Source organism: Moschus berezovskii, chromosome 14 (assembly GCF_049115385.1).
Source record: "Moschus berezovskii isolate FMDL1 chromosome 14, NW_MosBer_1.0, whole genome shotgun sequence".
Lineage (NCBI taxonomy): Eukaryota > Metazoa > Chordata > Mammalia > Artiodactyla > Moschidae > Moschus > Moschus berezovskii.
The window spans coordinates 56,297,769-56,866,618 of NC_142473.1; the positions used below are offsets into that span (position 1 = coordinate 56,297,769).

At 44.6% G+C, this 568,850-nt stretch overlaps 8 protein-coding genes, 2 non-coding genes and 3 pseudogenes across 23 annotated transcripts; 8 read left to right on the forward strand and 5 right to left on the reverse strand.

Moving 5' to 3' along the window:
• Positions 1–331: 331 nt before the first annotated feature.
• On the forward strand, positions 332–28,840 carry P2RY2 (purinergic receptor P2Y2). 6 transcript variants are annotated; one of them, XR_008685624.2, is made up of 4 exons: positions 753–967; positions 9,203–9,296; positions 13,926–15,698; positions 16,721–28,840. XR_008685624.2 is itself a non-coding variant. In XM_055423625.2 (3 exons), exon 3 carries the CDS (start codon positions 13,930–13,932, stop codon positions 15,061–15,063), a length of 1,134 nt encoding a protein of 377 aa, XP_055279600.2. In that variant the 5' UTR covers positions 332–739; positions 9,021–9,296; positions 13,926–13,929; the 3' UTR covers positions 15,064–16,158. The 6 variants fall into 6 exon arrangements, 5 of the variants coding, with proteins under 5 accessions (XP_055279600.2, XP_055279598.2, XP_055279597.2 ...); XM_055423625.2 differs by lacking the exons at positions 753–967; positions 16,721–28,840 and adding an exon at positions 332–739 and having other exon boundaries at positions 9,021–9,296; positions 13,926–16,158; XM_055423623.2 differs by lacking the exons at positions 753–967; positions 16,721–28,840 and adding an exon at positions 332–739 and having other exon boundaries at positions 13,926–16,158.
• Positions 28,841–40,783: 11,943 nt separating this feature from the next.
• Positions 40,784–40,856, reverse strand: TRNAG-UCC (transfer RNA glycine (anticodon UCC)). Its single transcript has one exon. It is a non-coding gene; the product is annotated as a tRNA-Gly (tRNA).
• Positions 40,857–42,263: 1,407 nt separating this feature from the next.
• LOC129553656 (60 kDa heat shock protein, mitochondrial pseudogene) lies at positions 42,264–44,197 on the forward strand (annotated as a pseudogene).
• A 284-nt stretch (positions 44,198–44,481) lies between these two features.
• On the forward strand, positions 44,482–77,317 carry P2RY6 (pyrimidinergic receptor P2Y6). Of its 2 annotated transcripts, XM_088843178.1 has the most exons (7): positions 44,482–44,593; positions 50,162–51,078; positions 52,809–52,931; positions 67,205–67,322; positions 73,768–73,832; positions 74,716–74,777; positions 75,655–77,317. In XM_088843178.1, exon 7 carries the CDS (start codon positions 75,689–75,691, stop codon positions 76,673–76,675), a length of 987 nt encoding a protein of 328 aa, XP_088699304.1. In that variant the 5' UTR covers positions 44,482–44,593; positions 50,162–51,078; positions 52,809–52,931; positions 67,205–67,322; positions 73,768–73,832; positions 74,716–74,777; positions 75,655–75,688; the 3' UTR covers positions 76,676–77,317. The 2 variants fall into 2 exon arrangements, 1 of the variants encoding a protein (XP_088699304.1); XR_016039001.1 differs by lacking the exons at positions 73,768–73,832; positions 74,716–74,777; positions 75,655–77,317 and adding an exon at positions 69,125–69,471.
• A 7,508-nt stretch (positions 77,318–84,825) lies between these two features.
• ARHGEF17 (Rho guanine nucleotide exchange factor 17) lies at positions 84,826–145,329 on the forward strand. Its single transcript, XM_055423637.2, has 21 exons — positions 84,826–88,443; positions 123,381–123,458; positions 129,044–129,226; positions 131,991–132,107; positions 132,325–132,417; positions 132,632–132,808; positions 133,101–133,151; positions 133,392–133,501; positions 133,588–133,673; positions 135,285–135,403; positions 135,704–135,917; positions 136,592–136,665; positions 137,217–137,416; positions 137,583–137,881; positions 138,354–138,603; positions 138,882–138,968; positions 139,273–139,340; positions 139,568–139,716; positions 140,583–140,757; positions 140,872–141,141; positions 141,802–145,329. Exons 1-21 carry the CDS (start codon positions 85,261–85,263, stop codon positions 141,993–141,995), a joined length of 6,177 nt encoding a protein of 2,058 aa, XP_055279612.2. The 5' UTR covers positions 84,826–85,260; the 3' UTR covers positions 141,996–145,329.
• Positions 145,330–150,153: 4,824 nt separating this feature from the next.
• RELT (RELT TNF receptor) lies at positions 150,154–168,309 on the forward strand. Of its 3 annotated transcripts, none has more exons than XM_055423639.2 (11): positions 150,154–150,285; positions 161,958–162,075; positions 162,862–162,936; positions 163,044–163,207; positions 163,418–163,497; positions 164,151–164,408; positions 165,633–165,713; positions 165,961–166,042; positions 166,209–166,466; positions 166,820–167,018; positions 167,173–168,309. In XM_055423639.2, exons 2-11 carry the CDS (start codon positions 162,031–162,033, stop codon positions 167,218–167,220), a joined length of 1,290 nt encoding a protein of 429 aa, XP_055279614.2. In that variant the 5' UTR covers positions 150,154–150,285; positions 161,958–162,030; the 3' UTR covers positions 167,221–168,309. The 3 variants fall into 3 exon arrangements, with proteins under 3 accessions (XP_055279614.2, XP_088699306.1, XP_055279613.2); XM_088843180.1 differs by lacking the exon at positions 150,154–150,285 and adding an exon at positions 159,498–159,522; XM_055423638.2 differs by lacking the exon at positions 150,154–150,285 and adding an exon at positions 159,679–160,269.
• Positions 168,310–170,999: 2,690 nt separating this feature from the next.
• Positions 171,000–376,638, reverse strand: FAM168A (family with sequence similarity 168 member A). Of its 2 annotated transcripts, XM_055423641.2 has the most exons (9): positions 376,420–376,550; positions 243,920–244,007; positions 196,790–196,870; positions 191,321–191,347; positions 186,266–186,391; positions 179,714–179,856; positions 178,941–179,115; positions 177,503–177,632; positions 171,000–176,779 (listed from the first exon to the last, which is right to left on the reverse strand). In XM_055423641.2, the coding sequence occupies exons 2-8, from the start codon at positions 243,987–243,989 to the stop codon at positions 177,520–177,522; spliced, it is 735 nt and encodes a 244-aa protein (XP_055279616.1). In that variant the 5' UTR covers positions 243,990–244,007; positions 376,420–376,550; the 3' UTR covers positions 171,000–176,779; positions 177,503–177,519. The 2 variants fall into 2 exon arrangements, with proteins under 2 accessions (XP_055279616.1, XP_055279617.1); XM_055423642.2 differs by lacking the exon at positions 191,321–191,347 and having other exon boundaries at positions 376,420–376,638.
• On the reverse strand, positions 221,180–221,283 carry LOC129554960 (U6 spliceosomal RNA). Its single transcript, XR_008685683.1, has one exon. It is a non-coding gene; the product is annotated as a U6 spliceosomal RNA (small nuclear RNA).
• Positions 376,639–412,794: 36,156 nt separating the features above from the next.
• PLEKHB1 (pleckstrin homology domain containing B1) lies at positions 412,795–428,620 on the forward strand. 4 transcript variants are annotated; one of them, XM_055423643.2, is made up of 8 exons: positions 412,795–413,048; positions 416,244–416,319; positions 417,681–417,833; positions 418,424–418,526; positions 419,654–419,693; positions 422,392–422,496; positions 426,689–426,788; positions 427,362–428,620. In XM_055423643.2, exons 1-8 carry the CDS (start codon positions 413,031–413,033, stop codon positions 427,496–427,498), a joined length of 732 nt encoding a protein of 243 aa, XP_055279618.1. In that variant the 5' UTR covers positions 412,795–413,030; the 3' UTR covers positions 427,499–428,620. The 4 variants fall into 4 exon arrangements, with proteins under 4 accessions (XP_055279618.1, XP_055279621.1, XP_055279619.1 ...); XM_055423644.2 differs by lacking the exon at positions 412,795–413,048 and adding an exon at positions 414,673–414,829; XM_055423645.2 differs by lacking the exon at positions 412,795–413,048 and adding an exon at positions 414,918–414,988.
• A 3,567-nt stretch (positions 428,621–432,187) lies between these two features.
• On the forward strand, positions 432,188–432,595 carry LOC129554023 (protein-S-isoprenylcysteine O-methyltransferase). Its single transcript, XM_055422676.2, is given in 2 exon segments — positions 432,188–432,341; positions 432,344–432,595. Coding segments are annotated over 2 exon segments (312 nt in total). The 5' UTR covers positions 432,188–432,208; the 3' UTR covers positions 432,523–432,595.
• A 12,561-nt stretch (positions 432,596–445,156) lies between these two features.
• RAB6A (RAB6A, member RAS oncogene family) lies at positions 445,157–532,317 on the reverse strand. Of its 2 annotated transcripts, none has more exons than XM_055423648.2 (8): positions 531,625–532,317; positions 485,757–485,815; positions 475,028–475,081; positions 473,275–473,380; positions 471,199–471,310; positions 466,484–466,577; positions 448,204–448,270; positions 445,157–447,198 (listed from the first exon to the last, which is right to left on the reverse strand). In XM_055423648.2, exons 1-8 carry the CDS (start codon positions 531,692–531,694, stop codon positions 447,134–447,136), a joined length of 627 nt encoding a protein of 208 aa, XP_055279623.1. In that variant the 5' UTR covers positions 531,695–532,317; the 3' UTR covers positions 445,157–447,133. The 2 variants fall into 2 exon arrangements, with proteins under 2 accessions (XP_055279623.1, XP_055279622.1); XM_055423647.2 differs by lacking the exon at positions 473,275–473,380 and adding an exon at positions 473,103–473,208 and having other exon boundaries at positions 531,625–532,315.
• Positions 486,285–496,801, forward strand: LOC148775618 (host cell factor C1 regulator 1 pseudogene; annotated as a pseudogene).
• Positions 505,222–517,367, reverse strand: LOC129554650 (zeta-crystallin pseudogene; annotated as a pseudogene).
• Positions 532,318–568,850: the final 36,533 nt, after the last annotated feature.

Genomic DNA, 568,850 nt, shown 5'->3' on the forward strand with positions numbered 1-568,850 from the left:
GACTGGTCCTTGGTCTCCTGGAGCTCACAGTTCAGGAAAGGGACAGACTAGGGTCCCTGGCTACAGGAGCCATCCGAATGGGGTTGAGGGCAGAGAAGAGAGTAATATGTGTGGCTGGAGTAGTTTGAAAAGGCAGCTCAAGGGAAGTAGCTCAAGACGACAGACCAAAAAAAGCCTGTTCTTAAGGAATTTCTATTGACTCTTTCTGGCTGAGATTAAGCACAGAGAGAGTACAAGAGGCTCCCTTCACTCTCCTTGCCAGAACTGGAAGGTCAGGACCCTGAGCGCCCAGATTTCCTCCCCACTAGGAGGCCAGTGCTCTGAGCAAGGTCCCTGAACAGGTTCTCTGGAAGCTCTCGCGGTGGGCAGTGACAGCAGTCACAGAGACACTGAACTTTGCAAAACTTTAGCAAAGTTTCTGAAAGCCTTTCCTCACCCAAGTGAGGAAGGCCAAGGAGCCTCGGTCCCCAGGCGGTAGGGCAGTCGCCGCCAGTCCCTGCCCGGGCAGCGCCCTATGGCCCTGCAGTGTTCCCGAGCGGGTAGCGGACTGTCTGTCCCCGGCGGGAGGTGGCGGCGGCAGTGCCTGGGTCTGTCCGGAGTCCGGCCCGCCCCCGGCCTGACCCGGAGGGGTGGGGAGCTGGGCGGGGCGGGCGAGGCTCTCGGGCACGTGTGTCCCCGCGGTGGCGGGAGCACTTGGGAGCCAGGCCGGGGCACAGCGTGAGGACGAGCGCCCTGCGAGGTGAGGGCGGGCCGCCGGCAGGACCAGCGGGCGGAGAGAGGGCCGCGGGCGGGCTGGCCCGGGTGCGCGCGGGGTGGCGACTCGGCCGGCGCCGGGCAGGCAGAGCGGCGCGCGCGCGGCTGGCCGAGGAGGCACGGTTCCAGCCCCCTGTGAGAGCTCCGGCGGGTCCGTGGTCAAGGTCGGGCTCCACCGGAGTTCGACCGCGGGGAATGTGGACGGATACCCCGGGTGAGTGCGCGTATTCGGGAAAGTGTGTGTGTGTCCCTGGGTGAGAGCGTGCGCCCCTGCGGAGTCGGGTAGCTGAACCTGTGGAACTTGTTTGTGTTTGTGCTTCGGTACGGGCGCCCCCGCGGCGTGGGACCCAAACCAGAGACAAGCCAACCCAGGAGGTCCCGAACCCCCTCTCTCCAGGGGCACCCTGGGTGGCAGCCTCGCCTGGGCATAGGCAAGACTGGGGCGGGGCTGGGACGGGGACGGGGCGGGGGTGGGTGGGTGTTGGTGGCACGGAGCAGTGGCCTGGAAGGACAGTTAAGCCTCTGTCTGGGGACTTTTAATCTGGCAGGCTGCTGTAGGAAGGGTCAGCCTGGAGAAAGGCAGTGCCCTCTCTCACCTCCCTAAGGAGGGCTGCCAATGTCAGGCTTAGGGTCCCTCAGCAGCCAGACCCAAGGGCCAGGCCCTGCTGCGGACCAGAAATGCCAGTTTGGGGTCTCTGGGGCTGATGGCAGCTGTTCCTTCCAGTACGCACCCTCAGTTTCCCTGGGTTCACAGCCTGAAATGCCCACTTTATTTTGGATCTGGCTGGAATAATGGAAGCTTTTGAGGGCCAGGGTGGGGCCCAGATAAAGTCTCAGCTGTCTATTGGTGGAAATGGTTGGGAGAGAGAGTCTTTGAGCAGACAGGGCCCCCTGAAAGCTCTCTGGAGACCCAGAGACCTTCCCTCCATCATTCCTTGTACACCGTGCGACCCTGAGCAAGGCATGTCCCTTCTCTGTGCCTCATCTGTAAAAGGGGAATAATAGTGATGTGGGACTTAAGGACTATCGAGGAGCTGTCATGTGGGTCATGCTCAACACCAGTGTCCTCTTGGGCAGGCTCATTCTTTGAGGTTAGGAAGATCAGATCCTGGGGGATAACTTCTTAAAATTCAAATCACAGTCATTCTGCTCCTTGGGCTAAACTTTCAGAGAACTTCCACTGGATCAGGTCTGAGCCCCTTGGCCTGGGACTCAAGGCCTCTGAGAGCTGGTCCTTGCCACCCTCTCCAGCCACCTCTCCTGCCTGACTTTCCATCCTGATAAATGTATGTAATCTGCAGCAAATATTAGTTACTTTCTTGCCTTGGGACCATTCCATAGTCTATGCTCACTGCCTGAAGTGCCCTCCTACTCATCTTCCTCAGTTGGAGAGCTACCCAGCTCAGATGCCCCCTCCTCTGGTAAGCCGTCCTTTTTTAGCCAGGTTGGATTGGAGCCTCTTCCGGGCCCTTGCAGTCTTAGAGCCCTCATTCTACCTTGAACTGTTAAGATTTCTGTCTCCTGCTTCTCATTCCCAAGGTCTCGGAACACCTGGAGGGCAGGAACTGGATCTCACTCATTTTTGTGTTGCCAGGATCCTGCACAGCACTGAGCTGAACTGGGAGAGCAGCAGCAGCCCCTCAGCCCTGTCCCCTGTCCTCAACTTCCCCAGGGAAAGCCTGTCTACAGTGGAGCTCCACATCATTACAGATAAAGGGAAACCAGTCAGGCCATCAGAATGGGTGGCACAGATTGTCCTAAGAGTGTGTCCTGGGGCACTACAGGACTCAGGGCGTGCAAGTTGAAAACTTGGATTTCATCCTGAAGGCAAATAGGGAGCCATAGAAGGTTTGTGAGCAGGGTGTGGTCAGAACAGCATTAATAGACAGTATATGTTTTTCTGTTTCTGACTTTATTCTGTATGACAGCCTCTAGGTCTGTCTGTCTATGCAAGTGACACTATTTTGTTCCTTTTTATGGCTGAGTAATATTCCATTGTATATACGTACCATGTCTTCTTCATTCATTCATCTATTGATGAACATTTAGTTTGCTTCCATGTCCTAGCCGCAATTTGTATATTGTGCTGCAGTGAGCATTGGGGTGCGTGTGTCTTTTTGAACTATGATTTTCTCTGAGTTCATGCGCAGTAGTGGGAATGCTGGGGCATATGGTAGTTCTTCTTTTAGTTTTTTAAAGAACCTCCATACTGTTCTCCATAGTGTCTGTATTAATTTACATTCCCATCAGCAGTGCAACAGAATTCCCTTTGCCCCACACCCTCTTCAGTATTTATTGTCTATGGATTTTTTTTAATGATGGTCATTCTGACAGGTGTGAGGTGGTACCTTACTGTAGTTTTGATTCGCATTTCTCTAATGTCTGTTTAGTTCTTCCACCCATATTCTGATTGGGTTGTTTGGGTTTTTAAATATTGAGCTACATGAGCTGCTTGTATATTTTGGAGATTGATCCCTTGTCAGTTCCTTCATTTGCAAATATTTCTCCCATTCTGTATGTTGTCTTGTTTATGGTTTCCTTTGCTATGCAAAAGCTTTTAGTTTAATTAGGTCCCATTTGTTTATTTTTGTTTTCCTTTTCATTACTTTAGGAGGTTGGTCAAAAAAGATCTTGCTGTAATTGATTTCAAAGAGTGTTCTGCATTACATTTAATTTTTTAATCCATTTTTTGAGTTATTTTGTGTGTGTGTATGGTGTTTGGGAATGTTCTAATTTCATTCTTTTACATGCAGCTGTCCAGCTTTCATAATACCACTTATTGAAGAAACTGTCTTTTTTCCATTGTATATTCTCGCTTCCTTTGTCATAGATTAGGTGACCATAGGTGTGTGGGTTTATCTCTGGGCTTTCTCTCCTGTGTAAAGTGCAATGTTCAGGTGAGACGTGTGATATCCGTAGACCTAAATGTATTGTGACGATACTAGAACATGAATGCAATAGTGAGGGATGGTGCTGGTTATTGGAATTTAAACTATTGACTGCTTTCCTCTCCCTGTGCCCTCTCTGCAGAGACAGCTTACCAGTAACATTTTATAAAAGTCCCTGATTTATCTTCCACCAACCCTGTGAAAAATACTGGGTTCCATGATAGTTCAGTTGGTAAAGAATCTACCTGCAATGCAGGAGACCTCGGTTCAATTCCTGGGTCAGGAAGATCCTCTGGAGAAGGGATAGGCTACCCACTCCTCTATTCTTGGGCTTCCCTTGTGGTTCAGCTGGTAAAGAATCTGCCCGCAATGCAGGTGACCTGGGTTCAATCCCTGGGTTGGGAAGATACCCTGGAGAAGGGAAAGGCTACCCATTCCAGTATTCTGGCCTGGAGAATTCCATGGACTATATAGTCCATGGGGTTGCAAAGAGTCGGGCACGACTGAGTGACTTTCATTTTAACCCTGTGAAGAAGAAATTATTATCCCCATTTTGAAGATGAGGAAATAGAGACTCAGAGAACACCTTGCCCAAGGTCACAAAGCCAAGGTGACAGCAGGGATTCCTGCCCACCTGCCTTAGTTTTTTCCTCCCCATTCAAGAGAGAAGCCCCATCTGGGTGAGGCCAGGTCCTCTACTTTTCAGGTTAAGGGAAGTTTGAAGTCCTTCCTGAAAATATGTCTTTATTTCTTGCCTGTGACCTGATTACCCAGCTGCTGCTAAGATAGTATCTGTTCAGGCTGTCCACAGGGCTGGAGAAATCTTGCGGATTTGGGTGACAGGAGGTGGTCCTGCTCCTGGTGAAATCTTTCCTCTTCCCAGACTTCCTTCTGTGAGTCTGTGTGGTGCACCATTTTTAAAGTTTATGTTTTAAATTTTATTTGGCTGCTCCATACCTTAGTTGAGGCATGCAGGATCTTTAGTTGTGTCATGCTGGCTCTAGTTCCCTGTGTGTGTGCGCGTGTGTTTTGTTACTCAGTCATGTCCGACTCTTTGTGACCCCATGAACTGTGACCCACCAGGCTCCTCTGTCCACGGGATTCTCCAGGCAAGAATATTGGAGTGGATTGCTATTTCCTTCTCCGGGGGATCTTCCCAACCCAGGGATTGAACCCAGGTCTTCTGCATTGTAGGCAGATGCTTTACCATCTGAGCTACTAGGGAAGGCCAAGGATTAGTTCCCTGACCAGGGATCAAACCTAGGCCCCCTGCATTGGGAGCACAGGGTCTTAGCCACTGGACCACTAAGGAAATCCCTGGTGCACCTTTTGACCCACATGCTCTGCTTAGGCTACTTTTATGTCCTCAGGCCTGGCCTCTCCCAGTTGCTGGGCCCTGATGTGGGGAGGTTGACTCTGGGCGCCTTCCTCACCTCTATATTCATCCTAGAGGTCAGTTGTAGGAGTAGGCCAGGCTGGGCCTGCTTTTTTTTCTGTCCACATCACCCAGCACAGGTTGGACACAGAGAAGGTGCCAGTGAGTGTTGGGGAAGTGAATGACCAGAAGAAAGGAGGTGTATAATAGAAAAAGAAGGTCTTGCTCCATGGAGAGCTATAGTTGATTCTTGAGCAGAGGGTTCCTGAGAGCTCTTCTGTGTCAGTAACTCTCCCTGTTTGATCAGTGACGAACCTGAGACTCAGAGAGGGGAACTGACTTGACCAAGGCTGCACAGCATGGATGTTCCAAGTTGGAACCTGAACCCAGGGTTCTTGCTTCTTAAGTGTGGCTGGAGGCTTTCGGTTGTGATGGATCAGGGTGGAGTCCAGGGCATTGTGGTTCTGAGCTGATTCAGGTCAGCTACCTCTGTAGCTCTGTACTGGGCTGGATTGTCAGGTGGGCCAGCTGGTTTGGAGTCTTGCCCTGGAGGTTGTTTGGGGAGAACTTAACTCCGCACTGAAAATAATTCGAACACCAGACCTGGATAAGGGCCTTCCACTTAAGGAAGTGGTCTCAGTTTCCTGATTTGTAAGGCAGGAGAACCAGCTTGGCTGACCTCTGAGACTCACACACTCAGATGTTCTGAGCTCAATGCCAGTGGGTGGCCCCCACAGTCAGGATTCTGAGGACTCCCAAGAGGGAGAGAGACTCCAGAAGGGGCTCCAGAGACCCAGGGCCTCCAGAGGAGGCTGAGAGGCATCACACTGCAAGAACACCTGCTGATAACATCTGAGGTTACCCCTCAGCTATTTCCCCAGACCAGCCCCAGTGATTGTGATGCAGAAAGCATACCAGGCAAAGCTGGGCACCTGCGGGCCTTCAGCCCCAGGGAGGACATTTGGGAGAGGTTAGAGACTGACTCCAAAGCCCTTCCCTGTCCTCCAACTCAGCCTTGCCCTCTCTTTACCATCCCTCTGCCCCAAGCCATAGGGATAACTGACAGTTTCCCAAAATACTATGTGATCACCTGCCCCAGTTTTTGCTGTGCTCCTCTCTCCACCCACCTAATTTCCTACCTATCTTCCAAAACAGGTGTCTGCTCCTCCAGGAAGCCTTCCCTGACCACACCCCCTTTCCATTAGGGGCCCTCATGTCTCCTTCAGCCCCGATTACCCTAAGTTGTCATTGACTATTTCTGCATCTTCCCCCATCCTCTCTCCTCCACCCTCAACCTTGACAGTGAGCTCAAGATCATGGAAGGGTCTGACCCACCTCACAGTCCCCAAGTGCACCACACAGACAGAGGTGCAGATATGGCAGCCTCTGTAAAGGGTGAGTGAGTGAAGGGGTGTGGTGGGATCTAAGTCTTGCTGGGGTTGTCTAGGTTGCTCTCCCTTCTGAGGATGGCCTTCAGTGTGAGAACCTTGATCTGTGGTTGGTCTGGCTGTCACCTTGCTACTCTGCCCATAATACCATGCGTTTCCTGCCCCTATTATCTTCTTGGAATACCCGCATCCTGCCCACCTTCTTCACCTGCTAAAATCATAACTCTTTTCATTATTTCTCAGAATCTAAATCATCTCCTCTAGTTATCTTGACAAACTTATAAGACAGGTACTGTTCTTAGATTGCAAGGAAATTGACAGGTTGTGGAGCTGAGGCTTGTCTAGGTCTCATGGCTGGGAATGGAAGAACTGGGATCTCCCCCATGCCCAGTGCCCTCTGCTGCCCCTCAGTGGTTCTGGATCCAGGGCCTCAGTTTCCCTTTACAGTACCTCACCTCCTGCAAAGGCAGGAGTTTCCAGAATGATGACAGGTCACTTTTCCCTGCTGGACTGGAGAGGGCCAGCCAGGTGGATGGGAAGCAGGCAATACATTCCAGAGCCACCCGAGTGGAGAAGCTGGAATGCTGTCCAGCCACCCTGAAAAATCTGTAACCAGTTTGGGAACTGCCCCAGCCACTGTTCCTGGCTTTGGACTCACTAGCCTGGGGCCACAGAGAGAAAGACAGGGTGAGGGGGAGAGGAAGAGCCAGGTCCAGGGAGCAGGTCGTGAGTCTCCATGCCAGGCCTGCTCTGCCCCTGGCTTATCGGTGACCTTGGGTAAGATCTTGGGCCCTTTCAGGTCTTGTTGGTTTGTCTTTTTGTTGTTTGTTTGTTTTTAACTGTAAAATGAGTACAGTAACATCATGGCTGCTTCACAGTGGGGAACTACCCACTACCCAAGAGTAGATCTTGGGCCTTGCCAGTTCGACGTGTTCCCTCTGGTGGAGAATGAATCAGAACTAATTCCCTCACACTAAAAACTGTGGGAGCTTCCTGGAAGAGAGGATCTAGGAGGTAGTGGTCATTTTATCCCCAAATTGGGTTTGACTCTTGGTGAGTGTCAAGTCAAAAGACACAACCAAGCCAAAGGGCAGGAGAGGGGGACTTCCCTGGTGGTCCAGTAGTTAAGAATCTGCCTCCCGGTGCAAGGGGCACAAGTTCGATCCCCGGTTCTGAAAGATTCCACGTGCTTTGGGGCAACTAAGTTTGTGTGCCACAACTATTGAGCCTGTGCTGCAACTACCGAAGAGCCCGTGTTCCACAACCAAAGAGGCCACTGCAATGAGAAGCCTGCGCAGTGCAACAAAGAGTAGCCCCACTCGCTGCAACTAGAGAAAGCCTGCATGCAGCAGCGAAGACCCAACACAACCAAAAATAAGTAACTAACCAACAAGGCCAGAATGATCCCATGGGAGTTAAATTGCAGACTTGAGGCTTGTCTGAGTCCCACAGCGGGGAACTAGGGACTAGTCCCATAGCAGAACTAGGATCTCCCACCTGTCCAGAGAAAGCAAGATGTTCTGCCTTAGTCTTTTCAGTAAAGGCACCTCCTTAGGAGAAGACTGGGTGAGACCCTAGGTGGAGCAGGTGAGAAGGTGAAGAACTCTTTCACCTTGTCACTAGACTCCCGACTACCAGCCAGCTGGCCCACGTCAGCCTGAGCCTCCTGGGCAAGGTGCACTGGGAAAATCGTGGTCCAGGGCCTTTCCCGGTGTCCCCTCCCCCTGCCCTATTTCCATGGTTCCCCCATCTCCTCCTCTCTCCACTTTCCCCACACTTGCATGGGCTTCCAGCTTGGGGGCCTGGCTTCAGCTGTCTCAGACCCTGCTCCCCCACTGCAGGGGTTCTCTTCCTCTGAGATGGGTCTGAGGTTCTGGCGGACCCTGGGACCTTCCCACACAGAGGCATTCCTCCACCCCTCGCCATCCCCTCACCGAAGCACCAGAGCACCGCACCTGCTCTGTGGGAGGGGTCCCAGGCAAGACACACAACCAGGGCCAGAATCCTGACCTGGGTGCTGGTCTTGGCTCTGTCTCTGGCTGATTGTGAGCCCTTGGGCCCTAGTTTCCTCCTCTGTCAAATGGGAGTTTGGCAGAGCTGATTTCTAAAGGCTGTTCCAGGCTCTGGCTGTCTAACACTGTGTGTGTGAAAGAGACAGTGTGTGTGTGTGTGCATCTGAATATGACTGTCTGCATCTCTCTGTGTCTAGGTGTGTCCGTGCCTGTGTGTGCCCATGTGTGTTTACCACACCTCTGGAGGAATGATTAGCGGTGGGATGAGGGAGGAGGGGTATTCCAGACAGAGACTCAGTTTGAGGTAAACTGTGTTGGCCACAATACCATTGAGTGTGCACTGGGAAGCGGGGGTATTGAGTGTTTCCTGTTGCGGGGCCGAAGCACAGACAGGGACTGAGGGAGGGGGCACTGGAAGCTCAGCTCAGCTCAGTAGGATATGGGGGAGACCCTCCCTGGCAGAGCCATCCTCCAGTGAAAGGGGGTGCCTGGGAACACCTGTGTGACATGTGAGCTAAAAGGGAACAGTTAAGGGGCAAGAGTGGGCAGAGGACACTCCTGCCTACCGGAACAAGCACTCCTGGTCACTTTCTGCCTCTTTCAGACCAGGGCTGGCACAGAGGAGGCAGCCCGGGGAAGGCTCATCCTAGCTGACTTCCTGTGACCCAGAGCCCCAGCTGTCTCCACCTCCCTGTCTCTGGAGCCCACGGCATTGCCTGCCCTGAGAAATGCTGGAAGCTGGGCGAGGCCCCAGGCTGGAGGACCTGTTTTTCCTGTTTCCCACAGAGCTCCCTGAAGCTCGGTCCAGGCCTGTGCATTCATGAGTGAGGAACCTGAGCTGGAGCTGAGCATCCTGACAGCAAGAGCAGGGGCTGCTCAGGTATGGGCGTGAGAGGGTGGGGTCCGCTGGCTGGGAAGTTGGGAGACTGGGGCAGGCAGGCTCGTGCATGTGTATACACTGACCTGGGGGTAAATCAAGGGGATCATGCCTGCTACCTCATCCCAAGCTGTGATGAATTCAGGCTTCAGAGCCAGACAGCCCTGGGTATCAAATCCAGTTTTTCCAATACCTGGCAGTGTGACCTTAAACAAGTAGCCTAACTTCTATGGCAGTATCTGCTGAGGAATGCCGTGAGAAATGAAATGAAGGTGCTACAGGGGAAGCTGCTCAACCCAGACTCGGTCCCTACAAAGTGAAGCGGGGCAGTCCACAATCAGGAGCTCCTGAGCCCATAACCTGAGCCAGAGAGGTGTCGGATAGAGGAATGGGGATCAGACAGCTGACTCACGTTCAGAATGCCTGCGTCCCATTTTCTTCCCTCTGGCACTTCCCTGATCTGTCCAGAGAAGGGCAGGGTTCTTGAAAAAGAGCCAGTCCAGGGGTCTGGCTGGGGCCGGCGCAGGCCTCAGGTGGACTGGGCCCCTGAAGAGCTGGTGTGACCCCTGGCCACCTAGGGTCAGCAGGTGAGAAATCCTTCAGTGTCACTGTCCACTGAAAGGAGACCAGTATCATAAAGCTTAGCCTCCTCTGGGCTCCCATAGCCTCTTGTGCTCGCTTCACTCACTCACTCATTCATTCATGGCACGCCTGCTTTGGATCAGGCCTTTAGCTGGAGGACAGGGCCAGAGTAAAGAATCAGATAGGAGCTCCTGGAATGTGTTGGGATAGAGGGTGGAGAGACAAATCCTCAGCAGGATGTATGGAATGCCCTGGGGGGTTAGTGATGGAGGGAAGGATCCTTGGAGATAAGATGAGATTTGAGAAGAGTGTTGAGGGGTGGGTGGAGTGCCACGTGAGTGGGTCAGGAAAGGTTTTCCACACAGAAGGAACAGTGACACACAAAGGCAGAGAAGCCTGTCAGGGCACTCACATGGCTCACAGCTCCCACCACACTCAGAGCTCTTGAGGTCAGGGCCAGCCAGAACTGAGCACAGAGGGGTAGCTGAGTGGTGCTGGACAAAGTTAGGTGGGAGCTGGTCCCGACCAGCTGGAAGTGAGGCCCCAAGGCTATCAGGGGTCAGGAGAGGCAGTAGGAAGGGCTGAGGGAGAGGACTGGGGACTTGGCTGGCTCTGTAAGCAGGAGCCGGTCAGAGGGACTGGGGAGGGAAGTTGTAATCACAAGCTGGAGGGATGGCCTGTGGAGGGAGAGGGCAGGCAGGGTCAGTCTGGACAGGGGCTGCGGTGATAGAGTCCCTAGCTGCCTTGGGAGGGTGTAGGCCAGGATGTCTTAAAACAGGTGGAAAGGGCAGCTCCCTTGGCTCATGAGAGACTTAGGGAAGTTTCCACCCATGCCGTCAGTGTCAAAGACTCCACCGTGAGTAATTAGCAAGGAACTCTGTGACCAGCCATGAGATGTTGACATGAAGGGAAGATGAAGGCCCTGACCCTCGCTCTGAGGAGAGACCTGCTAGGCCTCAGCACTGGGGCAGGAGCGGAGCAGCAGTGTGGAGGTGGGGCTGGGATGGGGGTGCCCTGAGCATACCCAGTGAGGGAAGTGTTGGCGCCACAGTGCTACCAGGCCAGGGGATCCAGCACCTAAGAAATCTGGCCCTCAGGAGGGCAGGAAATTCCTGATGTCACCTAGGGCTCTGTGGCAGAGCTGGACACCCCAGGCCAGTGTCCCCAGGGGAGTGTGGCCCCTCCATAGATCCTCAGTCTCGCACCTGGGCCTCCATGCTCCTTCTGCAGCTTCTGTGAGCCAGCAACCTCTGCTTACCTCTCAGTGCTTCAGATCTGGTGATTCCAGCCTTCACCCTTCTCCATAGCCTATGACACCCCTTGGGGGCACCCCGCATTTAGCGTGCCTGACACTGAGTTCCCTCTCCTCCCAACCCCTGAGCCTGAGGCCCTCCTCCATCCAGACGCCCTCCCAAACAGCTCTCAGACCTCTCCCCTCATGAGGTCCCCAGGCCTGGCCCCAGCACGGGCCTGGTGTCACTCCCTTGGCCCACCACACTCACCTGCTCCACAATCTCCAGGACCTTCTGTCGCGCCTCCGCTCATGGCCTAAGAGGGCTTCCCAAAGAGGTCAGGAGAAGGCCACGGCTGAGCTGAGCCTCAAAGCTCATAACACACAGTGTGCCCACCGTGTGCCAAGCGCGGCTCCAGAGGTTTTAAACAAATTGCTCCCCTAACCCTCACAGCAGGCCTGTGACGTAGCTTCTGTTGGTCACCTCATTTCACAGATGAGGGGACAAAGGCAGCCTAGGTCCAGAGGCCAGCTTCTTCCTCATCACTGGATTAGGATAAAGAGTTGTCATTTCAACAGATGGAGACGCGGGGCATGCAGGGATTCCAGTCTGAAGGAGTAACGGGAAGCATGGCTGAGAGGGGAAACGTGTTGGGTGCCTTCAGGAAACGGCAGGTCATGGGGGATGTGGATGGTGACAGAGCTGGGTTATACAAACTGCTGGTACCAGCTTGAGGAGCTGGGTGTTCTGAGATCAGACAGGAGCCACAGCGGGTTTCCAGCAGGGGAATGACTTTCTCTTTTCCAAAGATCCCTCTGGATGGAGGGGACTGAGGCTGGAGACAGGGAGACTGATACAGGGGCTCCAGCAGCAAGGGTGGAGGTGACGCGGCTGCAAGGAGCTGGGTGGGATGCAGGAAATGCTTTAATGCTGGTTCCTGAGTCGAGAGGGGTCCTAGCAGTTTGGCCCTGCCAGTGGCCCCTGATCCCACACGCACCTTCTCATCCTGTATCTCCCTTGGCTCCTTGGGGAGGAACCTGTGTCCGTGGGAGCAAGGTCATGAGGGCAGGCTCCCTGTCTCCTAGTTGCATCTTAGCTGACAGTAGTAGGCAGGGAAGATAGAGGAGGGACGGTTATGGGGAAAGTAGGAAGCTGAGAAGCCAATTATTCCTTAGCCGCCCTGATCTCAACTTCATGGGCCCTGAGCTGCTTCTGGGAGACCTGGCTGGGCAGGAATCTCAGCGTCTAAGGGAATGGATGTCATTGGCCCCACAGAATCTCTGAGTCCCAGCCTCTCAGGATCCTGGGGTTCCAAAATAGGAGGGATTATACAGCCCCAGATTCTCAGGGTGAGGAGGACTCACACGTCATCGGCCCTCTGTGTCCTCCCAGACACACCCACACACCGGCACAAGCCCTTCTGCACTGACTAGGGAGCCACTTGCACAGCCCCATAATCAGGGAGTTCACTACCTGAAGGCTGTGACCTGGGCGAGTTACCATGAATGATCTGTGACTCAACTTCTAGCAGAAACCTGGGCATGATAACCTGGCTCCCAGAACCGTGTTGAAAGGATAGAAGGAAGCAATACTGATAAAGCGCGCAGAGCAGCAGTGGGGTTTCAATAACGTCAGCTCCCCCTACCTCTTCACACTCCTAGAAACATATTCTTTGTGTTTCAACCCTGCCCACCTGGGACTCCTGCTATGACTTCCAGCCTGCCTTCTGAGACCTTTGGGCACATCTTTGCCCTCCAGACTGGGATAGTCTGAGAGAGCTCTTCTTGGTCACATTGGAGGGATGGGGAGAGGAGTAAGGTTGCATCCTGATCTCCAGGTGCTCTCTGTCTGGGCGGTCAGGCACCATAGCTTCATTATATGCTCACTGGGAACAAGGTAGGAGAAAGTCGAGGTGGTGGTGATGTGTGGAGAGAAGCAGGGTAGGCCTGGAGGAAGCCAAGTTTGCCCCACAGAAGTTCCCCATTCCTCCCATTCCCATCTCCACCCCAGACTTGCCTGCAATCTTCAGGAACGTCACTGCCCCATCTGGTGGCCTCAGAGGCCAGGGAACAGGACTGCTGTTTACAGATGCAGAAAGTACCAGAATATAGGAATCCCTAAAAAATATTTGCTGAGAGGTGACTGAATAACTAAAGAGGGAGACCCTTACAAAACTCCCTCAAATGCCAAAATACTAGGCACAGGGCCGGAGCCTCCCAGAGAGTGGAAAGATAAGTCAAACAAAAGAAATTCTTAATGCCTCCAGAAAGGTATGAGCTGCCCTAGGCAGAATCCTAGATCTGGAACTCTATTCCTGAGGTTCTCAAACACCAGAAAAAAAAAAAAAAAATTTTTTTTAAGGCAACATGGTAAGTATTATAGGCTTTGAGGAATATATGGTCTTTGCCACAACTATTCAGCGCTGCATAAACAGATGGTCATGGCTGTGTTCCAATAAAGCTTTATTTACAAAAACAGACTGGTGGGCTGGATTTGTCCCTCAGTTTGCCTACCCCTGTTTTAAATTGTTAGAATTATATGATCCTGACATTCATGGATCTCATTTATTCTTAAGGTCCCAGGGTTCCAAGGTTCTGGGCCCTCTGTGTCCACAGAGAGAGGCAGATCAGATGCAATAAAAGCCTTGAATGTGGTTGGGCAGATCCTAACGGAGGTGTCTGTGGGCACTTGGGGTCCCTCATGGCCTGGGTCAGGCAGGTGTGTCAGGCCTCCCTGCTGGGTCCCCGGCCATCCATGACCCTGATGGCTGTTCTCTCCACCCCCACCCCACCCCACCCCCATCCCTGCTTCCCTTCAGGGCCATGGCCACAGGCCCGGACACCTGGAATGGCACCACCAATGGCACCTGGGATGGGGATGAGCTGGACTACAAGTGCCGCTTCAACGAGAGCTTCAAGTACGTGCTGCTGCCCGTGTCCTACGGCGTGGTGTGCGTGCTCGGGCTGTGTCTGAACGCCGCGGCGCTCTACATGTTCCTGTGCCGCCTCAAGACCTGGAACGCCTCCACCACGTACATGTTCCACCTGGCCGTGTCGGACGCGCTGTACGCCGCCTCCCTGCCGCTGCTGGTCTACTACTACGCGCACGGCGACCACTGGCCCTTCAGCACCGTGCTGTGCAAGCTGGTGCGCTTCCTCTTCTACACCAACCTTTACTGCAGCATCCTGTTCCTCACGTGCATCAGCGTGCACCGGTGCCTGGGCGTCCTGCGGCCGCTGCACTCGCTGCGCTGGGGCCGGGCCCGCTACGCCCGCCGGGTGGCGATCGCCGTGTGGGTGCTGGTGCTGGCCTGCCAGGCCCCTGTGCTGTACTTCGTCACCACCAGCACCCGCGGCAGCCGCATTATCTGCCACGACACCTCGGCACCCGAGCTCTTCGGCCAGTTCGTGGCCTACAGCTCGGTCATGCTGAGCCTGCTCTTCGCGGTGCCCTTTGCCATCATCCTGGTCTGTTACGTACTCATGGCGCGGCGGCTGCTAAAGCCGGCCTACGGGACCACCGGCGGCCTGCCACGGGCCAAGCGCAAGTCCGTGCGCACCATCGCCATCGTGCTGACTGTCTTCGTCCTCTGTTTCCTGCCTTTCCACGTCACCCGCACCCTCTACTACTCCTTCCGCTCGCTGGACCTCAGCTGCCACACCCTCGATGCCATCAACTTGGCTTATAAGGTCACCAGGCCGCTGGCCAGCGCCAACAGTTGCCTTGACCCTGTGCTCTACTTCCTGGCTGGGCAGAGGCTCGTGCGCTTTGCCCGGGATGCCAAGCCACCCACAGACCCCCCTGCTCCCACCCAGGCTCGCCACCGGCTGGGCCTGCACGGGTCCTCCGGAACTGACGCTGACAGGACAGAAGACTCGGCCAGCCGTGAGAACTCCAGGGGGACAGAGTCCTCGCTGGCTGCCAGTGGCGCTGACACTAAGGACATCTGGCTGTAGGAGCTGAACCCCTGTTCAAGTTTACATGAGATGGGGCTGTAGACTTGTTCAAACGGGACAGTCTCCCCAGATATGGACCATCAGCGACTCAGGCAGGATGGTCAAGGGAGCTGTGACCCCGGTGCTCTGTCATTTGAGCGGGACTCAGTCTATTCCCTGTGGTCCAGAGAGCGTAGTGGTCCCCATACCCTTAGTCACCATCTGTATGTGCGGGGTGGGGAGTAAGATCTTAAGAACGGAGTTCAGGGACAATGCCAGCCCTGGCCTGACTCCCACATAAATACCTGGCTGTGCCTGCCAGGGTCACCAGGCTGGGCTCCAGCCTAATCAAGTCAAATGGAGAAACAGGCCCAGAAAGGAAAGCGACTTCCTGAGGTCACACAGCCAAGCCTGGGCCTGAGCTGCCTGGGAGGGGCAGGGTCGCAAGTTGACCAGAGGACCCTGGTAAGGGGTAAGGGCTGAGCCAGAGGTTCCCACGATGAGTCGGAGTGGTCTGAGTGCCATCGTGGGCTTGGCTCTGAGGAATACCCTCAGTCCAATGGATGCATGTCTGGAAACTGATGTCATAAACGCATCATAAACAGTTTATGATGACATAAACTGATGTCATCTGGAGGCTGGGACTGATACTAAAGGTATTGTTACTGCTGAGCCAGGCCCCGTTGTATAGTTGGAGGATGGGGTTACAGTCTGGGAGGCTCTCACCGTGCACACTGGTGTCTTTTCTCCAACCTGCTCTCTTCTGCTGCCTGACTTCCCACCAGCTGCCTCCGTGGTGGTCTCATATGAGGAATAACCTCGCCATACACCCAGGTCATCCTCCACTCTAAAGTTAACTGACTTTTCTGCCTGATTTTGCTGGCTGCATAGGGTCCCAGTCCTTAGGATCCCCCCAGTTTAGGATTTAATGGCAATAACCATTAAGTGCTGATAAATGTTAAACCATTTAACTGACTGTCCGGAGAGGGTGGGGGGAAATCCCTGATTTGTAAACACTGCCAATAGCTGTGGTACAAATAATCCTACCAGGACCAGCTTCAGACTGCCAGTGGGCTGTCAGCCTGCTTGCAAAATGCCTGAAAATTCAGCAGTTGACTCTTGTGAGCAGGTACAAGTTTCTCTAGCACACCACTGGATAACATGAATGGTTGGGGCTGTGGACTGTGCATCAGGGAAAGCCTCCTGGAGTGGCAGGACTTCCGAGAAGACCACTAAAGTGCAGGTGCCAGCTAGCTCTAGCATTTGGGCAGGAATAGGGCAAAACTGACCTCACTTTTAACCTAGAGAATGAGGATTATCTCTCTCTCCCTCTGGGAAAGCCCTTCCCTGATGGGCCCACTCTGCCTGCTTTCCTCACCCCACCTCCACCTACCTCCAATGACTTCTCCACCCTTCCCACTCTGCCTCGTCAAAACGGCACCCTCAGGGTTGCCCTATTTAGAGTCTAGCTCCAGGGTTCCCCCGTGTGACAGGGACCTGTCATGAGCCATGACCCAGACCATTACTCTGCATTGTGTAATGTGGGTGACTTGCCCAAAGTAGTGTGGAATGCTCACCTTCCGCATTCTAGGTTCTATACTTCTGTTAATATAGCCGGGATCCCTATGATTATCTTTGTGATTATCTCTTAGAGACTGTCCTTGAACCTTTCTTGCAGGCCTGAGCCTATCTCTTTCCTACCAGCTGCTGCTCAGGCTGAACCCCATCTCAGTTTATAAGGAGCCTCTACCCAGGTGAGATGCTCTACTGACCAGGAGTGTTTATGCTGAGCTCTGACTCCCTCAGCCCTGCTTAGACCCAGAGGCAGGGAGTTATATGTCATGACTTTGGGGGTCCTTGAATGTGGATCTGCAGTTGGGGATGGGACTGTGTCCCATGGGCCCAAGTTCCCCTGGTCCCCACTCCTTTCATGTCCTGCCCACTTACCCCTCCAGCAGCTGTCCTGAGACCCCGAGAACTGAGGACTCAGCCTCCGCAGCACATGGAGACCACACTATGGCCTAGCCTCAGGAAGACTTCCTCGAAACCAGTGCCTGGAGATGTCTAAGGACACAGGACCTAGGGGACAGGAGGAGTTTACTCACCATCCAATCTTGTGGCTGACACTGGTGGGCGTGGGGAATGGAGACCCTAAGGGAACCATGGACAGGCCCAGGGCCCCATCTCTGGACCCTGGTCAGACTGCCTGGCCCCTTGTTGTGGACACTGGGCCTTGCTGCTCAGTGGGCAGGCCACCCTCCTTGAGGGTGGGTTCCCGACCCTATTGCCTTATACTATTTTCAGCCCAAGTAAGAGCAGGATTTTCCACTCCTGGCCCCAGACCATTGTCCAGCAGTGACGTGGAGGGACCTGTCTGCTCTCAAAATATCTCCTCTTACTCTGTTGGCCTCCCTGCCCTTTCCCCACCTCCTCAGCCTGACATCACTTCCTGGGGCTGTTGACTCCGGAAGGCCACTGTGACAGGGCGCAGCCCCTGACGGACCCCAGGGACTATCAACTCAGCTGCAGACTCAAGGCCAGAGAGGGGCGGAGCCTTGCCCAAGGTCACCCGCCAGGTCAGCGTGGCGCCTGGATGTGCGCCAGGGGCTTGGACCGCCCCAGCTGCTCCGTTCCCTTCAGTACAGGTCAGTGCCTCTGTGGGAATCCTGCCATCACCCTCACCACCCCAACTCTTCCCGCCTCTGACGGAGCTAGGGAGCTAAAGCCAGGGACTTGGGGCACTGGGGCGGTGGGGGGACAGCTGGGAGGAGGAAATGCCTGCTGACTGGCCAGCAGCAGCGCAGCTCAGGGAGCTCCATGCAGCAGGGGCAGGGGCCCTGGCACATAGAGGTCTTTGCCCTGGGTGGCAGTTGCCCTGGGGCCCAGGAGGGACACTCTGACCCTCCAAAGGCTAGGAAAAGCCCTGGGTAACATGCCCTCCAGACACAACTGCTCCAATCTTGGCAGGTCAGGCCACCAAAGCTACCCCTCTACCATCACCCTTGTCATGGAAGATTTGGGTGGATGTCAGAGTTAGGCACCTAAGGAAGGAAACCGAGGTATTGACCTGTGTCCCAGGCACCAGGCAGGGCCCTCTTACAGCCATTGTAATATTTCTTCACCACCATGTGATAGTATTATTCCCATTTAGCAAATGAGGGAACAGGCTCTGAGCGATGAGGACTTGCTCCAGGTTATACAGGCAGTAAATGGGGAGTCAAGACTGAGTTCACGTCCATCCGATGCCCTGAGTATTTCCCTTTCCAGTGTCCCCTGCCACTTGCTGTCCCTGCGGGGCAGGAGAGTTTGTAAGCAGCCCTTCAACCTTTATGTGATTCAGGATGAGAGAGGAGCTCCAGTGAGGATGAGGTTAAGAGCACCAATTCTCTGCCCAGACCACCTGCATCTGAGTGTCTCCACTTTTCTTCAGCTGTGGCATCTTGGGCAAATCACTGAATCTTGCAGCCCCTCTGTTTTCTCATTTCTAGGAGACACTACCTCCCATGTAGGGCTTTGGGAGGCCTGAATCAGTACACATGAAGCACTGAGAACAGAGGCGGGAACATAAGCATTTACACGTCGGGCACTGTGCCACGGGGATATGGAGGCAAACCAGCTGGCCCCTGCCCTTGTGGAGTTGACATAATTCAATATATAACCACACTGGGATAAGTGATTTGAAGGAAAGGACTGTGTGTCCGGCCAGTGAACAATAGGGTGTCCCCTGTGGGCGAGGCTTCCTCAGGATGTGGGGGAAGGGAGCAGGGCAGCCTGGGGTGAGGTGTAGGACCACCCTCTGCCCTACCTGGCACTGGGTGGCACTCAGGCTCGTGAGCTGGTGTGTGTTTACAGAACCTTGTCTGGGTGATGGGCTGTGGAAGGGCTTTAGGGAGAAGTGACAGTGGGAAGGGGATAAACAGGATGCCCTTGGTCTTCCAGAGGGCTCCCACCTATCCATGGCAACAAGACTTGGCCATGTCTTCCTGACTGGTGGTACCCACCAGGGCGCTGCAGCCACTCCTTGGTTTATCCAAGAGTCAGAGACCCAGGGATGGAGGACCAACCTGGAGCTGGACCAGAGCAGGCAACAGATGGCCAGCTTTTGCTGTGTGACCTGAGTCCATGTGCCTGCCCTCTCTGGGTCACTCTGTAGAGGCTGGAGACCTTGCCTCCTACACACCAGTTTTCCCTGACTTAGGGCATCAGCAGCCTAGATTTTTCATCAAAGACACAGCTAACAGCTGCTCCCCCAGGCACTGCTAGGACCCATGAGCCCTCAGTTCTGAGAACTGGAGTGGGGCAGTGGGTCTCCCCTGGCATCAAGTGAGCAGAAAGATGAAGTGACTTCACTGGTACCATACAGTACCTTGGAGTAGAGCCAGCTGAATGTCAGATGCTTCTGCCTCCCGTGGGGTGAGGCTGGAGCTTGGCCAGGAGTGACTGGGGTAACAGGTGAGGGATGCATTTGCCTTCCCTATGGGTAGGTGCTTGAGGTGGAGGGTGTGAGGGAGAGGGAAATGAGCCTCAGAAACCAAACTCATCCTTCTCGGCTCTGCTGTGCCATGTGACATGGTGAATCCCCTTTTCCTCTCTGGATCTCAGTTTCCAATTTCCCCATATGCAACAGCCTTGGCTCTGCCCATCCACCTGTCAGTGGCCCAAGCCTCTTCATGATTGATTGCCCCTGTCTTGGCTCCAAGTCAGCCAGGTGTCCAGTCCCAGCCCCATCCCAGCCAGGAACAATAGACCAGACCACGCCAACTCCCAGGGGCTCACCCATGACTATTTTCAGCCCTTGAAGTCAGAAAAGGATTTCTCATTCCCAGCACAATGGCTGCCCTATACCATTGTCTGGCAGTGACCGGGGCATCTGCCTGCCCCAAAATATCTCCCCTGCATCTACCCTCTGGGCCTCCCTGCCCTGCTCCTCACCTTTCAAACTTGACATCATTTCCTGGGGCTGTTACTCCTAAACACCACTGCAAAACAGCGTGTGAGTCTCCTGGGAGACATGACCAATTAGAATCAGTTTTTCCTCTTGACAGGGACCCCCCGGGATTATTTGGCTGCATGGAGGGACTGGAGACCCAGAGAGGGCTGCACCTTTCCCGAGGTCAAGCAGTGGTCAGTGTGGAGACTAGACATGAGACCAGGGCTCTCTGGCTTCTTCCGCTGCCTCAACTGCCTTCATCAGTGCTGGTCTGTACCCCCTGGGAGGATCACTCACCTTGGAAGGCCTTGGGCAGACATCCTGGGGAGAAGCCTGAGTGGTGTGGGTGGGAGGGGAGTGTAATTTGGCTTCTGACCTGGGAGCTCCCCATTCACTCTTCAGGGAAAGGAAGAAGTCAGGGGACACAGGGAAGCTGAGGCAGGAAGAGCAGGGTTCTGGCCCAGTTCAGCCACCATCAGCTTTGTGATTGCAAACTCAGTTTCTTCATCTGTAAAATGGAACTGATTGTACCTCCTTTCCAAGTTTACTGAACAGTGAGCGTGCGGTAAGGCACAAACACGCAACTTTTATTTTTCTCGCCTCGATGCTCACTGCTCAGTGATGTCTAATTTCCCTTTCCATCCATGAACTGCATATTTGGCAAACTCCAAAACCTTGAGTCACTTTTGGGTAACAAGTTCAGTCCCATTTAAAGTTCCAGTTGCCTACTGAAGGTACTGCTCCCTCCTCCTCTTCCCCAGCACTGGCAGGACCCTGCTCCCAGTCCCTGGGGTGTCCCTTTCCTCTGGGTGTGGGGCAAGGTGAGAAGGAAAGGGGCCAGTGGATCATCTCCAGGACTGGCCCAGCCCTCTCTTACTGTCCTTGCTTCTCTGACCCTAACAACCTGACATCAGTGTCGCTCTGCACAGAGTCCCCACAAACACCAGACCACACATTTTTTGTTTTTTTTGCCAGACTCCTTTTTAAAAATATTTGTTTACTTAAATTGGAGGATAATTATTTACAATATTGTGATGGCTTTTGCCATACATCAACATGAATCAGCCATAGGCATACATGTGTCCCCCATCCTGAACTCCCTTCCACCTCCCTCCCCACCCCATCCCTCCAGGTTGTCACAGAGCACTGGCCCTGGGTGCCCTGCCTCATGCATTGAACTGTCACTGCAGACCACACTTTTGTAAGAGTCTCTTCATTCAGCTATCCCAGAGTGACCAATTTGTGCCCCATCTTTCCTGCTGAGAGTCTGAACTGATACACCCAGACTCCCTCAGTGATTTTCCTAGAGCATCTTTCCCCTGACCTGGGGGTGGGAAAGCCCTTGTCCATTCCCTCCCCGCTCCCACTCTGTTGTGAACTCACAACTGCAGAGATGTCAGGTGTTGAGCTTGTAGAGTCAAGAGAGGAGGTGGTAGGGAGCTGGGGTAGTAAAGTGAAAAGGTATCTAACCCCAGTTGTTTCCAGGTTTCTTTGAAGAAGTGAAGTCGCTCAGTTGTGTCCGACTCTTTGCGACCCCATGGACTGTAGCCTACCAAGTTCCTCCGTCCATGGGATTCTCCAGGCAAGAATACCGGAGTGGTTTGCCATTTCCTTCTCCAGGGGATCTGCCCGACCCAGGGATTGAACCCAGGTCTCCCGCATTGTAGGCAGATGCTATAACATCTGAGCCACCTCTGTGTCCTCAGATTTATGTCCTGGAGCCAAATTCCAAATCAGCAGCCACATGAAAAGTCCCGCTTCATTGTGGGATTAAGCTGTTAGACCAGCCTTTGTGACCAAATCAATTGCAAAATGTGGGGGAGGAAATGAAAAGTCATCACACAGCCTGTGCTAGTGTGTGTGTGTGTGTGTGTGTGTGTGTTCACATCTGTGTTGAGAGAGAAGGCTGAAGGGGAGGAGCAGTCTCGGCAGGTACCACGTAGATACCTGGAGTAGAAAGGCCACAGGTGGATGACCAACCTGTGGGAGAAAGAGAAGGACCAGGAGGGGCTGCCAGGAGGTCAGACTAACCCAGGACATGGAAGTAGACCAGCTTGGGGATAGCAGGAAAAGATGGAAGCAGGCAGAGGACCCAGCTGCCAGCTCTGTGGATCCCCTTTCCTTAAGTTTCGCTCCTTCCTCTCTCTCCGTTTCCCTCCGCCTTTTTCTCCACGTTCCTGGTCTCCCTGGAAGGAAAGGAAAGCAAATGGAGCTGTGCAGAGCTTCGGACCTGTCCATTCAGTCAGCACTGGCTCAGCTCCCTCGCCTGGCTGTGCTTAGTCCATGCTGGGCCTTGAGTTCATGGATGCTGCCCTGCTGCTCCCTGGTGGTCAGAGTTGGCAGCAGCAGAAGAAAGGCGGCTTGAGGTCCAGACCCTGGCCAGTGGAGTGAAGAGAAGGAAATGACCCTCTTGCTGGAAACCAGGTTGCTGGGGTGTGTGAGATGGAGATAGGACTGAGAACTGAAACTGGGAACACAGTTTACAAAACATCCTGACTTACAAAACAGGTAACCATCCCTGACCAAGCTGTGCTGTCCATCTCAGATTAAACTCACACTTGTAAACACCCATGTATTTATTTAGAGCAGCGGTCCCCAACCTTTTTGCCTCCAGGGGCTGGTTTCATGGAAAACAATTTTCCATGGGCCAGGAGTGGAGGGTGGTTTGGGGATGATTCAAGTGCACTAAACTTATTGTGCTCTTTATTTCTATTATTATTACATTGGCTCCACCTCAGATCATCAGTAGATCCTGGAGGTTGGGGACTTCTGATTTAGACCCACACGTTCCAAGAGAAAACCACAGACAAACTGATTTAATAGTAATTCTCCTGTGTTCTTAACGTAGGATCTCTGACTGTTCCAGCAACTTCCTGTTTTGAAAATTCTGACCAGTCTCTGCCAAAGACCACTCTTTGACTCACTTCAGCCCCCACAACCTTATAAACACCCCTTCCTTAACTCTTCCTCTTGGAGACACCCCACAGAATCCCCTGATGGGAAGTCTTTGCTGCAGCAAGTAATAAGCCAAGCCTTGTTGGTTCCAGGTGTGTTCCTGATGGTGGGGACTGATCAGCAATGACACAAGGTTGCTGCCGTTGTGGGTGAGTTTCAGCTCTTCATTGCAGGTGACATTTCAGCTCTCCATTCCAGCCCACCCATGGGCTCACAGGGACTCCCCACTGTCTCGATGTTCAATCCTGCTGACTATGCCAGTTGTCTTGTTATATCTCACTGTTCGCTGAACCCAGGGTAAGCAAGGCATGAGCTGGGAAGAAGCTGGAAGAAGATGGAAGGAGTTGTAGGAACTGCAGATATTCTTTATTCACCAGGGCAAAGCAGATGTGCTTTACCCTCTAATGGCAGACACAGCAGCAACAATGACTACGTAACTCAAATCAAGGCAACTGAACTTGACTAGACCGCAAAGGCAGTTCAGGCGGTGCTTATGTAGGACATAGTGCCTGTGCAGTTACATCATCGTTATTTACAAACGTGGGGCGAGAGAGCCCGACCACTGCCGTCTTGGCTAATTTGCTCTTTCCTTACACTCACCTAGAGCCCCACAGCCCCTAGTGGATCCATCATGCTGCACTCTGGCGCCAGGACAAAGCTCAGCACGGTGGGGTATTTTATTCCCTCAGAAAGGCTTATGACTGGCTGCTGGTTTTGTAAAGGGAAGAATGAGGGGCAGGGACTTCCCTGGTGGTCCAATGGTTAAGACTTTCCCTTCCAATGCAGTGGGTATGAATTTGATCCCTGGTTGGGGAGCTAAGATTCCACATGCCTTGCAGCCAAAAAAAACCAAAACACAAAACAGAAGCAATATTGTAACAAATTCAATAAAGACTAGGAAAAAAATGGCCCTCATTAAAAGAAAAAACAAACTTTGAAAAAAAAAAATGAGAGGCAGACACTTCTTGTCCATCCTCAGGGTCCCTCTGAGGCCCAGTGTCCCAGCGTGGGGTTTCAAAGGTGCTGACTTGGCCCTCATTGGTTCTGCCAGGATCAGGGTTCCCCAAGGACAACTCCGTGATGTCCTCTGGTCATGGTTATCCCTTTGACCTCCTACTTACCTTCAGGAAGGCCCCAGATGACGTCCCCACCTTCACTGGCTGCCAGGAAGACACCCAAACCCTGGGTCTGATGACACAGATGAGTGTTGGGGAGCAGGGCTAGAGAGGCCCTCCCCAAGGCTTGCAGAACTGGGGGGGCACTTAGGCCTTGAGAGCCACCTCCCACCCCCAATCTGGTCTGGGAGCTCTTCTGAAGGGAAGCCAGAATCTTCTCCCCACTCTGAAGCTGGGGCCTCTGAAAGTATCTGTCCCCCACAAGGGACCCCTCTGTGCCTCCTTCACACCCCAACATCATTTGCTTTTTCCCCCACCTTCAGAGATGGAGAGGTGACTCCCTCCTGGCAACCCCTGTCCCTGGAGGAGAGCCTCCTCACAGGAAGCCTGTCTCCCCAACTTGGCCATAGGGGTACCCGGCAGCCACAGAGGGTGTACCCATGACCCCAAGCTGGCTATTCTCCAGGCTGGCACCCCCAGCTCCCTCCCCTGTCTTGTTCCAGGCTTCCACCATTACCCAAAGCCCTGGTTCCTCTGTATCCCCCCAGAAGTCCTTGCCTCCTCATGAGGCAGCCGCCACAATTGGACTCCATCCCTTGGGAGATGTGACTGAGCTCAGCTGCCTCTCCTGGCACCCCCATGTGACTGCTCTGGCAGAAGTTCAGGTTCACTCACCACCCATGAGATGCCTATAATTTGGATCCCGCCAGCATCTAGTAGGTAAGACGCATCTGACTGTCAGTCATGAGGAAGGGAGGGCCCTTGCAATGAAGTGGGAAGCAGCAGGTGGGGAGGGTCTCAGCCAGCCCTCCAGGACCCACCGAAGACACATACCTTGTCCACAAGCTCTAACTCCACCTGAGCCAACCCAGAGCCCTCATCCATGAGGCACAGAAACACATAAACCTTGGAGACTTACATTTGAACCTCAGATGACCTTGACCATCTCAATTTCCATGTCATCAAAAAAAAAAGGAAAAATCACACTTACTTCACATTTTGTTTGCATTGTCCGATTCTTCCTGAAAGCTCTCAGAGGACAGGGGTCTTTGTCTAGTTTGGTCACTGCTTTACCTCCGGTGTCCAAAACAGTGCCTAGTACACAGTAGGTGCACAATTACTCACTGAATGAATGAATGAGATTCATAGTGAGGAATAAATAAGATAAACCATATAATGGTTTTGTTGAACATCTAGGATCAGTGGGTACTCATTATATAATTCCTTTCCTTTCCAAAGCAAGTCAAATTAATCACTTCATGTAAGTCTCACAGGGTCCTTGAAGGCAGAGACCTTATTATTATTTTTAACATATTTATTGAGATATAAATAACATATAGAATTGATGCTTTTGAGTTATGATGCTGAGAGTCCCTTGGACAGGAGATCAAACCAGTCAGTCCTAGAGGAAATCAGCCCTAAATATTCACCGGAAGGACTGTTGCTGAAGCTGAAGCTCTAATACTTTGGCCACCTGATGCAAAGAGCGGACTCATTGGAAAAGACCCTGATGCTGGAAAAGACTAAAGGCAAGAGGAGAAGGGGGCAGCAGAGGATGAGATGGTTAGACAACGTCACTGACTCAATGGACATGATTTTGAACAAACTGCAGGAAATAGTGGAGGACAGAGGAGCCCAGTGTGCTACAGTCCACGAGAATACAGTCAGTCATGACTTAGCGATTGAACAACAACAACAAAAATAACATAGTGGTAAAGCGCCCACCTGCCCACACAGGAGACATGAGAGATGTGGTTTGATGCCGGCGTTGAGGAGATCCCCTGGAGGAGGGCACAGCAACCCACTCCAGTATTCTTGCCTGGAGAATCCCAAGGACAGAGGATCCTGGCAGGCCACAGTCCGTAGGATCATAAGGGGTCAAACATGACTGAATCGATGCAGCACATAAAGTTTACCCATTTAAAATATACAATTCAGTCGTTTTTAATGTATTTACAGAGTTGTGCAAGTGTCACCCCCATTAATTTTAGAAAAAATTCATCGCCACCAAAAAGAAGCCCTGTATCACAAACAGTCAACTCCCCATTTTCCCCAGATCTGCCCCCTCCCCACTCATGGGCCTAGGCAAACACAACTTTCTTTCTCTATAGATTAGCCTAATCTGGACCTTTCATGTAAATGGAATCACACAGTTTGTGGCCTTTTGTGCCTGGCTTCTTTTACTTAGCATTGTATTTTCAAGGTTCATTCGTGTTGCAGCACATAGCAGTACTGTACTCCCAATAATGCTTCATGTGTATGGCTTTGCCACATTTTTGCTGAGGAACCTTGTTATTATTTATAATTTATTCAACAAATATTTACCAAGAGTCTACTATGTCCCAGGTACTGCTGTCGATTTTAGGAAATTATCAGTAAATGGAAAAGAAGATCCTTCTCTTTAGGAGCTCATACCCTAGTAGGGTGAGAGAGACAAAAAGAACTGATATCATAAAGCATAAATTCCGTGATGTGTTAGGAGGTGACAGTGCAACAGGGAAAATGGCAGAGCAGGAAGAGAGATTAGGAAAACAGGGAGGATGTGATTTTAAATAGGGTGGTCAGGTGAAACCTCAGGAGAGGCTAAAACAGAGCATTTGAACAGACTTGAAGTAGCTGTGGGTGTTAACTGAGGGGTTATCTACAGCAAGAGCCTTCTAGCTGGAGGAAATAGTGAGCACAAGTGTGGCTGTGAAGGAGGCTGGTGTTCAGGGCGAAGACAGAAGAAGCGAAGCAGGGGCCATAGACTGGGGGAATCTGGTAGGTCAGTGAGTGACTTTGGAAAGTCACGGCAGGTACAGTCTGCCTTACATTTTAGAAGGCTCAGTCTGGCTGCTGTATGGAGAAAAAACTACAGTGGGGTGAGGATGGGAGCAGCCAGAGCTGGGAAGAGCCAATGTAGGAATCCAAGCAAGAGAGCTTGAGGATTAGGACCAGATGGTAGCAATGGAGGTAGTGAGAAATGGATGGATGCCAGATGTATTTTGCAGGAAGAGCCAGAAGGGTCCCTGACAGTTTTTTCCTGCAGGGTTTGGCGAGCAGTGGAACCAAGAATCAGAGGCCTAGCAAGGTGACATGCAGCTGGTCAGAGGGTAGAGGAGTGGAGGATGGAGCTGGGGTGGCCGGAAGTTTCCCAGGTCTAGGGCAGAGTGGAAGAAAGGCTTCTAGGGCAGAAGGTCACAAATCAGCCACAAGGTAGCTGGGCACTGATTTGATCAGTGACTTTTTTTCCTCTTCCCCTGAGTTCCCCTATGATGGCCTTTTAATTGGGTCTATTTGTTCCAAGACCATGGGCTCAGCAGACGCCAGTATTTGCCTGTTATTAAGCAGATTAGGAAATGGCGCTGGGTCCTGGGCAGCCAGAAATGTCAGGGCAGCTGCACAGGGTCTCTGAGGAGTGACTGCAGGCCCTTGGTGCGCTGTGAGAACACTCCAGGCAGCTTGCCTCTGCCCTCATCACCTCTCTGTGTGCAGCAACCCTGCCCCTGCCTTGCTTGCCTGGTAAACGCCTCCTCCTCCTCCTCCTCCTCCAAGCCTTGTGGACTGCCATCCCTGCCCTCACTGGCTCATCTCTCTGGGCAGAGACCTCACAGTGTGCCAAGGAGGGATGACTCCGACAGAGGACATACATGGTCCATGTCGGGGTCGTCAGGAAAGAGGGCACACACAACACCCACACAGCAGGGACATCACAGTCCTGCTGAAGCAAAAGAGACTTTTCCCTTTCCCCCAGTTCTTGCTCAGGAGGAGTGGTGGGGGTGGGTGGGGAAGAGGAGCAGGGAAAGGAGGAGGAGAGGAATTAGTGTTAAATTCACAAAATGAAAACAAGCCGGAAACGTAAACTCGACTGGAGGAAAAGAAGACTGTCCCATGGCAATAACAAATCCAGGCTGTTAAAAGAAAATTGGTTACTTCTATTTTAGACCTGATCTACTGATTTCCTCTGTGAAGTTCTCTTCCCTCATCCTCCCATTGCAATTTTGGGATAAATTAATACTCAGTGCTTACATTTTTATGACTTTGAAAGTATCATTTGCAGTTAACATCTAATAGTTAATATCCAATAGTGTTCCATGATTACATTTTTGTTCTTGCCTAATTTTCTGTTTTTCCTGGAATTAATAATTGCCTCACTCTACACAGCTAAGAGGGACATGTTCTAAGGACAAAGAGAATTATAAAGAAATTTTAAACAGTGTTGGTTATCATATTATGAGTGGCTGTTGAAATGTGGCTCATCTGGATTGAGATGTGTTGCAAGTGTAAAACACACTGGATTTTGAAGACTTGGTACAATAAAAAGAGGCAAAATATCTCATTAATTTTTCATATTGGTTACATGTTGAAATGATATTAAAATTAATGTTACTAAAATCAATTTCATTTATTTCTGATTACTTTTTAAATGTAGTTACTTGAAAATGTTAAACTATACCTGTGGCTTACATCATATTTCCGTTGGACAGGTCTAGGCAGTTATCATCAATGGCCATGAGTGTCCCACAAATAGTCTCATAGTACCTGAACCCACTGACCAATATTAGCATCATAAAAAAGAGAAGGTGATCAGTCATTATGTCTTGCTAATGTGGTGCAATAGGAAGTACAGACCACCACATATGAATTCCTGCTAAAAAAAATTGATCCTGAATCTGATCAAACTGATTTAGCTCTCAGTTTTCGGGAAATACAAGGTACAGAAGAACATGTTAAATGACAGTTTGGGGATGCAATTAGCCAGATCCAGAATTTGAGGACTTCTACAGAATAAATGACCTGCTTCTTTACTTTAAAAATGGGGGAAAATGGCAGACGAGTAAATATAGGAATCAAATTGAAGCTAAGGTCTCGTCTCTACTCACTGCTACAAAAGTGTGGGTCCCAAATCCCTAAATGCCCAGAAGCCATTTGTCTCGAAGGGGCAGAAAATCAGAAACAGAGAAGAGACTGTACCACATTTTGTTTTTTCCCACTCTTCTATGCTCCCCCCAAATATTTTGAAGCCCTAACACCCAGTAGCTCAGAATGGTACTTAATGGAGAAAGGATCTTTAAACAGACAATTAAGGTAAAATGAGGTCATTGAGATGCCCCTAATCTAGTATGACTGGTGTCCTTACAAGGAAAGGAATTCAGATATTCAGACACAAACAGAGGGAGGGTAGTATGAAGACAAAGGAAGAAGATGGCCATCTACAGGCCAAGGAACCAATCCTACTGTCACCTTGTCCTTGGACTTCAAGCCTCCATAACAGTAGGGAATTCATTTCTGAAGTTTAAGCCACCCAGTCTGTGGTACTTCGTTAGAGCAGCCCTAGCAAACCTCTTATTGTGGATGTGGGAATCATCCCATTTTTTAGAGTTTGATAGGGAGATGCATTTTCTTTGCACGTATCTCCCCATAAGGGAATGCCTGTTGACATGACTTCTTAGGGCCTGAACTTACCCTTGCTGGGTTAACAATTTGTCACCATGGTGGAGAACCTGGCCCTGATTACTCTACCCAAGTTCTTACCTTTATACCCCATAGCTGTCTTTTCTCTTCAATACAGCGCTTCATGGATTGCTGTTGTCGCTGATCTTAATGACTTCTGTATCAAAGAACATCACCTCCTGTTTGGATGAATGACGCAGCTAACTTTCTTTCTCTTCATTGTCATCTCTATATACAATATGTTGATGATAATAATAATAGTCTGTGACTGCTTTGTGGCTATTTGTAATCCATGATTGTATAAGACACCACATCCCGGGGCTTCCCAGGTAGCTCAGTGGTAAAGAATCCACCTGCCAATGCAGAAGATTCGGGAGACACAGGTTTGATCCCTGGGTCAGGAAGATCCCCTGGAGGAGGAAATGGCAACCCACTCTAGTGTTCTTGCCTAGAAAATCCCATGGACAGAGGAGCCTGGTGGGCTACAGTCCATAGAGTTGCCAAGAGTCAGACATGACTAAATGACTGAGCACACACACACATCTCATCAGATGTGTTCAGAGTTGAGGTTTGGCTTTGTGCAAGCACATGTGTGTGCGTGTGTGTGTGTGTGTGTGTGCAAGCATGAGATGGAATTTGTTAGAGCCACTGCCCACACAGGGCAAAAGCTTAAGCCAACCTTCTGCAAGGTCAGTGTTACTAGCCACTATCTATGACAGCTTTTTGGTTCTTTAAACATCTTGTACCAGCACCTATGTCAATAAGGACGTGGTGGTTTTCACTGAAGTGGACATTGCTATCAAGATACCTAGACTTAATTTCTTTTCATTTGCATACAATTTGCTGAAGGCAAAGCATCAACGCTGTCATCACCTGCCTGTCTCACATCAAGGCTATTTCTCTTCTTCGGGTCAGTAGCATTCTGTATCTTAAACATTCTCCAGGGTCTGTGAATCAGGGTTGGTGAGCTGGTGAGTTTTCCATTCCAATGTGGGGGTCCATGCTGAACTCCCTATTTAAAGCCTGAGGAACAAGGAAAATGCTCGTTAAGATCCAGGAAAAGCAATGATAACATGAAGAGATTCAGGACTTTATCTTCCTGGTGTTTTTTCATGGAGGAATTCTGTCTCTATGTCCATTCTAGGGATGGAGACTTGTTCGGTCTTCTAAGAGACTCACGTCATCACTTCCCTCATAGTTAATCTTGGTTTGTGCTTTGCTTTCTTATCTCCTGTGCATCTTGTGTACAGTTTTGGCCAAGTGTAGTTATTTAACACTAGACATTACGTGACTTTGTCTCCTGCTCTTTTCTTTTTAAAAAATCTCTTTATTTATTTATTTATTCATTTAAATTTGTTTTTGGCTGGGCTGGGTCTCCATGGCTGCATGCAAGCTTTCTCCAGTTGCAGTTCACAGGCCCCTCCCTGCAGTGGCTCCTCTTACTGCCAAGCATGGGCTCTAAGATATGTGCACTCTGGTATTTATGGTGCATGGGCTTAGTTGCCCCGTAGCATGTGGGATCTTCCCAGACCAGGGTTTGAACCTGTGTCCCCTTCATTGGCAGGCAGATTCTTAACCACTGGACCACCAGGGACTCCCTCCTGCTCTTTTCTAAATCCATACACTATCAGTCCATAAGCCACCTGAAGAAAAGTTGAACACCATGATTGCTTCCCTAAACCCAGAAGTGCCAACTCTTTGGAAGGGTTCTCTTTCTTGTCGGTTCTGTTACTGGAAGAGCCACAAGATTCCAATGAAATGCCTCTCTTCGAACCTGCAGAAGGAGCTCAGGGTGGCTCCAAACCCTCCTGATCATGCCTTCTTGTTATCCTTGCTTTTGTTCTTCTGGCCTTTCTCACCCACTTCTGAGCATGACAACATCTAAGAGCTTCTGCCAATCCAGGCTTCAAATGGTGGCAGATGGGAGTGTCTCCACACAAACACGCTCTTCACACTTCCCCCTCCGGGAAATCAGGGCTTTTTCCTTTGAAATTCAAATTACATCCCCTTATTCTCAAACCTTGAAGGAAAAAAATGACTGGAAAGAACAATTCTGTTCTTTCTATATGACAATTTTCAATAAACACAGCATCACTCAGTATTTTTCTGATCTGAGATTGCCAGAAGCCAAGGTCAGCATTGTGTATGTCGAGACCATTAAACTCCAGATGATACAGAGGACACGCAACACCACCACCACTTTGGTACCATTAATGCTAAAAACCCTCAATAATAATAATACAGGATGATTCAGCTCAGTCCGGTCGCTCAGTCGTGTCCGACTCTTTGCGACCCCATGAACCACAGCACGCCAGGCCTCCCTGTCCATCAACAACTCCCGGAGTCCACCCAAACTCATGTCCATTGAGTTGGTGACACCATTCAACCATCTCATCCTCTGTTGTCCCCTTCTCCTCCTACCTTCAATCTTTCCCAGCATCAGGGTCTTTTCTAGTGAGTCAACTCTTTGCATGAGGTGGCCAAAATATTGGAGTTTCAGCTTCAACATCAGTCCTTCCAAAGAACACCCAGGACTGATCTCCTTCAGGATGGACTGGTTGGATCTCCTTGCAGTCCAAGAGACTCTCAAGAGTCTTCTCCAACACCACAGTTTAAAATCATCAATTCTTTGGCACTCAGCTTTCTTCACAATCCAACTCTCACATCCATACATGACCACTGGAAAAACCATAGCCTTGACTAGACGGACCTTGGTTGGCAAAGTAATGTCTCTGCTTTTTATTACGCTGTCTAGGTTAATCATAACTTTTCTTCCAAGGAGCAAGCGTCTTTTAATTTCATGGCTGCAATCAGCATCTGCAGTGATTTTGGAGCCCCCCAAAATAAAGTCTGACACTGTTTCCACTGTTTCCCCATCTATTTGCCATGAAGTGATGGGACCAGATGCCATGATCTTAGTTTTCTGAATGTTTTAAGCCAACTTTTTCACTCTCCTCTTTCACTTTCATCAAGAGGCTCTTTAGTTCTTCTTCACTTTCTTCCGTAAGGGTGGTGTCATCTGCATATCTGAGGTTATTGATATTTCTCCCCGCAATCTTGATTCCAGCTTGTGCTTCCTTCAGCCCAGCATTTCTCATGATGTACTCTGCATATAAGTTAAATAAGCAGCGTGTCAATATACAGCCTTGACGTGCTCCTTTTCCTATTTGGAACCAGTCTGTTGTTCCATGTCCAGTTCTAACTCTTGCTTCCTGACCTGTATACAGGTTTCTCAGGAGGCAGGTCAGATGGTTTGGTATTCCCATCTCTTGAAGAATTTTCCAGTTATTGTGATCCACATAGTCAAAGGCTTTGGCATAGTCAAAGCAGAAATAGATGTTTTTCTGGAATTCTCTTGTTTTTTCGATGATCCAGCAGATGTTGGCAATTTGATCTCTGGTTCCTCTGCCTTTTCTAAAACCAGCTTGAACTAGAGACCTAGATATGTGCTCAGGACCTCAGTCACAGTGGAGGGTGGTTGAGAGTATAAACATTGTGCACAATGTTACCCAAAATGGCATAAAATTTTCTGGGGAAAAAAAAAAAGTTTTCCTTGTAAAATTTGTTATTTATCATTTAAAATCAGTGCACATAAAATTGGACAGACTATTCCTTTTCAATTTTGCAATAAAGCTTAACATGGAAAAACTCAGCTAAACACTGACAATAATAACTGTAGGAAAAATATGTGAGTTGCCTTAAACTTTGTCTCACCAGTAAGATTATAAGCATCATTAGGGCAAAAGTCATTTCCTATACTTCCTTCCATTTTCCAGTGCTTCTCCCCTATTTAGTTCACATGGTGACATATGTTCAAGAAATGCCAGTTGAATTGGAATATCTTCTTTTGTTGTTTACATAAAACAATATTTAAAGAAAGTTTTTTATTAACTACTCTGTGGTAGGCACAGTGTTCCGAGTTTTACATGCCTTACCTCAGTTAATCTTCAAACCGCTTAAGAGAACAGAATTATTTTATCCCACCTTCTATGAGTCACCAACCCTCTGAGCAGCAAAGGTGTGGCTCTGTTTTGCATTTTTGGAGGTTCCTGCTATCAGACCCCTGGGTTCCAGTTCCAGTTCCTTTCCTTCCTTGCATCGGACAAGAGCATTGCCCTCTCTAAGCCTCAGCTTCCTCCTCTGAGAAATGAGAGTAATCACTTGTACTAGATAAGACTTAAGCAGATTAATATGTTAATTTATGCAAAACTACTTAGAAAACAGTAAATCCCTCTACAAAATTCTGTTTAAAAATTTTTTCCATTTTTCTCGATAATGAGATACTATCAAGTCCCACCATTTGGAACAACTTTATTAAATGTGACATCTTGATTTAAGAAAGTGCTATTTTTTAAATTTAATTTTCTATTAAAGAAGGCATTCACTCAGTTCAAACAAAACACATATTGAAAGGTAAACAGTGAAGAGTCTCTCTCATTAATTCTGCAAAAAACCCACCATTCATGGTTTTATCATCTTTGCAGATAACTGTGCATACATAAATCCTAAAAGCTGCGTTCTTTTTTCTTACAAAAGGCTACACATTCATACATGTATAACTGGCTTTCTTTTGCAGATTTCCTGAAAGTCTTTTTACACCAACAAACAAAAAGCTTCTTTCTTCTGTTTACAGTCATAATTTATTTAGCCAGTTCCCTGTAAATAGACATTTAGGTCATTTCCAATCTTTGGATATTGAATTTGTTGATTTTTAAAGAGCTGAAATGAATGAAAACATCAATTCTTTCTTCATTAGGAAGTTTAAATTATTTAACCAAACAATAAAATCTGGCCGTACCTCAGATTTAACTTGCTTAGTCGCTTCAGTCTTGTCCGACTCTTTGTGACCCCATGAACTGTAGCCTGCCAGGCTCCTCTGTCCATGAAATTTCCCAGGCAAGAATTACTGGGAAATGGTACACATTCAACAAGTCTGATTTGAAAGGAATGGGGATCTGTGGGTACCCAGTGAAAGATCTGACCCCTGATCTGAAGTTTCCACTCTCATGTAATTTGACTTCTTGCTCCTCATTTTGATTTTGTTACCCCCTGATCCCCCTGCAGCAGGCAGTGTTGTGGAGTCAATGAGCTTCCAGATGTAGTTTGAGCAGCAGACCTCTGTGAACTGTCAGCATTACCACAGACACTGTGCTCCTTTTAATTCCAGCTAACTTCTCAATCAGGAGCAGCTCTGGCGTGCATGGCAGGAGGGAGCCAAACTGAAAAGAGAACAGCCTCAGTCTTGCCTCCAAAGTCCTGAGTTCTAGTTCTGACCAACATTTCCTAGAGGCATAACCTAAAGCAAGTCATATAGTCTTTCTGAAACCTCAGTTTCCTCATCTGTAAAATGGGAATAATCAGAGTATCTATTCAGACTCCATGTACAAATGAAGCATGAAAATGTTCGTAAAGCCCTTAGTATGATGCTGGCTCATAGCACACATGAAAAAAAAAAAAGGTAGCATTTGTGTTAACACATATATGTGGAATCTAGAAAAATGGTACAGATGAACCTATTTGCAGGGCAGGAATAGGGATGATGACATACAGGACAGATATGGACACGATGTGGAGAAAGGGAAGGTGGGACGCACTGGGGGCGTAACCTTGACAAATATATACCACCATGTGTTAAAATAGCTAGCTAGTGGGAAGCTACTGTATAGCACAGATAAATAAAACTATAGCACATTTTATTAGTGAGCTTTGAAGGGTGAGCAGGACTCATGAAGAGGATAAGGAAAGGAACAGCATTCCAAGAGGGCAAACAGCATGCATAAACAGAATTTACAAACTGTGGCCATGGTAGGGAGGCAGAGAGGGGATTGTTGAGGAAATTTTGTAGCTGAGGAAACTAAGACCTATAAAACAGCAATGAATCACCCCCCTCTATCAATGTACATGAAGGCAGGGGGGGAATCCAAAACCCTGAGGATGGACTGCCAGGGCTAAAATTCCTGGGTCGTGAAACTGTGGATTAATACCAAGTTGGGCAGCTGGAATGTGGTAGGAATGTGAAAGGGGAAACTTCTGGAAGTGGTGGCCCTTTTCAGGACATCAGTTGCCAGCGGACACTGAATGGACAGAACGAAAAGGAGCAACATGGGGCTCCTGGACCTCAGGAAAGGGGTTGGCCGGTCTTGGGACCATGGTTAGGGCTGAAAGAGCAGCACTGGCCTTGGGAGGAGGCTGCAGACACATCAAAACTGGGGGCTGACAGGAGCAGGGTAGTCTCGAAGTTGTTGGAAATGCCAGACATAACTTGTCAACTCTGGGTCTCACTGGACGCCTGCCAGCAGCTAAGGCTCCTGAGGCCACGGACAGAGGCTGGGAGAGGGAGGAGGAAAAGGGAGAAGAGAAGGAGGCAAGTGTGCTGCCAGACCCGGCTTAACGAACGGGCTCTCTGACTTCTGCTGGAGCCGGAGGGGATGAAGCCTGGCTCCCAGGCCCTGCTCTGAGCCCACAGCAGCCTCCTTGCTTCTCCCAAACCTGTCTGCTCTTGGCCTTGGTGACACCACACTACTCCGCTGCACACCTCATTGTTCTGGCTGCTCCTCCTCAGTCTTATGCACGGGCATCTCTTCTTCCCTCCTTTAACTGATGGTTTCAGCCCAAACCCTACTCTTGATCTCCTCTCTCCCATTAAGCAAACTCACCTGTCCTATGGCCCAGAGAACAGAACATTAAATTGGTATGTTTCCCAGATCTGTGTCTCCAGCTCCCTGCAAACCCTGGGGGGTGATGGGATGTTATTTTATTAAAGAGCCACCAAATGTCTCTGACTTGATTTGTGTGCGGGGATCAAACCACTTGGCTAAGTTAATCGGATAGACACTTCCAGTGGTTGGAGCACTGCTGCTGCTGCTGCTAAGTCGCTTCAGTCGTGTCCGACTCTGTGAGACCCCATAGATGGAAGCCCACCAGGCTCCCCCATCGCTGGGATTGTCCAGGCAAGAACACTGGAGTGGGTTGCCATTTCCTTCTCCAATGCATGAACGAGAAAAGTGAAAGTGAAGGCGCTCAGTCGTGTCTGACTCTTCGCCACCCCATGGACTGCAGCCTACCAGGCTCCTCCGTCCATGGGATTTTCCAGGCAAGAGTACTGGAGTGGGGTGCCATTGCCTTCTCCAGGTTGGAGCACAGTCTCTGCCAAAACTAGATGAGGGTCTTCATACCATCTGGGGGCAGTGAATGGACCAGACAAGAAAGGCTGAGGGCTGAGGACTGGGGATAGGATGCTGGGAAGAAGTCAGGGCCATCAAGCCAACCTCCACTGTCCAATTTCAACACAGATTCCCCTCATCTCCCCACCTTGGAGAACCAGGGCTCAGCCTACTGGGGGTAAATGGGGCTCCTTTCCCCTGTAGCAGATGCTGGAGCAGGTCCCTGCTTATGACCCCCAGCATTAACTACTCCCTACACCGCTGCATCCTCTTTCTGAGAGTACCTAGCACTCTGCCTATTGGCTTTCTCTGGCCATTTGAAGCACACTTGGCCAGAAGTGTCAGAACATTTGGAGACCAGCCTTTAACCAATGACAGCCAGAGTCGATTGATAAATGCTCTGGATTCTTTGCCCCTCCTGTGGGACGTCTCTGAGGCAGATTCTTGCCACCTCCGATGGGATTACCCCCAGTGAAAATCTGCTCATTGATCAGTGTTGGGCTGCACCTCACAGGCCTGCAAAGGCCTGTGCTCACCCAGCTTCAAGACCGAAAAGGAATCCAGAGTCAGAAACAGAGATATCAATGGTTTAATGGATGGGGGAACACACACATCTGAAGCAAGGTCTTAGGGCAATGGTGGTGGCAGTCTTCCCTCCCAGGGGGTAGATGGAGAGATTGCCAATTATGGGGGAAACTGACATTGGGTTGGCTTATTGGTTATCAAGGAAACCAGCAGAGGGGCATGACCCTCAATACCTCTTTGATATGAACAATCACTTGCTAGGGCCTGGGGTAAGTATGTGGAAAGTTTCCTCATGTGTGTAGGGTATAGGTGAAGCAAGCACTGGTAAGGCAATAGATGCACAGAGAACAAGGAAACAGCCACCTTGAGTGGCCTGACCATACAGCCATCCTGAATTGGCTTCTTTCCTTTCCCAGGCCCTTATACTGATGCTTTCAGGATCATCAGAAATTAACTACTTGCATTTGAATCCTAGCCTCAAGATTGGCTTCTAAGGGAACCCAAACCAAGATACTCCCTCTGTCTTCCTCACAGTCACAACCAATCTGCCGAAATCCTGCTGATTCTACCTGCTAAAAAGTCCTCACAATCCCCTTTCTAATTAGCCCCTCACTTAACACCCCTCTTCCACCCCACCACCTTGGTCACCTGCCTGGACTACTGGCCCTCACTCGTCCCCTGCCTTCTCTCCTGTCCTTCCTCACAGCAGCTGGGTCAAGTGAACTTTCTAAGACATGACTGATTATGCCCCTCCTGTACTTATACCCTTCCATGGCTTTTATCCCCCTGAGAGTAAACCAAGCTTTTGAGCAACATTCATGGCCCTGCAAGACCTAGTCCCTCCCCCATCTTCAGCCTTGTCTGGCCCACTCCTCCCTTCCACTGGACCCCCCAACAGAACTGAGCCACACAAAAGTCTCAGAAGTGGCCGTGTTCTCTCTCACCTCCAGGTCTTTGCATGCTGCCCCCATCCCCCGATTTCACACAGGTGACTCTAGTTATTCTTTAACACCAACTTAGGATTTGTACCCTGACTCCCTGTGCCCCTTGTCTCTGGGCTGGGTCAGGGGTCTCTCTGGGCTCCTACGCCTCAGTGCATGTCTCTGCATCCCAGTCCTTCCCACAACCTGGCTTACCCCTCTCTACACCAAACACTTCTTGAGGGCACTAGCCACAGACAATTCATGTTTGTATCCCCAGTGCCCTGACTATGCTGGGCACACAGAAAGGATCAGAGAAGAAATGAATGATAATGATGACTCTAAATCCCCAAAGAGACCTTCATTTAGTTATTTATAGAGCACTGTGCCAAGTATGGAGAAAACAGGGCTGGTGAACAACAGACACAGTGCCTGTTCGGGAAGACCTCTGCTGACGTAGGAGTGATGTGGAGACAGACACCAGGCTGGAGTGATCGGGTGTATCAGAGGCCAACACTGGGGCCTTGGGAGCCAGAGGAGGCCCTAGGCTCTGTCTAATGGGGTGAGGGACAGAGAAGCCTTCTGAGAGGAGGTGCTTTCACTCTGTGCTGGCCCTATTCACCCTGTCTTTGCAGAGCATGCAGCAGGTGGTGGGGAGCCAGGAGAGGGGCAGAGTTTAATTAGTGTGTCCCCTACAGTCTCATCTCCTCTTTCCCATGAAGGCTGACCTCCACCCAGTTGATCATTCCCATTCATATGCTTATACATGAATAGAGTATTATTTTGCATGTTTTAAAGCTTTATGCTCTTAGTATCATATTGCGTATATCTTTCCATATACTTCTTTTTTCAGTCTGATTATACTTGTGAGGTTTAGCTTTCTTGATATGTTGCCCTCAGTTCAGTTCAGTTCAGTCGCTCAGTCGCGTCCGACTCTCTGCAACCCCATGAATCACAGCACGCCAGGCCTCCCTGTTCATCACCAACTCCCGGAGTTCACTCAAACTCATGTCCATCAAGTCGGTGATGCCATCCAGCCATCTCATTCTCTGTCGTCCCCTTCTTCTCCAGCCCCCAATCCTTCCCAGCATCAGAGTCTTTTCCAGTGAGTCAACTCGTTGCGTGAGGTGGCCAAAGTATTGGAGTTTCAGCTTTAGCATCAGTCCTTCCAATGAACACCCAGGATTGATCTCCTTTAGAATGGACTGGTTGGATCTCCTTGCAGTATAAGGGACTCTCAAGAGTCTTCTCCAACACCACAGTTCAAAAGCATCAATTCTTCGGCAATCAGCTTTCTTCACAGTCCAACTCTTACATCCATACATGACCACGGGAAAAACCATAGCCTTGACTAGACGGACCTTGGTTGGCAAAGTAATGTCTCTGCTTTTTAATATACTATCTAGGTTGGTCATAACTTTCCTACCAAGGAGTAAGCGTCTTTTTATTTCATGGCTGCAATCAGCATCCGCAGTGATTTTGGAGCCCAAAAAAATAAAGTCTGACACTGTTTCCACTGTTTTCCCATCTATTCATTCATTTTCTCTGTTGTATAGTATTCCATTACATGTGTATACAGGTATTCCCTTTTTGTCAGAGCACAGCCCATTCCTAACAGTATCTATAGATAGTGAAAGCTCATGCATGCATGTGCTCAGTTGTGTCCAACTATTTGCAACCCCATGGACTGTAGCCCACCATGCTCCTCTGTCCATTGGATTTTCCAAGCAAGAATACTAAAGTGGGTTGTCATTTTCTTCTCCAGAGGAACCTTCCAGACCCAGGGATCAAACTCGCATCTCCTGCATTACAGGCAGGTTCTTTACCACTGAGCCATCATGGAAGCCCAGTGAAAGCTCCTATTACATAATTTTAGCTAATAATATGTTGCCAGTTCATCTGTAAACTTCAACTAATTTTATTCCAATATCACTGAAATTCTTTAAAACAATGAATGATCACCAAAGATTTCTGCACAGGATAAAGCTGTGTTGTCCAATATGGTATCTACTAGCCACATGAGACTAAATATAAATGAAGTTAAAAATTTCAGGTCCTTGGTTGTACTAGACACACTTCAAGTGCTCAGTAGCCACATGCAGCTGAAGGCCATTATATGATATTGGCCTGGGTCAGCTGCTATCATCTTTTCTCAGATGCTAAAACAGACTCCTACGTGGAGAACTGTTGCCACCTTGCCCCTCCTACCCATTCCTTAATCTCCATCTACCAGCTGGAAACACTGATTAAAATGATATTGGATATGCAAATACTGAATCATTATGCTATATACCCAATACTCATAAAATGTTATACATCAACTATACCCCAATAAAAAAAGGATATCTGATTATGTGACTCTACTGCTCTAAATGTTTTGATGACTCCCATGGTTCTTCAAAGGCCAAAGTCCTGATTTTGGGCTGGCTGGGCTGGCTGCTGCTGTTGCTCCTTCAGCCCCATCTCCCACCAAGCCTCCTGGCTCGTGGGGCACCACCCACTCTGGCTGAGCTTCACGTCCTGGAACGCGCCAAACCCTTTCCTGTCTCACCCTCTTCAAGTTTTCCCTGGCTGGGACTCTCTTTCCCCAACCATCGCCTGACTGAGGCCAAGGCCAACTCCTTACTCTGGCCTCTGGGAAATCTTCCCAAAACTTACAATTTATTTATTGGCTGAGCCTAGGGGCATGTGAGATCTTAGTTCCCTGACCAGGGATTGAACCCATGCCCCCTGCAGTGGAAGTGCAGAATCCTAACCACTGGACCACCAGGGAATTCACCCAAATCTACAGTTTAAACTAGATTCCCCCTCCCACTCCCATTATATCTCCTCTACCCTTCACTTTTCCTTTTAAGCACTTACCACAATATGCAATTACATATTAATTTATGTGACTATTTAACAACTAGGGCCCCCACTAGATTATAAACTCCATGAGGCCAGCACTATCTGGAGTCTCCTACTGACTTAGATCCACAGTCCTAGCACAGAACCTGTCACATAGGAACTCAATAACTGGTGACTAAAAGTTGCAATGGTAGCCAAGAGGAGGGGCTGGCTAGTCTGAGGGCTATAGGTCAGGGGAGGTTTCCAAGATGAGAGAATTAGAGGTGACTGTCCACAAGAGAGCTGAGGAGGGCTCCCCTGGTGGCTCAGTGGTGGAGAGTCCACCTGCCAATGTAGGAGACTCAAGTTTGATCCCTTATCTGGGATGATCCCATATGCCAAGAAGCAACTAAGCCAGTGCACCACAACTATTGCTCCTGTGCTTTAGAACCTGGGATCTGCAACTACTGAGCCTACTTGTCACAGTTACTGAAGCCTGCCTGCCCTAGAGCCCACACTCCACAAGAGAAGCCACTGCAATGAGAAGACGCCCAAGCACCGAAACTAGACAAAAGCCCCCACAGCGATGAAGATCCAGCACAGCCAAATATAAATAAATAATATAAATAAAAAATTTTTTAATGTTAAAAAAGAGAGAGGGAGCTTAGGAGATAAAAGAGAGGGAGGAAGAGTGACAGGAGGAATATTGACACTGATGAGCATCAGTGATGTGCCAGGCACTCTCATTACACTGGCCCAGTATCACCCCCACCCCCATCTTTAGCGGGATATCCCACTAGCTGGGTGACCTGGAGTAAAACAATCTCCCTGAACCTCAGTTTCTTAATTTGTAAAATGGATTTGTAACACCAAGCTCCTGAGATTATTATGAGGATCTGGGAACATTGTATGGTATGGATTGTGCTACCAATCCACTTGGGGTACTTGGGCTTTGGAGTTGGACTGAGTTCAAATCTCAGATCTGCCACTTACTAGCTGTGTGACTTTGGGCAAGTCACTTCAGCTCTCTGTGCTTGAGTTTCACCATCTGTAAAATAAGGATAATAATACTTTTGGAATCGCTGTGAGGATTAAACGAGGTAATGCATTAAAGCACTTAATAGTAGGAACCCGCTGGCCTGGCCCGGCACGGGTAGGGAGGGGAGAGACTGGCGCGCAGAGCGTGCAGATTGCAGCAGAGCCCAGGCGGCCCGAAGAGGGTGGGCACCGCCCGCAGGCGGAGTGGCGGCGGAGGGAGGGGACACGGGCTCATTGCCATGCGCGCCCTGCACCCTTTCCCTCACTCGCCTCGGAAGGCCTGTCTCTTCGCCCGCCCGCCCGTCGCGCCGCAGAAATGCTTCGATTACCTGCAGTCCTTCGCCAGATGAGGCCAGTGTCCAGAGCACTGGCTCCTCATCTCACTCGGGCTTATGCCAAAGATGTAAAATTTGGTGCAGATGCTTGAGCCTTAATGCTTCAAGGTGTAGACCTTTTAGTCGATGCTGTAGGGGTTACTATGGGGCCAAAGGAAAGGGCAGTGATTACTGAACAGAATTGGGGAAGTCCCAAAGTGACAAAAGATGGTGTGACTGTTGCAGAGTTTATTGATTAAAAATATTGGCGCTAGACTTGTTCAAGATGTTGCCAAAAACACAAACGAAGAGGCCGGGTCGGCACCACTGCTGCTACAGTATTGGCACGCTCTATTGCCAAGGAAGGCTTCGAGAAGATTAGCAAAGGTGCTAATCCAGTGATGCTAAAGCTGAAACTGCAATACTTTGGCCACCTCATGCGACGAGTTGACTCACTGGAAAAGACTCTGATGCTGGGAAAGGTTGGGGGCCGGAGAAGAAGGGGACAACAGAGAATGAGATGGTTGGATGGCATCACCGACTCTGTGGACATGAGTTTGAGTGAACGCTGAGAGTTGGTAAGGGACAGGGAGGCCTGGCGTGCTGTGATTCATGGGGTCGCGGAGAGTCGGACACGACTGAGCGACTGAACTGAACTGAACTGAATCCAGTGGAAATCAGGAGAGGTGTGATGTTAGCTGTTGATGCTGTAATTGCTGAACTTAAGAAGCAGTCTAAACCTGTGACAACCCCCACCAAGAGATTGCTCAGGTTTCTACAATTTCTGCAAATGGAGACAAAGAAATTGGCAACATCATTTCTGATGCCATGAAAAAAGTTGGGGGAAAGGGTGTTATCACAGTAAAGGATGGAAAAACACTGAATGATGAATTAGAAATTATTGAAGGCATGAAGTTTGATAGAGGATATATTTCTCCATACTTTATTAATACATCAAAAGGTCAGAAATGTGAATTCCAAGATGCATATGTTCTATTGAGTGAAAAGAAAATTTCTAGTGTCCAGTCCATTGTTCCTGCTCTTAAAATTGCCAATGCTCACCAGAAGCCCTTGGTCATAATTGCTGAAGATGTGGTTGGAGAAGCTCCAAGTTCCCTTGTTTTGAATAGGCTGAAAGTTGGTCTTCAAGTTGTAGCAGTCAAAGCTCCGGGTTTTGGTGACAATAGAAAGAACCAGCTTAAAGACATGGCTATTGCTACTGGTGGTGCAGTATTTGGAGAAGAAGGACTTAATCTAAATCCTGAAGATGTTCAGCCTCATGACTTAGGAAAGTTGGAGAGGTCCTTGTGACCAAAGATGATGCCATGCTCTTGAAAGGAAAAGGTGACAAAGCTCAAATTGAGAAGCCTATCCAAGATAGGCTATTGAGCAGTTAGACATCACAGCTAGCGAATATGAAACGGAAAAACTGAACGAATGTCTGGCAAAACTCTCAGATGGTGTTGCTGTGTTGAAGGTTGGTGGGACAAGTGATGTTGAAGTGAATGAAAAGAAAGAGTTACAGATGCCCTTAATGCTACACGAGCTGCTGTTGAAGAAGGCATTGTTCTGGGAGGGGGCTGTGCCCTGCTTCCGTGCATTCCAGCCTTAATAACTCCAGCTGCTGCTGCTGCTAAGTCGCTTCAGTCGTGTCCAACTCTGTGCGACCCCATAGACGGCAGCCCACCAGGCTCCCCCGTCCCTGGGATTCTCCAGGCAAGAACACTGGAGTGGGTATACTGAGTAGAGAACTATCCAATTATGTGACAACCTTTGTGTAATAAAAATTGTTTAAAGTTAAAAAAAAAAAAAATACAGTAGGATGCCTGGCACATAGTAGATGCTCAAGAAGTAGTATTTATGTTTATCCCTCCTTCCCTTTCACTATCCCAGAACTCTAGAATGTCAGAGCTGGAAAGTCGGAATAACCACTTAAGCCCCTGGCCCCAATATATAGCGGGAAACTGAGGCCAAGGGAAGGTAGAATAGGTGAGGGAATCTGGTATGGGGTCCAGGGGTCTTGGGTCCCAGTTCAGAGCAGCAGACCCTGGCACCTGTGGCCTCTTGCAAATCTATACCTCCCTCGGAGCCCCCAGCAGCGGGCAGCCCTGCCCGGCCCAGCGGGACGGACGCCAGCGCCGGCGCAGGGCTGCACGGCCACACCCCTTCCCCGCCCCCTTGCTCTGGCTGCGCGAGGAGCCGGGAGGCCAGGGGGGGTGTGAGCTGCTGCCGCTGCCCACGCTACGCGTGGATTCGGGGGGTTGCCTCCGATAGCCGACCGCCGAAGAGAGGGACGTCCCCGGTCCCGCGGCACTGGTGCTCCGCGGTCCAGGTGAGGACTGTGCGGGGCAGGGGACCGAGGGGCAGGCGGTGCCGGGGCGCACGGGTACAGGGCAGGTCTGCCCCCGCGTTGGCGCCCCAGGTGGGGTTCCGGGAAGTGAGTGTGGGTGTGGGATGGACAGTGTGTGTTTGTGGGGAGTGGGGTGGGGATTATTGTGGGCAGTGTTTAAGAAATTAATGTGGGCATCGTATGTGTACTGGGTGTATGCAGTTAGCGATAGTGTGTGCTTGGTGTGTGTGTGACCAGTGAATTGTGGCTTCCCTGGTGTCTCAGTCGCTAAAGAGTCTGCCTGCAATGCAGCAGACCCGGGTTTGATACCTGGGTCGGGAAGATCCTCTGGAAAAGGGAACAGCAACCCACTCCAGTATTCTTGCCTGGAGAATTCCCGGGACAGAGGAGCCTAGTGGGCTACAGTCCATGGGGTCGAAAAGAGTCCCACCAGACTGAAGCGACTAACTCTTTTGCTTTCTGCATGCAACAAGTTTGAGTGGTACTTATCTATAGCTGTGAGTAACTGTGCCAGGGAAACCTGGGGGTTCCACGTGTGTGCCCAGGGTGTGTGCCCACTGTGTGTGGGAGCCATCACATGATGGTGCACGCATGCTTGTTGCACCTGTTGTGAAATGTGTGCTCTCTATGTGTGGCACACCCACGGCTCTGTGAAGCATGCTGAGCCAAATAGTGGAAGATGAGAAGCGTTCATGCGGCTCTTACTACTGACAGATCATTTCCCATGACCCTAGGGTGGTTCTGGCTTTTTTACTCAGCACCCTGAAGGGCTTAGGAGAGTGAAAGCTCACCCTGGATCTGGTTGCAGGAAGTGCAGCTAGTCCCATGCTCACTCTCCCACAGGCATGCGTGGCTGAGCAAACACACACACACACACACACACACACACACACGAAGCTTCTTTGAAGTCTCATTGTTTAATCTTCAAAACTCATGTAGATTTTGCAACCCTCTATGTAATGTTTTTGTAGAGTGCACAAAAATATCGTCTGGTAAGTTCCTATCCAGTGAGTTGACACAGGGCTTGGTGATAAGCTGGGTTTATCCTGCTGGGAGCCCTCCAGCACCTGCAAAGTAGGAGGAATCCCCTACCTGTCCTCCAAACTGAGATGGCAGGGCTTAGACCTCCTGGGGGAGTGCGGCAGTGTGACTGCTACGTGGTGTGTGCGCGTGTGTGCAGCAGAGTTGTGTGGTGGGAAGCTGGAGCTGTGTGTGGCCCTGTGTACTGTGTGTGAAGGAAGGGGTCGCAGTGGAGTGGGGCTGTGTCTTACATGGGGAAACTGTAGTGAGGTCTGTCTTGGTCATCTCTAGTGCAGGGGCAGGGGAACTCTTGACTATTAATAATGTTCTCATCTTTTCTGCACTGACTGGGCATAAAGAGGCTACAGGACCCCAGGGGACCATGGGGAAGGGAGTTCCTATAGCATGTCACCACCTGGGAATGTCTAGGAAGTTGTGTTGTCAAGGCCTGGTTTAAATCCTACCTCTGGCACTCTCTACATGTAGGACTTAGGGCAAAACTTTTCTGTGCCTCAGTTTCTTCCTTTGTAAAATGGAGACATTAATTGTGTTTGCCTTGTAGGATTATTGTGAGGACTGAATGAGTTCCTGGATGTAAAGTGCTTGGCACATAAAAACCCTTAATAGGTTATGAAACTATAATGATAGTGATGGAGCCCCGCCATGGTGCTTCCGTTCCTGCCCTAAGAAGTCTCCGATTTCACAGAGCCAATTATTGCCCAGGAGCTGGGCAGGTGGGAGTCTGAGGGTCTCCCATTTAAGAATGCCTGAGGAATCCATTCCTGTCTCCAGCCTCTATCACTATTGAAATCTCAGTGACTCTCTGGCTCCTGGGAAGATTCAGTCTGAAAGGGGAAGATGTTGAGTCTCTGGCAAGGCCTGGGATGGAGCATGGGAGAGAGGCCGAAAGGAGAGGTGCCAGGGCAGCTTGGGGCTGGGATGGAGGCCTCTCTCCCAACAAACACCAGAGGAAACAGAAGAATGCTGGCCTGTGCTCTCGAGTGTGTGTGTGTGTGTGTGTTTGGGCACTGTCAATGGCAGGGGCAGGAGTGCTCTCTGCTTGGAATGAAGAAAGTTAAGAAGAGCAGGATCAAGGATGTGTGGTCCTCAGGCCTAGCAGGCCCTGGGAGCTAGAGGGAGGCTGCAGTGTCAGAGTTTCAGCAGGTGGGTCTGAGCTCCAGACTGAGTGGACCAGCCCCTCAGGCTGGGCTTCATTCTGGTGGAGAAATGTTTGCCTTGGCCGGGCAAGATCCCTTGTTCCTGGGGATTTCATTAGGTCAGTTTAGAGAAGATGCCCGGAGGCCTCAGAGGAGGAGGGGACATAAAAGGCAGTGGCCAGAGCTGTGGAAACTTATTTAGGGAGGGCACCTAAATATATCCAGGGTGGTGGCGGGGTGCTGTGATGGGCTGGCAGCAAGGCTCAGGATAGGGGAGCAGCAGACTACTGTTCCCACTGTCCCCAGGCAGGGAGTGCCTCGGCCCCAGAGGCCCTGGATGCCACTCTGGGAGATCTGGAGAACAGAGCCCTGTGGGGCAGTAGAAGTCCTGACCCAGACCCCACAGGCTGGGTGACAAGGTCAGCTCTCTCTTCTTGGCTGTCTGAGGGGTGGAATGGAGTAATGCTGGCATCATTTCTATTTCTCATTTCCTTTGATCTGTAATTCCAGCTCTAATTATTTATGATTCTACAGCCCTAGCTCTAAGAGTCTGTAATCTCAACTCAAACATTCTTAAAAAGCCTGTAATCCCAATTCCAACTTCTTTCCTCCAGCTATAACATTTCCTGATTCCAGCTCCAGTATTCAAGGATTCTGACCTTGGCTCTGACAGTCTGACACTTTCAAGTTTATAAACTACCAGGAAAGATACACTAGAGGTCACTTCAGCAGAATTATTGAGAAGCCCCCAGGAAAGGGCCTGCATAACCAGCCACAACCATTGGAACTGCTCCTCTGGGCTGAGGGAAGGTCCTTGGTCCATGACCACATGCTGCCTAGGAGGAATGACAGTGAACCCAGAGGTTCCTTCTCATCAGGGCAAGGGAGGTGCTTGGAGTAGATTGTGGTTCAAGGGAGGGTGTCCCAGGAGAGGAAACTGTTCAGATCCCGAGTTGCCATCGTTCCCCACAGGATGGAGGATTTGTGGGTTCACTGGGCTCTTGGAGGAGACACAAAGAAGGAGGAAAAGAACAAGAAATGGGGCTGAGGAGAACCCAAGGCAAACATCATTATGTCTGAGAGACTCTCTAAGCACCTTAGGTCATAGAAAAGATTCCTGTGGTGCTAGTAAGAACAGCACCTTTAAAGCACAGCTGAATCTGAACTCACGTGGGCTGCAAGTGGAGAGCTGATGGCCAGCCCCTGCTTCAGCTGTGTGACTTTGGACAAAAAAGTCACTTTCCTCTGGCAGTGTGGTTTGCAGGACTAAAACTCCCTGATCTCTCTCTCTGAGCACTGGGGACAGCAGCACTATCGTGGAAACCCAGTCCTCGGACCAGTCTATAAATATTAGTCAAATGAGTGTGCATGCTAAATCGCTTCAGTTGTGTCCGACTCTTTGCGACCCTGTGGACTGTAGCCCACCAAGCTCCTCTGTCCATGGATACTGGATTGTGTTGCCATGCCCTCCGCCAGGAGATCTTCCCCACCCAGGGATCAAACCCGCCTCTCTTACGTCTCCTGCATTGGCAGGCAGGTTCTTTACCAGTAGCACCAACTAGGAAGCCCGAATGAGTGAGGAGAGAATAAAGAAACGAATGAGCAGATGAACAGAAGTGAAAATACAGCAGAAGGCACCATGATTGTGCTCCCTCTTCCCTTCTCTGCACTCAGCCTCAGCCCCCATGTGAGAAATTGGTCTTAGAACTTAAAGAACTGCGGGGCAGGGTAGAGGGGTGGGGTGGAGGGGTGGGGTGGGATCAGTTTCCTTTGGCAGAACTCTGTATTGGTGGAGAGTTTAAGAGATGGGGGGGGGATTCCCTGGGTGTCACCCGTTGCCCTACAGCATTTCCACTGCCAGTCCTGCCCGGAGCCCTGGGCAGCAGGCCTGCTGATTCATGAAGTTTGCCCTGATTATTTCCCTATGATCACCCCCCAGCCCCTGAGCTGACGACTGAAGCAAAGAGCTCAGGCGGTAGCTCTGGAGGCTGGGGTCGTAAACGAGGAGCCCCCAAGAGATTGGTGGAAGAGTGAAGCCAGGAGGGTCCTGAGCCTCTAGGCTGAGTGAGGTGGGGTGAGGGTGGGAGTGGCCCTGGTGTGAGCAGGCGTTGGCATGAATGAAGAGAGGGGGACAGGAGGCACACACTCACCAGGCGCCTGCTGTGTGAGCCCTGTCCAGCTCTTGCCTGTGCGCTCTCTGCCCTCCAGTCACCCTAACAGGAAGGAGGGGTTTGGGGGTACCCTTGACTCCTTCCTCATTTCTCATTATTCCCCATCCCCCCCATTCAATGATCAAGCCCCAGTGAACCTGCCTCCCTTGTATGTCTCCAGTGGTCACCTTGTCTCCAGCCCTGTGACTCTGGCCAAGCTCTGGAATCCTCGCGGCCTCCCTACCTCCCACTTTTTGCTTTGGCTGCCAGCAAGCTCAGTCACCATCTCAGTCTAGGTTTCTGCTGCTGTCCTTCTGCTCTGCCTCTAATAGGATCATGCGGCATGTGTGGCTTTTGAGCTGCTTCTAGCCATTTATGCACAGAGATGCAAGTTCTAAAGCCATCGACCAGTGAAATCTGGTATTTGCTAGATTCTCATGAGAACATCCACTGGTTCTTGGATTTTTCACTTTTTTTTTTTTATTGCCTTTCCCACCATACTGACTCCCACCCAGACATGGAAACATTGGTGCACAGTGGAGCAGTGTTCAAATCCTGGCTTTGCTACTACTGGCTATACAAACCTTGGGCAAGTTACCTATCTGCTCAGTGTGCCTCACTTTCCCATGTCTGTTATGGTAATAATCATGGTACCTACTTTGTGTGGGTTTGTGAGGATTAAGTGAGATAGTATAAGCACGCTGGTGAGTTCTGTGGTTGCCAGTATAGATTACCTGAATGGGCCTTTGCCATCCTGGGAGAACTGGCAGGATGAGGGGCTGACTCTGTATGGATTGTTCTATATCAGTGCTTTTCAAGTGTCAATGTCTGCCTCCATCCCTTGAGGATCTGATTCATTAGGTTGAGGTGAGGCCTCCAGGCACATTCCTGATCTGCTATCGAAGGACACCAGTGCTTTTTTTTGCTCAAAATCCACACTTCATTCCACTCTGTGAGGACTTGGCTGTGGATAGGATCCTTGTAAACTGTAAAGTGCTTGACTGTTGTACCTGGATGGGGGTTCCTGCTGGTGACTGAAGGCAGGAGGGTAGCTCTGCAGGGGTCAGTGCCCACAGGCAGCAGAGGGTCTGAGGACCCCAGGAAAAGGGCTTTGGCCTTTGGCACACACCCCCTCACATGAGAAGCCTACATCCAGGGCTGAGCAGGCTAAGTTAATCCCCTAAGTATTCCTTTTCCTCTTATGCAAGTGCTTTTGTTCCCAGGGATATTGAGAACCTGCTGTGACCGGGAACCCCACAAATCTTCCGTGGCATCCAAGCCTGCCTGAGATTGTGGCAAGGATTGCCGAGCCTGGGAAAACAAGGCCTGTGCACTGGGGGGTTGAGGGCATCCCTTCCCTAGTGGCTCAGACAGTAAAGAATCTACCTGCAATTTAGGAGACCCAGGTTCAATCCCTGGGTCAGGAAGATCCCCTGGAGAAAGGAATGGCAACCCACTCCAGTATTCTTGCCTGGAGAATTCCATGGACAGAGGAGCCTGTTGGGCTACAGTCCATGAGGTCATAAAGAGTCACACACAACTGAGTGACTGGTACTTTCACTTTTTCACTTTTGCTTTCAGGAGAAGGCACGGGTGTGTACACATGCAGAGACATAGCACAGGCAAACATGCAGACTTCAGGGCCACAAACACACACGTGTGTCATATCCACATGAGTGCAGTTCCAAACACATGCACCCCTGTGAATACATGGGTATCTTCCAGGTCAGACCCACACATTGCTGCCCTCCCACCCCATGCAGACCTGTGTACCTGCCATTCATGTAGAAACGTCCTCTCCCAGCCTAGGGTCCTGAGATGCAGTTACTTCAGCTCACACCTTCTCCTCCTAGAATATGGACAGAGTTTTCCCAGGGTTCCCTACCTCTCCCTTTTCATGTCTCCCCCCTCACCTTCTCACCACAAGGACAGAGGAAGGGCTTTTCCTGTCAGCTGCCAGCCTGCTGGTTGGGAGCAGAGATGTTTTTCTCTTTTCTGAAGAACTGGTTCTGTGGAATTTTCACTTGTTTCCCATTAAGGGTCAAGACCCTGCTCTGGGGGTTGCCTCAAGACTCCGCAAGCATGAGGAGGCTGACTTTTGGGTACACAGGCGTGTTGAGCCTATAACAACCTCTGTCATGTGAGTAGCACCTGAAAGTCTGCAGACTGCCTTCTGGCCAGTGTCTTGCTCACCCTTCATGACAGTCCCGAGACTAATTGCCTTCATTTCCTCCATTTGGCAGATGAGGGAAATGAGGCAGGTAGTAGGTCAGGTCGTGATAAGAGCTCTAGGTCAGGTCATGACATGAGGGAGGGGAATGGGTGGAGATCCACAGGGCTGGATGGGACTCACTTGAAGTCACATCTGAGCAAGAAGAGGTAGAGTTGACCAAAATTCTAGTCTCTTGAGATTGGGCTAGGGGAAGTGGTTTCAGCCTCCAGGGGCTTCGAGAAGGAGAATTTGGCTATCAGAGCTGGGAGGATGGAGCGGGCTGGTGCTCCTAGGTGGGCCTCGTGGAGGAGCTGGCTGAGGACAGAGGCAGCCTCTCACAGGTCAGTGTCCTGCTGAGGCTCAGCCCTTAGTCCACCCTGTGGACCCATCAGAGGAGAGGGGAACAAAGACGCCTTTGCATTGCTGTGTGCTCCAGGCAAATCTCTGCCCCTCTCTGGACCCACACTGTCTCTACAATGAAACATCAGGGTTGGCCAGTGGATACTCTCCTGCAATCCTGGGGAAAGCATTTGCAGGGCTGAGAGTGGAAGGCAGGCTCTGGGTGCTCTGTGTTGCTGCCTTGGGGGTCCTGAGCTGTGGCCTGTGCCCAGGGATCCCCGGCCTGGGCCCCTGGCCTCTGCTGTGATCCACCAAGGCAGGGACTGGCACAGAGTTGGGGCTCAGGGCCTGGGGTCTGCTTCAGGTTAGGTGGGAGTTGGTCTTGTGAGAAGAAGACCCAGAAAGTCCCATCTATCCCTGTGGATCTCTGTCCCTTACCCTCCCTTATGTTTGTCTATAGATCTTATCGCCACCTGACCTGCTACATATTTGCTCATTAACTAAGATAAATTTGTCTCCCCTGCTAGAATGTAGATGCGATGAGGGCAAGGAGTTTGTTTTGTGCTCTTAGATGCATTAAACATTACCTGCACAGAGAAGGTGCCCAATAAATACTTGTAAAAAAGAAAGAGGAGGAGGACTAATCTTCGGATAAGGAGGGGCTAGCCCAGACCCACCACTGGCCTGAGTCAGAGTCCCCCTGACTGCCTTCTTATCAAACCCAACCTTAAGGTTGGATTGAAGCTAGGGAAGGGGGTTGGCCTGAGTTCAGACTCCTCCCCACCCCCCGTCAAATCACCCTTAATCTGAGGAGCCATCCTCAGTCCCCTGAGGGAGGCCATGGCATCTGGACCTGTGGGGTGAGGACCAGACAATAGAGCCATTGGTCTCAGGGTCTCCACATCCTTTAATAGACCTTCCAGGCGCTGCTGAGAAAACCAGGTTAGTTATTCCCTGGGGTGGCAGTGAGCAGGGCCAGGACTCTCTGCAGACTTGAGAAAGGCCAGGAGAGGGCTGAGGGGTGGGATGCAGATGAGGAGAAAAGCAGTCATCTGCTGAGTGCCAAGCCCCTGGGCTTTAAATGCCACCTCACTGAGTCCTCCCAGCAGCCGTTGGGGTTGACTTGATGGTACCATTCCAGGGATGATCACTCTCAGAGCGTGAAGTGACTGGGCAGTGGCTGGGTCAGCTTTGGCTTTAGGGCCTTGAGCTGGAATGTTCTTGGGATTTGGGTCCCTGCCCTGCTGCTTGCCAGCTCTGGGCCGAGGCAAGTTACTTCCCCTCCTCGATTTCTCGGTTTCCTCATTGGCTGTCTCCAGGGATGACTGTGAGTCGTACATGTGACAGCTGGGGCACAGGAACTGACCAGAAGGAGGGACTGCTCCAGGAGTCAGAATTTTTCCAACTCTTGACGGACCTGCGTGGCGCTCACTGCCTCCTGGGTGAGTGTGCTGGGTTGGTGCCCTGAGGGTGCTGAGTGCCACCCCCCACCCAGAGCTTGGCACAGGGACCACCTGCAGCCACTTTGGCTCGTTGCAGGCCATGAGCCCACTCTCTCATGGAGAGAGAGTGCGAGCGGACTTGGGGGTCCTCCTCCCTTCTTTGGCCTGATTGTGGCGAAAGCTACAGTCTGTGCAGAGCAGAGGGTGTGGAGATGGCGGCGAGGTGGGGCCTGGGCGCTGAGGAGGAGTGAACAGTGCAGGCGGGACTGGGCGTCACAGAGGCCAGGTCTGGGTCACTTTCCCTCTCTGGGCCTCGGTTTGTGGAATGGGGATAACAGTGAGCTCCCCCTGAGCTTTGGAAAACTAAGTGTTATATGCTGATGAGCGCCCCTCAGGGCGGAGGCTGTGCCTGCAGAAGTCAGTGGTGGGAAGAGGCTGGGACGGATTAGGACCAGATGGGCATCCACGGAAGAGGCACTTGCCTCCGTGTGACCAGTGAGGAGAGTGAATCTGGAATCCTGGTGTGATTTGCTAAAGGAGAGCACAGCAGGGTAAATAAGTGTTTTCTGGCATTTCTGTTGTCATCCAGCTCCAACGACACCACACAGGGAACACTGAGCAGCACCGCCCATGGGATGGGCCCTGGCCTCTGGAAGGTACCAGGGACGCACATCTCTTGGCAGCTCTAGAACAGGTCCGAAGCCAATCCAGGGACAGTCTCTCCACCCGTCTTTATCAGATGAGGTGACAAATGAGAGGGCTGCTTGCAGACTCTAAAGTGCTGGGCCTCTGATGGTGCATCTGTGTGTGTGTTCGTGCAAGCCCTTGGGTGTGTTTGCATGAGTAAGAATGTGCAGCTCGTGAGTGTGTGTGCACATGTGTGCTTGTGCATGGTCCCCTGACCTGGCTGGGGGGTAACTCCGTACTGCCCAAGGCTTCCCGTTTGGCTGGCACTTTTCTCCCCTCGACTCTTCTCAGTCTCTTTTTCCATGTTCACTCACTGTTTCTTAGTTTACCAGAAGGGAGCCGCCTGTGGTCCAGAAACAGCAGTTGTCTCTGAGCTCACTGACTCTTCTCCCCTCCAGCCGGTCCTCATCCCATCCTGCCCCTGGAGGCCCAGCTGCCCAGGCTGGAGGGCTGGCAGCTCACCTGGCTCCTCTGCATAGCCCACCTGCCACCTGCTTTTCCCTCCAAGGCTCTGTGCCAGCCACTCTCACATCACTGTCCCTTTGGCTCCTCATAAAACCCCCAGCACTCCCTACCCAGGTACTCTTACTAATTTCATTTTACAGGCAAGGAAATGAAGTCTCATTGAGGGGAAATGGCTTTCCCAACATTACGCAGCCCAACTAGTGGCAACAGGGTTTCAACTCCTACGTAACTCCAAAATCCTTATCCTTGTCTCTTGCAGCCTACCTGGCAGGGGTGTACTGACTGGTTGACTGAATGACTAAATGAATGAAAGGACAAATGAATAAATCATTCAGTCCATGTTGAGCTGAAAGAAAAGGTTAAGTGATAATAACAATGGCTATCATTTATTGAGCACCTGCAATGTATTAAGTTCTTCACATGAAAGCAAATGCAGCCAAGATTATTGTTACCCCATTCTGAAGTTGAGGAGGCCAAGAAATTAAAGTGTCTTATCCCATGTTGGACCCGAGATTCTAACTTGTCCTCCCTAGAGGAGGGGTGAGTTAGTGGAGCCTAGTAACAGGTGCCATTGCAACAGAGGCCGATCAAGACTCTCAGGAAGCTGTGTCTATCGGGCCCTCCCCAGTGACACCCACACCCACCCCTCTTGTCCTGGAGCCATTTCCCCATTTGTATCTGAAGTGGGTTTCTCTTTCAGTCTAAGGTAGCGATCTGCTGGCCGAGCGCTGACTGTTCCTCTCTGACTGTTGGCACATCTGGGAAGGGCCAGTGCCCTGAGCTGGGCATGTGGAGGTATCTTCCTGTTACCCCTGCCCCAGGGCCAGCCGTGTCATTAGCAGCTCCCATGAGAGTGCAGGCCTGGGCAAGATGCAGGTGTGGGTCTATAGAGATGGCCTAGGCTGGCTCAGGGGCACATGTGCCAAGCCCTGTGCTGCATGCCAGGGACCCAAAGGTGAGGAGATCTAGTTCTTTGCTTAGAGAATTCATGGGCTGGGTGCTGAAGCCTGGATGAGTTAAATCTGCAGTGGGGGCAGAGCCTGGCATCCTGACTCCCTGTGCAGCACTGATTTTTATGGCCTGGAACAGAGTAGAGGTTATTCTGTGGCCCCGGGAGAGAGCTGACCTGTGTAGTCTAAGAGGTAGATCTCAGCTCAAAGAGATGACAATAGCTCTGTCAAGTCAGGAGGATGAGAATCAGCCATTCATTCATTTAGAAGTTCCCGAAGGGCCTTCTGTTGGGAGGCAGGGTGGGGGTGGGGGACAGTCTGCACAGAGAAAATAAATCAGATGTCGAAATCAGAGTTGGGTTTGTATTTAGGTACCAGCATTTGCTGGCCATGTGATTTCAGACAAGTCATTTAACTTCTTGGAATCTCAATTTCCCCATTTGTAAAATGGGGTACTAAAACCTACCTGGCCAGCTCATGGAGTGGACAAAAGAAAATACTGCACATAACATTACTTGTAGGTTCTTAGGGAGGTCTGGGTCTTCCCAGGTGGCACTAGTGGTAAAGAACCTGCCTGCCAATGCAGGAGACATAAAAGACACGGGTTCGAACCCTGGGCTGGGAAGATCCCCTGGAAGAGGGCATGGCAACCCACTCCAGTATTCATGCCTGGAGAATCCCATGGCCAGAGGAGCCTGTCAGGCTATGGTCCATAGGGTCGCAAAGAGTCAGATACGACTGAAGCAACTTAGCACACACATAGGAAGGTTTAATTCACTTCCTTTCTCACCCTAGAGAGCTCTTTATGAGGGAGGAGATAGTCCTTTCAGTAGCAGCTAAACCATCATCAGTCTGATGGTTGAGGCAAGAGACAAGACTTTTAAGGTGTTAGAATGAACCCTCCAGATTGACAAACATTGACATTATGGTGTGCAGTCTCAGTTCTCATGTCACAGAGGGAAAAAAGAAGCACAGAGAGGCTGAGGTTTGAGGCAGCCTAAAATACCTCTGCTGTAGAAAGTTGCTCAAATAAAACAATGATTAAAAATGGAACAGTCACTAGCCTAGGTCTCCTGACCAACCTGGAAAGCTCCGCTGTCAGACTCTCAGACTTGGTGAGTCCCTGAGTACCTCCTTGTGCCAGGCCCACACCATGGCTGTGTTATAGATTTACCTTTACAGCAACAGCAACAACCAGGAAAGCTTAATCCTGTCATCCACATCTAGTCAGCGGGGAAACTGAGACTCAGAGTTTTCTATCACTTGCTCAAGGTCATACAGCTAATATTAATAGAAGCTGAGACAGGATGCAAAACCAGGACAGTCTGGCCCTGAAAACCATGCTTCTCCTACTCTGTGGGGTACTTGTCCCACCAAAGATGGCAGGCCTTAGATCAGAAATACATATACTAAAAAGGTAAAATATAAACAATAACAGCAAAAGGAGCAGTTAGGAAAATGTAAGTCAAAATCACAGTATGAGACCACTTTATGCCTGCTTGGATGGAAATTAGGAAAAAAACAAGACAGTAACAAGTGTTGGTGAGGACGTGGAGAAGTTGAAGCTCTCATATGTGGCTGGTAGGAGTGTAAAATGGGGCCGCCACTTTGGAAAATCTTACCAGTTCCTCAAAAGTTAGACATAGAGTTACTGTATGACCCAACCGTTCTACTCTTAGGTGCGTACCCAAGAAAACTGAAAGCAAACATCCACATGAGTACCACCGTTTGTTTATCCGTTCTTCCATCCATGGACATTTAGGTTGTTTCTACCTTTAGGCTGTTGTAAATAATACTGTTAGGAACATTGGTGTATAAATATCTGTTTGAGTCTCTGCTTTCCCTTCTTTTCACCTAGAAGTGAAACTGCTGGATCTTTTAGTAGTTCTGTGTTTGTTTCTTTCTTTGTTTTGAGGAACTGCAGTTACTGCTTTTTACAACTGCACCATTTTACATTCCCACCAGCAATGTCCAGGGGTTCCAGTATCTCCACATCTTTACCAACACTTGATATTTCATGTTTTTTCTTATAATAGCCATCCTGATGACTGTGAGGTGTGTATCTCCTTATGGTTTGGGTTTGCATTTTCCTACTGATTAGTTTTGATGAGCATCTTTTCAAAACACAGGTTTTGAGTGCTTATTAGTCATTTGGATATATTCTTTGGAGAGTATCTATCCAAGTCTTTTACCAATTTTTGAATTGCTTTTTGTTGTAGTTGAATTGTAGGAGTGAGTTCTTTATATATTCTGGGTACTAATCCCATATCCTACGTATGATTTACAGTTATTTTCTCCCATTCTGTGGGTTGCTTTTTGCTCTGCTGATGGTGTCTTTAATGCTCAAAAGTTTTCAGTTCTGATGGAATCCAATTTATTTTTTCCTTTGTTGTCTGTGGTTTTGGTATTATGTTGGTCAGGCATGTTTTGACTGCATACAACAAATGCTACTAATTTGACCAGGAACTGTATTAGTGAATGTGAAGAAAAATTCAGAAGTGGACCTAGATCAGACATGGTTAGATCCACCAATTACAGTGATGCCATCAGCACTCTCTCTTTTTATATCGTTTCTCCTGATTTTCTTTTTTTAATTTTTTTTTTTTTGGCTACACCGAGTCTTTGTTGTGACCTCTGGGATTGCAACCCAGGCTTCCTGCATTGAGAGTGTGGAGTCTTCACCTCTGGACCACCCGGGAAGTTCCTCCCTTAACCTTCTACTGGATTACTATATTCTCATCTAGGTCCTGACCTTCTGCTGGATTATTACATTCTCATCCAAGTCCTTTTCAGAAGCACCAGGCTTCCATGGCCCTCATGGCTAATGATCCTGGGAGAGAAATTTTCTTGCTGATTTCACCAAAATCCTGGAGTAGACCCTAATTGGTTCCCCTGAACCAATCACTGGTAAGGGGTCTAGATGGCTATTCTGGCTGACCAGCTCTGGGTCAGGTGCCCACTTTGAATGAATAAGGTTACCATGGAATGGAGGAGGGGGCTCCCCACAGCCAGAGATGCTTGACAGGCAGAGGGGGTCCTGGAATCCAATGGGCAGCTGGGCTTAGGAGGCTCTGTTTGAAAAGTCATACCTCATCTCCAATTTCCCATGGGAGCTTCTGGAAGTAGAGGGAATCCTTCTAGTTGATTCCGTAAGACTTCCTGGAGGAGGCAGCATTTATGGGGCCCTGTGATTAGTGAGAAGGTGAGCCTAAACAAGCCAGGTCCCAGGCAGGCTGGGCAGAGCAGTGGAGAGGCTGGACTTGCCTGCCACCTGAGCGCCCCCCTGCCCCAGCCCTGGTGCCCTGTGGGAGCTAAGACTATAGACTCTGATCCATACTGCCTGGGTTCATAGCCCATCCCGCCTCCTACCTGTGCTACCTTGAGCAAGTCAACTAACCTCTCTGTGTCTTAGTTTTCCTACCTGAAGTATAAAATGAAAATACCAGTATTGTCTCATAGGTCATGATGAGGATTAAATGGGGTATTGTGTATCTGGCACACTGGGCTCAGTGCTTGTCTCATTATTATTATAAGTTTGATCCTCTTTTCTGACCACATTTGCTGGTACACCGGCTGCTCCAGCTGTGTTCACTGTCCTTCCATGTGCCTCATCCCGTCTCTAACCTTGCTGTTTTCTCTGTCTGAAACGCCTTTGGCCTCTGTGGACACTTGGCCATTTTGTTGCTGCCTCCTCTCCCAGCCTTCCCTGCCCCCCAGAACCATCCCTCCCTGCCTGGGCTCCCAGCAGGCTCTGGAACAGGATGCCTGCCTCGGACAGTGGGTCTTCAGGTACTTGTATGTTCCTTTTCTACGCTGAGCTCCTGAGGGCAGGACCTGGGTCTCCCGTGACATTGAGTTCACAGCCAGAGCCTGCCGCCTGCCCTGTGGAGCGATCCGGGGGCACCAACAGCACCTTCTGGGACGTGAAGGAGAGCACAGCTGGTCTCAGGAAGTGAAAATGGCTCGGTGCCCTGTGGGTTTTGTGTGAGTGGATGGGTTGCATGTGAGTGCTGAGAACAGAGGGATCAGCAGGGACTAGGCTTGTTCTTATCCCCAGGCACTGGGAAGCCATACAGTGCTTGGGCGGGGGAGCCCTGAGGTTAGGTTTTTGCTGAGCAAGGACCTCTCTAACTGCAGAAAGGGGATGCATTGGCTGGGGAGGTGGAAGACACGGAGCATGAAGTCGCTGCTGACTAGGCTGAGGCAGGGACCACAGGCTGAGAGGAGGGGACAGCCTGACAGGTATAAAGATGGAGAACAAGCAGGGCTTGGTGATTAATTTGAAGTGGGGCCTCAGGTTTCCCATCAGGGAGATACAGTGAATGGGGCTTTGCCCACCGCCACCTGCACCAGCCTCTCCTTGTGAGACTGGAGGGTAGCCATCACGTGGCACTGATCACTGTAACCAGTTAGTAACTGTCTCTCCGGTGCAGTCCCATATACCCCCACAGTCCATTCACTCCCCTGGGTAGGGTCAAGGTCAAGCACAAGGCCGGACATGGAGGGGGCTTGGCCAGGTCTGCAGGCTCTAGGGACCAGAGCCAGGCCTCCTCACCAAGGCCCCCTGGGAGACACAGGTATGCTGATGGGATCATTTGTCCCCTTAGGCAGAGTGGGGCCTGGGCTCCTCTGCCAGCCCAGACCCTCGCTCTTGGGAGCACATGGTTTCTTCCTGTTTTGATCTCCTCAGCCGTGCCTTCCAGAGGCTGGTCAGGAAGGGAGTGTGTCCTAGGAACAGCACTGGAAACAGTGCTGGGCACCGGGGCCAGGCCACAGCCAGGTGCTGTTGCAGGAGGAATTCCACCCCTCTCCCGCTGAGTGTCCTCAGGAATCTTGAGTCCAGCCCCTTGCAGCAGGGCTGAGACTGGTGGTGATTCAGTCGCTCAGTTGTGTCCGACTTTCGTGACTCCATGGATTGTAGCCTGCCAGGCTCCTCTATCCATGAGATTTTCCAGGCAAGAATACTGGAGTGGATTGCCATTTCCTTCTCTAGGGCATCTTCCCGACCCAGGGATCAAACCCCGTTCTCCTGCCCTGCAGGTAGATTCTTTACCGACTGAGCTACCAGGGAAGCCCTAGGGCTGAGACTAGGGCCCAGTGTTCTGTCTCCCACACCTGACACTCATTCCAAGGCCCAGAGAGCTGTGTTTATCCCAGGAACTAAATGCCTCTCTTCTCTGGGCCTCAGTTTCCTCAGCTGCCAAAAGGGTGTGAAGGAGGAGAGGAGAGAACTCAGGAAGCTCTAAGACCTCTTTCCCCACTTAGAGATGGGAGGGCCTATGCGGGCTGGGCAGTTGGAAGAAGTCATCCTTCTGGTTCCCTCTGAGTCCTCATCTACCAAAGCCACATCCTTCCTTCCCCTGGAAAGAGAGTCAGACTGGGATGGCAGGCTGGGGAACAGGTTCAAGGGCAGAAGACCTCCATGGACTCTACAAGGCTGTAGACCAAGGAAGCCCTAGGGCTGAGACTAGGGCCCAGTGCTCTGGGCCTTGGGTTCCCAGCTGTGATCTGAGGACTGGAATGGGTTATCTCTGAAAACTTAACCCCTCCAGTCTGTCTTCCCAGCAGGATGGCTGTCAAAGCTTCTCCGGGGGGTGCAGAAGTGGGGTGAGAGCCTGCTGTGAGCCAGGCATTCAAGGCCCCTGATTTGCCCTACCACCAGCTGGCCCTGCAGCCTCCCTTTTCCAGGGCCAGGGCCCCTCTTCAGGCCCTGTTGTCTCACCTTCAGTCCATCCTCCATGCAGCAGCATAAAGAACCTCCTAAATCTCAAATCTGATCACACCTCTGCTCTGCTTTACAAACCATCTAGGATTCCTTGGTTGGAGCCCATAATGCAGAGGCCAAATTTGTGTGTTTTTGGCAATTGTGTGTTTTTGGTCCCTCTTGGGACCTGGCTCTGATGACCTCTCAGCCTCACCTCCTGCAAACACAAACACTTGTGGATACCTGTGCCTTTATATGTCCAGCACGTCTCTCCGTGGGGAACACCCTCCCCTTCCTTGTCCATAGTCCACTAAAGAATCACCTCCTCCAGGGAGTCTTCCTTGATAACCCAGGCAGGGATGGGGCCTCCTCTGTCTTCCCAGAGACCACATCTGTCTTTCCACCAGCTGAGGCTTTTCAAGGACAAAGACCAAAGCCCAGTGAAACTCCTGCATATCATAAGGCTCCCTGCAAATGCAAGGCAAATGAATGAGGGAATAAGTGAGTGAGTGGGTAGATAAGTAAAGATTGCAAGTGAGGCCATTTCTAAGCTGCCCTGTGATGAAATTAGGGGTAAGAAGCCCCACTGAGTGAATACCTGCTTGCACCAGATTCTGGGCTAAGTGTTCTAGATCCATTACTACATTTGAGCCCCAACAGTGCTGTGAGATGGGCATTGTTATCTCTGTTTCATCATTAAGGACACTGAAGCTCAGAGAGGTAGAGTCACTGTCAATAAGTTGCAGAGCCAGGATGGAAACCAGGTCTGCCGGGGACCAAGATCTGCAGAGGGAGCTGTGATGCTGGCAGAGGGTTGGAGATGCCAGGAATGGACATTTGACTCTAAATGACCTGGACCCCACCAGGGGTCAGGGTCGGTTCGGTGAAGTATATGGGAGTGATGGGGAGAATTAGAATGACTGGGCTTGAATAGTTCTGGGTTTTCCAGGGAGCTCTGAGGAGAGACCCATTTGGGAGTGGATCCTCGTATTTTGTATGATCGGGGTGACACTGGGGGATAGCTGAGTGAGCTTTGTGCCCCCACCCTCACCTGCTCTGTGATCAACAGCCCATCCTAGTCTGTGATACAGACAACTGATGTTTTCTCAAACAAATACCATGAGCTATGTAAAGATATCAGTCCTCTTGCCTACCTCCTCCAGAATTCCCCAGTTCCCACCTAAACAGATATTCTGGTGGTGCCATGCCTATCCAGAGCCCCACCCCAAATTCCCAGCAGAGTCCAGGCTTTTTCCTGGAAGCCACAGATGAACTTCCCCTGCCCCCAGCCCTGCACCGACCTCAGCAGGAGTGAACCAAACAGAAGTCACCTCACAGTGGCCTGTTTTTTCTGAAAGCCTATTGCATCAAGGTCACTTCTGAGATTGAGATTTCCTTGTGATGGAGCTCAGATAGTCACTGGTTCCCAGGCCCCATCTCACCTCAAAAGACGGGGTGCCTACTGCTCTCCCCTGAGCTGAGCCCAGAGACTCCCTGCTTTACCGTGCCCAGGGCTCAACTGTTTGGGTGTGAGAAATGGGGGCAGAGAGGGTGGAAGTAGAAGCAGAGCAGCAAGGGTTCTTCCAGAAGCTTGATTGTGAAGGAGGAAGAAGCACAGCTGGAGAGACACAGGTCAAGGAAGAGGTGTTGCTAAGAAGAGAGCTGAGGATGGAGAGTGTTGTGGGCTGAGGGAAGGAGCCAGCAGGGGTGCAGAAATGTGGGGTGGGGGGCAGGGGGCAACCTTGGATTTACTTCTGTGGCCCAGGGAGTTGAAGGAGGAGCCTCTGAAAGGTGTTCCTTTGCTCTGAAGGATGAGTTGCAGGCTATTGGGGTTAAGAGAAGGCCCAACAAGAAAGATGGGGCCAAGTCTTGGACGAGAAGGGAGAGAGGCTGCTCTGGGACAGGCAGAAGTTTGGGAGCCCAGCCAAGCTGGGTGGCTATCCATTCCTGGGCCTCAGGCCCCTGGGCTGAGTCACATCCTTCATCCACATTTGGCTTGGCAGTGCGGGGCTGAGCAGGCTGCTGGTGCCAGGGATGAGGGATACAAATGGAGGAGCTATGATCTCAGGAGTCTGGTGTCCTGGGGTGAAAGGCCAGACTGAAAGGAGAAGGGAAAGGGGCCAAGAAGATGCTGGCCCAGTGCTGGAGGCCTCCAATTCAGAGACCGTGGTGCAAAGGGAATGATGGTGTGCAGACTGGAGGCTCTTTGGGGAGAGCAGGGGAGAGCTGCGCCAGTGTAGGAGGTGAAGGAGATGGAGACCTTGGACAGGCCAGGAGGGATAAGCAGGCAGCCCAGGCCCACCCCACCATGTCCTGTTCACCCTTATCAGCTGGGATTGCTCACAGCTGAATCTCAACACACACCGCCTGTTAGGGGCAGCTCCACAGGTCTTTATCGGCCCCCGATCCCCAACACACTCACACTGCAAGTACCAACTGCAGCTTGCAATATAAACACAGCCTTGAGTCAAGTTCCCTGTGAGCCATCAGATTTCTGTTCCTGTGTCTACTCCGTTCTCAAACTAGTCCTAGAAATCCATCCATCCACTCAGCAAATATTTATTGAGTACCTACTGTATGTCAGGCACCACCCTAAGCACTGGGGATGCAACAGTGAATAAAACCTGAAACTCCCTGCCCTGGTGAAGTTTATGTTCTGATGGGAGGAGATAGACAATAATCAAACATGTAAAATAATACATTTAAAGAGAGTATGTGGTCCCCTGTCCAATAAACCATTGATGTCTCAAAAAAAAAAAAAAATAGATGATACACGCTAAGGAGAAAAATACAGCAGGAGCAGAGATGAGTGTGTGCTGGTAGGAAGTTTAGTTTTCACTGGAGTGAAGGGACAGGGCCTCACCAGGAAGATGTCATTTGAGTGACCACCTGAAGGAAGTAAATTCTGTCCTGTGTTTTTCATACACACTCCACACACAAAAACGTACTCCACAGCAAGACCCCCTGTGGCACCCAGTGGCCCTCCACTCAGCACCCTGAGCCTGGCAGGTGCCTGACTTTGCTCTCTTCCTCCCAGGCCACCTCTCAGATGCCCACAATGGACTGTTCCTCCCATACTGGGTTGGCCACAGATGGGACCCCAGTCCCACATATGAAGGTGAGGGAAGAGGCCGTGCCCCCTTCACAGTCCCCAGGCAGGGAGTGAGACAGGATGAAGGCAAAGGGCTTCGTCCCCAGGTTTGGAAATGGTTTTGGCCTCCTTGCCTCCTGCCTGGTTTCTGGGCTCCACTACTAGGTTTCCTGGGCCTGGACATGAACCCTGGACTTGCTGGTGGGAATGAAGACCAGCAGATGAATAGTCTTGGGATGGTCTCTGCAGGGTGTCCTGAGGGATTGGGGGCAGGCAGCTTCAAGGCCCCAGAGGCAGGTTAGACTGGGGAACGGAAGCAGTAATGGGGGCAGCATTCAGGCTTGGTATGATGAAGCACATGTCTCAGTGAGTTCTCTCATAGTGAAATGCAGTGATCTGGGAGAAAAGGGGGCTTCCTGATAGCTCAGCTGGTAAATAATGAGCTCCCTGTCATGGGGAGTATGTGAGCAGGGGCCAGACAAGCCTGTCAAAGAGGCTTCAGGGAGCCTCCTTCTCTGAGGGGTGGAGGAGAGCTCTGTGTCAGATGCTCTTAAGGCCTCTCTGGCCTAATGATCCAGAACTCAGAGACTTATCATTGACCCCTGAGCTCTGGGGTCCAGTCTGGTCTTTTGTCTCTGCCAGGTGGGCTCAGGTGCTGGAGATGGTCAGAGCAGGGCCAGGCCAGAGGGCTGCCTTTTGTGGGTAGTGAAGTGTTCCTCTGAAGTTTTCTCTGCACCTGAACCTTGCCTGTGAGAGTTGGAGACATAGTTACCTACCTTTGGGGCATCAGTGTCTGTCTGTGAAATGGACAGTACCATAACCTGCAGTAAACACTCAGGCAGTGTGGGTGGTCTGCCCTTTCTGAGGGTCAGCAGCTGGGGGACTCAGATAGGCTCAGGGTGCTTCTCCTGTGGCCATGACCTTCATTCCCCCTGACAAGTCTTCTATGTCATCAGCCAAGATAAAGATTTGATTTTATTGTTTTGTTTTATTTTGCCAGGCAGCACCAAGGACAGAGCCCTGAGGCTCATCTTTACAGACTGGTCCACCCATCTGACATTTGCCAGTGCCTCTTGGGAGCTGGAGCCTGTGCTAGTCTCTGGGGCCACAAAGGGAAAGCAGACCTTGTCCCCAGTTCCTAACAAAGTTAGAGAAATGAGGGTATCTGGCTAACATTGTCCCTTGGGTTGTTCTTCTTTTCTGCCCTGCCTCCTGGTCTCCATTCCTTTGTCCTATCTCAGGCCAGAGTTCCCGAGAGACAGGATGGAGTTGTGGATTTACTGTATACTTTGAGAAAATTCTGGCCTCTCTGGCTTCAGTTTTCCTGTAGGGAAAATGTCACCTCTCTTCCTGAGCATAGACTTTATCATTATTCACATCTGTGTACTACCCCTGGCTCACCTCTGACTCACCATTCACCTTGGGCAAGTCACCAGCCTTCTCAAAGCCCATTTCCTTGTCTTGTAAAATGTGGATTAACAGCTCACCACACAGGGCTGTTGTAAGAGTGAAAGAGATTCTGCCACAAAAGCACTTAGCTGTGTGGCTGACACCTTCTGGGTAGCCAAGAAACTATAGCGATAAAGTTGTTTGGGAAAATGAGGCTTGGGGAGGTGAAGTGACCTGCCCAGGATCACACAGCAAGTGAGTAACGAGTCTAAGACTAGACCCTGGATTTCTGTCTTTCTGGTTTCCTTCTCAGGAGATACTGAGATGACTGGTAACTCCAGAAGCTGATGGAAGAGGGGCTCTCCTCATGGAAAATGAATGTGTAGGGTGGGGGGGGGCTCCCTGGCTGCCCCCATGGAATCCAGGCTTGACTGACAGTCCCTCAGTTGCTGCCTGCCCCTCTGCTGGTATCCTTCGGGCTCATGGCCAGTTCCAGCCTCCACTGCAGGGATATTAGGATTCCAAGGCCAAAGCTGTAAAGATGGGCTATTGCGGGCAGCCCATGGGAGGGGAGGCAGCGAGATATAGGATTGTAGGCACGAATCCTGATTTTAAGTGATAATCCTAGGTCAAATAGACTGAAGCATAAGGGCAACGCATTAGCTCATGCCTTCAAAAAGTCAAGTGCAAGGTAAAGCTTCAGGCATAGCTGGAACCAGGTGCTCAGTGGTGTCCTCAGGAACACCTCTGTGCGTTCCCACCTCTCAACTCTGCCATCCCTTGGCTTTATTTTGGACAGTCTCCTCCCCGATGGTGGTATCTTCAGTTTGTAGGATAGTACCAGGCACATAGTTAACCTGGCTCCAGCAGCTCCAGGCTCACTTCCTACTAGCTTTGCAAACCCACTGGGAGACCTCACTCCTTTCCAGTGTTCCAGCAAATGCTCCCAGGATTGGAGGCACCCAGAGAAGTTTGCCCATCCACCCCTGAGCTGGTTATAGGGCTTGAGGAGCCCACTCTTGTCTCATTGGCCAATCTAGGTCACAGGCTGTTCAACCCCAGATCCCTAGGCTCCAGGGAAAGAAGGAGGGGAGGCCATCATCATAAGAGGGGTCTGGGAATTAGGTGGGAGAGACTACAGAGGAGCAGAACCATGATGGCCTGCAAGACAAGCCAGACAGCTGGACCTGGGCTGCTTCTTCCCCAGTGGACCAGAGCCTGGTTATCTGGGAGGACAGGTGGGTTCTGAAGGTGCTAGTGGAGGCTGTCAGCCATCTGCACCCCTGGCAGCTAAACAGCAGAGTCTTTCTTGAAGGGAGATCCAAGTGGTGCACCTCCATGGGGAGATTTTAAAAGTGGGACAGCCTGGGGGGTCCAGGCAGAAATTAAAGACACTCTCACACTGGCACTAGGGAAGAGGGATTACTGAAAGGTCCTGGACAGGAGGTGCTGCAGCCCCCATGGGCATGGACTTGGAAAGTCGGCCATTATGGATTCTCCTTCTTCTTTCAGGGGCTGCCTGTTGCAGCTGGCTCTCTGGGCTGTGCTGTCGCATGGTTCCTCACCCCAAGACTGCCTGTGACTTCTCAGCTCTGTGCCCACCAGGTCACCATGATCTCAGACCTCCTCATACACACATGTGCCTAAAAGAGAACCTCTTGCTAACTTTGCCAGGCTTCAGCTTCCTCATCTGCAAAGTGGGGTTGGTAATTCGGAAGAGTAAATGAGATAATGGCTTGTGAAGTATTGTTGCACAATAAAAACATCTGTCCAGACTGTGGTGGGGATTACATGAGCTCACCAATGGGCAGCTGGGGCCTGTGCATGGCCGAGCTGCTGGAGAGCCAAGTTTCTTCTTTACTCAACCTGTAGAGGCCAGAAAAAGACTAGAAGCAGCAGCTTCAACTCCCAAATTCCCCAAAGCTGTAGCTTCCCCTTCCTTACATTCAAAATGACTATTTCAGTTCCAGCTTTAATTTCTGTTTAGCAGGAGGTGAGAAGGGGAAGTGGGAAAAGAAAAGAAAAGAGAAATCAAGTTTCCTTCCTTCTGTGTGCCATCCTCCTGCCAAGTTTTGCCTACTTTTAAAGACAACCTGATCCCACAGGTGAGACCAAAACCCCTCCGGGAGGGGTTGGCTATGCCCTGGCCCACTGTTCTCTGGGTGCCAGGGAGGAACGGACCTCAGGAATCTAGACACTTATCTAGTGACAACTCAGGCTCAGAGAGGGTATGTGGTTCACTCTGTGTCACACAGCAAGTTGGTGATGGATCCCAGCTTGTCTGACTCCTCAAGGGAAGGAAGCTGGGTCTTGATCTCTGTCATCCTGTGCCCTTGCTGCTAAGCTCACACACCAGGGTGGAGGGCAGACAAGGGGGTTTCCAGGCCTTGTTTCCCAGAAGGCAGGCAGGCAGGCCAAGGTTAGGAGGCCTCTTCCCTTGTCCAGCCTGGTCTGAGCTGGCTCCTGGCCGTCTGGCAGGTGGTGACTCAGGCTTCCAGCTCTTGCCTCTGGCCAGCAGACCGCCTCATCCCTTCCCGATAAGAGGGCTTTGGGGCGAGGTTTGGGATGGGTTGAGGCTACAGAGTCATCAAAAGGGGTATCTTGAGACCCCAGGATCCAAGGGCCCCAAGGAGCTTCAACCCATCAGTTTTTTCTTATGTCTAAACTGGATTGCTTCTGCTACAGGCAGAGACCAACCCCAGGCATTGTCATTTAAACTGAAATTAGGAAACGGCAGAGATAGTCCCATCTGAGGGGTGAGGGACTTCAGTGTTTCCGCCAATAGCATACGTGGAGTGGAGCTGGGCAGTGAATGCTTGGTGTCTGGGAGACACTTCCTGGGCCTCTTCCTCAGCTGGATGGCTCAGCCCAAGCCCTGGGCCCTGCCAGTGTCCCCATTGGCTCCTGAGTCACCTCACCCAGGTGGGGGATCTGAGAATAAGGCTGGAGCTTGTCCAGGCGTGAGTGGGAAAAGGACTGGGGCATGGGTCAGGAGGAATTAAGGTTGGGAACCCAGTCCTGAGGTTGCTCAGCACCAGCCCCAGAGGCCAGTCTCCCGCAGTGTGGAGACATGTCCCCAGCCCTCGTCTTAGGGCAGCTGTCCGAAGGTGGCAGGTTGACTATCCTGGCTAGTCTCCTGGCGCCATCTCCTGGCCAGAGGCCCTCAGTGTAGGGAAGACTGAGGGAATTCTCTGGCTGGACCATCTAAGCATGGGCTTTGGGCGAACAAGGGAAAAGGTGGCTGTACAGTGAGAAAGACCTTGTTGAAATGCCACCAGTCTGGGACACCTTGGAAAACTCACAAGCCTTCCTGAGTCTTAGTTCCTTAATTGGTAAAATGGAGACAATAATTTCCACCACTACCTGCCCAGAATGGCAGATAGAACATCCAAGTCAGGGTGGGCAGCAAAGAAATGAAAGATACCTGGTGCCGATGACCCAAATATCCCTGGAGACTGGGGTGCACTAAGGGAGCCCAGATCTGGGCTTGGAATGGATTCATTCAGTTAACAAACGTTTATTAAGTACTTATTGTGTGCTAGGGCCACTCACATACAGAGTTTCATTTAATTCTTACAACAGCTTGTATGGTAGGTACCAATGAACACTCCCATTTTACAGATGGGAACACTACAAGGAAGGATAAATGGGATGATTCAGAGACAGTGAGTGAAAGTGTTCCAGGCAGAGGAAACAGCATGCGATGGGCCCAGGGGCTGGAAATCCTGGTGGGGAAAACCCTGGTGGTGGCACCTGAGCTCTGCTTGAGGTTTTATGGCAGGCCACCTTTCCTCATGCTTCCCAACTGGTCCCCTCTTCACACAACTTATCCCATGCTCTGGTTGCAATATTTATGCTTCATTTCTCACCTCCTGCCTGGGATGCCCTCTTTATTCTATGTGTCCAGGTCGTCTCCGCCCTTTAAAGCCCAGAAGCTCTACCTTCTCCAGAAGCCCTTCCAGGTGGACCCATGACCCCTAAGACCTGAACTCTCCCTCCTAGGCCCACCCAGAGGGCAGGAACTGAGACCTAAGCCCTATCCTGGAGCTGACAGCTTCAGGAAGTTCTTGGAGCTACTCCCATTCTTGGGACAGACACCCTGGTCGGGGCTGGGGGTGACTTCAGCAGGTCGTTCTGGGAATCCAGCAGTGCTGGACTGAAGGCCAGGCATCGTCACCCTCCTGAGTTCCAGCACAGCACGGATCAGACCAGGACATCCACCCTCTCAGCTGGCACAAGCGACCTCCTAGCACAAACTTGAATAAACTTGTGCACAACTGACCAAGTGTTTTGTTTTTAACTATTTAGTAATTTGGCTGCACTGGGCTTAGTTGCGGCACGCAGGGTCTCCACTGCGGCATGCAGGATCTTTAGCGATGGCACAGGTCTCTCTAGAGCATGCAGGCTCAGTGGTGGCTGTGCTTCGGCTTAGTTGCCCCACGGCATGTGGAATCTTAGCTCCCCAATCAGGAGGTCGAACCCACATCCCCTGTGGATTGGAAGGTGATTCTCAACCACTGGACCACCAAGGGGGTCCCTGACCAAATGTTTATCGGCAGTTCAAACCTGAATTTTCTCAGTTTGGTCTAAACTTTTGGCCCTGCCAGAGTCACACAGTGAGTAGGCACCAAGATAGAATGAGAACCTGGACCTTAAACTCCTGAGCAGGGACTGTCCCCTCCACCATTCTGTCCCCGCTCCCCTGTTTGCCTCCTCTGCTCCAAATGAAAGCCCGTCTCCTCCAGGTCACCCCCTGAGTACTGTCTCCACCATCAGAGCTGGCCCCCTCGGGACAGCAAGGAGCCATAGCTCCTCCTCTGATGGTCCTAATAGCTGGTTCGGTGGTGAGGAGCAGCCAGGGGAGGGCTGGCACAGGCAGGGAGAATGCACCCAGATAAGTTCTTGGGGCATCAACTTTACCCCTACAACCTATGCCCCTCACTCCCGGAGAGCTCTGGGCCTGCAATGTTGAAGGGACTAGTGACTGCTTCATGGGGGAACGTGGGAGGATCTGATGGCATATAGTCGCTCAATGCATGCTTGTGAGGAGAGGGAGAGAGGCAGGGAGAAGGTGGCTGAGTGAGTGAGTGCCCCGGTGCATTGTCAGGAGTGAGCTATTGAATGAATGAAGAAGGGGGATAAGATTGGATTGAGGCCGATTCACTACTGATACTGTGTCTAAAACAGGTAACTGAGGAGAACATACTGGGAAGCACAGGGAACTCTGCTTAACACATTGTGGTCACCTGAATGGACGGAAGTCCAAAAGGGAGCAGATACATGTACACATATGGCTGATTCCTCTTGCTGTACAGTAGAAACTAACACAACGTTGCAAAGCAACTGTACTCTAATAAAAATTAAAAATCTAAAACTATCAACCCCCCCCAAAAAAAAAAAGAATGGAGGGATGTGTGGAGGAGTGACCCAAAAGATGGGTCTGGGTATTACAGCTGAAGTGTTAGTCGCTCAGTTGTGTCCAACTCTTTGCAACCCCATGGAGCCTTCCAGGCTCCTCTGTCCTTGGAATTCTCCAGGTAAGAATACTGGAGTGGGTTGCCATGCCCTCCTCCAGGGGGATCTTCCTGACCCAGGGGTTGAACCTGGGTCTCCTGCATTACCGGTAGACTTTATCTTCTGGGCCAGCAGGGAAACCCCTATTACAGCTAAAGAGGGCCCCAAAGTTCTGTAATCTCTAAACTACTCATCTGATAGATGAGAAGACGGAGAGAGGACCGAGGAGAAAGGAAGCTGCTGGATCTGTGGGGCTGGCCTTCCACCAGCAGAATCTGTCCTCTCCACCCCTCTCTGCATCCTCATCACCCAGTTGCTTCTGCTGGGGCGAGGAGGGTTCCGGGAAACAGAACTTTTCTCCGCCTCCTTGCTCCTTAGATTCAGTTTCCATCAGGCTTTGGTGTGGAGGGCCGTGGGGAGGGGGTAGCCCCCGCAGGGGCTATTTCAGTCGGAGCCAGACGTGGCAGGAAACAGAGGAAGCTGCCCTTTCGGAGGTGTTACAGCCTGGGCCGAGAGCAGAAGAGTGGAGAGCTTCGTGTCTGGCCTCCCCTTGACCCAACACACTTGGGGCCACCAAGGCGTGCGTTTCGGGGACAGGAGGCTGTATGTGAGTGTTGGCGCATCTCGGGGGCCATGGGCCAGGGCGGAGAAGGGGGCGGTCAGGCAGGCTGGGTCCAGCACTGACCGCAAGAAGATCCAAGATTTGGGTGGGGGGTGGGGGCAGAGAGGAAGGGACTCCACCCAACTAGGGGATCAGAAAAAGGAAGAAGTAAGCTTAGATCTGGAGCTTGATGGACACTGGGTTTTGACAAACAGAAATGGGTTAAATGGCATTTTGTGTGGAGGGCACAGCAAAGATGGGGAGGCTGAAGAGACAGTCTGGATCTGTGGCTGTGAATGGCTGTGTGGCGGTCTTGGGCTCTTGAGAACAGTGTGGCAGGAAAGGAAGCAGCAGAGTGAAGCCCTTCATCTGGGTGCGGAGGTGAGGTCCTGGTGAGGCTGGAGGGCTCAGTAGAGCCTAAATATCAGGACAACAGCTTGAGCTTTTCTCCAAAGGGCCAAGGGATCCAGGGAAGGAGAGTACCTATTATAAAGCACCATGCACCCCCCACCCCCCAAACATACACACACACACACACACACACACACACACACACACGCTGCAGACAGAGCAGCTGGAGCCCAGGAAGAGGCTGGGGTGTGGGCTGGTCCAGGGCACATGGCCCAAGAGTGAGTGACAGATGTGAGGGCCCAAAAGAGCCTACATCGTCAGCCGCTGCCTGGAGGCAGGGACCACACAAGCCCTCCCTGGGGACCAGCTCTTGCCGGGAAGTGGGAGAACCGCTCACCCCTCCCAGGTCCTCAGACAGTCAAGTGGATCAGGAAGCCAGGGTGACAGTCAGGCCCACCTTTCCCGGATCTCCTTGAGTAGCCCCTGCCGCCTTCCAAGAGGACCGGTGTTGCCAGGGAGTGGGAGGCAGAAAACACCCAGAGCAGGAGTGGGATGAACTGGGAGGTTGGGACCGACGCTGCTACGTATAAAATAGATAACCAGTGAGGACCTACTGTATGACACAGGGGACTCTACTCAGCACTCTCTGGTGACCTAGATGGGAAGGAAATCCGGAAAAGAGTAGACATATGTATACATATGACTGATTCACTTTGCTGTACAGCAAGAAACTAACCCACCACTGTAAAAATTAACTAACAGGATAAAAAAGAACAAAGGCCTGGAAGCTCCAGTCACCTGAGTCAGAAGGCTGTCTCTCAGGATGGTGTCTGAGGGCAACAAATCTCCCCAAAGAGTTCAGGGGCACAGCACAGTTCCTCCTGCCCAGTTCCTCCTCCTCACCAAGACCTTCGGTCCTAGCAGGCTGCTGTCCTCTCGGACTCTGCCTGCTCCCGCTTCCTCCCCACCTGGGGTCACCCCAGGGGGCCTCTCACCCCCTCCACCCATGCAAATCTGCTTCAACCACCAGGGACTTGCTCCATCCTTCATCCTTCTGGGGAAAGTTCTTCTATCCTGTGTCTCACACTGGTCTCCCCCTTCAGATTGATATATGTATATGAGTGCGCATATGTGTATGCCTGTATCTGTTTGTGTATCCACCTATCTACATCTATACACCGTGCCCCATGCCGTGAGCAAGTAGTGAGTACCCATTAAATGCCTGGCATGTGAACACACGAATACTGGAGTGGATAGCCTCTCCCTTCTCCAGGGGATCTTCCCAACCCAGGGATCAAACCCGGGTCTCCCGCATTGTAGGCGGATTCTTTACCGGCTGAGCCACAAGGGAAGCCCCATGTGAAAACAGGAGAATGAAAGAATGGCCAAAACGAATGAATGAAAAGATGAATGAATGAACTTTCTCTTACCTGAACTAATCTTGACTTCTTGGCAACAGTGGGGGGACCGCTGTACTTCCTCCTCTGGCCTCCACCTTGTGCTTAACCGGTTAGCTGGGTGCCCCACACTCCCAGCACATGGACTGTAGCCCCAGGGAGAATGTTTGATAATTAAAGGTGATGTGGGATACATCCTAGAGAATCCAAGCATCATCATTTTTCACTTACTCAGAATCTGGGTAACTTTGATTTCATTGAAATCAAATTTTAAGTTGGGAGAAATCAGTTTGGGGAGTTACGTTTTACTCTAATATAACTTTTAAAAACCTTACAACTTCATTAGGTATATTTACATTAAGAGTAGCTCACACTTGCTTGTGCCAGGCACTGATCCTCATGACAAACCTATGAGGCAGGTACTGTATTATACCTTTTTATAGATAGGGAAGCCAAGCACAGGGGTTCATTAATGGGCCTAAGGCCACACAGCTCACATGTGGCAGAGCTGGTATTTGAACCTGGACATCTGGACCAGAGCCCATATGCTTGGCTTCAACCCTCTATTGTTCTCTGAGTGTATTTATTGGTGGGACTTCATGTTTTTTCTGGGCCTCGGTTTCTCTCATCTATAAAATGGGAAGAGGGGATGATTTGAGTCACTATCCCAAAGGTTTTCCCTTATAGGACCATTGGATTAAAGTTGTGAATTCTCTCTGAACATCAGTAAATATGGAAATGCCATTGGAGAGGTGAGTATCGACAAGTCAGACTGATCCCAGCAGGGGACCTCGTAAAACATTTGTGCAGCCGGCTCCCCCAAAACTCAGCCTGAAGGGACGAGTGGACAAGGTGTAGGATACAAAAGCACGGCATGGCATTTATTAACCACACTGTGTATCAGGTCTATAACAGTTTTACTGACAAGGACACAGGCCCAGCAAAGGCAGGCAACATTCCCCAGGTAGAACAGCATAGAAGTAGGGGAGCCAGGATTTGAACCAGGCCTGCCTAGCTCTGAAGCTCTATTTATGACCTTTCCACTCCATGTCCATGGGTCACGCTAAGTTGCCTCCTCTTAGACAGGCAGTTGGGTTCTGGCTCTGACTCTCCTAACTCTCTGAGATTGAGCAGTCAGTGCCCCTAACTGCGCCTGGATTTTCCTCTCTGTAAAGTAGCTGTAGACTTGGTAGGTCCCTCAGCCATTTGCTTTTGTGGGGAAGCTCTTTTCCCTGTGGCCACCAGAGGGCACTGTGGCCTCAGTGGCTTCCCCAGACCCGCCTTTGTAGCCTCAAGTCCGGTGGAAGGACATGCTGCTGCTGCTGCTAAGTCACTTCAGTCGTGTCCGACTCTGTGTGACCCCACAGATGGAAGCCCACCAGGCTCCCCCATCCCTAGGATTCTCCAGGCAAGAACACTGGAGTGGGTTGCCATTTACTTCTCCAATGTGTGAAAGTGAAAAGTGAAAGTGAAGTCACTCAGTCGTGTCCGACCCTTAGCGACCCCACGGACTGCAGCCCACCAGGCTCCTCCATCCATGGGATTTTCTAGGCAAGACATGAGGAACTCTTAAATCACCTCCTTTGCAACTGAGCATGCATACATGCAGATCACCACCTTCCCCCCCTTTTACAGATAAGCAGACTGCAACCAAAAGAAGGACCATGGATTTGGAAGATGGAGTCCAGGCTGAGAAGGTGAGCACAGCCCTTAGCCGAGAAGTGTGACATTATGCTAATATTGATTAATTAATTAACAGGGTCTTCTCTGCTCTGGGCCCCAGTTTGGGCTCTCAGACACAGACCTGGCACTTCTCCTTAAGAGCTTTTCAGTCTGTGGGAAAGAGATAGACAGGCAGGCCACCATGACTACCATCCCCAAACTCCAGGGAGCCCAGGGAAGCCCTGCCTAGCATGATTTAGCGCCTCTGACTATATGACATCCTGAGAGATGGGTACATCATCCCCCCATTTCAAATGGGAAAACTGAGACTCAGGTAAGGTATTAATATACCGTGTCACTCAACCAAAGTCACATCACTAGTAAGTAGCAGAAAGTGAAAAATAAAAGTGTTAGTCACTCAGTCGTGTCTGACCCTTTGCAACCCCATGGACGATAACCTGCCAGGCCCCTCTGTCCATGGGATTCTTCAGGCAAGACTGGAGTGGGTAGCCATTCCCTTCTCCTGGGGATCTTCCCCACCCAAGGATCGAACCTGAGTCTCCTGAACTGCAAGCGGATTCTTCACTGTCTGAACCACCAGGGAAGCCCAGTTGGGATTCAAACCTAAGTCTGTCACTGTCCTCTTACAGAGGAGCCATTTGACTAGCATTTTGAAGGATGAATAGAAATTCATCAGGAAGTTTGGTGGGAAATGAATTATAGAAAGAAAATGAATTGGGTTTCTCTCAAGTTTGAGCTTTATTGTATCCCGGATTTTGTGAAGGTAAGGGCTATGAGGGGCTTGGGTGGGGTGTGAGTATCAGAGATGGTCCAGGTGGGAAAATCAAGGCCCAGAGAGGGACAGGTGGTCCACGAGTGTGGTCACTGACGGATGGTGTGTTGCTTCCCCAGCCTCTCTGGACATAGGAAGCCCAGTTGAACAGGAATGGCATGGGACAATGGCACAGGCCAGGCCCTGGACGCACCACCCACCAACTGCGTCTACCGAGAGAACTTCAAGCAACTGCTGCTGCCCCCTGTGTACTCGGTGGTGCTGGCGGTTGGCCTGCCCCTGAACGCCTGTGTCATCGCCCAGATCTGCATGTCCCGCCGGGCCCTGACCCGCACGGCTGTGTACACCCTGAACCTGGCCCTGGCTGACCTGCTGTATGCCTGCTCGCTGCCCCTGCTCATCTACAACTATGCCCAAGGTGACCACTGGCCCTTCGGAGACCTCACCTGCCGCCTGGTCCGCTTCCTCTTCTATGCCAACCTCCATGGCAGCATCCTCTTTCTCACCTGCATCAGCTTCCAGCGTTACCTAGGCATCTGCCACCCTCTGGCCCCCTGGCACAAGCGTGGGGGCCGCCGGGCTGCCTGGCTAGTGTGTGGAGCTGTATGGCTGGCCGTGACAACCCAGTGCCTGCCCACTGCCCTCTTTGCCTCCACAGGAATCCAGCGGAACCGCACGGTCTGCTATGACCTCAGCCCTCCCGCCCTGGCCACCCGCTACATGCCCTATGGCATGACCCTCACAGTCATCGGCTTCCTGCTGCCCTTTGTCGCCCTTCTGGCCTGCTACTGCTGCCTGGCCCGTCGTCTGTGCCGCCAGGATGGCCCAGCGGGGCCAGTGGCCCAGGAGCGGCGTGGCAAGGCAGCCCGCATGGCTGTGGTGGTGGCAGCTGCCTTTGCCATCAGCTTCCTGCCTTTCCACATCACCAAGACAGCCTATCTGGCGGTGCGCTCTACACCTGGTGTCTCCTGCCCTGTGCTGGAAGCCTTTGCAGCGGCCTACAAGGGCACACGGCCCTTTGCCAGTGCCAACAGTGTGCTGGATCCCATCCTCTTCTACTTCACCCAGAAGAAGTTCCGCCAGCGGCCACATGAGCTGCTCCAGAAACTCACAGCCAAGTGGCAGCGACAGGGTCGCTGAGTCCACCAGGGCAGGACACCGGGGGCCTGGGCAACCATTGTGTTTGCCACTGTGACTGGGGCACCAGAAGCTCCACAAGCTCCAAAGCATGCAGAGAATTAGAGCTTAGCTCAGCTGGGCATAGACTGTGGCCCTCACAGACCCCCAAACTTCAACAACTATTTATTAAACCCCTTTTCTGGACCAGGCTCCACAAGTACAGAGAGAGACAAGCCTGGGCTTGGTTCTCCAGAAGGTCCCAAGAAGCCACGGAGAATTCAGAAGTCATGTTAAGCTTCTCACAAAAATATAGTATAAGATGTACTATGATTGAGGAGTATGCTGCATACTTTGGAGTCACCATTAAAGGGAGTAAAAGAAGATGGGAAATGGAAGTGAGAGCTTCTGGGAAGGGCCATTTGACCTGGGTTTTGAAGGATGAATATGAGCTCTCTGGGGTATGTGCTATGTTCTATTCATTCAGTATATCTTTACTGGCACCTTGCGCTTGGGCCTGATTTGGTTCCAGGGCCCCGGAACAACCATCTCGAGCCCGGCCCCATACAAGCTCTGTTAGTGTCAAGACTGTGACAGAGGGCAGCATGGCTGGGGGGCAAGGGTGCCCAGAGGATGCCCATGACCCAGCCTAGGAGTCTCTCGAAGGGACTGGGGGTGGGGGCATTTGAACCAGATATTGAAGGCTGAGTGGGACTGAAAATGGAAGTGGGGAGCGCTGGTTAATGCAGCCTGGGCCATCCCTGTGCCAGGCTCTGCCCTGGGCAGATAGGCAGAGAGCTGGAGTGGAGGGCATGTGGCCTCTTGTGTGTGAAGGCTGAGAAAATAACAGCTGTCTCATAGCCACCCTCCAGACAATGGCAAGAGTGAGGCAGGTGCTCCAGGCGGGGCGGGGGCTCAGCAGAGGAATCAGGGAGCACATTTTAGAAGGGGCGGGGCTTGAACTGGGAGGAATCTAAAAGGCAGAGTGGAGGAGGCTGCATCTGGTAGAAGGCACTGTGTCTAAAAAACCCAGAGGCAGAGATGTGCCAAGGCCGATTAAAAAGCACCAGTGAGTTTCAGATAAGCCTGGGGTTGGGTGTGTGGAGAGGGGTGGCAAGAAATGGAGCTGGGTGGGACTCGGGCATTAAATTGCAAGGAGGAACCCAGATCCCACCTGTCCTCCACTCGCCCCTCCAAATGTGCCTCTTTCAGGCTCAGGGTATCCTCGGTGCCTGGGGACACCTCCACCACGGCCCCCAAGTGAGGGAAAACAGCCCTTCAACACTACTTCATTCTTTTTTTTTCTGAGTTTTTTATTTTTTATTTTAATTGGAGGCTAATTACTTTACAATATTGTGGTGGTTTTTGCCATACATTCACATGAATCAGCCATGGGTGTACCTGTGTTCCCCATCCTGATCCTTCCTCCCACCTCCCTCCCCATCCCATCCCTCAGGGTCATCCCAGTGCACCAGCCCTGATCTGTTTCACATATGATAATATACATGTTTCAGTGCTAGTCTCTCAAATCATCCCACCCTCACCTTCTCCCACAGAGTCCAAAAGTCTGTTCTTTACATCTGTGTCTCTTTTGCTGTCTCGCATATAGGGTCATCATTACCATCTTTCTAAATTCCATATATATGCATTAATATACTGCATTTTGGTGTTTTTCTTTCTGACTTACTTCACTCTGTATAATAGGCTCCAGTTTCATCCACCTCATTAGAACTGATTCAAATGCATTCTTTTTAATAGCTGAGTAATATTCCATTGTGTATATGTACCACAGCTTTCTTATCCATTCGTCTGCTGCTGGACATCTAGGTTGTTTCCATGTCCTGGCTATTATAAACAGTGCTGCGATGAACACTGGGGTACACATATCCCTTTCAATTCTGGTTTCCTTGGTGTGTATGCCCAGCAGTGGGATTGCTGGGTCATATGGCAGTTCTGTTTCCAGGTTTTAAGGAATCTCCACACTCTTCTCCATAGTGGTTTTACTAGTTTGCATTCCCACCAACAGTGTAAGACGGTTCCTTTTTCTCTGTACCGTCTCCAGCATTTATTGTTTGTAGACTTTTGATACAACACCGCTTTATTCTTAAAGGTGAAGTCAGCAGCTTGCGGAAATGCAGGGCTACATACAGGGCCACAAGGAGGCTGCTACATGGAGATCCTGTGGCCTGGAGCCTGCAGATCAGCCTTGGGACAGACTGCCTCTTCTAGGTTCTGCCCTCTCATCTCCATCATTCTGGCCTGTGTGTACTTGGAAGGCTGCCTGGAGGCATCCTCATATGGAAGCATCTCAAACACAGAGCCGAGCTTATAAAACCTTGGAAGGTCTTCTGTCTTGCTGTATCTCACTGTTCACTGAACCCAGGGTAGGCAAGGTGGGAGTGGGAAGCTAGAAGAAAACTCAAGGAGCCATAGGAAGTGCAGGCATTCTTTATTTGCAGCAGCAAGGGAGACCTGCTTTACTCTCTAATGGCTGACACAGCAGCAATGACCACTGTGCAGTTCAACTCCACGTGACCTGCCTCGACTTCACTGGACTCTACTCAACTTGCCCCCTGCAAGAGCTTTTCAGGTGGTGCTTATGTAGGTTTACAGAACAAAAGTGGCTTGTGGTCAGGTGGGTCACCATGATGTGCATGCACAATGCTGTAAGTGATCTCAGCTCTTACATAACCATGTATTTACAAACGTGGGGTGAGAGAGCCTGACCACCACTATCTTGGCTAATTTGCTCTTTCCCTACAGCATCTTCACTCGGGTTCCCGAGAAGGCAACAGAGGAGAATTATGCCACACAAAGCCCTTCCAAGTCACCTTCTCTTGTTTCCCACCTGCTCACGTCTCTTTCAGGCGCTCCTCTGCTGGCTCCTCATCCTCTCTGCTCCTTATCCTCATCTCCACACACACCCACACTCCACCCCCATTACTCCTCTAGTCCTTATTCCTTTCTCCCAGACCTTAGTTTTCCTCCCATAGGACAGTCTGGCTGGCCCTAGCTGCTGGTACATCACACAGACCTGGTACTGGCAGAACTGGTCATGCAAAGGGGGTGTTCTGCTTTATAAGGTGGAACGGGGAGAGGGGAGGCCAGAGGGTCAAGGCAGGGAGGGGAAGGATGGACTAACTTCTTCAGTATTTTTCCTTTCACCCTGCCTAATCTCCAAGGCTGTTCAGCCACAGGGACATTTAGAGAAGGGCTCTGCAGGGGTGAAACTCCACAGTAAGGTCAGAGGTGCGCTTACAGCTGGTGGAGGAAGTAGCCCAACCCATTTTGGGAATCCGTTCAGAGTGCCCTTGGTGGAGAGGCTGACAGTTTGGACAGAAGGCAGTTTGATTCTTTCGGTCATGGTGAGATGGATGTATGGGGACAGCAGATGACAGAGATGGGTTCTTAGTCCCTGTATAATGCAGAGCTGTGCCAAGCAGTCCGGGTGTTACCCATCTTGCCTCTGAGACCAGGCTCTTCAGCTGCCTGTCACGGCGGGTAGGAGATGGAAGAGCAGAAGGCAGAGGCCTCCACCAACAGCCAATGCGGTGAGTCCCAGAGGACTGTCCCAGCAACCCATAAGAACTGTGACCCCCTGGTTACTTTTTCAAGAGTGAAAATTGTGGGCCACAGGTAAATCCCATTCCTAGTTGTCCTTGTAAGGCAGAATAGCATAAAGGGTTCAGAACCCAGAGCTAGATCACCTGGGTGTGTATCCTGGCTCTCATTTACTAGCTGTATTACTCTGGGCAGGTTATTTAACTTCTGCATACCTTAACTTCCCTAACTGTAAAATGGGAGTATTAATGGCACCTATTTTGTAAAACTGTTGTGAGGATTAAATTAACTAACATATGCAAAGCACTTAGAATGACGCCTGGAACACAGCAGGCACGCGGTGAATGTTACCATATAGTGGTTTCGCCTTTTGTGCACACAACTTCCTCTGGGGTCCATCTCTAGGAATAGGCACAGCAGGTTTCTAAACAAGGAGCTTTAAGCAGAAGATTGCAAGGGTTTCTCTTTTTCCCTTACCTAGAAGGCAGCCAGTCTTTAAGGGGGAAAAAAAAGCACCCTTTTTGAGAACAAGAGCCATAATCCATGAGCCCTATCTGTTGCTCTAAGAAGGAAAAATCATTCATTACATGCCAGGACAGGGGTTCCAAGCACCATCTGGGGGCTTGAATTCCGCCTTCTCTTCTCCCGCTTCTTTTCTTTTCCCTCTTCCCTATCCCCCTTCTTCCCCCTCACTTTAACCCAGAGCATTCTTAGTGATGGGGAGTAGGGGTCAGCATAGGGGCTTACCCTGGGCATGTCTACTTGCTGGAATGGGGACGGAGAAGATACAGACAGGGGTGGAGTGCAGTGAGGGGCAGAAGGAACCATGCTGGTTCAAAAGGGTCCAAGGATTCTTCTGTGGGTTAGGGAAGATTTTCTGGGGTTGAAGCAGTGCAGCTGGGTCTTGGATAGTTGTAATTAGACTGAAGGAAAGGGGGTAAGAGTGTTGCTGGTGTAGGGAACAACAACCTGGTGTAGGCTGTTGGAGGAGGGATAGGAAGGGCTGTGGCCTGATACAAAGCTGGGGAGGAAAAGGCTGCGGCCAGGGAAGCACTGGGGAGCTGCGACGACAGTAATGCCCACTGCTGGGATTCCAGGTGCCATCAATGTGTTGTGCACTCAGTTTCTCATTTAATCCTTATAATACCTCCTGTTACAGATGGGGAAGCTGGGACCTGAATGTGGGAACTCACTTACTCAGGTCACATGGCCTTTCTCTAACCCAGATACTAGCTCCTCCCCCGCTTCACCCTCCCTCCCCTCCCCTTTCCTCTCTTCACCTGCCTTCCAAGTGCCCACCTGCCCCACCCAGTCCTAGTAAGTGGGGACCCCGAGGAAGTTGTGCCAACTATAATGTCAAATATTTTTTAGGCACAGTCTCCTAGGGGGCTTCCCAGGTGGTGCTAGTGGTAAAGAACAATGCAGGAGACCCGAGAGATGTGGGTTCCATCCCTGGGTCTTGGAGCCCCTGGAGGAGGAAATGGCACCCCACTCCAGTAGTGAGGTGGGCTGGCTAGAGCCTTTGGACCAGGAATCCCTTTGGTGGAGAGGGAGGGTATTTAAGGATCTAAACTGGGCCTCCACCCAGTGGGAAGCTCACCAATCAGAGAATGTCTTGCCTGCTCACAGCATCTCATGAGTGCTCCATGGACACCTCAAGGCCAAGCTGCACTGTGCTGGAACCTGTGACCTGAGTCTCTGCTCCTCTCCATCAGCTTCCTCATCTGTGATTTGGGAATAAAAACCTCTATCCTCTAATCCAGAAGTGATGTGAAGACAAAACAGGACCAGGTGTGAAAGAGCTTGGAAAATTACAAATTTCAGGACTTCCTTGGTGGTCCAGTGGTTAAGAATCCACCTGCCAATGCAGGGGACATGGGTTCAGTACCTGGTCCAGGAAGATTTCACATGTCGTGGGTCAACAAGCCTGCGAGGCGCAACTGTTGAGCCCTCGACCAGCTACTGAAGCCCATGTGCCCTAGAGCCCGTGCTCCCACAACATAAGGACCACCGCAGTAGAAGCCCACACACCACAACCAGAGAGGAGCCCCCACTCACTGCAACTAGAGAAAGCCTGCAAGCAGCAACAAAGACCCAGTGCAGCCAAAAATAAGTAAATAAATATATAAAAATGAAGTTAAAAAAATAAAATCACAAATTTCAGATGGCAGGGGCCATCATTATTATTGGAGAGGAGCAGTGACTTCCAGGAAGATGATCCCCGCACCATACCAAAATTTCCTCAAAAGAATAGAAAGAAAACAATCTAGAGGAGACAAGAATCTGATTTCAAACAGAGACAGAGAAAGGCACCCTTGGGGAAACTTAAACCCACTCCATACTTTTCAGATGAGGCCCAGGGAAGTAAAAGGATTTATTCAACGTCACACAGCAAGGAAAAGGCAGAGAGGTAATAGGCCAGGCAGAGCTCTCTTCCTTACCATCAATTTCCCATTGAAGAGGGAGAAATATGCTGGCTGCTTTGAGGCAGAGCTGAGACAAGGTTGAGGTGAGGGACTTACCGGAGACTGGTCTCAACTCAAAGGGGAAGAGCTTTCTCCCTATGGCCATTTCCTGTAATCCAAGGGAAGCAGCAAGCAGGGCCCCGAGGTCCTCACTGAGTGCTCCCAGTCTCATGAGGTAGTCAGGCAATCCCTGAGTGTCTACCATCCTACACTACGTCCAGCCATGCCTGTTCATCTGGACGCACGGGGTGAGGGGTGTGTGTTTGGGGGTAAAGGGGGTTGATGGCAGCCACAGTCCTCTTGGGCTAAGGGGAACATGAGTATCCTCTCTTTATGGGAAGGCAGAACCCAGGCCCAAGGAGGAGGACAATACTGCTGAGGGCTCATCAGGGATCTGGAATTAGCAAAGGCTGTCTGGAGGAGCATGGTGTTTGAAGCTCCTGAAATCTGAATTTGCCATTGCCATTGCCATTGGCATCCTGAATTTGCCAGAAGCTACCATTTCCTGAGATATTACTTTGCCAACAAAGGTCCGTCTAGTCAAGGCTATGGTTTTTCCAGTGGTCATGTATGGATGTGAGAGTTGGACTGTGAAGAAGGCTGATCGCTGAAGAATTGATGCTTTTGAACTGTGGTGCTGGAGAAGACTCTTGAGAGTCCCTTGGACTGCAAGGAGATCCAACCAGTCCATTCTAAAGGAGATCAGTCCTGGGTGTTCATTGGAAGGACTGATGCTAAAGCTGAAACTCCAATACTTTGGCCACCTCATGCGACGAGTTGACTCACTGGAAAAGACTGATGCTGGGAAGGATTAGGGGCGGGAGGAGAAGGGGACGACAGAGAATGAGATGGCTGGATGGCATCATCGACTCGATGGACATGAGTTTGAGTGAACTCCGGGAGTTGGTGATGGGCAGGGAGGCCTGGCGTGCTGTGATTCATGGGGTCGCAAAGAGTCGGACACGACTGAGCGATTGAACTGAACTGAAATGAACCATTTCCTGACTTTGACACTGGTCAAAGTTACTTCGCCTTCATGACCCATAGAGAAGGCGCAGTCAGATCCACCTTCAAGGGGCGGATTGAAGCAGTAGAAGCCACCCACACCTTGCCTATCAGGAGGGCAGATCGGCCTCAGGTAGGAGTGTAGGTTTGGCAGTGGTAAATTGAGGATGTTCCGTCAAAGTGTGAGTGAAGTCGAAGGAGGGACAGCGCACTTTGCGAAGGGAATAGGTTTGAAACAGCTCCTGAAAGGACTAGATAGCGACAAGAAGGAAATAAAGGAAGTGAAGTCTTAACCAATCCTCGGGGTCTTTTTGTGGTGGGCGTTGCTTTTCTCGTTCAAGGTTCCACGCTGGTTGAGAGGAGCGGCGGCGGGGCCGGGAGGGATTGGGGAAAACCGGCCAGCAGAGGGCGCAAGAGCCGCGTACCCGAGAGCGCCGCCGGAGAAGGAGGGGGCAAGGGGGCGCAAGGCGGGCCTCTGGAAACGTGGGGGCGCAGTCACAAAGGGTGGGGCTCCTGGAGCTGCTTGGGGAGGACTGGGGGGCGGTCAGAAGTGGACTGGCTGTAGAGGTGGGAGGGGCGGGGCGTTTGGGGGCGCCAGGGGCTGGACCCGGTCGCAGTTACAATGGGATTCGCCGCGAAAGACCTGGTAGGAGGCGTGGCCTGGGCGGGGTGAAAGGGCGGGACGGGGAGCAGTGAGCGCCCAGGTTGGCCTGAGGCGCGCACTGCTCCCCCTGGTGGCGGGTCTCTCGGCTGGCGGAGTGTTTCTTCGTGTACCTGTGTCAGTGGTGTTTGTGGGTCTGAGGTTGCCATGTTGGGGGTCCCGGGGGCAGGAGGCGTTTCTGCCCGAAAGCAGTGGCTCCGCCACCCTGACTGTATGCCCGCGGAGCTGACCACACTCGGACGATTCGTGTTGCAGCGAGTGCTGGGGGGAGGCAGCTCTGCCCGCCGAGCTCCCAAGGGGCTCATCTGGAGGACTGCTTCAGTCAGCCTCCGCTCCAGTGGTCTGTCGGCTCCTCCCCGATTCCCTCCCCTCCCCACCCCCCACAACTCCCGATTCCCAGCCTAGCGCGCTCCCGGAGCCCACCCCCTCTTTGGGGCGCGAGGCCCCGCCCCCACCCCCTTTCGTCTGCCACAAAGTTTATTTGCAACAAAAGGGAGCTAGGAGGGAGCAGCTCAGAGGGAGGGAGCGGGAGCAGGAGCTCGAGGAGAGGCCCGCCGGCCGGCTGAGGAGGGGGCGCAGAGCCGAGGAACGGAGCGTCGGGATCCTGCCGGGACCGGGTCGGGCCGAGATGCTCCGGGCCGCACCGGGCGAGGCGGGGGCTGGGCCCAGGAGTCGACGCTGAGGCGGGAGGGGTCGCGCGGGATGGAGCCGAGGCGGCCCGCGCGCCCAGAAACTTGAGCCGCCGCAGCTGAACCTCTGCTCGAGTCTCTGCACCCTTACCCCGCTAATCGCCTCGCACTGCGACTTGCGAGACCCCGGCCTTGGGACCCCGGCCGCTGCGCTCCTTCGGGACGGGGGCGCGGGGGGGTTGGCCGCGGCTCCCCGAGGCCAGCCCCCCCAGAGTGAGTCCCGCCACCATGGCGGACGGGGCGCCCCGGCCCCAGCTATATCGCAGCGTCTCGTTCAAGCTCCTGGAGCGCTGGAGCGGCGGGCCCGGGCCTAGGGACGAGGCCACGGACGCTCCGGGACTGCGGCGCCGCTCCTCGTGCCGGCCGGTCGCGGCCGTCCCGGCCCAGCCCTCCCGGCGCGTGTCCAAGCTGGCGTCGGGGCCCCCGGCCGCCCCCGCGCAGCCGCGCCCGCTCCGCAGCCTCTCGCCGTCGGTGCGCCAGCTCTCCCGGCGCTTCGACGCACAGCGTCTGGACGACAGCTCCACCGGGGCCCGAGACGGGGGCGTCTCCCCGGCGGCAGCAGAAGAAGCGGCAGAGGGAGCCGCGCGCGGAGCCTGGCCCAGCGTCACGGAGATGCGCAAGCTCTTCGGGGGCCCGAGCTCCAGGCGGCCCAGTGCCGACTCAGAGGCCTCGGGGACGCCCAGCCCTGACGGGGCCGCGTGGGAGCCCGCGACCCGGGAACCCCGGCAGCCCCCGACGCCACCTCCTCGGACGTGCTTCCCTTTGGCGGGCCTGCGTTCGGCGCGGCCGCTGCCCGGCCCGGGGACCGAGGGGAGGAGGCGGCGGCAGCAACAGGAGCGAGCGCAGCGTCCGGCGGATGGTTTACATTCTTGGCATAGCTTCTCCCAACCGCAGGCCTGGGCCCGGGCCTCCTCCTCCTCCATCGCTTCCTCCTATCCTGTCAGCCGCAGCCGGGCTGCCAGCTCCAGCGAGGAGGAAGAGGAGGGCCCGCCGCCGCCGCTGCCCGGGGCGCAGAGTCCGGCCTACCACGGCGGCCACTCCTCAGGCAGTGACGAGGACCAAGACGGTGAGGGTGGCCACTGCCGGGGAGGGAGGACCGGACCCAGGCCTGGAAGCTCCTCTTTGGATAAGGACTGTAGGCCGGACAGTTATGGGTTAAACCTGAGCAGCATGGACTCGGCAGGGGGATCTGGGAGCCCGGATCCCCCAACTCCTCCAAGAGCTGCTAGCGAGGAAGGACCCCAGGAGTGGGTTGCTGGCTCTCCTCCCTGTGTACCAGGTCCCCAAGAAGGACTTCGGCCCTTGTCAGACACTGTAGGGGGAACGTTCCGCGTGGCTAAGGTGAGCTTCCCCGCGTACCTGGCCAGCCCTGCAGGCTCCCGCGGTAGCAGCCGTTATTCCAGCACAGAGACTCTCAAGGATGAGGAACTGTGGGCTAGCCGGGGTTCTGGGAACTGGGGGGTGTATCGCTCCCCCAGCTTTGGAGCCGGGGAAGGGCTCGTCAGGCCCCAGGTGCGAACCCGCACCAAGGGACCTGTGGGCACCACGAGAGTATCGAAGAATGGAGGATTGGACCTGGACAAGAGCCCGCAACGGAAGTCCCTGTCCAATCCAGATATTGCCTCGGAGACCCTGACACTACTCAGTTTTCTACGTTCAGACCTTTCAGAGCTGAGGGTCCGAAAGCCTGGTGTGCGACCTGGAGACCTTGAAAGTGGTCCGGTAGATGGCAGAGATTCACCATCAGCAGATAGCTCACTGCGGCAACTTGGGCCCATGCCGTCCCCAGCCCCAACATCATCTGGCACCCGCCCCACACTGAAGGACTTGACGGCCACCCTCCGAAGGGCAAAGTCATTTACCTGCTCTGAGAAGCCCATGGCCCGCCGCCTATCCCGCACTGGTGTCCTGAAGCCCAGCTCCTCTGAACTCTTGCTGGCCGGCCCAGGTGCTGAGGAGGACCCACTGCCCCTCATCATCCAGGATCAATATGTTCAAGAGGCCCGTCAGGTTTTTGAGAAGATCCAGCGCATGGGTGCCCAGCAGGATGATGGAAGTGATGTCCCCCCTGGGAGTCCTGACTGGGCAGGAGACGTGACCGGAGGGCAGCGGTCTCAAGAAGAACTCTCTGGCCCTGAGTCAAGTCTGACAGACGAGGGCATTGGAGCAGACCCTGAACCTTCTGTTTCAGCATTTTGCAGCCTGGGTCCCACAGGAGTTTGGCGACCCCTCGCCTCGCCCTCAGCCCAGACCAACCATCATGGCCCTGGGGCTGAAGAGAGTCTGGGAGGGTGGGCCCTGGTGTCCCCTGATACCCCTCCCACACCTGGTGCCCTCCGCCGCAGACGCAAAATCCCACCTTCAGGCCCTGGTGGGACTGAACTGAGCAATGGGGAGGCAGGTGAGGCCTACCGGTCTCTGAGTGACCCAATTCCACAGCGCCACCGGGCCGCTACCTCTGAGGAGCCCTCTGGGTTCTCTGTGGATAGCAACCTCCTGGGTTCGCTGAGCCCCAAGACAGGGCTTCCGACAGCCCCAGCTGTGGATGAGGGCTTGACCAGTGGCCACAGTGACTGGTCTGTGGGCAGTGAAGAGAGCAAGGGATACCCTGAGGTTATTCAGAGCATTGTTCAGGGACCAGGTGCCTTAGGGTGTGTGGTGGATGATAGAGTTGCTGGCAAAGCCCCCAAGAAGAAATCTCTGAGTGACCCCAGCCGCCGTGGGGAGCTGGCTGGGCCTGGATTCGAGGGTCCTGGAGGAGAGCCCATCAGAGAGGTCGAGCCCATGTTGCCTCCGTCCAGCAGTGAGCCCATCCTGGCTGAGCGGCGGGCAGAACCAGAAGAGCCCAGTCCTGCCAGGGGGCGTGCACAGTCTGAGAGGGCCCTACCTGAGGCCCCACCTGCCTCTTCCACTGCCCACCATGACTTCCACCTTGACCCGAAACTTGCTAACATTCTGTCCCCACGGCTCATTCGCCGTGGTTCCAAGAAGCGCCCAGCCCGGAGCAGCCATCAGGAGCTCTCAAGAGAGGAGAACAGTCAGGACCAGGCTGGTAGCCTGTCTCTGGCCCGACCCTCCACCAAACACGTTCGCCATGCCAGTGTGCCTGCCACCTTCACACCCATCGTGGTGCCTGAGACACCGACTTCCGTTGGTCCCCCTGTGACTGTGCCGGAGCCCATGGGCTTCCCTGCCAAAGCCCACCCCACGATGCAGGCACCATCTCTTGAGGACGTCACTAAGCAGTACATGCTGACTCTCCACTCCAGTGGGGTCCCTGCCCCGGTGCCCGTGGATATGCCCTGCCTGACTCCGACCGCACCACCGTCTGCAGAGGCCAAGCCCCCTGAGGCAGCCCGGGCTCCAGATGAGCCTTCCCCAGCCAGCAAGTGCTGCAGCAAGCCACAAGTGGTGAGTCTTAGTGGGGGCCCTTCGGGATGGGGCTGAAGGAGGGCCATGGATGTGACTTCTGCAGGGGTCTCTTGAGTGTTCTCATTGGGCAGGTGCCCAGGTGTGAGGGAGCTTCTTAGGTCCTGGAAGTGCCCAGGTGGTGTTCAGTTCAGTTCAGTTCAGTTGCTCAGTCGTGTCCGACTCTTTGCGATCCCATGAATCACAGCACACCAGGCCTCCCTGTCCATCACCAACTCCCGGAGTTCACTCAAACTCATGTCCATCGAGTCGGTGATGCCATCCAGCCATCTCTTTCTCGGTCGTCCCCATCTCCTCCCACCCCCAATCCCTCCCAGCATCAGACTCTTTTCCAGTGAGTCAACTCGTTGCATGAGGTGGCCAAAGTATTGGAGTTTCAGCTTTAGCATCAGTCCTTCCAATGAACACCCAGGATTGATCTCCTTTAGAATGGACTGGTTGGATCTCCTTGTTAATGACACGTGGCTCCTGTCTACTCAGGCCCCAGAGGCTTCTACTGGTGCTGATGTCAGAGGTTCTTATCTGCTCCAGTGTATTCTGGGTGATAATTACAAAGTGATCTAATCTGGTCCTTTAAATGTTTTTCAGGGAATAGTTTTAAAGATTCATATCGGGTTTTTTTTATCAATACATGAGGAGCTGTGAGGTTGGTGGAACTTTCTCAAGTGCCTTGCTGACCTCCTGTAGGATGTTTGAGTTTGGAGGCCCACAGATGACATGGGTTTGCCCTTCCTCATGTGGCTTGCCTGTGGTAGATCAAAATCTGGGTCTGAGCCTGGGTCTGGGAAAATTGAAGAGGTACAAGGCATGCCTTTATCTCCATAAAGTGGAGAGGGCTTCGTAAGGTACATTGGCAGCCCTGGCTTTTCTCTGTAACTCAACCTCCCCATCCGTAAAAATCGGGGGTTTTGGACAAGGTGGTGCCTCTATCTCCTTCCAGCTGTGCTATACAGATTTGTGGGGAGTCTGTGGCTTGGCACACTCTTTGGACCTGCAATCTGCCAAAGCCTTCTCCAATTAGAATGAGGACCTCTCGGGAAGGGCAGGGTCAACGGAAGGGCTGTCAGCAGACAAGACTTGGGAGCGCTTGTCCCTCAACCTGCAGGCTTGTATCTTCTCCCTGCTCCCTCTTTCTGGTGACTCTGAGATGCTTCGCCCTTCCTCTGCCAGACCCCAGGCTCTGGGACTCATTCTCCCAGAGACTTCCTCTCTGCCTCTGTCTTTAGCTGTTTCTGGAGTTTGGGCTGTTGGGTTCACATGGGTTCTAGGCAGTGTGATGGCCTGGCATCTCAGTTGGAAGCTAGATTTGAGGCTCTGGCTTTGAGTCTGGAGTGGAGATGGCCTGGGGTTATTTCAACCGTGGCTCACACACCCATTGTGTTCCCTGCAGAGTGAGGAACCTGAAAACCCTAAACCTCTGACTGATTTGGTCACTGCCGGTTCTCAGTGCTCTCACGCCCCTCTCTGAACTCTCTCTGTTTCTCCCTCCTATCTCTAGTTTTTCCTACTCCTGGCTCTGGTGTCTCTCACAGAGGCTGCCGTCAGTGGGCAGGGAGAGGGAACATTTAGGACCTATCCTTCCTTCTCAGAGCTTGGTAGGGTAGCTCAGGTGCCTGTTGTCTTTTTGGGGCGGGGAGGGATGACAGCAGGGGCAGCTCCTGCCAGGGATCCCCTCCCCAGATACTTTTCCCATATAATTATCTCCTCTGGGAGCCTTGGGGAGTAAGTTAGGGGAGTGAATCGAGGGACTTGGGGAGACTTGGGGGAGGGGGCCGTACTCCTAAGAAGAGGTGGTGAGAGGAGGCGGGAGTTTTTGCGGAATTGACTCCAGGCCTACTCTCATCACATTGTCCCCCTGTCCTGCCTGATCTCAGGGAGAAGCTCAGCCCCTCTCAACGCCCCACACGCCCCATGCTGCCCCCAGAGGGGTATGAGGTGGGGCATACCTGCTAACACAGGCTCTCTCCAGCCTCCAAGCCTTTGCTCGCTCCAGTCCCCTTATCTCTCCAGGCCCAGCGTATTGTCCCTTCTTACCCCTTAGAGAACTGGTGAGTCTGTCGTTGAAAGAGCAGCATTTGAGCCCCTGCTCCAGATCCCTGTGTGGCCTAGAATCAGTCAGGTCCCTGATTTTTGCTTCACTTTCCCCTTCTGTAAGTAATGGTCTCTACCTGGCAGGCCTGTATACACTGTGCGTGGGTGGTATGATCATGCCCTTCCTGGGGGCAGGAGAAAGGGGAAAAAAACAGGGTTCACTGTCTCAGCTGCTTCTCAGTGACCAGCCTTGGCCCCTCCTCCCTGCGCCCTACTGCTTTCAGAGCACAGGACTGGGCATTCTGGCCTCAGTATAACCTGGTGGACTTCAGTCAGCTCAAAAGAGATTCACCATACCCTGACTCCCAACTCACTCATAAAGCCTGGAAGTTCTCCCATCTGCTAGCCTGAATCCCTCCTGCTGTCCCCTTCCTTCTGGCTCCAGGAAGATGGGGAGCAGCTGTCCAGCCTTCCTTCTGGCCTTCGTGGAGGAGACAGTGTCCCTTTGTTTCAGGCCTGGGGTTCCAGTCACGCTGCGCTGTGGGTGGAGATGGTGTGGTGTGGGCTCCAGAATAAAAAGGGAAGAGGCTGTCATGCTTTGCTGATGAGGCAAAAACCAATGTGAGCCCAACCAGGGGCCGGCAGGAGAGGCTCTGGGGACAGAGGGGGCTCCTACCCCACCCTTGGGCTGCAAGGAGTCCCTCAAAATCAGTTCTCTCCCACCCCAAAGTCAGTTTCTGCCCTCTAGTTGGTGCTGCCCCCGCTTTTGGGAGCAGGAGGCCTGGTACCATGCCCAGCTCCGCTGAGACCTGAACAGAGTCGTCTTGAGTTTCACAGTTTTCCCATCAGTACAGTGGGTGGTTTGACTGCCTGGTCTTTGAAAGTCTATAGGATGGACTCAGCCTGTAGGGTGGTCAAGGGAAACAGAAGGAGTCAGGATATGGCTGGAAGGGAGAGAAAGGCAGCTCTATGCAACAGCTGTAAGGACCTAGGAGCCCAGGGAATAAGGGATAACTCATGGTCACTTTCCATGAACACCTGCTTGCAGATCACTTTCCATGAACACCTGCTCGCAGATGTACTGGGTGGAGGAGGCCCAGCTGTGGATCATTTCTGCCCTGCCCCCTCCCACATGCCTTGTCCTTTCCACTTAGGCCCACAGTAACCTGGAAGATCAGCAGTTCTTCATCCCAAGGCTTCCCTGTTCTGGCCCTAAAGTTCAGAGTTGATCCAACCTTCTGTCCTCAAGTACCTGATACCCATTTGAGAGAAGCGGCAACTCGTCTCAGAATCAGATGGATGGACTCAGAAAACTTTAGCATATTGAAATGGCAGTAACAGCAGCTGACATTTATCAGGTGCATACTACAAAGAATCCGCCTGCCAATGCAGGAGAGGCGGGTTCACTCCATGGGTCAGGAAGGTCCCCTGGAGAAGGAAATGGCAACCCACTCCAGTATTCTTGCCTGGGAAATTCCATGGACAGAGGAACCTGGTGGGCTACAGCCCATGGGGTTGCAAGAGTCAGATATGACTTAGCAACTAAACTACCACCACCATATGCCAGACTCTTTGAATGTTTCAGTCTTCAAAAATGAAAGCTGTGAGAATCTCACAAGGCTGAATTCTTAGAATTGCAGGCTCTTAGATTCCCACTGAATCCTAGAATGTCAGTGTTTTGGAGGTGAAGGGGCCTGAGGGTCCCTGTTTCTTTTCTTGATGGAATTGGCCTGCCATCTGAGTAATGGGGTAGGGTCAAGGGATAGTGGGGGCCTTTCCTGTACTCCCAGCTGTCTGAACACTTTCATGGTAGTTGTTTAATGCTCTGGGGCCAGGGTTTGTGATGGGAAGAACTTCAAGACTCAGAAAGGAGAACGCTGACTTTAAGGTCACCTAGTATGGCAGGGCAGAGCTGGGCTCATGCACCAGCCTGACCTTGCCCGCACCCCCTGCCCCCAGCAGACGTGGCCCCTATCCCCCTCTTGCCCAGCAGCTCCCTACCTTGCAGAGGACTGCCTGGCTACAGCTCTCTGTCACCTTTCTTCTCTCTGTCTCTCCTTGGCAGGGAACCCACAGGGTGGGGGTTCTCTCCTTTCCCTCCTTGGCTCTTCACTCTGATTTTTCCATGGAAACTGGCTCTGGGAGGGGAGGCGATTAGGACATTTGGAATTCTGAGCAGTACCAAATATCTATAATTAAATGTCTTGTCACCCAGTAGGAGGAGGTTGGGAAGGGGAGGACAGGCAGAGGGCTGTCCCTTTCGTCTGTTTATTCCCTGTCTTCCCCCCCACCCCCAGTACTTTCTAAGGGTCCTGGACTCTTAGGGGAGTGTGGCCCAGGAATGGGTTGTCCTCCCCCGACCACAGGGAAGAGCTGGGGGATGGACCAGAGTTGCGTCTGACATTTTCCAGCCCTGAATTTTCAGGACCAGCTGGATTTGGGAGGCTGGGAAGCTGCTACTAATCCTGTCCCCAGCCCCCTCCCAGTGCCGGGACTTGCCCCTCCTGCTTCCTTCCCGCCCATCTGTGATCTCTCAGGCTACATGAGCTGCCCCGCAGTGGGGTGGAGGCACCGCCAGGCTGCCTGGAAGGGGCTGTGGATATTGAGGGACTGGCCTGGGTGCTGGCAGGAGACGCTCCCTGGAGGAGGCTCTGTCTGGAGCTCAGCTTTGAATATCCAGAAAAGAAAGGGAGAGGTTCTAGGAGGAGGGCACAGCATGGGCAGAGGCTAGTAGGTAGGAAGTTCAGTTCAGTTCAGTCACTCAGTCGTGTCCGACTCTTTGCGACCCCATGAATCACAGCACGCCAGGCCTCCCTGTCCATCACCAACTCCCGGAGTTCACTCAAACTCATGTCCATCGAGTTGGTGATGCCATCCAGCCATCACATTCTCTGTCGTCCCCGTCTCTTCCCACCCCCAATCCCTCCTAGCATCAGACTCTTTTCCAGTGAGTCAACTCGTCGCATGAGGTGGCCAAAGTATTGAAGAACAGATTAAATGTGTGTCCTGGGAGTTAGTTTCAGAGACTTGGGTGAGCTTTGATAAGGCAATGCATTCATCCTTGCAACAAATGCTTACTGAACCCCTGGACACTCAGGCACTCTGCTAGGCCCTGGGGTACAAAACAAAGGCCTGACCTCATGGAGTTTCCAGACCAGTGAGGAGACCTGTCTGTAAATGGAAACCTTGTGCTTCAGAGAGAGATGAGGGCCGGAAAGCACAGGAAACCAGGATAAGGGACTAGAGGCTGACAGGGTTGGGGGGAGGGATATATTAAATTAAGAAATCTGAATAAGGTCTCACTGAGGTGAGATTGGAGAGCAGAGACTTGGGGAGAGCAAGACAGGCGGCTGTCTTTTGGGGAAGAGAGGAACAGCAAGTGCAAAGGCCCTAGGGTAAAAGTCAAGTGGACAGTGTGAATGGAGTTACGTAGGAGATGAGGTCAGAGTTAAGGGAGGGTGGAAGCGGGCTGGGGCCAGATGAGGTAGAGTTCGGAGACGAATAGGAGGTCTTCCATGTTTACTTGAGGTGAGACAGCAGACCATATTTTGAGGTTCTGAGTTAGAGTAGTGACCTAATCTGACTTAGGCTTTCACAAATTGGCTCTAGCTACTCTTATGGTTGTAGACTACAGAGGCCCAGGGGAGGGGGCATCAAGAGGCCACTGGAACAGTCTGGGTAAGAGATAATGGGGGCTTGGGCTGGGGCAGAGGCAATGGAGTAGGGAGTTTCTGCGGCAGCTCCTTGTGGCTGTGAGGGGTCACTTAGAGTGGGGAGGGGGAGATTGACAAAGCCCCCAGGGTCAACGGGAGCTGTAGGCTGCACCAGACGCCCCTGTAGACCTCTGTTGGTGTGGCTCAAAGGCTGGGAGGGTGGAGGTTTTCAGGGCCCAGTGAGGCAGGTGACAGCCTTACCCCACTGGTGTCTCCTCTGCAGCTGCTGTGATACCTGTCAGCTCCAGCTTGCGTGTTACCTGAGACAGGGAGCTCGCGCCACCCACAGGCAGTGCTGTCCCTCCCATCTGGTCCCCCCTCCCCTCTGGGATGCAAGGGGAGCATCCCAGTACATAGAGGGGGCAGGCCCAGGGTGGACAGAGACTTGCCCCAGATCCTGGGTCTCAAGTATGGAATTGTGCCCAAGGTGTCCTGACTCCCAGGCCATACGTTGGCCCCACAGAGTTCCCACTAAGCAGAGCTGGCAGGGATGATGGTAGTAGGGCGGGGGGAAGGGGGAGCCTATGTTTCCCAGAAAGGCTCGCAGCCCTGGCGTTCTTATTGGGAAGCGTGCCCAGGCAGCCTGGCGCCTTGGCTGGCAGGCCCTGAAACGGGGGCGCTGGGTCTCTTGGGAAGCAGGAACCTATTAGAACCATGCCCCCCCCATGGGAGTTGATCCTCCAGGCAACCCCCACCCCCCACCCCTAGGCCTCTAGGGGCATTCCAGGGGTAGACAGAGGCAGAGGAAGACTGCCAGGCTGCCATGCTCTGAGCTGAGACTGAGCCCCAGCCCATGACAGGCAGGGGCCTAGGGCCCCAGCCAGGGTATCTGAGCCCCCTCCAGTAGCTTTGGGGCTCATTAGGGATGACGTGGTATGACATGTGAAGGTTGGCACTAGGCATCAGGAGACCTGGGTTCTAGGCTTGGCCTCTCCTTTTTCCTGCTGTGTGACCTTAAGCAAGTCCCTTCCCTTCTCTGAGCCATAGATTCCTTCACGTTCTTGGGCACCAGGAAGAACTCCCTCTCCTGCTGGGAGAGGTAGGAGCTGTCCTTTGTAGGATCCCAGTTTGTATTAATAGACTGAAGTGCTGGTGGGTGGGATTCACAGTCCCCTTTACCTTGCTGAGGAGACTAAGGCTCAGAGTGGAGCTGGAACTCACCCAGGCTTGGCCCCCAGGGACCCTATTCCCTACAACCAGCTGCTGCTCTGTACCCTTCCACACATGTAGAGGGGGCCTCTTCCCAACACTTGTGGCAGATTGTGGGGCTCACTCTGGGGCCTGCACACAGAAGTGTTGATGCTGCTGCTGTGTGATGTTAGCACTTTCTTTGGGGTTTGGGGCAGTTGTGGAGCTCTGAAACACTCCCGGGGCAGGGAGAAGGAGAGAGGGGAGTCTCCAGAGGTACCTGAGGTGGGAGGAACATGAGCTAATTCCAGGGTCTAGGCTGGCAGATGGGTGGTGTATTAGTTTCCTGTTGCTGCTGTAGCAAATTTGTACGTGTTTAGTGACTTAACATAAGTATTATTTTATAGTTCTGGAGGTCAGAAAAAGTGGGCTTTACTGAGCTAAAATTATGATGTTAGCAGGGATGAATTCCTTCTGAATCCTTCAGGGAAAAACTGTGCCCTTTGTCTTTTTCCATCACTGGAGGCTGTTGGCACTTCTTGGCTCATGGCCCCTTCCTCCATTCTCAAAGCTGTCAGTCAGGTGGCAAGAATCCACTTGCCAATGCAGGAGACATAAGAGATGTGGGTTCGATCGCTGGTTCGAGAAGATCCCTTGGAGTAGGAAATGGCAACTCACTCCAGCAATCTTGCTGGGAAAACCCCATGGACAGAGGAACCTGGTGGGCTACAGTGCATGGGGTCACAAAGACTCAGACACGAATGAGCGGCTTGACAACAATATAGTGTCTTCAGATCTCTCTCTCACACTGAACCAGACCTCCTTCCTCCCTTGTAAGGACCGTTGTCATTGCTCTGGGCCTATTTGGATCATCCAGGATAATCTTTCCATCTTAGAATCTGTAATTACATCTGCAAAGTCCTTCTTGCCATGTAGGATAACATTCACAGATCATGGAGATTCAGACCATGTAGGGTAACATAGTCACCAGTCTTGGGGATTCAGACGCAGACATCTTTGGCCTTAATTCTGCTTTTGACCGGTGGGCAGATGGGTCAGGCTGTCAACTTCTGGAAACCAGAGCCCCCAGTAGGTGCTGGTCACCGGGTCGAACTGGTGAACTCAGGCTCCCTGCATTTATCCTGCACTCATTTCTTTGCCTGAGCATTTGTCACTGTCATTTATCCATTCATTCAGCAGTCATTTGTTGAGCCCTTGATGGGCAATAAGAACACACAGGGAAAGCTTGGACATCATCCCTGCTTGTCAGGTTCTCAACAAGGGTCTTAGCCCACTGATATGGGTGGGGTCCAGAGGGTGGCTGAGCCCTGTTCTGGTGGGAGAGGGACAGAAGAGCCAACGTGTCCCCTGTGGATGGGTTTGGCTTCTAGAGTGGCTGCCTAAAAATTGGGATGAAGTAGCTCCCAAGAAGGGCAGTTGGCAGGAAAATGTAGAGCCAGGGCAGAGAAAGAAGAGTGGGATCTAGGGTAGAAATCACATCTCTACTGGACTGGCCTAGGCTGACTCAGGGCAGATAGCCAGGAGCTCCCCTCCGCCTGTGTTGGGAGCTCTGGGTTGGGCATTAGAGACCTTGGTGCTGTTGGACCAGAGTCAGGCCCCAAAGGGCCGAGGTGATGCCTAAGAGGTGGCCCTGAAGGGTGGCATATGGAGGGTAAGGAGCACGGTCCGTGTCCCTTCTCAGGCTGGCTTTGGGACCCAGGGCAAGCATTTTCAGACCCCTCTGAATCTGTAAAGTGGGTGCATTATCCCCTTACTCCATGAAAGATTATGATTAAGATTGAATGAAATCATGCCAGGAGGGTTTCCTCAAGAAATGTTAGCTCCTCCCCTTGTAACTGAGATGCTAGGATTCTGTGATCCTAAGAGACCCAGATTGCAAAATGCTCAGGTTCTCAGCATCTCTTTCCAGCCATGAAGTAGAGGACAGAGCTCTAGATAGGAGGGGTGTGTGGGATCCTGGCTACATCTGTAGGATGGATGACCCAGCAGCCTGGGCCTTTGGAGGTGGGCAGAGGGAGAGGGGCTAGGCAGTGAGGTGGAGCCAAATGCCCACTGACCTGGCTCCTGTCTCCTGCTCCCTCACCCATTTTGTCACCACCAGCCCCAGCTTGGAGCAGAGCGAGGTCCCAGACCCATTGGAACCAGCCTGTGAAGTTGATCTCAATCCCCTCTGCTACCCATCTTAGGCTGAGAGGCCCTTCAAGGTGGGAAGTCTGAGGTCCATGTGCCTGGTGGGCTTTGGGGTTAGACAGATGAGGGTTGACATCTCAGACCTGACCCTTGTCTCACAGCTGGGTGATATCTAACAAGTCATTGCACCTTAGCTCTGAGCCACAGTTTCCTGCTCTGCAAAGTGGGAATGCTAAGGAGTTACTGTGAAGGCCAAAAGAAAACTTATGGAACGAATCCTCAGCCCATGACCCCAGGTCTGGAAGCTCTCAGAATCATGGCCAATTTAAAGTGTATACTTCAGAGATTGCCAGTTCAGACCACAGAATCTCGTGGTTTCATGATGAAGGAGTGTGAGTTTTTTTTTTCCCTCTGCAGAATACATAACTTTTAACTTAATTTTTTCATACATTTGAGATTATTACTTCTTGGTTCTGAGATTTTGGGGCCAAAGAGAAGTGGGGCGGTCTTAGGCCAGTGGGAGAGTAGTTGGGGGACTGTGATGGTGGGGGCCAGGCTGAGGGAGCAAGCACCAGGTTGGTGTCTGTTTCCTGTTTATTGGTTCCCAGGGGGTGAGCAGGCCCTGCTCCCCGAGCAGCATGGAGCAGGAGGGAGGGAGGCCTGGGGTCCTGGCTGCCAGCCAGCCCCACAGCCTGGCCTCCTGAGACTGCCGAGACCCCCCTCCCCCAAGCCCCCTTGGACAAACATCCAGTCCTTTCCCAGGACAGGGCATTGGAGGTCAAGGAGCAGATGTGAAGGGAAGGGGCAGAAGGACGGGAAAGGACTCCCCCCACTCCCCCCAGAAAATCCTACTGGCTCCATCTTTCTTGACTGCCTGTGTCACCGCGGTCTTGCTCCTGGTTCCTCACTGTCCCTGTCTGTCTCTCCCTGTGTCCCTGGGGTGGGACCTGGTGTGAGATGTCCAGCTTCCTGGCAGACCAGGAGGCAGGAGAAGGAAGAGGGGCAGGGCCTTGAATGCCGGGATGGCCCACCCAAGGAGACCCTTGGAAACCAGTGTGTCTTCTAATCACCCCTCACCCTTGCATTATTCAGCAGGGAAACTAAGGCACAGTGAGGGAAGGGGTCTTGCCCAAGACCACGCAGCAGTGGACCAGGCCCAGCCATCTGCCCGTGCACCTCACAGCTGGGTGTAAGGGGCCACACTGGGGAATTCTTGAGAGGGGAGGGGACATAGTCCCTTGGCGTTTTAGAGAATCGGGCTGAACCAGGCAGGAAAGAAAAGCCTCGATGTATGTCTGGGGCCAAGAGGGCAGGGAGATCTCTGACCAGAGCGCATGGGGAGGGGCTGTGTGTGCTGGAGCCAGGTTTAAAGTCTCAAGGCCAAGTGAAACCGCAGAGGCTTTGTCCTGTGGGCAGTGGGGAGCCATGGAAGATAAGGAGCTGAGGAGGAGGAGGAGTGCCAGACGGGCACATTGAAAAAGCATTCTCTGCTTATGGGGGGATGATTGGATTGGGGAGCAGGGAGGTTAGAAACCCAAGCTTAGGGGAGCAGGTGATACAGGGGTGGAGAGAAACTTACTAGGGCAATAATTTGGAGGTAAAATTGAAACTTAAATTTAGAGGCCCTGTCTGAAGCTGGGGTAGGGGGAGTAGGGCCTATCTTCCCTATTGGAGTTAGAGAATGAGGCAGTGGACAGGGTGCAGGGTCATCTGAATCAACCTCCTGCCTCGGGGCAGAACTTCCCTCTGCATTTCTGGAAGGGCGAGGGAGCTCTGAGCCAGCTTGGGTCCCTGCCTCTGTGTTCCATGTGCTTTTCGTCTAACTTCAGATCTTCTTGCTCCAGTGGAAGTGCCCTGCTTCTCAGCGGGTTCACCAGAGAACAGCAGAGCTCCAGGCTACACCCCCAGCCAGCCCTTCTGGGAGCAACCTGGGTGGGGAGCGTGTGAGAAGAAAAGGAGCAGGCCGCTGTTCCCTGGCTGGCTAGGACCCAAGATAAGGCACTTGGCCTCTGTCTTCCCATCTGTAAAGTGGGAGTCGTAGGTGTGGCAGAGCCCAAAAGAGCTCTGGACTCTGCAGGCTCTCGGGAGCTGGGGGAAGAGGAACTGGTAGGTGGACAGGCAGACAGCCTTGCCAGCAGTGCTCACAGTGGGCCCTGTAGTTGCAGACAAAGTATCCTCATGATGTTTTTGTCATAGACCCCAAGACAAGTGCTGTTCTGTGGCCCTGCAGTCCTGGAGGCCTTCCTGGAGGAGAGGAGGACAGAGGCTGTAGGAAGAGTAACTCAGATTTGGGGCCTGCTCCTGAGCTTCAGTTTTCTCATCAGAGGCCTAAGTATCCTTCTAGCTCTCTGCTACTTCTGGGCCCTCCTCTCTGCTCCTGCCTGGACCAGAGCTTCCAGGCTTCTCCCCAAGGCCAGCGGGGGCGTTGCCTGGGGCGGGTGAGGAATTTCCGAGGGAACAGCTAAATTCAGCCCCAGCTAAAAATAGTCTGGGCCTGGCCCAGAGGCTGAAGAAGGAGGAGGAGGAGAAGGACAGAGCGGTGGAGCTACTCCTCCACTTACCCTGCCTCTTCACCTGGACCCTGGGCCTGGGCTGGAAGGGCCTCCTCCTGCCTCCACCTCTTTCTTCTGCTCACCTCAGGCCTTTCCTCGCAGTGGGCACTGGCTTTCTGTTTGTCGTTCATCCTCCGCTCCTCCCTCAGTCTTGCTCCTCTGTCTCTTGGCTCCTCTGCCCCTCTGCATCTCCCTGCCTCCTGCAAAGCTGGAGGCGCCCGGCCAGGACCAGGCCTCAGAAGAGGGCCCTGTATAGAGTGATGTTCCTTCCGCGTCCTCGCCTGAGAGGCAGGACCCCTCCCCTACTCAGGACTCAGAGCTGTTGCAGCTCCTCTCTACTCATGGGGGTAGACAGGTCTCAAAAAATTTGGGGGGGTGTGAAGATGGGGTGGAGCCTGCAGTTTACCCTGTGACTCAGTGCTTGGTTTGGGTCAGGTGACTCCACCTATGGCAAGCCCTCCTGTTCCAGGCATGTAGTGGGGCATCAGAACACATTAAATGACACGGAGGGAGTGGGGAAGCAGGAGGAGGAGAGCCGGGTGCTGCCCCCGGGGAGTTCCCAGGCTGCTCTGAGCTCTTCCCACCACCTGTGTCCAGCCTGTGTGGGCTCTGCCCTGGGAATCACAGGCCTGAGCAACCAGGCTGATGGGCAAAGGGTGCTTCTCGAGCCCGAACTGGTTGGGGATGAGAGTGGGAACCAGACACTGAGGCCGAGAGTGAGTAAGGTACCAAGCTCGGGTCACAGAGCTCAGGAGTGAGGAATCGAGGCCGGTCTCCCTCCAGGAGATGCAGGAGAGAACCTTGTCTAATGCAGAGAGAACCGGAGGGAGGTGATGGAAAGTCTGAGGAGGTCTAGTCCATAGTACCTGCCCGAATAAGGTGCAGACAAGGGAGTGAAAAGTCACCAGTCAACAGCCGCAGAGCTTGGAAGCTCTTCTCATGTGCCTGGCACTGGTTCGAGCCCTTTCCACATATTCTCCCATTTAATCCTCATGACCTGTCTTTGGGGAGGGGCTGTTTCCCTGTTTCACAGATGAGGGACCTGAGGCACAAGTTAGGAGTTGGGATCCAAACCCAGACAGTCTGGTTCCAGAATCTGTGAATATTACTAGGGCTCCTGGACTTCAGGACTGCTGGGGTTGGGGGGTGGGGCCTTCGCCACAGTGGGCATGTGGGAGGAGAAGGGTGGGCTTCGCTGGGCAAGGGGAGCCCCTGGGATGCACAGCCCACAGTCCTAGTCCTCAGAACTAGCACGTAGTAGTTGCTTAGTAAGTATTAGTTGCCTGGCTCAGTTGAATAGGAGAGGTCCTTGGGGAGTGAGAGTGGGTGATGTGTAGGCAGAGGGCATGTTTTCTCCTGTCCTGGGCCCAGGGACCTTCTCGAGTTGCTCGAGTGCTGCTGAGGTGGGTACTGGACTCCGGGCCGGTGGAGAAAGCTCAGGCCCAGAAGGTCGGAAGGGTGCCGAGCTGAGCCACAGGCAGAAGGAGGGTGGGGGCGGAGTGCAGGCCCGGCAGGGCTGGCGCAGTCCCGCCTGCAGTATCTGGAAAGCAGATCTCTTGGGCCATGGCCGGCGTGACTCAAATGGAGACAAAAAACCTTCCATATTTGGACAAAGAGCCCAGAGAGGCCCGGACCCACAGCCAGCCCAGACTGCTTCCCCCACCCCCAGCCTCCTGCCCTGTCTCCCCCTGGGCCCCTAGCCCTGAGCCCTGTCCCACGAGTTTAATTCTTGGTCCTCAGGCAGCACTGTGGCCCCTTCCCCTCTGTCATCAGGCCACCTTCTGCATGGCCAGGCCTGGGCCGTGTGTGCTGGGGAGGAAACAGCCAGTGTTGGTCTCTGAGCTCCGCCTGGAGATGCAGAGGAGCCCTGGCAGAGCCCGCGGACTGGATGGGGGACATAAAACCAATAGTTCCCGTGAGGTGGGGGAGTTGACTGTAGACCCCCATCCACCCCAGTGTGAACGCAGCCTGAAGTCACAACATGTAGACACACACACACACACACACATACACATGCACAATCCCCAGCGGACTTCTGTCCCCACAGAGACATCTGGGCAGACCATCAAAAGTGAGGACCTAGCTTGAGTACTCCTCATACCTCGCCTGGAGCGAGGTTTAATTACAGTGAAGTGGAAGTCAATACAGGCAGCCAGGTGTCAACAAGGGATGTGAGTTGGTGCTACCCATCTGGGGAGATGTGAACAGAGCCGTTCTTCTTTGTACTGGAACCCTGAGTGTCCAACATGCGGTCCATGGACAGTGGACACTGGAACCAGGTGCCTGGGGCGAGGGCCTCAGCTCACCTTCTGCCTGGAGCAGCACCTCGCTCCCAGGGGCAAAGTCTGGCAGTTTGACTGAGGACTGGGTGCTCATTGTCTCCGGTGAAGTAGCTGAACTGACTGCACAGCTGCTGCTGGCTTTTATAATTAGCCCTGGGTAATTAACTGTGGGATCAGCCTGGTAGTGTGCTTGAAGAAAGCCTGGGGTAACCTTTAAAATTCAATTCCATTTCCATTCACTATCTATTGTGCTGGTTTATTCAGGGTGAGCACGTGGGAAGGGGTTCCTGCCCTAGGGAGTCCCATCTGAGAACTGAGACTCAGAAGCAGGGTAGTGGAGGCTGATGTGGGGCAGTGGCTAGAGCCTTGAAGAACCAAGAGGGCCCTGACAGACAGAAATGGGGCCAAGGGCTTTCAGGCAGAAAGAACCAGGAAGGCAGAGGTCTGTGATGGAAAAGCTCTGGTGCATTTGGGGTACCATGAAAGCTCCCTGGTTCTGAAGAAGTCGGGTGGGTCCTGGGGAGTCCGGAAGGCCAGCACTAAAAGTCTGGATTTGATCCCAGGGCAGTAATTTCCATCTTTTAAAAATAGTAGAACCTTTTCTTCTAGGGGAATCTTGACACAGAGCTATAAACTAGGTCAACTTGGAACCTTGTTGATTTAAGTGAAGGTAGGGGCCATGGCTGCCCTTTGACCACATCTCCCTCATGCTGTACTTCCATGGAGCCCCCTGGGACTCAGGCAGAGAATCCTTATTTGGGGCAGTGAGGCTCTGGTGTAGGGTTTAGAGCTGAACAACCTCTCCCTTCAGTTTCTCTGCAGCCTCGGAAGTTCAGCACCCACCCCCCGCACCACCCCCTATAAAAAAAAAAAACCAAGTTTAGCCCAGCCAGGCTCCCTGGGAGCCAGCTCTCCAGGGGGAGCCAGGCTGAAGGAGCACCCCACCCTGGGGCTCCTGTGGGCAAGTGATTCCCCCCACCAGGAGCCTCTGGAGCTGGGTAGGGCTCCACCTGACCAGGAGGATGACCTGTGGGGATGGTGGAAAGACCCTGATTGCCAACTGCTGCTGCTTGGGAAGGTGCAGGTCCCTTTGTGGGAGGTGGGAGCTGGCATGCTGTCTGGCCCGGCTCACTCACTCACCTGGAGTCTGGTGGAGGCAGATCCTCTAGAGGTCCAGGAGTCCCACTGGTACCTCTTGGGTGAGGTAATTTAGGTTAGAGTCAGGGAGACTGCCCCAGAGTTGAGAGTGAGTAAAAAGGAAGTGTGAACAGGTGTTGGCAGGAGGAAGCCTGAGCTCTGAGCCTGGCAATTCCAAGGCCTCAGGAGCCAGGCTTTGCCTGCCTTGGGCACTGGCCTAACCTGGCCCGACACACAGGCTGTGCTCCCACTTCTTTGGCCACCAGAAACATGAAGTGGGTAGGAAATTGCCAAGCATAAAGATAGGGGAGGCTGCACCTAGCAGAGAGACTAGCACATGCCAAAGTCTAGGGTGTAGAAGAGTGTGATGGGTTGGAGGGAGTACGATAGCTAGAGCATGATGCAGTCACTGTGATACAGTGGGGAATTTGATGCTGGTGGGTCAGTAAGAACCGGGTCACCCAGGAAGTCGGGGGCCAGCCTGAGTGCTTAAACTTGACCCTGCATCCAGGTGTGTTGGTGTAATGGTTGGAACAGATTGGAGCCAGATGACTAAGGCTCAAATCCTGCTCTTCCTCTTAACTCTGTGACAATGAACAAGTACTTAGTCCCTCTGTGTATCAGTTTGTGCATCTGTAAAATGGGGATAATTGTGATGGCACCTGTTACAGGGTTTTGGTGAGAAATGTGATAATGTATCTGGTGGCAGGGCTGGACCACTGACCACTGAGGATCAGTAGGAAGTCATAAGGTAGATTGGAAAGAAAAGGGAGGTTAGTAGCCTGGCCTGGCTGAGGAGGGTTCCCGGGGATGGAGAGAGTAGATGGAGTTACCAGGAATATCCTAGAGGGTCATCTTTGTGGGAGGAGGGAGAAAATGAGTTTCCCAAGAGGGGCTCAGAGTTTGCCCCCAGGCAGCTGCCCTAAGAGCAGAGCTAAGGGGCTACCAGAGGTGGGGTGGGATTCTGTGGACTTGAGGCTCTGCCGGCTTCTCAGTGGCAGAAATGCTCACCTTGTTGTAAAGCTGCCTGGTGCCAACCTCACTTTACAGAGAGTATCTGTGACCCGGAGAGGAGCAGGATTGTTCACAGTTGCCCATAGAGTTACAGCCCCCCGGACCTTAATCCAGGCTGAGGACTCATTTCCAAACTCTGGTTCAATCAAACCCCAGCCCTGAGGTTGCTCAACCTAAGGAGTGGGTGTGGGTGGGGAGGTGGCCTGTGAAGGAGGAATTTAGCAGTTCTCTGAAGAAAGGACTTTGTCAAGCCCCTCTATGACTACAAGGTGGGCAGGGAGAGCATCTTGGAGGAGCTCGTGCAGGTAGGACTGGAATTGTCCAAGAGGACAATTAGGAGACCAGAGAGAGAAAGCAAAGACAAAGGTTCCAAACCCAGGGTCCAGGGCAGCCCACCATTCTTTCATTCCTTCTTCATTTATCTGAAGCCGCTCTGGACTTGGTGCTGTGTGTAGGCAGAAACACAGGGCAGGGTGCAGACACACACAGAGACAGTGACCGCAGGGGTGATCAGGGCTGGGACCGAGATGTACAGCGGCTGGGAGCCCAGAGGGTCCCTACCCAGGAGGGAGTGTACAGAAAGGATGGTTCACGAGGAAGAGGCTGAGGCCTCTGATGGGTGAGAAGGAGGATAAGGGCTGCAGGGGCTGTTCAGAACTGAGATGTGAGCCTGGAGCAGGCTTAGGAGCCAGACTGAGAGGGGAAGGATTTTTTTAAAAAGAGTTCAATGTATATATTTGAAAATTTGAATAGATAATGTATTCACATGATTAATAAAAATCAAAATGGGTAAAAAAATCTCCTCCCTAGCAATAGCCTCCCTGCCATATCCCAGGAACTGAGTTATTAGATCTTGTGAATCCTTGTATATGCAAATACCAGCAAATGCACTGACTTTGCCCACAGTGGCTCACGGTCCACATTTCTCTCCACTGAATATCACTTGGAAGGCTGCCTCATCAGTGCCCTGAGAGCTTCCGTATTCCCTCTTGTACCGCATGGTGTCTCACTGCACAGATTACCAAGCGGTATTTAGCCACATTTTAAAGGATATTTCAGTCATTTTCAGTCTTTTGCTGTTACAGATAGTGCTGCAGAGAATGAACTTGTTTGTAGGTTCGTTTGTATGGGGGTTGGTGTACGTTTAGGGCAGTTTCTTGGGAGTGGAATTGCTGGAACAGAGCATACATGTGATTTTAATTTTGATGCTGTCCACAGGGGTGGGGTCTACTACCTGAAAAAGATGACCCTTCCCCACAGCCTCACTGAGTCAGACCTTTGGGTGTTTTTCCCAATTTGGTGGGTGACATGGTATCTCAATATATTTACTTTACATTTATCTTATAATGAGTAAGGCTGAGCATCTTTCCACTTGTCTAAGAGACATTTGGATTCTCTTTTCTGTGAACTGTTTGCATCCTTTCCCATTTTTGTGTTGGGTTATTGGCCTTTTGTCTTTTAAATTACTAGGAACTTTTAAAATATTAGGGAGGTTAGTCCTTTGTCTAGGTTATGGATTGCAGATATTTTTTCCTGACTTGTCACTTCACTTTTGAATTTGTTTATGGTATATTTCTGTCATGCAGAAGTTTTAATTTTTGCGTGGTCTAATTTATCAAGCTTCTATTTTATGGCTTCTGGGTTGGGAGTCATGGTTAGAAAGGCCTTTCCCTGTCCAAGCTTATAAAGCCATTTCCCCATGTTTTCCTCTGGCATTGATAGTTTATGTTTTCTTGTTTTATTTTACATCTTTGATCCACTTGGAATTCATCCTGTGTAGTGTGAGTTACGGTTCCAACTCGATTTTTCTTCCAGATGGCTGGTATTTTCAAATCAGGCGTTACTTGGTCAGAATGGGAACATCTTTTTGGAGTGGGAGGGGAACGGGCTGTGGCTGTTGTGGATCAGTGGCCAAGAGGTGAGGAAGGCTTGGGGCAGCATGGAATAACATGATGGACAGTTGGAGACAGGGCACAGGCTGATGGCGTCGCATCCCAAATCCTCATCTGACCTATGTGACTTTGGACAAGTCCCATCCCACTCTGGGCCTAGAGTATCATAGATGAAGGGGCCCTGGAGATCACCCTGATCCCAGGGTTGACTGTAAGGAAGGAGGAAGCCAATAGGAGAGGGCTGCCTGGAGGCAGGGGCATAGAGGGTGGCCATCAATCCAGCCCCCACTCAGGCTTGGCTGAACGGGAGGGGAGCTGGCAGTAGAATTCACTGTGTTCCTCGAGTGGGCAGGCGGGAAGGTGGAGATGGGCAGGCACCCATTTAAAAATCCCCACTACAGCCCTGCACTGCAAGCAGGGGTGGGGGCAGGCCCTTTGCCAGCCCACCAGATCCAGGAATGCAGGGGGTTGCTGGGGGCAAGCACATGTCTGTTGTCTCAGGACTGTGGGCTGAGCCAGTCATAGCCATTCTTGGAGGTCCTCTACCCCAGACATGAAACAGGCATCCTTGTCCTCACCAGTGGAGAAACAGGAAAGTCACAGTGGACAGACACCACCCCCCACCCCAATCCAGGGTCTAGTCTTGGCTCTGCTGTAGACTTACTGTGTTACTGGGATGGGTCCCTATTCCCTAGAGTCTCTATCCATCAAAGGGACAACTGACCTTGCTGTGGTTACTTCCCCCACCCCTAGCCCTCACCCAGATTCCAGTTTAGATTAGATATGGAAAGAGAGATTTTGAGGTCCATGCCTCTTCCCCTTTACAGATGGGGAAACTGAGGCCATGGAAGGACCTGACCCCTGCCCTGCCTTTGCTCTTCTTGGCTTTCCTGGACCTATGGACCCTCCTCCCTGCCCCCAGCATGGCCTGTACCAACCCCCCACCCCCACTCCTGGGCCCCAGTGGTCAAATTCCAGGGCTCCATTGCCATAGCAACACCCAGCTCACAGGGCCCCTCCTCTTGGGGGTTCTCTGCTAGTCCAGGGAGGAGACAGAGAGGGCCTCTCGCCCCTGGGAGGTGGAGGATTTGCCTGTGGGGTGGGGAGGAGGTCAGACCCATCTGGCTCTCATTTGTTTTCCAAAGGAGAAAATGGAAAAGGCACTAAGTGTTGCAGTAAAGGTTTCTCAGTTATCCCAGAGACAGTGGGAGGGACAGAGGTGGTATCCTGGGCTGGGGACAAGAGAGACACCCAGGAAGCCCCTCTCAACCTTGCTCCTGGAAAATAACCCCATAGAAAGGTCTGAGACCAGAGGATTTAGGATGGGAGATGGACGATCCTTCCCAAGGTCACCACTGTCCAATACTAAGGCCACTCAGGGACTGAGGGACCCAGCCCAGCTTGGCCTTTCCCCTGCACAGACCTGCCCATAGTACAAGGAGCTGCCAGGGGACCCTTGTAAGGGAGCTGCTTGGTTCTGGGGCCGCAAGAAAGGGCTGCCAAGGGCTGCCTGCCCTGGAAGAGGGCTGGTCAAGATTACCTCTGAGATGACCTGCCTTCTAAGCTTCTCTGGTTATTCATAACAGCCAACATTTATTGAGAGCTCTTTGTTCCAGGTCCTATGCTAAGTAAGTCCTTTAAATTCTCTATTATATAGAGGAAGGAGCTGAGGCACAGTTGTGGGCCTCCGAGTGACCAGGGCAGCCATCAGTGCAGGCTTTTCTCCTTGCATATTCCTATGTTTAGTTCATGATGCTGAGATGGTGTGCTACATGTTTCTGGCCTCTTTTTTAAATTTTTATTTATTTATTTTGGCTGCACTGGGTCTTCATTGATGTGCACGGACTTCCTCTGGTTACAGTGAATGGGAGCTACTCTCTAGTTGCAGTGGTTGGGCTTCTCATTGCCATGGCTTCTTTTGTTGCGGAGCATAGCCTGTAGGATGTGCAGACTTCAGTAGCTGCAACATGCAGGCTCAGTCGTTTGAGCACGGACTTAGTTGTCCTGTGGCATGTGGAATCTTCCTGAGCTAGGAATCAAACCTGTGTCCTCTGCATTGGCAGACAGATTCTTAACCACTGGACCACCAGGGAAATCCTTGCTTCTTTCATTTAATATTATACTGAACATTTCTCCATGGCATTTTAAAGAGCTCTGTGGTCAGTTCCCACCTTGTGAAGAAGGCAGTATGAGTGTTCTCCTTGTGCTGGGGGCCTGGCCTGCTATCTGAGTTTCTCCATTGGGCTGGAAGGGACCCCCTCTCCTGCACTGTGGAATAGGTGTGGATATCCAGACTCCTTGGCTCCCCAGATGCACAAATCCTGTCTGCTGTGAGACCTTGAGCCAGGCCCTTGACTTCGCTGTGCCCACCATCCTTTTGTGTAAAGCAGGATAATAATAAGGCCCCCCCAGGAGGCTGATCTGGAGGTTAAAATAAATACCTGTAAGCAGCACATTATGAACCTCTCAAGGGAGATCAAGTCCTGTTTGTATGCCACTGCTCTCTTCCTGTCTTCAGGCACAGTAAGGTTACTCGATTTACCCAAAGACCCACAGCAGTTCAGTGGAAGAGGGGCATTTGCACCCCAGCTCCACAACCTCCTGCTCACAAGAACCTGAGCAAGTTTTGGCTCCTCACTGAGCCTCGATCTCCGCACTGAGTTGCTGTGAAGGTCTGATGACATTAGGTCCTGCAAGCATTTTATAAACTAAAGTGCTGAGTTGGTGCCTCTTATTGTGAGTATCTCAATAGTAAGCCCAGAGAAACTCTGAGATTTTAAGGCTGCAACACCAGAAGCCCAAGGAGCTCAGAAAAGGAGCGGGCAGTTAACAGATCTGGGCTATCAAGACAGCTTCCTAGACGTGGTTGTCCTAATTATGATGCCTTGGGAGAGTGGCTCAGAACCTAGACTTGGCTCAGGCTGACCTTCATCTTAAATCTTTTTGTGTACTGCAACCCCCTACCACAAACATGTTTTACACACAGACACACACACATATACCACACACACACACACACACACACACATACACATATGGTGGGCAGTAGGGCTTGTCACCAGTTGCTGATACAGTGCAAAAAGGCTTAGAAGCCATGGCTGCCTCTGGTCAGTCAAGGCAGAGACCACTTTTGTCAGCATGACCCCAGCCCAGTGACAGCCCCCTTGAGGTAGGGTTGGAGGGATCGTTGAGTAGGGTATAGTCACTGTCCCTGAGCATCTCGGCCACCCTCAGCTTGTCTGGTGTAATGGTGGGGTCGGGGCGGGGGGCTGTGCAGCGGTGTCACTTCCCTGGCCTCTGGGTTGGGCCAGGGTCACCATGGCTCAGGGCTCACTCCAGAGCCAGAGTAACGGATGGAACTTGCTTCTTTCTTGGGAGTGTTCTCTGGGTCCTGGAATAGGGTAGGGACATGAGAGGTGGTGGCCATGAGGCCTCCCAGCTGGTTGGGCCCCTTTGGATAAGCTGTGGTAGTGGAGCCCCAAGGGCTTGGTTCTGGCCTCAACTGCCTGCTACCCTGGGGGTCAGGAGACACTTTCCTCTCTGGGCCTCAGTGCCCATACGTAAAATGGGAAGGAACAGTCCCTTCCCTGGCTCCCTCCTTCAAGGTAAGATTGGACGTGGACATTCTGAAGGTGCTGTGCAGTCAGTACTCTGATACTTGCCTCATTCATCCACTGATTCACACATGGAGTTAACTGATCATGGGCTGGCTCTGCTCTAGGCATGGTTTGTCAGCTCAGAAGGGAAGGGAGCATCTCTGCCTTCTTCAGGCAGCATCCACGTCTAGAACAGAGGCCAGATTAGTGGGTTTGTAGGAGCTGATAGACCCTCAAGTTTCCCTGGGCCTTCATTGGTCTGAGTAGAATTTCTGGCACTGTGGGAAGTGGGGAAGATGGGCTCTTCTGGCTGTGGAGCTTTGAGAGCCCCCAGGATGATGTCTGTGGCTCAGGCAAGCCCTGCCCCCACCTCCGCCTCCTGGCTCCCCAAGGTTCTGGCCTGAGGCTGGCCTGGCCTTTCCCAGGGTGCCTGGCCCACAGCCTAGTGAGTCATCTTCCGCTCTAGAGGCAGGACACCCCATCCCACCCCGACAGCACACACAAATGGAGGCTTCCCCCCACAACTGTGCCTGGGTTCGAGGGAAGGAGGGAGGGAACAGGATGGGCTGAAAACAGGCACTGGCTAACTTCCGTTCCCACGATCCCTCACCCCAGCTTGCCTGCATGCTGGAGAATGGGTGGAGGTGAGGGAAGTGAGCTCTCCTTTGCAGAGCACTTACTCTGCAATAGATGTTCCCGCTCATTTTAAAAAAGATTTATTTATTTATGGCTGCTCTGGGTCGTCTTTGCTGCACACAGGTCTTTTCCAGTTGTGGTGAGTGGGGGCTACTCTCTAGTTGCGCTGTGCAGGCTTCTCATTGCAGTGACTTCGCTTGTTGCTGAGCACAGGCTCTAGAGCTGGGGTTAGTTGCTTGGGCTTAGTTGTCCCATGGCATGTGAGATTTTCCCAACTAGAAATGGAACCCGTGTCTCCTGCATTGGGGAGCGGATTCTTTATCCCTGAACCACCAGGGAAGCCCCACCCTCATTTTTGAAGTGAAAAAAACCAAGGTTGAGGGAAGGGATATTTGCAACAGCTGGAAGATGGTGATGCTGGGCCCAGTGCGTTTGGGCCTGATACTCTGTGCAGTGTTCTGTGCTGAGCAAGGTTTAAACATTTTGAATGAATAATTTTTAGAGCTGGTAGGGAAGGGCTCTGGAAGCTGACCTCATCCACAAGTTCTGAGCCAGGACTGGGACCAGGGGCCAGACCACTGTTGTGAGCAGCAGTGTGCACTGGGTGGGTAGGTGCATTTCCAGGGAGCTAGGGTTGCTAGGTTTAGCAGTTCAATGGACATGAATTAGAGCAGGCTCCGGGAGGTGGTGAAGGACAGGGAAGCCTGGTGTGCTGCAGTCCATAGGGTCTCAAAGAGTTGGACATGACTGATTTAACAACAACTACTTTAAGACTTTGGGGTTCCCAGGTGGTGCAGTGGTAAAAAATCCACCTACCAATAGAGGAGACGCAAGAGACACGGGTTTGAGCCCTGGGTTGGGAATATCCCCTGGAGTAGGAAAATGGCAAGCCACTCCAGTATTCCTGCCTGGAAAATCCCATGGACAGCAGAGCTTGGCGGGCTACAGTCCCTGGGGTCGAGAAGTTGGACATGACTGAGCATGCACACACACCGAAGACTTCATGAGATTCCCAGTGGTATTCCTGCCTACTACCCATCCATCCTCCCAACACACACACACACACACACACACACACACCCCACATAAGCACACGCACATGCACACACATCACCACTCAGATATGAGACCCAGAAAATCTGGGTTTGGGTTTCTCTGCCTATAAAGTGGTGGTGACAGTCCCAACCTCTTAGGCCCTGGAGATGAGTTAATGCAGAGTGTACTAGCTCTTCAGGAGATGTTTTTCACATCTGTTGGGGTCTGTCTATTCTCCTACCTCCTAACATCCACCTCCTGCTTCCGGCCATTATCCATGGTGTTAAGAAACCCTTCCTTCCCAGGCTGGAAGATCCAGCTGTATCTTCAAATTAAGGCGTGGGGGCGTGGTTGTGGGAGAGCCATGGAAGAAGAAAGGGAAAAAACCCACATGAAACAGGACTGAAGTTAAATTCAAACCACATGCACCGCAGCCCCATGCCATGCGGGCCTCTGCTGCCACCCGTGGGTGTTTGAAGGAAGTGCAGTTCCTGGAGCTCCAACTTCCTCACGCAAGCAAGAAGACTGGATTCTGGTACTGAAATCAGGGAGAAAGGTCAAACTGTCCACCCCCCATCTCCAGCCATGACCTCACTTATCCCCCTCCCTCAGGGCGCCTGGTGAGGAGTTTGGAGTCCACCTGTACCTTCCCTCCTCCCCAATTTGTTTACAGAGGAAGAAACTGAATCCCAGAAGGAGGAGCAATTTGACTAAAGTCAGAGCAAGTCAATCAACAGATATGCATGGTGCTCCCGTTGAATGTCAGGGACACAGCTGTAAACGTAGAGAGGTCTGGTCTCTGCCTTTATGGACATTATCCAGGGGACAGAATAGAGAACACAGCCCATAACCATCTAATTCAAGGTACTCTAGGCCTGGTCCAACCCCCCATTTATGTTTTCTTTGACCCTGGTGAAGTCATGCAACTCCTCTGATATGCTGATTATGCAGGGTCAGACCCTAGCTTTGCTAAATCCCAGCCAGTTTTGCCACATCCAACTTCATAACCTCAGACAAGTTGCTCCACTTCTCCTAGCCTTTATTTCCTCACCCGAAAGATGGCATGTTCTTTACCTCTGAGCCACCAGGAAGCCCGTAAAATGGCAGTGGTAGTGATGTGTAACTCAGAATTGGTGTGAGGATTCCATGAGATAATACATAAGAAACAGTGCCTCACTGAACGTGACGTGGAAGTAAAAGTCCCCACCAAGGGTATACGGAGCGCATGTCATTCCCTGAGACAAGGGGTCAGGAGTACAGGGGGCGGGGGTGTCCCTTCTGGGCTGAAAGGTGGGCCGCATGGTTGAGCTGCCAGAAACTGGGCCTGAGCCCCAGCATAGAGAATGAGAGCTGCCCCCTCAATCCTTTCAGCCATCAGAGGTGGTTTCAGGAAGGGTGGGGAGATTTTCTAGTGCTACAGAGGCTGGGGTCCCAGATGGGCCCCTCTGGATCAGCAGTGAAATATGGGTCTGTGCAGAAATCATCCTCTTACTTCATCCCTCCCATCAGGACATTAAGGACCCTGGGTTCTTATCCCAACTCCGCCACTTATTCACTCCGTAACTATGGCTTCTTCACTTCTCTGGGCCTGCTTTCTCAGCTAGGTGGCTCTTACTCCGAATCTTTTGGGCAATCACAGTCAAGTAGTAGCTGGGCTGGACTCATCTGGAAGTCATGCTCATTCACAAATCAGGCAGTTTCTGCTGGTGTTTGAGTAGAACCTCATCCGGGCTGTCAGCTGGGGTAGCCTGCACATGGCTTCTGCATGTGACCTGGGCTTCCTTACAACATGGTGCTGGGCTGTAAGAATGAGTGACTCAAGAGCAAGGTAGAAGAGCATGGCATGGGTATGGCCTAGCTTTGTTTTTGCTCTTTTTTAAGATATTTTTTTAATGAGCATTTTTTGAAAGTGTTTATTGACTTTGTTTTGGTATTGCTTCTGTTTTATATTTTGGTTTTTTGGCTATGAGGCATGTGGGGTCTTAGCTTCCCGACCAGGGATTGAACTGGCATTCCCTGCATTGGAAGGTGACGTCTTAATCACTGGACCACCTCACTTTGGATGTCACATAGTATCCCTTCTGCTGTACTCAATTGGTTGGGGCAGTCACAAAGGTCCACCCAATTTCAAGGGTAGGGAACATAAACCTCATCACTCTATAGGAAGAGTGTCAGTACCACATTGTAAGAAGACCATGTGTCGTGGAAGATACTGTGATAGCTTTCTGAAAAATGCAAGCTACCACACTCCCCGGGACTGCTTACAAGGATAAAATGAGACAGTGATGTAAAGTACTTCTCCCATGCCTGGCACATGGTGAATGCTCAGCTATAGCTGTTTTTGGTTTTTATTGATGTGGCCCCTTCACTTTCCACCTCTGCCAAGAATCACAGGGATCACCACCCACAGAGGTGCTGTGCAGTCACATGGCCACAGAAGACCACTGACAGGGACGCACAGACACACGCATGAGCCTGCACAGTTGAAACATGTATCGTGTCTCTCAGAATCCCACCTCCAAGTGCACACTGACCTAAGTGGGGCAGTGACCCTGTGGCAGGAAGGACCTGAGGCTCCTTAGGCCCTTGATCTCTCCCCTTCCTGTTCTCAAAGCACATTCCCCAGAATTCTGGGGCCCATCCAGAGCAGCCAGTCCCGAGGGAGTCCTGTGGCTTGGAGACTGTCCTTGCAGCTGCCTGAGGCCTGGGAACTCTATGGAGCCTTGAGAGGCCCCTCCTCCCAGAAGGGAGAGTCTATAAGGAACAGGCTGTGACATGGGAAGGGATGGATGATGGGAGGAAGAGGGAAGGGGTCTCAACCAGGAACAGATGGAGAGACCGAGATCCCAAGAGGGGAAGGAGTCTTGCTCAAGGTCATATCACCTGGTCAAACCAGGATTTGAGCCCAAACTGTCTGGCTCCACAGTTTGTGCTCCTAATTGCTATGCCCATAAATCCCTCTCTTGGAACTTTCATTGATGAACCTGAGGACCTGAGAAGGGTAGCAGCCATCAGCAAAATGGATAGCCCATTAGGTTGGGAACATCCAGTACTAACTCCATGCCCATGGACATTGGTGGGGTCAGGAACGCAGACAGTCCATCTGGGCCATTAGCCAGGGCTCAGTTCCCAGGGAAGAGGCGCCTCCGTGATCCCAGCATTGCCTGTGGATGGACAGCATTTTGTTTTCTACCAATTCCGACCTGGGTCAGGAGAATGTGTCATTGTCTCAGTACAGATGAGGCTGCAGAAAGGCAATTCAGGCAACTAGGGCACCAGGGAGGCAGGTGAGCCCCAGGGGAGGTGGAGGGGGCTCTTCCCAGGGGAGGTGGTGGTTTAAGAACATGGGCCCTGAAAGCAGCCACCCAGACTCCACTCCTTACCATGTAGGTGACTTCCCTGAGTCTCAGGTCCCCTCTTTGTAAAATGCAGGGATAACAGTATCGAAACCCTTGATGTAGGACTGCCATGGGGATCAAAAGAGCTGGGGCTTGGAAAGCAGGAGTTGGGTGCCTGGCACCTGAAAAGTGTTTAAATAGCATTAGTGGTGGTTAAGAGTGGTGGTTAAGATTCTAAGATTATGGAGTTCCCAGTGTTCTGATTTGAGCAGCTCTGGGGCCCAGACACTCTGCTGGTGAATACTTATGTACCTGTGCTCATGTGAAAGGCTGAAGACCCCTCCTGGCCTGTGACAGCCTGATGGGACCCACCACCCCTGCACCTGCATTGTACTTGTCATTTTTGTTTTCAAGTTCCTATCTTCCCACATAGACTGTGGTGCCCGAAAGGGCACAGACTTTTTTTCTTTCCTCTAATTCTCCACCCAGCACTGTGCTTGGTACCTGGAAGGTACTCAATAAATATCTGTTAAACTGTCAACAAGTGAATAAAATAAAAACTCAGTTAACTTCTCATCCATTGGATCATGTCTGAGTGTCCATTTGTGCTCCTTTGTCATCAATTCATCCTCTCTTCTTCCACCCATTTATTTACTCATCCATCATCAATCCATCCAGTTATTTTTCCAGCCATTACTCATTAGCCATCCATTTGTCCATCCATATGTCCTTTTTCATCACTGGTCCCCCAGTCGGCCCAGCTCACATGGCCCTAAGTGGGCTAGAGGCCTTGCAGGTGATTTTGGTGGGGTTCGGGGTGGGAGTGTGTCCAGAGGCAGGCTGGCGAGCTGTTAGACTTCCCTCAGAGCTGGGGAAGAAGTCACAGACTAGGTCGGGGTCAGGAGGATTGGTGTCGCCCAGGGCTGGCAGGGGTGCCCAGCTGGCCTCCTGGAGTGAGGCAGTGGCCTCGTGGATCAGAGCCCTTTCCTGCCTCTGGGGACGGTGGTGTAAGGGGGTGTGGTGGGCTTTAGAGTGTGAAGAGGGGGGCTCGATGGGCGTATACCAACTACCTGAACAATTAAAAACTATTCTAAGCCAGATTCACTTGGAACAACTGCAGATACCCAAAAGGAAAAGAAATCTGTGCCCGAAATGGGAGCTCAGAGGAGCTCCAACAGAATCCAAGCTGCCCACGGCTGTCTTCAGCCTCCACCCCAGCTGACCGGACTCTGAGGAGCTCTGATACCTGTGCTGTAATAGGGGAGATGCCTGGGCACCCTGATGCGGCAGCTCTGCACTCCTGTTCTTTCTCTCAGCTTCCCTCATCTCCCCACCCCCACTAGCCCCTGTGTTGCCCCGGCAATGGGCTTGGATCTAATTAGCTGTCTTTAATGAAGCAGCCACAGTGCCGTCAGCAGCAGGCCTCACCCCGCTCTCCAGGGCGGGGACCTCTGGTGAACTCTGCCTTCTGGGCACCCACTTGCCTCTGGATCTCTTGACCTTGGGACCTGCCTGGCTCCTCCAGGAAGCCCTCCCTGAATACCCCTCACCCCCTGTTTCTTGAGGCATGAGTGATTCCCTCTGTTGAGCCCTGTGTGTTGTCTGGGAGCTCCTGGGTGCCAGCCAGAATGGATTCATCTCTGCAGGGCCTGGTCCTGCTGGAGTGAGGGAGGGAATTAATGCAACTCACTAACAAGCCCCAGTTCTGCACTGCCTCCCAGCCACTTAGAGGAAATAAGGCCCAGGTCATATAGCTGGAGAGAGGATCAAATAGGGGAGGAGGTGTTCAGAGAGAAAGCCAAATGTGAAGTTAAGTAGCTCCAGTGATCAAGCTATGGGCCTGGGGTGAGGCCTTCGGACCACCGGCCCTTTTACTCATGTGGGATTACCTTTGGGACATGGCTATTTGGACTGGTGTCCATCCTCCTTGCTCAAACCATCACTCACTTAACTGGTCTGACTGTTCCCAACCTTCCCCCCAATGTTATGAGCCCAAGAGGAGGAGGAAGAGGAGCAGGCCGTGCCCCTAGGGAAGTCCACAGTCTATCTCACTCAGAAGGTGACAAGTGGGGAGACTCACTGGTCCCAAACCAGAGGCAGACGAGGGCATGGGCTCTCCCCGAGCACCCCCGCTTCTGCCTCCTTGGGTGGTGTCAGGGAGGCTGAGAATGCGCATTTCTAACACGGCCCCAGGAGTTGCACAGGGACACACTTTGAGAACCACTGCTAGAGAGAGACCAGGAACGGAGTTCATGCAGAGCACCCAGTCTTGCCTGCATTCGTTCTTTCACTCAGCAGACTGGCTCAAGAGTTGCTTAGGGTGGGGCTCTCACGAGACCCAGGAGAGACAGATGGGTTCATCAGTGGTTCTCATTATGCAGGGCAGACTTAGCGAGCACCCATCGGGTGTCTGGCTCTGCCCCCTAGCGCAGCCTCTGGGAGCACCCCCACCTCTGGGTGGTTCATGCTCACTGCTCTGGGACCCCTGCCAGGCGCAGGTCACCCCGGTCTTCTCTTGCTCCTTTCTTGGAATTCCCTATGCCTGTTCTCATTGTTGGCTACATGGGGTTGGTCTGTTGGGGAGTTAAAATTTTAGTGTTGGATATCCTGGGACTCTGAAGATGCTACTACTGGCCAGGGGTGTGGGGTGTGGACTCACCTTAGTTGAGGGCCAAACGGGAATGGGGAGGCAGTGGGGCAGAGCAGGATAGGAGGCTTCAAGGGGCAGCAGGAAGGGTTGATCCTGTGCCGTGGGGATGCCAGGAAAGTTTCATGAGCTTGGACCTGCATGGACTCTTTGCCCCTAGGTGGTGACTGCTTGGTGTGTGGGGAGAAGGGAGGAGTTATTGTTTCATTAGCCTGCCTCTACGTGCAGAGGGCTATGGCTTATGAAAGGGTCGTGTGCCCTGCCCTCGAGGAACTTACAGTCTCTTGGGAAGAGAGGAGCATCAATCTAGCTCAAATGTATAATTTTAATCTGCAATACCTGGTTAAGAAAAACTGAGGCTCTTTGAAAGCATAGAGCAGCTGCACCTGAACTAATCAGAGGTTCAGGGAACGCTTCCCTGAGATGACATTTGCACTACAACTGGTCTTCAAGGAAAAGAAAAAGCACTTGTAGAGACTTCCCTGGTGGTCCAGTGGCTAAGACTCCATGCTCCCAGTGCAGGGGCCTGGGTTCGATCCCTGGTCAGTGAGCTAGACCACCTCCCCCCCATGCTGCAACCAAGAGCTTTCATGCCGCAACTAAAACCTAGTGCAGCCAAATAAATAAAAAAAAGAAAAGCACTTGTAGGAGAGAAAAGAGTCATGGTCCAGGGCCCTGGGGTAGGAGAGAGCCTGGTTTGTTTCTCGCAGTTAAGACGGAAGTGGCAGGGAAAGGGGCTCTCAAGCATGGCGGAGCTGTGGGGACTGGGACTGGCTTGGTTGATGGGGTCAGGAGCTCTCCACTGTGCAGGAAACCCAGAGGGAAGCAGGTTTGGGGAGGGAATCCGTTAGGAGTGTGTGAGTGTGGGAGCCTTCAGTATACTAGGAAATTATGAGTTCCCCAGGCAGCTGCAGGGTACATCAGAGCCCCATGTGAGGGAGAAACTGGTATAAAACCAAGCTCACGTGTGCCCCTCATGATTAAATCAGTCTGGAATAGGTTTGGGCACCACCTGGGATTTAGGGAACAGTTTCTGAGGATCCTACCAGGAGGCATCCTGGAGGACAGTCTGGAGGTGGTGGGGTCTGTGCCTATAAATGCCTGAGCCCCTAACCGTAGGGTAGTGGGATGGGGTGGAGAGGAGTAGGGCTCGAAGCCTCTTGGGCTGTTCCAAGCACGGGACACAGGTCTACTGGGGGGAGCAGGTGTAGGAGTGACTCAGGGTAGGCCCTTTCCCTGGTAGTCCCCGCCATGGTCCAGGTGCTCTGTCCCTGGATGTAGGACAGCAGCAATTTCCAGGGATGTGTATGAGTGCACATCCCTAAATTTGTGTGCCTATTTGTGCCTGGTTATAGTTGCATGATCACGGAAGCACGTGTGGCTGCGTGCAGCACTGGGTCGGTTTCACGTGTGTGTCAGGGTTCAGGTCTGTGTGGGACTATGTTGTGTGTGTCCTTGGCTCTGACCCACGCGTGTATACTAATCGAGGACCGAGGGCAGGCATCCATGTATGTGGGCTGGTCCTGTGTGGGCATTTACATGCCCCTGCGTGTGCCTCCGTGCGTACAGGTGTGGGAAAAAAGTGTACTCGCCTTTGTCCACGGGTGTGCGCGGACTTGTGTCCACAGAGGAAGACAGGTCTGCGACCAGAGGCCGCCTTGTGGCGAAGCTGCGGGGGCGAGGTGGGGCGCCCTTGGCGTGCTGCGGGAGAGGGGCGCGAGTGGAGGGGGCGGGGTGGCCCGGCGGCGGGGGACTCCCTCCTCCCCTCCGCGCTGCCGGCGGCGCCGCGCGGGGCTCGCCGGGCGCACTCGCCCAGCGGAGGAGGCAACAGCGCCGCCGCGGGCCCCGCCGCCGCCATCAGATCGCCGCTGGAACTGATACCGCGCGACCGCCGCCGCGGCCCGGCTGAGCCCCGCGGAGGGAGCTTAGGTGGGAGGGAGGGGGCCCGTCGACTCCCGGCGCCCCCGCCCCGGCGGCGGCGGCGGCGGCGGGCCGGCCGCATGCTACAGATGGTGAAGACCCTGGCCCAGTTCACCATCGCGCTGGAAGACATGCGCGATCTGGGCCCGGCCGCCGCCTCCGGGGAGCCCGCCGGGGGGAGCAACAGCGCTGACCCTGAGGAGCCCGGGGAGGCCCAGGTACGGGGAGGGGGAGGGGCACTGAGGGACCTGGGCCAAGGCTTAGAAGTCTGGCGCCCCGGACTGGGGGAGGCACAGGCAGAGATGCTGGGGCCCAGCTGCTGCCTGGCTGTGGGGCTGGGGACTCAGTGATGGTGGCAGGGAGATGGACGGTGTGTGAGAAGTCCTGGCAGGGGTGGTGTGGCTAGCAAGATGCTGAGGTTTGGTGTCACTGGAATGCAAACTGGGGATGGCAGAAGGGCTGGCAAGCTCAGCTGGGTAGCAGGCCTGCACCCTGAGGCCCAGCAGTGCTTGGCAATCCTGTACTGAGCGCCGATACAGGTCAGCCTGTGGAGGCTGAGGCTGTCACCAGGGTACCCTGGGGCCATAGGCTCAGGGAGAGGAGGTTTTTCCAGCCTCTGTCTCAGGATAAACATATGTGCTGGGGGGTAAGGGGCAGTCAGTTTTGCTTCCCTCCTTGCCATCCTCTCCCTGGAGTCACTGGGCCTGGGAGGTGTCATGCTGGGGTGGCAGTGATGGTGTCCCCATTCCTGGCTCAGTGTGTGTCTCCCTGCGGGGGAGGGGAGGCTTCCACCCGCCGCCTCTGTGCTTTGTGTGTCTCTCTGGGCCTGGACTCTGATTGTTCCGCTCTCCTGGGCTCCAGTGGGGGCTGTGGTTTTGTCTGCCTCCCTATGCCGTACTGTGTGTATCTCTAAGGACCTGGATCCATTTTTCCTCTTTGCGGGGTGTCTGGCCTTTCCGGCTTCTCTCTGTACCTGTCTCTATCTTCGTGCCGCATATGTAGGGGTCTCGGGCTTTGGGCCACAACGTCCCGGTTATACTGGCAGGAGAGCCCCCCGACCCCGTCCTCCTGCTGTATCCCCTTGGGCCCCACGTCCCCTCCCCCTTCAGTGCCCCGTGTAGTGAAGGTCTGCGGTTGGGGCTGCTGAGGGGTGAGAGGCTCTGGGGGAGGCTGGGCCTACAGAGCTGTCCCGCCCAGAACAGGTGTGCCTGCTGATCTGGTTGACAGCTGCACTGCCTGTCCCCTGCGTCCCCTGGCCCCCACCCCCACTGATACTCACACCCGTGTCTAGGCACGTGCAGAAGGGGCGCTCAATGCAGTGACAGGGAGCTGGCCTTGTTTTCCGTACCTCTACCTGACAGCTGAGTGACAGCCCGCTGTGCTTTTGAGCAGGGAGGAGGCTGGAAAGGCGGCTGTTGCAGCGTCAGCCTCCCTGCATGAGTTACTAACCCCAGCTCTGGGCCATCAGGCCCAGCACCCGCCCTGCCTCCCTTAGGAGGCCTCCCTGCCCATGACCCTCACTGCTGGGCCTGGCAGGCTTGGGCTGGGGAAGTGGTGGGGGAGGGGGCTGTGCCACCCAGGGCCGAGTCTGGCCTGATCCTGTAGTTGGAGCTCCCTGTCCAGTAGGGAGATGGATGTAGATAAACAGCCTTGCTGAGACACAGTGAGGATGGACCTTAAAGACCCAGTGTGTGTGGAGAGCTGCCCTGCTCCCCAGGTCCTCACTTTCCCAGCACTGGGAGGTAGGTGTTATTTGTTCCATTTCATAGGAAAATGTAGAAGTCCAGGCGGTTAGGTGACCACCCATGGTCACACAGCTGGGAGGGTCCAGGCTGGGGACCCTGTGGCTCATGGCTGGCTGGGCAGTCTGAGTGAGAACTCCGAGTTCTTGGGCCCTAACACTCAGCATGAGGTGGCTGAAGAGACTCGGTTACCCACTTTGCCAGTCACTGGCTGTGTGACATCCGACGTCAGGCCACTTCTCTGACTTGACTTCCTCACCTGTGTATTGGAGATGACAAGTCCTGTCATAGAGCTGTGAGTATGAGGCTGAAGTGTCACGTCTGTGACACGCTGAGGTGTTTCCCTGCAGGAGGTTGGGCATCTGGGCCTTTCCTTGGGAGGCCCTTCTGGCCCTTGATGGCCTGCCTCCCAAGTTCTCATCCTCGAGGGGCCTAGCTGGTGCTGCCTCCTACTGGAAGCTGCCCTGGTTTTTTTAAGGCCTCAGAAGCACTGAGCATAGGTGGTCTGGCTGTAGCTGGGGGCTCTGAGACAGAATCCAGTGCCTTCTTAACCCATCAGAGCACAGTGCTGAGGAGGGGTCAAGCCAGCCTCTTCCCCTCCCCCTAGGGGGTGCCATTCACACCCCCACCCCTGAGTTCCTAGCAGAGAAGCCTACTTTTTAAAGTATGCTTTGTTGTAGTACAGGCTTGGGGACAGGCCTGACCTCTAAGTCCCTGAGTCAAAGGGAGGGGGGGACCTGAGGTGTCTACTAGTAGAGGGATGAGCAGTGGCTGAATCAGACCGACTGGGCAAGCCCAGTGCTTAGGCCACTCAGCAGACATGGACTGTGGGCACAGTAGTGATCAGCCGTGCTCCACACAGCTGAGTCCCAACCCTGAGAGGCTCCCGGTGTGGGAACTAGAGGGAGACCACAGACACAGACACCCACCATGGCATCATCACACACGAAGAGCATCCACACTGACTGGCAGGCCTTCATGGCTGGAGCCCAAGCTCCTGCTGAGGCCAAGCTGAGGACTGACTGGGAAGGAGAGTGGAGAGGGGAGAATAAACCCTAGAGATCTGAGCCCAGCGGAGTTTGGACTTGGCTTAGGACCACTCCAGGAGCTTGGAGGAGACTTTGCCTGGGGAGAGAAGCTCTTAGAGCTGTGCCACCTGGGACGGCTTCTTGGAGGAGGAGTGGGCCAGAGGCATAGGAACTGGTGGCAAGGGACAGGTAATCTGAGTCCCAGGATGGAACACAGAGAGGGCCTCCCTAAACTGACTTCCAGAAAAACCTTGCCAGAGAACTGGGACTACCCTCTCAGGGATGTGCACCTTGTCCCTGAGGGTGTGGGTGCGGAGTCTCCATAATGCAAATCATCAGAGCCTCCGAATAGAGATATCACTGCCTAGATCGCCTTAAAATGGGAAGAATAATCACACATACCTCACAGGATGGTCAGAAGGAGAAAATAGTGCATGACATTTAGAATAGTGCCTGGCATGGAGTAAGGCTCAGTTAACCTCTTTTACTGAGTGAACTGGGACCCAGCCTTGTTTGAGAGGGGCTGAGCCCTGCCCCTGCCTTGCTGCGTAACATTTAGCACTGCCCTTCCCTCTCTGGGCCACCTTTTCTTTATTGTAGCAGGAGGTGACAGTTTTTACTTTCTGGGATGATGTGAAGCCCAGGGTAGGGTCTGACCCCACCGTATTCAGCCCAGAGGTGGGGTTTTCAGAGTTGGCAGCTAGAGGAGGGGTGGCCTGGAGGCATTGCCCTTCGCAAATGTGAGAAGCTATTGACTTTCTTGAGACCTTTCCAGGAGTCCAACAGGGGAGCCAAGAAGTAAACGGGAGATCTCCAGAGCTTCCAATAGCCCTGGAGAGGGAAGCAGAGGGATGAGAGTTGAGGAGCACAGTCTGGGAAGGCAGGCGTGTGAGTTGCAGAAAGAGGTGCTCTCTGCAGGGGAGTACCTGGTAGAGTGGAGGTCCACGGTGCTTTGGGGATGACAGACCTTGAAGACCTAGGAGAGGGCATGGATGGGCTCTCTGGGCCCCTGTGACTGCAGGTGGCGCGTGTGAAAGGAACAAGGCACTGCTCACCCTCTGCCTTCTGTCCCCCCAGGATATGCGGAAGCACGTGACCATGACCCTGCTGGATACAGAGCAGTCGTATGTGGAATCACTGCGCACTCTGATGCAGGTGAGACTTGGGGTGGCCTGGGTCCCTGAACGCAGCCATTCTGAGTCTAGGTGGCTGTTGGACATGTGGGAACACCGGGGACCGAGGTTAGAGAGGAGTGACCGCGGGGCATACCACCCGTCCATAGAGGACGCTCCCTCCAGGGCAGGAGAGAATGCAGAGGGGCCGTAAGGAGGCCAGACTGGGGCACCAATGGCAGATGCTCCCTCCTCCTACTGACCTTCCACCTCTCCTGGCAGTGCTGGGTCTGAGCTTAGATCTGTGAACCCTCTCTAGTCCCACTCCACCCCCACCCCCGCCTTCACTTCCTTCATTGATGGGAAAAATGTTGGTTGAATGGAATTAAATGTTAGCATGTGCTATGTGCCAGGCCCTGTTCCAGGTGCAGGAAACACCGGGACAAATAAGAGACAAGCCTCTGCTGCAGGAATTGACAGTCCTGCTAGGGACATAGTTGAGTATATGGGCTCTTAAGGCATCAGGTTGGGGTGGGGGGCACCTGGGAGGTAAAGGGTCAAGGAATTTTCCCTGGAGGACGTGCTGGCTTCCTTCTGCCCTGTACTCTCAGTAGCAGGAACAGCTCGTGCAAGGTCAAGTAAGGAGAGACCTAGCCCTTTCAGGAGTCCATGTGGCCAGCACAGAGCACAGGGGTCAGTCCTGTGGTAATGCTGAGGGAGCCAGCAGAGCTCACGTGGTGGGGACCCTCAGTAGCAGGAGGAGAATTTGGACTCTCCCACGGGTCCGAGGAACTATTGAAAGGCTTTGAGCATGGGCAGTGTGTGGTCTAACTCACGCTTTATGAAGTCTATCTGACTGCTGGGAGGAGGGTAGCAGAAGAGGAGGCCAGGGTCACTGAGGCCAGGCAAGGGAAGAGAGGCCACCACCCGGGGGGAGACTGCAGAGAGGGGAGCTGGGGACAGATAATTAGGAAGCGGACCAATCGGGCCAGACATGGTAACTGGTTGGCCTTGGGGCAAGATGGGGAAGCCCGGGATGGTGCCTGGGCTCTGGCCTAGGTGACTAAGGCACTAAAGGAGCCCTCTGAAAAAGGGGGGTGAGATGGTGAGTGAGGTTCAGACGTGAGGTTCAGAGGTCTGGAGAGCCCAGGATAGAGAGTGTGAGCCTGAGCTAAAGTGGGACCTGGTGTTCATAACTGGGGACAGGCTTTCTCAAACCACTTAGGCAGAGCAAGAGCGAACGGTGGAAGGGAGAGCCTGGGGAAACATCCCAAGGATTCACTCATTCACTCCACAAATCCACCACGAAGCAGGCAATGTTCTCTGGAGCGTTCAGCAGTGATGAGATCCTGTCCCCTAGAGCTCACAGTCTGTGGCAGAGACTGACAATAACCAGACAGGCTATGCATGAGGACACATAGTGATGTAAAAGTGCATGGAGAGTATTCTTAAAACAGAATATTATTCAGCCAAAAAGGAAATTCTGACACATGCTACAAGTTCTTGTACATTATGCTAGTGAACTAAGCAGGTCACAAAAGGACAAATACTGAATGATTCCACTTATATGGGGTACCTGGAATGGCCAACCAAACTCATAAAGACAGAAAGTAGAATGGGGCTGCCAGTGTCTGGGGAGGGGGACATGGGGAGTTGGTATTTAGTGGGTACTGAGTTTCAGTCAGGGAAGATGAAAAAAAGTTCCATAGTTGAGTGGTGGTGGTGGTCCATAACATGAATGTACTTTAATGTGGGTATACCGAACCAGTCACTTAAAAATGATTAAAATGGCAAATTTTATGCTATAAATATATATATATTGCATCACAAAAATACATCATTTATGTGTGTGTGTTTGTATATTTTAAGATGCATAAAGCAGTGAGAACACAGAATGGGGGTCTGCCCTAGTGTTGGGGGCCAGAGTATGGGGTGTTTAGCTGAGACCTGACAGGTAGGTAGGATTTAAGCAAGGGGAGAGCTTGGAGGGACTTGTTTTAGGTTGAAGATACAGCAGGAACAGGGCTGGGTGGCGGGAGGAAACCTGGAACAACTAGGAATAGGGAGGTGGCCAGTGTGGCTGCTGGGCAAGGAGCTGGCCTTTATTGTGAGCACAAAGAAGTCATAGGAGGGCCACAATTGGAATTCCATCTTTATGAGGCAGAAATAGATGTGCAGAGGTCTTGGGGGGTCCTTGGTTGTCCCCTAAGTAGGAGTCAAAGGCATGGGAATCAGTCCAGGGGTTTAGTCACTTGCTCCCTTCTGGGTGATGCCTAGTCTAATAATCTCACTCCTCTGAGCCTCCACATTTTTGTCCTGCAAACATAACTAATCATACCCTCCTCTCAGTGTGAAGATTAAAAGGTGATGGGGTGGGCGTGCCTCTCTACGTCTGAATCTCCGGGCTGCCAGGCTGCACACGTGGAGGCTTGCAGGGCCTGTGAGTGGAAGAGCTAAGGGAGGACGGTGCTGAGGACACCAGTTGAGAGTGTCGAGTGGGGAAGGTTGCCAGCAGGAAAGACTATGTCAGCTGAGACCAGCTGTCACTCGATGCAGCCCTGGTGTGTTGGAAGGACTGAGGTCCCGCCCAGGGGTCCAGAGCACAGCTCTGGAGCCAGGCCACTGGTGTTGAAACTTGGCACTACCTCCTGACCAGCCATGTGATCTGGAGCAAGTTATATATCCAGTCTCTGCCTCTGTTTCCTCGTCTGTTGAGTGGGAATAATAATAAGACCTGTGTCAGGTGCAGATTATGAGATGCTTGTATGATTTAACATACTGCCTGGCAATTCTGCCTGCATGCAGGCATGTGCATTTGTGTGTGTGTCTATAAAATCACCTTTAATCCTTGTATTAACCTTGTGAGGCAGATATTATAATAATGCTCTTCCTCTTCTGAGGAAATGAAGGCTCAAAGAGGAAGAAACCTGCCCAGAGTCATCTGTCTATTAAATGATATCCTAGTCCTAGTCTGTTTGGGCTGCTATAGTAAAAATTCCACTGATAGAGTGACCTAAACAAATAGATTTATTTCGCATAGTTTTGGAGGCGGGGAAATGCAAGATCAAAGTGCTGGCAGATTAAGTGCAGATGAGGACCGGCTTTCTGGTCTGTAGACAGATGTCTTTTCACTGTGTCTTCCATGGTGGAAGGGCTGAGGGAGCTCTCTTTCAAAGGGCACAAATCCCATTTGTGAGAGCTCCACCCTCATGACCTGCTCACCTGCCAAAGGCCCCACCCCGAAATACCACCACATGTTTCAACATGTGACTTCTGGAGGAACACATTCAGACCAAAGCAAGCAGTAATACTAAGAGCTAACATTTATTGTGTGCTTTGTATAAGTTAATTCATATAAACCTCACTATAGACCCCTATTTTACAGATGATGAAACTGCTCACAGAGAGGTAAAGCAGCTCGTTCAGGTTCACAGTGGGAATGACTGCCATAGCCTGGGTTGAATCCCTGTCAGTCTCACTCTAGGGTGGAGATTGGACTCTACAGCTCTGGTGATCCATCGCAGTGACTTCTGCCACTCAAGTTGATTTGTATTATTCCTGAGGGCCAGGAGTTCACAATGAAGGAAGAAGTTAAATGCCAAGGTTAACAGCCAGAAAGGGGTGGGATTTGAACCCAGGTCCTAAGGGTGCACCCTTTCCTCAGTGTCACCGTCACCCTTTGAGTCTTCCTTCAACCTGCAAATTCCCAGCTAACAACACTGCTTTCCCTGACCGACCGCTCTGTCTTATTTCCCACTGCACTTACTACCTTCTAATACACTGTGTAATAAATTCGTCATTTAGGGTACTGTTGTCTCCCTCCTTCCACTAAATTGTCAGATGCACAAGCACAGGGACTTTTGTCAGCCCACAGATGCAGCTCATGCTTAGAAAGCAGGACACACGGTAGTTGCTCAGCAAGTATGTGGTGGGTGAGTGCAGGTGTTGGATCCTAGCAGGTTCTGCATCGAGTTCCCCTGTCGCTGTTTATTCTTTCCTCCAGCTGGTGTGCAGGCTTCTGTGTGAGGCGCTAGGACCCAGAAATGAGCGGTTTAACTCCTACTCCTTGGGCAACAGATCCTGGCAGAGATCCTTCGGGGCTCAGACTAGCCTAGGAGCTGTGAGAGAAAGGCTACATGTGTCCTGTCACCCCCACCCTCTCCGCCTTTCCGGAATCTCAAACCAGGCGAGAGGATTCTGTTGAGCTTTACTTTCTCAAACTTGTTTTAGAACAAGGCAATGGCACCCCACTCCAGTACTCTTGCCTGGAAAATCCCATGGACGGAGGAGCCTGGTAGGCTACAGTTCATGGGGTCGCTGAGGGTCTGACACGACTGAGTGACTTCACTTTCCCTTTTCACTTTCATGCTTTGGAGAAGGACATGGCAACCCACTCCAGTGTTCTTGCCTGGAGAATCCCAGGGACGGGGGAGCCTGGTGGGCTGCCATCTATGGGGTCGCACAGAGTCGGACACGACTGAAGTGACTTAGCAGCAGCAGCAGTTTTTTTTTTTAATGTTTATGTAAATTTTATTGCAACATTCCATATACTTTTTCAAACAACCTAGTGTCTTTGGCTTGCAGTTACAGTTCAGGCCAGTAGAGGGCGACATCTACATGAGCCACTAGCCACTTAGCAGGGCTATTCAAGCTCAGGAAATACCTCTGGATGCGGATTTGAAGTGAAAAATGGGAGTTTTAGTCACTAATTGACCAGAAGATCTGAAAACATTGTTTCGGATATTGTCAAATAAGCCTTCAGTAACTTTCCAGATACCCCTCCGTACCTCTCGCTGCTTTATTTAACCCACAGTAATTATGGTCTTTTAATTTACCACCCGACTCTGTGGACATGAGTTTGAGTGAACTCAGGGAGTTGGTGATGGATAGGGAGGCCTGGCGTGCCGTGATTCATGGGGTCGCGGAGAGTCGGACACGACTGAGCAACTGAACTGAACTGAACTGAACTGAACTGAATTTACCACAGGATTTCTGCATTTAATTGATTCTAAGACACATTCTTCACATTTTACCATCTCTGAAATCCGGGTTCATCCCATAGATGATGGCCTATAATAACTTAATTGACAGCATTTTTTTTTTTTTAGGTAAAAAAAGAGTAATGATGCAACTTAGATTCGATGATGTGGTTTTTATTTATTTATATTTTAATTTGTGTGTTCTATCTGACTAGATTGTAAGCTCTATCTGGGCAGGGATTTTGGCCTTTCTTTTTCACTGCTGTCTCCCAGTTTTTAGAATAGTACCTGGCACATAGTAAATGCTCAATAAAATATTTGCTGAATTAGTGTGTGGAGTCTCCCAGGAGCCCAGTCTTCTTGATTTCTTCATTCTAAGCTCTGTTCATTCACACATCCAACAAATCTTTCCTGACACACATCCAACAAATCTTTCCTCACCCGCAACTTGTGCCAGACCCTGGTTGCTGAGTGAGGGTCATGGGGCTAGATCTTTCCATCTCCCTCCTGGAGCTCCCAGTTTAATGAGGGACATCCTGGAGGCAGGGCCACTGAACAGCAGGCCCAGGAGATTTTGTATATACCTGGGCCAGGGGGTGGGGGTGCCATCTCTCTGAGGGGACTGGCACCGACCCTGTGGCCCCTCCAGGGCTATATGCAGCCACTGAAGCAGCCGGAGAACTCCTTGCTCTGTGACCCATCACTGGTGGATGAGATTTTCGACCAGATCCCAGAGCTCTTGGAGCACCACGAGCAGTTCCTGGAGCAGGTGCGGCACTGTGTGCAGAACTGGCATGCCCAGCAGAAGGTGGGAGACCTGCTTGTCCAGTCGGTGAGTGGCCCTGCTGTCCACTGCTGTGCCCCCACCCCATGTCCCTGCCTCTCCTCAGAGAGACCGCCTGGGCCTTGGACCCCACCCCCACCTCCGAGACGGACTCTGATCCCTGATCCAACCCCTAGAACTTGACGAGACACTGGCACTGACCCCAGATCCTGCATTGACCTTGACACAGCCCAACCCCAGAGCTTGGCTGGACTCTGGCATGGACCCCAACCCCAGTTAGACACCCTGACCTTGGACCCAGCCCCAGTTGCTGACGGTTTCCCTGGTAGCTCAGTTGATAAAAAAATCCGCCTGCAATGCAGGAGACCCAGGTTCAATCCTTGGGTGGGGAAGATCCCCTTGAGAAGGAAATAGCAACACACTCTAGTATTCTTGCCTGGAAAATACCATGGACAGAGAAACCTGGCAGGCTACAGTCCATGGGGTTGCAAAGAGTAGGACATGACTAAACCCCCAAACCAGTTGCTGACACTGACCTGACTCTAGTCCTGACCCTGAGCTGCCACCGATTGATTATAACCCAGACTTCAAATGGATGCTGGTACTGACCTCAACCCCTACTTTAACCTGAATGTAAACAGTTATCCTGGTCCTGACCCTGGACTTGGGCTTGATGCTGACACCGGCCTAGGCTTGACTAGTTCTTTTCTCCATCAGGCATTTTAATAATAATGGCTATTTGGCACTTATTATGTGCTGTTGCTGCTGCTAAGTCGCTTCAGTCGTATCCGACTCTGTGCGACCCCATAGAAGGCAGCCCACCAGGCTCCCCCGTTATGTGCTAGGTATTCTAAATACAGTATGTGTATCAATGACACTACGGAGGTAGCTATGATTGATTATTCCCAAGTTTAAAGCTGATGATTCTGGGAATTCCCTGACGGTCCAGTGGTTAAGACTCCATGCTTTTACTGCTGAGGGCCTGAGTTCAATCCCTCATCCGAGAAGATCCTGCAAGCTGTGTAGGGTGAGGCCAAAAAAAAAAACCCCACAAGCAAAAAATAAAGTTGATGACTCTGCCACATAGAGAAAATAACCTGATCAAAGTGACAGTTCGTAAGGGAAAACTTCCCTGGTGGTCCAGTGTCTAAGACTCCATGCTTCCAATATAGGGGGCCTGGGTTCAATCCCTAGTCAGAGAACTAGATCCTGCATGTTGCAACTAAGACCCAGTGTAGCCAAATGAATAAACAAATGATATTTTTTAAAAAATCACAGTAAGTGGTAGAGGATTCAACCCAAAAATCCTGGTTCCAGCGCTCATGCTCTACCCCACCCCTTGTCCCTTTCACCACAGACAAGACTTCCACCTGCGAGCTTTTTAAAATCCTACAATGGTGATTGAGACCTTAGGAAAGTCATTGACTTCAGAATTTAAAAAGGACTGTAAAAGTGAAACTAATAAACATTCAACTAAATGTCTGCAAAACATAACATGCCATTTTCTTTTGTTAAATTTAGTATTCATTTACATGAGTTTAATTACATTTGAAAAAATTTCAGTTACATTTTGCCAGAATTCCCAAAAAAGCACGATGATGAAAGAGAAATCATAGTGTAACACAAACTAAATGCTTACTCAGAGCCAAATAATTTCAAAAATAAAACTCTAAAACTCTTCCAGAAAATTCTACTAGTAAAAAACACCTAATCTATTTCTATGGGATGTGGATGTGTTTGCATGTGTTTGTGATGTGGTGCGGTGGGCCTTGGACTTACTAAGAAGGTCTTGGAAGGTGCCTGCTGACCTGGAAACTGATGTAACAGGATCCTTGGCTTGATGGTGGTGGGACCCCCAGCTTCAGTGCTGACATCTCCAGTCTATCGCAGCCCTCAGTGTCACTGGGTATATCCGCTCCCTGTCTGGACCTTGATGTTAACCAAGGGTAGCAGTGGAAGCCCTGGTCCCCACGGAGGGGGTCAGCATAGGATGCCCTGTCCCAGGATTGGGGGGAGTTCAGGGGAGGCTGTCTTTATCCCTGAGCTGCTTCAGCCTCTGCCCTGTAGCACATCTGATGGGGGTTGGGGATTGGCATCAAGAACCTAGAAACATGGATTTGGAGACCCAGAGGGGACCAGAAACACCACCAGAGGTCAGCTAGTCCATCCATGGTGCAGCTAAGACAGGCACTGGGGTGACTTAAGGCTCAGCCAGGGCTTCTGCCGAGGACATCCACATTGTGCCCAGTCATCAGGTGTTAGCCATCGGACAGAGCATACTGGGAGGGATGGGAGCGCCTACTCCTTGGAGCTGGTAGTTGCCTTGGGGGGTCAGGGAGGCCAGAGCCCAGGTATAGTTCCAAGCTGAACCCTCTTCAGGGTAGGGGTGCTTCCTGGAGGCAGCAGAACTGGAGCTCCGCCTTGCCAGGGTGGGATTTGAATGGGGGAGGGGCCTTCCTGGTGGAGGGAATTACATGAGCAAAAGTCAAGCAGCAGGAACAAGTTTGTGTCACTCAGCAAGGAGGGAGACCTGCCTGGTTGGAGACCAGGGGATGAAATGCCCCGTTGGGAGGGAGAGAGCCTGGTCTGAGTGCACATGTGTGTCTGCACACACATGCACATGCCTGATCACACAGTCACATATGACATGTACAGACATCACAGTAGTAGCACATGCCCGATCCCTTAGAGACCGTGTCATTTTCAGATGGAGGGAAGAGTTAGATGTTGGCTCGTGAATCAGTGGAAACCTGGACAGGGTGAGGTGGGGAGGGGACACCTTGAGGGTCCCAACCTGCCTCTTCATCCACAGTTCTCCAAGGACGTCCTGGTCAACATCTACTCTGCCTACATTGATAACTTTCTCAATGCGAAGGATGCCGTGCGTGTGGCTAAGGAGGCGAGGCCTGCCTTTCTCAAGTTCCTGGAGGTACCAGGGCCAGGCAGGGGGATGGAGGTCACCCTTCTTGGGCCAAGCTTTGGGGGTCTCAGGAGCCCCCAGCCTGGACACCAGAGCCCTAGCTTGTGGGTCAGTGTCTCGCCTCGGAGCTGGAGGGGCTCCCCAGGGATTTGTCTGTCCCTGGACGTTTCCATCTTTGCTTGTCAAACCTCACTTGGGTGCCCATCCACCCTGTTTCGGGTTTCAGCAAAGCATGCGTGAGAACAAGGAGAAGCAGGCACTGTCCGACCTCATGATCAAGCCGGTGCAGCGGATCCCACGCTACGAGCTTCTGGTGAAGGTGGGCATGGGGTTGGGTGGGCAGGTGGGCAAAGTCTGGAGGCATGTGGGGATGCAGGGGGCTCAGTGGTCCCCACCTAGTGGAGCCCCAGGGTCCACATATGAAAGTTCTCTCTAGAGTCTACCCATAGTCTCTTCTGTTCCAGCAGTCACTGTGGGGCCCCAGAGCCTGACAGGGGTGGCTAAACAGGGGTTTACGGCTCATTCCCACCCAGGACCTCCTGAAGCATACGCCTGAGGACCACCCGGACTACCCTCTCCTGCTGGACGCGCAGCGGAACATCAAGCAGGTGGCCGAGCGCATCAACAAGGGTGTGCGAAGTGCTGAGGAGGCAGAGCGGCACGCCCGTGTGCTGCAGGAAATTGAGGCCCACATCGAGGGCATGGAGGATGTGAGTGCTGTCCTGCCTGGCTCCACCCATGCCTATGTCCGCATCTGTGGTCACCTGGAACGGTGGTCATGGCTGCAGTGTGTTTGCATCTGTCTCGGTTTGCATCTGTGTCCTCCCCCATGTCTGTTTCTGGCCATATGTCCCATGGCCTGATGACACAGCGTTGAGAGGGTGGACAGCGTGTTGCTTCTACTGACTTGGCTTATGAGTGGGGCCAAGGGTCACTAGGGTCTGGGGAGGGGTAAGGATTCATAATGAACCTTCAGGACGCCTTGTCCCTCCTGCCCCACAGCTCCAGGCTCCTCTGCGGCGATTCCTGAGGCAGGAGATGGTCATTGAAGTGGTAAGAAGTGTCCCATTGTCTGCCCACCTGTCCCCACCTCCCTGCTTGGTTACCTTCTCTGCTCACAGCTGCTGCCCTCTGGCTTCCTGCTCTTCCACCCCAGCAGGAGCCCAGGGTCAAGTCCCAATTTGCCTCTGGGCATCTGGAGGGCCCTCCCCTCCCTCGGCCTGGCTGTCCCCCTTGGGCATGGTGGGCAGGAGGGAGGGCCTCTGGGCCTGAATCCTGTCTCGGGCCCCACAGAAGGCAGTTGGTGGCAAGAAGGACCGGTCCCTCTTCCTGTTCACGGACCTCATCGTCTGCACCACCCTGAAGCGGAAGTCAGGCTCCCTGCGGCGCAGCTCCATGAGCCTGTGAGTGGCCAGGGTGCTTGAGGCCATTGTCCTTCCCTGGGCCCACTCCCCCGCCTTGGCCAGAGCACCCTTGTTGCTCCCCACAGGTACACGGCAGCCAGCGTCATTGACACGGCCAGCAAGTACAAGCTGCTGTGGAAGCTGCCGCTGGACGACGCGGACATCATCAAAGGTGGGGCTGGCTCGGGCCCACCTGTGGTGCTGGGTGTTAGGGGGTCTTCCTCTGAGAAGCCCACCTAGAGGATTTGAGCCGTGGCCAGGTTGGCTGGCTGTACACCTGCTCTTCTGCTTTTGGGCCTCACTTTCCCATCTTGTCCAAGGGTGCTGGCATGCAGGATCCAGTTTGTGTCCCATGGAGCCAGACTGACCACCTTCTGATTGGGCAGGGGCCTGCCGTGGCCTGGCAGAGGGACTGGGGCTGCAGTGCTACAGGGAGCACAGACATGCCCGTAGCGGGTGATTCACTGCACAGATGCATTTATACACCTCATCTTAGATGATGGCGCACTGTTCTGGTCCAGCAGTTTGGTGCCTGGGGAACAGACACAGTCAACTCAGGCCAATCAGAAAACTGGCTGGAATGATCCTTTTGTTTGGGGCTGAGACTGTCGGGAGCTGAGGCAGCTTCAAAGAGCTGCTCCTCCTGCTGTGTGAGCGTGTTCCCCCCACCCCCGCCCCACCCCCGCCCCCTCTGTGCCAGATTCACTGCTATCAGCTTTCTCCGCCTCCTCGTAACTCCCGTGATCCATCACGGCCTTGTCTGCCTCGTGGCCTTTCTCCCTCAGCTCTCAGGCCCAGTTGCTCCAGGAGGCGCAGTCCACCCTCCTGAGTAGGGTGGTTATTTGGTGGTGAGGGCACCTTGGGGCCAGTGGGCAGGTCAGACCCAGTGAGGCAGGGGCTCACTCAGCCCCTTGGTGAACCCAGGCCTGCCCCACACCGGCCCTTACACAGGAAGGCAAGCTGATTATTGGTCCAATTCATCTCTTCTCACTAGAGAACAGGCCGGTGGATAAAATGAGTACCTCTAGGTCAGGTGTCTACCCCTGGTCCAGCCAGCTGTGGCCAGAGAGGGGCAGGGTCATAGGGAAGAAAGCATGGCTGCCTGGGTGGTAGAGGTTGGGGGGGGACAGTTTCCCTCGGAAGGAGCAGATGTCCTCAGGCCTCTCTTGTCTAGTCCCCTCCACTGCTGTCTACTCAGCCCATTTGTGGGCCACTGGCCTGGGGCGTTCGCCCCTAGCCAGGCAGTGTGGAGTGTGCGGGATGTTGAGCTGGTCTGTGGGGCCAGTACTTGGCAATGATCAAGTATGGGACAGGACCAGGGAAATCTAGGTCATCAGCCCATTGCCCCCTCCTTTGTGGGGGGAGTTGAGTCCCTGGATCAGCACATTTGACTGCCTGAGGCTCTGCCTGCCCAGCTGACTTCCCCTGTGGGAGACTGCACCACCACAGCGACCCGGCATCAGCTGGAGTCTGCATAACCTGGGAGCTGTCTGCTGTTTGCTCTTTGTGCTCTTCCAGGGAGTTCTCCAAGGGACCGACACCCTGTGGCCGGTGGCTGTGAATCAGGCCCAGTCCCCTGCTCTCAGGCCTGGAGTTTCTCTCCAAGCTTCCCATTAACTTTGGGGTTAATGCTAACCCGAGGTCTGGCGGTTTACAAGCTCTCAGTTTGTCAGGCTGCTCCCCGCACCCAACTGCAAGTTGGAAGGGGAGGGGAGGAGTGTCTGTCCAAGCCTGACCTTGTCTGTCTCTGGATCTGCCCATGGCCTCCCTCTGTCCCCACTAGGGGCATCTCAAGCTGCCAATCGAGAGAATATCCAGAAGGCGATCAGCCGCCTGGACGAGGACCTGACCACCCTGGGCCAGATGAGCAAGCTCTCGGAGAGCCTTGGTTTCCCCCACCAGGTCTGCTGCTTCTGCCTGAGATTCCCCTACCTGGTCTGAAGGGGAACAGTACAGCCTCATCCCATCTCTGAAGGAAGTCGTATTCCAGGCCTGTGGGTTGGAGACACAGCTCCATCCCCAGCTGAGGGAGGCGGGAGGGCCCACCACGTCTGTGTGGGATCCAGGCTACCTCTTGGTCTCCGGGAAGTGGAGTCCCATTTTCTGTCTGAGGGAAGAGGCAGATGCCCAGTCCCATCCCCAGGGCAGGAGTAGGCTGAGTGGGGAAGTGAGGCCCTGAGGCCTGGACCTTTATCCCTGCAGAGCCTGGATGACGCTCTGCGGGACCTCTCAGCTGCCATGCACCGGGACCTGTCGGAGAAGCAGGCCCTGTGCTATGCGCTTTCCTTCCCTCCTACCAAGCTGGAGCTGTGCACCACGAGGCCCGAGGGCACCGACTCCTTCATTTTTGAGTTCCCCCACCCTGATGCCCGCCTCGGCTTCGAGCAGGCCTTTGATGAGGCCAAGAGGAAACTGGGTAAGCCAGGGCCCAGGCCGGTGCCCTCCTCCCAGAACCTTCAAGCAGTGGACAGCACCTTGCAGCTGTGTGTGACATCAGGAGCCAGAAATATCAGGACTGCCATGTCCTGTGTTCCAGTCCCTGCCAGTGGAAGGGTGGACCGAGACTTCTGCAGAGAAATTCAGGACTTCCCCAGGGTTGGGAAGATCCCCTGGAGAAGGGAACCACTACCCACTCCAGTATTCTGGCCTGGAGAATTCAATGGACTGTATAGTCTATGGGGTTGCAAAGAGTCAGATACGACTAAATGACTTTCACTCACTCACTTAGGGCCTCTTTGGCAGAGATTCTGTGGATACGGTCAGCGTAGGGCAGGGGCCCTATCATGGGAGTGGGTGACTAGGACCTCGTACTTCCACCACACACACACATACACACATACACACAGCAGGCCTGGATCAGGGAGCACTGTTGAGCGGGTCCATAGAAAATCCTTAGAGACCTCTGGGTCTACCTCTCACATTGTACAGGTGGAAAATTGAGGCCAAGGACAAGCAGGACATAACAACCAGCCACCTCATTCTCCCTAGAGAGACCCTGAGGGGCAGGAGAGGAAGGGAAATGGGCAAGGTCAGGACCAGGGTGAGGTGGAAGCTAAGCAGTATCTGTCTGTCCATCCATCCCCACTACAGCCTCCAGCAAAAGCTGTCTAGACCCTGAATTCCTGAAGGCCATCCCCATCATGAAAACCCGCAGCGGCATGCAGGTGTGTATGCACCTGGGTACCTGGGCACATGTATTCTAAGCCAGCATGTGTTCATGTGTTTTTGTTCTTTGTACAGCATTATGTACATCTTGAACATTGCAGTGGTTCCCTATGTCTTTGAGGGTACAGCTCTCTGCACAAGCACATGGACACTACATATGTGTCATATGTATATGGGTACATCCATGCATTTATGTATCTTTGCATGTGAACAAAGGCTATACCATTGACGTGCAAGTATCTAATTCATATGCTTGTATGAATCTGTATACATATGGACAAAGTTACCATTTTTTTCATTTGTTACACATATACATGTATGTGTGATCATATTTGGGGTATATATATATGTGTATGGATATATGTGTACACACATATGCATGTATGTCACAGAGGGATGTGTGCATTTGATGTGTGAAGAGTCACGTGTGCTCTATGTGTGCACGTGTATGCCGAAGGTGTGTTGAGAATCCAGGAGGGCATGGACAGCGGTGTGGAGCTGGCAGCAGTTCCTCCACTCACCTTCCCCTGTCCCTTGGCGCCTTCCGCAGTTCTCCTGCGCAGCCCCGACCCTGAGCAGCTGCCCCGAGCCCACCCCCGAGGTGTGGGTGTGCAACAGCGACGGCTACGTGGGCCAGGTGTGTCTGCTGAGCCTGCGCGCTGAGCCCGATGTGGAGGCCTGCATCGCAGTCTGCTCCGCCCGCATCCTCTGCATCGGGGCGGTGCCAGGCCTGCAGCGCTGCTGCCACCGGTGAGGCCCGCCCGGACGGGGGCGGGCGGGGCCTGGGGGCAGAGTCCCCGCTCCTGACCCGGAGGGTGGGCGTGCCCTGCGGGTGTGGGCGGGGCCTGGGGCGTGAGGACGTGTAGGGCAGATCCTAGCTCCTAGTGACACACATTCCCGACCCTTCGTCTCCCAGGGAACAGACTGCGTCGCTGAGGAACCCCCCAGAGACGGCACCCGAGCCTACCGGACCAGACCTGGACGTCGAGGCGGCGGACGAGGAAGCAGCGACGCTGACCGAGCCAGGGCACCAGCCATGCCTGCACATCTCCATAGCGGGCTCAGGCCTGGAGATGGCGCCAGGCCCCGCCGAGGGTGACCCCCGCCCGGAGCTAGTGCCCTTTGACAGCGACTCGGATGATGAGTCTTCGCCCAGCCCCTCGGGGACCCTGCAGAGCCAGGCCAGCCGGTCCACCATCTCCTCTAGCTTTGGCAGTGAGTGCCCAGGTTGGGGCAGGGAGGGGCAGCCCAGCCCGTGCTGGTTGGAGGAGAAAGGGGATAAGCACAGCCATGGCATCCAGTCTCAAGACGCTAGCGCAGAGAGCGCTGGGGACCAGCAAGATGGGCAGGGACTGTGACACCGAGGGCCCCGGCGGCAGTGGGTAGTCAGGCTGGATCCTGAAGCCCCTGCAATGGCCAGTTAAGGAAGATGGAGTCGTTGTGGGGGGTGGAGATTGGTCCATGGTGGTGGATTGGAGGTGGCCAGGCTGGGACCAGGAGTCTGTAGCACTGAGCTGTCAGTCAGCAGGGTAGCAAGGGCTGAACTGATGGCGGAGTCTGCAGGGCAAGGAGAAGAGCAGTGGAAGACCGTGGCCCAGAAGGGTGTGTTGAGGGGAGAGTAAGGCCTAGAAAGATATCACATCTTGGGCCTGGCAGAGTGGGAGAAAGAGCCCTTTGTCTTCATCAGATGAGGAGACCCCGAGCTCCAAGGAGGCCACAGCAGAGACCACCAGTTCAGAGGAGGAACAGGAACCTGGCTTCCTGCCACTGTCTGGCTCCTTCGGGCCTGGCGGTCCCTGCGGCACCAGCCCCATGGATGGGAGAGCCCTTCGTCGGTCCAGTCATGGCTCCTTCACCCGCGGCAGCCTGGAGGACCTGCTGAGCGTTGACCCTGAGGCCTACCAGAGTTCCGTGTGGCTGGGCACCGAGGATGGCTGGTAGGAACATAGGAGAGGCTGGAGTCTTGGTGCCAGAACCCAAAGTGCCTGTTAAAGAAATCATATCGCATCCTGAAGCAGAAGCAGGAGGGCCTTGGGTCAGATCTCAAGGATACTGCCAACCAGGGCTGCCAGAGGGTCTGAAACCCACAGGGAGGCTGTGGGATTTTGGTACCTTGGGGTGGCGCCTGCCGTGGAGGAGATGGTGGTGGAGGCAGCTAGGAGAAGGGATCGGTGTGCCCAAGCGCTTGTCACAGGTACACACCACTGATCCACAGTGTCCACGTGTACCAGTCCTCCGACAGCATCCGTGATCGCAGAAACAGCTTGAAGCTCCAGCACTCGGCCTCTGTGACCTGCATTCTGTAAGGCCCCCCACGTGGCTCTTCTGGCTCACACCCTTCTCAGCTATACCCGTAGACCTCCTTCTGCTCACCTGGCCCCTCTGGGCACAGAGCACAGGGGTGTGCCCTAGGCTGACTGTGTCTCCCACACACCGTGCATCACTGTGCAGTCACTGCCTCTGCTTAGACTCAGCTGCCCACCACCCAGAGAGCAGGGGGTGGGAGGAGGCGATCCTCCAGAGGCCATAGTCACTGTCTAATTCCTTGGGCTCAGGTGACCTCCTTTGGCTTCTCAAAAGCCCCATGACTCCTTTTCCTTACCTAGGTATCTGAATAACCAGGTGTTTGTGTCTTTGGCCAATGGAGAGCTCGTAGTCTACCAAAGAGAAGCAGGTGAGTGTCCCCACACCCCTGAGTAGGATCTCCCTTCTGAGCAAGCTGGGGCCTCCAGACCACAAGTCTGGAGGTGTGACTTTTGGTAACTCCTGGGTCTTTTCTGGGGTTTGGTGTCCTCATTGATAAATGAGGTTATTTATTCGCACCTTATTTCAGGGGAGGGTGAGGCTCAAATGCAATATAAGATTGAATCTGCTGTTTTCTTTATCCCACTCCTACTCTAGGCCATTTCTGGGACCCCCATAACTTCAAATCGGTGACCCTGGGTGCTCAGGGGAGCCCCATCACCAAGATGGTGTCTGTGGGTGGGCGGCTGTGGTGTGGCTGCCAGAACCGAGTCCTTGTCCTGAGCCCTGACACGTTGCAGCTGGAGGTAGTGGGGATGTGGCTGGGATTGGGGAATTGGTGACTTGGGGTGAGCCAGGCCCATGAGAGAGGATGTGAGACCACAGGGCCATAAAAAAGCAACCAGCTGAGAGGTCGGGGCTTTCCCCCGACCTCTGTGTGAATCTGAGCCAGCCCCTGGCCTTCTCTAATCCTTATTTCCTTCTAGCTGATGAAGGCTACAGATACATGTAAGTTAGGATTCTTTAGTCCTCCTCCCCACCCCAGCCCTATTTCTCAACTAAGGTATTGGGGTCTTTGGTGGGTGGACAGAGTTCCTTTCTGACGTCAGCATCGCTTGTCATCACTCTGGCCTTTAGTCCTGATTTCATTTACATGTGCATCAGTAGCTGTCAGCCTGGTAGTATCCAGGAGTAACTAGTTCCCTTGATTTCCCTCTCACTGGTCCCATCGTTGGTTGGGCTGGGAGTGAAGAGGTGGAGAACCCGGGTTCAGGTCCAGGTCTGTGGCTGACTTGCCGATGCCCTTGGACAGGTTCCCTTCCCTTCTAGACTCGTTTTCCAGCTGTACAGGGTGAGGCCAATGATTGCTGTTAAGACCCTTCAAGCTTTGAACTTCTCTGATCATTAACTCACTCACTTCCTTGGGGAAAGGGCACTTCCATTTTAATTCCTGAGGTTTAAGTGGGGAGGCTCCAGTGAAACTAAGATTTGAAAGGTTAATCATCCAGGTCAAGTAGCAAGGCTGCCTTTTCTGTCAATCCAGTGGGCTTTCTGGAGAGACTTGGCGTGAGTTGTAGGGAAGGGGGAAAGGGCACTGGTGAAACACAAGGCCGGGAGGGGCCAGTGAAGGCAGGCCTGTGACTCACCCATCTGTTCTCTACCCTCACCCTAGCACACGTTCTCCGTGGGGCAGGATTCCAGTCGCAGCGTGGCTTGCATGGTGGACTCCAGCCTGGGTGTGTGGGTGACATTGAAAGGTAGTGCCCACGTGTGTCTCTACCATCCAGACACATTTGAGCAGCTGGCAGAGGTAGATGTCACGCCCCCTGTGCACAGGATGCTGGCAGGTACTGACCTCAGTCTCCTCCTGCCCCTTCCCGTGGAGCTTTTCTGTCCCTGGCGGTGAGGATGCTAAGCCAGGGCCAGCACTTGCCCCAGCGCTGGTCTGTCTCCTGCCCCAGGCTCAGACGCCATCATCCGGCAGCACAAGGCTGCCTGCCTGAGGATCACAGCGCTGCTGGTGTGTGAAGAGCTGCTGTGGGTGGGCACCAGTGCCGGCGTGGTTCTCACCATGCCCACCTCACCCAGTACCATCAGCTGTCCACGGGCGCCTCTCAGCCCTGCTGGCCTCGGCCAGGGACACACTGGCCATGTCCGCTTCTTGGCTGCAGTCCAACTTCCAGACGGCTTCAACCTGCTCTGCCCAACTCCACCACCTCCCCCAGACGCAGGTGGGTCTACACATCCTCTGCCAATCCAGGGACCTGGGCTTTGGGTTTAGGATGCCCCGCTGTCCTGCCAGAGGAGGGATAAGAGAGAGGGAAGATGTAATACAGATGTGGAAGTGGCGTATATTACAGGAAGTAGGCTATAGAAAACCCAAACTGAAAATCTATTAGGATACTCTGTGTGTGTGTGTAAAATTCTGTCCAGAGAATGTCATGAAGATGAGGAAGTGAACTAAGAATTAGAATATGGCACAGGAAGGGATAAATACAACAGGAAATAAAACAGGACTAGAAATGGTGTGTAGGGCAGAGTGGGAAACAGAAGTAGCACCAGAAAGCAGAGCGTAGAATGGCAGATAGGACAGGAAGGGACTGTGGGCATTAGAAAGTGAAACCTAGTAGGTACTGATGCACATTGAGGAGGTTGCAGTTGGCCAGGTCTTGCTCTGGCAGGGCAGGAAGCAGTACTCCAAGAGGAAGTGGCTGTGGGCATCAAGAAGCAGGGCGGCCTCGCTCAGGGGTAGTCTGGGTCCAGAGAAGACTTAAGCTGCCTACCTGGGAAAGGCTGTTGGAAGCAGGAGGTGAGCACCAAGAGGGCTGTGTTGAGGTAGTGCTGCCGCCAGTCACCTCCAGGCTCATGGCTCCTCCCCTCTGCACACCCAGGCCCGGAGAAGCTGCCCTCACTGGAACATCGGGACTCCCCTCGGCACCGAGGCCCTGCCTCGGCCAGGCCTAAAATGCTGGTGATCAGTGGAGGCGACGGCTACGAGGACTTCCGACTCAGCAGTGGGGGCGGCAGCAGTGAGACCGTGGGCCGAGACGACAGCACAAACCACCTCCTCCTGTGGAGGGTGTGACCCTGTCCATGGTGGCCCAGGACTCGCCCACCCATCCGCCCTCCGCCTGCCTGCCTCTTCCAAGCCCGCCGGCAGACCCTCACATGAGTGTCTGACCAGGGGCACACCCGTGCCTGCACAGACTTCCTCCCATCCTTGCGGAAGCATTCCCAATGGAGCACCTGCTGGCCAGCAGGGTCTAGGCCTTTCCCGGCCCTCTGGCTGCTCTGGTGCACCCAGTCATGATCGGGGGGTGGAGAGGGGGGCACGTGGGCTGCCCAGGACCTCTGTCCCTGGAGCTTCTACCAAAGACACGGCCGGGCCTGGACCCCACGGGGCTGGGGAGGGCCATGTGCAATATTTGGAGGGTTTTCCTGGGGGCAGTGGGAGGGCTGGGGGATGGAATCCTTTCCCGTGTACAGTATTTATGTTTCTTTTTAGATGTGTACCTTCCCAAGCACTTATTTATGCAATGACCTGGGGCAGGGAGTGATTGGAGAAAATGACAGAAGAGGGAAAAAAGGCAAACAAACCCTATTCCTGCCCTGGGAGTCACCCTGGGACCCCAACCAGCCTTTCTGGAGGGACCAGTCCCCCTTCATTATGTACGCACACACACACTGCATGTTCGGGGCACTGAAACACTGCCCCTTAACATAAACTTTCCACAGCCGTGTCCTGACTGGGTTGCCCTCCAGTATCCAGAGCAAAGGACCAAGTCCCCTCAGTCATCCAGAACAAGGTGATGACCGTGGGGAAGGCAGTGACTCCCATCCAGGGGGCTTCCCCAGGCCTTGGTGTTTCCTTGCTTGTCGGCAGTGCCTTTAGTGGTTTCCGAATGTGGGAACCCCGTCAGGGCCTTGTCCAGGGCCCTCTCCTGGCCTGAGCAGGGAAGGGACCCTCGCTGTCCGCACATTGCCCCCCAGCCCCTGTGTCTCATGCACTGGCACACATGGTCACCGCAGAGGGTGGGCCTAGGGGCCCCTCACTCTGACCACTGACTCCCTCTCTCTACACCCTCCCCTGGCAGGGGCAGCCCTTCCAAGGACTCTCAAAGCTGAGGGGCCACACATGGCCTCCCTGGCTGGGAAGGCTACTTCGGAGGCTAGCTTCCCCTTCCCCCACCCCCACCCCCCACCCCTGAACCGCAGAAGCCAGTCTGACCCCAGCCCCCATGCTTCTTCAGCTGCAGCTCCAAAGGTCTGGTGTCAGATGGGGTTTGTTTGGTTCTGTTTTTGTTTGGGGTGGGTGGGTCGTTGTGGTCTTAGATTATGTTTTTCTTGCTACCAAACAGTCATGTATTAACTTTCCTTGAATGATGAAGTTTAAAGAGTCAATAAATAGAAGCACCAAACAACTGGTCCCCATTGGCAGCCACAGAGGCCTCCTGCCAGCAACCTCCAAGCTCCCCAGCTGCATGGGCTCCCCGACACCCACCCACTTGGACAGACAGAGTAGGACTCAGAGACCCAGAAGAGTGCTGTGGTGGTAAGGCAGCCACTGACTTGCTGTGTTATATCTCAGGCAGGTCCCTGTGTCTCTCTGGGCTGCAGTTTCCTCATCAGGAAAACCAGGAGTTGTGTTTGTCAGATGCTTTATAACCAGGGCTGCATTTTAGAGTCCCTTGCAGGTTAACATTGTAAATATAAAGCATGATACATAAATTCAGTTCAGTTGCTCAGTCGTGTCCAACTCTTTGCAACCCAATGAATCGCAGCACGCCAGGCCTCCCTGTCCATCACCAACTCCCGGAGTCTACTCAAACTCATGTCCATCGAGTCAGTGATGCCATCCAGCCATCTCATCCTCTGTCGTCCCCTTCTCCTCCTGTCCCCAATCCCTCCCAGCATCAGGGTCTTTTCCAATAAGTCAACTCTTCGTATGAGGTGGCCAGAGTATTGGAGTTTCAGCTTTAGCATCAGTCCTGCCAGTGAACCCAGGACTGATCTCCTTTAGGATGGACTGGTTGGATCTCCTTGCAGTCCAAGGGACTCGCAAGAGTCTTCTCCAACACCACAGTTCAAAAGCATCAATTCTTCGGCGCTCAGCTTTCTTCAAAATTACGTGTATGTAAATACACATTCCCAGGCTCCCCCAGCTCTTGAGTCAGTAGGCCTGGGATAAAGCTTGGGAATCTGAAGCTGACACATGCTACAAGGAAAAACTAGGCAAATGTGAGCCTGTCTACAGCACCTACAAGAATCGGTGCTCTCCAGCAAAGCCTCAGGAGGCTCAGAATCTGACAGAGGCCAAGGTGAGCAGGGGTAGACTCCAAGTCACTGTGATTTCTGGTCATTAAATCAGACATAAGAATGCAAAGGCTGACAACACAGGACTGTTCTTCGCAGGGGCATGGAGCCCTTTCCACCAGGGCACACCAGCAAGACGCAAGGTGATGACTTCTAGAAAAAGAACAAATCAGGCTTCAGCTCTCTTGAACACATGTTTGAACATTTTCCAACCTGAACAATTAAGACTTTACAGAAATCATTTGCTAAAGAGGGGTGCAGGCTCACACTGCACACTGGTATTCACGTATCTTAGTTCTGCCAGGCCCTTGATGCCATGGGACAGGCATGAGACATCTGGCAGCATCGCTACTGGGATGATCTGGAGGAGAGGGTAACAGAACACAGATACATCACAAAGTAAAAGGCTACATTCGCATGGAATTTATGATGAAACAGCATAGAAGGAGCACAGGTTTTGAAGCTGAACAGAAACTTTGACTTTGCCACTAATTGGCTATGCAGCTTTGGATGAGTTGTATTCCCACTGAGCCTCCATCTCGTCATCTGTAAATTGGGGTTGATAATCCTTTCCCCCACAGGACTGTTGGCTGGTGTGCACAGATCTTTGGATTGCAAGGAAGAGATTTGTTCTGCCCAGAAATAAAGGGGGCGCTGATTAGTGGAAACGTGAACTAGAATCAAATAGCTGTTAGCACAGTGGCCCAAGTGCTGCTGCCCCATCTTAAGACCCCTGGACTCTCCACCTTGAGTCTCTTGATTCCTGCCTCACCACCAGCCAGCTGCCATTTTCTGCTTCACAACTTCTGCTGCCTGAGGCCCTCTTCTGCCTCTGGACAGACTTCACTTTCAGCACTGGTTACCCAAGGCTGGATCCTCAGCATTTTCCCTAATATGCCTCGGTAGGAATGGGCCCGGCCCAGCCCACCGCTGCTTAGAAGGCCACATCACAGGACACCGGGCAGCCTGTGGAGAGATGAGCAGCCCTGAGCAGGTCAGCTGTGGGCAGGGCGGCCCTGGGATGCACGATCGATCGCTAGGCACCCGGCCTAGGGGAGAGCCTAGAAGGATCAGCTCCTCTAAAGCAGTGGTTCTCAATCTTGCCTGCACATTGTAATCACCTGGGGGGTCCAGGTCACATTTCCAGACCAATTAGAATTCTGAGGGTGGGACTGACCCAGGTGTCAGTCATATCTGTAGGAAAACTTTTAAGTGAAGTATAACAATTGTAGGAGAAGGCAATGGCAAGCCACTCCAGTACTCTTGCCTAGAAAATCCCATGGATGGAGGAGCCTGGTAGGCTGCAGTCCGTGGGGTCGCTAAGGGTCGGACACGACTGAGCGACTTCACTTTCACTTTTCACTTTCCACTTTCACACATTGGAGAAGGAAATGGCAACCCACTCCAGTGTTCTTGCCTGGAGAATCCCAGGGACGGGGGAGCCTGGTGGGCTTCCGTCTATGGGGTCACACAGAGTCGGACACGACTGAAGTGACTTAGCAGCAGCATAACAATTGTATAGAATGGTACTCAAGTCATTAGTGGGCAGCTAGATAAGTTTATTAATAAACACACCCAGATTAAGAAACCGAACATTCCACCACTTCAAAGCTCCCATGTTCCCCCACCCACTCTCCCCTTCTAGGGTAACTACCACGCTGGCTTCTGACACCGTGGTTTAGTTCTGCTAGCGAGGCGGAGAACCACTTCTTTAAAGGGCACAGCCAGGGACTTCCCTAGCAGTCTAGCGGTTAGGACTCTGCACTTTGACTCCCGCAGGCCCAGGTTTGATCCCTGGTTGGGGAACTAAGATCCCACAAGCCATGCCACTGGGGTGGAGGTAGTGGGACTCGGGTTTGATGTGAGGAATGAAGGAACAGCTTGAGTCAACGCAAAGAAGGGTAGGGAAACCTGGAGCAAGAGTTCTGAGGTGTAGGCCCAGCTGGAACAGTGGGGAAAGAGGAAAAGGCAGGGAAGCCAGAATGTGAGCTCTGCATGGGGGATGTTTGCTCATTGCTCCATCCCCAGGCCACCTGCAGTGTTTGACACAAAGTAGGTGCTCAATAAATATTTGTTAAATCTAGAGAATTCAGTTGAGGTTCCCCTATAGGTCTTGAATGTCGCTAAATAATAGCCCCAGTTCCCATTTATTTATTGCAAGCCAGGAGCTTGGATCATCCAGTTTCATCCTCAGTGGTCCTGGGAGGTTTGTACCATTATCCTTTTTTTCAGATGAGGAAACTGAGGTTCAGAGAGGTTAAACGCCTTCCTCAAGGTTGCCTTCCTACTAAGCAGTAGAGCCAGGATATGCATGGGATCTGTCTGCTCAGGTCTCTGCCTCATGGAGGAGATTAAGGGCGGTGATATGGGGTGGCTGGAGGACAGGAGACAGTCCAAGCAGTCAAAGACACATCCAGCCACTCATGACGTATCTGGCTCATGTTCCTCATACCCAGCCTGGGAAGGACATCCTGACTTCAGAGGAGACAGGGCCAAAAGCCACCTGTTCTCCAAGGGGGGTTCTCCAGGTGTTTCCTTGGGCTAGATACAAACAGCAGGGTTTAGCTAGACATCTACCTCACAAGGAAGATGAGGTACAGAAAAGGACAGAGATTTACCTGACGTCACACAGCAAGGCAGCATTGAGGCTGGGGGTGGGTGTAGAGGAGAAGCGGGCAGGAAGGTTTCCTATGGTCAGAAAAGTAAAAAAATGACCCAGGTGACCTCCGAGAGCTCTTCACATCTTTTGCATGCCTGCCAAACACCAAGTCTCTCTTCTGTCCTCACAGACCTTAAGCCACAGGCCAGATTGCAGGAAACAGCAAGGGGAAGTACTATTTTGGGCCCATTACGGCCAACGAGGAGACTTGCCTGGCAAAGGCAAGTAAAGGGGCTGGGTCAGGGGTAGGATGCAGGGCTGAATGGGGAGGGGGCAATATTGCAGGCACTGGGGAGAAAGGGCAGAGCCCAGACACTGGGTTGTGGAGAGGACACAGGGCGTGGGGACTAGAAGGAGCAGGCTCTGAGCCTGCAGCGTGGAATAAATTGGTGCCTCCCATGTGGGGTCTCAGCAGATCCTCACAATGCCCTGAGAGTGAATTTGCACTCAGGTGAAGTCACTAGCTTAAGGTCATGCAGCCTGACAATGGCTTTAAACCAAGCTCACCCTCCCATTGGAGGCTAGGAACAGATACAGGAGGACAGGCTGCCTTCTGAGCGATAGAACCTGGCTAGTTAGGGGATTAGCCAAGTGCAGTGTCTTGAAATTTAAGTCTGAACCATGACATTTCCTCTTGCTTTGGACAGTCACATTGGAACTTAAGGGTATCCACAGAGGGCGCCACCATTTCTGGCCCATAACCCTGTGCATGCCACATCGCTTCAGTCCTGTCTGAGTCTTGCTGTAACCTGCCAGGCTCCTCTGTCCCTGGGATTCTCCAGGCAAGAATACTCGAGTGGGTTGCTGTGCCCTCCTCCAGGGGATCTTCCTGACCCAGGGATCGAACCCAGGTCTCATGTCTCCTCCACTGGCAAGCAAGTTCTTTACCACTAGCGCCACCTAGGTAGCCCTCATAACCCCAGAGGCAGCTATCTGCTCAGATCCCCTGCAAACAGCCCCTTTTCTCTGATCCTGCGGCCTAGGATCCCCACCCCACCTCAGGCAAAGTCTCAGTGGGGCCCATGACCCTGCCCCTAGGTCACCACAGCTCACCCAGCTCATTGGAGTCTTGTACTGTGCCACCTAGGATGAGGTGCAGGACTTCTCTGGGCTCAGTCCTCTGGCTTCCCTATCAAAGGTTCCACAAGATCGTCTGTCTCCGAGGTGCTTGAGCTCAGGGATTAAAATGCTAAGATTCCGAGGACCCATCTGAGATGCCAGGAGTTTTAAAAGCCTGTGATTCTAAGAGTCCTTTGTTTTCCCAAACCTGTGGTTCTCCAAGCTCCATAAAAAGCCGATCTAAATCTCTCCTGTGGCCTCCACAACTCCTTCCCTGTCTCCTCTCTGTAGCGGCTGAATGTTCCCAGACTCTTGGGCAGGGTTCCAGGTGCAGATTGCTGTGATTCGGAGGACAGAAGGGACTGCTCGGCTCCTCCATCCCTGGTCATTTTTCCGGGCTCTGGTGGCTGCTCACCCTTCCCACACGGTCAGGTCGGGCCTCCTCACACAGAACTAGTATGACCTCCAGGCAACAAGTTAGGCAGCCTCACTTTCAGATGGGAAAGCTGAACTGGGAAGGGATTTGACCAAAGCCTCACATGGAGCTGGTAGCAGAGACAGGTCTAGACCCTCTATAGTGGCAGTCCCCTTTGGCACCAGGGACCAGTCTCAAGAAAGACAGTTTTTCCATGGACCAGGGGAGGTGGGTGGGAGTGGGGAGGATGGTAATACCAGCAATGGGGAGGGGCTATAAATACAGATGAAGTTCCACTCGTTGGCCACCACTCACCTCCTGCTGTGTGGCACAGGGGTTGGGGATCCCTGATCTATAGGATGTCTGGTTAATGTCCAGTGCTTTACCAAAAAGCATATCCCCATCTGGCCTATTGAGTATATGTGAAATGCCACCATTTGAACTCCAGAACTTGGAACGGGGGAATAGAAGTTCCCCTTACAAAGAAAACATTTGCAGGGATAAGGGCCTCCTGGGCTGCTCTAGCTCCCTCACTAGGTCCCCAGCATGGACCTCTGTGGGCTCGGATGTGGGATATGTGACCCTGGGACCACCCCTGATCTAGTCCTGGGGGTCTCCGTAGTCATTCAAGGGGCCTGGCTGGGGCTATGATCCTAACATCTGTCATCTGGAGCCTCTTCTGCCCTTCCCCCACAACCTGGGCCTGGCCCAAGGAAATGGAAACTTTCCCTGCACCCCTCCCTCTGCAGGTGTCCAGTTCTCCTCCTTGGATCTCCTGGACCCCAGGGACTTGACCTTTTCCACCCCCTCACCCCATGGCTCAGATTCTCTGACTCTACTTAGAATTCACCTCCCCTCACAATCTATCCCTATCAACTTATTTACCTTCGTCCACCTCTGCCATGAGCTGTGATTATACTAATTCCGACCAGGCCTCTGCCCCCAGCACATGGCCCTCCCTACTGTCTGCATCCCCATCCAGCCCCGCTGTCCAGGGAGGGCCACTGGGGATCCCTGAATGGTAACTGAGTGGGGGGAGCCTTGGCACCTGAGCTGCTGCCCTCAGTTCTGGCCCACCATAAGACACAGCTCCAAGGGGCACGACTCACAGAGCTAGAAATACAATATGATTAGTGCCCCCCTGCTGGGCACCCCATGGTTGAGGTTGGGAATCTGCAGGGTGGGACGGCTGGCGGTAGGAAACGGAAAGCAGTGTATCACCTGTCCTGCTGGAAGGAGGGACTAACTATCCCTGCGGAGAGTAGTGGGGTGGGAAGTAGAGACAGGAAAGGCCTCCTGGAGGAAGGAGATTCAGGCTGGGCCCTGAAGAATGGCAGAAGCCTACCCAGTGGGCCTCCACTATAGACTAACTTTCACTAGGCTTTTTCTCACCAAATGGGTGGGGTGTCTGGAGGCGGGCCTGGGCCTCCTCAACAAGACAAAGTGAGTTCGTTCACCCTGGCTGCCAATTTGCAGGAGGAAAACGAGACCCAGTGAGGAGCAGCGGTGCCCCGTTTGCACTGGCAATGATGACAGGTCTCAGAGTAGCATCCAAGTCTCCAGTCTGTCTTGCAACTCCTTCTTTCTTGGTTTGGAGCCCAGAAGGGGCTGATCCCAGAAGGGGCTGGTCTGGGACAGCCCCTGCAGTTCCTGCGGGACACGAAAGATGGCGACAAGAGCAGCACTGCCTGGCCGCAGAGCGCCAGCTCGCCCCAAGGCAGCCGCCAGGGGCGGGGGTCGCGGGCCGGGCACTGACGTCGGGGGCGGGGCCGGCGGCCGTGACGCGCGGAGGCGGGGCCGCGCGTCTTCCAGGCCCGGGCGGCGATTCATTCAAAAGGCGCGCAGCCTGCGCGGCCGGCCGGGCGCTCGGCGACACGGGCCCGGCCGCCGCGTCGACCCGGGAGCTGGGCTGCTGGAGGGGGAGGCCAGGTAAGGAGGTCGCGCGGAGCCCCAGCCCGGAGTCCGTTTCCCGCGGCAGGGGCCAGCGGGATGCGGAGCCGAGCGGCGCCCCCTGCCTCCCCGCGTCTCTGGGGAAGTTCGCCGGCGCGGCGGATGCCGCAGCCCGGGCTCCGCGCCCCGCCGCCCTCGCGTCCTTTCGTCTCCGAGCCCCCCTGCCCGGGGACCTGTGCGTCCTTCGCCTGCGGCTCCAGGCCCGGCTGTGCGCGGTGGGGAAGCGGCGGCGGGACTTGCAGTTTGAGGAGCGAGCGGGCCGCGGAAACGCCCCCAGCCCGGGAAACTTGGACGGCGGCACCTCAGTGCGGCTGCGGCGCGGAGCGGCCGGAGGGGGTTCTGAGCGGTGTCAGCCCGTGACTGTGGGCGACACGGCGCGTGAGGCGGCCCAGCCGGGGCGAACGTGTGGCCGGGACACTGGGCGGTGACGCTGGGCCGAGCGGGAGACACAGAGGGGCTCTGTGTGTCTGTGACAGGCAGAGTGTGTGCGTGTGACTGTGTGTGAGACACCCCGCCTGCTGTGAGTGAGACCCCGGGTCACTGGGGTCACTGAGTGTGTGTGTGTGGCCTGGGGCGTGACCAGGGCAGGGCCAGGCCCTCGTTAAGGCGGGTGAGCGTGGAATAGCGGGAGAGGGGCCCCAGGTGACTGGGAGAACCAGCCCCCGAAGCACAGTGTGCTGTGGGGCCAGGTTGTGCTGTGCGCGTCTGCACCTCAGGGAGATGGGTGCAAGGTGGGAAGGAGGGGCCTCACACACCTGCCCGCAGATGGGGGCTGGAAGGAAGGGGGCTCAAGGGGAGGGGACAAGAGTCTCTCCAGGACGGTCCCCAGGAGGCACCCCCTCAGAAGGAGAGGGGCCAAGGCTGAGTGGCATCTCCTGGGGTGCCAAGTCTGGCAGCATCAGGCTCCACCCTTCTCTGTGTTTCATACACACAGACACACACACAGATACACACACAGACACACACACACACACACACAGACACACACACACACACACACACACACACACCTGTTTTCTCATTGGGCCCAGGCATAGTCTTGCTCTCAGATCCCACACTCACCGGGCCTCAGTCTCCCTGTCTGCACACTGAGGTACTGGGCTGTGAACAGACTGTGAATCATCACTTTGGGATCCTCTATTGTTTTTGGGTCAACTGTCTCTGTTCTCCCCTACCTCCCTCGGGCGGAGAGACTGCAGTGGGGGATGGGGGCAGGCTGTCTGCTAGGGACAAAGTGGCTCAGGGGTTGTACCCGGGTGCTGGTGACAGGATTGGAAGCACAGCTCCTCAAACAAAGCTGAAAATTCTGAACCATAGACATGGACTTCTCTGGTCCCCATCTCCTTTCTTCAGTTCCCTTCATGGCGGGGAGAGGAGGCAGGTTCCCCGTGCGTGGTCTCTGATTTGGAGAGCTGGAACAGGGCCTCTTCACCATCTGGGCTAGACCCTCCTGAGGGCCCCTCAGAGGGTCTTTTAGGTTCCTGCAAAGTGGAATGGAAATTAGGAGAGGTAAAGGGGCACCTGCTGAGGGATCTGGAAGTTCTCTCATCTGCTATCAGCCTTCGAAAATGCTGATTGTGTTCTCAGTGGGGGCGAGGGTTCCAGGTGCCGCGCTGAACAGTTTGTGGTGTGCTCTTGGTGAATCCTCACAGTGGTTCTGAGATGCGGTGACTTTTCCAGAGAAGGAAACAACCTCAGAGAAGCAAAGTGACTTCCCCAAGGTCACGCAGAGTCAGGTCAGTGCTGGGACTGGAATTCAGGTCTCCTACTCCTGAAGCCCTGTGAGATGCTTGGCGAGCTGCTCATGGCTCATCTGGGCTTCCTTCTCTCTACTTGGGCTGGCAACGTGGCCTTGGCGGTGTATACGCCACTGCGAGTTCTGAGTCTGGTGTGTATTTGCATAAACGTCTAAAACATTATGGGTGGGTAGATTATGTGGCCTTTCTGTTCCTCCTCCTCTTCCTTCCCCCAAGCTCTCAGCCCCTAGCCAGAGGTCACCAGAAAGGCCTGTCTCCTGCCTTCTAGAGCCTGTAACTGGCTTGGGGAGTATCTGTATAGCTCTTGAGGAGTGTTTGTATAGCTCTGAGGAGTGTTGGGCGTCAGCGGCATAGCCCAGACTCCAAGAGTGGCCGGAGAACTGGAGTTCCACTTGACCTTTACCATACCTGTGAGACCTATGCTGCTATCCAAAGTTGTTGCAAAACCACCCACATGCTGCAGGAGTTGGGGGACAGGCCGGGAGTGACCTTGAGCTTGTGGCTACGCTCTCTGGGCCTCAGCCCAGAGAGCCCTGCTGCTGTGTGGCTGAGAGCTGGAGCTGGGGATCAGGGTGTCTCTCTGTCCTCTCTGGAATGACTGGAGTTGTACTTCTTGGGGCTGATCAGAATAGCTGTCTTGGTCTCTTGGGACTGAGCCTGGGTTATTTCCATCCCCAGCAAAGAGGTGGAAATAGCTCAGAGCCTAGTAAGGGGAGGCCGAGGGGAAGGGCTAACCAAGAGTTAACCTCCTCTTCTGGTCTCGGCCCCACCCTGTGCCCTGCCCAAGCCACACTTTTCTGGGAACTTGGGCTCCCTGAATGACAGGGATAGTGGGGCCAGGCTGGGTTTCCAGTGGGCCCCCAGTTGGGATTAGTGCAACAGTTGCTGGAGGGAGGTGCCTGTTTCTGGCCAAGGAGGGGAAGCTTTCCATCCCAGCCACTGCTCACAGGTCAGCCTTATTTTACAAGCGGGAGAGACTGAGGTTCTGAGAACTGCTGGAACTTACCCAAGGCCCCCACTACCCTGATGCTCTGGCTCTCCCCCTTCAGGCAGGGGACCTACCTTCTCTCCTGCCACATGTTCCCCAGCAGGCTGGACGTGGCCCAGGACTGGGAGCAGGCCCAAGACATGCCTTCACAAAACCAGGGCACCTCTTATGTTCCAGCTCTGGCCTCTCTGCCTCCATTTCCAGTCCCCATGCCGCCTAGTTCCAGAGTGGCCTCCCTAAGGCAACCTGTACTTTTGAGGTTTTCTTTTTAGGACCTTTTTGAACTTTACTTCTTCAGCCTTCTCTCTCTCCACCAGATGCTGTGATTGTGCTCTGCCTTTCCTTCTGCTGGCTCGCCTTTCTCGAACCCTCCTGATCATTCAGGGTACAGCCCCACCTCCTCTCCCGGGAACCCTCCCAGCCCAATGTTAGTCCTTCTTCTTTGTGTGGTCCACCTGCTACCTGCTCCCCTTCTCGCTTCTAGGAATAGGTCCAGGGTAGATCCTCATGGGCACCGCACACCCAGCTGGGTGGGACCAGCCTGGCCCTTATCCTGTCTTCTTCCGTGGTCGTATCTGTGTTGGCCAGGCAGGAAGGAATGGCAGCCACTGTAGGCTGAGGGCCTACTGTGTGCCAAGATGCACAGGGAGGTTTGTCCCCAGGGTTTTCCGTGCTCCCGGGTGTGTGCTGGGGTTAGGGGTGAATCCTCAAGGCCACCACTGTGTGTAGGGGCGAGTCTGGTGCTTGCTGTGGGCCTCTCAGGCAAGGGTCTCGTCCCGGGCCGGCAGCGGAAGCTCCCCGGTGAGGCCCTGCTGTGTGTCAGGCCCTGGGTGCAGGGCTGCTGACAGCGGCACTGACGACATGTTCCCTTGCTCCCCAGGCTGCTCTGGGGAGCCCAGACTCTGAGGGCAGAGGGGTCCAGTCTGAGTTTGAGCCACACAGCGGCTGGCGCTGGAGTCTGGCACTCCAGTTCCCGCCCAGCCCGCAGCCCCATCTCCTCCAGACAGAGCTGAGGGTTGTCTGACAACTCTGGTGTCAGTTTTCAAAGGAACAGGCACCTGTAAGGGGAGCAGGGAGTGGCGGTGCTGCTGCCCAGCCCCTGGCCTGTCTGGGCAAGGCCCACTCCCTCCCGTGGGGCAGCCCTTCTGCCAGGTAGGGAGTGAGGGTGGACCAGAGGGAGAGGAATTTTGGTGGAGAACAGCCAGCAGGGCCCCCCACTCAGGATTGGGGGTGCTGGAATGTGACCCCTTGCAGAGCTTAGCACCCAGCTGGGGATGGGGTGGCAGGGAAGATGGTGGATGGAGTCAGTGCTGCATCCCAGCTGTGCGTTCAGCTCTGGGCAGGACCCCGAGGCCCGGCAGCGCCCCCTCCAGGTACCGGCCTGGAAAAGAGGGTCCTGACCAGGGAAGGGACTTGCAGGATTTCCAGTGTCACTGGGATCCTAACCCAGGTCTACTTGCTGGAAGACCAGAGCTCTTTCCCAGGCCTCTCTGGGAAAGATGACGGCTCCGTGAATAAGCTGCCCATGTGGCCATGAACTTGTGCCCTGGTTGCTTGGCACAGGAGAGGGATGGAAGGGTTTTCTGAAGCCTATAGAGTCAGTGTCTGAGTGTATGGGTAGAGAGAGAGGGAAGGAGGGCTTCCAGAAGGAGAGATCTGATTTGGACCTCACACCCTCACAGTGAGAAGGAGCGATGAGCATAGGGATGGAGCCGTGCCCCACCTCTGGAGCACCCGCTGCCTTCCTCCCTGATGGAGACACTACCAATGATGGCTGAGGGGGCCCAGAGGGGGGGGGGGAGGCTGGGAAGGCTTCCTGCAGGAGGTGGCACCTGGAGCGAGGCCTGATCGTAAGAAGAGCCACTGTTCCCTGAATAACCGTGGATCCTCCAGCCATGCCAAGAGGTCAGCTGGACAGGCGCAGTTGTCCCAGATTACAGAGGAAACAGGCTTGGGGCGCAGGGCTGGGTCGTGACCCCTCAGCACCCCTCTCCTTCCTTCCTGTGACTTCAGTTGGTGTGGGAGCGGGTGGACACAGGCCTGTGTAACAGCTGGGAAATGGGCACCCAGGGTCCACCTGGGGAGTCCAAGACTCGTCGCCTATGCTGTTGGGACTGATGTCAGGTTCCCCAAACTCTCTTGCCTGCTCCCGAGTCACTGGTGACCTCAGCCCTGTTCTGAGCTTGGCTCCTCCTCTGGCTCGTGTGGGCTGTGGAGAACTGGTACTCAAGAGAGGCCTGGTCAGCCCAGGTCCTGGCCAGGACTACCCACAGTGACTCCAGTTATCCCCTCAGCATCCCTGGAGACAGGGACCAGAACCCTTGTTTGCAGGGGAGGACCCTGGAACTCAGTAAGGGTAAGTAATTGCCCAAGGTCACAGAGCTCCTAAGCGATGAGCCAGAGCTTGAACCCAGGTGGGACTGCTCTGGGCCCAGCCTCCCGTGACCTCCGTCCTCTGGCTCTGTTGGTTGGGGCCTGACTGGGATTGCTGGGGGCAGGGAGTCTCTTTCCTCCAGCCCCTTGAGTCTGGAGAAGCTGGAGAACAGGGCCAGTTGGGCCTGTGGTCTCCCCTCGGTTCTCAAAGCCTCGCCTGAGTCAGCCAGGGTGACAGGGCAGGGTCTGTGCTGAGAACCGCAGGCCGTCCTCGGACAGTAGTGATTGGTGCAGATGCGTGGCCTGGGCAGGAGGCAGAGGTGGCCTCTCAAAGGAGAGGGCGGCAGTGGTGAGAGCTGGTGGGCGGGGGCTGTCCTCCTCACGCTTTGCCATCCTCTCATGGGAACAGGTGGGTGGCCCCTGCGGGAATGCTCGGGGGCTGGGCTGGAGCAGGGCGCGTGGGCGCAGGGGAATGCCAAGTCTGGGGCGGCAAGAGCAGGGGCTGCCCGCTGCCTGTCCCCACTCCTCACAGGGAGGCCTGTCTCCTTGGAGACCAGGTGGGGACGGGGTACTACCAACCTCTCTGCCCTGCGGTTTCCTCATTTGTGAAGCCTGGAACCCTGTCTTGGAGGCCTGGTAAGGGAATGGGCATGTCAGTCAGTCAGTTAGTTCAGTCGCTCAGTTGTGTCCGACTCTTTGCGACCCCATGGACTGCAGCATGCCAGGCCTCCCTGTCCATCACCAACTCCTAGAGTTTACTGAAACTCATGTCCATCGAGTCGGTGATGCCATCCAACCGTCTCATCCTCTGTCGTCCCCTTCTCCTCCTGTCTTAAATCTTTCCCAGCATCAGGGTCTTCCTGGTAAGGGAATGGGCATGCAATAGGTTCTTAGTAGCAGGCAGGGGAGCCCCAGCTCTGCTTCAGGGATGACTGTCTCGTTTGGGCCTCTGGGTCAGCCCAGGGAGGGGGCAGGGATTGCTTCTGCACTCAGACTGGGAGGGGCGGGTGGGCCCTGTCTGGCTGTCTCAGCCCTTTTCTTATCCTCAAGGGCCAATTAACCACCCCCACCCCCGCCCTACCTCCCACCCCAGGCCCCTGAGCCTCCCAAGGGCGGGCCTGGGGGCGAGCCGGGGCACAGCTGCTGCTGCTGCCTGGTGGGCGCTGGGGCGGGATTGGGGGGTCTGCATCGCCTGGCGTCCTCACCCCAGGGTTGTGACCTGGGAGAGCTTGGCTGCCTGAGGCTGGGGTGGGGTGAAGACGGGGGGCGCCCGTCTCACTGAGTGGCCCCTTCATCAGTCCTGAGGAGCGGGCCTCCTCCCTGGGCTCTTCCTCGCCCTGGGATTCCCCAGGCTTTCCTGGGCTTCCTGCTTCCCACAGGTCCCAGTGCCTTTTCCTACTGGAGCTGGTGTGGACGAGGGCAGTAGGCGAGTGTGTGCAGGAAACCTGAGAGGCCCCCACTGGGGGCAGTACCTCTTGCCAGGGGCCCTCCTGGGTGCTTCGTGATAGGCTTTCAGTTGAACCGCCTCCTGTGTGCTGCCAGCTCCCTGGCCTCTGCCGCTAGGTTGGCAAATCCTCAGAACATCTGTCTTATACTGGGCCCTGGGCCAGGCTCCCGGGGAGGAGGGGCCAGAGAGATGTGGGTACCTGGCCTCCATCTCTGCTTTACCACTCCCTGGCTGGGTGGGGTGACCCATACCGGTGACCTCCTGCAGCCTCAATTTCCTTAGGGATGAAAGAGGCACGCTCACCTCTCCTGTGAGGAATGGAGGCAACCTTCCCCTTCCCTGTGAGGGCAGAGGATGAAAAGGAGACAGCGCCTAGCTGTGGGCACTGCCCTACTTCAGCCCCAGTTGCCAGGGAACCACTGGGTTCCTTGCTAACCTGGATTTCTCTATCGATGGGAGGCCTTTGTCTTCCTGCTTGGGTGCAGCCATTGCTGAGAGAGGCCTGTGTCCAGCTGTGTTTCCAGGCAACCCTAGCCTCTGGGGCTGCAGGAGGTCCACAGGCCATAAAGCCACTGTCAGGAAACAGTACCTGTCTCCCACCCCCTGCTCCAGGTGGGAACCTGCCTCCCACCTCCGTCTCTCCAGCCCCGCCTCACTTGGCTGGCAGCCCAGCAAGCCCTCTGAGACAGGAGTTGTTCCATGCCTTTCACTCCCCTGCTCACCCTTCAAGGCTCCCTTAGGCCCCGGGAGGGGGTGGAAGGAAACAAAGGCTTCTCAGCTCGCAGCCTAGACTTGGTGTGACCTGGGCTCCGCCCACCAACCTTTCCTCTCCCTTCCTGCACCCCCCACACCCCCAGATGGTCAGTGTGTCTCATGGAGCACCTCCTGTGTACCAGGCTCTGTGCCAAGCTTTGTACATGAATGTAAGAGAATCTCATTTGTACCTTGCACATCAGGTGTGTGCCATAACCCCCCCCACAATGTACACCGGAAACTGAGGCATGCTGATGCTTACCGAGAGCTTGTTCTGTGTCAGGCTCTGTGCTGAGTATTTTATTTTTAAAGAGGATTGATTTACTTATTAGTTTTTGGCTGTGCTGGGTCTTCACTGCTGCATGCGGGCTTTCTCTAGGTGTGGCGAGTGGGGGCTACTCTTCGCTGTGGGGCGCGGGCTGGTCATTGTGGTGGCCTGTCCCATTGTGGAGCACAGGCTTCGGTAGCTGTGGTGCTGGGCTCAGCAGTTGCGGATAGCTGGCTCTCAAGCCCCAGCTCAGAGGTTGTGGCACATGGGCTTAGTTGCTTCAAGGCATGTGGAATCTTCCCGGACCAGGATCCAACCTGTGTCCCCTGCAAGAGTCTGTTGGCACTCAGACTTTTAACTCCTGGCGCCCCCTTGGAAGCCCTGTGCCGAGTGTTTAATGCGAATTCTGTCCTCTTGTCCTCACACAGCCCTCTGAGAGATGGGGAGCGGGGGTGGGGTCCCCAGCTGCAGAGCTGGTAAAGAGCAGAACAGGAAGACTGGTTCTCCCCGAGTTAGGCAGGGGGTTCAAATCTGGGTTCAGTGCCCCCCACCCCAACCCCACCCGCTGGGCCTCTTAGCTGTCGGCCTGCTCTCTGGCCCTCTTGACTCTGGGAGAAGCTGGCCCCACTCCTGAGCACCTCTTCGGGTCCCCTGGTTTGGCACATACCTCTTCGGGTGCTGGGTGCTGGGCATGGGGGTGGGGGGCAGCATGGCAGTGGGGAAGGGGCTGGGTAAATAGGATGGTCACACCCAGGGCGACAAACCCAGGGCACTGGTCGGTGGTGGTTGGGGGCTTCCAGCTAAGCTCTGAAGGGTGGGTGTCAGGTGATGGGAGAGGTTTCTGGGCAGAGGAAGCGGCAGGTCCCAGGTCCGGTGAGAGAGGCAGGTGTGGGGACAGGAAGTAGCTCAGAGTGGCTGGAGCTGTGGGGGACAGAGCCCTGACCTCGGTGTTGGGACACCTAAGCTGCAGGTAGGGCTGCACTGGAGGCCACTGGGGGCGGGGGTGCGGGTGGAGGGAACTGTCAGAGGAGCCTCCGTGGAGGCGGAGGCGGGGAGGCTGGGGAGTGAACGCGTGGAGGCGGGGCGCCGGGGCGGTGACCCCATGAGCTTCAATTCTGGGAAAGGGGAAGCTGCTGAGGCCTGAGGAGGCTGGGTGGGGACACAGCTTCCTCTTTCTTTGAGGCCTCCAGGGCTACGCCGCCCTGGGGCTCTGGCACCTCCTGCGAGGGGCGCTGGTCGCAGCTTTCCTCCTTGGCTTGCTTCCAGGGAATTTCTGGTCCTCATTGTTTGGGCCTTTTTAGGAGGGTGGGGACGGGCTGTGTGAGGAACCCTCCCCCCCACCCCCCAATATCCCCATGTTTCATGGAGGCCTCCTGCTCTAGACGCTGGCCGGGAGAGGGTTTTGTGGTGAACGAGACAGACATCCCTGCCCTTGCTGCTGTCTGGTAGGGGGCAAACAATAAACAAGCAAGCAAACAAACAATTACAAATCCTGGTGGGAGGTGCAGAGGGAAGGAGGGGAGGAAGTCACAGGACCCGCGTCAGGTTACCTCATTTAAACCTCGTGACAGCCTTGCTCTGGGGGACAAGCAGCTCCCACTTACAGATGAGGAGACTGAGACCCATCGAGGTGAAGCAGGGGCTCAGGTCCCGCAGGGAGTTGGTGACGGTGGAATAGGCGCCAGGCTGGCTTTCTGGGAGGAGTGGCCTCTAAGCTAACTTCCTTTTGTGCCCCCGGGGCCCTGAGGGTGGTTCTTCTCTGCCAGGAGCCCTGGGGCCAGAGAGGACCACCATACCACCCTTTTCAGGGCCTCAGTCTGCCCATCTCTGACAGCCCTTCCCCCAGGAAGCCCTCGGGAGGTGCCCCAAGGCGCTGGGCTTTGGAAGGTCCCTGATTGCCCTGCCTACGGGAAAGCAGGGTGGGGGGGGTGGACGCTTCACCCACTGCCCCTGCTCCGCCCACCCAGCCAAGGGCTTGATCGGAACTTGCTTTTCAGTCAGGGTTCCAGGGCTCCCAGCATAGGTGCCGGAGGCCTGGTGGGGAGAAAGCTCAGAGGGGAATCAGAGCAGCAGGTGTCCACGTGTGCAGGGGGTTCTGGGTGGCAGCCAGCAGCTGCCTGACTGGACAGGTTCCCTGGGGGCTCAGGCTGAGTGTGGGGGCCCGGGGAGCTGCTAGTAAGCAGAGACTCGGGCAGTCAGACTGGAGTAAGTGCTGGTTTGGGGTAATTAGAAGGCACATAATTAGAAGGCGTCAGGCGCGAGGCGGCGAGTGTCTGTGAATGTGCCAGAGTGGGCCCTCGCTGGCTTTGAGTCTGGGCCCTTGGACCCCACTTTCCTCCTGGAAGTCTCGAGATCAGAGCTCCCCGTCTGTCTGGAGGTCAGCAGCTGCACAGCCCCTGCCTGCGGGCTCAGGTCCCCCAGCAGGTGCCAGTCACAGGGTGGGACTCGGGCCGGGGTGGGGAGCTCTTCTCTGTGGCCAGCCAGCCTCTTACTTTCCACGCCTGCCCCAGCCCTCTGGGCCCACCCTGGGGATACGGAGGGGCACTGGGGCTGGACGGGGCTGCGAGGCTGGCATTGAGGCCTTGGGACTCAGGGTCGGCTGTGGGTGAGCTCCGTGACAAACAAAGGAGGGAGCCGTGGAGAGATGGGCTTGAGTGGGAGTGGGGTCTGGGTAGGGGACAGGGACACGTGTCACCACGCTGGAGGAGGCACCAGCGGAGGGTGGGTGAGAGGATGCCCCCTGTCAGGTGCTGATGGCCAGGGTGCGGCCTTCACTCTGCTCCATGGCTGGACCTTCTGTTCTGGGTTTTCCCTTGAGCTGGCCTTGGGCCAAGAGCCACCGTCAGTGACCTGGAGAGTCCCGAGCATGGTGTAACTCAAACCCCTGGTCCCATGAGGTCTGTGCCAGGCCAGGCCCACGGTGCGGCCAGATCAGTTTCCTCTGCCTCCTCCTTCGGGTGGGAAGTCCGGCCGCTTATAGGCCGAGGGGCTCTCCTGTGACCTGGGCTTTACCATGGGCAGTGCTTCTTCTGCCAGGCTGTCCATCAGACTCAGAGGCTCCAGGCGGGGCCCCTCCAGGCGCTGGGCTTGGCTGCTCGAGGCTGCTCCGTGGGGGTCACCAGCTGCCCAGCCGCTCCTTCCCTCCCTCCCTCCTGAGCCTGGAGTGTGGCCTCCTGGGGGGGCGTCACGGGACTCCCCGGCTCTGCCGCTGTCCCTTTTGTCGTCTAAGCCAAATCCTCCTCCCTGCTCTTCAGGCTTGTCTGCCGGCTGGAGACTTTTCTCCCAGCGAGGCCAGTGCCCATCACACTCCGTGCCCTCATGTGCCATGCTTGGTGTCTTAGCGCTTCCCTCCACCCGGCACGGTTGATTTGTTGGTCGTAGGTCTTCCTGGGGTGTGAGCTCCCTGAGGACAGGGGCGGTGTCCGTCCTGTTCGTACCCGTTCCCATGCTAAGGGCAGTGCCCAGCACACAGTAGGCGCCTGGGAGAAGACGGAAGGCTCGAACACGGGCTGCTGCGACCACCCTGTCCCCTGTGCCCGCCCGTCTGCCCAGGGCTCTGGAGAAGCCGGCCGAGTGTGGATGGTGGGGCCCGCGGGAGGTCCGGGGCTGTGATGGGTCCGGCTGTGGGAGGCCACACGCAGGCGCTTTGGGGGAAAGGAAGTCTAGAGGGGCCTCCAGCAGGAGAGGCCTTAGTGTTGGGCGTTGAAGTGTGACGGAGCAGGCCTTCATTGGAGCAGAAACAGCAAGATGAAGGCAGGCAAGCAGGAGAGGCAGGCGTGCTTGTGGCCCCCGGAGTCCTGAGAGACCGGAGCCCTGAGCGCTGAGGATGTGAACGGAGAGGCTGGGCGTGGGGGCGCTGCCAGTCCCCTCGTTCCTCCCACCCCAGCCCAAAGCTGTCGGTCCCTTCCTCCCACCCTTCCCTGCTTGGCCTGGGGCAGCTGGCTGTTCATGCAAGAGGCCGGAAGCCCTCCTTCTCTGGGAAGCCCCCAAGCCCGTGCTGCCCTGGGAGGCTGCCCCAGCCTTTTGCCTGCCCAGCACCATGTCCCCGCCTTCCCTCCCATCCAGCCCCGTCCGCGAACACATACCGGGAGGACAGCGGCCACCTCTCTGTTCCGTCTCCACCCGCTGGGGCCTGAGGATGAAGCTGAGCCAGCCGCCCTGGCCCCTGTCCTGTCTCCTCGTGGTGAGCGGGGAAGGGACTGTGGGGGAGGCATGTCTTGAGTCCTGTGGTGGGTGCTGGGGTCGGTTACGCAGCCCTTCCTTTGAGGAGCAGAGACAGTCAGGCCTGCCCCTCTCTTGGTGCCCCTGACCTCCCAGTACTTGGCACAGGCTGGAACCAGGTCTGGAGCCCGAGGAGGTCCCTCGCGCTCCCATGTGCCATTCCCTCTGCCCTTCAGGGCAGCTGGCTCTGCTCTGCACCTGTCCCAAGCTGGGGCCCCATCAGAGGACTGGAGGAGGGGGATTTAGGGCAGATAGTTCACACCTGGAATGGGAAAAGAGGGCGCTCCCAGAGGAATGGGTGGGACACAAATTGAGAAGATCCTTCCCTAGGGACCTGTCATGCCCTGTGTGGGTGCCAGGCTGTGAATGGGCCGGCCTCGCATGGCAGGGAGGTCATGGAGGAGGATGTGGTCCCAGAGCCTTGGCCAAGGGCCCAGAAGCACCACCTGTAGACTCGGCCCCGGGGATGATGAAATGAGGCTGGTTAATGACATTTTTAGCTGTGATGTGGGGGCCACGGCAGCAAGCAGGAAGTGGGGCGGAACTTGAGAGAGGAATTCGGAAGAATGTCCTCCTCATGGTCCAGGTTCGAGACCCTGACCTGGCCCTGTCGGGGGCTTTCTGGCACTTTCCAGAAGCAGATGTGGTTCCCTCCTTGCCTGGGGTGTCGGGTGGCGGGCTGGTGGGCCGATGCTGCCGTGCCCCGTGCTTTCTGCTCCCTGAGCGTGTCCTGCCCTGGCTCTTCCAGCTGCTGCCCTGGCCTCTGGCCGCCGCCACAGCGACAGCCCCGCGGCAGTGCCCACCCGGGCAGGAGCCCAACCTGGTGAGCACGCCCCGCCCATCGGCCTCTCCTGGGAAGACTGTCAAGAGCCAGGGGCAGGGACCCCAGGCCTGGCTTCTGGCTCCGTTCTCACTCTTTCCCTCCTGCAGGAACCAGGGCAAGACACATGTAGGTCCTGCCCCGCGGGCACCTTCTCAGCTTCCTGGGGCTCTCGCCCGTGCCAGCCCCACTCACGCTGCAGCCTTCGAGGGAGACGCGAGGCCCAGGTGGGCACGGCAACGCGAGATGCACGGTGTGGAGAGTGCCAGCCTGGGTGAGCCACGGGGTGCAGAGAGGTCATGACCCCATGACCAGGTGGCCAGGACCTGAGATCCTGGGTCCCAGCCTCACTCAGCCCTTGAGTGGGCCGCAGACTCCCACCTGTGAATGGGGATGGGCCAGGAACGGGGAGGGTGCCATGGGGAAGGCCCGGCCTCTCTTAAGGATGGTGTTTGGGCTTCAGTAACATCTCCCCTCCCTGCAGCTGGTTTTCCCCTGCAGAGGTCCCCGGTGTTCCCTGTCAGCCATGCTCCCGTACCCCTCTGGGTGCCCGCAGCTGTTATGGTGAGTGCAGACGGGGGCTCGGACTGGTGGGGATGTGTGTGGGAAGGGGTCTGGCGAGCTTGAGCCCGAGGGCCCCTCTGTGTCCATCTGGGGCAGTGGGATCCTCACTCCCCTAGCCCAGGGTATCCAGCAGGACGTGGTCCTTGGTCCACTGGCTATCTCTTCTCTCTCCGTCTCCGAGGGGCAGAGACTGTCCAGCGGGTGCTGTCACATCTGGGGCCTCACGTCCCGACCCATCTCCTGTCCTTCCTTCTCCCCCTCAAAACGACCCCCATAGACGAGTGTGAGCATACACACTCACACACGTGCACCTCCTCTCACCCGCTGAGTTGGTCACTTTCTGAGGAAACTAACTCACGGGCCAGGCTTGTGGAGAGGCAGGGTCTGGTGTCCCTGTGCCCAGGCACGTGGGCACCATTGCCTTTTGTTTACCCCTCTGGCCTAGATGGGGGCTCAGGTCTGGCCATCCTGATGGTCAGATGGCCAAAAAGGAGGGGCATGAGCCGGCCTTGGCTTCCCCGACGTGCTGGACAGTGTGTGGCTGTGGACACGTCGGTACCGCAAACCCTGCCCCTGTGCTGTGACTCAGCCCTGGGCCACTCTGAGTGTCTGCCTCTCTGCTCTGTCCTGCCTCCATCCTCCGTGGTGCTCAGAACGGGGGCGACGGGCCCGACGTGGTGTGGAGGTGCCCGCAGGGGCTGGCGGTGCAGGGGAGACGCGGCAGCCTGGGAACAGCACGCGGGCGGGCAGCCCCGAGGAGACGGCTGCCCAGTACGCAGTGATCGCCATCGTGCCCATCTTCTGTCTCATGGGGCTGCTGGGCATCCTGGTGTGCAACCTGCTCAAGCGGAAGGGCTACCACTGCACGGCCCAGAAGGAGGTCGGACCTGGCCCTGGAGGCGGAGGCAGTGGTGAGGCCCAGCCGAGGGTCCGGTGGGGAGGCCAGAGGGCCCGGGTTGGCCCAGCCTAGCTCAGCTTGGGGTCACTTGAGGGAATCTACTTGGCCTGGAAGGGTGATCAGGAGAGTTTCCTGGAGATGCGGCACGTGGACAAACTGGTAAAGTGGAAGGAAGGCTGAGATGGCCCAAGGTGGCAACTGGGGCAGAACAGGCAGAGAGGAGGTCAAGGGGCTGCAGCGGGATTCCCTCCCAGCTGGAGGAGTCTGGACCCCTTTGGAGCTGCAGTTGTGTGTGTAGTTCAAAGGTTAGCCTACCTCCTGGGTACTCAGGGTGACCTCTGGCCTCTGGACTGAAGGGCTGGCAGGGCAGCTGACCTGGACAGGCACCATGAGAGGCTCAGGTTTCAGCCCCAGGCTGTGGTTTGAGTTACAAGCCCTGGAACCAGAGGGACAGACATGTTCCTCCTGCCCCTCCCCTAGGGCCCTGGAGCCCTTTTCTTTTTTCCCTTACCCCCCCATGCTGTCCCCTGAGAGCCAGCAGGGCAGGGACTCCGCATGCATACAGTTCTGTTCACAGAACATAGTGGCCGAGTCAAGATTGAATGGTGCCTCCCATGCCAGTCTCCTTTCCAGCCCCTGACTCTGCAGGGCCAGGAGGGGGACAGGACGGGAACTTTGGGCAGGCCATTTAGCCTGGAACCGCACTTGTTTTCCTAGCCCAAGATTCCCTTTAACTTGCTGGCTGCTGTCTGGGTGCAGGTCCTAGGAGCTCTGCTGCTGGCCCAGGATTGATTGTATGACCCATTCTTGTGCCCTTGAGGTCTGGACCCTTGGTTAGTTACGAAGAAGACAGGGCGGTGTGCAGGGCATGACAGGCCCAGAACCGCAGAGTGTGCTGGGGCTGGCGGGGGTTCTGGGCAGAGAGGCTGCCCACAGCTCCCTGAGGCTGAGGAGAGGGCAGGCCCTGGGAGAGGCTGGCCCCCCACCCCACACACTCTGTGCAGGATGGTGGAGTTCAGATGGCCCTGAAAGCGCTCAGCACCTGGGCTGCTGGGTGCGGGGAGCAGTGGTGCTGAGCAATGAAGGTGGTAACAGCTCGGAGCCAGAGCTGAGGCCCTAGGCGCGCACAGACCCAGGCCTGGGGCGCCCTCTGCTGCCAAGTCCTGGTGTAGCCGGCAAGCCAGGAGTGTGTTCCACCTGTTTCTTCCCTAGAGTCACGGTGGTTCTTTTTCTCCAGGGATCAACCCTGCCTACCGGACTGAGGATGCCAATGAGGACACCATCGGGGTCTTGGTGCGCCTGATCACAGAGAAGAAAGGTGAGGAGGAAGGTCTGACCCCATCCCTGTCCCAGAGCGCTGCTCTGCCCCTCCCACCGTGACGCCTCTGGCCGGCCTGGCCCTCTGACCAGCATGGCTGACGGTGCTGCCCCCTTTCTTGCTTGGTGAGCGGGGAAGGAAAAGCCACACAGCCTGGGCTGGGGAGGGGTGAGCGGGCAGGGGCTCGGTGCGGGGGCGGGTCCTCCCTGGCTGCCCAGAGCCAGGTTCTGAGAGCAGCTGCCCACAGAGAATGCCGCGGCGCTGGAGGAGCTGCTGAAAGAGTACCACAGCCGACAGCTGGTGCAGACCAGCCACCGGCCTCTGCCCAGGTGAGCGGGCAGGCAAACCTCAGACCGCAGGTCCTCAGCCTGCCCTCCCTGGGACTCATCCCTGGGGTGCGTTTCCCCTCCTGTCACCCCGATTCCCCTTCACTACCTCCCGGGGTCTCCTGGGCCTGCCCCGCCCCGGTGACCCTCCTGCCTGTGCTCCCCTCAGGCTGCCGCTGGGCCCACCCAGCATGCCGCACGTCTGCCCGCATCGCCACCACCTCCACACCGTGCAGGGCCTGGCCTCACTCTCGGGCCCCTGCTGCTCCCGTTGTAGCCAGAAGAAGTGGCCCGAGGTGCTGCTGTCCCCTGAGGCTGCAGCTGCCACCACTCCCACTCCCAGACTCCTGCCCAACCCAGCCAGGACCCCCAAGGCCGGGGCCAAGGCCGGACGCCAGGGCGAGATCACCATCTTGTCTGTGGGCAGGTGAGGAAGGCACAGACCACAGGTGACCCCTGACGGCTGGGGGGGAGGCAGGGCTGTAAGTTGACCCCTGAACAGCAAGTTTGGTGGCAGCCCCACCCTTCCTGGCCTCAGTGGGTCTCTCTTTGCAGTGGGGGTGGCCAGGGTCCTCACCCCGATAACACCTGGGCCCCCATAACACCTAAGAGCCTGGCCACATGCAGCCTAGAGTTGGGAGCCCGACAGTGGGCGGGAAGACATGGGGAGGGCTCAGACTCTGATCCAGGAACTTGTTGTGCGACCCTGGCGGGTGCTGCGCTCTCCACTCCTGGGGATCCCCCTCTAACGGGGGAAGATGGCATCGCTGCTCCTCACAGGTTTCGCGTGGCCCGAATTCCTGAGCAGCGCATGAGTTCAGTGGGCTCCGAGGTGAAGACCATCACGGAGGCCGGGCCCTCAGGGGGTGAGCTCCCCAACTCCCCACGACCTGGCCTCCCCAGTGAGCAGCGGGCACTTCTAGGAAGTGGTGGAAGCCACACTAAGTGGCCGAAGCCCCCAGCAGAGAACAAGGCTGAGGTGAGGACCGGAGTGAGAAGGTGTCTTGTCAGCACCTGGGCCACTCCCATGGCAGACAAGGCAGGGGTGGAGGTACAGAGGGCACTGGGCAGGGGCTGCTTTCTTGGAGCCAGAAGCCCCCTGACAGCTCTGACCCCTCACCCGTGTCCCCCAGGAGAACCGCTATGTGGTCCGGCTAAGTGAGAGTAACCTGGTCATCTGAGGGGCTGTCCCGTCTGAGGACCTTGCAGCCCTGCCCTGGGCGGTTCTGAAGGCTTCCTGGAGGAGGTGGAGCTGCAGCTGGGCCCATGAGGATCCAGAAAGGCCCAGCAGACCACACCTGCCAGGGCCTGGAGGTGGGAGTGTCCACCCCGGTGAGGAGACAGGCAGGCCGGCTGGCGGGTGCTGTGTGCAGGAACAAGTGGAGGCCCCCTCCCATTCCTGCCACCCATTTCCCTCCCTGCAGGTCCCTGAGCCTGTGCCCTGCCCTGACCTCTGCTCCACCAGGCGGCTAGGCCTTGTGGTGGGGAAGGGCCATCTGCCTGGCACCTCTGGCCCCACCCCTTGCCTCTGTAGGGGGACTGCTCCCTCCTTTTCTGACAGGTCCTATAAAGGACCTGGGCTGGGAGCTGAGTGCTGGGATCTCATCTAGGGCAAGCCCCTGGCCGTTACCGGGTCCCAGTTCTTTAGACTGTGAAGTGGACGTCGTGGCGCACAGGGCCTTCCCGCCTCACAGGCCCTTCCCGCCTCACAGGCTCTTCCCACCTCGCAGGTTCTGGGCTGGGTCATGGGGATGGAGAGTGCGACCCCAAGCTGCGCCTCCCACTAGTAGCTTTATCTGACCCCGTTTTTGCTGCTTCAGGGCCTCCGCCTTCAAGTCTCCCCCAGGGCTGCCTGAACGTGGCTCTGCATACATAAAGGGCCTAATGCATGTGCCTGCCCCTGCCCCTGCTGTTTTCATTGAAACTGAAGAAACAGACTTGACCTGGGCAGGACTGTGGTGCAGAGCCCCAGCCACCCCCAAGATCTCAGGCGCTTCGGAGGGAAAGTGGTGTGTGTGGAACGGGGCCTCTGGCCTTGGTGGTTTGTGTCCCTGCGGTGTTGGTATCTGTCCCCTGGCCCGGGCAGTGCGGGCGACTGCCCCGCCTCCGTCTCCACTCTGGCTCAGCAGTCTCGTTATTTATGTGGGGCTGTGCAGGCACGGGCCCACGGCTGTCCCTGTTTCTCTTATTTATTGAAACTTGGCTGTTGTCCATCCTTGTGTCTTCACACCCATCCATTTGTTGAATAAAAATGTGGGAAAGTCGTGTCAGGAGGAGCTTCTTGTCCTCGTGCCTCTTCCCAGGTTGCCCGTCCACTGCATAGTCCTGTCAGGCCCTGTGTGCGGGCCAGGCCACCCCTCCCCTGGCAGTGTCTGGTGTTTGGCAGGTGGGGCACCAGGTGAAGTGTGGCCAGAGGCGGCCTCACAGGTCATCTGGCCTTATCTCCCCTTGGGTAAGGAAGAGCTGCAATCCTACCACAGGTACAGGCTTCAGGGAGAGGGAGTTTTTAGTTAATTCCAGGTTCTTTTGGTGTTTGGTATTGTTTTAAAAGATGGAAGAAGGAGATATATTTAAACGCTAATGGGAAAGAGGCTCAAGGAGAGGCTGAAGAACCAAGAAGTGATGCCTGTTGGAACCTGGGGTGGGGGATGGCGGGGGTGGAAGGGGACAACCTGGGAAAGCTCAGGCTTGCTGCGCCTGGGAGACGGCAGTGGCCACACTGGGCATATGCCTGAAGCCTGACTTCACATGGGGCTGAAGCCATGGCGGGGCCTGGCCTAGCAGCTGCGGAGAAGACTCCCGCCCTGAGGGAAGGCTGGGCAGATGAGTGGAGATTCAACCTCTCCTTTCCTCTCACCTCTCTGGAGCACAGGCTTCTCTCTGCAGCTTCTCAGGAGGGCAGGAAAGGGAGGACACCTCTGAGGATCCAGGAGACAAAGCATCACCTGCTCTCAAGAGGGGAGGGAAGGATACAGGCTGGACATCAGGAGAAATTTTCTGGAGCATCAGAGGTTCAGCATCATCTAGCGCTCAAGGGTCTAGAACAGTGTTGTAGGGGACCAAGGGGCACCAGTGCACCCAAGGGATGTTCCCTAGGGCCACCGTGGTGCTGGTGGTGTCCCTACTTGCCAGGGTGTGGCGGCTTAGACTTGGCTGCCCCCCTGAGCCAACCAACCCCACTTCACCAAGGGCCTGGACAACACACCGAGATGAGGACGAGACAGCGCTCTGGGTCAAAGGGGAGGCTGACCCTCCCACCCTCTGGCCTCCGATCCCAGAGGGAAGCTGAACTCTGGTCTCTGGGATGAGGCACATACAGATGCCAGCGAGGGTGGAGACTGAGGCTGGGTCTGAGCTTCCCAGGTGAGGTAATGGACACCCATCTCATTGCTGGCCCCTGGGGTAATAAGCACTGGTCGCCTCCAGACCACGCCTACCACCCTAATTTCCTGCTTGCTGGAATTTAAGAAAAAGGAATGACTTTGGCCCCAGTCTCTTCACTTGATCCTTGGGGATACTGAAGCCACCTCCCAAAAGAGGGAGATGAGCTGAGGACCAGGTAGGAGTGCGTCTGATGTGGTTGACCCTTAGGACCCCACCCCTCACCTGGAAGCTTTCCTGGCTCTAAAGCCTACTCTTGAGCTGAAGGTAGGCCGAGGCTGCTGGCCTAGGACAAGGTGGGGCCCTGGGTGACCACTGAGGACAGTTCTGAGCTTGACCTCTTCTCACTCCACCTCCCCTCCTCCATGGGCTAGAATGGTGGGTGCTGCAGCCCAGGTCTCCGCCTCCCACCTGCTCCTGGAGCCAACCCTGCCACTGACCTGGAGCTGAGTCCCTGGACAAAGTCCCCTTCCTGTCCAGGAGGAACTGCTGTGACAGAGCCTGGGAACATCGTCCCCGACCACACCTGATAGCTTTCTGCCTCCATAGTAGAGGGAGGTTCTATGGAGGCCCGGGGTACGGGCTGGTGGAGAGGGCTCCAGAGTGTTAGTTACAGCCAGGTCACTTAGCCTCTTTGGGCCTCAAGGATTCTCCCCAGTTGAGGAAGCTGAATACTTGGGAGGCTGGTAGAGCGTGGACGGCGGGAGCCAGGCCCTAGGAGGGAACAGTTGCCGTGATGACCAGGGAGGGAAATCCAGGCCTGGACCAGGGCAGTGGCTGGAAGGGAGATTAGAGATGTATTGGACATAAATAAAACTGACAGCACGTGATGACCACTTGGATGGAGACCGTATTATCACCTTCAGCCATCCTTCTGGGACTACAAACTGCTTAGCCCTTCTGTTTAAGTGGATGTAGGCACTGTCTCCTCCAGGGTGGGCAGAACTTGGGGCTTAGTACCTATGCTTTGGAGCCAGACCAAGTGTAAGTTCCAGCTCTGCCCCGCACTAGCTCTATAACCTTGGCCAAGGCACTCACTCTCCTCAGCTGCTCCCCCTCCCAAGGACAGGGCTAACCACAGGGCTCACCCCTGTCCTGCCGTGAGGATTACCAGTCACCAAGCATAAAGCACAGCACCAGCCCACATGGTGGGCACTCGGTAGATGCAGCCTCCATCATTCATGGCTTCCCTGCACTCCTGTATCACACACCTTAGCCCAGGTGCTGACGGCCACTTCCCAGGCCCCTGAACTGTGAGTGCTGGGGCCACCCCGGAGATGCAGCATAGGTATCGCTTGACTGGTGAAAACAAATTTAGAATCAACTTGGAAGAAGCCCAGGGGACACTCACCAACCCAACAGGTGTCTGTGTCTCCCTCTCCCAAGAACCACCAGTCTGGTCACTCCAGACTTTTTTTTTTTTTTGGAAACTTTTTTTAATAGTTATTGAATGTTCTACAGCTTACAGTAAATATCATAGTTACAAATTCTTGGCTTCAATCTTTCAGAGTGATCACTATCTGATCTTCAAAACAAAACGGAACAAAAACCCAAAAGAATCCAAAACAACAGAACAAAACCAGATTTACACTTCATACACACAAGCGAGGCCGTGGGGCTTTCCACTCTTTACACTCCAGGCTGTGTTTTGAAAACACCTATAAGTTCTTTGCTCAAACTACTTGGAAGACACCGGTCAAAGGTTTATTATTATTATTTTAAATGCTTTTCTTTTTAAAATGTGAGTTCCAATAAAATTTAAAAACTAGATTCCAACCTGTAGATTAAAATGAATTAAAAAATACAAAATCATATACAACGCTCTCTCACAGGGATGGTACATGCCACGAGAACAAGTTTCTCCGTCGTGTGATATGAACAGGGATGCAGATGCCTTTTAGTCAGGAGACGGGGACAGGCCCTTGGGCCTTTAAAGGTCATGACAGGCAACACCACGTTGCTAGAGGCCTGGCCTTACCTCCCCTTGGGTAAGGAAGAGCTGCAGTCCCACCACAGATCCAGACAAGCTGGCTGACCCGAGAAGGTGGTCTCTGGCCAGTCCCACTCTTTCCCTGACTCTCAGGCACGAGGAGGAAGGCTGGAGCCTGGAGATGCTGGTCTTGCTGGGGTCAGGCCCAAAGACGACTTCACCCATTTGAGACCTATGGGCTGGTACTTATCAGCAAAGCTGTTATATGTGTTCTCTTCAAAAAAGGAAAATAGCCCCTCTACCAGGAGCTGGACTGGGTACAGGGCCTCACTGCCACAGTAAGAAGACCCAGGGACTATGGATGCAGCCACAGGGAAGCAAGCGTTCTAGTTTCCCTTTCTGGCTTTGTGGCAGCCAGTCCCAGTCACTTGGCCACTGGGCTGGGCTCAACAGCACAAAGGTAGAAAATACCCACTGGAGGTGGTGAGGGAGTGAGACCCAAGCCTGGCTCAGGCAAGGTCGGCTATGGAATGTTGAAACTGGCCCGTCAGGAAATTTAAAGGCCAGGCCCTAGAACCATGTAATGCCTAATTTCAGAAACAGGTTTTCTAGAAGGGGACATGGACAGGTAAAGGACAAATCCTGCTGCCAACCTGGCACACCTAACGGAGGCTGAGCTCCCTCAAAGGCTCAGCTGCGGAATCCGATGTTAGCCTGGCTGGGTCTCCACTGTGATCCAGCTTTTGGAGGTAAGCCTAGCCTGGATTCTCCTGGGGCTGGACACCAGCATGGAGCCTGCCCCTCCACTGCCCAACCTACCCCCTCTGGATTCCTAGGCTTGGCTATCAGCTGGGGACCACACACCCTACAGTGCTGTGGAATACAGGGTGAAAAGCAGAGCTTCCACGTGTACTTTCAACTGCAATTGAGGAGCAAATGCCATGGTGACATCTCAGTGACTGATCCAGCCACAGTGCTGTGACCAAGACCTGTGCCCTCTAGGCCTCCCTCTCGCCTCCCTCAGAGCAGAGCTGAGGGTCTGACATGCAGGGTTCCAGGCCTGATTCAGCCAGTGCCTCTCTGGACCTCTGGCCGAGTCCTGTCTGCACAGTGAGGACATCAGAACTCGGTGACCAAAGGATCTGCACTACTCCTATGCTCCATGTGCTTCACTTCTGAAGGGTACTTGGAACAAAGCCAGCCTCTCTGAAGACACACTCCCAGATCTCTGGAACACTTTGGGTGGCCAAGGGTAGGAGTTTGGATGAGGAGGACGGACTGCACAGTGTCTCTCTAGATCCTGGTCCTCACCCTTGGGGAAAACAAACCCAGGGACTGGATTCAGATGAACTTTTGGCCATTCAGGGCTACACCAGGTCCCCTGGAAGTGCCAGCTCCCCGAGTCTGGACAGTGGGCAGGCTCTCCAGCGTCAGAAAGCAAGGGTACACAGGCTTCCTAAGGACATAGGTCTTTCAGTGGACAGGTGCCCGGGGCTGCCCCTGAACACGTCTGCAGTCCTAGGCATCATGACCCCAAAGTGCTTTGCTCAAGTTAGGCCTCTTACTGCAAATTCCTGTCCTTTGAGTGCTGCCAGCTGGGAATGCCTCTGGGTTCCCAGGGCTCCTCATAAAAGTCCGCTCAGTGGAGAAGACTGACTTCCCAGGTTTCCCTGGAGTCTTCCTCTGTTTAGGGGAAGACAGCCCATCCCTTCTGCATGCTGGCCACCAAGGCCTGCAGGTGTCAGCAGAAAGAGCAGAGGATTTGAAGAGTTCAAATCTTAGCTCTTTCTCTGATGAGCTGAGTGACCTTTGGCAAGTGTCTTAAGCCTTCAGAGACTTAGTTTTTTCCATCTATAAAATGGGAATTTTGGCAATCAATGTCAAAGTACTTCGTACACAGACAATAAACTCTGGACAGGTGAGTGTCCTTTTTCAATATATAGGGAGGGGGATATGCACTTTACAGTCACTGCCAGGAGAGAGAGGAAGAGCAGCAACTGTCCTGTTTTGCAGGGAAGAAAGGAAATCAATTTTTCCAAAATGTGGCAGAAAGATTAAATTTCAGGCTCTTACCACTTGGGGGGCACTCCAGCTTCTAGACTCCAGCTTCCTGGGCCCCAGGCTAAGGAGAGGGAGGCAGGGAGAAGTTGGGGAAGCCGAGAGGGTTGGCTGGTGACTGGAACCACCTGTACCCCTAACCCTGCCCACCAAGCTTGTGGCACTGGTGAGAAGCAGTGGAATGGGGTGGAGAGGGCTTTGCTGGTGCCATGCTGCAGCGCGAATGTCATGTGGGTGCACCCCATGTCCTCTCTGGCTTGCTGGACTTCCTAAAATGACAGGGCCCCTCAAGCTCTGACCTTCCGTCCAGCTTGACCACTGGGCCATTCAGTATCTGTGGATGATGCTCGTGGTACCTCCTGATGGATATCTGTGATCCTACCAGGTGTGCTCCTCCTACCACAGGCACACGACTGCCTCATTCTCCTGGGCTCAGTCCCTCTGCAGTGACTCCCCAAGCTTGGCCAGGCTTGTGGATCTCTGTCAAAGCAAGAGGGTGAGGCCAGCTGAACTGGGGCTCCGGTGCTCAGACCGCAAAAGGGGGTCTGTCCTTGATCTTGAATTACATACAAGGGCCAGGAGAGGGTGCACAGCATCAAGTTTCAGTCCACAAGCCCGTGTGTGGAGTCAGATTGGAGGGAATGAGACCGCAGACTGGGATTCAAATGGCTCTGCCACTTACAAGCAAGTCACTCTGCTTTTCCAAGTCTCAGTTTCCTCATTGATCAAATGGGAGAAGCATCTGTTTCACGGGGTTAAACCAGATGATGGATGTGAAACTGCTTTGTGAAAACCGTGAGGCACTAGACGTTGGCTTTCACATACCGCTACAGAGTGAACGAAGGTACAAGGGTAATTCCTATCCCCTCCCCGCCAGGTCCTGCCCCAGCCCATCTGGAGGTGGCGGGGTCCGGGGGGAGCCTGCTGGGATGCCAGCATTCTGCTCACTTTGGGGCAAGTTCCCTTTCCTGCTCTTAAATAGGACCAGCTTCCTCATTTGTCAAATGGGTGAAATAACTCTGACCTTGCCTTTCCCTTAGGGTCAGTAAATTAAAGGCTGAGAAGTGCTCTGAAGTCTATGAAGCACCTGACAAATGCAAATGTTTCCTATTATTATTATAATCATTATTATTATTTTGGCATTTTCTAACATGTATGACATAATCTAAAACAACCTTCACCCACCCTTATACAACCAGAAAGTAGGAGGAGGTATTTGCCCAAAAAAAAGAAAAAAAAAGGATTAACACTGGAAAACTTTCTATTGTTTTAAAACAAAACCTTTTCAGTACCCCCGAGCAGACCGTTTAGAACAGCGGGGCTTCTCCTTACTGGTCCTGCATTTCCCAGGTCGAGGATGCTACTGGGCTGTGCACCCCTGGGAACAGCCAGATAGCCTCTGAGGTCCTCCTGGCCTAGGGGTTTCCTGATTACTTCCTCCTTTAGGGAGACATGGGAAGTAGGGGTAGGGATATGTCCACGTGTGCATGAATTGAAAATGAAGAGAGTTATTTAGAAGTTCTAAATGTTATCAGTGATCCCATTTTGTACAGTAAAATGTTCCTGTGCACACCGCCCCCCACCCCCCAGCCAACCATCCCCAAAGGGGCTGCTAGCCCAGCCAAGTGCCAGGTGCAGGGGGGCAGTGTTAGACAGTTGGGCTCCTGGCTGAGACCAATGGGGCCTCCTGACCCAGGGGTCCCTCTTCTCCCCAGAGAGCCCATGTTGCCTCCTCTCCTCTCAGGATGAGGGGCTACTGTCTTAACAGCATGGACTCCTTTTCAGCCAGTCCACCTGCTCCTCCAAGGGCTGGAGTCAGGTATAGGATGAGAGGTCCAGATGTCTTCACAGAATTTCCAAATGCTATTTCCTCATTTGCAATTTCTGTTCCCGCCATCTGCCCCTATGTGACCTCGGCAAGTCTTCAACCTCTGTCTTTGAAATCCATGGAGGAAAAGAGCAGAAACAAAAGCCCAGAGACTGTTCCAGAGCTCATCAAGTGTGGGCACTGCTGGCTTCATTTTTACAAAGCCAAGCCAATCCATCCCTAGGTAAATTTTTGTGGGCAACATGCCCTAGGCAGGAAGCTTGCATTTAATGCTAATTTACTGCAAGGTCTAGGGAAGTCCTCTCCTCTTCTCTGGGCCTCAGCTTCCTCATCTGTCAAATAGGGGAATGGATGAGATGATTGCTAAGGTCCCTTCAGTTCCATGAGTCGATGAAATGTTTATTGCTATTGCTTTTCCTTCACTATCCTGACCTCCAGAGCCATCAGCACCCACCTGGAATGTGGTTCCTTCACTTTGGCCATGAATGGCATAAGGTAACCAAGAACTTAGCCTGTCTGCCAGCGCCATGGACAGACGGGTGAGCCCTGGTTCTGGGAAGGACAAAGGGAAGGGAGAGAAATGCCACAGGTTTCCACTCTACTCAGGAGCAAGCTCCTCACCAGAGTGGATCCATGAAGGCTCAGAGGCCAAGGTCTAGATTACACTGGGCAACTGGCCTCCGAGGCTTTGGGAGGCTGGGATCCCACCATCCTGCAGCTGCTTGGCAGGTCTGAGGTCAAAAATCACCTTCTGAGGAAGTGCCAGGTCAGTTAACATCACTGTGCAAATTAGAGGGTCCAGGCCCAGACAATTCGGCCAGAGACCTTACAAGCCAAAGCCAGCAGGCAAGGGCCTCTCGACTCTCTTCCCTCTGCCTTCCCACAGGGACCCCTCCCCCCACCCTCCCTCAAGTTCTCCCAAAGAAAAAATCTGGTTTTCCCAGGTTCTCATCTGGGGTATTATTAAGCTGCTATGAACACTCCTACCTAATCAGGTGGCTTTGTTCTTGGTCTGTTGCGATGGTTCTCAGAAATATCAGAAGATATTTCATACCTTCAGCAATGTCTTAAACTAATCCTGCTTGAGAAAAATCAAAAAAGAAACCATCCTTCAGAGATGTGGCTTGCTCAATAGTTCTGAGTTCCTACCCTGGACCCAAGGGTCACCTCTACTATGCTCTTCAAAGGAAATCGCACCTTCAGCTGAACCACTGCAACAGACCCCACTCTCTGCCTGCCGCTAGACTAGGCTCCCAGGACTGAACGCTTGGGGAAGGAAAGGAGCAGAGAGGATGTGCCTGGTCAGGTAGAAGAAGGGTGGGGCTGGGAGGGCAGCGGCTCAGAGAGGGACAGTGGGGAGAGGCGGGAGATTAGAAAAAGCAGCTTTTACAAAAACAAAATAAAAACCAAAACCATTAAAGATGCATAAAGTGACCCTTGCACTTCCGTTGTCTCTTCTTGGAAATAGAGGTGGTGCTGCTAGGGAGCTGCTCCAGCACCTGTGTAAGACTTGAGTAGTTGCATACAATGTGTGACTCCAGGTCTAGGGGAGGAAGGGGAAAGCCATTAGTGACAGTGGTATTACTGAGGCCCTTCAGGGAGCTCCTCGACCCCCTCCCCTCATGCTTAGAGCCCTAAATGGAGTCCTCTGTGCCTTCCCAGTGGAGGGGCCCATTTCCCATGCAGTGCCAAGAGCTCTGGAGGAGGCGGTGAGGGAGACAAGGAGGCACGGCAGTGATTTTCAGTGACAACCCTGGAGCTCTACAGGTCACTGGCACTGCCTCAGGATCTGCAGAGGACAGGGGGAGCCTGGTGGTGAGAATGACCCAGGGTTTCTGCCTGGCCCCAGTCAGAGCCAACATCTGACTGAGATAAAAGTTCATTGGAAGGATAGGCCCACAGTTAGAAGAAGTCTGAAGACCATACAGTAAAGAGCACAAAATTTAGTACCAGAGGATCAGAGTTCAAGTCCCAGCTTAGTTTTCACTAGTTAAGTGATACTAAACTATATATTTATCTGTGAAATAGAATAATGATCCTTACTTCACAGAGCTACTGTGCAGATCATGAGATAACATATGCAAAGTATCTAGAATATATAGAAAATGACAGCTACCATAAAGAGTGATATTGCTGAAGCTGGAGCAGGAAAGCAACTAGTAACTGTCACCTACCCCCTGTTGACACCTGTGCTGCAGGCCAAGCCAGGGGCTTTGAGACAGTGCTAGTTGGTCACCCTCCCACCTCCCACCCAGGCCCCACTCACTTGGATGGGCGCAGGCTTTACCAGTGCGGGGGCACATAGCTGTACGCAGGGGTCCCTTGGGCCCTGTATGTTGGCATGGAGACAGGGTGTGCCCCAATCGCGGTGTGCTGGGGTGCAGTCAGCAGGGTACCTGAGCATCCAGAAGGAGAAGAGGAAACCTGATGAGGCCGCCCCAGGTGCTGGGATGAAGAGGACAGGCCATGATCTTTCACACAGCTGCTCCCCACCCGCTCATGAGCTGCCACCCGCCCCTCCCCACCTTGCCAGGAACCGTCTCCCAAGGGGAAAGCTTCCTGATGCTCCAGGACAGTCTTCAGTGGCCTCCTTTCACTCTTCTCTGGTGCCCCTCTCACTGCACATCACACTGAGAGGTGTCTGCTGCTTTATGTAGTGATGGTCGTTCCACTAACCTAGCTGTTCCTGAGGGTAGGCCTCTGGTTTGATCTATCGGTATTTGGTCCCCAGGACCCAAACAACAAGGCTGGCTCCCAGCAGATCTGCATCAGCTTGCTGACCTGATCTGGGGAGTGAGAGGCCTCAATGTTTACATTAGGGGCAGAGGAAAATCCCAACTCCCACCTCCTGCCCACTCAAGCCCTTGTACTCTCTTTCCCCAGAAGATGACCTCGCTGAGTCTCTGAAAGTTGGGTCTCTAAAGGTTATTCAGAGCCCTCTTGTCTTCTCATGCTCTTCTTTTAGTGCCAACTCATCCAAAGACTTCCCCAAACCTGCTCTTCCTCTGGTGTCTCTCCCTAACTCCATCCTCAGGGTTTCTGGAGTAAGCCAGAAATGGAGAAGGGGTCCTCCTGGACTCCTGTTTCTTCCAAGACTCACAATTAATTACTGGACAGGTCCCAAAGCTCCTGCCTGCTACAGAACATTGCCCTGTGCCCTCCTGTTTGGAACTCTGCTGCTAGCTGAGTCCTAGCATCATCTCTCCTCTAAACCACAGCTTCCCCCCCATATCCCCCCAACCTACCTGTCTCCACCTTGCAGTCAGACAGAATGACTAGACAAACGCTCTCTCTCCCGTGCTTAAACCTCTTTGCTAGCTCCCTGTTACCTACATATTCAAGACTCTCCACCACTTTATCTCTGACAGCAGCTCCAGCCACCCTTCCAACTCCATGCTCTCATTTTCTAAGCGATTTACACCATGTCCATTCTGTGAATGTGCTTTACTCATGTTCTCTCCACTGGACTGCCCTTCCCTCCTTCATCTCTCTGATTAGCCTCTGTTCACCTTTTAAGGCCTAGCTTACTACATCCTCCATGGTGAAATCTTCTGCAGCCCTGTGGACAGAGTTAGAGGGTCCCTAGAACTCCCAGGCACAGGATTCTTCATGTTATGCTACAGTCAATTCCATGACTGTGTTTTCCACTCTGTCGTGAGTTCCTGGAGGAAGGGGATGGACACTGACATAGATGCTGCCCTTACCTGCTGACATCGCCATGGTGGTACCGGCCACCATTCCCATGGCCACGCCGTTGGTCCTGGGAGCGGCGACAGGCGCCGGGTAGATGGCTGAGGGAATGCTGTTGGGCTGGACGACCGTGGTGTGGTGGATGACATGGGGCTGGGCAGCATACACCGGCTGTGTATAGTAGGCTCCCTGGGGGAAGAGGGGCTGAGGTCACGCCGGCTTTTGGAGAGGTGGGGAGAGAGGGAGGGGAGCCTGTCTCAAACCTTAACGGATGGTGTCTGAGAATCTCTGGCCCAGGGACACAAGGTCTGGGGCTCTGCTCATGGAATTACCGTGCTGGTGTGAATGCTGCCATTTGACATACTGGAAAAATGTCCTAGATGCAGAGCACTTCCCCAAATCTCTCTTACTATCTATTTCCCTTTAGGCCAAAAGGTTGGAAGATGGAGACAATGGTCTGAGGTGACACCCCACTGCCTGGATCACATGACTGCTTTCTGCTGTCACAGCCCACAGGTCTGCTGACCTCTGGGCACAGTAGACAGAGGGCCTGGATCATCTTAATCCAGAGCTTCTCAAACGCTTCTGCTAATAATTAGAGCCTCTGACTGTGGACTGAGGTAGAGTGAGGGTGTGTATAGGCTGCAAGGTTACTGCTTCAGTGACACAAGAGTGACAGCTGATCAGAGCCACAAACTCTCTTTTCCTCCCCCTCCACCCTACCCACCCAGGCTGGTGGCTCCTTTACCTGCAGAAGAGGTGGACCCAGGCTTCTACATGTACCTACCTGGGCATACAGATTCTGCTGGGGGTAGGCACTTCTGATTGGATACATGGCCGTCTGGTAGGGGTTGGGTGAAGGGGAGTAGGGGGGCGGAGCAGTATTACTCTGGGTCGGTGGGACCTTGTATGGTGTCCCCGCAGTATATCCTGTACCAAGGCAATAAGAGAGACTTCCAATTAGTTGGCAGAACAGCATTGCTGGGAGGCAGCAGGTCCCAGTCACGACTCCCCAGACAAGCATGGGCTGAATCCAGGCTGGAAACACAGATGAGAACAGACAGAGTACAAGGCTCCGCCCAGAGAGCCCTGGCCCCAGAGGCAGCTCCCTCAGTCCTGGTGCATAGGGCTGCATGCGTGGCATCTTTTATTTCTCTGTGTCTCAGGGCTCTGAGACACAGAAAGGAGGCTGGAACCAGACGATCTCTCAAGGGGCCCTCGAAACTCGGACAGTCTGGGACTCTGAGCCCTGTACCATGAGACGGGCAGTACGTGTGGCCGGGAGGCCCTCAGTCTGCCTGCTCTACACTGCACTCTCTTGTGCTTTTCAGTCTCCTCATTCAGCACCCTGGGACATTTGCTGCTGCTGCTTCTGTCTTGCTTTCTCCCTTACTCTCTCTTTCCTCCTTATCTTTCTCTCCCTTTATGGATTGCTCTCCACCATACTCCTCTTCTTCCCTGTCAAGTTTTAAGGTGGAAACCTCATACAAAACACTATTCAGAGATCCTCCTTTTCTGAGATGCTAAAAAACTTTGCTCTACACGGCTGGCTTTTCCTCCCCTCCTGGGGTTTGGGGGAGGGCCACTGCTGCTTGAAAGACTGAAGTCAGGATAAAAAAGATTCACATAGACCTGGAACCCAGGCCACGTCTGGTCAGCAGGGTGGATGGAAGCTGGGGCGGGGGCTGAGAAGTCAGGCTCCAAGAAGTTCACAATCAGCCATTCACACAAACTATGCTGCCTTTGAATTTCTGGAAAAGAGAGTCAGATCCTAAGTTCATAGGAAAAACTTGAAACAGAAATCACTTAGGAACAAGGCTATGTCCTTAGAGAATCACAACATGGAATGATTCTATGGAAACTGAGTGATCATCAGGTAGCCCCACTCTCTTACTTTATACAAGGGGATCCTGGGGTTCAGAAAGGGCAAGTCTTTCTAGGAACGCCGTCACCTTCTCTCTGAGTTGAAGGGACAGTGCCAGGGGACCTTGGCTTTGGATCTCCAATGGGGTGTTGCTGGAGATTCTTCCCTGTGGTCCTCCATCCTGACTTGGCCTGACTGACACATCACGAAACCTCTCTTGGCTTCAGGTCTTTTGCCTACAACACGCTCAACAAGCACCCATTCAGTAACATGGAGCTGTTTTATAAGAAGGAACTGGAGGCAGAGTAAACAGGGTGCTTTACTGGAAGAGAAGGGGTCCAGGCTTCAGTCCAGGCTTTCCTCCAATTTGCTGTAACTACTGCCAAGTCTCTGGGCCTTAGTTTCTTATTTTGTAAAATTAGAAGGCTAATAATGAAGATCTCTTCCTGAACTAAAATCCCATTGTTTTAAAGACACTGGGTCTCTTCTACCCTTACCCTCATTTAAAGCAGGCTGCCATACAGTCACAAATCTCTCTCAGGTCACACCACCACTTGGACATACCCTGATGAGGTACTTAAGAGGATGTGAGAGCTACTGTGTAGTTACCACACAAGGCACTACCAAAAGGTGTCCTGTCTTCTTCCCTGGAATCATGCCGTTTATCTTTCCACCTGTAGATTCATAGTTTGCTCTGTGAAAAACTGGAGAAACTAATTTTGTGGTCAAACATGCTTGGGAAATAAGTAGCAATGAGGATGGAGTGGAGAAAAATACATTAATGAGAAGAGAGCATTGATAAGAATCAGAAACTAACTGGAAGTGGAGATGTGAGTCAGCTGAGGAAGAAGTCTACAGCAGATTCCTCCAAGATTCTAGATTGTACAGCTAATCATGAAATGTGGTCCTGGGAGAAGCAGATACTGCAGGGGAAGTCAAGGAGTGTAGGTTTGCACACATCTAGAAGGAGCCGTTTGAGCTGTACTTCAACCAGAGAAAGTTTACTTGTCTGTATAACAAAGCGGATTCTCAAGATGGGCATGTCCCAAGAGCATGGACTATGATGCTAAGGGAGCCTTACTGCTATTCCGCCCCCTCCCGCCAAAGGAGGAGAAGGTGGGAGAGAAGAGGGGAGGAGGGGGAGGAAGAGGAGAAATATAAAATAAGAGAGGAATAAGTTTTATTCCATGACAGTGACAAGTTTTAAAGTAACAGGATGAACTGTGAATCTCAAAGGACAGGCATATGCAGGAGACTACTTCCAGATTTACCACAGGATCTTTTATTCATACTATTTACATTGGAAGCATGCAAACTACAATTTTTGTGTGTGTGACTGCAGCTTGTTTTAGAAAATCAAGCTTTACTGTAACACAGTCATGCCCATTCATTTACATACTGACTATGGCTGCTTTACCGGCTGAATGGTAGTTATGTCAGAGAGCATAAGGCCTGAAAAGTCTAAAATATTTATTATCTATCCCTTTACAGGAAAAGCCTGTTAACTCCTGACTTAAAGAAATAAAACACTATGGGGAGTCCTGCCAGAATGGAGAGCACCCCTCTTCCATGCAGGAGGGCAGGACACCCCCGAATCCTAAGAATCCCTATCTCTGAAAGCTATATAGAATAGGGTTATGGTGATGAGCAGTCTGGAGCCAGACTGACTGCCTGGGTCCAAACCCCAGCTCTCCTACTTAACCGTTGTAGAATACATCAGTTTCCTCATCTATAAAATGGGGACGATAATAATATCACTTACTTCATAGGGTTATAGTGATTAACACATGAATAAGTGCAAAACCCTTAGAAGAAAGCCTGACACAATAAAAACAGTTCATATAGGTCACCTATTATTCCTTTCTCTCTCCCTGTATAGACAGACAGTAAGCTTCCTGTCCTGGGAAGTGTGCAAGCAGACACTGGTCTGAAAGATGACAGTAGACAGGAAGCTAAACCCTGACTTTCATGGTGGGATCCAACTTGGAACACAGACTTCAGGATTCTAAAATTTTTAAATTTAATGGTTTAAAAATGCCATGATTTTAAGATTCTTTAAAGTTAACACACCAGTGGTGCTAGACTCTCCTTTATGCTCCCAGAGAACGTGTGCTCAAAGCTCTATCCCCTGGGAAGCCTGCACTCACCTTCTGTGTCACAAGGACAACCACACCTCACAAAGTGTTGAGACTGTCCCTCTGAGGGAGATCAAGAGGCGCCCAGAGACTGCAGTAGAATTTGGTTTCTACATCTAAGAATAACCTTATCTGAGAGTGTTTCCTTTCTTCATGTTATGAAATAGACACATATGAACTCAGAATACAAATCAGTTTAGCCAAAACACCCTTGGTGGCCAAAATGATGATGCTGGAGAAGAAGGCCTTGCCTATTTGTCCAGAGAGGTTGAGAAGGGAGAAGCAAAACTGCAGAGCTAGAAGATATCTTAGAGATCATCAAGACCAGCACAAACGTTTCACAGATAAGACAACGAGAGCAAGTGAACGACTGCTCACGAGCACCCAGGACTCGGTGCTCCCTCCTCTAACTACAGTCCCAAGTCCTGGGCTCTGTCAGTGAGTCAGGTCAATGCTTCTCTTAAGGAATACTTTCACTGGACTAGATAATATCAGAAGATCTTTCCAGTGCTGATACTCTAAGCTCTGAGTATTTCAGTGAGACTTTTATGAGAAAATCCTTGCAAAGGACATTGCATAACTGACTGATGGTCCTGTCCACACCCTTGAGGATCATTGGAAATTCCCCTGGGCTGGTGGCCTGGGCTACCTCAAGTATCACAGAATTCAGGGTTTATTACTTTATGCACCTAAATTAAAAAAAAAAAAAGCTGTTGGACTTGATGCAAACGAAACAGAACCAAGTCAAAACAAAGACTCATTGATTTTGCTCAAATGAACTTAGACTCATCACTTGATGCCTGGGTCTCCTGAAAAGAGTCCTACCTAAGTCTGAAGGTTACAGAACTAGGACTTTGGAATGCTATACCTTAAGGACTTTAGAGATTTGAATTCAATCCTCTCAATTGAATTCAATTCAGGTGAAGAATCTAGAGCCCAGGGGAGCAGCAACTTTTCCAAAACTGCACAGCAAATCAGTGCAGAGCTGGGCCCAGAGATCAGGGCTTACTATGCCCTGGGCAGAGTTCCTTTTTGGATCATACGTCTGTCTCCGTAGTCCAATCTTGGACATCTGGTATATTGGCCTTTGTGTCCCCATTTCATTAAAGGCAATATTGTGAGAGAAAAAAAGGAATTCAATAACTAGCAGTCCCAGCCCTGTCTTTTGAGAAAGGCTTTGTTTATGGTATCCTATTCTTTCTCTCAGGTTCCTAACCATAATTTTAAACTCCATCAAATAGGGTAATAAAGAGAGTGTGTATATTAGCGAGATAAAACCTTTTTAGCTCTCTCTTTAATCCTTCTGCACTGTCATAAATCTTTTTCAGCTGGAGAGCCCCTACCACTTTCAAATGCATTGATGCTCACATCAAGGATGCCTTTTAGACTAATCGGTTTATTGACTATCAGATTTATATGTCTGGACAAAGCTCTATGTATGAGGCTTGCCTTGACCCCCAAGTCTCCTTGTTGGCAGTTGAACAAGAGAGTGCTGAGTAAGTAGGAGGGAGACCTAGTTACAAACAGGCTTAGCAAGTGTTAGTGAAATTAAACTGAATTTTTCAAAGAGTCCTGAGTTTTCTCTGGTATTAGAAGCCACAAAATCTGTGTGCTGGGAGAAACCCTGGAGGGATATGGGAGAACCAATCAATCCTACCTCTATCTATAAATTATAAGAAAGAGGGTAAGCCTTGGCCCTTTCTAGTGACTGTGAGAGCCTGTGAGAGGACAGTGGGTTATAGCCACTGGACAGTTCAGTGGAGCTTCAGGAAGAGCTTAGCATGGTGAAAGGCAAGGCCTTCTAATACAGAGACTTCCTCGCTGTGGAAAGGACTGCCTCTGGAGGGAATGAATACTCCCCACTTGGAGACGTGTGAACAAAGGCTAGTTGGCAGCTGGAGAGAAGGCCCCTGACAGGGTGAAGGATACTGGGTACACAGCACCAAGATGACCTGGTCTCAGTTTACCTTCAGAAAAAATAAGGTCCAAAGCATGGGGATTATTCAGGGTTACACAGAACCAAGTCTAGAATCCAAGTCTTTTGGTCTTCCTCTCCAGGTTTCTTTCTGCTCCACTACAGTAGGTATGTCTGTATGCATGTACCTCCGTATGTGCAGATATAAGAGAATATGTATTATATGCCCATGCACATATATCATATAGATATCTGGAAAAACTCCCTACTGCTATTGTCTCTCTCTTAAAAAACAGTAAAATTAATCTCAAGAAGAAAGTCAGTAATAGAAACTTATCCTGGGTGAAACCTTTCTCCAGTTGTACTGCATTGGGCATATTACCTTTCTGAGCTTCAACTTTCAAACTAGAATAAAAATCCACCCAAATAGGACTATTGTGTAGATTAAATGAGAGGGTGATCATGAAAGCATGTTCTTCAAAAGGTGAGAAGTTATGTTGTATAAACTAGTTTATGTTGACAATGATAACTATGGAGAAAACAACATTTTAATGAAAAACTTTAAATACAACATATTCTTCTCATTTACTTACTTAATAGAGCAATACTTCATTGAAGCCCAGACCATGGGCCTAGTCTGCGACATCCCTCTGAGGGCCTGACCAGCCAATGTTGGCACAACTTAAGAGACAGGCGCTTCCCACATGCAAAGCCAGCTAGTCCTCTTTTGGACAGCTCCAAGAAAGCATGAAGATTTTCCCTACACAGAGTCAAAATGCCACTCAGGAATTTCTGAACACTGGCCCTCATTTTACCTAGTGGAGTAATTTTGTGCTAAAAATCAGAGGTGAAAGTGAAACCATCGGTCACTCCACTGAGCCTCAAGTGAATGGGACCCATCGGACCAGCCAGACCAGTTTCCGGCCTCCACCAGGAACCCCTGCACTTACGTTGCTCCCATAGTGTAGCTTCCATGCAAGGGGCAGTGATTCTCAAGCAAGGGGCAATTTTGTACAACATAGCCACCTCCCAACTAAGAATTATCTGCTCCTGATGTCCACGGTGCTGAGGCTGAAAATCCTTGTGCTTGCTGGAGGAGGCCCCTTTGTCCAAAAGTCCACAGGCCTTTAAACTGCCCTCTGTCTTTCCCCCTGAAATGCAGTAACAGTCCTTCCCTCATCAAACTTCTTGGCAGATGAGTACCTCCTCTCTCCCTCACTGCTTTGTGTCTCCTCAAAGTGGGCTGCATGATTAAAGAGGATGACCTTTTCCTGTATGAGGAGGGCCAATTTTTCGGTGGGTAGGAGAGAAAACCTCTTAAAACATGACAAATGTCAGTTTTAAAAGTTCCCTTTCCTTTCTTCCTAAGAGACAAATCAGTCCCAGCCAAGGGGAACAGGAAAGGAGGAGACGGGCTGTATTTACTGAAAGCCGCAGAGGATGCTTGGTAAGTTCGGTTCTCGGTCCCGGTGTCCACTGGGAGGTGGAAGGTGCCTTCAGTGCCACAGGAAGACGAGTTCTGTGGCCAGGCCTGTTTCATCAGCAGAGTTGCTTAAGGGAAGACACAAGAATGGCATTAGGCAGAAATAAGAAGTGGGCACCACCAATCACAGACACAAAGCAAGGGTCTTGGGCTGGACAGAAACATATAACCCAAGGGGCCCCATTCAGACACACAGGATGGTTCAGCCCTTCTGAGATGGGTGAGTGGTTGGGAGGAGTGCTGAAATGAGCTTCTAAGTGGTTTGAGGCTGAGGAAATCTGACCTTATATTAATCGGGAGACTCGGGATTTTCTACCCACTACTAAAAGCATGACAATGCTTATGAATACCACCTTCTACTGTCTGGCATTCTGGCCTAAGGCTCTGAGATATACCTTAGCCACTTTCTTGTTAATGTGTAGCAACTCGGAACCTTTGACTGTGTATTGGGCCAGATCAACTGAGTACTCCTTTTTCATGCCTGAAATCTCAGCTGGAGGTGTATTTAACAACTGCTTTCAAAGAGAGACCCCAGAATGCCAATTACCACCTGGCATGAACTTTGCTGGACTGCCATCTCTTGTAAGGGGACTGAGCTTTGGCAGCTTGGAAGGCACAGGCAGGCTGTCCAGCGGGATTCTCCCTGCAAACTCCTTCTCCTGTGCACCTAGCGGGGACCAGGCAGACAGACCTCTGGCAAACCTTTTGTACCTCCTGCTGCAGTGCTCCACCTGAGACATGGCCTCATGAATTAGAGATGAAATCTTCTGGGCCATTACGAAAGCAACTGTCAAACTTAAGAGTAGATGTGAAATAGAGATGAGGCCCAGTTTGAAAGAAATCTGCAGACTTTCCAGGCTGACTCAAAGCTCAGCTTGAGAAATGTGAAGGATGATGCTTCCTATGTTCTAGAAGTGGGGAGTGACTCAAAAAACTTACCTTCATGTGTCCTGTAGGGAAGGCGAGGAAATATAGTTTCAAAGGAGGGGGGTGCCTAATGTTTTAGGTATCTCCCTTGATCTATTTTCAAACACTACAGGAGAAATATTCCTGACCCAAACTTCTACTTATGACTAAAAATTGATTTTAGCAGTATCTTTTCCACTCAAATAAGGTCTTGGGAGTCATGGATATGGGGCATTTTAAAGTATATTAGTATTGGCAACAGTTGGATACACTTAAAACATTTTAACAAGGGGCTGAGGTAGACACAGTAGTATGAGAAGGAAATTTGCCTATACTCTCTCATTCCATCAGGACAAGGATGGTCCACTCCAGACAGATTCCCATAAACCCCTCTGCCTGCCCAGGTAACTGGAAACACCTCTGTGTCTTCAGTCATCAAAGTACTGGGGCCAGAGGAGGAGGTCAAAGACTGTTTTAGCTGAACCGAGGAAAAGAGTGTAGCTGTTCTGGGCTGAGTCTGAGCTTACATCAATGGCCCGCAATATATACAGCAGATGCTGAGAAATGAGAAGGAAATCATGGGCAGGGAAGTGACACTAAATGGAGAATTCTGGTAGAAGAAATGGAGATCCAGCAAAATTCCATGCAGAGTCCAGGGCCTTTGCTGGACATTAGATCATGACTCTGCAGACAGCACAGGAGGAGGAGGGCAGTCAATTTTAAACAATTACCTTGAGTTTCTTTTCCTGAGGGGTGGGGATGAGTGGAGTGGTGGGGATTAATAAAGGAACCAATTAGTGTTGAAAAATCCTATTAAGTTTAGAACCTGCCACTCCACTTGGCTGGAAAACCCTGACCACCTAAATCAACTCCCTAAAAAAGTAAAACATTCAGCTCTAAGAAGTCAGACAGAGCAAGCCCAGGCCCTCAAGACCCCACAGGAATCTACCAGAGAGCAGGAGCCTGAAATCTGACTGTGGAAAATGTGGATGTCCTATTCTGGTCCAGTTTTTAACCTAAATGGTGCATACTTTACCATAATTTTAACCATAAACCAAAAGTCTGACATTAGCCTGAAGGACCATGTGACAATTAAAGTCACTCAAAATCAACCAAAGAGCGAGTGAGGCCTACACTGCACTCAGCACTGAGGGGAGTGCCACGGTGGACAGGAACACACGTGGGTCATGGGCACCGCACACAAGGTTATTTATGGTCTAGCTGGGGATGCAACACAGCCACACGCCAACCAGAGAGTGAACAAGACAGCATCACGCACAGCAAAATAGTGTTCCAGGTTAACCAGGAAAGAAGCAAGTGCGACTGTGCCTTTGATTATGTGCTTCCCAACTGAGCTAGTGAACTAAACTATACATGTTTGTGAAGAAGTGGATATTTTTTTCTGGTTTCATTATAAAGAAAACAAAAACTAATATTTCTGTAGTTTTCTATATATAATATAAAATAATCTACATAACTGGATAAATATGAAGACGAAAAAGAATAGCAGCTGTCAATCTGCTCTCCTCATTAGTTAGATATACCATATGATCCTCCTTGTCCATGTACAATTCTAAAGTAACCTGTTGCTGGTAACGATTCAGAACTCAGTTGTGGAATGAAGACAATCCAACTGAAGCTTTGAGAGGTGTGGTAACAGAGAAGGCTGCTCTGATAGGCATGCCTGCTCCTGGTGCCATGAAAGGTACCAACTCCTAGAAATAATCTATATTTTGAATAAATACATGTGTATATATTTGTCAAATATTATTGAGGTGCACGTTTGAGACTGGTTCACTTTATAGAGTGCTGTATATGTACTATTCCTCAATTTAAAAAAAGAGAGAGAGAGAACCCATGACAGTGAAGGGCCACGGCCCAGTCACAGCATGCTGCCCACGTCCAAGTGCTGGGTTGTTCACATCCCTGGACACGGGGCCCTCACGCCCTCTGACACTTGAACAATCTGTTAAGCACACTTACAAGGAGGAGAGGCAGCAAGGGACCATCATCCTGAACAATGTAGTGTGTCAGGAAATCTTTTCTGGCCTGGGCTGTGCCACTTATTAGCTGTGGGACCTTGGGCAAGTCACTACACCTTTCTAAATTTCAGGTTCGTTGTCTCACAATATGACAATAAATAACCACTACTTGATTGCTTGATAGCACTGGTTGTGAGGATCAAAAATCAAGTATCCAGTCCAGTTTCTAATTCTGGTGTCTGCCCACTCCTCCAGTCTCACAGGTGTGGACAGCTCCAATGGAAGCTCTCATCACCTCCTACCTGAATTATTGCAACTGCTTTCTCACCCTGTTTTTAAACCTGCTAACTCCAATCTCCAAGCTGCAGTCAGAGTGATATTTCTAAGACCTGTATCTAATCACAAAACCTTCTTTCTTAAAACATCCCATGGTCCTCCACTACCTAACTCCTTGTGTGGCACTTAAGGACCCTCAAGATCTAGTCCTATGATCTCTCTAGATTCTTTTTGTTCTCGCTCTCAAACCCTACACATCAGCCACACAAATCGCTCACCATTCCCAGACTATGCCAAGAAGCATCACTTCTCTGTATTTTTGCTCACACTGCTCACTCTTCCTGGCACATCTTTCCCCAGAGGCCACCTGGTAGACATTTATTAATCCATCAACCATGAGCTGAAGACTTGCCTCTACTGTGAGGCCCTTTTTTCCCTCGAATTCTTGACCATACTTCTCTCGTATGCCCCATTTGGTTCACTATCCCAGTTCCTGTGTTTCTTAGAAGTTCCCTGCTGGTTTGTCTATCTCCCCCTTTAAACTGGGAGCTCCTTGAAAATAAGAACTCTGTCTTACTGAACTCTGCAGCTTCAGAGGGCACCGGCTTAGGGTCTGGAACAGAACCATCTGTGAAGAGAAGAGCTCCACGCTACTCTTAATATTTCAGATGCTACAACTGGAGAGGAAAGGAAGCAGGAGTGCTTCTCTCACTTTCTATAGAGCCTTCTGTTCAAGTTCATATGTTCTGAGGCAAACAAAAATGATTCCTCATAAACAATAAGAGAAATGTGTCTGTGACTAGCAAAAATGAAATAATAAGATTTTAAGAGGGCCCTCTATTAGCATTTAAAGGGACCTCAGAGATCATCTGGAATAAAACACTTTATCTATGGCCTGGAGATATTAGCAAATTGCCCAAGATCACGCAGCCTATAGCAGCATAAAGGAGAGATTTTCACAGCTCATCTCCTAAAAGATGGGCCACAAACAAATTCAATTTTCAACATCCAAATAATTCAAGGTTAAAAGTTAAGAAAGTGTGCAGAGACTTTATAAAAACATTATCCTGAGCAGCCCAGGCAAGGGTGGTGAAAGCAACAAGTCCCCCCTATGGTCCCTTCCTGTCTACGACAAAAAAGGACCTAGTCAAGTTACACTGCTGGGACCCTCACAGGTGCCCAGGAGTTCCCGTGGTGCCTTGGGCCTGGAGTCCACACTGCCCAGAGAATCCAGCTCTGGTCCCTGGTTTATTAGCACACTTGACCCTCACCTCTCACCATCCAGGAAAATGCCCCCAGATGAGCCAGAGCTCAAGATCTGGGCTGAGGGAATAGATGCATCTAAAGTCAACCAGGTCTTTAAACATGTGAGACTGCCAATGGAGATGGAAAAATCTGATCCTGGGGCAGACTGTTTTTTTTGCGTTCTTACAAGCATAATCCAGGTATTCCTCTACAGGGGCTGCCACACAGCCAATAGAGGAGCCATGGAAGCCCAGGAATTTTTGTTCACTGGTTTGAATTCAGCAGTCACAGGGTGAAGGTTTCTGACCTAGGTCAGATGGGACCCCGGAGGTGAGGAAAGGGAGAGACGCCTTTTAGTGCCATGATCCTTCACTGCTGCCCTAGGGGGACGGTTCATGTGTGTCTCCAACCCATGATTTTGCACCATCAGACATGTTCCTGCATGCTTTAGGAACTGCTGCTGAGCCACCTGGGGGAGCCCAAGCCTAGGGGATGGGATTTGGGGAGGAAAGGAGAGGGGATCTACTGTTGTTACGAGGTAACACATTCATAGGCCATAATACAGATGAGGAAAAATAGCTTTCCTACCATAAGCTGAATGCAGGAACTGAAACTCTGTTGGATAGAAATGTTAGTTGAAATTACCACTAAGAATCTGTGCAAAGTAGTACATATTGCAGTTACAAAAACAAACTTTGTCTCAAAAGAGCAGTTTCCCCCGGGCTACATAAGAAAACCGTGAACGCAGACGGGACAAAGTACCTCCATCCTGTAGAGGGTGACAGACTTGCCATCCAGGAAAGCCCACTCACTGGGGAGGGGTACACTTTGGATGCCATGACATCTTCCAGGCAGCTGACCCAGAGCTGCCTGGAAGTGTATACGTCCAAGTTCCCGCTCTTTGCTTGTTTATGCTAAGAATAACTTTCAGTTCTCCCAAGCATTGCAGAGGGACTTCACACATGACAGAGGTAGTATGTGCTGGATAAAAAGCTAAAGGTTTAGGGACAAAACCACCATCTTTGGTCTCTGAAGAGCTCTCTATAAAGTGCTGGAGGGCTAGGACCAATGTAGGGGCACTTCATTCCCTAAAACCTCTGGGAGAGTGTGCTGCTGTAGAAGGGGTACAGACTGTGGGCAGTCAGACTGGCTTTGAATCTGAACTCTACTGCTCTTTAGCTGTGCAACTTTGCACAAGTAAATTTACCTCTCTGAGCAAAACTGGAGACAAGAAGCTCTAACTCACACCACTGTAGGGAAAAAAAAATTGTGACAAGACCCGCATGGTCCCTGGATCATGGCAGGTGTTCAGAAAACACAAATTCCTTCCCCTTCCCAGGTTCATCATATGCACAATGGGAATAATGTATCTACTCTAAAAGGCAGGTATGAAATCAAGTGCAACAACAGATGACAATGATTTATAAAGATTTTTTTGTGAGGAGGTATTTCATTTTTATCTATGTTAGTTATTCTGTTTTTCCTTTCGCTTCATTTTCAAGTCAGACCACCATTAATATGACACATCCTTTGGTCTAGATTCTGAAAACAAGTCTCTGTTGGCTTGTTTGACTCCTGCAGGGTCAAATTTAAAGAAGATCCCTCAAGTCGTTAGAGCTTGGAAAAAAGCTCCAAGTACCCAAGCTGCTTTCAAAACCAATGAAGGAGTGAAACATTTCCCTGCATTCTGGACAGATGACATTGTAGTGTACTCAGTGCTGCTAAAAATAGCTCTTTTTTGAAGCAACTTCTTTGTCTCCTTAAAGAAGCTGAGAGAAATTTCAACCTGAGAGCCTGGCTCCTCTGCAGGCTTCTATCCTGCAGCATCTCTCAGCATCACAAATGGCAGCTCTGGCAGAAAGCTGACAGCACCTACAACATCTTCACTGTCCTTGAGTCGGTGCCTCCACCACAGTCAAGAGACCTGGGAACGCAGAGGCCAGCCTCCCACCGTATGCCACAGACCAGCTGTGTGCATAGGTAACTCCAAAGACAAAAGGATCTGCCCAAGGTCACACCAGAATCAGCAGCAGAGTTAGTGATACAACCCTGGTCTTTCAACTCCCAGTGTGGGGCTTTCTGACACAGCATGCTAATACCACCCTGTCTAGTGGACTGTGTGGGTTTCTGAGAAACTGTGTGGGTTTTGTCTGAGCTTAGAAATATGTTGATTTTTAAAAATGCAAAATTGGGGAAAATCAAGTTAGAAGTGGGTTGACATTTTGTGTGCATTAAAATTAAAACTTATTCAGTACTTTATATACACTAGGAGCTTTCCAATCTATCCACTCTCCCCACTGCCCCAGTCTCAGGTTTTTTCTATCTGCTCTCCCTTCCCTCTCTCACCTGACTGCTCTAACATCTCAATTTCTCTCTAGTCAACTGCAACTATGTGGTTAAGAGTGCATGCAGATGTGGTGGCTGGATGCCTGGATTGGGATCTTTGGGCTAGTTCCATTAATTTCTCTAAGTTTTAGTTTTCCCACTTAGAAAAATGGGAATAACAGTAATGACCTCAAAGGTCTGCTGTGATATAAAACAAGTTAATACCCATAAAGAGCTTAAAATAGCCCCTGACACACTGGGACCATTCAACAAATGTTAGCTATTTATTCCCTGTCCTTCTGCTTTCTTGGCAAACTAATCCTAATCTATCATCAGAAGTTCGGAACATTATGAGAGAATATCCCAGGGCTGGGGGAGAGCCTTGAGAAATGCACAGTCTCCACCTCAGTTGCGCCTCCGATGTTACATGGCTGTGTTACTGCTCAAGTCTCCTCTCCCACCTCTCACAGTAAGGCTCATCCCCGATCTCTCTTGTTGAGAACACTCCCTTTCTCCTTGCTCACTTGTCTCAGCAAACCAAGATCAGGAGATAAGAACTCTGCACTTCCCACTGGGCAAGTTATTCTAAGCACATCCACCTGTGACCTTTCCTTTAGTCTGAGAGGAAGAGCTGCTCTTCCATGGGAAGCACCCCATTCCACTAGCTCCCCAAAACAAATGAGAGAATTGAGCTCTGGAATTCCCACATGACCACAGCCTCCTTGGAAGCCTGGCTCCATTTAACACTCTTCTGTGTCTCAATGTCCTTTCCACTTGCTCCTTCTCATCAGTACTTATTTAACGTTCATTTCCAGAGAGAACAAAAACCAAAACCCTCATTTAACCCTGTCTCCCCTTCTACTCAATCCCCCTCCGTCCTCCATTTGCTAGTAGCCAAGCCTCTTGTAACTGTAGGCTCCATCTGCCAAATCCACTCCTTCACTCCCAGCCTCCCCTCCCTGACCACTTCCGCAGAGGTCACTGATGGCCTCCTGACTATGAAGATAACGTATCTCCTTCACCCTGGATCTTACCTGACCTTCTCATCTCATTGTGTTTTAGACTGGGTAGTTTACCAAGACAATTCACAGATTTCATAGCATTGAAATCATTTTTATACTGTAAGATTAGTATCAAAACCACCATAGTTTTAAAGTAAGATAGAACTTATCAAATTTGATTAAGTCTTTTATAAGAGAGAATTTCTTTAGTTTTCATTGCTTCTGCCTCCTAGTGTATGTTTTTGGGGAAATATATACCTTATTGATTAAAGTGAGTATAGAATAAAATACCAGTGGTGAGATATCATTATAGATTGTTTTCTTTTAGCCTGTGTGTGACTGTTCCCCTCACAAGCTTTTTGAGGGCAATGACTGCGGTTTCACAAATCTGAATCATCTATAGTCTTCCAGAGTGCCCTTGGCATAGCAAGGGCAAGTGGAATAATGTACCTATGTAAACACTTTAGGGATTAACATCACTTATTTGCATAAAATAGTTCTTATCTGCCAAAAAAAAGAGCAGGGCTCATGATATGCACATGCATGTGAGTATAATATGATCATGACACTATCCCTACTTTGAAAGTGAAAGTGAAGTCACTCAGTCATGTCTGACTCTTTGCGACCCCATGGACTGTAGCCCACCAGGCTCCTCTGTCCATGGGATTCTCCAGGCAAGAATACTGGAGTGGGTTGCCATTTCCTTTTCCAGGGGATCTTCCCAACCCAGGGGTCGAATTCAGGTCTCCTGCATTGCAGGCAGATGCTTTAACCTCTGAGCCACCAGGGAAGCCCCATCCCTACTTTAGGAGGGGCAATTGAGGCTCAGAGGTCAGGAGACTTTACGATTGCTAACCTAGGAAGTGACAGAGTCAGAACACAAATCTAGGTCTTCTGACACAGCCCATGTTTGTCTCATTTAAACATCCTGGAAGAAAGGGAACGACTGTGGGATGAGTACTGGATTGGCACAGAAAAGCATGAGACTAAGAACCCTTAGATCTTTCTAGTCCATATGTTACTGCTGATTCACTGGGTAAGTTGGATAAAACACTGCTTTTCTCTCCATTTCCATTGTCAAGAGAAGGGACTGAACTGGAGGCTCTCTAAGGCCTTTTCAAGCTTTCTCACTTTGGAATAATAATTACTAAACATGAAAATGAGGGTACTATCATGACATTCAAGGACTTTCCAAATCTGGCCCTCGAACATCTGTAATCCAGATTCTGGACTGCCCTGCCCAAGAGCCTATGCTTCAATCATTCTCACTACTTTGATGTTCTTCAGTGTCATTCCTCCCATCTCCGTGCTTTTGCCCAGGCTCTACTCCACCTAGAATGCCCAACTTTTCCTTTGAATGTTTAAAAAAAATGCCTCTCAACAATAACAACAAAACCCAACCAACCAAAACAAATACAAAAAAGAATACCTCTTAACAACCAAAAAAACCCCTCCACCAACCAAACAAAAAAGAATGCTTCTTACTTCTCTCTCAAGTATCCATTGCTAAGTCCTCTGTGAAGCCTTCCCCTGAACCCCAAGCAGAGGTTGTTCCCTCCTTTGCTTCCTCTCCTCTTGTATGTATTCCTTTTACAATATTCATCACACCATACAGTCAGGAATTTGTTTACATGTCAGCTCCTAAATCAACTGTAAGCTACTTTAGGTAAAGATAATATCCTTCCTTTTATTCTGTTCTAGTGTGGAGGGCATTTAGCAAATACTTGCTGAATAAATGAAGAGGAATTTACACAAAACCATCTACAACAGTGAGGTAGGTAGCACATTTCTCAGAGGTGAGGTAACTTGTCTAAGGCCTCGCAACAAGTGAGTTGAATAATCAGGATTTAAACCCAAGACTCAGAGGTTAAAGCGTCTGCCTCCAATGCGGGAGACCCGGGTTCGATCCCTGGGTCGGGAAGATCCCCTGGAGAAGGAAACGGTAACCCACTCCAGTATTCTTGCCTGGAGAATCCCATGGACGGAGAAGCCTCGTAGGTTACAGTCCATGGGGTCGCAAAGAGTCGGACACGACTGAGCGACAGAACGGAACAGAAACCCAAGACTTACAAACTGCAGAGCCCACACTCTTTCTCCTGCCCCTTGAGTGTTAAAGCACCAGCTGAGAGTGGCTTTTGCAGGGGGGGCGTGGCGGGGAAATGGGGGTTAACATCAGTGGTAAGACCTCTGCATTGCTCCCAAACTGAAACAAACTTTTTCAATACTTTCAAATCTGTTTCAACTTCTAACCAAGGAGTGTTGGCCCTTTGTTATTATTGAAAAACAAGTTCTTTGCTTCAGCTTGAAAACCAGCTCTTTATGTCTGGTGGCAAGTCTCTCACTCTCTTCCAGGTCCACATCCAGGAAGTCTACTGTGTAAGTGGGTGTTCGGTGTATGTGAGTGTGTGTATGTCAACAAACACTGGGTGTGGACATTAGAAGAGCAGAAAAGGTTCTGTGAGGAGGATACACATCTCAGATATTCTAGCAGAAGAGAGATAAGTCACTGTAAGTTACAAAGAGAATAGAGGAAACTCTGTTCCCACCCCAACCTGGAGGCTGAACTGCCCCAGTTGCCAGAGGGGACTCCCTGGACAATCAATCATGGACAAGCTGAGCCCAGAGCAATTAAGGACATGGAAAGGCCAGCAGGTGTTTTGAGTTTATTTTTTCCCAAGTAGAGCCTCACCTCCCATCCCATTCATCACTACTGTCTCCACTTTCTCCTTACCTGGAGCATAACTGGGGCTATTGGTGGGGTACAGGCTGGGGTTGTAGGCAGGGGCCGCAGCTGGATAGGCTGTGGGGTAACCTGTGAAAAGACAGAAAAAAAACAAACCCTGTTTAGTTGGGCAAGAAGAAAGATTTCTGAGGAAATGGAATCCAAGTCCCAGGCTTGGCCTTCAGCCTCTTCATGAGCTATTTCAGACCATATATGTGACTGGTTTCAGCCTTCTGAGAAAAATAGAAAATATATACATATTTTTCTATTTTTAAAAAGCAGTATATGATATATATGTCTATATGCTCACTGTAAGAAAAAAAACAAACCACTGAAACACTATATAAGTATACATGGTAAAAGGTGAAGCTCTGCTTTCACATTCCTGCCACAATACTACTCTCCTCCGCAGAGACAGTAACAGTTTGGCATTTAAGTCTTTGGAGAGTTTTCTATGCATTTTTAATACACATATATTCAGTGGTGTGCTGGTAAATATTTAACAACTGGCCCAAGGAAACTGCAGTGAAGCCCTATTTTGTAGCACTTGCTGAGTTCCATGCTGTAAATACTCCCACCATGGCTAGTTTCAAGCCAGCAACTGAATAGTTGAGAGATGCTCACAAGTGACCCTAGAGAGCCCACACAGGCCTGATCCAGTCCACCGCTCATAGTATATATAGGGATTAAAATTTTTTTCCATTGTGACAAAATATATGTAACAAAACTTGTGATTTGAACCATTTAAGTGTATAATTCAGTGGCATTCATTACATTCACAATGTTGTACAACCATCCTATGTATTTCTAAAACTTTTTAACTACTCCAAACAGAACTCTGCTAAGTTGCTTCAGTCGTGTCCGACTCTGCGACCCCACAGACGGCAGCCCACCAGGCTCCCCCGTCCCTGGGATTCTCCAGGCAAGAACACTGGAGTGGGTTGCCATTTCCTTCTCCAATGCATGAAAGTGAAAAGTGAAAGTGAAGTCAACTCTTCGTGACCCCATGGACTGCAGCCTACCAGGCTCCTCCATCCATGGATTTTCCAGGCAAGAGTACTGGAGTGGGTTGCCATTGCCTTCTCCAAGTTCACTGCTGCCATTGAACTCTACCTATTAAGCAATAATACTCCATTCCCTCTTCCCATAACCTGTATTAACCTTTAATCTACTTTCTGTCTCTTAAAAATTGCCTATTCAAGATATGTTATATACAGGGAATCACATACTATTTATCCTTTTGTGTCTGCCTTAACAGAATTAAGCTCATCCATATTTTAGTATGTGTTAGAACTTCAATCCTTTTCATTGATAAGTAATATTCCACCATATGTATTTGTTTTTCTATTCATTTGTTGGTGGACACTTGGATATTGTGAATAATGCCACAGAGAAAGTAAGATTTCCAGAAAGACATGAAGGAAATAGTTAACCAAGTAAATGGCTGAAGGAAGAACATTTCAGATGAAGGAAATACTCAGTGCAATGGCCCTAAGTTGGGGGCATATGATACGGGACATGTCTGAGGAACAGTGAAGAGGCCAGTGCAACTGAAGTGGAACAAACGAGGAGGGAAGAGGCAGTAGATGAGTCAGATAAAAGGCTGGGCAGTTCACATAGGGGCCTTATGGGCACTGTAAGGACTTCAACTTCTACTCTGAGTGAAATGAGAAGCCATGACAGAGTCTTGAGCAGAATAATAACATAATCTGACTTAGGTTTGAAAAATGTCACTCTGCTGTGTGGAAAACAGACCATAATGGGGGAAGAATAGAGAAGCCTAGAGACCAGTTAGGAGCTACTGTAAACTCCTTGTGTGGATGACGGGGCTCAGATCAGGGAAAAAGCAGCAGAAATTATGAGAAGTCACACTCTAAGAGACTTCACATACTTTGCTACATTGCTTTCTAGAAAGGCTATCAATTTGTACTTGCACTAGCAGTGTGTAAGTGCCTGTCTCACTGCTTGCTACAGTCTTTTTTTTAATGCTCATTGGTATTTTGACTGACAATGGAAAGCTGATTTTAAAAGTCAAGAATTAAATCCCTAAATCCCTAAAAGCTTCTTTGGGATTTGTAAATACTGAGCTTTAATAATGTATCTTTGTTAATATGCCTTTCCCTAAATCCTTTCCAACTCCAAATAAAATTCATCTCTCTATTCCCCAATCATTTTCTGACTTCAGAGCCAAGGCAGCCAACTTGTTGTCACTTAATTAGCAATATGCTGCTGCTAAGTTGCTTCAGTCATGTCCAACTCTGCACAACCCCATAGACGGCAGTCCACCAGGCTCCCCCATCCCTGGGATTCTCCAGGCAAGAACACGGGAGTGGGTTGCCATTTCCTTCTCCAATGCATGAAAGTGAAAAGTGAAAGTGAAGTTGCTCAGTCGCATCCTACTCTTAGTGACCCCATAGACTGCAGCCCACCAGGCTCCTCTGTCCATGGGATTTTCCAGGCAAGAGTACTGGAGTGGGGTGCCACTGCCTTCTCCAAATTAGCAATATGGAGGTCTGCTAAAGTCAAGGGTTTAATCTGGAAAACAAAATGATCAGCTTCACGTGAGAGATGGCATAGCCAAGAGTAATCCCACCCCTATTACATCATTTCAGATTCTTTTACTTTTAGGGGCAATTATAGGATCTTCCTTCAGTGTTTCTAAGAATTTTTTTTCACTTGAATTTGGCAGGTATCAAAGAATGGCAGCATTAGAAAGACCTTCATTTTATAGGTGACATTCTGAGGCTGAGAGAAAGGCAGGGACTTAGGGTCACAGATTTGCAGAGATTAGAAGTAACTTCAAGGCCATTGGTCCACCCTCACATTTGAGGCTAAGGCTCCTCTACAACACATTCATAGCATCATTCATCCCTGCCCTTACATCTCTACTGACCACAAACTCTTTCCTTTCCTGAGACTCAGCACCCTCTTCCACTGTGAGACTGCTCTGATTGTCTGAAGGTGGCTTCTCATACTTCACTGAACTCTATCTGTATCTTCTACCCTGTAGAACAGAACAAATTTGAAGACACATGCATCCTCATTTATAGAACTTATCACAGTGTACTTCAATGGTTTCTTTACATTCCCTGTCCTTCCCCCTTTCCTCAACCTGTAAGTTTCCTGAAGGTATAGCTATATCTCCTTTGCCTGTATACAATAGCGCTTAATCAGGTCCTCTTTCCTACTCCTTGAGCAAACCACCACCTCCTCCCCTCAGCCCCGACAGCAAGCATCCAAGCTTCTCAAACACAGGCTCAGTTCACTTCAGTCACTCAGTCATGTCCGACTCTTTGTGACCCCGTGAACTGCAGCACCTCAGGCCTCCCTGTCCATCATCAACTCCTGGAGTCCACCCAAACCCATGTCCATTGAGTCGGTGATGCCATCCAATCATCTTATCCTCTGTCGACCCCTTCTCCTCCTGCCCTCAGTCTTTCCCGGCATCAGGGTCTTTTCAAATGAGTCAGCTCTTCGTATCAGTTGGCCAAAGTACTGGAGTTTCAGCTTCAATATCAGTCCTTCCAATGAACACCCAGGACTGATCTCCTTTAGGATGGACTGGTTGGATCTCCTTACAGTCCAAGGGACTCTCAAGAGTCTTCTCCAACCACAGTTCAAAAGCATCAATTCTTCAGCAGATGTTGGCAATTTGATCTCTGGTTCCCCTGCCTTTTCTAAAACCAGCTTGAACATCTGGAAGTTCACGGTTCACGTATTGCTAAAGCCTGGCTTGGAGAATTTTGAGCATTACTTTACTAGGGAGTGAGATGAGTGCAATTGTGCGGTAGTTTGAACATTCTTTGGCATTGCATTTCTTTAGGATTGGAATGAAAACTGACCTTTTCCAGTCCTGTGGCCACTGCTGAGTTTTCCAAATTTGCTGGCATATTGAGTACAGCACTTTCACAGCATCATCTTTCAGGATTTGAAATAGCTCAACTGGAATTCCATCACCTCCATTAGCTTTGTTCACAGTGATGCTTCCTAAGGCCCACTTGACTTCACATTCCAGGATGTCTGGCTCTAGGTGAGTGTGAGTGCTCACACCATCATGATTATCTGGGTCATGAAGATCTTTTTTGTACAGTTCTTCTGTGTATTCTTGCCACCTCTTAATATCTTCTGCTTCTGTTAGGTCCATACCATTTCTGTCCTTTATTGAGTCTATCTTTGAATGAAATGTTCCCTTGGTGTGTCTAATTTTCTTAAAGAGATCTCTAGTCTTTCCCATTCTATTGTTTTCCTCTATTTTTTTTGCACTGATTGCTGAGGAAGGCTTTCTTATCTCGCCTTGCTATTCTTTGGAACTCTGCATTCAAATGGGTATATCTTTTCTTTTCTCCTCTGCTTTTTGCTTCTCTTCTTTTCACAGCTATTTGAAAGGCCTCCTCAGCTAGCCATTTTGCTTTTTTGCATTTCTTTTTCTTGAGGATTGTCTTGATTCCTGTCTCCTGTACAATGTCACGAACCTCCATCCATAGTTCATCAGGCACTCTATCAAATGTAGTCCCTTAAATCTATTTCTCACTTCCACTGCATAGTCATAAGGGATTTGACTTAGGTCATATCTGAATGGTCTAGTGGTTTTCCCCACTTTCTTCAAACACAGGCTGGGATGAATAGTCTGTGTGGCCAGTAGAGAATATCCCTTCCCCATCATCAACTTCCTCTGTCCAGAAAGAGTATCATAGGTAAGCTGGGCTTCCTCCCAACAATGTTCCTGGTTTTGTTTTGCTCATTTTGCTTCCTTGTCCCTAACTCGTATTACTTATCCTACTGCCTCTTTTGATGCTGTTGGGATTTCTGGCGCCTAGCACAGATAAGGCCGAGAATTTGTTGTGCTTCAGCTGTTAAGTCATGTCCAACCATTGAGACTCCATGGATTGTAGCCTATCAAACTCCTCCAGGCAAGAATACTGGAGTGTGTTGCCATTTCCTTCTCCAGGGCATCTTTCCAACCCAGGGATCAAACCTGTGTCTCTTGACTCAGCGGATTCTTCACTACTGAGCCACTGGGGACCAGATGCCATGACCCACCACTGGATGGACATCCAGTCCCATCACTTCATGGCAAATAGATGGGGAAACAATAGAAACAGTGACAGACTTTATTTTGGGGGGTTCCAAAGTCACTGCAGATGGTGACTGCAGCCATGAAATTAAAAGACACTTGCTCCTTGGAAGAAAAGCTATGACCAACCTAGGCAACATATTAGAAAGCAGATACATTACTTTGCCAACAAGGGTCTGTCTAGTCAAAGCTAATGGTTTTTCCAGTAGTCATGTATGGATGTGAGAGTTGGACTATAAAGAAAGCTGAGCACTGAAGAATTAATGATTTTGAACTGTAGTGTTGGAGAAGACTCTTGAGAGTCCCTTGGACTACAAGGAGATCCAACCAGTCCATCCTAAAGGAAATCAGTCCTGAAGACCCTGATGCTGGGAAAGATTGAAGGAAGGAGGAGAAGGGGATAACAGAGGATGAGATGGTTGGATGGCATCACTGACTTGATGGATATGAGTTTGAGCAAGCTCTGGGAGTTGGTGATGGACAGGGAAGTCTGGCGTGCTGTAGTCCGTGGGGTCACAAAGAGTTGGACACAACTGAGCAACCAAACTGAACTGAGCCATCTGGGAAGCCCGAAGGCAGAGAATAGGTGCTCAATAAAGAGATTATTCGGGAGTTGTATTTTGGAGCTATGAAAGGTTTAAAAACAAAACAAATCCAAGAGGATCCCTGGCCTTGAAAAGCTCACCAAGTAATGAAGGAGAAAAACAGATAAGTGGACAGTTGGAATGCAATCCAAAAAGCGCCTGACAAGGCTGTCAAGTGAGCAGAGAAGGGGCTTTCAACAACCAACATTTATTTAGTACCTATTGTCTGCCAGGGATTATACTGGGTACTAGGTGTCCCTGGATATAAACACAAAAAAGGGGAGGAAGAACATTCCAGGCAGAAGGATGAAGGGTAGCATTTGGGGGACATCCATAAGAAGCTTGGCTTGTTCCCTCCCTGGCTCTAAGAAGCAGGACTGATGGGTTAACCACACCTGAAAGCTAGGTTGCCTTTTAGAGCTTGATCTCATCATTTTTTCTTCTTGTGACTATATCTCCCTTTACGGTCATTGGCCCTAACGTATCTTCTCTCCTGAACGCCCGACTCATATAGTATCTAACTGCTTACTCAACATCTCCACTTGGATGTTTGCTAGACATCAAGTTTACATGGCAGAGTGGCTAAGAGTATGGTCTCTGGAGCTACATCTAAGCTTAGGTTTGAATTTCAGGAACATCACTAATTATTTGTGTGACCTTGGGCCATTGTTGTGCTTTAGTTTTCCTATGTATAAAATGACAATAATAATATTATTTACCTAATAGGTTGGTATAAGTATTAAATTAGTAAGATCTCAAAGTGCTAAGAGCCAGGCAAACAGTTAAGAGTTCAAAAACTTAGGAATTATTATTTTAAATTATGATTCAAAATTAAATACTTTCTATCTTCTAAATATTTACTTTCTACCTTCCAAATTGGTTCTCCAAGCTTTTTCTCCACACCAGTAAATGACAATTCATTCTTCTAGTCCCTCAGGCCAAAAATCTTACAGCCATCTTTGACTCTACTTTTTTCTACTATTCACATCTAATTCATCAACAACTCCTTTTCAGTTCCACCTTCAGAAAATATTCAAAATCTGACCATATCTCGTTACTTATGTACTTTCCATTCTAGTCCAAGTCATCATTATTTCTCACCTAGATTACTGAAATAGCTGCTTAACTGGTCTCTCTGCTTCTTTGCTGCCATGCAGTCTATTTCCCACAGCAGCCAGAACAACCCTTTAAAACCTTAAATCAGATCACAACTACTCCTCTCTTTAAACCCCACATAGCTTCCCATGACAACCACAGAGAAATCCTTTCAGTGACCCACCTGGACTTCGGTTACCTCTTAACTTCCTCTACCAATTGAAAGTGAAAGGGAAAGTCGCTCAGTCATGTCTGACTCTTTGCAACCTCTAGGCCAAAATACTGGAGTGGGTAGCCATTCCCTTCTCCAGGGGATCTTCCCAACCCAGGGGTCAAATCCAGGTCTCCCACATTGCAGACAGATTCTTTACCAGCTGAGCCACCAGGGAAGCCCAAGAATACTGGAGTGAGTAGCCTATCCCTTCTCCAGCAGATCTTCCCAACCCAGGAATCAAACTGGGATCTCCTGCATTGCAGGGATTCCTTACCAGCTGAGCTTTCAGGAAAGCTCTACTACTTGCCTCCATGTTAACCTACTCCAGTCACAATGGCCTCTGCTCTGTTCTTTAAATGTGTCAACCATTTCCCCATCTCAGAACCTTCACCCTTCCCCTTTCCTCCTTTCTGGAATTCTGTTCAAAGGTCATCATACATTCTTTCTAAAACAGTACCTTCAACTTTCATTACTCTCTGTGCTTTTTACCCTGCTTTGTTTTCCTTCACAGAGGTTAACAACCTGACATACTATAGGTCTACCTACTTTCAGGAGACTGCCCATCTTCTGTCACTAGAATGTAAGCTTCAGGACATAGTAACACTTGTTGCTGCTGCTAGGTTGCAATTATTCCCTGCTGGCTTCAGCAGTATGTAAACCGTGAACTACCAGATGTTCAAGCAGGTTTTAGAAAAGGCAGAAGCACCAGAGATCAAATTGCCAACATCCGCTGGATTATGGAGAAAGCAAGAGAGTTCCAGAAAAACATCTATTTCTGCTTCATTGACTATGCCAAAGCCTTTGACTGTGTGGATGGATCACAGTAAACTGTGGAACATTCTGAAAGAGATGGGAATCCCAGACCACCTGACCTGCCTCTTGAGAAACCTATATGCAGGTCAGGAAGCAACAGTTAGAACTGGACATGGAACAACAAACTGGTTCCAAATAGGAAAAGGTGTACGTCAAGGTTGTATATTGTCACCTTGCTTATTTAACTTATCTGCAGAGTACATCATGAGGAACGCTGGGCTGGAAGAAGCACAAGCTGGAATCAAGATTGCTGGGAGAAATATCAATAACCTCAGATATGCAGATGACACCACCCTTATGGCAGAAAGTGAAGAGGAACTCAAAAGCCTCTTGATGAAAGTGAAAGAGGAGAGTGAAAAGGTTGGCTTGAAGCTCAACATTCAGAAAACAAAGATCATGGCATCTGGTCCCATCACTTCATGGGAAATGGATGGAAAAACAGTGGAAACAGTGTCAGACTTTATTTTTTTGGGCTCCAAAATCACTGCAGATGCTGATTGTAGCCATGAAATTAAAAGACGCTTGCTCCTTGGAAGGAAAGTTATGACCAACCTTGATAGTATATTAAAAAGCAGAGACATTACTTTGCCAACCAAGGTCTGTCTAGTCAAGGCAATGGTTTTTCCCGTGGTCATGTATGGATGTGAGAGTTGGACTGTGAAGAAAGCTGATCGCCGAAGAATTGATGCTTTTGAACTGTGGTGTTGGAGAAGACTCTTGAGAGTCCCTTATACTGCAAGGAGATCCAACCAGTCCATTCTAAAGGAGATCAATCCTGGATGTTCATTGGAGGGACTGATGCTAAAGCTGAAACTCCAGTACTTTGGCCACCTCATGCGACGAGTTGACTCACTGGAAAAGACTCTGATGCTGGGAAAGGTTGGGGGCGGGAGGAGAAGGGGACGACAGAGAATGAGATGGCTGGATGGCATCACCGACTCGATGGACATGAGTTTGAGTGAACTCCGGGAGTTGGTGATGGACAGGGAGGCCTGGCGTGCTGTGATTCATGGGGTCGCGGAGAGTCGGACACGACTGAGCGACTGAACTGAACTGAACTGAAGTCTTCTCAGCACACTCCCAAGACTCTGGACAGGCTCTGCCCCACCCAAGTGAGCAGAGTGCATTCCAAGTCCCAGTTCCCCAAGACTGCCTGGATCTGCTGAAGTGCACGGTGATACAACATGGATGTTTCATTCACTACTCAGACAAAAGATATTTTAACACATACTATGTCACTCAAGTCTCAAAACAACACTAACTTTATCTCCCCCATGTTGTAGATAAGGAAATCAAGGCTCACAGAGGTAAAGTGATTTTTTGGCTAAGATTATTTAGTAAATCAGTGGTGAGTAAGTGAAGTTGCTCAGTCATGTCCAACTCTTTGCAACCCCATGGACTATACAGTCCATGGAATTCTCCAGGCCAGAATACTAGAGTGGGTAGCCTTTCCCTTCTCCAGGGGATCTTCCCAACCCAGGGATTGAACCCAGGCCTCCCGCATTACAGGAGGATTCTTTAGCAGTTGAGCCACAAGAGAAGCCCAAATCAGTGGTGGGAACTGGCTTTTTCCACACCTACCAAATAACTCGTACTTGCTCCTTGGAAACAAGTATGCCCCTCCTGTATTCATATTTTTTGAAGGTCAAGAGTGACGAGAATAAATGGCGACAAATAAGTTTTTCTCCCTTGTACCTCAAAGGCTTCAGTAGTGATCAAGTTGCCTGGGATTCTGAAGTGTACATTTTAACTGTTTTATAGATGTTAATACAATCTAATCCCTTTTACTGTTACTAGGATTAGGACTGAAGAAATATAAAGCAATTTTTTGATTAATATGGAAATTAGAAATTACTTTCAAGAGAAATTATTTCTGAAATGACTTGATCTTTAGGACGTAAAAATAGCAGTGTATTCAAAAGCTAGTAGAAGACTAACACCTTGGGTCAGGAAGACAAAGAGGATTTTGTTGCTGTGAGCAGGGGGGACATTTATGCAATGAAGACACTCCAGGTCTGAAGCTCACAAATAAAATTAAAAAACTGTCCCTCCAACCCCAGGGGTAACCAAAAAACTAAATAAGCAAAACCACCAAACAATAAAAACAAACAAAAACTTCAAACACTTTAATTCTCTCAAAATGAGAAAGAAGAGGGCAAAAGGAAAGATATATTTTGAATCTGTAATATGTTCTGAGCACTGTAACAGGCACTTCTTTATCTGATTTAATTTTTACCCTAACTTTATGAAATATATTATTAGTCTCATTTTATAGATGAGGATATTGAAGCTTAGATTTATCTTACACAACTAGTAAAAAGAGAGTGGCTACACAACTGGGCTGGCTGAATGATAGAAATTCCACTCTACCAACCTCCCTCAAAACATGAGTCGGCTTTGCATAAACCTCTGGATTTGGCTGCTATTTTCTTCGTCAACATTTTTATTTCAGATTTGAAACCTGAGAAAACAGGAAACTACTCAGGAGAATTGCTCTGATCAAAGATGGTTCAGGTTGGTGTTTTTTTTTTTTTTTTTAAAAAAAAAGCTATTCTGTTCCCACTCGGTGTCCTAATATAGACCATGCTCACATTACTGAAAAGCATCACACAAGCACTGAATTACAGTTAGAAGAGACAGTAGAGGTGATTGAGTCCAATTTGCCATCCAGCACTGGAATATCTTCAATAGTGGCCTGCATGGCTGGTCACACAGCCCATGTATTCAGAACCTCTTCAGAACAACCTCAGTCAAAGTTTCTTCTGAAGAGCTCTGGAGGCTAAGAAATTACTTTGCACTAAAAATCAACTTTGGAAGGAATCTAACCCTGAACAGCTTCCAAACTACAGGTCCTAGTTCCACCATCACAGAATATGTCTGTTTCCCCTGCTCCAGCACAACAATCCACAGATATGATATCAGTCATTCTTCCTGAATTTTTTCTTGTTCAAATCCAGACTCAGTTCTTTCAACTCTTCCCCATCCTGACCACCCATCTTTGGCCAGACTTCCCAATTTATAAATCACCTTACCTTAAAATAATTTCATCTTCTTCCTGCCTTGCTCACTCTTTTTTTCCCTTAAAAAAAAAACTGAATTGACATAATAAGACTGGTAATAAGTGGTCAGTGAGGGCCTAAAGTGACTTAATCCATATTTCTTCATCATTATCCATCAGCACTGTTAGTATCGAGCAAATGCTTACTGTGTTAAACATGGTGCAAGGTTCTCTACATAGAGCTTACAGTTCAACAGGGACATAATATAGGTAATTTATATTAATCTATTATAGGCAACATATATGATATAAAACCAGAGAAGGTTGGCGTGTTATTGAAATGCTGAGGAGGAAGTGAAGAACAGGTCTGGGATGGCTGGAAATAGCTTTTCAGAAGAAACATTTTAGTTGGCCTTGAACAATGAATAAGATGAGCCTGTCAGAGGTGTGTGGGGTAGGGATAAAGAAATATATATTAATTTCATGCAGGAAGGCATGAAAATGTATGCCATATCAGGCAAATGGCAAACAGTTCAGTATGATTGGGTTTATAGAGTGTGGGTAAGAGTATCAGGAAATGAAGATTAAAAAATACACTGTGAGTAGGTTGTAAAGAGATCTGAATGCCAGGCATGGAATTTATCAGTAAATAATCTGTTGAAGGTGGTGGTATAGTGGGTAAGAATCTGCCTGTGAATGCTGGGGACACGGGTTTGATCCCTGGTCCAGGAAGATTCCACATGCTGAGGAGCAACTAAGCCTGTGTGCCACAACTACTGAGCTCGAGCTGTAGAGTCTTCATGCCACAAACACTGAATCTTGTGCTGCTTAGAGCCTGTGCTCCACAACAAGAGAAGCCACCACGAGAAGTCTGTGCCCCTCAGTGAAGAGTAGCCTGAACACAGCAACGAATACCCAGCACAGCCAAAATTAAATTAATTTATAAAAAGAATCCACTGGAGGATTTTAAACTGGGGAGTTTCAGATTTGTGTTCTATAAAAACTATTCCAGTAGCAATACAGAAAGGGGTTGAGAGTTGATGAGATCAGAGGAGGAGGAACCAGATGGGAAGTTGTGGCAACAGCCCAAAGGCAAAGCTAAAACAGTAACAATGGGACAAAGAGAGGGAAACTACAAAGATATTCAGGAGACAGAGCTCATAAAACTTCATCCTGACAGCAAAATCGTTTCTATTGCTTTGTGTTGTCAGGCTACAAAGTAAAGACGGGAAATATTTTAAGTGCAGTTTGCGGGCTTTTTCTCTCTTTTCTTTAAAAAGCAGGAGGAAAGAAAAATTAAATGGACCCTTGAATCTGTGAGTTCCAGGAGGAAAAAAGGCCTAAATCTTAATTGATCTTACTAGTTTGGAGGCCTGGCTGCTAAGAGTGCAATCCTGCTGAGAATGTAGGTCGACGAAGGAAGCAGCAGCCCTGCAGTGCTGGCTCCAGACCAGCCCACTGACCTGAATCTGAGGTTGCCTGTACTATGGATTCAAAGCCCACCCATCCAGTCTCCCACTGCTGAGCCCCAGGGCGACAGAAGGGTGTGAGTGAGGCATTGTTCTTAGTTGTGGCAAGGCAACTTCCCCTGAGGTAACAAGAAAGGGAGGACTATCCAGTAATCAACTGTGCTCCAGTTATGCTGCACCGTCAGGGAGAACTCATCCATCAGGTGAGTGGCACCAACCTGTGGGTCATCCACGTTGGCTAGCCAAGAAGAGAAAGGCTGCTAAAACTAGACCAGGCTTAGCTTGATAAAGTCTTTTTTTTTTTTTGATAAAGTCTTTAGTGGAAAAAAAAATCACAAAAAACAGAATAAGAAAATGGGATATATTAAAGCTAATAATAAAATTTCTCCTAAAACCTGTATGCAATCAAGAAGAAACAGAACTGGCCATGGAACAACAGACTGGTTCCAAATAGGAAAAGGAGTACGTCAAGGTTGTATATTGTCACCTTGCTTATTTAACTTATCTGCAGAGTACATCATGAGGAACGCTGGGCTGGAAGAAGCACAAGCTGGAATCAAGATTGCTGGGAGAAATATCAATAATCTCAGATATGCATATGACACCACCCTTATGGCAGAAAGTGAAGAGGAACTCAAAAGCCTCTTGATGAAAGTGAAAGAGGAGAGTGAAAAGGTTGGCTTGAAGCTCAACACTCAGGAAACAAAGATCATGGCATCTGGTCCCATCACTTCATGGGAAATAGATGGAAAAACAGTGGAAACAGTGTCAGACTTTATTTTTTTGGGCTCCAAAATCACTGCGGATGCTGATTGCAGCCAGGAAATTAAAAGACATTTACTCCTTGGAAGGAAAGTTATGACCAACCTTGATAGTATATTAAAAAGCAGAGATGTTACTTTGCCAACAAAGGTCTGTCTAGTCAAGGCTATGGTTTTTCCAGTGGTCATGTATGGATGTGAGAGTTGGACCGTGAAGAAAGCTGATCGCTGAAGAATTGATGCTTTTGAACTGTGGTGCTGGAGAAGGCTCTTGAGAGTCCCTTGGACTGCAAGGAGATCCAACCAGTCCATTCTAAAGGAAGTCGATCCTGGGTGTTCATTGGAAGGACTGATGCTAAAGGTGAAACTCCAATACTTTGGCCACCTCATGTGACGAGTTGACTCACCGGAAAAGATTCTGATGCTGGGAAGGATGGGGGGCGGGAGGAGATGGGGACGACAGAGAATGAGATGGCTTGATGGCATCACAGACTCTGTGGACATGAGTTTGAGTGAACTCCGGGAGTTGGTGATGGACAGGGAGGCCTGGCGTGCTGTGATTCATGGGGTCGCAAAGAGTCGGTCACGACTGAGCGACTGAATTGAACTGAAATTATAAATTTATTATTGACTTATAATTCCAATCCACTGTGATTGAAGAACATAATCTGTACGAGTTCACTCTTTTAAATGAGAGTTGTTTTACAGCCTAGCACATAGTTTATCCTGGAGAAGGTTATATGTGTACTAGAAAATAATTAAATTCTTCTGATTGTCAAAGCCTGCTATTGGGATGTCCTACAGATATGTTAGGTGTAGTTGGTGTACAGTGCTGTTTAAGTCTTCTTTTTCTTTGTTGATCTTTTGCATAGGTGTTCAACCCATTATTGAAAGAGAGGTACTGAAGTCTTCAACTGCTACTGTTGAACCGTCTTTTGCCTTCATTTCTGTTAGCTTTCATTTCATGTATTTTGAGGCTCTGTTATGAAGTACATATTTATAACTGCTTTACCTTCATGAATGATTCCTTCATTATTATAAAATGTCCTTCATTAACTCTAGTAACATTTTGGTTATTGTTATTTTAAAGGCTATTTTGTCTGATAATAGTATACCTATCCTAGCTTTCGCATGGTTCCTGTTACATCATCTTCTCCCATTCTTTTACTTTCAACTTTTTTGTATCTTTGAATCAAAAATTTATCTCCTATAGACAGTAAATTCTTGAATCTTTTAAAAAATTCACTATGACAATATCTGCTTTATAACTGGATACAGAGCAGATTTAGTGAAGCTATTGGAACAATCACAATCAGTTCAGTTCAGTCGCTCAGTCGTGTCCGACTCTCTGCGACCCCATGAATCACAGCATGCCAGGCCTCCCTGTCCATCACCAACTCCTGGAGTTCACTCAAACTCATGTCCATCGAGTCGGTGATGCCATCCAGCCATCTCATTCTCTGTCGTCCCCTTCTCCTCCCGCCCCCAACCTTTCCCAGCATCAGAGTCTTTTCCACTAAGTCAACTCGTCACATGAGGTGGCCAAAGTACTGGAGTTTCAGCTTTAGCATCAGTCCTTCCAATGAACACCCAGGATTGATCTCCTTTAGAATGGACTGGTTGGATCTCCTTGCAGTCCAAGGGACTCTCAAGAGTCTTCTCCAGCACCACAGTTCAAAAGCCTCAATTCTTCGGCGATCAGCTTTCTTCACAGTCCAACTCTCACATCCATACATGACCACGGGAAAAACCATAGCCTTGACTAGACAGACCTTTGTTGGCAAAGTAACATCTCTGCTTTTTAATATACTATCTAGGTTGGTCATAACTTTCCTTCCAAGGAGCAAGCGCCTTTTAATTTCCTGGCTGCAATCAGCATCCGCAGTGATTTTGGAGCCCAAAAAAATAAAGTCTGATACTGTTTCCACTGTTTCCCCATCTATTTCCCATGAAGTGATGGGACCAGATGCCATGATCTTTCTTTTCTGAATGTTGAGCTTCAAGCCAACCTTTTCACTCTCCTCTTTCACTTTCATCAAGAGGCTTTTGAGTTCCTCTTCACTTTCTGCCATAAGGGTGGTGTCATCTGCATATCTGAGGTTATTGATTTTTCTTCCAGCAATCCTGATTCCAGCTTGTGCTTCTTCCAGCCCAGCGTTCCTCATGATGTACTCTGCATATAAGTTAAATAAGCAAGGTGACAATATACAACCTTGACGTACTCCTTTTCCTATTTGGAACCAGTCTGATGTTCCATGTCCAGTTCTGACTGTTGCTTCCTGACCTGCATACAGGTTTCTCAAGAGGCAGGTCAGGTGGTCTGGTATTCCGGTATTCCCATCTCTCAGAATTTTCCACAGTTTATTGTGATCCACACAGTCAAAGGCTTTGGCATAGTCAATGAAGCACAAATAGATGTTTTTCTGGAACTCTCTTGCTTTCTCCATGATCCAGCAGATGTTGGCAATTTGATCTCTGGTGCTTCTGCCTTTTCTAAAACCTGCTTGAACATCTGGGAGTTCACAGTTCACATATTGCTGAAGCCTGGCTTGGAGAATTTTGAGCATGACTTTACTAGCGTGAATGTGGTCCACTGGAGAAGGGAATGGCAAACCACTTCAGTATTGGAACAATAGGCTGTTCCAATAAGTAAAAATGTTGATAGTAAAGGAACAGAGTGGCTGTGACAGCCTGAAGTAGTAGGAGGATACAGAGGAAATTTCCATTTCGAATAAAGGAAAGACATTTCTCCTCCTGAAAAATGAAAGAAATTAGGGGCATAGATCTAAATGCGTTTTTATTTATGCTCAGGTAGTTAACACTGTTACATTCATTTTATCATCCTGAAGCCTGAATCCTTTTAGACTTTCTTAGCTAGCCCTTTCCCAGTGCTTGAATTAGCTGTGGGCTAGAAGGCCAGAAATTCAACCTTTTTAGAATTGTTTAAATATTAAAAGTTAATACTGGAGTGATTGCCTTCAAAAGTGAGCTAATAAACAAGCCCTGGTCAACTCAATTAAATAAATAAGTACTTTTACACTTATTACCCTTTAGGTACTACAACAAGTGCAAAATGAAAAGAGAATCTTTGCCCTCTATGAACTCTTTTCCTCTATGAGAAAGACAAACATTTAAGTAACCTGGGTATTCAGTATCTTCCAATAAAGGCTATCAAAGAGGAAAATACAAAGAGCTGTAGGAGAACTGGGAAGAAGGACAAAAAGAATTTTAGCAATTAACCTGACTCCCTTTCCCTCCAATTTAGTCTGGCTTCTGGACTGGAGAGGCTGCTGCAATTCTGAGTTAGTTACGAGACTTTTTTTTTTTTTTAAAGGATTTAAATATTTTAATTCAACAAGTGAAATACAGAAAAACAGTAGCCAAAAAACCATGGCAATGATAATTTAAACAATAACAGAAAAATGCTTACTTTATACTATTTAGACTTCCTTCATCACTACTTAAACTTCATTCATTACCCTAGTATAATATTTCATTTCAGCATCTACAATTTTAACAAATGCTTGGAAAGTTTTCTGTTCAGAAGCAGATGCTGGTCTGACAGAAACACATTTAAAAATATTCTTTTTCTGGTCCTAGTTTCCAACACATCTATGAACTCGGCCTCTAATCAGTCTGGGAAGTTCACGATCTATTTCATAAAATACACATGGCAGAGTATGTTTCCCATCTCTCATAAGAAAAGTCTTTGAACAGTATGGGCCAGGTGTAACAGCTGAATCGAGAACAGCTAATATTTCAAAAAGAAGTACAGTTTTCTGTGCATGTTCATGCCAGTACTTCATGCTTTCAATAACTGCAGATATAATTCTTAAAGAATTATCTTTTTCCCTAAGCTTTAACTGATATGATGAGGGTTCTTTCTTGAGGGTGTTTAACAAGAGAGACTTTTAAGTAGAGTGTTATTTTTGTTCAGACCATGTACCTTCCCCTACTGTTGATTCAACCAAGTAACACTGTTGTGGACATTTAGAGGAGGTGTCAAATTGAGACAAACTGCACAGTGTTTTAGAGACAGCAGAAGCTTCATTGACAGGTAGACTTAGATTCAAATCCCAGCTCTTTTACTTATTAGCTCTGTGACTTTGGGCAAATCAACTCTCAGACCCTCTCTTTTTGTATTTAAAAAGAACAGACAATAATTTATTTGTTTGGTGTATGTTTTTTGAGTCATATACAGATGTAAGAGTCTAACCATAAAGAAGGCTAAGCGCCAAAGAACTGATGCTTTCGAACTGTAGTGCTGGAGAAGACTCCTGAGAGAGAGAGCAAACCAGTCAATCCTAAAGGAAATCAACCCTGAATATTCGTTGGAAGGAATGATGCTGAAGCTCCAATACTCTGGCCACTTGATGCAAAGAGCTGACTCACTGGAAAAGACCCTGATGATAGGAAAGATTGAGGGCAAGAGGAGAAGGGGGTGACAGAGGATGAAATGACTAGATGGCATCACTGACTCAATGGATATGAGTTTGAGCAAACTCTGGGAGATAGTGAAGGACAGGGAAGTCTGACATGCTGTAGTCCATGGGGTCTCAAAGAGCTGGACACAACTGAGCGACTGAACAACAACACTTTATGTTGGGACCAGCGGCTCTTTTTCTTTCTCCTGTATCTGCATGTGAGTGGCTAGGGAAGAAAGCAGGGAAGTCCTGAACTTGCTTTGCAGACACCCATCTCAATATTTCTACTGACGGCCAGGAGAAGGAGTTTCCTGTTCTGGACCTCCTATGGTAGCCATCATAATCCAGTAGGAAGAACAGGGGCTCTGAAGGGAGGCAAGTGTGGATGCAAAATTAACAGAGGTAGCATGCAAAATACCTAGCATAAATACTTGGCACAGAGCGGTAAGTGCTTTAATAAATGTTAGTCCCCCACCCCTTTTGAAAATGGTTGCATTTGCCTGTAGATTTTAAGACTACTTCATGAAAAGCTTCTCGGTCTTCAATCATGTCCCTCACTCCTGCTTTTCCCTTTCCATTACATGGCTCCAGGTGAGTAGACCTATCGGTATTTGACAAGCAGAGGCTAGACAAAAGCCATCTTAGTGTGTTTTTTTTGCAGAAACATTGAACCAGTCATTATGCTTTCAATTCAGTTCAGTTGCTCAGTCATATCCGACTCTTTGTGACCCCCATGGACTACAGAATGCCATGTTTCCTGGTTCATCACCAACTCCCTAAGCTTGCTCAAACTCATGTCCACTGAGTCAGTAATGCCTTTGAATACAGGAAGTTATTATGCTTTGAATACAAGAAACTTTGTATGTGCAGTTGTGTGTATATTGTGTATTACAACCTTTTGTGCATTTTAAAGCATTTTTGTCTCTTTAAAAATGTATAAATATCAGTGTCCCCACATTTTTGCATTTTTATTTCTCCATTATTTTCAGTCTGTTACTTCTGTTTTGTGCTATTGATTAATAGTGAAAGTTAAAGCAACCTCAATGTCGACTAACAGGGCATTATCTAAAACAAATCTAAATGACACAATTCATAATTCCTTAAACAAACTAAGGTGTTACAGGACAGAACATAGCATATAATCTCATTTTTGTTGAAAGATAATGTGTAGAGGTCTAGAAAAAAGAGACAGTGTACTATCTCTGGATCAGGACTGGGTTTTCCAATAAACTAAAATATGAACCATGTCTCAGCTCAAGGATCCCCAGAAAATGCTTCCATTTCAACACATTTCTGGTTTAGAGACGCCACTAAGTTTCTATGTGACCTGGGCAAAGCCCTTATAATCCTTATCAAATCCCGAATCTCTTTCTGCATTTGAAAAATAATACTAACAGCAACTTTTAAATGAACATCTCCCATATTTTTAGAGGTGAGAAAACTGAGGCTCTGTAAAAATAAGTAATTTGCTCATGGTTATCTTAGTGACAGTTAAGACTGAAACCAGATCTGATAAAGAGAAAGAATGGTAGGGAAATGGTGGACTCTTTCTATGAGTTTTAATTTTTTTCCTCTTAACACAAAGGAGGCATAAGTAGACCATTCTTTAAATAAGAAAAATGATACTGTACAGTCTGTTGGATTGAATTAGAAGTTGCACTGATTTATAATTAACTCATGGCCTCATCTTAACAGCTGAGTAACCAGATCAATCTAATCTTCTAAATTTTATGGTTTGTTTTATTGTGGCCTATAATCAGTTGCAATCACAAGGGGAAGTTCAAGAGCCTTACATGCTATAAAGGAAGGAACATCTCTCAACTCTGTGTAGGTGAATGATACCAGGCAAGTTACTTAACTACTCTGTACCTCAGTTTCCAAATCTGTAAAATGGGACTAGCACCATCTTGCCATGTAATTACCAAGTTGCATTAAATTTAGAAATCCCAGCACTAGTATAAAAGCGGATTCCTCAAGTGTTATGAGAAAATTATATGAGAAACATCTTAAAGGACACACACTAGCCTCAGTACCACCAAGAACTCAGTGAAAAAGGCATAACTGTGCAAACTGTCACCTAGGTCAGAGGAAGCTAGAGATAAATCCAGATTCCTCCTTTCTCTTATTGCCCAAATCCAACATCCAGTCCTAACTTACTAATTTATATTCCACACATATTAAATGTCTACACCGTTGAATTTAAGACACTGTTCTGTCTAAAACTGTCTCAAAGATGTCCTCTCCTCTTCATCCCAAATACCACTCTTTGTTCACATCGCTTGACCAAACTATTTTTAGGGCCTCCTAACTTATCTTCGGCATCTGGCCCCATCACTTCATGGGAAATAGATGGGGAAACAGTGGAAACAGTGTCAGATTTTATTTTTTTGGGCTCCAAAATCACTGCGGATGCTGATTGCAGCCAGGAAATTAAAAGACGCTTACTCCTTGGAAGGAAAGTTATGACCAACCTAGACAACATATTAAAAAGCAGAGACATTACTTTGCTAACAAAGGTCTGTCTAGTCAAGGCTATGGTTTTTCCAGTGGTCATGTATGGATGTGAGAGTTGGACTGTGAAGAAAGCTGAGCGCCGAAGAATTGATGCTTTTGAACTGTGGTGCTGGAGAAGACTCTTGAGAGTCCCTTGGACTGCAAGGAGATCCAACCAGTCCATCCTAAAGGAGATCAGTCCTGGGTGTTCATTGGAAGGACTGATGCTAAAGCTGAAACTCCAATACTTTGGCCACCTCATGTGACGAGTTGACTCACTGGAAAAGACTCTGATGCTGGGAGGGATTGGGGGCAGGAGGAGAAGGGGACGACAGAGAATGAGATGGCTGGATGGCATCACCGACTCGATGCATATGAGTGTGCGTGAACTCCAGGAGTTGGTGATGGACAGGGAGGCCTGGCGTGCTGCAATTCATGGGGTCGCAAAGAGTCGGACACTCTGAGCAACTGAACTGAACTGATCTTCTGACCTCTATTTTCTCTCTCTCCAATCCATCCATCTTTATCCAGAGAGACCTTTCAAAATTGCTACTCTGGTGGTCAAAGATATCAAACAAGTATCCAAACAAGGATAAAGTTTATTGCTAAGGATTAAGTTACAAACTTTCTTAGCATGACATAAAAACTCTCCAACTCTGGCTCCTATCCATTTGGATGTCCTATTGTTTCCTCTTTTGCCAATCTTGGCCTGATACTTCACAAACAAAAAACACACAACTATTCTAGCATACTCCATTCAACTGTCACTATTCAGGCTATCCCCAACGCTCGGATTGTCTTTCCCTTGCCCTTCACTTTATTCCCTTCTTCAGGAAGTCTCCCATAATCTTCGTCTCTCCAGACCTGATTAAGGGTCCCTTCTGGCTACTCTTTTTTTTTTTTTATTGCAATGGGTCTTCGTTTCTGGGCTTGAGCCTTCTCTAGTTTCAGGTGGGGGCTACTGCCCAGTTGCAGTGTGCAGGCTTCTCATTGTGGTGGCATCTCTAGTTGTTGTGGAGCACAGGCTGTAGGGCATCAGGTTCAGTAGTTGTGGCCCATGGGCTTAGTCAGAGAGGCTTGTAGGATCTTCCTAGGAAGATCCCATGGAATCAAACCCATGTCCCCTGAATTGGCAGGTGGATTCTTAACCACCGGACCATCAGGGAAGTCCCTCCAGCTACTCTTATACCTGGCTTTTCTTAAAGCTCTTATCAAATTATATTTTCATTTTTCTCAAGTACTCATCCCTCAATATTGTGGATCTAATATCAATCCAATGATGATCTCTTCAGTCATATTTCTCTTGGTCTTTATATGTCCCAGCAGGGGCTTCTGTTTGTGTTCTCACTGTCCAAAGACATCTTTTTTTTTAATTGATTGATGACTGCTTTACAATATTTGGTTTGATTTCTGCCATACATCAACATGAATTAGCAATAGGTGTACGTATGCCCCCTTCCTCTTGAATCTCCCTCCCACCTCCTACTCTTTCCCACCCCTCTAGGTTGTTACAGAGCCCGAGATTGAGTTCCCTGAGGCATAGAATAAATTTCCATTGGCTATCTATATTTTACATATGGTAATGTATACACTTACATGCTACTCTCTCCATTCATCTCACCCTCTCCTTTGTCTTCCCTGCCCTTGTCCGTAAGTCTGTTTTCTATGTCTGCATCTCAACTGCTGCCCTGTGAACAGGTTCATCAGTTCTATCTTTCTAGATTCCATATCTATGTGTTAATATATGATATTTGTTTTTCTCTTTTTGACTGACTTCACTCTGTATAATAGGCTCTAGGTTCATTCACCTCATCAGAACTGACTCAAATGTGTTCCCTTTTATGGCTGAGTAGTATTCCATTGTATATATGTACCACAGCTTCTTAGAGGAGACTGGTGGGCTACAGTCCATGGGATCGCAGAGAGTCGGACCGGTAATTGAGCAAACACACACACACCAGTTTATCTATTCATCTGTCGATGGACATGTAGGTTGCTTCCATGTCCTAGATAGTGTAAACAGTGCTCCAATGAACACTGGGGTACATGTATCTTTTTCAGTTTTGGTTTCCTCAGGGTATAAGCCTAGAAATGGGATTGCTGGGTCATATGGCAGTTCTATTCTTAGTTTTTTAAAGGAATCTCTACACTGTCTTTCATAGTAGCTGTATTATTTTATACTCCCATCAGCAGTGCAAGAGGGTTCTCTTTTTCTCCACACCCTCTCCAGAACCTGTTGCTTGTGAATTTTTTGATGATGGCCATTCTGACTGGTATGAGGTGATATCTCATCATAGTTTCGATTTGCATTTCTCTAATGCTGCACTGAATATGTCAGCAAATTTGGAAAAGTCAGCAGTGGCCACAGGACTGGAAAAGTTTTCATTCCAATCCCAAAGAAAGGCAATGCCAAAGAATGCTCAAACTACCGCACAATTGCACTCATCTCACACGCTAGTAAAGTAATGCTCAAAATTCTCCAAGCCAGGCCTCAGCAATACTTGAACCGTGAACTTCCAGATGTTCAAGCTGGTTTTAGAAAAGGCAGAGGAACCAGATATCAAATTGTCAACATCCGCTGGATCATGGAAAAAGCAAGAGAGTTCCAGAAAAACATCTATTTCTGCTTTATTGACTATGCCAAAGCCTTTGACTGTGTGGATCACAATAAACTGTGGAAAATTCTGAAAGAGATGGGAATACCAGACTACCTGACCTGCCTCTTGAGAAACCTGTATACAGGTCAGGAAGCAACAGTTAGAACTGGACATGGAACAACAAACTGGTTCCAAATCGGGGAAGGAGTACGTCAAGGCTGTATATTTTCACACTGCTTATTTAACTTGTATGCAGAGTACATCATGAGAAACACTGGGCTAGAAGAAGCACAAGCTAGAATCAAGATTGCTGAGAGAAATATCAACAACCTCAGATATGCAGATGATACCACCCTTATGGCAGAAAGTCAAGAAGAACTAAAGAGCCTCTTGATGAAAGTGAAAGAGGAAAGTGAAAAAGTTGGTTTAAAGCTCAACATTCAGAAAAAAAGGTTCATGGCATCCGGTCCCATCACTTCATGGGAAATAGATGGGAAAACAGTGGAAACAGTGGCTGACTTTATTTTTCCGGGTTCCAAAATCACTGTGCAAGGTAATTGCAGCCATGAAATTAAAAGATGCTTGCTCCTTGGAAGGAAAGTTATGACCAACCTAGACAGCATATTAAAAAGCAGAGACATTACTTTGCCAACAAAGGTCCGTCTAGTCAAAGCTATGGTTTTTCCAGTAGTCATATATGGATGTGAGAGTTGGACTATAAAGAAAGCTGAGCACCGAAGAATTGATGCTTTTGAACAGTGGTGTTGGAGAAGACTCTTGGGAGTCCCTTGGACTGCAAGGAGATCCAACCAGTCCATCCTAAAGGAGATCAGTCCTGGGTGTTCATCGGAAGGACTGATGCTGAAGCTGAAACTCCAATACTTTGGCTACCTCATGCAAAGATTTGACTCATTGGAAAAGACCCTGATGCTGGGAAAGATTGAGGGCAGGAGAAGGGGACGACAGAGGATGAGATGGTTGGATGGCATCACTGACACAATAGGCATGGGTTTGGGTGGACTCTGGGAGTTGGTGATGGACAGGGAGGCCTGGCGTGCTGTGGTTCATGGAGTCACAAAGAGTCGGACACGACTAAGCGACTGAACTGAATAATAAGCAACATTGAGCATCTCTTCATGTGTTTATCAGCCATTTGTATGTCTTCTTTGGAGAAATGTCTGTTTAGGTCTTTTGCCCACTTTTTGATTGGACTGTTTGTTTTTCTGGTATTGAGTTGCATGAGCTGCTTGTATATTTTGGAAATTAATCCTTTGCCGGTTGTTTCATTTGCTATTATTTTCTCCCATTCTGAGGGTCATCTTTTCACCATGTTTACAGTTTCCTTTGCTGTGCAAAAAGCTTTTAAGTTTAATTCAGTTCAGTTCAGTCGCTCAGTTGTGTCCAACTCTCCGCGACCCCATGAACCACAGCACGCCAGGCCTTCCTGTCCATCACCAACTCCTGGAGTTCACTCAAACTCATGTCCATCGAGTCGGTGATGTCATCCAGCCGCCTCATTCTCTGTGGTCCCCATCTCCTCTTACCCCCAATCGCTCCCAGCATCAGAGTCTTTTCCATTGAGTCAACTCGTCGCATGAGGTGGCCAAAGTATTGGAGTGTCCCACTTATTTTTGTTTTTATTTCCATTATTCTAGGAGGTGCAAATCTACTCTATTTTTACTCTCCCTCCTTCCCTAATCACACAGCCTATATGGCTGATGCCATGCGTCTGGCCAAAAAGGACTTACCAGCTAACCATTTCTCTGCTGACTCAACTGCCACTGCAGAAAAAGAAGCATGGACTTTAGATTCAGATATGGGTTCTAATCTGTTTCATCATTTCGAAATCTGTGAATTCAGGCAAACTATCTTTTTAAAAAAATATGGAAGGCTTCACAAATTTGAATGTCATCCTTACAAAGGCACCATGCTAATTTCTGTATTGTTCCAATTTTAGTATATGTGCTATCTAAGCAAGCACGAGGCAAACTATTATTTCCACTTACTAAGCTTTGGCTTCCTCATGTAAAATGGAAGAATAATAACTTTGCAGAGTTGAGGAGATGATAATACTAACAATAAAAATGGTATTATTATTTACTGTGTGTCAAGTATCATGCTACTGAATACACTGATCTCACTTAATTTTCATAACCCCATCATGAGGTAGGTTCCACTATTACCATTATTTTATAGATGAGGAAACCAACTAGAGAAGCTAATTTACTCATCCAGGTCATTTTGGTAGACCATGGGCTGGCTAACTCAATGCCCATTTCCAACCCCCTCTGCCCTCCTGAGGCTGGAAAAGTACCCGCTTTCTCAGCCTTCCTATTCCTTAGGACTAGCCAAGTTGCCCAGTTCTGATCAAGGAAATATACACATAAGTCTCCTGGGTGAGTTGTGGGAAAGCCATTGTTTTTCTAGTAAAAGGACAAGTATTTCGATGTTCCATCACCTTTTTTCTACCTTGGTCACAGAGGTGACGCCTACAACTATAGCAGTCATCCTAGAACAAGCGGGAAATGCCAAAAGATTCAGGGGATACCAGTCTTGAAATCACAGACCTAATAAATCAATGCCATCTGCCACTGACCTCCAGATTTTTTTAATGTGAGAAAAATACACTTTTATTTGTTTAAACTACCATTAGTCAAGTCTTCCAGTAGCATCTTCAGGCATTTATATGTGGTACAGAGTAATCAAATAATAGAGCTCAGTTCAGTTCAGTCGCTCAGTCGTGTCCGTGTCTTTATGACTCCATGGACTGCAGCACACCAGGCTTTCCTGTCCATCACCAACTCCTGAAGCTTACTCAAACTCATGTCCATTGCATCGGTGATACCATCCAACCATCTCATCCTCTGTCATCCCCTTCTCCTCCCTTCTTCAACCTTTCCCAGCATCAGGGTCTTTTCCAATGAGTCAGTTCTTTGCATCAGGCGACCAAAGTATTGGAGTTCCAGCTTCAACATCAGTCCTTCCAACGAACACTCAGGACTAATCTCCTTTAGGATGGACTGGTTGGATCTCCTTGCGGTCCAAGGGACTCTCAAATGTCTTCTCCAACACCACAGTTCAAAAGCATCAATTCTGTGGTGATCAGCTTTCCTTATAGTCCAACTCTCACATCCATACATGACTACTAGAAAAACCATAGCCTTGACTAGACGGACCTTTGTTGGTAAAGTAACGTCTCTGCTTTTTAATATGCTGTCTAGGTTGGTCATAGCTTTTCTTACAAGTAGGAAGCATCTTTTAATTTCATGACTGCAGTCACCATCTGCAATGATTTTGGAGCCCCCAAAAATAAAGTCTCTCGTATTTCCACTGTTTCCCCATCTATTTGCCATGAAGTGATGGGACCAGATGCCATGATCTTAGTTTTCTGAATGTTGTTTTAAGCCAACTTTTTTACTCTCCTCTTTCACTTTCATCAAGAGGCTCTTTAGTTCCTCTTCACTTTCTGCCATAAGGGTCGTGTTATCTGCATATTTGAGGTTATTGATATTTCTCCTGGCAATCTTGATTCCAGCTTATGCTTCAGCCAGCCCAGCATTCTGCATGATGTACTCTGCATATAAGTTAAATAAGCAGGGTGACAATATACAGTCTTGATGTACTTCTTTCACGATTTGGAACCAGTCTGTTGTTCTATGTCCAGTTCTAACTGACCTGCATACAGATTTCTCAGGAGGCAGGTCAGGTGGTCTGGTAGTCCCATCTCTTGAAGAATTTTCCACAGTTTGATGTGATCCACATAGTCAAAGGCCTTGGTGTAGTCAATAAAGCAGAAGTAGATGTTTTTCTGGAACTCTCTTGCTTTTTTGATGATCCAGCAGATGTTGACAACTGGATCTCTGGTTCCTTTGCCTTTTTTAAATCCAGCTTGAAGATCTGGAAGTTCACGGTTCATGTACTATTGAAGCCTGGCTTGGAGAATTTTGAGCATTACTTTGCTAGTGTGCGAGATAGAGCTAATAAGATTTAAAATTAGGGAGTCAATCATTAAGCTACATCAGAAACACCTGGCATTGAACTTGGCAGAGAATGGGTACTCAAATGATGAAAATGATTATAATAATATCAATCACTCAGTCTACTTCTTCAAGGCCTCCATGTTCCTCAGGAAATGCAGAATTGTCAGTAACCTAAATCACAACAGAGTTGCTCAGAACAGGCCAACTCTATTGGACCTGCCCACCCCTCGTGTCTGCACTTCTGAATTCAGTTCTCCCAGCTCAGAGGCCATCCTAAGGAGGGTAAAGGGAAGGAAGGTCTGGAGATAAGTCTTGGCTGCTCACCCCCACATATCTCATGAGCCACAAAGATTTCAGGCTCCCTACCATGCAAGTCTAAGATGAGAGAGTTCAAAGAACTAAGGAGAAATTTACAATCCTGGCAGCATTTGTTGTGACAGTGATGGCCCAAATTTCTCTCTCTGGCAGCCAGAGGCCTTTGGAGATAACAAGAAGTGTGGCTCTGTAGCTTAAACAAGACCAAGGGCTATTGATTTTTCTGCCTCTTTTCCTGCTGAGAGCGGTAATAGGAAAAATCTGATTTAGACACTTAAATTCAAGTACCTTCACCACCGGCTGAGCAATTTTCAAGTAATCACACCTTTGACCTCACCCAACATATGTCCTTTTAAAGCCATTTTTTTGGGGCCAATTATTTAGTTTTCCTAAGATGTATAGGGGAAAAGTAGACTTGTTGGCCATCTTCCTGAAAACTGTAGCTTCTATTCCTCTGTCCAGGGTTTTGAGCAGCCTGCTCATAGACCTTCCAGTCTGTCTGAGAGGGGGCCAGCCACTCCCGTCACAGCTGACACAGGTGCCATAGCTGACATGTCTCCAAGCTAACACATGGCCTTTGTTTCTACACCTGTTCAGAACCCAAAAGGTACTTCCTGAGGAATTATGACATTTACGATGGCAAGATTCCTAGACAAGCTCACTGAATTGGGAAAGAAGAAAAAAACTGTTTATTAAACATTTAACTAAATGGCAGATTTGAGCATCAGAATCACCTACGGAGTTTGTGAAAACACAGACTCCTGGGGAAGATCTGGAGTTGTAACTCAGTAGATCTGGGGTAGGGCCCAAGAATTTGCATTTCTAACAAATTCTTAGGCCTGGTGAGGACACTTAGAAGCCACTGCTAGAAGGTATAAATCTTTGAAAACTCACAATTGGCTACCTTTTGTGAAAAGTCTCTCCAATCCTAAGAAGAGATCCACTCTATCAGGATATCATCTTTCTTACATCTTTTAAACAAACAAACAAAAAACAATCCTTCCCACCCCATCCTCCAAAATCCCCCTAAAAGCAACTACTAACAGGTTTCTACAGATTTCTCTTTAAGGAAGGACTAACTTCCAAATGCTTCAGATCAGTGGGCAATGCCAGTGGGTTTTTAGAAGAGAAATTCTCCTAGGAGCTCCAGGCAATACATTCTGGAGGAAAGGACAAGTTAGCACTAGAGGTTCACCAATCTCCCAAAGTATGCACAGACTACTCACAACCAGCTGCCATTAAGAAAACAACGTTATAACAATGACTCTCAAGCTTTGTCCACAATACACCTGTACTTGATAGTACTGATCAGGGATGGATGGGTACATGGAAGGAGAAGAGAGAGTGTGTATGAGCGTATGTATGAGAGGGTAAGAAAACAAACAAAAAACGCACCTAATTCTGAGATAACTTTTCTGATGGCTTAGAAGCTGTCAGTGAGTCACAGGTGAATTGGGGTACTGCTTTCTCAAACTCAGTAGAAATGTCTGGGAAGGGAGGGGAGAACAGAAGGTCCTGGACAGTCTTGTTTATCTAGAATTCTCTACAAATATTCTTTTCTGGGTAGAAGAACTGGCTTAGCGTTAACTGAATCACTGCTTTAGAAGGAGAGTCTCAGAACGAAAATGCTTATTCTAAACTCTGAGCTCAATCTGCCAGACATTTAATGGATCTCTGAAAAGGTTTCATTATTAGGGACCTGATGCTTTAGTCATTTATTCATTCAGTCAGTCAATACTCAGAGTTTACTCTGTGTTAGGCACTGGGTTAAACACTGAGGACACAGTTGAGTGCCTGCAAGAATAGTGAAAGTCAAAGTCGCTCAGTAGTGTCAGACTCTCTGAGACCCCATGGACTATACAGTACATGGAATTCTCCAGGCCAGAATAGTGGAATGGGTAGCCTTTCCTTTCTCCAGAGGACCTTCCAACCCAGGGATCAAACCCAGGTCTTCCACATTGTAGGAGGATTCTTTACCAGCTGAGCCACAAGAGAAGCCCCAAGAACAGTGAGGGTTACAGAAACATAAACATAAACAAGCATAAGGCAGTAAATAACACAGACAACATGTAGCTCAGTGCTTAACATGGTGCATCCAAACTTAGACGTGATTCATGCTTTGGCTCTGTGACAGGGACAAGTCTTTCCATCTTTCTTGACATATCTATCAAAACTTAGATATTTTAATAAGGATTAAATAAAATAATGACAACATAGTTTTCAAACTGGATAAAGGAGCCTTTGTGGTTACTCAACAATGCGCTAGAGGGTACATGAAAGCATTGAATAAACAGGATGCACTTTCTTGAAATGCTAACTTTTTTTACCAAACACAAAAAACTACCAAACAACTTAAAGTATTCATTTTAAAGAAAATAACTGCTGCTGCTGCTAAGTTGCTTCAGTCGTGTCCGACTCTGCGACCCCATAGATGGAAACCCACCAGGCTCCCCCGTCCCTGGGGTTCTCCAGGCAAGAACACTGGAGTGGGTTGCCATTTCCTTCTCCAATGCATGAAAGTGAAAAGTGAGAGTGAAGTCGCTCAGTCGTGTCCGACTCTTAGCGACCCCATGGACTGTAGCCTACCAGGCTACTCTGTCCATGGAATCTTCCAGGCAAGAGTACTGGAGTGGGGTGACAACTATGACTATATAAAGGTGATTTAAGGGAAGATAAACTTCAAACAGACTTCCAATAAAGTTTAACTCTCTGGGCTATTTTCAGACTGAGTTTGCTCTCTTCCAATGTCAGGAACACTAGGAAAGTTTCCAAACACTGCTTGTGCCTGACAAAGGATGCTCAACAAAGAGCAACCGTTAATGCTAATAAGTTCAGTTCAGTCATTCAGTTGTGTCCGACTTTTTGCAACCCACAGACTGCAGCACACCAGGCTTCCCTGTCCATGACCAACTCCCGGAGCTTGCTCAAACTCATGTCCCTCAAGTCAGTGATGCCATCAACCATCTATTAATAAGTGAAAGTCGCTCAGTCGTGTCCGACTCTCTTCGACCCTGTGGACTGTAACCTGCCCGGCTCCTCTGTCCTTGGAATTCCCCAGGCAAAAATACTGGAGTGGGTAGGCATTCCCTTCTCCAGGGAATCTTCCTGACCCAGGGATCGAACCTGGGTCTCCCCGCATTGCAGGCAGATTCTTTACTGTCTGAGCCAACAGGGAAGCTCTATCTTTATTCCACAAGTTAATAAGAGATAGCTATTATCACTAACCCACCCACAGGAGAAACAACTCTGCAGTGTATGGGGCGTAAGAGGGTGTCATCTCTACCCATGTATCCTTTTTTTCCCAGAATTCTTCCATTCCTATCCCCAAACCTTATGATTATTTGAGAAGTACAAGTCCAGGAAGCAGGCCAATTCTGCCTCCAAATGCCAGGGAGCAACCTTCAAAACACACAAAAAAGAATGGATTAGAACTAATAAAGTTGCTAATCTCATCAACCTCTTGACCTCCACTGAGCCCTCAGCCTGCCCAAGCAGTTAACTCCAGGACAAGAAGTCAGCCTAACCACTGATCTAGCACCACTCCTGACTAGCTGTGTTCTAATTTTAAAAGTTCTTAGAGATTATTTATTTCCTTAAAATCTCACAGACAAGTGATAGATAAGGTAGGTGTTGTTTTTCCTACTTTACAGAGGAGGAAACTGAGGCCTTCAAAGTAAATTCAGTTAAAGTTTTTAGATACAGGCAGAGCCAGGATTAAAGTTCAAGTCTTCTGACTTCAAGCAGGAGCTCTATCCACTACATTAAGCAACAGAAATCATTCCAATGAGAATCTATACAGCATAGACAAAAGCTCTTCCAGTCCTTTATCAAAGCCCAGCCATTTTCAGCTGTATTCAGGGAAATTATAATTTAATATAAGTTCAGTTATGTCGCTTAGTTGTGTCTGACTCTTTGTGACCCCATGGACTGCAGCACGACAGGCTTTCCTGTCCATCTCCAACTCATGGAGCTTACTCAATCTCATGGCCATCGAGTCTGTGATGCCATCCAACCATCTCATCCTCTGTCATCCCCTTCTACTCCTGCCTTCAATCTTTCCCAGCATAAAGGTCTTTCCCAATCAATCAGTTCTCTGCATGAGATGGTCAAAATATTGGAGCTTCAGCATCAGTCCTTCCAATGAATATTCAGGACTGATTTCCTTTAGGATGGACTGGCTGGATCTCCTTGCAGTCCAAGGGACTCTCAAGAGTCTTTTCCAATACCACAGTTCAAAAGCATCAATTCTTTGGTGCTCAGCTTTCTTTATAGTCCAACTCTCACATCTATACATGACTACTGGAAAAACAAAAGCTCTGACTAGACAGACCTCTGTTGGCAAAGTAATGTCTCTGCTTTATAATATGCTGTCTAGGTTGGTCATAACCTGCCAAGGAGCAAGCGTCTTCTAATTTCATGACTGCAGTCACCATCTGCAGTGATTTTGGAGCCCCCCAAAATAAAAGCCTCTCATTGTTTCCCCATCTATTTGCCATGAAGTGATGGGACTAGATGCCACGATCTTAGTTTTCTGAATGTTGAGTTTTAAGCCAACTTTTTCACTCTCCTCTTTCACTATCATCAAGAGGCTCTTTAGTTCTTCTTCCCTTTCTGCCATAAGGGTGGTGTCATCTGCATATCTGAGGTTATTGATATTTCCCCCAGCAATCTTGATTCCAGCTTGTGTTTCATCCAGCCTGGCGTTTCTCATGATGTACTCTGCATATAAGTTAAATAAGCAGGGTGACAATATACAGCTTTGATGTACTCCCTTCCCGATTTGGAACCAGTCTGTTGTTCCATGTCCAGTTCTAACCGTTGCTTCTTGAGCTGCATACAAATTTATCAGGAGGCAGGTCAGGTGGTTTGGTATTCCCATCTCTTTAAGAATGTTCCACAGCTTGTTCTGATCCACACAGTCAAAGGCTTTGGCATAGTCAATAAAGCAGAAGTAGATGTATTTTTGGAAGTCTCTTGCTTTTTCTATGACCTAACAGACACTGGCAATTTGATCTCTTGTTCCTCTGCCTTTTCTAAATTCAGCTTGAACATCTCGAAGTTCATGGTTCATGTACTGCTGAAGCCTTGCTTAGAGAATTTTGAGCATTACTTTATTTGTGTGTGAGATGAGTGAAATTGCGTGGTAGTTTGAACCTTCTTTGGTATTGCCTTTCTTTGGGATTGGAATGAAGACTGAGCTTTTTCAGGCCTGTGGCCACTGCTGAGTTTTCCAAATTTGCTGGCATATTGAGTGCAGCACTTTCACAGCATCATCTTTTAGGATTTGAAATAGCTCAACTGGAATTCCATCACCTCCACTAGCTTTGTTTGTAATGATGCTTCCTAAGGCCCACTTGACTTCGCATTCCAGGATGTCTGGCTCTAGGTGAGTGATCACACCATCATGGTTATCTGGGTCATGAAGCTCTTTTTGGTATAGTTCTTCTGTGTTTTCTTGCCACCTCTTCTTAATATCTTCTGCTTCTGTTAGGTCCATACCATTTCTGTCCTTTATTGTGCCTACCTTTGCAAGACATGTTCCCTTGATATCTCTAATTTTCTTGACGAGATCTCTAGTCCTTCCCATTCTATTGTTTTCCTCTATTTCTTTTCATTGGTCACTGAGGAAGGCTTTCTTAGCTCTCCTTGCTATTCTTTGGAACTCTGCATTCAAATAGGTATATCTCTCCTTTTCTCCTTTGCCTTTCGCGTCTTTTCTTTTCTCAGCTATTTGTAAGACCTCCTCAGACAACCATTTTGCCTTTTTGTATTTCTTTTTCTTGGGGATGGTCTTGATTTCTGCCTCCTGTACAATGTCATGAACCTCTGTCCATAGTTCTTCAGGCACTCTGTCTATCAGATCTAATCCCTTGAATCTATTTCTTACTTCCACTGTAAATGTAAGGGATTTGATTTAGGTCATACCCGAATGGTCCAGTGGTTTTCCCCACTTTTTTCAACTTAAATCTGAATTTGGCAATAAGAAATTCATGATCTCAGCCACAATCAGCTCCCAGTCTTGTTTTTGCTGATTGGATATAGATTCTCCATCTTTGGCTGCAAAGAATACAATCAATCTGATTTTGGTACTGACCATCTGGTGATGTCCATGTGTAGAGTCTTCTCTTGGGTTGTTGGAAGACGGTGTTTGCTGTGACCAGTGCATTCTCTTGGCAAAACACTGTTTGCCTTTGACCTGCTTCGTTTTGTACTCCAAGCCCAAATTTACCTGTTACTTACTCCAGGTATCTCTTGACTTCCTACTTTTGCATTCCAGTCCCCTATAATGAAAAGGACACCTTTTGGGGTGTTAGCTCTAGAAGGTCTTGTAGGTCTTCATAGAACCATTCAACTTCAGCTTCTACAGCATTATTGGTTGGGGGGATAGACTTGGATTACCGTGATATTGAATGGTTTGCCTTAGAAACAGAGATCCTTCTGTCATTTTTGAGACTGCATCCAAGTACTGCATTTTGGACTCTTTTGCTGACTATGAGGGCTACTCCATTTCTTCTAATTAAATTTCTAGAAGAAACTTAATATAAATACTATACTAAATATCATTTAGGGCTACGTACCACTTAATGTAAAGTATTAAATTATACTTCCATTAACTATGAATCATAATAGGGGTTTCCCTAGTGACTCAGACCATAAAGAATCTTCCTGCAGTGCAGAAGACCCATGTTTGATCCCTGAGTCGGGAAGATTCTCTGGAGAAGGGAATGCCTACCCACTCCAGTATTCTTGGCTGGAGAATCCCATGGACAGAGGAGCCTGCTGGGCTATAGTCCATGGGGTCGCAAAGAGTTGAACATGACTGAGAGACTAAGTACACATACACACAGGAATCATCATAAACAACTAATAGAAAATTAAATTGCATGAACTTATTTAGTGAGAAAAGGGAATGAACTCACATGGCTTATCCTTAATCTCTTTCAGGAGGATCCTTGTGTAAAGGCTTTCCATAGTTTCCTATTGGTCTTGCCCAAGAACATCAGAAGCCCTAGGCAAGAAGACCTGGACTGACAGAGTCGCTGCAGGAGAGGGTTCTGAGTAAGGTACTGAGCTCACCTCACCTTCCTTGTTTCTCAACCTTTCATTAAGGCCAGGGATTCCAAGAAGGGGCATAGAAAACTGTGTTCAAGAAGAGGCAAAAGAAATAGATTAAGGGTATGAGTTAGCCAGTTGCTTTATAATGAAAGAAAGCTAAAGAAAATTTATAGATTAATGCCCAGAATGTTAGAGCTGGAAGGGAAACTGCTGAAGAACTCATGTAAGTCCATCATAGCCTGGACAGGAAGTGAAAGCAAGACTCTCCCAGTCTCTTGCAGTTATTATCAGCAGAACCAGACCGGGAACTGAGAACTCCACCTTGTGCTTCAAGACCTAGTTCCATGCTTAACTTCTGAGAAGGCTTTCCTGATAACAACCTCTGAAGAGTTATGGCCCTTCCCCTATGTCCACTTTATTCCACAGCAGTTTGTAAGTACATCCATTTATTATGTTAAATTCTTGGAATAGAGTGGCACATCACTCTGAGACAGCATGTCTCACTACTGCAACTACCTCCTTACTCGTGTCTTTTTTCTCCTTACAATCTGTGCTGGTTAAGGTAAGAAGTTCATGCAGAGGTAACATACACAAAGGTCAAAGTCATTGCATGTATGTGTCTTCACAAAATCGATAATCCTAAAATTTGAAGAATAGAGTATATAAGAAACTGTAAGCTCAGAGTTCATCCTGACCAGCTCATTCACCTCCCTCTGCATGTGGCAGGAGACCCCTCCCTTCAAACAAAATCTCACCTGGAAGTTTATATATAAAATAGGCCTGAGCAAACATTTACTAGAAGGGAAGAGAACACCTATTTTGCTTAACCCTGCCCTTTACTAGCTTCTAAGACACCTTGAGGAGCAACCTCCTCATTTTAAAAAACTTATTTTATTATTCTTTTATTGAAACACAGTATATAAGTTACAAGTGTACAATATAGTGAATCATAATTTTTAAAGTTATAGTTCATTTATAGTTACTATAAAATATTGGCTATATTTCCCATGTTGTACAAAATATCCTTAACCTCTTCATTTTGTTTTATTTTGGAAAGAGCAAGCTGAGCCAAAATAAAGAACTTTTAATTTCAGTCTCCTCTCATTCAGGATGTGACAGAGGTCAGAGAAGTCTTTGAAGCCCAGGAAAACTGTAATGAAATCCTCTGTGACCCTGGAAAAGTCATTTAACCTCCCTGCCATCAGTTTTTTCATCTATAAAACTGAACAATAATGTCCATCTTGTGAGATATTAAGAGGCTTAAATGAGATGAACTATATAAAGCACCCAGCTCATATATCTTGTTACTCAATGAATAGTTACTAATAGAACTACTATTATTAGATTCAAGGATGGAAACTGGTGTTCCCCAGAGCTCTGTCCAGCAATCCTGCTGCCAATCCAAAAAGTATCAGCAGTGTAAAGAAGTAAGGGCTGCTGCTGCTGCTGCTGCTAAGTCACTTCAGTTGTGTCCGACTCTGTGTGACCCCATAGATGGAAGCCCACCAGGCTCCCCCGTCCCTGGGATTCTTCAGGCAAGAACACTGGAGTGGGTTGCCATTTCCTTCTCCAATGTGTGAAAGTGAAAAGTGAAAGTGAAGTCGCTCAGTCGTGTCCGACCCTTAGCGACCCCGCGGACTGCAGCCTACCAGGCTCCTCCATCCTTGGGATTTTCTAGGCAATAGTACTGGAGTGGCTTGCCATTGCTTTCTCCGAAGTGAGGGCTAGTACCCTGGAAAGTGGCAAGTGTTAGTCACTCAGTCGTTTCTGACTCTTTGTGACCCCATGGACTGTAGCCTACCAGGCTCCTCTGTCCATGGAATTCTGCAGGCAAGAATACTGAAATGGGTTGTTATTCCCTTCTCCAGGGGATCTTCCTGACCCAGGGACTGAATCTGGGTCTCCTGCACTGCAAGCAGATTCTTTACCAGCTGAGCCACCAGGGAAGCAAAGCAAGTCTGAAATACCTTAAAGCAAAACCTTAAATGAAATCTCTCCAGGAATAAGAAAGCACCTAAATCTTGATTCAAAGTTCTCAGCATGCTAATGAATAAAGATTTTTTTCCCACCAGGGTAGATGACAGGAAACCAAGTGAGCTATAGGACAATATTTCCATCATTCAACAGAAATATGCCAATGACTGAATACATTGTTGTTACCTCAGCTATTTCTGAGAATCTGTCACTGTGAACAAATACATGGAAAGCACATGTCACCCACCATCAAGCAGGACAATGTTATTTTTTAGTTGCCAAGAATACTGGAAGTATTAGGACCTTACCTGGAAAAGAAAAAAAAGATCCTTTCCTGATACTTTCTTTTATGCAATGCTAACAAATCTTTTTTATATGACACCAGGTTTTGTTTTTAAAGGATACCTATATTGGGAGTGACGTCCCAATGATGTCAGAACAGGAAGCTCCAGAAACTCATGTCTCCACCAAACCTAAACTAGCAGAAACTCTCTGCAGTAACTACTTTGGAACACCAGAGTCTAGTCAATAAACAGTTCATTTCAGTCTTTTGCCCAGCCCATGCCCTTTCCCACACTCAGACAGCAGTGATAGTGAAGCCCTGAGTTGCTGGTATGGCCTGCTGAAGCTAAGGTTGGCCATAAGAACCTTGTTCCTCCACAGGGTTTGTTTATGTGTTTGATTGCTCATAGCTGCTTTCGCTGGCTGAGGGACCAGCACAAAGGCTGACAGCCATGGCTCAGCATCCAAGGGCTAAAGTTTATTCCACAGGATTTAAGGAGACAAATGTTGAATGGAATAAACAAAATGTGCATAAATGAACTGTTACCCAGCTATCGAAAGGAATGAATTCTGATAAATGCTACAACATGGATGAACCCTGAAAATATTATGCTAAGTGACATAAGCCAAATAAAAGGACAAATATTGTATGATTCCACTCTTGTGATATCTAAAATAGGGAAATTCAAGGAGGCAGAAACTAGATTAGAGGTTACCAGAGGCTAGAGGGAAGGGAAAGGGAGAATTATTATTTCATGGATACAGAATTTCTGTTTGGGGTGATGAAAAAGTTCTGGAAATAATATGTTTATACAACATTATGAAAGAACTTAATGCCACTAAACAGTACACTTAAAATGGTTAAAGTGTTAAATTTTATGTATATTTTGCCACAATAAAGTAAAAATTTTATTTTCTTTTACATATGCCTATTTTTCACTTAACAATTACAAGCTATAGAACCTTGGAAAAGTTAACATAGTTGAACCTTATTCCCTCATATGTAATAGCTCTTCCTTGTACAGTTATCATGAGAATTGAAGACAATGTTTATAAAGTGCCCGGTACTCCATTTGTTAGTCATTAATGGTAGTTATTTAGAGGAGGAAATGGCAACTCACTTCAGTATTCTTGCTGGAAAATTCCATGAAAAGAGGAGCTTGGCAGGCTACAGTCCATGAAGTCACAAAGAGTTGGATATGACTAAGTGCGCACACACATACACACACAGTGGTTGCTGCTGCTGCTAAGTCACTTCAGTCGTGTCCGACTCTGTGTGACCCCATAGACGGCAGCCCACCAGGCTCCCCCGTCCCTGGGATTCTCCAGGAAAGAACACTGGAGTGGGTTGCCATTTCCTTCTTAATTACCTACAGCAACAGTAATTTATAATTAACATAAACATAATAACAATCCAAAAAATATTTAAAGAGTAACTAACTGCCTGCTGTCTTTTAGGCACAGGAGGTTCCTAACCTTCATCCTCAAGGAGTTCTCAGTCTAGGAGACATGAAAAAAAAATGAACAGAACAGGGAGCCAAGAGGAACAGGGAATAACCCAACACCAACACTTCTTTCTTTGGGCAAAAACACTGCTTTCTTTCCTACCAAAATGGGGAATTATCTTGTGATCCAAGAAAGTAGATCAGTTACAAGCAAAGAAAAAATTAGTTTAATGCACATGATTCTTGTCCAGACAAGATTTAATCCATTTGTTTTTTGTACTGACATCACACATAATGTATCAGAGGCAGACATACTGCTTGTGTTCCCTTTAAAACACAGAGAGCACTTGACTGACAGCCTGGTGGAGTGGGAAGAACTACTGGAATTAGATTTAGAGTCCAGTAAAGTTAAGCTCTAGTCTTAGCATTGCCACTTACAAGCAATAAAAACCTGTACACATTTATTGACTTTTCTTAAGACTTTCATCTGTAAAATGAATATTTTAATAAAAACTTCTACCTCATACAACTGTTATAAAGATTCAATGAAATTACAAATGGTAAAGTTATAAAGTATTTTACTTCTTATCTATTATTACATGGGGTTCTGTGGACCCTTGTTTTCTTAAGCTTCAGAGAAAATTTGGCATTGGAGTTAAATTTTTTCTTCCAGTTTTGTTGAGATATAGTTGACATACAGCACTGTATAAGTTTAAGGTGTACAGAATAATATTTGACTTATATACATCATGAAGTGGTTATCATGATAAGTTTAGTGGACATCCATCATCTCATATATATACAAAATTAAAGAAGTGGAAAATAACTTTTTTCTATGCTTTTTTAAAAAATATTTATTTATTTTACTGTGTGGATCTTAGTTTTGGCATGTGGGATCTCCCCTGACCAGGGATTGAACATGGGTTCCCTGCACTGGGAGTGAGGAGTCAGCCACTGGACTATCAGCGAAGTCTCGAAAAAATATTTTTTATTTGTGATAGGAATTGTTCTCTTAGTAAACTGCTATATAATATACAGCAGTGTTAATTATATTTATCATGCTGTACATTACCTTATAACTGGAAGTTAATTTTGTTTTTAGAAGTCAAATCTAGCTTTGTTAGCAAAGAAGCTAAGATTCAAATTAAACCAGTCCAAGCTGACTACACAGGTAATGCAAGAGTTCGAGATACCTCTTCCTTACTGAGAAACTCAAAGGAATTGTTAGACTTCAACTATCATTGTTCTACAAAGGAAAATTTGCTATAAACCAAATATGCAAGAGAAAAAGTTCCCTTTTACTTTATCTGAGGATCTCTGCAGTCTCTACATAACTCATAAAGAGAACCCATCAGCAGAAAAAATATAATATAATCAAAGAAGAGCAAGGAAACAAAAATTTCAAGAAGGGAGAAGTCAGGAGTGTCCAATGATACAGAGGTCAAACAGGATGAAGGCTTAACAACAGGGAGATTGTTAGTAACTACTATAGCAAGACAAGTTGGTAAGAATTCTCCTTGGAGGCTCTTCTGCAAAAGGTAGAAAAGTAACTAAGTGACCTGAGAAGTTTTTCTGAGCAGAAACCAGTTGTAATATCAGAAGGGGGTTTTCATAGAGTAGTTTCAGGAATCAATCCATTTTCCAGGTTCATCTCAGATCCTAATCACTGTGGTTTCCAAGACACAGTCAAGTGTGCTACAGCAGTTAAAAGCTCTTGCTTTGTAATGCAGAAAACTGGGGCTTGGGGGCTCTGCCACATATTATGACCTTGGGAAAACTGATTTTCAATCACTTCGTCTGGAAAATAAGGGCTATCTCCCCAGACTTGTTATAAGAAATAAATATGAGGGGAAAAAAACCCATAAAAGTTATTTCCAAAGACCAAAGTACAAATGTCAGTCTTAAAACCTCCACCAGGTGGTCCTTGCTGCTGCTGCTGCTAAGTCACTTCAGTCGTGTCCGACTCTGTGTGACCCCATAGACAGAAGCCCACCAGGCTCCCCCTTCCCTGGGATTCTCCAGGCAAGAACACTGGAGTGGGTTGCCATTTCCTTCTCCAATGTGTGAAAGTGAAAAGTGAAAGTGAAGTCGCTCAGTCGTGTCTGACCCTTAGCGACCCCATGGACTGCAGCCTACCAGGCTCCTCCATCCATGGGATTTTCTAGGCAAGAGTACTGGTCCTTACAGAGGAGTAAAATGTGCAGGGCTGGGTCACTGCAAAGAAAGATTTTTTTTTAACCCTCAGATTATTTCATTGTATTTTCAGGCTATCAGCTTACTTATTAAGGTCCTCTAGCTGACAAACTGCCATGTCAAATACAAATCTGGGGACTTCTCTGGTAGCCCAGAAGTTAATATTCCATGCTCCCATTGCAGTGGGCATGGGTTTGATCCTTGGTTGGGAAATTAAGATCCCACATGCCATGTAGCATAGCCAAAACAAATCAATTAGGACATTTTTTTAAAAATCCGCTTCTTAAACTAATTTTTTTTTTAAGAAAGCATTCTAGAAGGGGAAAAAAAACTGAAAAAAAAAATTTTCCATTTACTGGAAAATGCTAGTAAAGTCTGAACGTACCAATTTCCTAGCTTTGCAACCTTGAAGGCCATGTCTTTTGTGGGGAGGGGTAAATGACATATTGAACATGTCTGCTGTATACTGAAGTCAAGAAATTCATTTAGGGCTCAGCATAGGAGTGGGGAGAGCATGTGAGCTGGTGTGGCCCAGCAAAAGATGGGGAAATGGCCAGGAAAGGATGTAGAGAAGGAAGTTTTCAAGGATAAAACCTTGGCTGTTCTTTGTGGTAGTGAGACAATGAATGGGTACAGACCCAGGATGGGTAGACTTAGGTACCAGCCTAGCTTCAGTACTTTCTTCAACAGTTCTTCATTGTCTCACCCATAAAATGATGAGTTAGTGTAAGGGGCTCCATCTGTTCTCACACACCAGAATTCTTTTCTAATTGGATTTTTGAAATTCTACTACATGTCAATGGTTGGCCCTATTACATTTATTACTCCCACCTGTCTTGTAAACGTGGCACTCACAGTCCTTTCTTTTTGCACAGGATATACTGAAGCTCAGAAAAGTTAATAATTTATCTGATGTCACATAGTTTTTAAGTGGCAGAATCAGGTCTATAATCTAAGTCACTAACTCCACATCCCATATTCTTTTCCCTATATGGTATACTCATTGCTGTGCTCTGTGATGACCATTAACTGAGCATCAGTGATGAGCACGGTGCCACAGGCTTTATAAACATTCTCATGGACCGGTGAACCAACCATTTGTATAGATCATTATCCCATTTTACAGTTGAGGAAACTGAGATTCACAAAGGTTAAATAACTTGCTTAAGCTTGCACAGTTAATTAGTGGCAGAGCCTAGATTCTACTCCAGATCTGACAGAATCCAAAACTTGTCCTCTCCTCAGCACATATACCAGGTCTCTAGTGACACTTGGACACTCTCACCATTAGAACATTTTAAGAAAAGAAGAGAAAAAGGAAAAAAATAGAAAAGTAGACAGTGTTTAGATCTTAACTACACTTCACACTTCTAGCAGAGAAACATTTCTGAGACCTTTCAGAAAAAGAAATGTTCCAGTCTGTAAAAAGCCCATTTTCATGGTCAATCCATGTAAAGCATATTCAAATGCTCACTGTACTTAATATCTTTACTGTAAGCTGGAGCTGCCACAACAAAATAACACAGACTGACTGGGTGGTTTAAACAACAGACATTTCTTTCTCACAGTTCTGGAGGCTGAAAGTATGTGGATCAGGGTGCCAGCCTGGCTGAGTTCTAGTGAGGGCTCTCTCTTCCTGGCTTGCTAATGGCAGCCTTCTTTCTGTGTCCTTCTAAGGCAGGAGAAATATCCCACCCCACCCACCACCACCAGGATAAAGCAACTGGAAATTCATTCCCTATAGACCAAAACTCCACAACAAGAATAGCAGGACAATTAAGGGAGAAGGCTGGGCCCTGCCCAGATCATGTATTTCTCATTCTCGAAGTCAGAAGACCTCCCAGCCTACACATGTGCAGAAAGGTTCCTTGGAGGTCAAAGAGGAATACTGTCAAGGGATGCGTGCACACACATGGGAGGATCCTGAGATATACCAAATATGGACTGTGAACCAGGCAAAATCAAAATGATTGGCCAAAGGAAACCGGAAGAAATGCTTCATAAAAGTGATTCAAACTGAGGGTGCAACTCAGCAAGTCAGGGAGTCTCCCTCTGAGTCTGCCCATGTGTCTATCCACACATACTGTACTTTTTCCTCTTAATAAATACTTCACTTGCTTCACTACTTTCTGTCTTTGTGGAAAATCTTTTCTGCAAAGTCAAAGGGCCAGGGCCCTCGTCACTGACCACTGCCTAGTGGCTAGGATCTGGTACTTTTACCACCACGACCTGGCCTCAATCTCTGGCTGGAAACCAAAGCCCCACTGCAAGCCACTGCAAGCCACTGCAGGCCAAGGCCACCGAAGATCACTCCCATGGCAGAGAGAGAACTCTGGTGTCTCATCTTCTTCTTATAAAGGTACTAATCCTACTGTGAAAGCCCTCCTCTCATGACCTCATCTGAACCTAATTACCTCCCAAAGGCTCCAATCTCCAAATACCATCACAGTGGGGGCCCAGGGTTTCAATGTACTAATTTGGGGGAACATAAACACTCAGTATACAACACTACTTATACTTTCAGTATTTTAAAGTATATGCACAGATTATATTCTTTAAATTAACTTTTCCAAGATGTGCAAGGAGCTAGTTATAATTACTTCGTAGCATTACTGCAAATATAAAAATAAATAGTCTGTAAAACACTGAGCTCAATTTTTGGCACACAGTAAGTGCTCAGTTAAAGGAGCTTTAAAAAGGAGATATAAAGAGAGAACTGTCAACTGGCTAGAAGACAGCTGTTTACTGGAATACACTATTGCTGTGATATTGTGATTTATAAAAAGCATAAATTTAGTCTTCATCCCTGTTCCTGGCGCAGGGTTCCTAAAAACTTGTGAAATTTTCCTAAGTGATAATAGCAATAAGGATGCTTTTCTTCGGGGGCGGGGGGCGGGTACATGCTATGCGACATGCAGGATCTTACATCCCAAATAGGAGGACAGGGACTGAAGGTTGAATCAATCTCCAATGGTCAATCATACCTATATACTGAAAGAAAGAAAGCAAAAGTCCCTCAGCTGTGTCTGACTTATTGCAACCCCAAGGACTATACATACAGTCCATGGAATTCTCCAGGCCAGAATACTGAAGTGGGTAGCCTTTCCATTCTCCAGGGGGTCTTCCCAACCCAGGGATCAAACCCAGTTCTCCTGCATGGCAGGCAGACTCTACCAGCTGAGCCACAAGGGAAGCCCAATAATACTGGAGCAGGTAGCCTATCCCTTCTCCAGTGGATCTTCCTGACCCAGTAATCAAACCAGGGTTTCCTGCATTGCCAGTGGATTCTTTATCAACTGAGCTATCAAAAATCAAAAAGGACAAATTTCAGAGAGCTTCTATGTTGGTGAACATGTAGAGGTACGGGGAGCGTGGCGCCCTCTAGAGGATCCACATTCCTTTCTGTATTCACTCGTCTTCATCTCTTCCATCTGCCTGTTCCTGAGTTACATGCTTTTATAATAAACCAATAATCTAGTGAATAAACTGGTTTCCTAAGTTCTGTGAGATGCTCTGGCAATTAATTGAACCCAGGGAGGGAGTTATAGGAACCTCAGATTTACAGCCAGTCAGTCAGAAGCACAGGTCACAACCTGGACTTGTGATTGGCATCTGAAATGAGGACAGTTTTATGGGACTGAACTCTCAACCTGTGGAATCTGACATTATCTCCAAGTAGACAGTGTCAGAATTGAGTTGAATTGTGTCAGAATTGAGTTGAATTGTGTCAGAATTGAGTTGAATTGCAGGACACCCTGCTGGTGTCATAGAATAGCTTGGTGTGGGGAAAGAATCCACACAGTGGAATTGGTGTCAGAATTGTAACTGCAAAGTTGTACTTTATTTCCCTACTTCAGAGGGAATTTCAAATCAAGAATTTTTCCAACTTCTCTATTCCTTGTAGCCACCACCCTGTTACCTCTTAAGCAGACAATACCACAACAGACTTGACCCTCCACTTATACTGCCCCCACTCTGAGCCTACCCCAAACTGCTGTCAGGAGCTAGCTGCTTTCTCCTCAAAAGTGAGGCTCCCTACTCCTAGAAACTGAAAAGACAATCCTTTCCCCTAGCTTATCACTGGAAGCAGTGAAAAAAGCACATATTTTAAGACAAATCAGCTTGCTATAACAGAAAGCATTATCACTTTGAAATCATAAAGACCTGAGTTCAAATCTTTCCTCATCCTTCAGAAGCTATATATATACTGGCCAAGTAATACAACATGAATTAAGCTATCAGTTACTTTAACTTAAAAGAAGAGTACTATGGAGTTTATGATTATAATTAATGAAGTACCTAGTATGTACTTGCCAAATGGTAATTAACACTCTTTTAACATAACCATTATTTTTACTAACAATAATAGTGAATGTTTACTCTAATGCATTATATTTGACATCTGTTTTACAGGTTACCTCACTTGGATCTTTATTTCTTGCAATTTGGAAGAAAAGATAACTTGAAAATTTGCCTACTCCATAACACCTAAAAAAGCTGGATAGAAAGTATAACAAACATTTTATGTTATATAACAAATATAGGCAGACTTGAGATTTTAAGAAAGAGAAGAAATCTCCTGAGGTCAAAAAATGAAAACGAAATTAAAAATCAGGAATTCTCAGAGTGAGCTGATATTGGGATGATCTGGGAAGGTTTTTTGGTCTAGGCAATCAAAGAGCCTGTTTTTCATAGGATGGGGGAGGATAGGAGATAAGGCTTTGGGCCCTGGAGAAGCCAAGAGCTGGAACTCAAGTTCCCCTGTATAAAGCTGGGAATTTAGAGTAGTCATCCATGAGTTAAAAAAAAAAAAGAAGTCTGAAAAGTAGAGAGAAAACTGGAAGCTTAGGTTAAAAAAGAAAATTTCCTTAAGAATTGAAACCTTGGCCTGTGCGAAGTTAGAATGTATTCTACTTATATGGAGTTTACACCATCTGCGCAGTCTTAGAATCCCAGCAGAAAAATTAAAACATAGTTCCAGGCTGATAATAATCCTTGGTGATTAGTAGAAACAAAGACAATCCTCCCTCTCTCCCTGCAGAGGAGTACTAATTATCTCATTTAATTCTCACAACTATCCTATGAAATAGTATTATCCCAATTTATAAAATTCAAATTTAGAAAGGTTAAGTGATTTGTCCAAAGTCATCTAGCTATTACCCGAAAAAACTGGGATTTGAACTTGCTTGTGGTTCATTCAGTTGAAACACATTTATCAATATGTTATACTGTTAATTTTTGTGCAAATCAATAGATAAATGCAACTGTTTCTTTCTTAGGTTTAGCAACTCAGTAAGAAGGAAGGCAGCCAGGATCACATGAAACCTGAAGGATTCCCCCCGGCTCTGTCTACCAAAGCGGCTCGGTCCCCTCTGGCAAAGGACTTAGGTTGCTGGAATATTCTGAACCAGGAAGAGAAAAAGCAACAGGCTCCCTAAGTTAGTGGGGCATAGGATACTGCCAAATGGATCCTGGTTACTGATATTAATGGTATTAGAATAAACATACTACAGAAGCCCAAACAGAATGTATTTACTATTGGAGTTATTAAGTCAGGATAATAAAGCTGTTGTGATCAACACAAACATGTGAAATTGAAAATTAATGATGACAGCTTAGTCACATCAGGCTCAATATATTCCTAAATATTATTTGGGTTGCACAGCATTCAGAAAATCCTGATTTACAAGCATAAACAGCTGCAAATGTGTTAGCACACACTGATCATCTTGTGTGTATGCAGGTTTTATAAAAACAATTCTAAATATTTTTTAAAAATCATATCAAATATTTGAGGATTTTTGAAGCCCCACACCCCACAATGTTCTAATAGAACAAAAATTTGGAACAACCAGACAAAAAGTTCTCAGAGATCCCTCTATTCTCAATCTAGAAGGCTATACAGCAAACATAGTAAAGTGCAAATTTATAAAAAGGAACCAGGATGCTCCACACACCTCTTTCCCTTCCAGGGTGAAACTCTCTGTCCTCCCATCTCCGATTCTGCCACCACGACCGTTATTACTCTACGTTTTAAGCTCCATTTCCCATTTTCCCCCCTTTTCTACTCTTTAGTCCAGCTAATCTCAAGTAGCCTGTACCTTGACCATACTTTCTTACCTCCAGGTGTTCATTCATACTGTTATCTTCACCTTGGATTTATTTTCATTATATTTTTTAAGGCTCATGATATACTAAGCACCATGCTAGATAATTTATATATATTTTCTCATTTACTTCCATTACAATACATCCTGCCCATTCTTAGCTACTTGTAAATAATAACGATAATTAAGTACTTACTTGGTGCCATATATTATATGATGAGTGCCTCATACTGCTCATTTAATCCTTGTAGCAGCCCATGAAACACGGTAACACTATTGCTCTCATTTTATAATGAGAACAGCAAGGCTCTGGAAGGTTTATAAAACCTTTCCCAAGGCCAGTAAGGGAGAGAATACCCCCTGGAAAAGTGCTGTCTGAGCTCAGAGAAAAGATGTTAAAGGATAGGGTGGTGCTAGAGAAGACTCTTGAGAGTCCCTTGGACTGCAAGGAGATCCAACCAGTCCATTCTAAAGGAGATCAATCCTGGGTGTTCATTGGAAGGACTGATGCTAAAGCTGAAACTCCAATACTTTGGCCACCTCGTGTGATGAGTTGACTCACTAGAAAAGACTCTGATGCTGGGAAGGATTGGGGGCGGGAGGAGAAGGTGACGACAGAGAATGAGATGGCTGGATGGCATCACCGACTCGGTGGACTTGAGTTTGAGTGAACTCCGGGAGTTGGTGATGGACAGGGAGGCCTGGCGTGCTGTGATTCATGGGGTTGCAAAGAGTCAGACATGACTGAGCGACTGAACTGAACTGAAGCTGTCAGGAGACAATGGCATTCTAGACAGAGAGATGACATTCACAAAGGCACAATAGGAAACAGCGTGGTATGCAGTCAGGAAAGAAATCAGCCTTCAGTATCAGCAGACCTGGTTCAAACACCTAGTTTTGTTTTGTGACTTCACTACAACTGTATTTTTCTCATCTATGAAATGGTTATAATAAGCTTCACCATGTATAATTAAGATTAAACATGATATGTAAAAGTGCCCAGTACAGGACGAGGCCTATGGTAGGTACCCAGTAATAAATAAATGTTACCTCCCTTCCTTTCCCCTAGTGGCAGTTCAATAATCCACGGTCTTAAGAACATCGTTTTTATCTCCACTAAACTACAGACATGTCTCCCTTCTACAAGTTTCCAAGCTTTACAAGGGCTTTTGGAAGGGTTGTATGCCAAAAGTCATTGAGCACCTTATGTGGTAGGGTCCTTAACCACCACTTCTCAAACTCAGAGTCATTCTCACACCACTCACCTGTGTAGGCCATGTTCTTCGGGTTGCCATAAGGAGCCCCAGGCTGCACGGGGCTATAAACAGGGTTCATTGTGGACAACTGAGAATCCTACAAAAAAACAAACAAACAAAAAACCAGCATTGATTATTGACTGCTCATTTTCCCTGACATCAGCTTCTGATCTATAATCTTCAAGTGACAGAGAGAAGCAACAGAGTATAACAGAAGGAGGACTTAAAAAAAAAGCCGCTTGTTTGTACTTGGCACTTTGCTAGACAATTTTCCCACTGTACACATGAAGATACTGAGAGGCAGAGAAGTGACACAATTGGCCTAATGTCAGCCCCAGCCTTTTGATTCTCAGTTCAGTACTAGTCCCACTATCCCATAAATTCAGCTACCATGAGTGTACTGTGTGGCACTGGCCAAGTCTCTTCCCCTCTCTGGGCTTCAATGTCCTGACATAAAATCAACTACTTCAGGTTCTCTGAGGTCCTTTCTAATTCTAAGGATGCCTGTCTATGAGCTGGGAAAGGATGCACTTCTACTGCTCACCAGGGGAGCCCCAATGCCTGGTAATAAGCATACAGACTGCTGGAAGAAGAGCAGCAAGTGTGTTCTTCACCCTTTGCACTTACAGAAAACAAGATACACTAGTAGCAGTTTTTGGGGGAAATGGGAATGTATTGCCATTGACCATTTTAATGCAAACAAGGAAACACAGCCAAGGTCTCTTTCAAAATTTATTCAAGGGAAAGAAACAAACTTGTAAATCTATGTGTAGTATCACCTGCACAAGTGCTCTGTTAATTACTTTAATGAAGCACATTCTCCATTCTGATTAATGGAATATTAAGCTATATTAGCCAGCCAATTTGTCCCACCTTGTTTAGGGAACCAACTCTGATACACAGGCCAACACATGTTTGAAAACGTGTCTCCAAATATATTATTTACACTTCATAAAAATCAAGCTATTTCCTCCTAACTAGGCTCACATGATAGAAAGGCAGTATTTTAGGTCATTAACTTCTTCCATAGCACCTCAGGATAGGAAACAAGTCAAATGCTGAAGTCAATCAGTTTAAGTCGACAATCAGTTTAAGAAGACAACTGCTCTGAGATTAATTAGCCTGTCCTCACTTTCACACATTGGAGAAGGAAATGGCAACCCACTCCAGTGTTCTTGCCTGGAGAATCCCAGGGACAGGGGAGCCTGGTGGGCTGCCATCTATGGGGTCACACAGAGTCGAACACGACTGAAGTGACTTAGCAGCAGCAGCAGGGTTCTGGAATAAGAGGTGGAGGAAAGATGGGTTCCCAGAGAGAGGAAGGTGGGGTAAACAGGTAAAAAAGAAAATGCCATTGGTCAAATTCAGACGACAGAACTTCTTGAAATGTACCCAATGTGCAGCCCTGGCAAATCACCCCAGGGCAACAGGCTAGATTAAACTATCATCAGTCGACAAACTGAAACTAGAACAACCTGATGAAAGTTATAGAAAATATACACATTCCGGCACAAATTAAGAAAAAAACATACTTGCAGCCAGAGTGATCCAAGAATACTGCCAAGAATGTGCGCGTGTGCTCAGTTGTGTCTGACTGTTTGTGATACAGACTGGAGACCACCAGGCTTCTCTGTCCATGGCATTTACCAGGTAAGAATGTTGGAGTGGGTTGCCATTTCCTTCTCCAGGGGATCTTCCCAACCCAGGAATCAAATTCACATCTCCTGCATCAGCAAGCAGATTCTTTACCACTGCACCATCTGGGAAGTCCACAGTCAAGTACATTCTCTCTCTAAATATAAGCACTCTCCTGGCAAGGTGCTAAGAGAGTTCACAGATGTTAAAATACATTGCAAACTACAAAGTGGAATGCAGATGTAAATAATGATGGTAATAGCCTTGGATCTCTCTTCTACCCAACGGGTTCTCTGTTAAATAAGCCAGGGTAAGGAAGACGGCTAAGCAGCGCAACGGGTCCTATAAATATCTAAGCACTCTCCTACTGAGAAGCTACTCTGTGTTGCTGATTGGACAAAGTTTGAAATTGCTCTTCATAACCAAAGAAACTCATCAGTTTTGAAACTGGTCTCCTGCTGCTCAAAAATGAGAACCACAGCCTCAGAAGGAGACCATGCCTGACTAGCACTCCATAACAGCATGGGCTACAACCTCAACTAATGACTGGCAGAAATAAGTTCTGCCAGGGGTTCAAAATGTGGAATAAGAATACGACAGGCAGACAGAGTTCCTGGCTTTCAAGGGAAGGTCAGCCTTTTACAACAGAATCCACACACTAATAGTTTCAGGGACAGGCTAAAAATGAGTAGGAAGATCACAAGCTCTATTATCAGGCAGATTTGGGTTCAAATTCTGGAACTGCCACATACCAAATGTGGGACCACAGGCAAGCCTACTAACTTTCCTGAGCCTCAAAATGGGAAAGAAAAACACATACTTTGCAGAGTTGTAGGTATTTTTTTGAGGTACAATTTACATGTAGTAAAATTTACTCCTTTTAGGTACACAGTTCTATGAGCTCTGAAAAATGTATATAGTTGTACAAACACCACCACAATTAGGATACAAAGTATTTTCACCATCCCCAAAAGTTCTCTATCTTTGGGGTCAACACCCTCCCCATATATCCTAACTGTGGCAACCTCTAATCTGTTTTCTGTTGTTGTTTTGTATACTCAAATATCAACTTTTATTGTAACAAGATGAAAAAAGTGAGGCTGAGAAATGGCAAATGAACAGCCTGAGATCACAAAATAAGTAAGGGACCAGGTTAAGACAAGCACCCTAAATCAGAGACCTAAATGAGACAGCTAAAAAGATAAAACTCACAGAAGAAAGAAAAGACAGCAAAACCTTTATGACCTTGGATTTGGCAATGGTGTCTTTATTATGATTCTAATAGCCCCTGAGAGAGCCCACCATGGAGGCAATTCAAATCTACCTACTGGGTCCTTGCTGGACACACACAGGCAGTTATGAGAAAATAAAGGTGCTGACTGCCTGACTTCTATTCCTGCCAGCTGTATAGGATATTAGCTGCCACATGCTATCAATCCAATCTGATTTCACTTCTTAAGATAAGTGCCTGAGGTGTAAGTCCCATCTAGCTCCCTCTCTAGACCTGAGTATGGAGCTGCCCCTGCTCCCTGGGGTTGAACCACAGTAAGTCTACATTACTTGTGTCAGCAAACACAACTCTGCAATAGCTTCCCATCTCATTCATGATAAAATCCAAAGCCCTTACATGCTTCAGTCATGTCCAACTCTGCAACCCTATGGACTGTAGCCTGCCAGGATCCTCTGTCCATGTGATTCTCCACGCAAGCATACTGGAGTGGGTTGCCATGCCCCTCCTCCAGAAGACCCAAGTGGGATCCTCCCCACCCAGGGATCCTTCCCATGTCTCTTACATCTCCTGCATTGGCAGGCAGGTTCTTTACCACTAGCGCCACCTGGGGAGCCCCTATAAAGGTCTACGAGGCCTTATATGATCTGGTCTCACATGCCCACCAATCTGGTTGCAACTCCTACTACTATCTCTTGATTTCTACACTCCAATCACAATGACATTCTTGTTCCCTGAACACACATGTATGCTTATGCCTCAGGGCCTTTGCACTTGCTCTTTCTCACACCTTCATTCAGGTCTCTGCACAAATGTCACCTTGTCCGAAGTTAATTCCTCAGCCAACCTATCTAAAAATAACTAAGAAAGTTAATTCCTCAGCTAACCTATCTAAAAATAACTCCTACTGTTATTCTCTGTCCCCAATTTCTGTTTTACTTTTCATATTGACCCCAATCACTAATTGACATCCTTTCTTGTCTATTTGTTTATTCTTTCCCCCATTTGAGTTGTAAGTTCCATAAGAACAAGCATTCTATTTATTTTTTCTTGTATCCCCAGTACCCAAAATATTACCTAGTATATAATGGTCACTAAATGCATAGTAGTTGAATACATAATGAACCATCCTTCATGCTTCCCTCAAAAAACAACTCTGGAATAGTTTCAAGGTGTTTGGCACTTCCTGGCATATTTCAGTCAACAACTTGGCTTCACATCTCTCCAGCATTTACTTCCAATGTTCAGAGAAGCCTCTACTGATAACTCATCTTGGGCAGTACAAGCAATGGTGAGCCGGGTGGCAGCATGATGACTAAGGAAAACAGCCAGAGGCGCTAAAGACTTCCCTCCTCGTGGAGCTGGACTTCATCCCCAGACTGTTTGAGAAGTAGCCTGCCGTTGCTACCCTCAAAAATATCTGAACAATCTCTTTCAAATCAATAGCAAAATCTATGAACACAAAATGACAAGAAAAATTTCAGGGGTGAAGAGTGAACACTTAGAAGTACCATATGCACAACAGGTTGCAGTGTTTAAAATTAACATAGTTTACAAACTACCTATATAAGGTTTTAAAGAACTTTACCGTTTACAAAGCTAATATAGATGGTCCCCAAATTATGAGAGTTTGCTTAAGATTTTTCAACTTTACAATGGTACCAAAGCAGTATGTATTCAGTAGGAACATACTTTGAATTCTGAATTTTGCTTTTCCTGGGCTAGTGTATGCAGCACAATACTCTCCCATGATATTTGGCAGCAACAGCAATAAGCTACAGCTCCCAGTCAGTCAAGGGTAAACAACCAATTTACATGTGCAACCATTCTGTATCCATATAACCATTCTGTTTTTCACTTAAAATATAGTATTTAATAAATTATATGAGATATTCAACATTACAAAATAGGCTTCATGTTAGATGATTTTGCTCATCTGAAGGCTACTGTGTTCTGAGCATGTTTAAAGTAGGCTAGGCTAAACCATGATGTTTGGTAGGTTAGGTGCATTAAACGCATTATCAACTTAAAATGGGTTTATTGGGATGCAACCTCATTGTAAGTTAAGGAAGATCTAGTTTACAAGGAGATTTTAATCACTATCTCACTTGATCCTTTGAAGTAAGCAACACAAAGACTATTAATTTCATTTGACAGATGAAGAAATTAAAGCTTACAGGTTTAATGTATATTAGGATGGATACTATTAAAAAAAAAGATATAGTGTCTGCCCAAAGGAGGCTATGGTCTAGTTAGGGAATTTTAAAAGTTAAATAAAAATAAACATGCCAAAAATAATGGAACTTTTAAGTTCAGAGGTGGAACTTCTGGAATACAATACCTAAATTGCTCAGCAAACCCTCTTCCCTAAAAGCAACAAGAAAACTGAACAAAACTGTCAAAAACAACTATTTTGGGCCTCTGAAAATTAACCAAAGGTATACATCAAACTGAGAAATGGTTATATAAGAAGAATTACTGAACCATATCAAAAACAGTGAGAATCTGTAGCATTTTAGGCTCAAGCTGCTCCTACCCTCTAGCCCCCAACTCTCTGGAATAATTCCATCAGGCCAGGCCAGAAGGATGACTTGCCAGAGTGGACTGATTTGATGCTGAGTGTAAAAAATTTTCTCTGGATATTGCCCAGAGTCATCGTTGAAAACAATAGAGGGACAATCTGGGGAACAATAGTCAACTATCCAGGAAGGCCACTACTGCAGCTGGCCTAAGGTCATAATACTAGTTAGGGCAGGCAACAGGCCTGCAGATAAGCCAGAAATTTTAAAGGGAGTTCTTGTTCTTGCCTGGAGAATCCCAGGGATGGGGGAGCCTGGTGGGCGTCTATGGGGTCGCACAGAGTTGGACACGACTGGTTGCACAGAGTCGGACACGACTGAAGCGACTTAGCAGCAGCTGGGAACAAAAGATGAGACCCACTATGGGATCCCTGGTGATGTGTAAGGTTTCATACATGCTAAGAAGAAACTGGAGCAGTTCTAGGTATCTATAGACCCAATGTGAATATAAGGCCTTGAACACACTGAAAGTAAAGGCTGGAGCAGAATTGCAAAAATTGCCTGAACTTTGAATGCATTCTCCTATCAACAAACAAGCCCATCAACAAAAGGGTGGAAGATTTCCTGGTCTAGGACTGAAGCCAGTCATTGTTGACCACTAAACTATGCTGACCCAGGGGTGACCTTCAGGAAGCCTAGTTTAAAAATTAAAATTAAAAAAAAATATGACCATAGGGACTTCCTGGTGGTCCAGTGGCTAAGACTCCATGCTCCCAATGAGGGGCCTGGGTTTGATCCCTTGGGCAGGGAATTAGATCTCACATTCCACAACTAAGAGTTTGCATGCTGTTAAAGATCCTGATTGCTGTAACTAAAAGAACCCACATGCTACAAGAACTGAAGATCCCATGTGTGGCAACTAAGACACAGCACCGTCAAATACATAAAGATTAAGAAAGAAACTCTTTTCACAGAGACTTTCTTTAAATAAATATATGACCGGAATAAACTACTTGCATGTTAAATAAATAAATAAATGTTCATGGTTAAAAAAAGAAACATCAGCAGTCACACACTACAAAGTAGTCTGAGCATGTACTAAAGAAACCAAAAAAGAGGGGTTAGAAAAATAAATGCAATAGCCCTCCCATTCCTTAGTGGTGGAAGAATCTGAATCAAGAGTTGCTGCATTATATTATCTACAACATAGTTTTTTAAGCAAAAAACTCATAAAACATGCAAAGACACTGGGATGACCCATTTACGGGGGGGATAAAAGGAGACTACAGAAATTGTCTCCAAGGAGACTTAGATATTAGAATCAGCAGATAAATATTTCAAAGCATCTATTATAAATATTTTTTAAAATAAAGGAAACCATATACAAAGAACTAAATGAAAGTATGATAATTACTCATCAAATAAAAAATATCAATAAACAGAAATTGTAAAAAGAACCAAATGAAAATTGTATTCTGAAATCAAACATTCAAGAGGACTCAAAACAAATCTGAGCTGACAGAAGAAAGAATCATCAAATTCAAAGATGGATGAATACAGATAATGCAATCTGAAAAACAAAAAATGAAAAATAAAGCCAGAGACCTGTGGGAAACTATGGAACAAACCAACATACAAGTAATGGCATTTCTAAAGAGAGGAAAGAAAGGAGTAGAAAAAATATCTGAACATATAATCACCAAAAGCTTCCCAAATTTGATTTTAAAAACAAACATTACACTACACCCAAGATGGTGACCTCCAAGTGGGCTTAACACAAAAAGACACACACTTGTATATATCATAGTAAAAACAGTTGAAAGCCAAAGAGAAAATTTTGAAAGTGGCAAGAGAAAAAAACTTATGAGACGAAAGGGGACAACAGTAAGATTAAGGTTAACAGCTCACTTCTCATTAGAAACAATGGAGGCCAGAGGCAGTGGAATAATAAATCAAATGCACTGAACGAAAAAAAGTTTACCAACCACAATTTGTGACCCCAGTAAAAATATCATTCAAAATTAAAGGCAAAAATAAAGACATCCCCAAATAACTAACAACTAAGATAATTCACAGATAGCAATCTCCCTTTCCAAAAACCCTGAAGACATACTAAAGCCTTCTGGCTGAAAGAAAATGGCACTACAGAGTAATTCAAATCCACGTGAAAAGAAAAAGAGCATCAGTAAAGGCTATTACCTAGGTAAAAATAAAGATAACATAAATATTTTTCTCTTAAAAGACAGTTCTGTAAAACAATAACTTTAAAACTACATTGTTGCATCTATGACATACAAAGATTTACTGTACAGAAAAATAAGACCCCAAAGCAAAAGAGAGGAAAAATGGAGCTACACTGGAACAAAGTTTCTAAATTTTACTGAAATTAAGTTAGTTAAAGTACATTGATTGTATATGTGTTTTCTTCTTTTTTTTTCTCTTGGCTGCACCATAGGCATGCAGAATCTCAGTTCCCTGATCAGGGATCAAATCTGTGCCCTCTGCATTGGCAACACTGTCTTAACCACTGGACCACCAGGGAAGTCCCAGATTGTTTGCACATGAAGTAGATTACAATATGTAATGTGTACTAAAGATATATATATTTAATCCCCAAAACAACCATTAAGAAAATAACTTCCAAAGTTTATTAATAACAATATCAACAATAAAAAAGAACAAACTACTGATACATATCATAGCATTCAGTTCAGTTGCTCAGTCGTGTCCGACTCTTGGCGACCCCATGAATCACAGCACGCCAAGCCTAGCATTAATTAACCTCAAAAATATTGTGCTAACTGAAAGAAGCCAGAACAAAAGACAGCATATTAGGTGATTCCATTTATATGAAATGTTCAGACAAGGCAAATCATGGGGCAGATAGATATTTGTTCACCTAGGACCTGGAGTAGAAATGGAGGTTGACAGCAAATGAGAGCAAGAGATCTCTTTGGGGTAATTAAAAATGGTTTAAACTGGATTTTGGTGATAGTTGCACAACTCAGTAAATTTACTAAAGAGCATTGAATAGTATACTTAAAATGGGTGAATTTTATCATATGTTATACCTCAATAAAGCTATTAAAATAACACAAATTCGTGATTCTTGAATCATCAAGGAAAAAATACAGAATTTTTTTAATGCACTAGAAGGAATTATGTCATTTAATTCAATATCCTCATTTTTACACATGAACTGAAATCTCGTGACAAGCTCTGAGCAAAGTGTTACTAAGTCAGAGATACCAGGACATAATTCCTATCCCTGAGGTGTTTGTATGAGCGAGAAAAACATGAAAACTAACAATAGCAAAATTGTACTGTTATTATACGGAATGCTAGAATTTAAAGAAAGAACAGCTTAGGAATTATGTCATTTAATTCAATATCCTCATTTATACACATGAACTGAAATCTCCTGACAAGCTCTGAGCAAAGTGTTACTAAGTCAGAGATAACAGGACATAATTCCTGTCCCTGAGGTGTTTGTATGAGCGAGAAAAACATGAAAACTAACAATAGCAAAACTGTACTGTTATTATACAGAATGCTAGAATTTAAAGAAAGAACAGCTTACTAAAGGATGGGGGGGTGGGAGAGATGTTCTGATTGCCACTAGATGGCAATATGCTCAGTTAAACGATTCTATTTCCCAGTCTCTCCTGTAGTTAAGTGAGGCTATGTGATTCAGTTCAGTTGCTCAGTCGGGTCCAACTCTTTGCGACCCCATGAATCACAGCACGCCAGGCCTCCCTGTCCATCACCAACTCCAGGAGTTCACTCAAACTCATGTTCATCGAGGGGGTGATGCCATCCAGCCATCTCATTCTCTGTCGTCCCCGTCTCCTCCCGCTCCCAATCCCTCCCGGCATTAGTCTTTTCCAGTGAGTCAACTCGTCACATGAGGTGGCCAAAGTATTGGAGTTTCAGCTTTAGCATCAGTCCTTGCAATGAACACCCAGGACTGATCTCCTTTAGAATGGACTGGTTGGATCTCCTTGCAGTACAAGGGACTCTCAAGAGTCTTCTCCAGCACCACAGTTCAAAAGCATCAATTCTTCGGCAATCAGCTTTCTTCACAGTCCAACTCTCACATCCATACATGATCACGGGGAAAAACACAGCCTTGACTAGACAGACCTTGGTTGGCAAAGTAATGTCTCTGCTTTTTAATATGCTATCTAGGTTGGTCATAACTTTCCTTCCAAGGAGTAAGCGTCTTTTAATTTCATGGCTGCAACAGCATCTGCAGTGATTTTGGAGATGTAACTGAAATATATTGTATAGGACTTACACTTAAAGGCTGCTTAAAGCGATCAGTTAGCTGGGGGAGGTGTCTTTCCTTCTCTTCTTCCTCATACCTGCTATCTGGAATTAGGACATGATGACTGGAGCTCATCAACCTTTTCTGGGAAGTGATCTTGAGAATAGAAGTCTCAAACCAAGGATGACAGAAGAAGCCTGGATCATTTCAATCAAGAAGCCTTGATTTTTTTCAGCCCTGGACTACCTTTTTACTGTTTTACACAAGAAAATAAAACCCTATGGTTTTAAACTATTGTTACTATATGTAGCTGAACCTAATCTTATTTAATTAAGGAGAGAGATATATAAGATTTCAAAAGAACGTTATATGACCTATGTTTTGAAGGATGACAGGAATTCTACAGAGGGAGAAGGAAAGGTCACTTGTGAAATTATACAATGAGAGAGCAAGGCACATTCAGAGAACACTGTATAATTCTGAAAAGCTGTAACATAGAATTGCAGGGAAAACATGGCAGGAATATTCTCATCTTGTCCCTATTTCTCAATTGTGTCCTCTTAGCTCTTATGAAGGATCTCAGAGAATTCTCTGGTGGTCCAGTGGTTAGGACTCCATGCTCTCCCCACCAAGGGTACAAGATCAGTCCCTGGTGAGAGAACTGAGATCCCACAAGCTGTGTGGTGCAGTCCAAAAAAAAAAATATCTCAGAAAGCCAGATGGGCATGACTACAGGCCATTTTATGATCCCAGGATCTCTGAAACTTCTTTGTTATAAATACTTATGGCTGTAATTTGCCTGCCCAATTCTTTTCTTCCTGCTACATTTTAAGCAACATAAGGTTAAGGGAACATATCTGTTTTATTCACCACTGAATTTCCAGTAAAGGGCTTGGTATAAAGTAAGGTGCTCAGTAAAGGTTTTCGACTAGATGAATGAATTAACTAGTGGGTAAGTTAAAAGAAAGCTTTTATTGGAATTCAACAGTTTAATATCACATTCAGTTCAGTTACTCAGTGATGTCCAACTCTTTACGACCCCATGAACCACAGCACGCCAGGCGTCCCTGTCCATCACCAACTCCCGGAGTTCACTCAAACTCATGTCCATCGAGGGGGTGATGCCATCCAGCCATATCATTCTCTGTTGTCCCCTTCTCCTCCTGCCCCCAATCCCTCCCAGCATCAGAGTCTTTTCCAGTGAGTCAACTCGTCACATGAGGTGGCCAAAGTATTGGAGTTTCAGCTTTAGCATCAGTCCTTCCAATGAACACTCAGGACTGATCTCCTTTAGAATGGACTGGTTGGATCTCCTCGCAGTCCAAGGGACTCTCAAGAGTCTTCTCCAACACTGCAGTTCAAAAGCACCAATTCTTCGGTGATCAGCTTTCTTCACAGTCCAACTCTCACATCCATACATGACCATGGGAAAAACCATAGCCTTGACTAGACGGACCTTTGTCGGCAAAGTAATGTTTCTGCTTTTTAATATGCTATCTAGATTGGTCATAACTTTCCTTCCAAGGAGTAAGCGTCTTTTAATTTCATGGCTGCAGTCACCATCTGCAGTGATCTTGGAGCCCAAAAAAATAAAGTCAGCCACTGTTTGCACTGTTTCCCCATCTATCTGCCGTGAAGTGATGCGACTGGGTGCCATGATCTTTGTTTTCTGAATGTTGAGTTTTAAGCCAACTTTTTCACTCTCCTCTTTCACTTTCATCAAGAGGCTCTTTAGTTCTTCTTCACTTTCTGCCATAAGGGTGGTGTCATCTGCATATCTGAGGTTATTGATATTTCTCCCAGCAATCCTGATTCCAGCTTGTGCTTCCTCCAGCCCAGCGTTTCTCATTGTGTACTCTGCATATAAGTTAAATAAGCAGGGTGACAATATACACCCTTGAAGTACTCCTTTTCCTATTTGGAACCAGTCTGTTGTTCCATGTCCAGTTCTAACTGTTGCTTCCTGACCTGCACACAGATTTCTCAAGAGCTTCAATTGTGTCCAACTCTTTGAGACCTCATGGACTGTACCAGGCTCCTCTGTCCATGGGATTCTCCAGGCAAGAATACTGGGGTGGGTTGCCATTTCCTTCTCCCAGGGGATTTTCCTGCCCCAGGGAATAAACCCCCCATCTCTTATGTCTATCTGCTTTGTCAGGCGGGTTCTTTACCACTAGCACCACCTGGGGAGTGAGGCTACCTGATACAAGAAGGCAATTACCTCTTCATCTATAAAATGGAAACTATCAACAAACTGTGGAAAATTCTTAAAGAGATGGGAATACCAGCCCATCTTACCTGTCTCCTGAGAAACCTGTATGCAAGTCAAGAAGCAACAGTTAGAACTGGACATGGAACAGACTGGTTCCAAATTGGGAAAGGAGTACGTCAAGGCTATATCTTGTCACCCTGCTTATTTAACTTATATGCAGAGTACATCTTGCGAAATGCTGGGCCGGATGAAGCACAAGCTGGAATCAAGACTGCCAGGAGAAATACCAACAACCTCAGATATGCAGTTGATATCACCCTTATGGAAGAAGGTGAAAGGAACTAAAACGTGATGAAATTGAAAGAGAAGAGTGAAAAAGATGGCTTAAAACTCAACATTCAGGAAACTAAGATCATGGCACCCAGTCCCATCACTTCATGGCAAATAGATGGGGAAACAGTGGAAGACTTTATTTTTGGGGGGTCCAAAAATCACTGCCAATGGTGATTGCAGCCATGAAATTAAAAGACACTTACTCTTTGGAAGGAAAGTTATGACCAACCTAGACAGCATATAGAAAAGCAGAGACATTACTTTGCCAACAAAGGTCCGTCTAGGCAAAAGTATGATTTTTCCAGTAGTCACATATGAATGTGAGAATTGAATCATACAGAAGGCTGAGCACCGAGGAATTGATGCTTTTGAACTGTGGTGTTGGAGAAGACTCTTGAGAGTCCCTTGGACTGCAAGGAGATCAAAACCAGTCCATCCTGAAGAAAATCAACCCTGAATATTTATTGGAAGGACTGATGCTGAAGCTAAAGTTCCCATTCTCTAACCACCTGATGCGAAGAGCTGATTCATTGGAAAAGACCCTGATGCTGGGAAAGAATGAAGGCAGGAGGAGAAGGGGATGACAGAGGATGAGATGGCTGGATGGCATCACCAGCCCAATGGACATGAGTTTGAGCAAGCTCTGGGAGATGGTGAGGGACAGGGAGGCCTGGTGTGCTGCAGTCCATGGGGTTGCAAAGAGTTCAGTCATGACTGAGTGACTGAACAGCAACCATTTAGTGTAAAAAGAATTGTTATACAGATGAATAGGGAGCCATGAAGGATTATAGTGACAAAGTGACATAATCCTATCTGTGTTTTAGAACAATATTTCATGAGGAGATGGATGATGGACTGGCAGAAGAGAAACAGAAGGTCTGAACTAGAAAGAGCCGAAATAGAAAAGAAGGAAAGAATATAGGAAATACTTTATAGAGTTATAACTGACAGGATTTAGAACTCTCTTATAAACTCTCTGTATGCAGCGTTTGATGTGGGGAAATAAGAGGTTTCTAAGGTAAGTAATGAAATATAGCATTCATTTTTGAACAAGCAGAGGCTGAGATGGCCAATAAACAACTGGGAATCTGGAAATATTGATCTGAGGGCCTATGACTGCTATGAACTAACTACCCACCAACCATTATGTCCATTTGCTTAGAGTTCAACAGAAGTAGTCCAGCAGGGGTATAAAGGCAGTAAGGAATGAAGGAATGTGGAGGCAGAATAACAGCATGGCAGAATATGCTGTCAGATATAATTCACAGCAGAAATGGGTGCCCGTAAAGCATGTCTTTGTAACTTTCTCAGCTGCTAAAGAAGCAGGCCTGTTTGGTTCCCAATATGCTTGCTTGCTTCCTTCTTTCCATCAATAAATCTTCACTAGGTCTTTATTTTATACCAGGCATTATCCCATATATCAGCATTAGGGATACGAAGATGAATAAGTTATGGTACAAGCCCTTAAGGACCCTGGAGCTAGCAAAGAAGGGGAACAAGAAAGAGTCAAATAAGGATATCCATGTGCTATGGTAGAGAGGAGCACGGGGGTCTAAATAACCTAAATCCATGTGCCCTTTCTCCAGGATATCTTCCCAGAATATTATATTAGCTAATGTTTATGAAGTGCTTAACTATGAGAGGAATTTTTCTTGGAGCTTTACATGTTCAATTTTCACATCTACCTTATGAAGCAGGTATTATTTACTAACTCCATCTTACCCACAAGAAAACTGGACAGCCTATAATGAACTCTCCTCTGAGTTCTCACTGTCCTCCCAAAGCATTCTATGTCATCACACAGTACTTTGTATTCTTGGTTTTTTAAAAAATACCCCTTAAGGACAAAGCTATAATTTACCCATGTCTTTATCCCCTACAAGGCCCAACAGAGGACCAAGTATATGCCACAGGTATTCAGTATTTGCTGAACATCGAAATGACTGCTATGAAGTCATTTCATTGTGTAAGTTTTACATTATGTCCTTTATAATGTAAATCATTCTACAGCAATCGTTTCCTGTCCATTGACAGAGGAACGGATAAAGAAGATGTGGTACATGAAGAATTTATTTGGAGGGCAGCAATGGAGAAACAGACATAGAGAACAGACTTATGAACACAGAGAGAGGGGAGCAGAGGGTGAGATGTATGGAGAGAGTAACCTGGAAACTTACATTACCATACGTAAAATAGATAGTCAATGGGAAGTTGCTGTATGTCTCAGGGAACTCATGCAGGGGCTCTGTATCAACCTTGAAGGGTTGGATGGGGAGGGATATGGGAGGGAGGTTCAAGAGGGAGAGGATATATGTATACCTATGGCTGATTCATGTTGAGGCTTGATAGAAAACAACAAAATTCTGTAAAGCAATTATCCTTCCATTAAAGAAATTAAAAAAGATGTGGTATACACACACACACACACAAGCACACGCGCGCGTGCATGCATGCACGCAATGGAATATTACTCAGGCATAAAAAAGAATGAAAACCATCCTATGTAGCAACATGGATGGATCTAGAGACTGTCATACTAACTGAAGTGACACAGAGGACAAATATTGTATGATTATTACATGGAATCTAAAAAAATGGTATAAACAAACTTACTCATGAAACAAATAGAGTTACAGATATAGAAAACAATCTTATGGTTATCAAGGGGGAAAGGAGGGAGACAAACTGGGAGATTAGGACTGACATATACACACTGTGCTGTGCTTAGTCACTCAGTTGTATCCGACCCTTTGCAACCCCATGGACTGTAGCTCACCAGGCCCCTCTGTCCGTGGGGATTCTCCAGGCAAGAGTACTACAGTGGGTTGCGGTGTCCTCCTCCATGGGATCTTCCCAAACCAGAGATTGAACCCACGTCTCCTGCACTGCAGGAGGATTCTTTACCATCTGTCACCAGGGAAGCCAAGAATACTGGAGTGGGTAGCCTACCCCTTCTCCAGGGGAAATCCCTGACTCAGGAATTGAACCGGGGTCTCCTATATTGCAGGCAGATTCTTTACCAGTTGAGCTACCCAGGAAGCCCCATCTACACACTACTACATATAAAACAGATAATAAGAACCTAAAAAAAAAATAAAATAGATAATAAGAACCTACTGTATAGCACAGGGAACTCTACCAAGACTCTGTAATGACCTATATGAGAAAAATATCTGAGAGTGGATGGATGGATGGATGGATATTTATAACTGATTCACTTTGCTGTACACCAGAAAGTAACACAATATTATAAATCAACTATACCCCAATAATTTTTTTGTAAAAAATCATTTGTTTTTTTCAGTAGATTCATATTAAGCATTTACTCTACGTCAATTACTGATGCCAGGTATAGACTAAACAGAAATAAACCATACACAGACCCTACCATCAAGCTTATTGTGGCAAAACCATAAATGTTGTCTATTGTTTAAGATGATCTATATTTTCTTCAGATATTACACCCAGATATCAATGTGTGCCTTCTGACTACTCACTCAATAGGAATAAACTATCAGTTGAAAGAATAAATGAATGAATGATGGATACTGTGAACCAGACAAAGCATTACTCTGGCCACTAGGACACTGAGGATTGAACCAAACCTTAGTAATAAGTGAGAACTTCTGGCTTCATTTATTCTGTTTTCCTTATTTCCCCCTTCGTTATGAATCTCTTTATTTATTTTTGATCCATTGTATTATGCATATTTTAGAAACTAATTCCCTCTAGGAGAAAAAAAAGTTGAGTATGTAGTATTAAATCAATCAAACTTTGATGAGATGATGTGATGTGATCAGTCTCCTTCATCAAGATGCTCTGCTTAAGATCTGGAGACAAACCAGACCCCACTTGCAAGTCAGCAGTGCAGCACTCAACTGCTCTGCTGCTGAGCTCTAACCAAGAAATTCTTTGCCGGAGGAACTATCCTGCTTCAAAGATGCCAAGGCCCCATTCTTGAAAACACACCACTTTAAGTTTTCAGCCCCTGCACTGATGGACAGGGAGGCTCTGGAACTAGACAGACCATATGGTCTATGCTCTTATCTCTGTCCCTGACCCATCAGTGACAAACCTTTTAGGATCTCGTATCTACTCCTCTCTACCCACTTCTTGTGGCTACTCTGAATATTCAAAGGGAAAGCAGAGGAGAAGACATTTCCTAAACTGTAGCGTACTACAGGACTGCAAGTGTTGATGAAAAAGGGGTTCGTCATTTGTAATACAATGCAAGGATGGCTGATCAAAATTTAGGCAACCAGTCTTGTAGGTACTGGACTTAAACGCTGGAGGGGCTTTTTGTTTGTGGTGATAAATATATATCATAAAATGTGCAATTTTTAACTATTTTTAAGTATACAATTTCGTAGCATTAAGTACATTTACACTGTTATGCAAATCACCAACATCTATCTCCATAACATCTCCATCTTCTCCATCTGAAATTCTATACCCATTAGACACTAACTCCTCATTTTCTCTGCTCCCCAGCAACCACCATTCTATTTTCTATTTCACTAAAGCATAATGTTTTCAAGATTTATCCATGTTCTAGCATGAAAATACTAGTTTTTAAAACATTCCAGACTTTTAATTTCAGATAAAGTTGATCACAAACTATAAGGCTGACCACCATTTACTTAGCTTTTCAAGATAAACTCAGAAGTTCACTATAGGAAATTTTTCCTTCCAGTTCAATTGAGATCTCCAAATTGATCTGCACTCTTGCACAAATATTTCCAACTATATATCATTTGGATGGAGTAACCTGCTACTCTGAAAGTAAATTCCAACATGTTCATTAGGAAGCAAAATGACCCTTAATAAAAAAATGTAACATTATATCAATGTTTGGATAAAGAAGACTGATGTTTAGGAGGAGATACTGATCTGCTTTGATATTACCAAACATTTTTAGGCAGGAGGACAAGTCTGTATCTGTTTTTCATAATATGCCTATTGATATAAATGTTTGCTATTCTAAAGTAGCATGTTTTGGAGGATTTCCCTGGTGGTTCAGTGGTTAAGAATCCACCTTCCACGTGGCAGGCCAGACCTGTAGACTTGGGAAAGAGGAAGAAGGGTCTGCAGATCCCCACGCTGCCTGCTGAGCTGTTGTGTGGGATATCTGGTGTTAAGGGGAGCAAGCATCTCCGGGGTGCACGTGGTCCTGAACTGGTGATCCCTGGGAAGCTTTGGGGTCAGGAAAGGCACCGGTGGGGTGGCTATTTGGGGCATAAGTCAATCGCTGTGTTAGTACTGTCCCAGTGCTTTCCTAACATACATTAGATTAACTTGTCAGGTGTTAAACACACAGTTGCTTTTTTACAGCTAAGTTTTCATATTCAATACATTTATTAATACCTTGAAAAAAATAAAGAATCCGCCTTCCAATGCAGGGGATGCAGGTTCTTAGGGAACTAAGATTCCACATGCTGTAGGCGACGGGGGTGGGAGGAGGGCAAGTAAGCCAGCATGTCACAACTAGAGAGAAGCCCTCGTAGCACTAGGGAAGACACTGTGCCATAACTAAGACCCAACACAGCCAAAAAAAAAAATTTTTAAACAAACAAAAAAGCAAAGTAGCATGTTTTTAACATTTGCAAATGAAACTTCTATTATTCACATTGATTTATATTATTCACATGATTATATTTTTAAACTTTTTATTTTGTACTGGAGTATAACCAATTAACAAACAATGTTGTGATAGTTTCAGGTGAACAGCAAGCACCTCAACCATGATATACATACATTTATCCATCTCCCCCACACTCCCCTCCCATCCAGGCTGCCACATAACATGGAGCAGAGTTCCATGTGCTATATAGTTGGTCCCTGTTGGTTATCCATTTTAAATATAGCAGTGTGTACATGTCCATCCCCAAATTCTTAACCATCTCTTCTCCCAAGAAATCAAGTTCATTCTCCAAGTCTGTGAGTCTCTTTCTGTTTTGTAAGTAAGTTCATTTGTATCATTTTAGATTCCACATATAAGGGATGTCATATGATATTGCTCCTCTCTGTCTGACTGACTTCACTCAGTATGACAATCTCTAGGTCCATCCATGTTGCTGCAAATGGCACTATTTCATTCTTTCTAATGGCTGAGTAATATTTACATTGTATGTATGTACCACATCTTTATCCATCACATGGATTATTTTTTAACCAGCAAATCATATCTCATTCCAAATGTCACTGGAAGGATCTCAAAGATCATTTAATTCAAGCCTTTCATTTTGCAACAGAGAAAACAGAGATCCAATAACTTGCTCAAAGTCACACAGCAAGTCAGTAAACAGATCCAAGACTGCACCTCAGGCCTCCAGACTCCCAAGCAGAAGAGTGACAGTGAGGCCGCTTTTCTACCCACAGGAAAAGAGATCTCCTCTGCTTACTGGTTAGTTCAAAGTCCACTGAGCCCTTGCAATGGGAGGTCAGAGACTCTGAATCAGGAGCTGCTGCATCCAGTTAAGACTAAATACCAGGCCAAATCCTTTGTCTCAAGACAAAAGGGTTCAGAAAAACCTGGCAGAACCACCCTTATTAGGTACAAAAGCCCCAGGATGCTCTGGGCTACAGTTCTGCGCACAGGATCAATAAGCGATTTACCATGATGAAGCTGGAAGAAAAAAGGAAAAAAGGAGGATGGGAGAAAAGGAGAGTTAGATTCTTGCTCAACAGCACCAACACTCTTGAGGAAGCACTCTTGATGAAAAAGAAAGAGATTTAAATAGAAGAAGCTAAAAGATCAGGAAATGGAAGCATGGATAATATCAGGACACAGTGAAGACTCCCCAGGGAACCTGTCTAATTTGAAACTTAATGGTATAGACATCACAAAAGAATCAACCTGGAGACTGTGTGTGATGCCAAGAATAACCTAGTCAAGAATAATGCAGCTTGAGTGAACCAAGCCTCCTCACAGATGCTGACCACCACCACTCTCCTTCAGAATCACCTGGGGTTCTTATTTACAACAGAGTTTTACAAATAACTCTATTTAACAACACGAATAGACATTTCTCCAAAGGAGATATACAAATGGCCAACACACATATGAAAAGATCACTAAACATCAGGGAAATACAAATCAAATGCCACCTCAAATCTGTGAGGATAGCCACCATTAAAAAATAAAAAACCAGAAAACAGCAAGCACTGGCAAGGATGCAGAGAAACTGGAACCCTTGTGGACTATTTATGGGAATGTAAAATATAGTGCAGCCACTATGGAAATAACGGTATGGAGGTTCCCCAAAAAATTTAAAATATAATTACTATATGACCCAGCAATCCCACTTCGGAGTCTAGCTCCAAACGAACTGAAAACAGGATCTTTAAGAGAGATGTGCACACCCATGTTCACTGCAGCATTACTCACAATAACAAAGAGGTGGAAGAAATTTAAATGTCCACTGACAGATGAATAGATAAAGAAAATTGGTGTATATACACAGTATTATAATATTAAGCCTTAGCAAAGAAGAAAACCCTGTTATATGCTACGCTGTGAATAAACCTTGGGACATTATGCTAAGTGAAATAAACCAGTCACAAAAAGGCAAATAAATACTACATGACAACACTTATATGAGGTATCTAAAGCAGACAAACTCTTAGAAACAGAAGGAATGGTGGTTGCCAGGGGCTGCTGAAGGATGGGGAGCTGCTGTTTAAGGGATACAGTTTCAGAATTGCAAGAGGAACCTTCTAGAGATCTGCTGAACAACAAGGTACATATAGGTAACACTATTACACTGTGCACTTATGGCAAATTCAGGAACCACTGGCTTCAAAATAAAGTTCAAACTTTATGTTAGCATCCAAAGCCCTCCACGAGCCCATCCCTCTCTCTCTCTCTCCACTTGCTCACCACTTGCTCCTCCTCAGGCCTCACCTTACTTGCCCTCTGGCTGGTCCAAACAGAACTTTCTATGGTGACAGAAATGTTTTACATCTGTGCTGTTCAATATAGAAGCTATCAGTCACATGTGCTACTGAGCACCTGATATGTGCTATTGGCTTCTGTACCGAACAGCACAGGACTAGAGCAATAGTTAGTACCCCAGAAGATAAAAATGGGCCAAGGTTGAAACTCACAACAATGCCATTTACCCTTTTTTCCCTCACATGTTATCACCATGTATTCATTCATTCTACAAATATTCTTGCTTACTATGTGCCAGGTACTATTCTAGGTACTGGGGAAGCAACAGTAAATAAAAAGACAAACAACCCTGTCCTCAAGAATCTTATGATCCAGTGAGGCAGTGTAGGACAGTGGTTAAAAGCAAGAACTCTGAAGCCAGAGAGCTTAGGTTCAGATTCTAACTCCACTGCTAACCACCTATGTGTTCCCTGATAATTACTTAACTTCTCAATGCCTCAGTTTTTTAATCTATAAAATGGGATAACAATAGTACTGCCTAATAGGCTTTCTATAAAGATTAAATTAGTTAACATATATGTAAAGTGCTTAGAACAGTGCTCTATATATAAGAATTAGCTGTTACTATTATTGCTGTATTTTGTTGTTGTTATGACTGGGAGCAAGATAATCAACAAATAGCAAAAAAAAAAATGCCATTTAGTGATATGACAAAAAAAATAATACAGGGTAAGGGAACAAGGAGTGTCAGGATAGGGATTATATTTAAGAGGATAATTAGGGAAAGCTTCACACGAAGGTGATATTTGAGGAAAGGTCTTAAAGAGGAGGAGAGGAGCAAGTCTCACAGATACCTGGGGAAGCACTGAATTTTCTGAGATACTTGGTATTATTAACACCATGTTATAGATGGGAGAATTGAGGTTCAGACTAAGGAAACTGTCCAAGGTCACATGGCTTATAAATAAATGACTGAGCCCAGAGTCACATCTGGGACTACTGACTCCAATTTCTCCTCCACGTCTGGACCCTTTTGACCTCCATTCCTTTCTGTGGTGAAACAAGACCAGTGAATCCTTTTCACATCAGTTTCCCATTCTGGTACTGGGATTTACAGACTCATTATGATCAGACAAGCTCTCTGGCTTAATTAACCAAAGGAGTTAAAGGCACAAGCTGCCTTTAACTGCCCCCTCTCACATGTGCTCTCACCCACCGCTTTCTAAGCAGCTCCACACCAGGACTCCATGTTAACTGCATGCTGTGCGTAGAAAACAGGCATTTATCAAGACCAACAAGATTCAAACACCAGGAAGGAGAGGTAAATTATACATAAGAAATGAAGGCCACTGCTTCCAACCAGGCCTTTGAGGGGGAAAGCTCTGCTGTATGTGCACTGCAGGAGAACTATGATCAAAAGTTAGGTTCAACCTACTGAACCTGTCTAATCTAGAACTACGGGCTTCCCTGATAGCTCAGTTGGTAAAGAATTTGCCTGCAATGCAGAAGATTCACTGGAAAAGACGCTGATGGAAAGATTGAAAGCAGGAGTAAGAGGGGACGACAGACAGTGAGATGGCCGGATGGCATCACTGACTCAACGGACATGAGTTTCAGCAAGCTCTGGGAGTTGATGATGGACAGGGAAGCCTGGAGTGCTGCAGTCCATGGGGTCGCAAAGAGTCAGACATGACTGAGCGACTGAACTGAATACAAAACTGTAGCAATAAGAACAAACCATTATAGCCTAACTTTATCTGTAAAGAAGTCAGTAAATCAAAATACTTTCAACAATATTTACTCTATACATTTTACCTGTATTCATGAAATCTCTGAAAATATTGGCAATTTATTCCAGAAAATCATTAGTTCTGCCAGGAGCAGTGAATTCTAGTTCTCCTTTATAACTTATCAGAAAAGTCACTTCCACTCCCTGGATCCCACTTCTCACATAAGTTAGAAGCAGCAGCTAGACTAGGTATTCATTAAAGTTTCCATCTTTAGCCCTTTATAGCACATTGTATTACAATACTAATGACAGCACCCCTGCACCTTCAGAGTCAGACCCAAAATTCATTCATTCAATAAACATTTACGTAAGCTAGGCACTGAAAACACAAATAAACTAAATGATAAATTCATGAAAATTTCAAATACACTGCTTTTCCTATTCACATAAACATTTCAGAGTTGTGTTCCTACAAAAACAAAACACAGCTCCATAAATTTTTTTCCTACTCATACTTAAGAGAGTTTTGTGTTTATTATATACTACACTTAACACCTTCCCCCAAAATAAACCCTCTACCTATTAAACCATACCTCACAATTATATTTCCCTTTTTTAAATCACTCATAGCCCAAACCACTAAGTTAGAGGTTTCCCCCCACTTAATATATAGTGAGAGAACCTCTCATTCTATACCTGTGCTTTTTTTAATATTTTCTTTTTTTTCCTAATTTTTCTTTATTCAAAACATCTTTTCATTTTTTTAATCTTTAATTTTTTAACTTTTAAAAATTACTTATTTTTTGCATTTCTTTTTCTTACAATCCATTATTAGTTCCTTGAGAACATCTTATTTTTCTTTGCATCTTAAGTAAGCCATTTTTATAATTTATTTATAAGTTTAAAGACTAACCCAAGACTAATCCAAAAGAACATTAAGTGGTTCATCTTATTAAGATATAAAAATAAGATAGCTAAAAATAAAAGCAAAAAAACCAGGGGTAAGATTTATATAAAATGATTAAATTTCAGGTCCTAATATTTACCATATATATGCCATGTGATTCTTGACAAGCTATAATCTCTACTAAGAAAAATACTATGCTGTGTGCTATGGGACATTCAATCATGTCCCACTCTGTGTGACCCTATGGACAGTAGCCCACCAGGTTCCTCTGTCCACAGGATTCTCCAGGCAAGAATACTGGAATGGGTTGTCATGCCCTTCTCCAGCTATACCTCCTAGAGAGTCTGTAAAACTCAGAAGTTAACAAAACCAGCAGTTGTGAAGCCAGGCACTCACTGTTGGCTAGATTCAAATCATAACTCCATCACATATTAACTGTGTGAATGGGCACCTTATTTAACCCTTTGGTTCCTAGTATCTTCATCTGTTTCAAATGGTAATAAAACTACTTTTACAGCTGATACAAAAGTTAAATAATACATGTAAAGCACTCAGCACTGTGTCAGGCACATAGTAAGTACTCAATAAAAAGTAACTATTCATGGTATGCATCATCTCCAGGTTGTTTATAAAGATGTTTTATTAGACAAGGAGAAAAATAGCTCTGAAATTTAAATTGCTATGAAATGTTTGGAATACTTTTTATTATTACTCATATTCAAAACTATGCAGCAAATTAATAAAAACGAGGAAAAAACATGTCCAAAAACAGCTATCTTAAACAACATTTTTCTAAATATAGCTAGCTCCCTCTTTTGCATCTCTGGCCTCCTTCCAAACATCTTTAATACTGCAGTAAAGCAGGAGTGGAAATGCAAGCTATGTACTTGCAACTGACAGGAGAGGCAAGGCTTGGGGTTTTTCTACCAAGTCAGGACAAAATTGCCTTGTCCCCTCTTTCCAGACCTGCAGGCTGCTTGTGCAGGAGTTGATAATCTGTAGCTAGCAGGAAGGTCAGTTTAAATTGAAGTAAGCTGGTTGTGTTTCTCTGTTGTGTGCTTTTCTGATACTACTGGAACACAGTGGTATCTGGGCCTGGCCTTCTCCACAGGATGGCAGAAGGTACAGCCAGAACACGAAGGCAGATTAGAACATAAAAAGGACAGGACACAAGAAAAATACTCAAAAAAACAGTAGCACGATCATCAATGGGATCTGTTTCATAAGCATGTGATGAATAAGCCAATACGTTTTAATACATTATGATCTGTGTACATAAAGAATGTCAAAGAAAAGGCTGATCTGCATCCCATATAGAGAGTCCTAAAATATCAGAACCACAAGAGCAGTCAGCATCATTGTTATTATGGATACAAGAACTAAGAGAAAGAGACTTATCAGTGGTCATACAGACAAGTCAGGGAAGAGCTCTGCCTGCGATCAGAACCCAGGATAGGCCAACTATGGACTTGAGTATAAAGTATGTGGGAAGGGAATATATTAAAAACCATATCATTTGTGAACAAATCCTCAGAGATGGCTTAAGAATCCTCAAATTTAGAAATGCCACCACTGCATCATCAAATACTTTCAAACGCTCACCTCAGGAAAGTGGGAAATGATGACATGTCACGGACCTCTGAGGCCACTCAAGAATAGCCAGAGCTATGTATGGTAAGTTCATCAAAGCGAAATGTTTAAAACAAAGTTCCAATCCGTACAGTGTAAAAAGGCAGAGAGTTCATTACTCAGCTGCCATCCAGGGTTTCCACAATTCATCTTCAAAGAAGTAAACATAAACCATGGTATTAATGGAAATAAAAGTAAAATCTTCACATCTAAATTTTAAGCTTTTTAAAACCTAGTCCTAACCTCTATTCTCCAGCATCTTTCACTTGCCAGAAAATTCCCTAGGTTAGGGGCTTTTAAGGGCTCTGTCAGCTTTTATATTCTGTAAAAAATAAGCACAAAACTTAGCTCATTAATGAGGTGAGCCAAAAAAAAAAAAAATGAGGTGAGCCAAAAAGTGCAATACAGATAATGCCTAACGTAACCAGAAACAGGTTGCTGGATTCAATGGAAGCTGCTCTGTGACCAGCAGATTCAATGGAACGTCAAAAGGGGGATGGGAAAGTTGAAGCCTAATGATGAATACAACTGCTGCCAGGAGGTTACGGCTAACTACAGGAACATTTCTTACAGGAAGCTCTGCAAAACTCTCCACTGAGGTCCTAAAGTCCCTGCCCATACAATGGAGCCTCACTGACCAGAGAAGGGCGAGGGACTAGACAGAGTCTGGCAAGAAAGACAATGGACAAAGCCAAATGAGACAGCCTGTCTCACCCAGAGATGAGGCCACATCTTAGGTCTTCTCAGTCCTCAGTCATTTTTCTTTTGGCTTTTCTTTTTATTTTTCCTGGCCAGAGCAGGTAAAGGAAGGAATAAAACAGCAGGGCTCCAGTAGTTGAATTTTTTTAAGTATGTGCTGAGTCTCAAGCTCTTTTAGCTGAAAACAGTTTTTGTTTTGTAGGGCTTAAAATTTAGAGAAGTAGCAGTAAATTGTTTTGTAAGCATCAGAAATAGTAAAAATAGGTTTTGCAATCAGTCAGACTCAGGTTCAAATCCCAGCTCAACTACCTATTAACTACATGGCCCTGGGTAAGTTATTTAACATTACTAGGTCTTAGTTTTATCATCTATAATCAGGTGACTAAGAATCCCCACCTCACAGGGTTAGCCTGCATGAGAATATATGTACATACTCTTTCTATATCTGTCTCTGCTGTAAAGCTGTCAGCAACTTGAGAGCAGGGATTTTAATTCATATTTAAACAGCAACCCACTCCAGTCCTCTTGCCTGGAGAATCCCATGGATGGAAGAGCCTGGTAGGCTACAGTCCACAGGGTCGCAAAGAGTTGGACACAACTGAGCGACTTCACTCACTCACTCACTCACTCAAGATTCCCTAAAACAATGCCTGACACATAGTAGGAGCCAGAGGAAATCAGATGAATGTGTCTACCATGAGTCTAGTTCTATAAAGGGAAAAAAATAATGATCATGATAATGTTGAACATAATAATACACCCTAACAACAACGAACACATAACATTTATTATGTGTCAGACACAATTCCAAGTCATTTAACTCTTCCTGCTCCCATATCACACTTATAATAATAAGCTGATTAAGTATTATTGTCCCTACCTTGTTAATGAGAAAACCCAGGCACAGAAAGGTTAAATAACTTGCCCAAATCCAGAACAGGTAAAGCCACATAGAAAGTAGTATGGTGTTTGCCAGGGGTTTAGGGGAGGGGAGAATAGGAAGTAACTGCTCACAGGTACAAGGTTTCTTCCCATAGAATAAAATGTTTTAAATTAGAAGTAGTGGTTGCACAAATCTGTGAATATACTAAAAGGTACAAACTGTATAATTTAAAAGAGTGGATTTTATTGTATATTATACCTTAATAAAACTGCTAAAAAAACCCCAAAAACTTGGGAATTCCCTGGCAGTCCATTAGTTAGGACTCTGGCTCTCACTGCAAAGGGACAAGGTTCAATTCCTGGTCGGGGAACCAAAATCCCACAAGCCACGCAGTATGACCAAAACAAATCTGTAGAGTCAGAGAGTTAGGAAGTGACAGACCCAGAATTCTACATTTTCAAAATCAGTGCTTTTAACCACCATTCTATACTGCCCTCAAGGAACACAAAATCTAGAACTATCTAGCTATTATTACTTACCTATAATATAGACAATAGATATAGGCTATATATTTTGGAAAGAAAACAGAGCCTGAAATTGCAGGTATTCAATAATGTTTAATTGAACTGAAATGAAAAATTTAACTCATTTAATAATTTAAAGACTATACTTTCAGGGATCATTTCTATAGCTTATTTAATAATTTAATTCCTGACCTAGAGGCACTCACAGTACAAAACATGGCTCAGACATGTTAAATTATCCCTAACGCAAGTTAGAAGGAAACATGTACTATGTAAAAATAACTGCCCCTGGGAAACATCTGTGTGAAGTGGTCTGGCAGACCCCCATAGCTCCCAGATCTCTTGTAGTTAGGTAGCGCTAATGATCTATGAATGAAGGTGACATGTCTCACACTCTGGGAGAAGTATTCAAAAGCTGGTGTATGACCCTCCAGCTCTGGCATGGATTTCCTCCCTCCCTCTCTCTCTCTCTTTTCTGCAAAGACATCCCAGAGGTCTTAAATTGGGATTGTGGCAGCACAAGACAAAAGCAGCATAAATGCACTAGTCATCACTTCCCAGAGGACAACTCCCCTCCAGAGTCACCTGGCCTGAAACTGAATTCATATGAGCAAGAATTCCACAAACTTTTGTCATGTTATGCCACTCAAATCTTGTGGCCAATCTGACACCACAGTATAATTCTGTGTGTCCTGACTAATGAAAGGGTTAGCAAAAAATGAACCCAGAATATATGAAATAAAATCTGCACTCTGCCACTTAATATTTTGGCTAAGTTATCTGAATTCAATGTTCCTTGATTTACTCAACTTTAAAATGGAGGCAGCAATAGCATCCTTACAGTTGTTATGATAATTAAATGAAATATATGAAAACACCTGGCATAATGCAACCGCCTTTGGGGAAAAAAATGTGACACTGAACCTTATGGTTGACAGAGAAATTCTAATAGGAGTCTACGCTGTCAAGGCAAGAAAAGGCACACGGTTTGGGTGAAGAACTGTGCTTTAGCTAGTTCAGAAATAGCAGTTATTTATTACTCTGGAGGATTAAAAAACCATACTCCAGTCTGCAGCACTTTATAAGTCTAAATGATCTTCTATATGCTGTTCATCCTATACATTTGATCTTCACAAGAATTCAGTAAGGTAAATATTCTAATCAAACAAAGATTAATACAAGCCCCCAAAGCTTAAATCTGTACCTACCTATAGATTAGTAGGAAGAGACAAATGTCCTTTTAAAGAAACAGAATGAAAAAGCACTTCCCTGTCAGCAACTTCCTTGCCACTACCTCCAGGTATGAAAAAGAGGTACTATAATTCACTCTGCCTCAAAATAGCTCCCTTTGGCCAATTATAGTGACTTCTATAAGACATTTATTCCAGAAAGGGAGAACACTTCAACAGTTATGTTACTTCTTATAAACCAAAGAAAACAACTATTTAATTAATAAAAGAAGGAAAATAAAAAGTGCCACTCTCAATCTATTTAATTAACAAAAGAATTCTAGTGAAGGTATGAAAAACTATAACCATTCATGATATACAAATTATAAAATATAATATAAATTATAAAAGCCCATGAACTAATACAGAAATATTCAGAATAGCTGCCTTCCCCTCAAGAGGATTTTAAGTAGGAGAAATGATGAAAGTTGGTCAAACACAGCATTTAAGTAAAACTGCCATAACAATATTAATAAATGAAAAATGAGGCTGAAGAAATCACTTCTCATAGGAAAGGCATCATGAAAGGTGGCATTCTGGCTGAGTCCTAAGAATCAGAATCTTACAAAGCTCACAAGCATTAGGAACTCTGGCCCTTTGAGGGAACCACTACAGAGATCTAGAAAATGAACCTATAATATAATACAAAGAGCTCTGAGCTTGTTGCCAAGAGACCTAAATGTGCCCTGGCTTCGTTCTTTATCAGCTGTGCTACCTCAAGAAAGTTATTTAACCGCTCTGATTTCAATTTCTTCATCTATAAAACGGGGAATTGTACCATTTGTCTTAACAGATTGTTGAAAGAATTAAATAAAAAAAGAATTAAATAATAGATAAGTGGTTAAATAAATGGTTGAGAAAGTGCCTGATAAAACTGATATTGATAGAACATATCTCAAAATGAGTATACTTGGGGTTCACAGCTCCCCATTACTGTACCATGATAGAATAAATTTAAGTAATTTTCCAACTTTGAATTATTGCTGGAATTGAATGCTATTATATTTCCAGTAATATACTTCAAACACTAAACCAAATTGAGTTTAATTTTTAAATGTAAATTATTCACCTCCTTCTACAGGCTGCTGCAGAACTTCATACAAACCTTGTACCACAACTTTTTTTTCCATGCCCATCTCCTCTAATAGATTTCAAGTGCCTTCAGGGCAGAGATCAAGGGCAATTCACCTCCAAATCAGTGCCTTGAAGTAAATGTCTAAAGAACCTCTAAATGAATCAATGGGCTTCTGGAACTTTTACAGAATGTTTGCATTATAGAAAACTCTTCATTCATTCATTCATCCAAAAATATTTAAATCCTTCTAGGCCTAACAATGAACAAGACAGATGTGATTCCTGCCCCATGGAGTTTGCTGACTAGTAAGGAAGACATATATGGAACAAATAATTAGAAGTATACTGATAAATTATTTTTTTAAAATACAGATTGCTATAGGGACTTAGAAAAGGCAAGAGCATGTGGCCACAGAAAACTTAGATTGCAAAGCACCTTCTAGGTCAATGAGTCTATATACATTTTTTAAAATGCAACTGAATGGTAATTAATTTCTCCCCATCCCATTCTGTACACCCTCATCACACTTCAGACAGTTAGCCTATAATCCAAGTCAGCTGACGGCTAAAGGCTATTGCTCTTTTTACTATTTTGATTCATAGCTTTCTAAATCCAAAAGAAATATATGCTATATACTAACATTTAAAGACCAGTGTTTATTTGGGGGGGAGGAATGGGTGGAAACAGAAGTCATGTGTATCATGATAGATTGTGCTTGACCATCAGTTCTTTGAAAGTACACTCCTAAATGCAAAAATAAATATTTCTGTCCCTCGAGGAGATTGGGGAAAACATCTCATAAGCATCTTTTATACTGAAAAATCTTGGTTCTGACTCAGGGAATCACTTTTTGAAATACCTGACATGACCCTGGGTGTTTTTTTTTTTTTAACATGAAGGTATATTCTGTACCTTTTCAACATATGATAAGAAGCATAAGCCATTCAAGTTGGGGATCAATTACACAAGTATAAGATTTGGAACCATTCCTCTCAGCATAGGTCACAACTTGATAGTAGTAAATGCCTATGAAAAAGGCAGTGGGCCTTACGGAAATAGAAAAAGAAGAGCAAATTAAATCCAAAATAAACAGAAGGAAAAAAAAAGAATTTGAGCAGAAAGCACTGAAACTGAAAACATGAAATCACTAGAGAAAAACCAACAAAACAAAAAGATCAATAAAATCAATAAGTCTCTAGGCTAAGAAAAAAAGACACAAATAAATAATAGAAATTTAAAAGGGACATCATTAGAGATCCCATAGAAATTAAAAGGATAATGAAGGAATATTATGAACAACTCTACATGATATAGACCAAATCTTTTAAAGACCATCTGCCAAAACTCAAACGAAAAGAAACAATCTGAATAGAACAGTATCTATTAAAGAAATTGAATCAATAATTAATAATCTTCTAAAACAGAAAGCACCAGGCTCAGGTGGGTTGACCAGTAAATTCTACCGAATATTTAAGGAAGAAATCATGCCAATTCTTTATAATTTCTTTTAGAGAATAGAAGCAGAGGGAATACTTTCCAACTCACTCTATGAATCCAGAATTGCCTTAATACTGAAATCAGGCAAAGACATTTCAAAAAGAGAAAACTATAAGCCAATACTACTCGTGAGCACAGATGGAATGTCTTCAACAAAATATCGGTAAACTGGATCTAAAAAAATATAAAAAGAATTACACCTGGGGAAGATTCATGTCAATGTATGGCAAAACCAACCAATATAATATTGTAAAGTAATTAGCCTCCAATAAAAAAATTTTTTAAAAAAATTTTTTATGTTAGTTTTAAAAAATTAATAAATAAAGTGTATGTACCATAGTTTGTTATAAGAGTTACAGACAATAAAAATATTGGAAATTCAAAAAAAAAAAAGAATTATAGGGACTTCCCTGGTGGTCTAGTGGTTAAGAATCTGCCTGCCGGCGAGAGACGCCCGGCTCCCGGCGGCGCAGACGCGAGAGACGCCCGGCTCCCGGCGGCGCAGACGCGAGAGACGCCCGGCTCCCGGCGGCGCAGACGCGAGAGACGCCCGGCTCCCGGCGGCGCAGACGCGAGAGACGCCCGGCTCCCGGCGGCGCAGACGCGAGAGACGCCCGGCTCCCGGCGGCGCAGACGCGAGAGACGCCCGGCTCCCGGCGGCGCAGACGCGAGAGACGCCCGGCTCCCGGCGGCGCAGACGCGAGAGACGCCCGGCTCCCGGCGGCGCAGACGCGAGAGACGCCCGGCTCCCGGCGGCGCAGACGCGAGAGACGCCCGGCTCCCGGCGGCGCAGACGCGAGAGACGCCCGGCTCCCGGCGGCGCAGACGCGAGAGACGCCCGGCTCCCGGCGGCGCAGACGCGAGAGACGCCCGGCTCCCGGCGGCGCAGACGCGAGAGACGCCCGGCTCCCGGCGGCGCAGACGCGAGAGACGCCCGGCTCCCGGCGGCGCAGACGCGAGAGACGCCCGGCTCCCGGCGGCGCAGACGCGAGAGACGCCCGGCTCCCGGCGGCGCAGACGCGAGAGACGCCCGGCTCCCGGCGGCGCAGACGCGAGAGACGCCCGGCTCCCGGCGGCGCAGACGCGAGAGACGCCCGGCTCCCGACGCAACCGACCACGTGCAGAATCGTGGCTGAGAGGAGCTGCCCCGCACCCAGGGTTAGGGCGGTGGCCGAGAGGAGCTGTACCACGTCCAGGAGGCGGTGGCTGCTTGGGCACCGGAGGGCCAAAAGGAGCTGATCCACATTCAAAGCAGGAGGGGCGGCCTTGAGGAGATACCCCTCGTCCAAGGTAAGGTACAGCGGCTGTGCCTTGCTGGAGCAGCTGGGAAGAGGTACTCCACGATCAAGTGGAATATAAGAATCCAGTGTTCTGGGGAGGAAGGAACAAGATGGCGGAGGGATAAGACGGCGAGACCACTTTCTTCCCCACAAATTCATCAAAAGAACATTTGAATGCGGAGTAAAGTCCACAAAACAACTTCTGAATACTGGCAGAGGACATCAGGCTCCCAGAAAAGCAGCCATTGTCTTCTAAAGGAAAGAGAAGAAATCAAGCTCCACCCACCAGAACACTGACACATGCCTCCCTAACCAGGGAACCCGGACAAGTCACCCGTCCAACCCCACACACAGCGAAGAAACTACATAATAAAGAGAACTCCACAAACTGCAAGAAGAGGGAAAGGCCACCCCAAGCAAAGCAATATAAGCAAGATGAAGAGGCAGAGAAATACCCAGCAAGTAAAGGAACAAGATAATTGCCCACCAACACAAACAAAAGAAGATATAGGGAATCTACCTGATAAAGAATTTCAAATTTTGATGGTGAAAATGATTCAAAATCTTGAAAGCAAAATGGAGTTACAGATAAATAACCTGGAGAAAAGGATTGAGAAGATGGAAGAAAGATTTAATAAGGACTTAGAAGAAATAAAAAAGAGTCAATATACAATGAATAATGCAATAGATGAGATCAGAAACACTCTGGAGGGAACAAACAATAGAATAACAGAGGCAGAAGACAGGATTAGCGAACTAGAAGATAAAATTGTAGAAATAAATGAAACAGAGAGGAAAAAAGAAAAACGAATTAAAAGAAATGAGGACAATATTAGAGACCTCTGGGACAATGTTAAATGCTCCAACATTCGAATCAGAGGAGTCCCAGAAGAAGAAGACAAAAAGAAAGACCATGAGAGAATACTTGATGAGATAATAGTTGAAAACTTCCCTAAAATGGGGAAAGAAATAATCACCCAAGTCCAAGAAACCCAGAGAGTCCCCAACAGGATAAACCCAAGGCGAAATACTCCAAGACACATATTAATCAAATTAACAAAGATCAAACACAAAGAACAAATATTAAAAGCAGCAAGGGAAAAGCAGCAAATAACACATAAGGGGATTCCCATAAGGATAACAGCTGATCTTTCAACAGAAACTCTTCAGGCCAGAAGGGAGTGGCAAGACATACTTAAAGTGATGAAAGAAAATACCCTACAGCCCAGATTATTATACCCAGCAAGGATCTCATTCAAATATGAAGGAGAAATCAAAAGCTTTACAGACAAGCAAAAGCTGAGGGAATTCAGCATCACCAAACCAGCTCTCCAACAAATGCTAAAGGATCTTCTCTAGACAGGAAACACAGAAGGAGTGTATAAACTTGAACCCAAAGTAATAAAGAAAATGGCTACGGGATCGTACTTATCAATAATTACCTTAAACATAAATGAGTTGAAATTTTCAAAAAGGCTAGGAAACAATTCTCATAGCCATCAATAGTTCAGTGTTGAGTTCATGAATAGTTTTTAAAGTTTGGGACAAACTGTAGTATTTGCTATTTGAAGTACTATTTGTAATTGGCATATTACGATGTAACATTGGTCTTCATTTCCAACTTAAAACGCCTAAAAATGCCTAACAGGTTTTTAGATTTGTGAATTTTAGTTGAAATGTATTTTACGATGTTACTAAACCTGCAGAAATATTGAAATATTTCAGAGAACTTATTCACTGTACATTTAATTTATTTTATTTATAAAAGTTATGAACTGTAGAAAGTTTTACTTGTTGGGTCAAATGCTTGTTGCTTCAAATGCTTGTTGCATTTGAAGTGCTAGTTACAAGAAAATCAAATACCTTTAATGTATAAATGCTATTAAGTTTTTAAAGGACTCTGGAGTATAAGTAAGTTTGTTTAAAGAAATTTAGTCTATTCAACCTGAATCAGCTCTGTCAAACATTAATTAAAAGCCTCATTTTAAAAAAATAAATAAATAAATAAATAATGGTGGTGGGAGGGAGGGTTGGGAAGCTGGCTGGAGGTAGAGGTGGTGAAGTTTATAAATCTAATTAAAAATGAAGTTGCATTTCCATTTTCCAAATCCACCCATCCACCAGCGTACTGTGTCACTAGACATTATGTACGATTTTACTTTGCGACAGAAACCATTACATTTAAAAATTCATTACAGCAAGGTGAGTTAGACACATGATGGATGCAGCTTTAATTCTGCCATATATTATTACAGTTAAAATGTAAATGATGAAAAATATTTTGTGCTTATCAGCATTTATGTGGAAATGTGTTTTACAGTGATATATGATGTTATATTTCTATTATTGTGATGAAAAAAAAAGCAATACAAAAAGACGAAGTGTTTATTAAAACATGAAAAAAAAAAAAAAGAAATAAATGGTTTTGCAGCACTGAAGAGATTATAGAAAGTAAATAAGCTAGATCAGACCTGTTTTATGTAGTAATTTTATAGTTTATTTTAATTATTTCAGTTGTAAAATATTGTTATACTGTTAATTAGTTCTGATTGTTCATATTAAACTATTGTAATGCAAAAAAATAAATAAATAAAATTAAAACATAAAAAAAAAAAAAAAAAGAATCTGCCTACCAATGTAGGAGGCATGGATTTAATCCCTGGTCTGGGAAGATCCCACTTGCCACAGGGCAACTAGGCCCACGCACCACAACTACGGAGCCCATTCACCAACAGCCCTTGCTGCACAACAAGAGAGACCACCACAATGAGAAGCCCATGCACCACAATTAGAGAGTAGCCCCTGCTCTCTGCATTGGAGAAAACTGAATGCAGCAATGAAGACCCAGTGCAGCCAAAAATTCACCAATTAAAAAAAAAAAGAATTATATACTATGACCAAGTGGGATTTATCCCAGCTATGCGAGGCAGGTTCAACATTCAAAAATCAATTAAATCACATAATCATATTAATAAATATTAGTAAACACATAAACTGCGGGAGTTGGTGATGGACAGGGAGGCCTGGCGTGCTGCAGTTCATGGGGTCGCAAAGAGTTGAACACAACTGAGCGACTGAACTGAAACACATAAAAATCACATAATCATATTAAATAGATGCAGGGAAAAGCATTTGACTAAATCTAACATGCATTCAAGAATTCTCAGTAAGCTAGAGAGGAGAACTTCCTTAACTTGATAATGACTATCTACAAAAAACCTACAGCTAACATCATACTTAATGGTGAGAAACTTGTTAACTTTTCCCATTCAGATCCCATACAAAGCAAGGATATCCCCTCTCACCACTTGTTTCAACATCATACTGGAAGTCCTAGATAATGCAATAAGGCCAGAAAAGGATATAAAAGGTGAAACAGAAGAGGACCCTATGGTTCTTCCCCTGCCCCATATTCTCACTCTGCCTTTTGTTTGCAGAAAAACTTCAGCCAAAGAGTAAGTTTAATTGGAGAACTAAAAAAATGCAGAAACAAAGGAAAATAGTCAAAGGAGACCAAATAATAATAACGTAGTCATTCCATTCCGTTCAGTCGCTCAGTCGTGTCCGACTCTTTGCGACCCCGTGGACTGTAGCCTACCAGGCTTCTCCATCCATGGGGTTCTCCAGGCAAGAATACTGGAGTGGGTTACCATTTCCTTCTCCAGGGGATCTTCCCACCCAGGGATCGAACCCGGGTCTCCCGCATTGGAGGCAGACGCTTTAACCTCTGAGCCACCAGGGAAGCCCAATGTAGTCATTAGGCAGAGTCAAGGACCTTTAGTTTCTTCTCAAGGAGCAAATTCTAAGCCATATCCTATGAGCTGTCTTATAGATACTGAAACCCCCACCAGGTGGAGAAGTTAACTAACGATGACCAGATTGTAGCCATGACATAAGCTGCCACCAATTCCGAGAACTGGCCTCAAAAAATGAAGACAAACCGACTCTGGGACTGAAGATTAACAGTATCTAAAACAGTTAAAGGGCTTCCCTGGAGGTTTAGCTGGTAAGGAATCTGCCTGCAATGCAGGAGACTCTGGTTCGATTTCTGGGTTGGGAAGATCCTCTGGAGAAGGGAATGGCTACCCACTCCAGTATTCTGGCCTGGAGAATTTCATGGACTGTATAGTCTATGGGGCTGCAAAGACTTGGACACATCTGAGCAACTTTCACTTCACAAACAGTTAAGGTGATGCTGCTCAGACCACCAATGACCAATTTTAAGATGACTGTCAGAAATGACTGTGCTGTTTCTGCATGTAGCCCCACTCCCCACCCTCTGTCTATAAAAGCTCTTGCCCCTGACAAATGTCCACCACCACCCCAACTCTGGTCACCAGCATCTGAAATAAAGCAAACTTTCCTTTCCACCAACCTGGCCTCTTTAATGGCTCTTGAGCCGCGAGCAGCTAGACCTGGGTTCAGTAACAAGGGTACACAGGTAGGGAAGGAAGACATAAAACTGTATCTTTCACAAATGAAATAATCATGTATGCAGAAAATACAAAAACACTGACAAAAAAAACTCCTGGAATTAATAGTGATTATAGCAAGATTGCAGGATAAAAAGTTAATTACAAAATCAACTGCTTTTCTATTATTAACAATGAACAAGTTAATGCAAAATTAAAAATATCATTTACAAAAGGAAAGAAAATTAAATACTTAAGTATAAATCTAACAATATATATATAAGATTTATATAAGGAAAACTACAAAATTCTGATGAATGAAATAAAAGAACTAAATAAAGTGGAAAGATATTCCATGTTTAGGAGTAGAAAGATTCAATATTGTTAAAATGTCAGTCGTTCCCTACTTGATCTATGGATTCAATACAATTCCAATAAAAATCCCAACAAATTATTTTACAGATATTGAAAACTGATTCTACAGTTTATACAGAGAGGCAAAAGACCCAGGATAGCCAACACAATACTGAAGAACAAAGTTGGAGGAATGATGCTACCAACTTCAAGACTTATAGTAATTAAGACAGTGTGGAATCAGTGAAAGAACAGACATAGAGATCAATGGAACAGAAAACACAGCCCCAAAATAGAGCCACATAAATACAGTCAACTGATCTTCAATGAAGGAGCAAAAAGGCATACAATGGAGCAAAGACAGTCTCTTCAACAAATGGCACTGGAACAATTGGACATCTACAAGCAAAAAAAAAAGAAAACAAATCCAAACACAGATCTTACATCTTTCAAAAATTACCTCAAAACCAACCATAGATTTTCATGTAAAATACAACTATAAAACTCCTAGAAGATAACATAGGAGTAATCTTGGGTATGGGTATGCATCTTTAAATATAACACCAAAGACACAAACTGTGAAAGAAATAATCGATAAGCTGGACTTGATTAAAAACTTGTACTCTGCAAAACTCACATTCAAAATAATTAAAAGACAACTATTGACAGTGAGAAAATATCTGCAAAATATACACCTTGTAAGGACTATTATCCAAAAACATACAAAGAACTGTTAAAATTCAACAACAGCAAAGCAAACAACCCAATTTAAAAAATGGACCAAAGACCTTAATAGACATGTGATCAAGAAGATATACAGATGGAAAATAAATATATAAAAATATCAGGGAAATGCAAATTAAAACAACACAAACTGTTACTACTCACCTATTAGAATGACCAAAATCTGGAATACTGACAACAACAAATGCTGGTGAGGATGTGAAGCAATAGGAACTCTTGTACAATGCTAGTGTAAAATGGTAAAAATGTAAAATGGTACAGCGACTCTGGAAGACAGTTCGTCAGTTTCTTACAAAATTAAACATATTCTTAGCACGTAAACCAGCAACCACACTCCTTGTTATTCATGTCCACACAAAAACTGGCACAAAGATGTTTACAATAGCTTTATTCATGATTGTTTAATCTTTGAAGCAACCAAGATGTCCTTCAGTAGGTGAAAGGATAAATAAACTGTAGTACGTCCAGACAATAGATTATCACTTAGTACTATCAAAAAAAAAAAGCTATAAAGCCATGCAAATACATGGAGAAAACTTAAATGTATATTAGTAAATATATAATCTTAAAAGACTACATACTGTATGGTTACGACGATACTATACAACATTCTGGAAAAAGCAAAAATTATGAAGATGGATCTTAAAAACTGATATAAATGAATTTATTTACAAAACAGAAATAGACTCGCAGATCTAAAAAACAAACTTATCGATTACTAAAGGGGATGGGGGAGGAGAAGATAAATTAAGAGTTTGGGATTAAAATATATACACTATATATAACATAGGTGAAAAAAACAAGGAGGCTTCTCTGGTGACTCAGTAGTAAAGAACCCACCTGCCAATGCAGGAGATGTGGGTTCAATCCCTGGGTCAGGAAGATCCCCTGGAGTCAGAATAGTGAGTGACTATATTTTTTATACATTATTATAATATCTTACAGAATATTTCATTGCTCTAAAAATCTTCTATTCATCCTACTCTCTCCTTCCCATTTCCACCAACCACTGATCTTTTTATTGTCTGAATAGTTTAAATTTTTTTTTTTAACTGAAGGATAGTCAATTTACAATGCTGTGTTAGTTCCAAGTGTAGAGCAAAATCATTCAGATACATATTATTTCAGATTTTTTTTACAGGTTATTACAAGATATTAAGAACAGTTTCCTGTGTGATACAGAAGGTCCTTGTTTTTTTTGTTGTTGTTATTTAATAGCTAAGTCATGTCTGACTCTTGTGTGACCCCATGAACTATAGAACCCCAAACTCCTCTGTCCATGGGATTTCCCAGGCAAGAATACTGGAGTGGGTAGCCATTCCCTTCTCTAGGGTATCTTTCTGACCCAGGGATCGAACCTGAGACTCCTGCATTACAGGTGGATTCTTTACCATCTAAGCCATCAGGTAAGCCCAATAATAATGTATTCAGTTCAGTTCAGTCGCTCAGTCATGTCTGACTCTTTGTGACCCCATGAATCAGGCCTCCCTGTCCATCACCAACTCCCGGATTTTACTCAAACTCATGTCCATCAAGTCGGTAATGCCATCCAGCCATCTCATCCTCTGTTGTCCCCTTCTCCTCCTGCCCCCAATCCCTCCCAGCATCAGGGTCTTTTCCAATGAGTCAACTCTTCGCATCAGGTGGCCAAAGTATTGGAGTTTCAGCTTCAGCATCAGTCCTTCCAATGAACAGTAATAATATATCAGATCAGATCAGATCAGTCACTCAGTCGTGTCCGACTCTCCGCGACCCCATGAATCACAGCACGCCAGGCCTCCCTGTCCATCACCAACTCCCGGAGTACACTCAAACTCATGTCCACAGAGTCGGTGATGCCATCCAGCCATCTCATTCTCCATCGTCCCCTTCTCCTCCCGCCCCCAACCTTTCCCAGCATCAGAGTCTTTTCCAGTGAATCAACTCGTCGCATGAGGTGGCCAAAGTATTGCAGTTTGAGCTTTAGCATCAGTCCCTCCAATGAACATCCAAGATTGATCTCCTTTAGAATGGACTGGTTGGATCTCCTTGCAGTATAAGGTCCAAACCCATAAGATGTACAACGTTAAGAGTGAAGCCTGAGGAAAACTATGGACTTTGAGTAATCTTGATGTTTCTGTGTAACCTCATTCAAATGAACCATCCTAATGAACAATATTGATAATGGGGGAAACTATGTATGCTCAAGTTTGGGGAGAGGTATATGGGAAATCTCTGTACCTCTCTCTCAATTTTGTTGTAAACCTAAAACTGCTCTAAGGAAAGTCTTTTTTTTTTTTTTTAAAAAAGAGTCAGTGGAGTTTAGGGGACTGTCTGCTTTGAGGGCAGTAGCAAATACTGTATGGCTCACTACTGTGTTCTCAGTGTCTAACACAACGTCCAAGTCTTGGCACACTGTACTCAAAATACATTTATTGAAAGCCTGAATGAATGCAGAAACCACTTACAGTTTCTGATAGGTTTTCTTTCTCTATCACTAGTAAGTGATGGAATCATGATCTGAACCTCTATGTCTCTATATTCCAGGGGTGTTTATCCAGGGATATCAGAGTAGCATAAATGTCAATAATAGAGCTACATCCATTTCTCAGAAGTGATAGCCAATACCCAGCTTGGAATAATGTATTCTAACAGACTGTACTTTCCAAAGATTGCCACAGGCCACGAAGAGGTACAGCCTAACTCTCCTCTCAGGGAATCTCAACTGTACTAGTCCAACCAATAGAAGGCAGGGGAAGTAATGCTGTGTGACTTCCAAAGATAAGTAAAAAATGGGCCCCCTAAATATAGTCAACTACAGGCCATTCAGTTTTCGTCTGGTTCTCCTAGATGTTCCCCCAAAAGAAGGGGCTCCTTCATTCATTCATTCATTCAGGCTATCAACAAATATTTGTTACAAATTCCTACTGTGTGTCAGACCCGAGACATTGTGTTAGGCACTGAGAATGCAATAGTGAACTGCTCAGCCACTATCCCTGTCCTCACGTAGTTTATACTCCAGAGAAGGAAAAAGAGTAGGTGAAGAGCAGGTGAGAAAAACTAATACATTCTATCATTACAACATGTAAGAGATGCTCATAAAGAAGCAAACAGAGATTTTCTCAAGAATGTCAAGTCAAGAAAGAATACTCTAAGGTGGGGACATTTAAATGAGTCGTAACAGAGGAGTAGTTAGCCAGGTTGGAGTGAAGAACATGGAAACATTTCAGGGAAAGGTACTGAGGCAGAAAAGAACTCAACATTCTTTTAAGAGAAGACTGTGGACAGTACAGAATGAACAAGGTGGAGAGTGGCAGAAAGACCAGACAAGAGATTTTTGAATCAATGAGTGCAGCACATCAGGAAATTCACCTCTCAAAACTCTAATTTAAATATTATTTGAAGCTAGTTTTATATACATTCAGATATAAAACAGAAGAACTCAAGCAATAAATGCTGATACTGATACTATATGACCAGTTCAGTTCAGTCACTCAGTTGTGTCTGACTCTTTGCAACCCCATGGACTACAGCACGTCAGGCTCCCCTGTCCACCACCAACTTCTGGAGTTTATTCAAACTCATGTCCATCAAGTTGGTGATGGCATCCAACCATCTCACCCTCTGTCATCCCCTTCTACTCCTGCCTTCAATCTTTCCCAGGATCAGGGTCTTTTCCACTGAGTCAGTTCTTTGCATCAGATGGCCAAAGTACTGGAGTTTCATATGACCAGAGGTAGTCACATAGCAAGCACAGTTATTCAAAAACAGGAATGTTTCCAAGACAAAGAACCATATGGTTTGAAGGACTTCCGGTAATTAACCTCTTTAGAATTTCAGGACACAGAAAGACAAAATTGACCTTCTCACTGTCTCATTAATGGTGCATTTCATAAATCATACCTGATTTGACCTAGTTTTTTAATTTTTTTTTTTTTAGCAGACATCTCAAAATGTTTCACTGAAACTACAATCCTTAAATGGGGAGGACAATCAAGCCTATCCCCAAAGGATGCCCCTGTCTAAAAAGAAATGGCTCCTTTACAGAATTCAGAACATGAAGGTGGCTCCCTACATATGCTACCCAAAGGCTTACTCTGCCCAAAGTCTTTGTCCTCTTATCACCTGTCAAGCCCATGAAAAAGAGAGCCGGGTTTACACATTACTTCATACTACTGTCAAACACCTATCCTTGCACCCAAAGACAACTGAAATAATCAGCTGAAAAAAGAAAAAAACATTACTGGCAATTGTTGCTAGAAAACCACCTCGCAGGCCTGGGATCTCCCAGCAAACACTACTTTACAGCAAGGTAGTTTGGTCTGGAAGCCTATCTCTAATATTAGTTAAAACCAGCAAGTATCAAGTTCTAAATGAGCTGATAACTTTTTATTATTGTAGTTTTAGGAAATATATATGCTATTATTTAAATAATAAGATTGATTTTAGAGTTATAATTTGAAAGAACTGATGGCTTTCCTGCATGTGCAACCTAGCCTATGAATGTTGATTGTGGCTCTCAAGCAGGAGCCATAAAAGGAGTCCTTTGGCCCCCTCTCCAGGACAGTCTGAATAACAGCACTCTTAAATCTGTACTGTTGCGACACCTGTGGAACCCTCCATAGGGATTGCTCCTCGGGAAAAAGCTGAGACACACCTACCTCTACACACCTTGTGATCAAGAGCACTTGACCAGGCCAAGGGCCCCCCTCTTCCTCACCACTGAGCCCAGGGGGTGGTAGGTAATAAAAATGAAACTCTGCTCTTGGTTTTGCTCATATTTGGTCATGACATTTTGCTCTGGTGGTGATAACATCTTCAGTTAGGAAATTAGTCTTCAACTGGATAAAACAACCACAGAGCAGCCTCATCAGTAAGCAAGCAAAGAAAACCAAAGGAACTTGTGGCTAATGCTTGTGGACAAGAAAGCTGTAATGGTAATAACAGTGGGGAAGGAGGTAACCTAATATTTTAAGTTTACCACTAGGGCACTGGCTCATTCTGAAGCCTTCACGCCGGACTTATATCTTATAGTTGGCACAGCAGGCAAAGAATGATTTCCCAGCACTAGACAATGGGATTCTTCACTGAAAATAAAATTCCCATGCATGATGAGTCAGCAATAAATCATTTGCAGAAGTAACCCAAAGAACTATCATGGACACAGGAAATCTGGGAATACTACAGTTCAGCAAAGATGCCAAGGAAGGAAATTTCAAGGAAGCTGAAATTGTAGCTTAGAAAAGAAGGAATTCTACTTTGCTGAAAGAGAAACAAACTCCCTCCAAAACAAAAACCAAAACAGAGAGTAGCCAAGCAGTAGATTGCATTCAAGTTCTCTGATTTCTAAGCTTAAGCTGTGACTTCCCTCTCTCATGACAGGAGTATTTGTCAGGGGCCAGCAACCAATTTTTAAACAAAAAACAAAACCAAAAAGTGGGTCCACAGAATTCCTATAAAAAAGCCATCCCTAGTCCATCAAAAGAAATGAAAATGGACATGGCTGTCAAGTTGGCATTTCAAAAAAGCAGTTTTATGGTGATTTTTTACCCCAGCATCAGTCACTTAGGAACTGAGTCTTGAGGACTCTTGTGTTCGCTGTATCACATATTTTGCAGTATCCCAAAGGCAGAGACTATAACAACCAATATAAAAACACTGAGAGGGCTCTGTTGGGAGCACAAGCTTTCACTCCTATGAACATCAGCAAATATTCCAAGGCAGGGTGAGGCAGAAAGGTCACTGGTGTGAGTAGGGAGCCTGAGTTCAAGGCTCAGCTTCTCTAGTTATTCATTCTAAAACTTTGGGCCCTACCTAAGTCTCTGGGCCTTATCTTTAAGTATGGTAATTGTTGATTTCAGTCGTATAACAAAAAGCAGTAATCCACTACCTTACTGCGAATTTCTGCTTCTCAAAGGCAATCACTTTCAACTTTTAGTTCTTTTAGTATTTTTCTCCTTATTTCCAAAAATACATGTATACTGGTTCTTTGGGGATCAGTTTTACTATTTATCATCTTTCTGTTATGAAGATTTGCTCTTTCATATCGTTATCGTCACTCCCATGACCACCCATACATACACATGTACACACACTTCCCATTCCACTAACATAGCCACATCACAATTTTTAGTTACATTAATATTTAGGATATGCCCAATCCATGGAATACTACTCAGCAACCAAAAAGAAATGAACCAGAGGGCTTCCTGCAATGCAGGAGACCAGGTTCGATCCTTGGGTCAGGAGGATCCCCTGGAGAAGGGAATGGCAACTCACTCCAGTATTCTTGCCTGGAGAATTCCACGGACAGAGGAGCCTGGTGGGCTACTGTCCATGGAGTTGCAAAGAGCTGGACACGACTGAGTGACTTTCACTCAGAGGGCTTCCCTGGTTAATTCAGTGGTTAAGAATCTGCCTTGCAATGCAAGGGACACCAGTTTCATTCCTGGTCCAGGAAGATTCCACATGCCTTGGAGCAATTAAGCCTGTGTGCCATAACTACTAAGCCTGAGTGCCACAGCCTCTGAAGCCTACATGACTAAAGCCTGTGCTCCACAACAACAGAAGCCGCTGCAATGAGAAGCCCACACATAACAACAAAGAGTAGCCCATGCTCGCCACAACTAGAGAAAGCCTGAGTGCAGCAAGGAAGACCCGTCACAGCCAAATATAAACTAAGTAAGTAGCCTTTAAAAAAAAAAAGACTATTGATATATACCACTTGCATACTGTTTGATTCCACTTATAGATTTAATCTTGAAAAACAAAATTATACAAGAGTTAGATAAATGTGGTTTCCAGGAGTCAGAGAGGAGGGTGACAGGTGTGCTGTGACTATAAAGGAGTAGAGTGAGGAAAATTTTTGTAGTTCAGTTCAGTTCAGTCGCTCAGTCGTGTCCGACTCTCCGCGACCCCATGAATCACAGCACGCCAGGCCTCCCTGTCCATCACCAACTCCCGGAGTACACTCAAACTCATGTCCACAGAGTCGGTGATGCCATCCAGCCATCTCATTCTCTGTCGTCCCCTTCTCCTCCCGCCCCCAACCTTTCCCAGCATCAGAGTCTTTTCCAGTGAGTCAACTCGTCGCATGAGGTGGCCAAAGTATTGCAGTTTCAGCTTTAGCATCAGTCCCTCCAATGAACATCCAGGATTGATCTCCTTTAGAATGGACTGGTTGGATCTCCTCGCAGTATAAGGGACTCTCAAGAGTCTTCTCCAACACCACAGTTCAAAAGCATCGATTCTTCGGCGATCAGCTTTCTTCACAGTCCAACTCTCACATCCATACATGACCACTGGAAAAACCATTGCCTTGACTAGATGGACCTTGGTTGGCAAAGTAATGTCTCTGCTTTTTAATATACTATCAAGGTTGGTCATAACTTTCCTTCCAAGGAGTAAGCGTCTTTTAATTTCATGGCTGCAATCAGCATCTGCAGTGATTTTGGAGCCCAAAAAAACAAAGTCTGACACTGTTTCCACTGTTTTTCCATCTATTTCCCATGAAGTGATGGGACCAGATGCCATGATCTTTGTTTTCTGAATGTTGAGCTTCAAGCCAACCTTTTCACTCTCCTCTTTCACTTTCATCAAGAGGCTTTTGAGTTCCTCTTCACTTTCTGCCATAAGGGTAGTGTCATCTGCATATCTGAGGTTATTGATATTTCTCCCGGCAATCTTGATTCCAGCTTGTGCTTCTTCCAGCCCAGCGTTCCTCATGATGTACTCTGCATATAAGTTAAATAAACAAGGTGACAATATACAACCTTGACGTACACCTTTTCCTATTTGGAACCAGTCTGTTGTTCCATGTCCAGTTCTAACAGTTGCTTCCTGACCTGCATACAGGTTTCTCAAGAGGCAGATCAGGTGGTCTGGGAATTTTTGTAGTTATGGAATGCTGAATCATGATTGCAGTGGTGATTACACAAATCTACACACGTGACTAAATGGCACTATATATACACATTGCACCAATGTCATTTTCCTGGTTTTGATACTATACTACAGTTACACAAGATCTAACCATTGGAGGAAACTGGGTAAATGATATATGAGGCCTCTGTTTATCTTTGCAACTTCCGGTAAACCTACAATTATTTCAAATTAAAATGCTGTTCAAAATTAATATTCATAAATCAACTACACCCCAATAAAAATGAAATAAATTAATATTCAGAGTCTATATTATTTTGGGGGGATTACAACTGATTCATTTAGAGGGACTACAATTCAACCTACAACAGGCTGATTTCAAATTTTAGCTATTATAAACAATGTTTTTATGAAAATTTGTACAAAAGCCTTTATGTGGCTGTGTTCAGTGCTGTGCTAAGTTGCCTCAGTCTTAGTGTTTGTGACCCTGTGGACAAGAGCCCACCAGGCTCCTCTGTCCAAGGGATTCTCTGGGCAAGAATACTGGAGTGGGTTGCCATGCCCTGCTCCACGGCATCTTCTCAACCCAGGGATTAAACCCAGGTCTCTTACATCTCCTACCTTGGCAGGTGGGTTCTTTACCACTAGCACCACCTGGGAAGTCTTTTATGTGGTTAGCTGCTTTCATTTCTCTTGGGAATACACCAAGGTGTGATTACCAAAGCTTTTAGATAAGTTTTGTTATCTGGAGGAACAAATATTCCAACACTTTCTTATTTCCTTCAAGAATACTCAGGGTCTATATTATTATTAATATAATGATTTTCACAGCTAAGCCACATAATGTATTATGACTACATTGCCTTTCCTAATAACTAGAATTCTGGTTTCCCTAGAATGTTTCATTTTTAATTTGCTTGGTTTTAATGTCCTTTTCCCCAAGTCATCTCCAGGTTCTCCAAAACAACTTTAAGGTTCTTTTTAAAATGGTTGAACATGTTAGATAATTTACTGATGTGTTTGGTTTTTTCTTTAAAGCATCTCTTGGAGATCTCAAGCCTCTTGTTCAAATCTGATAGCTCTCTCTAGTCTCCAGGTCTCCTGCATAGTTGCAGTCCTTGAATACTCCTTAATCGTTTTGGGGCTTACATTCATTTTCTATGCTGGGTTCCCTTGTTTCCTGGGTCCATGCCTTCCTATTTCGTCCCTATCCTCATTATGCTATATCAAACTACCAAGTTATCTGAGATCGCATCCATGGGAAACAAATCTTAGAGATGTCAGAAAATGTCTCCAATTTCATATTTTACTGTTAGTTGTCAAAACTAAAATGCTAGGTTAGGTATAAAATGCTAGGTTAGAAATAATTTCTTCTCAGAATGTAAGGCAATTCCTCCAATTTCTTCTAGATTCCAATACTGCTTTTGAGAAATCCAATGCCTTTTTATGTGACCTGTTCATTCTCTCTAGAAGCTTTTAAGATATTCTCACTCTACCCAGTGTTCTAAAATTTTATAATGATGTGTTTCTTTTTGAAAATTCATTGCACTGAGTGCTTGATGGGTTTTTTCCCAATATAAACATATGTGTACTTAAATTCTGGGAAAATGCTGTATTATTTCTTTGATGATTTCTTTCCCTTTATGACTCTACATCTTACTATCAGGAGATCCAGAGACTTAAAGAGGAAAAAACTAGAGGAATTGGAGAGAATGAAATCATCAAAAATAATTACACCAATTTTCTTAAATTTAAATAACTTTTATATTTAAATAAATCTTCAAACTGATCCTCTTAGGATTATTATTTCTTCTCTTATTTTCTACTTGTTTTAAATTCTTTATTCTGATGTATCTTTTCAACTGTCCAAAATATCTTTCTTGCTGTCTGACTATTCTTTTTTTAACAGGACCCTATTCTTATTTCACTGAGGCAGTATTTTCTCTGGTCTGAGTTTTTTCAAATTTTCTTTTGCTCCCTACATTGTCTCCTGTGCTCTCTCTCTCCCCACTGCTCTCTTTTTGGGTGGCGGAGGTTCCTTTTCTGTTTGTTTTCATTTCTGTTATGTTAGAGATTTTCCCCAAACATCAGGAGATCTTTGCCTCCTTTTTTCATATTTAGGAGGAAGGCACATAGAGATACATTGCATAGGCAGCAGGGCATGTTAACTTCTAGGCTTCAAAGTTAACAAGAGAAAATGTCAAGCCATTTTTTTTTTTTAACTGCAGAGGTCTCCAAATGTCTGAGAGTCAATTTCTCAGCAAGGAATCCTCTAATCTCCCACTTGAGGAGAATAAACCTGACTACCTATGTGTGAGAGATAAGAACTAGATGGAGCCCTTCATATAATCCCTGTTTTTCAGAATGTCACCTCTCGTTTACTCTCAGCTAAATCTGGTAATCCCAAATCCAGGGCTTCTCTGATTTTATTTCTCTGGAGGATAAACCTTCAATATTCTGCGGAAATAGACAAAAAGATCTGATAGCTTAAATGTTCCTTATATACCTCAGAACTCCTGTTTTCGGCTCCATCTCTCATGCCAACATTCAAGGTGCCAAGAATCTCCAATACCAAGGACTTTCTAGGGTTCTGTATGACAAAGATGCCTGTATTCAGATTAATTTCCCTCTGTAGCTTCAGGTTTCTGCTTTCCCTAATCCACTAAATTATTTCTCATTTGTGCCTCTTTCCCATCTTCTCAGGGTTTTCCTAGTGAGCTCAGCTGGTAAAGACTCCACCGGCAATGCCGGAGACCTGGGTTTGATCCCTGGGTTGGGAAGATCCCCTGGAGACGGGAACGGCCACCCACTTCAGTATTCTGGCCTGGAGAATTCCATGGACTGTATAGTCCATGAGGTCACAAAGAGTCGGACACAACTGAGCAACATTCCCTTTCCCTTTTCACTTTCCCATCTTCTCTATTCTCTTAGTCTGTGTGAGTTAATACTAGTTTTATGCCATTTCAATGGAGTTTTTAAAGAGAGAAAGTTAAAAAGTATGAGTTCAATCCACCTTATTTTAATCATAAGCTCCCTGATGTAGTTACTAAAAGGACAAAACACAAAATATGAAAGCTTTTGGAAAACTTATAAAGTAAAAGTTCAGTAGAAGTGTTAGTGGTAGCAGTAGTATGCAATTTTTTTTCTTTTTTTTAATCCTTTGTTTGCTTTTCTTTTGGTATGCTATTTTCTTAAATAGTTATTCCAATACAAAGGATTTTCCTCTTTGGGTGCTCTAGAGAGGCACCAAGTTTCATAAATAAAACATCAAAAATATTTGCAGCATATATACCAAAAGCTGAATACCCTTGATATACAAAGAGCCTCTCATACCCTGCAAAACTGATAAAAGACAACCTAGTGGAAAATGTGCAATAAATGACACAAAATTCACAGAACAACTACAAATGGCCATGAAAAAGTATTTGGAGATGAAAATTAAAATAAGACAGTTTTCTCTTACAGACAGGCAAAAACTGTAAAAGTGATAATATCCACTGATGATAAGGTATGATAATATTCCCAGTGATTATTAAAAACCTTAAAATAAAAGGGCCTTCCTGCTAATTATAACCCTACCATTCACTCACTATATGACTATGAACAACTCATGTCCCCCTCTCTGGGCCTTAATTTTCCCATCAGTTTAAAAAAAAAAAAAGATTTTTAAAAAACCCAAATCATTAGGAGTATCTGACTTGCTTATCTCACAGAGATGTAAAGAAAAAAGCAACACCGGCCTTGAAAGAACCTAGCAAACTTTACAGCTCAATACAATCCTGTAGCATTTATAAGAAGAAAATCAGAGTATCCTCAAAATAAACTAAAAAAGTATAAACTAAAACTAGCATTGCTGGTTAGCCATCCTAGGAAATAACTATTTTTTCCAAAGAACTACAGGAAGAGTTAAAAGGAAGAAATCTAAGTTCTGGTTTTACCATATGACTTAAACAAGCCCTCTAACATCTTTGTGTCAGCTTCTGAAGGTATCTAAGGATTCTATAATTCTGTGACCAAAAAGAGAAATGAAACCCTATACCGAAACAGTTGGAATTTAAACTTGCCAGTCTCTTGCCTGAAGAGGCTGAGGAGATCACAGGCCAGCTTTGCAGAGATATCTAGTTTATTTGTCCATAAAACATTTTTTTACTGTTCAGCCCTCCTCCTTGGCATACACCAAAGAAACAGCAAATAATAGCATGATCACATCTCCTTAAAGACCTTTGACAAACCCTCCTGATCTTATATACAAAACACTAGACCCGGAAATACTATACCCAGAAATGCTACTGGAAGTTGTGAACCATTAACTCAGCCTTTGTACCCCCACTTTCTCTACAGACAGCAACTTGGAACAACAAAATCAGGACTATAGCACGGGAAGGAAACTCTCAGAGAGAACAACTCCATAGCTGTGTCTTCAAAAACGATGGTAGGAGAAAGAAAACCAGCAGAGCAAAGCAAGTGAAAAGGAAATGATAAGAACTCCCTACGGAAAGAATTAATCAATGAATATTTATTAAGCCCTGACCCATCCCACAGGAACTATGCTACTCTCAGGGATCTTTTCTCTCCTAAGAATAGTCATAGCCATTTACTTAGCACTTCCATTTACCTGCATTCCATTTATATTAGCCAGTTTCTTTCTCAAACCAAATCTATTACTGAGTAATCACTGCCTCCATTTCACAGAAAATTGAGGTTCACAGAAATTCACTTACCCAAAATGGTGGATCGCTATTATTGTTGTTATTATGTATTACTACTGAGAGTCCCTTGGACTGCAAGGAGATCCAACCAGTCCATTCTAAAGGAGATCAATTCTGGGTGTTCACTGGAAGGACTAATGCTAAAGCTGAAACTGCAATACTTTGGCCACCTCATGCGACGAGTTGACTCACTGGAAAAAAGACTCTGATGCTGGGAAGGATTGGGGGCGGGAGGAGAAGGGGACGACAGAGAATGAGATGGCTGGATGGCATCACCGACTCGATGGACATGAGTTTGAGTGAACTCCAGGATTTGGTGCTGGACAGGGAGGCCTGGCGTGCTGTGATTCATGGGGTCGCAAAGAGTCGGACACGACTGAGCGACTGAACTGAACTCATTGTCATTTTAATGATGAGGAAACTGAGGTTCAGGCAGTATAAAGAACTATTAAGTTACTAAGTAGAAGAATAGGGTTTTGCCAGGTGGCTCTGTTTTTAAAGCCCCTACTAATTCCATTACATCCCCTTTCTTGTTTAATGCTAAACCACAAAAACGAAAGTAAGATTTCAACTCTATTGAGTATGCAGTTAAAAATAAATGACATGTACAGACTCCTTCAGTTCCTTCCAAAGAATAAATGTCATCATTTCTAAAAAGCAGTTAAGCAGCAGCCCTTACTGCCAAGAAAGTCAAAGGGGAATCCTAAGATCCCCTAGTCAAAGGAAGTACCAAAAGACATCAAGGATAGGTGACATTGGTCCAAGGGCTTCTCACTGTCATGATGAAATCACACTCCCATGTCAACCAATCTCAGTGGGCAACCCAATGGATAATCACAAAATGACCAGCAGAATAATTTGATAAGCAAATCCTGACATCATTGGCTTCTTCCAATGCTTTTAATGGAAATGTTTTCTTATAACAGTGTCTCTCCCAGGCTATGAGCAATACTTTGACCCTTCAAGCAGTGAGACTGGCGTCAGGGTCCTCAGCTCTGCCTGGCTGATGACCTGAGAAAGAACAACTGACTTTCAACCCTAAGTAACTTATCTAAAGGCTCTGTGTGTGCTGGCCAGAAGCAAGAAACACACCAGCCTCACAAATTTTGCTTCCTCATAATAAATTGGTCTATCTAGTTTTAGGTCTCAGAAAAGGGAAGAAACCTAGAAGAGCAAGAGAAAAGAAGCTTAATATTTCAGGGAATGTATCAGAACTCTTCTGTAAACTGCTAGTGTTGGATTAAAAAAAAAAAGAGGAAGAAAGAATACCCTGCTGCCAGACAGTAACTGCTTCACAAATCAGGTGTCTGAAGCACAGGCTCAAACTGGTTTATATAAAAGGCCAATTACTAGCAAACTCTATGATTGTAGCCTTGCAAGGATTGCTATTTTGTTCTGTTGTTACTTGTCCAGCCCCAAACAGCCAGAAACAGAAATCAGTTTCACAAATTTCTATTGCTATCTGCTAACAAAAACTCTGTGCTTGCTCTCATATGCTGGAAAAAAGAGACAGTACTATCCTGTTCAAGTTTTAGAACAGTCAAGCCTGGACTAGCTTTGCTACTTACTAGCTGTATAACTTTGGTCAAGACCCTCAGCATCAGTTTCTCTATCTGCAAATGAGATTTTTTGGTAGGGGGGTGCTGGAATCTTAGTTCCCCAGGGATCGAACTTGCAACCCCTGCAGCAGAATCATGAAGTCTTGACCACTAGACCATATAACGACAATAAAGCTTAGTCTCCTTTTTCTTCTGAGTAATACACTTAAGTGCAAAGTACCTAACTTAGATTTCACCCTTTAGAAAAGGGAATATGTTTAATTTCATTGCTGTTGTTCAGTTGCTAAGTCGTGTCTGACTCTGCGATCCCATGGACTGCAGCACACCAGGCTTGCCTGTCCTTCACTATCTCCTGGAGTTTGCTCAAACTCAAGTCCATTGAGTCAGTGATGCCATCAAACCATCTCATCCTCTGTCACACCTTCTCCTCCTGCCCTCAATCTTTCCCAGGATCAGTGTCTTTACCAATGAATCAGATCTTTGCATCAGGTAGCCAAAGTATCGAAGCTTTAGCATCAGTCCTTTCCAATGAATATTCAGGGTTGATTTCCTTTAGAATTAACTGGTTTGATCTCCCTGCTATCCAAGGAATTTTCATGAGTTTAATTTTATAGAATTTATGGATATTAAAAGCAGAATGTTTTTCCTGTCCTTACTCTAGTATCTAATGCAATTATGCACATGATAAGCACAGGAAAATAGCACTCAGTAAGATTTGGATGTCTAGCCCCAATCCTTTTCAAGACAGTTAAGACTGAAGTCAACCTAGAACAACACATAGTTTTCCCTGTATTACAGACTTTCCTTCATTCAAACAATGTTTACTAAGCAGCTCTTAGGTGCCAGACCCCTTCTGGGTGAATGCAGATACAGAGACAAATAGGACAACTTTCCAGCCACTGCCAAGCTCATGATGCAATGAGGAAGACAAATATCAAAACAGATCATTACAATATAGAAATCATTAATGTTTGCCTTATGACTCTAAACTGATTCTTCATTGTCCTACTCAGTGACAGCGCACAGGACGCTGCAGACCACCTTTCTCCTTTCCCAGCTGGTTCACATCAGATTCTACCAATAGAAGGTACTGGAACAAGGCCACAAGGCTAAGAGAGAAAGAAGTGGCTTTTTCTAGTGTTTGGTTTTTCTATACGGCAGCAAGCAGATCAGTACACAGAGAGCCATGGCAGATTTCAAGACAGTGGCTTTCCAGGTTCTGAGGCAAGCAAGAGCCAGGCAATTTCTTCTCTACAGCAATAGTAGCACGTTCCTATGACTGTATTCCATACACTCTCCTCAGAATCTTGGCCTTGTGGAGCTCTCTTTCCTTAAGCTTTTAAGTTCCTTCCTTGTTTGCTTTTCCCTCAGCCCTAAGGATGGTACTCTTAGTGGTTCATTACTTTTTACCTACCTAACAATTCTTCATATTAAATTTTACCCATTCAAATTGGTGGTGTGACTTCTATCATTTCAACCAGACCCTGACTGCTGTAAGTAGGAGAAATGCTATGATACTGATCATGGAGTCCAGCCTCTACATTTTACAGATAAGAAAACTACAGTTTCAAAGATTGAAAGTAATCTGCTCAAGGTCACACAGTGGTAGAACTGAAACTAGAACTCCTGTATCCTGAGTCTCAATAAATAATAAACATGTATCAGATACTTCTGTGTCCAAGCTCTATGTTGGCTGTTGAAAACACAAGAGATGAACTATAACAAATCCTTGCTCTCAGATGGCCCACTATCTGGTCTCCTAAAAAAGGAGAGCACTCTACGGAGGGGTGACAAGTACTAAGACAAAAAGCAAAGAAATTACTAGATCTTCGAGGCTAGTACAAGATGGTGGTCTCATTTTACCACACTTTACTCTCTAAGCCAAAGGATTCCTGAGCTGAATGGAAAGTTAACTTGAAAATAAATCTATAATCAAGGCTCAAGAAATGCAAGTAATCAAACAATAAACATCCATTCTGGGCGTAATCAGAAATATCACTAACGGCAAATTCTTCTAGAAACAAATTAAGGATGAACAACTGTCAGTATTAAGTTAGGAGGGTACCACACTGGCTTTTAAAGGGCAACAGGATTCAGAGAAGTATCAGGTATCAGCCTGGAAAGACTTTTTAGAGGAGAGTGTAATTATACTACCTAAGCTCTGAAGAAAGGTGACCGAGACTAGAGAGGAGATACAGACTGCTTCAGAGAACACTTGCATAGTAGGAAGTACACACCTATGGTGTACAGATGCTGGCACAGCATGATAGACAGAAAGGGGTCTTGAGAGCCCTAGACCAGAGAAGAGGTCTGGTTTATGTTACTTTCTTGTTCTAGCTGAATCAAGTTGCCTGCTATTTCCCTCAAAACAAAAAGGTCTTTCATCTTTCTGGGATTTGGCACATACTGTTCCCTCTGCCTGCAATGCTCTTCATTTCCTGTCTATCTAAAGATCTGACCTTCCTGCAAGATACAAATCAACTGTCTTCACGGTAAAGTTTTCTCTAGTCATTCCCTGTACCCTCGATCTGAACAGAATGAATCATTCCCTGATGAGCACTTGTATATTTCTCAATTATAGCATTCTTACACATAATGTTATTATTTGTGTATCCCTTCCCAATTAGACTATGAAACTCCTAAGCAAGATATTTCCCAGGATCTACTATTGTTCTTAGTAAGCAGGAGCTCAATAAAGGTACACAAAATTGTGCTATGAAGCTTGTCTACACAAGCTTAGCCTTCAAGCCCAAGAATGAATAGATCTTACAGCCTTAACATTCCCTGATTCGTGATGGATTCCTGGAGTCCAGAACATTAAGGCTGTACTAGAAACTAAATTATTTCTACTTGAGAGCTTAAGTATTTCCTTGTGCCAAACTGGCAATGCAACTGTGTATCGTTAGGGCTTCCACTTCAGGAATTAAAGTTTGTTGCAAGTCCAAACACTACAGTTCTTTAACGTCCTTTACATAAATTGGAAAAATAGACCAAGAACTCTAATCAGCTGAACTCTTCCCAGGGAAGAAGACTTGGCTGTTGATTAACAGTTCAAACTATTGCTGTCTAATACCCATGTGGTTAGCATATTTTCTCTTTTGGCAGCCCATTCCTATTGGGGGAGGAAGTATCTGTTCCAATCAGAGTAGGATTTAGAGTCAAAGGTAGAGAATAAGACCAGCTCTACCACTCTTTATTTTGCTAAGTGACCTTGGACAAGTCATTTAATCTCACTGAGCTTCAACTTCCCCAGGTGGGAAATAGGAAAAATATTACCTGTCCCACTGGGCTACCATAAGGATCAAATGAGAACTATTCCTTATTGCACTGAACTCTAATGATTAACCTTATCTTTCTGGAACACACAGAAAACTAGGAAGTAAGTTTAAAGAAAGCCTCTTCAGAACCAAAATAACTGCCTCTAATTTTTCACACTTTATTACTGATACCAGTAGAGTTCCTGAAGCCTCACTCTTCCTTTAAAAACATCTAATAAACTCATACTATGGGAGCACCACAGTTGAAGGCAGAGTTACTATACTGAAAATAAGAGTGTTAAGTAACGTGAACATTGAGGGCCTACCCGCAGCCTTTCTCCTCCACTCAGCTTCCAGATCACAGATATCCAGCACTATAACCTTGAGGAAGGAGACTAGAGGATCCTTCCAGAGAATCTGGCCAGCGCTAGTGGAAAGACCTAATGACATTGCAGTTGCTCCACAAACAGGCCAGGCAGATCACCATTAGGATGAAGTCCAAAATCAGTAAACTCCACCCAAGTATTTAAAATTTCCAATTAGCTTTTTAATAACTCCTTTTAAAATACGAACAGTCAAGGATTGTCAGACATCTGGGGAAAACTCCAGCATGAAAAGCAGAATTCAGATCCTATTTATAGTGAAGAAATTCGAGGATTCAAATGAAAAGTTGTTTGAAAGAAGCATAATAATTAGCTTATCTTGACCAAAGCTTGCCAGTGATTAAAAAATCAGATCAGGGAATTCCCTGGTGGTGAAGCTGTGCTTCTACTGAAGGGGGCCTAGGTTTGAACCCTGGTTGGGGAACTAAAGACCCCACAAGCCATGTAGCACAGCCAAAACAAGAAAAGATCAGGTGGACTTATGCCATCGAGCTGATTAATAAACAGCTCCTTCCAAACTTAATGGTTCATTTTATTGATGGCTATTCATTTCATCAGGGACAAGAGGCATATAACAAAGTATTGATAGAATTTGCTAAGTCTGGCAAGGTGTAATAGTGTATCTGCGTTTTATTTTTCTAATTCTAAAGATATCAGTTGTGGAATAGATCTACATAAAGATGGTTTGAGTATCCAAATGAAGGCACTAAAATAAAGAAATCAATGGGTCATAAAAGCATTAAGAGACATCACTGATGCCTACTAATCACTGATGCTACATGTTGCTAGACTTCTGCATATACAAAATTATAGATGAACCTAGAGAAGGGAAGTCTCCCATCCCATGGCACCTCACCTTCCAAAGTCAGGGAAGACTTCATGGAAAACCCAGTAGTTGAGAAGAGTTTTAAACAAAGAGTAGAGACTGTCAAGTAAAACAGAAAAACAGGAAAGAGTACAGCAGAGCAGAAAGACTATCATGGGTCAGAACATACATAAGGGTTGGGGGGTTGCTGCTGCTGCTAAATCACTTCAGTCATGTCCGACTCTGTGTGACCCCATTAGGGAAGCCCACCAGGCTCCCCCGTCCCTGGGACTCTCCAGGCAAGAACACTGGAGTGGGTTGCCATTTCCTTCTCCAATGTGTGAAAGTGAAAAGTGAAAGTGAAGTCGCTCAGTCGTGTCCGACCCCTAGCGACCCCATGGATTGCAGCCCACCAGGCTCCTCCATCCATGGGATTTTCCAGGCAAGAGTACTGGAGTGGCTTGCCATTGCCTTCTCCAGTGGGGGGGTTAAGAAGCTGTAAATAATGCAGTGTCAGTACAGCAAAAGTAAGAGAAGTAAGAGGAGGCAGGGATCAGATCAAGGAAGACCTAGTATGTGACAGAAGGAGTTCAGACTAATCTGAAGGCAACTGGGAGCCAATGAAGAGTTTTAAGAGCATATTAAGACGACTAAATTTTAATTTTGGAAAATATCACCCTGATGATGATATAACAGATTTTAGGAATGGAAAGGGAAAGGCTGGTGGCTGCAACCTTCCCAGCTATGTACTGTTTCTAAAAGGCAGCTCTTGTGCTTACAAACCCAGGTTCTGCTCTCAGCTTACTGTGAAGCAGATTATTCTGTCTCTGATACCAGTAGATACTAGAGACACTCTAATGATCCCCCTGAGGAAACTAGCCTACCACGGCCTCCATCACTAGGTTCTTTCTTTTTCTCTCCTATGGTCTTCTTTAAAGGCACCAAGACTGTGTTAGGTTACACTGTATTAGAGTATGTCTCTCAACCTGGTTTTAAGGAAGGTATGCATGAACCCCAAGCCCCTACCTCCCAATTCCCAATGATTACAGCAATTTTCTGCCACTTCTCAGAGCTATATTAAACTAACACACACATAAACTAACATGTACACATGAACACATAATCATTCATATACATGTCCATTTTTTCCATGTACACTCTTCAGGGAAATAGGAAAGATGGAAAGGAATATTTAATAAGCAACAACTTAATGCTTGATTCTTTCCTCATTTCTTTCATTTAATGTCTCAGTACTCACTACAACCTTGAACAAAGTAGATATTTATATTCTCATTTTTAGAGATGAAAAAACTATGGCTCAAAGAGAATAAATGACTTACCCAAGATCACACAGCAGGTATAAGGCAAAGCTGAGATTTGAAGCCACATGTCTATGGGTTTACCAAGGCTTTTCTATCACCTCACTCTAGGTTTCTCTGTACCTTATTTATTCATTACTAAATCTCCACTTAACTCAGTCATTGAACTGCATTATACCAAGCTACTCACTGAACAGATCAATGATATGGAAAAACAACCAAGCAGAAGAACTAAGTACAAATAGAAAACGTGGGCAACAGACACAGTTACCAGAAAGAAAAGTGGGAAGAAAAAAAGAAAAGCAAAAAGAAAATAAGCAGCAGCAGCAACACTGAGTCCAGCAAGCTCTCAGGAGGCCTAGCTGATACCAGCAAGTACAGATATAGCCAAAACTCATGTTGACAAATACCCATTTCTAAATTTTATCTCTTCCACAGCCAGTCTCAGCAGAGTGCCCAGTCAGGCACACATCACAAAATGAATTCCAATAAGCAGACACAATTCATCCCTGAGGCCTTCCCACTTTTACAGAACCACTAGAGAAAGCTTTTGTTCTCCATTTGAACAACTGTCTACAAGCCCTTGGTGGTAAAGGAAAATTGGATTTGAGAAGCAGATGGCTTGTCAAAGAGCCTAAAACCTAAGGTGAAAAGGAAACAATTCACTAAAACCAAGCTTTCCAAAAGAGAAACCACATTCTCTAAGGTGACAAAGAGTGCTGAAACAGGTATATGACTTGCCCTCCAAACACAAGTGTCCCCAAAGCACCTTGTAGCAGGGGCAGAAGCCAAGACTAGCTCTAGCCGCACTGGTCCATAGATACTATCATATCTATGTGTTAGGTTCATACTAACACTGTAGATTTTTCTAAAAGCAAGAATCACTTGTTTGCAACAATAAGTGCTTGGTTATGGAGATTTCATTATAGAAGGATCTTGTTATGGAAAAAAGATTATATCAATTAGATCCTCAATATAATGAGAGAGAGAAGGAACTTAAAAGATTAAACAAGATAATTTAAGTAAAGAGTCTAGAAATTGAGCTGGCACAAGGTAGGCGCTTAATCAGTGTTTGCTGGAGTGAACTGAAGAAATTAGCATTCGTTTAGTATCTTCTGATTAATAAAAATGACCTAAACAGCTTTTGTATACCTTACCTCATTTAATCCATAAAACAATTCAGAACAAGTGTTAATTATCCTCATATATATATATATAATATATATATATATTATATATAATAAGACATTCAAAAAGATTAAGCAACTTGCTTGGTCTTGGTCATTTAGTTAATTAAGGGACAAAAACTTGGGATTTGTTCATGGTATCAGAAAGTTACAAACTGAGCAAAAATAAATAAATAATGCCATTTATATTTGTTCTAAAGTTTTTCACTGCACAATAAAACAACTGGAGGTAAACAGTGGACTCAGAATTGGAATGACTGAGTTCTGGTCTTAACTGTGCCAAATTCCTATGCAGTTTAAGTTTCTTCCCGTTTCTGAATTTTAATTTTCTCACCTAACTTAACAGTGGTACAACATTTAACTTAGGATGAGTTAAATTATCTTGAAATTCAGGAATATCATATATACAATCGAGACTCTTTACTGGACAAGAAATTTTCCCTTATTTCCCAGTGTTCACTCTGCTCTTCCTCTGGCTACATGTTCAGGACTAACAGCTTACCTCCATCTGTCCATCAGCCATTTGTAAGCCAGAAGCATCCTTTATGGTACAGCTTACCACCTGTGCTGGATGCTTCATTAAGTGTAAAGCTGATACCATAGTTTGCTGGAAGCCTGGTGCACAAATGTTACCTGCAGATGAATAAATCATTCCAGTTGTGTTGGGTTGCAACTGGAAGGGCAGCAGCTGTGGGTCTGAAAACAGATGGTCTTACAAGGATGGAGGACTTGGCTCCTATCTGATTCTTCTAAGGCAAGCAGGTTTGGATAGCAGGAAGCCTGGCTGGGAAGTGCTGGGGTAGAGCTGGCATTCAGTGATGAGGAAAGATGACAGAAATGCACATGCAGTTTCTTTCCATAATAAATGAATATATTAGAGGCTGTAATTACCAGAATCCCAAACCCTTATTTTTATACCTATTCATCACCTTCTAAATCATTTTCTTTTCAGTCCAACACTCTTCCTTGATTTTTCAATACAAAGGTGAGCTCAGGGAGAATGACTAGCACAGCTCAGGCACAGGAATAGAACTTTAAGATCTGCTGACTAAACCACTTGAAAAAAAAAAAAAAACAGAAAAACAAACTGAACGTACCAGATGACAGTGAAATAAGTTTCTATGACACAGCTGACATAATAGAAGATGTGCAGTAAATATATATTTAACAAGGTAATGTGCCAGACAACATTCCAGGTATTGAACATACATTCTCTCATTTAATTCTCAATAGGCTTTATTATCTCCATTTTGTATATAAGGTAATTAAAACTCAGAAAAGTCAAGGATTCTGCCTAATCACAGAGTAAATTAAGTGACAGGAATCAGAAATGACTCACCAGGGCTAAATGATTTCAAAGCTCTAAGCATTTTGTTTGTCAACCTCTTGTCCAACGAATAACAATCTTCTTGCTGCTCCTCAAACACATCTAGTTCACTCCCACCTGTGGACCTTTATGCCTGCTATTCCCTCTATCTTCCTATTTTCTCATTGTTTTCTACTTTAGATCATTCAGGGTTCTGCTCAAATGCCATCTCTTCAGAGAAGCTTTTCTTGATCATCCCCCCAACATATACTGTTCCCTTTGCTTTATTTTTATTATGGCATTAACATTATATTATTTATTAGCTTATTTATCTGTTTACTGTCAATCTCCTCCACTAGAATGAAAGGTCTTTGAAGACAAAGACATTTTCTTGGTCACAACTGTATCCCTTGTGCTTAAAACAGTAATTAGTACATTGCAGGTGCTCAGCAAATATTCAATGAATGAATGAATTATATGTGATTGAAATCACAGAGCTCTAGAATGTTAGTATAGTACTTGTTACATATTATAAGGAGCACAGGCTTTGTGATCAGGCAGATCTGGGTTCAAGTTTCTGACTGACTATTGACTGTGTGAGTTTGGACAAGTCTCTAAACTTCTTTAACTTTCTCATCTGTAAAATGGGTATAAGTCCCATAGATCTATTATGATGATTAAATGCAATAAACACATGAAAATGCTTTATACAAATTATAATGTGTTATATAAATATATGATGAGATATTACTACAATGAGAAAAAGTTTAGAGACAATCTTGTCAAGCCTTTCACTTTAAAGATCACCCTAAGGCCCCCAAAACTGTCCCTAGAACTAAACAATACTTAAACTCTAGGTTCCCAGGCAACCAAGCTGGGATACCTGCCATTACCCCTACAAATCACTTGACCTCTGCTACTTCACTTTCTCTTGATTCTTCTTGCACCTCACTGGCTACTCCTTTGATCTTCTCAAACACCACGCCCCCACCAATGTCAGCATGTCCAGGCCTCAGATGTCAGATTTCTTTTCTGCTCTCTTTATACACATTTCTTGGGTGATAACATATACTCAATGGTTTTACATATACTGATGTCCATTTCTGACCTGAATTTCCCTGAATTCCAGACTTGCATATTCAACCGCCTAGTCATTATCTCCTTTTGTCTTACAACCATCTGAAATGTAACATGTCTAACACCAAATACTTGACCCTTCCTTACAAACCTGCACCTGCCAGTCTTTCCCATCTCTGTAAATAGCAACTCTAATCTTACAGTTGCTCAAGGCAAAAACCTTCCATTGACTACTTTCTTAACTCAGTGAGGAATATTCTTTCCCTCCTTGCTGTTCATTTACAAACCAAGCATAACCCCACCCCAAGGATTTAGTGTTCATAATTTTCTCTGCCTAAAGCATTCTTCCCTCAAACTATCAGTATGATGAGTTTCTTTATTTCATAAGATATCTGTTCAAATTTCACTTCACCAAAAAGGTCTGGGTCAACCAGTCATATCTTAACTATTAATAGATCCCTCTCAGGAATTTCCTAGCAGTCCAGTGGTTAGGACTCGGCACTCTCACTGCAAGGAACATGGGTTCAACCCCTGGTTGGGGAACTAAGATCCCACAAGCCATGCAGCATGGCCAAAAATAAAATCAATAAATAAAATAGATCCCTTCCTTTCAATAACTCCCTTTCCCCATATACTGCCTAATTTTTCACATCTCCACCCACTAGATTGCCACTGAAATCAGGGACTTTATTCACTGCTGTATCCCCAGTGCCAAGATCAAACTGTATGTGCTCTATAACCCATAACATTAACAATTTAACCATTAATTATTTTTTAATTAATATCTTATGTCCTCAATCTAGCCTTCCCCTAAACAGACTAAACATTATTTTCAAATGAAAATCTCTATTCTGGATATCCTCTCTGAGAATCTTCAAATTAACTATTGATAATGTAGAAGTAACTAAAAAAGGAGAGATTGATAAAATGAAGCCTTATTTTTCTTCCTCTGGGTTCCTCTTATAATCAGCTAACAAATAAGCAAGTATTAATAAGCACAACTTTGGGTTCAGACCGTCACCTTATTAAAGAGGGATATAACCTAGCTACATAGTAAAACACAGATACCTAATAATAGTAATAAGATGGACAATAAACACATGAAAAGATAGTATCATTAGTCATCAAGGAAATACAAATCAAATCACGAGATACCACCCAGTTCACACTTATCAGGATGACTAAAATAAAAAAGACAAGTGGTGGAGAGGATGTGGAGAAAGTGAAACCCTCATATACTGCTGGGGGAATAAAATGGTACAACCACTTGAGAAAATAGTCTGGAGTTCCCTGAAGGGTTAAACATAAACTTATAATATGATCCAGCAATACCACCCCTAGAATTCCTCTACCTAAGGAAAATGAAAACATATAATATATATCCACACAAAAATTATACTATTATGCATATTAAATTAATCTATATTGTTTATTAATTAATTTATTTAATTTAACATTAACTGATGAATAGATAAATGTCCATATACTGGAATACTCTGCAATAAAAAGGAATGAAGTATTGATACATGATACAACATGGATGAACCCTGAAAACATTACAATGCTTAAATGAATGAAGTCTGGTCATAAAAAGTCAAATATTATATGATAACATTTATATGGAATATCCAGAATAGGCAAGCCTACTGTAGAAGACCAATTAGTGTTTGCCTACGGCTGAGGAAAAGTTATGACCAACCTAGATAGTATATTAAAAAGCAGAGACATTACTTTGCCAACAAAGGTCTGTCTAGTCAAGGCTATGGTTTTTCCAGTGGTCATGTATGGATGTGAGAGTTGGACTGTGAAGAAAGCTGAGCGCCGAAGAATTGATGCTTTTGAACTGTGATGTTGGAGAAGACTCTTGAGAGTCCCTTGGGCTGCAAGGAGATCCAACCAGTTCATTCTAAAGGAGATCAATCCTGGGTGTTCATTGGAGGGACTGATGCTAAAGCTGAAACTCCAATACTTTGGCCACCTCATGTGACTAGTTGACTCACTGGAAAAGACTCTGATGTTGGGAAACATTGGGGGTGGGAGGAGAAGGGGACGATAGAGAGTGAGATGGCTGGATGGCATCACCGACTCGATGGACATGAGTTTGAGTGAACTCCAGGAGTTGGTGATGGACATGGAGGCCTGGCGTGCTGTGATTCATGGGGTCACAGAGAGTCGGACACGACTGAGCGACTGAACTGAACTGAGAGCTGTGGAGATGGGAGAAGCATGAGGTGACTGCTAAAGAGTATATGTTTCTCTGTGGGATAATGAAAATGTTCTAAAACTGACTGTGATGATGGCTGCACAATTTTATGAATAAAAAGGCACTGAGCTGTATGTTTTAAATGGGTTAATTGTATGGCATGTGGATTATAGCTCAATAAAGCTGTTATTAAAAAACTTTAAAAATGTAATCTGGGGGTTGTTTCAGGTTCCGTTTTATCAACATTCTTCCTATTCACAATCAAATGAACGTTTATTGAGAGCCAAATAACTCCTTCTTTACTCAACACAACCAAAAAGCCTGTGAGATAGCTGTCACCTCACCATTTTGCAGTTCATAAAAATTAAATAAATTAAGATCCAATATTGTGGCCACCTGATGTAAAGAGCCAACTCATTGGAAAAGACCCTGATGCTGGGAAAGAAAGATGGCAGGAGAAGGGGATGATAGAGGATGAGATGGTTGGATGGCATCACCAACTCAAAGGACATGAGTTTGAGCAAGCTCTGGGAGTTGGTGAAGGACAAGAAAGCCTGGTGTGCTGCAGACCATGAGGTCACAAAGAGTCAGACACAACTGAGCAACTGAACAACAATAACAAGATCCAGAGAGAGAATTATCAACAACCTGAGATATGCAGATGATATCACTTTAATGGCAAAAAGTGAAGAGGAACTAAAAAGCCTGTTGATGAAAGTGAAAGAGAAGGGTGAAGAAGCTGGCTTAAAATTCAACATTCAGAAAATGAAGATCATGGCATCTGGTCCTATCATTTCATGCCAAATAGATGAGGAAAATGTGGAAACACTGTCAAATTTCATTTTCTTGGGCTCCAAAATCACTGTGGACGGTGACTACAGCCACTAAATTAAAAGACGCTTGCTCCTTGGAAAAAGAGCTATGACCAACCTAGACAGCATATTAAAAAGCAGAGACATCACTTTGCTGACAAAAGTCCATATAGTCTAAGCTATGGTTCTTCCAGTAGTCATGTATGGATGAGAGCTGGACCATGAAGAAGGCTGAGTGCCCAAGAATTGGTGCTTTCAAACTGTGGTGCTGGAGAAGACTCTTGAGAGTCCCTTGGACTACAACCAGTTAACCCTAAAGGAGATCAACTTTGAATATTCACTGGAAGGACTGGGCTGAAGCTGAAGCTCCAATACTTTGGCCACTTGATGAGAAGAGTTAAGTCACTGGGAAAGACCCTGATGCTGGGAAAGATTGAGAGCAAGAGAAGGGGGCAACAGAGGGTGAGATGGTTGGATGGCAATACTGACTCAATGGACATGAGTTTGAGCAAACTCCAGGAGATAGTGAAGGACAGGGAAGCCTGTCATGTTGCAGTCCATGGGGTCACAAAGAGTGAGACACGACTTAGCAACTGAACAAGATCTAGAGTAAATTATCAGAGACAAGATTTGGTCCTACATTCATGATCTCCAAATCTAGGGCTCTTTCTCATTCTCATCCCAAACTTCTTGCTAGGAAGTATAATTAAGACCTAGCTGTCAGTTCAGTTCAGTCGCTCAGTTGTGTCCGACCCTTTGCAACCCCATGGACTGCAGCACGCCAGGCTTCCCTGTCCATCACCAAGTTCTGGAGCCTACTCAAACTCAGAGATGCCACCCAACCATCTCATCCTCTGTCGTCCCCTTCTCCTCCTGCCTTCAATCTTTCCCAACATCAGTCTTTTTCAACGAGTTGGTTCTTCACATCAGGTGGCCAAAGTATTGGAGTTTCAACTTCAGCATCAGTCCTTCCAATGAATATTCAAGACTGTTTGGATCTCCTTGTAGACTGACAGACTCTCAAGAGTCTTCTCCAACACCACAGTTTGAAAGCATCAATTCTTCAGTGCTCAGCTTTCTTTATAATCCAACTCTCACATCCATACATGACTATTGGAAAAACCATAGCTTTGACTAGATAGACCTTTGTTGACAAGGTTATGTCTCTGCTTTTTAATATGCTGTGTAGGTGGATCATAGCTTTTCTTCCAAGGAGCAAGTGTCTTTTAATTTCATGGCTACAGTCATCATCTGCAGTGATTTTGGAGTCCCCCCACCAAAAATAAAGTCTGTCACTGTTTCCATTGTTTCCCCATCTATTTGCCAGGAAGTGATGGGACCAGAGGCCATGATCTTAGTTTTCTGAATGTTGAATTTTAAACCAACTTTTTCACTCTCCTCTTTCACTTTCATCAAGAGGCTCTTTAGTTTTTCTTCGCTTTCTGCTATAAGGGTGGTACCATCCGCATATCTGAAGTTACTGATATCTCTCCTGGCAATCTTGATTCCAGCTTGTGCTTCATCCAGCCTGGCATTTCTCATGATGTACTCTGCATATAAGTTAAATAAGCAGGGTGACAATAAACAGCCTTGACATACTCCTTTCCCGATTTGGAACCAGTCTGTAGTTTCGTGTCCGGTTCTAACTGTTGCTTCTTAACCTGCATACAGATTTCTCAGGAGGCAGGTAAGGTAGTCTGGTAGTCCCATTTCTTTAAAAATTTTCCACAGTTTGTTGTGATCCACATACTTTGGCCACCTCATGCGACGAGTTGACTCACTGGAAAAGACTCTGATGCTAGGAAAGGTTGGGGGCGGGAGGAGAAGGGGACGACAGAGAATGAGGTGGCTGGATGGCATCACCAACTCTGTGGACATGAGTTTGAGTGAACTCTGGGAGTTGGTGATGGACAGGGAGGCCTGGCGTGCTGTGATTCATGGGGTCGCGGAGAGTCGGACACGACTGAGCGACTGAACTGAACTGAATACAGTCAAAGGCTTTGGTGTAGTCAATAAAGTGAAGTAGATGTTTCCCTGGAACTCTCTTGCTTTTTGGATTTTTCTAAATCCAGGTTGAACATCTGGAAGTTCATGGTTCATGTACTGTTGAAGTCTTGCTTGGAGAATTTTGAGCATTACTTTACTAGCGTGTGAGATGAGTGCAATTGTGTGGTAGTTTGAACCTTCTTTGGCATTATTGCCTTTCTTTCGGACTGGAATGAAAACTGAGCTTTTCCCATCCTGTGGCCACTGATGAGTTTTCCAAATTTGCTGGGATATTGAGTGCAGTACTTTCACAGCATCATCTTTTAGGATCTGAAATAGTTCAACTGGAATTCCATCACCTCCACTCGTTTTGTTCGTAGTGATGCTTCCTAAGGCCCATTTGACTTATCATTCCAGGATGTCTGGTTCTAGGTGAGTGATCACATCATCGTGATTATCTGGGTCACGAAGATCTTTTTTGGACAGTTCTTCTGTGTATTCTTGCCACCTCTTCTTAATACCTTCTGTTTCTGTTAGGTCCATACCATTTCTGTCGTTTACTGTGCCCATCTTTGCATGAAAAGTTCCCTTGCTATCTCTAATTTTATTGAAGAGATCTCTAGTCTTTCCCATTCTATTGCTTTCTTCTATTTCTCTGCATTCATCACTGAGGAAGGCTTTCTTATCTCTCCTTACTATTCTTTGGAACTCTGTATTCAAATGGGTATATCCTTCTCTCCTTTGCCTTTCAGGTCTCTTCTTTTCTCAGCTATTTGTAAGGCCCTGTCAGACAACCATTTTGCCTTTTTGCATTTCTTTTTCTTGAGGATGGTCTTGATCACTGCCTCCTGTACAATGTTATGAACCTCTGTCCAAAGTTCTTCAGGTACTCTATCAGATATAACTGAAGTATAATTAAGACCACGCTGTAGCATTTATTCATAAAAGTCATAAATTAATAAGCTAAGGACTAAGAGATCATAAGAAAAGATTTAAAATCACCCTTTAACAGAATGATTATCAAAATTGTATATCATAAAATCTAATATCCCTAGATTTACCTATTTGGTCAGCAGTGCTATGCTTCATGAAAAGAGAGTTGGCTGGATCTGATTTCTAAGGTCACCAGTGTGGGGAAAAAGAAAGAGGGAAAGACAAAAAAAAAAAAGTCCACAGCATCCCCGAGCAAGCCAATGAAAAGTCATCAACACTTCAAAAGGATTTGCACCTGACCTTGGTATTCCCAAACAAGACATCTTAATAACACTACTAAAAAGAAATTATTAAAAAGCTAGCTGAAACAAGGAAGTTTTTTGGGGTGTCGGAACTATTTGGTACCTTGACTATGGTAGTGGTTACACAAACCTATGATTAAATTATGACAGAAAAAGACCAAATTTATTAAGATAAAAGTAGAATTTAATAAAAACTGCATATATAGTTTAAAAAATAAGCTTTTATGTACCAAAAGACATTATCAACAGAGTAAAAAAGGCAACCTATAAAAAGGAAGAAAATATTTGCAAATCATATATTGATAAGGGATTAAAATCCAGAACACACAGATAACTCCTAAAACTCGTAACAAGAAAAACCTGATTCAAAAATGGGCAAAGAATCTGAAGAGATATTTTTTCAAAGAAGACATACAAGTGGTCAACAAGCACTGAAAAGATTCTCAATATCACTGATCATTCAGTTCAGTTCAGTTGCTCAGTCGTGTCCGACTCTTTGCGACCCCATGAACTGCAGCACGCCAGGCCTCCTTGTCAATCACCAACTCCCAGAGTTCATCCAAACCCATGTCCATTGAGTCGGTGATGCCATCCAACCACCTCATCCTCTGTCGTCCCCTTCTCCTTCTGCCCTCAGTCACTGATCATTAGGGAAATGCAAATGAAAACCACAATGAGATACTATCTCACACTCATTAGGATGTCTATTACCAAACAAACACACACACACACAGAAAATCACAAGTGTTGGTGACACTGTAGAGAAATTGGAATCCTCATGCACTACTGATGGGAATATAAAATGGTACTTCTGCTGTGGAAAACACTATAGTGTTTTCTCAAAAAATTAAACACAGAACTACATATGATCTAGCAGTTCCAATTCTGGGTTTATACTCAAAGAAACTAAAAGCAGGGTCTCAGAGAGATGTTTGTACATTTGTGTTCACAGTGGCATTATTCATAATAGCTAAAATGTAGAAGGAACTCAAGTATTCATCAATGGTGAAGGGATAAGCAAAATTTGGTGTGTGTGTGTGTATGTGTGTACATACACACACAATTATTCAGCCTTAAAAAGAAAGAAAATTCTGATATATGGTATAACATGGATGAACCTCAAGGTCATTATGCTAACTGAAAGAAGCCAGTCACAAAAAACAAATACTGTATGATTCCACTTACATGAGGTACTTCGAGACGTCAAAATCACAGAGATAGGAAGCAGAATGGTGGTTGCCAGGAGTTGGGGAATGGGTCACTGGGGGGGTTCTGGGTATAAAGTTTCAGTCTTGAAAGATGAAAGAGTCCTGGAGACGGATGGTGGGAAGGTTGTACAAGAATACCAATGTACTTAATATCACTGAACTGTACACTTAAAAATGGTTAAGGTGATAAATTTTATGACATGTATTTTTTGCTACAACTTATAAATAAATAAGCAGAGGAGAAGGCAATGGCAAGCCACTCCAGTACTATTGCCTAGAAAATCCCATGGATGGAGGAGCCTGGTAGGCTGCAGTCCGTGGGGTCGCTAAGGGTCGGACACGACTGAGCGAATTCACTTTCACTTTTTACTTTCACACACTGGAGAAGGAAATGGCAACCCACTCCAGTGTTCTTGCCTGGAGAATCCCAGGGACGGGGGAGCCTGGTGGGCTTCCGTCTATGGGGTCACACAGAGTCGGACACGACTGAAGTGACTCAGCAGCAGCAGCAGCCCATGTGGTAATCTTACCTCAAGTAAAATGTAATAGTTAACGTTTATGAGTGCTTACTATAAATGAGCACATTATTTCACCTAACCCTGACCATAATCCCAACTATTATGACCTCTCTTTCACAAATGAGAAGGCTAAGACAAGTAAAGTCAACCCGATTGCTCAAGATCACATAAGTTGGTTGGTGCAAAAGTAATTGCGGTTTTGCACTGCTGAACTTTGCTGCTTGATACTGGAATACATTCTTAAATGTGGTTATGTTATGCATAATTTTAAAGAGCAGTTCTTACTTTATGTCTCATTTTTTTTTTTTTTTTTGCTAATGACTTGTTACTAGCTGCTCATTTTAGATTTATTTTAGACTAGGGAAATGATGTTAGGACAAAAAGCAAGTTTGAGCGATTTTCTTATTCAAGTTCAAAATGGGTAGTAAAGCAGTGGAGACAACTTGCAACATCAGCAATGCATTTTACCCAGATACTGCTAATGAACATACAGTGCAGTGATGGTTCAAGAAGTTTTGCAAAGGAGACGATAGCCCTGAAGATGAGCACAGTGACTGGCCATCATAGTTGACAATGACCAACTGAGAGGATCATCAAAGCTGATCCTCTTAGAACTACAAAAGAAGTTGCCCAAGAACTCAATGTCAGCCATTCTACAGTTGTTTGACATCTGAAGCAAATTGGAAAGGTGATAAAGCTTGATAAGTGAGTGCCTCATGAGCTGACTGAAAAAAAAAAATTATCATTCTTAAGTGTCTTCTCTTATTCTACACAACAACCAACCATTTCTTAATCAGACTGTGATCTGTGACGAAAGTGAATTTTATATGATACCAGCAATGACCAGCTCAGTGGCTGGAATAAGAAAAAGCTTCAAAGCACCTCCCAAAGCCAAACGTGCCTCAAAAAAAGGTCATGGTCACTGTTTCACGGTCTGCTGCCAGTCCGATTCACTACAGCTTTCTGAATCCTAGCAAAACCATTACACCTGAGAAGTATGGTCAGCAAATTACGAGATGCACCAAAAACTGCAATGCCTGTGGCTAGCATTGGTCAACAGAAAGGGTCCACTTCTCCATGACAACTCTCTACAGAACGTCCCACAACCAATGCTTCAAAAGAGGGTAGGATGATTTGAGAGAAAAGCACTGAAACATACACATTACTGTACATAAAACACATAGCCAGTGGGAATTTGATGTATGACACAGGGAACCCAAAGTCAGCATTCTGTGACAACCTAGAGGGGTGAGATAGGGAGGGAGGTAGGAGGGGGGGGTTCAAGAGGTGGAGGACATATGTGTACCTGTGGCAGAGAACCTATTACAATACTGTAAAGCAATTATCCTCGAACTAAAAAAATTTTTAAGTTATACATCATATTGAAACAAAAAATTATACATCACTTTGGAAAAAAGAAAATGCTGAACGAACTGGACTACAAAGTTTTGCTTCACTGTCACATTCACCTTACCTCTTGCCAACCAACTACCACTTCTTCAAGCACTCAAAATCTTTTTGCAGGGAAAATGCTTTCACAACCAGTAGAAGGCAGAAAATGCTTTTCAAGAGTTCATTGAATCCCAAGGCACTGATTTTTATGCTACAGGAATAAACAAACTTATTTCTCATTGGCAAAAATGTATTGATTATAATGGTTTTAGAAAAGGCAGAGGCACCAGAGATCAAATTGTCAACATCCGCTGGATCATGGAGAAAGCAAGGAAATCCAACCAGTCCATTCTAAAAGAGATCAGTCCTGGGTGTTCATTGGAAGGACTGATGCTAAAGCTGAAACTGCAATACTTTGGCCACCTCATGCGATGAGTTGCCTCACTGGAAAAGACTCTGATGCTGGGAGGGATTGGGGGTGGGAGGAGACGGGGACAACGGAGAATGAGATGGCTGGATGGCATCACCGACTCGATGGACATGGGTTTGAGTGAACTCCGGGAGTTGGTGATGGACAGGGAGGCCTGGCGTGCTGTGGTTCATGGGGTCGCGGAGAGTCGGACACGACTGAGCGACTGAACTGAATTTGATTAATAAAGATGTGTTTGAGCCTTGCTATAATGATTTAAAAATCATGGTCCGAAACTGCAATTACATTTGCACCAACCTAATAATTCCCTGAGACTGAATTCAAACTCAGGCAATCTGACTCCAAAGCCCAGGCCCTTAACCACTATACTACAACATAAAATGCTATATAAAATATTGCAGATAGAGGTTGACAAAGAAAACTCCTCAGGTTAGTCCTGATAATCTAAGCTTTCAATTGAAGAGACCCACATTAGAAGCAAACAGACTATACAACCAATATAGAAGCATTGTGGAAACATCAAAATTGTTCTTGTAAAAAAAAAAATAAAAATTACATCATTAAATGTAATTGGTTCCACAATTACAATAACTCCATGCCCAAAAGCAAAATAATGCAGTTCTATACTTGAGAGTCCCTTATACTGCAAGGAGATCCAACCAGTCCATTCTAGAGATCAATCCTGGATGTTCATTGGAGGGACTGATGCTAAAGCTGAAACTCCAATACTTTGGCCACCTCATGCAACGAGTTGACTCACTGGAAAAGACTCTGATGCTGGGAAAGGTTGGGGGCGGGAGGAGAAGGGGACGATGGAGAATGAGATGGCTGGATGGCATCACAGACTCTGTGGACATGAGTTTGAGTGACCTCCGGGAGTTGGTGATGGACAGGGAGGCCTGGCGTGCTGTGATTCATGGGGTCGCGGAGAGTCGGACACGACTGAGCGACTGAACTGAACTGAACTGATATCATCACAGGCAGGAAACACACACACATCTACTAAGACCGCAGTCTCCAGCATCCCAATTTCAATACTGCCTCCAATACCGTAGACTCAAGTGCCACCATCCTACTTTGGTGGCATTTTGTACTTTTGAGTAGTTTTCATATTTACTCTGGGCAAAAGGCTGTCCTCTTTAGCCCAAGACTGTGCAGAACAAACATCACACTTTGTATCTCCACCCCACAAACATATGCTAGAACTTAACTCCATTCCCAATACTAAGCAAATCTCCCTTGTTTCTATTTATTTATTTCCTCATATCTCACAGTTCATAAGACTTATGTGCCAGTGCTGATTTATCTGAAAAGTAGAAACTTTAAAAAAGAAAAAGAAGCACAATAAGCCAAACTAAAGTGCCAACAGCATGAACGGGGGCCTAAGGAGAGCTTGAGGACAGAAGAGAGGGTACATGAAACTAACCTTCTAATTTTCTGCATAATCAGTACTCACTACTCAAGGGAAGACTCCTCAGCCTATGAGTTCCTTTCTCTGTTGCTTCTGTCAAATAAACCTAATACACCAAATAGTAAATACACCTGTTAGCTGAACTTATGACACCCTAGGCTACATCTAATTATCCATGTTTTTCATAAAAATATCTTAGTTTTTCCAGGAATTTTAATCTGTTCTTTAAACGGAATCCCTGACTAAACAAAGTGACAAGAGGTTCACATTTCAACCAAACTTAACTGAGCACCTACTATGTTTCTGAAATAGATTTTCCACAGGAGGTTTTTCATTTAATCCTAAAAAAGAATCCTTTGATTTAACTATTACTGGCTGCCACCCCCTATTTTTTTTAACCACCAATTAAGACGAGAATCATGCAGTTAAATTTCAAAAATCTCACAATTAAAAAGCAAAGGGGAAAAAAGTAGAGGAGCCAGGATTCAAACGCAGACCTTGTATTTCACCTCTCTCAGCCTCAATTTCCTCATCAGCAAAACAGAAATGTTATCTATCTTGAAGACTTGATGGAGGAACTGTAGGCAAAGCACTCAGATCAGTGGCTGCTCCTCAACAAATGTTGGGTTTTTTTCCCTTTCTTCCTTCATGCTTGAAATGTCTCATTTGTTGGCTTATCCCAAACAAAGAGCAATATTTAAAGTTTACACTTTATTTTTCTTAGCTCTCTTATTAGCTGGGTTTGTCTTGGTCCTCACAAGGATGTTCATAATCCAGGGATGTCTCAGGAGCAGTTCTGGCTCGCCTAGCAGCTGGGATGCTTGCAGCAGAGCTCTTTCTGCTCAGAAACTTGCATAAAATCTACTTCCTCTCCTCTATTCCCTATTAGACAAACAGACACATATGCAGGTGGAAAAATTTTTAAGCCATAATTAGCTTAATTAACATAATGTGACAGAAATAGAAAAAGCCACAGTGTTCTAGCCAGGCAACAGGCTGCAGGGGAAGGAAGAATTCTCTGGCTGGCAAAGTGAGAGGAGAAACAAGCATCTACTTGGGAGGAAAAGAAGTCATTGCCATGTGGTGGGAACTGAGGGAATGTCTAAAATGGATGGTCAGCACCAACCACGGGGACCCTCATCCCTAGTCCTCAGGGTGGGGCAGGTGATTTATCAAACAAAAACTCACACCAGATGAAGGTCTGATTATGAGCTCCTTGAGGGCAGAAGTTATATTTACATCTATGATGTACATCCCCAGGCATAGAACCTGGCACAGAGAAGCACTCATATTTAAATACATAAATGATTGCATAAATGAATAAAGTCAGACTGAAAGGGTTTATCCATCTCACAAGGGAGGGTTCCTATAAGCATCCATGATGCAATCCATGATTCCTCATAAACACTCAAACACACAAAAGTATGGTGCCTCTGCAGGCCATCCACCCAACAGTTCAAGATAACCCACAACTGTTTCTGGGGAAAAAAGAAAGACAGAAAATCCCAAGTAAAACCTTCCAGCAGCTCCCCACTACCTTCAGAATAAAGACTATACACCTTCATTAGCATGTATGACCTTTCTGTAAACTGGCTCTTGCCTTTGTTTCCAAATACACCTTTTCAAGAACTCTGAGCACCTGCCAAACAAGATGCCCTCTACTCCTTAAATATGGTCTGTGTTCCTGCTTCAGCACCTTTGTTGCTGTAGTTTCAGTGAGACTCACCACCACCAAAATTTGGTCTACTTAGGTTCCATCCACATACATGAAACAACTCTAGTTCCATTCAGTTTTACAAAACCTGCTATAATCATCCCAGACCACAGCTTTCCTCTCCTTTCGACTTGAGGTAGTAATATCCATAGCATTAATCTCATATTCAACAATACCATGTTGTTATCTTTATACAGACGGCATACATCCACATACAGATTAACACAAAGGTATGCTGTGCTTCTCCAATCAATAGCTCTCATAATAGCAATAACATATCTGTCTTACTTTGTTGCCAGTGGATAGAAAACTAGCCTGTATCTGTAAATTCTCTTTGTTCATGTGAAAATTGAACATCTTCCCCCATTTTAAAGTGCAAATGCCAACTAATGTAACATTGTATCATTGTATAATAAAAGAATTATCAACTTACCAGCTTTCTCATCAATTTTATACAGTAAGTGCTCTAATAATAATGGCCAGAAATATTTACAAGTTTTTAATCTCCAAACTTCTTTAGGAATCAAAGATAATATTACATTGTATACAGTGAGGTTTCAGGCATAACTATGTTTTTACTATGCCTTGATTCTTGGAAAACTAGTAAACTGTGAACACTCTAAGATAGCAGTAACTGTTTAACCTGCTGCTGTTGCTGCTGCTAAGTCATTTCAGTTGTGTCCAACTCTGTGCGACCCCATAGACAGCAGCCCACCAGGCTCCCCCATCCCTGGGATTCTCCAGGCAAGAACACTGGAGTGGGTTGCCATTTCCTTCTCCAATGCATGAAAGTGAAAGTGAAGTCACTCAGTCATGTCCAACTCTTCACGACTCCATGGAATGCAGCCTACCAGGCTCCTCCATCCATGGGATTTTCCAGGCAAGAGTACTGGAGTGGGGTGCCACTGCCTTCTCCAGTTTAACCTAGCAGGTGACAATCAAGTATATTCATTCATCTTTTAAGACTCATAAAGGTACAAACCTTTTCTTGAATCCCTCTCCTCATTCCCAGAACTGACTAATCTACTTCTTCCTTTGGGTTCTATTTTACCGCAGATATCACCTGACCCAATCCTAGACAAAGCACTAGATATATTTCTATCATAGCACCTATTACACTTAATTATACTTCTTTATTTACACGTCTGTCTACCTACTGGTTCACCCTTCTAGATGTGTGCTTTCCCATACATTAGCTACATGTATCTTCTTCAGTTCAAATTTACATTAACTAAAACCAAATATTCGGTTCCTCAGCCTCACTAGCTACATTTCAAGCACTCAAGAGCAACATATGGCTGGTCACTACCACACTGGACAACCCAGATACAGAGTATTTTCATCACTGCAGAAAGTTCAATTGGACAGGGTTGTGTCTAGATCATATGTATTTTCTGAGGAATACACAGTCTAGAGGAAGTTTGGCAGAGCCCTACCTAATTTATTTCTGTATCATAGCACCTTGCATTTATTAAATTCCCAGTAAATGTCTCTTATGAATGACACTGGATAACAGATTGTTCCACCTTTCTTATTATCACAGGCCAATAGAGTCTCTGCTCCATGAGTTCAATGTCCCTTCTAGGCTAGAATCAATATAATTACCCACCATCATCCCAACTTGAGGAAAGAGGTAGGAACCACAATAGCTAGAGACAATCAGAAAGTCTTTGTTCAGTCGCTCTCTCCAAACCAAAGCTCCACTATTGATGAAGAGGGTTTATTTCCTGTTTCAAGTTTGGCATGTAATTAAACTATAGTTGATTCTATAAGGAACTTCTTTCAAATACTGGAAAAATTTCACAACTCAGCAAAAATAAAAACAAAGACACTGTTCAAAATTCATCGCACTTCTGGTGACAAATTAATATATCCCCTTTATATAAAAATATACTCTTTGTATTAAATATAGTCATTTAGCACATTTTCTGAACATCTATGAAGGGTTAGGAGCTAAAGAAAGAGAAATCAATTCTGCTGGCAGATAGAAATTTACATTGGAATAAGACAAAGTGCTATGTGCTCTATGATAAAGAGAAGTACCAGAAACTATGAAGAACACAAAAGGAGAGGCTCAGAACCGTGTGGTGAAATGTGGCATAGGCTGAGGGAATCACAAGGGAGGCTGCTTAGAAATGAGGCCAAGGTCATTTCTGAAAGGAAATTAAAAGGTTGGGAGGTGAAGAATGGGTGAGAGGGTGTCACAAACAGAGACAACAGCACTGATGAAGGTACAGGAATTTAACTTGACTGTAAATGTCAAGTAGCTTAGGCTGGCTGGAACAACATGAAAAAGATGACTTGAGGCTAATGAGGCAAACAGAGACCAAACCATGAAAAAGTTCTGCAAGCTAAACTAAGGAGCCTGAATTTTATCCTCAAGGCTATGGAAACCTCTGAAAGTTTTAATAAATGAAATAGGAGTGAAAATCTACGTGTAACAAAGCCCACAGAGCAGCAGTATGGAAGATGATCTGGGGGAGGTGAGACAGAAGCAGGGAGAACAGTCAGGAAGTTGCTGCAAAATGTGAAGAGATGGTATATTTTACCACAATCTTTTTTTTTTTTCCTCAAAAATGGCAAGAAAAAAGTGACGAAACAGGGCTCATCTGATGCAAATAGTTTTAAACACAACCTGTTTTAAATGGGTCTCTTCATTAGTCTATGCCTCTCAAAGTTATAACATCATGGTTCAATTATATAGAACAACTACAAAAGCAACTGTTGAAGTCAGTTACATAAACTCTACTCCTTCTTTTTACTCAATAGCCATTCTGGACTTCAAACTAAAACTGAACATTTTTCTCTTTTCTACCACATAACAATCCTGTAAAACCATTTCACCCAGCTGAGCACATCTGTGCAGTATGCAACAAGTGTGAACAACTTAACAGGAGTTTAATGAAACATTTCCTATTCTTTATTGGAGAAAAATATTTAACAATCTACATGGCAACATCAGATTGCAAACTGACATTTTTAAATCAGTTTAAAAATACGCACATGCCAATTTAAAATCCCATCTGGTTTCATGGTGCAGCTGTCCTGAATGAATATAACATTTTCAGTTATTAGGCACTTGGCTAAAGCATTCAGAAGTGCCATGTGCCATCAACGAACAGCAAGAGCCACTAGTATGGTACTTAAAAAGTACCTACATAGTCACACTGGTATGAGAGGATTACTTTGTCCTGGAAAGGTGGGGACATGTGGAGAAATAGAAGACACAATCTCACAATTTTTAGGAAGTATCTTTCAGTTTACCTCCAATTCTCTTAAAAAGCAATCGACTCTGATATCTCTGACCCCATAATTCCTTAGCCTAAAGAGCTTTACCCACCCTCCTGCTCTGAACCAACAAAATCATAAAAACCAAGACTAAAAGTAGGTTCAATCCCAGCTCTACTTCTTATAAACTATATGAACTTATTAGCACATTTCTTAATATTCCTGAAACTCCATTTCCTTAGGTACAAAAGATACCCCCCTAAACCTTCAGAGTTGTGGTGAGGATGAAAGAAAATGTACATCAAATATTTATGGAACAGTTGGTTCATGTGGGCATTCACTAAATGGTAACTATTTTTATACTCTCTTTGTACCTCACTATAATTTGTAGAGAACAGTAATTATGCACCTACCTTAAAAGTTTACTATGACAATTAAATGAATTAACATAGGGCAAGGGCTCAGCACATGGTATGAAACTGTTGCTTGTTGCTGTCATCATTACCACCAACACTGAATTACAACTTATTTGATGTCTTCTTCCCTGTCTAATATTTAGCATAAAGCCACAATAAGTGAGGCTCATAAAGCCTCTGTTGACCAGCTGAATAAATAATGGATGACTGGTTGAATGAATGAACTGAAGGTATCATAGTTCTGTGACAAGAGGAACACCTCTCTGAATTTATTACACAATTTTCACAAGTAGTCATTCAAAAAGAATGTATTGTGGGGAAAAAAAATTAGAAGTTAACTTGTATAAAAATGAATCAAGATAAACAATTCTTTTTCTGTCCAGTAAATAAGTGTAGAAATATAAATCAATGCTGATACTTTCTTTAAAAAGCACAAAAAACGGATGCATTGTGAATTGACTAATCATACCAAGAATTGATTAATCTTACCAAGCCTTGTGTGGCAAGTATTCTTGTAGGTCTGTCTCACAGATAAAGAACTCCGAAAGAGATTAAAGGTTAAGTTAGATCACCCAGCTCAGAGAGAAACAAGAATCTCCTTTGGTCTTTTTTTTTTTTAATCAAAAATTTTATTTAGATAATTGTAAAGTACATGGTTATAAAAAAATAATACAGAGAGATCCTTTGTACGCTTTGCCCATTTTTACTCAATGATAACATTTTGCAAAATTACAATAAAATATCACAACCAGGTATTGACTGAGCAAGAGTATCTCGTTTTACACACCTCACTTCGTTTCACTTCCTTGATACTGTATTTTTTACAAAATTAAAGTTTGTGACAACTCTGTGTTGAGTAAATCTATCAGAACCATTTTTCCAACATTTCTCACTTCATATCTCTGTATCACATTTTAGTAATTCTCACAACATTCAAACCTTTTCATTATTGTTCTTGTTCAGCCGCTCAGTTGTGTCCAACTCTTTGCAACCCCATGGACTGCAGCACGCCAGGCCTCTCTGTCCCACGCTATCTCCCAGACCTTGCCCAAACTCTTGTCCATTGAGTTGGTGATACCATCCAACCATCTGGTCCTCTGCCGTCCCCTTCTCCTCCTGAATTCAATCTTTCCCAGCATCAGGGTCTTTTCCAATGAGTCAGTTTTTTGCATCAGGTGGACAAAGTATTGGAGCTTCAGCTTCAGCATCAGTCTTTCCGATGTATGCTGCTGCTGCTGCTAAGTCACTTCAGTCGTGTCCGACTCTGTGTGACCCCATAGACGGAAGCCCACCAGGCTCCCCCGTCCCTGGGATTCTCCAGGCAAGAACACTGGAGTGGGTTGCCATTTCCTTCTCCAATGTGTGAAAGTGAAAAGTGAAAGTGAAGTCGCTCAGTCGTGTCCGACCCTTAGCGACCCCACGGACTGCAGCCTACCAGGCTCCTCCATCCATGGGATTTTCTAGGCAAGAGTACTGGAGTGGCTTGCCATTGCCTTCTCCATCTCCTTTGGTCTTTAAGAAACTAGTACTAGATGTTTCTTCTAATAGGGCTTCCTCTCTTTCCATATTTTAAACATTTCTTATGAGACTGGTCAAGTTTTTCCATACTCTATGGTTGCAGAAAGAGACCTCTGCCTGAGTCAGAAGATGCCACTAATGAATGATGGGAGAATGAAGAAGGAATATGACCAAATATGGAGAAAGTCAGTATCTCTTTTTTAGAGAGGAGCAAAAAACCCTGATTTTACTTGACCTGAAAAAAGACAACGCAAGCAAGTCTGAAACTAACGAGAATAAAGTCCTACTATGAACAAATGAGGACAGAGGACATTTAGAGGGTCAAATATGAAAGGCATTATGGGGGTTATGGGTACTTATCCCCTCTTGTTCAAAGTATGACTAGGTATAGTCTTTTGGGGGAGCAGATATTCTTTCATTTAACAAATACTGAGTCCCTGTAATGAACTAGGAGAACAATTTTTAACAGTACACAGCAAGAACCTAAAAAAATTTACACCTTTATCCCAATTACTAAATTCCTACATTTTTATCTGAACAAAGCTATCAAAAAAATACAGACCAAAATTTATAAAGATGTTTACCAATGTTACAATATCTAAAACTGGAAAGTAACCTAGATGTCCAATAATAAGATTATGAGTAAATAAATCACATCATGCAATGCTATCAAATAGCATACTCATAGATGCTAAACAAAAAAGTGACACTGAAAAATGCTTATAACCTAATAGTAAATTTAAAAGCACTCCACAAACAGTATACATAATATGATCTTTATATAAAATAGGAAAAAAAACTAAAAATGCTGAAAATTTTCAAAGCTAATTTCTACATGGTATGCTATAAGAATATCCTATAGGGAAATGTTGCCAAGTTTTCAAATTTTCCATAATAGGCATTAAAAAGGAAAAAAAAAAACCCACTCCAGTGTTCTTGCCTGGAGAATCCCAGGGACGGGGGAGCCTGGTGGGCTGCCATCTATGGGGCCGCACAGAGTCGGACACGACTGAAGCAACTTAGCAGCAGCAGCAGCAGAAGAGATTTACAGAAGAAAAGTGAGAATATTAAATATCATCAGGACTGATCAAGATCTTTAGATTCTCTGCTAGGTAAGAAGAATATAAAAGACATATTATATCTATACAAAAGGATTATGTTAATCCTAGTGAGAAATGACACAACTACAAGGGTGAATGAAACACATGGGAGAGCAATAAAGAGGAAATCCAATCAGATTCCCAGGAGGTCACTTTCATTCCAGAATGTCTGTCAATAGCAAAGTCAAGTTCAGTGAATGAGGTGAGAAATAAAGCTTGATGGCTGGGAGAAAATGGCAGAAATCCAACTAACATCTAGTGCTAAAATCTGTGAGTTTCTTGGAGACATGGAACCATTAATTATCATACAGTGTTTTAAAGACCATGACAGAAGCCAGCAGCAGAATGTGACAAAATAACCTAGAGAGGGTCCATAAAGGCTTTGTGGAAGACAATTAATTTAAAGGGAAAAGGCATGAACCTGCAGACAGGGTAGAAGGGCATTCTAGGAAAAGGAGGCAGCCCAGAAAACAGAAACAATTTAACATGTCTGAGAAAATGCCATTCATTTTAGTGTTTCTAGAGTACAAAGTGCAAGGCAGGCAGTGGTAAAGACACGGCTGCAGAAGTCATCAGGGGCCTGTCTCAAAGGACCTGAATGCCTGAAATACTGTTAGCCAAGCAGCTGCACATGAACCAGTCAACCAGGGCACCAGTCCAGTAGGAGATCAGTCCAGCAAAAGAAGACAGATAGCATTATGATAAAGATGAGTGAAAGGTGGTTAGCACAGAGAAGGTGAAAGTGAAGTCGCTCAGTCGTGTCCGACTCTTTGCGACCTCGTGGACTATAGCCCACCAGGCTCCTCCGTCCATGGGATTCTCCAGGTAAGAATACTGGAGTGGGTAGCCATTTCCTTCTCCAGGGGATCTTCCCGACCCAGGGGTCGAACCCAGATCTCCCACATTGCAGGCAGACACTTTAACCTCTGAGCCACCAGAGGAGCAACCAATTCAGCCTCAGGGCTTATAGGGCCTCGAGAAAAGCTGCCAAAGTTGAAACCAAAGAAAAAATTGGTCTAAGGTTTCTGACATTCAAGATGATAAGACACCACTGATACAAACTCTGGCCTGACATAACTGCAAATCAAAGCACCAGCCCATGCAAGACTTCCAAAGAGGGACCCAGTCTCATCAGCAGAATGTAAGCTCCAAACACTTTGTCCTGTTCACTGCCATTTCTCCAACACTAAAAACAGTGAGCATGAAAATGGTACTTTATAAGTATTTGGAAAGAAAAAGAGAGGGGGGATTTCTGTTATGTTAAAAAGCAATGGGAAATTCACAATAATCAAAAGGCAGAAGCAATCTAAGTGTTCATTGACAGATGAATAGGTTTTTAAAGATGAGATATACATATAACTGAATAATTATTCAGCCATAAAAAGGAAGGACATTCTGACACATGCTACAACATGGATGAACCATGAAGACAGGCTAAGTGAAAGCCACTCATAGAATCACAAAAACTGTATGATTCTAAGTACTTGTAAGAGGTACTTAAAGTAGACAAATTCAGTTACAGAAAGTAGAGTAAGTAGTTGCTGGGGGCTGGAAGGAGAGGGAAATGGGGAGTTACTGTTTAATGAGTTTCAGGTGTGCAACACAAAAAACGTTCTGGAGATGGGTGGTAGGATGGTTGCACAACAATGTGAAAGTACTTAAGGTCACTGAGTTGTACTCTTTAAGATGGTTAAACAGTAAATTTTACATGTGTATATTTTACCACAATTTTTCAAAAATTACAAAAAAAAAAGTTACTTAAAGGAAAAACTGGGGAAAACAAAGAAAAAAACGGAATAAAGGATAAAGAAGTAAGAGTATAACTCTGAAGACTAAGGCCAACGCTTAGGAGCTTGGAGCCAAAGGAAAACAGCGATGTCTCCTCCATCCTGTCATAACAGTAATTATGAAAGGTAAATATTACATTTTTGTCTTTCTACTGACTTACTACAGTTCAGTTCAGTTCAGTCACTCAGTCGTGTCCGACTCTTTGCGACCCCATGAATCACAGTACGCCAGGCCTCCCTGTCCATCACCAACTCCCGGAGTTCACTCAAACTCACGTCCATCGAGTCGGTGATGCCATCCAGCCATCTCATTCTCTGTTGTCCCCGTCTCCTCCCACCCCCAATCCCTCCCAGCATCAGACTCTTTTCCAGTGAGTCAACTCGTCACATGAGGTGGCCAAAGTATTGGAGTTTCAGCTTTAGCATCAGCCCTTCCAATGAACACCCAGGATTGATCTCCTCTAGAATGGACTGGTTGGTTAGGATGATATAAATGGTAAAGATGAAATTTAGAATCTTGGTTAATCTGATTCCAAAATACTTTAAGAATTGTCAACTGTTGTCTCAAATCAGGTACCTCTCCTGTGCCTCTACCGGATCCTAGGCCCCTGACCTCCCCTCCCCTCCAGCTCTGCTAGAAGTTTCACCTAGGAGTACCTAGATTGAGTCATTACCAAGTATTAATACTTTTCGAGGTAATCCCCAGTGGCCAGGCACTGAGCCACTAAAGGAGAAAAAAGAAGTGGCTCTCCACAGGTCTTTCAGACCTCAAATTGACCAAGCAGGACACAGACACTTAAGACATTTGTTAACAATGGTTCCTAAAGGAACAGAAGCACTCTACTGGCACTGCCAAAGATATTGCTGCTGCTGCTAAGTCACTTCAGTCGTGTCCGACTCTGTGCGACCCTATAGATGGAAGCCCACCAGGCTCCCCCATCCCTGGGATTCTGCAGGCAAGAACACTGGAGTGGGTTGCCATTTCCTTCTCCAAGGTGTGAAAGTGTAAAGTGAAAAGTGAAAGTGAAGTCGCTCAGTCGTGTCCGACCCTTAGCGACCCCACAGACTGCAGCCTACCAGGCTCCTCCATCCATGGGATTTTCTAGGCAAGAGTACTAGAGTGGCTTGCCATTGCCTTCTCCGAAGATATTGCTACTGTTTAATAATGTTTCACTGATTAATAGTTCCCCCAGACCAGCCCTATAAATCGTTACCAGTTCCAGTCACCTTTTGGCCTATTTCCCTCATCCTTGCCCACTCCCAGCACCATCAAGTTCAAGGCTAATTTAAATAAGATCTTTTCTTTCTCCATATACCTGTGGCTCAGTGGTAAAGAATTTGCCTGCAGTCCAGGAGACCCAGGTTTGATCCCTAGGTCGGAAAGATCCCCTGGTGAAGGGAATGGCTTCCCATTCCAGTATTCTTGCCTAGAAAATTCCATGGACAAAGGAACCTTGAAGGCTAAGTTCATAGGGTTGCATAGAGTTGGACACGACTGAGCAACTATCACTTTCATTTTTCATATTTTTTAAAACATTCCAAACCTGTGGCCCACTTCTCTACCTAGCTCTGCTGGGTGGTCTGTTATCCAATGAACAAACAGTTCTCAGGTATGTCCAAGTACATTAAATAATTTACTCCTACAATAACTCTAAGAGATAAGGATTAATATCTCCATTTGACCAAACTGACTCAGTTTACTCTAAATAAGTAGTAGAAAATAACCACCAGAAAAAGAGGCCACCTTTCAGGTATCAATTTTCTAAAACCAAAAAACTTGCTCAAAAGTTTCCAGTAGCATTATTGTCATGTCTCACTGGCCAGAATTTGGACATATACCCAAAGTCATTCACTGGCAAGAAGCATGGGATTACCACTGCCAACTCACAAACGAATTCCTTGGGTTGGAATGGAAGTTGGCAAACACACAACCACCACAGGGCCCAACACCTTGAGGACACAAATATGAAACAACTGGGGGAGCAGGCTGTCTCCAGACCCCTCTTAGTATGTTTTCTTCAAGTCATAGGGACCCTGAAGACTCCAGGGGTAAGAACTGCTGGCCTGGGGAAAAGAGAACAGACATTTCACTAGAGTCCAAAGACTGAGGCATATGCTCTGGAAGAGGATCTAGGGACTTTAGTTTCAGTAACAGTCCAAAATAGAACTACTACTATTAGTATAATAACTAGTACTAATACTAGTTCTAAACTTAAAGTCTGCTAAGTATATGCTTTGCTAAGGGACTATCTCTCCCCAACACTCAGTTTTTCCTTCAGTAAAGACAGACCACCTAGATAAGGTTTTCAAACTGATCTTCAGAGTATTAAGGGTTATAAAAAGGTATTCAAGATCAGAAGTAAATAAAAGAAGGGATACAAAGGAGCAGTGTTATAATCCCACTTAAATTAGAATAGCTCACTTGATCTCTTTGTATTGAGGCTCATGTAATATTTGGTAGAAAAGGGTTCTAAGTGCTTAAATTTTTTTTAATTCTCTGAACTACACGATCAATAACTCTCTCCTAGGTAAACAATCTGTTTTTCAATAAAACAGGTTATCAGCTGAACAATCTCCCATTCATCATTTCACTATATTTCACTAAATTATGAAAGACCTTCACAATGATAAATCCAATGAACAGAGCTTATTTTTATTTGATCTCTCAGCATCTTTTAGCACAGTTGTTCATTTTCTTCTAATTGAATCGCTTGACTTCTGAATATCACATTCTCTTAGTTTTACTTCTAGCTCTCCACTTGCCCCTTCACTGCCTGCTTTCCAAGGTTATCCTCTTCTCTCTCTGATTAAACGGTCAAGATTACACTATTCTCTATTCTTTTCTCATTCCATTCTCTCTCCCTAGACAATCTAATCCATGTCCATGACTTTATTGACCATCTAAACGCCAAATATACAACAAAATTTCCTCTAGTCCTTATCTCTAAGTTCCAGACACATTTATTTAACTGCCTACTCAACATCATCTGTCAGATGTCTTAAAATCACCTCAAATTCAACATGTCCAAAACTGAAGTCATAATATTCCATCCCAAGCCAGTCTCTTTCCAGTGCCTTCAAGTGAAAGGTACTACCATCTACCTCCTAGCAATTAAGCCAAGAACTTGGAGTCATTCTTATCACTTCTCCTTTATCCCCAAGATATAATCCATTACACAGTTCTATCAGTTCAACCTACTAAATACATCTGGAACATCCATTCAATTCAGTTCAGTCACTCAGTCATGTCCAACTCTGCGACCCTATGGACTGCAGCATGCCAGGCCTCCCTGTCCATCACCAACTCCCAGAGTTTACTCAAACTCACATCCATTGAGTTGGTGATGCCATCCAACAATCTCATCCTCTGTCGTCCCCTTCTCCTTACCTTCAATCTTTCCCAGGATCAGAGTCTTTTCAAATGAGTCAGCTCTTCACATCAGGTGACCAAAGTATCAAGTGGCCAAAGATTACACAGTTCTATCAATTCAATCTACTAAATACATCTGGATGTATAGTGAGAGATGGACTATAAAGAAAGCTGAGCACTGAAGAATTGATGCTTTTGAACTGTGGTGTTGAAGAAGACTCTTGAGAGTCCCTTGGACTGCAAGGAGATCCAACCAGTCCATCCTAAAGGAGATCAGTCCTAGGTGTTCATTGGAAGGACTGATGTTGAAGCTGAAACTCCAATACTTTGGCCACCTAATACGAAGAGCTGACTCATTGGAAAAGACCCTGATGCTGGGAAAAAAAAAAAACTCTGGGAGTTGGTGATGGACAGGGAGGCCTGGCATGCTGCAGTCCATGGGGTCACAAAGAGTCAAACACGACTGAGCCACTAAACTGAACCAAACTGAAATACATCTGTAACATTTCTCAACTCTACCTACCAACCTCCTCATCCAACCTACCATCTTATCTCTCACATGGATCATACCTACGTAAGAGTATACCTGCACTGACTGATACTCCTCTATAATTCTTTCTCTACATCACAGTCAAAGTGCTCTTTTCCAAATTCAGAGCATGCAATTCTCCCTTGCATAAAACCCTGAAGCCCAAGGCACAGTGATCAAAAAAGAAAAATCAAATCAAATAAAAAGAATCCAAATTGGAAAAGAAGTAAAACTGTCACTGTTTGCAGATGACATAATACCAAACACAGAAAATATCCTAAAGACACCACCAAAAAACTACTAGCATGCATCAATAAATCTGGTAAGGTTGCAGGATATAAAACTAAAATACAACAACAAACTATCAGAAACAGAAATTGGAGAAGCAATCCCATTTACCATCACATCAAAACTAACAAAATAACTTATAAATCAATCACACGAAGTAGGTAAAAGATCTGTACTGAAAAAACTATAAGACACAGATGAAAGAAACTGAAGACAACACAACGAAAGATACTGTGGGATTTCCCTGGTGGTGCAGTGGGTAAGAATCCACTGCCAATGCAGGGGGCATGGGTTTGACCCTTGGTCCAGGAAGATTCCATATGCAGAGCATGTGCAAAGCAACTAAGCTGGTGCATCACAACTACTGAAGCCATGCTCTATGGCCTACAAGCCACAACTACTGAGCCTGTGTGCTGCAACTACTGAAACACGTGCACCTACAGCCTGTGCTCTGCAACGAGAAGTCCTTATGTCACAATGAAGAGTAGCCCTTGTTCACTGCAACTAGAAAAAGGCTGCACAAAGCAACAAAGACCCAGCACAGCCAAAAATAAATACATTTTTTTAAAAGAAAGATACCGTACTCATGCATTGGAAGAATATTATTAAAACGACCATACTATCCAAGGCAATCTATAGATTCAATGCAATCCCTATACAATTATAAATGGCATTATTCACAGAACTAGAAAAAATAATTCTAAAATTCACGAGGAAACATAAAAGATCTCAACTAGCCAAAGTAATCTTGAGAAACAAGAACAGGGGTGGCAGTGTCACACTCCCTGGCTTCAAGCTGTATATACTATAAGGCTCCAATCATCAAAAAAGTATGGTACCGGCACAGAAACAGACACATAGTTAAAAGAAAAAGAACAGAGAACCCAGAGTCAAACTCATATATTGTGGTCAGCTGTGATTCATGGGGTCGCGGAGAATCGGACACGACTGAGCGACTGAACTGAACTGAACATATGACAAATGAGGCAAGAATATACAATAAGGAAAGGACAGTCTCTCAATAAGTGGTGCTGGTAAAATTAACAGTTACATGTCAAAGAATAAAATTAGAACATTTTATCACATTATATATAAAAATAAACTCAAAATGGATTAAAGACCTAAATGTGCAGCCAGAAAACTCCCAGAAGAAAACACAGGCAGAATACACTTTGACATAAATTGTAACAGTATTTTTTTGGATCTATCTCCTAAGGCAAGGGAAACAAAGCAAAAAAAAAGAAAAACTAATGTGATCTAATTGAATGCAGAGTTGCAAAGAATAGCAAGAAGAAATAAGAAAGTTCTAAAGTGATGGACAGGGAGGCCTGGCGTGCTGTGATTCATGGGGTTGCAAAGAGTCAGGCACGACTGAGCGACTGAACTGAACTGAAAGTGAACAAAGCAAAGAAATAGAGGAAAACAATAGAATGAGAAAGAATTTAGAGATCTCTTCAAGAAAATTAGAGATACCAAGAGAAATTTCATGAAAAGATGGGCACAATAAAGGACAGAAATGGTAAGTACCTAACAGAAGCAGAAGAGATTCAGAAGAGGTGGCAAGAATACAACAGAAGAACTATACAAAAAAAGTCTAATGACCTGGATAACCATGATGGTATGGTCACAAATCTAGAGCCAGACATCCTGGAGTGTGAAGTCAAGTGTGCCTTAGGAAGCACTACAAACAAAGCTAGTGGAGGTGATGGAATTCCAATGGAGCTATTTCAGTCCTAAAAGAAGATCCTATTAAACTACTGCACTCAATATGCCAGCAAATTTGGAAAACTCAGCAATGGCCACAGGTTTGGCAAAGGTCAGTTTTCATTAGAATCCCAAAGAATGTTAAAACCACCACACAATTGCACTCATTTCACAAGATAGCAAGATAATGTTCAATATCTTTCAAACTAGAATTTAACAGTATGTGAACAGAGACCTTCTAGATGTACAAGCTGGATTTACAAAAGGCAAAGGAACCATAGATCAAACTGCCAACATTCACTGGATCACAGAAAAATCAAGAGAATTCTAGAAAAACTTCTGCTTCATTGACTACGCTAAAACCTTTGATTGTTTGGATCACAACAAATTGTGGAAAATTCTTAAAGAGATGGTAATACCAACCTTAACTCCCTCCTGAGAAACCTGTATGCAGGTCAAGAAGCAACAGTCAGAACTGGACATGGAACAATGGACTGGTTCAAAATTGGGAAAAGGAGTACATCAAGGCTGTACACTGTCACCCTGCATATTTAATTTATATGCAGAGTATATCATGTGAAATGCCAGCTGGATGAATCACAAGCTGGAATCAAGACTGCCAGGAGAAATATCAACAACCTCAGATATGCAGCTGATACCACCCTAATTGGCAGAAGGCGAAAAAGAACTAAAGACCCTCTTGATAAAGGTAAAAGAGGAGGGTGAAAAGCCTAGCTTAAAACAACATTCAAAAACCTAAGATCTTGGCATCCCATCACTTCATAGCAAATAAATGCAGAAAAAATGGAAACAGTGACAGATTTTATTTTCTTGGGCTCCAAAATCACTGTGGACAGTGACTGCAGCCATGAAATTAAAAGAGGCATGCTCCTTGGAAGAAAAACTATGACAAATCTAGATAGAGAATTAAAAAGCAGAGACATGACTTTGCCAACAAAGGTCCATACAGTCAAAGCTACGGTTTTCCTGGATGTGAGAGTTGAACCATAAGAAAGGCCGAGAGCCAAAGAATTGATGCTTTCTAACTGTGGTGCTGGGCTTCCCTGGTGGCTCAGAGGTTAAAGCGTCTGCCTCCAATGTGGGAGACCTGGGTTCGATCCCTGGGTCGGGAAGATCCCCTGGAGAAGGAAATGGTAACCCACTCCAGTATTCTTGCCTGGAGAATCCCATGGACGGAGAAGCCTGGTAGGCTACAGTCCACGGGGTCACAAAGAGTTGGACACGACTGAGAGACAGAACGGAACGGAAGCGAACTGTGGTGCTAGAGAAGATTTTTGAGAGTCCCTTGGACAGCAAGGAGATCAAACCAGTCAATCCTAAAGGAAATCAACCCTGAATATTCATTGGAAGGACTGATGCTAAGGCTGAAGCTCCAATACTTTGGCCACCTGATCCAAAGAGCAGACTCACTGGAAAAGACCCTTATGCTGGGAACGACTGAGGGCAGAAGGAAAAGGAGAGCACCAGAGGGTGAGTTGGTTGGATGGCATCACCAACTCGTTGGATATGAGTTTGAGCAAACTCCTGAAGATAGTGAAGAATAGGGAAGCCTCGCATGCTGTAGTCCACAGTCATAGGGTCTCAAAGAGTTGGACATAACTTCATGACTGAACAATAACAACAGCATGACCTAATTAAACTTAAAAGCTTTTGCACAAAAGAGGAACATCAACAAAACGAAAATACAACCTACCAAATGAGAGAAAATATTTGCAAATAATATAACCAATAAGGGATTAATATCCAAAATATATAAACAGTTGATACAATTCAATATAAAAAAAAGAAAAACCTGATTTAAAATGGACAAAAGATCTCAATAAAGATTTTCCCAAAGAGAGCATACAGATGGCCAACAGGCACATGAAAACATGTTCAACAATGCTAATCATTAGTGTAATGCAAATTGAAAACACAATAAGATATCACCTCACACCTATCAGAAAAAAGCTATCATAAAAAAGACCACAAATATCAAATGCTGGCAAGGAGGCAGAGAAAAGGGAACCCTTGTACATTGTTTATGGGAATGTAAATTGGTGCAGCCACTGTGAAAGCTCCTCCAAAAACTAAAAATTGAAGTACCATGTGATCGAGCAATTCCATTCCTGGGTATATAACCAAAAAAGAAATTCAACAAGATTCATACAGTCAAATATTCACAGCAGCATTATTTACAACTGTCAAAATACGGAAGCAACCTAAGTATCCATCAACAGAGGAATAGATAAAGAAGATTTGGTATAGATATACAATGGAATATTACTCAGCCATAAAAAAGAAATTTGCCATTTGCAGAAACACAGATGGTCTTGGAAGGCATTATGCATAGTGAAATAAGTCAGACAGAGAAAGACAAACACTGCATGTTATCACTTATACGTAGGATCTAAAGAATAAAACAAATGAATATAACAAAACATAAACAGACTCACAGATGTAAAGAGCAAACTAGTGGTTACCAGTGGGGAGAGAAAAGGAGGGAGAGGCAAGATATAAGAGTAGGGGATTAACAGGTACAAACTACTATGTACAAAATAAATAAGCTATAAAGATATTTTACAGCACAGGGAATATAGTCAATATTTTATAATAACTTATTTTAAAAAAATTTAATGGTTTCCAATTATTCTCTGTATAAAGAAAAACTTCAGGTCTTCTATGTTTCTTATTTATGTTTCCCCCTCTAGCTCTATACTTTGCAACAGGCTGTCCTTATTTCATTTTCTCAAATACACCAAGCTCTTTTCTATCATTGAGGCTTTATATATGCTGTTCCCTTTACCTAGTAGACTCTACTCACCATACTCACCCTGTCTTTGCCCCCAAAACGCCAGCTTATCCTTCAGACTTCACATCTAATATCACTTTCTTAGAAGTGATTTCACAGAAAGATTCCCATATGACATTTACCCACAGCAGCAGGAAGCACTAACTGGCAGTACTTACCTCAGTTAAAATTTTATATTCTGTGTATGATCATTTGATCAATCTGTCATTCACTAGACTATAAGCTCCTTAAGTTAATGGAAATGAGATCTGTTTTTGCTAACACAGTATCTATACTGCACAATGTTATACAATCTATAAGAAAGACAGCCTAGACTGAAGCCCAAAAATCCAACAGCCTTTTTTTAGAAATGACAGCCAATCCTCAAATTCATATGGAATTACAAGGAGCTCAAAATATTAGTAGCCAAAACAATCTTGAAAAGGAAGAACAAAGCTGGAGAACTCAAGCCTCAATTTCAAAACTGACTACAAAACTAGAGCAGGCAAAACAACATGGTACTGGCATAAGGGGAAACACAGACCGATGAAAGAGAATTGAGTCCAGAAGTAAACCCAAACATGTATGGCCACTTGATTTTCAGCAAACATGTCAAGACCAATCTATGGGGAAAGACTACTGCCTTCCACAAATGATGCCAGGACAAGTGTATATTTATAAATACATGCAAAAGAATGAAGCTAGATGTTCAGCTCATACCATACATAAAAATTAATTCAAAATAGATCAGTAACCTAATATGAAAGTCAAAACTGTAAAACTCTTAAAAGAAAACAGGAGTAAATCTTCATGATCCTAGATTTAGCAATGAATTCTTAGATATAACACCAAAAGCATGAGTAAGAAAATACAAACTGGACTTCAGAAAATTAAAAAATTTTTGTGAAAAAAAGGATATGATCAATAAAGTGAAATGACAACCTAAATAATGGGAGAAAATATTTAGAAATCATATATCTGATAAAGGCCTGGTATTCAGAATATGTGAAGAATGTTTATAATTCAACAACCAAAAGACAACCAGTCCAATTTAAAAATGGATTAAGAACTTGAATAAATATTTATCTAAAGATATATAGATGGCCAACAAGCACATGAAAAGATGCTCAACATCATTAGTTAAAATAAAAATGTAAATCAAAACCATGAGATACTACATCACATCCAATAACATGGCCATTTTTTTAAAAAAAGGATAATAAATGTTAGCATGGATGTGGAGATACTTGAACCCTCATACATTGCTGCTGGGAATGTTATGTGGTGCAACTATTATGGAAAACAGTTTGGCAGCTCAACAAATTAAACAATTACTGTATGAGGTAGGTATAGACCCCAAAGAACTGAAAACAAGTACTCAAAAAATACACATACCCACAAGTTCACAGCAGTACTGTTCACAATAATCAAACACTAGAAACAACCTAAATGTCCATCAACAGGAGAATGGATAAATAAATTGTGACATATCCATACAGTGTAATATTACTCAATTATAAAAAGAAATGAAGCACTGATGCATGCTGCAATGTGGATGAACCTCAAAAACACTACCCTAAGAGAAAGAAGCCGGAAACAAAAGGCCCCATACGGTATGATTTCATTTACATGAAATATCCAGAACTGGTAAATCCATTGAGACAAAACCAGACTGGTGGCTTCCAGGGGCTGGGGGAAGGGAAGAATGGGGCATGACTACTTAATGGGTATGGATTTCTATCTGAGGTGATGATAATGTTTTAGAACTAGATAGAAATATTTGTCAGCACTGTGAAGATACTAAATGCCACAGGATTGTTCACTGTAAAATGGTTAATTTCACGTTATGAGAATTTCACCTCAGTCATTCATAATATAAGAGAATCCTCCCTTACAAACATATTCCCAAAATTTAGCTATGTATTGCCTTTTCTTCCCATGGCCCAAATTATTATAAAAGACAGAAGGCATTTCTTGATTTCTCATCAGGAAAGAAAATATCTCTAGGGAGCTGCCACAAATGAGAATATAAACAAAATCCTCAATTGCACTACACTAAGTTGGACTGTGAAGAAGGCTGATCACCAAAGAATTGATGCTTTTGAACTGTGGTGTTGGAGAAGACTCTTGAGAGTCCCTTGGACTGCAAGGAGATCCAACCAGTCCATTCTGGGGGAAATAAATCCTGGGTGTTCACTGGAAGGACTGATGCTAAAGCTGAAACTCCAATACTTTGGCCACCTCATGCGATGAGCTGACTCACTGGAAAAGACTCTGATGCTGGGAAGGACTGGGGGCCGGAGGAGAAGGGGACGACAGAGAATGAGATGGCTGAATGGCATCACTGTCTCAATGGACATGAGTTTGATTGAACTCCGGGAGTTGGTGATGGACAGGGAGGCCTGGCGTGCTGTGATTCATGGGGTCGCAAAGAGTTGGACATGACTGAGCGACTGAACTGAACTGAACACTAAATAAGTCCAAGTAGCTGTGTCTATAGAATTAGTCTCACTCAGCAGAGACCAGTGAAAGCACTGTTGCTAAGACACCTGTTACTAGGATCTAGGAAGACAGGTAGAGACAAAGAGAAAACTAAAATACTGGGAAAAGTTTTAAACAGCTTTGCAGGTCTACATTTTTTAAAAAATGAAAGTACATTGGGAATTCCCTGGTGGTCCAGTGGTGAGGACTCTGTGTTTCTGCACAGGGCCCAGGTTTGATCCCCGGTTGGGCAACTAAGATCCTGCAAGTTGTGACATGCAGTCGATAAAAAAAAAAAGGTACATTAAAAAAAAACTTAAGTGCAATGGGTACAAACAACAAATTTGAAAAACTATCCTTGACTAAGGCTAACAACCCACCACTAAAAGACAAATATACCTTTAATCAAAGAAAAACTGAAAGAAGTAGAAGTGTTAGGTTGCTCAATCATATCGCCTCTTTGCAACCATGTGGACAAGAGCCCGCCAGGCTCCTCTGCCCATGGAATTCTCCAGGTAAGAATACAGGAGTAGGTAGCCATTCCCTTCTCCAAGGGATCTTCCTGACCCAGGGATCAAACCCAAGTCTCCGGCATTTCAGGCAGATTCTTTACCATCTGAGCCACCAAGGACGCCCCAAAAAAATACTGCTGCTGCTGCTGCTAAGTCACTGCAGTCGTGTCCGACTCTGTGCGACCCCATAGACGGCAGCCCACCAGGCTCCCCCATCCCTGGGATTCTCCAGGCAAGAACACTGGGGTGGGTTGCCATTTCCTTCTCCAATGTGTGAAAGTGAAAAGTGAAAGTGAAGTCGCTCAGTCATGTCTGACTTGTAGCGACCCCATGGACTGCAACCTACCAGGCTCCTCCGTCCATGGGATTTTCTAGGCAAGAGTACTGGAGTGGTTTGCCATTGCCTTCTCCGAAAGAAATACTACATATCTATTAAAATAGCTGAAATAAAACACAATGATAGGGGCTTCCCCAGTGGTCTAGTGGTTAATGCCTTGCAACACAGGGGACACAGGTTCAAGTCCTGGTCAGGGAAGATCTCACATGCCTCAGAGCAACTAAGCCCATGTACCACAACTACTGAGCCCATGCTCTAGACCCTGCAGGCCACAGCTACCAAAGCCTGCATGCCCTAGAGCCTGCACTCTGCGATAAGATAAGCCACTGCAACAAGAAGCCTGTGCACTACAGCTAGAGAGTAGCCCCAGGGAACAAAACTAGAGACTAGCCCCTGCCCAACAATGAGACCCAGTACAGCCAAAAATAAAAATTTAAAAACACACACACACAATACTACTACTAAATGCTGGCAAGGAAGCAGAGAAACTGAATTTCTCATACATTGCTGATGGGAATGTAAAGCTGTACAGTCATTTCAGAAAATATAGGTTGGTAGTTTCTTATAAAATTAAACATGCACTTACTATACAACCCAGCAATCACACCCTTGGGTATTTATCCCACAGAAATAAAAACACAAAACCCTGTATACAAATGCTTATAGCAAATTTATTTGTAATAGCAAAAGCCTGGAAACAACCCAAATGTTCTTCAAAAGGTGAGTGGTTAAATATGGTTAAATAAACACCAGTACATCAACACAGGGCTTCCCCGGACCTCAGTAGTAAAGAATCCACCTGTAATGGAGGAGATCAGGGTTCGATCCCTGGGTTGGGAAGATCCCCTAGAAAAGGAAATGGCAACCCACCCCAGTATTCTTGCCTGGAAAATCCCATGAATAGAGAAGCCTGGCAGGGGTCACATGGAGTCCATGGGGTCACAAAAGAGCCGGACAGGGCCTAGTGACTAAAACAACAACAACAGCCATACAATGGAATTCTATTCAGCTAAAAAGGACAACAAAATATGATACACACAACAATCTAAATAACTCTCAAGGGCATTCTGCTTATTGAAATCAATCTCATATTTATATACTATGTGATTCTATTTATATGTCATCCTCTAAATCACAAAACTAGTTTACAAATGGAGATGATAGGAATAGGCTGAGGGAGAGAAGGAAATGTGTGCACAAATTTAAAGGGACTAGTACAAGGAGTTCCTTTGAGGTGATAGAACAACTCTGGATCTTGACTGTGGTGGCTATTAAGCAAATCTATACATGGAACAGACCTACACACACACAAACACACAAAAGAATGCATGTAAAAAAAACAAAAAAAAAGAATGAATGAGGTCTGTAGTCTAGTAAACATATTGTACCAATGTCAACTACCTGGTTTTGACATTTTCTTCATTATATAAGATGTCATCAACAGGGAAAGTTGTTAGGTTACACAGGACTCTATGTCTGTTTTTGCAACTTTCTGTGAGTTTACAATTATTTCAGAATAAAAAGCTTTTTTGTTGTTAAGTAATACAATTCTAAAAACAAAGATCATCGCATCTGGTCCCATCACTTCATGTGAAATAGATGGGGAAACAGTGGAAATAGTGTCAGACTTTATTTTTGGGGGCTCCAAAATCACTGCAGATGCTGATTGCAGCCATGAAATTAAAAGCCGCTTACTCCTTGGAAGGAAAGTTATGACCAACCTAGATAGTACATTAAAAAGCATAGACATTACTTTGCCAACCAAGGTCCATCTAGTCAAGGCTATGGTTTTTCCAGTGGTCATGTATGGATGTGAGAGTTGGACTGTGAAGAAAGCCGATCGCTGAAGAATTGATGCTTTTGAACTGTGGTGCTGGAGAAGACTCTTGAGAGTCCCTTGGACTGCAAGGAGATCCAATCAGTCCATTCTAAAGGAGATCGATCCTGTGTTCATTGGAAGGACTGATGCTAAAGCTGAAACTCCAATACTTTGGCCACCTCATGCGATGAGTTGACTCACTGGAAAAGACTCTGATGCTGGGAAAGGTTGGGGGCAGGAGGAGAAGGGGACGACAGAGAATGAGATGGCTGGATGGCATCACAGACTCGATGGACATGAGTTTGAGTGAACTCCAGGAGTTGGTGATGGACAGGGAGGCCTGGCGTGCTGTGATTCATGGGGTCGCAGAGAGTTGGACATGACTAAGCGACTGAACTGAACTGAATACAATTTTGAAGCTCCAGTATTTTGACCACCTGATGCAAAGAGCCAACTCATTAGAAAAGACCCTTTCTAATGAAGCTGGAAAGATTGAAGGGAGGAGGAGAAGGGGAAGACAGAGGATGAGATGGTTGGATGGCATCACTGACTCAATGGACATGAGTTTGAGCAAGCTCCAGGAGACAGTGAAGGACAGGGAAGCCTGGTGTGCTGCAGCCTGGGGTCGCAAAAAGTGGGACATGAATGCGTGACTGAACAATAACAACAAACACAATTCAACAAACGTTTACTGAAAATCTACAATAAATATGTCAGGTACTATGTAAGGATATTCTGTAGTGTAATATAATTCATCAAAAAAACTATCTACTATGCTCTTACCTGAGCATAGTAGATAGTTTCAATTTTTATATCCCTGGCTTACCCACTTTAAAATTAAGATATTTTTGCTGAGACTAATCTATTGATTTTCTTTAATATGGAAATTATCCTAAACTCAATTTATTATTAACATACTTAAGAAGTACATTATTATCTTCACATGCCAAAGCACATTTTTAATACCATTAATAAGTATATCAGGAGCTCACAGACATCACCAGCTCTCCTTTTTCCAGTGAAGAGACTGAAAAGTGCAGAAACATGTAAGCTAAGGAAAAAGTCATTTCAGAAAAAAAAAAAAAAAAGAAAGAGGAGAAAGTATGTTTGAACATACAGGAGATACAGTAGCTTCTTAGAGTATATCTATCCTAGGAAATGGAACTAAGCAGACCACAAAGGAGGGTCTTGGTAGAAGGTGTAACTGGTATAGAGAAATGAGGAACCTCTGAGTCCTGAAAAGGGGGAAGAGGTTGAAACCGACTCTGCAACAGGAATGTCTGGATTACCTATGTGTCTGAATGGTCTGGGCTACTATATGAAGTCCCCATTCCAGCCAGACAGGCTTAACTGATGGACTCCCAATAGTCCCATGGCTCTGCATGGGAAGCCTTTCCTGGTTACCCTAGCCAAAAGAGGTCTCCCCCTCCTTGGAGCTCCTATATTCACAGAAGTGTAGATTAATCCCACCTGTGGAAACTGAAATCTGCCTACAATGCAGGAGACCTGGGTTCAATCCCAGGGTTGGGAAGATCCCCTGGAGAAGGAAATGGCAACCCACTCCAGTATTCTTGCCTGAAGAATTCCATGGACAGAGGAGCCTGGCAGACTACAGTCCATGGGTCACAAAGAGTCGGTCACAACTGAGTGACCAACACTTCACTGGGAACTTACCCTGATGCTGCTGCTGCTAAGTCGTTTCAGTCGTGTCCAACTCTGTGCGACCCCATAGACGGCAGCCCACCAGGCTCCCCCGTCCCTGGGATTCTCCAGGCAAGAACACTGCAGTGGGTTGCCATTTCCTTCTCCAATGCATGAAAGTGAAAAGTGAAAGTGAAGTCGCTCAGTCGTGTCCGACTCTTAGCAACACCATGGATTGCAGCCTACCAGGCTCCTCCATCCATGGGATTTTCCAGGCAAGAGTACTGGAGTTGGGGTGCCATTGCCTTCTCTGGGGAACTTACCCTATACTACCTTAAACTATAGCCTGCACATTTTAATCCATCTCCCCTAAGAGCAGGTCCTTACAAGAAGGTACTACATTAAAAATGGACGGAAACATGTAAACAAAGAGCATTTCGCTCAGGTTTCTTGCCAGTATGCTTATGTGTGTGCTGTTCCCTATGCCTGAATGATAAACTTAATTGAATGTTAAACAAAACTGTCTTGTGTTCTCCTTTTATTATTATTATTTTGACAGCGCTGTGCGGCTTGGGGGATCTTAGTGCCCTAACCAGAGATCAAACCTGGACCCACAGCAATGAAAGTGCAGAGTCCGAACCACTGGACTGCCAGGCAACTTCCTTGTTTTCTACTTTTAAAAGTCATCTTTATTTCCGAAGACTTTTTTGGTCATTGGAAAAGGTTTCTAGGAAATTTTCAAGGAAAATCCAGAAGTAAATTTGGAGCTCACCTACAGCAAGCAGGAAGACACATATATTATTCTATTTTCATTAGAACTGAAAAACGTCCTTTTTATTAAGTTGTAACATATCCTAAATCCTTTGTAGAATGAACACAAAGACTACACAAATTTGGTTAATACTATATCCTGAATAAGTATATTAAAATTATGGCACACAAGATTGGAAATGGTCGAGCCATTCACTTAAAAGAAAAATCCATAAACCAAAGTCTTTATCAGGCCTCCTTCCGTTACTAAAATTACTTTATTCTTATATCTGTATAATTTAACCAAGGGGTAAAAAGTGACACTCCACTCACTTTAAACAATAAAAATAAAATTTTTGGATAATTTAAGTATCCTCTTCGCTTTTATGAATCCTGCTTTGAGGTTCAATACTGCAATCTTGGGAAGGACTGTAATAGAGAATACTACAGGGGAATATTTACAGGTGTATGACCTCTGCTAAGTTAAGTCACTTTAGTCGTGTCCGACTCTGTGCAACCATGGAAGGCAGCCCACCAGGCTCCCCCGTCCCTGGGATTCTCCAGGCAAGAACACTGGAGTGGGTTGCCATTTCCTTCTCCAAGGAATACTGCAATCTTGGGAAGGACTGTAATAGAGAATACTACAGGGGAATATTTACAGGTGTATGACCTCTAGTCACCTCTTTGACCCTCACCATCAATGGGGAGAGCAGTACTTACTTTGAAGGGTTCTTCTGGAGATTACATAAGACACTATATGCAAATCATCTAGTAAAAAGTTTCATCTGAATCAGACCCAATCTACCATTCGGATAGCTTACTACATGGTAACGGTAATTTGTATTATAGAATGAAGTCTATAATGCTGAACATTTTCCATTTGATGTCTTGCTTAATCTGGTTTCTGAACTTAAAGCTTATTAAAAGCTAAAGGTTACCTATTAGCAAGGTGGTTCTGCCAGAACCTAAGCAAAACACTCCCCGGGTATCAGACAAGCTCTTTTGTCAAAGCATTAATTCACAAAGGAGCCAAGGGAGGGGCATTTACTGAGCTATTCAATGGGGCATCACCATACTACACACTACATTCACAATCAGAATTGCTAACTCCTCTACTCTATATCTTCTGTTATTTAATACTGATAAAATTGGTGAAATCAATGAAACTATGCCAAGAAAAGACTCAAAGGTGGCTTCTGAAGCAATTCCAGACCCATGAGGCATTTACCTGATGCTCATCTCTATCATTCAGCTAAGCCAGACTCCTCAAACCTAACCTCTGAAGACAATACCATTAATAGTTATCTAACAGTCGGACATCACTGAGCGACTTCACTTTCACTTTTCACTTTCATGCATTGGAGAAAGAAATGGCAACCCACTCTAGTGTTCTTGCCTGGACAATCCCAGGGACGGGGGAGCCTGGTGGGCTGCCGTCTATGGGGTCGCACAGAGTCGGACACGACTGAAGCAACTTAGCAGCAGCAGCAACAGCTATCTAACAGGTAGTGCTACTAGCTAAGTTTAAAGATAATTTACATAGAATGACTACACAATGTCTGGCCTAAAGAAAGTATGCAATAAATTATAGCTGTTATTGTCATTGTTAATAAGCATTCATGAGTGCCCACTATTCTCCCAACACTGTGCTAAGCACTTAGTGAAACAATAGGTATAGATGCAGTCCCACTTTTATAGAAAACAAGTTAACTGTTACATATAATCATATAATTAAATGGTAAATTATTTGGCATAGACTAAGTACTGACGGAGACCAGAAAGCTTACTCTTCTATTAATTCACAGAAACTTCTTGAATCGGGTAGGGCAAAAATTACTATTCTCATTTTATTAAAAAAAAAAAAAGAGAGACTAAGAAACAAAAAATCCCTGTTCATGTTCACAGAGATCATTGATGTATTTTACAAATTCGAGGCCACGAACTTTGCTAGATGCAGAAGAGAAACAGATCAGTTAAAGCTCTTTCCATTGTAAATGACAGAAAATTTAACCACAATAATTTAAGCAAAAGGTCTAATTACTGGCTAATTAACTGAAGGCCAGGATTTGGGAAGACTAGGTAAGAGCCTCTAATTTAGAGCTCCAAGTCGCTGCCTCCATCTCTTTAGCCTTGCTTCCTCAGTGCTGGTTACATCATAAGCCAGAGTCCTCTCCAACTGTGGCAAAACAGCTTAGCATCTTCTAGACCTTCTAGAAGTTAGCACCCTTCCAGCCCAGCTCCCACAAAAGTCTTGAACATCCAATGTAGAGTGGCTTAGAACACATTTTTACTCCTAAATCAATCACTGTGGCTAGAGGAATGTGATGTGCTGGTTAGCTTGGGCCTAGTTCAGGCACACCTGAGTTCCCACTCAAACCACAAAATAATGAGACATAGTTCTTAAACCAATATCTGAAGCCATCATCAAGATAAGGGGGAGAAATTAAAGAAGAAAACTACAAATGTCCACCACAAGGAACCCTGTGACTGCACTCTTCAGGAATTTAATATTTAGGGCAATGAATCACAAGTGCAAATGTCTGGTAGAAAAAAGGATTAGATGTATGGTTCCAATAGAAACGAAACATAATTGCAGCACAAAGTGATAAGTGCTACAGCAACTGTCACAGCATCCAGAAAAGAAAAGCACTAAGGCCACCAGGGACTCAGGGAAACGTTCATAGAGTGGTACTAACCAGGTCAGGTAGCAAATCACTCAGCTACAACAGGTGAACAAAGGTTTTCTTATTCTCCGTCAAGAGCTCTCCTCCTAATGGTAGGAGAGGAAGATGGGTCATCAATGGAGGTGACTGCCACAGAAGCTCACTTAAATTAGCTGTCAAAACTGCTCAGCATTTAGATACACTGCAAAGGCCTTGTCCACATAAACTCATCCTTCCCATCTCTTCCTGGAGGGGCATGTGTACCAGGGTCCCCACAGTGCCTGGAATCTTCCTGGTCCCACTTGGTTCCACCGTACTCAAGGTACCTCCTGCCATGGAGCTAATGGATCTCTTGTCACTGAGGTGTCAATAAAGGGTAATTGTCATTATATGCAAAGACCATGGCCAAGCCTTCAGAAAGATGTTTCAGCTAGATACAGTCATGGTTCAAACATGGAACCAGACAATCCATCATTTCCCAGCATTTTAGCTTTCTCACCTACTACCATGCTGCCTCTTTCCACTGTACATTTAAGGGTTGAAAAATCAAAGAGCAAAGTACCAAACACACTAAGCTGAGACCACGTTATCATACGATAAAATGGAATTAAAAGAAAAACCCATAAAACTGACATCTCCACACATGCACTTTCTGCTCATTGTGACAGCATGAGGTACCCAAAAGAAGGCAGGGTTTGGGGTCTACATCAGTCTCCACCAGTTACTAACTGCACAATGATGGGCAAGTCGCTTTTCTGAACCTCAGTTTTTCTAAACCTGTAAAACGAGAAACATGAATATATTCTTTCTTCATGAAGCTCTTATAGGAAAAAACAACATAGAGCAAGGGAAAAGCACCTGATAAAACTGTAAACCATTGTGAAAACATTAGTTATAATGTCCTTTAACTCTTTCTGGAAAGATGTTTCAAAGTATTACACGACTTCTGCGTCTATAAAAAGCAGAATCCTCAACGCTTGAAAATATAGGGACTACATATCCTCCTGACTTGAAAATGAAAACTGTTTCCAGGAAAGGCTTATAAAAACAATGCCACATTAAACATTGGTGATTTAAGAGCTGACATGCAATTAAGAGGATTCCACTGTTTCAGCAGGCTCTAGTGGCATCCAATTAAGTAATAATACGAGAGAGGAGTTCTTAATTACAAAGGAAAACTTCCACAAGCCAGTGACAGGTGTGCAGGGCTCAAGCTGAGATCAAACTAGTTGACTACAGCATTAATTCCTCTCTTTTCTTTTTCCCAGACACTTGAGTTTGCATGCAATTAGCTGAAAAGTAAACCAGACTAAATGACTACCATATTTCAAACTTTATGACCCTTTATCATGTTAACATCCACCAATTGAGCGTTAAAGGATTAACACCAAAACAGATGGTTTAAATCCACAATAAGTGAACTTCAGTAATCAGAAATGATAATGACTAAAACCACATTTAAGGGGATGCATTTTTCTTCTAACTCTCTACCTTTCCTCCAAGATGTACAGCAAACCTCTCTTCCTTGATTTAATCAATAAAATTAAACCCAAACATTCAATATCTATTTTGCAGGTCACTGACAATTGTATTAGCTGCACCTGCATTAAAAGCCAAATAAACACATCCCCAAAACCCAAATGGAAAAATAATTTTCCCACCAAGTTTGATTATTCTAAGGTCAAAGTGTGACCTTTCAAAGAGATGGACTCTTACAAATTAAACTATTTATGCAAACTCTAAACATGTGACAGTGTAATGATGATACAACAAAGGCACCCATTTGTTAGAATAGGCTTTTTCAAGCAGAGTTTGCCCCGGTGGCCAAAGAAGAGTTCCCAGAAGGTCAGATCTTCAAATTTGGGGTTGGGAAGCAATTCCCTCAAAATATGTACACACATAGGATGAACCACTATAACAAGAAAAACACAGATTTTGGATATAAGTTCCAGAAGTATATGCCATTCATTCTAGCAATTCTGTTGATGGTTCAATAAAGACACATAAATGAATACTATAAAGCATTACAGGTCCATCACAGGCATCAGCACAAAGAAGCATAAAGAAAAACGGTCAAAAGCAATAGCTTTATAGAGGAAGTCATGTTGGTGCCAGATTTTTTTAAATACAACAGGGCTGTGTTTGACAAGGTGCGAAGAGAAGAACCACTTGAAGAGAAGTACCACAGGAGACTGGAAAGCAAAAGTAGAAAGTCATGAGATACATGGAGTTAAGAGGCAAGTTTAGCCTTCGAGTACAAAATGAAGCAAGGCAAAGGCTAACAGTTTTCCCAAAAGAACACACTGGTCATAAAAAACACCCTCGTCCAACAACACATGAGACGACTCTACAAACGGACATCACCAGATGGTCAATACCAAAATCAGACTGATTCTATTCTTTGCAGCCAAAGATGGAGAAGCTCTACACAGAAAGCAAAAACAAGACCGGGAGCTGACTGTGGCTCAGATCATGAATTCCTTATTGCCAAATTCAGACTTAAATTGAAGTGGGAAAAACCACTAGACCATTCAGGTATGACCTAAATCAAATCCCTTATGATTATACAGTGGAAGTGAGAAATAGATTTAAGGGACTAGAACTGATAGACAGTACCTGATGAACTATGGACGGAGGTTCGTGACATTGTATAGGAGACAGGGATCAAGACCATCCCCATGGAAAAGAAATGCAAAAAAGCAAAATGGCTCTCTGGGGAGGCCTTACAAATAGCTGTGAAAAGAAGAGAAGTGAAAAGCAAAGGAGAAAAGGAAAGATATAAGCATCTGAATGCAGAGTTCCAAAGAACAGCAAGGGGAGATAAGAAAGCCTTCCTTAGCGATCAGTGCAAAGAAATAGAGGAAAACAATAGAATGGGAAAGACTAGAGATCTCTTCAAGAAAATTAGAGACACCAAGGGAACATTTCATGCAAAGATGGGCTCAATAAAGGACAGAAATGGCATGGACCTAATAAAAGCAGACGGTATTAAGAAGAGGTGGCAAGAATACACAGAAGAACTATACAGAAAAGATCTTCATGACCCAGATAATCACGATGGTATGATCACTCACCTAGAGCCAGACATCCTGGAATGTGAAGTCAAGTGGGCCTTAGGAAGCATCACTATGAACAAAGCTAGTGGAGGTGATGGAATTCCAATTGAGCTATTTCAAATCCTGAAAGATGATGCTGTGAAAGTGCTGCACTCAATATGCCAGCAAATTTGGAAAACTCAGCAGTGGCCACAGGACTAGAAAAGGTCAGCTTTCATTCCAATCCCAAAAAAAGGCAATGCCAAAGAATGCTCAAACTACTGCACAACTGCATTCATTTCACATGCTAGCAAGGTAATGCTCAAAATCCTACAAGTTAGGTTTCAAAAACACGTATAAGAACTTCCAGATGTATAGGCTGGATTTAGAAAAGGAAGAGGAACCAGAGATCAAATTGCCAACATCCATTGGATCATAGAATAAAAGCAAGAGAATTCCAGATAAATACCTACTTATCCTTCATTGACTACGCTAAAGCCTTTGTGTGCATCACAACAAACTGTGGAAAATTCTGAAAGAGATGGGAACACCAGACCACCTTACTTGCTTTCTGAGAAACCTGTATGCAGGTCAAGAAGCAACAGTTAGAACCGGACATGGAACAATAGATTGATTCAAAATTGGAAAAGGAGTATGTCTAGGTTGTACATTGTCACCCTGCTTATTTAACCTCTATGTAGAGTACACCATGAGAAATGTCGGGCTGGATGAAGCACAAGCTGGAATCAAGATTTCTGGGAGAAATATCAATAACCTCAGATATGCAGATGACACCACCCTAATGGCAGAAAGCAAAGAGGAACTAAAGAGCCTCTTGATGAAAGTGAAAGAGGAGAGTGAAAATGTTAGCTTAAAGCTCAACATTTAGAAAACAATGATCATGGCATCTGGTCCCATCACTTCATGGCAAATAGATGGGGAAACAGTGGAAACAGTGTCAGACTTTATTTTTGGGGGCTGCAAGATCACTGCAGATGGTGACTGCAGCCATGAAATTAAAAGACGCTTGCTCCTTGGAAGGAAAGTTATGACCAACCTAGACAGCATATTGTACTATTGCCTAGAAAATCCCATGGATGGAGGAGCCTGGTAGGCTGCAGTCCATGGGGTCGCTAAGGGTTGGACACGACTGAGCGACTTCACTTTCACTTTTCACTTTCACACATTGGAGAAGGAAATGGCAACCCACTCCAGTGTTCTTGCCTGGAGAATCCCAGGGACGGGGGAGCCTGGTGGGCTGCCGTCTATGGGGTCACACAGAGTCGGACACGACTGAAGTGACTTAGCAGCAGCAGCAGACAGCATATTAAAAAGCAGAGACATTACTTTGCCAACAAAGGTCTGCCTAGTCAAAGCTTTGGATTTTCCAGTAGTCATGTATGGATATGAGAGTTGGACTGTAAAGAAAGCTGAGCGCCGAAGAATTGATGCTTTTGAACTGTGGTGTTGGAGAAGACTCTTGAGAGTCCCTTGGACTGCAAGGAAATCCAACTAAAGGAAATGAGTCCTGAATATTCATTGGAAGGACTGATACTGAAGCTGAAACTCCAATACTCTGGCCACCTGATGTGAAGAACTGACTCATTGGAAAAGACCCTGATGCTGGGAAAGAGTGAAGGTGGGGGGAGAAGGGGACGACAGAGGATGAGGTGACTGGATGGCATAACCGACTCAATGGACATGAATCTGAGTCAACTCTGGGAGTTGGTGATGGACAGGGAAGCTGGTGTGCTGCAGTCCATGGGAACACAAACAGCCGGACGCGACTGAGTGACTAACTGAACTGAGCATGCAGTTAAGCACATCATGCTGGGAGAGTAAGATAAAAGGAGTCTAGATCTTTGGGTGATTTGCTGGAACAGAACCTCTGCCCACCCTGGCCATAACACGCCTACCTCTTACATAAAAAATAAATGTCTATCTTGTTAGAGCCACTGAATTTCTGAGCGTCTGTTTCAGCAGGTATCCAGTACTCTAACTATATACCCTCTAAACTTGTAAAAACCTGAAAGAAACTGTGCAAGACAAATCATAGGACCCTAAAAATCTGCTATATATTAGTAATACCTTTAAGATCAGAGGGGAACTTTCATGAGTAGATATGCACATGTGCACTCACAGACATAAAATGAGAAAACAATTGGACTGATGTATTCCAAGTGACAGAGCAGGTCCAGGTTTGCAGCTAAGTGATCAAGACTGAAGGTTCAAATTTTGATCTCATACAGTTTCCACAATAAAACAACAAACTCTTAAAAGATGAAGTAATACGTAAATTACTACCTGACACTCAAATCTACAATCTAGAACAAAGGAATCAGTTGACATTCCTAGATAAGGGGTAATTTACATGAATATAACAATCATGTCAGACTAAAGTAAGAAAGGCTTAGGAATTCTCAAGCATTTTGTACTATAATAATACAGAAAAATAATGTAGGGTGACATACCCAGAAAATCAGGTAACTAGACAATGGCACCCCACTCCAGTACTCTTGCCTGGAAAATCCCACGGACGGAGGAGCCTGGTAGGCTGCAATCCATGGGGTCGCTAAGAGTCGGACACGACTGAGAGACTTCACTTTCACTTTCATTCATTGGAGAAGGAAAGGGCAACCCACTCCAATGTTCTTGCCTAGAGAATCCCGGGGATGGGGAGCCTGGTGGGCTGCCGTCTGGGGGGTCGCACAGAGTCGGACACAACTGAAGCAACTTAGCAGCAGCAGCAACAGACTATGTCATGATTGTATTTGAATGTTTTATTGCCTAGAACCGAAATGAAACAAAACCAGCTTCAAGGACCTGGAAGAAGACTACAAATGGAACTAGCTCCTTGTTTGTTGACATTATGCTGTTCCTATCAAAAGCCACATAATCTATTTATCTATTTATTCATTTACAGGACAGATGAACCAAAACTCTTGAGCTTGTGATTTTGACCCTATGATGTCACCTTTAGGGCAATATCTGGCTTCATAAGTACCAAAGTAAAAAATCATTTTCAAAAGGAAAACAGTACGCTACGGAAAAAAACAAGAAAAACTTAGATTCTAGGCCTAGGTTATCCATTTTCAAACTGTATGACCTTGGACAATTAACTAATTTCCCTGGGCTTCCAGTCTGCATTTGTAACATAGGACTGTGTGAGGGTGTCATCCAGCTCTATGAAGTTCCAAAGTTCTTAAATATTCTAATGATATATTACTGAGTTAGCCTATTGTTTTAATGTTAATACCTCAATGTAAAAAAAAAGAAAGTCACAATAGAGCATCACTTCAATTTATTTAAAATATGTATATAAGCAAAAAAAAAACAACTGGAAAACTAACTTGCCACTGTCATATCTTCTTCACAGAAATATGAAAAGAAAATCTGACAAGGGAATCAGAAAGAGTTCAGTACAATTAAGTTCACCTAAAAAAAGTTCACATGAGAAAAACCGCTTCTTGCAACTAAGCCTGTGCACCACAATTATTGAGCGTGGGCTCAAGAGCCTGCGAGACGCAATTACTGAGCCCAGCTGAACTGAGGTGGAGAAACTCCTGAAGCCCACACACCCAACAAGAGAAGCCACTGCAATGAGAAGCCCTCACTTGCCACAACTAGAGAGTAGCCCTCAACTCGCTGCAACTAGAGAAAAAGCCCATGCAGCAACAAAGACCCAGAACAGCCAAAAAATAAATAAATATTAAAGAAAAAGAAAAATCGCCTCTTCAAAATTCCAAATGCGTAACTGCAATCTCTCTCTCATATGAAGGCTCTCTTATAGACAGTGACCACATACTGGCTCAAATATATATTAAATGCCACTATCATTCAGTTCAGTTCAGTTCAGTCGCTCAGTCGTGTCCGACTCTTTGTGACCTCATGAATCACAGCACGCCAGGCCTCCCTGTCCATCACCAACTCTCGGATAGTGTTACTATAATTCTCAAGCATAATCAGTGACCAAGAATGAAGGAATCAGGAGAAAGCACAGAATACAAAAGTAATCTAGCAATGTAGCATCATCACTCTTTAATAATACTAGATTCAGCATGAACTCTTTCAATCCTGCAGTCCTCAGCAATCTTTACAGAAAACATACTGTGTCAGGTACTCGAAAAACAGATTCTCTCTCTCACACACACACAGAGTTGTCCTATCTACTCTCAAGCAGCTCTCATAGTCTATCTGCCAGGGAATTTCGCTCCTTGGATTTGAAAAAGAAGGACGTAACAGAAGACTTTGTAAAACCTGCCACTATCTCCAAATAGTCCAGATAAAGAAATCTATTTTTCATATCTAAAAAGATTATTCCTAAAATAGATGTGTAGCTCTAACCAGTGTCTACAGTAATGATAGAGGGGAAAAAAATAGGGGAATTGGAATCAGGAAGCCAGGGACTGAGACTCTAGATTCTGCCACTCAACAAATGTATGCATCCATGCATGCTAAGTCGCTTCAGTCATATCTGACTCTGTGCGACCCCATAGACGGCAGCCCCCCAGGCTCCCCCATCCCTGGGATTCTCCAGGCAAGAACACTGGAGTAGGTTGCCATTTCCTTCACCAATGCGTGAAAGTGAAAAGTGAAAGTGAAGTCGCTCAGTCGTGTCCGACTCTTAGCGACCCCACGGACTGCAGCCCACCAGGCTCCTCCACCCATGGGATTTTCCAGGCAAGAGTACTGGAGTGGATTGCCGTTGCCTTCTCCCAACAAATGTATAACTTTGTACAATTAATTTATTTCATTTTTCCTCCCCTATAAAATGGATACAGCATATCTGCTTCACAGAATTTTAAGGCACAGACAAGACATATTTTATATACATTTATATATACTTATAAAGCAGTTTCTAAGAAAATTTAGGGTAGAGGTTAAGTATTTAGGCTCTGAAGTCAGACTGTTTGGGTTCTAATCACAGCTATATCCGCTCATTATTTGTGACACTGAGCAAGTTATTTTCTCCAAGTCTCAGTTTTTTCTTCTATAAAATGGGGATGAGGATGAAAACAAATATTGCATGCACTTGAAACAATGTCAGACATACAGTACACTGTAGCCAGCATCATCATCATTAGATCTGCGTTGAATACAGCAAATACAAAGATGAAAAAAAATACATGAATCTGCCCCCAAACAGCTACCAGTTTAGTGCAAAAATCAGATCAGTAGAAAGAAAAACTTTTAATAACAAAATACCTACCTAAAAATTATGCAAATATCAGTTTATTATATATGAAGCTAATATGATAAAGTAACTCAGATTCATTTTGTGCCTATAGAAATCCATCTCCTACCTAATCACTATAACACCTTTATACCAATAGCAAAGGTGGTAGAAGACAGAAGCCTAAATGGGTTCTTATAATCAAATAAAATGGAGACTGTGAAACTAACCTGTACAACTTCTACTGTATCCCAGTACTCAATAGAGAAGGCAATGAACCAGAAAGCATAACACAGCCACTTGTAGTAAAGAAAAAGATTACATCCCCCTGAGAGAAAAATGAAAAAACTGGTGCAGTACCAAAATCCAAAGCCAGAAGGCTTTCTTCATATAAAAAAATCTTTATTTTAACCAATATGCTGCACCACTCAGACATATCAATAATTAAACACAGTAAAATTTTTGGTTGATGTTCCACTTAGGAAAAATACCATCTGCCTTACTGAAATGCTATAAAAGGACCAATTTTCAGGGAAGAGATAACCTGAATATGACTGCATAAAACTAAGCTTTCTAGTCTGTAAAAGCAGATCCCCCACTTGCCAGCCACCTGCACCTCTTTACATGAAATATGCCTGTATGCCCACCTGAGAGCCACTAAGTGATTCACATACAATAAGTACAAGCTTTACTTGGAACAGTCCCCCCTAAATGGACACACTTAGCTGCTGGGTACTACGAGGAGCTGAGAATGAAACAAAATCTACTTTACTTCTGTACATATTCCTGAAGATTTAAAACTGGGATTTCAACTTCAGAGTCCTCATGAGAGAACCTACAAGCTGTTACCTCCATTGTTACTCCTTCAACCAGTGCTCCACACACTGCTCAGTCTTTTAAGATTTTCTAATCAGGAAGCATCCATCTTCTTTGCTCTATGGATCAAGATTAGAACAAGATCCAAATGTCATATTTAAATCATTCTCTAAGTTCCCTTGGCCTGCCTCACCACTCTACTGCCACTCACACTCCATTCTCACTTCTATCATTCAATTATATTCACTCAATACTTTCTCTACTCAGGACCTCATTCTAGCCTCTTCTCTTCAGCTGTCCCTAAGAGCTAACATAAAACTCATCAAGATGTTTCCTTTATACAGTGTAATTGAAATTTAAAATCTCCCTTAAAACAGTAGTAAATTCCCATCTAGTCTAACTATGAACGTCACATAATGATAATCTAACATTTTTCAATTTAAAAGGCATCTTCACATCCATTCTTATTTGATCCTCACAACAAAACAGGTCAGCTATTATTAACCCTCCTCCAAGTCTCAGCTAAGAAAATCAACTGTCCCAAGAAACTCAGCTGGTAAGCAGCAAAGCTAGAACTTTAACCAAATTTGTAAAATCACAAGTCAATGCCCTTTCCATATATGTACTCACTCTCTTAACTAAGACAGTATAAACAATGAACCAGATGTCTAAATGTCCCTTACAGCAAGTTCCTAGAGGAAAATGAATTCCATCAGTTTAACAGCATCAACATGAAATGTAAGAAAACAGTACTAGAAGTTGATCATCTTTTAATAAATCCTATGGCCAGTGATGAAAAAAGCATCAAATTATCCCAATAGTTCAGTAATGGACCCACTTAGCTGCTGGGGAGTAGAAAGAGCTGGGAATGAAACAAAATCTATTCTACTGTATATATTCCTAGAAGACTTAAAGAAGGAAGGAAGCCAACACTTAAGGAGCCCCTACCGAGTTACAGGCATATACGACACTACCACCTATAATGTGGGTATTATCTCTATTTCACAGATGAGTAAAACAAGGCTTAGGCAAGGAGTAAGGGTTAGTCAAAGATGGTTAAAGGGTTTATACAAGACTATCCAATAAGTGGCAGTGCCAAGATTTTAAAACCCGGTTCCCAAACTTCAAGTCTATTTCCAGTGACTATATCATGTTTCGACACATGATATAGAACCAAACTTTTAAAGAATTCCTAAAACAGAGTATGTCTGGAAGGCCTTTAATTTTGAAAAGATAATCAAAATACTCCATGTACCTTAACTGCTGTAATAATGTAAGATTAGATGACACATATACACACTGTTTTGTTCTGTTCAGTCGCTTAGTCGTGTACGACTCTTTGAAACCCTGTGGACTGTAGCCTACTAGGCTTCTCCATCCATGGGATTCTCCAGGCAAGAATACTGGAGTGGGTTACCATTTCCTTCTCCAGGGGATCTTCCCGACCCAGGGATCGAACCCGGGTCTCCCGCATTGGAGGCAGACGCATTAACCTCTGAGCCACCAGGGTACACTGCTGTTACTGCTGCTGCTAAGTCACTTCAGTCGTGTCCGACTCTGTGTGACCCCATAGACGGAAGCCCACCAGGCTCCCCCGTCCCTGGGATTCTCCAGGCAAGAACACTGGAGTGGGTTGCCATTTCCTTCTCCAATGTGTGAAAGTGAAGTCGCTCAGTCGTGTCCGACCCTTAGCGACCCCACGGACTGCAGCCTACCAGGCTCCTCCATCCATGGGATTTTCCAGGCAAGAGTACTGGAGTGGCTTGCCATTGCCTTCTCCACCAGGGAACACTATTATATACAAAATAGACAAGGACCTACTGTATAGCACATAGAGTTCTACTCAATATTCTGTAATAACCTATACAGGGAAAGAATCTGGAAAAGAATGGACATAAGTATAGGTATAACTGAATCACCTTGCTATAGACCTGAAACTAACACAACACTGTAAATCAATACTCCAATACAAAATAAAAATTAAATTAAAAAAATCAGATGACAGGAAGAATAACCAGATATACATCTGATGACACTAATTCATGTACAATATATTACTGAGCCAATCACTGCAATATCTAAGAATATAAGAGAAACTTTAATGTATCTTCAGAATATCTTATAATTGAAAACCTAACATGCGCTTTGAGTCTGGTAAACTGCTGCCCATCCCTTATTAAATGAGATACCTTAATTTGGTTACTTAAATTCTCTGAATTTAGGTTTCCGCGTCTGTAAAATAGAAACAATACCTATTGTTTAGATTAATTAATTCTATTAATTAGAACCTCTCAGGGTTCTAATTAAGATTTAGAGATAATGTGTGTAAAAACCTAGACAATGTCTAGCACATGGAACCTAGTCTCATCCTTAGCCCTCTGTAGATATTCCCAGGAAAAAAAAAGTAGATGAAAATTAAAAACCGAACTATACGATTCTAAATAGAATTGGCTGTTTGGTACCATGGAAAGTAAATACACAGATGACTGAAAAATAATTTTTTTCTTTTAGATATTTTGGCATCAGATAAATAAAACCTTAAAAAAAAAAATTCCAGATGACAATCAAAAGCAAACTCAGCTTTTTTGCCTTGAATCCCTAAACAGAATTTCTTGCCTGTTCAGAAGATCCTCTAGTTACCTAGTAACCACCTGCCAGCCTCAAACTAAAGAAAATTGGCTCTGCACTGGTCTAATTACCCAACCAGCCTGAACAATCTAAAACGAAGTGCAAAATAAAGAGAACTGTCAGCCAGAATGTTAGTGAAATTATCCACAACAGGAGACCTGAGAATCCAAATACCACTGGGCAGTTATTTCCATGAGAATAAAATCACAATTTATGAGCCCTGCAAATTATACCATTATTAAAACAAACATCCCATTGAGGCTACAGCTATCAGATAAAAGGCTTTATTGTCTCTATTGTTTCATCTACTGCAGCAAAGAGGTGCAAACTGAATGAGCTATTACCAGAAGCTGCAATTTCTAGGAAATTACAATACAGACCTCCATCTTAAAGCTTCCTTTGTGTTGGGCTGTAAATGCTCCAGAGGGTAAGAGGAGAATGGAGAATCAACTCTTCTCCACTGCCCCCAACTCAAAGACCCTGACAACTTCACAAGCAGAACTCACCAGTTACCCCCTCATTTTCCTATGTTTTTCTCTCAGGAAGTCATTCCTGGACTCACCCAGGAAGGAAGAATCTGAATTTAGCAAATCTACTTTATTCACTAAGAAGCCTTTAGACAATTCTCCAATCCAAATAAACACAGACTGAAAAGACAATATGGCCCCCATTTTCCCTGGCTTCCACAGTACAAAGTACCTCCAGCTACAGCAATGAGAATTAATGAGAAAATACAAAAACATGGCCTCAGTTCCTCCCATTATTAGGGTGGGAAAAATCCCTTTACAATAGCTGTTGGCATCATAAACCTCGAATCACATTTTCAGACTTAAACGGGAAATGTGAGACACCACCTAATGGCTATCCTTGGCCAAACTGTATCACGGAATGGGGAAGACAGAAGTAATCTCTTCAGTGATAGCTCACTGAACTCCAGAAATCTACCAGTTGTGGAAATGGAAGGGAAAAAGCACCACTAAGTATCTGCTATTTGCCAATCACTGTACACACTTTATTTCTAGTCCTCAAAACAACCCTGAGGAAGACCAGATATACCTTATTAGACTCAGAGAAAGTATATAACTTGCCCAAGATCACACAACTACTAAATTAATATCTGAATTAAAGTTTCTCTGACTTTAAATTCTAAGCACTTTTAACCTTTGGTTTTTGCTTTCTTGTGCTGCTGCTGCTGCTAAGTCGCCTCAGTCGTGTCCGACTCTGTGCGACCCCATAGACGGCAGCCCACCAGGCTCCCCCATCCCTGGGATTCTCAAGGCAAGAACACTGGAGTGGGTTGCCATTTCCTTCTACCTATTAGTAAAACCTAAAAAAATAAACTCAAAAAAAATTCTAGAATACCAAATTTAAATACTACACTGCAAGCCAGTCACAGGACAATGCAGATGAACTATGATGTCATCATACAATTCATTTTCAAAATTCTCCTTTAATCCTCCCAACAAATTTGTGTGGTATAATACTTTTCAACTTTATATCTGAGAAAACAGAGACTCAAAAAGATTTTACAATTTGCCCAGGGCAGCATGGGAACTAAAATCCAGAACTCTGACTACAAGCTCATTGCGATACAGTTTTACCACAATGTCAGACTTAAACATAGGCATAAAGAACTCAGAAATCTGTGGTGAAGTTCTTTGCTTATTTATGAAGAACATCTGTTTATAATTAATAGCATGTGGAACACTGGGCACGCAGAAGGGAAAGAAGAAGTACCAGAGAGCCCTTTAGGGCCTCAAGTTGTCTAATCTAAACTTTCTTATTTCAAGAAAGTTCATTCAGTAGGACGGAACACAAGGTCTAGGTGACACACAGAAAAGCATTTTGGAGCTCTGAACGCCTAAATGTACTCTGAACGCCTAAATGTACCAGCCACCAAGTGAAAGCTGGTCTGGTGCCTTCCAGGGACCGAAGACCAGCTGTGAGCCAGACACCATGCAAGGCTCTTTCTAGGCACTGTTCTCCTCTTCCTCATGGTCCTTTGGGCTGGTGACAGAATCCCTAGATTACAGGTGAATAAACCAGGCTGAGAGATAGAATGACTTCTCCAAAGTCACCCAACTAACACAGTGACAGAATGGGGGATCTAAATCCTGATTGCTATGACTTCAAAACCATTGTTTAATCTATAAGAATAATAGAAGTAAAAAGTAATAGAAGGCAGACCAATGTTTGCGTGGGTGAGGGATCAGGGAGAGCAGGAGGAAGGCACTGCATAGGGGGTACCAGGAAACTTGTAGGAGGTGATTCCTCCCACAATTTGTGGGATATATTCACTATCTGAATTGCAATGATGGTTTCGCAGATGTTAACACTTGCTAAAACTTAGCAAACTATATTAAATTTGTGTCATTTATTGTCTGTCAGCATCACCTCAGTGAACCTGTTTAGGCAGGAAAAAAACACATTGTTCTTTTTACTAACCACTGACCACGACCCCAGAATATTTGCCCTTAAATTGCGTCTAATCACAGGAAAACCAGGCCAAATAGTTCTTTCTCTAACCAATTTAGTTCTGAGTTTATGTAAACTATTAGTAAAACATCACAGAAAGATAGTTTTAAATATCTAAGAGTCACAAACTATTTCCAAACACTCTACAGCACTTCAGAATGCATATCCTAACAAATAAAATGTTAATTACAAAATGAAGTCTGATAAAAAGATAGAGTAATGGCATTGCACAAACCTGGATTGAAACATATCCTTGGTTCTTACAAGTGAATCTATTCAGGTTGCTAAATCTGTATTCAGCTTCTCATTTATAAAATGCAAGTGATAATAACAATGCTACCATTTATTAATATTGTATTATGTGCCTATGTACATAGTCAAAGCCATGGTTTTTCCAGTACGAATGTGACAGTTGCACCAAAAAGAAGGCTGAGCGCCTAAGAATTGATGCTTTGAACTATGGTGTTGGAGAAGACTCTTGGGAGTCCCTTGGACAGCAAGGAGATCAAGCCAGTCAATCCGAAAGGAAATCAACACTGACTATTCATTGGAAGACTGATGCTCAAGCTGAAGCTCCAATACTTTAGCTACCTGATGCAAAGAGCTGACTCACTGGAAAAGACCCTCATGCAAGGAAAGATTAGAGAAGGAGAAAAGGGCAACAGAGGATGAGGTGATGGGATGGCATCACCAACTTAACAGACATCAGTTTGAGCAAACTCCAGAAGATAGTGAAGGATAGGAAAGCCTGGCATTTTGTAGTTCATAGGGTCACAAAGAGTTAGACACAACCGAGCAACCGAACAACAAATATGTGCCAAAAACCAATCGAAGCACTTTATCTAACTATCTCATTTAATCTTGCCAACAATTATATGTTGTAAATACCACTATATTCCCATCTCATAGATGAATTTAAAAAGTTACAGAAATAGTAAGTAACTGAGGTAATATAGTCAATGAGTACAAGAGCTGGGATTTAAACTCACCTTGCAATATTATTAATGAAAAGGAGTACGTCAAGGCTGTATATTGTCACCTTGCTTATTTAACTTATATGCAGAGTACATCATGAGAAACGCTGGGCTGGAAGAAGCACAGGCTGGAATCAAGATTGCCGGGAGAAATATCAATAACCTCAGATATGCAGATGACACCACCCTTATGGCAGAAAGTGAAGAGGGACTAAAGCGCCTCTTGTTGAAAGTGAAAGAGGAGAGTGAAAAAGCTGGCTTAGAGCTCAACATTCAGAAAACAAAGATCATGGCATCTGGTCCCATCACTTCATGGCAAATAGATGGGGAAACAGTGGCTGACTTTATTTTGGGGGGCTCCAAAATCACTGCAGATGGTGACTGCAGCCATGAAATTAAAAGATGCTTACTCCTTGGAAGGAAAGTTATAACCAACCTAGATAGCATACTGAAAAGCAGAGACATTAGTTTGTGAACAAAGGTCCGTCTAGTCAAGGCTATGGTTTTTCCCGTGGTCATGTATGGATGTGAGAGTTGGACTGTGAAGAAAGCTGATCGCCGAAGAATTGATGCTTTTGAACTGTGGTGTTGGAGAAGACTCTTGAGATTCCCTTGGACTGCAAGGAGATCCAACCAGTCCATCCTAAAGGAGATCAGTCCTGGGTGTTCATTGGAAGGACTGATGCTGAAGCTGAAACTGCAATACTTTGGCCACCTGCTGCGAAGAGCTGACTCACTGGAAAAGACCCTGGGGGGATGCTGGGAAAGATTGAAGGCAGGAGGAGAAGGGGACGACAGAGGATGAGATGGTTGGATCGCATCACCGCTCAATGGACATGGGTTTGGGTGGACTCTGGGAGTTGGTGATGGACAGGGAGGCCTGGCATGCTGTGGTTCATGGGGTCGCAAAGAGTCAGACACGACTGAGTGACTGAACTGAACTGCAATATTATTCTGACAAATGAACTTGAAGAAAGAAGTAAAATACAATCTTGTGCGTGTTAGTCGCTCAGTCGTGTCCCATTCTTTGCAACCCCATGAACTGCAACCCATCAGGCTCCTCTGTCCATAGGATTTCCCAAGCAAGAATACTGGAGTGGGTTGCCATTTCCTTCTCCAGGGGATCTTCCTGACCCAGGGAGCAAACCCAGGTCTTTTGCATTGGCAGGCAGGTTTTTACCACTAGCAGCACCTAGTACGTTCTCTCTATTCTTCAAGCAAGTTTCACTAAAAGAAGTCTCTCATATTGAAAGATAAGAAAGTTTAATATTCTACAAATTAAACTTTTAACTCTTATGGCTAATAGTATGCACTTTACCCAACTTATCCCTAATTCTCAGTCTGGAAATTAACTATTACTTTTCTCTGTTTTATTGATGAGGAAAATGTAATTCTGAAATGTTAAATAATCTTTTTAATAGTGGCACAGATATAAGTCTTCTGACAAGCAATGGAGCTCTTTCCAGTTTGACTTATTGCCATCCAAGCCACTCAGAACTACACACAGTACATTTTCAGAGACCACTCCTTAAGCATCTTAAGCAACATCTTTCATAACAGCACAGAACAAAAGTTTCATGGATTCTGAGCTTAAAACTCTTTACTCTAAATCATGATGCTTACAGTGTTAACACTTTATAATTAATATCTATGCACTAATATACCCAGTCTTTTTTTTTTTTCTCATTTCTGGTCTGAGTAAGAAAACTTATGCTCCAATATGTCAAAATGAAAAACAAAAACCAGGATGTAATATTTGTTTAGCACATTTACGAAACTCTTTCACATATATTAAATATTCACAACTTTCAAAAACAGAGATGATTATCCTCACTTTAGAGGGGAAAAAAAAAATGTGAGATTCAGAGTGCTTAAACAACTTGTACCAAGTCAGACAGCTCATAAGTGACTAAGCTGGGATTCAAATCCAGATTTTGAGCATGCATCCAGAATCTTCCACACACAGACCTTATTTTCTTTCAGAAATAAGCTCAGGTGTCTATTCCTCCAAGAACTCTTCCCTGAAAAATGCATTAACACCTCCCTCTCTGCTACTTATTTTACAGCTTGTACAACACACTCATCTGAAATTGTGTAGTTTTTCTCTTGCACCTGGGAGCTCCTTAGAGACAGAGATCACATCTTACTCAGCTCTGTGTATCATCAGAACCTACCTAGCATAAAGCCTGACACTCATATTAACTAAATGAATGCAGGCATAAATGATTATTTTTGTGTGCTAATAAGACTCTAAACAAAATATTTTTGGGAAGCCATAATTTAAATCACCTGTCAGGAACTATTAAGTTCTTAATAAAGCTTAAAACCCCCACACTCCTTAAAGTCTCAGTCATCCCACCACCATAAGAGATAAGTCAAATCCTGTATGTAGGCTCAAAAAAATCAAACGCACAATCAGAGTACTTGTGGTTTGGTTTTGGAACATTCATCTTATGTTACCTAAAAGTTAAAACTGACCAAAAAATTAATAAAGAGGAAAACTTGGAAGCAGAGAAAAGAACTAAGAATTTAAAAAGCAATCATAAGATCCCAGCTTTTCCAATTACCAGTGTGATTTCATTCATTCCAAGTGAGATTCAGGACCTGTCACAAATCAACTTCTTTATGAAGATCTACATGTCTACTGTATATACTGCTCCACTGACCTACCTATGGGCAAAAAATAGAGGATTAGTGTGAGCTGAAGTGTAATGAAGAAAACATAAGGGAAGGTTCAATGGCCACAAAAGAAAAACTGTTCTACTAAAACAGCCTAGAATAACATGGGTTGGGTGGGAAGTTACAATGCTAACAGATTAGCCTGAAACTATGGATTCACTCAATAAGACTTTACCAATGCCTACTCTGTGTAAGGTCGAAAAATGAGTTCTAGAGAATAAAAGGATAATTACATACAATCCCTGCTCACTGCAAAGTAGAGGAGACCAATAAATAATAAACAGATAATTACAACCCAGAGATGAGGCAACTCAAAGATGGGGCACCCAATCCCAACCCAGAGATGGGGCACCCAATCCCAACCCAGGAAAGTCAAGGAAAGCTTTCTGGAAAAGGTTAACTCCTAGGCTGAGTCTTAAAGGATGAACAGGAGCTAGACCAATTAAAAGATAAAAGGAGACATCCAGGCCCAGAGAGAAGCATGTGTAAAGACATTAAAGCAAGAAGGATGGCACATCTGGAGAACTGCAAACACCCAGCAATGTAACACTTCATTAGAACTAGAGGTAAAATGTGCAAGCTGGGAGGAGAGACAAACAACACTGGAGAGGGTTAAGGGGAGAATACTGAGCTAACTCTCTTACTAAAAACACCGTACCAGAGCTCCATCTGGGCTTCCCTGGTGGCTCAGCGGTAAAGAATCCGCTGGCAATGCAGCAGACTCCGGTGCCATCCCTAGGTCGGGAAAATCCCCTGGAGAAGGAACTGGCAACCCACTCCAGTATTCCTGCCTGGGAAATCCCACGGACAGAGAAGCCTGGCGGGCTATACAGTCTCACAGTGTCACAAAAGTAGGACACAACTTAGTGACTAAACCACCAAGAGAACCCCATCTAGGAGACGGTACACCTACACTGACATGTGACTGAAGGGCAGGCTGGTTTTCAGATATGCTCATTTAGAATAGATGGTTGGTTTTCACCTCTATAATTCCACAGCCTGATCAAAATGGACTGTTAACTATACTTAAAAAAAGAAAAAGTTCTGTCAAAGACATAAGTCTCAAAAGTATGGATAGTATTACCACCAACAAAAATAAAGGCAGAAAAATTCAAAGAACACTCTTTCTTTGGTTCTGGGGCACAGTACTATGGAGAAATACTTGATTCCCTCAGTAATGAGTAGTATAGCTTGAAAAAAATTTAGAAAGGGGCATTTCTCACATTCACTGACATTTTTAATTTAGAAAGAACTATCAACATCAGTGAATTTTCCAGAACAATTCAAACTGTTTCAACTAGACCAAAAAGTTTTAAAAGTTGATGGAGAGCCAAACATCATACTATACCTGCATTGGTTCATGAATAAACCCAGGCACACAACCAAAATAACAGACCTTCGCTGCCAGGAAGACCAAGCAAACTACAATCAGAAAACAAATCCCCAAATACAAAAAGCAATAAATTCAGTGCTTTATTTCTCTAACAAAAATGCTTTAGAAGCCAAAATACTGTTCCTTCTTAACATGCTAAAAGTCATATTAAATTCACGCTTCATTCCAGAAGGATAATAGTTTATTTATTGACAGTAGTATATGCCAAGCACTGTGATAATTTCTTTACATGAACTGTCTTATTCAATCCTCAAAACTACCTCGGAATTATGTACTACTGTTGCTGCCCTTCCCTTTTTAAAGATTTTAAAAAATGAGGTACAGAAAAGTAAAGTAACTTGCACAAGGTCTCAAAGGTATTAAGGGGGAAATCAGAGGCAGCATAGATGTATTATCTGTTCCTGAAGAAATCATTGACAATCTAATGAAAACTCATCCCATTAGATTTTCTCAACTCCTAAATTTCCAAATTATTTAAACAGTTTGATAGTCTATCATTAAGAAAATTGACCCTTTCCCCACAACAACAAATGGTGACCAGACTCTACCATGCCAATCTATACACAGCCCAGAGGGGATGGGTTATATCCTATTCTGTAAAACACTGGTTCACTTATTTAACACCAGCTCAAGTATTCAACAGAAACTTACTAAACCCTACTAGCTTCCAGGTATCAAGGATTCAGAAATAATCAGTGAGACACTGTCCTTGGACAATAGCAGAATATAGTAAAGACCACTCACAGGCTTTGGAGGTAAAAAATTCTGGGGATAAATCCCACGCTAGTCACTGGCTAGTGGGCCTGAGTAGGCTCTACATCTCTGAGCCAAAGCTTTCTCATGTGCAAAATAAAATAATTATGGCCACCCTACAGGAGAACTGTGTATTTAAATAAGTTACCATACTTAAACAGCCTAGCACAAAGTAGGCACACAGTGAAAGTTAATTCTCCTTCCCCTAAGGTTCCAGGCTGTATAGGGATGTTGGCTGAAAGGTAAAATAACGCTCAGTACTATAACTTGTTTAGCCTACCCTCCTCCATCCACCTCTGCCCAATCACAGTGAAAAAACAGTCATTACACAACAAGATCACTTGGTTGTGGCTTCATCTACATCGTTCTCTTTTACTGCAAATGCTCCTGGTTAAGGGTAGGAAGACAGAGAATCACTTTTATACACAGCTATGCACAGTTCACTAAAAGTCATTTCACACCTTTCTTTCAACACAAATAGTAAAAAATAAGGATCAAGCCCAATAATTTTCTAACATACTGATAAAGTTGTAAAACTGCTCAACTCTGAAGTGTTTTGGTTCTACTAAGCAAAGGAAAGGGCTTCCCTGGTGGCTCAGAAGGTAAAGAAACTGCCTGCAATGAAGGAAACCCGGGTTCAGTCCCTGGGTTGGGAAGATCCCCTGGAGAAGGAAATGGCAACCCACTTCAGTATTCTTGCCTGGAGAATTCCATGGACAGAGGAGCCTGGTGGGCTACAGCCCATGGGATCACAAAGAGTCAGAGACAACTGAGCGACTACCACTTGAAGCAAAGGAAAAACCAGTTATATTCATGCTAGCTTTCAAAGCAGTATTTTTAATAAAGTTTTTTAACAAATCGCTCAGTCATGTCTGATTCTTTGCAACCCCCTGGACTGTAGCCCACCAGGCTCCTCTGTTCATGGAATTTTCCAGGCAAGAATACTGGAGTGGATAGATTCCTTTCTCTAGGGGATCTTCCCAACCCAGGGACTGAACCCCGGTTTCCTGCATTCTTTACCCCTCTGAGCCAAGGAAGCCCCTTTCACTAAGAAATCCACCTATTTCTCCAGTAAGAAATAAATAAAGCCTGGAAACATAATTATACTAATAAATAAAACTATACCATCTTGAATTTAATTAAGGCAGTGACACCAAACTGTGACACTGTCATTGCATTCTTCATAGCCAATGCCAAAAAAAGCTATTTTGAGGCCTTGCTGAAGCCACAAAAGTTATGAATCTTATTAAATCTCATTCCTTACCTATAAATATTTCTATGTAACAAAGTACAAGAGTTTTCTCAAGAAAAAACACTAAGGCACTTATGCAATTGAGTTGCAAGCTGAATTACCTGCCTTTTTTTTTTCATGAAACACCATTTTAACTTAAAAGAATAACTGCCAGACAAACTGATTATTCAGACTTGGATGTTTGGCAGACATTTTTTTCAAAAATGAACAATGTGAGACTGTCACTTCAAGGAAAACAACTGTCAGTATTTGTTGCCAATGACAAAATTTGAGCTTTCAAGCAAAAATTAGAGAAATCTTGTCTGATAGAATTGGTGGAGATACTAACAAATGTAATATTTGACACTGTATGATAAAATATGTCAACATTTTTACAAGATCTGCATAACTCAATGAGCCAATATGTTCCAGATAACCAAAGCATGGTTACACAAAATTATGCATGAGTAGAAAACCCATTCAAAGTACAAAACAGACCAGCAGACTTTAGTGTAACAGAGTATGAAAGGCTCACTCTATCGCTTCAGAGTCCATAGATAACGGACCTCTCTAGAAACTACCAGTTGACAAGTTTCAGTGTAATATTTAAAAAAAAAAAAGAATATCCATCAATTATCTAAAAAGTCAACCAAGGGAATTCCCTGGAAGTCCAGCGGTTAGGACTCCATGCTCCCACTACCTGGGGATCTAGGTTCAATCCCTGGTCAGGGAACTAGGATCCCCAAGTCTTGTGGTACAGCCAAAAAAAAGTCAATTAAAACATTCCTCCCTTTTCTAGCCACATATATATGGGACTGGAGAAGGAAATGGCAACCCACTCCAGTATTCTTGCCTGGAAAACCCTACAGACAGAGGAGCCTGGTGGGCTACAGTCCACAGGGTCACAAAGTGTTGGACACAACTGAGCATGCACACTCACTCATATATGGGACAGGATATTCTTTATATACCATAAACAAAAAACCAGCTGCAACAGACTGAATGTAGAAGCAGATATGTATCCAATTAGACAGTGAAAAGCTTCGGAAAATTTTTAAATAATATTCTTCTATTTGGGGGTAATAATATAGCTATTTTCATTAAAATATGCTAATATTTAATAGGTTCATTATTTTTAAATGCACAGTTTTAATTTTTAAAACAGCAAATATTGGTAGATGCAACCCACAAACAAAAGTTCTCAGAGGTCTTCAAAAGTAAAAGTGAAGACACCAAAAGGTTTGAGAACTATTGCTATACAGTAATGAGAAGGGCAAATCACTGTGACATTGTTATTGTTGTTTAGTTGCTAAGTCTGGTCCAACTCTTTGCCACCCCATTGACTGTAGCCTGCCAGGCGTCTCTGTCCATGGGATTTCCCAGGCAAGAATACTGGAGCGGGTTGCCATTTCCTTCTCCAGGGGATCTTCCCAACCCAGGGATCAAACGCAAATCTCCTGCATTGGCAGGCAGATTCTGAGCCACCAGGGAAGCCCACGGATAAATGCAAGAACATAAATGAATCTCACAAAGTTGAGTGCAAAAAGCCAGTCATACCTTATAAAAATTCATAAAGAGGCAAAAAATAATCTATGGTATTGGAAGTTAGAATATTCATTACCCAACCAGGGATTGAACCTGGTTCAAGTCCCAACCACTGAACCACCAGGAATTCCCATATTTCTTGATCTGAATGCTGGTTACATTTTTTGTGCACTTTTCCTTCATATGTTATATATACAGCAATACAATTTATTTTTAATTTATATTTTCTTAAAAAAAAAATACACCCATACACAAACTTGCTTTAGACTCACCTGAAGAAGTTTCATTAGCACTGGTCAGAGAACTAGCGCAGTTTTTTAAAACAGATCTTCAGCTAAGTTGAATGTTTAGCCAAGCTACTACTCATTTAAGTAGGTTGAAATATACTGATCTAACAATTTAAAACAAGGGAGCTTTACATACAGTACAGTAAAAAGAATAAGAGCTTTGGAGTAAGGTGGATCAGGTTTTTAATACAAGCTTCTCTTCTCTTACATACCAAATGCAAGCTACTTAGTCCCTGCAAGTCTTAGTTTCTTCAGCTTCCTCTTCTATAAAATGGGCACAATACCCTAAAATGGGTAAATATGAGGATTAAAGTATATACTCAGAGAGAGCAAGCACCCAGCATACTCCCTACCACAGATATTCAAATATTAAGTCCTTTTCATCTTTTCACACTCATCTCCTACTAGTTCTATGGCCAAAGATAAATAACCCCCTTGAGTCTTGATTTCTTAATCCTTAAAATGAAAATAATGCTACATGACTAACCTGTGCACTGTAGATCAAATAAAATAGTATAATTATATTTGCAGAAATATAAGTAATACAACTATATATACACACAGAGAGAGAGAGAGATAGGAATTTTTGCTGTCAATTCAAAATAAAAGAGACAACACATTAGAAAACTAAGACAGAGAGTTCCCTGGTGACCTAGTGGTTAGGATTCCAGGCTTTCACAGCCAAGGATCAGGTTCAATCTCTGGTGGCAGAACTGAAATCCAACAAGCCACATGACACAGCCAAAAAACAGAAACAAAAACATGATACCTAAAAAAAGAAAGAAAGAAAGAAAACTAGGATATGTATAAAAAGTTATAACACAGAGACTAGAAAACGAGCATCAGCAGAAACTATCAAGCTTGAAGGACATGATCAGAAGCCAAATCAAGATTATAATCTCTAGTCAGCCAGGGATTGAATTTTCTGTGAAAAATAGATCAGCCTAGGGTTCCTTCAAAATGTCTGCATCTAAGAAACAACACAATCTATAAGATCATAAAAACAGGCATATTCTGAAAGTACCCAGACACCTGCATAAACTGAGAAAAGTAGGGGAGTTAAACTGGAATTTTACAAACCAAGTGGTTTCAAAGCATCTTTATACAGAAATCGATGGCCCATTTAACAAAATGTCAAAGATAAACAGAGTACTTTGACAAAAAAGACTGTACAATTATTTTTCATACTAAAATGCATAATTGCCTAAAGGAACTAAATTTTATAATAAACAAAACATGAAAATTAAGCTCGCTTTTAAAGCTTAAAAGGGACTTCCCTGGCAGTGCAGTGGCTAAAACTCTGTACTTCCACTGCAGGAGGCACAGGTTCTAACCCTGGTCAGGGAACTAAGATCCTGCATGCCATGTGGTAGGGTTAAAAAAATAAAAATTTTTACAACTTTTAAGTCTGATTTCTGATAACATACCAGGGATTGTCAAGCTATGGCACACCCATGGCCTGTTTTTGTACAGCCTGTTAACTAAGAATGAAACATAGGAGGAGGGAAGAAGGTAGATGTGGAGGGGAAAGAGAAGGAGGAGAAAAAAATAAGAGAGACTGCACGTGGCCCACAAAGCCTAAAATATTTCACAGAAGCATTTGCTAACCACTGAGCACGTCTTGCGGTCTTCCACTTTTAAAACTTGTGTTATATAACATTATTACCAAAGCCTTTATCAATCCAATTAAATTCTAAATTCCACTGTAAATAAATAAACATCTACATCTGGAAAAACACCCATCATCTGACTCCTCTTTAGAATATCATACTATTGGTTTGTCATCTCTTCTATGCTTAGTTCAAGAATTAATCATTCACTACTTACAAGGCACCCTCCAGGAGCAAGAACTATAAAGATGACTAGCACAGTCCCTGCTCCCAAGAAACTTACAGTTAAGTGAAGGGGCAGACAGAAACAGTCAATTTTCCTGAAACAGCCCAAGTACTGTAACAGAGGCACACACTGGGTGCTCCCTGTGAACTTATGACAAACTTTAAGGATGCTGAAAGAACCCAGAGGGATGAATAAAAGGAGAAACAGCATGAGCAAAGGTGTAAAACTGTAAAACATTTGTATAAACTACATACTGCTCAGTGTTACCAGTGATGGGAGATTAGGCAGAAGAAGTACATCGGGACAGGTCATAACAGAAGGCATAATGTGTCATGCTAAGGAGCTTAGACTTTAGAGCCAGTGACGGGACTAAAGCAAGGGAGTAATGTGGACAGTCTGCTGCTGAGAGGAAGACAGGTTTACCATTGCAAATGGATGATGCAAAAACAAGTTAGGAGGCTACTGTCCTTGTACAGGCAAGATTAAGAGCTGAACTAAGGTGATAATAGTAGTAAAGGGAAGATGAACGTCAGGAATATTTAGGAGGATTTATTTGGGGCTACAGGATAAGGGACAAGAAAAGACTAATGGCACAGATTCATATCTTGAATGGCTGGATGGACAGCAGTGCCTTTAAGTTAGGACAAAACTACAAGAAGGGATGATTTTAACTTTTAGGGGAGATAAAAAGGGAGAAGTCAGAAGAAGTAGATGGGGAAAATGAGTTCTGTTTTGTACCTATTGAATTTAAGGATCATCAAAATGTATATATGTAGGGGGTCAATAGCCAGTGAGATATACAAGTCTAGAAATCAGGAAAGATGTTTGAGCTGGAGACAGAAATTTTGACAGTCATCAGCATATAATAGCAGTTAAAGCCAATAGAGTGGGCAAGACTACTCAAAGAAAGAATCTTAAAAAGTCCAGTGAGCCAAAATCCATGGGGTTGCAAAGAGTCGAACACGACCGAGCGACTTTCACTTTACATGCTAGAAAGCTGTACCATTACACATTGCAGGCAAATTGTTTACTATCTGAGCCACCAGGGAAGCACCTCTTATCTCACATAATCCATTAAACAACCCAACAACTGAATATTATCTCTTACATATGCACAAATGATCCATCTCACTGTACTCTATCTCTGTAATAAGTTACAGGTAGAAAACTAAGAGGGAAACGACTATATTTGTCAGGATAGTGGAAAACAAACATTGCACACCACATTCTCCACTTCAAAGTCTCAATTGTTCCATTTTGAGCAAGCCAGCACAGTTAACATAGAACCAGGTCCCATAAACTCACTAGGGGAAAGTTCTCTAACAGCCTCTCTGTCCCACTGTGTCCAACAATCTTCAAGTTTTAAGGGAGAAACTGTGAACTGCTCTTCATGTATTCCTCCTCCACTAGGAGAACCCTTCAGAAAGGCAATAAACCAAATGCTGCTGCTGCTGCTAAGTCACTTCAGTCGTGTCTGACTCTGTGTGACCCCATAGACGGAAGCCCACCAGGCTCCCCCCGTCCCTGGGATTCTCCAGGCAAGAACACTGGAGTGGGTTGCCATTTCCTTCTCCAATGTGTGACAGTGGAAAGTGAAAAGTGCAAGTGAAGTCGCTCAGTCGTGTCCGACCCTTAGTGACCCCACGGACTGCAGCCTACCAGGCTCCTCCATCCATGGGATTTTCTAGGCAATAGGACTGGAGTGGCTTGCCATTGCCTTCTCCGAATAAACCAAATACGACAAGCTTTTCACCTCTGTGTGGGTACCTGATTTCAGTTTTGTAAACTAGAGGGGAAAAAAATTAACATTTATATTATCCTTCTCAGTTTAAAGAGTATTTTCACATTTACTATCTCATTTGAGCCCCATTTTACAGGTGAGTAAACTGAAGCTCCAACTGATTACTAATGAATTTGGATTTCACATCTCTTAGACAAAAAAATTCTTGGTATTTAGGCTGCTTAGGTTGCTAAATTTCTGATATGTATAAGGATTTCCTATTCATGGTATGCTCTGTACATCAGATGACAGACCTTCCTATACAATCAGGTGAGGACCAATGTACCAGGCTGCCTTTTTGCAAAAAGAACTTTTTTGTGTGCCTTTTTTTGGTGTCTTTTTGCACAAAAATTCTGACCAGAAGAGAGTTAAGTGACTTGCCAAAACATAACATGAAGTTCTAAGTCGGTATTACAAAGAATTAGTATGTAGTAAATCTAAGATGCTGTTCTTTCATAGCTGACAAAGGTTGCTACTACCCACTCCCATTCCTATTTCCAAGTATGACTGACCCATATCTGGATAATCTGGTCATTCATAAATGAAAACTGGCTTCCTCCTGCCATCTAGACTACCCATATATATATGTGTGTGCATACTTACAGGCAGTTACTGAAGAATATACATTTTAAAATATGTATATATGATATACATGGGCTTCCCTGGTGGCTGAGTGGTAAAGACTCCACCTGCAATGTGAGAGACCTGGGTTCCATCCCTGGGTTGGGAAGATCCCCTGGAGGAGGACATTACAACCCACTCCAGAATTCCTGCCTGGAGAATCCCACAGGCTGAGAAGCCTGGCGGGCTACAGTCCATGAGGTCACAAAGAGTCAGACACAACTGAGCGACTAAGCACATATAATATACATACAAATAAGAAATGTTGCTGACTAAAAGGACTACAGACAATAATTTTGCTTCCTTTTACTTTTTTGTAATTTCCAATTTCTATCATGAGCATGTCATTTTAATTAACGGTGGAAGAAATAAAGCTCTTTTAAAATTAAAAAATAAATAAGAATAAAACAAGCTACAGAAAAATATTTAAACATTTTTCTATTTATATCAAGTTGTAAAGGTATAAGATATACTGTTTAGGATACATATTTGTTTCCTAAAATTATTTTTAAAAGGGAATGATTCACACAAAATTCAGGAAAGTGGTGGTTACTTCTGAGGGAGAAGGAAGGAAAGGAATCAATCATAAGAAGCTTTAAAGATACTAAAAATCTCATTTTCATTAAGCTGAATAGCAAAAACTGAGGCCTTCAATTTGCTATCAGTCTTTAAATTGAAGATTTATATTACACAAACTTTTATACATATGATTCATTTCACAATTTGAAAAGAAGACATAAATAGGCTTGAAAGATTAGAACTTCAGGTCTGAAACCCAAACTCTTCCACTTACTGTATAATCTTCAGTATTAAGACCAATTTTTACTCTTCTCAGAGCAGTTTTTCTTATTTTATACGAGAAAGCCGACCGAGAATGAGATGGCTGGATGGCATCACCAACTCTGTGGACATGAGTTTGAGTGAACTCCGGGAGTTGGTGATGGATAGGGAGGCCTGGCGTGCTGTGATTCATGGGGTCGCAGAGAGTCGGACACGACTGAGCGACTGAACTGAACTGAACACCTAACATATGTTTAGTACTTTACTGTTTAAAGTTCCTATAGTACCAACATGCAAACATGTATATGTAGATAAACTGAGATAATAATACAAAGTAATACCTCCTTAATAAATAACAGAACATAAATAACATAAATAACTAAGAACTCATTGGTAGGACACAAGAGTCCATTCACATTCTAGTCTTTTCCTGTCTAATAATAATAGCAACAACTAATACTTTTTAATGTGTACTATATAACACACTGTATTAAATGCTTTCCATGGATTAGTTTGTTTAATCCTCAAGACAACCTGTAAGATTAGTCCTCTTATGCCCATTTTACAGATGAGACCATTGTGCCCAAGGTCACACTGCTAGTAGTAAATGGTGGACAGACTTCAGAATCCACACTCTTGACCACCATATTAGTTTTGCCTCACTTTTCTCACTACTTTTTTTTTGACTGCACCTTACAGCATTCAGGATCTTAGTTCCCTGACCAGGGATCAAACCCATGTCCCCTGCATTGCGAGTGTGGAATCTTAACCACTGGACCACCAGGGAAGTCCCTTCTCACTACATTTAAATCATCTCTCTCTCCTATGACACTGAAAGCTCCTTGACAACTGGTTCTTTGTTCATTTTCATTTTCCCCTGGCACTTAGCAGGCAATAAATAGTGAATAAATAGTGAACAAATATTTCACATATGTGCAGTGTTTTCAGGACATATAGTTATTTCAGGACATGAACTGATTTGTTCCCCTAGACAGCCTTCTAAAGTGTTAGTTTTTTTTAATTTTTACCATTTTTAATTGTATTTAATTGTAAAATTTAGTGGCAGTAAGTACATTCACAATGTTGTTTAAACATTACCACTAAGTATGAGAAGTTTTTAATAACTTTATTAAAATTATTCAGCTATCAAGTGGTAGAAAGGGAATTTGAAACCAAGATTCTCAACCTCTTAATTCACAAGCTATTCATTCAACCAATGTACCTGTATACCAATACCTCCACTGCTCCTCTTGCTACCAGAATATTGGGAGAATCAAATGAGGTAAAGATACTAAAACACTTTATATACATTTCTACTGAACAGGTGAACACAGTTGTGATTAAAAAAAAAAAAAATCCACCAAGACATTTCTCCCAAGTGATTATTTTCCATTTTAAGCTCTCAAAAGCTATGGCTTTAATATAAATGTCCCACCTCTAGATCAAGCCTACAGATGCACAAAAGCAATGGCTGGACCCCAGAGTAAAGTTATGAGGAGAAAAGCTTGCATTAGTTAGATTACACTCTCATCAAATTACTGCTAACAGCTCAAACCTGATTTTCATTGTAACACAGAAAGCTTCCTCATAACAAAACTCTTTCAATTCCAATGATTAAGTCCAACCTTCAATCATTCTGCCCATTTCAGAATGACAGAAAAACACTCTTTATATTGGGTATTTTTATGTGCTCAATTGTGAAAGCCAAGGAAAATGGTTTGTTTACGAGCTAAACTCTGAAGCTTGAACCAAAAACTAGAATTATTTTGATCCCATTGGTGCCAATTTTATCCTCTTTACATCTCTCTCCATTTTTTCCCCAGTCTGAGCACTAATCAACAGCCACTTCATGTTTAACATATCATAGTTAATGCAATTAAGTCCAGAAAACTATTTCCCTAAATATGTTTCCTCCATTAACATCCCTCTCTACCTTCCAGCATCACTATTCTGCTGTAAGAATGAGCATATCATTAAGCTTTAAATAAAATTTCTGATGAATAGATGGATGTATTATTTTTGTAGTCAATGCAATATGCTTATATCTCCTAATAAATAAAATAAAAATGATTCTATGTTTTTATCTACATCTGACAGAATTCTAACCACCTGAATTCCTTTGGAAGAAAATCCAATCTATAGAAATACAATCCAATTATTTTAAATCTTATCAAGTAATGTCAAAAGAGAATCAAATGAAAAACTCCATCAATCGCAAACCATCTCACCAATGAATATTTATGACATTTCCGTATTTCCTGTCTTCTGTTTACATAAAGCAGTAGTGCCAAGATTCATCTCAGGATTATTAGCCTGCAATACAATGATGGGCCTAATTGCCTTGCAAACCAGGACACCAATAAATGGAGTCTTCAAGCAATCAATTTTAAGAGGGGGGAAAAAAAGGCCTAAGCTCTTTCTGAATACATGCACGTTGCCTGACTAGGAAATAAATTCAGCCTCACATTTTTCAGTCGCATTCATCAGTTCTCAAGCAAGGAATGTTCCCTTAACTACTTAAAATCATCAAATCTATTTAATGCCAAATTTCAGGACTAATTTTTAAAACACACCCTGGGCAGAAAGAAGGCAAAAATATCAAACAGAAAGGTATCTATCACATTCCATTTTCATCTTCTTCACCTTTAGTTATGAGAGTGGGTTTTTCCCTCAACTTTCTTTTTAAAATACATGAATAATAGAAGATGCCTTCCCCTCCTCAATTCTACCTTAACTGAAGCCCCACTCAACTTTACCCTTTGTAATGGTTTACTTCCACATGATACTAATACAAATGAAACAAAAACTAACAGCTTAAGAAGTCCTCTAGAAACCAGTCTTTAATGTACCTTCTCTGTCCCCTGCAAAGTCCCCCAACCATAGCCTCCAAAGCTGTCCATTTAAGTCCACTCCCAACCCCCTCCTGTCTCTTGGAGGCCATCCCAATCCTTCCTCTCCAGAATCATACAATCAACCTCCTCCCAATATTGCTTACTGCCCCTCTCCATCCTCCCTGCCCACTCCATACCAATAGCCCCAGGTTTCCCACTCCTTAATTAGCCCCATCTGCTACCTCACTATCATCAACCACCTCTCCAGTCCTACTAGTTCATCTCAGACATTCTTTCTCCCAAACCACCTCTGCCACCTTGGCCAAGGGACATTTTCTTCAAGACACCATCCCCCAACCTTGCTCACCACCTGCCACTATTCTTTTGGTGAGTCCAGCCCGGAAGCATCTTCTGTGCCCTCTGCCTCCATCCTGTACAAAGGGAGCCTCCAGTAGTTCTAACATCACTCTAAATGCCATCCCGCTGTGTTCCCACCCCACCCCCCAATTTCGATCCCTGTTTGCCCATTTGGGGCCTAACTTCTACTAATTTACCCCGTCCTGCCAGCTCACCCTCACACTCCCCTCATTGAAAGTCCCACCCCCAACCAGCTCCTATTACAACTTCCATAAGCACTCCCCAGGAAAACCCCAAATTTTACCTCCTCTGCTAGCCTAACCCACGCTATTCCGTAAGTCTCAACAAATTCCACCACCCCAGATGGCAAGCGCCCACTTCAAAGCTCAGGTCTCAACCCATGCCAAGTCCCTCACCCCCAGCTCCTACCTCCTCTATCAGCCTGACGAAGGTCCACGCCACACTCCAGAATTTAACCACCCCCCAGGGTCCTATCCAACTCTGCAGTCGCACTTTCTATTGAAAATCAACCCCTTACCCCGCAACCCGGCCCAGATCCCAAGCTGTCAATTGCTCCAGGCCAACCCCAAATCCACCACCCTCATTCAGTCCCCTCCCCCATTAAAAGCCATCCCATTCCAGCTTCACCATCCGTTTCGCCCAAAACCATCCAAATTCCATCCCAACCCTACAACCCCATGCTCCCGTCCCAGGTCGTTTCCATTAAAAGTCCCCTGGCTTCGTCGCTCCCCCCGCAACCTGCTCGTGTCCCACCCTCACCCCACCCCCAGCCCGCGCCTGGACAAGTCTCCCTCGCCAGCCCGCCGTTCCATCGCGACCTTAACCCCCTTCCCCCAACCCGTGAGGGGGCTCCGCAGACCCCATTCTCATTCTCCCCAGTACCACCGGCCCAGGCTCAGCGAGAGCGGAGCGGGGTAGGGTGGGGGTGTATCTCCTCACCGGCGAGCTGCTGCAGGCGAAAACGGCGGCGGCGGCAGCTGAGGCGACGATGCCCTTGTCTTCTCTGAAGGCTACAGAGGCGACGCTCTCGCTCCGTCGCCCGTGTCCAGTAAGGTGGCGGATGGCGCGCAGGGACCAGGAGCCTCCTCCTCCTCAGCGACTCGGCTCTGAATCCTCTGCAGTAGCCGCCGAGGAGCCCGACGGGTGGGGGCAGGGGACGCTGGGCTGCGGGCGAGGGAGGAGGAGGCTGAGGGAAGGGGCGGGGGACCGCTGAGAAGGGAGGGGAAGGAGGAGCCGGCGCAGCGCCGCGACACGTCCCACAGCCTCAGCTCGCCGGGACCACAACTCCCGGCATGCCCCGCTCCGCCCGGCGCGTCGCCGGCGCCTCCGACCGCGCGCCCGAAGCGGAGGGACAGCGCCCGAAGCGGAGGGACCGCTCCCTCCTCGGTCACAGACAATGGAGTAAAGCCAACCATCCGCGGGCAGCTTTTGTAGACTCAGAGACCACACAGGAAGGAAGTTAGGTCACCCAGAAGCCCCATCCTCAAGGGACGATGTTTGCGGCGTCTCCAACCTCTTTACGCGCGCGCACATACCTCCACACAGCCCTAAGACCTCCCCCCTCTGGACTACATTTCCCAGCATGTCTCACAGCCGCGCGCCCTCTTTCCGGACCCTTCTCAGACCTGGTACTACAGTTCCCAGGGAGTGCGGTCCCTGCGAGATGCTGGGAGATGCAGTTCTCAGTTCTTCCTCCATGTTAAAAAAAAGAAGTGAAAGAGAGGGGAAAGGGAAGGAAATATGCCACCCAGCCGAGTACAGGCCTAGATGGGCAAGATCACCTGTGAGTCTGTACTCTTCGGAATAACCGTTTGCCAGTCTCGCACCAGAACTAATGCAGCAGCTTCCTCCTGGTCTCCCTGCAAAACTAGACGACTTGGCAGCTTGAGCCCAAATATAAAAAGAGGGTAATTCTTGACCCAGCTCCCTTACTTTTAAGAATTTACCTTAGAAAGATAATCAATTTGGAAAAGATGAATGGACAAAATTGTTGATTACTGTGGGGTAAACGTTAAGTGTCCATCCCTAGGAGCTGGTTAAGTTATATATACAAACAATGCATTAAACAGCTGTTTAAAATGATGATATGGGTCTGTTTCTTGATATCAAAAACTACTCACAATTTATTCTCAAATGATAATAGAACATGTTTACAGTGATCTACTTTATGTGAAACTTGAGACAATATTCTATAAGCATAGAACGATTTCAGTAAAAAGGTTCCCCCAAATAGTATCTGTAATAATCTTGGAATAAAGTGTGTCAGATTTAAAGTAATTTTTATTTTCATACTGCCAGAATTGTTTAAAAAGAGTACAAACTTTTTAAGCTATAAACTATTTTCAAAAAATAAAATTTTCAAATCTAACCACCACCTGTTTTTGCTACCTAAAAGCTTTTCATGGCTTTCCGTTGTCCTCAGTGGTGCTCCAAGGGGAGGACGATCTAGTTTTTCTGGGAGCCCAACATTTCCACTATTAAAACAAATGATAGTGATCACTTACAATTCATAAAAGAATAGTAAGTTAGTAGAGAGGATTTTCTCAATTTTCATTGTCTCTTCTTAAATGTTTCCATCTTCCGGTCTTTCTACACCCATTTTCTCTTTTTCTCCTACTCATTCTTGAAACTAAAGCTGAAGTCTTGCCTCCCCAAGAACATATTTTATACATACTGATTTTCCTTTTATTTGAATTCTTACAGCAATGGTTTCTAATCTATGGGCCAGAGATCACTGTTGGGGAGAGGAATGAGGAGAGAGGAATAAAGTTATTATAAAGAGACTACAAAGCAATACTTCAAGCATCGTCTGTAAACCAAATAAAATAAATCTTACACTTAAAAATTGTTTCTGGGACTTCCCTGGCAGTCCAGTGGTTAAGACTCCATGCTTCCACTGCAGGGGGCGTCTGTTGGATCACTGATTGTAGAACTAAGATCTTGAGTGGCTCTGCCAAAAATAACAATTGTTTTCTTCTTCTATGCCCAGTTCTTCTAGAATATGGAATATGGTATCAGATGACCTCTGACTTAACATAAATCCTGTATGAAAAATGTTAGCATTTTAGATCTTACATAATTGTTCCTCACTGTTCTGCAAGAAACACCAGAACATTCCAGCTCCACGAGCTAGCCAACCGGAGAAGCACAGGCCTACCAGAGAAAGCCCAGGTTGTCTGAATCAAAGCTTAATTTGGTCCATAGTTCTGCTGCAGCTAATCTCTTCAGCAACTTCACGCCACCTAAATCTAATTACACCCCTATGACTTATGACTCATTTTCCCCAAATGCATCAGGCTCTATCTTTTTCAAACTACCTCATTTTTCATCCTATTCTCCCAGCCTTAAAATTCCAAGTCCCCTCTCTGTCCCCACAACCCTAGACCCTCTTCTCCCTTTTCTGAGAATAATAAGAAATGTGCCTATAAAATGTGGGCTATATCCCTTCCCCTATCTGAGTGTTGCATTGACCATCCCACCTTCTAAACCTGCTTCACTCCTCTTCCTCCTCTTCGCCAACTGGCAGAGAGTGAAGACTGGGCAGTCAAAATGAAAAGGGTTGAGTCTATCCAGCCAGTAAAGCATATCTGAGCTAGGGGAATAGGTATGAGGAAGCTTACCAGATTAGGAATCTGGGAATCATATCCTAAATTAGACCTTGTCATGAACATGCTGGGTGACCTTTAGTGAGTCCTTTAATTTTTTTTTTTCTGAACCTCATGTTTATGTCTATAAATGGAAAGATGATTCCTGGCCTGTCACCCCATAATGTTATTAGGAGAATCCAATAAAACAATGGGTATGAAAGTGCTTTGAAGACTGTAAATTGCCACTTATAGTCCAACCCTTCATCTAATTTGGGAATTCTCTCTCCAAATCCCCACACCTAAGTCATGGGGACCGTAATGTAAACCTTTTACTCAGAATTATATTATTATTAATGAATTTATTGAAGTATTTAAGGAATTTGCTCTATTAAACCAATTTAATTCCTTGATAAATTTTCTGTATAGCACAGTTAAAACAATTTGACTTTTCTAAATTTTTTTCTAAATTGAAATTTCATAAAGATGTATCCTTTTCTCTATCAGTTTTGCAAGAAAGATCTGATTCATGTTATCTTTTCTCTTTATCAATTTTTACTGATTATTGTTTCAGCTGTCATGAAATTTCTCATTGTTATTTGCACCAAGTCCGCCTTTTCTTGGGAGCAATTTGAGCCGTTGTCAGTTTTATTTTGTATTGATTATTTCTACTAAGTGGAATTTTCCCAGGAGTCAATTTTGTAACGTTCAATGTTACCAACAAAGATGGGATCATTCAGTTTGCTTTTCCATCCATAAGAAATTTTTACCACGTGTAGTTTTAGCCATTGTCAGTTTTGTTTTGTGTTATTTCTACCCATTCAATTTTTTTTCTGCACCCTAACCAAAGCAAACTCAGACAAAATGACAGTGTCAAAACACTGTCCTTTTCCTGTTACTATCTGATTAACTGAGACTGTGAAATGGTTTTGTCCCAGCTATGTTAATGAGCTGGCTTTGAGCTCTTTCTCTCAAAGCACCTCTTTAGGAGCTTTCGTGCACAGTGTGGGCTGGAATATTACTTTAAGAATGTCTCGGAATTGGAGGGAAATGGATGTTAGAGACCATATTAGGAGAACCAGTCTTTAATGAGGCAGGTGCTGTGCTGGTGTCTAAGATCCATTTTCTCACTTAATCCTACAGGCTAAAAGTTCCTTCACATGCCCATTTTATAGTAGAGAAAATTCAGACCCAGAGAGAGGGAGATTTTGGCAAAGTTAATGATCAGAAACAGGCCCTGGTTTAATTCTCAGTGCAATTTGAATGTTTGTAAGTTCCAAAGTTACCTAATTTAATTTTCAAATCTTTGCACTTAATCTTGTTTGTTTTTGGCTGAGTCACATGGCATGAGAGATCTTAGTTCCTCAACCAGGGATCGAACCTGTGCCCTTTGCAGTGGAAGCACAAAGTCTTAACCATTGGACCACCAGGGAAGTCTCTGCACTTTATCTTGTTAGAAAATTTAAAATTTTGACTTTCACTAGGATACAAAATAACAGAAATATATCAATATAAAAAAGCATTCTCAAAGAGCTTTTTGTGACAACAAATGAGACCAAGAGTGTGAAAATGTTTTGTAAATGACACAACACTGGGCAAATGGAAGTTTTGATGAAGGCTGGTATATAAACCTGTTATGCCAGCTTGGAAGAATGCTAGAAAACTAATAGCACTCTTAATGTCAAGTGTTCATGTTAATATTTAATTCTAACAGCTAATAATAAGAGAAGGGGGAAGCAGAGAATGAGATGGTTAGATAATCAATGGACATGAGTTTGAGCAAACTCCAGGAGATAGTGAAGGAAAGGGAAGGCTGACGTGCTGCAGTCCATAGAGTCTCAAAGACTCAGACACAACTTAACAACTGAACAACAATGAAGGAATAAGATTGCATCCTCCCTATCTTTTAAGACCCAATTCAGACATCAGGAAGCCTCTCCTGATCTTCCAGTTAGGCTAGGAGCCCACTAAGCTCCCTCAGCCAGCTCTCACTGGATGTTCATTATCATTTTACTGCCTTCAAGGACAAGGACCAAGGTGGTCCTGTTCATCTCTGTGGCCCAGAGCTCAGTTCAGCCTGAAGCCTCTCAAGGTAAGGCTCCTGTAAATGGTAGTTGAATTAATGAATGAATCAATCAATTAACATGACAAATATATAGATGCTATAGATAATCAATTAAAATGACAAGGGAAATACCTCAATAAAGCTGAAAAATTAATGACAAGGAAAAAGTGCACATTAAATAAAATTTAGGGCACAAGTAAATCATAAATGAACATGGAGGAACTGCTGCCAAAGCTCTTGCACTGCTGCAGCAGTGAGAAAAGAGCCTCGATGTCCTGGGTTCAAATGCTGCTTCAGCCAGGATGGGGTGTCCTCATGGTCCCTTCCCTTTGGCACCTGTTTCCATATCTGGAAAATATCTGACCTTGCAGAACTCCCATGGTAGATACAAGAGTAATTAAGGTACCAGATGCTTTGCAAGCTATGACAAGCTGACAGAGGGGAGGGTTGTTACTGACAAAGGTTAGAAGAAAATTTGGAAGAAAGTTTACATTTAGGAATATTCTTTTTTTTTTTTTTAAATTGGAGGCTAATTGCTTTACAATGTTGTGTTGGTTTCTGCCATATAATAATGTGAATCAGTCATAAGTATACATAGGTCCCCTCCCTCTTGAACCTCCCTCCCACCCTAGGAGGATTCTTTTACATAAAGCTGCTCAAGCTGATAAACTTAACCACCCCCCCAAACAAAAGCATACCAATTACAGTGCGTTGAATTGTGAATTGTGGCTCCCATAAAAGATATGTCCCAAGTTCTAACCCCCATCTACATACCTATGACTTTGGCCTCATTTGGTAGGAGGGTCTTGGCAGTTAAGAAGGCAGAATGTGGGGGAATTCCCTGGTGATCCAGTGGGACACACATTCCCAATGCAAGGGGCCTGGGTTTGATCCCTGGTCAGGGAACTAGATCCCACATGCCACAACTAAGACCTGGTACAGCCAAACAAATAAACATCGAGGGGGGAAAGAAAGGCAGGACGAAATCAGTTCTGGATTTAGATGGACCCTAAATCCAATGAATGATGTCTTTATAAGAGAAAGGAGAGGCAATCTGAGCTGCAGAGACATCAGGGGAAGGCCACATGAGGACAGAGGCAGAGATTAGGCGTGTAGCCCTAAGCTGAGGCACACCGAGGCTCACCAGAAGCCACCAGAAGCTAGGAGCCTACTTCACACCCTCCAGATGGAACCAACGCTGCCAGCACCTTGGTTTCAAACTTCTGGCATCCACAGCTGTGAGAAAATACATTTCTGTTGTTTTAAACCTCCCAGTTTGGGGCAATTTGTTAAGATACCACTAGGAAACTAATATACCAATTAAAAACCCCCCATAGTCAGGTAATTAGTAAATATTTTAAGTACCCCAAATAGAATCAGAAGAGCCTATTTTAGGAAATGTTTCTCAGTTTCACTTCATCTGTCATCTCTAACAGCAGCTATGGAAAATTGGTGTTAACATCCATTGTCTTTGAATCTGTGGCTTTTCTCTTCTTAATCCTTTTTGCACTGTTAATTCTTGTCCTGCCTCCTGTGATGGCTCATACTTTGAATCAGTGTGAAGAACTCTGGTGTCATACAAAATACACAGATAAAGTGTTCATAACCCAACTCAGTCACTTAGAGGCTATGACATTGGGAAAATCATCTCTTCTTACAGGGCTGCCAAGTCTTCAATCATAAATGAAACTCATGGTCTAGCAAAACAAAAAATTCCCTATGTGACCCCCTTGCTCCTTCAATCCTGGCCCAGCTCCCCCGTGCCCTGTGTTGGTGTCCCCGTAGCTCAGCCTCAGGCCTCCAGGATGTACCAGATTCCACTCAGCAGAGGAGAGATGGGTCCTCTCCCCAGCTCTGTGCTCTGCACTCACCTGGACCCCAAGGCAGTCAGGGCTCTTGTACCTGGAGCTTCAGCAAGGCCCCCTCCAGCTTCTGACTTGGCCTTGCTAACCTCTTCCATCAAAGATCACCAGCAAAGCAACCCCTTGCATTGCCAAAGAAACAGGCTGCCCTGCACAGCCACACCTGCAATGGCTGCTCAAGGGTGGTGGCAAGACAGTGGTCACTGGTACTCTAGTCATCAAATTCCATTCTAGACTGAGGTCCCTTGGGAAAATTTACTACAGTAGAGACCCTTGAATTCTACTGTAGAGTAAGAATTAAGCAGACAGTGAAGGGCCCTGTAGGGGGCAGAATAAGCACCCCCTGAGTTCAGGAAAACTGAAATCAGGGGTCCTCTACCTTTTTCAGCTTGAACATCATGGTTCACGTATTGCTTAAGCCTGGCTTGGAGAATTTTGAGCATGACTTTACTAGTGAGTGAGATGAGTGCAATTGTGTGGTAGTTTGAGCATTCTTTGGCATTGCCTTTCTTTGGGATTGGAATGAAAACTGACCTTCTCCAGTCCTGTGGCCACTGCTGAGTTTTCCAAATCTGCTGGCATATTGAGTGCAGCACTTTCACAGCATTATCTTTCAGGATTTGAAATAGCTCAACTGGAATTCCATCACCTCCATTAGCTTTGTTCGTAGTGATGCTTCCTAAGGCCCACTTGACTTCACATTCCAGGATGTCTGGCTCTAGCTGAGTGCTCACACCATCGAGATTATCTGGGTCGTGAAGATCTTTTTTGTATAGTTCTTCTGTGTATTCTTGCCACCTCTTCTAAATATCTTCTGCTTCTGTTAGGTCCATACCATTTCTGTCCTTTATCGAGCCCATCTTTGCATGAAATGTTCCATTGGTCTCTCTAATTTTCTTGAAGAGATCTCTTGTCTTTCCTGTTCTGTTGTTTTCCTCTATTTCTTTGCATTGATTGCTGAGGAAGGCTTTCTTATCTCTCCTTGCTATTCTTTGGAACTCTGCATTCAGATGCTTATATCTTTCCTTTTCTCCTTTGCTTTTCACTTCTCTTCTTTTCACAGCTATTTGTAAGGCCTCCCCAGACAGCCATTTTGCTTTTTTGCATTTCTTTTCCATGGGGATGGTCTTGATCCCCGTCTCCTGTACAATGTCACGAACCTCTGTCCATAGTTCATCAGGCACTCTATCTGTCAGATCTAGTCCCTTAAATCTATTTCTCACTTCCACTGTATAGTCATAAGGGATTTGATTTAGGTCATATCTGAATGGTCTAGTGTTTAAGCTGGTTTTAGAAAAGGCAGAGGAACCAGAGACCAAATTGCCAACATCTGCTGGATCATGGAAAAAGCAAAAGAGAGTTCCAGAAAAACATCTATTTCCACTTTATTGACTATGCCAAAGCCTTTGACTGTGCGGATCACAATAAACTGGAAAATTCTTCAAGAGACGGGAATACCAGACCATCTGACCTGCCTCTTGAGAAATCTATATGTAGGTCAGGAAGCAACAGTTAGAACTGGATATGGAACAACAGACTGGTTCCAAATAGGAAAAGGGGTACGGCAAGGCTGTATATTGTCACCCTGTTTATTTAACTTATATACAGAGTAAATCATGAGGAACGCTGGGCTGGAGGAAGCACAAGCTGGAATCAAGATTGCTGGGAGAAATATCAATAACCTCAGATATGCAGATGACACCACCCTTATGGCAGAAAGTGGAGAGGAACTCAAAGGCCTCTTGATGAAAGTGAAAGAGGAGAGTGAAAAAGTTGGCTTAAAGCTCAACATTCAGAAAACTAAGATCATGGCATCTGGTCCCATCACTTCATGGGAAATAGATGGAGAAACAGTGGAAACAGTGTCAGACTTTATTTTGGGGGCTCCAAAATACTGCGGATGCTGATTGCAGCCATGAAATTAAAAGACGCTTACTCCTTGGAAGGAAAGTTATGACCAACCTAGATAGCATATTAAAGAGCAGAGACGTTACTTTGCCAACCAAGGTCCGTCTAGTCAAGGTTATGGTTTTTCCCGTGGTCATGTATGGATGTGAGAGTTAGACTGTGAAGAAAGCTGATCGCCAAAGAATTGATGCTTTTGAACTGTGGTGTTGGAGAAGACTCTTGAGAGTCCCTTGGACTGCAAGAAGAGCCAACCAGTCCATTCTAAAGGAGATCAGTCCTGGGTGTTCATTGGAAGGACTGATGCTAAAGCTGAAACTCCGATACTTTGGCCACCTCATGGGAGGAGTTGACTCGCTGGAAAGGACTCTGATGCTGGGAGGGATTGGGGGCAGGAGGAGAAGGGGACGACAGAGAATGGGATGGCTGGATGGCATCACCAACTCGATGGACACAAGTTTGAGTGAACTCCGGGAGTTGGTGATGGACAGGGAGGCCTGGCGTGCTGTGATTCATGGGGTCACAGAGAGTCGGACACAACTGAACAACTGAACTGAACTGAACTCCCTTTTTCATGGACCTTTAGGTAGGCTGATGAAGCCTATGAACCCCTCTCAAAATAATGATTGTAAGTCAGTCAGTCAGTCAGTCAGTTCAGTCGCTCAGTCGTGTCCGACTCTCCGCGACCCCATGAATCACAGCACGCCAGGCCTCCCTGTCCATCACCAACTCCCGGAGTACACTCAAACTCATGTCCACAGAGTCGGTGATGCCATCCAGCCATCTCATTCTCCGTCGTCCCCTTCTCCTCCCGCCCCCAACCTTTCCCAGCATCAGAGTCCATGTAAGATTACAAAAGAAATACAGTTATCAAAATATTTTAAAATTTGATCAGCAATATGTTTGTTGACAGATAACAGAATGTCATACCCTATTTAATAACTGCCTCAATTTCAAATTTCACAGACAATATTTCAAGATATCTGTAACAATTGAAATGTGATATGGAAACCTGTGATTTTTGTTGATTACAAAGTCACAGTTACTGCTAATTCTACCGTAGTTTGTGATCTGTATGCAAAATGGAAGAAAACACTAAGTTTCTGTAAAGATTAATGAATATAAAAATGTAATTTTCCCATCCAGATCACAGACCCCCCAGAGGACTCTCAGGAGCCAGGATAAGAACCTCTCTCTCAAGTAGTTAGACTACAGCATAAAGTACGTCGGAAGGGATGAAGATTGGCAGGCTGTGTCTGGGAGAGTAATTTTCAGTGAAGTATGGGGTTGAAGAGGTAGTGGGATGAAGTTGCAGAGACTAAGGAGTCAGCCAGAACTGAACTCCCCGTCTCCATCCTTGCATTTTCCCAATCTGTGTGACCTTGGGCAAGTTATTTCACCTTTCTGCAAAATACAGATATTCATACAGACTCACAGGATCGCTCTGAGAGTCTAATGTGAACATCTCTTTCACCCTTAAGCTCTGTACAGAGAAAAGGATTTTGCATTTTGTGGTTGCTGTTTGTTTATAACTGTGTTCTTTTGTTTTGTTTTTACTTTTTGGCCAAACCTAAAGTGGATTTCTTGACCAGGGATCCAGGGATCTAATCCCGCTGAAGTGTTCCTTGTTCAGGGATGTTCCTTAACCGGGGATCCAACCATCCCCCTTCAGTGGAAGCAGGAGTTTTAACTACTGGACCACCAGGGAAGTCCCTCTTCTGGTTCTTTACAAGGAAGGAAAGTTCCAGAAAGGTTGGCAAAAGGCACTTGTGAATGATAGTGATGAATGGAGCAGGGTGACAAGATCAGGAGAAGTTGTCTCAGGGTGGAGCATCTTAGGCTTCTCAGGGAATACACTTTAGTCAAACAAAAGAGGGCAGAGAGAAGAATGGAGGCAGGAAAACCTCCAGGAGGGAAAAGCCTAAAAATTAGGACATCCCTCAAAGGCCAGGGCTCTGCACAAATACCTAGAGCCTGCTACATTGTTGTTAATACAGTCCAAGAGATAGAAAAGCTCTTAAGACAAAATAACAGCCACCTGTGAGAAGGCAATGGCACCCCACACCATTACTCTTACCTGGACAATCCCATGGACGGAGGAGCCTGGTGGGCTGCAGTCCTTGGGGTCGCTAGAGTTGGACACGACTGGGCAACTTCACTTTCACTTTTCACTTTCATACATTGGAGAAGGAAATGGCAACCCACTCCAGCGTTCTTGCCTGGAGAATCCCAGGGATGGGGGAGCCTGGTGGGCTGCCGTCTATGGGGTTGCACAGTGTCAGAGACGACTAAAGCGGCTTAGCAGCAGCAGCAGCAGTGTACCCACAAGTCAGATCTCATTGCAGTCTTAAGGGGGAGAGGAGAGAATGGTTCTTTTTTCTCTAGTTTTAGAAAGTCTTTATATATTGTGAGCAAACATCTTTTGTCCGTCAAAACTGATTTCAAAGAGAATGAGAAATCTGTGCTTCCAGACTAACTAACCTTCCCAGCTCTGCTATTTTCTTCTAGGCATTTTGCTTTGAGGTGATCACTCAGAGCCAGACATCCTGGAGTGCGAAGTCAAGTGGACCTTAGGGAGCATCTCCATGAACAAAGCTAGTGGAGGTGATGGAATTCCAGTTGGTTATTTTGAATCCTAAAAGATGATGCTGTGAAAGTGCTGCACTCAATATACCAGAAAATTTGGAAAACTCAGCAATGGCCACAGGACTGGAAAAGGTCAGTTTTCATTCCAATCCCAAAGAAAGGCAATGCCAAAGAATGCTCAAACTACCGCAAAATTGCATTAATTTCACATGCTAGCAAAGTAATGCTCAAAATCCTCCAAGCTAGGCTTCAACAGTATGTGAACCGAGAGCTTACAGATGTTCAAGTTGGATTTAGAAAAGGCAGAAGAACCAGAGATCAAATTGCCAATATCTGTTGGATCATAGAAAAAGCAAGGGAATTCCAGAAGAATATCTACTTATGCTTCATTGCCTATGCTAAAGCCTTTGACTGTGTGGATCACAACAAACTGTGGAAAATTCTTCAAGAGATGCGGATACCAGACCGTCTTACCTGCCTCCTGAGAAACCTGTATGCAGGTCAAGAAGCAACAGTTAGAGAACCAGACATGGAACAATGGACTAGTTCCAAACTGGGAAAGGAGTACATCAAGTCTGTCTACTGTCATCCTGCTTATTTAACTTATATGCAAAATATATCATGAGAATGCTGGACTGGATGAAGCACGAGCTGGAATCAAGATTGCCGGGAGAAATATCAATAACCTCAGATATGCAGATGACACCACCCTTATGGCAGAAAGTGAAGAGGAACTAAAGAACCTCTTGATGAAAGTGAAAGAGGAGAGTGGAAAAGCTGGCTTAAAACTCAATATTCAAAAAACTAAGATCACAGCATCCCATCCTATCACTTCATGGCAAACAGATGGCGAAACAGTGTCAAGACTTTATTTTGGGGGGCTCCAAAATCACTGCAGATGGTGGTTGCAGCCAGGAAATTAAAAGAAACTTGCTCCTTGGAAGAAAAGCTATGACAAACCTAGATAGCATATTAAAAATCAGAGACATTAGTTTGCCAACAAAGGTCTGTCTATTCAAAGCTATGGTTTTTCTAGTAGTTATGTATGGATGTGAGAGCTGGACCATAAAGAAAACTGAGTGCTGAAGAACTGATACTTTCAAACTGCAGTGCTAGAGAAGATTCTTGAGAGTCCCTCGACTGCAAGGAGATCAAACCAGTCAATCATAAAGGAAATCAACCCTGAATATTAATTGGAAGGACTGATGCTGAAGCTCCAATACTTTGGCTATCTGATGTGAAGAGCCAACTCATTGGAAAAGATCCTAATGCTAGAAAAGGTTGAAGGCAGGAGGAAAAGAGGTCAATAGAGGATGAGATGGTTGGATGGCATCACCGACTCAATAGACATGAGTTTGAGCGAGCTCTGGGAATTGGTGATGGACAGGGAAGCCTGGCGTGCTGCAGTCCGTGGGGTCGTAAAGAGTCGGACATGACTGAGCGACTCAACTGAACTGAAGGAACTACCCCTAAAGAGCCTCATCTGCATCTAAATTGACAAAATTCTGTATTCCATATTGATGCTGTAATGGGATAATACTTCTGAGGGTCTTGGAGGAGGGTGAGAGTATTTTATGTGTAGGAGAGTTTTAAGTCACTTGCAGCCTCTAAGATGGGCTCCAATAATCCTTACCTCCAGGTATTCATAGCCCTGCAGAGTGTGTGACTTCTAAGACTAATTAAAAGCATTGTGGCTTCTGTCTTACTCTCTCTTGGATCACTTACTCTGGCGGAATCCAGCTGCCATGTCATAAGAACAGATCCCCATCAAGAGGAACTGAGACCTCCTGCCAACAGCCAAACTTCTTGTCAAGCTTCAGATGTTGCAGCCCAGTCTGATGTCTTGATTCGTGAGAATTCTGAGCCATGATCACCTAATTAAGCCATTTCCAAATTCTCATTTATTTAGTTTTGAGGGGCTCCTCTGGGTCTTTGCTGCTTTGCACAGCCTTTCTCTAATTGTGGCTTCGCATTTCAGTGGCCTCTCTTGCTGTGGAGCATGGGTTCTAGGGCATGGGCTTCCATAGCTGTGGCTCATGGGATCAGGAATTGTGGCACACGGGCTTAGTTGCTCTGTGGCACGTGGAATCTTCCTGGATCAGGGATTGAATCCACATCCCCTGTAGTGGCAGGTAAACTCTTATCCACTGCTCCACCAAGGAAGTCCCCAAATTCTTGACCACAGGAAATACATGATACAATAAATGTCTGTTGTTTTAAACCACTAAGTTTTGGGGTAATATCTTATGTAGAAATAGATAATTTATACTCCCACTTGGACTGCTTACCTTGAACTGTTAAAGATGATAGGGGGACTTCCTTGGTCGTCCAGTGGTTAAGAGTCCACTTTGAAGAGCAGAGGACGTGGGTTTGATCCCTGGTTGGGGAACTAAGATCCCACATGCAGTGGAACAGCTAGCCCTTGCACCACAACTGCTGAGCTCAAGCACCACGATTGGAGAGTCCATGTGCCACAACAAAAAATCCCTCATTACACAGCAAAGATCCATGTGATCCTGAGCACCACAGCTAAGACCCAACACAACCAAGTAAGTAAATAATATTTTTAAAAGGTGATCTGTTTATGTCCCATAGCAGTTGAACTTTTATCACTGCTAATACAAAGCTGTCCCTCTGACTGAGAACTTCCTTGAATTCCACCACACTCTCCCCACCACTTTACTTGGCTGTCTCCCATTCATCCTTCAGAACTTACCTTAGCTGTCTCTCCATCTCTAAGAAGCCTCCTGTTTTGAAGGACAGAGAGCCCCTGCATTATCCTCTGCAGCAGCACTGGTCACCCTGACCAACTATGTCCACAACTGCCTTCTGTAGGAGATGATAATGTCCTTGAAGGCAGGACCCCAGGCTCAAAGGCTGACATGGGATGGGTAGGGAAAGTCAGTGAGTGTTTACTTAACGATTGAATGAGTTAGGAAACACCTTCTCATCCCTGATGGCCTTGGTGAATTTGGAGGGCCTCAGTGGAATGAAACTTCTGTACCAGTGAGATCTTCAGGGACCTTACTGAAGACTCAAAGGACCCTTACAGAACTCTTTTCTTATGCCCACAACCAACTCAGAAAACAGACACCTCTCAAGGAAACCTTCAGGAATATTTCTGGTGCTCACAATTGTAAGCAACAAAAATACGACAAAATTTCTGGTCATTAAGAGAAGAAAACTTATCTAAGAATATGGGAAAGATGCTCAAAATCATTCCTCATTAGAGAAATTCAAGTCAAAACCACAATGAGGTGCCTCTTCAAACTCACTGCTGCTGCTAAGTCACTTCAGTTGTGTTCGACTCTGTGCGACCCCATAGACGGCAACCCACCAGGCTCCCCCATCCCTGGGATTCTCCAGGCAAGAACACTGGAGTGGGTTGCCATTTCCTTCTCCAATGCATGAAAGTGAAAAGTGAAAGTGAAGTCGCTCAGTTGTGTCCGACCCTCAGCGACCCCATGTACTGCAGCCTTCCAGGCTCCTCTGTTCATGGGATTTTCCGGGCAAGAGTACTGGAGTGGGGTGCCATTGCCTTCTCTGTCAAACTCACTAGGATTGCTAATAAGTAAAAAGACAGATAACAACAAGTGCTGGCAAGGATGTGGAGAAACTGGAAACCCCATTGATTGTTCACAGGAATGAAAATGGTGTAGCTACTTTGGAAAACAATCAGGCAGGTCCTCATAAAGTTAAACATAGAGTTACCACATGATTCAGAAATTCCACACTTAGGTTTGTGATCAAGATAAATTAAAACATATGTCCACACAAAAATGTGTACATGAATAATCATAGAGCACTATTCATAACAGCTGAAGAGTAGAAACTACCCCATCAACTAATGAATAATATATATGTGATATATCCATACAGTGGGATGTATCAAAATGGATCAAAACTTAATGGAGTACTGGTACAACATGCCCCAACATGGATGGACCTGGAAAATACTAAGCTACATGACAGAAACTAGTGACAAAGGACTATACGTTGAATAATTACACTTATGCTGAGGTAGGAGATAGACAGGCCCCATGCTGAGCATCTGGAATCTGTCCTCTATGGACAAATACTCCAAGACAAAGAAAATGGCAGGAGCAAAGATGCTGAAGCTTCAGTACTTTGGCCACCTGATATGAAGAGCTGACTCATTGGAAAAAACCCTGATGCTGGGAAAAATTGAAGGCAGGAGGAGAAGGGGATGACAGACGATGAAACGGGTGGGTGGCATCACCAGCTCAATGGACGTGAGTTTGAGCAAACTCAGAGAGAGGGTCAAGGACAGGGAAGCCTGGTGTGCTGCAGTCCGTGGGCTCACAGAATCAGACACAACTGAGCAACTCAACAGCAGCAACCAGGAGCAGAGAGGAGCTGAGTCCTGATCGGATAAGAGGTAGAGAGACCACGTAGTTCCCATTCTTGAGGTACAGAAACCTTCCTGACTACACACGTGCAGAAAGGCTCCTCAGGGGTCAAAAAGGGAGCGGGTGTCACTCCATAATAGGCGATGTCAACCTTCTTATAGGCCTCTGTGCTGGAATCCATCTTGGCTGAGAGATGTACTCACACAGGGAAGGACCTTGAGTTAAACCAAATGTGGACTCAGAGCCAGGCAAAGTAAGATGATTAGTCAGAGAAAACCCAGAACTGCCCCATATAAGTGATTTAAACTACCATGAAGGTGGCACTCTCTCTGAGCCTGCCTGTGTATGTCTGTCCACTGTACTTTATTCCTTCTAATAAACACTTGACTTGTTTCACTACTTTCTGTCTTTGTTGAGATCCATTTCTCCAAAGCAGACAAGCCAGGGCGTGGTCAGTAGCCACTGGCCCGTGTGGTCTAGTGGTGAGGACTCAGGGTGCCCTGATCTGTGGCCTGGCTTCAATCTGTGGTCAGGGAACTGAGATCCTGCTTCAAGCCACCCAAAATCCTTCAGGCCACCAGAGATCAATGTGAAGTGTCCAGAGTAGGTAAATCCGTGAATACAGACAGTGGATTAGTGGTTGCCTAGGGATGAGAGCGGAGAAGGCAATGGCAAGCCACTCCAGTACTCTTGCCTAGAAAATCCCATGGACGGAGGAGCCTGGTGGGCTGCAGTCCATGGGGTCGCTACGAGTCAGACATGACTGAGCGACTTCACTTTCACTTTTCACTTTCACACATTGGAGAAGGAGGTGGCAACCCACTCCAGTGTTCTTGCCTGGAGAATCCCAGGGACGGGGGAGCCTGGTGGGCTGCCGTCTATGGGGTCACACAGAGTCGGACATGACTGAAGTGACTTAGCAGCAGCAGCAGCAGGGATGAGAGATTGTAGTTGAATTGTCCCGCACAAAGACATGTCAAAGTTTTAAGCCCTAGTACCTGTGAATGTGACCTTATTTGAAGAGAGGGTCTTTGCAGATACAATTAAGATGTAAATTAAAGTGAGGTCACACTAGAGTAGGATGACTTCTTAATCTAATATGACCAGTGTCTTTATGAGAAGAGACACACAGAAAAAGAACACCATGTGAAAACACAAGACAAGGGGAGAATGTCATATGACAATAGAGGCAGCAATTGGGGCGATGCACCTACAATCCAAGGAACACCAAGGATTGCTGAGAACATGAGAAACTAAGAGAAAAGCGTGAAACAGACGCTCACGGAGAGCAGCAGAGAGCACGTGATGCTGCCAGCACCTTGATTTTGGACTTCTAGCCTCCAGAACTGTGAGAGAATAAATTTTTGGTGCTTTAAGTCACCCAGTTTATGGTATTTAGTTATGACAGCCCTAGCAAACGAATCCAGGGATCTAAGGGTAAATGACGAGGAACTGCTAAAGGATCAGGGCTTTCTTTGTGGAGTGGTGATAATATTCTAAAATTGTGCTGGACTTCCCCAGCGGCATAGTAGATGAGAATCTGCCTGCCAGTGCACAGGGCACAGGTTCAATCCCTGGTCTGGGAGGGTTCCACATGCCACGGAGCAACGGAGCCTTTGAGCTGCAACTTGTGAAGTCTACTTGCCTAGAGCCTGTGCTCTGCAAAAAGAGAAGCCTGTGCACCTCAACAAAGAGTAGCCCCCACTCACTGCAACTAAAGAAAGCCCATGTGCAGCAACAAAGACTCGGTACAGTCAAAAAATAAATAAATAAATTTTAAATAAATTTAAATAATACATTTTAAACAAAATTGATTGTGGTGGTAGTTGAACGACTCTATGAATATACTCAAAACCATTGAATTATTTATTGAGACATATCAATAAACCTGCTATATTTTTAAAAACAAAAAATGCTATCAGGGATCTTGCAGATTTAATAAGAGATTTGTAAAACCAGATATGGGGGCAGAAATACCACCCAAAATCAGATAAAACTGATCTGGGGAGAACTCCACTGTTGCTTTCTCAAACTTTAGCCACTACAGACTTTTAAAAGTTATTATTAAATGAACCAGGTTCTTATATATATATATATACATGAAAGTGAAAGTTGCTCAGTCATGTCCAACTCTTTGCTACCCCTATACAGTCCATGGAATTCTCCAGGCCAAAATACTGGAGTGGGTAGCCTTTCCCTTCCCCGGGGGATCTTCCCTTCCCAAGGATCAAACCCAGATATCTGCATTATAGGCAGATTCTTTACCAGCTAAGCCACAAGAGAAATCCAAGAATACTAGAGTGGGTAGCCTAGCCCTTTCCAGGGGACCTTCCTGACCCAGGAATCAAACTAGGGTCTCCTGCATTGCAGGCAGATTCTTTACCAACTGAACTATCAGGGAATCCCATATATATATATGCTGCTGCTAAGTCGCTTCAGTCGTGTCCAACTCTGTGAGACCCCCGAGACAGCAGCCCACCAGGCTCCCCCGTCCCTGGGATTCTCCAGGCAAAAACACTGGAGTGGGTTGCTGTTTCCTGCTCCAATGCATGAAAGTGAGAAGTGAAAGAGAATTTGCTCAGTTGTGTCCGACTCTTCGCAACCCCACGGACTGCAGCCTACCAGGCTCCTCCATCCATGGGATTTTCCAGGCAAGAGTACTGGAGTGATATGTATAATTTAGTATGTCTTTTGTTTTCTTTGTGGTTTTACCAAATAGGAATGTATCTTTAAATTATATTATTTACAATATAATATATAATACATGCATATCAGTTGTTTTCTTCTGTTTTTGAGCTTTGTATAAGTGGACTCAGAGTGAAGGAAGGGAAAGGCTACCCACTTTAATATTCTAGTCTGGAGAAAAAACTACCCATTTAAAATATATAGTTCTATGGACTTTGCCAAATGCAAATATCCTGTGTAACCATTGCCATAATAAAGATGCAAAATACTTCCATCATTGCCCACAGTTTCCTTGTGCCCCTTTATAGGGAATTCCTCTTCCATCTCCAGCCTCAGGCAACTACTGATTTGCATCCTGTCCACTTCCTAGGCCTGGTTCTCCAACCTTTCCGTCAGTTCTACAAACCACCTATCACCCTTCTAGTAAGTCCCCTTCTTTTAAGTGAGCGGAGACTGATGTCTGCAATCATAACCAAGCAGCCTGACTGGTAAGACAGGGAGAGAGCAAGTGAGGGGGGAAAAGATATCCACTCTGAAGCCACTTATACAAGGTTCAGAAACAGAGGAAAACAACTGATATGCATGTATTATATACTATAAATAATATAACTTAAAGATACATTCCTGTTTGGTAAAACCATAAAGAAAACAAAAGGTACACTTGTGATAGTCTGGATTATGGATTTGCAAATATTCACTGCACCTCCCTCCGCCAGGAAGAACGGTACTTCCCTGCACTACTGAGGCTGCGCTCAGCCCCGTGACTTGCTTTGGCCAGTGGGATGTTAGCAGATAAGCCAGGAGCAGTGCCTTACATGTGCTTGTGCAGTCGGATGTGGCTCTCACACTTCATTGAGCTGCCAGAAGAAGAGTAGGCCCCAGGTAGACTTTGATCCAAATAGGATGAGACATGTAGAGCAGACTGGATCCAAATCCAACCAATTCATAACCTGAAGCATATAAAACTGGCCTGGGGAGAACCCCACAGTTGCTTCCTCAAACCCTGCCCTATAGACTTTAAAAAATTATGATTACATGAAGCCGGTCCACACCACCCCACACCCAGCCGAGGCTGTGCATGCGTGTATGATCAGTCACTGTAGTTGTGTCTGACTCTATGCGACCCTATGGACTACAGCCCCCAGGTGCCTCTGTCCACGGGATTCTCCAGGCAAGAATCCTGGAGGGAGTTGCCGTGCCTTCTTCCAAGGGATCTTCCCGACCCAGGGATCGAACCCAAATCTCCTGCATTGGCAGGTGGATTCTTTACCCACTGAGCCACCTGGGAAGCCCAACCTAGGTTGGTGTAAAGCATGAGGGTAAGATAATTCTCACTGGATTTTGAGGCAATATGTGGAATTTTCTGACAACCAACTAATACAGGTAGCAACAGCAAATTCAAGAAGGGAAAGGAGGGGATATGATCAGAGCTTTCAGGTATTAGCAATGCTTCACTTTTCAAGCCAAGTGGTGGGTTCACAAGTATTTATCACATCGTTATTCTTTAATATCCGTTATATAACATATCCATTATACATACCTTGTTTTAAGAAAAAAAAGTAACAAGTTTAGGTCCAAGGCCTACGACAACCTTTTGTGTCCCTGAGTGGGTGGGCAGATTACTGGGTGGGTGCAAAATCAGGAAGAAGAAGGGGACTGGAAGGAGTGAAGCAAAGAGAGGAACAAAACCAGTGCAAAATGGACAAGCCAGCAGTTGGATTTAGGTGGTAGAATATTTGGAGATTTTCTTTTCTTCTTTATCCTTCTCTGGATTTCCCAAAATTTTCTGAAATGTTTATATATGACTTTGTAATCAGAGATGAGAACAAAAAATACAATGGCAGACAAAGGCAGTCACTTCCCAACAGGCCTACTCTCTTTCTCCCCACTGGTAGGATGAATCATGGCTGGTTCGAACCAGCCTCTGCCCCTTGCATTTGGTTTAGTGGAACCTGTGTGCCCCACTACTGACCAGTGGGATGAAAGTGGAGGCCTCCTGGTGGGAGGTAGGAGCTGAATTTTAAGAAAAACTTCCCTTCCTGATAAAAAAGAAGAATTCAGAGAGAAAGACAAGGATAGGAGTGGGGGAGATCTTGTACATTGTTGGGTAGTGCTATGATATTTGTGTCTGCAGCAGCCATCTTATAACCTTGAAGGAAGATGTTGCCAGGGAGGGTGGTTGAGGGGAGAGACGGCAAGGTCCTGAGTGACAGGCTGAGCCACTGAGTCAAACTAGGGGCTGTTCAGTGGACTTCCTGTTAAACAAGATTATGAAATTTCTATGACTTAAATCACTTTCTGTTGGGAAAGCCCCAAACATCCTAACTGACATGGAATATCTTTCTAAGTCTGCAAAGAGACATAACTGGATGGCCTTAGATGGAGGCTCGCTGCACCCACTAGACAGCCAGTTTAGCATGTCTGTGTAGCCTGGTGGTGTCAGTCACTGGGTTCAGCTCCCCCTTTTTAATGAGTCTACTCCCTTGACAAGGGAGCTTCCAGTGTGACACAGACCCATAGCTATTCCCTTCCCCAGACCCACTCTACATAAAAGTGACTCTTTTTAAAAATCATTCATGTCAGCAGAATATGTTCCTTCTCCATTTCAGCACTGCAGGAACAGGGCCCTGTCTGCTGGGTCTCTGGCCATGGTGCAGTGGAGTAAAGAGAGTTCCAAGGATTGGAACTTGTCCCTGATTTCTCTACTTGTTTGTTTCCCCTATTACACATCTGCCCTGCTGAGTGGGGCTAATGGTGTGTGTCCCATAACTTCTTTGTGTGACAAAGCATTAGGCAGAGAGGAGACTGATAGAGACAGTAAAGTAGCCAGTAAACCAGTCCATCCTAAAGGAAATCAACCCTGAATATTCATTGGAAGGACTGATGCTGAAGCTCCAATACTTTGGTCACCTGATGCAAAGAGCCGACTCACTGGAAAAGACCCTGATGCTGGGAAAGATTGAAGGCAAAAAGAGAAGGGGTTGACAGATGATGAGATGCTTGGATGGCATCATTGACTCAATGGACATGAATATGAGCAAACTCAGGGAGATCGTGAAGGACAGGGAAGCCTGGCGTGCTGCAGTTCCACGGGGTTGCAAAGAGTGGGACAAGACTGAGCGACAGAACAACAACAGAAGTAGCCATAAACGAGAATTGACCAGTGTCAACATCAACTGATTGCAGCCAGCTTTGTCCTCCCAACCAGACCTGCTCATCAAGCTACATACAGGTGTGAGAGGCGGGAGGCAAAGCCTTCAGCCCCAGCAGCACCGCCTACTCGTGGAGACCTCCCCAGCAGATCCACTGTCCACGGCTCTTCATCTACCAGGCCTCATCTCAAGAAATTACCGGTTCCTTGCTCTTCCCATGTAAATCCCACGATGTCGTTTCTTTGTCAAAACCCCTCAGCACTCTCCATTGCACTCTACATGTTCATGCCCATCTTCCTCCCTGCGCTGCTCACTGGTCCTACCCTGTGAAGTGTTGGACCGTAAAGAAAGCTGAGCACTGAAGAATCGACGCTTTTGAACTGTGGTGTTGGAGAAGACTCTTGAGAGTCCCTTGGACCACAAGAAGATCAAACCAGTCAATCCCAAAGGAAATGAGTCCTGAATATTCACTGGAAGGACTGATGCTGAAGCTCGAATAATTTGGCCACCTGATGTGAAGAGCTGACCCATTGGAAAAGACCCTGATGCTGGAAAAGGTTGAAGGCAGGAGGAGAAGGGGACGACAGAGGATGAGATGGTTGGATGGCATCACCAACTTGATGGACATGGGTTTGAGCAAGCTCCAGGACTTGGTGATGGACAGGGAAGCCTGGCGTGCTGCAGTCCATGGGGTCATGAAGAGTCGGACACGACTGAGTGATTGAATTGAACTGAGCCTGGGAAGTCCAGGGCATCTGTGGCCATGTCCCCTGGTTTTCACAGAAACTTCCCACACCTCTCCTACAGGACCTGAGAGGGGAGAGAAGCTCCAGAGGAGTGGGGCTTCAGGGTCTCAGCCATGTGGGCCCACCCAGGACCCTCCCAAGTGTTATGTTCTGAGAATGTCAAGGCCAGTCTCTAGCAGCTCCTACTCTTTCAGGAGGGACCTTCAGCTGTGCTTCCCTATTCCCCATCTTGACTGTTCTTCTCCTCATGAAGGACAGGCTGCTGGTGGCAATCATCTACGAGCCACTAACAGTACCTTTAGAAGTGCTACTCAAGCCCAGGACTGTCAACTAGAAGGGTTGCTCTAGAATGCCGTTCCAGGGGCTTCCCTGATGGTCCAGTGGCTAAGGCTCTGAGCTCTCAATGCAGGAGGCTGGGGTTCAAATCCCTGGTCAAGGAACTAGATACCATAGGTGGCAACTAAAGATCCCTCATGCCACAACTAAGACTCAGTAAGACCAGGCACAGCCAAGTAAATAAATATAGTATAAAAAAACAAAGAAAATGCCAGTCCAGGGAGTTCCCCAATGGTCCAGTGACTGAGACTCCAAGCACCAGATGCAGGGGGCCCTGGTTCCTTTACTGGCCAGGGCACTAGATCCCAAGTGTGGCAACTAAAAAGATCCTACAAGCCACAACTAAGACCTGGGGGCAGCCAAATAAATAAATGATAAATGAAATAAAATGCCAGTCCAGGGAATTCCCTGGCAGTCCAATGGTTAGGAGCCTGTGCTTTCACTTTTAGGGCTTGGGTTTAATCCTTTGTCAGGGAACTAAGATCCTGAAGCCATGCGGCAGGTCCAAAAATAAATAAATAAATAAAATGCCAGTCTAGAATGGAGCCCAGTTTATCTAACTCTTCACCTTAGCTAAAGCATTGGTGGTGGTTCAGTTGCGTTCGACTCTTGGGAACCCCATGGACTGTAGCCTGCCAGGCTCCTCTGTCATGGGATTCTCCAGGCAAGAATACTGGCGTGGGTTGCTATTTCCTTCTCCAGGGAATCTACCCAATAATTGAACCCGGGTCTCCTGCATTGCAGGCAAATTATTTACCGACTGGGTAAAGGGGAAGCCCTAAAAATGAGAACACTGGTAGTGGTGGTAGTGGCTGCTGCTGCTAAGTCACTTCAGTCGTGTCCGACTCTGTGTGACCCCATAGATGGCAGCCCACCAGGCTCCCCCATCTCTGGGATTCTCCAGGCCAGGACACTGGAGCAGGTTGCCATTTCCTTTTCCAACGCATGAAAGTGAAAAGTGACTTGGGTGCCCGCTTTGGTGCAGCAACCAAATATGACCACAAGGGGGCAGTAGCACATCTTCACAACTGGAGGGGTTCGGCTACAACCAGGAACACCTCAAGATGCTTTCACCCTACAACAGCAGAAGAGCCAGATGGAGACCTGTGGGCATCCTGGTGAAGGCAAATAACCTGATGTGCCTTTAAAATTACATTCTTTAAATACTTGTTTAAATGCATTTAGTGGGGAGGGAAAGAAACTACTTTTCTGTTAATAAATATATGTAAATAATAACAACAAACACGTATGTAAATATATAAGCATAGATACATTCCTTGTGGTCCGCAACTAGGAGTCTGGTGCTGTTTCCTGATCTGGGTGCTAGCTACACAGCCATGTTCACTTTGTGAAAGTTCACTAAGCTGGACCATTATGATATAAGTACTTTTCTGCAGATATGCTATGCTTCAAGAAAAATTAATAAAACATCCATGGTAATGATAAGTCAACTAAAAACGGTACTTACTTTGTTCAAAATAAGTGATTTATACACTGAATGTAGCATAAAAGTTTTTGAGAATAAACATGTAGTATATTCACAAGGTTCAAAATTCAAATCCTACAAAAAGGTGAATGAAAAGCTTTCTCCCATTCCTGTTCCTCAGCCACTGAGTTCCCTCCTGTAACAGTTATCTATTATTGTGCAATAAATCACCCCATAACTTCGGGGTTTAAAGCAACAACCACTTGTTTGCTCACAGTTTTGTGGGTCAGTAATTTGGGCTGGACCCAGCTGGGTGGTGCTCCTGCTGGTCTCCCCCAGGGTGAACCATGCTGCTCACTCCCTTGGCACATGGACTGTGGCTATAGCTATCAGATGGCCTTACTCGCATTTTTGCTGTTCAGGCTTTCTGCCAGCTGGGCCTCTTTCTCCTTGTGGGCTCTCATTCCCAGGGAGGCTCCTTCACATGGTGGTTTCAGGGCAAGAAGAAGGAAAGGAGAGAATTTATAAGGATACTTAAGGCCTCAGCCCAGAACTCAACCATCACTTCAGTTGCATTCTATTGGTCAAAGCAAGTTACCAGGCCAGACAGCTGTGAGAGGGCGGGGGAAACAGACTCCATCTCTTGATGGTAGGAGCAGCAAAGTTACAGAGCAAAAGGCCATGCCCACAGAGACTGGATGAAATTCGTGGCCATATTTTGCAATCTACAACACTTGCTTGCCATAGACTTTCTCATACAGCCTTCTAGAAATATTTTGTACATATTTAAACAAAGCATACATACACTTGCATATATACATATCCATATATATGCAAATGCCTCCACTTCAGGCTAGAAGCCTGAGAACCTTCCCCAAATTCTCCCTTTCTCTCAAGATTTACGCTCAGTCCATCAGCAGATTAGTACAATCTCCAAATTTTACATAAAATCTGTCCACGTCTAACCATTTCTATTGCCATCTCCCCCTTCCAAGTCACTGCCACCTCCTCGTGCTTGGCATGGTCTCCTAACTAGTCCTCCTGCTCCATTTTTGTCCCACTTGAAGACTCTTCACCTAGCAGGTAGCTTTTAAAAATATAAATCGCATCACGTCACTTACTTGAGGAAGATTCTCCAAGGGCTTCCATTTCACTCAGTCTACGTTTGCTCCTATTTTCCTCTCTGAACATCCTCATACCACTCTCTCCCTCTTTGTTCACTAAGGCCCAGGCTCTCTGCTCTCAAACACACCAGGGAATTCCCTGCCCCAGGGCCTTTGCATCAGCTGTTTCTTCAGCCTGGGATGCTTTTCCTTTTGGGGTCTGGCTCCTTTTCCTCCTTCTTTACGTAACTTAGACATCACCTCCCTTAGAGGTGACCCTAACCAGCACTCCCCCTTCCACCTACACTATTGTTTCTACTACCCCACACTATTTATTTCCTTTGCAGTTTATCCTATTGTCTTGCTTATTTGTTATTTTTCTTGCATTTTTCCTCTCCCCTCTTTCTAGAATGTGAATATTTTGTTTTTTCATTAATGGATCAAGTGAACATAGTACAATGTATGGTCCATAACAGGAGCTCAGTGAACATGTATGAACCGAACAAAAAAGGTCAAGGAGGACATGGATGCGACAGACTCTAATAGGGAGGGAGGCCCTTAACTATGAGAGAATGTAAGGCGCTCATGACTCAGTTTGGGGGTTCAGGGATGGCTTCCTGGGGTGGAAGTCTCTGATCTGTGTTTAGAGAGACACATCTGTGTATGTTGGCTCATGGGCCACTTTAACAAGTGGAACAAGCTGCGGTAGAACTTATGAGCATCCATTCTAGAAACTGTTTTTGTTTATTTCTAGAAGGGCACATTTTAATCTGAGGTCCATGGACCCATAAAATTCATGGGGTCTGTGTAGTAAAATATATAATATTTATATACATTAACCTTAATGTAATTTAGCATTCCCTTCAATTACGAAGGTAGGCAACCAAGTCTATCATCTGTTCTCCCAGCAGCCCTTCCTCCCCTCCTGCCTTTTCTTTCAGAAACAGAATCTGCCCTAGATGGGCACATGACAGAAGTTGGCCAGTCAGAATCCTCCCCCAGAACGTTTTCCTCTGGAGCTGGCAGATAGGCAAGAACAAAGCAGACACACAGAGGCCAGGGGCAGAGAGAGAGAACACTTTTTGCTCAAGCTAGACCCAGCTTTCTAGATGTACAACTAGAATCTCTGCCTGATACAGGCCATTTTTTAAAGTTTCTCCTGATCAGGCATTCTTATCTGCAATGGGATGGTATTTATGACATTTTTATGACTAGATGATAAGTGTATGTTAGAATTCATGTCTAAATTATTCATGCCCCTATCGCTAAAGCATAAAACTAAAATACAGTCTCAAAAATACTTGCTGTTATCACATGGTTTTCTTCCTACTTGGGATGGGTTTCTTAGTCAAGAGGAGTGTGGCCTTCCAATATAGTGCAAGTCACTGCCTTGCACAGTTTACTTTTGGGGATGCAGGGCATCTTCCCTCCATCTGAGGACATCCCTGTCTCAGGGGCCAAGGGCCAAGAGCCCTAACCTGTGCAACCTATCTAACCAGTGTACTGGAAATGTCAGCAGGAGGCCCAGATACAGACATGACCTAGGGAGATCTAACAGAACTGACTTATCTAGAAAATGAAAGGAAGCTGGTACAGCCAAGATACAGAGCCCCAAATATCAGCTACAGGGACAGACGTGGGAACTTCTGGAGCCCTTCCAAAGGGCCTCACTGAGAAGATACAGCTGTGGATGATGTACTAAGGGAATGAAGATTCCCCCAGACCTTCTGGACTCAACTGCCTCTCCCTCTCTTCACAGCTACATCCCCAATAATAACCGCATACAAGACACATAGAAGCATTTGGTAAAAATTGGTTAAACTCATGAGTAAGTCAATAGTCCTCACTTAATTCCTAGACTGACCACATTACTGAGAAGCAGTATACAAGCTCAAGGCTAGACGGCCACGTCCATGAAAGACAGGGGAGAGCAGACGCTTCTTGGGAAATTCACCATCATCAGTTCACTTCCTGCTCCTGCGGGGTTCAAGGACCCAACAAGTGTTCTGAAGGTTGAACAATCACAGGGTTTTTCAGGCTGGGTTTAGTTTCATGGGCTTCCCTCATAGCTCAGTTGGTAAAGAATCCACCTGCAATGCAGGAGACCCTGGTTCACTTCCTGGGTCGGGAAGATCCGCTGGAGAAGGGATAGGCTACCCACTCCAGTATTCTGGGGCTTCCCTTATGGCTCAGCTGGTAAAGAATCTGCCTGCAATGTGGAAGACCTGGGTTCAATCCCTAGGTTAGGAAGATCTCCTGGAGAAGGGAAAGGCTGCTGCTGCTGCTGCTAAGTCACTTCAGTTGCGTCTGACTCTGTGTGACCCCATAGACGGAAGCCCACCAGGCTCCCCCGTCCCTGGGATTCTCCAGGCAAGAACACTGGAGTGGGTTGCCATTTCCTTCTCCAATGTGTGAAAGTGAAAAGTGAAAGTGAAGTCGCTCAGTCATGTCCAACCCTTGGCGATACCATGGACTGCAGCCTACCAGGCTCCTCCATCCATGGGATTTTCTAGGCAAGAGTACTGGAGTGGCTTGCCATTGCCCCACTCCAATATCCTAGCCTGGAGAATTCCATGGAATCGCAAAGAGTCAGGCACAACTGAGCAACTTTCACTTTTCACTTGGGTTTCATTAACAGCAAGATTCCCTAAAAAATGTAGACCTCTGGTCTACTTGGTTCTGGTCAATTCCAATGTGAGTAACTATAGTCAAAGATCTTGGTTTTCAAACCCAACATTCTGCTCTTCTACTTCCTTGCCATTTCTTCAACTGAATGATGGCTCTCTTCAGACCATTTGAAACAACAGGCTTGGGTGGCTTTCCAGCACCATTCTTCCTCTTCTTTTCTACATTATTTAGTTATTTATTTTTGGCTGTGCTGGGTCTTCATTGAGGTGAGAGCTTTTATCCAGTGGCAGCAAGCAGGGGCTACGACTAGCTGTGGCGTGGGGCTTCTCATTGTGGTGGCTCCTCCAAGCCACCAAGGAAGCCTGCGCCATTCCCTACCAATAGGCTCACAGCTTTTCTAAAGAGGGTGCTAGTCTCAGCTCCTCCTAAGGCTGCCATTTTGCCATTACCACACTTAAGTTCTTCAGTGAGGAAGCAACTGGCTTTTTAAACTCTGCAAAATTTAAAATTACAAGATTCTCAGTCAACCTAGACTACAGGTTATAGCAAAGAGCTCCTCCCTTAGCCAAGTTGTACAGAGTAGCTAGATCTAGCTTGAGCTTCTCTATCTTTTTCTCTCTGGTAGGACTTTGCTAAAAGCAGCACGAAGGAGCCAGAAAACACCAACATTCTAAATTTCCCCATCTTTCTCTATTGCTACATCACATTGTTACAACCTCAGTTAGATCATAACATGCCTCCCAAGGTGAGGTAGTGAGTGTCTGAAGATGGCCTCCAATGAAACACACCACCCAGGATTCACAACTTTATAGCTTTTACTTTTGCATACTTGGGCTCCTGCTACTGTGTAAAGAAGCCCAAGCTGTGGCACATGGGGAAAGCAGTCACATCCTTCCAGCCATCCCACCAACGTGCCATACATGTGAGTGAAATCATCTTGGATATTCCGTCCCCAGCCACCATCTGCCTGAATCCTCATCAAAGACCCCTGTGAGACTGAAAGAAGTGTCTGATACCCTGGTAATGCCTAACCACGTGATTTGGTCCATCTTATGGCTTAACAGGAAACAAGCTCAGTTCAGTTCAGTTGCTCAGTCGTGTCCAACTCTCCGCGACCCCATGAATCACAGCACGCCAGGCCTCCCTGTCCATCACCAACTCCCGGAGTTCACTCAAACTCATGTCCATCAAGTCAGTGATGCCATCCAGCCATCTCATTCTCTGTCGTCCCCGTCTCCTCCCGCCCCCAATCCTTCCCAGCATCACAGTCTTTTCCAGTTAGTCAACTCGTCACATGAGGTGGCCAGAGTATTGGAGTTTCAGCTTTAGCATCAGTCCTTCCAATGAACACCCAGGATTGATCTCCTTTAGAATGGACTAGCTGGATCTCCTTGCAGTCCAAGGGACTCTCAAGAGTCTTCTCCAGCACCACAGTTCAAAAGCATCAATTCTTCGGCGATCAGCTTTCTTCACAATCCAACTCTCACATCCATACATGACCACGGGAAAAACTATAGTCTTGACTAGACGGACCTTATTTGGCAATGTCTCTGCTTTTAAATATGCTATCTAGGTTGGTCATAACTTTCCTTCCAAGGAGAAAGCGTCTTTTCATTTCATGGCTGCAATCAGCATCTGCAGTGATTTTGGAGCCCAAAAAAATAAAGTCTGACACTGTTTCCACTGTTTCCCCATCTATTTCCCATGAAGTGATGGGACCAGATGCCATGATCTTTGTTTTCTGAGTGTTGAGCTTCGAGCCAACCTTTTCACTCTCCTCTTTCACTTTCATCAAGAGGCTTTTGAGTTCCTCTTCACTTTCTGCCATAAGGGTGGTGTCATCTGCATATCTGAGGTTATTGATATTTCTCCTGGCAATCTTGATTCCAGCTTGTGCTTCTTCTAGCCCAGCGTTCCTCATGATGTTCTCTGCATATAAGTTAAATAAGCAGGGTGACAATATACAACCTTGACGTACTCCTTTTCCTATTTGGAACCAGTCTGTTGTTCCATATCCAGTTCTAACTGTTGCTTCCTGACCTGCATAAAGGTTTCTCAAGAGGCAGGTCAGGTGGTCTGGTATACCCATCTCTTTCAGAATGTTCCACAGTTTATTGTGAGCCACACAGTCAAAGGCTTTGGCATAGTCAATGAAGCAGAAATAGATGTTTTTCTGGAACTCTCTTGCTTTCTCCATGATCCAGCGGATGTTGGCAATTTGATCTCGGGTTCCTCTGCCTTTTCTAAAACCTTCTTGAACATCTGGAAGTTCACGGTTCACATATTGCTGAAGCCTGGCTTGGAGAATTTTGAGCATGACTTTACTAGTGTGTGAGATGAGTGCAATTGTGCGGTAGTTTGAGCATTCTTTGGCATTGCCTTTTTTTGGAATTGGAATGAAGACTGACCTTTTCCAGTCCTGTGGCCACTGCTGAGTTTTCCAAATTTGCTGGCATATTGAGTGCAGCACTTTCACAGCATCATCTTTCAGGATTTGAAATAGTTCAACTGGAATTCCATCACCTTCACTAGCTTTGTTCATACAGGAAACAAGCTAGGGAAAGAAAATCTCAATATGTAGATCAAGATAAGCCAATCTCATAAGAAGAGAAAGATCCTGTCTCTAGAAGCAGAAACTAATTCCATCAAAAATAAAAGTGGGAAGGCTTTCCTGGTGGCTCAGTGGTAAAGAATCTGCCTGCCAGTGTAGGAGACACCGGTTCCATTCCTGGTCCAGGAAGATTCCACATGTCCCAGAGCAACTAACTGTCACTGCCGCAACTACGGAAGCCCGTGCACCTTAAAGCCTGTGCTCCACAGCAAGAGAAGCCACTGCAATGAAAAGCCCATGCACCACAGGGAAGAGAAACCCCTGCTCGCCACAGCTACAGAAAACCCTGGGCAGAACAATGACCCACCACAGCCAAAAATAAATAAATAAAATACAAGTGGGGTATTTCCCTGGTGGTCCAATGGTTAAGATTCCACTTTTCCAATGTTGGGGACATGGGTTCAATTACTGGTCATGTAACTAAGATCCCATATGCTGCACAGTGTGGAAAAAAAATACAAGTGGAAAAAGCAAAAGTAATACTTAAGACTCCAGCCCTTCATAAAGAACTTCAGGACATCTGTAAATAGTCAGATCAAGTCTCTGGAGGAATGTTGGCTAAAGATGAAAGACCTCACAGCTCCACATGGAGAAGAGAACACAGGTAATGACCTGGACTTGGGAAATGGAGACAGTATTTATGACCAGACCAGAAGAGCCAAGAGGAAACTGACTGATGTTGAAAAATCAAGTGTGAATTTAAACAGCCAAGATGGAGAGAGAAACCAATTCTACGACAACACCACTAAAGAAGGAAGCACAATCATCAAAGGCTAATCATCTTAGAAGCAGTCAAGCTGAGCAAATCTTGACTTTTGAAAAAGTGCAGAGTCTTCAGGGAGGAGGAAATGAAGGGACTGAACTTTGTCAAGAGAAAGAAATGGAGTCTCTTAAGAAATTACCTCTCCAGGAAAGTCATTACTTGGATCAAGAGGAGGCAAGTTTTGAAGCAAGTGACCAAGTGAACACACAAATGAAGAGCTAAAGACCTTCAGACAGCCCATCAAAGACAGTTACAAAAACCTGGAAAGCATCATTTGTTCTCAAAACCAAATTATTTCCCTTGAACCAAAAGGTCCCAGTCATCGGACAAGAGCATAGGAAGCTGAAAGAAACCTCTCCATGATCCACATGGAGCATTTCCAGGGAGCATTTGAAACCCCTCATCTCTAGGTATGGGGTACCATTTCTTCTGAGATAGGAAGGTCTCAACACCCCTCCCCTCAGACCTTCTCCTGGGCTGCCAGGCTTTCTTCCTCCATTCCCAAATCTGGTGTTTCCAACAGTTTTAAATGGGGAGTTCTGACAAGAAGATACCTTCTTCCCTGTATTAGGGCTCTCCAGAAAAACAGCCAGTGGGTTATACATACATATAAAGTGATTTATCTCAAGGAATTGGGGGTTGTGAGGCTGGCAAGTCTGAAACCTGCAGCCCAGGTCAGCAGACTGGAAACTCTCAGGCAGGGGCTGAAATCACAGTCCACAGACCATACATCATCTTCTTCAGGGAAATCTCTGTTTTGCTCTTAAGGCCCTTCAACTAATTGGATGATTGTCAAGGATAATCTCCTTTACTTAAAGTCAGCTGATTGTGGAGGTTAACCACATCTACAAAATAGCTTCACAGTAACACCTAGATTAGCGTTTGATTGAGTAACAGAGTATTATAGCCTAGACATAAATAAAAGAACTGCCTCCATTCCAGAAGCCTGGATGAACCTCTCAGGGCTGGTTTTCCCCCAAGAGGTGTGGTCCTTATCTTTCCTCACGGGTTGGGTTTTTCTCTGGACATTCCTGTCCAGGAAATGGAAGTACACTACTTTCCAGGTTCTTTGAATAGGCATTTAACCCTTCTACTCAAACCCCTGAAATACTGCAAGGCCATTTCACTTTTTTTCCTTCAAAATTGTTTGAGAATTGTCTACATTTTTTAAGTTAGAACACTTCCTAACACCATACACAAAGATAAAATCAAAGTGGATTAAAGAGCTAAATATAAGACCAGAAACTATAAAACTTAGAGGAAAACATAGGCAGAACACTCTGTGACATAAATCACAGCAATATCCTCTATGAACCACCTCCTAGAATGATGAAAATAAAAACAAACAAGTGTGACCTAATTAAACTTAAAAACTTTTGCACAGCAAAGGAAACTATAAACAAGGTGAAAAGACAACCCTCAGAATGGGAGAAAAATAATAGCAAATGAAACTGACAAAGGTTGATTTCCAAAATGTACAAGCAGCTCATACAAATCTATATCAGACAAAAACAAACAACCCAATCAAAAAGTGGGGAAAAGACCTAAACAGACATTTCTCCAAACATACAATGACTAATAAGATGCTCAACATCACTGATCATTAGGGAAGTGCAAATCAAAGCCACAGAACACTTTTTACCTGCTAGGGTGGCCCTAATCAAAAAGAGAGACAACCTTACAATATGAGACTTCCCTGGGGGTCCAGTGGTTGGCAGCCCTCCTCCACCCACCCACTTCCACTGCAGGGGGCAAGGGTTCAATCCGTTATTGGGGAACCAAGATTCTGCATATCATGATACATAACCAAAAAATTTTAAATATAAATAAATAAAACTTAAAAAAAGAGACAATAACAAGGGTTGGCGAGGATGAGAAAAACTGGAAAGCTCACAGATTGCTGCTGGAATTGTAAAATGGTGCAGCCACTTTGGAAAATAGATTTGACAGTTCCTCAAAATGTGAAACAGTTACCAAATGATTTAACAATATCATCGCCAACAAGAATATAAACATAACTTCTCCCAAAAACTTGTACACAAATATTCACAGCAGTATTGTAAGTTGGAAACCACCCAAAATGTCTATCAACTAATCAATGGATAATAAAACATGGTTTAAAATGCTATTCACCAACAAGAAGAACTAAAGCACAGTTCGTCCTCCATATCAGCAGGTTCTGCACCTGGGAATTCAATCAATCACAGACCAAAAATACTACCAAAAATTCCAGTAAGTTTCAAAGAGCAAAATATTTGTCTAGGACAGGCAAATATTACATAGTTGTAAAAACATTTACATTGTATTTACAACTATTTACACAGTATTTACATTGTATTAGGTATTATAAGTAATCTAGCCACTCCAGTACTCTTGCCTGCTGCAGTCCATGGGGTTGCTAAGGATCGGACATGACTGAGCAACTTCACTTTCACTTTTCACTTTCACACATTGGAGAAGGAAATGGCAACCCACTCCAGTGTTCTTGCCTGGAGAATCCCAGGGACGGGGGAGCCTGGTGGGCTTCCGTCTATGGAGTCACACAGAGTCAGACACGACTGAAGTGACTTAGCAGCAGCAGCAGAGATGATTTAAAGTATACGGATGTGGATGTGTGTAGGCTAAATGCAAATATTATGTCACTTTATACAGGGACTTGAGCATCTGAGTGTGTGTGTTGTGGGGAATCCTGGAATTAATTCTCCACAGACACAGAGGGTCACTGTACTGATACCTGCTATAACATGGATGAACCAAGAAAACATTCAGTGAAAGAAACCAATCATGAAAGGTCACATATGTGAGGGCCTTTCAGGTGACGCAGTGGTATAGAATCTGCCTGCCAATGCAGGAGACTCAGGAGAAATGGGTTCGATCCCTGGGTCAGGAAGATCCCCGGAGTAGGAAATGGAAACCTACTCCAGTATTCTTGCCTGGAAAATTCCATAGACAGAGAAGCCTGATGGGTGACAGTCCATGGAGTCGCAAAGAGCCAGACATGACTCAATGACCGAGGATGCACACATGCACATATGCAATGTTCAAAATAGGCAAATTCATACAAAGTAGTGGTTGCCATGGGACTTCCCTGATGGTCTAGTGGCTAAGACTCCACGCTCCCAATGCAGGAGGCCTGGGTTCAATCTCTGGTCAGGAAACTAGATCCCATATGCCACAACTAAGAGCCAGTGCAGCCAAATAAATAAATATTTAAACAGCAACCATAACCAAGTAGTGGTTGCCAGGGACTTGGGGGAAAGGGGATTGAGAATGGCTGCTAGAGGATATAGTTTCTTTGGGCTGCACTTCATAGGCCTACAAGGCCTGTGCTTGCCCAGTTTTAAGACTGAAGAAAGATCCCAGAGTCAGCAAAAGAAATACCACTGGTTTAAGGATGGGGGAGCTTACATGTCTGAAGCATGGTCCTGAAGCGGTGTGCAGTGTGCGGCAGAAAATAGGCAGGAGAAGACCTGGCAGCAATCTTCACTCCAGAGGTGAAGGGAAGGTTACCAGTTATAGGGGAACTGATGTCAGGTGGGCTTATTAGTTACCAGGGAAACCAGTAAAGGGCACACCCCTCACTGCCCCTTTGCTAAGAACAATCACCAGTTGGGGCCTGGGGCAAGTAGGTAGGAAGGTCCATGATTTGAGAGGTGAAGCAGGCACTGGTCAGGCAAGGGATGTACAGAGAGCAAGAATCTTGAATGTCTTAACCATGTAAATTTCCTTTGAGGGTAATGAAAATGATATGTGAGAGTTCCCCAGTTGCGTTAGTGGTTAGGATTCTGAGCTTTCACTGCTATGACCTGGGTTCAATCCCTGGTTGGGGACTGAGATTCCACAAGCCAAGAGGTACAGCCAAAAAAAAAGAAAGAAATGATCTGAGACTAAATAGTGGGGATGGTTGTGCAACTCTGTGAATTTATCAGAACAGGGAACTGAGTACTTTAAAAGAGTGAATTTCATAATATGTAAATTATATGCCACTAAAATTATTATTAAACTTTTACTAAGAGGATTTACTTTTGCTCCAGTTGCATTTTGATATAAATCTCAGAATTTTTTTAGTAAATAGAGATGATATAAATCATTCTCATTATACTACTTTCTAGAAAATGTAAGTAGTAAATTTTAATTTGATAAGCCAGCCCACTAGTCTCTAAACAACATATTATCTGAGAGCTGTTCATCCACCAGAGACATTTGAAAGAACAAAATACTTTCTCTCTGCCAATGGTTCTGTGTACCACAGTTACAACAGAAATGTAAAAGTTACTTATCGACTTGTTAGTCTTAATATATTTTAGTTGATTAAACAGTTTCTCAAAGCCATCACTGATGGAGCTGTGAGTCCTACTATGCTCTCAGCGCTTCTCGCTTGTCAGTCCATACTCGTTCCACTCACCTGCACAGCTGTGAACATTAAAAACAACCTCAATAGCAATCATTATAGCTTCAAGCATCTATGAAATCCCAAGAATTATAAATAAAATATGACACGTGTGTGCATTTTTTCCTGGGCAGAATACATTTATCAGCTTCTCAAAGAGAGTCATTGACCAGCATTTCAGAGACTGATGTTAGATCATGCTGTGTTATGCAGCAGAGGAGGTTCGATCCCTGGGTCGGGAAGATCACCTGGAGACGAAAACGGCAATCCACTCCAGTATTCCTCCCTGGAGAATTCCCCGGACAGAGGAGCCTGGCGGGCTACATACTGTCCACGGGGTCGCGAAAAGTTCATGTCGCGAAGAGGACATGACTGAGCGACTAACACACATGTTGCATTTAGATTTTGTAGTGGAATCTATGGTTTTAGTTTGCCAAGCATCCCTTCCCTTTATTCTTGTCATAGCACCTGCTCTTTGGTTGGGGAATAGGGAGACCTTCTTATGAATTCCACACTGGTGCTGGAAAATCTCTTTTCCTCTGTTACTAAATCCAGAGAAGGTAATTTTGGAGCTGTCTGCACTGTTCCCCCACACCATCCCTCTATGAAGGAGCCAACCAGGGGAGCAAGGAGAGCTGGGAAGAGCGGCAGCATCCAGATTCTCTGAGGTCAGCTTCACCCTTCCCTTCCTCCCTTCCATCCTTCTACAGAAGAGACGGCAACTGTAGTCTGGAGAAGGTAGGGGTGGGACAGTCCATGCAGGACACAGGGATGCAAAGCGTGATTTGGGAGAACTGATTTCTGGGGCTGCGCGGAGGGGATGAGCTCCGGGGCAAGTAGGATCAGCCCTGGTAGATCCCTCAGCAAGGCATGCACTGCACGAAGGGCCGAGGCACAGGGTTAGCCGAGGTCAGGATTACAGAAACCCAGGAGCAAGACGGGGAAGCTTAAAGAGCCAAGCCGTGCCTCCAGGACTGGGGTGACGGCACGGTCAAGCCCGGCTGAAGGAACATTTGGCCCCGCCCCCGACCGAGAGGGGAGGGCTAGCCCCGCCTCCCACCCCGGGAATCATAGCGATGCTAGTGCAACACCACCTCCGAATCACAGATGACTTGTTATCCAGCGAACTGAAGGTCAAATAGGGGATCCATCGGTGAACTTGGGGAGCGGACTAGAGAGAAAGGACGACTTTCTCTAGGAGCTGTGCGCCCCTTTTTGCCACCCTCTTCCGGTTTCCACTTGGTAGCACCTTCCTGATCCCCTTATCTCCAAGGCTCTTAGGGATATGCCCCCCTGCAGGAGCCTTCTGGGAAATGCTGCTCTGACCGCCCAGGAACCATGAGTCCTGCAGCTCCGGTAAGAGAGAGGTCCCTGGGATAGGACGAAAGACCCAGGGCAGGGTGGGTTCTGTTTTCAAGGGATCTTTCAGGCCTGGACAGTCTATCTCCTCTCCAATGACATCCTGGATCTGCTCCTAGGTAGGACTTTGTGGGGTTGAACTATTCAAGGAAATGATCCTGGAGGAACAGACCGTGGTGGTAGATAAATAGTCTTCTCTCTCTAGTTGGGCCCCTTTCAATCCATTTTTGACCATCCTAGAAATACCTTTTCAGGCCATAAATTGTACCACCTAGCTCCTCACCCAACCCCAAGCTCCAGTCACTATGTCATAAAATGCCCAGGCTCCTGAACCTGTCTTCCAAGGCCGTCATGTTACATCCTTGCAACCCCTACAGCTTCATCACCCACCAATCCCCATGCCCTCCCACCCCAACCCCTGTACTCTGCTTTCCAAACGCTGAAATACTAGATGCTCAATGTTGTTCAGACGCTCAGTCATGTCCAACTCTTTGCAACCCCGTGGACTGCAGCAAGCCAGGCTTCCCAGTCCTTCACTATCTTCTGGAGTCTGCCCAGACTCATGTCCATTGAGTCGATGATGCCATCCAACCATCTCATCCTTTGTTGACCCCTTCTCCTGCCCTCAATCTTTCTCAGCATCAGGGTCTTTTCCAGTGAGCCCTCTCTTCCCATCAGGTGACCAAATTATTGGAGCTTCAGCTTCAGCATCAGTCCTTCCAATGAATATTCAGAGCTGATTTCCTTTAGGACTGACTGGTTTGATCTCCATGCTGTCCAAGGGACTCTCAAGAGTCTTCTTCAGTACCACAATTTGAAAGCATCAATTCTCGGGCACTTCATGGTCCAACTCTCACATCTGTACATGACTACTGGAAAAACCATAGCTTTGACTAGATGGACCTTTGTTGGCAAAGTGATGTCTCTGCTTTTGAATATGCTCTCTAGGTTTGTCATAGCTTTTCTTTCAAGGAGCAAGTGTCTTTTAATTTCATGGTTGCAGTCACTGTCCACAGTGATTCCGGAGCCCAGGAAAATAAAATCTCTGTTTCCATTTTTTCCCTTCTATTTGCCATAAAGTGATGAGACACACATACTCATCCTTCAAGACTCTGCAGCCTCCTCTGGGAAGCCTTCCTGAACCTCTTCATCAAAGTTAAACTCTTCTTTCCCATTGTCAGATCATACTCTGTACTTTGTGTGTTTATGTTGGAACATAAACACTGTACTTTGTGTGTTTCCCAGACTGGAAACTGGGAAATGAAAGGGCTTGTCGGACGTTTCTTTGTGCCTTCCACTAATGCCCAGTGCCAGGCACAAACTGAGTATCAAGAAAACATGGCAAAACTAGGAGCCTGGTTTTCTCCCTGTAGTTTTACATTTTTCTAGAAAATTAGGGCTCAAGATTCTTGGGGAAAAGTATTTCATGCTCGATAAATGAACAACATAATGACAATAGCAAAATAAAATCACTGATGCAGCCTCTCTCTCACCTGTGCTCCGAGTGGGCATAGGGCTACCTCCCAGGAGAGGCTGTATAGTTCCCAGGACTAGGCCTGCAGACTACAAGTCCCAGAAGGACTCCTGTCAGCCCATCGCTACACGCCCCGCCCCCTCCCTGGGGGTGGGGCCCCGAGACAGCTAGACCCTGGGCTGCAGCGGGGAGAGAGAATTGCCCCAGGCACTCTGGGGCACAAAGCGCAGGCGCAGCGGGTTGGGCGGCAGCAGCATCAAGTAGCCGGCCGTTTTGGCAGCAGCACCGCAACAGGTGTAGACAGGTGGGTGCATTAAGGGGGGCTGAAGAGGGAGTTTACACCTGGCCTTCTTGTCTGACCAATGTCAGAGCGTGAAGATGGGAGGGAGCGGCCGGAGAAGCAGGGACGAGGCCGGGCCTTCCACCCCAGGTGTGCCAGCCAGCCCTTGCTACGCAACAACAGGTGTGAGTTAGTGGGGGAGGGCACTTGGATTCCAATCCAAGCTCCATCACACAAGTACTGGACAGAGTTGCAGTGGGGCCCAAACTTTCCTGTACATTGACTCACCTGGGGATCTTTGAAGATTATCAGTGCTTACCTCCTGCCCTCAGACATTCTGATTTTATTGTTATGGGATATGGGCTGGATATTTGGGAGTTTAAAAAACTCCTACTGGGACAATGCTTAGAAGACAGGACTGCTGGGTGTGAATCCTGGCTCCCCTGCTTACTAATCAAGAAGAACTGTGCAAGTGACTGGACCTCTCCAGGCCCCAGTTTCCTGGAAATAACAAGGAATATTGTGAGATAATAGATGAAACCACTTTAGAAGTATACCTGGCATATCGTTCCGTTCCGTTCTGTCGCTCAGTCGTGTCCGACTCTATGCGACCCCGTGGACTGTAGCCTACCAGGCTTCTCCGTCCATGGGATTCTCCAGGCAAGAATACTGGAGTGGGTTACCGCATATAGTGCTCGATAAATCATAGTTGCTGTTGAACTATTATTCTATGCACTTTGTAAATGGGTTCTTTGTGTGTGTGTGCTCATGCTCAGTCGTGTCTGACTCTTTGCGACCCCCAAGGACTGTGGCCCGCCAGGTTGCTCTGTCCATGGAATTTTCCAGGCAAGAATACTGGAGTCAGTTGCCATTTCCTCCTCCAGGGGATCTTCCTGACCCAGGGATCAAACCTGCATCTCCTTCGTCTCTGCATTGGCAGGTGGATTCTTTACCACCGAGCCACCTGGGAAACCCTGGTGGGGTTCAAATGTAAGGAGGATTTTCTTATCATGAAAGTCCCTTGTTCACTGCCATGATTCTACTATTCTCTGCTGCCAGCATTTCAATATTCCAGGGTTTCTAACATTTTCAGCGTTCCTCATTCCAGTCTCTACCTGCCTGATGGACACCCTTTTACAGATCTAGATGTGGAGGCTGGGAAAAGGGACTTGGTTAGGGTTATGGGGATGAGATTGGAATCCAAGCTTCTGACCCCCACCCCCACCCCATTGCAAAATGTGGCTGCCCTGCTGACCCCACACGCACAGTGCTCTCATTATGTGCCTGGAGCCAAGAATGGAGAGGAGACAGACAGGCTTGCCCTTGTTTGTTTGTTCACACTCCCTTAAACCTTTCCTCAGTGGCTCCCCCAGGGAGGGGGTTTTTCTCCGGGGAGCCTTTGTGAAGCAGCTGATGAAGCCTATGATTCCTCTGACAGGTTCCGCCTGACTCCACCCTGGAAAGTCCTTTTGAGGAAATGGCCCTGGTGAGGGGCGGCTGGCTGTGGAGACAGAGTGAGTGACCCTGGGCCAAGCGCTCATCCGTCCTGTACCGTGTCTGGGGCCAGGGGTGAGGAAGTGGCCTGTTGGACCTGCACAGTGAACCCTTCTCTCAAGAAACCATGCCCTTTTACCCTTCCCTCCGTTTTCCATACTCCTCTCTCTGCTGGGAATGTCCTTCACATTCCTGACTGCTTAGTAAACTACTTATTTTTCAAGACCCAGCTCAGGTGTCCCTTTCTGAAAAGAGCTTTCTCTGCCTTTTCTCTGTTCCCCAGCCCAGCCCCTGCTGTGGCACCAGCTGGGTCAGCAGCTCTCTTTTCTGTCCCCGTTGCCTCATACATACCTCTCTTAGAGCCCTGATCAATACTTAACCGTCCTTACCTGTGGGCCTCACCAGTCCCCCACCTCATTCTGTCTCCAGACTGTGAGCGCCCCAAGTGCGGGGCCTGGGCTTAACCCTCTGTGGCCCAGGGCGAGCCACAGAACAAGGCACAGGACAAAATGAAAAATGCCTCTGTGCTTCAGAATTTGTAAAGTTCTAAGAATCTCTCGTAGTCTTTACCCTTTCCTGTTAAGATTTCCAGTCTCGAAATGTCTACAGCTAGGGATCAGGCTTCCAGATCCACCTCTGGCCAGAGTCATGGTCTGAATAAGAGCTGTCCTGGGCTAGGAGCTCCCCAACACCCCATGATCCATCCTCAGTTCATTCAGTCCAGCAAACGAGTCCAGGTCCTGCTGGGTTCTAGGACCCGTGAGGTGAGCTATGGACAATCCCTCTGCTCTCCATTTGGCAGAAGAAACAGACACTACACAAATGACTGTCCCCCGAGGCCTTTGTTTTTAAAGTACACATTAACTGTACAACCCTCAGCAGAATGGATGCAATGGAAACTGAAGGTTTCCTTCAGGCAAGCATGTGACGACTAGTTTTCTATTAATTCTTGCAGAAACCCTATTCTGCATTCATACAAAAACAACTTAATGCTTTTTCTCTGACAAACAACATATAGAAACAAATGTTCAGTTGGACATGAACTTAAACATGTTTAGTTGGACATGTGGAGGTGTTCCTATCACATGTCTTGAGATACTTAAAAGATTTCCAGCTTCCCCCAAGGAAGGAATCTGATCATTCATTTGCCATTCAGCACATGTGTATGGAGCCTTGACTATGTTGTTAGGCCCAATGGGAGGCAGTGGATGAGCAAGACACAGAGAGGCCCTGCCATCATTTCAGGGAGCAGACAGACAAGGAAGGGGTGATTTCAAAACTGGGGGCTGGGGATAAGGGGATGCTGGGAGCCCACCCAAAGCTCCTGCCCTGACTCAGGCTCTGTGATCAGCCCGTATTTTGAGTCTGCAATATCGCACAGGCTCCATCCTCCGCCGCTGGAAGCGGAACTGGTTTGCCTTGTGGCTGGATGGGACCCTGGGCTACTACCACGATGAGACTGCCCAGGATGAGGAGGACCGCGTGCTCATCCATTTCAACGTCCGCGATATAAAGATCGGCCAAGAGTGCCAGGGTGAGCCTCTTTCTCTCTGTGACTACAGGCACGGCCTTCCCACTGTGTCTGAGAACACCTGCCATTCTCAGGTGGAAGGCTCTTTGCAGCTTTCAGAGGCCTTCCACAGACGTTGCTTCTGGGCCTCTATCAAATCCAATTCATGTGGTGTAAGTTAAGAAATTAGTTCCTTACTGAGTTCCTACCCTCTGCTGAACTTGGGCCCTATGCTGGGTTCACAGAGGTGAGTCAGACACAGTTCCTGCCCTCTCCAGTGCTAGGAATGGGAAAAAATGAAATGAAATAAGGAGGCTCAGAGAAGTTAAGTGACTGGCCCAGAGTCACCCAGCAAATATCCCTGACCAAGGCTCAGGTCATAACAGGGAAACTGGGAGAGAGATGTACCTAGCTCAGGAAGCAGGCGATGTGGAAAGGTGGAAGGGTCTAAAGAGTTGAGTAAAATCCCAAGGAAAGTATGTGAGATCAGAGGAGGTCAGCAGTGGCCAGTTCACAGGACCCAGAGAAGTCAGTTCCCGTTCTTGTTCCCAGTTTACTGGGGAGACAGGGGCCTGTGCCGTGTGGAGGCCCCACGCGTGTGTGTCCGCCTTTAGATGTGCAGCCCCCAGAAGGCCGGAGCCGAGATGGCCTGCTGACTGTGAACCTGCGGGAGGGCTCCCGCCTGCACCTGTGTGCTGAGACCAGAGATGACGCCATGTGAGTCGCTCCCAGGAGAGGGTGGGGCGGTATCTTGGGACTATGACCAATGACTTCCTGCTTATTGGGCCTCTAGCACCCTAAAGCTAGGAGAGCGGGACAGAGACCAGTGAGCATGGTGGTTCAGTGGAGGCTGGGCAGAGTGGGTTTGAATGACTCGCGGTGATTGGTATGGTGTCCAGTAAACTCCTGACATGGTCCACGATGAATTCAAGACTGTTGTGGGAAGCAGTGTGTGCACAGCTGCCTCAGGTGTGGTCCCTGGCCATTCATCATGTCAGGTATCTAACAGCCTCTGCGGTAAGCCCTCAGTTGGGGTGATACACAGGAACAGACATCCGTGTGGCATCTTCAGAGAACCCTCCTCTCACTCCCTTAGAAGATGGCCTGGGGTGGGGGGTACTCTGATCTGAGGGATAGACCCTAACATGCCTAACAGACGTAGCCTGTGGGGCACCCTGTGTTGGATGCAGATCTATACTGTGAGAGCCTGGGTGTGTCTTCCTCAGGCGCCTTTTGCTCACTCACATTCTTTCCCTTCCTACTCTCTGGCAGAGGGTCAGTTGGCCTTCACGCTGTAGGAGAGTGAAAGAGATGGGATGTGTGGGAGCGGGGGAAGCCGAGCTCGGGGTAGACAAAGCACAGAGCCTCCTTGTCCACCCCAGCCAGGTGCCATGGCAACCAACAAAGGCTCAATTGTCCGGTGTCCACTAGGCGTTCCTGGGGCTCTGGGGTCAGAGTGTGGGGGAACCGAGTTTGTAGGTTTGGGATGTGGAGGTAGGCTGCAGCCAGAGAACCGGCCTAGGCATGTCAGAATCTGAAGCACTAAAGGACCACCCAAGCCCAGCTGTCTTTTGTCTAGATGGGGAAACTGGAATCTCCCCAGAGCTGAGGAGACTGTGGACTAAGAAAGAGTTATAGAACTGCAGCAGCTCAGCTGGGGGCTTGTCTGTGTGACTGGGGCAGTTGAGGGGGTCCCCTTTACCTTCCCAAGGGAGTAAAGAGGATCTCCCACTTCACAAGGCACTGGGGCTAGAGGCTGGGTAGGGGAGAAAAGTCTAAAATGTGGGGCCCAGTCTCCCTTCTCCTGAACGCCCTCCTCATGGTTTCGTGGGTTTACATTGCAGAGCGTGGAAGACGGCACTGCTGGAGGCGAACTCCACCCCGGTGAGCCCCCTTCCCTCCCTGTCTCCTCCCCACCCCTACTTGCCATGGAATCATGGGTGACTCAGACTTAGTCTCCGCCTGCCAGCAGTTCTCAGTTTCCATATATATGAGTGAATAGACTTGTGCAGACTCAGAGATCCTGAGTCCCAAGTGGAAAAGGACAGAAGACGGCCAATGGGTGAATAAAAGATATTCACCAAAAGATTTGGAGGAGAGAGAGAGAGAGGCCTCCAAGAAGGCTTGTTGAAGGGGGTGGCATGTGAGCAGGAGGAAAGGAACTATTATTTTTGTTCAGCAACTGGCTGAACAGCAACTGGCCTGATCCAGCAACTATTTTATGAGTCAGGTGTGGTATAGTTGTAATATCAGCTACTTTCACAGCCTTCTTGTGAGGCTGGGATGATTGTTCCCTCTCTGTAGATGATAAGGTTGAGCTTTATTCATTCACATAACAAATATTTACTGAGTTCCTACTATGTGCCAGGTGCTGTGCCTAGGACCATAATCAGAAAGTAGCAGAGGAAATGTAGTCCCTGCCCTCCTGGACTCAGCCTAGTGGGGAGCTAAAAGTGAAGTCACAAATTAGTCAGTGGTTCCATCGCAGTGATGGGAGCTGCTCAGACAGAGACAGCAGAGTGCATTCAGTGTGCATACACTGTGATGGCCTGATCCAGGTGGGAAACCAGACAAGGCTCAAGATGAGACCTGAAGGATAACAGAGATCAACTGGGTGAAAGGGGTGGGGTGAAGGGAACAGCTTTCCAGGCAGAGGGAGCTGCAGGTGCAAGGGCCCTGAGAAAGGTTATGATGTTGGCAAGTTGACAAACAGAAGGAAGGCTGGGGTGATTGAGAGCAGTTGGGGAAGGAGGGTTTTGACAAACAGAAGGAAGGCTGGGGTGATTGAGAGCAGTTGGGGAAGGAGGGTTAGCAGGCCAGGCACAAAAAGCTGTGTTAAGGATAGTGGTTTCTGCTGAGAACACTGGAAGTTATTGAAAGTTTTTTTAAAAAAACAGACTTGTAGTTTTAAAAAGATAGTCTGGCTGGTAGGTAGGGAATGGACTGAAGAAGGTCAAAGTGGATGCCCAGAGATCTGTTAGAAGGCTGGGACAGGTGCCAGGGCATCTGGCAGAGACAAGCTGATGAGGACAAGACACATTTAGGAGGTGGAGTCGACAGAGCTCAGTGACTGATGGAGGTGAGGTTTTGAGGAGCTGTCCAAAGCCCCCAGCTCTAAGGTGGCCCAGCCTGGCCTCAGCCCCCATCTGCCTGACCCCAGACTCTATGCCTGCTCCTTCTACCTGTGGCACAGTAGAGCCCCTTCTCATCTGGAGAAAAAGTCTGTTGGGAAGTGGCAGGGAAGGCTGGAACACATTTAGAAACTCCCTCAGTGTCCGCCTGCTGAGGACTGGGCATTGTGCTTGAGGACCTAGCATCCACTGTATCAGTTAATCTTCAGTAAGAAAGAGGAGGGGCTGGTATTCTTAGTCCCATTTTACAGATAGGGGTGCTGAGGTTCAGAGGGGAATTGGCTTGTCCAAAGTCTCGTGGTCATAAACAGTGGAAGAACCTGTATTGGAACCTAGGTCAGTGAGATTTTGAGGGAAGGGAATTATCCACAGAAGGAGCTACATGAGCAAAGGTGGGTAAGTGGTATGTGCAAATGTGTATGTGCAGACAAGAGTCTGGCCTTTCTCTATGGGAAAAGAAATAGGAGATGTGACCTCTGAGGAGACACATCACAAACGCCTTGAAGTCCAGGAAGGAAGTGAACTTTATCCCGAGGGTTGTGGGGAACTATAAAGGGCATTAAGCAGGGGGGCTGTGGTCAGGCTTTGGGGAACAGACTCGGGCTTCTGGGTAGAGGCTATATAAGAGGAGGCTGGGGTGGTGGTCAGCTGAGTAGAGTTACCTGGCTCTGAGCTCCAAATCTGGCTGATGCAGGGCAGACCCATTGTCCCACCCAAGAGGGTCAGAAAGAAGGAGGTGAGGGCTGGCCGTCTGCACTTTGACTCTATGAAGCTACCTGTCCCTTCTCTGCCTGTCCACCTTCCTGCTGCTCTGCTTCCTACATCTCTGCTTCGACCTCCGCTCTACCTCCCACTGCTCTACCTGCACGTACACGCACACCTCCCTCTGGTCCCTAGGCTTGCTCGAACTGGGTGTATTTGTGCCTCTGTGTCTTTGTACCAGTGTCTGCCCACCTCTGAGTGTTCACGCCTGTGTCTGTCTGTCCTGTGCCTACATAGGAGTGACCTCTGCTTTGTCCCTCTACATCCTGCAGGTTTATACCCTACACTGGGTGGAGGTTCCAGGAGGAGCCCCTGGCCCTGGCTGTTCCAGGGAACACAGGGGTGGGGGGCACAGTCATGGGTGATGGGTGCAGGTGGATGGGTCAGTGATCGGAGCTATTCTGTACTCCCTGGAGACTGGGAGCCTCAGCAGCCTGGAATAGGTGAAGGTGGGCCAGTTCTGGAGAGACACTACTGATCCTTCTTCTCTGTGTAACTTTGTCAATTTCACTACCTCTTCTGAGCCCCCCACCATTACTATGGGCTGAAGAAGAAGAGGATAGCCGTTCCCTTGCCCAGCTGGCAGAGGGCTCCGCTAGGGCCTATGAGGAGCTCTGAGTCTCTCCAGGTGTAGAGGGCCTCTGACACCCCGCCTCCCTCCCCTTCTTGGGTTTCTGTGGCTTGAGCAGGCCCCAGCTGGAGCCACCGTCCCTCCCAGGAGCCGCCGGGTTTGCCCCAAGGTCAGGTGTGTGACCCGCTCGTGGAGCCCCTGTAAGGTTGAGAGGCGGATCTGGGTAAGTGCTGGTTCAGCCCTCCCTGCCACCATTCTGGCCACCAGGATGTGCCTCCCAAAGTGGGCCCAGCCACATCCCCTCCCTGCTCACAAACGTTCCATGGCTCCCAACCATTCGTAGGACAACCAACCCTGCTTTCAGGGCCCCTGGGACCTGGCCTGGGCCAGACTCGCTTACCTCGTCCCGCTTGTCCCTGTGTTCCAACTGCTCTGGTCTATCCTCTGCTCCCAGCTGTGCCAGACCTTCTTCCTCTCTCCAGCCTCTGTATATGCTGCCCTCTCTGCTGCAAAGACCTTTACTTTCCTTACTCACCTGACAAAATCCTCTAGGACACCCCTCAAAGACTGCCACCTCCTCAGGGAGGACTTCCCAAACCTCCAGGCATTGTCACTCCCTCCCACGGCACTAGTGCGTGGTACTGTCTTCATTCTGCCTGATTTCTAGTTCCTTCATTCCTGTCTCTTGTCTCCCATGAGACCTGGAACTTCCTTCAAGGCAAGAATCAGGTTAGGTCAGCTCTGCCCCTTGGGAGCCTGGCACGGTGCTGGGTATACAGCAGGTGTGCAATGAGTGCTCAGTGATGAGGGCAGTCTATTTTGACTCTCCTACTCCTGGCGCATGAAGGTGGGGCACAAGAAGGCCTCAGGCAGTGTTCACTTAAAGAGCAAATGAATGAATGAAGAAAGGGAGAAAGGAAGGAGTAGAAAAGCCTGTTGTGGCCTCACTGCTGCATATTGTAATTTAGTCCATGCCTGTCTCCCTGCCACACACCCCTGCCAGTGTTTCCAGAAAGCAGGATTTGGAGACAAATCCTCTCTCTGTCCCCAGTGCTCAGCCTGGCATGAGGTGGGCACAGCGAGGGGGCTTGGGTTAGAGTACCTGTGGTCAACTGTGAACTTTTCTAACACAGTGACGCTCAATGTAGCTGCGCGTTAGAATCGCCTAAGGACCTAAAAACAATGCAAATGCTCAGATCCTACCTCTGGATGCTCTAATTGTGTGGTTCTGGGGTGGCGCCTTGGAAATCTGGTTTCGGAAATTTCTCCAGACAATTCTGATGTGCAAAACCACTGAGGCCAGCAGTGCTAGCATCACCTGGCTGCACAGATGTGGCTCTGCTGGATTCTCACTGTGCCTTGGGAGTGGGCAGTGTAGGAAAGACTGTCCTCGTTAATAGACGAGAAGACTGGAACTCTGAGAGGTTATCTAACATGACTGGGAGCACTTAATTCATCAGTGATTCCCAACTCAGAATTCTAAGGAATCTATGGGTAAGACATCCCCATACCCAAACTAGGCAAATTGTTTACAGTGGAGATGCCTAAAAATAGAATTTTAAAAGCTATAAACCTACATATACACAACAGCTTTTCCTTTTTTCCCCTTTTGTGTGTCCTTTTTCCTAGCCTTATTGAGTTATAATTGACATATAACATTGTATTAGTTTAAGGTGTACAGCATGATTTGATATATTTGTATATTATAAAATGATTATTAATGTACACAGCTTTTCTGAGGGGAGGGGTCTATTTGTATGTGACCTCCTGATTGACCCTGTCCCCACCTACAAAAGGGGCTGGACCTGCAGAGAGGGAGAGGATCTGGGATCAAACCCTTAGGGTCTGTCTGGGAGGTCTCTGGGGAGTTCCCTGCCCTGTTGCCAGGTGACTGACGTGAGTTTACCTCGGGGCCTCTTAGGCATGAAGGATAGAAACAAGTGCCCCACAGAGACATGAAGTGGTGTTTTCCACTTTCTTCAGGGCCTGGGAGGGTCACTGGCTCACAGTGCAACTGCAGGGCAGATGTAGGCTCTGGACCTCAACTTCCCAACCAGTAAAATTGGGGATCTGAGAGCTTAGATCTCTTTAGTCCCAGACTTAGAGCTCAGATCCTGGTCACCCCCAGCAGAAACCCTTACTGGGTCACCCTTGGGGAAGGAGCACAGCAGGGAAGTCACTTGAGACTGAGCCTTGTTTGTCTGAGCCTTCTGCATTGCTCTGGGTCTGGTCATCGTCCCTAACTTGAAATGGACTTAAGAATTGGGTGCTATAGTTCCAGTCTGATTCTGGATTTGACTCGAGATAAATTCAATATATTAGGCACCTGCCATATTCCAGTCAGGCCTATTTTTAGGCCCAGGCAGCGGTGGGAGTGTTTTCTTCAAGTATGATGGGAGAGACACCTCACAGGGATACCAACAATAAAACCACAGAGTGGTTGGTGCTGTGATGAGGGAAGTCTAAGGGCTGTGGGTGCCCCAGATGGGGCCCTAACAAAACCTGAGGTTCAGAGAGAGTGATCTGTTGAGTGTGAAAGACAAGTTCAGTTCAGTTAGTTCAGTTCAGTCGCTCAGTCGTGTCCAACTCTGCGACCCCATGAATCACAGCACGCCAGGCCTCCCTGTCCATCACCAACTCCCGGAGTTCACTCAAACTCATGTCCATCGAGGGGGTGATGCCATCCAGCCATCTCATTCTCTGTCATCCCCATCTCCATTAGGTAGTTGAATAAAACAAGATGAGAAAGTCATCTTTATCAAAGAGAAATGGCATAGATATTTGAAATCACAGGGTGTGCTTGGAGGACTCCTCCTTACAACCAGACTTCTTGAAAGAGATGTCATAATATGTTGACTCCGTCCCTCACCTCTCAACCATTCTTCAATCCTCCATAATCTGGCTTCTTCCTCCAACAACTCCTCTGAAAACTGTTTTCAAGGTCACCCACAATTTCCAAGATGCCAAAACCAATGGCTTATTCTCTTGTCTAGAGAATGGACAGAAGAAGATATTTAGAAGATAAAATCATGAGATCTGGTGATAATGTGATGTGGGAGATGTGTGTGAAGGCTAAAGTACCAACCTGCTGTCTTGGTTTAAGTGCATGGTGGTGGCATTTAGAGAAAAGCATTTACAGGAGCAGGTTTGGGGAGGATAGAAGGATGATGGAATTACTTTGAGATGGGTTAAGTTTGGACACCTGAACTTTCAAGGGACTTCCTGGACCATTTAGGTGTAAAGCTCAGAAATACAAGGTGCATAGAGGCTAAGAAGAGGAAGCTGGAAGAGAAGGGGATGCTGCCCCCCTTCAGGTCTGTTCCCTTTGGGTAAAATGAGGGTCTTTAGGAACTTAGGAACTTTAAGTCTTTTAGGAAATTAGGAACTTCTGTTTAATGCAGCGTATATTTATTACTCCACGCTACTCACTAGGCTCTGATGGCAATACAAATGAATTAAAGTCCTTGCCTACAGCTCACGTCTGGGATGCAGGCAGGAGAGGTCAGGGGGAAGACCAGGAACAAGAGGCACAAGCATAGGTCACAGAGAACTCACGAAGAAAGGATTTTTTCTGAGACCAGAAGGTCTTTCTGGAGTGGGTGACCTTTGAGTCAGGATTTGAGGGATTGATAAAAATCTAATGGAGGGAAGGTGGACATCTATTCCTCCCTCCCAGAGAGAATGCTGACCGTTCTCCTCTGAGCCTCCATCCCTGGCTGTGTGGTAGAGTGAACAATGCCTGCTGTAAGGATGAGAGGAGACCTCCCTCAGGATCTGGAATGTGATGGATGCTTAATGATACTTTAGTTACTTCTCATCTCTATCCTTCCTTTCCCTTCCTTCCTCCACACCCCCCTTTTATTTCCTGGGCCTTGTCCAGCCCCCCCCACCATCCATGACTAGAAGAGTAGAGAAATTGGCTTTCTCCAAGTGTGACCACTGGAAAGCTGCTGCTGCTGCTGCTGCTGCTAAGTCACTTCAGTCGTGTCCGACTCTGTGTGACCCCATAGACGGAAGCCCACCAGGCTCCCCAGTCCCTGGGATTCTCCAGGCAAGAACACTGGAGTGGGTTGCCATTTCCTTCTCCAATGTGTGAAAGTGGAAAGTGAAAAGTGTAGCAAATAATAGCAAATCTATCAAGGGAAGTAGGGAGCCATGGAGAATTTTTGATCAGGGGAGTGCTAGGTAGGAAACCTGGGGCAGGAAAATGGCATCCCTGAGAGCTGAAGTTTTAGATGGTAACGGTCTTGTGGGGAGGTGGGGCTTTTCTTCAGGAGCTTGCTGGTATCTGGAGACCCATTTCTGAATTTGGCAAGGTGGCTCTGTGGGCCCGGAAGGGTGTGAACCAGGTGTGAGGGGTCGGGGACCAAAGCCTGGCCCAGGTCTCTGGCAGCTGACCAGGCAGGGCTTCCCAGGTGCGTGTCTACAGTCCGTACCAGGACTACTATGAGGTGGTGCCTCCCAACGCGCACGAGACCACGTATGTCCGCAGCTACTATGGCCCGCCCTACGCAGGTAAGCCTCCGGCCAGCCCTTGCCTCTGCCTGTCTCCCCACCCACGGTCTGTCAGTAGGGACCAGGCCCCACCCTTTTAGTGACCACAGATTTTCCCAGCGGGACCCTCTGCAAGCCCCACCCCCATCCCATAAATCAGAACAGCTCTGGGATCAGAGCCCCTCCCTACTCCAGAGCGGACCTCTTCTCTAGGCCCGCCCCTATTCGCTGGCTGCCCAGCAATACCCGTCCCTGAGTTGGTAGCGACCCCTGGTGGCTAATGCTGGAGAAGCGGCCTCTCCTCCCTCCAGGGTCTAGCAGTTGGGACGGCCCATCCTCAGGTGTGGTCCAGAGATTCTTGAGACCCCACGGTTTCTTCGCCGGTCCACCCTAAACCCATGGTCCCAGGACGTCCATCACAGATCCAGGGAATAGAAGCCTTGGGGGCAGAGCGCGCGTCCTTCCTGTCAAGGCCTCAGTTTCTCCGACTGGAGAGCCATCTCCACCTTATCTTGGGCTGGGGTTTAGTGGAAGGAGGCGGATGATCCCTCTGCTCTCTCGAGTCCCCGGCCCTCACAGGCTTTCTCTCCGCAGGGCCTGGAGTGACGCACGTAGTGGTGCGGGAGGATCCCTGCTACAGCGCGGGCGCCCCCCTGGCCATGGGCATGCTTGCGGGAGCTGCCACAGGTGCCGCACTTGGGTCGCTCATGTGGTCGCCCTGCTGGTTCTGAGCCCTGGACCCTGCGCATAGACCAAAAAGACCCCCTTTCTCTTTGGTCCCACCTTTCACTAGCCAAGCCCTCTCCCACTTTGGAAGCTATTATCTCAGGCACAAACATAGCTCAAAATCCTTCTATCTACTGCTAGACACTCCAGAAATCCATTATAGACACATTTGGATATGTTTCTTCCAAACACACTAGGACACCGAAAACGCAACTCATGGGGCTTCAAGTTCCTCAGCCACCGGAGACACAAGAATCAGGTTCTTTCCTCTGGCTGCTCCAGGCTTGGTGGGGGGCAAACAGGAGTAAAGAATCACTTGACAAGGTCGAGTTGTCAATATTTTGACAGTTGAGGGCAATGAGTGAGGAAGGTAGGCTAGGACTGCAGTTGTTGGCAAGAGTCCAGAGCTGTGAACATAATGGCATGTCCAAAGAATTGAAAGGGAGTCATTTGGGCTGGGGTGTGGGCAGGGGCCAGATCATGATGGTCCTCCAGACTAAGAAGGTGCTGAGTAAGGGGGAGACGTGAGCCTTTTGGAGGGAAGTTTCATGATTGCACTTACAATGAACATATTGCCTGTTTTAATACCCTAACACTCCCTGAATTTAGCCCCATCCCTCCCACTACTAGATTTCTGGGTCCCTTGTTCCTTCAATGCTCAGAAAGCCCCGGTTTTCCATGTCAGGGTACTTGGGGCAGCAATTGAGCTGAACCTGAGGTCCCCTTGCTAGGGGGCAGGTGAGCTCTATTTGTGACTTGCCCCTAGGTTGGTGCCTCCATCAGTAAACGATTTTCTACACCCCAGGAGGTTGGCCCTCTAATCCATAGCTGTGGCTATTACCATCTCAGGCTCTGTCCCTTCCTTCACTCTGGGAGAGATGGCAGTGTTCACCTCTGGGACCTGATCCATCTTTGTCTCAGTCCAGGAGGCCCCACATGTGCCTCCCTGCAGGTGGCCCAGCAGTCTCATTTGGTCCCCTTCTCATCTCCTCTCCCATCCTGTCCCAGTCACTAGGAGAAATGCTAACATTCCTGCCCAGTAGCCATAGTAGCATGCTAAAATCCCCTTGTAGATAGGGGCTCCAGTTGCCCTGCTACAGAAATTAATAAAGATGTGGTTGTCTCTAGCCATGACTCTGACTTTGTTCCCCCACGGTGCCCTGCTCCCTGGGACATTTCCATGACTCAGCACTGACTAGTGCTTTCTCTGGTATAGTGAGAAGAGTGGATTCTGAGGTCAGAATTGGGCAAGTCACTTGACCATTCTGGACCTTGCTTTCCTACTATAAGCTGGAAGCTTGAAGTTGGCCATCCTTGAGGGCGTGACAGGAGAGGCTGCATGAGAATCTCTGTCATCTGAGCTGATGCATGATCCAGGCCATGCCCTGCCTGTCTGAGCATCCTGTGGTATTGGATAGCTCTTTTCCAGTAGGTTCCCATCCTTCTAGAATTGAGATAATGAGTTGTACTAAGAGACAGGATGACCATGGAAGGAAACCATCTTAATCAGGCCTTTTGAGGCTGATATGTAACAGATATCCCCTTTCTCAAACTGATTTAAACCAGAGAAGGGAAAATATAGGGGGATTCCCTGGTGGTTCAGATGGTAAAGAATCTGCCTGCAATTCAGGAGATCCGGGTTCGAAAGATCCCCTGGAGAAGGAAATGGCAACCCACTCCTGTATACTTGCCTGGAGAATTTCATGGACAGAGGAGCCTGGCAGGTTACAGTCCATGGGGTCACAAAGAGTCGGACATGACTGAGTGACTAACACACACACACACACACACACAAGGGAAAATACTGGGCTACAAACCTGAGAACCCAGAAATTGTGTGGTTGAAGGACATGAATATTATCACTTAAACTTTGCTTCGTTTCCATCTTTACAGCCACTGAATCTACTGTGATCTGGAAAAGATGGTCTAAACAGAGCTTAGAGCAGGTCTGGGGTAGTGTCCCAAAAGAAATTTAGGGCACTGTTTCCAGAAGTAGATGAATAAGTGAGAGCTGGAAGGCAAAAATATCAGGTGTCCACCTCAGTTATATTTCTAGACATGAACTTAAGAGGGATACATAAACAAATAGCAATGATTCCATTAAGATAGGAACATGGTACAGTGGAAGCTCTGAGGAAGAGGTGTCCCAACTGTGCTGAGGAGACTGGGGAAAGCTTTGGGATAGGAAGTGAAAATTTAGGGTGAGCCTTGAAGGATGAGTGGGAGTTTGCAAACAGAGAAAGGAAAAACAACAGATAGAAGAAACGGCATGCAAAGGCCTAAAAACATTTTAGATTTGAGAGTACTGAGAAATTCAGGCAATGGTCTGATGTCACAGCAAGTTGCATGATGAGAAGGGGTAGTAGTGGGCCAGGTTATCGAGAACCTCCCACAGACAGGGCGAGAAAGATGCAAATGGATGTTCCAGGTGCAGTGGATTCTTTACCATCTGGGCCACTAAGGGTTTCCTTACTTCAAAATCTCTCCATTAATGATTGCAGCATGAATTAATCTTCCAGTTGTTCACCAGACAATTATTAAATTATTCACACACATATTAAGACAGACATTCATTCTCACAGACAACACAGTTTGATCTGAAGGTGACTGGCCTAAGGATCATATCTGGTCCACATATTATCTGAATTAGTCTAGAATTTGAGTTTTTTTCCAGTGTTTCTATGACACTTTTGTACCTACTATTTTTAGGTGAATACATGAATACATTTGTTTGAGAGTATTTAGGAGTAGAATTGATGGGTTAATAGTGATGTCTCCACTATTATTTTCTGATTTTAGTAATTGTAGTCTTCTCTCTTTTTCCCCCTTAGCTAAAGTTTATAAATTTTGTTGATCTTTTCAAAGAACTAACTTTTGGTTTCACTGAATTTCTGTATTTTATCTCTGCTTTAATTTTTATTATTTTCTAAATACTCTCAAACAAATGTATTCATGTATTCACCTAAAAATAGTAGGTACAAAAGTGTCATAGAAACACTGGAAAAAAACTCAAATTCTAGACTAGGTGGATTCACTGGTATATTCCATTCACAGAATGGAATACTAGTCAATCAGAATTAATTATACAAAAGTATACACAAAATCATGAGTGAATCAAAAAAATCAGAGAGGAAAAGGGGAATGGGGGTGGGAGTGTGAAAACAGTTACATTATGACAAGTTTCCTATTCCTTATTGAAGTAGTGTAATATCAACTTTACGCTGATAAATCAAAGATGTACACTAGAATCCCTAGAGCAACCAATGAAAATATAATATGAAGAGGTTAAGCTAAAACAACCAATAGAGGAGTTTAAAGAGTAGATGCAGCAGAGAAAACAAATACCAACACAGCAGACTCATATTCAAACATATTAATAATTAATTTTAAGTGGAAAAAAAGCATAAATTAAGAGGCAGAGATTATCAGAATAAACAAGCAAGACACAACTATGTAACTTTGTACAAAAGATACACTTTAAAATACACAAATAGGTTGAAGGTAAAAGGACAGAAAAAGATACTCCAGGGAATTCCCTGGCGGTCCAGTGGTGAGGACTCTGCTTTCACTGCTGGGGCCTGAGTTCAGACTCTGGTCAGGGAACTGAGATCCCTGAGCTGTGCAGCAAGGCTGAAAAAAAAGAAGATATACCATGCAAAGAGTAGGTATCAGAAAGCTGGAGTAGCTAATGTAATATTAGACAAAACAGACCATAAGACTAAAATTATCAGAAATAAAGAGGGGCATTTCATAAAGGGTCAATACATCAGGAGGATGATAGCAGTTCTATGAGAGAGATTTACACCTATAAATGCATACATTAAAAAAGAAGAAAGACCTCAGTAACCTAACTAGACACCTTAAGGAATCAGAAAAAGAGCAAACTAAACCCAAAACTGGGAGAAGGAAGAAAATAATAAAAATTAAAGCAGAGATAAAATACAGAAATTCAGTGAAACCAAAAGTTAGTTCTTTGAAAAGATCAACAAAATTTATAAACTTTAGCTAAGGGGGAAAAAGAGAGAAGACTACAATTACTAAAATCAGAAAATAATAGTGGAGACATCACTATTAACCCATCAATTCTACTCCTAAATACTCTCAAACAAATGTATTCATGTATTCACCTAAAAATAGTAGGTACAAAAGTGTCATAGAAACACTGGAAAAAAACTCAAATTCTAGACTAATTCAGATAATATGTGGACCAGATATGATCCTTAGGCCAGTCACCTTCAGATCAAACTGTGTTGTCTGTGAGAATGAATGTCTGTCTTAATATGTGTGTGAATAATTTAATAATTGTCTGGTGAACAACTGGAAGATTAATTCATGCTGCAATCATTAATGGAGAGATTTTGAAGTAAGGAAACCCTTAGTGGCCCAGATGGTAAAGAATCCACTGCACCTGGAACATCCATTTGCATCTTTCTCGCCCTGTCTGTGGGAGGTTCTCGATAACCTGGCCCACTACTACCCCTTCTCATCATGCAACTTGCTGTGACATCAGACCATTGCCTGAATTTCTCAGTACTCTCAAATCTAAAATGTTTTTAGGCCTTTGCATGCCGTTTCTTCTATCTGTTGTTTTTCCTTTCTCTGTTTGCAAACTCCCACTCATCCTTCAAGGCTCACCCTAAATTTTCACTTCCTATCCCAAAGCTTTCCCCAGTCTCCTCATCACTATAAGAGAATAATATGGGCCTCCCTGCGCCATGGCAGGCTGCGCGGTGCGGGCTCCGCCGGGCTCCGAGGCGCGCCTCAGCCTCGCCACCTTCCTGCTGGGCGCCTCGGTGCTCGCGCTGCCGCTGCTCACGCGAGCCGGCCTGCAGGGCCACACCGGGCTGGGCCCTACGTGGCCGGGCTCAACGCGCTGCTGCTGCTGCTCTACCGGCCGCCGCGCTACCAGATGGCCATCAGAGCCTGTTTCCTTGGCTTTGTGTTTGGCTGTGGAGTGCTGCTAAGTTTTAGCCAGTCTTCCTGGAATCACTTTGGCTGGTATTTAAAAAAAAAAGAGAGAATAATATGAACAATATGTATGCCAACTAATTGGATGACAAAGAGGAAATGGAAAAATTCCACACAACCTACCCAAATAGAGTCATAAAGAAATAAGAAATTGGAATAGATCGATAGTAAGGAGATTGAATCAATAATCAAAAACCTCCCAATAAAGAGCGGTCCAGGACTAGATGACTTCGGCGATGAATGCTACCAAATACTTAAAGAAGAATTAACACTAGCACTTCTTAAACTCTTCCCCATAAAATGAAGAGGAAATACTTCCTAACGTTCCATGAGGGCAGTATTACATGATATCAAAGCCTGACAAAGACAGTACAAGAAACCTTCAGACCAATATTCCTTATGAATATTCATGTAAAAATCCTCAGAAAATTATTTGCAAACTGAATTCAGCAGTGTATTAAAAGGAATGTACACAACGATCAAGTGCGATTTATTCCTGTAGTGCCAGGAACTTTCAACATACGAAAGTTCATCCATTTAATACACTGCTGCTGCTGCTAAGTCGCTTCAGTCATGTCCGACTCTGTGCAACCCCATAGATGGCAACCCACCAGGCTCCCCCGTCCCTGGGATTCTCCAGGCAAGAACACTGGAGTGGGTTGCCATTTCCTTCTCCAATGCATGAAAGTGAAAAGTGAAAGTGAAGTCGCTCAGTCGCATCCTACTCTTAGCGACCCCATGGGCTGCAGCCTACCAGGCTCCTCCGTCCATGGGATTTTCCAGGCAAGAGTATTGAAGTGGGGTATTTAATACATTACATTAATAAAATAAGGGCTTCCCCAGTGGCTCAGTGGGTAAAGAATCTGCCTGCAATGCAGGAAACACAGGGGATGCAGGTTCGATCCCTGGGTTGGGAAGATCCTGTGGAGAAGGAAATAGCAACCCACTCCAGTATTCTTGCCTGAAAAATCCCATGGACAGAGGAGCCAGCAGGGCTACAGTTGATGGGGTCACAAAGAGACATGATTGAGCAACTAAGCAGCAACAGCATTATAATAAAATAAAGGGAAAAAAAAAACCCATGATCATCTCAACTGATGCTGAAAAAGCATAAAATTCAAAACCTTTTCATGATAAAAACACCCAAGAAACTAGGAATAGGACTTCCTCAACATGATAAATACATATACTACCCCCAGCAAATATTATATTTTGTGGTGAAAGACTGAAAGCCTTTCCCTTAAGATCAGAAACGAGAGCATGCCTACTTTTGTCACTTCTACTGGAAGTTTCAGCCAGAGTTATTAGGCAAGAAAAAGAAATAAAAGGCATCCAAATTGGAAAGAAATTAAAATCATCTTGTTCACAGATGACATGTTCTTAAATGTAAAAAATGCTATATATTCCACAAAATATTGTTAATAAACCAATTTAGCAAAGTTTCAGGATACAAAGTCAACACAAAAATCAGTTGCATTTTATTCACTAGTACTAAACAATCTAAAAAGAGAAGGGAAAAAATTCCACTTATATTAGTATCAAAAAAAACACAACATTGGACTTCCCTGGTGGTCCAGTGGTTAAAAATCCACCTGCCAATGCAGGGGTCATGGGTTTGATCCCTGGTTCAAGAAGACTGCACATGCCATAGGGCAACTAAGCCTACTGCATAAGCCTGCACTCTAGAGCCTATGTGCCGCAACTGCTGATGCCCACACACCCTAAGGCCCATGCTCTGCAATAAAAGAAGTCACTACAGTGAGATGCCTATGTACCACAGTGAAGAGTAGCTCTCACTTGCTGCAACTGGAGAAAGCCTGTGCACAGCACCATAGACGCAATAAAACAAAAAACATTTTTAATTAATTAAAAGAATAAAATATTTAGGAGTAAACCTAACCCAGGAGGTGAAAGACTTGTATGCTGAAAAGTGAAACACTGCTGAAAAGAATTAAGATATAAACAAATGCAAAGTTCTATGGTCTGAATGTTTCTGTACCCCAAAATTCATATATTAAAATCCCACCAGAAACTAATACATTGTAAATCAACTATATGTCAATTTTTAAAAAAAACTATAAATTTTTTTAATTAAAAAAATTCCTAATACCCTAAAGGTTATGGTATTAGTAGATGGGGCTTTGGGAAGTGCTTTAATCATGAGGGCAGAACCCTTATATGAACGGCATTCAGTTCAGTTCAGTTCAGTCGCTCAGTCGTGTCCGACTCTCCATGACCCCATGAATCACAGCACGCCAGGCCTTCCTGTCCATCACCAACTCCTGGAGTTCACCCAAACTCATGTCCACAGAGTTGGTGATGCCATCCAGCCATCTCATCCTCTGTCGTCCCCTTCTCCTCCCGCCCCCAACCTTTCCCAGCATCAGAGTCTTTTCCAGTGAGTCAACTCGTTGCATGAGGTGGCCAAAGTATTGCAGTTTCAGCTTTAGCATCAGTCCTTCCAATGAACACCCAGGATTGATCGCCTTTAGAATGGACTGGTTGGATCTCCTTGCAGTACAAGGGACTTTCAAGAGTCTTCTCCAACACCACAGTTCAAAAGCATCAATTCTTCAGCGATCAGCTTTCTTCACAGTCCAACTCTCATTAGTGCCTTTATAAAAGATGCTCCAGAGAGATCTCTGGCCCCTTCTGCCCTGTGAGGATACTACAAGAAGTCAGTGACACAAAAGAGGGCCCTCATTCAACCAACTATGCTGGGACCCTGATCTCGTTAGACTTTTAGTCTCCAGACTGTGAGCAATAAATTCCTGCTGTTTATAAGCTACCCAATCTACAGTATCTTTTTATAGTGGCCTAAATGAACTAAGCGGAGAAGGCAATGGCAAGCCACTCCAGTACTCTTGCCTAGAAAATCCCATGGATGGAGGAGCCTGGTAGGCTGCAGTCCGTGGGGTCGCTATGGGTCGGACACGACTGAGCGACTTCACTTTCACTTTTCACTTTCACACATTGGAGAAGGAAATGGCAACCCACTCCAGTGTTCTTGCCTGGAGAATCCCAGGGACGGGGGAGCCTGGTGGGCTTCCGTCTATGGGGTCACACAGAGTCGGACACGACTGAAATGACTTAGCAGCAGTAGCAGCAAATGAACTAAGAGAGAAAAATTAATACCAAGGTGTGGAATTGCTGCTATAACAAATATCTAGAAATACAGAAAAGAGCTTTGGAAGTGGGTATAAGCAGAGGTTGGAAGAATTTGGAAGCATGTGCTAGGAAAAAAGCCTATACTGTCAAGAATGGACTTGGAGGGTTCAGAAGGAGGAGAGCTTAAAGAAAGCCTCTCTTTTTCAAGAATACTTAAGTGGTAGCAACCAGAATATTGGTAGAAATACAGATGGGAAAAAACCATTGCAATGAAGTCTCAGATGGAAATAAAGAATGTGTTACTGGAAACAGGAGAAAAGGCAGTTCTTATTATAAAGTGGCAAATATGGGTTTGATTCCTGGTCTGGGAAGATTCCACATGCCTGGGGCTGACCCCTCACTCTAGAGGTCAGAGTGCTGCAACTGCTAGAGCCCTCTCTAGTAGGGTTAGAACTAGAACCCAAGAGCTGAGCTGCAATTACTGAGCCTTCACTCTAGAACCTGAGAGCTGCAACTACTGAGCCCAAGTGCCACAACTACTAAGTCCAAGTGCCACAACTACTGAAGCCCTTGCACTCTAGAGCCTGCACTCTGCAACAAGAGAAATGAGAAGCCCATGCACTGCAACTAGAGAGTAGCCCCTGCTCACAGCAAATAGAGAAAGTCTGCATGCAGCAGTAAAGATCCAGCGCAGTCAAATATAAATTTAAAATAATAAAAGGCATGTGCAAGGACAAACTGGGAGATTGGGATTGACATATATACACTACTATATATAAAACAGATGACTAGTAAAAACCTACTGTATAGCACAGGGAATGCTACTGAAGTACTCTGTAATTACTTCTATGGGAAGCCCTACCTCTGTGGGAATAGAATCTAAAAAAAGAGTGGATAGGGACCTACCTGGTGGCCCAGTGGCTAACACTCCATGTTCCCAACGCAAGGGTGGGGGTTTGATCCCTGGTCAGGGAACTAGATCCAACCTGCTGCAAATAAGAGCTTGCTTACTGCAAATAAAAGATCACGCATACTGCAATGAAGATCGAAGGTCCTGTGTGTTGCAACTAAGACCCAGCGCAGCCAAAATACACTTTAAAAATAAATATTAAAAAAAACAAAAACATTAAAAAATAAAAATGCAAAGAGTGAATATATGTATAACTGATACACTGTGCTGTATAGCAGAAATACAACATTGTAAATCAGTTATATGTCAATAAAAATTAATTTAAAAAAAAAGGATGTGCAGCTGAGTTGCAATTATGTGATGTTTTACAGTGTATTTTTGCATGGAAATTTTCTTAAGGTTGGCAGGTGACCTGTTATCGAAGTAACCTGTTCCGTGCCCAGCTTATCCTAACAAAGGAGTCTCTGTGTGTGTTGGTGGCAAGTGCTCTATCAGCTTTTAAATGCTCAACCCATGCCCAACAATTTTATGGCTGCTCCCAAGATTTCCATTAGCAATAGCCTTTACCTACACAAAACACAATGGACCCAGTCTGGTTTTTAAGTCAGACCCAGTTGAACTGTGGTCAGTAACCTACCAATAGTCCCTGATGTAGAATCTGGGGATAGAACCAAATGATGGGATTTTCCACTCAAAATAGGGAATGGTGGAAAGCCAATTAGATTGGGAACTCCATGCAAAGAGAGCAGAGCTCAGAAATGCGAGGAACTTGCCCACCATCTTTGGAAATGGTGAGAAAGACAGAGAACTCAAACGGGTTCATGGGTTTGCCTGGGTTTCTCGTCTTCCCCAAAGCCATCAGAAGTATCCTTCAGTTCAACTGCGGCCAGCAAATCTGTTTAAAAAACAAAATTCAGCTGAGTAAATTTGAAGCTAATTGGCTTTATTCAGTGATCCATTAATAATAACCCATCTAGTGGATAGAAAGGAACTCTGAGGACCTGTACAAAACAGAAGGCTTTTATAGGCAACAGGGGGTGGGGAAAAAAAAGTTTCTAGTGAAGAATGGATTGACTTTCCTAGAGGGGACAAGTAGGATCTATTGGGTGGGTTATCTCTGTAGTGCTGACCAGGTAATTCCAGGTCAAGTGGTTAAAGGTCACATTCAAGAAGCTGAAAGTGCAATTAGATTAGGTATTAAGCCCTGTTGACATGTGGCTTAGCGCAAGTGACTCCATTTTGGGTTTGCTGTTTCTAACATGTGAGAAGAGAGAAATGATTTAAAAGGTGGGCTTCTTAGGACTGCCCTGGCAGTCCAGTGGTTAAGATTCTGTGTTTCCACTTCAGGGAGTGCAGATTTGATCCCTGTGAGTGGAACTAAGATACCTGATGCCATGTGGTGCACTGAAATGAAATGAAAATAATAAAAAGGTGAAATTCTTAATCAAAGGGAAAACAGGAACTTGAAATTTGAAAAATTCTCAGCCTATTCATATTGAATAAGAGAGTTCATTTAAGAGAGACTGCAAAGGGTGTGGCAGGATTTGGTAAGATTTATACGGCACTACCATTTCAACAGAAGCTAGGAGCTATTCTAGACAATGGGGAGACTGGTTGATCATCTAAAAACAGGACCTATTGTCTAAGGCAATAGAAGAATGACCCCGAAGGCATTGCCATCACAGTCTCAAACTGAAAGGGCATATAAGGGCAGATAAATTTCAAAGGAGGGGCTTCTGCTGCATGGTACCCTTTCACATCGCAGGCTCTGATCCCCAAACTTCTGGCATCGAGCCCCTCAGCTGCCCTCGGTGTAGTGCAGGCCATGGTGGCAGTTCTTTCAGAGGGCACAGTTGGTAAATCTTGGCAGTGTCCACAGTACTAGGTGTAGCTATGTCCACCCAGATTCCAAAGAATGGACCCTTCTGGGCCTCTGGTGTGCAACTCCGTCAGAGAACCACTTTAGGGTACAGCAGAGAGCTCCTCCGATGGCAAAGCCCAGCAGAGTTGTGGGGGTGCGGCTGCTCTCAAACCCCCAAACTGGTAGAGCCAGTTTAAGAGTGTGAGATTCCACTTCCAGAGCCACAAACACAGGATTCCAACCCACAAGAGCTGGGGTGTGGCCACTCCAGTTAGTCCAAAGTGCATGTCCCTGCCCCAGTGTACCTTAAGGTTTTAGACTTGCTTAGGACTTGTTACCCCTTTCTTCTTTTGTTTAGCCATGCCACGTGGCTTGTGGGATCTTAGTTTCCTGACCAGGAATTGACCTGGGGCCCTCAGCAGTGAAAGCGTTAAGTCCTAACCACTGGACCGCAAGGGAATTCCTTTCTCCTTTTTGAAGTAGGAATGTCTATCCTATGCCTGTCCCACCATTGTATTTTGGAAGCACATAACTTGTTTGACTTAATGAGTTCATAAGTTGAATCAACACTGAATCTCACCCTTGGAAAAAAATTAATAAACAGAAGCGTCAGAGTCAGAAGACCAGAAGAGGGAGCTCTCAGACCCTGCAATGATAGTCTTTACCCTGGCAAGGAATCAGCCAATGAAAAGCCATGAACTTTCTCATAGTCCTACTAACTTTTTTCCCCACTAAAAAAGCATTCTCTTTCCCTTGCCATGCAGGGACTTGCACAAGTTGCAGATCCCAAACTACAATTCTCTGCTGATTCTGAATAAAGCCTTTTTTTCCACCACCACACCTCCCCCCCTCCAGAGAAGTAACTCACAGTCTGTCTGTTTTAGGTCAACACCCATTTCTAATTTGGATGAGGCTGGTGGCTCAGACAGTAAAGAACCTGCCCGCAAAGAAGGAGCCCGGGTTCAATCCCTGGACCACGAAGATCCCCTGGAGAAGGGAGTGGGTACCCACTCCAGTATTCTTGCCTGGAGAATTCCATGGACAGAGGGGCCTGGCAGGCTACAGTCCATGGGGTTGCAAAGAGTAGGACATGACTGAATGACTAACAATTTCACAGATTTAGGCTTTAGAGTCAATACTTGAACAGGTAGATTTTGGGGCTACTGGGATGGAATGAATGTATTTTTCACGTGAGAAGCATATGAATTTTGGATCGTCAGGGGCAGAATGCTATGGTCTGAAAGTTTGTGTCCCTCCAAAATTTTATACATTAAATCCTCCAAAAGATGATGGTATTAGTAAGCAGGGCTTTGGCACATGCTTAAGTCATGAGGGTGGAACCTTCATGAACAGGACTACTTATAAAAGGGATTCCAGAGAGATCCCTCATGCCTTTCATCCTGTGAGATCATTGCAAAAAGGTGATGGCAATGAACTAGCACCTCGCCAGAGATCACACTGGTGCTTTAATTTTGTACTTCTCAATCTCCAGAACTGTAAGCAGTAAATTTTCTGTTGCTTATAAATTGCCCAGTCTGTGGTATTTTGTTATAGCAGCCTGAATAGACTAATATAGAAAAGACATATGTTCATGGACTGGAAGACTTAAGATTACAAATTACCCAAAGTGATGAGAACGAAGAAGCAAGACTCACACTTCCAGACTTCCAAGTATACCACAAAGCTACAGTAATGAAAACAGTGTGGTAATGCATAAGGACAGACACATAACAGATAATACAGAAATAAACTCTCACATATATGGTCACTTTTCAACAAGAGTGTGAAGACCATTCAATGAGGAAAGGACAGTCTTCAACAAACGTTGCTATGAAAACAGTATTTATATGCAAAAAAGAATGAAGTTGGACCCTTATGTTATGCCATTTACAAAAGTAACTCTGATCAAAGATCTAAGCTTTAAGAGCTAAACTATAAAACTGTTGCTGCTGCTGCGTCACTTCAGTCGTGTCCAACTCTGTGTGACCCCATAGACAGAAGCCCACCAGGGTCCCCTGTCCCTGGGATTCTCCAGGCAAGAACACTGGAGTGGGTTGCCATTTCCTTCTCCAATGTGTGAAAGTGAAAAGGGAAAGTGAAGTCACTAAGTCGTGTCCTACCCTTAGCGACCCCATGGACTGCAACCTACCAGGCTCCTCCATCCAGGGGATTTTCTAGGCAAGAGTACTGGAGTGGCTTGCCATTGCCTTCTCCGATATAGTCACTAGCTGTCTGTTAATGAAAGAACTGTTAGAACATAGGAAATAATCTTCATGATATTGGATTTAGCAAGGATTTTTCTGATATGACACCAAAACCATAAGCAAAAAAGAAAAAAGATAATTGGACTTGATTAAAATTTAAAACTTATACACCAGAGGACACTATTTGAGAATGAAAAGAAAACCCATAGAATGGGAGGAACTATTTGTAAATCCATATATCAAATTAATATCTAGACTATATGAAGAATTCCTAACAGCAACAAAAAATATTAATAAACCACCCAATTTGAAAATGGTTAAAGGACTTCAATAGACATACCTCCAAAATCTCTCAGTAAAACAGCCTGCAAGGAACTTAGAATGTATACAAATGACAAGTAAGCAAGATGTTCACCATCATTAGTCATTAAAGAAAAGTAAATCAAAACCACAAAGAGACAGATACCAATACATGCCTATTAGGATGGCTATCATTTAAAAAATCAGAACATGAAGTGTTGAGGATGTGGAGAAATTGGAACCCTCATGTACTGCTTGAGAATATAAAACTGTGTTGATGTTGCGAAAAGTAGTTTAGCATTTCTTCAAAAAGTTAAATATAGAATTATCACACGATCCAGCAATTCCATTCCTAGGTTATATACTAAAAAGAAGTGAAAATAGAGACTCAGAGACTGGTACACTAACGTTCACAGCAGCATTATTTAAAATAGCCAAAAGACAGAAACAACACAAGTGTCCATCAGTAGTGGATGAATGAGCAAACAAAATATTGTGCATACAATGGGATATTAGTCAGGCACAAAAGGAAATCTGATACACGTTACAACATGAACTCTGAAAACATCATGCTAAGTGAAGGAAGCCAGACACAAAGGACAAATGTGATTCCACTTATATATGGTACCCAGAATAGGCAAATGAACAGATAGCAGAATAAAGGTTACTAGGGACTGAGGAAAGGGAGAAATGGATTATTGTTTAGAATAGTTTGCATTTACTAGAATTTTGTATAAGTGAAAACATACATACTTTTTTGAATAACTTTTTCTAATGATAATTTTCAGAGAGTCATCTACGTTGCGGGTATCAGCAGTTCCTTCTGCGTTATTGTATATGATTCCATAGTATGTGCCATGATTTGTTTACATAGCCACTTTTTGATGGACATTTGGGTTATTTCTAGTTCTTGCCTAAAACAAGCAAAACTGCTATGAACATTTGTGTCCAAGTCTTTGCATAGAAACAAGCATTCATTTCTTGTGGGTAAGTACTTAGGTGTGGAATGGCCATTTATATAAATGTTTAACTTTTAAAGAAATTTCCTGTTTTTCCAAAATTTCAGATAGCTGAGTATGAGAATTCCAGTTGCTCATCTTCACCTACACCTGGTATGACCAATCTTTTTAATTTTAGCCTGATATGTATGTATTTCATTGTATTTTTAATTTGCATTTCTCAAATGACTAATGATGCCAAACATTTTTCATGTTTTTTTCCCCCTATCAACTTATGAGAGTTCATGTATTTTGAATACTAGTCCTTTATCAAGCTTGCAATCTACAAATATTTTCTCAATCTGTAGTTTACTTTTTGTTCAGTGTGTTTCAGGCTGCCTAATTAAGAACCTCAGTTCCTCATTGACTAGAGGCTGCCCTCAACTCATTGGTGGGTCTCTCCACAGGCAGCTCAATGTGGTAGATTGCTGCATACAAGCAAATGAGGAGTCAGATTGTGGGGACAAGACAAATGCCACAATCTTTCATAATCTAACCTTCAAAGTGATGATGCAATCCTTGCTGTATTCTATTCCTTAGATGCAAGTCACCAGGTGCAGACTACATTCTAGGGGAAAGGATAATGAAATGTATGAATATGAATACTAGAGGCAGATATACCATTTCAGAAACTGCTTTCAGAAGATACATAGATGCCTATACAAATACTATTTTCAAAATTCTTTGTCTTTAGGACTTTATAATTCTTCTTGGTTTTTATCTTCCTGGAATTTCTGAATGTTGCTATGTATATTATTCTATTCCTAATCCTGTATGCAGGTCAGGAAGCAACAGTTAGAACTGGACATGGAACAACAGACTGGTTCCAAATAGGAAAAGGAGTACGTTAAGGCTGTATATTGTCACCTTGATTATTTAACTTATATGCAGAGTACATCATGAGGAACGCTGGGCTGGAAGAAGCACAAGCTGGAATCAAGATTGCTGGGAGAAATATCAATAACCTCAGATATGCAGATGACACTACCCTTATGGCAGAAAGTGAAGAGGAACTCAAAAGCCTCTTGATGAAAGTGAAAGAGGAGAGTGAAAAGGTTGGCTTGAAGCTCAACATTCAGAAAACAAAGATCATGGCATCTGGTCCCATCACTTCATGGGAAATAGATGGAAAAAGTGGAAACAGTGTCAGACTTTATTTTTTTGGGCTCCAAAATCACTGCGGATGCTGATTGCAGCCATGAAATTAAAAGACGCTTGCTCCTTGGAAGGAAAGTTATGACCAACCTTGATAGTATATTAAAAAGCAGAGACATTACTTTGCCAACCAAGGTCCGTCCAGTCAAGGCTATGGTTTTTCCCGTGGTCATGTATGGATGTGAGAGTTGGACTGTGAAGAAAGCTGATCGCCGAAAAATCGATGCTTTTGAACTGTGGTGTTGGAGAACTCTTGAGAGTCCCTTATACTGCAAGGAGATCCAACCAGTCCATTCTAAAGGAGATCAATCCTGGATGTTCATTGGAAGGACTGATGCTAAAGCTGAAACTGCAATACTTTGGCCACCTCATGCAACGAGTTGACTCACTGGAAAAGACTCTGATGCTGGGAAAGGTTGGGGGCGGGAGGAGAAGGGGACGACAGAGAATGAGATGGCTGGATGGCATCACCGACTCTGTGGATATGAGTTTGGGTGAACTCCAGGAGTTGGTGATGGACAGGGAGGCCTGGCATGCTGTGATTCATGGGGTCGCGGAGAGTCGGACACAACTGAGCGACTGAACTGAACTGAATCTTTATTTTTCTATTTCTTTGCTGTCTAATGAAAGAGTTCCTCAATTTAATTTGCTAATTCAATCAATGCAATCCAGTCTACTACTTACATCTATTTTTTATTTCAGCTATTATATTTTTCATTTAATAGTTGTATTTTTGGTTATTTTTGACTCTTGCTCCACTTATTACCATTATTTCTTTAATATTTGTCATGCCATTTAAATTATTGGTTGTCTTTTCAAGTATTTCTGCTTCAAATGGTATTCACTTTTTCTTCTGTAGCAGTGTTCAGATATCCAACTACTCTAGCTTATGAGTCCAAATTCTCCTAGGGTTTGGGCTATAACTCTGGGAAAGTACACTGGGCAAGAGCCAAAGACCAGAATGTCAAGTATTAAGGTAGGGAAGGTACAAACCTTGACACAGCTTTCTAGGAACCACAAGACCACATGTAACTGTTTCCATTAAGTTTCATCCCACCAAACCAAACCTTTAAATCCAGTCTAGAAAGAAGCAACTCTTGCAGGAGGCAGTCTCCCTAGATTACAGAGCACTAACTGATATTTTCAAAGGATAAAGAGTGAGTGAAAGGTCTAAGGTAGGTAAGTTATTTCCCACCTAGGTTCATCCTCACTACTCAAGGATTTTTTTTTTTTTTTGCCATACCGTACAGCTTGTGGGATTCTCAGTTTCCTGATCAGGGATTAACCTGGGCCATGACAGGGAAAGCCCAGAATCTTAATCACTAGATCACCAGGGAAGTCCCTCTCACAGATTCTATTCTGCCCTGACTTCATCCCTGTGGATATCTGCACCTGTAATCTAGGTTGTGGCCTCCATTTCTATAGTAATGGGGCTAGTTGTGGTTTGCCCTAAGGCAGGGATCAGCCCTTTCTGCTGTAAAAGATAATAAATATTTTTGGCTTTTGGGGCCATAAAGTCAGTTACAACTACTCAACCCAATCTTTGTAAGTGGGTATGACCGAAGTCTAACAAAATTTAATTTAAAAACAGGTTGCAGGTTGGGTTTGGTGGAAGGGTAGTTTGTCACTCCTGTCTTAAGGCAAAGGTGGAGTTAAGGGTGAGTTGGCATAAGCAGAACTTAAACTGCTTTCCTTAAGACATCTTATCATTGCCTCCACCAGTGACCCTATCTTTCAAGTTGCAGCCACTTTCCCTCATGCTCAACAGCTGAAAAGAGTCTTCTGATTCCCCTAAGGTTTCTCAGTTTGTTGTTAATTATCTGGATTCCATGTTCCCTTTATAGTCCTTGGGAAGAAGTAAGTAGCACATGGTAATTCATTACTTTGGCAGGAATGGGAAACCAAGTCAATAATTGTTTTCTTTTGTGTTTATTTATACATTTTTTTGGCAGCAAAACTTTATTAAACAGAAAATCTGCACTATGAACACACTTCACTGCTTCTGTTGGAGAACCCCAAGCCAAATAAAAAGACCAATATTAAAAGCAGCATTAACTGGTTACTGCCTTAAAGATACATCAAATGCTACAGTGTAGGAAGACAATCATCCCCATATCAGAAATCACAACTTCTTCCAAATAAAGAATATGACCGACCCATCTGCCATATTGAATTGATATTTATTTCAGGACATGCCATGTCAAAATAAAACAAAAGAGTCAATCCTTGCCTTTAACAATAATATTGTATTATAAAAGCACTTTACAACTCCATCCCATCTTTGAGTACAAGTTACTGGGGTATATGGGCTAATGATTATCTGAAAGCATTTCTCTATTCAGACCCATAATCCAAGTGCTCTCTGAATATTATAAGGTGATATAGTAAGTGGGAAGTGGAGGAGGAAGAGGAAAGAGAGGGGAATAAGGTTCTCCCAGTTAAGGGCTTTGTTGCAATGAGGGGATAAGGAAGTATGAAGATATTTTTGCTGTCTTTTCATCCTTATACTGTGTTAAGTAATGCTTACAACATAAATTCAGCAGGCTTTTCCTGAGCTGTAACTCAGAAATTTACTTCCTGCAAACAATGTATTTACAAATGTGTTTATTAACTTACACAGCAATCTCACAATAACTAGTAAAGATTAAAATGGTGCACTCCTAGTATATTTGTTTGCAGTGTTTTAAGGGAAATACATATTGCCATTGTGATGAAGCTCTAAAGACTGAATAAAACATCTAAAAACTCAAAGTAGTTAAAAAAGGCAAAGAAATAAATATCAAAGAAAAAAGATTAATTGTAGCTTAAATATAAAACCAAATCACTAATTAACCAAACTATACAGATCTAATAAAAAGCAAAACCAGGTTGAGAGAACCAACATAAAAAGAAATGCTGAAAAATAAGGCATAAATCTGCATAATGTTAAGTTTTATTTTCATTCTCTTTTCCCTCTTCTATGTATGCTTGTTCAGATCTGCCTCTAAGGGCTTATAAGAAAACTTTCCATCTTCAGTTTGATCTCAAATGTCCTGGGCAAAGTATTTGCTATTCTGCTGAAGATTCTACAGTTGGTAAGCTTTAGATATCATTGTTTCCACTTGTTACAGCGGTTTTGATCAAGATGCCAAATTTAAATTCTTGCTCTGGTTCTTCTTAAAGGAATTTGATTTCTACAGTGACTTGCCTGCATAACATTTTTAAAAAAAGAAACAAAGGAAGAAATAAAGAAACTCAAGAGAAATCTATTGCTTAAAAAAGTCTTCTTTTTCAATCAGAACTCTATTTTGACAATTTTAAAATCTTGGGAGAATTAGCTCTTCAGTTCAGTTCTATTTAAAACTTGTTCTGAAGCACTTTTACTTTTCTCTCCCAGAGTCTAACATGTGAAAGGATCATTTGTTTTGGTCAGAAATATATTTTATGTTCATTTACTTATAAGTACTTAGTATGGTCATTAGGACTCATTCTGAAGACACATCGGAAACCCTTTCCTTATTCCAGCACTGCCTTCCATGATAGCTGAGTTTTGACCTCAATTAGGTATAAGTAATTTATATCAGTGCTCAAGAATAATTTTGGATATCTTGGCTCAAGGTCTAGAGCAAGTGATATCACTAAAATACAAGGTAATTCCAGTGGGCTTGGTCTGACTTGGTCTGGCTTTGCCTCCTTTTGTTAGTTTTGAGGGAGGGTGGGTAGGAGTAGGAGATGGGGTAAAGGAGAAGTGAGTACAGCAGGGAGAGATCCAGTAAGTCAGCATAGGCAAGTGCTCCTATGAATAACTGTTCTGTAACCAAGCCATATACTGTTGAGAGTTCCATCATTTTGAAGTACATTCTCATAACATTAAAAATGAAAAACAATGTTAAGAAAATGTATCTAATTTTAAAGTTATCACTGGAATATGCTGGAATCATTTGGCTTTTTGTAAAATATAAATAATGAAGACACTGACTTTTTTGTGCTTGTGAAGCTAATAGATCATCTCCACGATACAGGCAGCAATGATGAATTGCAATATGTTATTACTGAAGGGAAAAGGTTCAAGCCAATATTCACACCGCAGTCAATGAAAAGAGTAAGGGGGCCAAAGCAGTGAGCTTGTGGAGGAAAGCTGAAGATGCCATGGGGGATTAGCAGGAACAGCCTCCTTCGCTGCCTGGCTGCTCCTGAGGCTTTTCCAGTTTTATGTCAATCACTGAAACAAAAGTTAAGGAACCAAAAATGGAGAAGTACAATTCCAATTCTCCTGGACACCAACGATTCTCCCATTCCTATTTGGCTTCAGAGCCTACTCATCCATTATTTCCTATATAGCTAGTCCACCATATGAGGTACTCATATGAAATAAATGTGCTTGTATCTCCTATATGCCGCAAGGTTCCGAACAGGGTTAATTCCTATTTATCGGAATCTATGCTAAGGTAATTATTCTACATGAATAACAAATCATACTAAGATGATGTTCTTTAAGGAATTATCTGTAACAAAAATCTGAAAACAGCCTACAAGAGAGTTCCAACAATAGGGATAGAATTTAACAAACAACTGGGCTTCAACTTGATAGAACACATCATACTATTAATAAAGGCTTATAAAACACATAAATTTAGAAGTGGGAAGAGCTGAATATAAAGTGCTATGAATTCCATGGCTTTTAATAAAAATGTATGCATATAGAAAAACACTAGAAGATAAATATGTGACAAATAAGGAAAATATAAAAACTCTTTTAAATAAATAATTTACATGTGCTTTGTTCTGTCCCCATTTCTGAAAGCAGAGGCTGTGATAAAGCTCCAGACTGAGTGATCTCCTGCCTATTCCAAGTAGAAAGCTCAAATATTAGAAAACACAGGGGGAGAAAGTAAGATATATACTGTGGTGAAAAAGCCTGGAGTCAAGAGGAGTCAAAATTAAGAAGCAGCAGGGTGGGATGCTAAGAGTTTCCTGCTCATTAAAAACCAAGCAGGCAAAACAAACAAATCAAGCAAGCAAACAAACACAAACCCTGTCACTGATTAACTGTAGTGAGCAGCAGGGATAACCAGATTGCATTTACTATAGAAAAACTCAGAGCTTTTTTGCTCCCAAACCAATTCTGAGCTCTAAAAGGCAATGGCATAATATTCCTAAGTCAACCAAGCTGGGCTTTAAAGGCCTATGTTGACAACAAAATTTTCTTATGAAACAAAAAGGATACTGTCTTCTCTGCTTCTGTCCTGTGTGCTTTCCATTCCAGGTAGAGCTGCTGCAACACGTCGGAAGAGCTATGGGGAAAAAAAAGACACAATAATTGGGAGGGGAAATTCAGCAAATGATCTGTTTGTTTTGCCAGTAAAGACCACTGGTTGGCTGAGTTAAAGGATATGGCTTCTGGGTTATTCCTTAGACCTTAGCACAATTAAAACACATTAAAATGTCCATTTATTCTATAAACGAATGCTATATGAAAACCAACATGCCAAACACAAAGAGGAATAAAGATATGATCCTTGCTTTCCAACAATTGAGATTAGACATGAACAAACAGCTAAGAACTAAGCAGTAAAAATATCATTTGAGTCATATAAACAAAGTACTATAGGAATTCAGATTAAGGACAGAATATTAATTTAGTTAAACTGTATAGTGGCATTCCTATCTTATTTATAATGAGTTAGGTTATAAAGTTAGTGTACAGTATAAGAAGGTCAGTCTAGTCAGAAATCACTATCTTAGAAACCACCACACCACACTCAAGTTGGGTGAGATGTTCACTTTGAGAGGCATGTGGGAACAGAAACTGACTGAAGGAAAAAAAGATTTATACTTTTTACTTTGTGCCCAAACCTAGCTATCCACTTACTGGGTAGAATGGCAGGTAAAACTGCCACATTATTTCAATCATTTCTCTTTTTTGTTAGGCATTCAGTGCAAAATTCCTATAAATTAAAATGCACATATGATGTAACTACCTTGTACTAAATAAATAAATAGTTGCTTACTTGAGGCACTGTCTAAAGTTCTCCAGAGACAGAAATGAACAAGATGTGGTTTTTAGATGTAAGGAGTTCACAATTTGGCAAAGGATATAGACTCAAACCATTCCTTGTGATACAATGTTATGAGTGCTATAAACTAAGGAAGTAGAAAATGATAGGTGAACACAGCTGTAAGAAAGCCCTGTTCAAACAGTTGAGAAAAATTCTTAGGCAATGACATTTGAGTTGGGGTTTAAAGATTTCACTTGGTTGAAAACCATACCATGGAAAGCACTCAGAGTTTAAGCGTTCCATAGATGTTGCTGTACTAAAATGAGAAGTAACAGAAAGAAGACCAGAGATGAAAGAATGGAACTGTAAATAATCTGTCTAGGGAAAGAAGTATAGAAAAGAAGCAAATCTTTATCTGTAGGCAATAGCTTGATGGGGTAGGATTAAGGAAGATATGAATAAAAGTATAATCGTCTTGATTCTGTAACATTTAGTAGCATTTTAAAGATGTGCTAAAGTTAGACATTAGCCTCAATATTCAACCAAAATCAGTTATTAGACTTAAAACTGAAGAATGCTTAACATCATTTCTGGTACTCAAGAAATTGTGCATGACCAAAGATCATGCATAATTGTATAAATTACTATCAATCAAATCAACACAACATTAATTGTACAGTGAAGTGAAAGTGAAAGTCACTCAGTCGTGTCCGACTCTTTGCAACCCCATGGACTGTCCATGGAATTCTCTAGGCCAGAATACTGGAGTGGGTAGCCTTTCTCTTCTCCAGGGGATCTTTCCAACCCAGTGATCAAACCCAGGTCTCCTGCATTGCAGGCGGACTTTTACCAGCTGAGCCACAAGGGAAGTCTAAGGATATTGGAGTGGGTAGCCTATCCCTTCTCCAGAGGATATTCCTGACCCAGGAATCGAACAGGGGTCTCTGGCATTGCAGGCAGATTCTTTATCAACTGAGCTATCAGGAAAGCCCATTAATTATTAATTATACAATTAATTAAGCCATTAATTAACTGTCTAAGGCAGGTCCATATGGATTAATATATGAATACTCAGTTTCAAATAAAGATCAACATTCTCTAGATCTAGATACAAGAATAAATATTGCAACAATTAATGTCTGTGAAAGCTGTTAATGTTATGAACAAAAATAACAAAATTTACAAAATCAAAATGAACAGAGAAATACATTGACACATTGAAAATACATTGAAAAGTATTATGCCCTTTCAAAACTAGCAAGTGTTTATAATTAATGCATGCAAAGTTGGACAATAATTCTAGTCTTTTTGAAGTTTTTATGTATTAGTATTAGATAATATCTTAAAAGCAGAAAGCCAACTTTGTCAGCTCAAAATTTTATGCATCAGTAAAATTCTGACACCCATTAAAAATCACTTTTCATCCAGAGGTGAAGAATATAGAGTATGAAGGAAAACATTTTACAGACAATAAGAGAGACTGAAAAAAAAAAAGCGTTCCCTAGCCAAAATCAACTGAAAATAATCATCTATTTAGGGCTGCAAATCAGTATATTGTATAGTGATTACTGGAATAATCTAGCAGCTGACAATGTGGCACTAAATCTTGTATCCCAGAAATTCACTCTATAATGATGATACTCAGTTTTGGCTGCAATGATTTTCAAGAATGGATAGGTAGTCCAGACCAGCTGGAACACACAATATGTAAAAGAATTAGAATGAAGTTATATATATTGAAGGCCAGACTAAGAAAGACCTGCAAAGAATGTGGACTTCATCCTAGCAAAGGAAGATGCTTAAAAAAAACCATGCATTAAGACTTCTATAATTCCAGCATCTTACTATGACTATAAAGTCATATAAATCACATATTGAAAAGAAAAGATACTAAGGTGGATGGCTAAAAACTAAAAGGTGAAGTTTTTATATTCTGGGTAGGTCACTTACTTGACAGGCCATCTTTCTGTTCCTCAATTTTCTTATCTGTAAAATGCACTTAACAGTACACATAACCAACTAGATTACTATGAAAATTAAATGAAATCATTATGTAAACTGCTTAAAGATGATCTGTTATATAAAAGTCTTTCATATACAGTAGCTCTATTTTTATTAGAATAGAGTATCATTCACAACCATCCATGGTCCTGTGGACTATGGGAACAGAATGTTTTTCAAAATGTTATGAAATTCTGCAAGAATTTGAGGACTACAGCAAAACACTAACAGATACAAATTCTGCTTTAGGAAACAATATAAAACTGACAGGAAAAGTGTGGGGGTTGGGAGAAACTGTCTGAAGATATTTAAGCAAAACTGAAATGTCCTTACTTAGGAAAATCCAGAAATTACCCCCAAGATCTCATAGCTTGGTTGGACATGAAATATTTATTTCATTAACTGCCTACCTGTTTATAACCTACATAATCTTTTTGGCTCCAAAGGATATTTTATTACGTGCTAGCTTAGAAATTGAAATTTTATTTTTATGGTGAAGGCACAGAGATCTGTTTACCTTCCATGAAAATGGAATGAAGTTTACAAATTTTGAGACTTTAAAAAAAATTAAAATAAGTTCTAATTAGTGAAAAGCACGTAACTAACGAGGTCTTTCAAGGAGGATATTGTTAGAATTACAGTCAACTACCTATTCTCATAATACATCATCAGTTCAGTTCAGTCACTCAGTCATGTCCGACTCTTTGCGACCCCATGAATCACAGCACGCCAGGCCTCCCTCCACAGTATTTAACGTGTTTACAGTATTTAATGTGTTTATAGAAAGACACAGAATTTGAGCCAAGAAACTCTGGTACTAACTACCTCATTATTACAAGTTTTGTGACCTCAAGGATATAAATTCCTCTAATCCTTAGATTCCTTCTAATAAAAAGGGGGACGGAGTTGTGCAGTTCAAAGATCATACTGATGCTGCTTCTCCTTGGAACATCCTCCCCTACTCCCAAGCCCAATCAGTCTAGCTGACAGATCCTTGAGGATCCATTTCCTGATAATTCCTGAGAAAAACATCCCTAACCCTCTACCAGAATTCTTCAATCCCATCATCTTACAATCAAATACTTCTATATATTCTGATAGCACCCTGTATTTCTTCTTTCAGAACTTTTAATACACTGATTGCAATGGCCTATTTACCTGTCTATCCCTCTAGATTTTAACCACTGGAGGAAAGGCTCATACTTCATCTTTGCTATCCTAGTACATGACATGCAATCGATTTTTTTTTTAATGTTAACTGAAAGAATGGTTAATGCGTGTGAAAACACATTAGAAAACAGAGTACAGTACAAATGATTGTTAGTGCCTTTAACCACTGACTTTTTGAGTTCACTTGCATCTGAATTCTCAGCTAATTCTTTAGGCATGACTATCCATAATACTATTTAGCACATGACCACAGATCTGAGAAAGCCTCTTTTTTTTTAATCAAGTGAAATAAAGAAAAATTAGCAATACTTATGCCCATCAAATTCTCCCAACTCCCAAAAAAGGCAACAAAAGAAATTAATGTATTCAGTTTCTTGTAGAAAATGGAAATATAAAAGGAAATTTAAAATTATATGCAGAGTGACAGAGAAGAAAAACACTGATAAACTTCATCTTGATGAAAAACAAATACCTCTAAGTATCTCCAATCAAATATGAAAAAGAATTTTTTAAAAAAAGTTAGGATTTGACTAACACAAGAAAATATAATGGGAGAAAATGACAAGAGGAACCAGAACAACTGGTAGATCAGAGAAATATGGGCTTCCCCATTGGCTCAATGGTAAAGAAGCCTCCTACAATGAAGGAGACATGGGTTCACTCCCTAAGTTGGGAAGATCCCGCGGAGGAGGAAATGGCAACCCACTCCGGTATTCTTGCCTAGAAAATCCCATGGACAGAGGAACCTGGTGGGTTACGGTCCATAGGGTCACAAAGAGTTGGACATGACTGAGTGAGCACACACGCACACAGAGAAATATACACTTAAAGAAAGCAACAAGCCTCCATTATCTACAAAATTAAATATATTACACACAGAAGAGTAAATAGGTTAACATGATCCCATAGGTTCTTCCCACTGTTTTATTTTTAACTTTGAGAGTAATCAGAACTAAATACTTCAGAAAAGCTTTACTGAAAGGTTATGTGTGAAGTCCTTTGCTCTAGACCAGTAGTTCTCAACACCTATAGTGCATCTGAATTACCCAGGAAACTTAAAAACAAACAAAACACCAGATGCTTGGGTTCCACCCTCAAAGGCAGAGTAAGCTAGTTTGGGGTGGGGCTGGATCTTTAGTGTTTCATTCAAAAATCTCCAGATGATTCTAATGTACTGTTAGGCCAATGCTCTAACAATAACCTGTTAGGAGTCTGAAGTTATCAAGTAAGGCAAGAAAGAAGCTAATACTGAATGTTTAACTTCACATATTTTCTTTTTTATCCTTGCAGTAACTTGTAAGGAAGGTATTAATATCCTCATTTTACAGAAATCTAAGGCTAAAGAGAGTATTTGCCATTCACCAAATGAATAGCAGAGCCAAGATTCTAAAGTTCTTTTTTTTCCTATTATCTTATGTTGCCTAGTATAAATGGAAGTTGTTTCTTCTGTGGGAAGAGCTGTGTTAATAAATAGCTAACAATTGATTCTGGGTATAGGAATTTGCTAGTTATTTCTCAGTAAATACAAGTGAGAGGATTTTTAAAAAATATTACCAACAGTACTGACCCTATAGTTAGTCAACTGTCATTTCTAATTTAGCAGACGCCTCTGTAAGCATATTTTTGGCATTTAAGAAATAGATTTTCCTTTAATAATTTAAAACAGCTTAAACCTCTAGAGTTTTCTCCTTCTTGTCTTTTACATATATTTATGTAAGGGTTGAACTTGGTTTTTGTAAAGCACTTTCTTGGCCCATTTTCGGATGTCTTAAGTTTAGTATAAGTTAGTGACGTTGACCTTTTTAATTGACCCTTTTAACTGAAATATTTTGGAGGAGAACTAAATTTTTCAAATACATTGATTAAAAGCTATAGGTAAAAATTTTAAGTTACAGAAAATGGATTAAATTTTTATGTCTGGGTTCAAATTCTAGCTTCAGCTATAATCTTAAGCAAGTCACTGACCCACTAAAACTTTGGTTTCCTCTCACTGAGATGGATATACCTATCTACTTCACAGGGATACTGTGAGAATAACTTAAATCAACACTTGGTATATTAAGTGGTGCAGATGCTGATTGCAGCCATGAAATTAAAAGGCACTTACTCCTTGGAAGGAAAGTTATGACCAACCTTGATAGTATATTAAAAAGCAGAGACATTACTCTGCCAACAAAGGTCCATCTAGTCAAGGCTATGGTTTTTCCCGTGGTCATGTATGGATGTGAGAGTTGGACTGTGAAGAAAGCTGATCGCCGAAGAATCGATGCTTTTGAACTGTGGTGTTGGAGAAGACTCTTGAGAGTCCCTTGGACTGCAAGGAGATCCAACCAGTCCATTCTAAAGGAAATCAATCCTGGGTGTTCATTGGAAGGACTGATGCTAAAGCTGAAACTGCAATACTTTGGCCACCTTATGCGACGAGTTGACTCACTGGAAAAGACTCTGATGCTGGGAAAGGTTGGGGGCGGGAGGAGAAGGGGACGACAGAGGATGAGGTGGCTGGATGGCATCACCGACTCTGTGGACATGAGTTTGAGTGAACTCCGGGAGTTGGTGATGGACAGGGAGGCCTGGCGTGCTGTGATTCATGGGGTCGCGGAGAGTTGGACACGACTGAGCGACTGAACTGAACTGAACACATAGTAGCTGGGTAATTTGGAGAAAACTGTAATTTCTGTGTCTCTGATCTTCTAAAATCAGGACAAAAATAGCAGCAGACTTAGAGGACTGTTAATGGATTCATTCTTGTATTCAACAAAAATCTAAGCATTTATATACTGTATGTAAAGTACTTGGTAAGAAGACAACAAAGAAATGTTTTAAACTTAATATTTATGATTTATGACAAGTATTTATACAATGTCTTTTACTATATGCTAATTGCTCTTCTTTCTTGGAGTATCATCTGTATTTAATGTAGCTAAATCAAATATACTCCTTTTTTTTTTTTTGGCTGAGCCATACAGCATGTGAGATTTTAGTTCCCTGAGCAGGGATTGAACCCATGTCCCCTGCATTGGAAGTGTGGAGTCTTAATCACTGGACCATCAGGGAAGTCCTCAAATATACTTCTCAAGGATTTAACTTTTTTCATGGCATTAAAATAATTATTTATTTATTTGGCTGCACCAGGTCTTAGTTGTAGCACACAGGATCTAGTCCCCAGACAGGGATTGAACTTGGGGCCCCTGTGTGGGGAGCACGTAGTCTTAGCTACTGGACCACCAAGGAAGCCCATTTTGCGACATTTATAAACAAAATCTTCCTTGATCATCCTATCTGAATATGATCTTATTTATTTATGCAACAAATACATATCCTTGTGTCACTATTCATTTTACATCTCAATAATTATGTGAATCTTACCATCATGTAGCATTTGTATCTTTTATCATATACTTCCTACCTTTCACTACACAGAGAAGGAAATGGCAACCCACTCCAGTATTTTTGCCTGGAGAATCCCATGGACAGAGAAGCCTGGCGGGCTACAGTCCACAGGGTCGCAAAGAGTCGGACACGACTGAGCGGCTTCACTTTCACTACACAGATTTCATGAGAATGTGATTCTTTTCCTCAGCTATAAATGTTTTGAAGTCGAGAACCATATTTTATATCACTTTATATTCTCCAAAGAACCTACAATGGTAATACACACTGTAGGCACTTGATACTTGTGGAATAAGGTATGTGATAAAGTACAAGATTAAGATCTGCTATGAGTCAAGAACTATGGTTGACATGGGATATGGCGGTGTGGAAGAGACACCATCCCTGCTGCTGCTGCTGCTAAGTCCCTTCAGTCGTGTCCGACTCTGTGTGACCCCATAGACAGCAGCCCACCAGGCTCCCCCGTCCCTGGGATTCTCCAGGCAAGAACACTGGAGTGGGTTGCCATTTCCTTCTCCAATGTGTGAAAGTGAGAAGTGAAAGTGAAGTTGCTCAGTCATGTCTGACTCCTAGCGACCCCATGGACTGCAGCCTACCAGGATCCTCCATCCATGGGATTTTCTAGGCAAGAGTACCGGAGTGGCTTGCCATTGCCTTCTCCGACACCATCCCGGCTGCTGCTAAGTCACTTCAGTCGTGTCCGACTCTGTGTGACCCCATAGACGGAAGCCCACCAGGCTCCCCCGTCCCTGGGATTCTCCAGGCAAGAACACTGGAGTGGGTTGCCATTTCCTTTTCCAATGTGTGAAAGTGAAAAGTGAAAGTGAAGTCGCTCAGTCGTGTCCGACCCTTAGCGACCCCACGGACTGCAGCCTACCAGGCTCCTCCATCCATGGGAAATTCTAGGCAATAGTACTGGAGTGGCTTGCCATTGCCTTCTCCGGACACCATCCCTACCAATGCTTAAAGTAAGTATGTCTTCTCAGCACATATAAAATAATTTTTTTCATATAAACATGCAACTCTACTATGAATAGTACACAAGTTTTCACTGAGTTGTTAGTGCTGATGCCCATCAGTTATCATTAATTTCCCAAAAAGTCCTCCTCTTTCAAACAAATCTTTTTCTTCTGATAAGCACTGATGATTTTAGAAGAGAAAAATCAAGCAGTGTTTCAGTTCTGTTTCATTTGACAGTAATGCAAAATTACAGAATATATAGCAAGAAGGGTAACACCCACACACTGAATACTAAAAGAATGTATTAATTATCAGATGAAAAATGAGGTGGAACCTTAAATATTACCTTATCATTACCATTTCCTTCAGCAATTTAAATATGAGACCACTTTCACAAAGAAAACAATATTACTGTGTTTTTTTTAAGAACAAATTTAGAAATAGGGTAAATTTTTCTTAGAGTTAAGTGCTTAAACCAGACTAAAGAGCAAAAGGTTTTAAGCAAAGATCATTTTTAAATAAGAAGAATAAGTAGTAATAATGAGTAGGAATAAATTCATTTTATTTTAAGCCAAAGCTCTCAGGCACTAAGACCCAATTACTTGAACCATGGTTAGACATTAAATGATGCATTAGTGAAATCTCTCGTAGAATTGTTTAAAAAGGAAAACAAGCAATAGAGAAAGCCTATTTTAAGCTTTTATTATATGTATTATAAGCCAGTACATGAGGGAGTGGGGAGGAGGAATCCAATTAGCAGAAAAAACTAAAAAGACATCTCTGTATATGTAAAGTACAACTAGATGGTACCTTTAGTACTGATAAACATGTCTTATATACAGAATGACTTCTGTCTACCTTCGGTGAAAAGGCATGATTTTGTCAAATAAAAGGAGTACAATGCACAATCATCAAAAGGAACTCTGTTTTGCAAACACATGGCTGAATAAATACACACAATGGTTACTGAATATCTCACAAAAGTGATTCCCAATGTGTTCCAGGGTAGTGACTGGACTGTAAAATTTAGCTGGTAAAGCTTTGAATACCAGCACCATTTCTAAATTGTTACTGACCTACAACAAAAACTTGGAAGGAATTTGACATTATTTCTTCAAAATCACTTCTGTTGATATGTTACACATTGACCAAATAATTTACTTCAAAGATCTACTTATATTGATCTTAGATAAGCAACATCATACAGAATCCAGAAGTAAACTAACCTTCAATATTAAATAATACTAAGTATGAACGGAGAAGGCAATGGCACCCCACTCCAGTACTCTTGCCTGGAAAATCCCATGGACGGAGGAGCCTGGTAGGCTGCAGTCCATGGGGTCTCTAAGAGTCAGACGTGACTGAGCGACTTCACTTTCACTTTTCACTTTCATGCACTGGAGAAGGAAATGGCAACCCACTCCAGTGTTCTTGCCTGGAGAATTCCATGGACAGGGGAGCCTGGTGAGCTGCTGTCTATGGGGTCGCACAGAGTCGGACACGACTGAAGCAACTTAGCAGCAACAGCATATACATGCTAAATAGTCTCAGCTATTTCATTTATCAGATATTTTAATTTTTACCCCAGTTCAAGATAGACTCCACTTTTGGTAACAGCACAGCAGCTTGTATAGGACTAACACTCGTGCAGATAGCAATTATTAACTCTGAACAACTATTTGAAGACTTTTAAGAGTAACAAGAGATACAAACGAGGAGTAATTCAATCCTGGGAAAAATGGAACCCACGTTCAATGGGTGAGAGTCATGCTTATTAACATGTTTTCCCAAAAGCCAATCCTAGCTTGTACAATAAAGGGTGGTTAGAACTCAAGCAAAACTAGAATTTTACATGTTTGAGGTGTCAACTGACTACCAGGATGGCCATACTGACGAAGGAAATAACTAAAAGGAGGTAGCCAAGAGGAGGGGCCATAAAATCTACACATAAAATTCCTACAAACCCTCAGTTAACTCCTTAATGGTACATATGTAGGAGAAGCTCTAAGGAGTCACCATGTAGGTGACTTCAAGGAAACTACTTGAAAGCTATAAAGAATGCTAAAAGAAATGAGCAGAGATTTCAGCTACTGCCTGCATCAGGGATATAGTTTAGAGTTTGAATCTCACCAAGATAGAAAAGCTTGCTAAACATCTCAGGCTTTCTACAGGCCCACCCAAACAATGCATAATATCAAGACTACACAAATTCATGATGATCAGCCAGCAATGTAACAACCTGCCAAAATACAATCCCAAATTTTAGAGAAAAATAACAGAAACCAGAATCTCTATGTATATACTATGCCAAGCATACAATAAAAAATTACTAGACACATGAAACAGAAAAAAATCTACCTAGAGTCAAGTGAAAAAGTAAACAGCCAACAGAAATAGGCTCTTAGCTGACCCAAATGTTGGAATTTGTTGTTGTTTAGTCACTCAGTCGTGTCCGATTCTTTTGCGACCCCATAGACTGTAGCCCGCCAGGCTCTTCTGTCCACAGGATTTCCCAGGCAAGAATACTGGAGTGGGTTGCCACTTCCTTCTCCAGGGGATTTTTCTGACCCATGGATTGAACTTGCGTCTACTGCACTGCAGGTGGATGCTTTACTGCTGAGCGATCAGATACTTCCCATGGTGGAATTAGCAGACAAGAATTTCAAAGCAATTACTCAAATATGTTCAAGAACTTGAAGGTAACAATGGCCATAATGATTGAACACATGGGGAATTCTGACAGAGAAATGGGAATTTTAAGACATAAAATTTAGGACTGAATTACAATATCTGAAATAATAAATTCATTGGATAGACTTCATAACAGTTTAGATATGGCAGAAAAAGGATCAGTGAACTTGAAGACACATCAATAATAATATGTAATCTGAAAAGAGAGGAAAATAAGATAAAAAAAACAATGAGCAGAAGTCTTAATGACTAGCAGGCATGGGATAATATCAAGTCATTTAATAGATGTGCCACTGGAGAAAACAAGAAAATGGGACAGGAAAAATACTTTAAAACAACACATTACAAACAGAGAATGATATAAATTAGAGTTCCCTTCTCATTAAAAACAATGGAAGCCAGAAGACAATAGAAGGGCAGCTTTTAAGTACTGGAAGAGAAAAATCTCTTCTCAAAACAAAATTTTAAAACTCGCAAAAACATTCTTCAAAATTATTCTTCAAATGGCCTTTTGGCATGTGAAAGCAGAGAGAATTTATCACTAGGAGACCCCTGAAACAAACAGTAAAGAAAGTTATTTAGGCTAAAGAAAAATATCAGGTGAAACTTAGATCTGTAAGAAGGAATGAAGAGCACTGGAAACGGTAAATATATAGGTAAATAGAAAGGATTATCTTTTTTCTTCTTTTAATTACTGTTTAAAGCAAAAATTAAAATACGTACTGGGCTTCCCTGGTGATCTAATAGTTAAGAATCTGCCTTGCAATGCAAGAGACCCTAGTTAGATCCCTGTGCTGGAAGATCCACAAGTTGCAGAGCAACTAAGCCTGTACGCCACAACTACTGAGCCTGAACTCTATAGCCCATGCACTGCAACTACTGAAGCCCATGCACCTAAAGCCAGTCCTTCACAAGAGAAGACGGTGCAATGAGAAGCCCATGCACCACAACTAGAGAGTAGCCCATCACGAGCTGCAACTAAAGAAAGCCCACATGCAGCAGTAAAGATCCACCACAGTCAAAAAATAAAAGAAGTAAATCTAAAAAAATTAAAACATTATGGAAGTTTATAATATATGTAAATACAAAATATGTGACAACAAGAATACAAAGGACAGGGTGCATAATCTCATACGAAATGGCATAATACTAACTCTAATTTAACCCCTAGAACAACCACTAAAAAGGTTATGAACAAAAGCTAAGGATCAAAAGAGGAATTAAAACACAGCATAAAAATATTTGATTAAAACAAAAATGACAGAGGGACAGGTAGAAAGCAAAAAGCAAATGGTAGAAACAAACCTAACTACAATTAAATCTAAATAAACCAAACACTCAAATTAAAAGATTGTCACACCAGAGAGGGAAAAAAAAGATCCAACTATATAACATCTACAAGAGACTCATTTCACAAAGAAAAAGAGATACAAAGTAAACAATAAGTAGAGAGCTGCAGTGGCCGTATTAAGATCAGATAATGGAAAGGAGTATTATTAGAGATAAAGAGCAGTATTTCTCATTATTTTAAAAATTAACACATTAGGAGGATAACAACGTTAACATGTATGCATCTAAACAAAACTTCAACACACATGAACTAAAAGCTGACAGAGGGAATTCCCCTGTGCTCCAGTAGTTAGGATTCTATGCTTTCACTGCTGAGGGCCCAGGTTCAATCCCTGATTGGAGAACTAAATTCCCATGAATACAAACATTGTTATAGAAAAATTTAATACCCCATTCTCAGTAATTGATTGAACTACCTCCCAAAATTACTAAGGCTATCTAAGATTTGAACAATGCTATCAATTGTTTTGACCTAATTGATATTATTTATAGAACACTGTACCTGACAACTGCAGAAAAGTTTTTCTTTTCCAGGGCACGTGGAACATCATCAACATAGGCCACATGCCAGGCCACAAAACAAGTCTCAATGAATTACAAATAACTGAAATGTTACAGAGGATATTCCCTGATCACAGCAGAATTAAATTAGAAGCCATAACAATAAAATACCTAGAAATGCCTCAAATATTTGGAAATCAAACAACCTATTTCTATATCTTCATTAATGTGGTCATTACATTTATCAAAATTCATCTAATTATAAACTCAAGATGTGTACATATCAGTATACATAAATACTTAATAAACTAATGGAAAAAAGTTCAATATAAGTTTAGCTAAATTAAAACAAATTCAATGTATCTTTATCTAAGTTGCAGTCAAGGTACTGAATGAAAATTCCCCATGTAATCTCAATTTTCTAAGCTTAAGACACAGTCAAGCACAGTCATTAAATTATTAATCAAGCTCAGTTTATTATTCTTTCATTCAATGAACATTTACTGAGTTCAGTCTAATGGGAGGCAGAGCTGAACAAAAACTTCAATATTAAAAGTGCTACTACAACAGGAAAGGCACTTAATCTACATTTGATTATGTTTAAACTGGGCTTTTAATTACAGACAGCAAATAGGGACGAAGGAGTGTGTTAGAAAGGACATACAATGAAAATTTGAGAACACAGTAAACTTCAGGCACTTTAAGAAGTATTGTATGGGTATGTGGTGGCTAAAGATTAGAACTGTGATATATGGAGGGGCCAGGCACATATTCTGAACAGGAGAGCACAGTATACTAAGGAGTTTGCTTAAAATTCAGGATAAAATTCACAGATGTAACCTGAGCAGATCTGTATTGTAAAACAATCACTCTGGCAGCAGAATGGAGAGTAAACTAAAGTTGGGCAATGTTGGAGCAGCTATCAGTTAATAAGCTATGGGAGGCAAGCAAGGCAATAAATAGACAAGTACCTTAATACACCAACGGAAAAAGGAGAATCAACAAGACTTGGTATCTAAATGATGGTCCTAAAGTGTGGATACAACCAAATCAAGAGAGCTTCTGGGTTTCGCTACATTTGTCCTCTTACTTTATGAAGACACATTTTGACACTTGGGACACATTCATGTTTTGAATTTGGCTTCTAGGAAAGATTGAGGGGTTTGAGTGTAGGAGGCCTGTCTTCTGTATCTAACAGGGATTAGGGAATTAACACTTGTTCAAACAAATATCACACTAAATATATTTGATATAATTGCCAAACCATCTCTATGGCTCTCTATGTCTTTTTACAAAGTTTGGTTTGCATGAGAAATCCCTTGGTATTCTTATTAAAAATGTAGATTTTAGGACACTAACCTAGACTTACTAAATCAATATCCATAAGTCATGCCTCAGGAACTAGTAGTTTATATAAACTTTCAGGTAACTGATGCACATTAAAACTGAAACCCATTAATCTCTAATCCTAGGAAAATAAGCACTGAACTCCAACCATACAAGGTGCACCGTCCAGTCAAGAATTGGGCAATGGTTACTGGGCAGATTTGATAAATATTTTACTTAGGAAAATTTGAACTTTTCTATACAGCTAATTGGTTCACTTCAGTTGCTCAGTCGTGTCCGACTGTGCGACCCCATGAATCACAGCACGCCTGGCCTCTCTGTCCATCACCAACTCCCGGAGTTCACTCAAACTCATGTCCACAGAGTCGGTGATGCCATCCAGCCACCTCATTCTCTGTCATCCCCTTCTCCTCCCACCCCCAACCTTTCCCAGCATCAGAGTCTTTTCCAGTGAGTCAACTCGTCGCATGAGGTGGCCAAAGTATTGCAGTTTCAGCTTTAGCATCAGTCCTTCCAATGAACACCCAGGATTGATTTCCTTTAGAATGGACTGGTTGGATCTCCTTGCAGTCCGAGGGACTCTCAAGAGTCTTCTCCAACACCACAGTTCAAAAGCATCAATTCTTCGGCGATCAGCTTTCTTCACAGTCCAACTCTCACATCCATACATGACCACGGGAAAAACCATAGCCTTGACTAGACGGACCTTGATTGGCAAAGTAATGTCTCTGCTTTTTAATATATATCTAGGTTGGTCATAACTTTCCTTCCAAGGAGTAAGCGTCTTTTAATTTCATGGCTGCAGTCAGCATCTGCAGTGATTTTGAGGCCAAAAAAATAAAGTCTGACATTGTTTCCACTGTTTTTCCATCTATTTCCCATGAAGTGATGGGACCAGATGCCATGATCTTTGTTTTCTGAATGTTGAGCTTCAAGCCAACCTTTTCACTCTCCTCTTTCACTTTCATCAAGAGGCTTTTGAGTTCCTCTTCACTTTCTGCCATAAGGGTGGTGTCATCTGCATATCTGAGGTTATTGATATTTCTCCCGGCAATCTTGATTCCAGATTGTGCTTCTTCCAGCCCAGCGCTCCTCATGATGTACTCTGCATGTAAGTTAAATAAGCAAGGTGACAATATACAGCCTTGACGTACTCCTTTTCCTATTTGGAACCAGTCTGTTGTTCCATGTCCAGTTCTGACTGTTGCTTCCTGACCTGCATACAGGTTTCTCAAGGGCAGGTCAGGTGGTCTGGTATTCCCATCTCTTTCAGAATGTTCCACAGTTTATTGTGATCCACACAGTCAAAGGCTTTGGCATATTCAATGAAGCAGAAACAGATGATTTTCTGGAACTCTCTTGCTTTCTCCATGATCCAGCGGATGTTGGAAATTTGATCTCTGGTGCCTCTGCCTTTTCTAAAACCTGCCTGAACATCTGGGAGTTCACAATTCACATACTGCTGAAGCCTAGCTTGGAGAATTTTGAGCATGACTTTACTAGCATGTGAGATGAGTGCAATTGTGCAGTAGTTTGAGCATTCTTTGGCACTGCCTTTCTTTGGGATTAGAATGACCTTTTCCAGTCCTGTGGCCACTGCTGAGTTTTATCAAAGACTATTTTTTTAAAAAAACATTGGGGTGACTTGTAGTGCAACTAAAAAGATAAACACTTCCATTTAAAAAACATTGGTCATTTAAAAAATTAAGTTTTTAAAAGTGATACTCCAGCTGAATAGTTTTAAGTTCCTTTATAAAACCTAATTCAAGGAACAGATAATCCAAAAAAAATGGATTATGATTTTATCATGTCAGTAATTTTCACACATGGCAGAAATGCATTCTATATGATGAACTATTTACAGTTAGGGGGGAAGATTTTAAACCTATTATTTAAATGCTTATTAACATAAGATTTTAATTGTGTGTTTTTTTTTTCAATTTTTTTTTTCATTATTTCATGGGCATGTGAGAACCCCAGGATTTCTTTCTTCCTCAACTTAATTATATAAGCTAACAAAGCATAGGTCTTTAAATACTGAAATAAAATTCTAACACACCATGGTACTCTCAATAAAATAAAACGTAATGGCTTTTATGAGTTAAGAAGCTACAAAAAAATTAAAAGGCAGTTCTGTTTCAAAGTTTGAAAACAGAAATTTTAGTCACATTTATATTTAAAAAAATAACAAAATCAGGTCCTAACAGAATAGGGACTTTAGCAAAACCACACGTTCAGACATATCATCTAAATAAGGAAAAATAATAAAGTAGCAAATGAGTTTCAAATTCAGGATAAGATTGTTCTGTAAAAAGTCTCTCTTCATTATCAGTGGCTACCAATATCTGTCTGTATGGGTCAGGCTTCTAGAAAAAATTACATGGCAAGTGATAAAAATGTTTTAAAGCTGAATTATGGTGATGGTTGAACAATGGTGCAAATTCACTGAAAATAACTGAATCCTACAGTTAAAACAAGTGAATTTTGTGGTACACAAATTATCAAGAAAGCTGTTTTAAACCTATGAGATTACCTAAGGTTGGGACTAGGGGACCACAGCAACCCCTTCTTTAGACATTAACCCAGATCCAAAGATGTCTTGGAGAAGTCCATACTCTAACATATAAGCAACTATTTCACATCCTTATCAAAACATCTGTAATAGAGAAAGGTAGACGAAGCTACCCACTTCTTTGTCTTAATGTGGTAACATATGGTAATATTACAGCAACTTTTATTACTCAAACTGTTTAATAAATTCCTTATATACTGGCAGGCTCTGAGAATATATAATTTTGATCGTAAAGCAATTTCAGTACAATGTGTTAAGTTCTATTAACAGGGGTTTCACAGGGGTCAAGGATCTGTGAAAGCACACAAGAGAGTCATTTATCACTAAGTGATAAGTCATTTATCACCTAGAGACATGGTGGAGAATGGGCTTCCCTGGTGGCTCAGATGGTAAAGAATCCACCTGAAATGGGGGAGACCTGGGTTCGATCCCTGGGTTGGGAAGATCCCCTGGAGGAGGAGATGGCACTCACTCCAGTATTCTTGCCTGGAGAATCCCCGTAGACAGAGGAGCCTGGTAAGCTACAGTTCATTGGGTCACATAGAGTCAGACAAAATCAGGCAACTAAGCACAGAACAGCACAGTGGAGAATGGAAGAGAAAATACCTCTAAATAGCTGACATCTAAACTGAAACTTAAAAGTATGGGTAGCTATCAGTCAGGAAAGAAGAAAATGAGTATTCTAAGCAAAGAGAACACAGCATGAATGCAGATATGGAGCCATGAAACAGTATACTATGAGGAGGGAATTAGTGACAATTCAGTATTACTTACATAAGTTTCAAGGTAAAGAGAATTGGGAAGAGCCAAAAATGAAAACAATAATGAGAATTTTTCATAAAGCTCTATTTACTCAGTTTCAAGGATTTAATTTTACCCCTTTACTGATAACATACAATTTGAAAAATAATTTATTGGGAGGTAAAGCTTATAAATCTGGGACCAGTACTCTATATGATATGCAGACCTGAAGAATTAAGTAGGTAAGTTTTTGGTTACCCCATCTTTAAGGTAACAGCTTGATAAAGTGAGGTCTCCCCATATTTTCCTGTTCCCCAAAACAGGAATAAACACTGTTAAAAACACTGTTAATACCAGCAGTTATTAAGGATAAAATAATCAGAATGTATGTTTATAACAAGCAAAATACCAAGCCTGAAAGCAAATACTTGTTTTATCATAATCTTATCATCAAACACTAAAATGAAGAAAATTCACCTTAAACAAGGCAGTAGCGATGCAGTGAGAGCATGGCTGATTTACAACCCAGGAATAATTTTGTAATCATAATGAAATACTCGTTCTATGAACTATCTGAAAATTTTGACAAGTCTCTTCTTTTTCCCAAACTATGTCACATTTAGATTTTTCACTCTTCATTGTGGTATGTTGCTAATTCATGAGGTCTGCTACTGTCAACTGGAAGAAAATCTTACACTAGAGAACAAAAAACTCATACAATTATTTTAAAATATATTTTTTCAATTTGATAACTTTAACCCACTCATTCTCAAATAACTTACCTGCTTTACATTGTATCCTGCTTTTGCACTAGTTTCAATAAACATAACATTCAGCTCTTTGGCTTTCCTCTCTCCTTCCTCAATTGACACTTGCCTGTGGAAAAATTAAAAAAACAAATTCACCTTTTTGAAAGATGATGATATGAAGGTTATAAACAAGATTCTGAACTTTTCTTAATACGGTGCTGGTTATACACTTAAGACTAGTTTGAAAATTTATCAAACTGAAATATACTTAAAATTTGTGCACTTAAGTCAGAAAGACAAATACCATATGATATCACTTATATATGGGATCTAAAATATGATATAAATGAAACAGACTCACAAACATAAAGAACAAACCTGTGGCTGCTGAGGAAGGGAGGGATGGAGTGGGAGTTTGGGGTTAACAGATTCAAACTATACAGAGTGGATAAACAACAAGAACCAGAGGTATAGAATAGGGAATTATATTTAATATTTTATGATAAACCATAATGGAAAAAAATATAAGAAAAAGAATGCATACATAACTGAATCACTTTGCTATACAGCAGAAATTAACACAACATTATAAATCAACTACACTTAAAATCTGTGCACTTCCGTATTTTCACCCAACTAAACATTTTTTTAAAGGCATTTTTTTTTAATGATTTGCTTTTACCTGCTGAGCTCACTTGTATTTTTTAAATTTTAAAAACTTTAATAGCTTAATGGGTTGGCAAAAAAGTTCATTTGGGTCTTCTGTAACAGTTTACAGAAAAACCCAAACAAACTTTTTGGCCAATCCAATATGTTCTGTTAATATCAGAACATAATTTTGTGATTAAAATTTTTTAATGTAAAACAATTTTTAATGGCTGGACATTTATCTATTTTAACCAGTCTCAAAGTATTAAAAATGTATGTTGCTTTCAAATTTTACACTACTGGGAAAAATGTTGCTATGGACATCTTCGTGATTTGAGCACTTTGGATCATTTCTTTAGGTTGGATTTTGTGGATTTCTGTAACTGGAACAAGTGCGTCAAAGACATGTATGTTAAAGTTTCTTGATACACAGTATTAATGCTTCTTTTACAGGGAAGTTTCTCAAGATGTCAGCTCTTCAAGAGCAGTATTCTCTCATTTATCTTGGTGTTCCCAGTGCCCAGCAATCATACAGGTGTTTAATGAATAAGCAACTATTCTAATTAAATGGATCTAAACTATCAGCTGATAAATCTTGCTTCTTATAAAACAGAAAACCAAAGCAATCTAAGAGAAATTCTACAAGCTCACATCACATCTATCTTACAATCTACTTGTGTGTGTGCCTCATATTCTACCTCTAGACCCACAACTGTGGAAGAACTGTCCTTATTCCTCAAACTTATACCAGTGTACTAGATTCCGCTCTCTTCTTGTCCACAAGAAGATATTATTCTAAAATTTCTCCACCTTCTAAAAGCAAAATCATTCTTTATATGTAATAAACTGTTAATGCTTTATTCTATCTGCTTGTTATAGCCACTCATTCTCTATGTATTCACATATAAATTTTTAAAAATGTTTTTTAACCATTTGAAAGTAAGCTGACAGACAATCAGCAGCAGAACTTTAAACACTTCAGCAGTATGGATTTCCGAAAAACAATGATTTCAGATGCCCTAAAACTTACTCGTTGGACCTTTTCTCTATCTACAATTACTGCCTTGAAGATCCTATGCAGTCTCATGGCTTTAAGTATCATCTATATGCTGATGACTCTCAACTTATATTATCTAGTTTGGACTGCTGCTCTGAACTGCATGCTCAAAGCCAACTGCCTACCTGACCTCTAATTATTAGGATAGCTAATAGCCATTCTACACTTAAAATGACCAAAAGCTGAAGTCATGATATTCCCTCCCAAACTGTTTCTTTACGCAGTCTCTCCTGTCTCAGTTAATGACGGTTTCTCAGGCCAAAAATCTAGGGGTCACTCTTGACGACTCCTTCCGCAACATCATATATTCCATCCATCAGTATGTATTCTATCCATCGCATCAGTATATCCTGTCAGTTCTATCTTCAAAATATCTAAATTTGACCACTGATCACCACACAAGTTACCACTATCCTGGTCCAAGTCATCATTATTTCTTGCTTGGAATAAAGTCTAGTTTATCCTCCTCTCTTCTCCCCTTATGCATTTTCAACAGAGCAAACAGTGACCTATGAGAAGCTACTCCTCTGCTTAAACCCTCCAATCTCATCCAAAAAGTTTTTACTTTGTGGTACATGATCTGGCTTTCATTTTATTTTAATTTCATTTCATTTCCACATTGCTCTTTCCATCATTCTCTTTATCAGTTATATAGGCTTCCTTGCTGTCTCTCAAATAAGTGTATTCCCAGCTAAGTAACTTTGTATTTTCTGCGTCATCTGCCTAGGACCTTTTCTTCCTCAACATACTTGCATAGTTAACTCCCTCACTTCCTTAGCTTCTTTACTCAAAAGTCACCAGTCATCTTCTCAGGGAGGTTTTCCACTGCTATCCCATCTAATATTACAAACTTGTCCTTAACATTTCATATTCCTTTTCCCTGATTTATTTTCACCCTTAGCATATATCACTATAAAACATGCTATTTTTTTCTTTATTTACTTATTGCCTGGTTTATTCACTGGAACAAAATCTCCTTGAAGATTTTAGTTTACTATTGTAAGAGTAGCATCCTCTGAAACATACATGATACTCAATAAACATCTCCTGAATCAATGATTATTAGTCCATAAACCCTACATGTGAAGGATTCCAGGTAGAAATTCTAACTAGTTGTAGAACTATAAGTCACCTCAATAAAATGGTTGAAAGTTAGCTGTACTAAGGTTCACAACTGTGGTTTGGATTTGTCAAAAGCACCTAGAAAGACTGGGACTTCCTAGGTTGCACTACTGGTAAAGAACCTGCCTGCTAATGCAGGACAAGAGACACAGGTTTGATCCCTGGATCAGGAAGATCCCCTGGAGGAGGCCATGGCAACCCACTTCAGTATTCTTGCCTGGAGAATCCCCATGGACAGAGGAGACTGGCAGGCTATAGTCCATGGCCAGGGAACTATATTCAGTATCTTATAATAACCTATAATGGAAAATAATTTAAAAAAGGATAAATACATATATATGTGTTAATATAACTGAATCATTTTGCTATATACTTGAAACACTATAAAATAACTATACTTCAATTTAAAAAAAGACAACTGTTACATTAATAAAATAGATGAAGTAATAAATAATAATAAAAATAGATGAAAAAACAAAATTATTTTAATGGAATGAACAAGACTCTGATTCTTTTATTTTTTTTAATTAAAAATTTTTTAAGACTAATTCTTTTAAATGTGAAAGCTAATAGGCAATAGTCTGGCAAAAATTACTGAGAAAGAAATTCTAAAGCAATGGACAAATATTAACTTAAAGAAAAATTACTATAAACATAATTTAGATAACTTTCTATATGTTTACTCAACTATTATGCAGTAAAACAACAGACGTTTGTATGCATCCTTTTAGATAAAACTCCAGCTATAAAGACAAACAAATATATATATAATCTTTCTTTTAATAGTGAAGGTATCTTGGGACTCTCCACTACAAGAATATATACATATAAGATCTTCAAATTCTCATAGTGAAGATAAATAATGAAAACTTATATAATAGCACTGACGTCCAAAAAATGATTTTCATAAAGAAAAGATGAAGTCATATGCTAAATTTACTTTTAAATAAAGACTTTCTTGCCAATTCCAAATGAGGTACTGTGAGCAGAAATAGGCTTTACATTTCATAAGTCTTTGAACATACTGTTATTTCTTTATAACATTTAAATTAACAGCAAAAGTTCATTACTGGAATTTCAATATCCAACTAATGAATAAACAAATAATAAATAGTAAAAACTTCAAATATTAAATTGTCAAGAGTACTTAAAGCAGAAAGAATATCTAGTAGATCACTGAGGAATGCTAAAGGCAGATATTCAAGCCATGGGTTCTACAGTGAATGTTAATACATTTTGCTTCCTGTGACTTGAATATGTCTGCTCATTTGACTAAGGTATCACAATCAAGCTATTCAGTTCAACCTCACAGTCTGGCTCAACCATACAATTAAAGAAAGAAAAGAAAAAAACTACACTACTGAATTATAATGAATATTTATAAGGCTAGCAAAAGAGTGTGCATTTAATCATTATGAATACTTTTTTAAAGACAGGATTTATTTTTTAAAATATTTTGTTCTCTAATAGAATACTACTTTTATTTATTAATATGAGGCCTAAAAAATGCAAAATAGCTATCAGCTTCATGTGTAAACAATCTTGCACGAGTTATTTATATTTGGGCTTACATAAAAAAATTATTTTTCTTTAAGGACTGAGTTTAATGTATTATTTTTTGTTTTTATTTTTTGCCACACTGCGGGGTTTGTGGGATCTTAGTTTCCCAATGAGAGACTGAACCCATGCCCCTTGGCAGTGAAAGCACAGAATCCTAACCACTGGACTACCAGGGAGTTTCCAGGACTGAGTTTACCTATTTCAGGTTCTTATATTAAAGAAAAGGGATGGGGGCGTAAGATTAAGGATTAAACAAGTCTCCTTTTAAAACTAACAAAAATAATAGGATTCACTAACAAAAATAATAGGCTGCTTAACAAAGAAATCAAACATTCCATATACATATGAAATCATTCCATACCTCTTGTCAGCAAGATCTGTTTTATTTCCTACTAGCATGATGATAACATCACTTCCTCTTTCTGTTCTGACATCATCAATCCATTTTGTAGTTTGCTGGAAGGAGTTAACATCTGGTATACAGGAAGGTGGACAGAGATTAGTGTTATTGCAAGTAACTTCCCAAGTGAAGGACCAAAAAAGGAAGAAAAAAAAAAAGCACTGGAAGTTGGAAGGGAATTGGCACATTAGAATCCACCTTTAATGTGCCTGCAACATAACTCCATTTTATCTGAGTACAAATATCAGTGATCTAAACAAATCACAAGAATAAAATCCACAAGGGACCTTTTGTAATAGTTTAAAATTTTTGGACATGACCACGTGAGTATAATATACTATATTTGACTGAAAAAAAGTATTAAAACGATGAAAGGATAGCTATGGCAGATAATATGGTGTCATGTTGCCACAATGCTCTTTTGATTACTTACAATACCAAACGTGACAAAGAAAGCATCTCCAAAAGTACGTCAGCCAGGAAGTCCCAACACATCCACAAAATTTGTAAAGCCTTTCAACAGCTTTCAACACCACTCTGTTTGCATGGCTTATTCAGTTTGTGATCACTTTAACTTGGAGTTTATTAGTTTAATGTACCAGAATCACTTATAACAAAACCTAAACCTATCTTTTCCAGCCCTGGATTCTGAGTACTTCAATAATTCTTACAGCAGCTAAAGAAAACAATTTGCTAATATTTTAACCACATGTGCACAAATTTCAAAGAATACACCTGGTTTTACTTGATTCAGTTAAAGTAAGCACAAACATTTTAAAGCTGCAAAACTTGTGACAGCACAATAATGAACATACATTTTTAAAACAGGTAGCAACCCAAAGAAAAGCTTCAAGAAAAGAAGGACTGCATTTGGCACCTAACCAAAATAAAAAGTTTCTGAATGCAAACCTCTAACTTATAATTCTGCCATTGTAATTATTCTTAAGAAAATATGATTCCTGTTTGAACAAATTTGTAAAAATGTATGCCAATATTATAGTTTATGTTTTTAAAGAAGTCCAAGATGTGGTACTATCCTGGTTTTCCTATAAATTATGGTATACTATATGGAATGATACTTAATATTGCCGAATATATCATAAACCAATTTACGAAGACAATTATAATCAGATAGCATTTCCCTGTCAGTCATTAAGGCTCTATTCAAAATTTACAGTCACTTAAAATGCCAAAGGCATTATTATTCAGTCATGAGGGAAAAGAAAAAGGAAGACCATCACTTGTTTTAGTCTCCCATTTAAATGTTTTTCTTGAAGAGAAATGAAAAGTGTCACTTGTTAGCAACAAAGTAAATAAACTAGTCAAAGAATCCAGATTTCACTCAAATGAAAATGATTGATTAATAGAAATTAAGTTTTCTCTGCTCTTCCTCTATAGAGAGGATGGCTGGAAGGTGAAAGCAGAGAAAAGCTGGTTATCAGAAGCTTTTAACAGCCTCAGTAGAAGCCTTGAAGGATTTGAAAAACTTGGCAAGAGACATAAATGTAGATTATTTTATTTTAGAGAAATCTGAAATCAAATTAAATAAAAAAGGAGACACTCTTCCAACCATAATTATGGTGTAGCTTAGGGAAAACAGGACACTAAGAAAGTCTTAGAGAGGGTTCATAATTAGACCCAAATGAAAATTTCTGGGACAAAAAACCCTGGCACAGTAGAAATAAGATATATTGGTACAAACAATGAAGCAAATATTCTGACCTAGCTGGTGTGTGATAAGGTTTGGTATGATAAAACTCAATTTTACATGCCGGTATAGAAAACAAGCACAAAACAAGAACATGCATGCAACTAAGCTAAAGGTTGAAAGAAGATTAGAAATGCGTAATTCCCCCCCCACTCACTTGTGATATCATAAACAACAACTGCCACAGTGGAGTCACGAATGTAGCTAGGAATCAAGCTCCTGAACCGCTCTTGACCTGCTGTGTCCCATAATTGCAATCGTACCTAACAATAAAATCAGTCAAACAAGCAAGAAAAATAAGAAAGGTCAACCCGTTGCAAAATACCTACTTGTGATATCGTAAACTACTACGGCTGCAGCAGAATCACGGATGTAACTGGGAATGAGGCTACGGAAACGTTCCTGACCCGCAGTATCCCACAGCTGCAGCCTGATCTGTGGGATGGGAAAAAATAAATAAAAAAAAAAAAAAACCAAACTCATACTAAAAAGAAAAAAGAAATGTTTTTAAAGGGAGGAGGGTGGCAAGGAGGTAAAAAGGAAACTCATGCAAAAGGTTGCAGGGATGTGAGGAATGAAAACAACATAAAATTCCTTTCCTTTTTCAAAAGGAAGTAACATCTAAAATTTGCTTGCTCTGAAGGTACATAACTCAAAAAAAAAAAAAAGAGCAATAGGAAAGGTTTCATAGGACAAGAAGTACAGCTTCCTTTCTATACCCGCCTCTACAACCTCTCTGAATCCTAAACCTTCCAGACAGCACAAGCAGACTGCTCATGTTCAAATAGTGAAAATAACAGAGAAAAACAAAGGTAAATGTCAATGATCAGCCCCTCTGAAATGAAAATAAAATGTCTCTTTTCTCTACTGGATACAGAACACTTTGAAATTGGATCTCTGACTACTGTGCTTGTTCTCCCACACATTTATTTCTAGAACATTATATATAATCTAGCAAAAAGGAGAAATATCTTTTTACAACCCTACTTAAACATGTCTTTACTTTCTTCTTCACATCTACATTCCAGGAAGAAAAGCCTGAAAACAAGCATTAAGTTCTTTTACCATCATAAAGCAGTTTCTGTTTTCAAATTTTAAGAAATGGAATGTTATATATTAAAACATAAAGGAGAACGTCCAAAAGAAAAAGACTCACAAACTTAAAGAAATGGCATTAGAGATAATGCTTTTTGGGTATAGGTCCCAAAATAATGCATTTAAGAGAGTTCCTGTTTAGGTTACAAGACTCTCTTCAAGGGACAGGAGGCTAGGATACAGAATTTATATTGCACTTAAAGGGAGCATTCCGAAAGATGGAAGACAAAAATCTAACAAGGAAATACACATTACTTTTGTCTATTCACAGTCACTTTGGTATATACCATATTCTGACAGAGCCTGGAAGTTCACAAATTGTGTGATATTCAAATGAAATGTTTGAATGGTTCAGAGTGGTACACAAAAGGTCTTTAGCAGCTCTAATTTCTTCATGAAAATATTCTTATCTCAAGGCTATTTGTTATAATATTCCAAGTCAAGACAATAAATTTTGTTTAACAAGCCTAGGGAGTATTACAAATAATGGCTTTCTCTCCCCTTTGGAGTCTGCTGCTGCTGCTAAGTCACTTCAGTCGTGTCCAATTCTGTGCGACCCCACAGACGGAAGCCCACCAGGCTCCCCCGTCCCTGGGATTCTCCAGGCAAGAACACTGGAGTGGGTTGCCATTTCCTTCTCCAATGTGTGAAAGTGAAAAGTGAAAGTGAGGTCACTCAGTCGTGTCCGACCCTTAGCGACCCCACAGACTGCAGCCTACCAGGCTCCTCCATCCATGGGATTTTCTAGGCAAGAGTACTGGAGTGGCTTGCCATTGCCTTCTCCCCCTTTGGAGTCTACTTGAGGATAAAAAATTGAAAGTGCTAAGTACTATTCATTCTATAATAACAGTTTTTCTCAAGGCCTGCACACTAACTTTGGCAACTTTGCTAAGTACTTCTTATGGCAACAATCACTGATTATAGCTTTAACCACAATATTCCGTCCTGGAGTGTTGCAGAAAATTGCACACTGAAAACGTTACTCACTGTTCGATCCTCCAAGTACATTGTTTTTGATAAAAAGTCAATACCAATTGTTGCCTGTAAAAACAAAACAAAGAAGTTAAAAATAGTAATAATTTAATGACAGCAGTTTAGAGTTCAAGTGGGCATTATGATTGTAGAAAAAATAATGAATATATAAATATCATAGCAAATAATAAATGAAAAAAATTTTCAGTGATAATGGCTTTTACCTATTGAGCACTTGCTGTACATTAGAGATTCTTTTAGGCCCTTTACATGATCATCTCTAAGCTTAATACATCTCTACAAAGTAGCTACCAGCATCATTATTTTTCTCATTTTATACAAAACAATATTAGGGTTTGGAAAAGTTAGGTAACTTGTCTAAGAACACACAACTTCTGCTATGGAGTTGGGAGTAAAATTCTAGCTCTAATACATAATTCTATATTCACTTTATATATATATACTTAAAAAATCTATCTTTATATACATATTTTATAATTTCATGTATCATATATACTTCATATGATATATTTTCTATATACTTTATACATATACTTGTGGTAAAATACACAACTCCTCTTTTAAAAAATCTTTCAAAAAATGGTTAAGAGGGTTAAAGAATAGTTTTCGGTTCACAGCAAAACTGAGAGGAAGGTTCAGAGATTCCCTTTTGCCCCTGCCGTCACATATGCAGAGCATCCCTATTATCAACATCCCCCAGCAGACTGGCAGTACATTTGTTACGAATGATGAACTGACACTGACAGTGATGTAATTCTTTAAAGAAAAGCTTTGTTTTTAAACTTTGGGAAAACAAATACAGGCTTCCCTGGTGGCTCAGCAGTAAAGAATCTGCCTACCAATGCAGGAGATGAGGGTTTGATTCCTGGGTCGGCAAGGTTCCCTGGAAAAGGAAAACCCACTCCAGTATTTTTGACTGGGAAATCCCATAGACGGGGGGACCTAGTGTCCTACAGTCCATGGGGTTGCAAAGAGTTGGACACTATTTAGCAACTAAACAACAACAAAAATATACACACCATAAAATATGATATTTTAACTATTTTAAGGATATAATCAATGCCACTAATTACACTCACAACTGTAAAATTTACGAAAGTTTTTCACCACCCCAAACAGAAATTTTGTACCCATTAAGCAATACCAAGATACAGTGTATGGATTTGTTTAACCATTCATCCACTGATGGACACTTTGGCTATTAAGAGTTCCTGTTTTCAACTCTTTTTGGTATAAAACTCAGAGTAAAACTGCTGGGCTATATAGTAATTCCTTTTAACTTTGTGAGGACAGTTTCTACAGCAGTGGCACTATTTTATTTTAATTAATCAGTTAATTTTTCTTTATGGTCATGCTGCATGGCATGTGGGATCTTAGTTCCTGGACCTGGGTTTGAACCCGCATCTCCTTCAATGAAAGTGCAGAGTCTTAACCACTGGATCATCAAGGAAGTTCCTGGCTGCACTATTTTAAATTCCCACTAGTGATATATGGAACAACAGACTGGTTCCAAATCAGAAAAGGAGTACGTCAAGGCTGTATATTGTCACCCTGCTTATCTAACTTATATGCAGAGTACATCATGAGGAATGCTGGGCTGGAGGAAGCACAAGCTGGAATCAAGACTGCCAGGAGAAATATCAATAACCTCAGATATGCAGATGACATCACCCTTATGTCACCCTTTCATCACTTGATGAAAGTGAAAGAGGAGAGTGAAAAAGTTGGCTTAAAGCTCAACATTCAGAAAACAAAGATCATGGCACCTGGTCCCATCACTTCATGGCAAATAGATGGGGAAACAGTGGAAACAGTGGCTGACTTTATTTTTTTGGGCTCCAAAATCACTGCAGATGGTGACTGCAGCCATGAAATTAAAAGACGCTTACTCCTTGGAAGGAAAGTTATGACCAACCTAGAAAGCCTATTAAAAAACAGAGATATTACTTTGTCAATAAAGGTCTGTCTAGTCGAGGCTTTGGTTTTTCCAGTAGTCATGTTATGGATGTGAGAGTTGGGACTATAAAGAAAGCTGAGTGCCGAAGAATTGATGCTTTTGAACTGTGGTGTTGGAGGAGACTCTTTAGAGTCCCTTGGATTGCAAGGACATCCAACCAGACCATCCTAAAGGAGATCAGTCCTGGGTGTTTACTGGAAGGACTGATATTGAAGCTGAAACTCCAATATTTTGGCCACCTCATGTGAAGAGCTGACTCACTAGAAAAGACCCTGATGTTGGGAAAGATTGAAGGCAGGAGGAAAAGGGGATGACAGAGGATGAGATGGTTGGATGGCATCACCGACTCAATGGACATGAGTTTGGGTAAACTAAGGGAGTTGGTGATGAACAGGGAGGCCTGGTGTGCTGCGGTTCATGGGGTCTCAAAGAGTTGGACACAACTGAGCGACTGAACTGAACTGGGTTAGATCCTGGGTCCAGGAAGATTTCACATCTTGCAGAGCAGCTAAGCCTGTGCACCGCAACTACTAAGCCTGTGTGCCCTAGAGCCTGCACTCCACAAGAGAAGCCACTGCATTGAGAAGCCTGTGCACAACACCTCAATGAAGAGCAGCCCCCTTTGTCCTCAACTAGAGAAAGCCTGCGCAAAGCAATGAAGACCCAGTGCAGCCAAAAAAATTTTTTTGTCATTTTGTTATTGATTTGTACAAGTTCCTATATATTCTGGATATTAAATTCTTATCAGATATATAACTTTCAAATATTTCCCCCTATTCTGTAGGTTGGGCCTGGTGTCTCTGCTGAAAATCAACTGTGTGTGCACTTATATACATATATATATATATGGATTCTCTATCCTATTCCATGGGGCTTTCCAGGTGATGCTAATAGTAAAGACTCTGCCTACCAATGCAGGAGACATAAGACACAGGTTTGATCTCTGGGTCAGCAACATACCCTGGAGAACGAAATGGCAAGCCACTCCAGTATTCTTGCCAGAAGAATCCCATGGACAGAGGAGCCTGGTGGGCTACAGTCCATGGGGTCGCAAAGAATCAGACATGACTGATCCTACTCCATTGTGTCTATATGCCATTACCACATTGTTTTGTAGGAAATTCTCAAATTGGGAAGTGTGAGTCCTCCAACTTTTTCAAATTTTTCAGTAATGTCTTGGCTATTGAAAATTATGATTAATCTCTTCATATCTACAAAAAACGGCATGGGGATTTTGAAAAGGATTGCAATGAATTTGTAGCTTGCTTTGAGTAGTTAGTATTGACATCTTTTTTTCCAGAGAGATTCATTTTATTTTATATTTATTTTTGGCAGTGCTGGGTCTTCACTGCTGCACAGTCTTTTCTCTGGTTGCAGAGAGTGGGGGCTCCTCTCTGTTGTGGTGCATGGGCTTCTTATTTTGTGGGAGCTTCTCTGTTGAAGAGCTCAAGCTCTCCGTCATTTGGGCTTCAGCAGTTGCAGCGCATGGACTCAGCAGTTGTGGTTCTTGGGCTCTAGAGCACAGGCTCAATAGCTGTGGCTCACAGGCTTAGTTGCTCTATGGCATGAAGGATCTTCCCAGACCAGGAATCGAACCTGTGTCTTCTATATTGGCAGGTGGATTCTTAACCACTGAACTACCAGGGAAGCCAAGTATTGACATCTTAACAACATTAAGTTTTCTGATTCATTTACCTGGGATGTCTCTCCATTAGGTCTTCTTTTATTTTTTTGAGTAGTTTTGTAGGTTTCAATTTCACACAGACTTATATTTTAAAACAAAAACAAAAGAAGCAGCTTCCTCCTTTATCCCAAACTATGTGACTAACATACAACCTAGTACTAATTCTACCTTATGACATTTAATTTGAGAATTATACCCTACTCTTTCACATGGTGGAATGGGCTTATAAACTTGAATTACTATGCAAGAGAATCTAACTGACAAACCCCAGGAATGTACAGGAGTGGCATGGCTGCATTTAAGAAATCTGACTAGTAGAACCTCATTTACTCAGACAGTGTGGCAGAGGTAGTTAACTACCTACACAAATATCCATCTACTCCTTCCTTACTAACACAATCATTTATTTAAATCCATACTTTTCCCATTTGAAAAACTGCATTTTCCAGCCTTCTTTGAACTTTAAATAAATGGGGTTAACTCAGATGAGAGGTAGATTCTTGTTTTTTCCCCCTTTCATCCTTCTTCCTTCCTGAACTGTGGATACCAAGGCTGGAATCCAGGAATCATTCAGTAACCATGAGTTAAAATTCAATATGAAAATCATAGATTAGATTAGGTTAGACAGAAAATAGAAGGAGTTTTGGTCCTGGATGTCCATGGAGTTGCCGCACTAGCTCTGAAACACACTACCTTTACACTTCTTTTACATGAAAAAAAATTTTCATGTCACTTATCAATGCTATTTTATGTTTGTTATAAACAGCTGAAAATAATTTTCAATGGCTATAAATAGAAACAAGTATTTTCACATCTCACAGTCAAGATATAAATATTTTTACAATTAGTACAAAGTCAGACTTTACAACAGTCCCCCCTTTCCACTATTCTATCCAAGTTTTGGGGCATAATTTATACCACTGAACTATAAAGATCAAAACTAATTTGAAAAATAGCCTGCAGCTGCTCTTCTTTTTAGTTAATTTTATTTCAAGCTGAGCTACTACAGTAAAGAAGTTGATTGGCTATAAGAAGTAAGAGAACAGCAGGAAGAACCGAAAGGAGATGGCTGGGAAACTAAACATTATCAACTATTTCAGCACCTTGAATGCTACTGATGTGGAAACAATTCAAACTTTCATAAAAGACGGATGAGACGTTAGTGCAGTCTTTTGCTCATCTCCTTAGAGAAATGCAAAAAGCAATCATTCCAGAAGAAATTAAAAGAGAATTCTCTCATGTACCTTAATTTACAGTTACACATTATTTTAAAAGTTAACTAATTCATGGATGCTGGGGGGAGTGTCTACTCTGCAAAAAAAAAAGAAAGAAAAAAATTAAACAGTACTTTTATAGGAGTTTACAAATCAAGACAGAACAAGAGCTTATCCAAATATATCGGTGTCAAGATGATTAACTTCCATTTGTTTATTTTATTTGGATGCTTTTCACCCAGAAAGATGTTTATTTATCCCAACAGCTAATTTATGAAAGACTGCAGATATAAGTTACAATTCTATCTGACTTTGTATATAGTGGTTTGTCCCCTGTCCTGATGCCAGAAAAGCCAGAAACCCATAAATATGATTTTCACATGGGGAATGTATTTTACCCAATTACAAAAGTAACTCCGTAAGGAAAACAAGTTTTCTTCTGTACAAAGCAATGATAATCAGCTTCCTTCTGTGGTTCAAATATACATAAAGATCTGTTGCCTGGTTGCTACCTTCTCTAGCAAGAGAAAATAGAGAAGTTGAAAGAGGCAATGACTAAAGAAAGAAAACAGTGGATAAGTTAAAGAATCTAAAATTAACAGAAATAATTTTAAAAATGAAGAAAGGACCCCAGAAAGAAGATGCTGATACATAATCTGATTTAGAAGAGAATCCCATTTAAAAATATCCTTACATATATGTACATATGTGGGGGGAAAAATATATATATATACATTTTTCCCCTCGATATCTTTCTGCCATATTACATTTCTGTCCATTAGGACAGAAACTAGGTAGAGTCTGTGGATTTTAAAAATGAGTCATTATAATGGGCATAAGATTTTAGTTATTCAAGGTGAACAAGTTCAAGAGATCTGCCGCAGAACATTGTACGTACATGTAGATAACAATACTATACCGTGAAAAGTCAGAATCTCATATAAGTGTTCTTACCACAATAAAAGAACCTCACCCCAAATAAAATGACAACACCTCTGGAAAAGGCAAAAATCCTGAAAAGAATCATTAAAAAATTAAATGAAAATAAAAAGACAAATCAAACACTGAGTCACAAAAACAGTCCACTGGGATCTCCCTGGCAGTCCAGTGGTTAAGACTCTGCAATTTCACTGCAAGAGGCATGGGTCCCATCCCCATTGGGAAACTAAGATCCTGCATACTTTGAGGCCAAAAAATAAAAATAATAATGATAATTTTAAAAAGAAGAACAGCCCATCTAGTTAAGGATTTTGGTTCTATTAATAACTAGAATTTTGAATACAACAACCTAGATATTTAACTTATATAGGATAAGGATATACTTAATCACCACCATCATCTTTCTGGACAAGCTCATTAGTGTCTAAAACCCCACTGTTTTAATCTATGCCATTCTGAACTTAATTATTGATTCGTAACAGTCCTTGGAATAAGAAATCCTCTAAATTCAAAGAAAATCTCAAAGATTACCCTGAATAATGTAATCTTCCTCAAAAGAATCTACTCCAATTGAGGGAATCTTTCTTGAGCTTATTTATATTAAGTTGAACCATACAATATAAAACTGCCAATATTCTATCACTTTTGAATGATAAAAATAGCAATTATGTAATATGGTTCAAACTGATACATTTGAAACTACTGGAAAAATTTACAACTGGAAAAAGAAAAAAAAAACACAAAAACTGGTGAAAAACTAGAGCAACTTAAGAGAATCACTTCCAGCCTCTAGCTACAAATGTTTACCAGATTTCTCAGGTTTTTTCCTTTTCTTTGAAATAATTGACTAAATATGGTCAATAAAGGACTCTCCTGGCCAACTGGTTTAGTCTTTTTCAAATGAAATTAATTCAGTGCAAAGGAATCATAAATAGCATGAATTATGAATTATATATAGAGCTTATCTTTTTTGTGAAATAAAATTTCACTTAAACTAAGTTTCAGATATACATTACATATAGCTCAATAATAAATTTCTAGCTATGAGACGAGCTCTTCAATTATTTCAGAAGTCTTTCTGTAGTGTGTATGGTCAGGGCATAAGATAGGGAATCTTAAAAAATAATCCACTGAAGAATTCTCCACCTGATAACTAAGCTAGCAGCTAACTACATATGGTCAATTCTTCATATTCCAAAGTAATACTTAATATACTGTCAAGATAATTTCCCTAGGTAAGGATGTGGGGTACTACATTATCCTAATTCCCCTGTTAAAGTAAGATAATATCTAGGACTGTGCCTAACTCTTATAAAAACTTGTAGCTTACATGGTTAATCAATGCCAAAGTACAATGGTATTTTGGCTTCAACAACATTTTAGAAAGAATCAAAATCTCTGCTTATCTGTCAAATGTAACCTCATCCCATCAATATCATCTCCCTTAAAAAATGTCTGCATGAACAACAGCAATAGTCTAATGAATAAGTAGCAACAGCACTTTAGACACCTAAAGATCTTTTTAATTTCACAGAGAATTTGGGTATAATGAAATACTTCAGAAAGTGAAAGTACCTGGTTTGAAGATTACTGATTTATTCTTTTTAACTTAGTCTTTGGTTTTTGTTTTACAATTAAGCTATTTAAAAGTAAGGTACATATATATAACTTAGACACACACACATATATATGCAGATATATATGGTTATATTTATATACATATATATGGTTATATATATAGGGTTAGGGTATATGCAACTGAGAGCAGACATCCTTGTCTTGTTCCTGATCTTAGAGAATACATTCAGCCTTATATTAGCTGTGGGTTTTTCATAGAGACGTTCTTTATCATGTTAGGACACTTCCCTTGTATTTGCAGCTTGCTGAGTGTTTATTATTGAGAAGGTAACAGGCAGGTGAGTGACTGAACTGAACTGAACAGGCAGGAAGGCCAGGGGTCTCCAAACGGAGGAAATAGGCTGCAAGTGTCATTTTTTTATCTCTCCCTTAAGCAGCAGGAGGAAACAAACCAGACGTGTCATGTTTTTTTTCTTTCTCCATACAAAATTAAAAGCAGGTTTCTCTAAGGAAATGTTTTTCTTAAGCTATGTTAACAAAACTATGTATTTGCTTTGGAATTTGCCTTTCTTCAAAACGGTTCCATGTAAGATTAACTTTTTTCTTTTCTCAAACCTTGGGCTGATAATAGCTCAACAAACCGAGAGTCATATCAATTGTTTTATGGCTGGATGACACACCTCGAGCCATCCTATCTCAAAAATGCATTTTGTGGGAGAGGGGCCTGGTGAAACTGTCAGCCTTGAGGTGTCTCTCTTACCTGATTAACAACTTTCTAATAGACATAAAACAGCTTGCTAAAGACTAGCGGGGGGGCACTCTCCATCACTCTTCTGATGTCTATGTCAGAAGCTTTCTCTTCTCTGTTCCTTTTCTTACTTTCATAAAACTCTGCTACACAAAAGCTCTTGAATGATCAAGCCTGGTCCCTGGTCCTGAAGCTCAATCTTCAGAGATCATGAATCCAACATCGTCCACCGTAAGCTATCATTATCATCAAAGGCTACTGGATTGTGTCAAATGTTTTTTCTGTGTCTACTGAAATGATCATGTGATTTGAGTCCTTTTTTTTTTGGCCACAACGCACGGTTTGTGGGGTGTTAGTTCCTCAATCAGAGCTCAAACGTGGGCCCTCAGGAGTGAGAGTGCAGAGTCCTAACCACTGAACCACCGGAGAATTTCCCTGATTTTGTCCTTTAGTCTATTCATATAGCATATTCCATTCCTTTTCTATGTTAAATCAACCTTGCAACCTTGGTACTAATCTACCAATCCCACCCGGTAAATGGCACAGATCCTTTTTATAAGTCAGTAAATTCAGTTTGGTAGTATTTTGCTAAGGACTGTTGTGTTTATACTCATAAAGGATATACCCTGTAGTTTTATTTTTGATGTCTTTGCCTGGTTTGGGTATCCTCATAGGATAAGTTGGAAAATGTTTCTTCCTCTTCTTATTTTTGGAAATTTTTTGAAGTATTAGTGTTGTTCTTCACGTATTTCATAGAAGTGATCAGTGAAGCCATCTAGTCCTACAATTTTCTTTTTGAGTTTAAAAAAGAAAAAAATTATTTATGGCTGTGCTGGGTCTTTGTTGCTGCACGTGGGGCTTTCTCTAGTTGCAGTGAGCAGGGGCTACTCTCCAGTTGCTGTGCATGGGCTTCCAGTGGTTTCTCTTGCTGTGGAGCACAGACTCTAGAGCACAGGGTTAGCAACTGTGGTGCACAGGCTTAACTGCCCTTTGGCATCTCCCCAGAGCGGGATAAAACTCGTGTCCCCCGCATTGGCAGGCAAATTCTTAACTACTGGACCAGCAGTGAAGTCCTGTGACAAGTTTTTTGATTGCTAATTTTATCTATTTATTACAGGTATGTTCAAATTTTCTACTTCTTCTTGTGTTAGTTTTGGTAGTGTATCTTTCTTTGACTTTGTCCATTTCATCTAGGTTATCTCATATGTTGGCATATAACCATTTCACACTATTCTCTTCTAATATTCTCTCATAGTAATCTCTATTTCCATATGGTTGGTTATAAGATTTTCTCCTACACTCCTGACTTTAATAATTTGAGTCTCTCTCTCTCTTTTTTATTAGTTAGCTAAAGTCTTGTCAATTTTGTGGATCTTTCCTAAGAACCACTTTTGGTTTCACTGAATTTCTTGTTTTTCTGTTCTCTCGTCCATATGTTTTTGTTCTAATCTTTATTAGTTTCTGAATTAAGCATGTCTTTATTTTCCGTATTTTTGTTGTCCTGGTATCTGGGAGCTTCCTAATACTAGAGGGACTGGCCCTCCCTGAGTTTGCCAGTTCCTAGAGATGTAAACTTGCACGTGAGAGGGACTTTCATATGAAAACCAACCAATCCAGACCCATACCCCAACCATCTCCTCTATCACATTCAAAGCCACTATTCCCCTGCCCTAATCATCCCAAGGCCAAGTACCAGAAAACCAAGAACAGCCCTCACAGCCCAGGGAGCACTGAAATTATTAAAACTAGGCAATTCTGTATTTGCTGGTCTTACCTATCCGCCTCACAAAAATCACAATTAAAAAACCTCAATAAAGGCTAGTACCCTAGTACCTACATTTCCTATCCCCTACCCCATCTCCTGATCAATGTCAGTACTTCTTTCGTCTGCCCTCCTACTATGGCTTGGAGTGTCCCTTCCTCTTGGAATCTGTGAGTATAATAGCCTTTTCAGTAGCAATCACCTCCTGATCTGTTGGCTTCATCATACCTGAATAATAATAATAAAACCTACATTTTAAAGCAGTTTCTTACTTCTGCTTAAGTTTACTTTTCTTTTTCTAGTTTCTTAGGGTAGAAGATTAAATTACTGAGTTAATAATATATCTCTTCTTTTCCTTACAGAACTGCTTTAAGCTGTATCCCATTAGTTTTGAAATGCTGTGTTTTTTCATTTATCTCAAAATACTTCCTAATTTCCCTTGTGACTGTCTCTGACCCACTCCCAAATCTCCTTCTATTAATGATTTCTAATTATACTACTTATTCTTGACTTCAAGTATAGACCAAGATGTCACAGAACCCTAGACTTGGAAGAAATCTCTCCAAAAGACCATCTATCGATATAATCACTCTTACTTCTATTCTTGATGGTATTACCAATAACCTTTCAATAGATTCTGGAAGAGAAGCTAAAGAAATCAAATGAAAAAGTTGAGGACTATGAGCATAATCAGTTATACTCTGTATTTATATAGCATTTTACAGGTTACAGAAAGTGCTTTTATATCCATGACAATGTAAAAACGTGAATTTTTAAAAGCACCTTGAATATTACTTGCAAACAAAATAAAGACAACTAGTAGGTTGGCAAAAAAAAATACCTGATAGGTATTGTCGAAACTGTCATACATGAATCTGGTAATCAGTGATGTCTTTCCAACTGAAAAGAAAAAAAAAGATTCACTCAGTTAGCACATTAAATTGGGTTCTCAAGCAATTTTTCTACAGACAACTGCAATTCAATTCACTGAGAAATATCTGCACTGGTTCTACTAATGATAATTTTAAAATTATACAAAATTAAATTTATAAATTATAAAACTCATATAGCCCTGAGTTTGCTGAAATGTCTTTCTTTAATAACAGATAATCTCTCAAATTGAGAGCACAAATAAAGCATATTTGTTTAGTTAAGAGTTGAGGAAAATAAAGAGAAAACATGAAGGAAAACAATCAATTATGTTGACATTTCTAATTCACAAAAGGCAAGCGGATAGTTACTTGGGTCCTAACAAAAAGAACTAGGATTATACTAGGAAGAAATTATAGTAACTTCCTGTACAGTAACCTGGGCAAAATGAAGGTCAGATCCACTTCATTCAGTGAATCAAAGTTTAATCTCTGGAAGTATGAAGACTAAAGATGAAGGGTTCCAGGAAGGGTATGAGAGCTGTAAAAACTAGACTGCTTAATGAAGTGACCTGGAAAATTGTTTTGAAATTCATCTCAGGATCAGATCGCTATACTTCTTTGACAGGGCAGTCCCAAAGATTCATAATACTATCTTGTATTGGTAATTTTAGGTTAATCCACAAGGAAGTGCCACTAGGAAAAAATAGTGGTATACTGCCAACATCCTTATCCACAGGCACACTGTTCAAGGGCAAGAACCATATCTAATTTTCCTATTTCTCCAGTAGCTTGGCCAAGACTCAATAAATACTAAATGAATACAATAAATTTTATCAATTAGAAAACAACTGGGCAAATAAAATATTTCAAATGCTCCCCAAAATGTAAATACTTTGGGAAGAAAAAACAATACCTGGTCATTCATATTCTTGTATGGATTTAAGTAACTTTTGATTTCAACTTCTGATTTTTAAGAGACCTGATTTGGGCCTCTTTATTGCATCCTCTATCCATGTTTCATATGAAAACATGAGGAAAAAACTGAGCCAAAGAGATAAGAATCTCATAAAATCACCTACTCCCAAATGTCTTATTTCAAAGAATCTAAAGTAGTAGGTAGAGGAGCTAAAGCTAGTTTCCCTGGATCATGGTCAAAAGCAAATTAATATTTGAGAAGAAGTCTCTATCCAGAGCAATGAGTAGACTGATGCACTTCTTCATTAACAGATCAGTTCAGTTCAGTCACTTAGTCATGTCCGACTCTTTGGGACCCCACGGACTGCAGCATGCCAGGCCTCCCTGTCCATCACCAATAATAGATAGCATATATTTTTTTGAAAAATGCCCCTCCTTCTTCATAAAAAGAACAAAATGCATGCTACAAAACAGGCAATACAGAAAAGACCAAGAACAAAGTGAAAATTATGTATATTCTACCACCTATATATAACTAATGTTAAAACTTTAGTATATATTTTTCTAAAATGCTTTTTATATATAAAAATATATATATGTACTCAAAGGCAAAACCCTAGAAGCATTCATAGTAAAGTCAGGAACAATACATATACTACTATTAATATTATTTATTTAATACCGATCAGAATCTATAAAAAGTAAATCTAAAAATCTGAAGAGGTAAAAGGCAAAACAGTGATGGGGGAAACAGAGGTAGAGAAAAGCCAAGGAACATATAAAATATACAGTGAAGAAATACAAAGTACCTTGTTAAAACAGTTTTTATTCAAAAGATTAAAATTTCATTACTAGGCATTTTAAATATGATTCTTCAATATAGGACCTTTGTAAATATATTGTTCTTGTTCACCCCCAAACTTTCTGTTAAATGGTATGTAAACTTATAATGATTTGCTTAATGTTTGTTTTCCTTGATAAAATGTAAGGCCCATATTTGTCTTATTTAGTCCACTTCATCAGAGTCTGACACACCTTTGCTGAACTGATGATAATTTTCCAGAAGGTAAAAAATACATATCTAGGGTTCTTCCAAATAAATCTTATTTTTAATTAAACAAGTTATTTTATTATAAATACTTCTACTACAAAACACAACAAAGTTATAATATACTTTATATTTTTAAAGATGCCTAAAGAGAATAATTTTTGTTCAGTACAAGGACTACATATTACATATTATAGCACTACAATAAAGTGAGTATTGCAATAAAGCCAGTTATATGATAAAAACAACAACAAACCTTATGGTTTGTAAACCCAAGGCAATGGGTTTGCCTCTATGTATAATAATGACAAAAAAATTTAAACGACCAGCTTCCCCCACTACCTGAAAGTAGAGTGTTCATATGAAACCTTTCCTAAGCCAAACGGCATAAAGCAAAGCAGCAATTACCTTCAGACACATCTTGCTAAATGGATGCACAAAATAAAATCAAGGTAAAGCACAGATGCTCACCCACACAGTTCAAAGCTATAACGGCTTGATGCTAAGCATAGTTCCCAGGGAAGGAGCTTGAAGGTCTACGTAAAAAACACTGAATGCTATTTTCACTTTTTGGTAAAAGCAATAATTCTCTTCAGATTTCTTTCAGGTAGTAAAAACAAGTACTGACTGGTCTTACACAAAAGTAAAGTGGCATAAAGAAGACTTGTGAAAAGCAGGGAATACTGTATCTTTTTCTGCCTCAGATCCTATACTGGGTATTTTACAGGACAATGCTAACCTTGACATTAATTTGCAAGAAGTGAAATTTTATTTCCATCTTTCAAGAAAAGGTAACATGCTCAGGAGTTTAGAAAATTGCCCAAAGTAATTCAGTTCTCTATTACAACATGATGCTATTCCATTTCTAACCAAAGGTCATGTTCTTCTCAATATACTACTTCCTTTTGCTGTTTAAAACAAGCTCCCTCCCTCCCCCAAAAAAACCCATGGTCACCACAGCAGAAAAGCTATTGTTACTACCTACCTAGCCTCCACGTTTTAAAGAACCTGAACATAGACCATAAGAAATAGAAAATGAAAGGGAGTATATCCTTGAAAGAAAAAACAGCAAAGAATGAGATTTTTCAGGCAGTAACTTTTTTCCTGAAGCACTAGGAAACATAAGGGCTTCCCTGGTGGCTCAGTGGTAAAGGATCTGCTTACCAGTGCAGGAGATACAGGTTCAGTCCCCAGATTGGGACAATCCCCTGGAGAAGGAAATGGCAACTCACTCTAGCACTCTAGTATTCTCACCTGGGAAATCCCATATACAGAGAGGAGCCTGGCAGGCAACAGTCCAAAGGGTCACAAAAGAGCTGGACATGACTTAGTGACTAAACAACAAACAATGAAACACAACCCAATGGGCATGTTTCTGGTAACAGAAGACCCAATTCCTAAAAGGTTTTAGGAGTCAGAGGACAAAGTTCAGGGCTCAAAAAACACTTAGAAAGATTGGGAAAGTAGACTTCTGAAAGAAAGAGAGCTGCAAATAGAGAGATCTGCATTTAAAACGTGTCCAAATTCTTGGCTGATGTCAATGATCTATGAGGACTTGATGTGGAGACCTCAGGGTTCCCAGCAGCAGGTGGATGTTAAAAGAGTCCAACACACAGTTCAGAATTTGAATCCAACCAAGGTAACTGCCTTCTAGGACAAAACAACTCTTTGGAGTAACAGTAAAATCTAGAGTCTGTACATATGTATTCTTCATCGTTCTGTATCCAATTTAAAAAGTGTGGACATACAAAGAAATAAAAAAATATAATTCGTATTTAAGAAAAAAAGTAGTAAAAAAACAGACTCCAACCTGGATGGAGGGGAGTTTGGGGGATAATGGATACATGTATAGATACGGCTGCATTTTCTGCTATTCATCTGATACTATCACAACATTGTTAATCGGTTATACCCCAATACAAAATAAAAAGTAAAAAAAAAAAAAAAAAACTAAACCAACAGACTCCAAGATGAGTCAGATTTTGTAGTTAGCAGACAAGGATTTAAAGCAGCTATCAGAGACATTTTCTAGACCTTGGAAGAAGATATATATAAGAAATAAATAAAAGGAAAATTTCCACAGAGAAACAAAAATGAGAAAAAAGAATCAAACGTAAATTGCAAGTACTTACAATAAGTAATCAGAAAAGCAACTGTATGGATTTAACAGCTAATGGAAATGGCAGAAGAAAGAAGTGAAGCTGAATACAGATCATATAGTTTAACATATATATAAAAGAAGTTCCCACTGGATAAGATAGAAGAAACTAGGGGAAAATATTTGTAGAAATAATAGCTGAAAACTTTTCAAATACAGTGAAAGGTTAAGAACTTACAGATCCAAGAAATTCAATGAACAGGACAAATACAAAGAAAATCATACCTTGACAAACTATTAAAATCCAAGGATAAAGGAAGAAAACCCTTGAAAACATCCAGGCAAAATGTATTACACATAGGAGGAGGACGGGGGAAGAGGTAGGAGGAGAGTGAATATACATTTTTATGAACTCCTCCACAGAGAAAATGAGAACACAAGACAATGGAATTATATCATTAAATTTCTTAACGAAAATACATTTTTTTCAACACTTAAATACTATATCTCATAAAACTACCTTTCAAAAATGAAGGTTAAGTGAAGACTATAAAGTAACGTCATAAAGTGAAATCGCTCAGTCATATTGGACTCTTTGCGACCCCTATCATGTTCCTCCATCCATGGGATTTTCCAGGCAAGAGTACTGGAGTGGGTTGCCATTTCCTTCTACAGAAGATCTTCCCGACGAAGGACTGAACCTGGGTCTCCTGCATTGTAGGTAGACGTAATTACCATCTGAGCCACCAGGTAAGTCTACAGGCAAGTGAAGATTCAGTTCAGTTCAGTTCAGTCGCTCAGTCGCGTCCGACTCTTTGCGACCCCATGAATCACAGCACGCCAGGCCTCCCTGTCCATCACCAACTCCCAGAGTTCACTCAAACTCATGTCCATCGAGTCGGTGATGCCATCCAGCCATCTCATTCTCTGTCGTCCCCGTCTCCTCCCACCCCCAATCCCTCCCAGCATCAGAGTCTTTTCCAGTGAGTCAACTCGTCGCATGAGGTGGCCAAAGTATTGGAGTTTCAGCTTTAGCATAAGTTCTTCCAATGAACACCCAGGATTGATCTCCTTTAGAATGGACTGGTTGGATTTCCTTGCAGTACAAGGGACTCTCAAGAGTCTTCTCCAACACCACAGTTCAAAAGCATCAATTCTTCGGCGATCAGCTCTCTTCACAGTCCAACTCTCACATCCATACATGACCACGGGAAAACCCATAGCCTTGACTAGACAGACCTTGGTTGGCAAAGTAATGTCTCTGCTTTTTAATGTGCTATCTAGGTTGGTCATAACTTTCCTTCCAAGGAGTAAGCGTCTTTCAATTTCCTGGCTGCAATCAGCATCTGCAGTGATTTTGGAGCCTAAAAAAATAAAGTCTGACACTGTTTCCACTGTTTCCCCATCTATTTCTCATGAAGTGATGGGACCAGATGCCATGATCTTCGTTTTCTGAATGTTGAGCTTCAAGCCAAACTTTTCACTCTCCTCTTTCACTTTCATCAAGAGGCTTTTGAGTTCCTCTTCACTTTCTGCCATAAGGGTGGTGTCATCTGCATGTCTGAGGTTATTGATATTTCTCCCGGCAATCTTGATTCCAGCTTGTGCTTCTTCCAGCCCAGCGTTCCTCATGATGTACTCTGCATATAAGTTAAATAAGCAGGGTGACAATATACAAGTGAAGATTACAGACAAACAAAAGTGAGAAGATTCCTTGTCAGATCTGTAATACAAAAAAGCTTCGGAACTACCTGGTGGTCCAGTTAAGAATTTGTCTGCCAATGAGGGAACACACATTCAATCCCTGGTCCAGGAAGATCCCACACGCCACAGAACAACAAAGGCTGTGCACCACAACTACCAAGGCCACGCTTGGAGAAAAGAGAAGCCACTGCAATAAGAAGCCCGAGCAACACAACAAAGAGCAGCCCCGACTACCGCAGCATGAGCAAGCGCATGCAGAGCAACAAAGACCCGGCAAAGCCAAAAATAGAGACACAAATAAATAAGCTTAAAAAGGGAAAGACAATTAAGAGAGTGAAAAGGAAAACCCAGACTGTGAGATATGTGAAAGGGAAACCAGTTTCAGCATGATACGGTAAGGAGCTGCATACACCAACTTCCCACTGAAACTGGGAAGAATTTAAACAAAACAAAAAGCATCTAAAATCTCTGGAAACAGTCTAAAGGCATAAGGCAAATGAACATTTACTCAAGAAAACATACTAAAATTCAGTAATAAAAGAATGTCTGTGGTATTTGAACAACAAAAAAGCCATGTACAAGTATGTTAAAAACAGCTTTATTCATAATGGCCAATAACCAGAAGTAATCTAAGTCTTTATCAATAAGGGAATGGATTAAGAATTCCCTGGATGTCCAGTGGTTAGGACTCTGTGCTTCCACTGTGGGGAATATGGATTCAATTTTAGTCTGGGAACTAAAATTGCACATGCCCTGGGACTAAAAAGAAGAGGGGAAGGATGGATAAATTATGGCATAGTAATAACAAAATATTACACAAGCAAAAATAACATCTTATATACACAACAACATGGACAAATTTCACAGACATTACATGGGGTGAAAGGGGTCAGATATAAAAAATATATATGTTGTATGATTCCAGTTATATATAGTTCAAAACTGGCACAATTAATCAGTGGAGATAGAAGTCAAAATAGTAGTAACTTCTGGAGTTTCTAACTGGAACATGGAGTCAAGGAAACTTCTGACTGCTAGAAAGACCTATATTTTTATCTGAGGAGTAGTTACAAGAATGTATTAATATGCAAAATTTTCAACAAGTCATATATTTAAAATTTGTCTACTTTATGGACTTCCCTGGTGGCCCAGACAGTAAAGCCTCTGCCTACAATGCATGAGACCCAGGTCTGATCGCGGGTCAGGAAGATCCTCTGGAGAAGGAAATGGCAACCCACTCCAGTACTCTTGCCTGGAAAATCCCATGGACAGAGGAGCGTGATAGGCTACAGTTCATGGGGTTGCAAAGAGCGGATACGACTGAACGACTTCACTTTATGACCTTACCAGATATTACACTTTAACAAAAAGAATTTTTTTAAAAAAAAGTAAAATACTTTATATATGTGATTCCCAATAAAAACTGCATATATTTATGTGGATATCATGTAATCCTGATCTGTTGTATTAAGAAGGGTCTTTACTTCTGTTGCAGTCTACCCTACACCTGAGAAAAACAACAGATAAACCCAAACTGGGGGCACTCTAAAGCAGGGGTCCCCAACCTCTAGGATCTAATGCCTGATGATCTGAGGTGGAGGTGATATAGTAATAAGAGAAATAAAGTGCATAATAAATGTAATGCTCTTGAATCATCCTGAAACACTCCACTCCACTCCCATCTGTGGAAAAAGTATCTTCCATGAAACTTGTCCCTAGTGCCAAAAATGTTGGGGACTACTGCTCTAAAGGATACCTTGCCTCAAGATGGATCATGAAAAACAAGCAAAGGCTAAGTGAGAAATCGTCACAAACCAAAGGAATCTTTGGAGACATGAAAACCAAATGCAATGTGGCACTCTGGACTGCATCCTAGAACAGAAAAAGGGTATTAGTGAAAAGAACTAGTAACATTTAAATAATGTCTGGAGAGTTTGGTTATATATAGTAATATACTAATGCCAGTTTCTTAGACAAATGTACCATAGTAATTTTAGATGTTAACAAGGTAAACTAGGAGAGGGTTAAATGGGAATTCGGTACTGTTTGTAATATTTCTACATATTTAAAATTATTCTAAAATAAAAAGTTCATTAACAAAGGTAAAGCATACACACAAAATCCCTGAATTCAAAGTTTAAAAGACTTGTACACTTTACTGTATATATATTATGTCTAATTAAAAAAAAAAGAAATCTAACAAGCCTCAGAGCCTGTACATGCTTGATCATAAGAGACCTGTAATGGGTCAGAGGATTCTGGTTAACTGGCACTAAACAGTAAAAGTAACAGTATCCTGGAACTGAGTATACTCATATCTACTTGAGTAAACCTTTTGTTTAAGTTGGATGGAATCATCATAAATATCAGAAAACAGGGATATTTCATCAAGTTTACATAGACTGTATGAAGAGTTCTATGTCTGCCTGCTGCTGCTGCTGCTAAGTCGCTTCAGTCGTGTCCGACTCTGTGTGACCCCAGAGACGGCAGCCCACCAGTCTCCCCCGTCCCTGGGATTCTCCAGGCAAGAACACTGGAGTGGGTTGCCATTTCCTTCTCCAACGTCTGCCTGCTAGTAAATGGTTAATAAAAATCTATAGGTTTGACAGAAAGAGGGACAAGACAGAAAGGACCACAGGGAGGGAAGCTTGACTGCTACTCTTTCAGGGTAGCAGGGAAGGAGCATACAAGAGAAATAAAACAAGAAATGGCAAAACGTTAGTAACATAAGCTCTTCAATGGTACTTGGGGACTGAAAATCAAAAACAATTACAATCACACAGCTTACTATCTACATAAACATCACTTACCATTCCAGTGTTATCAACCTGACTTTACTGCCCTGCATGTGTGCAGGCAGGTCACTTCAGTCATGTCTGACTCTTTGTGACCGTTTGCACTTTAACTAGCCAGGTTCCTCTGTCCATGGGATTTTCCAGGCAAGATACTGGAATGGGTTGCCATGCCCTACTCCAGGGAATTTTCCCAACCCAGGGGTTGAACCCATGGGTTCTTTATCACTAGTGCCACCTAGAAATTCTTATCTAGAGAAACAGAGCTGCAAGTAACTACTGCTCCTTCAGGAAATTCCCCAAAGTCCATCAAATTAACATAAAACTGTCCATCTAGTCATAAGATAGCATAAAATGATTGTTTACTCTCACAGATTTTTAAAAAATGTTTGCTTGTTTGTCTGCACCAGGTCTTAGTTGTGGCATGCAAGATCTTTAGTTGCAGCATGTGAACTCTTAATTGCACCATATATGGGATCTAGTTCCCTGACCAGAGATTGAACCTAGGGCCCCTTGCAATGGGAGTTTGGAGTCTTAGCCATTAGACCACCAGGGAAGTCTCTCACAGATTCTTTGAACTTTGTCTCAAAATGCTCATACTTCGTCATGTCCACAAATTTTAAACGATTAAAACAGTCTTTACCCAATTCTAATCAAGCCTCCGTATTCATACAGCCTCCTTAAATCAAATCTCCCAAACCATAAACATCCCAACTTTGCTCTCCTCCTTCCCAAAAGGCTACAGTGTTGGTTTGAATAATATATCCCCAAAGCTCCTGTTCACTGGCAAACTGACCTTCTTTGGAAATAGGGCTCTTCACAGATACAATCAAGTTAAATTCTGGTCATGCTGGATTAGAATGGGTTCTGCCAATAATCAGAAGCTAAGAGAAACAGATAGGATGGTTTCTATTACAGAGCCTTCAGAGGGAGAATGACCTCCCTGACAACTTGATTTGGGACTGCTAGCATCCAAGAACTGTGAGATAATAAACTTTTGTAGTTTAAAGCCACCAATTTGTGGCAATTGCTATGGCAGTCCTAAGAAATTAACAAAGCTCCTAAAACTAAGCATTATCTTCCTTAAAGTGGTAAGCAATAAACTCAGATTTACCTTAACAACAGGTTGTGTTAGTGCTATTTTCAGGGAGTAAGCACTGAACAGAGTTCATTGTACTATCTGTACTATATGACATACATTTGAAAAAGCCATAATAAAAAGTATTTGAAAATATGATTTTCATAATCTAACATATCATGGCCCTAATGTGAAAATCAGCATGTTACAATTAAATTATTATAAAGAATCAAAGGATGTTCTGTCATTAGTTCAAATATCATTTCACATGAAGTCTTTATCCAAGTCTTTACAGCTTCATCCTCTATGGTCTCCTGACAGTAAATACAGCTTTAATGACAACCCTTTTCCTTAGGTAGAATGGATCCTTCTATGGAAAGACAAACGAATGGTCCTGACAGTAATATTACAAAGGCTATAAATCCTAAATAGTATGGTGTAGTGAACCAAGAACTTCTAGATGTACAAGTTGGTTTAGATAAAGCAGAGGAACCAGAGATCAAATTCCCAACATTCTCTGGATCATAAAGAATGCAAAGGAATTCCAGAAAAACATCTCCTTCTGCTTCACTGACTACGCTAAAGCCTTTGACTATGTGGATTACAACAAACTGTGGAAAACTCTTAAAAGAGATGGGAATACCAGATCACCTTATGTTTCCTGAGAAACCTGTATGCAAGTCAAAAAGCAACAATTAGAACCAGACATGGCAAACAACTGATTCAAAATTGGGAAAGGAGTGCAATAGGACTATATATTGTCACCTTGCTTATTTAACTTTTATGCAGAATACATCATGCAAAATGTCAAGCTGAATTATAAGCTGGAATCAGGATTTCTGGGAGAAATATCTATAACTTCATATATGCAGATTATCCCACTCTTAGGGTTAGGGTTAGGTTAGGGCATAGAGCAAAGAGAAACTAAAAAGGCCCTGAATGCCCTCAAAGGCTCCGACCCTGCCACCTGGATCCCACCCCTCTGCCCACAAGACCCCGAACCCCAGTGATCCTGCAGCAACTCCTGGAGCGAGGCCCCCAGGGTCGGGCCCAACGCGACCCGCGGGCTGCCTTGGGGGCTTCTAGAGGCCTGGATGCGAGGGAGCCCCTGCACAAGCAGTTCCTGTCTGAGGAGAACACGGCCACCCACTTCTCTCGACTCAGCCTGCACAATGACCACCCTTACTGCAGCCCCCCCAGGGCGTTCCCCTCAGCTCTGCCCCCACTCAGAAGCCCTTGCTCTGAGCTGCTTCTCTGGCGCTACCCTGGGAACCTGATCCCTGAGGCTCTCTGGCTGCTGAGGCTGGGGGACACTCCCACCCGCTACTACCCTGCATCCCCAGCTGGGGACATGATGGAGCTCTGAGATCTGGGGAGCAGTGCCCTGCCCCCCACTTCCTTTTTCCCCTGAACAAGGGAGAGTAGCACTCCCACGAAAGGACCAGCTCCCCTGCTTTTCCTCCAGACCAGGCCTCTGGGCACCAGGACCTCCCCTCAACAGAGGACACAGAGGCCTGAGGTGGAAGGGGCAGGAACATAGGAAAGGAGGCCATCCCCTCCCCGCCAAGAACTGAATAAAGATTGCTGAGTGAATGAAAAAAAAGCCCCTTGATGAGTGTGAAAGAGGAGAGTGAAAAAGCTGACTTGAAACTCAACAGTCAAAAAACTAAGATCACAGCATCCAGTCCCATCACTTTATAGCAAATAGAGAAAAAGTGGAAGCAGTGACAAATTTTCTTTTCTTAGGCTCCAAAATCATTGAGAATGGTTACTACAGCCATGAAATTAAGACACTCTGTCCCTGGAAGGCAAGCTATGACAAAGCTAGACAGAGTATTAAAAAGCAGAGACATCACTTTGCTGACAAAGCTCCGTATAAACAAAACTATGGTTTTTTCAGTGGTCATGTATGGATGTGAGAGTTGGACCATAAAGAAGGCTGAGCACCAAAGAACTGATGCTTTTGAATTGTGGTGCTGGAGAAAGACACTTGAGAGTCCTGTGGACAGCAAGGAGATCAAACCAGTCAATTCTAAAGGAAATCAATCTCGAATATTCATTGGAAAGACTGATGCTGAAGCTCCCATACTCTGGCCACCTGATACGAACAGCCAACTCATTAGAAAAGAACTTGATACTAACGCATATATATGGAATTTAGAAAGATGCAAATGATAACCCTGTATACGAGACAGCAAAAGAGACACAGATGTATAGAACAGTCTTTGGGACTCTGTGGGAGAGGGTGAGGGTGGGATGATTTGGGAGAATGGCAATGAAACACGTATGTTGTCATATGTGAAACGAATCACTAGTTCAGGGTCGATGCATGTTATAGGATGCTCGGGGCTGGCGTGCGGGGATGACCCAGAGGGAGGATAAAGGGAGGAGGGAGGTGGGAGGGGGGTTCAGGAGGGGGAACTTATGTAAACCCGGGGCGGATTCATGTCAATATATGGCAAAAACCAACCAAAAAAAAGAAAAGAACAGAACTTGATGCTGGGAAAGACTGAAGGCAAAAGGAGAAGGGGGCAGCAGAGGATGAGATGGTTAGATAGCATCACTGACTCAATGGACATGAATTTGAACAAATTCCAACCTATAGCAGAGAACAGAGTTCTGGTGTGTTGCAGTCCATGGGGTCTCAAAGAGTTGGACACGACTGAGTGACTGAACAACAGTGTTAGGTCACCTTAGTACATTCATTTAAAATGGGAGAAGCATCTGGGGTATTTTATTTCAAATTCCAGTATTAGCAAAGCTAACAGAAAATGTTGCACAGTTGGGAATGTAAGGACAACCTTTCCTATAGAGCCACTTTGCTGTATTTATCAAATATGCAGCTCAGACTTCCCTGGTGGTCCTGCTGCTGCTGAGTCACTTCAGTCGTGTCCGATTCTGTGCGACCCCATAGACAGAAGCCCACCAGGGTCCCCCGTCCCTGGGATTCTCCAGGCAAGAACACTGGAGTGGGTTGCCATTTCCTTCTCCAATGTGTGAAAGTGAAAAGTGAAAGTGAAGTCGCTCAGTCGTGTCCGACCCTTAGCGACCCCAAGGACTGCAGCCTACCAGGCTCCTCCATCCATGGGATTTTCTAGGCAATAGTACTAGAGTGGCTTGCCATTGCCTTCTCCGCCCTGGTGGTCCAGTGGTTAAGAATCCTACTGCCAATGAAGAGGACACGGGTTGATATCTGCTCCAGGAAGATTCCACATCGTGCAGGGCAACTAAGCCCCTGAGCCACTACTGAAGCCCTCACACTCTTATAAAGCACATGCTCAGCAACAAGAGAAGCCACTGAAATGAGAAGCCCAACCACCACAACTAGAGAGAAGCTTCTGCTCACCTCAACAAGAGAAACCCTGAGTGCAGTAATGAAGATCCAGCACAGCCAAAATATTTTAATTAAAAAACAAAACGTGTAGTTCAATCCAGCATGCAGTTTGATCTAAACAAGTAAGAAAATAACCAGACATATACACAAAGATTTAGGTATAAGACTGTGCCTAAAATAGTATAGGTACTACTATCTTTAAGAGTAAAATTTAGAAAGAGCCTGCTATTACAACAGGGCTATCCATGGCTATATCAATTATAACATGTTCCTAAGGTCCACAGTTCTATGTATCTAATTCAAATTTCTGCTGTAGAAATCTAGTAACAGAGGAAATGGGTAAAATAAAGTTGTAAAAGAAAAATCCGTAAAATTTTATTACCCTAATTTTGGTAAAGCAAACATATGTATTAATTATTCACAATCAAGAAAGATTACATCTACAATAATTAAAACTTATAAAAGCAAAACAATTTCTAATAGTAAAAATCTAAGTTCGAGGAGAATAAACAACTAAAGGAGAGAAGCTCTCTCTAAAGAAAATTAAATGGGAATAAGACAACTATAAAATACTGGAGGTCAAGGTAGTTAAATACACTAATTTTTTCTCAAGTAGCAAATATCACTGTGTTTTAAGAAACTAAAATTGGTACTGTTATGCAATTAAGACTGAAATGCAATCAGAGACCCCCAGGAAGAAAGAAAAACTTTTGTTCTAACCATCGGAAAATTGCACTCATCTTCCATGATAGTAAGGTCATGCTTAAAATCTTGCATGCTAGGCTTCAGCATTATGCGAACCAAGAACTTCCAGATGTCCAAGCTCGGTTTAGAAAAGGAACAGGAACCAGAGATCAAATTGCAACAATCGTTGGATTCTCTAGAACTAGAGAATTCCGGAGAAACACCTTCCTCTGTTTCACTGTCTACATCAAAGCCTTTGACTGTGTGGATCATAATAAACTATGGAAAGCTCTTAAAGAAATGGGAATACCAGATCATCTTACCTGTCTCCAGAGAAACCTGTATGCAGGTCAAGAAGCAACAGTTAGATCTTGGTTCAAGATCAAAAGGTTCAAGATCAAAAAAGGAGTACAACAGGGCTGACTGCTGTCACCCTGTTTGTTTAATCTACATGCTGAGGACATTATGAGAAACGCCAGGCTGGATGAGTTACAAGCTGGAATCAAGATAGGTGGGAGAAACATGAACAACCTCAGATATGCAGATGATACCACTCTAATGGCAGAAAGTGAAGAGGAACTAAAGAGCCTCTTGTCAAGGGTGAAGGAGGAAGAGTGAAAGAGCCAGCTTAAAACTAAATATGAAAAAAACTACGGCCCCATTACTTCACGGCAAATACAGGGGAAAAGGTGGAAGTAGTGACAGATTTCCTCTTCCTGGGCTCTAAAATCACTGCAGATGATGACTGCAGACATTAAATTTGAAGACGCTTGTTTCTTGGCAGGAAAGCTATGACAAACCTAGATAGTGTCTTGAAAGGCAGAGACATTATGCCGATAAAGGTCCGTATAGTCAAGGCTATGGTCTTCCCAGTGGTCATACACAGTTGTGACAGCTGGACCATAGAGAAGGCAGAGCGCTGAAGAACTGATGCCTTTGAACTGTTGGAGAAGACTTCTGAAAGTCCCTTGGACGGCAAGACCAAACCTGTCAATCTTAAAGGAAATCAACCCTGCATAGTTGTTGGAAGGACTGATGCTGAAGCTGAAACTCCCAGTATTTTGGTCATCTGATGCAAACACCTAACTAAATGGAAAAGTCCCTGATGCTGGCAAAGATTGAGGGTAGAAGAAGAGGTTGTCAGAGGATGAGATGGCTGGAAGTTATCACCGATGCAATGGACATGAACTTGGGCAAACTCTGGGAGATGGTGAGGGACACAGAGAGGCCTAGCATGCTGCAGTCAATGGGGTCGCAAAGAGTCAGAAATGACTGGGCGACTGAACAACAACAAATGAAATATTCAAATGTCCCATTCTGATACATATATTTTCAAGTACTCTCTAAAAAGACTACAGTGGCATTTAAAATGCTGCCTCAATGCCACCTCCAGAAACAGAAATTCTAGCCCAAATCCAACATCTATAACAACGGGTCTGAAATCAGACCATCAGCAAAGCATTATTTATACTCTTGTAGTTCACTAAAGACTAGGCATTGATAAATTCTTATTGGGATTCCTATTTTATCTTACTGTAACAATCACTGGAGAACAATTTAGGCATGAAATCTAATTCAAATGGTGTCCCTGTTCAAATTAAGTAGGGAAGACAGAAAAAACTATTGCAGTGTGATTAAAAAGTAGAAATATGTACAGAATGTTGTGGGTGGGTGCAGTCTTACACAGTGAGGCTGGAAGACCAGGAAAAACCTCTGAGAGAAAACCTTTAAAGCCGAGGTGGAAAAGAGATTAGCTAGGAGAGAGAGAAGATAGCATCTCATGACCTTAACAAGCATTATGAACTACCCTATATTAGAGAGCTTACTTGTGGAGTTTCGTTTAATTTTCCAATCTTATCTGGAATACATCTAAAAAGAATTAAATATGCAACTCCATTTCTATATAGAGGTACCTGAATTCTTCAAAAACAAATCAGAAAAGAGCATTTGCAATAAGCCATATATAGGATATAACTCTCAGAGAAGGCAATGGCAAGCCACTCCAGTACTCTTGCCTAGAAAATCCCATGGATGGAGGAGCCTGGTAGGCTGCAGTCTGTGGGGTCGTTAAGGGTCAGACACGACTCAGCGACTTCACTTTCCCTTTTCACTTTCACACACTGGAGAAGAAAATGGCAACCCACTCCAGTGTTCTTGCCTGGAGAGTCCCGGGGACGGGGGAGCCTGGTGGGCTTCCGTCTATGGGGTCACACAGAGTCGGACACGACTGAAATGACTTAGCAGCAGCAGCAGCAGCAGCAGGATATAACTCTTAAATTACAGGCTGATGAGATTTTACTTCTAACATTGAACCTATCGCAACCTCAAAAGTCTGAGTGAGTGAACAAGCAGTTTAGGGGAAATAATTTCTGAGTTGGAATTCCAGTTCTGTCCTTTTAAAAGAAATTGAGATACAATTCACATATCATAGAATTCACCCCTCTAAAGTACAAACTTCAAAAGTTTTTAACATATTCACAAAGTTGCACAACCATCACCACTAATCCCAGAACATTTTAATCACTCCAAAAGAGAAATTCCATACCCATTAGCAGTCACTCCACAAAACCCTAGTCCTAGCAACCATTAATCTACTTTCTATCTCTATGGATTTGCCTATTCTCTAGCCCACTTTTTTACCAGCTACGTAACCTACACAGCTTACTTAATCTTTCTGTGCCCTAGTTTCATTTATAAAATAAGTGTAATAATAACTCCTATATCACAGGGTGGTTATTAATACATACAAAAAGTATGCTCAGTGAGTATAAACAATTATTAGGAAGCATTTTAGAAGACAGTTTTCTTCTTAATGATTTAAGATGTCAATAGAAGGATGAGAATAATTCCAGATGAATCTAGAATCTAGTTATCCTCTAACTGAAAATAAATACTGGTCTATCAGGCAATCCTGAACAAATTTCAAAGATTTGAAACACAGAATATATCTTCTGCCCTCAGTGAAGCTGAAAAAGAGATTTATAAACAAAAGGTATCTAGAAAGACACAAAATGTTTGGAAGTAAACTAATACACTAATAACCCATGGGCTCGTGAAGAAATCACAATGGAAATTCTAAAATAATCTCAACTAAATGATAATGAAAATATTATATGTTATGCATGATTCATAAAAGTAAAATGTTTATAACTTCATGAATGAATAAACAAAGTGTGATATATCCATATAATAGAGTATTATTCAATCATAAATAGGAAAGAAGTGTTCATACATGCCACAAAAAAGATCAATCTACAAAATACTATGCTAAGTGAAAGAAGCCAGTCACAAAAGACCACATCAGTTCAGTTCAGTTGCTCAGTCATGTCCGACTCTCCGCGACCCCATGAATCACAGCACGCCAGGCCTCCCTATCCATCACCAACTCCCGGAGTTCACTCAAACTCATGTCCACAGAGTTGGTGATGCCATCCAACCATCTCATCCTCGGTCGTTCCCTTCTCCTCCCGCCCCCAACCTTTCCCGGCATCAGAGTCTTTTCCAGTGAGTCAACTCGTCACATGAGGTGTCCAAAGTATTGCAGTTTCAGCTTTAGCATCAGTCCTTCCAATGAACACCCAGGATCAATCTCCCTTAGAATGGACTGGTTGGATCTCCTTGCGGTACAAGGGACTCTCAAGAGTCTTCTCCAACACCACAGTTCAAAAGCATTGATTCTTCGGCGGTCAGCTTTCTTCACAGTCCAACTCTCACATCCATACATGACCACGGGAAAAACCATAGCCTTGACTAGATGGACCTTTGTTGGCAAAGTAATGTCTCTGCTTTTTAATATGCTATCTAGGTTGGTCGTAACTTTCCTTCCAAGGAGTAAGCGTCTTTTAATTTCATGGCTGCAATCAGCATCTGCAGTGATTTTGGAGCCCAAAAAAATAAAGTCTGACACTGTCTCCACTGTTTTTCCATCTATTTCCCATGAAGTGATGGGACCAGATGCCATGATCTTTGTTTTCTGAGTGTTGAGCTTCAAGCCAACCTTTTCACTCTCCTCTTTCACTTTCATCAAGAGGCTTTTGAGTTCCTCTTCACTTTCTGCCATAAGGGTAGCGTCATATGCATATCTGAGATTATTGATATTTCTCATGAACTGTCAAGAATAGGCAAATATAGAGACAGGAAGCAGATAAGTGGTTGTTTAAGGATTGGAGAGGGTTTCTGGAGGTGATGAAAATGTTCTAAAATTGTTTGTGGTGGGACTTCCCTGGTGGTCCAGTGGTTAAGAATCTTCATGCCAATGCAGGGGATATGGGTTTGATCCCTGAATGGAGAACTAAGATTCCACATGCCATGGGGCAAGTAAGCCCAAGTGCCACAACTACTGAGGCCACGGTGCAACTACTGAAGCCCTAGAGCCCACGCAACTGCAACTAGAGAAGCTACTGCAATGAAATGCTCTCACATGGCAACTACAGAGTAGCCCCACTCGTCAAAATAGAAACCCCACGTGCAGCAAGGAAGAGCCTGTGGGCCACAATGAAAACCCAGCATAGTCAATATAAATTTTAAAAAGTGCTTATGGTGATGGTTGCACAACTTTGTCAATACACTAAAAACTACAAACTGTACACTTCAAATGCGTGAATTTTGCTTTCTTAAAATTTCCAGTAGAATTTATTGCAGAATTTATTTCCAGTAGAATTTATTATCATGTTGTCCTTTTAATTTTATATTGGAATATAGTTGATTGACACTGCTGAGTTAGTTTCAGGTGTAGAGCAGAGTGATTCAGTTACACATATACTTGTACCTATTCTTTTTCAAATTCTCTTCCCATTTAGGTTATTACAGACTACTGAGCAGAGTGCCTTGTGCTATACATAGTATATCCTTGTTGGTGGTGGTTGTTCAGTCTCAAAGTCGTGTCCAATTTTTCTGACGCCATGAACTTCAGCACACCAGGCTTCTCTGTTCTTCACTATCTCCCAGAGTTTGCTCAAACTCATGTCCATCGAGTCGGTGATGCCATCCAACCATCTCATCCTCTCCTCCTGCCTTCAATCGTTCCCAGCATCAGGGTCCTTTCCAATGTGTCAGCTCTTCGCATCAGATGGTCAAAGTATTGGAGCTTCAGCATCAGTCCCTCCAATGAATATTCAGGGTTGATTTCCTTTAGGATTGACTGGTTTGATCTCCTTGCAGTCCAAGGGACTTTCAAGAAGTCTTCTCTAGCACCACAGTTCGAAAGCATCAATTTTTCAGTGTTCAGTCTTCTTTATGGTCCAACTTTCACATCAGTATATAACTACTGGAAAAGTCATAGCTTTGACTGTATGGACCTTTGTCAGCAAAGTGGTGTCTGTTTTGTAAAATGCTGTCTAGCTTTGTCATAGCTTTCCTTCCAAGGAACAAGTGTCTTTTAATTTGATGGCCATAGTCACCATCCTCAGTGATTCTGGAGTCCAAAAAAATAAAATCTGCCACTGTCTCCATCTTTCCCATCTATTTGCCATGAAGTGACAGGACCAGATGCCATGATCTTAGTTTTTTGAATGTTGAGTTTTAAGTCAGCTTTTTTACTCTCCTCTTTTACCTTCATCAAGAGGTTCTTTAGTTCTTTACTTCCTTTAGAGGTTCTTTAGTTCCTCTTCACTCTCTGCCATTAGGGTGATAACATCTGCATATCTGAGGTTGGTTATCTATTTTAAATATAGTAGTGTATACATGTCCATCCTAAACTCCCAATTTATCCACTCACCCACCCTTCGCCTCGCCCCCCTTCACCACCCGCCCCCAACCCCATAACCTTAAGTTCCTTCTCAAGTCTGTTAGTCTCTTTCTGTTTTGATTAAGTTCATTTGCATCATTATGGAGACTAATCCCTTGTTGGTCACATCATTTGCAAATATTTTCTTCCATTCTGTGGGTTGTCTTTTCATTTTATGTTCTCCGTTTCTGTGCAAAAGTTTTTGAGTTTAATTAGATCCTTTTTGTTTATTTTTATTTCCATTACTCTAGGAGACAAACTGAAAAAGATATTTCTGCAATTTAAGCCAAGGAGTGTTCTGCATATATTTTCCTCCAAGGGTTTTATAGTATCTGGTCTTACACTTAGGCCTTTACTCCACTTTGAGTTTATTTTTCCTTATGGTATTAAAAATGTCTTTTTTTTTTTAACATGTAGCAGCCCAGATTGTTTCTTCAATTTCTCCTTCTGATCTTTCATTGTTAGTGTATAGAAATCCAACGGAGGACTTCCCAGGTAGCTCAGTGGTAAAGAATCCACGTGCCAACGTAGGAGACATGGGTGCGGTCCCTGGTCTGGGAAGATTCCACATGCTGCAGAGCAACTAAGCCCATGTGTCCCAGAGCCAGTGCTCTGCAATGAGAAGCCATCACAATGAGAAGCCCAAGCACCACAACTAGAGAGCAGACCCTGCTCGATCAAAATTAGAGAAATCTGTCACATACGCAGCAACAAAGACCCAGCACAGCTGAAAATAATTAGTTTAAAAAATGCAACAGATTTCTGTGTATTTATGTTGTATCCTACAACGTCACCAAATTCACTGATGAGCTGTTTCAGTTTTCTGGTAGCATCTTTAGGATCTTCTGTGTATAGTATTTCATCTGCAAACAGTGACAGTTTCACTTCTTTTCCAAATTGGATTCCCTTTCTTTTTCTTCTCTGATTGCTGAAGCTAGGACTTCCAAAACTATGCTGAATAGAAAAGATGAGAGTGGACATGCTTGTCTTGTTTCTGATCTTACAGGAAACGTTCTCAGCTTTTCACTGTTGACTATGATGTTATCTGTAATTTTGTCACATATGGCCTTTATTATATGAGATATGTTCCCTCTATACCCCACTCTCTGTAGAGTTGTTATCATAAATGGGTGTTGAATTTTGTCAAAAGCTTTTTCCGTAACTGACCATATGGTTTTTTCTCCAATTTGTTGATATGGCATATTACACTGATTGACTTGCTGATACTGAAAAGTCCTTGCATCCCTGAGAGAAATCCCACTTGTTCACGATGTATGATCCTTTCAATGTATTGCTGGATTTGGTTTGCTAGTATTTTGTTGAAGTTTTGCATCTATGTTCATTAGTGATATTGGTGATGGTTGCCAAACTCTCTAATATACTAAAAACTATGGAATTGTACACTTTAAATGAGTGAACTGTATGGTATATGATTTAAAAATTTTTTTTTAATTTCCTCTAGAATTTATTATAGCTACCATGTTATGAAAACAAAAGCAGATCATTCTTAATGTGCCAAATTCATTAATGAGGTAAAAATATTTAATCCCAATCACATAAAAAGATAATTCTAAATCTACCTTGAAATTGAATCAATGAAGAATTATCTATTTGGAAACTACATACCTAGTATCATATTATACCAAATATAAGGCTGCTGTCCTCATAGAATATATGGATCGTTGGTAATCAACCATTAAACTAGTGAATGTCACAATGTATTGGGAAATATTGGAAAATTAACAAATTTATCTGGATACTGTTTATCTTGCCCTTCTGAGAGACTTATAGATCTAGATGAGATTAGTTTCGAAAGGGGGTCTTGTTTAATCCAAGAAATCTTCAGAATTAATCTGGCTCAGATGGTAAAGTATCTGATTACAATGTGGGAGACCCTGGGTTGGGAAGATCCTCTGGAGAAGGAAATGGCAACCCAGTACTCTTGCCTGGAAAATCCCATGGACAGAGGAGCATGGTAGGCTACAGTCCATGGGGTTGCAAAGAGTCGGAAATGACTGAGCTACTTCACTTTCAAGGGCTTCCCAGGTGGCTCAGTGATAAAGAATCTGCCAGTCAATGCAGGAGTCGGTGATTCTATCCCTGGGTTGGAAAGATTCCCTAGAGGAGGGAACAGCAACTCACTCCAGAATTCCTGCCCGAAAAATTCCATGGACAGAGGAACCTGGTGGGCTGCAGTTCATGGGGTCACAAAGAGTCAGACACAACTGAGTGACTGAACACGCATGCACGCAGAGGCTAAAGAACGTTTATATGAAGATGTAGGCTTGGAAATCAAGCAGTCCTATTTTGATGTTTTAGTCAAAGTTATGGAATTAATGATCAAGTATCAAGAATTTCCTACTATGATGGTACTTTGATGAGAGACAGAAAGCATAAAGAATATTGCCAGTATTAAATAAACTGCACTCCAATGCCTATGATCTCTAAAGAGAAATCTTTTTAACATTAGAAAACTCACTGAGTCAAATGAATGGTAATTAAAGAAAATGTAATGTACATAAAACTGAAGTAAGAAACCTCTAATTACATTGGAAATCTATGAAAGGATTAATCATTTTAAGAGAATTATTTTTCCACTAGTCCCACTGCTATGAATATCATCTTCATGAGCCTAGGCCACTTTCTCCAATGGATACTGAGGACCCATTACTGATCTTAACCAATCAATTTCCATTTTGGCTTGAAGGACTGCTGCAAACTGCTGAAATTCCTCCTTGGTAGATGAATATATAGCAACTCCTATTATGCTAGATTCCTTTGCCATGATGTCCCATGGGTTTATTTCAAAGGACCTCTGCTGCCAACAACTATTACTTGTCCTCCATGTGACAAAAGATTCAAATCATTGCTAAGATTTACATTAGCTAACATTTCAATAATCACATCAGTGTCTTTTCACCAACAGATTTCTTAATTTTATCAACTTAATTAACTTCTTTGTGATTAAATACTTCATGGGGTCCATTTTGCTAAACAATGCTCTGTCCTTCTTCAGAACCAGCTGTGCACAAAACCTTTAAGCCATAAGCTCTAGCAATGTGGCACACAGCCTACCCAACTCCTCCACCAGCCCCATAACCTGAATACTTCCTCCAGCTTTCACATGGGTACTGTGGAGCAGAGCTCAGTAAGCAGTAAAATACAGGAAATAGCCCCCCAAAATGTGCTGGTAGTGAAAACTCTGTCAGCTTTCTTGAAAGCAAATACATGTCCTCCAACAATGTCTATTATCCCAACTAAAACTAAACCAGGAGTATAAGATAGAAGTGGTTTTCTACTTTAAGCACCAAAGTAAATGTGTTCACTAGGTTTACATCACATGCTTGGAGTTTGATTAGAACCTGATGGTCTTCCAGAATGATCTTGCTGAATCTGACTGGAGTTAGAGGACTTTTGATCCACCAAATTTCAAAACTTAACAGCTCTCATCAACCACTCTCCAGTCACCATGATGACCTAACCTAGGTATCAGTTCTAGAGGGGGAAATCTGAGAGAGTTCCTTTAGATTTCACAGGAAAGCAGGGCTGTGTGGTATACAATTTTATCTCAATAAAGCTGTGATTAAAAATCTATGACGGTGATTACTGTACAACAAGATGAATATACTGGATGTGAGAGTTGGACCACAAAGAAGGCTGAGCACCAAAGAATTGACGCTTTTGAACTGTGGTATTGGAAAAGACTCTTGAGAGTCCCTTGAACTGCAAGGAGATTCAACCTGTCAATTCTAAAGAAAATCAACCCTGAATATTCCTTAGTAAGACTGTTGCAGAAGTTCCAATACTTTGGCCACCTGATCTGAAGAGCTGACACGCTGGAAAAGATCCTGATACTGGGCAAGACTGAAGGCAAAAAGAGAAGGGGGTGGCAGAGGATGAGATCGTTATATAGTAGCACCAACTCAATGGACATGAATCTGAGCAACCTCCAGGGGATAGTAATAGTAAAGGACAGCTTGGTGCGCTGCAGTCCATGGGGTCACAAACAGTCAGACAAAACTTAGCAACTGAACAACTGAACTGTATAAATAGAAATAAGTTAAAATGGTAAATTTTGCTATGTATAATAATTTTAATATTGGAACACCAAAGATAACTAAAAAAAGACGCTGATTACTAAAGATTAGATAACTAATTACTGGGCCTCCAGAAAACCAAGGGATACTATAATTTAAGAGAGAACTTTTGTAAGTTAACTTCTATAAAGTAATTCCTTACATAATATATTCTTCAAGAATACTTAGGATTCAAAGAATATAAGACTAATGTTTGCATAAAAAGAGAAGTCTCAGTTATTCTATAACCTATATAAATAAACATTTATGAACTGCTTCGAACCTTGTCAGTTATATTGGCTGGGTAACACTGAAAGAGACAAGATATTTAGATTTTCTAACTTTTCCCCACAAAAATAAACCACTAAAAAAGATCAATGTGCTATGATAATACAATTTTAAATCAGATGCTATGATTTTAGTAACAGAGTTAAGCATAAAAATACAACAAACCACAACACTATCTGTAGTCCATCATGGTAACAAAGACACCTGAAAAAGGTACCTAGGGACCACAGCAAAAAAGCTCAGCTGCAAGCAAAACTCACTGCAATATCATACCCAGGATGTCTCACCTAGGTGATGCAATTTTACAGCAAAACAGAAAATCAATTAAACCAAGCTAACACTACACCCATGCAGCAAACCGAATCAACAACACTGAAGTTCAATAAAGCTAGTAACCTTTCTCTAAGGACCCTTCTCCTAAAGTTTCTAAAAGAAGAAAACTACAACTACACTTGTAAAATCACATTAAAAAAACAGGGAGAATGAATTTAGTCACATAAATTAATTGCCAAAATAAGTAATTTCACAATAAGGCTCAAAAGTTGTTTCTAATAAAGATGTTTTATTTCTTTACAATAATATTTATGTTAAAGGCATTATATCTATGATATGAATTTCCAGGCTGATGAAATGGAGATATCCAAAGTAAAAACAAAAAATAGTTAATTACACAAGAAGACAGGAAAGATAGTCACATACAGGTAAAAACTCACTGATGAATAAAACATAAACAAATATTAATTATTGGACAGCTACTATTTCTCACTTCATTCCAAAACTACCAACTGCTAGGAAACAAGGAGGCCGGAGAATGAGATTGAAAACCAAATAAGAGTAAGGCCTTAAACACATAAGAAGTTTATGACACACTGAGACACAAATATGCACACAATCAAGAGAGTCAACAAGAAAGCACTGTGCAGAGTAAGTGTCCATTCTCTACGCTGCCAGAGTTTGTTGTTATGTTGTGCTCAGTCACTCAATCATGTCCGACTCTCTGAGACCCCACGGACTGTAGCCAACCAGGCTCCTCTGTCCATGGAATTTTCCATGCAAGAATACTGGAATAAGTTTGCTTCTCCCCCTTCAGGGGAATCTTCCTGACCCAGGGGTCAAACCCACGTCTCCTGCACTGGCAAGTGGATTCTTTACCACTGCGCCACCTGGGAAGCCCACTGCCAGAGGTATCATTCATCAATTTATAAACATTCTAACGCTCCCCAGTATCCGTAAGCTAAAGATCCTTCAGTCAGTCAGTCAGTTCAGTCGCTCAGTTGTGTCCGACTCTCCGCGACCCCATGAATCACAGCACGCCAGGCCTCCCTGTCCATCACCAACTCCCGGAGTTCACTCAAACTCATGTCCACAGAGTCGGTGATGCCATCCAGCCATCTCATTCTCTGTCGTCCCCTTCTCCTCCCGCCCCCAACCTTTCCCAGCATCAGAGTCTTTTCCAGTGAGTCAACTTGTCGCATGAGGTGGCCAAAGTATTGCAGTTTCAGCTTTAGCATCAGTCCTTCCAGTGAACACCCAGGACTGATCTCCTTTAGAATGGACTGGTTGGATGTCCTTGCAGTACAAGGGCCTCTCGAGTCTTCTCCAACGCCACAGTTCAAAAGCATCAATTCTTCGGCGATCAGCTTTCTTCACAGTCCAACTGTCACATCCATACATGACCACAGGAAAAACCATAGCCTTGACTAGACGGACCTTGGTTGGCAAAGTAATGTCTGCTTTTTAACATACTATCAAGGTTGGTCATAACTTTCCTTTGTTGGGAAGATCTCCTGGAGAAGGAAACGGCAACCCACTCCAGTACTCTTGCCTGGAGAATCCCACGGAGAGAGGAGCCTGGTAGGCTACAGTCCATGGGGTCGCAAAGAGTCGGACACGACTGAGTGACTTCACTTTTTCCTTCCAAGGAGTAAGCGTCTTTTAATTTCAAGGCTGCAATCAGCATCTGCAGTGATTTTGGAGCCCAAAAAAATAAAGTCTGACACTGTTTCCACTGTTTTTCCATCTATTTTAGCAGGGACTCAAATTGGAGATTAGCCTTTCTACTGTCATCTCCTACCCCTGCCAAACATAAAAAACATCTGACAGTGATGGAAGGCTATTAGTTATTCTTCTTGCATAACATGTTCCTTTTAGCCTCTGAGATTTTGTTCATGTAACCTAATTTTGTGGAACTTTCCTTTCTGGTTACATTATGAACTTATGAATTCAATATCAGATAAAGTTATGCCTGGAGGAGAGAAAAACTAAATTACCTCTCAACATTACTCTCAGCTGAGTTCCCTGGTGGCCAAGTGGCTAGGATTTCGGGCTTTCACTGTTGTGGTCCAGGCTCAATCCCTGGTCACGGAACTGAGACTGCAAGTTGTGTGGTGCAGTGAAAAAAAAATTACTTTCAGCCTAAGATTGTATTTTGAGAAGTATTTTAGGTGGCAGCACGGCTTTTAACTTATTCTCACAACGGAGTCAACATCCATCTATGAATGTATCTTAAGGATAAAATGAGCTGAATTAATTTTAAAAGATACATGCATCCCAATGTTCATACCAGACTATTTACAATAGTCAAGACATGGAAGGAAGCTAAATGAACTTACAAAACAAAAAGAGATGTACAGACTTAGAAAATAAACATGGTTATCAAAGGGAAAAGAAGGTGGGGGAGGGATAAATTAGGAGTCTGAGATTAGCAGATACAAACTACTATATAGAAAATAAAGAGGTTCTATTTATAGCATAGGGAACTATACTCAATATCCTATAATAAACTATAGCGGAAAAGAATATGAAAAAGAAAATATACATTATACAGACTTACATATACATATATATATCTAAAACTAATTCACCTTGCTGTATACCAGAAACTAACACAAATCAATTATACTTCAATAAAAAAAATTATTTTAAAAAGATGAGCTGAAAAAAAATCTGCATCCTCAAAGAACAGCTGAGTGGAAAGTTCAAAATTCTAGTGTAAGTTTTACATCAGCTTTACTCAAGAACTTTTAAAGTCTAATTGTAGAAATTTGAGGTAGCTCAGACGGTAAGTGTCTGCCCACAATGTGGGAGACCTGGGTTCAATCCCTGGGTCGGGAAGATCCCCTGGAAAAGGAAATGGCAACCCACTCCAGTATTCTTGCCTGGAAAATCCCGTGGACGGAGAAGCCTGGTAGTATACAGTCCATGGGGTTGCAAAGAGTCGGACACAACTGAGCAACTTCACTGAAGTTAAGGAAGGGCTTCCCTGGTGGCTTAGACTGTGAATAATTTGCCTGCATTGCGGCAGACCTGGGTTCGATCCCTGAGTTGGGAAGATCCCCTGGGAGGAGGGTATGGCAACCCACTCCAGTATTCTTGCCTGGAGAATCCCCATGGACAGAGGAGCCTGGAGACTACAGTCCATGGGGTTGCAAAGAGTTGGGACACAACTGAGTGACTACGCACCCACACACAAGGTAAGGAAAAGCAAGATCCACTATTTATAATGGGAGAAAACTAGAAAAAAATGGCAATATAAGAAACATCTCAAATTACCTTATTTATGCATTATTTACCATTTTACCTTTCCCAATTTATAAATGATAAGCTGCAGAATAGGAACCTTGTTTATCTTGATCAAGCTATACTCATAGTTTTGGTACCTGCCTGCACTAAATGAAATAATGAAAGAAACCAGCATTCACTAAGGCTGTCGAGAGTCTGCATTTTTGGCAAGTTAAAATAGATATAGCTCACAGGGACACACATCATAACACTCAATAAACAGATTTTAGAACCAGAAGGCCAAATTTACTAATTAATGTAAGAAATAGCTTTCATAAGGATGGGAATATTCAGGTCAATATGACTAGCAAATTTTCTCATTCAAGCTGACACTTAGGATTTAAATGCTTTTCTATATGTTGCACTTCAATAAAAAGGTTTCCTTGTAAAATAAAAATCTAATCATTGCCTGAAATGGCAACATTTTATGGGGTTTTATACATACACACACACACTTAAAGTACACATTGTAAGTCAAGTCAGAAGGAAGAATGGTAAGTAGAGTTAGAGTGCCAAGGTCCTTGCACTGTCCAGAAGGGTAAAGTCACTTACCTGTAGACTTGTAAGTCATGGCTGTGTGCCACAACTTCTAGGGTAATCACTTAATAAAAAGGAAAAAAAAAAAAAAAGGTACAACATCCCAATTAATAAAGAATATGGAATAATTTTTAAAAAGACTACAAATCCAAATAACACAAGAAGAGAAAAAAGAAATACCCAGGACAAAAAAAAGCACATTAAGACTATGGTAGATTTATTTTTAATCCAAATATATAATTATATTAAATGTAAATATACTAGATTTCCCTGGTGGCTCAATGGTAAAGAATCGGCCTGCCAGTGCAGGAGACACAGGTTCGATCCCTGATCCAGGGAAGATACCACATGCTGCAGAGCAACTAAGCCCATGCACCACAACTATTGGGTCTGTGCTCTACAGGTCAGGAACCTCAACTACAGATCCCATGTGCCACAAATACTGAAGCCTAAGCTCCTTGTAGCCTGTGCTCTGCAACAAGAGAAACTACTGCTATGAGAAACCCCCACCCTGCAACTGGAGATTAATTCCCGCTTGCATCAACTACAAAAAAGCCCATGCAGCAATGAAGACCTAGTACAACCAAAAATAAATATTTTTTAACAATGTAAATGTACTAATGTTCCAATTTTGTCCAGACTGGACAAACACAAAACCTAACTAGATGACTACTAAGACACATCTGAAACATAAGAATACAAAAATGATGAATGTAAAAAGACAGAGGGACATTCCTGACAGTCCCACAGTTAAGACTCTGCATCCACATATGGATGGCTAACAGACACATGAAAAGATGCTCAATATTAGGAAAATGCAAATCAAAGCTACACTGAGGTATTGACTCACACCAGTCAGAATGGCCATCATCAAAAAGTCTACAAACGGTAAATGCTAGACAGGGTATGGAGAAAAGGGAACCCTCCTGCACTGCTGGTGGGAATGCAAACTGATACATCCATTATAGAGAACAGTATGGAGATTCTTTAAAAAACTAGGAAAAAAAAAAACTACCATATGACCCAGCAATCGCACTACTGGGTATATACCCTCAGGAAATCATAACTGAAAAGACACATGTACCCCAATGTTCACTGAAGCACTGAAGCACTAACTAGGACACAGAAGCAACCTAGATGTCCACTGGGAGATGAATGGATAAAGAAGTTGTGGTACATATACAAAGGACTATTAGTCAGCTATAAAAAGGAATGCATCTGAGTCAGTTTTAATAAGGTGGCTGAACCTAGAGCCTATTACACAGAATGAGTACGTCAGAAAGAAACAAGCATCATATATTCACATATATACATGGAATCTAGAAAGGTGGAACTGATGATCCTATTTGCAGGGCAGCTTCCCAGGTGATGCTTCTGGTAAAGAACCCACCTACCAATGCAGGAAATATAAGGCAGGTTCGATCCTGGTTGGTGAAGATCCCCTGGAGTAGGAAATAGCAACCACTCCAGTATTCCTGTCTGGAGAATCCCATGGACAGAGATGCCTTGTGGGCTATAGTCCATAGCGGAGCAAAGAGCAGGACATGACTGAAGCAACTTAGCACACAAACGAGATGCAGACATGAAGAACAGACTTTTGGCAAGAATGGGGGAGGGAGAGGGTGTGATGAGTAGTATTGAAACATATATATTGTCATTTTGTTCAGTTGCTAGGTCATGTCCAGGTCCAACTCTTCATGACCCCACGGACTGTAGCATGTCAGGCTTCCCTGTCCTTCACTATCTCCTGGAATTTGCTCAAACTCCTGTCCATTGAGTCAGTGATGCTATCCAACCGTCTCATCCTCGGCTGCCCCCTTCTCCTCCTACTCTCAATTTTTCCCAGTATCAGGGTCTTTCCAAATGAGCTGACTCTTCGCATCAGGTGGCCAAAGTATTGGAGCTTCAGGTTCAGCATCAGTCCTTCCAATGAATCAGGGTTGATTTCCTTTAGGACTGACTGGTTTGAGCTCCTTGCTGTCCAAGGGACTCAAGAGTCTTCTCCAGCACCATGGTTCGAAAGCATCAATTCTTCCACACTCAGCCTTCTTTATGGTCCAACTCTCACATTCACAAATGACCACTGGAGAAACCATAGGTTTGACTACATGGACCTCTGTCGGCAAAGGGGTGTCTCTGCTTTTGATTAGGCTGTCTAGCTTTGTCATAGCTTTCCTTCCAAGGAGAAAGCACCTTTTCATTTCATGGCTGCAGGCACTGTCCATAGTGATTTTGGAGGCCAAGAAAATAAAATCTGCCTCAGTTTCCACTTTTTCTCCTTCCATTTGCCATGAAGTGATGGGACCAGATGCCATGATCTTAGTTTTTGAATGCTGAGTTTTAAGCCAGCTTTTTCACTCTCCTGTTTCACCATCAAGAGGCTCTTTAGTTCCTCTTCACTTTCTGCCATAAGGGTGGTATCATCTGCATATCTGAAGTTGCTAATATTTCTCCAGGCAATCTCTGATTACAGCTTGTGACATATATACATTAACATATGTAAAATAGCCAGTGGGAATTTGCTGTATGATGCAGGGAACCCAAAGCCAGTGTTCTGTGACAATCTAGAGGGGTCAGATGTGGAGGGAGGTGGGAGAGAGATTTAAGAGGGAGTGTGTGTGCTAAGTCACTTCAATTGTGTTCAACTCTTATGCAATTCTATGGACGTAGATCACCAGGCTCCCCTTCCATGGAATTCTTTAGTCAAGAATAGTGGAGTAGGTTGTCATGCTCTTCTCCAGAAATCTTCCCAATGCAGGGATTGAACCCGCACCTTTTGCATCTCCTGTATTGGCAGGCAGGTTCTTCACTACTAGCACCAGCTGGGAAGCCCTTAAAAGGGAGGGGACGTAGGTACGCCTGTGGCTGATTCATGTTGATGTATGACAGAAAGCATCACAATATTATAATTATCCTCCAATCAAACCTATACTAACATCAGAGTAAGTATATTAGTACATGCTCATTCACTCAGTCATATCCGACTTTTGCGACACCACGGACTGTAGCCCACTAGACTCCAATGTCTGTGGGATGTCCCAGCAAGAATTCTGGAGTGGGTTGCAATTTCCTCCTCCTGGGGATATTCCCAACACAGATATTGAACCCACATCTCCTGCATTTGCAGGGGACGACCAAGAATGAGATGGCTGGATGCCATCACCGACTCTGTGGACATGAGTTTGAGTGTACTCCGGGAGTTGGTGATGGACAGGGAGGCCTGGCGTGCTGTGATTCATGGGGTCGCGGAGAGTCGGACACGACTGAGCGACTGAACTGAGCTGAACTGAACATCAAAGTAAACTTAAGGGCAAAAGCATTACTAGAAATGGTGGAACACCTGATGATGATAAAAGGTTCAAGTCACCAAGGCCATAACAACAATTCCAAATTTGTGCACAACTAATATCAAAGACTCAAAAACAAAAGTTAAAAATGGAAAAACTACAAGGGTAAATATACAGACACAATCATGAGAAATTTTAACATACCTCTCTCAATAACAGAACAGACAAAAACTGAATAAAGACACAGAATATTTGAACCACTTAATTAACAAAACTGATCCAGTGACCATACATTGAATTCTGCACCTAATATAGACACATTCTCTTCAATCACACAGGGAATACTTATTAAAACTGACATAACATATGGACCATAAAGTCTCAAGAAAATTAAAAACACTGAAAATATATTCTGACCACAGTACAATTAAATATCAAAAATATAAAGGAAATTATAAAAAAACTCCCCAAGTGTTTGAAAATAATAACTTCTAAATAATCAATGAGTCAAAGAGAAATCAGAAATTAGAAAGCATTTTGTACTGAATAACAAAAATGCTGCATAACAAATCTCCAAAACAGTAATATAATAGTACTTAAAGAGAAATTTATACAATTATACACACACACTTATATGCAGCATATATTAGGAAAACAACGACAACAAAAAAATCCAGAGCTATACATTTCTCTCTCAGATGGAAAACATCAGCAAATAAACCAAAGAAACCATAAGAAAGGAAATAAAAAGCAGAAATAAGACACAAAACACATGACTGAGAATCAACAAGGCTGGTCAATAGTTTTCTGGGAGAAAAAAACAAAAAAACATTAAATTTATATGTGGTCAGTTGCATCCAACTCTGTGACCCAATGAACTATAACCCGCTGGACTCCTCTGTCCATGGGATTTCTCAGGCAAGAATTCTGGAGTGAGTTGCCATTTCCTTCTCCAGAATTAAACTTATAAACCTTCAGTAAATCTTACCAAGAAATGAAAGGTACAGATAACGAGTATTAAAAACTAATGAAGCCTGACTACAGACAGATCCTGCAGACATTAGAACATGAATAATTTGTGCTAATAAATTTGAAACATTAGATGAAATGTACACAGTCCTAGAAAAGAAAAAATAAAAGAAAATCTTAAATCTTACTAAAAAATTGAAGCTCTATTTAAAAAAATTTCCCCATGTTTGCAAAAGTCCAGAATTGCCAAGCCACTCTTAAATAACTGAATAAGGTGGGAGGATTTGCTCTCTGGTAAATCAATAATTTTTATATTAAGTTATACTGAGTAGGTTTTGTATTGTTGCAATAGTAGACAAAGCAATTATCAGAAGAGAAATTCTAGAAACAGACTGTAAAATGAATTTACAGACAGACATTCATTAAAAAATTGATATGGCAGAGCACTGAGAAAAAGAAATGTTTTAAAATATATGATGTTGGGATAATTACACATCCATATTGAAAAAAAATTAAACCTGACATCTATGCGATAGTACACATAAATTCAATTTCAGGTGGATTATAAACCTAAATGTGAAAGGCAAAACAAAATACGAAAATCAAAGCAAAATTTCTAAAGTATTATATGGGAAGATATCTTCATTACTCACACTATGGAAAAACTACTTAAAATGGGACACAAAATTCAGATTTTTATAGACTGATACATCTATCTACATTAAAACTAACATTTTCTATGAAAAAGTTGTCATTAAGAGTGAAAAAAGCAAGCAAGCATAAGCTGGTCTGTTTAGAAGAAAAAATTACACGTTTTCTTTTTCTTTATGGAGAATAAAGGACACATGTTTTGAAAGAGGATGAAGCAACAGTTTAAGACTATCACAGTGTCTCTGTCACTGACTTAAAAAGTTTTTCTTTAAACTGTGAGTATAGTCTCTTTAATGTACACCTTAGCTTTTCTGTCCATGGCAGAATTTAAGCAAATAATTTTTGACTTGGAAAAATACTTCTGATAATACAATAAAAAAGTAATCAAAACTAAAAACCCAAGGAAGAAAGCAAAGCTCAAAAATACCCTCCTTTCAACTCTATTAAAACACATTTCCAGCATACTAATTTTTTAAAAAGTTACAAGAAATAAGAAAACTAAAGGCTTTGCTCTCATGGGGTTTAAAACTGGCAATAAATATACCTTACAATACAGGTATACATTATTTAGGTGTGGAGGATAAATTCTTTAATATTTTAGTTCAAATAGTTTTTGTTTTGTTTTAAAGACAGAATCTCCAAATAGTAGATCAAGATCTCAACGTCTCATCTGGTCAAGCAGTGAAGTTGTTTCCTCCTCATATGGACAGTACCCTAAAATTTCAGAGAAAGCGTATAGTCCACTTAGGTGGCTCCTTTACATTGTCTAAAGACATATTTTAGTCCTCTTTCAAATATTCATACCCACTTATGATCACAAATCTCCAGAAATTAGAATAGCTCCTTTTCACACAAAGATTAAACATATCTAATTCTAAAACAGCATTTCTTCTGTATTCGCATTTTTCCCGTATTCATTCAGAGCTCTTCGGCTAAGCTTATTTCTCCAAAACAGTTTTCAAAATCCCTAATAGTACATTCATTACATGCCTTCCCTGGTGGCCCAGCAGTAAAGAAACCGCCAGCAATGCAGGAGATGTGGGTTTGATCCCTGGGTCAGGAAGAACCTCTGGAGAAGGAAATGGCGTCTTCTCCAGTACTCTTGCCTGGGAAATCCCATGGACAGAGGAGCCTGGAGGGCTACAGTCCATGGGGTCAAAACAGAGTCGAACACAGCTTAGTGACTACACAACAACATTCATTATATCCTCCCATATAAAAGCAATTTAAATGATCATTTCAAACACTAACCAATCTCATGCTGAACACTGTGGCTATTCATTTTTTGCTCAACAGCACTTTTAGCATTTGTACCTAACACTCCTGTGCAACCATACATACAAAACTTCATATAGCATTATACTCTAATACCGTTTTTCCTATCCCACTCCCAACCCATGCCATGTAATTTATTCTATATTATATAAATAAATGTATTCAGTCCATCACCAGAAGGTCTGATAAAATGAAGCTTATACTGAGGTAAGACCAACTAAAACTAACAAATGAGAACATTTAATTATCAACAAATATGGTTCTGTAGAACACAAAAAAGAATGTTAAGCATTGTAGTTATACTTCTGGTTCTGTCTGAGCACGCCTAGCTCTCCCAAGAAATCATTTCTCTGTTCGAAAAAAGAAGTATCTTCAGGTGATTTCATAACCCACTCTTAATGCTTCTACAACATTTTCAGTCAGAAAATTCTTCCATATATATGACTTAAATTCACACGTTTTAGCTTAAGCCTTTCTTCTATTGTTCAGATCTTAGAACTGAAAATTAACAAGCTATTACCTTTTCTGTAAGATATTACAAAGACTTTTTTCAGTTGTACTTTTGCTTCTTGAGGTGACTAAACAATTCTCATTTGAATATCACATTTTAATTCCATGATTGCTGCTGCTGCTGCTAAGTCACTTCAGTCGTGTCCGACTCTGTGTGACCCCATAGATGGAAGCCCACCAGGCTCCCCCGTCCCTGGGATTCTCCAGGCAAGAACACTGGAGTGGGTTGCCATTTCCTTCTCCAATGTGTGAAAGTGAAAAGTGAAAGTGAAGTCGCTCAGTCGGGTCCAACCCTTAGCGACCCCATGGACTGCAGCCTACCAGGCTGCTCCATCCATGGGATTTTCTAGGCAAGAGTACTGGAGTGGCTTGCCATTGCCTTCTCCGAATTCCATGATTAAATAAACCTATAATTTTCTTTGTGTATAAGCAACATTTTGAAGTGATTCTGATAATTCAGTATTAGCCAGTAACAATCAACAAAACAAATTTTATCAAAGCCACTGAATTTTAAAACTAATTTATCTTACTATCTACTTAACAGTAAGTGACATGTATTAAAAATTGTCATATAAATTACAAAATTCCAGTACAGCAAAATACCTGAGAAACACTTAAATTTATGTAACAGATTTAGTTCATATAGTTCAGCTTTCCACAGATGATTACAGTTTTTTCGCTCTTATTATTTCAGGAACACCAAAGTATCCTATACTTTCCGCACATATTTCACCTATACAAAATTTATCAAGGAAAGGTAGTACAGATTTGTGTTTCAGTACTAGAGCTCCAGAACCAAACTGTTGAGCCGAAACCCAAGTGTGGCCAGTTACTAAACTGTATATATTGGGGTTAGCCAAATAAAAGGTTCATTCTTTTTTTCCCCATTAAGATGGCTCTGCTGCTGCTGCTAAGTCGCTCCAGTCATGTCCGACTCTGTGCAACCCCATAGATGGCAGCCCACCAGGCTCCCCCGTCCCTGGGATTCTCCAGGCAAGAACACTGCAGTGGGTTGCCATTTCCTTCTCCAATGCATGAAAAGTGAAAGTGAAGTCGCTCAGTCGTATCCAACTCTGCGCGACCCCATGGACTGCAGCCTACCAGGTTCCTCCATCCATGGGATTTTCCAGGCAAGAGTACTGGAGTGGGTTGCCATTGCCTTCTCCAGTAAGATGGCTCTAGTAGCACTCAAATATCTTTAACTTCATTCAAAACAATTTTGTTAGACTGTATTGTGACAGTTGTCATATCAGTGTGCATTTTTAAAAAAACATCAAAATTCATGAATTTTTGTGTAGTCATTTTAATACTGAAGACGGAAGAAAAAAGGACCATTTTCAGCATATTAAGCTTTATTTTTTCAATAAAGGTAAAAACCAACTAAAACGCAAAAAAGACTTGCGCAATGTATGGAGAAAGTGCTATGACTGATGGAACATGTCAAAAGTGGTCTGCAAAGCTTCATGCTGGAGATTTCTCAATAGATGATGCTCCACAGTTGGGTAGATGAGTTTAAGTTGAAAGCAATCAAAGCAAAGACATTAAATGAGAACAATCAACGTTATACCATGTGGAATATAGCTGATATACTCAAAATATCTACATCAAGCACTGAAAACAATGGGCTGAAAATCAGCTTGGTTTTGTTACTCACTTTGATGTTTGGGTTCCATATAAGTTCACTGTATTTCTGCAGGCAAATCTCTAAGAAAACGTTCTGTTTTTAAAACAAACTGTGACGGGCAATGAAAACTAGATACTGTGCAATCATGTGGAATGGAAGAGATGAACCACCACCAACCACACCAAAGGCTGGTCTTCATTCAAAGATGATGATGTTGTATACACAGTGGAATTAGAAGGGAGTCCTCACGAGCTCCTTCTGGAAAACCAAATGATTAATTCCAAGAAGAACTGCTCCCAATCAGACCAAGTGAAAGCAATACTTAAGGAAAAGCATCCAGACTCGGTCAACAGAAAACACACAATCTTCCATCAGGATAATGCAAGACTGCATGTTTCTCTGATGATAACATGCTACAGCTTGGCTGGGAAGTTCTGATTCATCTGTCATATTCAACAGACACTGTACCTTCAGATGTCCATTTATTTCAGTCTTTATAAAGTACTCTTAATGGAAAAACTCTCAACTCCCTGGAAGACTGTAAAAGGCACCTAGAACAGTTCTTTGTTCAAAAAGATAAAAAAGTTTTGGGAAGATGGAATTATGAAGTTGCCTTAAAAATGGTAGAAGGTAGTGGAACAAAACTTTGAATAGGTTGTTCAATAAAGTTCTTGGTGAAAATGAAAAATGTGTCTTTTATTCTTAACTTAAAAAATCAAAGAACTTTTTGGCTAACTCAACACTACTGGGAAAACTTATTTGAACCTATCTGTGCCTCAATTTCCTCATGGTAAAATAAGAATAAGTAGTGGCTAATAATCCACCTTGCAGCGCAGAGGAAGCAAGTTCAATCCCTCATGGGGGAACTAAGATCCCACATGCTGTAGAGTAACTAAGCCCGAGCACTCTGGAGGTCATGCCTTGCAACTAGAGAGCCCACATGCTGCAACGACTTAGCCTGCATGTCACAACTAGAGAGTCCATGCACCACAACAAAAGATCCTGCATGATGCAACAAAGACCTGACACAGTGAAATAAACAAACATATAAAGAAAGAATATCAATCAGACTGAGACTGAAATAACTAGATTGTTTTTACATAAAAGACTAAATACTATAATAAATATATTGAAAACAAATGTACAATATTTTGGAGAAGAGAGTTTTAAGAATTTTGGAAGTACAAAAACAATCCTCTATTTAAAACTAAACATACTCAGCCTTTCTGTGGACAGGAACTATTTCAGTTTCTGGAGGCTTTGTGAGGATTAAATCGGTAGGAATACGAGAGGGTTCAGTTCAGTTCAATTCAGTTCAGTCGCTCAGTCGTGCTGACAGTAAATCCCTGTGTGGAGCCTACAGAGGATCATCTATGCAGGCCACATTATATGGGCAGACTCTTCTCATTTTACATAGAGATTAAAATAAACTCTAAGAGCACATAATATATAAGGTGGTAGAGCAAAGATCATAGTTTAGCATCCCTCCCTCTTGCCCTTCAACTTTTCCCCCCACATCACATTAACTATAAGAATTTCATGGACCAAAGGAAATAAACATTCCATATTAAACAACTTGATAAACAAACATAAGAGGCTTGCAAATTAATAATTGCAATAGCCATCCAGTTTTGTTCTATTTACTTAATGTCAACATGCTGGTGCTTATGTCATCTTCTTAAAGAAAGAAAGACCTATTTACTCAGTTTCCTAATGACTGGACAGATTCAATATTTTATGGGTGCCTATATGAAGGACATTATGCTAGACACCAAGGACAGAAATTTAAAAGATCTAAGATGGATTTTGTGCAGCCTTAAGAACTATCAGATTGAGACTGAAGTAACCATTTAGATTGTGTTTACATAAAAGACAAAATATTACAGTAAAAACTTTGAAAACAAATGTACAATATTCTGGAGAGAAAAGTTTTAAGAATTTTGGAAGTACAAAAAGAATGCTTTATCTAAAACTAAACGAACTCAGTCTTTTTGTGAAGAGGAACTATATTTCAAAATATCTTTAGTCCAGAGGTGGTCTAAAATCTGCCTAAATCATATTCTCTATTTCCCTATTATAAACAACTTAACTTACCTTCTAATTTAAAGTACACATCTCCATTCAGCTCCAAGAAAGCTGGCAACCAAGTTTATCCTCTCCAGCAGAACACTGGACAATTCTTCTTTAAAAAATGTGACTGGCAAAAAGACTTAAAAGAGCTAACATCAGAGACTTTCCCCCAAAAGAAATCAGGCAGATTGTCCTACAGCGACGCCCAATAAACCAACATAAGAGCTTAAAAGCAAATTTTTGTGCTCAACTGTTAAAAAAAAAAGGCAGACAGTCAAGAATTACTAGTTCTCTGAGGACCACATCAAACAAGAAATAAAAAAATTAGAATAAAAAGTGAAAAGCAATTTACAAAAAACCGAGTACTGAGAAAGTCATATCCCTTTAATGTTCTCAAAATGACAAGAGAAACAGCAGAAATTAACAAACGCTGAAAATCAATTATACTTCAATAAAAAAATTTTTAATGACAAGAGAAGATGCTAGACTCAATAAAGATTCTACAGACAGAAACAATCAGAAAACAAAGAGCTCTTTGAAATTAAAATGACAGCACAAATAAAATGTAACAGAAGTTGAAAAAATCTTTTGAGAATTAAAACAGAAGCAAAGAAATGAAAAAGGGACAAAATAAGATACAATTAGAGGATCAATCCACGAGGTCTAATAAGAATTCCAGAGTGAAAATTGAGATCAGACTATCACATTAGTTAAGTCAAGAAATTTTCCTGAAACTAAACTTATGTTTCCAATTTGAAAGGATTTATACCTATTACTCAGCATATAAAATGAAAACAAACACATTATCATGAAAGATCAAAAGACGAAGAGTTATAATGGCAACACTAGACACTAAAGACAATATATTAATGTCTTCAAATTTCTGAAGAAAGAACACATCCAACCTAAAATTCTAACACCACCAAACTTCAGTGTAAGGGATGTACAAACACATTTTCAGATATACAAGGTCTAAAAAATCTTTCTCCCATTTTCCTTTTTGGGATTTTCTCCAAGATGGCGGAGTAGAAGGATGTGTGCTCATCTTCTCCTGCAAGAACTCCTAAGAATCTGTAGGCAGGTCAAGAAGCAACAATTAGAACTGGACATGGAACAACAGACTGGTGCCAAATTGGGAAAGGAGTACGTCAAAGCTGTATATTGTCACCCTGTTTATTTAACTTATATGAAGAGTACATCATGAGAAATGCAGAGCTGGAAGAAGCACAAGCTGTCAAGGTTGCCAGGAGAGATATCAATAACCTCAGATACGCAGATGACACCACCCTTATGGCAGAAAGTGAAGAGGAACTAAAGAGCCTCTTGATGAAAGAGGAGAGTGAAAAAGTTGGCTTAAAACTCAACATTCAGAAAACTAAGATCATGGCATCTGGTCCCATCACTTCATGGCAAATAGATGGGGAAACAATAACAGTGAGAGACTTTATTTTGGGGGGCTCCAAAATCACTGCAGATGGTGACTGCAGCCATGAAATTAAAAGACGCTTGTTTCTTGGAAGAAAAGTTATGACCAACTAAGATAGCATATTAAAAAGTAGAGACATTACTTTGCCAACAAAGGTCCATCTAGTCAAAGCAACAGTTTTTCCAGTAGTCATGTATGGATGTGAGAGTTGGACTATAAAGAAAGCTGGGCACTGTAGAATTGATGCTTTTGAACTGTTGTGTTGGAGAAGAATCTTTGAGAGTCCCCTGGACTGCAAGGAGATCCAACCAGTCTATCCTGAAGGAAATCAGTCCTGAATATTCAATGGAAGGACTGATGTTGAAGCTGAAACTCCAATACTATGGCCACCTGGTACGAATAACTGACTCACTGGAAAAGACCCTGATGCTGGGAAAGATTGAAGGCGGGAGGAGAAGGGGATGACAGAGGATGAGATGGTTGGATGGTATCACCAACTCAATGGACATGAGTTTGAGTAAGCTCCGGGAGTTGGTGATGGACAGGGAGGCCTGACGTGCTGCAGTCAATGGGGTCGCAAAGAGTCAGACACAACTGAGCATCTCAACTGAACATGTTCCTTTTATTAGGAAGCTACTTACTGGTAGATACATTTACATAGTGAGGGAGTGAACAATAAAGAAGAAAATTGTAATATGAGAAACAAGGAATCCATGCACAAGAGAGACAAGGAAAACCTCAAAATAAAAATAAAGGTTGACAGCTATACTTCACTCATGGAGGGCAACTAGTATAAATTAGAAAAGATCGTAAGATTCTGGGGGAGATGTCCCAGGCAGATCAAACTGAGAGAAAACCTGACACATTCAAGTTCATAAGAAATCTGATACATCTTATAAAAGGAGGAATAAAAAAGTATATTCATATTTGCCTGTGCTTGCATAAGGAAATCCCAGAGTATACATAACATATATATATATATAATTACTAATAGAGGAAGAAATAAGGAATGAGGTCACACGAACAGGAGCAGTAGTAAGTTTTTTTGAAGAATATCATTTTACATAATTTTGATTTGTGAAATACGTGATTGTATTAACAGTTAAAAATAAAGTTAGGGGAGAAAAAAAGTGGTCCAGTTTAAAGTCCTAACAGAAATGGATTAAGTGACTTCTTAAGTATCTCCTTCAACTCTGGAAAGCTCTAATTCAAGAATTTCAGCTAGAAGATGCTTAAACTATTAGTCAGTCATATTTACAATGTACCTTCCCCAAAACACCATACTCCTCCATCACTTCTCTGTATCTTTTAACTCTACCTTTCAAAGTAACTGCACTCATCACACTATACTGTGCGTGCATGTGTGTATACACAGTCATGTCTGACTCTTTGCGACCCCAAGAACTGTAGCCCACCAGGCTTCTCTATCCATGGGATTTTCCCAGCAAGAATACTGGAGGTGGTTGCCATTTCCTCTTCCAGGGGATCTTCCTGACCTAGGGAATCAAACCTGAATCTCCTGTGTCTCCTGCATTGGCAGGTGGATTCTTTACCACTGAGCCATCTGGGAATCCCACTATATATTTCTTCCATGATGAAATGTTTATTTCTTAAGAGTAGGCTCATATTAAACTACTTGACAGCATAGCAGTTTTCAGTGCCAGGCACTTTTCTAAATATTTCACATTTTAGTAACTAATTTAATCTCCACAATAACTGTATATGATAGGTCCTATTATTTTTATTTTATAGATAAAGAAGTCGATCATTTGCCCAACATCAGTGATTAAAGTTAAAATATGAAACCCAGACACTGTACTCATAATTACTAGCTCGACTGATTAGCTTTACCATTTCAAAACAAGATATGGAAAAAATTCCTTCTGTTCTAAATACAATATGAAGCTATAAGATACAAATGGTTTAATATTATCTAGAACCTAGCAGTTCTCAAAATATGGTCCACCAACTCCCAGGATCTCTAGGACCCTTTGGCTGGGCCCACTACTCTCCTGAGGGTCAAAACCATTTTCATAGTATCAAGATGTTATTTGGCTTTTTATCACTTTCATTCTCTCATGAGTGTATAGTGGAGTTTCTCAGAGCCTATGTGATGTGTGATATTATAAAAGACTGAATGAGAAGCAGTTATTAGAACCAGATGTCTGTAATATATCAGACATTACACAGATTTGCAAATATGCAAAATAATGCCACTCTTTCACTAAATTTTTGTTTGGAAAATAGTTCTCTTTCATTAAAATGATGTCAACATGAAATAGATCTAATACTATTATTTTTAGATGAAATAAATATTTTAAACTTTTCTCAATTAACTTTTGATGCAGTAAACAGAGATATAAAAAGCTCTTTAGAAGCCTCAACAATTTATGAAAGCATAATAGGATTTTGAGAAGAAACAAAGAGCACTGACCTAGCCAGTCGAAACTGCTCAGTATTTCTTGTCTCTGATATTAAGATTTTCTTTCCAACATTGCATACTACAATTCAAAAGAACTAATGTAAAAAAGGTAATACAAAGTAAAAAAAAAAAAAAGCAGTACTAAGCCAGGTATGTGCTTCTTTTTGAGATTACACTTCCTAATTTGTAACTCATAACATTTGTTTGTAATATTTTCTACTCTAAACTATCCTGACATTCCTAGAAGTACCTCTTCAAGACAATAATCGAAAGTAGTAACAAAAGAGGTTCCTCAAATAAAACTTAAATACACAGATTTAAGATGTGTACTTCAACATTTCTTTATTAAATCATCTATACTACTGAAATACAAAGAAACCATAAAACTTTACTACAGTAAGATTACCAAGACTGATATCATTAATTCAATGAGACTTCGTAATACTAAACAATTCATCTTCACTATAGAGCACAGATCCTTAATTTTTTGAAAAGCTAAGTAAAACAGTCTACCTAACTTCAAATCTGTTCCATGAATCTGTCTTTAATAATCATTTGACATATTTTAGGCATTATAATAAAAGAAAATAATTTAACAATACAAAACTAATTTTGTTCAACTAAAAAAAAACATATAAAATCATGGTCACTTTTTTTTACGCACGATGGTAAAGGTTATATGTAAATTATTGGAATCCATGCCCCCTGAGCATCTGGATTATCCCCATATACAATCAAATAATGAAAGTACAAAATGTTATTGTTGGGAATTCATGGGCAGTCCAGTGGTTAGGATTCCGCACTTTCACTGGCTGGCGTGGGTTCAATCCCTGGTTGGGTCCAGAAACCATGAAATGCAGCCTCCCCCTCCCAAAAGAGTTACTGTAAACTATTAATTGCATAAAGAAAAAATGTAGACTTCACCATAACAAAGATGACTCTAGCTTTGGTTACTATTGGATTCACCATCATCATTCATTCTGAGTACCTGCTATAAGCCTGGCACCATTCTAGGCACTGGGGATACAAAGAACAAAAAAATAATTTTTAATCTTCATGGGACTTGCATTCTGTTGTGGGAAATAGACAAAAATAAACACAAGTAAGAATTAGAAATATGGTAAATGCTATTAAGGAGACAAGGCTTTGCTACAGATTAGTCTTTGAAAGATGAATTGTGGAATTCTAAAACCTAAAAATAAAAAATTCATGAGTTAAATCAAGATGACATGGACTCTACAGACTTCTGCTAATGCATAAGAAAACTACAGACACTGCCAGTGAAAACAGAGATCAATCTTTCCAAAGCCAATGGACAGTAATACTGAGCAATACAGTGGTCTCAAAAGATAATTAATCTCACAGTTCTACAGAGATAAAAAGCATGTAAACACAATGCTAAAAAAAAAAATCTAAGATGAGCCTAAGGAGACAGGACAACCAAATGCAATGTGGCATCCTGAACTGAATGTTTAAAGACAAAAAGATAAAAATTAAGAAGACCTGAATAAACTATAGATTTTAGTTAATAATGTATCAATATTGGTTCATTAACCTTAACAAATACACCACAGAGATATAAGATGTTAATAATAGGGGAAACCGGGTGGGGCTGGATGGGACCTCTGCACGATCTTAATTTTTCTGTAAATCTAAAGCTGTTCTAAAAAATCAAGCATAGTTAGAAAAAATTTAAGACAGTGGAAGGAAGGGGAGTTAATTAAGACTTAAGAAATTAAATGTGATGCCATAAAACTCTGCAATGTGAATTAGAATATAAATACTCAAGAAATTCAAAGGAAACTTGCAGATTCTTAAATTATGGTCTCTATTCATACTAAAATCTTCCTAAGACAGAGATTAATGTATTTTTCATGCAAACTAAATAGCTCTGCATCACAATGTAAGGCAGGCAATAAAATCCCTAGAGTGCACCATAAGCACTTTGTGTGTGTTTGTGTATGTGTGTCCTATTTATCAATAATGACCAATAGCTGTATTTTATGTATGGCACTGTCTTGAAACTGTCATAAAATACCTAGACAGGGATCAATCTCAGAGGTTTTACTAAGTTACTTAAAGGAACAAGTTTATATTTACTTCAGGAAAAATACACAAAGAGGAGACTTGCTAAGAGGTCAGGGAGAAAAGATTATTTATGAAAGGAGAAAAATGATTCCTCAAGTCCAACTGGAAGCAATTTTGCAACTATTATTAACCTACTTTAATGACATTCCAATTAGTATAAATAGTTCAAAGTATAATAAGAGCTCTGAATTTATTTGCTATCAGTTATCTTCTTTCCCATCAAAAGAAATAAATGTTTTCTATAGCCTAACCTAAAATATCTAGCAGGTAACTAAATTGTCTGATGACTCGGGAGAAACTAATCTCTCAATGACTCAATTTTAAAGATAAGAAAAGTGTGAGAAAAACTACAGACCATGGTAATCACTAAACTACAAAGTATGAAGTTTGCATAATATAGCATAAAATTGGAATTACCATAAGAAGTGATTCTAGAGACAGTCATCACAAAATTAGAACCTTATACCTAATACAAAGTACAATGACAGCACATGTCTGACCAGGTAAATGCCATAACAATTTCACTCATCAGATACTAAATAATATTAACTATACAAGAATCATTTCATCAAAATGATATTACATATTCAAACATAATTTAGATAACAAGTGGATGAATCGATTCCTTCTCTACTGTTACTCCCAAACCCCAAATGAAATCCTACAAAACAAAAATGTTCGTTATTCTAAACCCGTCTGTCTCTCAAAGCAATGCTAAATATTGATATATATTTGTAAAGTACTAATGAAATGGAATAATTAATATCTCCCCAGGAATTCCCGTCTGCACCACCGTGAGGAAAATCAGATACTGCTTCGCGTTGAAGCAGAAAAAGGAGAGGTGAGATGTGAAAAATTCCAAGTAAAACGATCATGACATAGCATCTGGCAGAGATTGGAAAGGCATGAACACTGCCGAAAGGATCGTCAGGGATGAAAGTCAAGAGAAGAAAACGATGTTTTCCAACGATCCACAGACTAACCCAAGGGGCAAAAATCGCCACTGCCGCCGCCACTCCCTCACTCACCAACCACTCCATCCTCAAGTCCCCTCCAATTCAGATATATAGCCTCCAAAACCCAGGCCAATTCCCCACCCAGGTGAAAACTATCCAATAATTTCCTAGGAGCCCCCGTCTTCCCACCTTCGGTAAGACCCACACTTCTCGCGGCTAAACCTCTGGGGAAAACAACGCCCAGATCCCACCCTCCTAGCGCAAGGTTGAAGAGGGCCGGTTACCCACCATGGGGCTTCCCGGGTGGGCCTCACAGAGCAGACCAACTGGGATAAGAGCAAGGAACAAGGGTGGGGCTCAAGGGAGGGAGCTGGGGTTGGCGAGACGGCGGAGACCGGAGGAAGAAAGGGATGGACAGGAGGCAGGGGCTGGGCGGGGTGAGGAGTGGGGAGGGCAGATCGACCGGAGAGGGCCGGGCTGCGGGGAACGGAGCCGGCGGAGTCGGGGACGGAAGGGTCAAAATCCGAGCGACGGATCATGGGACGAGGAACGGGTGGCGAAGAGGGGTCGGCGAACCGAATACGGGCAGGGGCTGCGGGGGTAGAACCGAGCGTGAACGCGAGGGCCGCAGGCAACCTCCACGGACTGAAGGGCCGCATTGGGGGGCGGTGCGGGGAAGCCACGGCCAGCTGCCAGGAGTGGGGGAGCCGCGCACTCACCGCTCTGCTCCCCCAGGAACACCAGCTTGAATTTCCTCAGCGGATTCCCGAAGTCTCCACCCGCGGACATGATGGAGCCGGAGAAGCTGCCGCCGCCTCAGCCCACAGACCTCCCGGACCGACGCTGCTCCAACCGGTTGACGAAAAGGCTAGAGGAAGGGCTGGCGCCGAGCTCTCTCGGCCCCTGCAGGGCCGGGCGGCGGAGCAAGGCTGGAGAGCAGGGCTCCTCTACACAGACAGGCAGCCGTCGCCGTCGCCTCCCCTCGGAGTCGCCTAGCACCTGGCGAGGCCCGCAGCTAGAAAGGGAATGAAGGCGGTGTCGGAAGCAGCCAGGCGTGTGCTAGGGGTGGGGGGGAAACCCCAAGGCTAGAGCCTTTCCCCTCTCAGCACCCGGCACCGAAACTGAGGTGAGGGTGGCGGAGTGGGAGCCGCAGAAGCGTTTGGGACCTCTCACACGCAGCGCTCCAGCTCCACAGCTGCCGCCGCCGCAGCCCAACCTGCTGAGTGCGCGAGCCTGTGGCGCGGCGCGGGGCGAGCCCGGGCGCGAGCCTGCCGCCCCGCCAGCCCCGGCGTGCGTGCGTGCGCGTGCGCGCCACAGACTGCGCCTTCCTGGGTCAGCTTGCTTTCCCGGCTCCGCCCGCTCCGCGGAGATCAGGAGTGGTTAGGTTTCCACTGGCTTGGGGAGACGCAGGGAGGTGGTGGGGCGGAGGCTGGAGGAACTGTTGGAGGTGGAATAGGGAGCACTTACGTCAGTTACTGGATGAACCAATCGAAAGAGGTTAAGGGCCGGCAGAGATGGGAGTGAGGTGGCGGCGCCAGAGCGCGCGCGCTACCCTCGCGCGGTGGGAAGCGGCTGAGCTTGGCGGCCATGCGAAGTGTGGCCAGTCGCAGCCTGAGGGGAGGGAAGGGAATTGGGGCGGAGGCGGGGCCGGAAAGGAGTTGGCATTGACCCGAACAAGTGCAGGTGAAATCGGAAGGCCTTAGGTGTGTGCAGATGGTTCCTCTTTCCTGAGCCGTCAACCTTGCTTCTCATTCCTCACATCCGCCCTTCACCCACTTTCCCCATTTTCTTTCTTATAATTCCTCACGATACCTTTCTTGGTACATTATCTGCTGTTGCTCCAAGGAGTTTCATAACTACCAGAAGCAGGGCTTTCATGTTTTTTACAGACGAAGAAACAGAAGGAAATGGGAAGGAAATGACTTACAAAATCCACAGTCATAAAGTGGAACCCAGGTTTTGTCTTCCCCCACTGAACCTCCACAACTTGTTGATAAGCCTATTCTCTTTCTTAGCCTGACCTGTTATGGTCTTCTATTACCAATCTTTGTTGCTCAGATGTGGACAGCTCTAGGTGACCCCACCTTCTACTGTGATAGAAAAGAATTTAGATATCAGGTAAACCAAATCCCCCATTTCACAGATGGTGTAACTGAGGCTCATGTAGGAAATGGGTCTGCAGAAAGGTCACACAGCAAATTGGAGGTAGAACATGGCCCTGATGTGGGGAAGTGGACATTCTAAGGATCATCCGTTTCTTCTAAAGCAGGGTTTCCGAATCTGGTGTGGGTAAACCTCCCTTAAATTAGCCATCTACAGCTTGCCTGCTTTTCTGTGGCGAGAATTCATAATTTTCAACCCAGTTCATGACCCCCAAAATGAAGATGACCCCCAAAACTAATGCCACACTCAAGAGGAGTCAAGAAGATGTGACAACTAAGAGTAATGTGGATACAACTAACATGAACTGTTAAGGCTGAATGGGATCCTGGAACAGAAAAAGGACATTAGGCAAAAACTAAGAAAATCTGAATATATATGGACTTTAGTTAATTACAGTGTAACAATATTCGTGTATTAATTATAACAAACGTATCATACTAATGCAGGGTACTAGAGGAAACTGGGGGTGAGGAGAGGCATATGGGGATTTCCTGTACTCTGTACTCAATTTTTCTGTAAATCTAAAACTTTAAAAAAATAAAGTTTATTAAGAAAAGATAAATAAATGTTGAGAATTATCAAATAAATTGTCAAATTAGAGAATTTGGCATCAACCCCTTACCATAATTCAGTCACAACTCACCATACTATAGGATACCATATGAAAAAGTAATCCTTGCCCTTGAAAGAGACACTTTTGAAAACTGGTATCAAAAATACTTTCAAATTAATAATAAAAAATAAGCTATTAAATTTGTGTTAGAGCCAAACCACTCACAAAACACATTTATGTACATTTTCTCATTATTTGAGGGTCATTTACTTAGCTATAGAAATGACAGGATCAAACAATTGCCCTCTCAAACCCAGGGATGAATTGCTGAATGAACTAGAATAAATTGCGGGGAAAAAAAGAGATTCTTAGGTTTTCATCTATTCTGGCCTATCAAGACAACAGATATATCCTCAAATCTCCTTCTCTACCAAAATTTACTTCTGTCTAGTTCCTGTCAACCAAGCAGCAGAAAGATTTTAGAACACACATCTAAAATGAAATGGTAAAAACCTCAGTTGTGACATGGACACAACTTTGATTTTTCTTTTTTAATATTTGATTTTAAAAGCAAATTGTCAGGTCTGCTAAGGCCCTCCCCACCAGTAACCCAGAACCTTAGTACACAGAAAGAGTAGCTAATACCAAGTAGAAAAACTCTGCAAACAAAAATGAGTGGCGATTTTTTCTTTCTGATGTGTACCAGGTTTTCATTATGTTTCCTAAAATAACCTTTGAAGGAACATCTGAGGATTGGAACTATAATTATTTTGTGCTTCCTCCAGAACTTTATGAATCAATTCTTCCCTGCTGCTTTGATCTCTGTAATCACCTGGGTGGGTGTGACTATTCCTACCATTCTAAAGAGCGATATTACACAGGCATCTTACCTCAGATGTTTTTAATGTTTTAACTTGGCATTTTGCATTGGCACATATACAGCCTCATTTTCTTCTGAAGCTAAATTCATATTTATCAAGTGCTCTGTGTAAGTAATATATTTTATCTTTAGAGATCTTATGGTCTAAAAGTTGCATACTGTGTACTATGCAACTCCATTCATCAAATGGAGAAATTACTTGGGAGAAGAAGGAATTAAAGGGGCCTTTTTGAAGGGTGCTTTCCCCAACACTTTCACCTCTATGATTTCTCTCTATCTTGAACATCTTCCTTCCTCTTCCCAATTCCTACTCATTCTTTAAAATTACCTTTAAAAAGTTCTTAAAAAACTTCTCAGTCTGCTCCCATTCCCACCAAGAGTAAATATCTTTCCTGCCCTCCCATTGTATCCTGCGTGCATGCTAAGTCGCTTCAGCTGGGTCTGACTCTTTGCCACCCTATACACTGTAGCCTGCCAGGCTCCTCTGTCCATGGGGGTTCTCCAGGCGAGAATACTGGAGTGGGCTGCTTTTACCTCTTGCAGGGGATCTTCCCAATCTAGGGATCAACCCCTTGTTTCTTACATCTCCTGCATTGGCAGGTGGGTTCTTTAGCACTAGCGCCACCTGGGAAGCCCTCCATTGTGTCCTATTCTTCCCCATCACTTAACTGTATTTTTTGTCAGTCTTCCCCACCTGACTACAAGCTTAATGAGGTAAAAGCTCATGTCTTGTATTCCCAACACTTGCAGAGTGCTTGCTCCACAGTAAGCATGTAACAAAGTTTTGTGAAATAAATGAGAGATTATTTTTAGTTTTCTTCAAAAGGTGAATGTGATTTGGGCATATGGAGATAGAAGGGCAAGAGTATTTTGGAGAAATAACACATCACTTAAAATCATGTGATGTAAATTGATAATGCATTCCTTTAAAACACTTACGGCAAAGATGCCCAGATCAGAATTTCATAACTAAAAATTAGGGACAGTGGGAGAGGACAGCTTTGGCAGCTCCATTGGGAAAATACCAGAGCAGTTTTCTTTCATTAGTTTAAAAAGGATTGCTAATTTGAAGCCCATGAGTGTGACCAGGACACTAACACACAGAAATCATAATACAATTACAGCTTGCCTTTCTGCCCCCAGAGAAAAAAACCTCCTAAGGGAGGACTGAGATTTCATCTTAATTCCTGTGACAGAAACTATTTGTTGCCTATCCAACCCAACACACACACACACTTCCACAATATATACTGGAAATGATGAATACTTTTCCAGCTTCCCTTTAGCTAAGCTATATGGGCGCCTGACTTTATCTGAGCCGATGGGATACAAAGGAAATGTGTCAGAGACTTCTAAGATAAATTTTCTTCCTTGATGAGAAGAGATAGATGAGGAAAAACTGCCATTTTTCTGCCACTGAGTATGGTTATATAGGGACATGATATCTAGAGCAAACACATTATGTGAACATTAATATATAATCCTGAAGAAAAAGGTCAACTCACTGATGATGGCTAAGCAAAAAGCTAAAAGGCATCATCATATTACTGAACTTCCTCTGGGTTTTTTAGCAAAATAATAAATGTCTTTATATGTGTTAATGTCTTCACAATATGTCTTTGTCATTGTTACTTGTGGCTAGAAGCATCTGATAGTCTCATCTTTAGATCCCTTAAAATACCTCACACAACTCCTTAAACATTAGGCACTCAATACTGTGTGCGTGTGTATGTACATATAATACAGTAATAGTTACCAGACTGAAATGCCTTTTTCTGCTTACTACTCCCTAAAAAGAATTTATTACTCTTGGAGGGGCAGGAAATCAATAAAAGGAGAAAAACTACCCAGGTAAAAGAACTGAACTCATATTGCTCATATTTGAAACAAATAATAACTCTGGCAGGAATTCAAATTCCATCAAATGTGAGGCCCTTCTAACCTATTCTGAAAGTTATTAAAATCATTGCTACTAAAAATAATAGTGGATCAATATTACAAAGCATAAAGATGACAAATGCCCAATAATTCAAGGTGACCAATTAAATGACCACAATTAACACAAGATATATTTAAGCAAGTCCTATTTCAAAAGGACTACAATTTTTAAAAAAAAGAAGTGGGAGGCCTCATATCAAAACCTGTTTTCCAAATACCTTATGTGCTGTGGGAGTAGTATAAAGGTTATTCAGTCAAGGTGGAGGAAAAGGCAGTTAGAACCTCAATGGAATGGTTCTTCCTATGATTATGGCCAATTCATAAGCTAAGTCAGAAGATATTTTTGCTACAGAGTGATCTACACAATCTATTTTTGATAGTTCCATTTTGTTCTGTTCATGTGAATCACGGTCCCTGTTATGAATAATGCGGTTTCTCAGAGCCTTAGATGTGAGATGTTACTTCTAGGCTTTGAAATGCAGTGGGGGAAGAGGTTGCTCCTTTTAAAACTAGTCCAGAATGTGTAATACCTGACACATTGCTGGAGCTCTCGACTCCCCACACTCTATACCCCACAAATAATGGTCTCCTCTAAGATGTGCAGGAGAATGAATCATCCCACCTGCTACTAAGAGATTATCACTTTCACAGAAGAAGAAAACAACTGCCTCTACTGCTGTTTATGTAAAGAACTGAGTATCTTAGGACAGAAAAATGAGACCAATACTGTTTGCACTTAAATGCCAACAGACTGTACAGCCAAATTGTAACTTGCCTAAAACGCCAAGAGAAACCATCTTTTCATGAACATTTTTCTGGATTTTTGAATTTTATAAAAAAAGCAAAAGATACCAAAATTATTATTTTGTAGCTGAAACTATCCAGTGAGATGATAAGCTACAATATCATTTGGAAAAACTGAACAAACTTCCAGTTTTAGCATAGTAGATTAAAGTTGTTTCTGCTTTCTTCCTTCTCTGATACTGTTCCAAAACAAGAACGAAAAAAATAAAATGCAAACTCTGGCTTTCACATCTCTAACCCAGTTCCATAATATTTTAAGTTAGGAGACAAAGAACAATGGTAGCTGACTGAACAGAGGATAGAAAGTGCTTACTGAAGGGGAAAGTAACAAGAAGCAAGTCAATCAGCCAAGCAGAACACTAGAAAGGCTCAGGAATGTGAAGTTCCAGGTACCACAGAAGTTAGGGAGGAGAAAAGGGACCCAAAACAAAGGAACTGTGTCAAAGATCATATAAACAGCAGTTAAAAACCTATCCCTAAAAATGGAGGAATTGAACATAAGAGGCTCTAGGCATAGTATCTCTAGGCATATACATATCAGGCATAGTAGAGTACTCGGGTGAGGTGCTGTCAGAGGATATGGGGCTTGATAGCCAATGGTCTCTCTCCAAGCACCTTTCATAACACGGGCAGCAACTTATAAGTCTGAATAAGAGATGGGAAGATCCTTCTTTATATAAGCTGAAACATCTCAGAGAAAGGGCCAGTAAATTCTGAATATAGAGGTAAATTCAGCCAGTTCACCATCAAATCATCCTATAATGAACCCTTCTAATCAATAAATGCCACCCCCTCACAGTGAGCTTCTGATTATTTTGATGCTTCTCTTAAATCTGAACAAGCTGTAAAGGTTTGTATATATTTGATAAAATCTCCAATGTTAAATAGAGAATATAAATAAACCAGGAAAAAAAGGAAAGTGTATGATAAAAGCTATTGCATTTTTGAAGGAAGAGCAACGTCCTATTTTTAAAAAAGGGACACTTTCAAAACAGGCTTTCTTGGAAATTAAAATTATGATAGCCAAAGTTTAAAAATAAAATATTTGGAAAATAACATTAAGGAAATGTTCCAGAAAGCATAGCAAAAAGCTAAGAAATGGACACTAGGTAATTTGAGGAGTATCTAGGATTAACCCAGAAGATTCAGCATACAAATAATAGAAATTCTATATAGAGAGAGAATAAAGAAAACTTTAATACCGATATTATTATAAAATAAATTATATAAAATAACTTCTCACATCTGGGAAACATGAGTTTCCAAATTGGAAGGTTATATCAGACATCCAGCAAAAACAAAAAAATATTTCAGGTTACATCATTATGAAATTCCATATCAAAGACAAAACAAGATCTTAAAAGTTACCAGAAATTAAAACAACACATGTTGAAAAGATTAAAAACCAGAATGGCATCAATATTCTCAGTATTAACACTGGAAATTGGGGGGGTGGGAGGGTAGGGGGAATGAAGGAACTTCTAAGTGAAAAGATTTTCAACCTAGAATTCTATTCCCAAGCAAACTATCATTTAAATGTGCAGGTAGAGTAAAATACTTCCAGATATACAAGGTCTCAAAAATTCATTCTTTTCAAAAAAGCCATTGAAGAAGCTAAATAACGAGTTAAACCAAAGAAAAGGAAGTTATAGATCTAGATATGGTAGATCTACACGCGAAAGAAGTAAAAGCTATTCCTAGGAAAAGCCAAAAAAATAAAATCTAAAAAGTAACCAACCCAGACAGAAAAGAGTGAAGTTAATTTTATTTTTATTTTTTGGCTGTGCCACACAGCCTGTGAGATTTTAGTTTCCCTATGCAGAGAGTCGGACACGACTGAGCGACTGAACTGAACTGAATTGAACTGAACTAGGGATCGAACTTGCATCCCCTGCATTGGAAGTGCAGAGTCTTAACCAGTGGACTGCTAGAGAAGTTCTGAGACTGATGAAGTTAAATTTGACCATATGGAAAATGGAGTTGAAGGAAAACTTACCAAGAAGTGCAAAAAAAAAAAAAAAAACTAGACAAATGGAAAGAGAATTATAGCACCATTAGACTTCTTAAAACTATACATATACACATTTTGATTAAATGTAATTGAATTCTATAAATGTTGTTGGAAAAACTGGACAGTCACATGCAAAAAAATGAAACTAGACCACTATCTCACAACATATACAAAAATCAACTCAAAACAATTAAAGACTTGAATGTAAGACTTGAAACAATAAAACTCCTAGAAGAAAACATATGCAGTACTTTCTTTGACATTTGTCTTAGTAATATTTTCTAGATGTGTCTACTCAGGCAAGGGAAAGAAAACAAAAAATAAACAAATGGGACAACATCAAACTAAAAAGCTTCTGAACAGCAAAAAAAACTATCGACAACAACAACAAAACAACCTATTAAGTGCAAAATAAACATTCGACAGGGGGTTTATATCCAAAATAATAAAGAATTCATACAACAACAAAAAGCAAACAACTCAATTGAAAAATGAGCAGAGAAGTTGAATAGACATTTTTTCCAAAGAAGACCTACAGATGGCTAATCGGCACAGAAAAAGATGCTCAACAGCACTAAATATTAGGGAAATGCAAACGAAAACTACAATGAGATACCACCTCACAACTGTTTTTTGTTGCTGTTTTAGTTTCTAAGTCATGTCTGACTCTTTTGTAGCCCCATGAACTAGTCTGCCATGCTCCTCTGTCCATGGGATTTCCCAGGCAAGAACACTGGCGTTGTCATTTCCTTCTCCAGGGGATCGAACCTGCATCTTCTGCATTGGCAGGCAGATCCTTCATCACTGAGCTACCAGGGAAGCCCCTCATAACTGTCAAAATGGCTATTATAAAAGAGGCAAGATACAGCACATGCTGGTAAGGATATGGAAAAATGGAAACCCTTGTGCTGCACAATTGTTAGTAAATTGGTGCTACTACTATGGAAAACAGTATGAAGATTCCTCAAAAAAGAAAGAATAGAACTAACGTGATCCAACCATCCCATTCTGGGTATTTATCCAAATAAGAGGCAATTAACATGAAGATACTAATTCAAAAAGATATCAGTTCAGTTCAGTTCAGTCACTCAGTCGTGTCCGACTGTTTGTGACCCCATGAATCGCAGCACTCCAGGCCTCCCTGTCCATCACCAACTCCCAGAGTCCACCCAAACTCATGTGCATCAAGTAAGTGATGCCATCCAGCCATCTCATCCTCTGTCGTCCCTTTCTCTTCCTACCCCCAGTCCCTCCCAGCATCAGGGTCTTTTCCAATGAGTCAACTCTTCGCACGAGGTGGCCAAAGTATTAGAGTTTCAGCCTCAGCATCAGTCCTTCCAATGAACACCCAGGACTGATCTCCTTTAGGATGGACTGGTTGGATCACCTTGCCGTCCAACGGACTCTCAAGAGTCTTCACCAACATCACAGTTCAAAAGCATCAATTCTTTGGAACTCAGCTTTCTTTATAGTCCAACTCTCACATCCATACATGACCACGGGAAAAACCATAGCCTTGACCAGACGGACCTTTTTTGGCAAAGTAATGTCTCTGCTTTTAAATATGCTATCTAGGTTGGTCATAACTTTCCTTCCAAGGAGTAAGTATCTTTTAATTTCATGGAAGCAATCACAATCCGCAGTGATTTTGGAGCCCAAAAAAATAAAGTCTGACACTGTTTCCCCATCTATTTCCCATGAAGTGATGGGACCAGATGCCATGATCTTAGTTTTCTGAATGTTGAGCTTCAAGCCAACTTTTCACTCTCCTCTTTCACTTTCATCAAGAGGCTTTTTAGTTCCTCTTCACTTTCTGCCATAAGGGTGGTGTCATCTACGTATCTGAGGTTATTGATATTTCTCCCGGCAATCTTGATTCCAGCTTGTGCTTCTTCCAGCCCGGCGTTTCTCATGATGTACTCTGCATATAAGTTAAATAAGCACGGTGACAATATACAGCCTTGACGTACTCCTTTTCCTATTTGGAACCAGTCTGTTGTTCCATGTCCAGTTCTAACTGTTGCTTCCTGACCTGCATATAGGTTTCTCAAGAGGCAGGTCAGGTGGTCTGGGATTCCCATCTCTTTCAGAATTTTCCACAGTTTATTGTGATCCACACAGTCAAAGGCTTTGGCATAGTCAATAAAGCAGAAATAGATGTTTTTCTGGAACTCTCTTGCTTTATCGATGATCCAGCGGATGTTGGCAATTTGATCTCTGGTTCCTCTGCCTTTTCTAAAACCAGTTTGAGCATCGATCAATGCAAAGAAACAGAGGAAAACAACAGAATGGGAAAGACTAGAGATCTCTTCAAGAAAATTAGAGATACCAAGGGAACATTTCATGCAAAGATGGGCACAATAAAGGACAGAAATGGTATGGACCTAACAGAAGCAGAAGATATTAAGAAAAGGTGGCAAGAATACACAGAAGAACTATACAAAAAAGATGTTCACGACCCAGATAATCATGATGGTGTGATCATTCATCTAGAGCCAGACATTCTGGAATGCAAAGTCAAGCGGCCCTTAGGAAGCATCACTACGAACAAAGCTAGTGGAGGTGATGGAATTCCAGTTGAGCTATTTCAAATCCTGAAAGATGATGCTGTGAAAGTGCTGTACTTAATATGCCAGCAAATTTGGAAAACTCAGCAGTGGCCACAGGCCTGAAAAAGGTCAGTTTTCGTTCCAATCCCAAAGAAAGGCAATGCTGAAGAATGCTTAAACTCCCACACAATTGTACTCATCTCACACGCTAGTAATGAATGAGTAATGAGCTAGTAAAGTAATGCTCAAAATTCTCCAAGCCAGGCTTCAAAAAGATATATGCACCCCTATATTGATTGTATCATTATCTATAATAGCCAAGATATGGAAACAAACTAAGTGCCCATCAATGGATGAATGGATAAAGAAGATGTGATGTATATATATATATAATAAAATACTATTCAGCCATGAGAAGATGAAATTTTGCCATTTGTGACAACATGGATGGACCTTGAGGGTAATATTCTAAGTGAAATAACTCAGATGGAGAAAGCAAAAACTGTATGATTACACTCATTTGTAGAATATAAAAAAACAAGACTAAATAAATGAGCAAACTAAATCGGACAAAAATAAAGCCATAGATACAGAAAATAGAGTAGTGGTTACCAAGAAGGAAGTGGCAGAGGGGAGAGAGAAATGAATAAAGGGAATCACCTTTTATGGTGACAGAAGGAAATGATGTAAGGTATATAGAAATAGAATGTTTTTCACATGAAATTTATATAACATTATAAACCAATGCTCCCTCAATAAAAAATAAATCAAAATTTTAAAATGTAAGTGATTCTTTTAAAATAGCGAGATGGTTTATGCCAGGCCACACTCATCTTTTCTACTCCACATCCATTTTCATTCTTAAAATTTGTGCCAGTCCTTCATTAAGCATTAACCATATGTTACCGTCTATTGTTATTAAATTTCTTTCAGAAAACTAAATATTTGAGTGTCTGTTAAGCACCCTAATTTAGTTGTTGTACTTTACAATAATGCTATGACGTAGATATTCTTATCTTCATTTAAAGATGAGAGAATAAGAGAATCAGTCATAGAGCTAACAAGAGTTGGGAATTACTTAAATCAGAATATTTACTGTCATTCTTGACCTTTTATTCTTCCTTATCATTCATATTTAATTAATCACCAAACCCTGTGATAGCTATCTCTTCAACATCCCTCTGTTACAATTAGTTCCATCTTCACCATTACCATTATTCAGTTCAGTTTAGTTCAGTCACTCAGTCGTGTCCGACTCTTTGCGACACCATGGACTGCAGCACACAAAGCCTCCCTGTCCATCACCAACTCTCGGAGTTTACTCAAACTCATGTCCATCCAGTTGGTGATGCCATCCAACCATCTCATCCTCTGTCATCCCCTTCTCCCACCTTCAATCTTTCTCAGCATCAGGGTCTTTTCAAATGAGTCGATTCTTCGCATCAGGTGGCCAAAGTATTGGAGTTTCAGCTTCAGCATCAGTCCTTCCAATGAATATTCAGGACTGATTTCCTTTACGGTGGACTGGTTGGATTTCCTTGCAGTCCAAGGGACTCTCAAGAATCTTCTCTAACACCACAGTTCAAAAGCATCAATTCTTCCGCGCTCAGCTTTCTTTATAGTCCAACTCTCACCTCCATACATGACTACTGGAAAAACCATAGGTTTTACTAGACAGACCTTTGCTGGCAAAGTAATGTCTCTGCTTTTTAATATGCTGTTTATGTTGGTCATAGCTTTTCTTCCAAGGAGCAAGTGTCTTTTAATTTCATGGCTGCAGTCACCATCTGTAGTAAGTTTGGAGCCCAAAAAAATAAAGTCTCTCACCGTTTCCACATCTATTTGCCATGATGAGACCGGATGCCATGTTACCACTATTAAGATAATATGAATGAATCTAGGCCTTTATAATTATACTCCTACTACAGGCCCATTTCAGCATGGCACCGCAGACCAAAGAAACAAAAAATATCACTCTCTGCACTCCACTGTGTTCTCCAGTAGAAAGTCTCAGTACACCTACAATCAAAATCAATCTAAGGAACCTCAAAAATAAAGATTAGGGAAACCCAAACTGAAAATAGTGACTCAAAAATCTCTAAAGGTATTGCCTAGAAAATCCATTTTTAACAGGTTTATTAAATGGATTTTTATGCACCCTAAGTTTGAGAATCAATATGCTATTCCATACTTTCTTTGTCTTAGTTTTCCAATTAGATCATAAGTTATTCAAAGTAGGGTTGTACCTTGAGTATATAATGTACTTATAGGGTCTTACAGTGTTTGGTGTTCAGAAATACGGGTATTTTGGTGCATCAGAGTTAACATCATGAGTCATTGTGTTTCTGACAAGGGTGAAGTCTCAGTTGCATTTTGGCATACTGGCAGAATTTGAATAGATGAAAAGGGAGGAGAAAAAAGTAAAAGTACTGAAATTTGTATAAATAATATTGTAATAACTGCAAATAACTGGTGTCATTATTTATCTTTAAGTCTTCTGAATATAATTACCATTAGAATTCTCCCCTTAGGTTAGAAAATTCCAGCACTGAGTGGTAGAATCAGGTTGAAAATCCTCATTATTTTCATCAGTAAAAGCAAAAAGTTTCCATATCACTGATCCTAAAATGCATCTTCCTAGCTTCGCTTGACATGCAAATTATTGTTTTTGTTGTCTAGATCTGAGCCTATCATGGTTAATATGCAAACAGTCTTTTTAGAGAAGGTTTGCAAGAACATCTACGTTGCAGCTTGAGTCCAACACAGACAACAGAGTCAACGTGTGCTCTTTGTCCATAGTCCACGTAGTCGAACAAGGAAAAGAAAAGGCATAGGTTATTTACTATGTTATCCTTTTACTGAAATTATCAGTTAGGAATCTTTCAGCTGGAAGAAATAGAAAATTCAACTCTAAATAGTTTAAACAGTGGGGCAATTCACGTAAAGAAGTCCCAAGTTAGGGCAGCTTCAGACTTAGTTAATTTCTATCCAACAATGTCTGTAAAGACTACTTTCTTCTGTCTTTCTGTTCTGCTTTCCTTAGTATATTGACTTTGCCCCTAGATTCTAGCTTACCAAATAATCACAACATGGCTGTGGTAGTTCTAGATAGTATAAAGTCCCAAGAAAGAAGATACTTCTGTGTACCTTCTTTTTTTTTTTTTTTTTTGGCTCCATGTGTGATTTGTGGGATCTTAGTTTCCCAACGAGGGATTGAACCTGGGCTCTGGGCAGTGAGAGCATGGAGTCCTAACCACTGGGCCACCAGCGAATTCCCGAATGTATCTCTTTATAAGTGAGAAACTGTCCCCATAATCTCCCCAGCAGACACCTCATTACATCTCACTGGCCAGAATTTCTTTATATACCCAACCTAAATCTGTCCCCAGCAAGAGAAATAGGATTACTCGGATAAACATATGTGTATGGTGTGTGGAGGGAGATGGGTTATTATAACAAAATTACAATTTTCTAATAAGGAAGAAAAGATGGAAAATGACATTTGGCAGTCCACCACCAATGTGCACTACATTAACACACCATTTCAATTTCAAGTATGTTCTGCCCTGACATGTTCATTTATTCATTCTACAAATACTTTTACCTACTTTATACCAAGCACTGTGCTTTCCTACTGGAAAGACAAAGCAGAAAATGATTTGGTCCCTGCAGCGTCTGTCTGCAATGCAGGAGACCCAGGTTTGATCCCTGGGTTGGGAAGATCCCCTGAGGAAGGAAATGGCAGCCCACTCCAGTATTCTTGCCTGGAAAAATCCCATGGACGATGGAGCCTGGTAGGCTACTGTCCATGGGGTCGCAAAGAGTCGGACATGACTGAGCGACTTCACTTCACTTCACTTCACTTGAGTTTATATCAATTGACTGGTGAGACACACATGTAAAAGTGTTAACTAGAATGAAGTTAATAGAGTTGCAGGTACATTAAAATTTTATTTAAAATACACAATCAGCTAAGAAGAGTATATTATGGTCTTACATATGGTCTTAAAGACTTCAGAGATCATACATATATTCCATATTTCATCCACCACTTTTAAACTTAACACAGTATGGGTGAATCTTAATTTCCTTTCCCAAGAGGAACAGTATTTATCTGCTAATTTGATGAGTTTTCTGTTGCATTTTATTACAGACAGAGAAGAGCCACTGTTGATGATAAGCAATTTTACTACTATACTTTACCAGACTGGAGCTCATGGCACAAGACTGAGCTGGAAATAGAAATTTTGAAGACATAAGTTTACAGATGGCAGTTGTGGCCATAAAGATGAATGTAATCATTTAAGTAAAGAGTAATCTGAAAGGTGAGGACAGAACTGGATGGAATAGCAGTATTTGAAGTCAGGCAGAGAAAATAATCTGTGAAGAACTAGCAAAAAGTTAGGAGGGAAACCAGGAGAAATTGATGGTCGAAAAGAAGGGAAGAGAAAGTTTCAAAAGGAAAGGTGTGGTCAGTAGGGCCAAATGTTTTCAGAGCAGTTAAGTAACTTGCGGGCTGAAAATCATTCATTGAATCTGTTCTCAAAAGGTAAGTAACTGCAAATGGGCACAAGGTTCTTTTCTAAGCACTAGAAATGTTCTAAAATTTTATTGTGATAATTATACAATGCTGTAAATTTACTAAAAATCACTGGATTATAATTAAATCACTTAAAATGAATGATTTTTATCATAGGTAAATTACATCTCAATCAAATTTTCTTTTCCTTAAAGGGTCACTGGCTTGAGTTAGAAGTTTCAATGGAGAGAGGAGGACAAAAGCCATATCTGGGTTTAGAAGGAAATGGGAGATTAAGAAATGGAGGCAACAACAACAAGAATAAAGAGAAGAAGAAATGGAGGCAAACGGGGGCTCTTTCATCTAAGGAATTTGGTTCAGAAGAGAAGCAAAGAAACAAAAAGGTGGCAAATAAAGAGGTGAGACATACAAGGTCAAGGAAGGGTGGAAGATAGTGAGTTTAATTTTACACATATTGCATTTGAAGTAACAATCCAAATAGCTGGAGGTAGATAATTGTTAGTTTTTGTTTAGAAGTAGGAACTGTAGTACAAGGTCCCACAATAGGTGGACATAGGATTGAAGCTGGAAAGGGAGCAACCACATACAATTCCCCCTCTCTGATCTCCAGGCAAACTCCTTTTCCCATAATTACTGAACTCAGAGAACATCTGTAGGATTTAATCATCTCTATCAGTTTCTAGGCATATAAACATCAACTGATTCTTTAGTATACTATATAGTAAAGAAAATCTCTCCAACCTCCCCATTCCAGGTCTTCACTATCAGGAAGTTTTTACTTGTATTGAACTCAGATTTCTCTTTTCAAAATTAAGTGCTTTCAAACTTTTCATTTACGAAAAACATTGTGTGCTGTTGTATTTTCTGTTGTTAGTGTTTAAAAGACTGCCAAATAGCCTACAAAAATATTGGATCACATCTCTCTCTGTAGCCTTGATTTCTCCACCTGGATTAAATAACATCTGTAATGCATTTAGTATACCAGCACAGAGAAAGAACTCAATAAATAGTTACCATTTGGAGGGAAAGATAAAAAAGTGTTTATGTAGAGATGTTGCTCTCTTCCCCATGGGATAACATCCCTTGTGTAATGATAGAAAAGTTAACATTAATACGAGCTACTAACCCATTTTACTTAAAAACTCATCAATTGGACAGTGAGATTATTCATATTGCAAAACAATTCATCCATTGCAAAGGGGTCACAGACTTCCTTTTACTACCATCTTCTTAAGTGTTTGTTTATTTATTTTTATTTTATTTATTTATTTTTTTGCCACACGGAGTGTGGGATCTTAGTTCCCCAATAAGGGACTGAACCCATGCCCTTGCAGTGGAAGCATAGAGTCTTAGCCACTGGACTGCCAGAGAAGTCCCCTTAAGTGTTTGTTTAGAGATCATTAAATTCCATTAAGTTCTTAACAGAAGGCAAACCAAAAGCTCAAGTATAACAAACCACTATTGATTAAATATCAATCACAAATGAAGATAAAGCAAGTTTGAAATTATAATGAAAAAAGAGCATGTAAGTGTATAGCTTTCTAATTTTTCACTTTACTGTAGAGAGAATAAAAATATTGGACAGCGCTGTTCAATACCAATATTTATGCTTTGGTAGCAATGAACAGGGAAAAGCCATGCTAATTTCAAGATAGAACTTCACTACAGAGGAAGAACTCTGTTGTTCTTACAAACACCTGAGAAATACCAATACTCAACATTCAAAGAAACAAACTACAGAGACACTGACAGTCAGTTCTATATATTAATTTTACTATACCTGTAATTTTCATTTGCTTATATATAATTTCAGTGTCTGCCTGGTATCTTCCAATATTATAAAATCTTTGAGGACATACATTTTACCTTCAGTTTGACCTACAAAGCCTAGCCCAACATTTCACTATAGTGGTGTTCAATAAAACATATTAAGTTGAAATAATGCAAAATATTGGTATATTAATTGGATTGTGTTGCCAGATAAAACACTTGATACCAGATTAAATTAGAATTTAAAATTCTATATTCAAATTTAACTGGGCATCCATATTTTTGTTTGCTAAATCTTGCAACTCTATGAGTAACTTTTAGTAAGAAATCAGATCTTGCACTCCCACAGATTGGCTGAGGGTTTCTTTCTGCCTTAATCTGAAAGCTTTAGAACCAAGCAATCTCACATGCTCAACAGAGAGACTGAAATAGAAAACATGTACTATAATGGTCAGATTTTATAGACAATAGATTAAAATACTCACTATAATTCTTATTTGCAGAAAAATTGGGAAGGAGATAATTATCATGCCTTTTTATATTCCTGAGAAGACATATGCTCTGCAGGTACAAAAATCATATTTAGACTCACTTTTCTTTCAGGTCTGTTTATTTTTAAAGGCAGTTCTGATAGAAGATGGGCTGAGGGGTGGGAAGGTTTGTGGCAAGGTTTGTGGCAAGGTTTGAAAGAGACAGTATTATAGTTGGCAATTTCTTCACTTTTTAAATTAATTGCTTAGTGAATGCAACATTTATTTTGGACAATTTTTTAAAAAAATTTTTAAGTAAAAACTTCCATATTTTTTTTAAAGCACAACATAATATGGACAGATGGAATTGGAACCTCTGACTTCGGGGTGGTCATGTTTTTCAAGTATTACCTCAAGGATCAAGGAGACTAGGTCTATACAGTGAAGAAGCTTGACCCTATGGGACAACAGACTCGCTCAGCCCATTCTGGTCTATTAACCCCAGACCACAAATACTCTTGACACCCAACTACCATCAAGGAATGCTTCAAGGTATTCATGACTCAGTAACTATTCTCCCATCCTCTGAGGATCTCTTAAAATTTCATGTCCCTTCTGCTACCTGCTAGCTCTCAAGGGACTTTCTGAAACCAAGCTCTTCAATCTGTGAGCCCTGAAGCCTTCCTACAACTCTTGCTGTTCAGAATCTGGTCTCATTATTGCCTTTGATCATGCTTGTTGTAAGGCAAGGTAGCATCCCCATACTTTGAATCAGTGCCATAGTATTAAAATGATTTGAAGAAAAAAGAACATAATATGACCCCACCAACCTTACCACCTACTTCAATTAGGACAGGGTCTAAGATCCCTCCTATTCCTGTGATTTCTAATTGATATCTATTCCAAACCTTATAGTCTCAAGGGAAAATAATAATGCTACTAAGATATCCAGAAATGAACATGATGGGGAAGCACTGGCACTACAGATAAACCACATTTCTTCTTGACTTGTATACAGGCTAGAAGGAGTAGCCTTGTTCAAGCCCTAAATTTCAGAGAAAGAGAAATTCATAATAATTACAAATTAATGAGCAAAATAGGAATACAGACCCTAACAGACCTAAAGTTCTCTATAGGGATTTGTTGAATAAAATGATTTTAAACTTCAGACATATGTGTTCAATTTTTAAGGCAATTTGCAAGGCATTTCTATTCATGTACACTGGTGAAAAAATTTAAGTGAAATTGACATTTTGGCTCTTGGCCTCAACAGGGAGCCCCCTCAAGTAACTCAGCCAGTAAAGATTTAGATTTCTAAATTCCTGGTATACAAGGCCATGAATTAAAGGGCCATACTATAAATTTTATGTCCTAAAGTAAGCCAGGTTCTTGCGTTTCTTTCTCAAAGAGATCAATTTTTATTTGTTTGTTTAATACCAACTCCAAAAAATGACTCAGTCTGAGTTATCTACTGTCACAATAATTTAAACTATATATGCAATCTTCTCTGTTTATTCCAGGAGCAAATTTATTCTGAAGGTTCTACTCTATTATACTGTTTTCTCATTGAATGTAAAATTCCTCTCAGTAATTTTTAAAAATTGATGGTTTTGAATGGAACTCTGGATTTTAGTCCCAATTGTCATTAATTGATGGCAACATTGAGCCCTCAGGCTTTTCCCCATGAAGTCTTCAATTTCTTCATATTTAAAATGAGATGGGTCACATGACCTTAGATTTGGCAATGATTTCTTAAGTATGATACCAAAAGCACAGGCGACAACAAAATAGATAAATTGGACTTTACCAAAATTAAAAACTTTTGGGTACCAACAAATGTATCGAGAGAGGGAAAAGACAATTCACAGAATGGGAGAAAATATTTGCTAATCCTATAGCTGATAAGGAGTAATATTCAGCATATATAAAGAACTCCAACAACTCAAAGTTCAAAAATAATAGGCAAAGGACTTGAATAGAAATTTGTCCAGAGAAGACACACAAATGACCAGTAAGCATATGAAAAGATGCTCAATATAATTTGTTATCAGGGAAATGCAAACCAAATTTACAGTGAACTACCATTTCACACCTACAAGATGACTATAAAAAGTAAAAACAAAAATTGGAAAATAACAAATGTTGGTGAGGATGTGGAGAAATTAGAATCCTTATCCATTGTTGACAGGAATGTAAAATGGTACAGTTGCTGTGGAAAACAGTAGGACAGCTTCTCAAAAGGTTAAAACATAGAATTACCGTACGAACCAGCAATCGCACACCAAAGTATATACTCAAAATAATTGAAAGTGTGGAATCAAACAAAAAATGCATACGGGAGTGTTCATAGCAACCTTATTCACTATAGCCAAAAGGTAGAAACAACTGAAGTGTCCATCAGCTAGTTAATAAATGGATAAACAAATGGTGGTATAACCAATTGCAGGCTCCCCTGGAAGCTCAGTGGTAAAGAATCTGCCTGCCAGTGCAGGAGACATGGGTTCAGTCTCTGGGTCAGGAAGATCCCCTGGAGAAGGAAATGGCAACGTACTCCAGAATTCTTGCCCGGGAAATCCCATGACAGAGGAGCCTGATGGGCCATAGTCCACCACTACAAAAGAGTGGAACACAACTTAATGACTCAATAACAACAACAAATAACCAATGTAAGGTTATTATTCCATTGTATGGAATGAAGTACTCATACATACTACACTATGGGTGAAAATATGCTGAGGAAATAAATCAGACCTGAAAGGACAAACATTGCATGATTCTACTTATGTGAAGTATCTAGTACAGGCAAATTCAATGAGACTATCAGGGACTAGTTCAGTTGGGGCTGGGGGAATGGGGAGCCTAATGGGTTAAGTTTCTGCTTGAGGTGATAAAAAGTTTTTGTAAACAGATAATGGTGATAGTTGCACTATACTGTGAATATAACTAATACTAGTTGCTGTTGCTGCTGCTGCTAAGTCGCTTCAGTCGTGTCCGACTCTGTGTGACCCCATAGACAGCAGCCCACCAGGCTCCTCCATCCCTGGGATTCTCCAGGCAAGAACACTGGAGTGGGTTGCCATTACCTTCTCCGTAATTCTACTTAAAAATGGTTAAAAAGAATTTGCAACACCATGGCTGGAGCTGGAGGGTATTATGTGAATAAATCACAAACAAATCCTGTATGTTCTCACTTATACTTGGAATCTAAAAAATAAACAAATGAATATAACAAAAATGTCAGGAAGCAACAGTTAGAACCGGTCATGGAACAACAGACTGGTTCCAAATAGGAAAAGGAGTGCGTCAAGGTTGTATATTGTCACCTTGCTTATTTAACTTATATGCAGAGTACATCATGAGGAACGCTGGGCTGGAAGAAGCACAAGCTGGAATCAAGATTGCTGGGAGAAATATCAATAACCTCAGATATGCAGATGACACCACCCTTATGGCAGAAAGTGAAGAGGAACTCAAAAGCCTCTTGATGAAAGTGAAAGAGGAGAGTGAAAAGGTTGGCTTGAAGCTCAACATTCAGAAAACAAAGATCATGGCATCTGGTCCCATCACTTCATGGGAAATAGATGGAAAAACAGTGGAAACAGTGTCAGACTTTGTTTTTTTGGGCTCCAAAATCACTGCAGATGCTGATTGCAGCCATGAAATTAAAAGACGCTTGCTCCTTGGAAGGAAAGTTATGACCAACCTTGATAGTATATTAAAAAGCAGAGACATTACTTTGCCGACCAAGGTCCGTCTAGTCAAGGCAATGGTTTTTCCCGTGGTCATGTATGGATGTGAGAGTTGGACTGTGAAGAAAGCTGATCGCCGAAGAATCGATGCTTTTGAACTGTGGTGTTGGAGAAGACTCTTGAGAGTCCCTTATACTGCAAGGAGATCCAACCAGTCCATTCTAAAGGAGATCAATCCTGGATGTTCATTGGAAGGACTGATGCTAAAGCTGAAACTCCAATACTTTGGCCACCTCATGAGACGAGTTGACTCACTGGAAAAGACTCTGATGCTGGGAAAGGTTGGGGGCGGGAGGAGAAGGGGACGACGGAGAATGAGATGGCTGGATGGCATCACCGACTCTGTGGACATGAGTTTGGGTGTACTCCGGGAGTTGGTGATGGACAGGGAGGCCTGGCGTGCTGTGATTCATGGGGTCGCGGAGAGTCGGACACGACTGAGCGACTGAACTGAACTGAACTGATAACAAAAATATATAAATAAAAAAATAGATAACAAAACAGAAACACACTCACTGATACAGAGAGCAAACTAGTGGTTACCACTGTGAAGCAGGTGGAGAATGGGCAAGATAGGTTAAGGGGATTAAGATGCATGAAGTAGTAGGTATGAAATAAATGATACAAATATGTAATGTACAGCTGGTATAACTTTAAATGGAATAAAAGCTATAAAAATATAGAATTACTATGATATAAACCTGAAACCAATGTAACATTGTAAATCAACTATACTAAAATTAGAAAATTTTTTAAAAAGTTAAAATGGAAGTGTTTGTTCCATACATTTCAACACATACACACACCCCACAAACAAAAGATCCAGGCCTAGGATTTGATGATCTGGAGTTAGGGTGGCTCTAAATTCCCAAACAGTTCACATTTATGACTGTTGTGTCAATGCTAATTATTAACAGTATTCCCTTAGGCTTTCAAAGCTGTCGCAGTTCAAACAATAAACTCTTCGGTCACCCTGTCTCTAATGATCTAAGGTTCTGAGACCCTAACCACGGGGCATTAGGACCTTGGAAAGGTTTTGCGATGACATCACCTCTGGAAAACTAAAAGTCCCACGGGACTCCCGGGAACTGGAGGCAGGGCAGGAGACCTCTGCACGTTACACGAACGCCCCGCTACCAACTGGGCAAACTGCCCTTTCTTCTGGGTCCTGATAACCCGAGAGTATAGAGAAACACAGGCAGGGGTAAAAGTCAAAGAGCGAACCACGCCCGCTTCCACCTCCCGCCACACTCAGTATGGCTACTCCAGTCGGAAGTGGGGGAGGGACGCACCACCTTTCGCAGGCCCAGGTGGGCGGGCTCTAGAAGCCAAAGGAGTTTCAGTGGACCAATGGGGAGAAGCAAAGGGCGGGAGCTCGCAGAAGGGCGTGGGCCAGAAGGCCTTCCGGGACCATTTGGGCGAGGCCAGTTTAGCTGGCGTTTTGCGGCTGCCACGTTATTCCCAGGTTTTGCCGCTGGATTTTGCCCGTTTGAGTCCTACCGTCAGCTCTTCCGGGTTGGATTCAAACTTAGCTGATCAGTCCCCACCCTATCCAGTGCTTGTTCCTCCCCTTCAAAGCCAGCCCTTGTCCTTGCCACGCTGGTCCCTCCTTCGCCTTTGAGGTGACTCATCTCTATATCCCGACAATAAATTGGCGGCGCCAGGTGTGGCCTAACATATTTGAACTTAAAAGGTTTATTTCTGATTGTGAAAACATATACATAATTTAGAAAACTAGGAACTTGGGAAAGAATAATGAAAAGAAAAATCCGCCGACCAGAAATAATCGTGATTAGTTTTTGTCGTTCTTCCTTTTATTTTCTTCGGTGTACCCAATCGGGGCAATGCAGTATAAAGTTATGTATCGTTTGTTACAAAGTAAATATTTCTTTTCTTTTTTTTTAGTTCTTTTTTTTTTTAATTTTAATTTTTTAAAATTATTTAATTGGAGGCCAATTACTTTACAATATTGTATTGGTTTTTCCATACGTTGACATGAATCCACCCCGAGTGTACATGTGTTCCCCATCTTGAACCTCCTCCCACCTCTCTCCCTATCCCATCCCTCTAGGTCATCCCAGTGCACCAACCCCGATCATCCTGTATCATGCATCAAACCTGGACTGGTGATTCGTTTCACATATGATAATATACATGTTTCAATGCCATTCTCCCAAATCACCCCACCGTCGCCCTCTCCTGCTGCTGCTGCTGCTGCTGCTAAGTCACTTCAGTCGTGTCCGACTCTGTGTGACCCCATAGACGGAAGCCCACCAGGCTCCCCCGTCCCTGGGATTCTCCAGGCAAGAACACTGGAGTGGGTTGCCATTTCCTTCTCCAATGTGTGAAAGTGAAGTCGCTCAGTCGTGTCCGACCCTTAGCGACCCCACAGACTGCAGCCTACCAGGCTCCTCCATCCATGGGATTTTCTAGGCAATACTACTGGAGTGGCTTGCCATTGCCTTCTCCGAAATATTTCTTTTATTATTTTAATTGAATACATAGTATAAAGTACTCCGTGGATGAATGTGCCATAATTTTTGTATTCCACCAATAGGCTTTTAAATGTTTATTTGGCTGCCTTAGGTCTTAGTTGTGGCCTAGTTGCCAGGTTGAATGGCCAGGAAGGCAGGCTCTAACCCTGTCCTAACCTGCTTCCCTTGGATTAGAAGGCAGAGTCTTAACCACTGGACCACAATAAACACCTGAACCTAAATGAAAAGCAGATTGGAGGTGGGGCAGGTAGAGATGGAGAGACAGCTAAGAACTGGCTAGTCCACAAATTGGTTTTTCCTTTGGAAAGTTCTTCCATAAGAATTACAAAATTGTAGAGCCTTCAGAGACTTTACAGCCTTAGGATTCTAGAGTGTTACAATCTTGAGAGACTCAGAATCATAGTATCTTGGGGTGTAAGGATCTCTGAAGAAACAAATCCAAACTTTAACAAATGGTGAATGTCTAATAATCAGAATCTGCTCAAAAGTTGGGTCCTTTACATTTAAAATGTCACCTCTGGATTTCCTTGGTGGATCAGTGGTTTGGACTCAGAGCTTCCACTGCAGGGGCCTCTGGTTGGATCCCTGGTCCAGAATGTTCTGCATGCCTTGGGATGCAGCCAAAATATCCCCCCCCCAAAAAAAAAACTGACACCTCTTACTAGGTATACTCAGTATTTCTCCTGTGTTAAAATGGCTCTAACAACCCTTCACAGCCTAGTCAAGAAATGTCAGGTGGTGTAGCCCCAACTTCTTCCTACCTATGAGCTTTTCTAGGTATCTGTCTCACACTGCAGTTTCTAATTAGGCAGATAAGCAGGATAGGAAGGAGGAGTTTTTCATGATTTTATTCACTTATTTATTTGATCTCTTTTGTTCCCTTCCATAGGAGTAGAGAGACTGACTACTCAGGGATCTTGTAATAAAGATAAACTGGCCTGAATGTGAGTCTCCAAGTAACAATTATCAAATGATGTAGTGATGGTGGCATGATGGTAAAGAATCCGCCTACCAATGCAGGAAGCAAAAGGGACCCAGATTGGGAATCCCAGGTTGGGAATTCCCTCGGTTGGGAGTATCCTCTGGAGTAAGAAATGGCAACCTACTTCAGTATTCTTGCCTGGAAAATCCCATGGACAGAGGAGCCTGGTGGGCTACAGTCCAAGGGGTCATCATAAAGAGTCAGAACAACTGAAATACTGAGCACACATATAATGTTGAGTAGTAGAGATTGGATGAAAAGATCATTGGGCAAGGAGATTAAAACCTGAGTCCACATTCTAGCTGTGTAATATTGAGCAAGTCACTTCAATTCTCTGATTAAAAAAATAGATTTAATTGGCTGTACCAGATCTTAGTTGTGGCACGCAGGATCTTTGATCTATGCTGAGGCATGCAGGATCTAGTTCCCTGAACAAGGACTGAACCTGGGCCCCCTGTATTAGGAGCAGGGAGTCTTAGCCACTGGATCACAAGGGAAGTCCCTTCTTTGAGTCTTAATTTCCTCATCTTGTGGTGAAGATGTAAGTCTTCCTTATAGATTGTGTATAAGGAAGATTGTCTATAGAAGAATAATTGAGAGAATGTCTGTGAAGATGTTTTATTAATAGAAAAAAGAAGGCACTGTATTGTTGTTATTATTAGATGGCATAAACACTTTTTTAAAGAAAGTTTCGAAACTTTTAAAGAATCATAATCCAGAAAAATTGGAGGAGGAGATGTAGGAAAGGTAAGGTGGCATAGTAACTCCCCTAGGCCTATGTGGCTGTGCATGTAGGGGAGTCCTTCCTGAAGTCAGTGCCCACTTCCTGTGTCATGACAGCATCATCAACAAGGGGTGACTTCTGTTTTACTTTGAAGAATTTGCTTCCTTGACTTGGAAGGGACAGAGTTACTTCAAGTGATTTAGGGTAGAGATTTGTTGAGCATTTCATGGTAAGGATTCACGTGCTGGAGAACCCAAAAATGCTGAGCAGCTCAGTTTCAGGGAGAGTTGGAATGCAGGAAGAAAGAGTGGTTTTGGATTCAAGAAGGGGCTAGGGACCACAATAGAGTTGGAAGATCTGGGTTCCTCTTAGCCAAACTTTAAGAATAATCTGTCCATTTGGGTTTAGTTTCCTCATCTATGAAATGGAAAAAACAACAAATTGCCTATGTATTGCAGAATAATGGAATCCAAGACCTTTAGAGATGAAAGGGCCTTAGGAATTGTATGTAAATGAGGGAGACCTGGGTTCAGTCCCTGAGTTGGGAAGATCCCTTGGAGAAGGGAAAGGCTACTCACTCCAGTATTTTGTCCTGAAGAATTCCATGGACTGTGTAGTCCATGGGGTTGCAAAGAGTTGGACACAACTGAGTGACTTTCACTTCACTACATAATAGATTAAAAGAGAGCTGTTCTAGTTAAAGAAGAAGGCAGGAGTTTTGGATGGTAGCCACTTGGCCTTTCCCTTGATCTTACAGGTCCTAATATATCACCCTTATTGTATAGTTTTGAATATTGAGGTCTAGAGAACAGTGACTTCCTCTGGGTCATGTAATGGTAGTGCTGGGGCTTGGAACCAGATTTCTTGAAGCTCAGTGTGGTTTCCTTTCCCTGACTATAAGCTGCTCCCTAAAACATGATAAGAGTATGTATAAAAGGCTGAACTTGGCAGAAATAAGAGTATTAAGACTCCAAAGGATAAATAGGTAGCCAGCAATTCACAAAGGAAATAAAATTGTATAACCAAGCAAAGGGAAAGGTTCAGTCATACTATCAATAGAAAATGAAAACTATGCAATTTATAAACTATCAAATTTGTGAGGATTTTTGATATGAAATTTTTTACTTAACGAGCTTTGAAAAGTTTTTCCAATATATTAATATTCAGTGCTTCATGAAATGTGGTAAAAAGAGGAAATACAAAAAAGTAAAGTGATAGCAATTTGACAAAATATACCAAAAACTTCAAAATGAATCTATCTAGAATTCTGCTTCTCATGATAACTATCATAAGGAAGTAACTTTTTTAACGTAAGAAAAAAATCTATGTATTTATTTGGCTATGTGAGGTCTTAGTTGCGGTATACCGGATCTTTGATTTTCTTAGCAGCATGCAGGATTTTCTTACTGTGGCATGCGAACTCTTGGTTGAAGCATGTGGGATCTAGTTCCCTGACCAGGGATCCAACCTGGGCACCCTGTGCTGAGAGCTCAGAGTCTTAGCCATTGGAACACCAGGGGAAGTCTCAAGGAAGTAATTTTAACATGAAAATTTAGTACGATCTGTAATATTAAAAGTAGACAATTTAGGATCCAATGATATATCTTTGTAATAGAATATTATGCAGCTACAATAGAAAGCATCACTACTAATGAAGCTAGTGGAGGTGATGGAATTCCAGTTGAGCTATTTCAAGTCTTGAAAGATGATGCTGTGAAAGTGCTGCACTCAATATGCCAGCAGATTTGGAAAACTCAGCAGTGGCCACAGGACTGGAAGAGGTCAGTCTTCATTCCAATCCCAAAGAAAGGCAATGCCAAAGAATGCTCAAACTACTGCACAACTGCACTCATCTCACATGCTAGTAAAGTCATGCTCAAAATTCTCCAAGCCAGGCTTCAGCAGTATATAAATCGTGAACTCCCAGATGTTCAAGAAGGTTTTAGAAAAGGCAGAGGAACCAGAGATCAAATTGCCAACATCCGCTGGATCATGGAGAAAGCAAGAGAGTTCCAGAAAAACATCTATTTCTGCTTCATTGACTATGCCAAAGCCTTTGACTGTGTGGATCACAATAAACTGTGGAACATTCTGAAAGAGATGGGAATCCAAGACCACCTGACCTGCCTCTTGAGAAACCTGTATGCAGGTCAGGAAGCAACAGTTAGAACTGGACATGGAACAACAGACTGGTTCCAAATAGGAAAAGGTGTACGTCAAGGTTGTATATTGTCACCTTGCTTATTTAACTTATATGCAGAGTACATCATGAGGAACGCTGGGCTGGAAGAAGCACAAGCTGGAATCAAGATTGCCGGGAGAAATATCAATAACCTCAGATATGCAGATGACACTACCCTTATGGCAGAAAGTGAAGAGGAACTCAAAAGCCTCTTGATGAAAGTTAAAGAGGAGAGTGGAAAGTTGGCTTGAAGCTCAACATTCAGAAAACAAAGATCATGGCATCTGGTCCCATCACTTCATGGGAAATAAATGGAAAAACAGTGGAAATAGTGTCAGATTTTATTTTTTTGGGCTCCAAAATCACTGCAGATGCTGATTGCAGCCATGAAATAAAAAGACGCTTGCTCCTTGGAAGGAAAGTTATGACCAACCTTGATAGTATATTAAAAAGCAGAGACATTACTTTGCCAACCAAGGTCCGTCTAGTCAAGGCAATGGTTTTTCCCGTGGTCATGTATGGATGTGAGAGTTGGACTGTGAAGAAAGCTGATCGCCGAAGAATCGATGCTTTTGAACTGTGGTGCTGGAGAAGACTCTTGAGAGCCCCTTATACTGCAAGGAGATCCAACCAGTCCATTCTAAAGGAGATCAATCCTGGATGTTCATTGGAGGGACTGATGCTAAAGCTGAAACTGGAATACTTTGGCCATCTCATCGACGAGTTGACTCACTGGAAAAGACTCTAATGCTGGGAAAGGTTGGGGGCGGGAGGAGAAGGGGACGACGGACAATGAGATGGCTGGATGGCATCACCGAGTCTGTGGACATGAGTTTGAGTGTACTCCGGGAGTTGGTGATGGACAGGGAGGCCTGGCGTGCTGTGATTCATGGGGTCGCGGAGAGTCGGAAACGACTGAGTGACTGAACTGAACTGAACTGAACAATATAATATTTGCAATGAGTTTTTTTAATAAACTAGGGTATAGTTTATGTTATACTGGAAATAAAACTACTTCTAAAACTGGATGCAGACTATGTCAAAATTATTTTCAAAATACATGGAATCAAAAAGAAATATAATGAAATGTTAATATACTGGCTGTCTTTGGCTAGTAATGATTTTCTTTATTTGCTTTCAATTTTCTATCCAAATGTTTTGCAGTAAGTATGCCCTCCCCACCCTTTTAAGAAAAGGCTCTCAGGGACCCAAATAAGAGTAGCATATCGTCAGAACTATTTATGTTTTGATTAGGCTTCCCTGGTGGCTCAGATGGTAAAGAATCCTCCTGCAATGTGGGATATCTGGCTTTGATCCCTAGGTTGGGAAGATCCCTTGGAGGAGGGCACAGCAACACCACTCCAGTATTCTTGCCTGGAGAAACCCCATGGACAAAGAGCCTGGCAGGCTACAGTCCATGGGCTTGCAAAGCGTCGGACATGACTGAGGGACTAAGCACACACACACATTTTGATTAGAAAACCTGGGGCCAAAGATATTAGTATTCTTCTGCAGGCCCAGTGTTTGTCCACAGATATTTTCTGGTGCCTTCAATATGCACATGCAATAAAGATGCTGAGAGAAACACAATGCTGAATCAGACAGGGATTCTCAAATCAAAGAGCATTATCTACTGGTCAAACACATCTGTAAACAAGTATAATACAAATGGTGAAGTCCAAAAGGGAGGTATAGGAAAAGAGGTAGATCAGAATTCAGTGTAATAGAAGCAATGAGTATGTAAATAGGAGTGGTTGGAATGCAAATTGGCAATGGATCATGAGAGTTATGAATTCCAAAGAAAAGAGTGTCTTGTTAAACTGGAGGGCTATAAGTGGCGATTGAAGTTTGGGGTTAAAAACAATTTTTTTTTTCTTTGTGTTTTTCTTTTTTTTCCTGGCTGTGTTGCAAGGCATGCAGAATCTTTAGTTACCCAACCAGACTCTTTAGTGCCCCCTGAGTGGAAGCATGGCACTGGACCGACAGGGAATTCCCCTAATGTTGTTTTTAAAATTATAATCTCCATGACATGTACTTCAGGAACACAGCTTTTGGAAATAAACCGGAATGGGGATGAGACTGAAGGCTGTAAGAAGCCAGCACAATAGTTCAGATGAGAGACAGTCAAAGTGGATCTTGGAAGGTAGCTGTGGAGGTAAAGAGGAGGAGGCATTCAAATAAAGTCAGGGACAAGACAATTGGAGATGAAGGTTAGAAGCTTCTATCTCAGTAGGTCAAGGAAGTATTATTATTTTCTGAGGAATTTATTTAAAAATGAGCCTTCACATCACAATTTTATAAAATGTGCACTTGTGTCTCTGATCCCAAGTTGCTGGGGAGGAGAATTACACTTGAAACTGTGAGCAGTTTGCTAGAGTGAAATTACAGTTTTTCTATTTTTCAGTACACATGTGATATCTGGGGCTTGGGCAGTAGCGGTACAAAGGATTCTTCCTAGTCCATAAGAAGAGTTTTTCAATATTTAAAGCTTTTAACATGACAAATCTGCTTCTTGCTTATAAATATTAAATATTATTATAGTGTTTAATATAGAAACTTGCTACTTCATTACCAACCTTTTGTTTACTTGTGACCATGGAATGATAGAAAATTAAGGGTATATTAGCAATTGTCTATATTAATCACCTATATGTACAATTCCAGTGAACAAAGTACAGTTTTTGTAATTTTTTTCTTTCAACCTATGTTATTTTTTGTTTCAATTCTGTTTATTCAAGCGTAATTTTATGTCTGTTTAAAATATTTGAAAGTGATAAAAAAGAGTTTTCTTATATGGCGTAATGGTGTGATCTAAAGAAGTGGTTTTGTGCAGGCCAACCTGAAAGGGATGGGAGGAGGCGGGAAAAGATGGCCTCTCAGGTATCCAGAGGAGCTGTGTGCGGGCAGGAACTCTCCCAGGATCCAGGCTTCAAGAGAGATTCTCAACTGAGTTGCACATCTAGCTGCTTGGTGAGAGTTCTTTGCACCCTCTCTCTCCCTTTTTGTGGGCTTCTAAGATCCCACTAACCACCTGAGCTTTCCTCTTGCATCCTGTTTCATCATCCTTTCTCCCTCTCCTCAGGATTAGGTAATTCCCATTCACTCGGCCCAGCCCAGCCCTGCACAAGCAGAAAACTCCAGGTGAAGTATAGGCAGGAGAGTCAGCACCCTTTCTTTCTGGCTTTTTTTAGGTAGCCAGTTCTCTTCCACTTCTGGCCTTTTATTTTATATTTTTCCCCTTTCAAGTATCATTTTCTTTTTTTCTTTTTTTGAAACAAGTATCATTTTCTTTGTACCAAAATCATACCAAAAAATAGAAGCAGAAGAGTCCTACTGAAGCTAAAATAGTTTCAGCTGGAGGTAGCTTAATGCATATCTTTTCACGTAAGTAAAAAATTAGAGCTATTTGACACTTTAGGTAAACTTTTTATAATAGGTCCATAGAATTATTACTTTAAAGGAAGTTTAACCTGAGATCAAACATCTTCTTCTAAAGGGCTTCCTTTTATCCTCTCTTATTCCCTAAAGCTTTCTCTGATGTGGTTGTGCTGAGGGCTGGAGAAGTATTTTTAAAAACTTCTAAAGACAGCTGGCCTGTAAAAATAAAGCCAGAAAGGCAAAAGTTTCTCCATGCTTTGTGTGTGTGTGTGGTGCAAGATCTGGAGAAAAATATAAATCCATAAGAACCACTGAGGAACCTTTAAATACTCACTCATTAATTATTTCATTCAACATTTTAGGAGCTTCATTATGTTCTATGAACTGTGTCAAATGCTAGGGATATAAACAAAAATAAAGAATATTCCTTTAAGGATATGCTACATAGGACTAAGTATAATATTAAGTTGACAAAGATTGGGAGACATCTGTCTTGAGGGGGAGGATAAATTTACAAAGCTGAAGCAGAAGTTAGTTTTTCAGTGCATTTAGCCTCCATTCTTATTTGGGAAGATCATTATTAGTTCCTCAGTTAAGTTGCTTGTGACCAAATTAATTTGTTGTGTAAATGCCAAGTCACCAAGTGTTGGTTTGAGATTTGGGATTGGCAGTGAGAAGATCTCAGAGCTTCTAGTTTGCTTGTGCTCTTGTTGACCACAAAAGGGATTTTCAGAGCAAAAAAAAAATCTATTGTCATTACCCTGTTTTTGTTACTGTTGTTCAGTTCCTTAGTCATGTTAGACTCTGTGTGACCCCATGAAGTGTAGCATGCCAGGCTTCCTGTCCTTCACTATTTCCTGGAGTCTGCTCAAATTCATGTCTATCTCATCCTCTGCTACCCGCTTCTCCTTTTGCCTTCCATCTTTCCCATCATCAGGTTCTTTTCCAAACAGCTGGCACTTCAAATCAGGTGGCCAAAGTATTGGAGTTTCAGCTTCAGCATCAGTCCTTCCAGTGAATATTCAGGGTTGATTTTCTTTAGGATTGACTGGTTTGATCTTGCTGTCCAAGAGACTCTCAAGACTCTTCTCCAGCCCCACAGTTTGAAAACATTGGCGCTTGGCCTTCTTTCTGGTCCACGTCTCACATTCATAGATGATTACTAGAAAAAAATATCTTTGACTACACGGACCTTTGTTGGCAAAGTGATGTCTCTGCTTTTTAATATGTTGTCTAGGTTTGTCATAGGTTTTCTTCCAAGGAGCAAGCAGCTTTTAATTTTATGGCTGCAGTCACCATCTGCAGTGATTTTGGAGCCCCCCAAAATAAAATCTGTCACTGCTTCCACTTTTCCCCCCATCTATTTGCCATGAAGTAGCTGGGAAAGGTTGGGGGCGGGAGGAGAAGGGGACAACAGAGAATGAGATGGCTGGATGGCATCACCGACTCTGTGGACATGAGTTTGAGTGTACCCCAGGAGTTGGTGATGGACAGGGAGGCCTGGCGTGCTGTGATTCATGGGGTCGCGGAGAGTCGGACACGACTGAGCGACTGAACTGAACTGAACCGAACTGAATGGGACCGGATGCCATGATCTTATTTTTAAGCTAAAACTAATGTTTTGTTTGAATGCTGAGTTTTAAGCCAGCTTTCACTCTCCTCTTTCACCCTCATGAAGAGGCTCTTTAGTTCCTCTTCACTTTCTGCCATTAGAGTGGTATCATCTCCATTTCTACGGTTGCTGATACTTCTCCTGGCAATCTTGACATGTACAAAGTGTTTAAGCTTAGGCAAGCTACCTATCTTCTTCCCTTCAGTTTTGTCATGTACAAAGTGAGAAAACATACTTATCATCCTACCTGTGATAAAACTACAAAGTGTTCACGTAGATGGGTTGGAAAGTACAAACCAATAAACAAAATAATATCTGTGTTAATCTTTGAGGTGGAAAAAAAATGCTTACAATCTAGTGGGAAAGACATACAAGTGAATAAATAGTCACAATACACTTGTGTTGAGGGCGTGAAAAATAGTCTGGACAAGTATAGTAGAGTATAATTCATTTCATTCCTGTGAAATGAATGCAAGAAGCTAAATAGGAAAGGTAACATTCAACTTCTGTCTTAAAAGATGAGTAGATATCTTCCAGGAGGATGAGTAAAGAAGGGTCATTTTAGCAGAGGAAATTGCACATACAAAGGCAGATAGGTGTGAGAGAGTATATCATGATTGAGGAATGGTAGAATCTATTGACTGGGGAGTAATATTTGTGTTGAAAGGGGTGAGAAATGAGGCTAGATAGACAGGCAAGTTCTAGAGAGTGAAGGACTTGGTATGTTATACTCTTATACTCTGGAGTTTAGACCTGATCCGGATCCAACAACACAAGAGAAGACTCTACACATGGACATCACCACATGGTCAATACCAAATTCAGATTGATTATATTCTTTGCAGCCAAAGATGGAGAAGCTCTATACAGTCAGCAAAAACAAGACTAGGAGCTGACTGTGGCTCAGATCGTGAACTCTTTATTGCCAAATTCAGACTTAAATTGAAGAAAGTAGGGAAAACCACTAGACCATTCAGGTATGACCTAAATCAAATCCCTTATGATTATACAGTGATAGTGACAAATAGATTCAAGGGATCAGATCTGATAGAGTCCCTGAAGAACTATGGATGGAGGTTCATGACATTGTACAGGAGGCAGGGATCAAGATCATCCCCAAGAAAAAGAAATGCAGAAAGGCAAAATGGCTGTCTGAGGAGGCCTTACAAATAGCTGAGAAAAGAAGAGAAGCTAAAGGCAAGGAGAAAAGGAAAGATAAACCCATTTGAAAGCCAAATTCCAAAGAATAGCAGGGAGAGATAACAAAGCCTTCTTCAGTGATCAATGCAAAGAAATAGAGGAAAACAATAGAATGGGAAAGACTAGTGATCTCTTCAAAAAAATTAGAGATACCAAGGGAACATTTCATGCAAAGATGGGCACAATAAAGGACAGTATGGACCTAACAGAAGCAGAAGATATTAAGAAGAAGTGGCAAAAATACACAGAAAAACTATACAAAAAAACCTTTACGACCCAGATAATCACAATGGTATGATCACTCACCTAGAGCCAGACATCCTGGAATGTGAAGTCAGGTGGGCCTTAGGAAGCATCACTACGAACAAAGCTAGTGGAGGTGATGGAATTCCAGTTGAGCTATTTCAAATCCTGAAAGATGATGCTGTGAAAGTGCTGCACTCAATATGTCAGCAAATTTGGAAAACTCAGCAGTGGCCACAGGACTGGAAAAGGTCAGTTTTCATTCCAGTGCCAAAGAAAGGCAATGCCAAAGAAGGTTCAAACTACCTCACAATTGCACTCATTTCACGCGCTCACAAAGTAATGCTCAAAATTCTCCAAGCCAAGCTTCAATGGTACGTGAACCGCGAACTTCCAGATGTTCAAGCTGGCTTTAGAAAAGGCAGAGGAACCAGAGATCAAATTGCCAACATCCGTTAGATCAGCAAAAAAGCAAGAGAGGTCCAAAAAAACATCTATTTCTGTTTTATTGACTATGCCAAAGCCTTTGACTGTGTGAATCACAGCAAACTGTAGAAAATTCTGAAAGAGATGGGAATACCAGATTACTGACCTGCCTCCTGAGAAATCTGTATGCAGGTCAGGAAGCAACAGTTAGAACTGGACATGGAACAACAGACTGTTTCCAAATTGGGAAAGTAGTACGTCAAGGCTGTATATTGTCACCCTGCTTATTTAACTTATATGCAGAGTACATCATGAGAAACACTGGGCTGGAAGAAGCACCAGCGGGAATCAAGATTGCTGGGGGAACTATCAATAACCTCAAATATGCAGATGACACCATCCTTATGGCAGAAAGTGAAGAAGAACTAAAGAGCCTGTTGATGAAAGTGAAAGTGTAGAGTGAAAAAGTTGGCTTAAAACTCAACATTCAGAAAATGAAGAGTATGGCATCTCGTCTCATCACTTCATGGTAAATAGATGGGAAAACAGTGGAAACAGTGTCAGATTTTATTTTTTTGGGTTCCAAAATCACTGCAGATGGTGACTGCAGCCATGAAAATAAAAGGCACTTGCTCCTTGGAAGAAAAGCTATGATCAACCTAGATAGCATGTTAAAAAGCAGAGACATTACTTTGCCAACAAAGGTCCGACTAGTCAAAGCTATGGTTTTTCCAGTAGTCATGTATGGATGTGAGAGTTGGACTATAAAGAAAGCTGAGTGCTGAAGAATTGATGCTTTTGAACTATGGTGTTGGAAAAGACTCTCGAGGGTCCCTTGGACCGCAAGGAGATCCAACCAGTCCATCCTAAAGTAAATCAGTCCTGTATATTCATGGGAAGGACTGATGCTGAAGCTGAAACTCCAATACTTTGGCCACCTGATGCAAAGAACCTACTCATTTGAAAAGACCCTGATGCTGGGAAAGATTGATGGTGGGAGGAGAAGGGGATGATAGAGGATGAGATGGTTGGATGGCATCACTGACTCAATGGACAAGAGTTTGAGTAAGCTCCGGGAATTGGTGATGGACAGAGAAGCTTGGCGTGCTGCAGTCCATGTGGTCTCAGAGTCGGACAGGACTGAGTGGCTGAACTGAACTGAGACCTGATCCTATAGACTACTCCAGGGAGCTACTAGCCATATGTTGCTATTTACATTTTAATTAAAATTAAATTAAAATCCAATTCCTAGGTTTCACTAATCACATTTCAAGGGTTTAATTGCCACAAGTGGTTGGTAGTCACTGTTTTGAACAGAGCAGATATAGTACATGAATATATTTGCAGGAAGTTCTTTTGCATAGCACTGCTATAGGCAGTGTGTGGGACGTATAAATTGTCCTTGGGTGGAGGAGTAATATGGTCGTATTTGTGTTTAAAAACATCACTCTGATGGCAACACTGAGTGGCTTGGAGGAGAGGGAAAGGGGGATTTGTCAAATCATTTTAAAAGGGAAGCAATCACAAGACTTCCCCAGCTGAGACTGCCCTTTTGGAAACCTGCTGCTGCATCACTTCAGTCGTGTCCGACTCTGCGTGACCCCATAGACAGAAGCCCACCAGGGTCCCCCATCCCCGGGATTCTCCAGGCAAGAACACTGGAGTGGGTTGCCATTTCCTTCTCCAATGTGTGAAAGTGAAAAGTGAAAGTGAAGTCGCTCAGTCGTGTCCGACCCTTAGTGACCCCACAGACTGCAGCCTACCAGGCTCCTCCATCCATGGGATTTTCTAGGCAAGAGTACTGGAGTGGCTTGCCATTGCCTTCTCCGTTGGAAACCTGCAGTTGCAGTTCTATGGAGTAGAAGGAGTCCAGGTGATAAAATCAGCCAGCTCATCACTTATAGTATGACTTATGCTAACTAGGTAACTTCTTCATACTTCTGTTCCTCATCTATGTAATGGGTATAATGATGCCCAGGTTCGCAGGGTTAGTGCGAGAATCAAATAAACATACCTGAAGAGATCTGATCTTGCACAAACTAAGAACTGGATGCGTTTTGCTTCCTATTTGAAAGCTCGCTTCTGGGGTTCCCTGATGTTCCAGTGGTTAAGAATCCACCTTGCAATGTAAGGAATGCTGGTTTGATTCCTAGTCAGGGAAGATCCCACATGTTGCTGAGCAACTACCTACAATAGCCCTTTGTGACTCCTTAGAATTTCAGCATAGGAAGGACTGATAAAGCAATAGGATAAGGTACCTTGGCAGGGTTTCTGACAACACAGCACACTCTGACTTACTGAAGACCCATTCATATTTACCAGTTTTTACATCTTTTACTTGCTAAGAACAAAAATAATAATAACAAAAACAGAAGTAATAATAACAGCAACAATAAAAATGACTGCATATTGGTTATTTCACTTGATGTTGACTTTGTGACCATGCACTCCCTTCATATACAGAGTTTATGTGTGTATCTCTGTAAGTGGAATTCCTCATTGCTTTATAATTGTCTGTTTACAACTTGGCCTCCCTACTAATCTCTATGTTGTTGAGTTGCTAAGTCTTGTCCAACACTTTTGCGACCCCCTAGACAGTAGCCTGCCAGGCTTCTCTGTCCATAGAATTTTCAAGGCAAAAATACTGGAGTGGGTTGCCATTTCCTTCTCCAGGGATTCTTCCCGACCCAAGGACTGAAGCTGCCTCTCCTACTTTGGCAGGTGGGTTCTTTACCACTGAGTCACCAGGGAAGCTCACTAATCTCTACAAGCCACTTAAAAATTGTAAAATATAATTTAATATATGTATACCTAGTGAATTGATTACTACAGTCAAGCTAGTTAATATACAACCTCCTCACACAGCTTTTTTTGTGATGAGAGCACCTGAAATACTCCTAGCAAATTTCCAATATTCAATACAGTGTTAATAACTATAGTCATCATGCTGTACATTAGATTTATTCATCCTACATAACTGGAAATTTGTACCCTTTGACTAACATCTCCTCATCTCTCCTCTTCATCCCCACTACCCCAACCCCTGGTAACCACCATTCTATACTGCTTCTATGAATTTGATTGTTCTACATTCCATATAAGTGAGATCATGGAGTATTTGTCTTTTGGTGCCTGGCTTATTTCATTTAGTATAATGTCCTTCAGTTTCATACATATCATAAATGACAGCATTTCCTTCTTTTTAAATGTTGTTGTAATATTCCATTATACATATACTGTTTTTACTGTTTTCTATAATGGCCATAGCAATTTACA

Bases quoted from the DNA above. Each gene is read 5' to 3' on its own strand.
- ARHGEF17 (XM_055423637.2), top strand. From the start codon at position 85,261: ATGGCGGACGGGGCGCCCCGGCCCCAGCTATATCGCAGCGTCTCGTTC. The intron at 135,404-135,703 runs GTCTGCTGCTTC...TTATCCCTGCAG, and splicing joins GCCTTGGTTTCCCCCACCAG to AGCCTGGATGACGCTCTGCG. The intron at 140,758-140,871 runs GTACTGACCTCA...CTCCTGCCCCAG, and splicing joins TGTGCACAGGATGCTGGCAG to GCTCAGACGCCATCATCCGG.
- P2RY2 (XM_055423625.2), top strand. From the start codon at position 13,930: ATGGCCACAGGCCCGGACACCTGGAATGGCACCACCAATGGCACCTGG.
- P2RY6 (XM_088843178.1), top strand. From the start codon at position 75,689: ATGGCATGGGACAATGGCACAGGCCAGGCCCTGGACGCACCACCCACC.
- RAB6A (XM_055423648.2), bottom strand. From the start codon at position 531,694: ATGTCCGCGGGTGGAGACTTCGGGAATCCGCTGAGGAAATTCAAGCTG. The intron at 473,381-475,027 runs GTGAGTAACGTT...CCCATCCCACAG, and splicing joins TGTACTTGGAGGATCGAACA to ATCAGGCTGCAGCTGTGGGA. The intron at 448,271-466,483 runs GTAAGTTATTTG...TTTTCCCCATAG, and splicing joins CAGGATACAATGTAAAGCAG to CTCTTCCGACGTGTTGCAGC.
- PLEKHB1 (XM_055423643.2), top strand. The intron at 416,320-417,680 runs GTGAGTGACCCT...AATATCGCACAG, and splicing joins CGGCTGGCTGTGGAGACAGA to GCTCCATCCTCCGCCGCTGG. The intron at 419,694-422,391 runs GTGAGCCCCCTT...TGGCTTGAGCAG, and splicing joins TGGAGGCGAACTCCACCCCG to GCCCCAGCTGGAGCCACCGT.
- FAM168A (XM_055423641.2), bottom strand. From the start codon at position 243,989: ATGAACCCTGTTTATAGCCCCGTGCAGCCTGGGGCTCCTTATGGCAAC. The intron at 196,871-243,919 runs GTGAGTGGTGTG...GTCTTTTCACAG, and splicing joins GAAGAACATGGCCTACACAG to GTTACCCCACAGCCTATCCA. The intron at 179,857-186,265 runs GTAAATACAGCC...GCCTTGGTACAG, and splicing joins AGCATCCTCTGCGGCTTTCA to GATATACTGCGGGGACACCA.
- RELT (XM_055423638.2), top strand. From the start codon at position 160,172: ATGTGCCAGAGTGGGCCCTCGCTGGCTTTGAGTCTGGGCCCTTGGACC. The intron at 162,937-163,043 runs GTGAGCACGCCC...TCCCTCCTGCAG, and splicing joins CCGGGCAGGAGCCCAACCTG to GAACCAGGGCAAGACACATG. The intron at 165,714-165,960 runs GTGAGGAGGAAG...AGCTGCCCACAG, and splicing joins CCTGATCACAGAGAAGAAAG to AGAATGCCGCGGCGCTGGAG.